We start from the raw sequence: 503,062 nt of genomic DNA, 5'->3' as shown, positions 1-503,062 counted from the left end.
ATAGCTGAAAGAAGTGATCCCTCAAACCCAAACCAGAATTCCCAAATCTAATGGGTTCAAAACAAGCAAACTTCACAATTCGCATTAAAAGAGAAAAAAATCATAACTCAGGAAAGTTTCTTCTTGCACCACCATATTTTCTTTATGCACACAATATTTTAAAAATATCCAATTTGCCATTTCTGTTTTATTAATCATCATCCAACTTTCATAATTGTCCTCTATCCGTGTTCTTATTTGTATTCTATCGCTTTGAATATTGAATATGACAATATATTATTAAACGTTTGGAAGTTTTGTAGACTTAAAGCTAGCTTTCTGGAATACAGAATTTTCATTCTTCTTTAAAGATTTTGAAAATTGAGGTGACATTGATTTTTGAATTATTTTCTTAATTTACAACTGTAATCATAATAGATTGAACTTTGAAGAACTTTTACGAACAACCAAATTTAGTTCATAAGGAGTAAGAATGGCAAATGTCATGAACTCAATATTTAATGAAAAAGGAGTATTTATACTTAAAAGAATATCCTGGGAGACCATGCAGAAAATACATTCACTACTATTAAAAATTAAATAAAAAAGTAAAGATAAAACTGCCCATTCCTTCATTTTCATTTTCACACAATGTTTCTTTTAGTTATGCAACTCCAGAAAGAACAAAATAAAATATGTAGTTACTTATATGGATATCAGAAAAGGATGCTGAGAAAAATGAGTAGTTACTTATTTAGAAAAATTAATGATAAACTAACTGAAAAAGTATGGTGATAGAGCTCAACATTATAGAAAAATCCTACTTTGATTGTTTCCCAAGTCTCATTTAACATTCGCTCAATTTCCAAAGCCAACAAAGAGAGGAAAGTTTACGATTATCCGAGTCAAGTGGAGAAAAAAAGATTCATCACTGTGTTAAACCGTTTAAAAAATTATATATTTATATATGAATAAAATTTGAGCAGCCGAAGACAATATATCCTAGTAAGTTACATGAAGATTGGATGGGATTACAACAGAGAAGTTAGGATAAACCAATCTAAATAAATAACCAGAAAAAGTTTAAACTCGAGAACTTCTGCTCTGCAGCATTAGACTTAAAGAAAATTCACATATTTTGGCAATTACAAGGTTTAGGTTTCGGTTCAGGGTTGGTCCATTGTTCTGGCATGTGTGTTCACAAAGGCCAGACAACACAACGGATAGAGAGAATAGTTGGATCAACTGATTCAGAGTGTCCTGCATTAACATAAGTACATACCTAGTTCTTGAAATGGCCAGCAAGCCAAGTATGTAAAAGAAACTTGTCTTTGGCTGACATGGATCATCTCTGAGCTTCATCCGAAGAAGCTCCAACTGAAGTAGCTGCCATATTGCTCGTTGACCCATTCTCATTGGGTGGAGGCACACCCCATTTGCCTTCAGACTCAAGGGGCTCAAAGACATGAACTCCACCATCTGACAATCCTACAGCAAACTGATTTGGTTCTTGAGGATGTGCAGCAATAACAAGTGGTTGTACATTAGAACTGCAGAGCATATAAACCAACAAGGCCTTAGTATTCAACTAGTACTACAGAAAAGATTGTCAGTTAATATAAAATAGGCAAATTTCAAATTTAGAATAATCTTCATAAAGAATCAATGAATTATATGTAATGTTAATTAGATTAGATTCACTTTAGAGTGACTCCCTTTTCCCATCTTTATAGAGTAAGCAATAAAGTAAAACATACTGGTATTTTCCTTTAAGATAGTTTATAATAAGCATGAAATGATATTTGCATATCGGTAATGTCCCAGTGTATAGTTCAAATTAAAATTCATTTGGTCTGGAAGTTTGAAGAACTTATATTTCCAAAGGATATAGATAGCAAGGAAATGTAAAATGTTCACAACTTGAATGAGGTTTTGACTTTAAAAACAGATTAACTAGATGAAACAATAATAAAAATTGAAGAACTTCTTGGAATTTCCAATTACTTCAAACCCAGTTGCTTTAAAAGAAAATGAAAAATATCCCAAATTCAGTTTCAAAAAAAATTTTACCCCAAAAGTTAATGTTTCGTAAGATGTCAAAAGATAAAACTCAGGAAAATGAAAGCCATTAATAACGTGTGACAAGTATCATATTAAGTGTTATAGACGTCTATCAAACAAAGCATTACCTGACACTGGCCGAAAGATAAGCAGAAGGATTGATTCGACAACGTAATCTAAGGTTTGAAGCACTAAATACACAGACTGTTGCATCTAAAAAGCTGGCATATATGAGCTGGCTATCACATGAGAAAGTTGCATGTGATACTGGGGCCGCTGATTCTCGTGGGAACCACTACAGTTCACGTTTTATACATTAGACTAGAATAAAATTAATTATTTATAGTTAACAGAAAACTGAATTTAATGAACTAACCTGCTTTAAACATTCTAGTTTTGTTGCTTCATAAATGGCAAGCTGAGTTTCATGTACAACCAAGAAGCGGATCTGATCCTGATTAAACTGTACACGGGTATCTGCCTGAGCTGGTGGAGTCCTCCCGGCAGGAAGTTGCAAGAATCTAGATTTCTGTTTTTCCCATCCATCAGTATTCCACACACAAAGCTGCACAATAGACAACAGCATGCTCAAAGGTGGTACATAATTGATGACAAAGTCGTTAAAAGACAATAAACTAAGACTTTTAATTCAATTTAATCATACAAAACATAGAATTCAGAGAAAGATCTACAGGGGACAACTATTACCTGAGCATCTGCCCCAGATGAAACTAGCACATTCAATACATGAGAAAAAGCAAGACCAGTTATTCTTTTAGTGTGACCTTTGAGTTTACTTTTAACCTGCAAAGAAAAAAGAAAACGCATTAACACCTTATTACTCGGTTTAAAAGACTTAGCGGGAAATGTTTATGGGCAGCAAGTACCTCATCCACACGGACATTATATATTTGAATGGAAGAATCATCCATGCCTATAGCAATAATATTATTATCCTGAGGATGGAAAGCAAGAAAAGTTGCTGCAGGTGGTGGAGGCATGAATGTTGTCATCGTCTGTACTCAACCAAGAACATTGAAATTGGTTAGTTGTAAACCAGATACAGTCCTGAAGAATGACTATGGATAAATAATTCACCTTAAAAGTCATCATATTGAACAGAGAAATCTTCCCTCCTGATGCTGACATTACGTAAGAATCATTTTTTGACAGAGCAAAGCAGGGAACGGCATCCTCAGTATTGCTATCAGTAATGTCATTAGTCATCAGGATGCCACTAGAAGGTTGCCACAACTGTGGCTGCACATTGGCAGTGGCCTACAAGAATAAATATTATCAGAATAAAATTCCTATTCCCAATTATATGACTAGAGAAGATTGACGTCTGAAGAGTAATTTGCACATTCCCACACCTTGCCAGTTGAATTACGATCACTTCGCTGCCATTTCCAGAGCAGATGAATGGCATTTGAAGCTAATGCTAGAATAGCATTACCTGAATTAGTATATATCAACCTTGATATCTGTAAGAACAAAGATGAAGATTAAATCAGAACAACGTCAGTTTTAGAGGGGGTATCAGCTTACAAGAAGAAAATTTGAAGGTGGGTTGGAGGTAGTTTTGTTGGAAGTCCCACATCGACTGAAATAAGGTTAATTTAAAATATATAAGTAAGTGTAAACTTTACCTTACAAGTCGGTTTTACGGGATTAAGTTAGGCTTAAAGTCCCCTTATTAACATAATATCTAGAACTTAAAGTTTTCTTTTAAGTCAATATTTGAATTTTGAATTCATTGAGAGAGGATTCTTTGGTTCTTGTCATAGAACCTTGATTCTTATAAAAGATTGAGATTTTTTGTGATGAATCTTCATTGACTCATCAATCTGTTAGATTGTGGCATCTCCCACTCTACCTTATTTCTACGTACTTCTCTGATTTTTTTTGTTTATGCTACGGGAGGAATCAAATTCTAGATCTCATATCATCTAGGCAGCGATCAATTGCGATGAAGTCGCCTCTTTCTCTTTTTTCATGATTTGTGCTTGTTTTGTTGATTGGAGAACCCTGTTTTTGTTTTAGGGCTTTTCTCTGTACATGACTTCTTCTGCTCCTTCGTCTGATAGTGTAGGCCAATTTGCTCTTTTCAATGAATTTCTCCAATTTACTCTAGTTCCACCGCTTCTGTTGCGCGTACATGTATATCTTTTATTGGCCTAATTCAATCTTCTTCTCTTGGACCTTGGGTTCTTAACTTAGGTGCCACAAATCACATTACTTGTAACAAATTTGTTTTCTTCTTTATCCTCTTTGATAATTTACCTACGTTTACAATGCCTAATGGGTCTAGGGTCTTATCTCATGGTGTTAGTATTGTTAATCTTTTTTCATCTTTAACCATTGATAATGTTCTTTATGTTCTTGGGTCTCCCTTTAACTTATTATCCATTAGTCGTCTAACTGGTTCTCTTGATTGTGTTGTATCTTTTACCAAAAATTTTGTTTGTTTACCGTACCAGAGTTCAAGACAGATAATTGGCAGTGGATGTGAGTCTCATGGCCTTTACCATCTCTTCTTCATGCTCAGTTAGGTCATCCCAATCTTGCCAAATTGCAGCAACTTGTTCCTAGTTTGTCCAATTTATCTAATTTGTTGTGTGAATCATGTCAATTAAGGAAACATAGTCGTAGTTCCTTTCCTCATAGTGTCTCACAACATGTTGCATCACCTTTGCATTAGTTTACTCTAACATTTGAGGACCATCGTGTCAAGTGTAATTTAGGTTTTCAATATTTTGTTACTTGTATTGATAATTATTCCATACACACTTGGTTGCTTTTAATGAGAAATCGTTCTTTATTTTCTATATTTCAATCCTTTTATAATGAAATTAAAACCTAGTTTTGGATTTCTATTTGAACTTTGCAAAGCAATAATGGTCGTGAATACCTTTCCCATTCTTTTAAACATTTTACGACTTCTCATGGCATTCTTCATCAAACTTCATGTGCTTATATACCTCAACAAAATGGGGTGGCTGAGCACAAGAATAGACATCTTGTTAAAACAACTCGCACACTTTCAATTCATGGTGTGGTTCGTCAACATTTTTGGAGTGATGTTATTCTTACTTCATGTTATGTTATTAATTGCATGTCATCTTCAATTTTAAATAACAAAATTGCTCATTCTATTTTATTTCCTCGTTATGCACCTTTACATCCACTTACCTATTAAACTTTTTGGGTCTACAAGTTTTGTTCATAATTTTAGTTCCTGGTCTTGATAAGTTATCTCCTTGATCACACAAATGAGAATTTCTAGGATTTACTCAATCGCAAAAAAGATAAGTGTTTCTCTCCTTCTCATATTGCTATTTTATTTCCGCATTTGTCACCTTCAATGAGTCTTCTTTTTATTTTAAGGGTCCTTCTTCTGATGTGTCTTCGTCTACTACAATTAATATTCATGTTGTCTGTGATCCTTCAATTGTGCCTAGTCCACCATCAGATTCTCCTCTTCCAGCTCCATTTTAGGTTTATAGTCGAAGACATCTCTCCCCAAAACCCCCAAGTGACTCACTTCAAGTGTTAACTATTTTGTCTCCTCTGACTCTGACAATTATCTTGTCTAACCTTCTAATTGTTCTTCATAAAGGTATATGTTCTAATCGTAATCCCTCCACACTTTATTGTTTTGAGTTACCATAGACTATCTTCACCTTTTTATACATGTCTTTCGTCTATTTCTTTTCTGTCCATTCCTAAATCTGTCAGGGATGCCTTAGCCCATCCTGGTTGGCGTCAAGCCATGCTAGATGAACTATGTGCTCTTCAGAATAGTAGAACTTGGGAGCTCGTCCCATTACCGTCTGAGAATCTATTGTTGTTGGTTGCAGGTGGATTTTTGCTAAAGTTGGTCTCGATGGTACTATTGTTTGCCTTAAAACTCGACTTGTAGCCAAAGGTTACACACAAATTTTTGGATTGGATTATGGAGATAATTTTTCTCCCGTTGCAAAGATGGCTTCTATTCATTTATTTATGCCCATGATTGCTCTTCAACAATGGCTTCTTTATCAACTCAATCTCAAAAATGTTTTTCTCAATGGAGATTTATAGGAAGAAATTGATATGGAACAACCTCTCAAATTCGTTGCTCAAGGGAAATATTCTGGATTTGTATGTCGTCTTCGCAAATCTTTATATCGTCTAAAATTGTCTCTTAGGGTCTGGTTTGACAAATTTAGCAGTGTGATTCCACAATTTAGTATCAAAGTCTATCTTAACCATATTTGTTGTTTGTTGAACATATTGTTTCACCTGGGGATGGAAAAAATACTCATGCTCGCAATTATCCACATATAAAATCTGCGATAGATAATTGGTACCCGCTCATTTTAACATTCGCTTATAAACGGGCGAGTATTATACTACCTATACCTCTGGTACCCGCTACCTATACACTCGCTACCCGCAAAAAATAAAAGTAAAAATTTAATTTGTATTTTATTAAGTTAATTTAATTAAAATTAAAATTAATTTCTATTTTATCAGGTTAAATTTAATTAAAATTAAATTTTAATTTATATTTAATTTAATTTATATTATACTTTATATATTTATTAGTAGTTTTGTTTAAATTTTATTTTAAAAATTTATAAAATATTTTTTTAAACATTCGCGTGTATCCGTGAGTTTTAAAATACTCACAGATATATTTTAAACAGATATCCGCACAGGTAGTGGGCAAATAACTGGTGGATTTTTTTGTGGGTCAGGTAACAAGTAGACACTATCCGTGCTCGATCCGACCCGTTGTCATCCCTAGTTTCACCCACTATCGGGCCACGATGGGGTGTGTTGAAAGTCTCACTTTACAAGCCGGTTTTGTGGGATAGAGTTAGGCTTAAAGTCCACTTCTTAATAGGTCTAATAGCAAAAGTTTTACTATAGAAAGGACCAGAAGACCAATATAAGGATGTTACTGTGAGGAGAGAATTTAGTAAACGTGGCATAGAACATTTATTGTGAGATGAGGGAGTTAGCCATGTTTTAATTTGGTTTATGTGCTGTAGTGTAAGGAAGTAGAAGTGTCTAGTGCATTGAGTGCTGCCTCTCGATGAGTTTATTTCATAAATAGTGTACTGCTAGAATTCGATAAAATTTCATTATTCAGAGGTGGTGTTCAATAGTCACAATTGCCCAGTTGTTCTCTCATTTTGATTGGGGCCAGCAAGAAAGGGAGGAAAATGCAGGAACCATTAGAATAGAAAGAGACTGCTAGTATGAAGATGAAAGGCAGAGCGATTAGGCAATCACAGGTAGTAAAGGGAGGATTGTGCCACACCGAAGAGAAGGCTACTTAAATACCACACTGCACACATCTACTGCTACTCCTACTACCCACCATAGGTCTCATGCCTGCTTATCCTACTTACACACCACACAGATCACACAGATCAGATATGACTACTTACACAGCTACTGCTATTCCTAACACACAAGCACAACTATTACTCCTGCTACTCCTGCTCCTGCTGCACAAAAACAGATGCTACTACTCCTACACACACCATGTGCTACCTGGCTTTGACATGAATACATTGATCACAAAGTACAGTGCTGATAGAAGAGCTACTAGTCCACAGAAACAAGATGTGAAAGATATATGAAAAAGGAAACACAGATACATAATTCGTATACCCTGCTCCTTTTGTTGTCAAGTTAAAACCATGTTCATTGAAAAAGATAAATTTCAATGTAATTAAAATGCTATGAAAATTGGAAAGGACTCTGGATATGATCAATCATCTGAAGACCTTTTAAGGAAAAATGCAGAAGTAAATACACACCTTGTTCACTCTAACATTCTCGGGTAGCTTCAAGGATCTACATTGAGATGGTTCACTGATTTCAGTGAGCTTCCATATCTTTGATTTATCATTGGATTCTTCACTAATTCTAGGTTTAACATCACCCAAGTTTCGAGCATCCCCATTCTGATAAGTTGAAATTTACAGTGTGTTAATGATAAAAAAAACAATAGTAATGAAAATGAATATACATTATAGAAATTGCAAGAGATCCTTAATCGGCTTTCCCATCAGGATAGGAGTGGGATAAGAAGCAACAGAAACAATTCATAAAAAAACAGTGGCATTTAAGTAAATAAGATCCCACTGATACAAAGACAAGATAACCAGACCATTGCAGTAATAGCTACAACAGATGAGGCCCTCTCTGCAAGTGCAGCACTGGTTGCTGCAGCAGCGGCAGCAGCTGAAATTGGATTTATTGCAGGCTGCCACATATATCATGTCAGACTAGGTTTAACTAACAAGAGAAAAGGAAAGTATAACATCTATATAATTCTACCTTTGTCATGGCTTCTGACGTTCTAGATGTATCGTACAAAGAATTTTCTAATGTACGTAACACACGAATACCATCTGCATTGGCTAAGATTTTGATTCCATTGTCATTTGCAGAAACAGCTAAAAGAGCTCCATCCTTATTAAAACGGATTCGTGGGCTTGCCTAGAATTAATATAACATAATAGTTAGCAACTATTGTCTCTACATAATGACTATCCGAATTGTAATAAAATAATGAACTTACAGGGAGACCCCCATCAGCATCAACAGTTGTCAAAAGCTGGATATTGTCCATGTCCCAGAATTTAATGGAGAAATCATCACCTGCAGCCAAATATCGATTTTTGGTTGTATCAAATTGTACAACACCCAAAGATCGTTTCCGAAATCCTTGATAAGTCCTTTTCACAGCTCCTTCACTTTCATTCCACTCAACAATAGAGGATTCCCCCTCCTTACTCGTCCCACATGAAAAAAGTCTAAAATACATTCAAGCCAACAAAATGTTTCAGCAAAAATAGATCAAAATGGATAGTATAATCCAACAATACAATAAGATTCAGATTTAGAATATAAATAGCCATGGTTAGTATACAAACCTTGTACCATCAGCACTGTAGGCCATGGTTGTACACCAACGACCAGGAGCTTCATAATCAACACGAGATCCCAAATTATCATACAACCATGCTTTTATCTTTCCATCTAATGCCGTGGAAAAGATGAACTATATAGCATATAGAGTTTCAATAAGAAAACAAATCAGTACCCTTGTCAAAGGATTTTCTATGGGACACTCTACCAATACAGCTAAAGGAATCATATATAGCAACAAACTCAACCAGCATTTTCCCATGGGGTATCAAAGTCAGAATGTACCTGAATGTTTTCTTTATAATGTGGACAGACAGAATAAACTGGAGCCTCATGACCTTCAAAGGTATACTGTTTTGCTCCAGAAGCAGCATCCCAAACCTTAAGTTGAATAACTTAGTTAGACACATGTTATCTTCACATCATAAAACTAAGCTCAAAATTTGACAGACCTACCTTAATGGTCTTATCGTCACCACAGGTAATGACACATAACTGCTTATTCGGGTGTGAAAATGCTAAATCATTAACTCCACCGACATGAGCATCAATCTAGTTAAGTTCAAGTAAACAATTACACAAAAGAGTCAATAAAACCTAAATTAAGCAAAAAGAACTCTTCATTGTACAAGTGTTTTCATGTGCATATACCTCCAAATGCTGTCGGACTTCATCCCCGCCGTGGTAAGAGTATATCTGAACAATGTGCCTTGAGTAAGCAACTCCTGCTCAACAGAAAAAATCATAAATGAGAGATTCCTTTAGTTGACTTCTGACAGTATACATTACTCACATCTACACAAAAATCATGAAGAATTAAAAAGCTTTTACCAAATAAAGCCCCATCAGGACTCCAAATCACACGGTTGACAGAAACACCTGGATCTTTGACAAGAGCAGCCTGAATTGATTATCATTAGTTTTGGTTTCAATCATTGCAAACTCAACAATTCTGAGGGTTTGGTAATCAACAAATAAGGTGAGAAAGGACAACCTGAAAGGGCATTGAACAAGCACTAAGATCCCACACTTTAAAGTTCCTCATGAGCAACCGCTCCCTAGAGCCCACTTCCCACAAAGCAATGTCCCCCACATTCGTGCCAACTAGCACATTGCATCAAGAAAACAAAATTCAGCCCATTTCCAGCATGAATAGTGAATACATGTAACTAAGAATCACGCAAATACTAACAAAAGGCCTTAAAAGAGTAGCAGACCAAGGAGCAGTGTCTGTTGAACTGGATGAAAATCCATGCTCATAGGAGACGAGCCTTGGTTCAGAGTTCGCATGACAGTCTTTGGCAAGTCGTCAGGTGCATTAAAAGCCTGACCATGACCATGACCAGGGAATGTAGCTGACAGAACATTGACTGGCAGGTTTACCTGCACAAAATAAACACATTCATAGCAGAAATGTAAAAGTTAATAACTTGCATTGCTGAATTACAAGACTATATAGGATGTTTCAATAAATGAAACCAGATTACCTCATCTGATATTCCCATTGGTCTTGTTCTCTTAGAAACATGATCTGAATCACCAGACGGATAATCAACAGAAGGATTAGTTGGAGGGGTCCTAGGGTGCTTCAAAGCAGCTTAAAAGGCAATAAAACATCAGAGGTCAAAGATTATAAACCAAACAGCATCCTAAGTTCAACTAGTCATTAAGAGTTAGAGAACGAAAGAAAGCAAAAGAATATAATACCCGGGATTGATGGTGCACCAAGACCTATAGCTCCACCGGAGACTGCAGGATGTGCCACAGTTGTTGGATTTGACATCCAACCAGCCAGGGGTGTTGGCACCGGTGCTGGAGTAGGTTGAAAAGGCTGTACATGCGACAGAGTCCAGCACCATAATAAGAACCAAAACATAATAACATATCATACAACTCCTATGAAACCAAATCAGTTCAGTAGCCCACCCCATGTGCACCAAGTGGAGGAAATCCTCCAGCCTTCGGTAATGATCCTAGTAGTGGATTGCTAGCAGGGGATGGAGCCCGTGCACCATTAGGTTGTCCACATGAGTGATCCACGAAAAGTGTTTTTATATCAGGATTTGGCCGGGGGTTCTTACAAAGTTGATGCTGCCAATTCAAGCTGAAATTTAATTTTGAAACAGGAAAATAAAAAGAAAAGGAAAAATCTTAGTTATCCCATCATATAAGATTATCTTGTCAGCTTTAAATAGTATTTACAGTACAAAAGCAAATGCAGTAGCCCATCTACATGCAGAAGCTCCCCTGCATGCAAATTATCTAACAAAAAGAAGCTTTGAAATAGGAACTTAACAGTCAAGTATTACGGATATAACTAAAACATTTTACGAACAAAATTATAATGCTGCCACGTATCCCATCACTGGTGAAAAATGCAAAGGGTTTCAATGGTCAGAATATTGAATAAGCATAGCATGAACATATGTACGCTAAATAAAACAGAAATGTAAATATGGAAAACGGCAGAAGACCTCCTTCAATTGCAACTTTCATGTAGACAATCTCAGGCCTACAGTATATACCAGTAAGTTATTACATGCAGAGCATAAAGTACAGTTGTATGTTTATTGAAATTATTTTAGACCTTCAAATTAATTACCTTTGATTGATGAGAGTCCGTAACCTTGAGTTTTTAAGGTTTGGAAATTGCAATTTATCGCGAAACAAAGGATTAGCCTCAATCAACTTTTTGAGCTCAACCAACATGATTGCCCTTGCAGACTTCGTATCACCATACTTGGACAACTGCTCGTTTTCCCTATAACAACGGAAATCACTTTCTGTCTCTTACAGAAGTTTTAAACCAATCTACGAATTATATCCATACCTAAAATTCTCCAATGTCAAAAGCTGTGTGATTTCCTTAAACAGTTCTTCATTAAATGTGGCAAAGACTTTCAAATCCTTCACTAATATTTCTACAGCCTTGGACCGATCATGCCTACAAAATATAAGTTAGAACAACTGAAGTTCAATACTTATAAAAGAATATTAAGTCTCAACAGAATACATATGTAAACTTGTCGAGAGCTTACTTATCTAATGCCTCCAGGTACTTCTGCTTCCTTATCTCAAAAAATATCTTCATTGAATACCTATTGTCATCTACTTTGGTGAAACCAGAGAGGTACCTCTCAACCTCATCCCAATTACCATTGTGCACTTCATCTTCAAAATATTTCATGTTAAAGAAAAACCCAGACTCCTGCTCCAGTCTAATATTTAAAAATAATAATAATTGGTCAAATAATTAATGTGATAAAAACTAATCAACACATTAGAGATAACCAATAATAATGATAATAATAATAATAATAATAATAATAATAATAATAATAACACCAACAAAAATTTAAATGGAAGAAGCCCCACTTGTGAACAGTTTCTTTGAACTTTTCCTCATCCAGAAACTGAAGGATTAAGAACACCAACTCCCTGCTGAGAGATGACATCGTAACTGCCTCGCCTTCGATTAGACAAGTACCAAAGTGAGCAACTATAAACTAGATCTGCGGATAAAAAAGTCATTTAAAAAAAAGAGCAGTTAGAGAAATTGCACGCCGACCAGTTACGAGAAAACCACACGAAAAATGCAGACAAGAAAATCAAGACCGGGAGTGAATCATTTGACTAGCCCCAAGAAAACATTTAGGAAAGAAGAGCTTCTATGTCCGAAAAATCAACCAAAACAGAGCGGGGAAAGAAGGTTTTAGGGGAAAAACGAAAGGGCAAAAGAAATTGAGTGTATCCCATACGATCAAAGCTAGAGAACGAAAGCGGCTTTAATCCCATAAGGGAATCCAAGATGCAAGAGAAAAAATCATAAAGTGTTTTATAAAAGGAAAGAAAAGAAAGAAAAGTCGAAATTAAAATACACATAAAAGCTACAGACTTTAAAACAGCAGATTCCGAAACTTGGAAGAGAGAGAAAGGGTTTCGAGAAGCTCTCACCTTCAAAGCTCCGAGTCACATGGGAAGCAAGGTCCCCGAATATAGAACGCACCACCACACCACACCAAGAGAGAAACCCAAAAGACCAGACCTTTCTCTCTCTCTCTTCTCTTCTTTTCCACTTTCTCTCTCTTGCAAGAAATGTCTTAATATACTCTCACTCACTCTCTATCTCTAATTACCAATCTCTATATATATATATATAAAGGACACATGAACTTGCTGAAATAGGTTATTTTATATAGGACGCGACAGGGAAGGGAGACGATAAGTCGTTCTGCTTATTATTACAAGTTATCATAATTCTAGATAAGCTATAAGAGAGCGACACTGACTTATATTTCAAGTTCAGTTGGATGTGGGTCCCACTAAGCCGGCTTCCTTTTGTCTAAATAATCGGCTTGGAATCTGGAGCTGACAGCTGTCGTTCGGCTTGTAGTAAAAGTTGGAGATGGGTAATAATTTCCTACATCTACACCTAGAGTTTTATGTCGAATATGAACCGTATATAAGATTTTCACTGGACAGAAAAGGTCATTTGAGAGATCGTAGGGTGAGAGAACATAGCGAAAATGTTTGGGCGAAGGAGCGAATAATTTCCGGAAAGCCAATTTTACTGGGTTCAGATACCCCGAGTAACGACAAAGTTTCTCGGACGAGTCTCGAAAGTGTTTGGACTCAGTTTTTGGGAAATATTACGGTTTCTGCCATGGAGGGATGGCACTTATTGTATCACGTGATACGGCGATATAGTTCATGATTGCGATACGATATTATGAGATGAGATGATACTATACGAGAGTTAATAAAGTAAGTGAAGTGAATTAAATGTGTGGTGAGAGCGTGTGTAGGTTATTGTCCCTGTCAGATGTGTACGTTCACCTCTTTTCCCAAACCAACCATAAAATGCGTTAATTACTCTTCATTTTATAGTTATGTTTCTTTAATAAAAATTTAAAATTTAAAACTAGCTAAAAATAGAAAATATTAAGTAATATTATTCAACTATAAATACAAAATTAAAAAAAAAACACATTTTTAACCAAAATGAGAATCTGTATTAGAAATCTTATCTTAAGGTTATTGATATTTACATTGACATAATATTATTAAAATTAATTATCATATTTAAAACATTAATCATTTTAAGATTTAGAATTGCATTACAATTTTAATTCTAAAAGAAATTTTAAAAATTTTAAAAAATAATATTTAAATCATCTATAATTTTGATGTACAAATAATGTAAAATTATTAGACTTACTAAAAGAAATACTTAACAGTAATAAATACATTTATCTTATAGTTATAATATATTTTAAAAAATTTAAAAAGTACCGAACGCATTTAATATTGAACTGGCAATACAAATTAACTATTTTTCTTAATTATAATACACGAATGGATTCTTTTATGGTTAAATATGTTTTTAATTCTTAAACTATTAAGCGAATTTGTTCTTAGTCTCTCTTTCAAACTAAGGTACACTTTGATCCTTCGGAAACTATAATTTTTCATCCTTAAAAACTAATTTTTCGTCCTCACAACTCACGGCGTTAAAAATCAAGTGAGGTGACTAATGGTGATGTGCCACGTCAATTATTCTTTTCTTCTCCTTAAGAGAAACACCTTCCTCCACACTTTCTTTTCTTCTTCTTTCTTTCCATTGCTCACAGTCAATTCCTCAACCCTAATAATCGTTTTCCTCGCTCTTCTCTCTCCCGATTTCTAACATTCCTCCGCCTTTCGCTCCTTCCGGCCACCGCCATGGCAGTCATTTCGCGAACTACCACCACCTACTCCTACAGGCACTTATCCCGACGACACTTCGATAAGGAAACCAAAGCCTTTGCTGCCAACACTTTCTCACGCTCTGCCTGGGTTTCTGCTAAGAAGCCTTCTCCGACGCAGAGGATTGTCACACGTGGGGGAAGAGTGATTGTTGCTGCTAGCCCTCCCACTAAAGATGTCGTGGTTGTCACGGACCCACTCACCAAGAAGGATATTGTGGATTATCTTGCCTCAGGTTGCAAGCCCAGGGGAAAATGGAGTTGTCCTTTTCTTGTTTTGTCATTCGACCTTTCTTTAACACGTGTTTTGCTACATGATTGTTTTGTTTTGATGTGCTTCTTTCTCTTTTCTTATTTGGTTTAAGAGTATTAATCATGCTCCTTTTTATATCACTTTTTTTTTTACTTTCCACTTGGTCCACGCATTAAAGCTAACAACCAAGAACTAATTTGTGTCTAGCCGCCCCAGCATTATTCTAACATGCAAAAATTCAGCACTTCGGTAATGGATTCTGAGTGTACCAGGTCTACCTTTTGTCCAACTGTTGGTTCAAGAGGCTTTGTTTTTTTTGTCACCTTGAAGCTGTTGTAGTAGAATTAAGATGATTATTAATTAATCTCCTTTATTGACTTGGTTTATGGTTCTAATGTGGTAAGTCTTGTTTTTTTGGTCTTGGTTTTGTTTTCTATTTCCGCAACAATGTGACTATTACTGGTCCCCCGAGTTTTACTGTGGAAAGAATACGGGTAACAAAGTAGAAAATGTAAGTATATCTAACCGTAATTGCAATTGTAACACAGAGGTTTTTGCGGTCATGCCAACGACAATTCTGCGGCGGTTGTGGCTGCAGTTTCGGTGGGGAACAAGGCGGAAGGGAACGATGGTGGGGCAGCGAAGAAGTTGGTGCTTTTCGGGAATGCGGCTATAACGTTCGATTTGGAGGATTTGCTCAGGGCTTCGACAGAGGTTTTGGGGAAAGGGACTTTCGGGACGACGTATAAGGCGGTGCTTGAGGCAAGGCCGGTGGTGGCGGTGAAGAGGTTGAAGGATGCGACGATTTCTGAGAAGGATTTTAAGGAGAAGATTGATGGAGAGTGAGGGAGAAAAACTGGGAAAAATTGATTTGGTGTAAAAAGAAATTACGTGACATACCACCGTTAGCCACCTCAGCTAATTTTTAACATCGTTGATTTTGAAGGACGGAAAATTATAATTTCTTTAAAGAAAATGATCAAAGTGTACCTTAGTCTAAAAGAGAAACTAAAAACAAATTCACTTTATAATTTAGAAACTAAAATCATATTTAACCCATTTTTTTATATTTACATGACTAGTTAACTACTATCTTTGACTCAACAATTAATGTTTGCGATTGTGTTTATGAATAGAAATTAATGCATTGTTTTAGTACACCGGAATTAATGGGAAACAAACAAATGAATCTAGAAACACTGGAATGTGTTTTTAACAGCAAAAAGCATCCCAAAAAGGAATAATGTGTTGTGTTTTTCATATTACTTATTTGTGAACAAAATATTACTATTATATATATTAATTACCAAATCTAAATTACGAGTTTGAAATTCAATGGAAAAATCACATACTTTATCAATTCAGCAATTGCGTGTATATTTAACTTGTGTTTTTAATAGGCCAACTTCCTGGTCAAAGAACAAATCTAGCTGGCATTTTCAACAGATTGGGCTGTTTTTTAATAATAATTATATATCTTCTAACAGTCTTTTTATTTTATGATCATAATATTAAATTATAAAACAAACTCATTTTATGAAAATAAAATTACATTTAGTATTGACCTTTTTTCAACCCCCAACTTTTTAAATATTATATTCATTCAATTTTGAGATTTTATAATAATATCATGAATTAGGAGAATTAATATTACTGATGGAATCTATTGAAGTGGCGAAAACACACAAAAACATACTAGCAAACAAGTGGCGTGCGTTCATATGCTACATGATAATGCAATAAGTTGATCGTAACCAATGATAACATTTTATTCTCATTAGCTGCCACATTCACATATTCCCATGTTCATGAATATGCACGTATGCTTGACACTCAGAAAAAAAATATTGGAACTTCCCTTTTATTGAAAATGTAAGAAAGAGTGACAGAAGATAGGACATGAAAAGTGTTATATATTTTTATCATTACACTTAATAGTTTCGTTTAAAGTTAAGTTCAAATATAATTTAAATATTTTTTTTTCTTTTTGTTATCTTAGATAAGACAAAACTTTTAAATTATAATATTAATAAATAAACATTTGATTTTGAAATCGAGATATAAAAAATTATTTTGTTATTTTCAATGAAAATCTTAAAACATTATTATGTTTGACTTTAATTTAAATTCCAAAACAATAAATAACAATAATTAAATATTTTATAAAATTAAAGATTTATAAACAAATTATTTTAATAAAATTTTGAATCATAAATGATATATGCATTGCATGACCGGACAACCGTATCACTAAAGAGGATGGATGATGGTCACGTATTCTAAATTTGGATAAGATGCATGAAGATCATCTGTTTGTACAAGGTTAGAGGGTAAACAGACAGTTCTAACAACAAAGTACTCCTTAAAAGACAATGCAAATTAGTGTATAATGAGTCGAGACTGGAACGTGATTAGAGTTTCACTAATCTTAGGCTCATCTCAAAAACTATAAATAGAGGTCAAGGTAAGAGGTAGATGATCACATTTATTGTAAAATTAAAACTTTGGTTTTAACCGGACTGGATTAATTACTGACTTAAACATTGAAGTACATTTGACAAATACTCCCGATTGGTTTGAAGCGTTGATGAAGGAGGACTTGGACTAAGGACGAATATAATTACTCGTGCAACCAAAAAGTAAAAGTGTAAATATGTGTTATGAGAAGTTAATCCACCTCACACCCGAAACAATATTAATTTTGATATAAAATGAATTCATATTTTATTAATTTTATATCTCTTAAAAAAAATCTTTTGAAAATACCTACGAAAGAAGTAGTGTTCGAGAAAAATATATGGGATGGTCCCTCTTAAATCGTCGAGAAGAAGAATGGCGAAAATAATTACCACAGAAGCCATGCTACACATTTTGAATTGCCTCCCCCACCTTTCTTTCTTCCTACCAAATAAAGCAACACATAATAAGTGCTTTTATCCGTTCCGTGTATTTATTGTCATCGCAAAACTATTTTCAAATTACATTTATTTAATATTACCTTTTTTATTTTCTTTTTAAAGTATAAAAAATTACTTTTTATGATTATTTTATTTATATATTGTGTGTGTTATTTCACCATTTTTTTTATAAAGAAAAAAACGAAGAACATGATAGAAAAGAAAAAGCAAAGATTCCAAGAGAGATTAGAAGAGAAGAGTGTGGAAGTGAGGTAGAGTCCACAAAGCACTAACTAAGGTCAACATTACTAGCCAGCACACACTATACTTTTCAACCAATATATTTAACTCAAAAAGACACACACCACTTACATTCGTTAAACAATAAATAAAATTAATATTTAACTATACTTACGTTAAAGTTGTTTGTGTTAGGAATTCAATGTGATTGACAAGCTTGGCACTAGATTAAAAATAAATAAAAATACTTATAAACTAATTGTTATAAGATTTTATATTGAAAATGATAATTTAGTATTTTGTATGAATTTGTTTAAAACTCATTGAAAATCTTATAATTAATAGATTTATAAGTAATGTTTGCATAATATTATAATTAAGTTAAACAAGTTCATACAAGATACTAATATTACGCAAACATTACTTATAAATCTATTATAATCTTATGCAAACATTACTTATAAATCTATTTTATAAATTTATGTTTAAAATTCACTCAAAAATATTTTTTATATAGTCTTTTTCAGTGTTTTTGCTTTTCTTTTTTTCAAAAAATCACTACGGTTTTTATATATATATTTGATGACGTGAAAAGCCAATGAATATATTATGAGAAGAGAAAAAAAAGGAGCCGCATTGAGGAATGACACCATGAAGGTACGTACAAATAAAGGGATCGTGCAACATGGCTGAGGTGGGTCCCACACATGCTCTCTCTGTCTCAAGCGCTGAAAGAAGGAAAGAACAACAAGAAAAAACCTTCTTCTCTCTCCTCTTCCGTGCCCTCAATAAATACCGTTTGCGCTGTCAGCGCGTGTTCTCCACTACTTCCTTTTCTCTTGTAATGAAATTGGTGAAACTGAAAACACCCACCAGATAATTTGGTCAGAGAGTGTTGACTTCTCCCGTCATTAAAAAATATAATCAAATAATTAAGCGGTAAACCTTTTTGTAAATTCTGTTCTAATTCTCACCATTGAAATAAATGATAACATAAAACAAGTTGACGAAAAGTGAGAATATAATAATATAAAAATTATTTGTCTGCTTTGTCAAATTTATTGATATCCGTGATAAGCTATCGAATTATCAATTTATCATTATACCATTAATTTAAAATTCACAATGATAATTTATATATATATATATATATGAAACGTTTACTTCATAATAACTCACGCTTATTCGATTAAAATAATCAAAATTTGTAACAGAATTATAAATATAAAGACAAAAATGTTTAAACAATTTGTCTAAATAGTATGAAGATAACGTGAGAAATAAGAGAATATAGAAAATGTCGTATTCCTAAATTTGAAATGTAAATTGAAATTCTATATTTTTCATTAAAAGAATTAATTGAATATTTTGAATTTTATTTTCTTAAAATTTATTATCTAAAGAATAACACATGCTGTGTTTTTCTTTATAACTTTATAATTTTTTTATATTTTTAATACAATCCTGTAATCAATTTGTTCACTTATATATTTATTTATTTATTTTTCACTATGAAACATATCCTTTTAAGCCCTCTGCAGTGTGCACCGACAATTATGAAACAAGTTCGCTTCCTAATGGCCATTTCAAACCAATTCCTATTAATTTTTTTTATAAGATACATACACAAAACCATTAACCTTTAATGGAATTGGAGAGAGTGGTGTTGACCAGTCAACCATATCATACTCCACTCCACCACCATTTTAATTCCACGTGTCCAATTATTGCTTAAACTGAATATAATAGGACAAATTTTATGGGTTAAATATCCCATCTTAAAATTAAAAATTATGGACTAAAATCCAATTTGATGCAAATGTAAAAAATAAAGATAAAATACAATTCAAAATGGATAGTATGATAGTTGAGTTATCAGAAAAATGGGTGGTTTTATGGCATAAAATTTCAAATGAGTTGACTGATAAATTGAACGGTTGAATTAATCAAATATTAATAAATATTTAATGTTAAAGATGATTTCTTTAAAGATAAGCAAGACTACTATTAATTGGACTATAAATAGATTAATGATAATTTAAAACTCATTCTAAAATTTATAAATACTAATTTGAGATAATTTAATAAGTTGATGATATTTATTATTAATAATGTCAAATTCTTACGTATAATAATATATTCTTCTAAGGTACTCTCAATTTAACCGAACTATAATAAGTATGAAGTAAAGAAAAAACTTTAACCTATACTTAAAATTTTGAAGACTGTATCAAGATAAAATCGATCCCATAAAAAATAAATAAAGAAGTTAACTAGAATTTTATAATTAGGATAAAGAACAAAAGTTGTAAATTAGCTATTTTTTAAAAGTATTCAAAATATTGTAATGAGTATTAAGTTTTAAACTTTTATTTCCACCGTGATAAAATGTAAAAAATATAATCGATAAAATATTTATTTTGTTACGATGAAAAGGAATCGTCCATTGATGTTATTGTCAGCATCCTTGAAGTTGAAAAAAATGGTGATTAAAAAGGAGCGGCAGATAGATCTTAATAGATCTTATATCTATCAATCATTTTCCATATACCTATAAAACCCATTGTAGAATGAAGTCACAAATAAATGATTTTGACTAATGAGGAAAATATATAATTTTCTTTTTTTATCACAATCCACGCTACCCCATCCCTTCACTGGGTTTCTCCTTTTCCAAAAGCTTTTTACCCTATCTATAAATCTGGTAATATATTTTACATATTTTGGAGAAAAAAATAATCGAAATTAACTATATTAATTTTTTAAAATTTATCAAACAGTATTTTAAATTGATATTTAAACTAAAATTTGTTAATACGATATGAATAACTATCAAATTATATTAAATTTTGAAATACAATCTTTTAAATTTTGTGTATAAGTTTAACATAATAATAGTAATATTATTATTATAATTTTCTCTTTTTTTCCATGTCAATGACTTTTTTTATAGAACGCGCGAGTATGTGCGTGTTTTTCGCAGTTTTTTTCTTTCTCTATCAGAAATAAGAGACGTAGTTGTCTATTATTTAGTGAGATGAGACATAAATATATGAAAGTAGTATATTTCAGTCACATCTAAGAATGATTTAATTGGACAAAAGAAAATTCTTAAAATTATTTATTAAGATAATTATAAGACTTACATTCGTTTTTCTTATATGTTATATGAAAATAATTTATTTAATAACTAGAACATCATTTATATGGCGAGATCTATAGATTTGAAGAGGATTCAACATGGTTTGTAATGGAATGAATGAGATATTGACTTGAGTGGTCCTTTGAAATGCTTTAATTTGAATATTTGTATTTGCGTGTTGAATATAATACTATGTATTGCCAACATGATGGTCCCTACTAGCTGTTGGAAACTAACTATAATTATTTGTTTATATAATAGAAACAAATAGAAAAGAATATTGGTGAATCTATTTAAAGTTAGGTATAGTACTTATTATTGGTAGAATTAAATTTTTTTTTCTGAACTTTTACATAAAATTATATATATATATATAATTTAATTACGTTAAATGCCAAATTTTTAAATTAATATTAAAACAATAATATATGAACAATGTAAACGAATGTTAGCATGAAAATAGTTTGACATGTTAAAAATTTTTATCGTAATTAGATTAAAAATATATATTAATTATTTGTAAAATTTAAAAATCAAATTTTCATATATGAAGAAATTTATTTGATATCAAAGTTCATAACCTAAAAATATATTAAACTTTTATAGGATATTTGCGTAAGAAAAGGTAAAGTGGATGAAGATGTGGAAGATATTTGGTAACTGGGCATAGCGGAGTGCAACATAACCATAGATTAATAGCAAAACTGAAACTGAAACTCAAAATGATGAGGCTGTGATGGAGGTTTTACATCCTTCACACATGTGGATAAGATGCAATCAACACCACTCCACTCGCACATGCGAAAACAACCCCGTTCACGTCAGCGTTTACAAAAGGAGAAAATTGTTACACGATTCTCACAGGAGCTCCCCAATGTCTGAGTTCTCCACCATATATACTATACACGTGGGAGTTACAATACAAATTTTCAATTTAGCCTAACAAAACAAGTCTCATGTCTTCATCAATTTTACTCCACTACTAAGTAGAAAGGAAGATAGATGAACTAAGAACAAGTGAGTTACCTCACCAGCATCTGGTTCATCTCTGTTGAATACTAGAATATTAGTATTAACAGTTAGAAAAATGTTTTGTAACACCGCTTGCGATAATTGACTTTTAGAAATATTTTAGTCATTAAAAAAATAATTTTTGTATTTATAAAGAAAGAGAAAGTTAAGGTGATTTGGTTAAAAATCAGTCCCAGCAAGTGCTTCTGTAATAACACAATTCTTGGATCTCCCAAAATTCTTAATATACATATACATAACACCATTCTTGGATCACACACATTATTTGGTTACGTTCAGATGTCTTGGTATAGAGATGTTCTCAATTGTTAATTAAAACTTTAGACCTAAACGGAGAAAACAAGGATATAAGTTCCATACTTCCGGGACTGAAACATATCCAGTAAAAACAAAACGCCCTCATCAATGTCCCTTTTCCATCTCTCTCCAGCTACAAGAAAAAACATGCATCCCAAAACGAGCACATCACCAAAACGCAAAAACATAAAACACTACTAATAGTTGGCCCTGTGATTCCCCATAATCAAATTGCTACTACTACATAAAAAATGACACGATCAAGCCTTTAACCCTAAATTATCTGCAGCAAACAAAAAAAGTCCAACCATATCAAGCGATTGAAACCTAATCCTGTGGACAAGGTCAATACTCGAAAGCCATCAATACTAAATACCAAAATCTTGATACATCAACATCTTAATTTGTAAATATGAAAATGACACGATGAAGAGTGTGTACAGGTAATTTGGTGTATTGCTTACGAAACATAGACTCAGCATGCCCACGGTTCAAGTCCTTAACGGACAGGGGCCATCCCACCACAGTTGTTTAACACTTCAATCAGATGACGCTCGCTGCTCTAAAGCTCAAGGATCTACTGTCCCATGTTAGGGGGTGGCGGAGGAAGACGGACACCCTGATTCTGCATTGGTTGGGTAGGAAAACCTTGTGGAGGAGGCATTGATGGAGGTCTAGTACCCATGTTGAAACCCGATGTCCCACTTGCAATAGGGGGTGGGGGTGGGACAGATGGCATTCCACCGGAAGGTGCAGGTCTAGGACCGTTAGCTGCAGCCATAGGAGGGGGAGGTGGCATGGATCCTGGCATTGGAGGTGGAGGAGCTCTAGGAGGATTTGCCATAGGTGCACCAGGAGGTAGCCCTTGTGGGGGAGGAGGAGGTGGGGGTAGTGGAGCTTGAGGTGGTGGGGGCAAAGGCCTTGGTGGAACACCAGATGTCGCTGTGCCATTGGCTGCAGAGGGAGGCTGTGGTTTGTTTGCCTCCGGTGGCTTGGTTTTAAAATACAATTGCAACTACAGACAATTATCAATTGAAGTCATCAGTGGCAGATGTGGGAAATTAAAAATCACTAATGCACACCGCATATATAAAAAACATCAAGAAAAGAAAGCAAAAAAGAAGACAGGAAATTTCCAACCTAGTTCTGCTGCTGCTGAATGCTTGAATAATTAGATTGTATTGATAGTTAAAGGGGCAAACAATTAAAATGACTTGGATTCTCTTGAATCAGCCTTGTGTGTGCATGTCTAGGGGCAAAGTGCAGGTTTACGTAGCTTAATTTAACGTTAGAAACAGGTTTTAATCAAAAGTTTTTAAAAAGAGCCACTGAAAACTACTTTTTTTTTTTTAATTCTTCATAGCAAACATTTGTCAAATAAGCTGCAAGCCAATCCAAATGTAGCACCACACCTTTTTTTTTTTTTTGCATCAAATGTGTGACACCCGGGCACTGACGAGGGCGGGGAGTGACGCCGGTGCGGGGAGCATGGTGCAGGGGGCACAGACAATGAGCGGCTCCTGGCAAGGCTTCCGGTGGAAGGGGTACATGAATGAATCGAACATACACCGGAATGAGAGGGATCTGGAGACTGTATAGGTATGGGACTATACAGTTGAAAGATAGCTTAAAGGAATTGATTTGGCTACTCATATCACCAAAATGCATTTACTTTTCGGTAGCCTGACTCATAAGAACTCCATGGTTAAGCGTGCTTAGCCTGGAGTAATTCTGGGATGGGTGACCTTCTGGGAAGTTTTCCCAGAAAGTGTGCGAGTGAGGACAAAGCACACTGGAAAGCCTGGTGGTGGTTTGTGGGGGCAGTCAACGGTCCCTGTGAGTTGCCGGGACGTTACAGATGGTATCAGAGCCTAGCCTCTCCCAGTACGGTGTGGTTCGAGGACGAACCAAAGCGGAAGTTGGTGGGCATGTGACACCCGGGCACTGACGAGGGCGGGGAGTGACGCCGGTGCGGGGAGCATGGTGCAGGGGGCACAGACAATGAGCGGCTCCTGGCAAGGCTTCCGGTGGAAGGGGTACATGAATGAATCGAACATACACCGGAATGAGAGGGATCTGGAGACTGTATAGGTATGGGACTATACAGTTGAAAGATAGCTGGTGGTGGTTTGTGGGGGCAGTCAACGGTCCCTGTGAGTTGCCGGGACGTTACAAAATGCATGTTCAAATTTTCATGTTCTGGTATCGAAGCACACTGATTCACGGCCTGTACATGTCTACAACTAATCATCTTTCGTAGGGTTTCACTGTCCCTTTCTTGTAAAGTTAAAAGCTACCTTAAGTTAATCCCCAGTTAAACTTTAAAAAAAAAAAAATTCTTTGTTTTTTGCATGGATCACAAAACACAAAGGCACTTGCATAGATCAAGTTTACCATCACAGACAGACAAGAGGAGCACATGAACTAACCGTGAACATCTTTGAGTCCGGATCCCAGTGCGAGAAAAACTTTGGAGTAGACTTATCAATCTCTGTGCTGGGCACCTGAAAATGTAGCTTAATTGAGCATAAAGCAAATTTCTACAACTACAAAAGGAAAAAAACACAGCCAAAATCAAACTATAGAGGAAGACCAAAACAAATACACAAACAAATGTACGAAAATACCTTGAATGCAATTATTTCATACGGTTCAGCGGCAAACAGAAGGTACTGATATCTTTTATCAAAGGGTTGCACCCTCTGTAAGAGAAAAACGGAAATACTAAAACACCAGCATATTTATTGACAACAATCTGAGAGAAAGCATTGAACAAAATCACCAGGATTGACCTGTTCGTAGGAGGACATAAACCGGTGCCTCGGCTTGGCAAGGTCTTCAATCTCGGGATACTCAATCTGCGTCATCACAGAATTAAAAACACGAACAATATAAAGAGTGAATTAAGCATAATATCATCAATTTATCAGACAATGTTAAAAAAAAGAGTGAATTATGCATCGATATAAAAAAAGAACCTGGAACAGTAGAGATCTTTGCTTGGTCTCAGGATCATACTGCTTGGTCACACGGTACCCAGGGCGTCCAATCTTAACTGCGAAAAAGGCACGCGAAATGTTTGTTTAATTTAGCAAACGGTGAAAAGGGGTAAAAGAGGGAAAAATAAACAAGAGGCACCTGTTTTGCGAAGGGTGACTTTGCGCTTGTGGGGTTGGGGCTGGGCAGGGGCGTCCTTGGCCTCGCGAGCAGCACGTTTGGCCAAGTTGGTCTGGTGGCGCTTGCCCTGAGTGTGGGCCAAGTAGTTGCCCTCGTTGTTGTGAAGAGTGAGACAGAGTTTGCACTCGTAGCTCCCAAGGTGGTTCCGCATGAAATACGGGTCCTTCGCTAGGTCTATCGTCTCCAGAGCCAGTCGCCGGAGACGCTCTCGCCGGTCGATGGCTTCGTTCTGCGCCGACGCCGCGCCTCCGCTCCCGGGCTTCGATCCCCATTCTCGATCCATCTCCAACACCACTTCACTTACCAATGATATTGATAATTACCGCCACACATTCTTTTTGAGATCTTGTTATTATGTTCCCTCCCTTTTGGGCTCTTGGGCCATTCTTACACACCTAGCCCATTATTCATTTCAGTTTGGGTGTTTCACCGTACACCTTCGAGTTTCATCCTCCACCTCCAAATTTTTTTATATTATATATTAATAATCAATTTAATGTAACATTTATATATATATATATATATTCAATAAAAAAATGTTTGTATCAAAGAGAAACACAATACATTGAAATCCATTGGTATACAAAAAAAACACAATGCATGTTTGTATCAAAGTCAAATTAAGCAATTAAAGAATGTTGAGTTAGAATAGGTTTTATACATAGACAACAACCATGGTGCCTCTATTAAAGATTAACACAATTTTGAATTTAGCTTTTTTTGGAAGTTATAAATTTTTAATAGAATGTCACAATAGACCCTTATAGAGCTTATATAGTTTTATTTTTTTTTTCAAATCAATTGTGAAATTCATTATTTTTTTTGTCAAAAATCAAATTAGAATTCAGTGGCATTAGTGATTAAGAAGAATACAAATTTTTATATTATTTATTTGCGTATAAAGTAAAAATAATAGTATACGAGAGTTCTTTATTATACCTAGTAATAGAGAATGAAATATATTATCTTTATACAAAAATTAAACATTAAAATTAAGTTTATGATATATTATTTTAGCACTCCAAAAATCATTCGTAAAAGTTTACAGATGGATATAAAAAACTTATTGTAAATAAAATGGTATAACATAATATTTGTAATAATTAATACATAATAAATAAATGGTAGAACACAACACGTAACTTTATGTTGATTTAGAAAATCAAGATATTTGTTGCAGTATAATATACGAGCCTTGTACTTTATATACAAACTTTGGATTTGGGGAAAATTCTGAATTTGTCTATTGGAATTGGTCAAAGTTCTGAATCTGTCAAGTGTTTTGAAATATTCAGGGTTTTTTTATTATAAAATATTAATAAATTATATGAATATTTGAATAAACAGAAAAAATATATATTTAAGTGGATATCAGTTTTCGTTACTCAAAGTATAAACTAAAAAACGTTAGATTATCGATTTAGTTTATTTATTAATATTAAGAATAAAATTATACAAGTATAAAGATTAGTTTAGTGGAGCACATACAGAAAAGAAAAAAAAGCTAGGAGAAAGTGAAGGAATGGTGGCGGAAAGAAAGAGGTTTGTTTGGGAAGCAAAAGAATAGCCGCACCTTCCGTTTTGACACGTTATTCGGTAGAAGGTGGTGACGGAGAATTGGAGGGAATATCCATTGACCCAGAGATCTAGTTTCATTCTTCCTGCACAACCACGACCAAAGATCTGTGAGTTTTTTTGTTTTTGTTTTTCTCTCTGGTCAGATCTGTAGAGTCTTCTTTCTCGACGCCATTATTATTCTTTTTCATCTCCGGAAGGGTGGAATCATGTCTAACAGAAATGAATATTCTTCTTTACCCGTTAGCTCCTATTTAGAATTGCAGCGTCAGAACGAGTCCTCAAAATCTGTTGGCATTCCTTCTTATGACGAATCCGAAGTGTATTTGGGATCCAAAATCGAAGACGAGGATGAAGATTTCGAAACGGACATCGATAATTACCCCCTTGTTATTGTGGGGTCCAATAAAGGCTCTGGGATACCTGGGGCTGTTTTCAATTTAACAACCACGGTTATTGGGGCAGGGATCATGGCTCTCCCTGCCACTATGAAAGTTCTAGGATTGGTTTTGGGGATTATTTTGATAATTCTTATGGGAATTTTGTCTGAAATTAGCGTGGAATTGTTGGTGAGGTTTTCTGTTTTGTGTAAGGCATCCTCCTATGGGGAGGTTGTTCAGCATGCAATGGGAAAGCCTGTGAGGATTTTGTCTGAAATCTGCATTATTTTGAACAATGCCGGTGTTTTGGTGGTTTACTTGATAATCATGGGGGATGTTATGTCTGGTTCCTCTCACCATATGGGGGTTTTTGATCAGTTAATGGGGAATGGGGCGTGGGATCAAAGGAAGATTGTGGTTTTAGTTGTCATGGTGGTTTTCCTTGCTCCCCTTTGTTCACTTGACAAGATCGATTCATTGAGCTTGACCTCGGCTGCCTCCGTGGCTCTTGCTGTTTTGTTCGTCGTTGTTGCTTTTACGGTTGCTTTCATCAAGCTCGTGGAAGGACGGATTGATTCTCCCAGATTAGCTCCTGATCTTAGCTCCAAAACTGCAATTTTGGATTTTCTTGTTGCGATACCCATCATGACCAATGCATATGTTTGCCAGTTTAATGTGCCGCCAATATATAATGAGCTCGAACAACGGTCTCCTCGAAAGATGAACACGGTTGGGAGGTACACCACTGTTTTGTGCATCGTAGTTTATGCTTGCACTTCCATATCGGGTTACCTGCTCTTTGGGAAAGACACAGAGGCTGATGTACTGACTAATTTTGATAAGGATCTTGGAATTCGGTATAGCTCGGTCTTGAACTATATTGTCCGGATTGGCTACATTCTTCATTTGATACTTGTTTTCCCTGTTATTCATTTTTCATTGCGCCAAACAGTGGACGCATTATTGTTTGAGGGATCACCTCCTCTTTCAGAAAGTAAGAAGAGATCTTTGGGGTTGACTGCGGTTCTGTTGGTCCTCATATATATTGGGTCTACTATGATTCCAAACATCTGGACAGCTTTTAAGTTCACTGGGGCAACCACGGCTGTTTCATTGGGTTTTATATTTCCTTCTCTTGTTTCTTTGAGACTAAAACATCTGGGAGATCTAAGCTACGGAGAATGGGTTTTGTCATGGTTGATGTTGGTATTAGCTGTGACTGTTAGCATAGTAGGAGTTGTTAGCAATGTTTATAGCCTTCAGAGTAAGTCTTAGCCACACAATTTGGTTTCTTCGTTGGCTCTGCTGCAATGTGATTCAAACTGCAGAAGATGGGGTGCGCAGGATTGTTTTGTAATATGGGAAAACTATTTTTGCTCCGGGTATGATATATAGGGTATAAGATGCACATAAACCTTCAACACGTCCTCCAATTTTGAAGACTGGTGACCAGTTGGTTCAGGACCAGAGGACTGTGGCTTATCAGTTTGCCGCAGTATGTATACAGTTCTGATCTTTATGGCAGTATTATCTTTTTTCTTCATTGATTTTACACAAGGTTGATGTTGTAACATTTTGTAGCAGGTTCTGCAATTGCTTATCTGGCACATTCCACGTTTTATTTTCGTTTTCTGGTAGACAATTTCTGTTTTAGTTGCTTTCAAAGCATGTGTAGGCTTGTTATAAAATGCTTTTAGGATCAAGTAAGGAATACCTTGCATACACCACACTATAAATGAGACACACGCTGCAACCCCTCATTGCATAACAATCATGCACAACTGGATAACATTATATCTGTATCACATTCAAAGTAGAATGCAGACAACTTGTTAAACATAAGCCTGAATTTGAGAACAAATTATCTCCCAAATGAAATTGCCCTAGTTTTTCTTCGGCATGAAAACAGGTGAGCTACATGCTCCTTTTCTAGTGAATTTTGTATTGCTGCAGCTTTGTTTGTTTTCTTTTCATTTTCCTTCTTCTCCCCATTCTTGTTTAGACTTGGGTAGTAGAGCAGGAATACCAACATTCACTGGTTTGGTTTCTCCCTGGAGTGGTAGACTGAACTATCTATCTCAGCAAACATATTATTTCGTCATAATAATAACACAGATTGATCCTTATGTGATCCATCAAACGTAGCTTCGGCCTCATAAACCGGAAATATCAGTTTCTGATGACTAATAAATTCCATTTCAGTATCTACTTTGTTATAAATATTATATTGTGCTAATTTCATACATAAACACGAGTGATGATTTTATTTTCGGATGAATAAAGTACAGTCTCATGGTAAAAATGATATCACTTTAGTGGCAAAAACAAGATATCAATATTTTAATCGACCGATAGTGTATTTAATAATGTCAGGAAGCTGACTAATTTATTTAAATAATTCATTGATCAATATAAAAAATACTTGATAGATGTTTACTTCACCCATATAAATATATTTGACATGTTTAAAGTAAATTTTCAATTAATGATTGCATAATTTTTCTTATTTGTTAGGGAACTTTTTAATAAAAAAAATCAATGTAAAACGTAACTTAAATTAAGAAATAAAAAAATGGTTAATACTTCTTATACAAATTTTAAAATATAAATAAAAAGTTATAAAAAATTAATTATTTAAAATTATAATTGTTTCGGGTATGGGTCTCGAATCTAATCAAAACACTCCGCTTCACACTTTTCTCCCTGTCTTATCACGTCGCTTTCAAAGTTTCAGTTATAATGTTCTTAAGTTCTCGACACTCCTTCTTCAAGTTGGGAGTGTACCTATAAAAGATATTATGACGCTCAAGTTAGTAATACAAATGTTCGGGTAGCACAGTAAATTCTTAAATTCCCAATAAATACAATTACCTACCTTCTTACCTTACACTTGTATTTATAATTTTCTATATATGCTTATAACTAGTATAGGCTTAACTGTAGCCCAATAATCGAAATATACTTTACCTATAATCTTTTATTGCTAGTGATACTTAGTGCTTAAATGATCATGATCGCCAGATTGTTCTGTTAATCTGGGTTTTACACTTTTATGGATCGCCTGATCAATAGCTGACCAAGCGGTCATACAGTACACATGTCTCCGAGTCCGAGCCAAAGGTATCTAGCACTAGGTTTGATTGATGATGTCTTTGGTGTGGTTTTTCATCTGCATTGGACGTTGGCTTGGCCGATCCGCTCGAGCTATACTAGTCGGGGATTTCAAAAGATGGTTGTGGGAGTGACTGTTGGCGGGGAAAAGTGTGTGTCACTTCATGTTTTGTGCCTAGAAGTGGCAAAGACGCACAATCTAGATCGTTGGATGAAGCTGAATCTAAGGGTGGATGGCTTGTGACAATTGAGGACGATTTGCCTATAAATATGGGTGGTCCTCTCCCGTCATTTTCATCATTTTCTTTAATTCTCTTTGTCTATCGAAAGGTCTTTCTACATTTCAAGTAATAAAAATGTCATTTGTTTCGTTATCTTCGTTTGAGAAGTCATCTAGAACAGGTGCTCGAGAGGTTTGCTGGCAATGACCCACGATTTTCAACAACGAGCTCTGTGTCCTCCTCGATTTTTGAGACAACCGAGCAGGATAATATGGCTTGACAAATGACACAACTAGTGTAGATACTTATAAGGTCGTACATGTGAGTGATGTCGGTTTGTACTACAACGGGCTGAAGATCAATGCCGGGAACGAGGGGGCCGAATGTCAAGGTGCCCTGCCCGTGATCGAGGGTTATGGTTGGGCTTCCCATGAGGTGGGTGAGTATGTCACTTGCTTCCGCATGGGAAGAGACCTGGCGAGCTAGGCCGATCAGGTCTGCCTTGTGCAAAACGTGGAGGAAGCCGCATTGATTAAGGTGATGGTGTGTAAGGGGAACGAGCGAGTTTATCATGGGAAGGAAAACAATATTGAAGACTTTTTCTTCATGTATATTTTCCCTTTCGATCAAATGTTCGTTCGGTTCCCTTCACCAACTTCCAAGCAGACATGTTAAGGGAGTTGAATTTGGCTCCTACACATGGTATTGAATGAGTTTTATACAACCTGGGGTATGGTCATTGTTAAAATTGATAAAAAGGATGGGATAATTATCCTTGTTTAGGCTAAACATTATACATTAGAGAATAAACATTTATGTATACCATGAAAGCACATAGAGGTTGGTCAAGGTTGGTAGGTGAAGTAGGCTGTGACATGGGTAGTCATGGCAATAAGTCTAGGTTAGGAGGATTTAAAGTAACAATGGTAAGAGGGATAATGTAGGGTATGAATATTGAGTCAGTGGGGTTGGGTAATTGTTTTGAATTGAGAGTATTTTTGTCTAGTAGTTTTAAGGGTTTATTAGTAATTTTGTTTGAGTCTTATTTTATTAGATTGAGTCTAATAATATTTATTTTGATTTTGATAGAGATAAAATAGAGGTGAGTAGTTTTGATTTTCCATTTATTTAGGTTTAGTATTATTTTATTTTATTGATATAAGATAGAGATATATTAAGCAATTTTGATTTTCTATTTACACATATTTAAAGGGTGTCAAGGTAGAATAAAAATTACCAAAACCCTATTTACACCTATTTAAAGGGCGTCATAGTGTGTCACTTTATTTTTCTACATAGTAGTATTAGATTTATTGACTTGGAACATCCTAAAATGGAACCTTAAAAAAAAAACACAACAATATAACTTTTTGGCAGGGAGGGACAACACACAACTGTAGGGAGGTACACATATAGAGGTCTCTTACTACTCACAGATTTGATTTTGATACCACTCCAAAATGCTTCTTACTAATGGAAGTATCTTATATTCATATAAACACATATTCATCTCTTATTTTATCCGATGTAGGGCTTAGTTTGTACCCAACATTTTTCTCATCATATAACATCAAATTTTTTTCTCTAAAACCTTCGTAGTAAAGATCTCTGATTTAAATTTTATCTCTACAATTATATAGGTAGTTTCTCTTATCTAAAACATCACACCCTCAAGAACTCCTAACTAAATAAGATGTGTTCAAAAGTGAAACAGAATGAACAAAAATAAAATCTTCCAAATATTATTGTTATACATATAAACAAACGTAAATTGTGTTTGAAAGGTAAACCATTTAAAATTTAATTGATTTTTTCCTTCTGAATTTAGTATAAAATATTATTATATGTTATATTTAATTATCGTATCTAATTAAGCTATGGGTCTCTGAGGTCTACATTCTAATTAAAACAATTAATTAAATCATTAAATCTTAAATAAATTTTGTATAATGCAGTAATTAATTTATCATGTTTTATAAAATATTTTTATATACTATATTAAGTTTGCTATGGTGATTTCATAATATCTTAGAATAAATTATAATCATAATGTTTTCAACTTTTTTACAATCAATTTGATTTCTTTATTTATTTTTTTAAAACAAGCTGATTTCTTTAAGCTTTTAAAATAGTTTAAAATGGTCTTTTGTCGATTGATGATTAACCAAGTTTTTTCCAGAAGTTTTTTCAAACACTTGATCAAATAATTAAAAAAATAAAATGAATAAAATATAAAAGTGATATATATATATATATATATATATATATATATATATATATATATATATATATATATATATATATATATATATATATATATATATATATATATATATATATATATATATGAGGTTTGTTAACACGCGTACGCCTTGTTTTCAGTTGGTACATTTTAGCAATGTGTACCGAAGAGTTTTAGTAGACAAAAATATCCTTCTATATTATGGATTCTAAGTTTTAACGGTAAGGATATTTTAATAATTTTCATTCTCAAAACTACAAAACAAAAGAAAAACCCCAAACCCTTGCTCACCTCCCTCATTCCTCTCAACCCATTCTCTTTCATCTTTTTTACTCTAACATTTTCTCTATTATCCTAAGGTATCACCGAACTGAAAAAAATCAGAAACACTGATTGTTAAACAATCTTACAAAAAATGATTTTATAATGAGTTTTCATTTTATAATTTTTGTCTTATCTAATTTTATCCAATTTTCACAAGAATAAAGGAATTGGTAGTTGACCTGAAAAAAAAAATACTCGTTGTTAAACAATTTCTTACAAAAAATGATTTTATAATGAGTTTTCATTTTATAATTTTTGTCTTATCTAATTTTCACAACATCAAAGGAATTGATAATTGGCCTGGAAAAAATCAGAAACACTCGTTAAACAGTTTCTTACAAAAATTGATTTTATATGAGTTTTCATTTTATAATTTTTGTCTTATATAATTTTATCTAATTTTCACAAGCATAATGACATCCGAAGGAATTGGTAATTGGCCTGGAAGGTTTTTTTTAGAGATGATGATTCAACATGCAGATTAGAGAGGTTACTGAAGATGGTGAAATTGAAGAGATATTTAATGAACCTTTGCCTGAAGATGAATATGTCAATGACTCAACTCTTTAGAAAGGATTTTTTCAATTGGGGCTACAGTACGATGACAGAGAAAAGGTTAAAGTGAGAGATGAAAGAGAAAGGAATGACAGAGGTGAGTAAAGTTTTAGAGTTTTCTTTTTTTTAGTTTTGGGAATAAAAATTATTAAAATATCCTTAATCTTAAAACTTAGAATCCATAATATATAAGGGTATTATTTTCCATTAAAACCCGATATACATTGTTAAAATGTATCACCAACTGAAAAACAAGCGTACGCGCCTTAGCAAACCCATATATATATATATATATATATATATATATATATATATATATATATATATATATATATATATATATATATATATATATATATATATATGAGGAATAAGAAACAATACATCGATATACCTTTATTTCTTCTATTTTCAATCTTAAATATATTTGTTATAATTAACGTCACATATATTTGCACTTTTAAATATTTCCTTGGCAATCTATAAATTTTTTAAATATATTAATGGATTATTATTTTATATATTGTAAAATTTATAAATATTTACTCTTCATAAAGCATATTTTTTTTATAATATTAATGTACATTCTTATATCGTCAAACAATAAAAGATCATAAAAATTGTAACATTTCAATTAATTCATAGTTGATTTAATTAGTGAAATAACAAATTAAGAGTGATGATTCCTTGCAAAAATTTGGTTGTGGACTTGAATAGAAAAAAGAAATCTACCCCATAAATGTAACAATTGTTCATATCATTAATGAATTAATTCGTAATTTTATATAATAGTTGTATCTTTTTAGAAGGAAAATAGGGAGACATTTATACTGAACACATTCTTCAACAAAATTTTAATAGTCTGTTTTTTTTTGCAGAAACATCCTTTTCTCTCCTCTTTATACCCTAAAACTTATTTATTCACGTCAAAGTACAACCTAGTTTCCATAATTATAAAATGATAGGATAATGCATATTTATATTTATTTAACTTACATTAAAAAAATAAAACAATTATAAAAAAAGTAAACTTTTATAAATTTAAAAAATATAAAAAATAAAAATTAATAAAAGATAATATTAAATAAATATAAAAAAATTGTGTGGTAGATAACATATTTTTCGGATCTGTGGAATGCTTTGCTTTCAGAATTGTAAACAGTAGTTTTTGTGACAATGAAGAACATACATGATTTTCTTCCTTTGAAGAACATTCATTTTGTCTCCCTGTTTCATTACTCATATGCGTAATAAAAGTACCAAAACTCAATCCAAGAATTAATTCAAATACTACTTTTGCTCTGTTCCTCGTGGTGGTCACTTCAACGTCTCCTCTCTCTTCTTTCTTCCGATCGATTTAGCATTAAGTATTAACATCATATCATACAGCTATGCATTAGTTTTTAATCTGCATGATATCATACATTTTTGTTATTCAATAGTTTTCGTTGATTTGTATATTAATTTTACATTTGACAATGTGATGAATTTGATTTCTTTTTGTGTTGTTGGAATTCTGATTTATTGTTTAACTAATTTTTTTTCTTGTCTTCATAATGAGCTCCATTGTTTTTTGTTTGTGTTATTAATGATTTCTTATTCATCGAACATCCCAAAAATTGAAAGTAAATCGCGTGTGTGAAATTATTTATTTCCATTTTATTTTATTTTTTCATTTCTTTTTAGTGTTCCAGTATGGTCCATGTGTCCTGTTTCGAGTCAAATTTGTTGGTAAAAGAAGTCAAAGCCAACAGAGAGAAACCTTAGGCGTATATATGATTGTATATTCGTGATATGTTTTCCAGCTTCTCGTTTTCTATGCTCTTTGATGCTTAAGAGTTTTTTAATCAATATGACTCATTACAGTGTGGATGTAGATATGGAAAGCTTAAAAACACCTTTGGAAGGTGTTAAAAAAGACCTTCAAGGAAGAGCGGAGTTCTATAAAGATGATTGGACAAGTGGTCTTTATGCTGGAACTGCGTAAGTTTCTTATATATCATATCTTCATTAAACAGACTTTTGACTTTCAAAGAATAGTACTATTTATTGAACATTCTCTTTTTGTTGACAGAATATTGGCCCCAACTACCTATATTTTCTTTGCTTCTGCTCTTCCAGTCATTGCCTTTGGCGAGCAGCTAAGTAGAGACACAGGTTTTTTTTTTATCTTCTTCTCCTGTCCTGTTTGTCTTAACATGCATGTGTAAACCAACGATGGTAACACACTTCGTTTATAAAAGGATTAATTTGTCAAATACTTTTGTTAGGATTAGTAATCTCCGTCAACTTGCTTTTTAAAAAAAATGTTTTAGTATAAGAAAATCAAAATTGTAATTCTCTAAACGGTTCCTCTAAAGAATGAATATATGTTAATAAATCTCATGATATTATATACAAATGCTCTTGATTTTATTTTGAAGTATTTTAGCAAGGTACATCGTAGTTTATATGAAAGTTAAAATGAAAACTTCTTAAAGTGAGTGTGTTTCATACAATAGCACAAGTTTTTTGAACCCCTCACACATTTTACAAGAGTGAGCATGAGAAGAAATGGTTTTAAGTTAAATGTATGAATGAAAAATGAGAAATTAGTTCTTTTGTCTCACTCAATACTCTCTTTATAAGTGAAAAACTTGATAGAGAAATTAAACAAGTTGTTGTTTGTACATAGATGGAAGCTTGAGCACTGTAGAAACGCTGGCTTCTACAGCTATTTGTGGAATCATACACTCGATTTTGGGTGGCCAGACTCTCTTAATCGTAGGAGTTGCTGAACCCACTATCATTATGTACACCTATTTGTACAACTTCGCCAAAGATAAGGATTCCTTGGGACGAGAGCTCTTTTTAGCTTGGGCAGGATGGTAAGGAAAACATTTTCTATATGATCCAACTTCGTTGTGAAATCAATGTCTAATTGATATAATTAACGTCCCAGGGTCTGTGTATGGACTGCTCTCTTGTTGTTTCTTCTAGCAATATTCAATGCTGGAAATATCATCAATAGATTTACAAGGATCGCGGGTGAGCTTTTTGGCATGTTGATCACAGTCTTGTTCATTCAAGAGGCTATAAAGGTCAGTTTGTGGTATATTAGTCTGTCTAGGTATCGAATATCAAATTAAACATGAATTGGCATAAAACATGGGAAAAGTACTTTGACACAAGCTTTTGCAAGTTCAGGGAATTGTAAGTGAGTTTAATGTTCCTAAAGAGGGAGACCCAACATTGGAAAAGTACCATTTTAATTGGCTGTATGCAAATGGATTGATGGGCATTATATTCACCTTTGGCCTTCTCTATACATCTTTAAAGAGCAGAAGAGCAAGGTCATGGTTATATGGCACAGGTTTGTTAAGTGAATTTCAAGTTATTTGAACTACATTATGGTTGGAGTGGGGAATCTGACATGGTTTGTTTATTGAACAGGATGGTTTAGAAGTTTTGTTGCAGACTATGGGGTACCTTTCATGGTGGTGGTGTGGACAGCACTATCATTCACAGTACCGAGTAAAGTGCCTTCTGGAATTCCCAGAAGGCTCACCTCTCCTCTTGTTTGGGAGTCTACAACGTTATATCATTGGACAGTAATTAAAGTAATTCGTAATGCATATAGTCAAAACAGTTCTTACTTTAGTAGTTTTGGTCATTACTTATATAGCATCTTCTGCAGGATATGGGGAAGGTTTCCCCGTCATATATTTTTGCTGCTTTTATTCCCGCAATAATGATAGCGGGACTTTACTTCTTTGACCATAGTGTTGCTTCCCAGATGGGACAACAAAAGGAATTCAATCTCAAAAAACCTTCTGCATACCACTATGACATATTGTTGCTAGGACTAACGGTATATCTCTATTGTACTTGATTGTTTAATGATCATTTATACTAGTGATCCGACATGATTTTCTTTGGATAAAAATATCTAGACCTTGCTTTGTGGATTGATTGGCTTACCTCCTTCAAATGGAGTTCTTCCTCAATCTCCTATGCACACTAAGAGTCTGGCTGCTCTCAAGAAACAGGTGGATAGGATAAGTGAGTGTTAGTAAATATCATAATTGAAATTGATATTTATATGGTGATTTTTTTTTCAATGGCAGATGATCCAAAAAAAGATGGTTAAAAGTGCCAAGGAAAGCATAGATCTTAAAGCTAGCAATTCTGAAATTTATGGAAAGATGCAAGCAGTATTTATAGAAATGGATAAGTGTTCAGATGTAAACATATAAGTCGTTAATCCTCTTGCCCTTGTCCAATTATGACAATTGATACGTAGCTAAGTTTTCTTTTGATCGTGAATTTGATTGCTTGCAGAAACATTTAGTGGACAAAGAACTAGAGGATTTGAAAGAGGTTGTCTTAAACGGGGAAGATAAAGGACATGACAAAAAGAGTAAGTTTGATCCTGAAAAACACATTGAAGCATATTTGCCCGTAAGAGTAAAGGAGCAGAGAGTGAGCAATCTCTTACAATCAATCTTTGTTGGAGCATCAGTCTTTGGCATGCCTGTCATAAAAAAGATACCAACTTCAGTTCTGTGGGGATATTTTGCGTACATGGCCATTGATAGTCTTCCAGGAAATCAATTTTGGGAAAGGATCTTACTCCTTTTTGTAACACCCAGTAGGTGGCACAAGTAAGTAGAAGTTACTATTGTTTCAACAATTTTACTAAAGCATGAAACTTCCACTGTCAATATATACTATTTCTAACAGCAACCTTTATATAATCTTGGCAGGTTGTTGGAGGGGGATCATGCTTCCTATGTCGAGTCAGTACCTTACAGATACATAGTATTGTTCACAGTCTTCCAATGTGTGTATTTCTTGGTTTGCTTTGGAGTGACATGGATTCCCATAGCTGGAATACTGTTCCCCTTGCCTTTCTTTTTACTGATAACATTGAGGCAGCATATACTCCCCAAGCTGTTCAAGCCTCAACATCTTAGGGAACTGGATGCAGCTGAATACGAAGAAATAATTGCTGCTCCAGGACAAACTTTCAATAGGTCTTTCAGGGTACGATGCCATACTTTATATGTTATCACCATTTCGTCTTAATTCTTCTTTAAATTGCTCTCCGATGTGGGATACGAAGGAGCTTGTTTGCTTTTTTAACAGGAGGTAGAATCACCCAGAGTTGGATCAGTGGAAATAGTTGATGCTGAAATATTAGATGAGTTAACCACAAATAGAGGGGAGTGGAAGATTAGACATGTCAGCTCCATTGAGGAAAGAAATCGCCAGGTGACAGCAATTCCACTGTTACTGATGTTTGTTTAGCATTTTTTGTGCTTTCTCTCACTTGAATGTTTTTGTGTTTTTTATAATGTTGAGGATTTACAGATGTCCCCTGATGAAACCGGATCTCCAGACCCAACTTGTTAGGGACGAAAGGCGATGAATTGAATCCTACATGATAAGTGTGCAATCCCTGCAGAAGGGATCTGACATTTATGCACATCTCCTCTACAAGGAAAACAGACTGTGATACCAATGTATTACCCATGTATTGATTAAAATCAAGTTTTAGAACATAGAAAGTTTTAGAATCTTAAAATTTTCAAACTCATATTAACAATTTTGGGTGTGTATATATATATATATATATATATATATATAAACATTAAATATGTTAAAATTATTATATTTTATTAGTCAATTTTGTAAAGTGATTTAATAATGTAAATATGACTAATAGTACGTGTATTTGATATTTTCTTGTTTTCTTTTCATTTCCATTAAAGGAAAAATTACAGAAATAATCTAAGATGCTATACAGATATAAGATCAAAAACTAATTAAAAGTTATTCATTAATTTTCAATGTCTAATCTTTCGTGCAGGCTTCCTTCTCTTTTGATATGCACTTCAACCAAAAAAACTGCTTAGGATAAAAATATATTTTCATTGAAAGTACTCCGAAATCACCGCAATTGAGACAATATTTGAAAATGACTTATTCCTACAAATCACTACTTTCACTCGCTTTCAAATACATCAAAATAAACAAAAATTTACTTGCGCAACCGTTTGCGACAATTTTCGTAAATAATTATTCACTTGTAAACAAACTCAGTATAAATAAATTTACTCGATCATTTCTACAAAAATTTAATTAAATAAAATTAGTTTAATTACAACCTTTTCAGTTTCAATTTTTTTTTTTTAATATCATACATTCTTGTATCAGTCTTATATTATTTATTAAAATAGTTTAAAGTAAGTTCAAAATTAAGTGAAATAATACATGTATATGAATATGTTATATATTTTTTATATTGTTTTGGACGTGGAGTTGGAAATCACGATTAAAACACTCATTTACATTTTTTCTTCGAACTTCCTTAATGTTTTCTTCAATTTTAATTACACATTTTTTTTAAGTTCTTAATATTTTGTCTTCAAATTGTATCATATGTCAAAAGTATTTTGATGTTTAAATTAATATTATGACCATCAAATTAACATAATAAAATTTTAAATTCACTAAATGTAAGCACTTAACTCCTTGTAATCATATTTATAAGTTTCAGATAAATTTTTAATCATGACCCAGTATATAATAAATATACTTTATCTAAAAACTTGATAATAAGTGAAACTTAATATTTTTAAGTGTTTACTACTATTCGGTCATTTTCCAATGCAAACCTTAATGTACTAGTTTTAGATCACTCGGTCGGATCACAGAACACTTATAAATATTATTCTATGTTAATTTCATACATAAACATGAGTGATGATTTTATTTTCAGATGAATAAAGTACAGTCTTATGATAAAAAGGACATCACTTTAGTGGCAAAAACAAGATATCAATATTTTAGTCGACCAATAGGGTATTTTATAACGTCAGTAAGCTGACTAATTTATTTAAATAATTCATTGATCAATATAAAAAACACTTGATAGATGTTTACTTCACCCATATAAATATATTTGATATGTTTAAAGTAAATGTAATTGTTTTCTAATTAATTATTTTTCTTATTTTTTAGGGAACTTTTTAATAAAAAAATCGATGTAAAACGTAAACTAAATTAAGAAATAAAAAATTAAAATTAAAAAAATGGTTAATACTTCTTACACAAATTTAAAAATATAAATAAAAAGTTATAAAAATTTAATTATTTAAAATTATAATAATTATATATTTAAAAGCCCAAATTTCATCTGTATAATTGTATTTTTTTATATTATTTTACATTTATCAATTAGTCTACAAAAAATATTAATTATTTTAACAAACTTTATAATATTATTATTAAATTTTACTTCAAAATTGATATTTATTACTTTAATTTATTTCTTGAGATCCAAGAAGGAAGTAAGTTATGAGTTCGGACTTGAAGAGTGATGAAAACAAAAAGTGGTAGAATTCACATATTTTTTTAAACCAGTGGTGATGATAAGTTGATATCATTAAAGATGAAATAATATCCATATTATAATCTAAAATAATAATATTTTGATTGTATGTATTTTTTTAAATTCTAATATATAGTAGTGAAAATACGCTATCATACATATGTGTTCATATTTTTTAAATATTATAATATTATATTAACATGTGATCATATATATATATATATATATGTTTCGGTAACATTTCCGAGAACTAGTATATATAAAAAAAAGTAAATGATAGAAAGGTAAAATAATATATTTAAAATAATAAATATATAATTCTTTTTATTTATATATTACTCATTTTATTCATTTCTATTCATGGTAAGATTTCTTGGTCTCAAAAGTTTACAGTTATTTATGTGATTTTTCATTAAATTTATCTTTGCATCTAAAATTAATTAGGTTGATGCCTAAGTCCTTTAGGTAACATTTGTAACATCTCATTCTTAATAGTATAATACTAGTAAAATAAAACGTTACATAGATGATAATAGAACAATTATACAAAACTAAAGCTTCCACAAGGACCATATCTATACCTATAGAACTATCTTACTTCTCATCTGTAACACTTTCACCTGTTGCTGAGGCAACTGAAAAGAACGTCTTGATAAGCTCACACCATTTAGGTGATCATCGCAAAAGAGAAACATACACAGAGACAAACAACACAAAAACAAGGATAAACTAGTGTACAAATAAAGCATCATATACTAATTTGGTTTAACAATTTACAACATTCAAGAATGACCAATTCATACAACCACAAGACCACAAACTCACTTATCCAGATATGATTATGATATAGACTCCTGAAGGCATTGCACTCATGGTAGTATTTATACTCTACAAAGTCATAAACAAGGGTAACTCGACCTACTACCCATGAGGTTAATCTTTCACTCGTAAAACCCAAAGGGTTAGGGTGAAGACCTCCTTCCATTCTCTCAGCCACCCCATTCAACTCTACACGAGTTAATGGTTGGTAGAATATCAGGATTACCCTCTTACTGTAGCTTCTCTATCAAGCATCCGCCACAACTTACTTAAATATAGAATCTCTCCTTGATATTCTTATCATAACACATTTTTCTCGTTCTCATATCACATTTCACATATATACAAAGTACTCATGATCCAACAATAGCAAGAAAGCATGTCATAAACCAATAAACTAAAAGACACTTTAAAATCACAACTTTGGGAGAATTGATGTCAAAGATGCAGAGTTGAAACCAGAGAGTTCCACAACCTAACTTTGAATGTTTCCACAACCTGTGGATTTATCTCAAGAGAAACAAATTGAAAACCAGCAAGTTCAACAATTGAGTTGTGACTTTTTCCACAACTTGTGGATTTATTTTAGGAGTGAAAAATCGAAATCAGAGAAGAGCACAAACAGATTGTGGATTTTTCCATGAGCAGTGGAATTTTTAGAGCAATTACTAACCTCTCATAGATACATTTCAATATAGACTTGGACATTTTCCCCACACATTCTATTGATCCTTAAGATCCCCTATGCACCGAGCAACATTGAAAAACATTCTCCAAACTCATATTTGCTACCTCAATCCAACTTAACTACTTTAAACCCCTCAAACTCAATTTTATACCTTTTAACACCAAATTTTCTGCAACTAACAACTTGAACAAGTCGTAATAGACTTAATAATAGCCCCAAAACCTTACATTATGTCCAGACCTCCTAAATCAAAATACCACTAGTGAAAACCCCTAAAAATGAACTAAAAACCATACAAAAACACACTTAAAAGGCTAACAACCAGTTTTACATCATAAATATGCTAACATATGACTCAAACAAGTCTTAATCAACCCTTAGACCAATCCTAGAACAATGTATTTCCGAGATAACCTTTATCTTAACTTTTCACCTGTCAAAACCCCTTTTTAGCCCAAAAAACTACATATTTCTTCTGCTGAATACAAAACAATGACCTATAAGACAACTCATATTTCATCCAATTTAGTATCTCAAATTCATCACACACAACATTTACATCAGAAATCACATTTCACCTCATCATTCATAAGTTTTCACATCAATACACAACATATACAAACAGCTCAACATACTATATTTCTCAATTCAATGCAATTCCACAATTCAATCAATATTTCACCATACCAAAATTAATTATAACTTGCCTAACAAACAAAATCAAATAAAACGAGCTTCCCTTACCTTTTTAGAAGGCCAAATTGTTCTAGAAGTCCTTATACCACTTTCATAGCTCAAAGAGCTCTATATGCACCTATAAACCACAAAATCATGATCAGGGTACTCTGTTAGAACCAATGATCAACAAAGAACCTAAAAGAAGACTCAAAGCAAAACTCCACATGCATGGGAAAACGTGAAACCAAAGAAAAACAACAGAAAATTGACTTAGTCTATTTGAGAACTGATTAGGTAGACTTGAAGATCTCACTCTGAGGAGCACACAGGCGGTCTCTGATCTTCAAACAGATGAGTAGGGTACAAAAATCCTTAGAGAGAAGATAGAGGACTCTAGAAGGATGGTTTATAAAGAAATTATGTGTTTAAAAATAATAAAACTTATTTATTCATTTTATATTAAAAATCTTTTAATATTAAAATAATAAAGTCTCCTTATTTTTAACTCACTGTCACTTTTAAAATATCATTTTTTAAGTCTTCACAATGTTTTATGCCATGTAATCTTTCATTAATTAATTTTTACCTTTGCCTTTAATTCCGGCACGGTTTTAGCACATGTTTGTATTACCACCTCCAAATTCAACTAATTTTTATATGATAAATAAATACTGTGATTATTTATGTTGCGATTTAACCATATATTACTATAATAAAAAGTTTTTTATTATAATCTAAACATTTTGTAATTTACCCTACAAAATTATATATAACCATTTCTTCTAATTTTATTATTATAACTACACTAAACATTATGTTTACTTCTATTTTTTTTAAAGCAAAATTCCAGTGTGAATACCTATTCTGTTAACAACGTTTCAGTGTATTTAATCATGCAATTTTATGTTTAACAAATGTTTATAAATATAGATATTTATATAAGACTAAGAACTCTAATATGTTCTAATTACAATTCCTAATTTGATTTCTAAAATAATATAACTAATAAATATTTCTTCATACAACATATCTACACAACCACCAAATTTCTCCTACTTAGATTTACATGCCAAAGATGGGAAATAGAAAAGCATTCTCAGTTCAACTAAATACTTCACTTTATTTCTAAAAATCTTATATATATTCACTAATATATATGCCAAATACAAATTCTACCCAGCAACATTTCCCAATTCTAGTATATATCCAATTAACTCATATTTAATGTCAAAAGAATATATAAATCTTGTTTATACTCCATGAATACACCCATTCCACTATTCCCAATTCACATCTCGTGGAAATACTTTCACTCAAAGAGTTCAGTACATCACAATTTTACAACCAAATTATCACCCTAACAGTAAACAGGTCTAATAATATAAAATCATTTCTAATTAAACTTCTAATTATGGTCCGCTAAAATCATTCCAGCAAACACATATTGACAGCCATACACTCGCATCACAGACAAAGCATTTATAATAATGATGTACAATTCTTATGTTGTCAACCAATAAAAATCATAGAAATTGTCACATTTCAATTAATCTCAGCATGCCCACGCTTCAATCAGATGATGCTCGCAGCTCTAAAGCTCAAGGATCTACTGTCCCATGTTAGGGGTGGCGGAGGAAGACGGACACCCTGATTCTGAATTTGTCGTCAGTTAAATATAGATGATTGCATCATATACTATTGAAATTGGTCAAAGTTATGAATCTGTCAAGTGTTTTGAAAAATTCACGGTTTTTTATAAAATGCTTATATGAATATTTGAATAAACGTAAAATACAAAAAAAAAATAATTAAGTGGATATAATTTTTCATTGCTCAGAAAGTATAAACTAAAAACGGTTAGATTATCGATTTCAAATAGTTTAATTAGTAATATTACACGTATAGAAGAATAAAATTATACAAGTATAAAGATTAGTTTAGTGGAGCACATAAAAAAAGAAAAAAAAAGTTAGGAGAAAGTGAAGGAGTGGTGGCGGAAAGAAAAGAGGTTTGTTTGGGAAGCAAAAGAATAGTCGCGCCTTCCGTTTTGACATGTTATTGGTGGTGACGGAGAATTGAAGGGAATATCCATTGACCCAGAGATCTAGTTTCACCCGTTCTTTATGCACAACCACAACCAAAGATTTTTTGGTTTTGTTTTTCTATCTGGTCAGATGTGTAGATTCTTCTTCCTCATCTCCGAAAGTGCGGAATCATGTCTGACAGCAACCAATGTTCTTCTTCATCCATTAGCTCCAGTTTAGAATTGCAGAACAAGTCCTTAAAATCTGTAGACAGTACTTATTTTGACGAATATGATTTTGAACTGGAACCTGAAATCGAAGACGAGGATGAAGATTTCGAAACGAGCATCGATAATTACTCCTTTATTATTGAAGGGACCAACAAAGGCTCTGGGATACCTGGGGCTGTTTTCAATTTAACAACCACGGTTATTGGGGCAGGGATCATGGCCCTCCCTGCCACTATGAAAGTTCTAGGATTGGTTTTGGGGATTATTTTGATAATTCTTATGGGAATTTTGTCTGAAATTAGCGTGGAACTGTTGGTGAGGTTTTCTGTTTTGTGTAAGGCATCGTCCTATGGGGAGGTTGTTCAGCATGCAATGGGAAAGCGTGTGAGGATTTTGTCTGAAATCTGCATTATTTTGAACAATGCCGGTGTTTTGGTGGTTTACTTGATAATCATGGGGGATGTTATGTCTGGTTCCTCTCACCATATGGGGGTTTTTGATCAGTTAATGGGGAATGGGGCGTGGGATCAAAGGAAGATTGTGGTTTTAGTTGTCATGGTGGTTTTCCTTGCTCCCCTTTGTTCACTTGACAAGATCGATTCATTGAGCTTGACCTCGGCTGCCTCCGTGGCTCTTGCTGTTTTGTTCGTCGTTGTTGCTTTTACGGTTGCTTTCATCAAGCTCGTGGAAGGACGGATTGATTCTCCCAGATTGGCTCCTGATCTTAGCTCCAAAACTGCAATTTTGGATTTTCTTGTTGCGATACCCATCATGACCAATGCATATGTTTGCCAGTTTAATGTGCCGCCAATATATAATGAGCTCGAACAACGGTCTCCTCGAAAGATGAACACGGTTGGGAGGTACACCACTGTTTTGTGCATCGTAGTTTATGCTTGCACTTCCATATCGGGTTACCTGCTCTTTGGGAAAGACACAGAGGCTGATGTACTGACTAATTTTGATAAGGATCTTGGAATTCGGTATAGCTCGGTCTTGAACTATATTGTCCGGATTGGCTACATTCTTCATTTGATACTTGTTTTCCCTGTTATTCATTTTTCATTGCGCCAAACAGTGGACGCATTATTGTTTGAGGGATCACCTCCTCTTTCAGAAAGTAAGAAGAGATCTTTGGGGTTGACTGCGGTTCTGTTGGTCCTCATATATATTGGGTCTACTATGATTCCAAACATCTGGACAGCTTTTAAGTTCACTGGGGCAACCACGGCTGTTTCATTGGGTTTTATATTTCCTTCTCTTGTTTCTCTGAGACTAAAACATCTGGGAGATCTAAGCTACGGAGAATGGGTTTTGTCATGGTTGATGTTGGTATTAGCTGTGACTGTTAGCATAGTAGGAGTTGTTAGCAATGTTTATAGCCTTCAGAGTAAGTCTTAGCCACACAACTTGATAATATGGGAAAAGTACTTTTGCCCCCCCTATGATATATAGGGAATGAGATCCACGTCACTTTGTTCACTTCAATAGATTTGGAAAGAGTGACGGAAGAGATTTGAAGGTAAATTATTTTGTTGATTATTTAAGTGGATTTGGAGGTAAGTAAGAGTGCATTTGGAGGTAAATGAAAATGGATTTGGAAGTAAAGTTTGTAATAATTAGTGTAGGATTTTATTGATATGATAGATTAAAAAAATTTACTTCCAAATTTATTTTCACTTGCCTCCAAATCAACTCAAATAAACAACAACAAAAATTTACTTTCAAATCCCTCGATCACTTTCCTCCAAATTCATTCAAGTGAACAAAAACAAGGATAATCTAGAAACATATCACTAAAAAAAATATCTTATCAATGTATTTTATTTGTATATAAATTTATATTTATCTCTTATTTTTATTCTATGATTTTTTGTTTGTATATCTTAACAAAACTAATATTTTAATTAAAAAAAATTTACAATAATGAAATTCGAACTCAATCATGTAATAAATTAATGCTATTATATATTGAAAACCTTAAAATAATAATTAATAAATTTTCATCTTTATAATATTTTATTTTCTTATTTCTATTCTTATAAATCATATTTGGAATTCTAACATCATTATCAATTTTTCACTGTTTAAGAATTAGTTTAATTTGAATTAAAGTTTTTGCAACTGGACAAAAGAAATAAGATGGTGAGAAAAACTTGTGATTACTATTGAATATCGATGACACATCTGATAGAATAAGATATTGAGTAGAAGTTGTGATTGGTTGGTATACGAATTTCGATAGCACATCTAGTCTTCTCTTTTAAGTGCAGTAACATGGTCTGTATCTTTATACCATTAATGTTGTGACAGTGAGCATCACTGGTTAAACATGTTTTCAAAGACCACTTCGTAGTTCTGACACCGCGTAACTCACATGGTCCACATTTTACACTCTTCAATACATCACACGCTAAGGTCATGGTTTTGAGTTTAGTAAATTATGCATAATAGATCAATGATTTCACTATAAATAAATTTATTATTCTTTTTATTCATATATTACTCATTTTATTTATTTTTATTCATTGTGAGATTTCATGGTTTCCAAAGTTCTACTCTCATTTATGTGGTTTTTCATTAAATTTATCTTTGCATCTAAAATTAATTAGGTTGATACGCAGCAGTGTTTTAGATTATGTTTAATCCCTTGTTTAGTGAGATCTAATCCTTCATTAATTAATTTATACCTTTGCATTTAATTCCTGCACCGTTTTCGCTTTTGTTTGTTTCACCACCTCCAAATTCAACCATTTTTTATATGATAATAAATACTGTGATTATTTATGTTGGGATCTAACCATATATTACTATAATAAAATGTTTCCTCACTTTTATAATAACTATTCCAAATATTATGTTTATGATAATTTTGTATTGATGGAGAGTGCAGAGCATAAAATAACTAAATTTTTTAATAAGAAAATCATAAAAATCTAACTAAAAGGAGAAAAATTTATCATATTATTTGGATTTATTTATTTATTTTATTATTATTTATATTATTGTTATTATTTAACACTAATCACATGGGAACAGTGCTGCGATATTTAAATTGTGCTCGTGAACTTGTAATTGCATGGATCCAAAATATAATCGATAGAAGCATGTTCTTTTCGTAAAGGCAAAATAAAGACAACACAACCATTGGATAGTGTCTGAATCATATATATAAAAACAAAACAAAACAATTCCATTAACTTTTAAAATATTATGTAATTGAACAATAGTAAAAGAACCAATAAATATTTTTTCTAAGAAAACTCAACTCGAATTTATCGATAACATCAAATGTTATTTTTTATAAAATAAAACCATTTTAAATTCTGTAACCATTATGATTATTTACAATAAAAAAAATTATATTTTAACACATAATTTGTTATATTTATTTAACATTATTTATTTTAATTTATACTTTTTTTAAAATATAAAAATTTATTTTTTGATAAGGGTTAAATGAATTAAAAATGTGTCCATCATTTTACTCATATATTATAACCATTTTACAATACATATTTTCTGTTCATGGGAGACAGAAAAGAGATGAAAAAAATATATCATTGTAATTATTCTGAGATGGTAAGAAGAAATGAAGCTACATGACAAGTCGCAAAAAAACTGAAGCTACGATCACGCAATATTAATTGTGCAACTTACAAAATACTCATAAATTAGAGGCTATTTTGATTGCCATGCCTGTTAAAATCAAAGTCAATACAACATACAAGTCAATTTCAACGTTGATAATTATTTTCAAAACTCTTTCACTTTTTTTTTATATTTTTAAGTGTTTCAAGAAAAAAAAAACTATTGCCTTTTATTTTAAATATTTACTTTTTTTTAGTAAGAGTATGTCAATTAGTTTAATTTTTTAAAATAATTCAAGCATCTTTAAAGTACAAAAAAACCGGTGGAAAAAGACATCAGTTTTTTTTTTAAAGGATCTTATAAAATAACAAAAATTGGAGTATTAATTTTGGGCGTAGCGCTTGGGACAAGGTTCATATGAAGAAAATCATTACTTTCTTTTTCGTAGTTGAAAAGTCACCTCAGACTTTTGATTAATTTGTATGTTCTTTCTTTTTAAAAATTTAAATAAAAAATGTACTAAAAGACAAAAAAATATAAGATATAAAGTAATAGATAATGTTAGGGGTTGGAAGGTATACCAGAGAAAAAGAAGAAAGTATACAGAAGAAGGACACCGAACGGTGAAAGACGAGAAGAGGTCGAGTCGAACGGTGAAAAACGATAAAGGCGGAAAGAAAAATCGAGCCAAACGGGTGAAGGCGGTGAGGGCTCAAGCCGAACAATGAAAAAAGATGAAAAATTGAAATCGATCGGTTGAAGAATCATAAACGGGAAATAATTATAGTAAATATAATTATATCATAGAAAAATATTTGGTATAAAATAATTATAGTAAATAGAACTATATTCTAGAAAAATATTCAGTATAAGATAAATACATTAAATAGAGATATATTCTAGAAAAATATTTAGTATAAGATAGAGAAATATTTGGTATAAGATAATTATAGTAAATAGAATCATATTCTAAAATAATATTTAATATAAATAGAGATAGATTCTATTGTGAGAGTTATACTTTTGATTATTGAATTTATTGAAAGACGATTACATTCCAGTGAAAGAGGTTATGCTATCTTTATTTACTTTTATTTATTTTTTATTTATATTTATTTTTTTACTTTTATTTATTCAAAGAATTATGTGATCGTTAACAAGAGAAATTCATTTTTTAATTATCTTTTATGGCTAGTGTGATCTGATAGTGGTTAATTAGGTTTCCTCTTATCCTAACAAAAACTCTTCGCCCCTTAAACCCGGTGTTGATTGAGATCAATGTACAATCTTAAATCCACGAGCTTTTGCTGCAAAAGAATAATAATTCAATGTTTTGGTTTCAGTTTAACCGAAGTTCAAATCTACAAAACGCATAGTTTGAAACCTCTTATTCCCAACTCTGCCATGAACAAAGTACATCAAAACGAGCTGTGGGTCGTTAATTGGTCGTCGAAATCGTCGAAGCCATGATTGTCGGCACAAGTTGTCCCCATGAAAACCCTTTGGTCTCACCCTTCAAAGTCTGATGAGTGATGACGCTTTGGCCTTATTCAAGGGGAAACAGTGAACATGGCTTACATGCCCCACATGGCCACATACTATTACTGTCTCAACATTCAACACCAAAGCTTTTATTTTTACAAAAAGCACAGCCATCACCTCCTTCCAAAGTCCAAAGTCACCCCTTAGATTTCTTACCTTCTTTTCCATCTCTACTTTTTTTTTATCTTATTTTTGAAACATTTACTATTATCATATTAAGTATAAACTCCATTAAAGATAAGATTTTTACCTACTTTTTACCATGTAAACTCGGCCCTTTTTTTATTATTATTTCTAGTGAATTATGAAGGATTAATCTCACCAGTAATCTGGTGGGTTTACCATCTTTGGCTTCTACTGTATGTATAAATATGAATGGTGGATGGAAGTGATGCATACTATACAGAATCGTGATCCACGAGTTCTTTTGAACTGAGTAGTGAAGAGAGATGGATTGGTTTTCGTGGCTTTCCAAAACTGGGCTTGAGCCATCTCTGGTGTACGAGTATGGCCTTACTTTTGCTCACAACGAGCTTGAAGAAGATGACATGTTTTACTTCAACCATGAGTTTCTCCAAAGCATGGGCATCTCCATAGCAAAGCACAGACTAGAGATCCTGAAGCACGCTAGAAAAGAGAAGGGAAAGAGCCCACGCGCGGTGGCAAAGCTCGTGGTGGCAATCAAGCGGACAAAGAGGAACTTGGCTAACTATGTGAGGACGCTGATGCACAAAGAAGAATCATCATCGGCACTTGTTGTGGTGCCACCACCAAGGTCTAGTAATGGTTTAGGGACACGGTGGAAGATTGCTACGATGAAAAGGAGAAAAAAGTTGGTGGTGGCCAAGCAAGAGCCACTCTTTCTAACAAATGGAAGTCCCACAGTGGTTCCAGCTCATCCTGTTCTTGATGGTTTTTCCAGTCCTGTGGTGTATCATTTCCAGAAGGATAAGATGGATGGTGATGATGATGGAGATGGGTACTGGTCTGCTGCTGTTGAAGAGATCAAGTGGGATACCATGTTTCAGGATCTAAAGCCTAACTGAAGTTTTCTCTTTTCTTTAGAGAGTTGACTTGAAGGTTCTTTCCCTGAGAGATTTGAGTGTTTTGCTTCTTCCAGATCAGGGTAAGTTTTGCACCCTGTCTGTTCTATAGTGTTCAGCTACTCTCTTTTTCTTGTACTGTTATATATGTTCATGTCCTTTAGATTTGGTAGGGGAAAAGATGCATCCGTTTGAGTCACCTTGAGCAGAGAAATATTGAGGTAGAAATTTAGCTAGGTTGTTATACAGCAAGAAGTATATAACTTGTATTTTGAATCATAAGCAGTTGGGCATTAGTCTGCCTGACTTTACTTTAGGCACTGTATTACTCTAATGATGAAATCAAATTCAGGACTCATATATCTAATTTCTTTAGTAATTTCTTTTTATTATCTTTTTCCAATATCAATCAAGTAAACGGTGGGCTCATAAATTTTTAAGAACAACATATCAAAGTCATAAATATGCTTTGGATAGTTGCTACATATATTACTAGGCAGATCATTTTGTGTCCACCCTCAGTGACCTGAATTCTGAGATAGACGAAATGAACCTCCAGCATACAACATTTTATACACTGGTCGCATTCTAATTGTCAAAATAATACTCAAGATGGTACCAAGTCCACAGACACCAGCCAAAACCAGAAAAGTCAACCTGAAGCAATCTGCACCATAGCAGGTGGAGTTTCCTTGCTTTGCAGCTTCTGTATCGTACACGTTGCCCGCAAGAAAAACAGAGAAAATAAGGGCACCAATTGGATTGCCTAGCATCATGAAGCTACTTATAACACCGAAGTGTTTCAGACCAAAAATCTCTGAGACAGTTGGAGCCATTATAGAACATTGAACCCCGTAGCAGATACCAAGTAGAGCAGTTGCAGCATAAAGAGTGCCGTTCAGAGCAGAAGCATAAAATAAAAATGCTACGATCATGATTATTTGTGCACATGTCATCCAAAATGTTCGAGGTAGTGCTATCAACCTGTCATGATAACAACCTCATGAGTATAAGCTCAAAGCCCGAACCAAGTACAAGAGTCTCAAGTTCACAGCTATCACAACACAATTCAAATTTTGCTATAACATGATAACAAATTCACGATTCAGTTCACAAGGAAGAAAAGATTGAGGGGCAAGTCCTTACACAACTAGAAAACTACTTCGATGGGGACTGTTGGAAATAATCCAAGTATTAATCTGTCTAACGTTGGATAAAAATGACAACATTACACATCATATACAAAAAAAATATCATATGTCTTGGACGTTTTTAAATTAAAAGTGGTGTGAATCCCTTGTATAAGTTGGATTTAGATCATATATATAATCTCTTTCCAAGGAAGGCTCTCAAAAATAGATTGTATGAGAGTCGATCACCAGCTTAGACTACACAAGATCACCATACACTAACAGAAATATACGATATGAAAAGAACTCACTCTAGAGAAAAATTGTTGAGAATAATCCAACTATGAATAAATATAGTACCTGACAAAGTATTCAGAAACAACACCAGCGCCAAGGCGGCCAATAAATATGCAGAAGCTGAAGACTGACAATAATATGGTTGTATCTTCTACACCTAAAGCAACTCCAATTTGAGCCAAATTATTGAGAACCGTTACTCCTGAGCCAGCCCCAAGAAAATAAGCAAACCAGCAAAGCCAAAAGTCTGCTTTGATGAAAGCTTCACGGAACTTGAAATCATCTCCCCTCTTAGGTCTCCTTTTCTGTATCACTGCTCCCTGTCCTTCTGCAATGAGCATCTCAACATCCGAGACATCACCCCTTTCATGAAAACTTTCAAGAATAGCAGCTGATGAAGATGGTGTTAGCAATGGACTTGTCTGCGTTGAAATGTCACTCTCCGATGCCAAATTATCTGAAGAACCAACCAGTGAAACGTTGCACTTGGAATTAGAAGGAAATAGTGTCATTTTTATAGGAATTGCAAGGGGAGCCACCAGAAGTAAAACCATTATGGCAACCAAGAAGTAGGTTAGAGCATCATTTATAGAGACCACGTCACTCACAATTGTGGTGACAACAAGATAGGAAGCAAGTAAAACACTTGCAGCTTGGACAAAAATAAAATGCACATGCACTGAAGAGTCTTCACCAGAAGGAGTGCAAGGCCGAATGAAGAACATCATTAATAAACATACAGCAGGAAGTCCGACAGCAAGGAACAAAAGCAATTTAGAAGCAGACCCTTTCAGCACCAAGCTATATATTAAGGTGTATACTTCAGCACTAATTCCTCCATAACCATTAAGAATGCCAGAGATGGTGCCTCTACTGAGAGGAAAGTTTCTCATGTTGGTGACAAACACAGCTGTTCCAAACCATGCACTGCTGTTAGCGGCAACACATAGGGCAAGGCATATCTGTCAAGTCATCTTATAATCCGGATTTGGACCTAACTCAATCCTAAAAACTCTCACAAAGAGAAAAGTCCCTCACTTATATACACCATTTTGATCATATAATCACTGATCATATAATTAACAGATATTTTGGCTAGTTACATGATCAAAACAATGTCTTTAAGAGAGGGGAAGTTATTAGTGTACGAGTCAAGTCCAAACCCAAATTGTAAGAAGTCATAGAGAAAAAAAAGAGCTCAGAAAGTAATACATTCAACAGAAGGTGAACTGGTAGGAAAGTTAGCAAAAGAAAACACACACATATAAGTGGGTTGTTCACAATATTACTTATCTCATGACCAGTAATATATATTTTATTTGTCCATTTTTTGTATTATCAAGAAAAAATTGACCAACTGTGTGAGAAAACCCATGTATGTGTGTGGAATGGAATGAGGAACTACCAGGATATAAGGGAGTTGGGAAACAGTTTGTGTAACAGCAAGGAAGATAAGGCCATAACCAAAGAAACAAAGGAGAGAACCAAGGAGAAGGAAAGCCCAAGGAGGGAAGTTGTTGGAGGCAATGCCTGGAAGCAGAGCCATGCTCTCCCCAACATCATTGGCCACTCCGAGAATAGTGATCTGTTGCTGGTTGAGAGACAAAACAGATTTGAGGGCAGAAGAATAGAGAGGAAAGTTGAATGGATTTCCAACTGCTATTTGAATCCACACTGCAGATGCAAGACCCACCCATGGAGGTCTGCTCCCAGCTTTCACAACCAACTTCACCATTCTTTTTGAAAATGATTATCACAATACTGAGTGTTGGGTAGGATTATATAAAGTTCCACAGGCAGAAAGGTTCGAACTTGGAAGATGACACTTACAGAATATTATGTTTGGTTCCGACCCACCACCTTGTTTTCTGTGATTCCCATCAATGAAATCATGAAAGGTGAGAATGTAATTACTATCATAAAAAGTTTGTCCCTTTCATCACCTTCTCGTGAATCGACCTTCTTCATCTGTCAGTGAAACCAAACTGTCCAAACCTAATTGTCTCTATGGATTCACTTATGTTGTAACTTTGCTCCTCTGATTAAAACTAATCGCTAATGATTAAAGTTTTTTTCCACTAAAAAATTCAATTTTTATAATTATTTTGGTTATTAGAAAATATATTTTTATAAAATAATAAATGTAAAGAATGTATATCTTTTTATCTATCCTCAGTTATATGACTTTAAAAAAAACACAGCAGCTAAGTAAATATTAGTTCTATAAATATAAGTTTGCAAACTAAAATTTACTCATAACATTTAATGAGAATGATTATAAGTAGGAGTACTGAAAAGCATATAAATATAATAATTGAATTAAACTTTTCTTAATAAGTAGTTTCAATTGAATCAAATAATCTATTTCGTATATAGCTTCATTAAATATGTAAACTTTTTTCACGTGATATTTTTACGACAAAATAATTAATTAAATTTGAATCGTGCATACGATTTTAGTTTTAAAATATTTTAAATACTGATTATTAAAATTAAAACTGTTCATCTTATATATATATATATATATATATATATATATATATATATATATATATATATATATATATATATATATATATACCAAAACCAATTGAAATACATACTTAGAAAGTACTTAATACATATTTAATTCTCGCACATCGTATTTCACAAAGCCTATTATGGAAAATTTGATATCAGAATAAAACTTCTGTCAAAGATTCTTCTATAATTTTAAATTATTATATTGCATATTTCTGAAGAGTTTTCAGTCTTTTGGAGTATATATTAGCCATTTGATCTATGCCATATGGTGGGTTTGAATAAAGGGTTACGCCGTAAAATATATTTAACATACTCAATTAAGCATTAGGTCATGTTTATTTATTTTAAATATTATAATGTCTATACAAGTATACACAAAGATACTATAAGCTTACATTCTCTTCTAAATTTTTATATATTCATATAATTTGTTTAGACCCTTTTTCGTTATTTTATATCACAGTGAGTTGTATTAAGATTTTTCTAATCTCATACTTTTAATATGTAGAAAATATGAGAATTCCTAAAAAAAATTGTAATAATTTAATTTTTATTTATTTATATACATAACTACACAATCTATTTCACATATTACTTTACATCTGAATATAAAAAAATAATAATATTAATTTTCACGTTGTGTATAAATAATTTTTTAATTTACTTCATAAAAAGCCAACACTGTTTTGGATAGCAACATGCAAATTATCTTCACCATTTTAGCAACGTTACTTTTGTTTGTATTCAGATTTTATGATAGAATTTTATTGTACTCTGATTTAGATATTAAAAAAAGATATTTAATATAATATTATTTGACAACAATTAAGATTTTTTTCCGGTACAAAATAATCTAAGATTATTTTTAAGTGATAAACTAATAAGGAGAAATTTTAAGCTAACGTGATTAAATTTAAATATTTATTTATATTTAATGATATTTAATCTTAAATATAACAACATTATAATAATTGTTTAAAATATTAAATTAATAATTTTATTTTATTAAATAAATAATTTATAAATAAATATTTCTTTACCTATTCATATTTCTCTTTAACTTAAACCATCTTACTTCCCAATTTATTTTCTTTTCTTACTCTTCATTTGTTATTTCCCAATTCAAACACAACATTAGGAATAAAATTCATGATTGTGATAGGTTTAAAAAACTATTTTATAATAATTCAATATTAGAATATTAAAATAAATATACAAATAATTATATTATTTATGTAGAAAATAATTAACTCAAAATATTAAAAAATAAATTATTGAATGAAAAAGTGAAATAAAATATATTATTTTATTTATATTAAATAATAAATAGATTACTTAACTGTATTGTGTGACTAAACAATGTAGTTATTTTAATTTTAAATATTTGTTGTATTGATTATATTAATTAAAATTTTCTACTTTTAGATAGAAAATAATAAAAGCATTCTCAACCTTTTATATACACCTAAAAAGAGAGAAAATAAAATTAAAAATAAATTTATGAGATAAATGGTATTATATAAGACGACAAAAATATAATGAAAAAAAAGTTTTAAATCAGTTTATATGAAATGGAGGTGTATATATGTTGTTAATTATAACTAATAACCATAATAACTAAAAACAATAACGGTTACGAATATTAGGGTTTAAAATTAATCCGATATTCTTACAAAAATTAAAATTAGATAAAGACATATTCGTTAAAAGTATATTTAAAACAAAAATAGTTGTTTCTAGCCCTGTTCTTGGGACAGATAGATGACTCCAAACCAATCCATGAAAATGTTCATGCTTGCTAGAATGGGAAACATATATAAAGTACAGTCATACACATGAAGACAAAAATCTTATTTAAAAAACAATCGGTCCTTATTAATTAACTTAACAAAAACAATATAGTGGAATGATATTTGTATAAATGCATATTTATGAAATTGCAGACGCGTTATTATTTATATTTAAATATAAATGTGTATTATAGATATAAATAAATATATGAGATGAGATTAATCATACATTCCTAATCCATTTTCTTTCTTTCTATCTCTCCAATTACGACTCATTAGTTTTTATTTTCATTCCTGTATGTTCCCGAAAAGAAAAAGGAAACTGCAACAGTTATTGCTGTTGAAAGAAAACCTAGAGTATTTACATACAAGTGTATTTTTCCGAAAATGAAAAAAGAGTATTATTGTTTATTATTGAGAATTGATTGGTCTTGGGCTTTGGACATGAGGGAGAGCCGAGTGGGCCTGGGCTGAAATGCTACACGGCGATGCAAGTAGTGTGACGACGGTCTAATCAGAGTCGTCAAGGCTCTCCGAACAATCTCTCCGTCCACTCCTCCAATCCTCCTCACCACCGAATTCTTCATCGCAGATCTCAGAAGGTTCAGTTTTCTACCGCTTAGCGGCATCGTTTGCTGCTGCTGCCGCGGTTGCTGTTGCTGCTGCTGCGGTTGTTCCTGCTGCCGCTGTTGTTGTTGCTGCCGCTGTTGCTGTTGTCGCTGCTCCTGTTGCTGCTGCCTCTCCGCTAATTGTTTGTGGTACGCGCATCGGAACGATCCAGGATGCATGGTTGGAGAACACATGCACTTCCTCTTCTCGCTCTCAGTGTTCGACGACGACGACGAGGACACCGCCTCCTTCTTCGTCTGACTCGTCGTCGCCACCGTCATTGAGCGCCGCACTGGAGACTCCACTCTCTGCTCCACTGCCAAGAATCTCACCGACGACGATGATGAAGATGATGGAAGGTTGCGCTGCACTCTGGCGTTCGCGGAGGAGTATGTTCCAGGAGAGAAGTTCGTCGTCGACGTGGACGCAAACGCTGAGGAGTACGAGCGCGGTGACGTTTGAGTTCTTGAAGAAGGAGAAACCATTGACATTGTTGAAACAGTGTAGAGAGAGAATGCCGAGTGAGAAAGAGAATAAAGTAGTTTTTGTTTAGAAGTTTGTTAGAGACGGTTTGCTAGGGAATTCTTTAGCACTGCGAGTGGTTACGCTAACTGAAACAAGTCCACTGAGGTTTATATAGGGAGATGACAAATGGGTAAAATAGTAATTTCAAAGCCATTTTTCCGTTTTTCTTACCATGTATATTTTTTTATACATAGAATTTTGTATCTTACTTATAAAAACTTCAATCCAATTCCATTTACACCAACATACACTGGTGCCAGTTGCTATTATGTGGTATACAATAATATATTATTATAAATAAAGAAATAATAATTATGATTTATGTTTCAAGGTGGCTAGTGTTAAGCTAAAGCGCTGTTGACATGACTCTAAAATGCAGAATTTAATAAAAAAGAGAAAACCGTTGGAGAATGTTACAATTATATAAAACTGATTTTTTTAAAAAAATTGAAAAAACTGTAGAAATGAGAAAATCAAGAAATAAATGAAGCAGTGATTTGATTTGTGGTCGTGTGGTGTGACAGAGACAGCAAACTAGTATAATTTTTCACAAACATTGGGCGGCCGTTCGTTTTTTTGTTAAGATTTCAGAATGTTGTGGGCTGTAAGAATTAAGAACAAAATAAACAACAGACAATGTAATGAATAGAATAATAGTTAAGAAAATCAATAAAAATTAATATCTTATGATAAATTAATATAAAATTTATATTACACTCATTTAAACCGGTCATCAACATAAGTCTTTAAAAAGTGTATTTAATTTAGGATGATTTGAAAAGAGTGTTTGAGTGAATTAGAGTGAATTTAAGAGTAAATTTTCTATTGTTTATTTGAGTGAATTTGGAGGTGAGTAAAAGTGGATTTGAAAGTAAAATTTGACAAAATTAGTATAGAATTTGATCGATGTGAAAGATAAATAAAATTGTTTATTTGGTAGAAATTGAATATTATCAAAATGTCCTTACTTATAAAAGTAATATAAAATGATAATGGTTAGTATTATATTTAATTGTAAAAATATTTATAAACAGAAAAAAATTAAAAGTAATTATTAAAATATTATAAAAAGAAACCAAATTAAAATTAATTTTGAAAATAAAATAAATTTTTATTTAAGTAAAATAAAATAATAATGTTTAAAATTTTATTTTATTAAACATAGTTCATGGCTAATAAAAAAATATTTTGCTTTAGATACTATTTGAAACATAAAAATATCAAAATATAAAAAATTGAAATGTCAAAATTTGAAATTATTATTTTATTATTTATAGTTAGGCTTAAATGCTTACTTCGTCTTCAAGAGGTGAATTTCTATATAATACCCGGTTTTAAAAATGAAGACATTGGGTCTCTATGTTATGAAAAGTGTATGTATGAATAACTTAGGGACCAATGTCTTCAATTTTAAAACCGAATACTAAACAGAAATTCACCACTTAACATGGAACGAAGTAAGCATTTAAGCTAGTTACTTTCATTTCAATAACAAAACCAAAACTGAATTTGAATACAAACTTATTACAATATTTTATTCATCATATGAAAATTGATATTATTAAAATTATAAAAGGGTAAAAATGATATTTAATTTAAATAAGCTCAAATCGCTTGTTATAATAGATGATTCAAAATTTGCAAATCATTCTAAATCGTCGCCTTCTACTCTTTGCAAATTTCCCGAAACCATTACCATTTAAACTATGAATCCATCCTCGCCAATTCCTTTAAACAGGAAATTCCCTTAAAATTTAAGTATCAATAAAACAAAAGTTCAATTCACATAAAATATTAAAATATTATTTAATTAAAAACTTTAGAAAAATAAATTTATTGTAAGGATGATCAACATAGACATATATAAATCTTTATAATGATAAGATGTTATCCGTTTTAGGTCAAATCTTCGTGAATTTATTTTTGGTATCATTCATATTATTTTTTATTTATTTATGAGTGTTTATCCAATATAGAACTTTTTGTTTGTATCATAATATTTATGAGTGTTATGTTCATATCATCCCAATGTTTAAAAAGAAATATTTTACCGATTATGTTAGTTTATACATGTTCTACAAAATCCACCCACCCCATGCTCTTGGAGAACTTTTTTATGTTCGTAGAATTAGAAGGACCGAGAATATGTAGCCTAGACGCAAAGTTTGAAAACACCAATAAATAATACAGTGGATGCATATCAAAACAACTTTAATATTTTAAGTTATAATAGTTATTTTTCTGTAATTAATCTTTTCTAAACATGCACTAGATTTGACCTTTGAATATTAAAACGAAGGAGAGAGGATCAGTTCATCTTCTTCGATGTGTCAGCGTACATAAGCATTTTCGATAACAATCAATGATTATAATGTGTAATCTCATACTTAAACTCAATTTGGATAGGTTTCTATATATAATTATAAAAAAATTATGAATTAAAATGGATTTGTGTACGTGTTAAATTTAAAAATTCAAATATATATATATTTAGTTTTTCTCTCTTACAAATACTTATTATAGAAGAAAAACTCATCCAAACGAGATCTTAGTGTATGTTTAAAATTGCTTTTAGAGAGAAAATGGTACTTTCTTTCCCAAAGCTTTTAAAAATTTGGATAATTTTTTTTTATTTCTCTGTAATACATTAAAAAAATATATTTCCCCTTTTTTCTAATTACAAAATAAAATTTCGAAGATAACTTCCTTTACTAAATTCTCAAGTATATCGTTATTAAAAAGAAAAAGAAAATGTGTCTTAAAATGCAAAAGTAGTGATAAGTAAGAGCTAAAAAATGCTTTAAAAAGATAAAAGAACCACACAAAAGAATTACAGAAAAAAAAATACAAAGATGTTTTTAATTTGAAATCTAAGCACATTTTACAGATGCTTATAATTGCATTCTAAAACCTTTGTTTCCAGGAATCCCATTCATTTGACTTTACCAAAAGCACTTTTGTCATGTCTCACTTATCAAAAATGCAATTTCAATGTACTAACCAATAACATTTATTCGTGGAACTTGTTAATGTGATGATCGATTATTTCTCCAGAACAACTGAAATCAAGCTTCCCTTTGGTTAGGATCAAGTTTTCCCGACATCAAAGTTTATGTACTTGGATGAGATTTTTCTATGGATTGATCATTGAGTTCTACAAATGAACCAATTAATTGCATGGCATTACAAGAACATTTCGCGAGTCATTTAGTTTTCCAGTACAAAAAGAAAAAAAGAGGAAATTTCTATACCCTTATAAATGAGGATACAATTGTTTAAGATGCAAAAATTTATTTATAAATACACAATGTTAATCCTCTCAATGCACGCCAAACCTTCATTGTGGCCTCCTATATGAGTTTCCCCTTGACAAAGCAACACTACTTTTCTGCAGATAGCGTATATATTTTCTCTTTTATAAGGGTAAATGAATATTAATACATAAAGGGTACTGTACTTTTATAGAGTATCCAAATACTCCGTGAAAATTATCTTGTTTGGATGACAATCAAATCAGACTAGTATCACAAATCATGATGAAAATCACAATGTTCTAATCTAACACAGCAACAATCTTCATGCTGCTTTTGTGCGGAAGAGACAATTCCTTACTGCTGAGATTATAACACAGAAAGAAACTTGAACTTGGCAATTTCAGCAACAGTTGAAACTTCAAATAGGATAGAATTACCTAACTCTGAATCCAGGAGACTAAAATATTGCAAAAAAAAACTGTCAAGGAACGTGAAAAACTGAATCAACCTCGAGCTTTTCAAATTCGCTCCAAAACAGGTAGTGGCTGAAAGGCAACGGCATTACAAGAATCCCAAGAAGAAAAGGGATAAAGGTACTGTGCACTTTTCATTTCCACATGAAATATATTACAAGAATCTTATGAATAGAGTTTACAGTTTTATCTTTCACCAGGACAGGGAAAACTGAAGCAAGATTCAATCAACAGGGACTTCAACATCCATTTTTAGGTCAGATTGACCAAGAACCTGTGACAAATTAAAATTAAAAATTAAATCAAACATAGCAGTCATCCAAAGTATAGAGGAAATGCATAAGAAAATGAACAGACCTTAATGAAGTCATCCAAGGCCAAGTAGGAGTCTTTTGTGTATCCTGCTTCTTTTAGAACTTGACTGAGAGCTTCCTGCAAATCGAACAGAGAACAAAATTAGCCAAACTCCAGTTAAATTAGCCAAGCACAACTGAAAAGGTATATGGAGAAAAAAAATAGCTTTTGTTAAATTGATATGCAATTAACTTGTAGCATATAGGAAATACAAAAGGCAGAAACAAACTGTATCTTTCAAAAACTATAGAAATCTGTTGGTTACCATTTTAGCCATTAGCTTCCCCTTTAGAGAACTTGCAAAAGAGATGTGATCAAGGAATAAAAACTATGTAACTCAACAACCCAAATTATATAGTGACGAACTTCCAGTTGTACCAATAATGAATAACGAATATACTAATCCTATGAAACTGTATGATACTAAACTCAGACTTCAACATATCAAATTTGAAATAGGGATGCCAAACCAGTAACAAATGAAGACATACTTGGTTATTTAGCAACTAGTAGGAAAGCTACTTCATCATTAAACAACACATGGAAGTGAACAGATTGTTGGTGATACCTCTCTCTGGTCATCGGACATGAATGAACCTGACAAATCTTTTAGCACTTCCAATATATCTTTGAAAGACACCTTTCCATTACGATCTGAATCAAAGACTTTGAAAATAACTGCAAAAAGCAAGAAACTATAAGTACAATGAAGGTAGAAAAATATATTTTTGTAATTTATTAAGAAAAAAATTATCAATTCCCCTGCCTACAAAGTATTCCCTCTTCAAATGATGAAAATCATTGAATAATTCAATACGTTGTCGCAGCTATCAGCTCTTACAAATATATTTAACAAAAACTGTGAAGACTATGCATAGGTGTTGAAGTCATCTAAGACAGGGTTGGATCCTACTAAAAAGATACTACTTATATCATAAGTTCTAACTAATATGACTACACGTGAAAAATGGAAAATTTTATACTTTCATTTATAAATGAATTCTTTTGCATGATGATCTCTACTTGTGTTTCATTCTATCTTAAAATCATGTGAAAGATGAAGGAGGGTGAGTCTTGAAGAAAAAAGTGAAGTTGTTGCCCTTGATCTATAGAGGTCGAGTTCCAAATCCAAGAAACAATGTCTATGCTTGTGAGGTGACATCTACCCACCTCAATCCCCACCAAGCAGGAGCATTATACACCGAACCACCCTTTTATTTGTGAGATGCAGAGACATCTAGTTCATTCAAATGCAAAACCCGAATCTCTTGAAGAATAATTCTGAATCAATGGAATGAGAAAAACTTGACAAGTATGATCAACGCATAAAAAACAGAGAAAATTCAGAATTAAGTGTTCATGTTTTTATCCTAATGACCACCCTAACATTCACTTCTCTTCTCTGTAGGATACCTATAGATACTATTTTTAGATTGCCTTAACCAAGCCTCGGGAATCCTAATAAAGATCGGTGTACAACAGTCCCTAATATAGGATTCTTGTGGCAAATTGATTAAAATCAATGACCATAGTTGGTTATGATTGGTCAGCATTAATAACTGCAAGACTGGGAGTTATATTAATATAATAGAACACACTCGGTTGGTTAGTGATACTAATTAATAGGTTGGAGGTTATCCTTAGCTGTTTATCCAAAATGAATTTAACCAACATCGCATTCAATTGGAGTAGATAAAGTTAGATACATCTGCCCAAAATTTGCATAACGCGTATCGCAGCAAGTTTTCCCTCTCAACCATATTCAGGTGCTTATAAGTGAGCAGTCCAAACCTTTTCTAACTGAAATATGAAATTTAGAAACCTGCTACGTGTGGCAGGCAAGAGAGTGTCACATTATTCCGTACACAACTTCGAATGTGTCCATAACTGAGCCGTCTATGGAACTGTGAGTTCCACTCCAAGAATTTAGGAGTGCGCTAAGCAACAGAAAATGACATATTCACTATTGAACATCCCAAAAATTCAATTAGGTCTTCCCTTCAGACCAAGGTTAGAACTTAGGAAACTCCGGTGAACAGCGAGAATGCAAAAACAATCCCTAAATTAATGGACATCTTCTAACTCAAGTTAAACTATAATTCGTAAAAACAACAACATCGGAGAGCATTGAATAACTGATGTACGATGTAATTAAAACGTACGCTCTATTTTTTGTTGTGCATTAGCTTTGGCACTGAATGCAGATAAGAAGGCCACAAAGTCTTTAAAATTCAAACCGTCAACCATCTTGAGCAGCCTCTGCAAACAAGCACAAAGTCCATCAACAATGGGAAAACAGATCACACGCCACACTTTAGCATGTGGTGATGGGAAAAGAAAGTACAAAAACCACGAAACAAATAAGAATAAATGTTTAGGTCGAAATGGCCATAAAGCGAAAAAAGTGAGCACCTGAGAAAGCGGATTCATGGCAAACTCAGGGACGGACAAGAACTCATCCGCCGATATAAATCCCTTGGCATTGCGGTCAAGTTGACAAAATCTTTGATACAACGACACAATTTCCTGCTGGGAAACTGAGTTTGAAACCCAATTTCAGATCTTAATTAATGTAAAAAAAAGGACAGTAATAAAGGGACAACGAGAGAGAGAGAGAGAGAGAGAGAGAGAGAGAGAGAGAGAGAGAGAGAGAGGAACTACATAAATTATTGCAGTGTTCTTGAACTTCCTCGATGTCATACTGAGTTAACATAGATGATGCAGTCCCCATCACTAGTTTTGGGATTCAAACCAAAATCTGCAGAACCATCTATTATTACTCACTTAACCACTGGACTGGACTGGAGAATAGCAAACATCAAATGATATTTTCACTGCATATAGTAGAACAAGAAAATACAAAATTTACAACAAAGGGAGAAGAAAGAAAACCTTAAGGGCAGAGATGAAATGGTTGTTGGGCTGGATTGAACAGACACGTATCTAGCTGGCCCAGGCACGCTTCAGACCACCTGCGAATATATACACGTGTATTGCCTAGTCATCATCGACTATACCGAACGCACCAATGCCCTGTTGCGTTGCGACGCTACCCGCAGACCAGTGACCGTCTACCTTTTCACATCTATCTCTAATTAATTCCTTTCTAACTAAATTTAATAAAAAGACATAAATATTACTAAGACATTAGCTCTAAAATTAATTATATCTTTTGCATAATCAATAATAACATAAATATGTGTAAATATTAATAAAACACATACAATATAATCGAGTACTGTATATATTTTTAGTACAATATAATCGAGTACTGTATATATTTTTAGTACAATATAATCGAGTACTGTATATATTTTTAGTACAATATAATCGAGTACTGTACACAAAATTTAACACAATTTTTTTTTATATATTTTCTAAATTTTTAATTCCTTATTTTTCATACTTCACATATCTCACCTTAAAACAAACAAATCATTAGGAAATTTTCAACTAAAATGTTTTTAACAGAATAAATTTAAATTTCAATTCATAAGGCATCGGTAAAACTTGACAAGATCAGATTTATCCTCTTTCCCAAAATATTCTTCAATGCTCGATCTTTAACTTTCAGCTGTCCACAACACACGATAACAACAACGGAATTGTGTCAGCGTCATCCGAGAAATCCAATAAACCAAATCCATGTACAAGAAGAATGGTGCACGTACAAGAAAGGTTAGCTTGGTGACCCTTCGGACTTCCTCTAATTGACAAAATTTGATATTAATTAAACAATCAAAGTTCATTTTTCAACCTATCCTCCAGGGCATCGGAGTAACCTTCGCATTTGGTCATTATCAAGAAAGTGAATGTTACATTAAACACGATAGTTCTACCCCCACTATTGTTGATAAGCCCATCCCACACACCCACATGGGTAATATGTCCTAACGTGATTCACTTCTTAACATCGGAATCTCAAATTTCATTCATGATGATTAATGTACAGAGTACAGAAAAAGCATAGCATAGATACGCTCGGAAAGTAATAAACAATCAAGAATCTGATGGCGTTTATGACACTTTTTTTAGCGTAAGCCATCCAGGCAGGTTGCTAATACAAAAATTGGTTGAGCATCTAACAATCTGACAATGTTTCATTTAAGGCAAGCTCGAAAACGTGCAAGCCATACATTATTGAAGGCAAAATGTATCACACTTCAGCAGGCATCCAGGTCACGGCAGGGAGGAGGCTTGGGCTCACCTAACAAAGTAGTATTCCCTCCTTCAGGTCCACTCCTAATCCGTAGGGGATTTTGCGTGCCGTGCTGAAGAAAAAGAAACCAGATTCATAATTTAACAAGGTATAAGTTTCTAAAACATGGGCAGTGTTAAAATAGATCTTAGTCAATGGCCTTACCGGTGGCTTCTCACCCTTTCTCAGCTTTTCTACTATCTCAACGACTTTCTCTGGGGTTACATCTTCCTGTAATTGGCATCAATATGACATGTTAAAGAGTGTTTTAGAAGCACATCGTACAATATCACCCCTCCCCTGGAAAAAAAAATATGTAGAAAAAAAAGCGGAAAGACGAACATAGTAATTATATGTGTATCCCTCTGATCCATTTGAATAATCGGCCACTGTAATCATAGGAGCATTCACACAGCATCCCTGCACAACACCAATAAAGTCCGATAGTTCACCATTAGTTGGCCAACAAAATTATCCAAGAACATCAAGTGATCACCACATTAAGTAAATACAGAAGACACCTATGCATCTCTTCCTCATCTTCTTGAATTTTACTTTACTCTAAAACAGCAAAAGATTTATACCACATTCGGTTATTCTCTTTTTCTGCTCTTATGCTAACAACGCAAGGATTTTTTCAGGATAACTTAATATTAATGGAAAAAGGTCAAACACTACTTTATAAATTCATGATGGCTATCATACACTCATTGAAAATTATGACAACACTGTTGGCCAAACGGTCCAGTTTTGTATTTAATGCAATTTCTTCCTCTAAATACAACAAACTTGATAATAATACAACTCTAAAAACAACAAACTTGACAAAATTAAAATAAGACTCACCATGCATTCCATTTCTCCAACAGAAAACAAACCGTCTGGTGTTACTTCTGCAAATCAGAGGTGAAAGGAATCTATTTATCAGAAAATGCATATGGTTCCCATTTGCCATGAATAAGATACAATACAATGACAGCCTACAGATAATGGGAGAAATTAAGACAGGTGAACTAACCATTGCGCTTCACTCCCAAGTGTTTCAATAAGGCTTCTTCAATTCCTCGCGAACCACGTATCATACAAGGTGTCGTTCCACAAACCAACAGATGGTACTTCCCAACCTGCAAGCAAGTTGGTCCAGCTTAGCTTTGGCCTGTATTGATGTGGATTAGGAAAACTAAAAATCATTAAAGCATAATATGATTTCACCTTGGCTCGATTGAACATGGAGTAAAATGTAGCAACCTCATAGACCCGTATAGGAGGAACCTCTATAATATTTGCTACCTAAATAATCCAAAACGCTAACTATTAATAAAGAATAACATAACTTGCTGCATTAGAAAGAAAATTAAACTACAGATTGCCAACATTATGTAAATATGGGACTTCCACTGAATCAACGGTGTCAAGTGACAAGAAGCTACAACTATAACTCAATCAAATAATGATAAGTATTTACATAGAAGAATGATACTTGAGCATAGATTTTAGGCATAGCATGTATGTCAACCACCAGAATGATATTTGAGCAAAAGAATGTACAATACAAAATATATCAAGGCTTCACTCTGACAATTTTAACAATAATTTCAATAGGATTATCATTAATGTAAATTTATTGTGTGCCCTGTTGCAAGAATTTCAACACTTCATGGGAACTATTACGGGTCTTATTCTACTTAACACTTACTAGGCACTATCTACTGAGCACAATAACACCTTTTCCATCCAACAGGGTACAGGACCTTCTTAGAGAGTCAGATATAGTTCTTTGATATGTTTCTACATGTTCTGAGAAGAATACATCAAGCAGGAGACCAACATACCGCATTCATTGCAGAAACAGGGAGCCAGCCGCCATGCTGCTGCTGAGCAAGATCCAAAAGAGGAATCACTGCAGATTGCTTATAGTTGGAAGGATAGTGAGATAAAATCTCCGTAACCTGTAATTAGCACATGCTAAAACCTTTAAATGTTTATATTATTATGGGCCAGGTACCAAAAAGGATCATACATGTAATCTTCATAGTTAACTAAAGATCCACAACTCTTGGAAATATTATGATAACGAACCAACCAATAAGGCATTGAATCATATAACTCTACACTTACTCAGACTCAGAAAATGTAATTCTGCAATAGGGAATTGAATCACATCACTCAACACCAAGGTTGTCGAATTGAGATTTCAATCACGAAGTGCTGAGCCAATTTTTGAATCGTGAATTGTAATTTTGTATAAAATCATAATATTAATGTATAATGAAAAAATTACGTCAAATATATCATAGAAATGGTACATGATGTTCAGTGTAAATCATGTCGGCGATGCGAAAATCATTGAACTGTGTAAATCATGTCGGCGAAGCGAAAATACATAGATTTATTCATGCTTCGTAAGATAATCATTCAAAATTCATCTTGGGATACAATGAAGTAGTTAAAAAAATGTATCGAACTGTAAGATTTGAATCGTGAATAGTAAGATTCTGAGAACCATCGCCTACACTCTTGAAAAAAGTATAAAGCGTCAAATTAATACACAACCAAGAAAGCTTGAAAAGAAAAGACACATATAATCTTCAGCAGTGCCTGTCACTATATTTTCTGTATTCTGATGGCGAACTATATAACAATAAATGATCAAAAACCATAATACGGACATTTAAAGTGCAATGAAACATTACCTTTGCTTTGTTGGGTTCGGTGAATTCCCATGGAAGGTTAGGGTTGTTGTCCGGTGAGTCAAGGTGCTATGTCAATCAAAAGTGGATATAATAAGAATCAAAATTACAAAACGGAAACTGAGAGAATTGAAGCGAAAACGAATAGCACTTACGTAGTTCAGAGCGGTTGAGAAAGCCCTCGAAGGCTGAGAAAGGGGAAACCAAAAAAATAAAATAAAAACAAACACAAAGACGGAAATCGGAAAACAAAGTGAGAAAAATGAAAGAGGAAACCGACGGAAAACCTGACGGAAAATGTGACGGATCTCGTTGAAGCGATTCGCGGCTAAGCGTGCCAGCATGTTGGAGGAGCTGCTTGGAGCAGATCGCAGAGAGAGAGAGAGAGCGCGCGTGCCGGACAGAGAAATTAGAGAGACGGGGCGCGTGCCAGACAGAGAAATTAGAGAATGTTAAGTGAGGGGTGAAGTGTAAGAGAACATGGAAAGGTGGCACCATCCTAGCCGTTGGATTACATCAATAGATAATGTACACGTCAATGGATCGGATTTTGTTTGGGCCTTGTGGATCACTGGAGATAAAAACATCTTAAGTGAAACTGTGTTTCTTCCTGCACCCTCAGATACTTCAGAAAAATTTTGATACGGGAATTAGGATGGGATAAGTGTTTCAGAAAGTAAAATTAGGGTGCAGAAAGAAACATATAAAGTGAAATTGGAATTCCCTCATTTTGATATATCTTTTTATTTTCAAACTCAAATAAATATAATTATTTTAACTTAATGTATTAATTTTTTTTACATATTAAACTATTTCATAAGTTAGTATTTGAGTTTTAACATATCAAATAATCTAAAAATCTTGAATATCATCCTAAAATGCATAAAAAAGATTTAATTCATTTACGTCAAAATAATTATATTTGTTAATTTTCGAAGTTTGAAAATCAAATTATATACAAATTCAGTTTTCTACCAAAGTTTAACGAGTTAAAAACATATTTCTAACAGTAATAATAATATCTAAATAAATATTATTAACTGATTGGGTTATATAATTAATATTGGTGATGAATGTAATCACTGTCTTCTTTGTCGGAAACACTAGTTTTTCTGAAATGATCAATATGGATAAAAATTTTCCGTAAGGTTTCAAAATAGATAATAATTTATAACTGCGAAAAAATATTCTGAACATTTACAGATAATTTCATTAGATAATTTAAGAGATCGAAAGACTTCCAACACAGACCATTGAAGTAATTATCAATCATGTTGTAAATGATTTGACAGTATCCACCGTTTTGTTAGAAATTGTTTTCTTTAAAATGAGTAAGCATATTTTAAAAAATGTGAAAACAAAAGGTTGCAGTGTTACTTACCATGGAAGCACCGTTATCCAAGCGTGTACAAGAAATGGTTCAGAGTGGTGAGAAACCACCTCCACCTTATGTTCGTAGAGATGTTAACTATACACAAATCGTGCCTTCAACGTTATGTTCACCACCCATCATTGATTTTGGGCTCATATCTTCATCAACACCATTAACTAAAGAAAAAGAAGAGCTGCAAAAGCTAAGATCAGCTCTCTCCTCATGGGGATGCTTCCAGGTATGTACTTGACAATTTTATTTCAATTTGTAAATTTGTAGATTTGTAGATACCACTTACACAAGCATACCCTATGAGCTTTTTTGGAAGGCAATAAACCATGGCACATCAAGCACACTTTTGGACAAGGTTCGTGAAGTTGCAAGGGAAGTTTTTAAGCAGCCAATGGAAAAAAAGAAGATAATTTCCAAAGGGGTGAAAGAATTTGAAGGGTATGGTGCGGATCCAGTTCCCGAAGAAGGTCAGTTTTTAGATTGGTCAGATCGTCTGTGCCTTGATGTATACCCTGAAAATAGAAGGAAGTCAAGTCTGTGGCCAGAAAATCCACCATCTTTAAGGTAAACTGAAACTACTACTTAACTGATGAATGAGGACTTCTTAAATCTTAATGCTAATTATACAGACAAATGTTCAAACGGTTGGCAGGTGACATGTTTGTGTTGGTTAAGATTAGTAACACTCTTTTTTGCAGGAAAATTGTGGGAGAATACACAGCAAAGCGTAGAGAGGCAACAAATCTTATTTCTAGAGCTATTGTTAAGTCATTAGATTTAGAAGAAAAATGCTTCTTGAATCAATTTGGTGAACAAGCACTACTGCAAGTAAGGTTCAACTACTATTTCCTGCTGTGCACAACCTGACGTTGTGCTCGGGCTTAAACCCCATGCAGATCGATCAGGGTATACCACTATACTGCAAGATGATGTTGAGGGCCTCCAAATCCACCGTAAGGATAAGTGGTTCACAGTTCCCACAATTTCTCATGCCCTATTTGTACTAATGGGTGATCAAATGGAGGTATGTGTTAGTAACGTTGTTTTGTTGAGAGTTTTAGATAAGATAAATTTAGAATATATAAATATATACAAATCTCACCAATTTTATTATGAAATTGAGTTAACCATTAAGTTCACTTATCATAATCACAAGTTAGAGGCTATTCTATAATAGGTAAAAACCTCACCTGAGTTTCGAACATAACATTTACTAAATTACCTCAAAATCTGTGAACATTCTCATTTTCATCATTCAATTGATGTTACAACTTAACAAAACAACTATGAATCAAGTTATTTTTTTCTTTTTGTATTTCAGATTATGGTGTACCCATCCGATTTAAAAATTCATTTATAAATTTTCATCAGAATCATGTATACATATTTCCAAGTTTCATCATTAAAAAATTTAAAGTAAACATTTATCATCTCTTAATTATTTGTAGAGGTGTGTATAAAGACAATAAAAAGTAGCAAAAGTCTTCTACTAAACAAAGAAAATATAGGTAGTTGAAACCAATATTCTCTCAACAAAAAAAAAAAGTGTTCATTAAAGAGTGCTATTTTTTAAAAATCTGCTGATACATAAGAAACTTATCTGGTTCATGAGTAGAGACTAGTTGTTCAATCATCTTCATAAAACATCACTCTTTCTTGAAAGTCTTTTTTAACACCCTCCAAAAGTGTTTTCAAGCTTTCTATATATATCTGCATCCACAACATTGAAAAATCCTTAAGCATCAAGGACGTAGGAAACCAGAAAGTGGAAAACATAACAAGAATATACAATCATATATACAAGACAAAGGTTTCTCTCCAAGCTTTGGCTTTTTTCACCAACCAAATTGACTCAAAATATGACACATGCACCATTAATGGAACACAAAAATAAATGAAAAAACAGAAAAAGAGGGAAATGAATGATTTCACATACGATGTAAATGTTGTTCCATCTATAAAAAAAATGAAATGAGAAATGGAGCTCGTGATGAAGACAATAAAAAAACATTTGAACAAGAAATCACTTTTGTAAATGCATGCATAATTAATATACAAATAAAACGATTATAACAAAAATGCATAACAGAATAAAAAATATATATACTCTCCTTAGCAGGATGTTTTGGTGGACAGGAGAGAAAAACAAAGCTAATATTTATATGGGTTCTTCGATAATTGTGTTTAGGCAGAATAATGAAAAGAAAAAGGCAAATTCAAAGAAAAATTTTGTTTGTCTGTTCATAAATAGTTTTTCTTAACAAACTTTTATTATTTCAACATTAGTTAAATATACACGTTAGATTTTTTATTTTGATATAAATATTTTTAGATTTATAATAGATTAAAAATGCAATATTTAAAAGTGTAAATATATATAGTTAATTATAACAAAAAAAAAATTTAAGATTGAAAATACGACAAATGGAGTTGTATTGATGTATTGTTTCTTATTCCTCATGTGTGTGTGTATGTATATATATATATATATATATATTACTTTTCATATTTATTCATTTTATTTTTTAATTATTTGATTAAGCTGTGTTTTAAAAAACTTATAGAAAAAAGTTGGTTGATCATCAATTGACAAAAGACTGTTTTAAACCATTTTAAGCTTAAAGAAATAAGCTTATTTTTTTATAAAAATTAGAAAATCAAATTGATAGTAAAAAAGTTGAAAACATTATTATGATTATAATTTATTCTAAACTATTATGAAATCACCATAGGAAACAAAATATAGTATAATTATAAAAATATTTTGTAAAACATGATAAATTGATTACTGCATAATACAAAATGTATTTAAGATTTTATGATTTAATTAATTGTTTTAATTAGAATGTAGATCTTTGAAACCCACACCTTGATTACGATAAGTAAATATATCATATAATATTTTATACTAAATTTAGAAGAAAAAAATCAATTAAATTTTAAACGGTTTTCTTTCAAACACAATTTACACTTGTTTATATTGTATAACAATATTTGGAGGATTTTATTTTTGTTAATTTTTTTTTCACTTTTAAACACGTCTTCTTATTTAGTTAGAGGTTCTCGAGGGTGTTAAATTTTAGATAAGAGAAATTATATAGAGGTAAATTTTAAATTAGAATTCTTTTCTGTGAAGGTTTTAGAGAAGAAATTTGATGTTATATGCTGAGCAAAAAGTTATATCGTTGTGCTTTATGTTTTTTTTAACGTCCTTAGGATGTTCCAAGTCAATAAATTTTTAGTTTTAAGCGAAAATTTTAAAAGAACGTTGATTTAAATTTTAGATTAAGGAAATAAATATTAATTTATTAAATTTCAAATAAAATAACACTTATTACAAACTTGTAACATTTAAAATGGTTAATAGACAATAAAATAGAGTTGCTCCTTCCACCACCTCAACTGCTCCCTACATTACATTTTTTCTTATTCCAAAAATATTTTAGGTTAAAATTAAAATTTGTTAACTTTTATCATTTAACTTTATTTACCTTTTTCAAAATCCTAATTTTACAGTCTCACTCCCTCACTTTTCTCTTTCTCTAATTACATAGAAACCAGAGAGTCCACACCCCCTCACTTTCTCTCTTCCTCTCTTCTTCACACACACAGAGCCCCACCCCCTTCCTCTTTCTCTTCGTCTATTATTCCCTTACACATTTTTGTGATTAAAGCTTTATTCTTTTTGTATATATGCTATGTAAATTGATGTATGTGGTGTGTTGTGTAAGAGGAAGAAGAGAAACGTGAAGGCTTGAACGGATGTGGGAAACTCGTTCAACCTTCAACGGATCTTGAGATCCGTTCATGGATGTTGAGATTCGTTGAAAGCTGAACGGATTTTCCACATCCATTTAAGTCTTTGCGTTTCAACTCTTTTAATTTTTTTTTGTTTTCAGTTTACTATTTTTTTTGTAGATTTTAATTTTTGAACATTGTAAATGTTTATTTGTGTAGATTTTACATAATTTATAATTTTTGTAATATTTTTTATGTATAGAAAAAGTGTTAAAAAATAAAAACAAATCCTTGAAATAGAAAAATAAGGGGGTGGAGGCTACAAAATTGGCGTTTTAAAGAAGTGAGGGGGTGGGAGATGCGTTGTTGAGGTCAACCGTTATGAGAAAAGCTTTTAATTGCATAGCAAAATGGGAATGGGGAGGTGCAGATAGCAACCTGAGGTGGTGGATGAAGTAACCCTCACAATAAAAAGTAGCAAAAGCCTTTTACTAAACGAACGGGCCGGCCCAAAATTTAATGGAAATGCAGGTCCAGACCAGATTCCGCTATTCCAATTCAGTTCAAATGAGATGAACCTTACGCCGTAGTTTTTTCTTGATCTTTCATACGTTATTTTTTTTTGTTGAGTTTTTGTGTGTGCGTGAGTATATATATATTTATTATTTTTCATCCTTTTTGAATTATAAAATTTGAAAGTTTCCTTTTAAAAAAAACTGGTTTACGAACTTGAAAGTCACTGGATTTTACAATTTTAAAAGGGCAAAAATCGGAATTTTCTTTATATGAGATGCAGGAGTAAATATATGGAGGTGTAGGAAGAATCTTCCATCTGAGGTGTCCCAGATAAAGCCCTGCAGCCTAAAACAAAGGCTCGAATTGAAAAGTGGGAGTTTGAGGTGAAGAAAGAGACCGGAAAAGAACGCGGGAAAACGGCATTGTTAGTGAGAGAGAGACACAGAGCAATGCCGGAGCTTCCAGAGGTAGAGGCGGCGAGGAGGGCCGTCGAGGAAAACTGCGTCGGCAAGAAAATAAAGAAATGCATTGTCGCCGATGATTCCAAAGTCATCGACGCCGTTTCTCGCTCGGACTTCGAAGCTTCCGTTCTCGGCAAGCTCATCGTCGCTGCTCACCGGAAGGGAAAGAACATGTGGCTTCAGCTTGATTCCCCTCCTTTTCCTTCATTCCAATTCGGTCCTCTCTCTCTCTCTTAAACCCTAACTTTGTTCTTGTCTCTTTTCGCTTTAACTAAAAAAGTGAACCACGAGAAACTCTACTTTTTTTTTTTACAGTTTTCTTTTCTGCTTAGCTCGCATTACGTCTTGGCGTGGTTCTTGCATTTTTGGTGATGCATGTTAACCATACCTGTGCATGCAGCTAACGGCTTAAGCGTTTACGACAGTCGGTAACAATGTCACAGAAAACACGATAAAAGGTTCTAAAATGAGACGGTTGTAAGACGAAATATAAGAGGAGACACAAGGGATGGCTAGGTCTATTACTAAATTTATAGCTACAACTTGTTGTTACTTATGAGTTTCTGTCTCTATCTCAGGCATGGCTGGTGCTGTGTACATTAAAGGAGTCGCAGTAACAAAGTACAAAAGGTAAGGCCTATGGGGTATGGTTAAGTAATCTTTATTTGGCTATACTGATAAGTTATGCGGAAGTTTTACAAAAGTTTACGTAGAATCTTTTATTTACAAAAGTTTACGTAGAATCTTTTATTCGCTTGCATTTGTTAGTTGGCAATAACGGTTTTTTAGACACCCACACACTAATGCTGTTGATATACCATGACTTTCTTACCACAAATTCCCCCTGCATCCTTCTTTTACTAGTGTTTTAAAATAGGATACTTTTAGGATTCCAAATGTGAGTTTTTGTCTCATATTGGGTAAGAATAACCCATCAGAAACTTTGATAAGATTTTACATTAAAAGATTGTGATTCATACTATTTTTATTTTTTATTTTTTTTGACATTGACCTTATATTCCACACCTCAACAAAATGTGCAAAACTGCTTCGGATTTGTATGTATCGGAAGATGCCAACATGATATGTTATGCAAGAGTATTGAGGAGAGTTCTGTCTTATTGATAAAACCAGACCTTTTTCAGGGTGCTACAAGATCCCAACTGTATGAAAACTACCGGAGAAGTACAATGGGAAAGAAAACAGTTCTAGGCACCTTCCAATTATCACTCCCCACCATATACTGCACATATCTGAATAATCCTTTTGCCAATTTTGCTAACTCAGTAGTTAGTTACATGGAAGATTCCTCATTTTCTAATTTATATTTCCACTCTTTTTCTAAGATATGTCTTACTATTTCGGTGTTTCTATTATTTATTGACTTGTATTGGTGCAATAGTTAGGCACATATTCTGAATATAAACATGCATGTGACATGTAGGTCAGCTGTGAAGGATGAGGATGAGTGGCCCTCAAAATATTCAAAATTCTTCATTGAGGTAGGTGATGTAACCCCGTTGATTAGTGGAATGCTTGAATTGTTTGACCTTTTGGTCTTGTAACCTGTTATGATTCCATCCATTGACTTCGTTTGGTGACAAATTAAAATTCATTTTGTTGTGGATTCATAAGATTTGTGAACCATTAGATTCAAAGAAATTTATCTCTTACAAATATCATTATTAATCGTATTAAATCACATTTATGCAGTTAGATGATGGATTAGAGTTGTCTTTCACTGACAAGAGGCGATTTGCTAAAGTTCGTCTTCTTGAAGATGTATTGTCACTCTACTTGCCAACTATCAACCATTTTTATTTTTCTAGTAAATAAATTTGCTGTTGATTGTATATTTGTTTCCTGTGATGTAGCCAACATCAGTGCCACCCGTATCTGAGCTTGGTCCTGATGCTCTTTTTGAACAAATGACACTTGAGAAGTTTACAGAGTCTTTGCACAAGAGGAAAACTGAAATCAAGGCTTTATTACTTGATCAAGTATTAAATTAGTCCTTTATTACTTCCCATACATTGTATTTCACTCATCTTTTAATTTGTTTATTATTTGAATATATCATTCTTTTGCTTTATGTGTGTGCAGTTTCCTTTTTGTTTAGTTTTTGCATTTTTGTGTGTGGACTTATGTTTTCTGCTTGAGAAGTCAAGATTTGGTGTTCTTTAATCAAGTTCGTTGGGACACCTGAATTTATTGATAACTTGTGCTTGAGCATAAGACAATATTCTATTGATGAGACAAATGGGACAGGTCAAATGATAAGAAAAGATGCAGAGTTCATAAATTAGTTATTTTTACTTTGCATGCATAAAAAAATTATTTAAATGAATTACTCATGCTAATTTGTGTTGTGGTTGAGTATTTTTTAGAGAAAAAAGGTTATGCGTTGGTAATGTGAGATAGTTTTACACAATCATCCAATCATAAACTGTCATGTACAGTGAGTTGTTGACTTTTACAATAATGTTATAAGTCAAACCAACTGTGGTTTGTGATTAAATGGTAGTGTAACATTGTTCTACACATCAGTGCTTGAGAACCAAACTTTCTTTTTCTAATTCCGCCCGTAATATATATATAAAGATAATTTCCTTCTTCTCATGGTTTCAGTGCACAGGAATTTGATATATTTTTTTACATCTGATTGTATCATGACATTAATTATTAAAGATCCGAAATTTCAATCTTTCCAGAGCTATATTTCAGGTATTGGAAATTGGGTGGCTGATGAAGTGCTGTACCAAGTAAGTACAACCTTCATTTTCTAAATGATTTTGAATCTTTGACGTTTCCAATTATATTTAGTGGAAGATACTATATTTTAAATGTTACCAGAGTTTATTTACGGCTTATTAAACTTTAGGTTTAATATTCATCTCAATTTAGTCTTTTTATTAGTAATTCATGGTCCTGTTGTGGATAGGGATAAAGCCTTGATCACTTCAATTTTAAGAAATGATTCTAATGAATGTAAACTTTACTTTTTAAAAGAATAATACCATTTTCCTACTCAACTATTTATACAAGATGATCAATATGCTCTTCATAAAATTCTGACTTGATCTCATGGTTTGTACAGGGTTCTTATTAGTTCCCGTATGTATGCATAAGACTCATGATGTTCTTAAGTGCAGAGGGGAAATAAGGCATAATTTTAGTTTGTACATATATTCTGGAAGGGATGCCTACACAGTTTTTTTTTTTTGTATGAAGTTTTCTTTTTAGCTATATGTGTGTGTATGTGTGTGTATGTATGCATATGTCATGGAGACATTTGTAATGGGAAACCTCCAAATAGTAATAGTTGCCACAGATTTTTCATAAAGAAATTCGATGTAAGCTTGCCAATTTCTTGAGGATGAATGATGTTTTATTAGAATATAAAATGATGTTTTAAACTAATATGCATGGTTATGTAGAATTGAAACTGATCTAGAGGAAATTAAGCTGCTCTCAAGTATTCTTTTGTACTAGATTATTTTCTCTCTTTGCATTGTATATCATGAGCTTCAAAATGATTTTGAACTTGCATTTCATAGGATTTAGTATATGCTCTAACACTGTATTTTAATCAGCAGTTACTATATTAGCTCTGACCTTTGATAGAAATGGAATTATAAAACTTAGTTAAATATTATTTTCCCTTATTTCCAGGCAAGAATTCATCCACGGCAGGCAGCTTCTAGCCTGTCTGATGCAAGCTGCTCAACTTTGTACAAATGCATTAAAGAGGTGGGGATCCTGATTTCTCTTGATATGATTCTAGTTTATAGTACATCTGTACTTAATAAAAAATCATAGAGGATAAAACATGTAGGTTATTCATCTGGCTGTTGAAGTTGATGCTGACTGTAGCCGTTTTCCTCTCGAATGGTTATTTCATTTTCGATGGGGAAAAAAGCCTGGAAAAATAAGTGGTGAGAATACTTCTCTAATATGTATTAGTTGACATATAGTTCCTTTTTACAGGTCATTGAAAAAGCAGTTGAGGTTGGAGCAGATAGTAGTCAGTATCCTAACAGTTGGATATTTCATTCACGGGAAAAGAAGCCTGACAAGGCTTTTGTTGATGGTTTGCTTCCTCACTTTGTTATAAAAATAATCATTTTTTGGGGCTACATGAATAGTAGCCGATCTTTACAAGATTTCTTACTGCATATATGTCTTACTTCCTCACTTTGTTGGTTAGTGTAATTTACTTTTATGGATTGGTACCCGACTCCTAGGCTTGTTTTCCATTTCTGATGAGATTGCCTATAGCTATAAGTTCTTTCATGCATTTTCATATTTGTCAACGGTCATATCCTGTGCATTTTACTATGGAGGGTACTATTAGAATATCGATATTAAGTTATTGATCTCTTCGAAGTTGAAAGCGTCGCCCATGCATCATATAATCCTCTATTTTTAAACTGACTGAGGTATCCTGTTAAGTCAATTATTTTAACTTTATTTTAATTCATATTTTGGGAAATTGGCTATTACTCTTAATTTTTATTCACCAGTTCTTCTGTTCTATCAATGCAAAACATATTTATCTATAATCAGTTTCTTCGATCCTTTTCACTAACTCGGTATATTTTCTTCTGCTTACATATTGGATGAGTGTCTCCTGCTTACTGACCAAGAATAATAATTTAAAACTAGTTTTTTGTCATCTTAACATTTATAATTTTTCATGTGATACAGGGAAAAAAATTGACTTCATCACTGCTGGTGGTAGGGTATGTCGTTCTGAACATTTCCAATTTGTCATTTGTTTTATTTTTATCATTATATTATGTGTATTTCTGATCTAAACACGACGTTTCCTTTAGACAACTGCTTACGTGCCAGAGTTGCAAAAACTTAGTGGATCTGTCGATATAAAAGAAACTGGTAAGACTAAAACGCAAGCTTCAAAGAAAGTAAGTACAGCTGATGACACTGAGACACCAACAGATAGTAAAGAAGGGGATCTCGGAAGTGTCAAATCAAAGAAGGGGGCAAAAGCTGGAGCTAAAGGCAGGAAGCCTGCTAAAAAGAAAAAACCCGAGGAAAGTGATGAAGACAATGACAGTGATTCTGGTACGGATTGTGATACTGATCAAGTTGTAAAGAAGAATCCAGGCATCGTGACTAATAGGAAACAAGTTGGGGAAGAGAAGCTATCAAAGAAAAGAGTTCAAAGCAATCAAACTGGTAGGAGTTCAAAAAGGAAAGCTAAGTAGTAAGTATGGGAGTTAGTGTTGTATTCTGCTGTGTTCACACAACAGAAGGATGGTTTATTATGTGCCTGCAACTTAGGTTTGCTGTTTATACGTTGTGTTTATGATCTGTTGGTCTGTTTCTGCTTCACATATCATGTATGGTAATTTAATATCCCATGTAGACCAATGGAAGGCATTAATAGGATGTCTTCAGTTTTTGTGACTATTGTTAATGCCCACTTATACAAAGCTAGGAGATATTTATGTTTTGATTCATGATGTATTTTCTTGGACGTCCATTGTTATAGTTTGTCAATGAGGTCAAAATGAGTTAGCTTCCTAGGGTTTTGGTCGGATGCCGGGAAGAGAGTCAGGTTTTCGTGACTGCTATATTATTGATAGATTCTGTGTGCGTACCTGGAAGCAATCGAGTTAGTTGAGTTATTGATAGATATTATAACATGGTTAAATATGGCACTTGTAAGTCTTTTTAGACCTTAAGTCTGATTAGTTTTACTTGCACCGGAGACTAGATTCAATCCAGTGTTAGTAGAGAGTAGCATTCTTTTTGTGAATTAATGTATCTCACGAGGAATAATTTTAATTATGTTCGTTCATGCGGTTTTCACTTCTTCAGTTTGTAACATTAGATAATTGTTTTATATTAAATTTCGATTGATTTAATTTAGATCGCAACTTTTAGAACTTTTATTTGAGTTGAAAACGTTCATAAGCATCTTTTCTCACAAACGAGTCTCGAAATAACTTGAAATCTTGATTCTGTTATTAATAATCTGTTCAATTAGTAATAATTAAAATTAATCATCTTAGGAGCGATAAGAACACAGTAATGAAGTAAAAAATCGAGAGACAATGGTGAATTGAATAGGAAAAGGACTTAAAAAATTAAATACATTAAATACATATTAGCATATGTAAACAATTGAGTCTAAGAGAAGACCAAAGAACAGAACATAGGTTGTAAAAATTAACGAATGTGCAAATTCCTATAGAACGATATCAGAATGTTTCTGAAGAAACAAATGCATTAGGAAATGAGGTAAATATCAGAATTGTACCAAAAGTAAATCCTAAACAACGTTGTTATAGGGGTCCAAAAAGTGGGTTTTTGAAGCCTATATCATATTAGTGCTGCCATGGCGCAGAAAAATCTGTTATTGCAGCCACTTTTTCAAAACACTCCACTGTTTGAGTCTTGGTACGTCTTACGGCTGATTTACATCACTATATACACTATATATTTGAATAATTAATGTTAACTCTTCTTGTATCCCGTGTCCTCTTCCAAAAGGCTGTGTAGGAAGAGTAAGCACCAAATTAACATGTCATTTTTTTTTCTATCACATCATATTACATAGTGAAATGATATTTTGACAACAGCATTTGACAACATTTTGACACGGACCACGTGTCAAAATGTGAGTGGTGTACGTGAAAAATAATTTTAAAAGTTGAGAATGACGTGACAATAGAATTGGGACATGGTTTTTTACTTTTGGTTCATTTTCTCTTTTCAGATGCTATGAGATAGAACCGAGAGCGTGAAACCTAGAGAGAGTCTCCTCTTCCCTCCACCCAACCACCCATTGCCAAGTGTTGCCGTAGTGTTGCCGTGTCAAAGGCAAAACCTAGAGAGTCTCCTCTTCCCTCCACCCAGCCACCCACTGTCGTCGGAGTACCGTCGTTCGTAAGCGAAACCTACAGAATCTCCTCTTCCCTCCACCTACTCACTCATTGTCGTCGGAGTGCCGTCGTTCGTACGCGAAACCTAGAGCTTCCTCCCACCCACCCATTGCCGCCAGAGTGTCGTCAGATTGCTGCCGTTCCTAGAGAGAGTGTCGCTTCCTCCCACCCACCCATTTTCGTTGTCCGCCGGAGTGCCGCCTGAGGATTAGGGTGATTGACAATGCAAAGAAAAGAACATTTATTACACAATTAAGTAATCCACTGAATTGGTGGACGACTACCATTAATGGGTTTTAAATTGACCATCATGATGGCAATAAAAATTTAAATTGACCATCCTTTACGTTGGTTATAATTTTCATGGTCCAGTAACAAAACTGGTACTAAAGGCAAAAGGCAAAATAAGTTGGTACATTAGGTGAAGTTTTTGCACAAGAAGGTAAACTATGAACATGAAACTCATTTTGGAGTGCCTAATTTTTTTGTCATCATTTTTTGCACTTGTAACTAATGTGGAACCATTTTTTATATAATTTATAAATAAATTGGTGGCAAAGGAACCATATTAACTAAGTCATGGTGTAAGAATAGAACCGGTACCAAAGGAAAAATAAGTGGGTACTTCAGGTGAAGGTTTTTGCACAACAAGATCAACTATGAACATGAAACTCATTTTGGAGTGCCTAATTTTTTTGTCATCATTTTTTGTACTTGTAACTAATGTGAAACCAATTTTTATACAATTTATGAAGAAATTGGTGGCAAAGGAACCATATTTCCTAAAAGTCATGGTGCAGAAACAGAACTGGTATCAAAGGTAAAATAAGTAGGTATTTCAAGTGAAGTTTTTGCACAACAAGGTCAACTATGAACATGAAACTCATTTTGGAGTACCTAATTTCTTTGTCATTATTTTTTTTAACTTAAAAGTGATGTAAAAATAATTATTATACAATTTATTAAGAAATTGGTGGCAAAGGAACCATATTTACTAAAAGTCATGGTCCAGGAACAGAATTGGTACCAAAGGCAAAATAAGTAGGTACTTTAGATGAAGTTTTTGCACAGCAAGGTCAAGTATGAACATGAAACTCATTTTGGAGTGCCTAATTTTCTTGTCATCATTTTTTGCACTTGTAACTAATGTGGAACCAATTTTTATACAATTTATGAAGAAATTTGTGGCAAAGGAACCATATTTAGTAAAAGTCATGGTGCAAAAACAGAATTGGTACCAAAGATAAAATAAGTGGGTACTTGAGGTGAATTTTTTGCACAACAAGGTCAACTATGAACACGAAACTCATTTTGGAGTGCCTAATTTCTTTGTCATCATTTTTTCAACTTAAAAGTGATGTGGAAACAATTATTTTCATCATAGCCACTTAAGCGAATTTATTTTCATCATTCTTTGTACATACAACCATGTACATACAATATTTCATAAATCTTGACATCCAAATTTAGTGCGGACTGGAGTGCAAACATTTTAAACATTGATCATTGTGATCTTCAAATTTCATTAGCAATAAATGTAACCACTACTTTTCTTTCAACATTTTTAAGAACAAATATGTACAGTTAGCATCAATACATATTGAAAAAGTTCTAAACAAACCATAAATAACATTGGAAAAATCACTATTCCCCAACATTTTGCATAATGCCTAAATGATACCATTCTTTGATTCAAAACAAAACATTCATTATGGCCAACCCAATTTCTAACCATTTCCTTGAATAGAGGAGTGTAGTCAATTGGGTTGTTCATATAAAGACACCACTTGAATGGAGTATCCCCGATACGTGTCTTATCAATTTGTCGTAGCATACCATTAATGTCGACTATCGGTTTTGTGTCGCTCCATGCCTGCAATCACAACTACAATTCATTTTCAAACAAAAAAAACCATCAAAAAACTCTTTTCAAACAAACAAATCAATTTTCAAAACATTAAATCTACTTACATTGTTATAACCTTCTTCTTTTATGCAATCCATCACTGCCAATCCAACCAAATACAAAAACAATGTAAAATTAACCAAACAACAACTCAAAAAACACAAAAATACTCCAAAATGCGATACACTGAAATTATATGTCAAATTATAAAGGTTAAACAAGAAACGGACAAACAAACAGAAAGTATCAGTAATTCTGTCAAACGACCTTCTAAAAAGCCACTGGACTTCTTTCATGTATTAGCCTATCAAATATCTATATTCGAAGTCAAGCAACGATGGGTAATGTAACATTATTTTCGGAGGTCCTGTATTCCTTGAAAGTTGGCACTTGGGAGACAAATTTTGACTATCGTCAAAGCAAGGGTGTTTATGTTCTCATGTCATAGTACCAATCAACGCATATTTTATCTGTTCAATAAATTGTATTAACAAACCAGCAAAGGCATTGGAGATTAAAAAGGTATAATCTGGAAGACCTAACTACAGATTCATAAGCTTCCAGCGCCATCCAACACAATACTTATGAACACTATTGTTCTTATCATATTTATAGTAATAAGGAGCATATCCTACATAATCAACACCATACATCTATTATAGATTAATTTCTCTCAATACAAATAAACCAACCTTTAATGAACACAACACCTCTCAGTGGGTGGCACGGAGCAAGATGTGTGGGTGGGAGGAACACCCACGAAAACACCTCTTTTTCGGTAGCAGTTGCAATCAAAACTTCCAACGATGCCGATCACTGGAACGGACAATACTTCCTTAGGCGGCACTCCGACGGACAACGAAAATGGGTGGGTGGGAGGAAGCGACACTCTCTCTAGGAACAACGACACTCCAACGACACTCCAACGACAATGGGTGGGTAGGAGGAAGCTCTAGGTTTTGCGTACGAACAAGGACACTACGACAACACTCCGATGACAATGGGTGGGTGGATGGAGGGAAGAGGAGACTCTGTAGGTTTTGCCTACAAACGATGACACTCCGACGACAATGGGTGGCTGGGTGGAGGGGAGAGGAGACTCTCTAGGTTTCACCTTTGACACGGCAACATTATGGCGGCAATGGGTGAAGGAAAGAGGAGACTCTCTCTCTAGGTTTCGCACTCTTGGTTCTCTCTCGAAACTTTCTTAGATTCAAAATCTGAAAAGAGAAAATGAATCCAAAAGTAAAAAACTCTACCCCCAATTCCATTACCACATCATTCTCAGCTTTTAAAATTATTTTCCACGTGCACCACTCACATTTTTACACGTGGTCCGTATCAAAATGTTGTCAAATGCTATTGTCAAAATATCATTTCCCATTATAAAATGCCACAACTTTTGAAAAACAATTTTGCCAAGGTACCATGTAGCTTGCTAACATACTCTTTTATCACAAACAAGTGGAGTACACAACAAATTGTAGTGAACGTGTGATAAAAGATGAAGGATGCACGCCAATGGAGGGTCAGCAATGACTTCAACAAAACCTAATAATTTCGATTACCCATATAAAACCATAGGTGAAAACGAACTCTTTCCACCAAATGCCATGCATTTTTTTAACACACATGGAATGGTTACTTGGGACAAGAAGATCCTACGAAGAGAAACAAACAAAGGTAACCATACACAAACCCGTCGAGGACGAAACCAATGGGAGACACCCAAAAACGAATTCAATCACAGTCACGCTAAAGGTAGTGCATTTATCGTCCTGAACAAGAAAAACAACAAAAAGAGGAAAAGGGTTTGTTTTCACCTATGACTTGATCTCAAAATCCCATAAACCGAAACAGATAAAAAAGACATATCGTATATGTAAGAGTTTGTGTTCCTTAGGTTTGTTTGGTCATCTCTCTGTGGGTTTTGTTTGTTTGTTTCACCGCCTCATCACAATTCACAGAAGTTTGTCCTTAATGCGAAGTGCAGTGTTCATTAATTTCACTCACGAATATCTTTTTTGAAAAGCAGGAGCTTGAACAATTTGAAGAAATATTGGAGAAAAAAACAAAACAAAAATGGAAGTAAAAGAGCATTTAAACATGGTTGCAGAACATGAGTTTGAATTTGATAATGTTTGTGTCGATCTTGTTGGTTCTGGGAAGGTGGATTGGGTCCAAGATCTGTGGATTATAAAGACAGCATTGCCCCTCAATTATTGAGAATTGCAGAGTAATTGCCTTTAGTTTAAAATGGGTATCAGATCCTATCTTGGGCAACATATGTGAGTGTAACATTTTAAATTTGAATCTGCCCTTCACCTTTCATACAAATGTTATTTTTTGCTAGTTCTTTCGGTAGATTGAGTATTAAGATGATCATGAGAGTGATCAAGGGACAGGTTCGAGAATAATTGCTTCTGTGTTCAAACGTTAACCAACAATTAATTAGACTTTCGGATTTCGATTTGGACTCGACACTGCAACCACTTCAATAATTAGATACAATAACGGACATAGTAAGATTTTCAATTTACAGAGAAAACAAAACATAATATGCTGTTCCATTTACTTTATGACCAAGATACGACTAGCGAAAATAAGCAAACAATTTTAAGTAATTATTTAGAAGTTGGCCATTACTCTATTTAAATATCCACATATCAATTGTATTGTTTGAATTGAATGTGTTTGTAAAAATAAAAGTTCACAGAATTTTATGTAATTTTAAAATACGTATATTGTTCTACCTAATTTATGTATGTGGATAAAATGTCAATAATGCAAACCAGAAAGTCGACATAACCTAACTTCTTTTATCAGAATATAGTGTTCTAGAGTTCATGCAACATTCAAAGCATTTTATGCAACTGAGAGATGCTAAAGTGGATAATGCTGTCACCTGGCGATTTCTTTCCTCACTGGAGCTGACATTTCTAATCTTCCACTCCCCTCTATTTGTAGTTAACTCATCTAATATTTCAGCATCAACTATTTCCACTGATCCAACTCTGGGTGATTCTACATCCTGTTAAAAAAGCAAACAAGCTCTTTCTTATCCCACATCGGAGAGCAATTTAAAGAAGAATTAAGACGAAATGGTGATAACATATAAAGTATGGCATCGTACCCTGAAAGACCTATTGAAAGTTTGTCCTGGAGCAGCAATTATTTCTTCGTATTCAGCTGCATCCAGTTCCCTAAGATGTTGAGGCTTGAACAGCTTGGGGAGTATATGCTGCCTCAATGTTATCAGTAAAAAGAAAGGCAAGGGGAACAGTATTCCAGCTATGGGAATCCATGTCACTCCAAAGCAAACCAAGAAATACACACATTGGAAGACTGTGAACAATACTATGTATCTGTAAGGTACTGACTCGACATAGGAAGCATGATCCCCCTCCAACAACCTGCCAAGATTATATAAAGGTTGCTGTTAGAAATAGTATATATTGACAGTGGAAGTTTCATGCTTTAGTAAAATTGTTGAAACAATAGTAACTTCTACTTACTTGTGCCACCTACTGGGTGTTACAAAAAGGAGTAAGATCCTTTCCCAAAATTGATTTCCTGGAAGACTATCAATGGCCATGTACGCAAAATATCCCCACAGAACTGAAGTTGGTATCTTTTTTATGACAGGCATGCCAAAGACTGATGCTCCAACAAAGATTGATTGTAAGAGATTGCTCACTCTCTGCTCCTTTACTCTTACGGGCAAATATGCTTCAATGTGTTTTTCAGGATCAAACTTGCTCTTTTTGTCATGTCCTTTATCTTCACCGTTTAAGACAACCTCTTTCAAATCCTCTAGTTCTTTGTCCACTAAATGATTCTGCAAGCAATCAAATCCACGATCAAAAGAAAACTTAGCTATGTATCAATTGTCATAATTGGACAAGGACTAGAGGATTAACGACTTATATATTTACATCTGGACACTTATCCATTTCTATAAATACTGCTTGCATCTTTCCATAAATTTCAGAATTGTTAGCTTTAAGATCTATGCTTTCCTTGGCACTTTTAACCATCTTTTTTCGGATCATCTGCCATTGAAAAAAAAATCACCATATAAATATCAATTTCAATTATGATATTTACTAACACTCACTTATCCTATCCACCTGTTTATTGAGAGCAGCCAGACTCTTGGTGTGCATAGGAGATTGAGGAAGAACTCCGTTTGAAGGAGGTAAGCCAATCAATCCACAAAGCAAAGTCTAGATATTTTTATCCAAAGAAAATCATCAATTCCCGTCGGATCACTACTATAAATGACCATTAAACAATCAAGTACAAGAGAGATATACCGTTAGTCCTAGCAACAATATGTCATAGTGGTATGCAGAAGGTTTCTTGAGATTGAATTCCTTCTGTTGTGCCATCTGGGAAGCAACACTATGGTCAAAGAAGTAAAGTCCCGCTATCATTATTGCGGGAATAAAAGCAGCAAAAATATATGACGGGGAAACCTTCCCCATATCCTGTAGAAGATGCTATATAAGTAATGACCAAAACTACTAAAGTAAGAACTGTTTGACTATATGCATTACGAATTACTTTAATTACTGTCCAATGATATAAAGATGTAGACTCCCAAACAAGAGGAGAGGTGAGCCTTCTAGGAACTCCAGAAGGCACTTTACTTGGTACTGTGAATGATAGTGCTGTCCACACCACCACCATGAAAGGTACCCCATAGTCTGCAACAAAACTTCTAAACCATCCTGTTCAATAAGCAAACTATGTCAGATTCCCCACTCCAACCATAATGTAGTTCAAATCACTTGAAATTCACTTAACAAACCTGTGGCATATAACCATGACCTTGCTCTTCTGCTCTTTAAAGATGTATAGAGAAGGCCAAAGGAGAATATAATGCCCATCAATCCATTTGCATACAGCCAATTAAAATGGTACTTTTCCAATGTTGGGTCTCCCTCTTTAGGAACATTAAACTCACTTACAATTCCCTGAACTTGCAAAAGCTTGTGTCAAAGTACTTTTCCCATGTCTTATGCCAATTCATGTTTAATTTGATATTCGATACCTAGACTAATATACCACAAACTGACCTTTATAGCCTCTTGAATGAACAAGACTGTGATCAACATGCCAAAAAGCTCACCCGCGATCCTTGTAAATCTATTGATGATATTTCCAGCATTGAATATTGCTAGAAGAAACAACAAGAGAGCAGTCCATAGACAAACCCTGGGACGTTAATTATATCAATTAGACATTGATTTCACAACGAAGTTGGATCATATAGAAAATGTTTTCCTTACCATCCTGCCCAAGCTAAAAAGAGTTCTCGTCCCAAGGAAGTCTTATCTTTGGCAAAGTTGTACAAATATGTGTACATAATGATAGTGGGCTCAGCAACTCCTATGATTAAGAGAGGCTGGCCACCCAAAATTGAGTGTATGATTCCACAAATAGCTGTGGAAGCCAGCGTTTCTACAGTGCTCAAGCTTCCATCTGTATACAAACAACAGCTTGTTCAATTTCTCTGTCAAGTTTTTCACTTATAAGGAGAATATCGAGTGAGACAAAAGAACTAATCTCTTATTTTTCATTCATACATTTAACTCAACCATTTCTTCTCATGCTCACTCTTGTAGTAAAATGCGTGAGGGGTTCAAAAATCTTGTGCTATTGTATGAAACACACTCACTTTAAGAAGTTGTCATTTTAACTTTCATATAAACTAAGATGTACCTTGATAAAATACTTCTAAATAAAGTGAAGAGCATTTGTATATAATATCATGAGATTTATTAATGTAGATTCATTCTTTATAGGAACCGTTTTGGAAAATTACAATTTTGATTTTCTTATACTAGAACATTTTTTTTAAAGCAAGTTGGTGGAGATTACAAATACTAAGAGAAGTATTTGACAAGTTAATCCTTCTATAGACGAAGTGTGTTACCATCTTTGGTTTACTCATATATGTTAAGATAAACAGGACAAGAGAAGAAGATAGATAAAAACCTGTGTCTCTACTTAGCTGCTCGCCAAAGGCAATGACTGGAAGAGCAGAAGCAAAGAAAATATAGATAGTTGGAGCCAATATTCTGTCAACAGAAAGAAAGAGTGTTCATTAAATAGTATTATTCTTTAAAAGTATGCATAATGAAGATATGATATATAACAAAATTACCTAGTTCCTGAATAGAGACCGGTTGTCCAATCATCTTTATAGAAGACCGCTCTTCCTTCAAGGTCCCCTTTAACACCCTTAAAAAGTGTTTTTAAGCTTTCCATATCTGCATAAAAAATTCTTAAGCATCAAGGTATAGAAAAGGAGAAAGTGGAAAACATATATACAATCACATATACACGACTAAGGTTTCTTCCCGTTGGCTTTAGCTTTTTTCACCAACCAATTTGACTCAAAACAATTACTGGGAACAGCAAATGGAATTTGAAGAAACTGTCAAGGTTGCCCAAATCAAGTTTACGGCTCTTGGAAACATTATTTCCGGGAGTAACCGAGCCCATATTGTACATTGGAATGCTGTTCAGCATGTTTGCTTGGCATGTGGAAGATCATTATTTGTACAACATTAATTATCATCACTGTGGCGCATCCGAAACATGGTACGGTATTCCAGGTCATGCAGCTTTGGAATTTGAAAGGGTGGTGAGAGAACATGTGTACACTAATGATATTTTGTCAAGTGATGGGGAAGATGGTGCATTTGATGTTCTTCTGGGGAAAAAAACTCTATTTTCACCAAATATTTTGTCAGAGCATGAAGTTCCTGTCTACAAGGCTGTTCAAAAGCCTGGGGAGTTTATAATAACTTTCCCTAGAGCATATCATGCTGGCTTCAGTCATGGTTTCAATTGTGGAGAAGCAGTGAATTTTGCAATTGGTGATTGGTTTCTATTGAGATTGAGCCAAAGCGCCTTAAAGTGGAACACCAAAAAAAAATGAAAAAAACAGACGGAAATGAATGATTCACATACGCAGTTCCTTGAAATGCTATTGCATCTATAAGAAACATAATGAAAAACAGAGCTCGTGATGAAGACAAGAAACAAAGAGTTGAACAAGAAATCACGTTTGCAACTGCATGCAAAATTAATGTACAAACTACAAAAAACGATTATAAGAAAAATGCATACCTCTAAACAGAACAAAGAAGAAAGATATACTCTACTTTGCAGGATATTTGCAGGATGTTGTGGTGGGAGGAAGAGAAGAACATAGCTCATATTTATAGGAGTAAAGGATTCTTCCGTGTGATGCTTTTTGGTTAGGCCTGAAACAGAGAGAGGATGTTGTGGTGGGAGGAAGAGAACATAGCTCATGTTTACAGGGGTAGGGGATTCTTCCTCGTGTGATGCTTTTTTTGGATCCCGTTTTTATTATGCCTGAAACAGAGAACTGCAAGTTCAAAGGAAAAATTCTAGTCTGTTTATAAATAGTTTTAAACTTCTGGAGATGTTTATAAATAGTTTTATAGAAAAGTTTATAAATGAAAAACTTCTGGAAAAAAAGTTGATTGATCATCAATCCACAAAAGACCATTTTAAACTATTTTAAAAGCTTAAAGAAATAAGGTTTTTTTTTAAAAAAAATTAAGAAATCAAATTAATTGTAAAAAAGTTGAAAACATTTTGATTATAATTTATTCTAAACTATTATATTATGATTATAATTTATTCTAAACTATTATGAAATCACCATAGCAAACAAAATATAGTATAATTATAAAAATATTTTATAAAACATGATAAATTGATTACAGCATAATACAAAATTTATTTAAGATTTAATGATTTAATTAATTGTTTTAATTAGAATGTAGTCCTTTGAGATCCCCCACCTTAATTCTGATAATTAAATATATCATACAATGATATTTTATACTAAATTTAGAAGAAAAATCAATTAAATTTTAAACGGTTTTCTTTCAAACACAATTTACATTTGTTTATATCATATAATAACATTTGGAAGATTTTATTTTTGTTCATTTTTTTTTGTCACTTTTAAACACGTCTTCTTATGTAGTTAGGAGTTATTGAGGGTGTGAAATTTTAGATAAGAGAAAGAGTGTTGCACCCTCCACCACCACACCTTTCTTCCTCCACCTCCCCAATTTATTTTAATTTCAATTATATTCTTAGATTAAAATTTTTTACTTTTACTATTTTAATTTATTTTAAATCTAGTTCTCCTATTTTACTCATGCACCCAATCTTTCCATCTCTCATTTTCGTTTAATAATTTGTCTTTCGTTTTACTCTGCAACTCAATCTGTCTTCTCCGTTTCACTTCTCCTCCTCCGTTTCTTTCTTCTTCAATTTCTTTACATTATTAAAATACATTAAAAATATATTCAAAAATAATAAATCAAAACATTTAAATTAAATTATTAAAATATTTTCAAAATAAAGAATAAACTAATAAAAGAAACCCAAAAATAAAAAGCGTAACTTTTAAACGGAGGTGACATCCTTCAACGGATGTCAACATCCGTTTAAGGAAAAATGGATGTTGACATCCGTTGAAGGATTTTGACATCCGTTGAAGGATGTCTTAAAGTTTACGTTTTTTATTTTAGGATTTTATTTGAAGGTTTATTTGAATACGCACCTTGAGGAAGCAATAGACACTGCACCATTCCACACACTACACTACGAGAGCGACACTGCACCACGAGAGGGAGACTGCTTGATAATTCTTTCCACCACCACCAACCTTTGCGTAAAAGAAAGAGAGGAAGAAATATAATGTTAAAATGAAAGAAAATTATTTTACTCATGTACGGGACACTATAATAGGTTATTAGTGGAATAGGTTGTGAATGGGTAAAATTAAAACATAACCCTAAAAATAAAATTTTACTTAGGGGCAAAATGGGCAAAATAATAAATAAGAGGTGGAGGGAGAAAGGTGTGGTGGTGGAGGGAGCAACACCCTAAGAGAAATTATACAGAGGTAAACTTTAAATTAGAGTTCTTTTTGGTGGAGATTATAGAAAATAAATTTGGTGTTATATGCAAAAAGTTATATTATTGTGCTTTATGTTTTTTTAACGTTGTCTAGGATGTTCCGAGTCAATACATTTTTTATTTTAAGCAGAAAACTTAAAAGAACATTGATTATTTAAATAATTTATGAATTTTCTAAAACACAAGAACTAACAAAAAATTAAAAGACATTATAATTTAGCATATTAATACATTAATATTTAATAACTCACTGCTTAGTAGCCAAATATTTCCTCTCATATAGTAATACATTATTCATAGTTAAGAAATTGTTTAAATTTATATACAAATCGATAAGAATTTTCTATCAGACTTATATAACACAACAGTGCTATTTACAGAGATTCATTATACCACTATTCACATGCATTCTATCGTTAACTTCCCAATCAAGAAAAGTATAAAGATAATGTTTAAACGTTGGTGTGATGACAAACTTCTTTCTCCGTGGGGTTCATATTCGAAGGAAAAATAAAAGCAAACACTCTTGGTTTGGTTGAACCTGTAATACAATTTATATCTTGCTTGGCCAAATAATTAGAACAAAGCTAACTCTATATACTATAAACAAGTAACAAAACGGACAACAGATAAGAAAAACTAATTTACCTGAATTACAGTACCAAAAAATTCAATACCTAAATGCTAGTTGAGAATATATCCCTAAACGAGGAAAGCTATACCTAACACTCAACTTTGACAAGTGCATTAGGAACACTGATGGGTAATGATTTATACTGGAACCAATCCTTGGTACAAATAAGGGCCTCAAGAATCAAGGAATCTAATGAACTCCGGTAGTTATCCATTTTTCTAATTTCTGTATCAAAAACAGCATCTGCCGAGAGGGTGGATACTGGCACACACAAAATATCTGATGCTAGTCTAGACAATGTTGGGTACTTCAATCCGTTTATTCTCCACCAGCTCAGAACATCAAATTCTTGTACTCTTGTCTCAAGAGGCTCTTCAAGATACTCATCCAATTCAGACTTATATTGCTGGTTACATGTTAGATCAGATATATAAAATTCGATGTCAGACAGTTCATCATCACCCGTAAAAAGAGATGCATCAAATGCCCCTTCTTCAAATGACTCAGTCTTTATCATAGTGTCATTCCCTTCATTATCATTTGTTGCTGTAAAAGGAAGCACTTGTATGATATTATATTCAAGGAACAGTTCATTAAGACCCTCCTCAACAAATCTTGTCCAGTACTCAGCATTCTCACCAAATATCTTAGCGAAGGTGGACTCCACGAATTTCATTTTATATCTTGGATCCATGGCTACAGCAGCAGCCAGGATGACACAGCTTTCTCTCCAATATTGATCAAAATTCTTTTGCAAAGGCATAATCAAACACCTGCAGAAAGGATCCTGGCTTAAGGCTGCGCAAGTCAACACCACCTGAAGTTTTGACACTTCAAGAAAAAATACATTTGCAGTTGGGTACGGTTGAACAGTTAAAATGTTAGCTGCATCATACAAGTAATTCAAATATCTACATAGAGTTTCCACATGCTTCCAGTCATCCATTGTTAAAGTCATTCTGAAATCAGGATCAAAGGCGTCAAAGCAAACAAAAACTTCCTTTAATTTGCAAGCAGCTACAAGCATATGGTAAATTGTGTCCCATTTATTTTGGTCATCGATAACAAGGTCCATTGTACTAGGGACTTGAAGTTGTTGCCTCAGCTTCAAAAAATTTGCTTCATTTGATTTAGAAGATTTCACATACTTCACACTCTCGCGAACTTTATTGATTGTTTCTCTCGTAGCTGATAACGCGTCTAATGCAAGGCGGCTAAGTACACGAGCATAACAGTTCTGGCTTAAAAACTGACCATTGAGAATCACAGGGTTATTAACAGAGAGGAGACTTCTCAGATTTCCCAGCAAAGTCTCAGTGGAGAAGACTTTATCAAGTGCAAGAGTAAATAGCCGACCCTTTAAATGCCAATTGCTTAGGCATTTCACTATAGCTTGATTTAAGGAACCGTCAGAATCAGGAAATGGTACCGTGAATACATTAAGAATAGGATGATGTAAGTTCCAATCACCATCAATGAAGTGACCTCGAAGAAAAACATAGGCTGATGTTTGGTTTGAAGTCCATAAGTCCAAGGTGAGGTTGACTCGTCCAGGAATCCCATCAATAAGATTCAACAGGTTTTGCTTCTCTCTGAGGTACATAGCAACACAATCCCCTTGAATAGCATTAAGGCTCAGTGGATTGAACTGGGGTTGCAGCGCCCTTACAAAATCAATGAAACCTTGGTGTTCTACAATATGAAGTGGATAGTCATGTAAAATAATCATTTTGGCCATCTTACTGTTGCAACGCTCCTGATCAAATGAGATAGCAGCAATGTAAGGTTTTGCCCTTGCTCGTTTCTTAGGTGGATCTGCATCAGTTTTGGAACATGGAATTTTTTTATTTTTCTGACAGATACCCAGAGCAATGTGTCTCTTGAGATGACTGGTGCCAGATTGTTTTGAATCTTTGAGATAAGCAAATGACTTTTGGCATCTTTTACAGTAAGCCCTGGCACATCCAGGTCCATCAGTTTTCACAGTGAAGTGCTCCCAAACAGTAGATTTCTTTCTCCTCCTACTATTTTGATGTGTTTCTGACTCCATGACAGGACCGCAGGTTGAATCTAAAAAACAAATTAAACGTAAAGCATTACAAGAGAGTAATCAAAATGTGGTAGAATTCCAACCAGCACTACATCACTTTTGTGTTAAGGAAAGCAGACAAGTGTATAATTCTCGTGTAGTAATAGTAATATAAACGTCAAAAGGGGGAAGCACATAGAGGGTAACAAAACAAAAGAAGCCAGTGGTCTTCAGCATAGTTTCTCATTTGAAATTTTGGTTCCTAACAGTTATTGATCAATACCAAACAAGGTTATCAAATTGGATTCAAAGAGGAAATCACCAAGATAATTTTTTAATCCTGAATCATAACTTGTGTTAAAATTATAAGATTCAGAAACAACGAAAAAATAAATTGAAGATATACTGTTGAATGTAATAATTGTATACTAGAAATAGATAAAAACACCTTAACCACAAGTCTAACAAAATTATTAGTTATACATGAGTGAAGCCTCTGTTTGGAAAGAGAATTAAAGCAAAGCAATGAAGCATCCAAATAGATTGCATACCGAGAGAACAAGTGAAAAATAAAGTAGTGAAATAATCAAATACGGAACGATCAGTTGGGCTCCTTCAGTTCCTTTTCATTTAACAATATATGCTTCTATGACTTCTTAATTCTTTTATGAGAGGGAAAGACAAGTAAAAAATAAAAGAACATAATGAATCGTTGAATCATTTGATTTATAACATTGATACAAAATCTTCCTGTTTGATTAATTTATAGTAAAATTCACACTCGTTTTAAATCATGTTATGATATGAATTGATAACTTGCTAATTCGCATAAAATTGTACGATTCTGATGATGATCCCAAACATCTGATCCATAGAGCTCTGGAAGAGCAATAGTGCAAAGGAATGGCACATACTGGGATGACCCCTAGTTTAAATTTAAAAAGCATAATGCAAACTAAATAATTCATACTATGAATATAAATATTAAATAGTTAAAGAAAATCCAAAATTAAATAAATTCATGATTTTTAATAAGTCAATATCCACACACAATTACCATCATCTCAGGAGCGATAAGAACACAGTAATGAAGTAAAAAAACGAGAGACAATGATGAATTGAATAGGAAAAGAAGTTAAAAAATTAAATACATATTAGCATATGTAAACAATTGAGTCTAAGAGAAGACGAAAGAACAGAACATATGTTGTAAAAATTAACGAATATGTAAATTCCTAAAGAACGATATCAGAATGTTTCTGAAGAAACAAATGCATTAGGAAATGAGGTAAATATCAGAATTTTGCCGAAAGTAAATCCTAAACAACGTTCTTATAGGGGTACAAAAACTGGGTTTTTGAAGCCTATATCATATTAGTGCTGCCATGGCGCAGAAAAATCTGTTATTGCAGCCACGTTTTCAAAAACTCCACTGTTTCAGTCTTGGTAACGTCTTACGTCTGATTTACATCACTATATACACTATATATTTGAATAATTAATGTTAACTCTTCTTGTATCCCGTATCCTCTTCCAAAAGGCTGTGTAGGAAGAGTAATGATTGGTAAGCACCAAATTAACATGTCATTTTTTTTCTATCACATCATATTACATATCAGTTACTCTTGTATCTGAAAACTACTGATATACCCCAATTTGTTTCCTAAAATAACTATTATAAAATGCTACAACTTGAAAAACAAATTTGCCAAGGTACCATGTAGCTTGCTAACATACTATTTTATCACAAACAAGTGGAGTACACAACAAATTGTAGTGAACGTGTGATGAAAGATGAAGGATGCACGCCAATGGAGGGTCAGCAATGACTTCAACAAAACCTAATAATTTCGATTACCCATATAAAACCATAGGTGAAAACAACTCTTTCCACCAAATGCCATGCATTTTTTTAACACACATGGAATGGTTACTTGGGACAAGAAGATCCTACGAAGAGAAACAAACAAAGGTAACCATACACAAACCCGTCGAGGACGAAACCAATGGGAGACACCCAAAAACGAATTCAATCACAGTCACGCTAAAGGTAGTGCATTTATCGTCTTGAACAAGAAAAACAACAAAAAGAGGAAAAGGGACACACAAATATATGTGAAAGGCGTAGATATATAGAGAAAGAACCTTTCTTTCTGCGGCTGCGAAGGTAACAGTGAGAGAAGGCTTGAGCGTTGGCAACGAAAGATGGAGTGCAATGCAATGGAATGGAAGCGCCACTTCCCACTGAGTCTCAAGCAATGCCAATAACCCAATTAAGGGTTTCAAATGCATAATATTATACAAGTTTCATTTTATTGACATGTGCTTTTTCTACTTTGTAAATAAAAACAATAAAAGATTTTGTGAGAGATTTCAATATCTTTGCGTGCAAAAAAATCCTAAATCTGAAAACAAACTATATGATTTATTTTATTCATAATTTTTGTGTCTGTTTTAACTGATTTTTTTATTTTTAAAATTACATTTTGATATATTTTTAAAAATAATCGGTAACTAAAAAAATCTAAAATATATTTGCAATTTTAGGTATAATTTAATTTACACTTATAACTATAAATTTTGGTTACATAAAAAATACTTATGTTATATGTTTTACTTTAGAGATACTAATAAATTCTTCAGTAGAAAGGAAGAAATCTTATTTGTATATAAGTATAATATGAAAAACATATTTATACAACTATAAAGTATTTTGAAAAATTTATAAGAATCTAAATGCACGTCTTTCGTTAGATATTTAAAATTTAAAAAGAAAAAATTATAAGTCTGTGAAAAATAGTGACAAAATATAGTTAAATATATATCATTGCAAAGTTTTCCACGGACTTTGTCTCCAAAATATACCAGTTAAATGATTATTTGAATAACATTTTAATTTTGAAAACGTTTAGGGTTAAAAGATTAAAACCAGAACAGTATGTTTTAAAAAATTTCCGGTGGAAATAATGCGGCTAAAAGTGGAAAAAGATAAATGCATTAAACAACTAAATAAATTACTAATTTTAACACGAAAATACTATATTAAAATATTTGATCAAATATAAATAAAAATATTTGATCAAATATAAATAAAAATATTTGATAACCGTTAATAAAACGAGTTGTGGGATAATCATAAAAGAATAATTTATTCTCACTAAAAGTAATTATTAATTATTGTTTTAGTCTTTAGATTATAATACGATTTTAAATTTTATATTAATATGAAATATTTGTCTTTACTAAGTTCTTATAGAGTCCTCGTTTCTCACCTTTGCAATTTTCGTCTTCTTTCCTTGACTCTTATTTTTTATTGTATAGTTTAAATTATTAATAAAAGATTCTTAATTTTTTAGATGTTTTCTTAATTTTCAAAATTATTTACATGTCAACCTTGTTTTACATGACAACGTGACATATGTGAAGTCCACTTACCCCTAAATGTCTTATATTTAACTTAGTTCTAAATTTTAGTTATTTTTATTGAATTTAGTCCTAAATTTAATTAATTTTAATTAATTTAGTTTCAATTTTTAAATTTTTTTTACTGTTTTTATAATTAGATGAAAATTATTTATTATTTTTAAATTAAAAAGAAATTTTTTATTATTTTTAAAATTAGATTCGTTACTTTTAAAATTAGAAGGAAATCTTTTAAAAATTAAAAGAAAATCTCTTCGTTATTTTTTAAATTATAAGAAAAAGTCTTAATTATTTTTAAAATTAGAAGAAAAATTCTATTTTTTTTAAATTACAAGGAAAAATCATTTTTAAAATTCTTCATTATTTTTAAGCTAATCCTAATCCTATTTTTTACATGTAGAAAAAACCAAACATAAATCTAATAATTATACTCCATTAATGTAATTAGAGTTGGTTTAAAAATAATGAAAGAAAATTTAATAAAAATGTAAATTTTAATAAAATTTCAATTTAAAACGTAACAAAATTGAAAATAATTAAACAAAGTTAACAAAATTGAAATTAAATTAAATAAAATTAACAAAAATTAGAATTGAGTTGAATATAAAACATTAACAGGTAAAACTCACTTTGACATTTATACTAATTTGACACGTAACATAATATTGAATTGACATATAAACAATTTTATTTAATTAAAAACAATGAAATTTTAAAAAAACTCATAACTATGCACATTGTTCATCTTCGGTTCACAATTTAGACAATGTCATTAAAAGGAACCAAACTAAAAATAATTTACTAAAATAAAAATCTCATTGAATATGAAAAAAATGAGTCAACGAAAATAAAAATTAAAAGAGCATTTAAACCTAAAAAAACAATACAATTAGATGACAAATACTCTATCCATACATTTTTCAAATATAGACTCAATTAAAACAAAAATTTAGATAAAAAATAAAAGTAAAATTATATTATACTTTAAAGAATAAAAATATAATTAATCATGTATAAAAGTATAAAAAAATACTTTTTTTTCTTTCAACTGATAGAATTGTAGAATTATAGATTACAAAATTACAAAATTGTAAAATATTAAAGTTATAAAGATGTAAAATTATAATATTTTAAAATCATAAAATTATAATTATAAAGTCTAATTTTAATAGTTTAAAACTAATAAAATAAGATATTTTATAATACTATTTAAAAACAGATAATTTAATATATAAAAAGTATATTGATATAGTTATTCACATAAAAAACATATTTATTTTGTGATACATGAAACATACTGTTAGACCATCCAGATGTCAATAAACTTATTTATTTTGTGAAACATGAAAACATATTTATTAAACATTCAATTATACTTAATGTGAGTAGGTTTGGAAGATAATTAAAGTGTTAAATTTGAATTTTAGATCAATAAATATAAATATTTCAATCAATGATAATTATATACTGTAATACATAATGCTCCTAATACAAATGTCAATTTTATAATAATATGAACTTTTATTTACTTAAATAATTTTTTATTTATTTTAATTCTAAATATAGTAGATTGGAGACATCAAAAAATTTATTTTAAATATTTAAATCAAGATACCTAATATTGTTTTATAATAAATGTCTATATTAATATTAAACTTTAAACTTTGTGTATAATAATATCTTTTTTATGTTTATTTTCTATGAACGGGTTGTAATTTGTTTTTAATTTTCCATTAGGATATAAGTATCAGCAACCCCAATATAGAAAAGCATGGTAGGTAGAAAATTACGATACCACCCAAAGGATTATAACTAGCTTTAATTTAAGAATATGTATTAAATAAATTTAGTAGTAAGTTTAATAATCTCTTGAAGAAATTAGGTAATATATATATATATATATATATATATATATATATATATATATATATATTTGTAATAAAACTTTGAAGCTTCCATGGTTCAGTGAAGGAAGGTTGAAAGGATCGAGTTGAAGTTGCAGCAAGAACAAAGCAGAGGATGCATTGGTTGGGTCCGGACGTACCCGTTTTCGACCCAAATTTCAGTTACAATCACAATCCCTACACTTACGACGATGATCTCTTTCGAAACGACGACGCTCAGCGCAGTCTTAACAATGCCGTTGTGGCCCATCACCACGACGGAACCTCCCCGCTCCCCCTGGGTATGGATTGGAGCCCTCCGCCACGCGAATGGGCGGGTCGAAACACTGTTTGGCCACGTCATCCTCCCACCGGTTGGAGTTTCTGCGTCACGCTTCCCTCGTGGGTTACCGTTCCCCAACCGCCACCCTCTGATCCCGTCGTTGTTAGTATATATATTATTCCTATAAGCACTTTCTCTCTAACGTTTATTTTATTTTATTTTATTATTTTTATTAACTTACTTAGGTTTTTTGTATGCAGTTTTTTAGGGTTCAAGTTGGTATACAATCCCCCGAAGCAATCACCACCACTCGATTGATATTACGCAGATTTAGCGACTTCGTCAGTCTTTTTTCCGAAGTATGTGTGTTTTCAAGGGTTCACTCTTTTTTTTTTGCTATTTCTTTCAGTTGAGTAGAAGATTTTCAATATTATTTTTTGGCAGCTGAAAAAAGAATTTGCTATGAAAAGTCTGCCTCCACTTCCACCCAAAAAGATGCTCAGAATTAAAAGCCACGCTCTTTTGGAAGAGGTAGGTATATAGCTTAGTTTAGTATCATTGTAATGCTTGTCTATTTGACAAATGACTTAGTTCTATGTAGTTTTATACTCATAAATTTCCGAATTTCAGCGACGGAGCTCACTAGCAAATTGGATCGAGAAGTTGCTATCCGACATTAATGTATCAAGAAGTGCCTCGGTGGCAATATTCCTTGAGCTAGAAGCTGCTGCTAGATCATGTGTGTATTTTTTTTTTCATAAACCTAAACATAGTAACGTTTTGTCATTTTATGTTCAGATTTGTAGGCATCTTTTCATTTCTTGAAAGATTATAATAAATAAACGGTCCATCATGATGTTCCACAACCATTTCATACCCTTTTGCTGCTGATATATTGCAGCCTTCCATGAAGTCAACGAGCATCTGGATGAAACCTCTGCTAATAGAACTACACCTGCACAAATGTTCCAGGATAACTCTCCTGGTTCTGTAACAGCTCATGGTTCATCTGCTGCATCTGTTTTGGGCAATAATAAACTTTCTGGGCTGGGAGCACCACAGCATGAAAGCGATACGCATTCTGATCAAATCATGGATAATTTAACATCAGAGCATGGGTTAATTAATCAAAGTGAAACAGCTGTTGATCATGCCACATATGGCAAAGACTTTGTTAATAAGGAAAATAGTAGAGACAAAGATGCTATAGCTCTCAACCTGGATGGAACTGTGTTTACACGCAACTTGAATGTTCATATTAAGAACCCCTCATTGGAAAGCATTGGAAATGACTTAAATTCTTTAAAGAATACTGAAACAACTACGACCACTTTGGTTCAGGATGTTGCACAAGACCTCATCGAGAGCCATGATGAAGCGTCCAGAAACTTGGACTTATTGTTGACTTTTCCGTTGGATGAGCGGCACAAATTAAGCAAAATTCTTAATACCCAGAAACAGAGATTAGTGACTGCAAAAGCAGATGTTGAAGATCTTATAGCAAGATTGAATCAAGAAATGGCTGCAAGACAATATCTTGTAACAAAGGTACGCAGCATATGCTTGAGTTTTCTTTTGTTACTGAATTTTGAAATGGAGATTTTTGCTTGTGACATGCTTTTATTATTTCATCGAATGTGTTCAGGACAAATCTTTTTCCATTTGTATGATGTTTTTCTATCGCAGAATAATGTTGTTTCCCTTCTCTTTAATTAAATGCTTGAATCAATGCGATCCATAGATTTATTGATGTGCTTATGGTTCATATTCAGCACATTGCCATTAGAAAGTCAGAATTTCATGACTGTAAAATCTTTGTAGTTTACAGTCTGTCTAACACTCAATACTCCTCTTTGCCAGTACTGTACATCAACTCATCAAACTGCCATTTACCAACCAAATTATCTTCCATGTTGGTCCTTATGGATCAAACCTCTAATATTGTGCAGCAGTAAGCAAACGAATAACATGAATCACTTATGTTGATCTTTTGTTTTATATTTGAAGTCTGAAGAATAAGTTTATTATTTGCATAATTAGATGAGGTTTGGGAAGGCTTTATGTACGAACGAGTACATCAGAGGTAAGTATCGTCCGCAGGATTTTAGGAAGTTCAAAATGTATGTTAGCAGTTTTTCAATCATAGAAGTCCATGATTTCCATTATCTTTGTTTCACTGTCTGTCAAATTTACCTTTCTCTCAAAAAATATAAAGTATCTGTTGAATTTAACAACAAATCAATTAATAATGTTGTCAAGTTTCTTAATAGTTCCCTTTCATTTTTCTCCCTAGATCTAACATTGGATAATGAAATTGGGAATAATGATGGTATTAAAATTAAAGGCATCATATTATATTTTCTCTGCATTGGATAAATGAATTTTTGTAGATCTGAAAATTAAGCATTGGATTTTTTATTTTGAAATAATCTTCTTTTTGCGGGCTAATTGTGTTAAAGGAACGTATTTACATTTAATAAAATTAATTAGGTTATATCTTCCCCCAGCTGAGGAGAGTGTTCTGATAAATTTATGTTTAGTGTATTTTTTTAAATAAATCTGACTGGTAATGAGTAGAGATTGCTAGTTATCTTGGAACAAGTTCGCTCAGTGATGGAAAAATGACAATCATTTCACTTGTAGGTGAAAGATTTGGAAGTTGAACTTGAAACAACTAGACTGAACTGCCAAGAAAACATGCAGCAGGCTGTTTTAGCTGAAAAGGAAAGGTTTACACAAATGCAGTGGGATATAGAGGAACTTCGGAGGAAATGCATGGAGACAGAAATGAAATTGAAGTTAGAAGAGGTATATTGTGATAGTTTACTTTAGTCAGCATCTCTCGTCATTGCATTTTGAAGTGGGCTTTAAGTGGAATGTTTACTGTTTTAGGATGAAAGGCTGCTAGCAGAATCTACAAAAGCTGCTGTCATTCAGGAGAAGCAAATGTTGCAGCAAGAATTAGATGTAGTTAGAGAACAATTTAAGAACTTGCTGAAACATCATGATGATTTTGAGATGAAATCAAAGACAGATATGAAGGTTCTAATCAAGGAGGTAAAATCCCTTCGAAGTGGTGAGTTAGATCTGAAGCAGCAGCTCGGTGAATTGATCAAGGAGAAGTTGGATTTGGAGGTATAGTCTTTTCTGATTTTTTACGTTGCAATTAGTACTGAATGATTTTTTTATTTTTTATTTTAATACATTTAAACTAGGAAACTATCAATTTGACGGGTTCCATGACTAGGAAGGGGGTGAATAGTCGCATTTAATAATCAATTTTGACTAGTTCCTTCCAGATTATTTTCATTTTTTCCACACAAAAAATTGAAATTCTTTATTTCTTATCTTTTTTAATGAAAAAGCGTTTCAAATATGTTGGGATCCAATTGTTTTCATGGTATTTCTTTTACTCTTCTTCAGAGAATTCTCCAGAAGGAAAAGCAAAGAATGGAAAATTCACATAATGCTAATACAAAGTTGCTGCATGAGTGTGCAATCCTTCAGAAGAGGCTTCGCGAGTGCAGTGTAAATTTCCTTGTTGAGGAGGAAGATAAGCTAAATATAGACACTTCGCCATCTGATGCTCTAGATTTATTGGCTACATCAGATAATCGGATCGGTCTCTTGCTTGCAGAGGTATGATAAGCACCTTGGGCGACAATTTTGTCCTTTGATATTTACATTCTGGGGCACTTGGAAAATACAGGGCAGGCTATTTACTCCTGTTCTGGTTTTTATGCTATGCGTTTGTGCATTATGCTTCTGTAAGTGATCGACATTTTAGGTAATTGCGTTTAAAATCTACATATCTGTCACACTCTTGAAAATTATTCTACCTCCCCCTTCTCTAACTTATATGGTAGCAACATCATTCGACATTGCACTCCATTGGCATATGTTTTAATGAGAGTCGTTAGCAATTATCATTAGGTTTATTCTGTGTACTGCATTTTGCCATGCTTATACTCACTTTTTTGTTACATGACGTTTGCAAATATGGGGAACAGGCACAGCTCTTAGCACAAGACGTAGAGGATGCTGTTGTTGCTGTGGAAGAGACCCGTGATACAACTACCGACAGTATCGTGAAAACTTATGATGAATTGAGGAAGATGCTGGCACATATGTTTGTAGACAATGCCAGTTTAAGGAAACAAGTCAATTCGGTTATTCGATGTGCTCTAAATGCAAATGTCAGTTCTGAAGAGGAAGGGGCAGAAATCCATTTACAAAAAACTGTTTTAAGCAAGTTCTTAGAAAAATAGTGTGTCAATCCTACACCGTGTCTATTACTGAGTTAGTTACACATGTTAGTTGTGGCCTATAATTTTTTGCACCTGTATCTTTTCGTCACATTTAGTGAATAAAAAAATAAGTGCTCTGCTTGGTAGCACATCTATCAATCAAACTCTCAATAAAAAGAAAGCAACATAGCTTCTTTTTTTAATGATTGCTCTGTAAACTAAATAAATAATATACACGGGAAAATAATATAATTTTACAAGAAACAGTTGCAAATATGCAGATGAGACATCCAACGCTGATTGAACTGCATAGCGTGATCAACTAAGTCTAGTTGAAAAGAACTAAAATGTCTGACTATGGTAGGCAATGATTGTCAGCTCACAAGGCAATCAACTCAACTAATCACCGCCGCCACCAAACAATCCTCCCATTCCCATCATGTCTTTGGCAGATCCCATCTGCTTCATCAAGTTTTGTAACCCGCCCATGCCACCGATTTGTTTCAGCATCTGCGGAGGGAGGACTTTGCTCATGTGCTGGGCATTCATATTTCGGGATAGGGCACTCATTTCACCTTTCTTCGGTATTTTTAGTCCTTTCATTTTGCTCCATATTTTTGCAAGACGTTTGTACTCTTCCATCATCTCCATCACTTCCCTAATTTGACGACCTGCACCTCGGGCTATCCGCATGATACGTGATTCATTCATGAGCTTTGGGTTTGAACTATCCAACTCTGAAACGAATCGGCAATTAATGGTTAGCACGGAGCGTATGTAATTCCAATGAGAACCTAAATCATGCATGCATAAAGTTGATCACGACAGTAAAAACATAATGCCTGCCTTCGTTTGTCATTGAATCCATCATTGTCATGTAACGCTTGATTTTTGCCTGGCTTTCTTTCTCACGGCCTTTTGGCATTAATTCGGCACTAAATCCGGGAAGCATAGAAAATACCTAAATCAACCGAGAAGTAAATTAAATGAAATAGCAACCATTATTAGTTGATTACACAGGAACGACCAAGCAAACACTCGTTAGTGTATCTTTCATCAAATGTATTAATGAGTAATAACCTGGCTGATAGGACCCATTTTAAGTATGTTCTGAAACTGCTCATACATAATCCTCAAGGTGAAGTTTCCTTCTGATAGCTTTTGAAGTAGTTCGGGTTGTTGATCCATAGGCACAACTTCTTGAATTTTGTCCATGAACCCAGACCAGTCACCCATCCCTATTTCAAAAGCCATTTGACAAGAGTCAAGATTAAATATTTATAGAAACCCACTGCATGTTCTTGATGAATAATAATGCATTTAGATGAGAAGAAAAAGGAAAAAGAAATACACACCTAATAGACGACTGACAAATGGCTTAACATCAAAAACTTCAAATTCATCCATATGTTCTCCAGTTCCAATGAATATGACAGGACTCTTTGTTGCTGCAACACTGCACATATATAAAACCAAACCAACAAGAGTAAGGTATGCAGATCACCAGACAATACATATTCGCACTTTAACTACAAACACAACGATTTATAATATTAATTTTCCAAATCCTTTAGATGATGTATATTTTAATTTCTGTTATGTATATTTTATATCACTAGGGTAGTTGAAATTTGGACTGGAAAATATGCAATGCAATACACTTGCATTGATGAATGCTAGACAAGTGCAAATATTTGTAACGCTTTAACTTAGATAAACTGTTCATAACGCTTAAATTTGTTCATTTATACAGAGAGTCCATTTGCATATAAGATTACTAGCTATTAAATTAACTTGTCCATAATGGCAAAAGTTGCTAGTAAATATTATACAATTATCCTCATAACACTTACGCACTAAGAGCACCACCACCTTTTGCATGGCCATCCATTTTGGTAACTATTACAGCTCCAACTGCAACACTCTGTTTAAACGCCTGGGCTTGATCAAAAGCAGCCTGACCAATACTGCTATCCATAACGAATATAACAAGATCTGGTTTCTGAACAACATAGAAAATATATTAGCATTTAATGGAATTTTGAAATAAATATCAAACACAGAAAAAAGGAAATACCGTTGCTTCTGAAACTTGACGCATTTCTTCAAAAAGAGCAGCTTCTTGCTTGTGCCTCCCACTGGTATCAACGATTATAAGATCACAGTTTTCTTCCTTGAATCTCTCCACACCTTCCACTGCAATTTTTACAGGATCAGATTCCATATAGCTGCAGAGAATGGAGGCACAACATTGAAATAATTATTAACACATTGAAATCAAAAGACAACGGAAATGCAACTAGTATAGAAGGTTCTGTAAACAGATAATATTATGCACAACAAATCCTCGATAACCTTCAATGACTTGAAAAAGACTAAACAGTGAGTGTGAATTCATAAGACAACGCTACAGGAAAGTGTAAACTCATAAGACAACACTACACAAATATACTCTGGAGGATGATAAGTTTACTCTATGGTGGTAAGTTGTAATTACCCATGTATTTTTAAGGGCTCGGCAATTTACTTTGTCCTTATACCTGAGACTCAATTGTTAAAGGTGATTTTGTTCAACAATAATCATTGATCTAACCTTGTCCTCAATTAAAATTTACCAAAAGAACATAAGCAAACACTGACCTTGGGACCCATTATTTAGTATAAAGGAAGATTCTTCCAAACGAACATTCTTCTAGAACTAAGCCTTTAAATTGCATTGCCAGACAGAACCAGTCAGGTCCCTTGGAAGATTATTCCCCGTAGTTTCAGAATTTACACAAAGATTTCAATAAGCACCGACACAGAATTTACACAAAGATTTCAATAAGCTACGACACGGGCCATATACAGATAGAAGTTTAGTTGCACTCATTAACATCTATATAACCATGACTCTTTTTTTCATCAGGGAGAGTGTTGCATAACTAACCACAAAATAGTTAATCTACAATTTATTTTGACTATCCTCTCCATCAAATTCTTCATCAACAAGTAAATAGTATCATATCAGAGCTACATAAATACTAACAAACAACAAGTACCTTCCATAGAAAGGGATCTTAGCTTTGGTTGCATTTTGCTTCAATTGATCAAATGCACCAGCTCTGAACGTATCCGCACACACTAGAGCTGGTTTCCAGCCTTTCTTCTGATGATAATATGCGTATTTTGTACAGGTTGTGGTTTTCCCAGAACCTGAATTGATTTGAAATTATAATGCTCTTATTCTTGTTCCTTTGTTTAGAACAAAACAAGTAATTGAAGCTGAAAAAGCCTGACAGAGTTCAAATTTGGCAACAGACCTTGCAAACCAACAAACATGACAACACTTGTTTTTCCCTTTTTGGGAGTGAAAGAGGGCTTCCCAGGATCCAGTATCTTGCAGAGTTCGTTAAACACAGCCTACCAATAGAAACACAATCCAGCAAGTGTTACTAGCTGAAGCAATAATAAGAAACACATCACCAATTACTTAATCAATTAGTCAACCAGTACGATGAAAGAAAAAGTACTTGTTGAATGATCCTGCGTTTGTTGTGCCCGGCAGCCAGATCGTCGAGGTTGACAATGTTCTTGATGTTAGTCTGCATGTCGCGCACAAGCTTGAATTGCACATCGGATTGGAGAAGAGCGCGAGTGATGTCGTTGAGGCAATCGTTCAGCACCTTCTCGTCGATCACCGTCGCATTGCTCATCTGCTGGAGAGCACGCGAAATGCTCCCCCCTAACTCCGCCAGAACCATCTTGTTCTTCCCTTCAACAGTCCAATTTCCAGATTAGGGATTCAACGCAACAGAACACGAAGCTTACGATTTCAGATTCAGATATTGCTCTGTCTCTCTCACACACTTCCTCTTCCACCGCCGGTAAAACGAGTAGGCCATTATAGGAAGAAACAAACTATAACCACTAATAGGCCTTGGCAGTATTGGGCCTTCATTTTGTAGCCCATATCTTGTTTTGTTTGGGCAATTTCTTTCTACACCTTTATATTTTCTTCCTACACCCCATACTTTTTAAAATTCCAATTATATCTATACAGAATATTAATATTTCCTTCATAGGGCAAATTCACATTTACATTTTACAATTCGTATCATAAATTTATATTTTAGATTATATATTTTATAATTTAATTTTGAAATAAAATATGTAATACAAATTTATATTTTAAATCATAATATAAATTTGGATGCAAACTTTGTAAGAAAGGGTAACTGAGTCATTTCACGTATAATAATGAGTGGGGCAGGAAGAAATCCTCTAAGTTATGTTTTGTTATGGCTGTTTGTGGTGAGGGAAAAGATAGCAGACATGGCAGTTTCAGGGATAGGTTGGAGTTGGAAGCTTTTATGTAACGGCCGCGGAGTTAGCAAGACAAACACGCCCTTGTTCCTCCAAATCCCAACGCAAATTGGCTTCACCAGATTTTCTTCTCGCGTTGTTGCTCGCGCTTCTAACCCCAAAACGGAGGATCAGAGCTCCACCTCTTCTTCTCAAGTAAATTAAAAAAAAAAAAAAAAAACCCCTTTTTTGTGTGATTATCAGAAGTGATTAAATTAACTATCTTTCTTGCTTGATGTGAAATAGGAGGATTTAGTGTACGTGGGAAAACTGGTGGCGGGTTCTTTTGCAGGCGGTGGTGCGATCAAGTATGGGAGCGCTCTTTTTCCTGAGATAACTACTCCCAACCTTGTGCTAGCTCTAATCATCATCTCAACTCCTGTGCTTGTTGCTGTTTTTCTTTTGATCAAGGAAAGTCTTACAGACCAATAGGAACTTTATTTGTTATTTATTCATGAATCATAATCAAATTGGTAGATACTGATATACTATTTGTGTAATGAACATCCCCCAAAATGGGCATGCTGTCAAAGAAATCAAGTTGAGTCAGTATTCCGTTTTCTCAAAGGAACTATACTTTTTCTCTTTAAAAAAGAACATTATTTTTCATCATTGATGATGGTATTGAGACTGGTTCGACCTTCCAGTAGCTCACCATTTTCGTTAGAACAATTTGTGTTTTTGCTGTTGTACTTGTTTTCAAAGAACTAAGCAGGATTGGTAAAACATAATTCGTGAATGCTACGTATTTGTTGACATAACTTGAATACATACAGTTGACATAATTTCTATTTGTAAGTGCATGTGAGTCCACATAATTTCTACGACGGTATAAAATTAAATCTAGTAATATTAATAATAAGGCTCGTTAAAAATCAAACTATCCTATCTGACTTATTAGCGGGTTTGAATCAGTCATTGAAAACACTGTTTTAATATGTAATTTTGTACTTTATTATTATTATTATAAATAAGTCATGTAGAAAAAAATATGTTTAAGTGAATAAATTGAATTTTTTAGATAACTTGTGTGAATTATTTAGAAAATACGGTTGCAAAAAGTTATAAAAGAAATAAATTATTTGTATAACTAATTTTGCATTTAAATAGTCATTTTTTATATTATAAATGATTTCACCGGAATTTAGAGTGTGGACTTGTAAACAGGTTATAAGATCTTAAACGTGGTTTTGAAAGCTTTTTGTTATCTAGCTTAATGTTAAAATGAGATGAGAGACTTATAAAAGAACTTTCCTATCCTCAAAATCAATAAGAAAATTAGGATATTTGTAAAGAATTAGGATTTTTGTAAATATATGTATAATGACAATGTAATAAATAACAACATGTAACAATAAGTAAATAATAACCAATACACTAAATTGTTCATGTTTAATATGTGAATATGATCTTAAAAAAACGTAAGTTTAGACGGTTCATAACGAGGGATTTAAAAGATCTTATTGCACCCCAATTTTTATTATGTCTATTAGACCATATAATAATAAAATTGACAAAAAAAGTAGCTAAAAGTTTTATATTTTTTTACAATGATGTCTAAAATTTCATTTAAAAAAATCATTAAGTAATGTAGAGGAGACAAAAATATTAGATTTAGGTTTTGAATTTTTAACCTGAAATAATAAAGTCAATTAATCTAGACTATAAATTTGACAAATATTATCCACTTAATATTTAAATTTGACGATCATCAGTTTTTTGGGCCCTTAATCTCATTAAATGATGCATTCTAAGAAGCTAACTGACAATTACCCAATTCAGAGTTCAAATTGATGGCTACTTAATAACTGAAATAATTTATTAGTCAATTTCAATAATCAAATATTGTTTTTTCTCATTTTAGAAGTATGAATCTAGAAACTAATTTAATGTCTTAGTTTATTCAATGTGTTAGTAGAAAATATAAAACTATGCGAAGAGTGGAACTAAACACAAGGATTAACTTACTAAAATCTATTTTTTAGGTAATTCACTCGAACAGAGGTTAGACTTCCTTTCAGATGTACACTAGCTTTCTTAGTGCAACCTGCTCATAGAGTACAATTCGACTATCCTTGAACAAGTTATTCTGTATAAATCGTCTTGTTCAAAAATTTACAAGAAAAAAAAACAAATAAAAGAATAAGCATCACTACTTGTTTGATTTTGCCGCGTAGCTAAATTCAGTTAAAGCATTTGAAGAAAATATTGTCTCCATTAGTTCCTTTCCTTCCAGTAACTACTGAAATCATAAGCACTGCAAACCTATCTTGAAGATTCTGCTCCATTCAACAACCCCATGGGACTAGAGATTATCTTTCAGCCACTTGAAAGCTCCATTTGCCACAGATCTGCAGGATTCATTGACGGTAAGTTTCGGACATTGCACTCAACTCACAAACATGTGAATGAAACAATTACCAAATACCAATGACCGAAAAAACTTTCAATCTAACAGTAGGACCAGTACAAACAATTTTTTTTTTCTTCGGAAATTTAGAATCCTATAGAATCACAATAAACGGCACATTTAAAACAATCTATCAATCTGCACCGATAAGCCAGTCCAGTTCAGCATTTCTTTTCTCGTCAAAACATTTGTGAGGACTCAAACAATAGTAAAAAGCATCAACGATCAAACATAGAACCAAAAATCTCCATTCCGATGCATCAACTCAATGAGAAAGACACTCACTCATGTACAGAATCATTTCTTACATGGTCAAATAGCATTGGAGTACGGAAATAAATTGATATAGATTAAAGGGCTCATGAACTTATAAATGACAGAACTACAAGTCCTTTCAAGAGCCCGTGGTATATTAAGGAGATTCTTCAACTACGTCTCATTAAAACTGAAATGCTTTATTTGATTTTTTTAATGAAAAGAGGAATGTTTATCTGCATAATTTAGGTATTACAATCAGAATTCATGTTTTCGACTTGTGAAAATCCAAGGCTCTCCATACACATTTATGGAAAAATTAAAATAAAATATGAGAAAATTATTACCCAGCAAAGTCCTTCAATTTATTCCATACATCGTTTTCGTCTTCTGATTTCTCACTTTTTTCTTCTGATGTTACTGTTGGACTTTCATCCTTTTGAAGTGTAGGAGTTTCCGTAACACCTGATACAGAAGGTAAAAATATGGTTCACGGCTCAAATATAGTGTGTACTCATTGCATTGTAGGATTTCTCTATTGCAACATGAAAACGTGTTGCAAAGACCTGATCGAATGTCAGGTTATATAAAAGATTAAAGCTGTCAAATGACCAAATGCTCCTATAGATTGTAGAATAGGGAGGGTGGAAAACTAACAGATATGTCAATAATAAAAAAAACCACCTACTTGAAGAGTGGGTCTTAGGCCGAGATTTTAAACGTTTGCTTGCGTCACCTAGAGAACCAAGTTCTTCAAGCAACTCACGTTCCTTTGTACTAAAGATGCAGTGCAGAGACAATTGATATCAAACCTCTGATATAGATTCATCAAATGAGTATAAAAGAACAATACATGAAGACTCATTACCTAATACGTTTTGGTATTGTAACCTTAACAGTGAATAAGTGGTCACCACGAATTGATGGTTTATTTAATTTTGGTACACCTTTTCTTGCAAGGACGAGGACATCTCCGGGTTGGGTACCAGCAGGTATTTGTAGTTCCGAAATTCCTTCAACTGTTTTTACCTGTTTAGGTACCAAATTCAATCCATCGAAGGTGAGTGCACAAATTATTAACAGCTGACACCAATGATATACCAAAAGAAAAAAACGCTACGCGAAAAATAACAAAATATCTAGTATATGTTAAACCTTGTAACTTAATATTCAATGATAAAAAGTAATAAATATCATAAAATATAAAAAAAGGGAACACTGTATATTCAGTCAATCATAATCTTATTAGCTGAACATTTTTGCAAAAATATCATTTGGTAACATCAGTTATGAATCTTTATGAGACGCACAAGGCAACAAAATTACTTTCAGGTCATGCTACAGTTTCCACCCAAAGGAAGATATGTGAGTATTATAAGAGCTGATATAGCATTATTATGGGGAAAAAAAAATACTTTAAGGTCAAGGCCTGAACAGAATACCAAAGACTATGCCAGGCGTCAAGTTTTACAAGCGGTAACATGTATAAGAATAACAATGAAAATTACTAGAATAATGATATTTCCACTAAAACTAAGAGGACCAAAAGTGTCCAGCCTATGTGAAATGACCCAAGTCGAACTCAAACCAAGAGTACCAACTAAATTAATTTACCTTCACAACAGCCCCCAGTATTGCATCTAGATAACTGATTGATATTGTTGAGGAGAGATTAATGTCGTCCCTTTGAATTCCAGGTATCTCTTGCACGTCAAGATAGACATAAAGATCTCCAGGAGGTCCCCTGCTATGACAAGATATATAGCAACTTCCAGATCATGTTTTGAACAATAAAATAGTCTAAATTCACATAGAAGTAAACCACCTCCATTTAAAGAAGCATTAGGATAATTTATGACCAATATGTTGCTCTATTTACATACATTTCCCATTAGGTATTTACATATGGAGTAGGTTGTACTGCAACATTCTTCATATCCCACCCTTAAGAGTCATTTATTATAGATATGTGCTCAAGTTTTCGAAGGGGGCATTTGTCCATCCCTGGACAGCTACACTTGTGAGGATGTCTTTCCTTCGCCTATTTATGTTCTTTTAGATTAAGCAGGACATACTAATACTCCTTTTTGAAGATCCATCCTTCCTTCGTCAGAGAGCAAGACAAACTTACTCACTGATGGAATCGTGTATCCATGTCATTTACAATACAAGCAAAACACACAAATTCTCAATATAATTATTATGAAGTAGTTGGTCAAAGACTTTCACAATACAAACGTCAGACATTAATATAAAAACAACATACCCTCTTGGTCCAGCATCACCCTCCCCAGAAACTCTTAAAATACTGCCTGAGCTAACACCAGGAGGAACTTTAACTTTAATATTTTTCTTAATCCGTATTCGTCCTTCACCATTGCATTTACGACAATATTCAGATATGACTTCTCCATCCCCTCCACAGCTTGGACATACTGAAACCTAGAATTGAGAAAGATATTAGGATGGAAAAGTACTCTCAGGCAGACGAAAAGTACAAGGTTTTTACCTTGTGCAAGAAAACTGCACAAAATGAAGATGATCGTATGAAGTAATATAACCAATTGCAAAATAAATCAATAACTCCCACAAGTAAAGCATGAGGATGTCCACAATTCATGAAAAGAAATGGAAAATTACAAAGGGACATGCAGAATGTCTGCCCCCAATAGAGAAACTTATTTGGAAGACACAACAGTACAGTATACAAAATTAAAGGGAAAAATATATATACAGATCCATGAGGAAAGAACAATAATTACCTGTGAGAACATCCCAAAAGGTGTTTGTTCAGTCCTCATCACCTGACCCCTCCCACCACAAGTTGAACATACTCTCATCTTGGAGCCTATTTTTGCTCCGGTACCAGTGCAGACTTCACATGTTTCCAAATGAGAAAGATCGAATTCTTTCTCTGTTCCAAAAATTGCCTCAGAAAACTCCAAGGAAAAATCATACCTGTTGACATTTGAATCACAAATCATTCCAAATCACAGTTCGGAAGATGCAACATTTCCATATGCAGAACTATCAAGTCACATGTTCTTAATGCAGAATTGATGTGATAGGATATGATATAAATATTAAATTATAGAATTTCAAATCACCAAATAACAATTGGAGAAAATAATTGTCTTTTTATTTTTAATTTTCCCTGTATTAATATTATATGTTTTAGGAGTAAGGACAATTAAAAAAACTAGTTAGTTAATTTGGGAATTAGGAAGTTAAATAACAGAATGTGAGCGGAAAGGATTCATTCTATCTTGCGAAGTTGCAGATTGAGATTTTCTCTCTCAAAGGAGAAAATTGGTGTCTATGAACGGAAAATCATTGGAGAGAGATCTCTTATGTTCAATTTCAATATATCAACAAAAATCTTTGTTTTCTTTTCCCCAATTCTGTTCTTGGTTCATGTCATATATAGATGTGTTTTGAGTGTCAACTAATTGTCTCACAAACAATCGCTTCCCCTAATCAATACTCTTACCCCAACCAAAGCATTATACATTTTCCCTCTTTGTGGATTTGTTCCTTTTGTACCTTTAATCCTTAAGGAGGACCATTACAAAGTAAGAAAAGAAAAAGAGAGAATATATTGTATTAGGAATATTGGTATGCCACCTACAGATGAAAAGATGACAAAATCGATTAAGTTGGTTTGGAATCACACAGACACTAATGAGGAAAGAAGGTTGAATTATTTTCGACACTGTGAAATGGGTAGAGTGTAGTGGAGATTAAAACGGAACATGAAGGAAACCTTCGCTATTGTTGTTTTGCCATGTTTTTATTTTCCTTTACCAAGTCTAGACTATCCTAGTGGAATTAACTATATATAATCAAGTAATGTCCATTGAGCTCAACAAAAACTAAATATTCAAAAAATCAATGTAGAATAAGAGCCCAAACTTCTCTTAACAAGTTGAGAAAACTAAGGATAATCTCACCAGGTAGTATTAACTATATATAAATAAAGTTATTAAGGTAATGAAATTTAAACCTAATTCAACCTTACAAAACTAATTTGGTGAAGTGAGGTTTGCATGATAATGGGTGACATGATAGGCCCATATCTCCACTGAGATAGACTTTAAATGACTTTGATACTATATGAAGATAGTTGAATTTAAACTTAAATCAACCTCACAAACCAGTTTGGTAGAGTGAAGTTTGCTCCTACTTATGCAGTACCAATATTTACTTTAACTAGCTAAATATAGTAATCATTCACTAGACTAAAATGGTAAATAAAGAATAACGAACAGCCCACAACTCACCGAATGTCTTCACCCTTAGTAACAGTACTACGACGACGAGTTCCAAATCCAGTCGGATCCATGCCTCCAAAGCCACCCATACTTGGCCCAAAAAATGTCTCAAATAAATCAAAAGGATTTGTCTGCAAGAAATAAATTGCTAAATATAAATCTACCTTAGAGAAGTACCAAAAGTAAGGTGCAACTTTAATTGCCATGCATTTCAGTTTTTTTCCCAAAACATAAGACAACTTATGCGCATTGGAGCTATCAGTATATTAACCACAAATTCTGCTGACCAGCGAATTATTTTATGGTGATTCATCCTTTCATATATGTAGTGCTCCCGAAATTCATATAAAAAAATACCGTGTAGGCACTTGAGCCTCCTCCAACTGCACTCTTAACTCCTGCCTCGCCATATTGATCATATAAAGCCCTCTTTTTATCATCTGATAGCACCTGACAATGTTATGATTCATAATTCAAAAACTGATATCACAAATATAATTCAAAATAACTGTGCACTCAGTGGTATACGGGCATAAGACTGGTTGATGCCATTGTTCCAGAATAATCTACAAGTTTTAAACATTTCCAAGGAATGAGCAACAAGTAAAGACTATCATAAAACTTTTGATATTGAGTCCTTTAAGACACCGCACACAAAAAGGTAAATAAATAAGAGTATGGGCTCGAACTACACAGTATACACCTATTACTTGATGGTAATCACTTTTTTCTTATCTATGCTTTGAAATGTTGTATGTTGTGATTTGATCTGTCATCTTCTAAAAAGCATTCAAATATTTTTAGAATAATAGCCCCTTTCTCATTGAGAAAATGTAGGCGCAATTCTTTATGTACTTTTCACACTGTTTTCCAATTAGAAATGGAAACTTCTTTAATAATTTGTATAATGAATATTTGCATTAAAGGTACGCAAAGGTTACCGAAGTGAAACTCCAAATTCAAATGGAGAATTGCATCTAGGTTTGTCCCTGGCTCAAAGATGCTTTATATTGGCTGTCAATAGATTCGACCAGGCAATGCATGAAAATAGATGAAAATATTTGAAAAGTAAAAATTCATTCCGATATGAAAACCTTAGAATTAAAAGGAAATAAACGTCGGATCTAACCAGAGGCAGCTAATTCCCTACTGATTACATACAAAAAACAAATTATTAAAGTTAAGTATAGACCAAAACAGTTGGGCCTCCAATGTAAAATTTACAGAAAACTAAAAGATAAAAGAAAACAGCACTCGCGTTAGGACCCTAAACAAGACATCCATTCATTTGCTAGAGCAAAATATCAGTGGACTGCTTTCAAAAGTGATACTAAACATGCATAGAGGTCCAGTAAAGAAGAGTAGCATAGCATAACACGATAGTCAGCAGTGTAGTTTCCATGCAAACCTCATACGCAGCACTAATCTCTTTGAACTTTTCAGTCGCACCGGGCTCCTTATTTACATCAGGATGATACTGAAGAGAAAACGATGAACACAAAATCAGGGTAATTACGAATATCTGAATAAACTATCAAGTGCATTGCATAGTTCAAATTCCAACAAGTAGCCACGAAATCGCAACGATTCCCATCGGATAACTGAATAACAACTCGAATTCCTTGCAATTTCTAATTCGCTACCGGAAGCTCATAATCAACTTGGGATTCGAAATGGATTTTGATAGAGAAGTAGAATTGGATACATACCTGACGAGCTAACTTTCGATAAGCAGCTTTGATTTCCTTTCCTGTGGCGGATTTGGAGATTCCGAGAGTGGAATAGTAGTCGGAGGAAGCGGCGAAGACAGTGTGGAAGCGGCGGCGCGTGGGAGCGAGGTTGGGATTGGAAACCGAGGAGAAGGAAGTTGAAAAGGAAGGAGAATGAATGGAAATGAAGCTGTTGTGAGAGCGGAGATGGACGGTGCCGCAGAAGCAGGGACACGTGGAGGGAGGAAGCAGAGAGAGGGTTGCAGCGGCCATTGAAAGAATGCAAAAATGGATGGAATGAATGAGAGAATACTGATAACTAAGAAGATGAGAACGACTGCGGGGAAATTGTGTGTGTGTTTGTGTTTGTGTTCATGATTTTAGTTTACCCTCTCTGCGTCTACGCGCGTGTGTGGGTGGGAAATAGGCTAAGTGTGTCAAGCACAAAGGTCAGCTTGTATGGCGTTGCCATTGCTACGAACCAGCAAAAGGAGGGACCTCGTGGGACCCGCAAGATAAGTTGTGTGGTCTGATAATGTTTTTAACATGGGATCATAAAATAGGAAAGAGTTCTTTTACACTTTTTTTACAAGGTTGTTAAAAAATGTTAAATTTTATATTTGTAAAAAAAAAAGGTAAAGGTAAAGTATGTGTAAAAATTTATTAGTTTTAATAGATATTAAAACAATAATATCTTTATAAAATATATTTTCTTTTTTGTTTTCTAACATTCATGGAGGAGAACAAAGGAGTTCTAATTTTCTATCATTTTATATTTCTATGATTTTATATTTCTATGATTTTATATTTCGGTATATTCACTATTTCTTTATCCAGTGACGGTATATAGTATTATCAAAATAGATTGTAATCCGTGAGTCAATCTGACTCATCACGGATTTAAGCCGATTTGGGTTTGAAAAAAGAGGGTTACTCCCTCCACTACCACACTATTCTTCTACACCACTAAATACTTATCTTTAATTTTATTTTATTCGAAAACTACCTTTGAGTAGAATTATTTTTACTTTTATCCTATTTAATCTAAAAAACCCTAATCTTCTTTCCCTTTCTTTTGCGGCCGCTTACCCCACACATCCACAAAATCTCATTTCTCTTCATTCTTTCTCCTTCCTACTTTCTTCATCTTTTTTTGATTTTTTTTACATATTTTTCCTCCTTTCCTCCATTCGTTTTCCTTTCGTGCTTGCATCGTGTGCTTCCATTAAGCTATGTTTGAGGTTCATGAAGAGGAGTGTGAAGTGGAGTGTGGTTTGTTCTTGGTTTCCTCTCTTCAGATTCAGGTTGGTTTGTTATTTAGGTTTTGTATGTGTTGTGATTTTGTTATGTTGTATGTAGTGTTATTGTATGTTGTCGTCTGATTTGTCCATGAAATCACTGAAACCAGAAGGTCAAAACGGATATGGAAGATCCGTTTGGCCTTTAATGGATGTGTCAACATCCGTTGGCAGATGTTCACATCCGGTGAAGGCAAAACTGATCTTCCATATTTGTTTTGACCTTTTGATTTCAGTGTTTATTATTTTTTTATTTTTAGCTTTATTTATAGAATATATTTATGTATTTAAATTTTTTTACATGATTAAGCCTGAACACGTACTGTAAATGCATTTTGAAAGTGTGAATGAGTGTTTAATTTTTTTTCCTTTATTAGTTTAATCTTTTTAACTTTATTTACATAATATATTTATGTATTTAGCATAATGTACAATAGCATTACATTTTGTATGTCGGGGATGCATTACATTTTATATGTGGGGTGCATTACATTTTATAGTGGGATCGCTTTTAACTGGTGGTTGGACGTTGGTGCAAAGGAAATTTTTTTACCAACTATTTTTAACTCTCTAATAGAAGTAAATGAAGGGTAAATGAGAAATGTGGTGGTGTAGGGAGAAACCCTCTTGAAAAAAATGTAATTTTTTTATGCGGGCTAGTTTTTAACTCGGCTCACTTAGAACCCGACTCACCAAGTTGATCCGTTGTGAGTCGAGTTGGAACCTACCTAATTTAATTTAATTATTTATTATTTTTTGTTTTAATATTATTAGTTAACATTTTTTTATTATATTATAGATGGTTATAAAGAAAATGTTTTGAGAAAAAAAATATATTATAGATTTATCTATTCAAGACTCTAATATTATAAATGGACAAGTGATACAAAAGTTATCAATATTAAAAACTTATTAGTTCACGTACATGTTTTTGGATTATGCTTAGATTGTATAATACTTTTTTTTTTATTTTGAATTTGGAGTTTAACATGTGTGACTTTTATTTAGATTTGAATTTAAAAAATTGTAATTTTTTTATTTTAAAAAAGTTTATAATTAAATGAGTCAGTGAGTCAACCCGTTTAACCCACCAACCCGTGATAGGTCAGGTCGGGTTCGAATTTTTTCAACTCGCTAATAAGTGAGCCGAGATGGATTGACTCACTGAGTGACCAACCCATGATAAGCCGGGCCAAATTAAGTCAGATTATCTGTTTTGACAACTGATGTCTTTGTTTTCACTTATGTATTATATGAAAGGAAGTGAAATAATGAATCTCGAAACCTAGGTTTTGATTGAATTCATTCATTTAAAGAGAAAAAGATACAATCAGAAAGTTAATTGGACTAAGAAGGAGACTTTCATCACTTATAAAAGATTACAAAAAACTATATATAAGTTGATATAAACTATGAACTTGAAGAAAGTCTCCTAAAGAACACATTTATATAGATACTCGATGAAAATAATATTTTTTTATTATAAATGGACTCATATAATTCAATCTCTTCTTAATTAGTCTTGCTTGTTATTATATCTTCCTTGCAAAGGACTAAAAGAAAAAATAATTATAACAAACCTAATAGATGACTAATTTAAAAAACTAAATATGAAATTAACAAAGTTGTTGATGCATAGACTGCGTAAAATATGATGGTTGAAAATTTGTCATGATTTAATATTTTAGTAAGTAAAATCAGATAGCTAAATATGAGAGGGATTTTATGTATGGAAAAATTGTCCATCTCAAAGCCTTTTTCATTATTTATCAAGTTTGGATTACAATTTTATTCAAACCTAGCATATAAGAGTTTGAATCAATTTGTTTCTCAAAATAGTACTTACTACAAAGAGCTCATCGACATATTTTATTCAAAACATTCCTATAGTCAACCCTCTAGATTGGTATTATGACTAATCTTAATTATCAAAGTCAAAAATTTTATTTCAAACATCTCATACAAGATTAACCACAATCAATAGATGACTTGAAAATTATGATTAGATAAAAACAATGTAATATAATGTTACTACATCGTCTTCTCTTTTGTATTTTCTTAATCTGGATCACAGCATTTCTATATGAAAAACAAACTCTAATTACACATCTACAACTAACTTTCCCAGAAAAAAAAAAAATGTACAAAGCACAAACTCAATCATTTAACCCATCAAAACTTGGAACAAGTATATCATCTCTACATGGAAATCAATATTATCTTGTATGGAATAAGGACTGCAATAGTAATAATCGAAAATAGTAAACTCAATTTAAAACATAATTGGCAGTAAACTGTTGTGGTGGTACATCAAGTGATCTTAGCATTCATAGTAATTACAGTACACTCAAATCTCGATGCTAAAGTAGTGATAAATAGTTGAATTAACTGACGAATACTCTCATCTATAGTGTCAAATTCTATCCAAATCACCCCCGAACTGTGGGAATAGTTACCATTCCTTGACCTACAGGAGCAACACAACTGCAACAAATCAGCAACAAGCATTTTTCTCTGGGATAATTAATTAACCAAATGCAGCTATGCCTAAATTAATATTCTACATACAGATCGCTCTAGAAGGCATCAGGAGGGAAACGCCCAGGAAAAGAGTTGTACTGTTGTGCCTGATTCAAATGCATCCGCAAAGCATAGTTATTCACCTGTCAAAAAAACCACAAGACACAGCATTCATCAGCAAGCACAAAAAAGTTTTAACTGAACAAAAATGGGTCATGATTATTAATCTAAGAATTGCATCCACCATTATAACTACCAATCCCTCTGTCTATGGGTTGAAGAAATAGTATCTCCTCATATCTTAACAGTCTGAAACAATGGACAGGTTGAAGCATAGGATAAGACAAAGAAGGAGGAAGTTGGGAGATGAATAAAAGGAAAATTCTGACTTAAAAGATCTGTGGTTGATTGGAGATAGTAGAATTACTACCAAGTCTAAATCCCGCGAGGATATACACAGTAGCATATCCATGATCATCAATCAAGTCATTCCTATTTCTAAAGCAAAATGCTAACAGCATTTTCTCCTTTCCTCTTCAATTTTATAAAGGAAAGGGATTCAAAATTTATGCAGATAATAGTTCAATTTCAAACTTCAAATCCCAATGTACGACTTTGAAATCAACCTGGACAAAACTGTACCTCAAGAGTTCTGATCTGCTCCTGATATTGAGACACCAACTGCTTCAACTGCTGCAACTCTTGGGTTTTACTATCGTAATCCGAAAGGCGTTCAAGCTGGATTCTAAAAGCACTTTTAAAACAATTTTTCTCCTTAGTCAGGGCTTCAATTTGCTCCTTCAGCATCAAATTTTCCTGAAAGTGAAAACCACTCATGAGTGACAACAACCAAAACTATCACATCAGTTATTAATATAACCAAACTGATACTTCAACATGTAGCTATCCGTTGAGAACATTACTTACCTACATGCAAGATGTCAACGCATCATACACACGAAATTTAATGCATACAAGCCTCAAATGCAGGTGCATCAGGCTAACTTGCTAGCATGTACCACAGACTATTATAATCTACAACAACAGCCTTCCAAATTCCCATGACCAAATTCTTAAACAAGTACAGTTAACGGAAGCAATTGAAGCACGAGACATACCCTTTGAAGGGCAGTTGTTGCCCCAGAACTGGCGTGTGCACTAATAGATTTTTCTAAAACCTCTAGCAGTCTAGCAGCTCGAGCTCTGGCATCATCAACGCTGGTAGCACATGTCATCTCTCTGACAAACAAGTCAATCCACTCAGCTCCATCAGCAGGAAAGTTGTCTGCAGCCGGCTGACCCCCAGAAGCAGATGCAGCATCCCCATTCTCTTCCAAAGCTCCTGCAAGTTTTTCAAAATCAAACCAACCAGATCATTTAATTAAGCCATACAATTTTATCAAAGAAATTAAAGCCGATAACGAGACACAACGAATATCCAATTGAAATTCAAAAACCACGGGTACGAATAATAGTAATCCAACTATAAATTAAAGAATAATAGTAATCCAACTATAAATTAAAATCGATAATCTTTAATCTTTTGGTGAGGATTTAAATAACGGTAACCTAATTACACCTGTGTCAGGGTGGGGTTGAGGAGCAGCTTGAGAATTATCATCGGTAGATCCCAGACGGAGGCCGTGGAGGCTCTTGATGGCAGCATCTAGGTCATTACCACATTCTTGGAGGGCTTTCTCGAGGATCTGTGAGAATAACAGAAAACAAAATTAGCGATGAATTTGAATTTAATTACCAAAGAAAGCATCAAAGAAAAAAGAAAACCTGATCATCCATATGAGGGAAGAGAGGGCGAAGGTGATCGACGAGGGAAGGAAGAGAGAGGCGAATTGGGGAAGATGAACAGCGGAGCCTCTTGGATACTGGCGGGGAAGGTGGAAGCTCTTCGAACAAAGATCTCTTGCTTCCGCACACCGCAGCAGACATCGTTCAATTGCAACAATTGTGCCCGCTTTTCTTCTTCTTCTTCTTCTTATTCTATCTTTCTCTTCCCCCAAATAATAATATCAATTCTATTCTATTCAATTCAATTCCACACAAGATAGGGTTCGGTTAGGATTGAACGGGGAAGAAGGGAACAACAATGCAAAAGAACGAAAGAAGAAATGAGGGTTTATATGAATTGGTGTGGTATATGATATTCGTCTCTTGGATAGGTCAAGTTCCCAACAAACAAGTTAAGTTACGGCCTGTTCCGTCCTATTCCAAATCCAAAGTCAGGGTTACCTATCTATGCCAATGCCATCTATCCAAAATTTTCATCTTCCTTCTTTTATCTCCTAATCTCATACTCCTAATTTTTTTATATCTAACTTAATCAAACCTAATCACTCACTAATACCTTTTAAATCCTGCGCTGAAATTATTGAAAAATGAATTACAAGACTTCAAATTAAATTTCTACCCATAAATTATATATTTATTGACTTTTTAAACATGTTTCATTTGACTATTTTTTATTATAATCTGAAATTAAGACTTAGCAAAACCAAATATTTTGTAAGTCGTTTGTTCAATTTATTATTATTATTATTATTATTTTACGTTTTTCTAGCATGAATACAGCCAATGGTAAATCTTATATAATTTAATGCTCCATGTGCGCATATAAATTTATTAATTTGATTGATGAAGTTCTCAAATAATAATGAATAGTTGCTTGAAAATTAAAAAAAAAATATTTTATCGTAATATATAAACATTTAAATAAATTTTTTGAAAAGTGACATAACATATCTAATTTCAGAAGTGTGAGGTTTAAACTATGAAGGTGTTTTTAGTAGAATTATAATATTTGTACTGTATATAAAATTATATACAATTATGCAAGAACATAAATCATAAATCATAAGTATAAACTTAATACAGTGTTGTGTTTAAAAAGTGTTAGGAATACAATAATAATAGAATTATGATTAAAAGCAAAACTCTCTACCATATATTCAAAGTTTTAGGAAGTTGTATATAATTGTATAATATTTTTAAAAATAAATCCAATAAGAAAGGTGACTATCAACCTTACTTTTGTGTATGAATTTTCTTTTTTGAAACGATAGAAATTTTATATGAATGGTGCATTATTCATTAAAAGAAATACACCAGTACTTGAAATGGTAAAGACATAACATATTTGCTGTAAAAAAAGTATTTGAGATTATCTAAATATACAAATTTTAACAACTTTACTGTTCTTCTATTTACGAGATTTAAAGATCGATCATGTCATAAGGGAAAAAAATTATAGATATTATAATTTGATTATTCTTATACTTTGAAATCGTGTTAATATTCTTTATCTTTTATAATCCATATGATATAATATATTACAAGAAAAAATGATTTTATTGGTAACAGGTAATCTCTAATAGTAGTCTCACACACAAAAATATGTCCAAAAGAAAAAGGATATTGATGAGTTTTTTGGGTTTATTTTTCTTTAATACAAATCTAAATTTTTATTTATGATTCAAATATGTTAATTGAGATTTTAACTTATAGTAATTTTGATTATGATCTACACCAAAACTTATAGAAAACACAATTTTTTAGAAGGCATTTAAAAAATAAATAAAGTCGTCTAATAGATGCAGTGTATAGACTAAAATTAATATTGTGTAATAAACTATTATATCTCAAATCATAATTTCTTTAAATAAATATTTTTAAAATAAAATGATTAATTATCACTTATTAATATCAATCAATATATAAGAATACCTCGTTATATTTAGGTTTAATACCTCTTTTGATCCCTCGAAAGGGGGCCAATGTTCAATGTGGTCCCACCTTTTTTTAGAAGTTCAATGTAGTCCCATCTTTTGTAAAAAGTGTACAATCAAGTCCTTTTTGGAAACGGCGTTAAGTTTTTAACGGAGCAGCTGACAGGGTGGACTGAAGTTAGCTACGTGGCTTTGTGTGGGTAATACGTGGCTGTGAGTGGGTGCTACGTGGCTGTGAGAGGGTAAATTTGATAATGTTACTGAGGTTAGGAAATCAGAAGTTAGGGTTTCAGGAGTTTTAGAGAAATTGGTAATTTGGGATTGATCATCGTGGAGGAAGTGTGTTGAAATCTCAAGCGCTATCCTTCCCAGTATCATCATCATCATCTTTCTTAGCCTCAGGCTTGCTATCCTTCCCAGTATCATCATCATCATCTTCAACCTCGCTATCACTGCTAAGAACCTCTTCTTTATCCATCATACTCTCCCCTTGTTCTTTAGCCAGAAAGTCAACCTTTTTATCCCCATCTCCCACCCCATCAAGGTGATCCGTAAAGTCTAGTTTGGTTTGCGGAGGGGAATCATCCCAAACCCTGTTTTTCTTAACCACCTTTTTTGGTTCAACCTTGGCAGCAACAACGGCCTCTTTCTTCTTCCCGTTCCCATTTCCATTGTCCCCTTTTCCTTTAAGCTTTTGCAGCCTATTTACATCAAAAGCCCCTATATTAGCACTCTCATTCTCTTTCCCAATATTCACACTACCATTACCACTACTCTTCAAGTTAGCATTAGAATTATTCTTAGCTACAACAAAACCACCATTCTCAATTCTACGCCCTTTCTTCCCATCACCATCCCCGTCACTCTTTTTTTCTGTCCCAGCGTTTTTCCCTTCCCCCTGCCACGTGTCATTTGGCTGTTTCCTTTGAGGAGCCACCGCGGGGAGGGGATTCGTTTTCTTCAAATTCTCGGCGCGTGCCTCGGCCTCGATCTGCAGCTGGCGGAAGATCTCGTCAAAATCTCGGTATTCGGTTTTTTGGGATTGGTATAGGCCAGAGAATTCGCGTTTGACGGCGGCGAGTAGATCGTCGACGTAAAGGAGGTGGAGGATGCTCCAACATCTTTGATCACTGCAATGCCACAAACAGTCTGAGATAGGTTTTTTCTGATTTGGGAAATTGAAAAAAAAATGGAAAAGATGGGTTAGGTTTGTGGAGGATACGGGAAATGCAGAAGATGATGGAACACGCACTGACACCAACTCACAGCCACGTATTACCCACACAAAGCCACGTAGCTAACTTCAGTCCACTCTGTCAGCTACTCCGTTAAAAACTTAACGCCGTTTCCAAAAAGGACTTGATTGCACATTTTTTACAAAAGATGGGACCACATTGAACTTCTAAAAAAATGTGGGACCACATTGAACATTGACCCCTTTTCGAGGGACCAAAAGAGGTATTAAACCTTATATTTAATATATTTTTAATAATTACTAAGTCCTTTTATCTTTTTATTTAAAATATTTATTTAACGTTCTTTATATATTTATCTAACTATTATGATTTTTCTCTATCTTACATCTAATGAGCGTTACTTAAAATAAGTAGATAACATTTTTGTCTCATAGATAAAAAATAAATAAAACTAAATAAAGCCTACATTAAAAAACCTCTAACTTATTTATATGTTAAGTGATAGTTTTTTTTATATGTTGTGATGAATTAATTGTCTGGTTATAAAATGGCATAATGTGTTTTGTGCAATCAATTAATTTTTCAAACAGTATCTTTAGACATAATCAACTCACTAAAAAACTATGCACAAACTTTTCTACTGTTATCATTTTTAATCAATTCATTTTGTTTAATGTTGAGCAATGTACACAATATTGAGTTTAAACCACTCGAGTTAGTTAATTTAAAACGATATAAACAATAATAATTATTATATATAAATATTCAAAGTGATAATACGAGAATATAATAACCACTCATAATATTAAATTATGATATTATCAGGCTATCATTTTAACTTATGTATTGTTAGGGGTTTAATCATCATGTAAACTGAATTATTTGACATGTCAATTTTTGTTAGTCCATCAACACCTAAAAAAGTATATATATTTTTGTGTGTAAATTAATATTTTATGTCAATATATTTAATTCTTTCATAATATATTTAATTCGTGGTCAACTATATAAAACTAAATCATTGTTTGTATTTTATTCTAAACTCAAATCGCTAACCTAACTTATAAGCCAAATAACTAAAAAAAAATGACATTTTTCATTATCATATTCGTGAAAAACTCTCAAAATTTATAGAAAATATTATTTTTTCCAGGGATTTTATATTCGTGAGGAAAGGAATTGCATTCCAGAACTTTTTTATGCAGTGAGAAACTGTTCATTAATTTATTTAGTGGGAAATTACTCACAGGAAATTTGGTAACATCTCTTGAATATTTCGTAATGCATTTTACTTAATAATTTGCTATAATTGCTTTCAAAAACATTTAAGAAAAACCCAGGAATATTTTTGGACAAGTATTCACAATGAACTTTCATAATAATGTTTTTATTGGATAATTTAAGTCTCACATTGTATATAAATAAAAAAGTAAAACAGTATATAAAGATGAAAGACCATTAACTAATTATTTTAAGGTTTTAGATAAAAAGTAATCATCTCTTATATAATTGACTCAGATGTTATTGGTATTTTTCTAATCACAGAGGTCACTTCCTCTTCAATAAACCCAACGGTTGTCATATCATGTAATTAAATTTTTTCATTTTTAATTGAAATTATAAATTTTAAAATAAATTAAAGATTATGCAATATATAATATTTTTAATCCATTAACAACTTCAATTTTTCAAAGCTATATAAAAAAATAGAATACGTTATAAAGATACTAAAATGAAAGTTGGGGCCATCACAATTGGGCTGAAACACGGAGCCCAAGTAAAGCTAACCCAACCGTGAAGGCGGTATGAGAAAAGAGACGGCACGTGGTAGCGTCGTTACTAATAGCAATTTTCGAACACCCACTGTCGTTCCTTTTCCACCTCTCAGTCACTCAACTCTGTTTGTTTTATCTCTCACTCATAAACCCTAGAACTTACAAATCCTTCTGCAGAGAGCCCTACAAAGCTCTTCGTTTAATCCACGCACGACATGCTCTGAAACTAGTTGCAATCATTTACACTACGCTGCTTCATCCAATTTCCGAAGCTTCAAGCTCCGACAGAGTAATCATTTCAAGATGTGGAACAACGGGCAGATTGTGCCGCCAGGAACTTCCGTTCCCCCTATTCCTCCACCTCCGACCGCGCAACCCTCGTACACGGTGCTTCCACCGCCGCCTCCACCTCCCGCGCCTATGGAGACCGAGGCCGATGCGGAGGCGCGGCTCGAGGAGAAGGCTAGAAAATGGCAACAGCTCAATTCGAAGCGGTACAGTGACAAGAGGAAATTCGGATTTGTCGAGACGCAGAAAGAAGACATGCCTCCTGAACATGTCAGGAAAATCATCAGGCAAGTGTTAATTGTTTTACACGCCTCGCTGCGGATTTCTTTTTCGAAGATTGCTGCTACAAGTGTTCTGTTATTCGTAACATGAGGTTTTGGAGTTGCTCGTTAAGGAAGTGAAATAAAGTTGTCTAATGAAACTACTTATGCAGTCTTAGAATTTATAAATGAGATTGAAGTTGCTTTGTTTTGCTGGGGAGAAAGGATGCCGGGTTATAACTAATGTTAGCGCTAGCTGATAGCTGATTAGAATCCATATTTTTCCGTGTTATGAACTTTGAAATGGATAATTTTCTCTCTGCAACGTGATGCGCTTAATTGATTTTTCCGTTTTGATTCAGAAGAAATGGTGTTAAGTTACTTGGACGTTATTTTTGTGTTTAAGCTTTGTGATGATCAAGGTTAGCTTGAAGATTGATGTAGAAGGATGTTCTGATAAAAAACCATCACTGTTTTATACCAGTTGGTTGATTCCAGAACATATCATTGGATGCTTATATGTTGGCAATAATTGGAATGTGTTTGAGTTTCTGACTTTGTATTGCGTAAATAACCAACTATGTTTCCCTGTGATGTTTTTTCTAATTTAATTATGGTGTTATTACCATAGTTTCCAGTAGTTATTATCTTTTCTGCTCTTTATTTCAGGGATCATGGCGACATGTCCTCAAAGAAATATCGTCATGACAAACGTGTCTATCTTGGAGCTCTTAAATTCATACCCCACGCTGTTTACAAGCTCCTGGAAAATATGCCTATGCCATGGGAGCAGGTTCTGTATATGTTCCAGTTCCTCGCGTTTGATCAATCTGGCTGTCTAGTTTTCCTCCCTTTCATTTGATTCATTGTACATAGTGATAACTTCTATAAATCTACTTTTGATAAATGTAGGTTCGAGATGTGAAGGTCTTGTACCATATTTCTGGGGCTATAACATTTGTTAATGAAATACCATGGGTTGTTGAGCCTATTTATCTTGCTCAGGTTTGTTATTCTAATATCTTTGTGCTGTACACATTATCAGCTTATCATTGATTTTGCAGTAAAAAGTAAAATCAGTTATCTTGTGTATAATCTTGGTATAGTATTTGTTTTATCTCTATAATTATGCACTAAAAAACTGTTGTGCAGTGGGGTACCATGTGGATCATGATGAGAAGAGAGAAAAGGGATCGTCGCCATTTTAAGAGGATGCGGTTTCCCCCATTTGATGATGAGGAGCCTCCTCTAGACTATGCCGATAATCTTTTAGATGTTGATCCTCTAGAGCCTATTCAACTGGAGCTAGATGAAGAGGAAGATTCTGCTGTGTATACTTGGTTTTATGACCATAAGCCCCTTGTGAAAACAAAACTTATAAATGGTCCTAGTTACCGGAAATGGCATCTCTCCCTCCCTATAATGGCAACTCTGCATCGACTAGCTGGCCAACTTCTGTCCGATTTAATTGACCGCAATTATTTCTACTTGTTTGACATGGAGTCATTTTTTACAGCAAAGGCTTTGAACATGTGCATACCTGGTACTTAGATTTCTTTCATGCCTATATTCTTTGCTATTTGTATTGAAAAGTAATTAAACTTGTTATGAACTGGGTCAGATATTGATCGTGATATCCTTCGAACATGATATTACTAAATAAAAGACTAGGTATCAAGGCAGATTATAGTAAGCTGTATAAGAAATATTAATTTATTTTGCAAATAATTTTAAGCATATTAGAATTATGTGGAGAGTAAAAATTGTGGATTGATTATTTTTCTTTTTATGTGTGCCATCCAGGTGGACCTAAATTTGAACCTCTCTACCGTGATATGGAGAAGGGAGATGAGGACTGGAATGAGTTTAATGACATCAATAAGCTCATTATAAGGTCACCTCTTCGGACAGAGTATAGAATTGCTTTTCCTCACCTTTATAACAATAGGCCTCGCAAAGTAAAGCTTTGTATCTACCATACTCCCATGATCATGTACATAAAAGCTGAAGATCCTGATCTACCTGCATTTTACTATGACCCCTTGATACACCCAATAACCAGTGCGAACAAGCGTGAGAAGAGAGTTTATGAAGAGGATGATGATGATGATTGGATATTACCAGATGGTGTGGAGCCTTTGCTTAAAGATACACAACTTTATACAGACACTACAGCTGCTGGAGTCTCCTTGCTGTTTGCTCCTCGTCCTTTTAATATGAGATCTGGTCGGATGAGGCGGTCAGAGGATATTCCTCTCGTGTCAGAGTGGTACAAGGAGCATTGGTAAGTTGTAGCTTTATCTCGTATGCTTTCTTGTGTCTTTCAATTATGCATTTGGCATTTTGACATTACATTTTTTAATAATATTCTGATACAAAAGTGAACTGTTTCGTTTTTATTGTCCAACAGTCCTCCGTCATATCCAGTCAAAGTTCGGGTTAGTTATCAAAAGTTGTTGAAATGTTTTGTGTTGAATGAGCTGCATCATAGACCTCCTAAGGCTCAAAAAAAGAAGCACTTATTCCGTTCCCTCCAAGCAACCAAGTTTTTCCAAACCACAGAACTTGATTGGGTAGAGGCAGGTCTTCAAGTTTGTAGGCAGGGGTATAACATGCTAAATCTGTTAATACACAGGAAAAATTTGAACTACCTTCACCTTGATTATAATTTTAATCTAAAGCCTGTGAAAACCTTGACTACGAAAGAGCGGAAGAAATCACGTTTTGGCAATGCTTTCCATCTATGTCGTGAGATCCTCCGTCTGACTAAACTCGTGGTTGATGCCAATGTTCAGTTCCGATTGGGGAATGTGGATGCTTTCCAGCTGGCAGATGGTCTGCAGTATACTTTTTCGCATGTTGGACAATTGACTGGTATGTATCGGTATAAGTACAGGCTTATGAGGCAAATAAGAATGTGCAAGGATTTGAAGCACTTGATTTACTATCGTTTTAATACGGGGCCTGTTGGAAAGGGACCTGGATGTGGGTTTTGGGCGCCAATGTGGAGGGTTTGGCTATTTTTTCTTCGTGGTATTGTGCCTCTTCTTGAACGATGGCTGGGCAATTTACTTGCACGCCAGTTTGAGGGGCGTCACTCAAAAGGCGTGGCAAAGACTGTCACTAAACAGCGTGTCGAGAGCCACTTTGACTTGGAGCTTCGGGCAGCAGTTATGCATGATGTGCTTGATGCCATGCCAGGTAATAAATTTTTGTTTAACATATATTCTTTTGATTCAGTTTATTTTCGTGTAGTGGTCTTTATTACTTTTTCTATGGATTTACTAAACTTATGGTGTTTTCCTTGTTGATGGTAGAGGGTATAAAGCAAAACAAGGCAAGAACCATCTTGCAGCATTTGAGTGAGGCTTGGCGATGCTGGAAGGCAAATATTCCCTGGAAGGTAAACAATTATTTGATTGTAACTCTTTTTACATGTGGCAATTTTAGCATTAATTTGGATTAGTATTGAACTAGTTTGTTTAAACTCCAAATAAGTATTTCTGAAATAAGGAATTATTTTTAAAATCACTATATTAAGAATTAGATAGAATTTGTTAATAAGAAAAAGCAGAAAACTTCTTATTTTTAAAAGAAGTAGAATAGTCAATCACATAAAAAAGTAGAAATATTTTTGTTTTATTAGAAAAACGCACTCGTTTAAAAATGAGCACAAACCAAACTTGCCCAATATCTTAGAATATAGAAAATTAGTGTTTATTTTTTAAAAATAAATTAATACAATCATTTACTAAATTTTATTAATGGGATTAATCTCTGTGTTGGTGTCGTTGATACTGCTGGTGAAATAGTAAACTTAAAACATCGTTGGATTACTAATGCACTAAATTAGGTTGCTGGTTAATAGCAAAACTCAGTTCGTGTTAGGTTTGAAGAGCACTTGAAAGAAGTCTAAATTGCGTGTCTATAAGCTATTGAAAGTCCTGAGCTTAGTGAGGCACAATAAGCAGCGAAAAACATCATTCTGAAAGTTATCAGGAATATGTTTTCATATATTGTAGCCTAGAGAAGCCATTCCTTCCTTTTGCTCAAATATTTATTTCTCCTCACCCGAATTGGGTTTTCTTCTTTATAGTCTCGCTATTGATATATTTCATAATATGTAGGTTCCTGGTCTGCCTGTTCCAATTGAGAACATGATTCTTCGATATGTGAAATCAAAAGCAGACTGGTGGACAAATGTTGCACATTATAATCGAGAGCGAATAAGAAGAGGTGCAACTGTGGATAAGACTGTCTGTCGAAAGAATCTTGGAAGATTGACACGCCTCTGGCTGAAGGCGGAGCAGGTCTGTTTACTATTCTCTCTGACTGATATGATTTTTTCTGGCTAACTATTTCAAAGAATTGTTGTTTGAATCAGTTCTATACTTTTTTTAATAAATATCTGTGGAGTCACTTCCTTGTCATTGATACTTTATGCAGGAACGTCAGCACAATTATTTGAAAGATGGTCCGTATGTTACTCCTGAAGAAGCAGTTGCAATCTATACAACAACTGTACATTGGCTGGAATCTAGGAAGTTCTCCCCTATTCCATTTCCACCTTTATCATACAAGCATGACACCAAGCTGCTTATCCTTGCACTCGAGAGGTTGAAAGAATCCTATAGTGTTGCAGTGAGGTTAAATCAACTGCAAAGAGAAGAGCTGGGGCTGATTGAACAGGCTTATGACAATCCCCACGAGGCATTATCAAGAATAAAACGGCACCTGCTCACACAGCGTGCCTTCAAAGAAGTATGTGCAAATATAATTAAAATTTGTTAGTTTTAGTATGTGCATTTCTATTACAGGATAGCACTGATATTGTTTTGTTTTGTTTTGGCAGGTTGGGATAGAATTTATGGATTTATATAGCTACTTGATTCCAGTTTATGAGATAGAGCCTCTTGAGAAAATTACAGATGCATATCTCGATCAATACCTGTGGTATGAAGGTGACAAACGTCATCTCTTTCCGAACTGGATCAAGCCAGCAGATTCAGAGCCACCTCCCCTTTTGGTTTACAAATGGTGTCAAGGTATAAACAATTTGCAAGGTATTTGGGACACAAGTGATGGTCAGTGTGTTGTGATGCTGCAAACTAAGTTTGAGAAATTCTTTGAGAAGATTGATTTAACGATGCTGAACAGGTATGTGATTTGTTGATCACTCTGGTTTTACTAGGCTATTTTCACTTCTAATTTTTTTTTATGTTGCAGGCTTTTGCGGCTGGTTTTGGACCATAATATTGCTGATTATGTCACTGCAAAGAACAATGTTGTGTTGTCATACAAGGATATGAGCCATACAAATTCATATGGTCTTATCCGTGGCCTTCAGTTTGCTTCATTTGTAGTTCAGTATTATGGATTGGTATTAGATCTTTTGCTTCTTGGGTTGACTCGAGCCAGCGAGATTGCTGGCCCACCACAGATGCCAAACGAATTCATTACTTACTGGGACACAAAAGTTGAGACTAGGCATCCAATCAGGCTTTATTCTAGGTATATAGATCGGGTTCATATATTATTTCGCTTCACCCATGAGGAGGCTCGAGACCTCATTCAGCGCTATCTGACTGAGCACCCTGATCCTAACAATGAGAACATGGTGGGCTACAATAATAAGAAGTGCTGGCCAAGAGATGCTAGAATGAGGCTCATGAAGCATGATGGTATAGGATTCTCCATTTTTCTTTGTGGTTTTTATTTATGTTTACATTTGATTCTTAATATGTTTGCAATTTGAATTGGTATAATTCAGTCAATCTTGGGAGGAGTGTCTTTTGGGATATGAAGAATCGTCTTCCTAGAAGTATCACAACATTGGAATGGGAGAACAGCTTTGTTTCTGTTTACAGCAAGGATAATCCAAACTTGCTTTTCAGCATGTGAGTGTTGATTTTTTTCAGCGATTCTAAATTTTTTCCTTTTCGTTGTTAAATGGAAATGGTTGCACATGTTAATTACTTTTTGCACTGCATTCAAGCCTTTGAAAATATCTAACTGGCCTAGGATGTCTGATTTATGATGATTGTGATTGAAATTATGATTTTAAATGGTCTAGTTCTTTTAGTTGCTTTAATTATATGTCATTCTACTCCCCATATGTAATTTTTGTATTTCTATTTGTAATTTGCTTGATGCCAATTTGTCATATCTTCATATTTTTTTGGGTTTTTAATTTTTTTTAGCCTATGCTTGTGATGAGTGAATCTATCTTTGCTTACATCTGTCAATCACCTTTAGGTGTGGGTTTGAAGTAAGGATACTTCCTAAAATTAGAATGACTCAAGAAGCATTCAGTAACACAAGAGATGGTGTCTGGAATCTCCAGAATGAACAGACGAAAGAAAGGACAGCTGTTGCTTTCTTACGGGTTGATGATGAACACATGAAAGTATTTGAGAATCGTGTGAGACAGATTCTTATGTCTTCTGGTTCCACTACATTCACAAAAATTGTAAATAAGTGGAATACAGCTTTAATTGGTAAGTGAAGCTGAATTATGGAGACTCTATGAAGAGGTTATCATCATTTTTCTCATAGTATTTGTTTTCAGGACTCATGACCTATTTTCGGGAGGCAACTGTACATACCCAAGAGCTGTTAGATTTGCTAGTTAAATGTGAAAATAAAATTCAGACTCGCATTAAGATTGGGCTGAACTCAAAGATGCCTAGCAGGTTTTTAATCCTTTTTTCTATTGTAGGTATATTAGTTGTTTCTTACTATTGTATTCATAACTATTGGGTTTAAAACTATGCTCTACTGTCATCAGGTTCCCACCTGTCATTTTCTACACTCCTAAAGAAATAGGAGGGCTTGGAATGTTGTCCATGGGTCATATTTTGATTCCACAAAGTGATCTTCGATACAGTCAGCAGACAGATGTGGGAGTAACCCACTTTAGGAGTGGAATGAGTCACGAGGAGGACCAACTGATTCCCAACCTTTATCGTTATATACAGGTGAACCTTAATTTACTTCCTCCTAAATGGATTAATATGTATGCATTTGCCTTGTCATGTGATTTGTGAAGAGTCATATTTAAATGAACTTTATCTTTATGTTCTCTTGGATTATGCAGCCTTGGGAGAGCGAGTTCATTGATTCACAGCGTGTCTGGGCTGAATATGCATTGAAAAGACAGGAAGCACAGGCACAAAACAGACGTTTGACCCTCGAAGATCTGGAAGTGAGTTTCTGATGCCTTTTTATTGATCTCAATATTTGTGTTTTGGTATACTGGTCTTGACTCTGGATAATATAGTGGCAATGTGGATCTGCTTTTCTTTGGAACACATCTACTTATTTACCTAATAAGCTATGTTGATCTGTTTTGCAGGATTCATGGGATAGAGGTATACCACGTATTAACACACTGTTTCAGAAGGATAGACACACTTTGGCTTATGATAAGGGATGGAGGGTGCGCACTGATTTCAAGCAGTACCAAGTTCTGAAACAAAACCCCTTCTGGTGGACACATCAAAGGCATGATGGGAAGTTGTGGAACTTGAACAATTACCGAACTGATGTTATTCAAGCCCTTGGAGGAGTTGAAGGAATTCTTGAACATACTTTATTCAAAGGAACATAGTAAGTCTTATATGCCCCTGAGCTTGTTTTTGCTGTTTGACTCAGTTTTAACTCTTTCTGCCACGTGCCTACTATGGAAAGAGCTGTAATTAATTGATCTACTGTTACTTTTCACTGTCAGTTTTCCAACTTGGGAAGGTCTTTTCTGGGAAAAGGCATCTGGCTTTGAGGAATCTATGAAGTATAAGAAGCTCACAAATGCTCAGAGATCTGGTCTGAACCAAATACCCAACCGAAGATTTACACTATGGTGGTCGCCAACCATTAACCGAGCCAATGTTTATGTGGGTTTCCAAGTGCAGCTAGATCTGACTGGTATTTTCATGCATGGAAAGATACCAACTTTGAAGATTTCCCTTATTCAGATATTCCGAGCTCACTTGTGGCAGAAGATCCATGAGAGTGTTGTTATGGATCTCTGTCAGGTTTTGGATCAAGAGTTGGATGCTTTGGAGATTGAAACTGTTCAGAAGGAAACGATCCATCCAAGGAAAAGTTACAAAATGAACAGTTCTTGTGCTGATATTCTTCTCTTTGCTGCTCATAGATGGCCAATGTCAAAGCCTAGTCTTGTAGCTGAATCTAAGGATGTTTTTGATCAGAAGGCAAGCAATAAGTACTGGATTGATGTTCAATTACGATGGGGTGATTATGACTCTCATGATATTGAACGTTACACTAGGGCTAAGTTCATGGACTATACAACAGATAACATGTCCATATACCCATCACCAACTGGTATATCTCTATCATTTACTATTCTCCATTATATGTATTTTTGTGTGTAGAGCTGACTACATTTTTTCCATTCAGGTGTAATGATTGGCATTGATTTGGCATATAATTTGCATTCTGCATTTGGCAACTGGTTCCCTGGGTCAAAGCCACTACTTCAACAGGCCATGAACAAGATCATGAAGGTAAATAAACCGCCATACATCACATATCTGTTGCAAAATTATAAATTATAAATCACTTACATATATTGACTTCTATATTTTGGGGATAAAAGTTTTGATGACCTGTTTTAATCTATATGGATTCCATCCCACCAAGCTATGGTGTCCATAGTGTTGAACGTAAGTGTATTATGTTATCTAACAGTCGTTAAACTAATAATGTTGTGCATATGCAGTCCAATCCTGCACTGTATGTGTTGAGGGAACGAATAAGGAAAGGTTTGCAATTGTACTCTTCTGAGCCCACAGAACCATATTTATCTTCCCAAAACTATGGAGAGATATTCAGCAACCAAATCATATGGTTTGTTGATGACACAAATGTGTATCGTGTTACTATCCATAAGACTTTTGAAGGAAATCTTACAACCAAGCCCATCAATGGTGCTATTTTTATTTTCAATCCGAGGACTGGACAGTTGTTTCTTAAGGTTTGTTTACATTCTCTAGTCTTTACTGAGGTGTTTCCAACATTTGTTGTCTGGTTATTCATCTTTTATATCCTACCTGGTTTGCAGGTTATTCATACCAGTGTGTGGGCTGGTCAGAAGCGTCTTGGGCAGCTGGCAAAGTGGAAAACAGCAGAGGAAGTTGCTGCTCTAGTAAGATCTTTGCCTGTAGAAGAACAGCCAAAGCAAATCATTGTTACTCGAAAAGGAATGTTGGATCCATTGGAGGTTCATCTGTTGGATTTCCCCAACATTGTTATTAAAGGAAGTGAACTGCAACTTCCTTTCCAAGCATGTTTGAAAATTGAAAAATTTGGGGATTTAATTTTGAAGGCCACAGAACCACAAATGGTGTTGTTCAACATCTATGATGACTGGCTGAAGAGTATATCTTCATACACTGCATTCTCTAGGCTTATTCTGATTCTGCGTGCACTTCATGTGAATAATGAAAAGGCAAAAATGTTACTGAAGCCCGATAAAACCATCATCACCGAACCTCATCACATATGGCCTTCTCTAAGTGATGATCAGTGGATGAAGGTAGTTTTGGATTTTAGGCTATTAGCTGCTAAATAACCTTTTTTATTTTGAATGTTATTTGTGGAAAAGTTGTGTAGTTCCTGATTCTGCAGCTTTATAAGTTCTCTGGGTATTTATTACTTAAAACTTGGTGCATTGACAGGTGGAGGTTGCGTTAAGAGATCTTATACTGTCAGATTATGCCAAGAAAAATAACGTGAATACTTCAGCCTTGACTCAATCTGAAATCCGTGATATTATACTTGGAGCTGAGATTACTCCACCTTCTCAACAGCGGCAACAAATTGCAGAGATTGAGAAACAGGTTATATATTTTGTTTCTTCTTGGTTATAAAATTGAAGACTTTTTTTCACACTTTTTCATTTTTTGCCTTTTGTAAACCTGATTTTCTCCTCATCTGCAACTCGAACCACTTAATCTTAGTTCTGTATTCATTATTTTACAGGCACATGAAGCAAATCAGGTGACAGCTGTAACGACAAAGACTACAAATGTTCACGGTGAAGAACTCATAGTAACTACCACTAGTCCTTATGAGCAAGCTGCTTTTGGTTCTAAGACTGACTGGCGTGTCAGGGCAATATCTGCCACAAATTTATATCTTCGTGTGAACCATATATATGTGAACTCTGAGGATATAAAGGTTTGTGCTAATTTTTCATCTTTTATGTCAATTATTATACAGTTCTTCCCCGAGCTAAATATTAGATTTTGTGTTGCAGGAAACTGGTTACACCTATATTATGCCAAAGAATATTTTGAAAAAGTTTATATGCATAGCAGATCTTCGAACGCAAATTTCTGGTTACATGTATGGCATAAGTCCTCCGGACAACCCTCAGGTTAAAGAAATTCGCTGTATTGTGATGCCACCACAATGGGGGACTCATCAACAAGTTCATTTGCCATCGGCTCTTCCAGAACATGATTTCTTGAATGATTTAGAGCCTTTGGGATGGATGCATACTCAACCAAATGAACTTCCTCAGTTGTCGCCTCAGGTTTTGCTTTTATTCGATTATAAGACTGGTTTTTAGTAATCCTTATGGAATATAGTAACGAGTTTAGAAGGATGATGATATAGTGTTGAAACAGTCGGCTTTTGCTTATCAGGGAACGTTACACGGTTATCTCACTTGAAAATTGATCTTACTGCAGGATCTCACTTCACATGCCAAGATCCTAGAGAACAATAAGCAATGGGATGGGGAGAAATGTATTATCTTGACTTGCAGCTTTACTCCTGGTTCTTGTTCTTTAACTGCATATAAGCTCACTCAATCGGGTTATGAATGGGGGCGTGTTAATAAGGATACGGGAAGCAATCCACATGGTTACCTTCCCACTCATTATGAAAAAGTTCAAATGCTTCTTAGTGATCGTTTCCTTGGTTTCTACATGGTAAACCTTCATACCTGCTCAAAGTTGATTCATTATTTTTTAGAAGTGATTATAATTTTTAATTAAAATTATGAATATTAGTATCATCTTGATTTACTGATCATTACATTTTTGAAAAAAAAAATTGTAGGTTCCTGATAATGGTCCATGGAATTATAACTTCATGGGAGTGAGACACGCGTCCGGGATGAAATACGGAGTGAAGCTTGGGACTCCAAGGGAATATTACCACGAGGACCATAGACCAACTCATTTCTTAGAGTTCAGCAATATGGAGGAAGGGGAGACAATTGCCGAGGGAGATCGAGAGGATACATTCTCTTAAGAGATAAAAAAATATTTTTTGTTAGAGATATATACAGTGAGACACGTCAGAATATGTTGTATTATTATTTGATGTTTGTGCATCCTACTGATTCTAGGGGTTTTGTAATAACGGTATCCATAGCTTTGTAAATAGTTAACAATTTATCTCTGCTTTGGCATTTGTTTGGCGCTTTGTATTCTTCCATGCAAATGATTTAAAACATTCGTGTTTGCTGGGGATGAATATTCCGAGGATGAAAATTCTCTCTAAGTAGTTTATTATCTTAATATTTATTGAGGATCTACTTTTCTAGCATTGTTATGAACCAGTTTTTAGTGTTTAGATGGAACCAATAATTTTAGGACTAAAATCAAAGCATTCGTGCGTTGAGAGATAAATATGAAGGTAGTTCGAGTCGTACAATATTCTGAAGTGACTTTATATAGTCCGATCAGATGAGATGAGTCGTGATAGATCAGTGATTAGTTTCAATGAGAATGAAGTGTAATTCCTCGAAGAAAAATGTATCCTACAGAAAGTGAGAAAACAGTATATGTTAATCGAACTTTATATTTAAATAAAAAGAATAAGCTAACTTAAGTGATTGAAATTTCAGTACCTTAAATATATAGTAACGTGGTCGTACGTTTCCCTTATTTTTGCTTATGGGATGACTTTTATTTTTAAGGATGACTATTACAAACAACTATACACAACGGCTCTATACATTATACCCCCGCGAAAAAAAAAGCGTTTCCAAACAAAAGGTTAAAGTTTTTGAGAACTTCACAATGTGTATTTAACAAATTCCTAGTTTCAGATTTTCAGCAACTCCGCATGATTCATAGCTAGCCACATTCATAGTGTGGAAAGGAGAGACATGCAGCCCCCTCTCTAATAAATAGGCGCCCAGCCCAGTCTTCCCTGCACAATTAATAAAAAAAGTAATACAAAAAAAAACGGCATATTCACGCAGAGATTCACAATCTGTATTTAACACATCAAATTCAAAGTTCTATCTCTTTGAAATAGTTCATGGCCCAGTTTTCTCTTCCAACTCAGGTTTTGACTCTTTCTCTTCTGAAATGAAATCGGAACTTCCTTCAGCTGTAAATGTCTCATCATCAGTATGTCCTACAGCTGGAGGGCTTTTAAAGATTTCATTATTTTCCAGATGAATTAACTTATCTTTGGATTCTCCCTTCAGTAGTTCTACCACCTCTAGTATGGTGGGCCTCTTCTCTGGCTGACTCTGAGCACACAATAGCGCAATTAAAACAACTCTTTTAAGCTCTTCCTCCACATAGTTACCCTCCAGCTTTGGATCTGCTAGTTCACTAAACTTCATTTCACAAGCCAAAGGCAGTGCCCAATCATTTATCGATCTCTTTACTGTAGGACTAAGTTTTTCAAGTGGTTTTTTGCCACTAGCAAGTTCTAGAAGAAGAATTCCAAAACTGTAGACATCACAACTCTCGCTTGCTTTACCTAGCATAGCATATTCAGGTGCAAGGTACCCTAGGGTGCCCTTAACTCTTGTAGTCACATGTGTTGCCCCATCAGGGATCAACTTCGCAAAACCAAAATCAGCAACCCGAGCCTGGAAATCTGAATCCAACAACACATTGCTTGCCTTGATATCTCTGTGGATGATGTGTGGTGTTGACTGGTGGTGAAGATATCTGAAAGGAAATAAAATTACAGTATTAATATAGTGATAGAGGTGGAAGAACGTATGGAAAGCCACAATGGCACTACTTACGCAATTCCCTCGGCAGACCCAATTGCGATGTTCATCCGCCGGCTCCAATCAAGAAGGGATTCTGCTGAATGCTGTCCATGAAGATGAGAGAGCAAGCTCAAATTCGGCATGTAATCATACACAATTAACCGTTCCTGACCTTCAGCACAATAGCCACGTAGACTGAGAAGATTCTTGTGACGGACTCTAGCCAATATCTCAACTTCAACAGCAAATTCCATGTCTGCTTTGTTGCTCCAAACTTTCAATCTTTTCACTGCAATCTGCAAGTGTACGCACATAGACTTATATAGAATTGCAAGCAGCCATCATAAGATTTTGGAAGAAGGAAACAGGTTACCAAGTCAGCCATCAGCAGAATTTACAAAAGGTTTGTTTCCAAGTACCAGTTAAAATCGTTTTAAACAGAGATTTTTGCAGCTTTGAAAGTTGATATTTTGTTACATAAAAGCATTATAGAAGCACATCCATCTAGGAGCAGAAATCACACCAGTTCACTTTTATCAGATTTAGACAATAACCATCCTACAAATTAAGGAGGGGGGATCCCATCGAGAAGGTGGCATAATTGTTTTCCATTCACTTACAAATTATTATAAAAAATCTTCTGTACTTGCATTGAATCGCTGAAACAAATAATATCCAGCATAGATCCCAAATGTAAGTTATTTTTCCAATCTAATCATAATTTGATTGAGAGAAGAAAACTAATTCCTCATAATCTGATCCCTCTCAGTGTTACATGTTAAAACCATCTTAAATAAGTAATCTAAAATTAAAAAAGTCAAAAGAAATTTCTTTGTCAGGTCTTACAATCTGTCAAATCAGATCCCACATGCCACTAACACATCGGAGACACACTATTGAGTTAAAGTAACAACATTAACCATTACAAAGAACACAGCAACAATAATCAAAACTAGAACGATCAAGAATAACAATAAACCGAAGCTGATTTGGAAAGATAAAACAAAACTAAAAAAAAAGTAAACCCATACTTGTGATCCATCCCAAAGCTGGCCCCAGTACACACTGCCAAATCCCCCTTCTCCTAGCTTGTTGTCATAGTTGAAATTATTTGTAGCTGAGTGCAATTCTTTCAAAGAAAACACCCGCCATGGAGGCTGCTTCTTCCCTCTTCCTTTGCTGCATTGAAAGAGACAAATATAACCCATCCAACCAAAAAAGCATAATTCACACAAAAGTTTCAATCTAAAACCGCAAGTAAAATACTCCGCACCTAAATATGCTCATAACAAGGATAGACTTGCATGTTATGTTAACTAAGTGATAAGAACAAACTCAATCTCACAACCTTCCAATCACTATTTTCCCTTGACATTTTACCAATCACACTAACGACTTTTAGTAGTTTTGTTGCTTACAGCAGCTTGACTAATACCTAGAATCTGAGCTAAAGCAGATTCCCTCACTATAAATAATTTCCCCAAAAAAAGTAAAAAAATTGAAAGTGAGGTGAGTGACGCAACTATTTATATCTGATCCAAACAATAATAATGATAAAATCATTACAAACTATAGACCACTGAAACATTGTCTTACCGATCCGAACCATTTCCGCAACAAAAGATTGGGCAAAAAGCCATAACCTTCGCTCAAAGCACTCCCCACTGTCTCTGGAACTGAACCTTCTCAATCGACAAGAGAAAAATCAACAAAATCGAAACTTGAAGTTGACCCACCAAAGCAAATCAAGCGCTCTACTCAGAAAGCCGTTACTTTGTGGTATTGTGCTGCTGGTCACAAACAAGTTGGAGAGAAACCGAAGACAAGCTTTTTTCTGGGATGCTGCAAACTTTAGGTTGTGCGAAACTGAAAATCGAAAAGAAAAGGAAAAGAAAAGGAAAAGCTGAGAGCAATCGGTTATTATTGTTTGGCCGATGAGATGGTGTTGGTGTGTAAGCGAAGTCTTCTTTGTTTTTTTTTCTTCCAGCTGTTTGCACATTTCACATTTCAAAACAGAGAAACACGCACGTGGGGTCCATTTTTCTTTTTCTTGGAACAAAATTCGATGTAAAAATTAATTGAAACTGAAATAACAAGATTTAAAAGTATTTGAATTCATGGATTCATCTGCAGTTAAAATTTATATTTAAATTAATAAATTCATTTAGCATTTTTCCTTTTTATAACATAGTTTTGTCTTTTAGTTTATTACTTATTAATATGATGAGAGGGTGATGCAAATAAACTATTTCACATGGAATTCTATCACTAGTTAATTTTTATAAGATAAATATTAATGTCTGAATAACAGTTGTTTTCTTTAATAAATGTTAATTACAAATTTTATTAATGAAGAGTTAAATCTATAACTTTTTTTTATCTCTTTTTTTCACGTTTTATCATCAAACGTATATTTACAAGAGGAATTTTACGAATAATATTATTATTTAAATTATAAAAAGGAATATACTCATTATAATAAAAATAATTCATAATTATTTTAACTTTTTGAAATAGTAAATATTGTAGTCTAACATTTGCAATTATTTTAACTTTTTGTCTCCATCATTCCTAAATTATGCATTGTATAATTAGTTTAAATCAATGAACATTAACATGATTGCATCATATATGAAAGTAACAGGAAAGAAATATCAAAATTTGCTTTTATACTTATACTACGGAAATAAAAAAATTCCTACAATTTCTCATAAGTTATATATATATATATAATTATTTAAATATTTACATTTCATATATATTATTTTCCTGGTACAATGTACGGCCAATCACACTAGTTTTAATACAGTACTGTATACGAAAATTCCTTAACTTTGACATGGGCAATAAATAAATGGTAAAAGTTCCTTCCGGAGTGTACAAGACAAAAACAATGAATTTTCCGGTATGCTTGGCTTAATTTCTCTTATAATTTTTAATAAGACCATAAAAAGGTAAAAATAACATTAAATTTCAAAAATTAAAATTAACTTATAAAAAAATTAAAAATCTAAATTTAAAGAAGTTATAAAATTTCATTTTATCTTATGATAAAGTTAATTTTAATTATAATTTATCTAATGATAAGCAAGTGAAGTTGACAATACATCTAATTTTAAATTATTCTCAAGATATCAAGTTTATATGTTTTCTTTTTATATATTTTCTTATAAAAAAAAACATCGTCGGTGCTCAAAAATAACATTCTTATACACTAACTTTGAAGACCATGTGCGATATTACGTGAGATTAATTTCTTCCATTAAATCTAATACTTGCTAATTTGTATAAGTTTCTTTTACTTATATATATATATTGTAGGAGATAAAAATAAAATTTAAAAACTAACAAATTATACAAACATCTAATGTTAAAATTCTTGTTATTTATTATGTGGTTAAACTTTCTTATTCATGTCTAACTATCATTAACGTAAGGCTTCTTTAACTTGTATTTGTTTTCCCAAAAGTTGTTTTCGGCTGAGTGTAAATATTTTACAGAAAAAATCAGTGAACAACGAATTATATTGGTTAGCTTGTAAAAGATAAAAGTTTGGTATAATAATTGCATTACATAAGATTGGTATTTAGTGAATATTAAATTGCACTAGTTGGAGAGTTGGAGAGTACTTGTCTTGGTAAAGTGAAGTGACACATAATTGAGTGTGATGAGTAAGCATAAAAGGACCCAATGTTTTGGCAGCTATACTTGTCACACTTTTGCTAGAGAATAAAAACATTAATATATTCTATGGTATTGATCGAGTAGCCTAGATCAACGTATTGGACATCGAATGGTTACAAAAACACATAAAAACTTTATTCATAATTAAGTTTAAGATAAAGTATATTTATCACGTTGGACAATGATTAAAGTTCGTATCGAAACTTATAAATACGAGTATGAGGTATAACACAGATGATTCTTTTTTATTTTGAATTTAAGATTTTAATGTGTTAAATGAATAATTGGATTACTAATTTTAGCATCGAAATATTTGTGTCAGAAACATTCTCGGCTTGAAACTGAAATATAAAATACTTACAAAAGTAATAGCCAAAACTAAAAAAGGACCTAGAAAATTTTTTGTGAAAAATGTTTTAATTGTGATTTCTAACCCAACACCCAAAATAATTATTGTAACAAATATTTTAGCAATACACTCAAAACTTAATTAAACATACGAAAGTATATTTAATTAACTTTACAGATAAAGTATATTTATCATATATTGAACTATGATTATAGTTATGTTAATTAAAAGTTAATATCGAAACCTGCAAATACGAGTATGAGGTAAAAGATAAATGATTTATTTTATTGTGAATTTAAAATTTAACGTGTTAACCAAATAGTTTAACTACTAATTTTAGCGTCGAAATATTTTTGAGAGGTAAAATCTCACACAACTTAAAAGTAGAATATAAAAAGCATGAAAAAATAATAACCAAAAAACTGATTAATTGTGATTTCTAATTGTAAAAAAAATGTTTCAATTGTGATTTCTAACCCACACCTAAAATAATTAACGTAAGAAATATTTGAGCAATACGAAAGTATAAATACAACATAATAAATATGTATATTTCTTTCTATACATATTTGAATACTGTAAGATATACGTATTCCTTGCACTAAAGTTAACTCTCATTAGGTGGGATCCTTTACGTTCATATACTCATACTCACGTGGTTAATGTAATTTCCAAAAAACTGCAATAAAAATATCATAGTATTCAGAAAAAATTGTATATAGTGGCAGGGATTATTAGGTTATGTCTGTATAATATAATATGATTTTGTTAATTAGGTTGGACTATGATGATTCAATGATTGATGTGTGTCAGGGCTGCGACTTGTCCTCCAACACATCCTCAAATGAGTTGTCATATAATTCTTTAAACTAATTAATAATACTTCAAATTATCAACACCAACCATATTTCAAACCAAATTTTTAATCAGGTTATTTTCAGTTATAAGAATAACGAATTGTTTTCTTTTATAATATAACGATATATCTATACTAAAAATTAAAGAAAATATTAATAAAAATGAAAATTTCATAAGACTTATTTATTAAATTGCAGATTGTGAAATCACCTTACAAGTTATTCGATTCAATGAAATCCATAAAAATTAAACTCATTGGTGAAATAGAAATGTTGCCATTGCTGTATTTAAAATTTTACATATTGTGTAGTTTAATATTTTTGGTAAGATTTTATGTTTAAAATGTGTTTGGATGAATTATTTTTTATATAATTAGCAATGTTTAACGGACTTGTAGGAGAAATATATTGCTATAAGAAATTTGAAGTATAGTGCTATAATTAATTTATTTATTTACGTACAAGAAAATGATAATAAATAGAAGAAAAGTGGGTAGTGGGAGTGATGGTGTAGGAGGTTTGATAGCATGTGATGTGAAATGTGATGGTGTTGGTGTTGGGAAAGACATGGAGTTTTGGGTGAGTGATGAAAGATGTTGTTGGTGTGTGGTAACGGAAGCTGGAGCCGTAGATTCTGTGTCACACGAATCAATACCTAAATCAAAGGTGGAGTCCATCGTATCTCCCATACCACTGCGTGCATCGTAACAAAGCCCTGAGTTATTGTTCAGTTTCAGCTTTCTTTTCATCCTCCAAACCATTTCTCTCTCGAATGGCACCGGCCCACTAAGCCCATTATCGTTCAGCCTGAGTTCACTAAGGTTTCTCAAAGCCCCAAAACTCCTCGGAATTGACCCATTCAAGTGGTTCCCATCGAGATGAAGCACGCGAAGGTTTTGCAACTTCCCCAGTGATTCCGGCACCGGCCCATGCAAATTCATGTTCGACAAAATAACAATCATCAGGGCTTTCATACCATCAAACCCATCACTGGGTATCGTAGTCAAGCCCATTGGGTTTCCTTTGAGGATCAAAGCCTGAAGCGAACTTAGGCTTTTGATCGACTCAGGAAATGGGCCTTGCAGACGGTTGTGGCTTAAATCCAAAAGCATAAGGTCTTTCAGGATCATGGGCTTCTCCGGCAACGGGCCCACAAGCCGGTTGCGGCTGCAATCCAATTTGATGAGAGAGTGACAGTCCCATAGAGAAGAAGGAATTGGGCCCATCAGAAGATTCTGGCTGAGGTCCAACACGTTCAAAGAGGGGAATGTGAAACCGGGTATGGAATCGGTTAATTTGTTGGCGCTCAAATCCAAAGATGTTAAACCCGTGATCCGGCCCAATGAGAGGGGAATGGAGCCGTTGAGGTTGTTTTTGTGAAGGTCAAGGACCTTCAAACGTGTAAGATTGCCTAATTCAACGGGAATGGGCCCAATGTGGCCGTTTTCTCTGAGGACCAATGTTTGCAAGGTTGGGCCCAACAGGCCCAAGAAGGATGGGATGGGCTGAGGGTTGTAACTGAAGCAACGGTAAAAGAACAAGGTCTTGAGGTGGGGGAGGCGTGTGATGGAGGGGGAGATAACGGAGCGGGTCGGGTCGCATGTCGGAAAAGCGGTGTCGTCGGAGAGTGCTCCGAACGAAAGGGACACCACGTGGAAAACGTTGGCCTTGTCGGGCATGCACTCGATGCCGTGCCAGCGACCGCGGCACACGTCGGGGATGTCGGTGGCCCAGTCGTTTCCGGTGGCTATCATGATATCGTACACCGCCTCTTGCTCTCGCCTATCCGTTCGGGCCCCGTCTTGGTTCATGGAAAACCCCGTTTGTGGACCATCTACCAGGGTTGACGGGACGCCGGAATCTGACATGATCACCGTGAACGCCGTTACATGAGACGGCAAAAACAACGTGCAACGTAGTACTTGTAGGAACAGAAGAAGACAGAGAGTCATTTTTTATGGTATGTGTGACGATGATACTGAAATTGATGTTTTTGGGTTGGTTTTTTTTATAGACGGTGGATCCATGTTAATGAATGGGGTGAGTGTGAGTAGTTATGTTTTTTACTATTTAAATGCGAAGTTGGTGATTTGCCTGGAGTGGAGTAATGTGTGCTCACGAGAAAGGACGTTAGTGTTATAAATGGTGTAGGGGATGGAGAATTTGAGCATTTATGTCGGTCACGAGATCTACACCCTTGTACTATAGGGATCTCTAATGGCTTTTAACGTTGTCCCATTCTGTTCAAGCTATGTGCTTTCTATTTCACCTTCGCTTCACTTAACAAATATTGGGAATAAAACTCGAGTTCTTTACCACTGTTCTAATTTAAGACTCTGTTTTTTCACACCAACTTTGGTACACAATACTTAAGTTTTGCATGATTCGGTGGAACATATAAAGATAGACCGAATTGGTGGGATGTGTGTTTTTATCTCGTAGTTCATTATCCAAAAGAAAACAAGGAAATGGAAATGATAGGATTGTATAAAAAATAATATATAGATCAAGTTATTGGAAAACTTTGGTATGTTCTGTTCTCTTTTTGCAGAGTTCATGGGATTGTTTTCTCTTGCAACATAAACTGAGTAATAAAGCTGCCATTGCATGATGTAAGAGCACAAAATGTTAATGAAAAACAAAAATTTAAACTTTATGTTATGCCGACTAAAAGGTTGTGCACCGGAAAGCCTATAGTACGTGTTCCGTAAGAACACAAAAAATTCCATACAGGTGTCACCATTCATGGGCATTTGCTGAGTCATCTTGTATCGTATCACAGGTGGCAAGAGCAGACATGCATGCACAATATTGTGAATCTCACAACACCACACGTATAAACGCCATCAAAACAAAAATGAATTTCACCAATTGTTGGAAGTCCCACATCGACTAGAGATAAGGCCAAATTATAATATATAAGTGAGGTGCAAACCTCACCCTACAAGCCGGTTTTGTGGGGTTGAGTTAGGCTTAAAAACCCACTTTCTAATATGGTATCAGAGCCATGGTTAGTGCCTATCCTAGCGAGTTCTAAGTGGACATTCTATTCTTCTATTCCACCCGCTATCGGGCCGTTATCGGACCACCCAATTTCTACTATCACGCACGAGATGTCTATACCTCGACGTGAAGGGGGTGTGTTGGAAGTCCCACATCGACTAGAGATAAGGCCAAATTATAATATATAAGTGAGGTGCAAACCTCACCCTACAAGCCGGTTTTGTGGGGTTGAGTTAGGCTTAAAACCCACTTTCTAATATGGTATCAGAGCCATGGTTAGTGCCTATCCTAGCGAGTTCTAAGTGGACATTCTATTCTTCTATTCCACCCGCTATCGGGCCGTTCATCGACTAGAGATAAGGCCAAATTATAATATATAAGTGAGGTGCAAACCTCACCCTACAAGCCGGTTTTGTGGGGTTGAGTTAGGCTTAAAACCCACTTTCTAATATGGTATCAGAGCCATGGTTAGTGCCTATCCTAGCGAGTTCTAAGTGGACATTCTATTCTTCTATTCCACCCGCTATCGGGCCGTTATCGGACCACCCAATTTCTACTATCACGCACGAGATGTCAAATTAATATATAAGTGAGGTGCAAACCTCACCCTACAAGCCGGTTTTGTGGGGTTGAGTTAGGCTTAAAAACCCACTTTCTAATACCAATAACTTCATATGTATATATATATATATACCTAACCTACTGCTTTTAAAAAAAATCTTAAAAAACAAATCTTTGATGCTTGTTCCATATTTTCCCATTGATACCAATCTGTTGTTTTGTGGCAGAAGGAAAATCGAAGCTATGCAGGAGGTGAAAGAAGCGAAACGCGGTGGTGGAGCCACCATGCAACAAAGTGGAAGTGTGAGACTAAAGGAGAAGACGGTGAAGGACATGATGGTGGACAGGAAGAGGCTGGTGGAGGTGCCGTACACGGCGTCGCTGGCCCAAACAATGAATACTCTGGTCGCGAACAAGATTGTGGCGGTGCCGGTGGCTGCGCCGCCCGGGCAGTGGATCGGAGCCGGAGGGTCTATGATCGTAGAGTCCGATAAGCAAACCGGTGCCGTAAGGAAACATTATATAGGAATGGTGACCATGCTTGATATTGTCGCCCACATAGCTGGTGATGACCACTTGAGTGGTGGTGATAATATTACCCAAGACCTTGATCAAAGGATGTCTGACCCTGTTTCCTCCATCATTGGTCACTCCTTTGAAGGCCTTAGCTTGTGGACTCTCAATCCTAATACCAGGTTAATTAACTTGCTAACCTTTCTTTTATCACCTCTACCAACACAAAACAAAAAACAAAACCTCTGTATATTATGTGTTGTTCTGATTTAATTTTTGGGTTTGATTACTATGAAGAGTTTGATTGTTTAGTTATTCTTGCATGATGTATTAGTATGTTAGACTGTATGGAAGTGTTCAGCAAAGGGGTGCATCGTGCTATGGTACCGGTTGATGGCCAGGAAGAGAACGTGGCATCTGGGGCGGAGCTTGCAGAGTCTGCTTCTAGCTACCAAATACTGACTCAGATGGATATGCTCAAGTTCTTGCATGGTCGTGCTGCTGAACTACACAGCATTTTATCACGTTCTGTTCAGGATTTGGGGGCTGACACTGTACAGATTTATGCCATCACTGATCGCACAAAACTTGGTTATGCCATAAAGTGCTTAAAGGCAGCTATGTTAAACGCTGTTCCTATTGTTAGAGCTAGTGATGTCGGTCAAGATGATCACAAGCAGCTTATAAATGCAAGTTTAATCACTTCTCTCCGTGCCCTTTTCGTATCGTTGATATTGCTGTCTTAGAAATGACAGAAAGGGAGTTGAATGTTATGTTATGCTCATAATTTTTGTGTCATGATTTTTGCAGGGAAGATGCAGGAAGCTTATTGGTACATTTTCTGCAACTGATTTGAGGGGATGCCACATAACCTCGCTGAAATCATGGTTGGGAATAAGTGCATTAGCATTCACTGAAGAAGTTGAATCCAGTCCATTGTACAGTGAGTCAGACATGCAGAATAGAGGGTCCTCCAGAAGGGAGCTTGTGACCTGCTATGCTGAATCACCTTTGTCTGAGGTAATTGAGAAGGCAGTGACTAATCATGTTCATCGAGTTTGGGTGGTTGATCAAGAGGGTTTGCTCGTGGGGGTTGTGTCCCTTACAGATGTAATTAGAGTTATAAGGCATTCTCTGCTATCAGATTCGAATGATCAGTGACTCTGCAACAAAACTGTGTCAAGTTGAAGTATTGCTCAATCAAAAACACTGTCATGAGGATTGAGCAATTTTGTACTAATTAGACTTCTTTAAGTTTTGAAAGGGTGTTTGGTTAGTCTGCATACTAAATTTGAGAGAATTCTGGTGTGAAAGAAGAATATTTCAGGAAATTCATTGAGAAAATATTAGAGTTTGAAGAAGTAAGAATATTTGAAGAAATGAAATAATATTATCAGTAGGCAATTACATATCAACAACAATATCATGATATTCTGAAGAGGATTTGAGTTAATATATTTTAATTAGTCCTAAAATTACATTTGTTTTTCATAAGTAGAATCTATTATATCCCATAAGGAAAATTAGTGACGGATATTTAATTATAAATAAATAAAATTAGTGACTGAAATTTAATAAAAAATAATAATTCAGGAATTCAATAAAAAACAACAACTCTTAATTAAAAGATTAAGTATAACTTGAAAAATATCCGTTTTGTAAACTAGTATATTTATACAATTGTTGGTGTTGTGAAGGATTAGTAGTAAAAGTATTATTCTACTTTGATGTGATCATATTTCCGTTCATCAATTTTCTTTGTAATTTTCAATTTAACCAGGTGATGTAGGATTTGTTTATCAAAATTTTGTTTAGTTTTCTTTATATTTTATTTTTCATATTTTGAATTTTTATCAAGACTTCATTTATTGTAATTTAGAATTAGAAAGTAGAATTCATGTTTTTCACAATTTGTATTCATTGTAGACACATAAAACACCTTTAAAACGTAACTAACCCGTGTGAATATGTGGTATTTAATTCTGACAATCTTTTTGCATTCTTATTGTTATGCAAATAAAGTTTAATAATGTACGATTAACTTTATATTTGAGCAGAAATAAACACATAAAAAGCTTGAGATCTAATATTTAAACATCATAGAATTAAGGAAACATTACGATGAATGAACACGCGCAGGAGGGTCTAAATTAGCAACAGAATAATCTCGGAAGAAGCAAACAGAAAGTGAAAGAAAGGGAGTGGGTATCTATCTGTGTGAAAAAGGTAAACAAGAGAACAGCATGAAGTTAAAAACATTGAAGACAACAACAACCTCGAGCTTTGAAACAACCTTTTTTCATTATCTTTCTTTCCAAAACTTAATCACCATAACCTAATGCTGTGGCATAAATTATTTGAAAATGAACAGAGTGAAAAAATGCAGTATTTTTTAACTCCAGCTCCTAGAGAACAAAGAACTCGTTTGGCATTTCGAAACCAAAAAGGAAATGAAACAAAAATGATAAGAAGAAAGGCAAAAGACAGATATTGGTTGTTGCAATAATGGTCACTGTAAATAAGCACGGGAGAGCAAAAAGTTAACACGATTATGAAGTCTATGAACTGAGGTTAACCATTGTTTATCAATTTAGTTTTCCAACACTAAAAATATATGAATTTAGTTATTTAAACTAAATTTTATTAGTTTTATTTGATGTTTAAAACGTGTTTAATAATAGTATTTTGATTTTTTATATTATTTGATACATTTTTATTTTAATATTAACTGTGAAACGTATTTAAAATATCAAATAAATTTAAAAAAATTCAGTTAAAATAACTAAATTTATGTGTCATTCTAAAAATGAGAAAATAAATGGATAGAAAACATTAATTTTAACTTTTACTAAAAGTGAAAAAATCAAAACATATTTAAACTTTTTAATATTTTCAATATTGATGTGATGGTTTAAAGATATCACTGGACCCATATAGTTTTATAAGAATAAAATGATAATGAAATTCAAATTTAAGAGACAAAATTTTAAACAGTCATTAATTATAACTATATCATTAACTTTTGAAGTTTTAGTTTTAAAAGAGATAATACTTTAAATAATCATTAATCTTAATTATATCACCTGATCAACTTTTGAGATCTCGTTCCAACTAAAAACAGTAATCAATACATGAAGGTATGCTAAATCACATAATATAGAACTCGGATATTTTGGAATATACTCATAGCCATGTGGATATAATGAACCAGTAGTCTTCTAATTATGACTTAATAGAAATTAGTAATAATAATTAAAAAGGTTGCTCTTTCACCATGGTTTTCTTGACCATATAATTATGAAAGTTTGTTTTGATGGGAAAAGAAATTATCAGTAACGATGTATGAGCTAATTAATAATTGGGAAAAGAGTTCAGAAAACCAACAACATAAATTATTTGGTGCATGTTACTATATATAATCTACTGCAAACAACATGAGATAAAGACTTTATTGGGCAATTAAGTAGGAGTTGTTTGCTTACGTCAGTTGATTATGAACAAAGTATGCCTTTCGAGGAATCTATAAATAATAGAAACGAACATGCATGATTCTCAGTATAGCACTATAAAACAAGGTTAAAGTAGGCCTTAACCCATGCCGAAGATTGGTAGTAGTAATTTGTATTCACACTGTACGGTTATTAAAGTGCATGTGTGAGACAAAAAAAATAAAAGTATGCTATGCTCTTCACTCGTGTTTCACCTTTAATAAGCTCAAAATTACTGAAATGCTAGACACAAAGCCATACAAGAACTGCAAATTCTCTAAATAATTTATTAATAGTGATATTTTTTACGATACAAGTATCTTTAGATGAAGATGATTATGTTTAAATTGGATATGTAAACTTAAAGCTGAAAAAATAAATAATGATTAATCTCTAGTTATTGTTGCTGTCACCATAATCCTGTGATTTCATATTTAAACTCTCACTTTCTTAAATTATGTAAAAAAAACATATTTAATTATTTAAAACATATAATACAAGTTGTTTTTGGACGGAGGTTATGTCTTTTTCACAAATTATTTATAAGTTTCAAGTTTAAGTTAAAGTTTAGTCTTCAGTTATTGTACCGTTGCTGAGTCAGATATTCCGTACAAAAAATACTAATGTTAAAGTTAGTATTTGTCTGAATTTTGTGACAATAAATGTATAGTAAAAATAATGGGTTAAATATGTTTTTAGTCCCTAAACTATTGGCCGTTTCTGGTTTTCGTCCATCTTTCAAAGTAAGGTACAATTTGGTCCTCATTCTTTTCGAAACGTTCGTTTTAGTCCTTGAAAACTAAACACTGTTTAAAAATTTGGTCCTTATTTAGCAACAAATGAGGACTAAAACCAAAATTCCGAGGACTAAAATGAACGTTTCGAAAAGAATGAGGACCAAATTGTACCTTAATTTGAAAGAGGGACGAAAACCAGAAACGACTAATAGTTTAGGGACTAAAAACATATTTAACCCTAAAAATAATTAACTATTCAGGATGAACTTCTTATTAATACTAGTTTAATTGCAATCCAAACATTAATGATTTAGTTTAGGGTTAATGTAATTATTTTCATTGTTAATATACGTCGTTCGAACAACCAATCCATCGCTTATTTAGCACGGGATTAAAAGGTTCGTGTGACTAACCGGACGGGGTTATACGGTATATAAATGAAATTTATAGAGTTATATTTATTATAGAGTAATTGTTATAATAAATTGTAAGTAAATTATAATAAAAAAAAAAAGACTTGGTTACTATATTTCTTACTATTGTAAGTAAAAATAATTATTGAATGGAGAAGAGCTAATAATAAGTGTGGTCCTAATAGTGATTGGGTGATAAAATAATAAGAGCAGAACCTATAATCTTGTGCTTGATTCCCAGGCGTGTGAAGTGGGTGTCAGAAGAAGGAGTATAGTTTGGTGTTTAGGCCATGACGAGAGAAAAGTCTATACATTCATTCATGCTGTGTTTGCTATGCACTGCATATACAGTAAGGATTTTTTTAATAATTTTTTTACAATAAATTATATATTATTATTTTATTGGTTAGTATGTAAAACAGACTAATCACAACTTATTATTGTCAAAAAAAATTGTTAAAAGAATATTTTTTTATACAGTAAACCACTTCCTTAAAATGACAAAATTCCCATATTCTCTTATTCAACCGCGTGCCAACCTTAACAAAACTTTCCACTCCAACACCTCACATTAAAATACAATACAACCTTTATGCATATATATTAACACAATTTTTTACTTAAAAGTAATTTGTGAGTATAAATTTACATTAGATAAAAGAAAACCCAATACATCAATATTTTACGTTAAAAATAGTCTCAATTCATCGTATGAGTTTGATTCAAATCACATTTTTATAATTTCTCCTTTTTAAACTATTTAAAAGAAATAACTCATTAATTATAACGGTTTTTTTCATTTTCGATTAAAAGTGACGTGTATAATATTTTTATAATAAAATGACTAATAATATGTTAACACAAATTTTTCAATAATATTTTAATATAATGCATATGTTATTTTCTCATTAAATTTATAGTACATCAACATAATAATAAATAAATAATGAATTGGTAAGAACATGATATATATATATATATATATATTGTAAAAATGTTATTTGTTTCTGCTCATGGGGAAAACTCCTGCGGCCTCCGTTCGGAAATATTTCTCCTCTACCGATTGGTCCTTCGTCCTTCGCCTTTCTTATGCTCGCTCTCCGTATAAGTGGAGTGACCTGCAGGAAACACTCTAACGCTCAAGTCAGAATTGGTCTTTGCAGGTCCAAGTAAAAAACAGAGAGTTTACCTTCTCCTTCGATTGTTATTTATATGCTTTGAGAGAATATTACCCATTAATTTACCTCTTAATGGCTTTCAATGCTAATCTTAAATACTCGACAACGATCGTTATCTCATTAATTACACATTCATGAGCATTCAACCACTGTCTCCAGCAAACAGTTTTAGGGGCCCGCCCGATCGGACATATTAGACTTGAGAAACCCGATCGGACATATTAGACTTGAGAGACCCGATCAGACATATTAGACTTGAGAGACCACACCGGACATATCTGAACACGCCCGGTCGGTTACTCCGCCCTCAGTAGTAACATTATTAAAAAATATGTAAAATATCTTTTTTTTAATAAAATATCCTATAAAAATAAAGGAAAATGTTTTTTTACAACCGCTTGTGTGATAGCTTGTGATTGGTCTGTTTTAGATATACAAACCAATAAAATAGTGACAAAATCTATTGTCAAAAAATTGTTAAGATACCGAAATCAAAACAAAAGTCAATTTCAAACGAAGTAAACTTTTAATAGACACTGCAAAAATAGCCTAATACTAACCTCAATCTTTTGAACTTTGATTAAAAATTCAAGTTAAAAAATGTCACTAACATAAATCAGTATAATTAAAGAAAATTTTCTTTTAACAATTTCTTTATAATAATTTATGTGGTATGTGATTAGTCCTAGGACAAATAAAATATCAATAGTTTACTGTTAAACAATTGTTAAAAAAAAGTTGTTAACTGAATCCACAGTTAAAATAGTGACAGCAACGAAGTTATAGCAGGTGGAGCAGCAGGCAGGTGTGAGGTGAATGGAGCATTTTAGTGGAAAGATGTGAAGTGAGGTGAGAAGGGAACAGAAGGAGAAGAATTGCAGTTTGAAACACTGCCTGGGGCAATGGCCTTGAATTGGTAGGGTAGATACCCCACATTCATCTCGATTACTCCAATTCACCTCCATGCCTTCCTTCCTTTCTATATTTTAATTAACACCCACACCCCAAAACTCACTCTCACTCAACTTAACTCATCAATGCCATCATTAATTACTACTTTCATAGGACTATTAAAACAAGTTTTAAATAATTTCAAAAATGGTTAAAGATATTATTTAAGGAATTAGAAAGCATGTTTTATATTATATGTATTGATTTCTTAACCAATATATTCTAATCATAATATACTAATGAGAAACAACTTTCCACAATACATTTATTTATAATCTCTTAATGATTCACAAGTTCATGAGTTATTACTAATTTTGTGGTAGAAGAACGTTTGCCTTTAAATAGGAGTATTGGCATTCCCGTGACAACAATAGAAGCTGGAGTGTGTGAGTGAGTGAGTATTTGTGTCCCTTGTTCTTCTTGGTCTTGGTGTCAATAAGTTATACTGTTACAGTGCCGCCTGCTGCTTGATCTTCCATTGCATACGGTGGTTTAATCAATTCGCCAAAACGGGTCTCCCTCTGTGGATGCTTGGTTTCGGTGCGGACCTCTTGTGGGCCGACATGAACCGTCTTCTTGCTTTTCTTTTCCACCAGGTATATATCATATATGCTTCCTATACATACAACATTAAAAACATTCTATTATATGTGTTAATTAACAGTCTTATGATAAGATCGATTTACAAATGTTTGGTCTGATTCGATTCCGTGTATGCATGTATACATGCAGGGAGTGTTGGATGAGCAATTTTTGCAGCTTCAACAGCTGCAAGATGAGGCCTCCCCAAACTTCGTCTCTGAGGTTGTCAACATTTATTTTCACGAATCCGAGAAGCTGCTCAACAATCTCAGAGGATTGCTGTATGTAATTAATCTTCTTCTTCTTCTTCTTTGCTCGTTTGGATTAGTTATGTTATGAACTCTCCTTGTTAAATTGATTTCTGCATGTCGCAGAATGGAAAGGGAGTTATCAGATTACAAGAAAATGGGAATCCATTTGAATCAGTTCATGGGAAGCAGCTCAAGCATCGGTGCCAAGAGAGTCACAAACATTTGCGTTGCCTTTCGTGCTGCTACAGACCAGAGCAACCGTGCAGGGTACATACATACACCTAACTCTCCCTCTCGAGATTCGTGTTCTTTTTCTCTACCCGATAAATAATCAAGTCTTGAATAAACGATTGCATTAAATTTAAATAAACTCTGATTGTTGATATATAGTTTATTGAAACTGCCCACGTGCCATATTGCAGATGCTTGCGAGCGTTGGAGATGCTGGAGCATGAATACTGCTATCTCAAGAACAAGTTGCATGAATTGTTCCAAGTAAGTTGCATTGCATTCGAAGGTTTTAATGCTACGACTGAGATTTCATACTAAGTTACACTGTACCCTATATTTCTATGGTTTCATGCAGATAGAGCAGCAACGTGCTTTGGTAGCTGGAGTGAGATACCCTGTGCAGAACCAATAATTCAACTGAATTGGTGGAACAAATATATATATATATATATATATATATATATATATATATATATATATATATATATATATATATATATATATATCTGAATGATTTTGTCTTCCCTTTTGGCCTTTGCTTTGCTTTTTCTTCTCTTTTGTAGCTTTGCAAGGCTAAAGGCACGCCTTTCTAGCTAGTTGTTTTAGAGACAAACCACGAGACAGTTAAATATCTATCTATCTATAAATCTATCTATCTATATATATATATATATATATATATATATATATATATATATATATATAAAACTAGGTTATGTGGGGAATAGGAAGAAACTATAAGGATGATCATGACCTTGGGTATTTGAATTTTCTTGTACGTAAATGGTGGTATCATGCAAGCTCTTGTAGTTTACGTCGTTTAACTTTTGAATGAAAATTCATTAGTGAAATTCGATTAATTTTATGTTAACTTTTTATACATGAATTTGATCTAATTGTATAAAAAGAAAAATTTATTTCGTAATTAAAGTCTTTCATTTTCCCTTGCAATCCCTTCAATTATTTTCTTTTAGTAAAGAATTTTGTAATGTGAGAGAAGCAAAATAGCTTAGGGAATGTACGTCAATTCTCTTAGCTTGGTTCTTGAGAAGAAAATGAACATATATACGTTTTTAAAATCTCTTAAATTTAAAGGAAAAAACATGAGAATTTTTTAAGTCGCGTTTGATTTACTAAATTATTTTTATTTATTTATTTTTTATCTTTTGAAAACGGTTCTATTTGGTTTCATCTATTATTTTTGTTTGAATTACTAGTCTTTCTTTTCACATCGTCCTAAGTTTAGTATGATTTTCAACTGCAAGACCAAAATCATCGTTATGTATTTTGTCAATGTAGAAAAATAACGTGAAATGACATTAACAAGTTTTAAGATTAGAAAATCGATTGATGAGTTTGGAAAAAGTGATAGTTTGGTGGGATCAAACAACGGAAAATAAAGGACTCTAATAGTTGCTTCTTATGAAAACATATAAATAAAATAGAAAATGAAAGTAATTTTGTTTCCAAAATTTGTCTTATTTTTAAATCATTTACATATAAAGTGTTTTTCAATTTTCAACCAAACATTAAAATTAAAAGTGAAAGCATTCATACCATTTTTCAGTTTTTCTATTTTCTCATTTCATATTTAATTTATAACGTCTATATCTGTTTTTCTTTTCTTATTTAAACTAATAAAATTCATACGCTGAAAAAAAAATTAATAAATTAATTATATTTAAACTTGCCATCAAACACAAAAGTTGATGTCTCATGGAGCCCAGCAAGTAGGCCCATCACCAACAACTCCGTGTTTGGATTACACGACACACCACCTTTTTTTGTCCACACCACACTTTCCGTAACCGACCCAATACCAAAGAAAAATCAACTTTTTGACTTAAAGATACCTCAAATAAACAAATATTAATACCTTTAAATGTGGCAAATATTTGTTCACTCATCCATCTCAATATAGTTTCAAAAAAGGAAAATAGTTATTAAACATTTAAATTAAATAATTTGCGTGTTTTACTAAAAATAAACTTACTTTTGGAAAGCTTTACTAATTTACCAGTGGTTTCCAGATACGATTTTGCTTGACTTGAAGAGTATGAATCGAATGAAAATAGTTATATTCGATTATCGTGCCAAATAAATTCGTAAGAATCGTACCACGAATCAATCCTAGAAAGAAAAAGAATGATATACGTTTTTTTTTTAATTTTAATATTATAAGTAAGTCGATTACTAATAAAAATATACGTAAAAGACATCTATCTTCTGTTTATAAAGATAGGAGGAAACTTGGTTAGCCAATTGAAAGCCGCCACGTAAAGATAGGTTAAGTTATGATACTAAAAATATATTAAAATCAATTAACCAATTAGAAGCCAACACGTCAAATGAAGTTAGTAAAAATACAGGTTACTAACTTTTGAAACAGATATTTTTTTTGGTAAGGTACGTGCATGATATTGGACATTTTTGTAGTAATAAAAAAAATTAATTTGTCATCCTATAAATGTGTGGAGGTAGAGAATCATATTCAAATACTCTTTCATATTTTTCTTTGAGATATTTAGTGTTATTTTTGATATTTTTAGTCAAATTCTTTTAGATTTTTAATGTTTATGCTTCAAACTGTGTAGACGAATAATTGTGAAAGACAGTTCGATACTCAAATTAGTTAGTAATTTAGTCGATCAATTATCACACTAAAGTTTTAAATTCATAACAAAAGCAATCAGTTACCTCCTTATTTTATATTTGTATGTATAGATTTTGAAATAAACAATTATCTTTATTAGTGACCGATGGTCTCAATGTTGATTCATACTTTTGTCTTAGTATTGACCGATGCAGATATATGACCGATAAGGATTACTCAGTCTTAATTCATCATTCAAATCTGAAATTATTTTTTGATTACATCAGAAACATTTAAATAATTTAATTTAGTTTTTAAACAAAATATGAAGTAATTTCAAAGGAAGAAAAATCATGAAATATATTTTACTTATAAATGTTTTCAGTATTTTTTTTTCCCTCGTTTGAGTAAATTGCGGCGTGTAGTGGGCGCGTGTGAATGGATAATGTAAGGCTGAAATTCCACTCTCAAGTTTCAAACCAACTTAATTGAGAGTGGGTAAAGTAAAACCATTAATATGAAATAATAATTAAATAAAATTAATATGTAAAATCCATTGAGGGTGACGTTTAGCAAATCGTGAGGGTGAAAACAGCAGAGATTTACAACACCTCCTTATAAATTCTGGCTTTGACTTTGGGAAAAGATAATGTTGGGCGTGGCCTATGTACACATTGTGTGGGATTCAATGATAGACTACTTTCAATGCTTTACATTTGAATTTTCGCTTTGCATTAATGCTACTTGAATCGATTTTAAATAATAATAATAAAAATATTATTCCGCTCCGTTGAATAATTTCATATCATTTAAGATTTAAAGTTAATAACAATCCAAAAATATATATTTTTTTAATAATAAAATGATGATAAAAATTTGAACTAAAAAATAAACAATAATGTTATTTTAATAGACTTTAATACGATAACAAATGAAGATTAAATTAACCTTGACATTGAATTATGGGACTTTGAACTCGTATATAAATAAAAATTGCCTTAAAATTTTAAGTTGAAAATAGTGTTTTGATATTTTACATATATTGCATTCGAATAGCCTTATTTCCTATTCATTAATTATTCTAAACTTAATAAATATGTGTGTGTGTTAGATAACCTCAACATTGGTTGATTTTGGCAGTATACCTTATAGAATGGACTCTTGCACAGAGCCTCTACAACCAGAGAAATGGGGATTAAGTGGTCCCAAAAATTATTTAATCGAGTTAGGTTATTTAATTATATAATTTATTTTATTTTATTTTTCTTAACGTGGATTTTTTTTTTAATTTTTGTATTTTCTTTTTAGTCTTTCAGCTGGTACTTTTACGTTAAAATAATAATATAGTTAGAAATTTTTTATATTTTCATCTGGGTTATCTTTCCTCTCCATACAAGAGATAATGTTATGATGGGACTAGAAAGAACAATAACGATAAGGATTTTAACGATGTTATTAAAATAGTTGAATATTATTTTAATTTTATTTTAACTTTTTAAAGTTAGAGTCTATTTACATAGCTTTTATTGAGTTTATGACACTTTTTAATTATATAAATTTATGAAAAATAGTTAAAAAAAGATAATGTATAAATAAAGAAATAAATAAAATAAACGTGCCCTAAAATTAATAAAATGAAAAGTCCTGTCGCATCATCTTCGTAGATATTTTGTTATCTTTCAACCCACCCATGCATGGTTCCAATTGTATACCCCACACTTTGTGAATTAATAATTATGGTGGAAGATTATTCAATTGGGGGAATATGAATAGTGCTTTTCCTTTGCCCCCATTAAAAATAACGTAATTCTAATACAAATACCAAAGAAACCCACATCACAATTCCACACTACCCTTTGTGTATGGCTTCTCACGCTGCTGCGGAAAACATGAACGAGGTGGGACCTGGATACGTCTTCAAAGAAGAGATCCATCTCACCGTCCTCAAAACCTCTCTCTTCTTCGCCGGCGATGGCTTCACCGTCTACGACTGCAAGGGCCAACTCGTCTTCCGAGTTGACTCTTACGGACCCGACACTCGCGACAGAGACGAACTCGTTCTCATGGATCCTAACGGACGTTGTCTCCTAACTGTTCGTCGAAAGGTACAAATCTACTCTCTCTTATTTCTGCTTATCTAAAATAATTTTACCGATTAAGGATTAATAGGTTAGCTTCTCGTGTGTTTAAAACAACGATGTTGTTTGATTTTTGTTTTTAGATGATTTCGAGTTTGATATGCGCATTATATTGTTTTGTTTTGTTTTGTTTGAAGTTCGTATTTAGAATTGTCATGATTTGGTGATGGTTGGTGATTTTCATTGATTTTGAGTGGACTCAGTGAGTTGTATCATGTTGCAGAGGCCGAGTTTGCATCAACGGTGGGAGGGTTTCAAAGGGGAGAGAATGGACGGTGATAAACCTATTTTCAGCGTGAAGAGAGCGTCGATCATTGGACGGGCGCGCGCGAGTTTGACGGTGGAGATGTACGATAACCCTGGTGAGGAGTACCAGATCGAAGGGTGCTTCTCTCAGCGATGCTGCACGGTATTCAATGTGACGAAGGAATCTGTGGCTGAGATTCGACGTAAGGTGGACCCCACCACCAGTGTTGTGCTTGGGAAGGAAGTGTTCTCTCTGTGTGTTAAGGCTGGGTTTGACGCGGCTTTTGCCATGGGGTTCGTTCTTGTCCTGGATCAGATCAACGGTGAGGACTACGTTGACAGTGGTGCGACCGCGGAGCCTGCGGTGCACCCAGCCACAGAAGATTAAAAGGGAGTAATAGAGTGAACTTCACTTCCAGATTTGATCCCACTGGCATTGCGTAAAAATCTGGCGAGAGAGCCTCGGTGATGGGTGGCGCTTTATTTAATTCAACTCACTAATCTTTGGGGTTTCGATTGTCCTTCTGAAGGGAACCTCTGCCCCTTCTTTTCTGGGTCATGCCCTTGAAAGAATAAATTTTCATGTAAATTTTATATTGTATTATGCATAAAAGTATGAGTTGAGCTTTATCCTATTTTCAACCGATTATCCCTTATTTCTAATTTGTATTTTAATTAGGCTTAATAAGTCTACCAAATACGAGTATATTTTTCTTACATTTGAATTCAATATTTTTTTCCCTTGAAGGTTAGAAAGTGTAGTTTACTTTTATTTTTGTTAATATTTATTTTATTGGATAGTTAAGATCGCACAAAAAAAAAAGTATCAAACTTTAATTTACTTTTGGGAGTAATTAAGTCAAAGTTATGTTCAGTCAACTATCCTCACTGGACTCCTTGTCATCGTCCACCTCAAATTTATCGACAATTAATGCTGAATCTTTGAATTATAAGAAAAATGAAAGTTTTCTCTGTTAACACAAAAATAAAATAAAATTATAGGAAATAAATAGATTATCGTTTTAGATATTGGCCTACACATGAATGAGTTTGAATTTTTCAATTAGAAATTGTTTTCTCTACGGTGAGAATGATTTATTCTTTTGGAACACTTGGATAAACAAAATAATAGTTTGTATCTGATGATTTGAAAATTTAATTTTTTTCAGAATTATTGAAAATTTTGGTAAGCTTAAGGACTTAAAACTTTATAAACGAAAAATATATAATTGAAAATAAAAGATTCGTTGCTAACATTTTTTCAGTTAAAAAACGTGGGTGTTGGTGCCATTATCATTAATGGACGGAATATAATAAATAAACAAGTTAGCAGATGATTATTTATTTGAAAAAAATTGTTAAATAATTAATATTTTGATTATTTAAAAACAATTAATTAATTAATGCTATTGAAAATCGATTTTTTATGCCTTACTCTGGCATGTGTGTACTCACACATTCCATAAAAGTTATTACTTAATATCATTGGTTGTTGAAGAAATAAAAAATAAACGGGGCAGAGATTTTGGCCAGGTATTAACAATTATAGGTAGATGAACCAAATATAAAAAAAATATATTATTCCACCAATAATAGAGAAAGTTTTGAAATGGAAGAATATCTTTTGACTGTATAATCTGAACTGCAAAGGAATCAAATTCCTATTTGCAAATCTTCATATATATATATATATATATATATATATATATATATATAATTAACAATTATAAACATGGAATCCATCTAGAATTATGCTTTATTTTCATATTTTAATTATCACAAGCATTTGTCATTCATGTATAATTATATCCTTTCATAGTTCAACATTCATATTAAATTCTCTCTTTTCTTATACCAGGAATAAAAGATTTTAAAAGCGTATACGCACGAGGGTCAAATCGTATAATTATACACTAAAAATACTTTTTTAATACTAAAACAAAAGACTGATGTACTTCACAATATGTATTATTATGCTGTCTATTATCGGTCACGTTTTCCCCTGATTAATCTAAATCTAACCAACTAAACCAAACACGAGTTTGTTCACTAAATAAAATAATGAAATAATTTAATACGAAAACATGATAATTATTTTAGTTTATTTTATTAAAGACATTAATTAATCAATTAAAGGTTCAAAATATTTACCATGTATTTTTAATATATACATATACATATATATAAAAAATAATTTTTAAATAAAAATATTAATAAATTAAATTTTCAACCGACTTATCCTTTCACTAGATAAATTAAGATTTTTAGTCCGGTTAACCTGTCTCTTTTGACGGGTTATTTTATCACTGTATCCAATGTGTTACAGGAAGAGTATAATAGATAAGAGTTTACAAGTTATTTATTTAAGTTTTATTTGAAATACTTTTATTTAAATTAAAAAATATTATAACAAAAAATGATCTTTTGCTTGAATGGGAGGATGGAAGTGGGAGAATAAAAGAAAAGAAAAAGCAATATGATTGTTTAAGTTTATAGGAAAAGAGAAATTGGTGTATGGTTAGTAAATAACTACGATTAAACTTGAATCCTTCGTAAAATAAATTGTAGTTATTTTTTTAATGCATCAATTAAAATGTTCTTTTTGATATTTTATATTAAATAAAGATTTAATCTTATCATTTTCCTTATTTGAAGAGGAAAAAATTATTTTCCTTCCAAATTTATATATTATGTCTAAGTGAAAGATTATGATTTTTTTTTTCAATTCTATTTCTTATACATTACTTATTTTTATTTCTAACCATCTTTTCTTTCAAGTGGTTCTAATATTATTGTTGAAAATTTTGTTATTGGGCCGTGTGAAGATATCCACGTTTCATAACTTTTGAGACCTCAGTGACTAGATTTTCACTCTTCTTTTCTTTTGTAACTGTCTTTTCTATTCTAAGATATATATATATATATATATATATATATATATATATATATATATATATATATATATATATATATATATATATTTTAAATTTGACAAAAGTTAAATGTGATTTTGACAGTTACCAGCATAATCAGCAATATATTTTATTAATTATATCTAATCGTTACCCGTAATTGTATATATGTACAACATTCAATAAAATAATTAAAGTTTGAACCTTTTCACTTTGCCAAATCCATAATTTGTTGATAGAGGCTTTATATAATAATTAACTAATTTCTCAAAACATTTTTATTGATAGTGATTGCATACATACATATATATACATGTATATATACATATACATATATATATATATATATATACATATATATATATATACATATATATATATATATATTATATTATATTTCTAAAAAGTTTTAAAGTGATCCATAAAATGCTTTGGTGATGACAAATGCAAAGTGTATTTTGGTGTTAACTTTTGAAAAACAATAAGGAAATAATAAATTTTCATTTTTAAATTATAGAAATGTATAATATTTGTATAAAATTATTGAAAGTAATTTAAATATGAAACTATGTAACTTAATGTTTTCTTATATTAGTTTAAAAAGGATTGACTTAAGTTATTATATATATGTGTGTATATGTATGTATAAATAAAATGTATTTTTAATGAACTTTCTCAAAATATATATATTAGATGGTTGGTCTTGATAATCGAATAAAACTTTAAAATTTACATTAAATAAAAATAACAAAATTAAATGTTATAAAATAAAGGATTCTTAAACTTAATATTTCGAAATTTTGATTTAAAAGTGGTCTCAGTGAGTCGTTATATGGATTGACTTAAATCATATTTATAAGATTAAATCCCTAATAAAAGCTTATGGTATTAATAAATAGAAAGTCAATCATCTATATATACAACTTGAAATACAGAAAACTGTTACAGAATCCAAGAATAACCCAATTAGGAGGTAGCTTATAATCTCATAATTAATTACAATGCTATAAAAATAACGGAACCAAACTTGTGAAAGCCAGCACAAACGAGGTTCCAACAACCTGCAAAGCATCATTATTATTAGAAACTAGGAATTTGAAGAACATAAACTATTGCTGTTTCATACATGTTACATTATTGCGTGCAATATATTTGATGTTATGTCATTGAATCATTAATCATCAATAATCAATAGTATTATTAAGATATATGAAATATTCTATTAGTAAATATTAAACGATTAAATATTATATTAACTGTAATTTAAATATTATTATAATTATAAGGTAATATATGCATATTTATATAAATAATGTATTTTTTTAATAGATAAAAAATTATAAAACTTATATATATATATATATATATATATATTATATGATATATTATTTTCAGAAATAATTATCAAAATTATTCTTCAAACATTTTCATAATACCTTGAAGGAAATTAAAGATGAAGTTGCTGAAGATGGTACAAGTCCAGTGAAGCCAATATCGTATGCAATGCTTCCATCAGCCTTAAATAATCCGAAGTTTCTCTCGGATGTTGGACCAGGTTTCGAATTTTCATTAAACAAAGCAAAAATATAAGCCCTGACCACCTTTTTTGGCCTATAAGGGGTTCCTTTCTTCTTCAATAAACGGTTACGCAGATTAAGATTGTAGGTTCTTGCGTTCTTTATCGTTGCTCCGGCTTCGTTATCATCCCCACGAGAAGCCCAACCAGTCTCAGAAACGATCACTTCCATCTTCCCAAAACCAACCTTCTCCAAGGCAGCATAAGCTGCATCAACCTGAGCGTCAAACATGTTAGCATAATGCAGTTTAGTCTTTGCGTCGTAAATCCCAGGACTTTTTTCCATGAGAGCATAGTTAAGCTCAATGTGTTGTGGATCATTCTTATAGGCAAGAAAGGGATATGCATTTATGAAAAAAGGAGTGCCGATCTGTGAGAAGAATTGCAAGAGAGGCTTCATATAAGGAAGAACGTCTTCCTTGAAAGTGCATGAGGATGGAGGAAAAGAGTTAGCAAACACAGCCTCAGAATGTGGACTTGAAACTTGAACGTTTTTTGCTAAACCTAGCTTACTTAGGGCATTGTGAACATTCTTTGCTGCAGGTAGCAGAACTTCCCAGAGTTGTATATCTGTGCCTCCCAGGATTTCATTTCCCACTGCAATTCCACGGATTTTGGTTCCTGGAAGAAATTGCTGAACGTTTTCTTTCACCCAACTCATGGCTCTATCCTCTCCCACACTCATTTCCGTCAGAAATTCATTGCCAAGTCCGACCACAATTTCAATGCCAGACCCTTTGAAGGCACGAAGAACATGATGATCAGCATCGTATATTCTTATGTTCTTAATTTTTGCTGCTTTGAGTAAGGTAACCACACTCTCTGGGGGAGGCAGGTTATCAGCTATCCTACCATAGTTTACCCCATATGTTCCTGTAAATGCTTTATCTCCTAAAACTGCATCACATCAGAACGTGAAACTTTGCTCAGTGAATGAATATGTTATAACTCAAAAAAGTCATTAGGAGTGATTATAATTTTATAATTAACATGAGTTTGTAGTATAAGATGATATTTGTTTAAATAATATATTAAACTTTAAATCTAACTTAATCCTATAAAATTAATTTTAAAACGAGATTTTTATTTTTATACATAGTAAATTACTTTTATCTTTAGTTAATATAGAATTTTCAATACACTCTCTCACATAGTAAGACATATATATCTGGTACATAAGATTAAACATTAATAGATAGCGCGATAGAAACCCAATAACAAATGAAACAATTAATTTAACAAATAACAAATTTTGCTAAAATAAACTCTAATGTTAAGAAGTAAACTTTTAGTTTAACTTAACTTTGCATAATCAATTTGTAAGATATATTAGATTTGCGTTAGTTTATAATGTAAACTACCTTATTTTTAGTTAATATATTATTTTTAACATATATAATAGAAAGTTACAAATGAAAGCATGTAATCAAAATGACTTGAGTTTGATTAAGATATATTTAGAACAATTAGCATATGGAGTAAATGACATATCCAAGTTATTGTTAATGCAAATGGTACTTTTAATGGCATGGGGTGATTTGAATCTAAAACTTTGAATACATAATCAAATATAACGATGAATGAAAAAAATCAATATGCATCAGTTAATAGTATTATAGAAGATAGAATGTGAGATGATTAGACAGAGTAGTACATACCAAGAGAAAATAGTAGAAAGAAGAGCAGAAGGCGATTAAAAAAGGAAGAGAACATGGTGTAGCCTAAGCATGCATTCCAAAAAAATGTGGTAGAGGTGTGTATTATGTATGTAATTCAGTGAGGGTAACTTGATTAGCAAAAAATAATTAGTAATATTCCTGAGGTTGATGCAATACTTTTCCTCCATAAACTATAGATTCTTAGTCTTTAACCCAAGATGGTTGAAAAAGAGATTGTTTTGAAGGGATTAGAATAGATTCTTCCTTTAACTCCTCCTTTAAGTATACCTTTTCCACTTTTCCACTCTAGATTTTCAGGATGTGCCTTTGGGTTGTTTTTTGGTATTCATTTCTTCATAGTTGGATAAATGAATACCATTATCCCCATTTCAATCTAAAAACTGGGTTTGGAAACATTAAATATGTCTTAAAACTGATTTTGAAAACATTAAATATGTAAAAAAATATAAGAAAAAAATAACGATGCAAAAAAAAATTAAAAAATACGGATATTCCTACGTTAATAAAGTGACCTATTTCTTTCAAAATTTATTTAAATTTAAAAATAAGCGTGCAGCAGAGGTTGTGACTGTGAAAGGCACCTGTAACATAAGAAAGCCCAAACGATGGTAACAAACATGGGACAAAAAATATGGTTTTTCTTTTTGTACTCCTACAAATCTTTTCTCGTACCCCCATAGTGTAGAAATTGACCAACTTGTTCAGCTGGCAATATCTCATAATTAATTTGAAACTATATTACGAAATATTTAATTCAGAACTTTATAGATTGAACTATTTAGAATATATTTTAAATCATGTTTTTTAAGATATCATATTATTAAATATAAGTGATTATAAACTTTATATTACGTGGAGTTGAATTATATTTAAAACTTACTTTTTAATATATTAAGTTATCTGAAACATGTTCTGCATAATTTGTTATTTGTTTGACCTATTATATTATATGGTATCACAAGATTTGTTGTTTGTTAAATCTATCGTACTATCCACTTTTAAACTACTTTTCAAATAATTCACTGATATCTAATCTCATGCTCAATACATATATGTTTGGATGTGAGGAGGTGTGTTGGAGATTCTATAAAATTATAGATAAGACGAGCTTACAATATATAGTTAGTTAAAAAATAACCATAATTGATAGATTAAAGGAGTTTAAGTCAGATTGAATGTGAGTTGATTGATAATCCAACAACAACAATTTTTTAGTATTTATTTATAGTAAGATTTTATTATAACTATTTATTATTTCTAGTTATATATGTTAATGATTTGTTTTCTTTTTAAATATTGAAATATTACTCAATAATATTTGAATAATTTAGATTTTTAATTTATCTGTTTATAAAAAATTACGTAGATTGGTATTTAATTTTTAACTATTATCTTTATATGATAAAAATAAATAAATACTTCAATTGTATTATTATAAAAAAATAAATTGAGTTAATGGATTTTAATTATACCACAATAATTATATAAAATATATATTTGAAGAATAAAATGAACCAATAATTCACTTAATTACCAAAACCTGTGATAGTTCAGAATGAATTATAAAATTGTAAATTAAAAAATATGAATTGAAATTCACTTTTAGGGTGGTGAACACTTTTAGTATTTTCTCAAATTGCAAACTTTTGGAAATTTCAATCCCGTTTTGAACACGTATTTCCAAGTTTCTGAAGACGGATAAATCCTTAGGTGAACCACCTTACACCTATACTCCACCACCAACCACCATGTGCCGCCGCCGCCGCCACCAACCACTGACATTAAACCATGTACAAGAGAGTAGCAACATCAGCTTGTACTAAAACACGCAACAATAATATTGTGATTTTAAAAATAAATGGGGTCCAAGTAGAAAATATGGATGCAATGGTTTTTTTTTTTAAATGAGTAATAATAAAAATAATTAATTATAAGATGATATATTTTTATATTCATTTAACACAATAATTATAAAAAAAATGTAAACTTTTATATATTTTTAAAAAATAAGAAAAGATAGTGTTAAATTAACATAAAAATTTTGTGTATGTCAAACTATCATTTTCCTTTGAAAAGATGTTTCATTTAGTAGATTTTGCTCTCTTTCAATTGCTACTTATTTCTTCCAACTTAAAATGTCAATATTGTTGTGAATAATTAAGTGACGTAAAATGGTAAAATCACAGAATGTTAGGCCAATCATTAATTCATCAACTATTAACTTATACAAAAAGATCATAATTCATTAACATCATATATGAATAACATCGTTCTAATTGTAATTAGATAATAATAAATTGAAAGTAAGAATAAACTAAATGACGTGTAAAATGAACACACATAACCGTGAGGTTGGATTTTCTCTTACTTTCCTTTTTTAGTTTTTTATTTATTTATGCTCTCTATATATTATTATATAAAGAGAAATTATTATTTCTGTATCTACATTTTTTTAAATTTTATTCTTTTAAGTGACTGATTATTTAAATCGAACCATTTTTTGTTTAACTTTTTTAAAATTTAAGCATTTTTAAATTAAATAAATACAAATCATTTACAAAATAAAAAAAAAATTATTGTAAAGATTATTTATATTTATTTTTATAATTATAATTTTATTACTTTTTGTTATGATAAAAAAGTAAAAACAAATTCCTATTGTCACTAGTTTTCTCATAAAGAGCTTTTATTATGACTTTTTGGATGAAGATCTTTTTCAAATTCTTCTTATAGTTGATAGATTTTTTTCAAGCCATGTGGAAGACTCTATGACAAATATACTAAGTCCGCCTCCATATTGATTCATTGGAATAGCAAAAATGCAATTTTGTCGCGCATGCTTCAAGAAGTTTATTGTCGAATATTAACGTGATGTACTATGCTAAAAAGAAATTGAATAATTATATATATATATATATATATATATATATATATATATATATATCTTAAGTTTAATTTATTTTTTATAAATTGGTCATGACTTCGTTAAAATAAACAATTTTGATATAATAAATTTTAAATCTAATTTAATCATATAAAATTAATTTATAAAATAAAATTTACTTTATTTTTTTATATTATAGATTAGTTTTACTTTTAGTGAACACTAATTTGTTCACTTGAATGGATTTGAGGAGAGTGATTGAATGAATTTGAGAGGAATTGAAGATAAATTTTTTGTTGTTTATTTGAATGAATTTTAGAGGTAAATGAGAGTGGATTTGGAAATAAAATTTGTGAGAATTAGTGTAGAATTTGATTGATATCACAGATTAAAAAAATTTACTTCCAAATTCACTCTTACTTAGTTCCAAAATCCACTCAAATAAGCAAACAAAAATTTATCCTCAAATCCTCTCAAATTCATTCAATCACTCTCCTCCAAATTCATTTTTTAAATATACAAGGAACTATAATTTAACAATCTTAAACGAACCTCAAATGAGTTTCATAAAAATAATATAACATTTTGGAGTGAATAAGGATAAATATATTAAAAGAGAAATAATATTTTAACAACACATAATTTTTTTATTCATTTAATATATTTTTGTTTTACTTTTTACTCTAATTTTTTTTTAAATTACAAAATTTTATATTTTTATAATCATTTTATCCTTATTTTATATATAAATTAATGTAAAAAATGTGTAATGATAATGAATTTGAATAGTTGAAACAAGTTTATTTATAACACTTTCTAATTGCATAAATCCTAAAATCTACCAAGATGTTTATTCTCTTTAATGCTCTTTATAAAACACAACTTTCTTAATTTTATAATTATTTTTAAATTTGGTAGGGTATATTATTTGATTGCATTGCTGTCTTTTATGCACAACTTTAAAACCCTAAAATGAGATGGCTCATTTAATGCAATGTTTAGGATTAATTAATTTTTTTTTCTTCTTTATGAATGTGCTGCCTGGTATGGGCTGGAACGCGCAACTTTTAAACCTAAAATTGTATAGCTCATTTAATGTCAAGTACTGATTAACATTTTTTTTTCTGAAAAAATATTTGAATAATCTTAAATTTGACTTATTATTTTTTATTGTAAGATTAACGATTTCTTATCTATATTAGGTTTGAGTCACTAATATATCATAATCTCTTTTATTTTAAGTTGAATATTTTTTAACATGATGATAATTAAGTAAACGAATAAGCAATTGGAATTCATTGATCAAGAGGAAAAAAATATATATACTTATTATTGTTTTGATCCAAATGACATTCTTATAATAAATCATCATACATTTAGACATTCTTATATTAAATCATCGTATATTTAGAATATTATTCGTTTTGAAAGGTAAAATTTTATCACGATTTTATTTTTAAAAAAATATCTTAAAAAATGAAAAGAGGAAAAAAGTATATAAATGATTTGAGACCTCAAATTTTAAAGAATATAAAATTATTAAATGTTATACCAACATCTACGAATCATTAGACTGTTATATCAAGTTGCAACTATTGGAAAGATGTCAAAATCACAAATTTAGGTTTAATTGTGATGTAACAATTATTACATACGTTGGGATGGAAAATTTTTCATTTTTCTAAGTAAAATTAAATAGAATTAAATACGATTTTAATATTTAAATTTTAAAATAAATATATTATTGTTTTCTATATTAATAAATATTTTCAATTATATGATTTTAAAAACTTTCCTTATATACACATTGAACACGCTCTAAAAATTTAATATTTGGAATGACGAAATTTGTCACGTTGAGTTAGAGTTTTAAACTTACTAATATGTTTTTGTCCATTTCAACTAATATGTTGTTTTACTTTTTAAATTAAAAATTTAAATAAAATATAGTTAAAAATTATTATTATTTTTATTATGTTACTTTAAAAAGAAAAATATACAATAACATTATAATTTAAATTAATCAACACTTACAAACTAAAATCTAAATATTAATTATAATAAAATAAATTAACATATAAATATATAATTATTATTTAATTAGAGACATTAATTATATTTATATACGATTAAATGTGAGAAAAATATTTACATGGTGAAATATATTTTTAAACAAATTTTGAAAATAAAAAATAAAAAAATTAGCTGCTAGTCCGTTCATTAAAAAAACATCTCAAGAATTCTAACTCATTTTAATACGTGGATTCATCATAATCCATCCCATTTTTAACAAACTAGTGTCAAGTTAAATCATTCCAGAATGAATTGATTATTTTGTTAACTTTATTCAATATTTATATAATTTTTTTCACACAATTTGAGTATCTTTGGATATTGTTTTGTGTTTTTTAGTAATTCACTGTTTTATTTGATAATTATTGTGATTACATTAAAAATTTCATATAAATAAGTAACGAGGTCACTTTAAAATATATAAACGAATAGTTAAAATAAGATTAAATTAGATTTAAAATTCAAATATCTATAATTTAGAGTTTATTTTAATAAAAATTTGTTTTTTATTAAATATATTATCTAATTCTAAACACAAAACGTAAAAGTTAGGTTGAAAATCACACCTCAACTAATATTAAAACCAGTTTAAAATACACAATTGAATACAAATTTATCTTACAGACTAACTTTATAAAATTAAAATAGACTTAAAATTTACTTTATAAACTTACATGTTTGATGATATAAAATGTGAGATTATTAATTGTTCTAAATTTTGGTAAAAAAATCCTATTAAATTATAAACCTTTCTTTTTCTGTTTTTGGTAAGAATTTTTCCCTGTCCACACTAGCAAAAGTAAAAGAACATGGTTTAGAATAGATGGGTTAAAAAGAAGAAAAGAAAAGTGTAGGATTGAATGAATTCACAAGACACACTTTGTGTTCATATAGTTTTAGTAGGTTGTGACTTTTTTTCTTTAATCAATTAACATTGACCCCATTATTTACACGTCAATCCTTTTCTAGACAACTTTAGACTTTTTCAAAATCAGTTTCAGGAAAAGAAAACTTAATTAAGTGTCTCTTTCTTTATTTATATTTGGGTTAAATATGTTTTTAGTCCCTAAATTATTGGTCGTTTCTGGTTTTCGTCACTGTTTCAAAGTAAGGTACAATTTGGTCCTCATTCTTTTCGAAACGTTCGTTTTAGTCCTCGAAAACTAAACACTATTTAAAAATTTGGTCATCATTTAGTAAGAAATGAGGACTAAAACCAAAATTCCGAGGACTAAAACGAAAGTTTCGAAAAGAATGAGGATCAAATTGTACCTTACTTTGAAAGAGGAATGAAAACCAAAAACGATCAATAGTTTAGGGACTAAAAACATATTTAATCCTTTATATTTCTACCAGCTTTATTAAGTTGGAATAATATTATTAAAAACATAGGTAGTCTTCTGTTTGGTTTTATATATAAAAAAAACTATCTCAGCGATATGTTTCCAATTGATATAATTTTTTTTCAAATATTATATATATATATTTCATATTTTTTTCAATATTTGATATTTTGTTAACTTGTCTACGTCTATTTTTCAGTTAATACATTTTAAAATTGTGTTTTAGTAGATAAAAATACCTTAATATATCATGAAATAAAAATACTATATATATATATATATTTTGCAAACAAAAATATTGAAAACGACATGGAAAATTGAAGTTTTTATTGGTTGTGTGTCCAGTAATTGCATTATAATTAGTAAGATGAAATTTTCATTCTGCCTAATTAATCAATTTATTAATGGCAGAGTTATTATAGTATATATAAATATTCGTGAAAGTTATAGTATTTAATAATTCTCCGAATTAATAAATGCGTGTTCTGATGTTGCAGTGTGACAATAAGTAAAAAGAGTACTCTAATAAATAGGGTTGGGTGGAAACTAATGTGGCAGCTGGCTCTGCCAACGCATTTTCAGATGAAGTCAAAGTCCTAAAACATCAATTTCTTTATAATAATATATTTTTCTATTTTTGATTAAATAACTTTTATTTTTTATTTTATGATGATTTTTAATTTTATTCCATTATCTTTAATATTTTAATTTGTTTTTATATTATTTTTAAAAAATATATAATATGTTATGCCAGATCTATGATGACAATGTAATATATTATATTTATCATACATTTGGCTAATAAAACAATTTTAATTAATGACATTTTATTTTATTCACTATTTATGTCACGTGTCATTATTATAATATAACAAATTAAACAATTAAAATAATAAATTAAATTAATTAATTATTTTTCATTTTAACATTTTATATAAATAGTTCATTTTAATATATCATTATTTTTAAATGTATTTTGTTTTGTCAAAATTTTATAGCAATTTTATTATGTTAATTTAAAATTTACTTTAACTCTATTTCATATATTTAAAATTATTTTAAAAATTTATTTAAACTATTTTTAAAATACATTAATATGTAAAAATGCATTATAAATTTGTATTCATTCCTTTTTCTACCCCTTTCTTTTTTAATCCAACCATCTTTATTTTCCAATTGTTTTTCTTTTATTTATTATCTTTTCACTATCTATCCACCAATCTAAAGAAAACATTTGTAGCCTTCTCAATGGACATTTCAAAAGTGGCCCTCGATTGCCAATCGAGAACGGTACCAAATATTGTAGTTTTTATTTTATGAAATTGAACCAGTACTACGAAAAATTGAAGTTCATTAAGTTTGGTGTCAATTTGTAACATATTATTCAAAGAAGGTTGTATTTTTTTGAATAAAAAAACTATTCATCCTTATATATTTAATTATTATAAATTAAATTAAAATAAAATAAAAATAATTAAAATTAAATTTATTTTTGGTTTTCAAATTTCATTCAAAATGATAAATGTTGTCCGACCAAACTCTCACTTCTTTATATTATTTTAAAAAGTCTCTTAACAATAAATATATTCATGTGTTTATAAATTTATATTCATCTATTATTTTATCTAATGTGTAAATTTTTTTTGATCCTAACTATTTATATTATTTAACATATTCTACATTAAATATTTTTAAATATCATTTAGTATTTTAAATATAAGTTTTAAATATGAACAAATTAATTATATAAATGATTCATTGTTAATCTAACTCAGATTATATAAAAAAAATAAAAATCTGAACAAATTAAGAAAAAATGATTCATTTTAAATTTTATTTTATTTTTTTACAAATTCCCTTCATTATCTATATATATAGTCATATACAGAGAGAAGTCAAGATGGTCAATAACCTCAAAAACAGGCAAGTTTAGGAGCATGATGGAACTATGCAACAACATCATCCCTGTCATTTATTATTCTGTAGTGAAAGCTCATAGAATTTCAACCTTATGTAGCCATGGATAAGCTGCACAGAACTCCTTCTGATCTTCCTCTTCTTTCTCCTTCCACATTCTAACATCACCACATACTCAATGCAAAATAAGGTGTGCCATATTCATACCTCTTATACTCTTTCTCTTCATTTCTTTCTGCACTTCCTTCTATCTTTTCTGACATGCTTTCCTGCACTAAAAACCATATCTTTCCATGAAAATCTTCATCTTTTTACAGTAGTTCCACACTCACCTCGTGGTTTGCTTCTGTTTCACTCAAGGAAACAATTTCATACCTTTGTCCAGTAACTCAAGGTGTAGTGTTAGTAACCATATTGTTTATTATCTTCTCAGATCTTACACGATCCTTGTTTGAGTTAATAGTTAATGTTTTGATGCAGTTATAGAATGATGGGTATATTAAGTCGGGGAACATTGTTTTTCTGTGTGTTCCTTTTGTTTAGTACCTGTCTGGCGAAAGATCAACACATTCTTCAGATATATCCTGGCTTCAGTGCATCTCAGCCTGATTGGAGCGACCATAATGGTTTTTTCTTGATATCCAACAGCTCTGCTTTCGGTTTTGGATTCTTCACCACACTCGATGTTTCGTCGTTTGTTTTAGTTGTCTTGCACTTGAGCAGCTACAAAGTGGTTTGGACTGCCAACAGAGGTTTATTGGTTGGGAAATCTGCTAAATTTGAGCTGGAGCGTAGTGGGAATGCATATTTGAAAGGTGATGATGGTGTGGTTTGGGCAACGAATACAACAGGGCATAAAGTGAGAGCCATGGAGTTGCTAGACTCAGGGAATTTGGTGTTGGTTGGGGATAATGGGACAGCCATTTGGCAAAGTTTTAGCCATCCCACTGACACTCTTTTGCCAGGGCAAGAATTTGTGGAGGGAATGACGCTCAAAAGCTTCCACAACAGCTTGAACATGATCTATTATCTTAGTTATATGGCCGGTGATTTGCTTCTCTACGCAGGATTTGAACCTCCACAAGTGTACTGGTCCCTATCAGAAGAGGTTCATACAAGCTCCAAAAATTCCACCACCAAGGTTCACTCAGCTTCTCTGGTGTCCAATTCATGGAGATTTTATGACACAAATCGAGCTTTGCTGTGGAAAGTTAATTTCTCTGAGCACTCAGATCAAAACTCATTGTGGGCTGCTACCTTGGATCCAACCGGTGCTATCACTTTTTATGACCTTAACAAAGGGAAGCCTCCCACCCCTGAGGCATTTAAGGTACCACAAGACCCCTGTGGCACTCCTCAGCCTTGTGATCCTTACTATGTTTGCTTCTTTGAAAACTGGTGCATCTGCCCCAAACTTCTCAGAACTCGTTTTAACTGCAAACCTCCTAACATCTCCACCTGTTCCAGTACTTCAACAGAACTTGTGTCTGTCGGTGAAGATCTTGATTATTTTGCTCTCAAGTACACTGCACCGGTCTCAAAATCAACCCTGAATTCTTGCAAAGAGTCTTGTGTAGGAAACTGCTCTTGCCGTGTGCTTTTCTTTGAAAACAGTACCGGTAGATGCTTTCATTTTGATGAGACAGGGAGTTTCCAACGCAGTAAGTGGGGCACCAGTGGATATGTTTCATTCATGAAGGTCTCCATTGGTAGTGACGATGGACACAGCAACAAAAATGGAAGGAATGACACGGTGCTAGTTGTAATCATAGTTGTTCTCACAGTTCTGGTTATTGTTGGTCTTGTCACAGTATTCTTGTACTACTACAAGAGGAAGAAGAATGTTGCTAGGTATCCTGAAGACACCTTTGAGGAAGACGATGATTTCTTGGACAGTATCTCTGGGATGCCTGCGCGTTTTACTTTTTCTGCTCTTTGTAGAGCAACTAAGGACTTCTCCACAAAAATTGGGGAAGGAGGTTTTGGCTCAGTGTATTTAGGTGAGCTTGAAGATGGCACCCAGTTGGCCGTGAAAAAATTGGAAGGTGTTGGACAAGGTGCCAAAGAGTTCAAAGCAGAAGTGTCCATAATTGGAAGTATTCATCATGTTCATTTGGTGAAGCTCAAAGGGTTCTGTGCTGAGGGTCCTCATCGCCTTCTTGTCTATGAATACATGGCAAGGGGTTCTCTGGACAAATGGATCTTCAAGAACAGTGAGAACAGTTTCTTGCTGAACTGGGAAACAAGGTACAACATTGCAATAGGCACGGCTAAGGGATTGGCCTATCTCCACGAGGAGTGTGAAGTGAGGATCATCCACTGTGACATCAAGCCACAAAATGTTCTTCTTGATGACAATTTCACAGCAAAGGTTTCAGATTTTGGATTGGCCAAGCTAATGAGCCGCGAGCAGAGCCATGTGTTCACAACTCTGAGGGGCACAAGAGGGTATTTAGCACCAGAATGGATTACCAACTACGCAATTTCGGAGAAGAGTGATGTGTTCAGCTATGGCATGCTCTTGCTTGAGATAATCGGAGGGAGGAAGAACTATGATCAATGGGAAGGGGCAGAGAAGGCACATTTTCCTTCTTATGTGTTCAGAATGATGGATGAAGGGAAACTGAAAGAAGTTCTTGATCCAAAGATAGATATTGATGAGAAGGACGAAAGGGTTGAGACTGCTCTAAAAGTTGCTCTTTGGTGCATACAAGATGACGTGAGTTTGAGGCCTTCCATGTCAAAGGTATCTCAGATGCTTGAAGGCTTGTGTGTTGTACCTGATCCCCCTTCATTATCTCAAGCTGGTACTTATTCAGCTTTCATGAAATTGAGTAGCGGAGAAGCTACTTCATCGGGACAGGCCAGTTTTTTCAGTAATGTACCCATGTCATGTGTTCAATTATCAGGACCAAGATGAGATCAAGTGTAAGTAGTTAAATGAGTCATGCATAAGTGATTTTTAATGCTTAGTTTCAATTCTATGAGCATCGATTTTGCTTTTCATTGTGTTTTCATTTAGAAATCCTATCAAATTTTGTACATACGAAGTGCAGAATGGAACTTGTACTTGTCTTTCTTCTGCCTGTGGATGGATGACGATATTCTCGTTATTTAGGTACCTGGTTATTTTACAAAAAACAGTCTCCAAGCAAAATTAAAGGCAAAATGATGCGGATTAATATGATGGTAGCCTTAAAAACTAGAAAAAAAGAAAGAAAAAACAATCTTCATTATCTGCAATGCTTGAAATGCTATTTGTGGTAGAGAATGATACTTTGACATCATTTGACACTGCTCCTCAATATTAAAGTTAAATTTTGTTAAAGATCATTCTAATCCTATGGAGATTCTGAAATAATAGTCAGATGTGAAAGAAACTTTTTCCATTTGGTGTACCTAATCCTGGTGGACTCAGACTCTTAGCTGAATTCTAATTGGACAAGAGAAGATGAGTGGCGGAGAAGGTATTTCTTATCACGTGTGTAGATAGACTTCGGAGCATTTGATCATTCATACAGATAAGAAAGAACATTAAATAGGTAACTCTTATTCATAACTCATATGACCAACATGGATTGTAGGATATTTTGACCTCAGAATTCTACATGGTTTTTTGTAAATACAGATTTGATGATTGACGATGAAATCTAGATATGTATTTCCAAATCGCATTTCCTTTTCTTAGTATTTCAGAATCTCAGTCTAGCCAGAAATAAAAGCTTATGAATATTTATGAAGCCTCAGATAATACATTAATAACTAAGACTAAATTAACGGTGATATCAATTCTCATGGAGTCAGTACAAAATTATGAGAAGAGAGTGTTTAAATGAGACGCATCTCAAACATGGTATCACCTTATCAAGGAGTGTGTGACAGTTTACAAAGAAAGACAATGAAGACAGAGACCCATACCTCCAATACAATTGGCTGTGACGACAAACATGAAGTCGCAAACCAGGTCCCATCTACATTTGGAGCCATTGTTTATGTTATATTGTTATTTAAACCTATCCATGAATATTCTATGTTTTATTTGATGGGGGTATTTTGAGAAAGTTGGATTTATAACATCTCTCCGTTAAATATAAGACTTTTCACATTGACACTTCATGCATAGATTTCAAACCATTGAGTATTAAACTTAAAGTTCCACATGCTATTGGACCAATATCGGATAAACTATTAATGTTTATTACTACGTATGAGATATATATACTTCGATGTAAAAAAAATATGCTAAAAGTCTCATATTAATTAATTAAAGATTAAACCAATTTACAGTATATAACTAATGTAAACTTCGTTTACTTAATTTTTTTTACAAGGAAGTTTTTGTTGTTTTCCTTTCTTGTCATGGAATTGGATCAATTGCTTCGCCCAACATATTTAATCCTTGATCAATAAAGGGAGGACAAGATGTTGAGTTTTATTTTGGAGAAACGTAAGGAAAATATGATACCAAAATAAGTCATGAGGGAGACTAAACATTTCTTTTTGGCCCATTTTTATTCCATGTAAAACTTCAACTCAGTCTTGAATTCAATACGAGGAGAGGCGTGGACGCTGTTACATATGAATCAACAGATATCTCATTTGGTGATCACTGTTTTTAAGAATTATAGTTCTTTATAGGCAATTAAAGAACATGATGAAACCGAAAAAGGGTTATTCTTTTTTCTTTATTTTGAACCAAAATTTCATATTCTCAAGATACAGCAGTGGAAGCCTCCCTAGTATACAACAGAAGACAGATTACAGGTTTGGTTTCTCTTATTTGTAGCATAAGCTATTCACAGCTAGATAGTCAACTCTAGTCTCCTAAACCGATATGTATATATAGTAGTCACTTACAACAGATGAAAAAAAGGGAAGACATTATTGTCTGAGACTATAATAGTTCATTAGTCTTTTAAGAAGTTCATTCAGAGAGGTAGGATTGAAAAGCTTCGGTAACATGAGGGCTGTCTCTAGTTTCTTTAAAGAGATCAAGTGGATATGCATGGCCCAGATCAGTCTTTTGTTGGCACTCTTCGTCTTCTTCAACATCCCAGAGAAATTTTGCATAAGAAGCCAGAACATAGCTGAAGATGGACAATGATTAAGGTGTTCATACATTAGTTTTATCAACAATAATTAAGCCAGAAAATTTGCTAATAACACTTTCTTGATGCAAGGTCATCTAACACTACTACAAAAGAAACAAGTACCATTTTTCTATTAGGAGAATGTATGTAAAGAAGAAAAACCATAATCTGTGTATATTTATCTCACCAATCATCTGGTGAACTTTTAACAGCTTGATCAAAATAGCCCTCAGCTCGATCAGCATTCTTCTCTGTTTGCCATATCAAATCAGCATAGAGGGACAAAACATTAGCATCTCCAGGATTAACCAAAATGGCTCTTTCAAGATACTCCCCTGCTTTAGGATAATCTCCACGAACCTATTTGCAAATTGAATGTCACAAAAACACTAGTTAGTGATAGAAAGAAACAAGACAACGATATAAGTCTTTTTTCTTCTTCTCACTTTTCGGTTGATGAATAACCTTACAGATTAGACTCTTTTTTCTTGTTTTCATTAACAGTATCAGTTCATCATTTTAAGAGAAAGATCACACTATCAAGGTCAAGCTTAAGCAAACTTAATTACCTCCTTCAAAAACTTAGCATAATTTCCAAGCAAAAGAGCATTATTGGGGTTCGCTTCAATCATGTTCTGGTAATAAGCATCCGTCCAATCCCTACCATATGAGCCTCTTCCACTTCCATTAAAACCACCACAGATCCTGCCACCACCACTCCCCATCCCACCACCCATCACCGAAGTCTGCAACCCCAAACCACCCTCTTCATGCCCATCTAAACCAGAACTCGAAAACAGTTCCCGAACTGAAGGTGGTGTTCCTCTCTTCCTGAAAAATTTCTGCTTTGTCTCTTCCACTTCTTCACTTTCCTTCATCTTATTCTTCAGGACTTTACTTCGTGACAAGCAAATTTTCTTCCCAGACATATGTGTCTCAGCCAAGTTCTGTATTGGAGTTGAAACTGCTCTAGGAACCCGAAGAATCGGTTCTGATTCAGATGAAGAGTGCACGGAATGGGAAAACCATGAGGTTGGAGTTGATACGGTGCAACTTCTGAGTAACATGTTTTTGCACTTCAGAGAGAGAAAAACAACGAAAAATGAAAAAGGGTAGAAGTAGAAGGGAATGGCATGGTAAGAAAGAAATGGTAGTAGTAGAAGAAGTCACATTTGGAAGGTGGTAGGGACTGAAAGTGTAATAAAGTGAAGAAAACACCGGAAGGCAGAGATATTTGAGAGTGAGAGAATGAGTATGAGAAAGAGAACCTCATAAATTGAGACAGAACACAAAAACCAAAGAAGGGGTGAGTCATTTTAATACACTATGTGGCATTTCAGCATGTAGCATTTGAGCATTAGAAAAATACAAGTTGGAGATTAGGATCTCTTTGGCGAGGACACGATTGACTGACATGAATCAGTGTGGACCCATTTCTGTGAACCTGAGTTATTGCAAGCTGCAAGATTGAACGGCCATGAATGGCTTTTGTAAGTGACAGAAATGGTGTCACCATCTAGCCACAGTTTTGGCCAGTTGCTTCTGAACATGCGTCAAAACTGTCTTGGGTGACAAACTGTGCCCATGCTCATCATTGAATTAATTAACATAGTATAACACAACTTTCATTATTACATGAGTGAAATGTTGTCACTACAAAACCACGACATGGGATATTTCAAGCTACCATGCTATCTTTTTCTCTTTTTCTCCATCAATCTATGCTTGAAGAATCTTATCTCCATCTTCTCACTCATTACTTCAAACACTCTAATCATATGGATAGCAAACAAATAATGAAGATTTGTTTGTATGTACCTAAAGAAAAAGTAGAAAGTAAAGCAGAAAAGGTAACTTGTAGCTTCTAGAACTAGAGATTTTATTCACTTCAATTTTTTCTTTAATTTAAGAATCGAAAAAAAGGAACAGCTGAAAAGCCTTTGCTCTTTAAAGTACAGTATATGAAAATAAATAGAAAATTTTAATACTTTATTTATTCGTGAGAATATTATATAATTGTTTTAATTTAAAATAAAAAATGATCCCAGATTTGTTTCACTCTATAATGTGAAGGTCGCTTTTGATAAGACTATTGAGGAGAAGCAGAGCAAAGAGGGATTTTGATTTGGTTTATGATAAAGATATCTTTGGAACAGTGTTCGGAGGGTCCGCTGTTGTTGACCCAACCCTTTAGGGCTTTGTGAACTAAGTTCATACAGAAATTTAGAAGTTCAAAGGTCCTATTTTGTAAAAGATTATGTATTTTATGTATACTACATAATCTCTTTTGTTTCAATGAAAATTCATCTTGAAATATATAGCATAATTGTATACACAAGTAATTGTGAATATATGATGGAAGGTTATCTTTTACAAAAATGTGTTTTTTTTTTTTTTAATTTGACTGAAATTAGCAACTGTAACATAAAAAGTTATATATAAATAGTCATTTATGTTAAAATCAATTCTAACTATTAGATTGTATATTAAAACGTTACTCGAATGGGGATGAAAAAAAATGTGAGAGGTGATATATATCTCATTAAAAGTGGGTCATTTTTTTATATTAGAAATTAATCATCCCCAATATGTACCAATATTTACTCCAACAAGAAAAAAAAAATACATTTTTCTGGTTATTGTACTATATTAAAATCGATTTTTCTTTTTACTTTAATTTACGAGAAACAAAATTTTGAAAAGGCACATAATATTAAGTTCCATCGGTAATTAGGGATCGGAATTCCAAATATTTTATTATAAATGAAATGTAAGTTCTATTTCTTAATATATACTCTCTTTTTTAATTTTAAAGTAGATAAATAATAGTGAGAAAAATGAAGCTCGTATACTTTAGAAAATGAGGAGTATTTTTATAGTATGGGTCATATATTTATTAAATACTTTTAATATATTTAAAATAATAATAATTTTTTTGAATAAATTGATACGGCGTGGTTGCAAAATAAACTTTTGCACCTTATTTATCCGAGCTGCAGAATTTATTTGCCTAACAAAACTTAACTCAATGGTTTGAAAAAAAAAAATTAGATTTGCAAATGTCTAAAAACTCCTAGCTCTACATACATGCTAGATTTCCTTCCTAATAATATCATATCCCTATCTTACATGCAAAAACTATTATCATCTGCATAATTGCTGAACTTGTCACCACCATATATCTATAAAGTAATTTTAAGCCATACAAAGTATACCATAAATATTTAAAATATATGAAATTAAGGTACTATATATACATAGATATATATATATATATATATATATATATATATATATATATATATATATATATATATATATATATATATATATATATATATATATAAGTCTTATATTTAAGTTTATTAAATAATTATGTTAGTGATTTGAATTAGAATACTGATATTTCTTGCCTTGCCTGCATGCATATATAGTAATCTTATCTATCTCTATTAGGCATGGAGATGATATTCATGAAAGAAGTAACATTCACAGTCACATAAAACAAGAAAACTATTGCATCAAAGCAAGTTATCTCCTTCATTTAGTTACTTGACCATATATAAGAACATGTATACATCTTAAATCAATGGATAAAGATGAAGACAAGTTGAATAATCCATTCACCAAGTAGGGTCTATAGTAATATTATGGATTGAAAAATAATATACATAGATATAGGGTTAAAGGAAGATGTAGGGTTGATTCTTATGGCTGAAAGAACTTATCTCCACATCTGCATTTCCATGAAAGGAGGTAATAGGTATCATCCTGGCGGTGAGAGGAAGCCATGAAACCTTTGGTCTTGTGATTAGGAATCACCACAGTTGCTGTGCAAGGCCTACAATTCATGCACTTGTTTCCACAAGCTGGAGGTTTTGACCCCATCATCAAACTATTTCTTCTATCAGACATCACAGATCCACCTACCAAGATGATATAAAGCACAAAAGTCTTAGACAAATGGGAAAATGCCAAAAATGCATCAGATGAATTTCTTGCTTAATGTGATAAAAAGTGACAAAAATGAAGAGTTTTGGTTACCTGACTGAGGAAGTAGAACAATGAAGAAAAAGAAGAAAGCCAAAGTGAGTGCAACTTTGGATCCATCTCTGTCTTGTGGTGCCATCAGTGAAGGGTTTGATATGTGAGTGAAGAAATTTGGGTGAAAGAGTGAAAGGTTGTGGCAATTGAAATATGATAGGAAGAAAAACAAGACATTGAATGTGTTTGATAAAGTAGAGAGATGTTTCCTGTTGGAGAGACAATGCACTGGTTGAATGTTTGTTCCCCCAATGAAAATAGTGAAAATAGAGACCACAGAGTGGAGATGTGTAGTTCAGTCCTTTTGGGAAATTGGAGACCTGACTTTGGATTGTTGGTCAATTTTTTATTAAGAAAATAAAAAATGTTTCTTACTTTTTTACTTTTCTTTTTTTTTAAATACAAAAATTTACTTTTATTTTAATCATTTTAATTTTATATTATGTGTTAAAATGAATGTAAAAATGTATTACTCTCCACCATTGTAAGAATGTAAGAAAATTGAAAATAGGGTTAAATATGTTTTTAGTTCCTAAACTATTAGCTGTTTCTGGTTTTCGTCCCTCTTTCAAATACAATTTGGTCCTCATTCTTTTCGAAACGTTCGTTTTAGTCCTCGAAAACTAAACACTGTTTAAAAATTTGGTCCTCATTTAGCAACAAATGAGGACTAAAACCAAAATTCCGAGGACTAAAACGAACTTTTCGAAAAGAATGAGGACCAAATTGTACCTTACTTTGAAAGAGGAACGAAAATCAGAAACGACCAATAGTTTAGGGACTAAAAATATATTTAGAACCTTTAAAATAAATTTAGTTTGAGAGTTCACAGATATCTGAACTATTTGTAAGCATTGATTGACTGAGGGTGAGGGTTAGTAAGTGTGGCATGAGATTCCTTATCTCTATTTCCTAAGAAAAATCACTCTGTCATAGTCAAAATTATTTTTTATTCATTAAGAATGATAAACAAAGATTATAAAAATTGTCTGTGTATATTTTTTAGTCCAGAAATTAATTTTGGTCATAATGTTCTAAATATATAAATTTTCTGCTGAATAGTTTATAGCATTGTAATAATTTTTCTATGTTTTAATAACAATGACCGATAAAGATTGTAATTATTTATAGCAAACCGTTTTTTTAGATGCACTGTTTTGTTATGATTTATTATTGACAAAATTAATAATAAAATTACTGAATGCTTTTGTTGGTTTAAAAAAATAAATATTTAATTTAATTAAAATGAAAAGAAATTAATAAAAACAATAAAATTAAAATTTAATTAAAAAACAATAAAGTTAAAGTTAGAAGCATATGAAATAAAATAATTATACAATTTAAAAGATGTTAAAATCATTTTCGAAAATATGGGCTTACAAAGAAGCCTTATGTATTCAAATAAAGATAGAAAGAAAAAAAAAATAAAAAAATATGATAAATTTAGGTACAATTATATTCTTTTCATGGTGGGAGTGGTGTGGTGTGATGTCGTATAGAACCTTACTTATCAATGTTTACTTGTTTAATTAGACCTGACAAGATGTGATCCTGACACAAGATGTTTTATTGGTACTTCTTTTTCTGAATTTTGATGTACTTATTTCATACTCCTGAAATAATTGTTAAGGTATAAATTTTTTACTTAGATTAAAAAGTTATTAAATAGATAAAATAATATTCTATTTTCAAAATTAATCATAATATAATTAATCAATTAATTAATAATTTCAATTTGGTATTTATTTTTTCTCATAAACATATATTATAACTTATGTATTATAATTAACATAGAATATGGTTAATCAATCCGTTTTCTGTTTTAAGCTTTTTGACATTTTACAAGTTCCTCGAGTATTGAGCTTCTTGTCCATGACTCCAACAACCCGAGGAAAAATCTGCAACTTTTGGAAACAAAACAACGACCTTTTGCCTCGATAAAGAAACTTTTCTATATTTCTTTTTTATTATAAAGAAGACGGAATAAAATTGAAATTGACTTTTATTATTATTTTTTATAGCCGATATTTATTATTCATATGTATAAAATAAAATAAAAATATTTGTTTTTTAATATTTTCTTCACAAATAACAATATCCAAAAATTCAAATTGACCCTTATTATTATTTTATAGCTGATATTTTGGGACCAACTTGTCAATATAGTACAAATTTATCATTTCAAATTCATATCCGACCATTTCATGAATTGGGTTGTCCTGTCTTTCATTTCAGTTTCAGAATTCTCCAATGCAAGTTTCACTATGTCTTTCTTAGCAAATTACTGTTATACTACTTCGGGAATTTTGACCATTTTAAGTTATTTTCTTTTATTACAACTTTTTCAAATTTAGTTTTTTTTTCCTTCTAACTAAATAATTATATAATAGTCCTGCAAATCTAATTCACTTGCCTAACTTCTCTCAACCATAGTTTCATCTGAAGGGAGAAAGTAACTGTTCTGTTTGTTCTCTCAAACAAAGATGCTGAAAGTCTGTGAACAGCAAAAATAGTTGCAGCCAACTTGATAAAATTTTGCAACATCTTAATTGTGTGATTGAATTGGCATTTATGGTAACTAAAAATGTGCAGGCTGTGGAAAAATTATAATAAAATTCTTTGTCATTGTCAACTGAAAGATGATGTTACAACAGATATACAAAGTTACAAACTGCAAGTATGCCCAATTTTCCTCTTCCTTCAGAAGAAAGAACTATAATTATTGTAATGATCAAACCAACTTACACTCCTACAGTCTTGTATAGGTTAGTCATACAGACCATCTTGTTCCCAGATGTCCACAAGAAAATCTACCATTTCCTAACAAAATTTATACAAACAAACAAATCAGATAATTGATCATAATTACTTAAGTTGAGAAGGCTCATACGTAGACCCTGGGGCTTACCGCAAGAGGAATATGCTGAGGGAATGGCTTGTTGCCACCCAATAAACTTTCATATGTTGCATTCCAACTACAACACCATATAGATTTTCATCAGGCCACGGATGGAATTGGTGTTTTCTCCAATTTGTTGTTGAACAAAATTTGCATAAGAACTTATAGATATGAGAGAGATTTCACAAAAGTTAAAGTGCATGTTTTGATTTTAACTTAAGATGAACCCAGTACATTTTACACCAGTCGATAAAACAAGAAAGTAGTACTACAGAAAAATGAGCTTGCATGCTAGCAACAATCCTTACATACTTGCCCCACATTTATCCTCCTAAGAAACATGGATTCTGAAAAAGGTACTAATTAACAAACTTTATGAAAAATACATTACATCATCTGCTTAGACTTGTGGAATCTCAAAATTATAAAGCACAGGGAATTCTGTGAGGAATAAACACAAACAGGTGCTATACATGTATCACCCCTCCCCTCCACCCCAAAAACACCCAATAAATAAAAAGTGATAAAAAACTTATAAATACAAAGTGCTAGTAAAATCAATCAAACAATGCAGTTTACCTCACTTTTGGTTCTCGTGACTGTTCAGTTCTGTTCTCAGACCTTTTATTTCCAATCCAACTTTGCCGGGTCTGATTCCAAAGGATAAGACCTGGCAAAGAAATCCCATAGTCAATATAAAATATAAAGAAAAAAAAAAGAATCTGTAGGGTTGCATGAATAATGTAATGTAATGAAATATAAAGAAAGAAAAAGAAAAATAGTATACCATGATTCACAAATTCAGTAGGGTTGCATGAAGGTCCATGAGAATCTGCAGGTTGATTGGTTATACTGGCTGATGAAATGCTTCCCTGTGAGTGAACAGCACTGTTGTCCATATCATGCGTGCTGGTGATCCAGAAATCCTCTGACGTGCTAGGTTTCTTTGCTGCCTTACCTCGCTTCTTCAATCCTTTTGGCGGAACATCAGCATTAGAAATTAGAGAGGGCTTTTTAAAGGGTCCAAGACAACCACTGTGCTATTGCAATCACATTTAATTCTGTTATGCACGGTAATATAATCATATCAATATAATTTTCTAAATCATCCTCCACAATTTCAAACACTACAATTTTCTAATTTGTTAATGCACAATCATCCTCACAAAGGAGAAAAAAAAAATAGCAAATTACACGTATAACAAACTAGCTAAATGAAAATTATGCAGACATGGAGGTGCTCTTCTTCAAGCTAATATGACCATTAACCTCAGCCTTAGATCATTGGCAACACATCTAAGAATTATTACAAGGATGATTTTTTAACATGTTGAGGAGTTATGAACTTTGACAACTTTCCTAACACATTAATTTTCATGTTTGTAACAAAATACCTTGACCCTCCACTCCTCACAAGATTTCCAACTACTTCAATTCAGAAAATTAAGCCAGGAGCAAAATCTATATAATAAACATATATACAGTTCCCTGAAAGTAACTTCGTTTTTGTTTCACCTATTCACCAGTTATTTGATTAAATATCTAAATAAAAATTAAAAAATTCCCAGATTATATTAACAAGCATACCAGGGCATGATTATTGACTCATACTCAATACAAGCAAAATCATCCATACCCATAAAGGGGAGAAGTAAAATCCGGAAAAATAAATAAAAAAGGAGATAAATTTATTCGGTGGGTTACAGTTGGATAGAGAAAACATACCCCATATGCATGCAATGTCTGAAAACCCCCCCAAAAACCCTAGTCAGATCTGCTGAAATGAGTCTGCGGGTGAATGAAGAAGTCGAAAGATGAAGTCAGGGTGTAATCCAGAAAATTAAAAGAAAAATTATGAAGAAAAGGGCGAATTGGAATTTCTTTCAGTAATTTATTTGAACGTGAAAGAGAAGAAAGAGAAACATAAGGATATAAAAGGGAAAATTAAGGAAGAAAGAGAGCTATGGTGGTTGTCTTGTGTCTTTTACCTTGCTGGCTGCCCTGAAATGGGTAGGCTTCGTTGTGTGAGGGTGTTGTTTTTCGGGTTCTGTTGTCTTTCTTTCTTCTCCTTCTTTTCCAGAAAAACAAGGATTTGTTGTCGATGATGTACAGGTGTTTAGTTACACACAAAACTATATATTATTATGTATAGGTGCTAGACTAAATTAATAATAATATTAATTATAATAATATTAATTATAATAATATAATAATAATGACAAAAAAAAAAGAAATAGACAAAATTTAAATAAAGTAATACAATTTAATTTTGGGGTTAAATATGTTTTTAGTCCCTAAATTGTTTCTGATTTTTGATCCTCTTTCAAAATAAGATACAATTTGATCCTCATTCTTTTCAAAATTTTGGTTTTAGTCATTGAAAACTAACACAGTTAAAAATATGATAGTTTTCAAGGACTAAAACCAAAGTTTCGAGGAGTAAAACTAAAGTTTCGAAAAGAATGAGACCAAATTGTATGTTATTTTGAAAGAGGGACGAAAATCATAAACGACCAATAGTTTAGAGACTAAAAATATATTTAACCCTTAATTTTGTTCAGAACATTTATAAACATGTGTTTTTCATTAAAATTATAACAGAATTTCAAAATGATAAAAGAATATGAAATAAGAGAAATTAGAAAAGAAAAGAGTGTCAGTTCTTGTTATGTATGTATGAATGATCAAATGTACATATTATTATTCAAAATTTTCATAAAATAATAATGAAATAATACCTATGTATTTTTTTTTCTAAAAGTTATTCGAATATTCATAAAATCCTATCTTTAGTGTGTTCATTTATTATCTTTCATGAATAAGATAATCAGATATAATTTTTTTCATGATTTAAAAATATTATAAATAATAATTTTCACTACTTATAATATTATTCTTATTTTTAATTTATTAGTTTATTTTTTATTGTTTATTTCGCTAACCATATAATTACTAAATTAAATAGAATTAAAAATTAATATTTTATCTGATAAAATATTGAAGTACTATAATCATATTTTATCAACTCTTTTCATTTGGTAAAAAAGTTATATTTTATATTTAACAAATATTTTGATGGAAAAAATCACAACAAATAAACAGCTGTTAAAAAAAATTAAAAGGATAATTCTTAAACAGATATTATTCTTAAAATTCCTAAATCAATCGTGTCTTTTGGGTGTGCCCTAAGTACCGAAAAATTCAATAGATTCAGAAACTCCGGCGAAGGGCAGCACGACGCCGTTTAAGAGCTGCGTCTACAACAGTGGCAGGGCGCGTTCAGGTTCCGCACATCACGCCACACCACAAGCAACAACAACACTTCACGCTGTTCTTCAATTTAACACGTATTCTTACTACTACTACTCTCAATCTTCCAAAGTTTCATCTTTTCACATGTAATATCAATTTTTTCTCGGTTGCTTTGAATGTTATTAACAGGGCACCGCAGAAGAAAAAAAAAGCTTATTTTGTTTCACTGCTTGTAGCCTTTGGATATGGTGATGGATTTTGAATCAAATTATGATATTGCCGCCTCTGCTCTATTCATTCATACTCACAACTTCAATAGAGTTGCCTTACAAGTAAGACCATCTATCTCATCAACTCTTCACTTTCACCTTTCCCTCAAACTCATCAATGCCTGGACAAAACACTAGCAATAAAAGTACTAGTCTTTATTAATTCTACCACCAAGCCCAGTATAAATCTTGAATATTTAAGGTTTTCTTGTAGATGGGAGTTATTACTGTACTTTTCTCAATTCAAGGACATTCATGTTTGAATTTCAGTTTCCAGATAATCTTCTAAAAGATTCAACAAGAGTGGTCACTGCTCTGCGCAAGAGACTTCAATCATTGAAAAAAATTGATGTCTCAGAAAGTGGGTACGAGGCAGACGTAGGATTGTTTGTGATGGCAGACACGGCGTATGGCAGCTGCTGTGTTGATGAAGTTGGAGCATCACATATTAATGTTGATTGTGTCATACATTATGGACATACATGTTTTAGTCCGTGAGTTCTTCTAAAACATTTTTTAAATCTTTAATTTGAGCTTATCTTATAAATAGTGTGTCTTTTTTCTCATATCTGATTGTGGAATGTAGAGATGCATTTCAAATAACTATATCCATCTGTGTATGAGTATGATACTGCCCAGTTATTTACGCTGTTAGTTCATAATCTAAGTTTCCTTTAGATTCCGTTCCTTCTTTGAGCACTTCAACTTAAATGTAATTATAGTGTCTGTGGTACCACTGGGTTGCTCAGTTTATTTCTTTACCTTAATTAAGGGTTGAGATTCTAATTCTTACGCTTCCATTGGATCTTCTTTGCGCACTTCAGGACAACAACTCTGCCATCCTTTTTTGTTTTTGGGAAGGCTTCCATTTGCGTAGCTGATTGCGTTGAAAGTATGTCAAAATATGCTCTGACAAACAGTAAGCCTATCATGGTATAACTATTTATTTAATCATTCCTGGATTTATATTTGTATAAATTAACTGAATGTTGTAGTGTATGTGAAATAAGGCAACTGCAATTATCCTCTGGTGATGATTGTTCAGAATATAAACTGGACTTCGCATCTTTATTTAGTCTTTTTGGGATGATTTATATTTCTCTGCATGAATTGCTAATTTTTCCAGCTTCTCGGCCATATATAAGAGAAGATTATGGGTATTTTTCTACCATGTAAGTTTCTGACATTTATTGTTTCATGCACCATCTGCTTCCAGGTCCTTTTTGGGCTGGAATATGCACATTCAATGCAACAAATTAAAGAAGCACTGTTAGAATCATCAATGTCATGCAGAATTGACCCTAAGCCAGAAGTTCACTTTGCTGATGTTCCATCTTCAGTTATGTTTCCATCAAAAGATATTAAAAAGATAAAAGGGCTCCAAGAACTAGCTTGTGGTTGCAATGGAGAAAGTGGCACTACGTATAGCATTGGGGGATTAACTTGGAAATTACCTCAAGGACAAAGCATGGATGACTACTTGCTCTTTTGGATTGGACTTGATGATTCAGCTTTTGCTAATGTTGTGCTCACATTCAATACTTGTGAAATAGGTTGACAGTTTCCCGTCCTTTAAGAAATTTGTCATGTGCATCTGTATTTTTTTTATACACTACAACATCTATATGTTGCATTTTTGCATATAAAAGCTTACCTTTCTCATGAAACCTGTATTGCTTTCCATGAATTGCTTATATCAATTGTTGTTGTTAAGATCCTGATTAAGATCATGAAATTATATGACTCTGCAACTTTTGGAGCCAGATGTGAGTTGGATTGGTGGCAGGATTGTGGTTTCGTGAGATTCACGGTCTTGCCCTTTATATTTCTAATGAAAAAGTTATCTGACCAATTATGAGTGGTATTGGATTTTGAGCTTACAAATTTTGAATTCTAGTTCAATGATGTGATTTCATATATGCTTGTGTTAAGTATAATTTTGAATTTTGAGCTTTTGTTAAGTATAATTTTGTATGGTTCCTACCATCCCCACCTGAACTTAATTAGGATCTCAGTTTTGCCAACATTGATGTCAATTTCTCCATTTAATTTATGTTTTCCTTTACATTGTATTTCTATCATCAAATGACACGAGGAAAGCTGTTAGTAAACATGTGTCATGTGTTGTACGGCATCTCTACCAAAAGGGTATATTTTGGAAAGCTAATATCCCTGAAATTATTACTCTGTTTTAATTTTTCTTTATATCTATATGAAATGAAAAGGCTTCTCAACTTATTTTCTACTTTAGGAGTTTCTGAATCATGATTATAATTATTATGATTTCTGTTGCTTTAGTCAGATATTATGCAAATGAAAATCAAATGGTGACAGACTTGTTTCAACAAAGGAGGATTCTTAAACGTAGGTATGAATCCCAATATAAACGCACTACTCTGTCTTGTGTAAGCCAGCTTATATCTTCAAATTTACTAAGCTAGAGTGATGACTATGCAGATATTACCTTGTGGAGAGAGCTAAGGATGCTAATATTGTTGGGATTTTAGTTGGAACTCTTGGTGTTGGTATGTTGTCTTGTCAAATTTTTATTTGTTTTTTGTGTGTCGATGATAATAACTAAAGTAGCATGTGCATATGCAGAATTATACTGTCACATTCCTTGTGAAGCATTACAGTATTGCAAACATCCAAAAGACAAACATTTTATTTGAATATTGTCGTCTAGTAAGAAAGGATATCAAGAGTGAATCCTTAATGTTACTAACCTTGAATGCGATGAGAAGAATTATGTGAGGCATCATTTGATTATTGTCTATGATTACAGAATGCATATGTAAATGGTTCACAGTCTCAATCATGGTTTAGGTAGCTATAAGAAATGTGGAAACTATCTCGTGTGAGAGTAAATATTTTATATGCTTGCTTTTTTTTTCAATAGAATTGGGATTTAATTTAACATATTGCCTACCGATGCAGCTGGTTATCTTCACATAATCAATCAAATGAAGGAGCTCATAACTGGAGCAGGCAAGAAGGCCTATACTTTGGTTATGGGAAAGCCAAACCCAGCTAAACTTGCTAACTTTCCTGAGGTGAAATTTATTACATCCTTAGTATATATTTCAGTCTGTGTTTTTGTAAAAGCTTTCTAACAGTTTGATTTCATCAGTGTGATGTTTTTATATATGTTTCTTGTGCCCAAACTGCTCTACTGGATAGCAAAGAGTATCTAGCTCCAGTTATTACTCCCTTTGAAGCAATGATAGCTTTCAATAGGTACACTATCGTAGTTAAACCTACTTTTTATTTTTAAAATGTCTCTCTGATAGTGTTTGTATGGATTGCCAATATTTTTGTGTAGCCTCTATGTTTTGTTTATTGTAAATCAACGACTCACCTCATTCCGGATTTGACCATATTATCTGTTTTCAGGGGAAGCCAGTGGACAGGAGCCTATGTAATGGAATTTCGAGATCTAATTAATTTGCCTCAAATGGAAGCTGGAGACCAAGGGGAAGAAGAAGCACGGTTCTCATTCTTGAAGGGTGGATACATTGAAGATTTTGAAAATCAAGGTAGGTTTCATTTCACGCTTCTATGCTTGCAACTGAATGGTTACTTTTATTGATTTTTTTCAAAGGAGCAAAACCGACCTTCATAATTCTGACATAATAGAAAAATTAGTGAAGATGTGTTGTTGTTAATCACATTGTATCATCTGCCTAAAAGAAAAGTTCCCTTGAAGAGATTCAGTTATATCAGTAAACTTAACCAGGCATGAGATTGTTTCTGTTTCATGGAATACAAAATTTTTGGCTGCCATAACCCATAAATTGACAGAGTAACCATTTTACCACCATCCTTGAAACCTAATGCTGATGATGATTCAGTCATTTATTCTGAGTTACCAAATAAGATCATTAGTTTTATTTTCTAATGACATTCTGTATTTTCATCAGAAAATGTTGAGGAAGAAAGAGAAGCCCTTGCTTTGGTAAATGCAACAGAGAAGGCACTGCAGTTGCGGAATAACTCTAATGCTCTAATGAAAGGAAATGCTAAATCAGGAGCAGAGTTTTTAGCTAATCGATCTTATCAGGGGCTGACTATGCCCAGTGAGAACACCTCCCCAGAGCCATACCTCATAGGAAGAAGAGGAAGAGCATCTGGGTACGAGGATGAGAACAACAAACAGACATAAACTGTGATTTTTTTGTTTAGATTAAGGTCAGAGATTGTTGTTCTTTCATATCATTTATCTTTTCATTGATATCTTCAATGAATTTTATTTGAATTCTGTGAGGAGAACTTAAATTATACAAGTTGTTTGACAGAATCAAAGTCTATAAAGTTTAGGGACAACAATTCATTGATAGAAGTCCATAATCAATTTCGTAGCTTAGTTTAATATTAAATGGTGCTGTTATGTGGACTTTTTTTAATATGAAACTCTTGGGTCAAACATGTTGATTTTTCACTGCATAATCTAAAAGTCAGATGTTAAATGTCAACGAAAACTTGTTTCAGTAATAATTTTCAATTGTAGGTCATAAAAGCTGGGCCAAAATATTAATTTGATGAAAAAGGGTGAAGATTATTAATCAGTCAAAGATGGATGATGAACACGATTAACTTTATATAGTCTATTCAATGTGAATTAAGAGGTAAAATAAGTTAAATCAGACTGATTTTATTCTAATTAAGCACAACTTAACTATCAAATATAACGTTTAAGTAAGATTTATGTTAGAAATATATTAAATTTTAAGGATTAACTCCCACGTTTGTTAAAATCTCTTGTATTGGGTTATTTTAAATAAGTTAATCATTATTTCAAAATAAGTCAGTAGACTTAAACTTTTCTTCCGACTACTACATTAATAAAATTTTGAATATTAATATTATAATTGTTTATTTGAGCTTGAATAAAGTAGTTATTCAATCTCTTAAAAACTCTATAAACAGTATAATATGTATTAAACTCTTAATGAATTCTTAGTTTTTTCCACCTCTAGATGTAATATTGAAACTTAAAGCATGATTATCTTTAAATTAGTAGCTTTTTTTACCACTATGATTTTTATACGAAAAATAAAAATAAAAAAATCACTTAAGTCATTATTGTATTTTGATGTTGTTGTAATTGTTTATAGTTTTTCTAGTCATGGAAACTAACTCAGTAATCAATATATCACAGACAAAACTTAGACATGTCCAATACATATGTAAAACAGTGACACCTTCAAAGCAATGAATGAAAAGAATGGTTGAAACGTAATAGAAATTTGATTCATTCAAGTGGATGGAAGTGTATTATTTCGGAAAAGAAAAAACAAAACTTCGCCTAAGAATTCGTACATAACAATGGGACAAACTCCTGTAGGCATCAATTTACAACCACAAGAAAAGAATATCCCAGATTTTATATTCTTTTAATTTCTACATTGAATTAACCCCTCCTCACCACAAAATTATATTTGAAAATTTGAAGTGTGATAGACAGAGACAGAACAGAGGAAGAGAGAGAGACAGACAGAGACACAAAGATAGATTTTGTGCGTTCTTCAAATTCCTTACACAAATGTACAATACAAGTACAGGGTTTGATCGATCTTTGAAGAAAATCATGTGTTAGTATCAATAAGAACACTCCGTTCTGTGCACTCGCTCCCTCAAAATCCCGTTATACAAAGCGATTCTGTTAGCCGGCATTCCGACACAATCTGAGGATTCGTCCCTGCAGTTATTCGATACTCTGTTTTCGTCTTTTCTTTCTCTCCCTTCCTTCTTCACACTATCTGCAAATTTCACTTTCTTCTTCGTCTTCTTTCTCTCCCGTTTCTTTTCCTCTGCAAAGCACACAACACATTCAAAAATCAGCACAACCCAATGAAGAAAAAAGAGATAGAATAACATGAAAGTAAGAAAAGAACATCTTGCAGTGATTATTTTTGAAAAAAAATCAAACTTTACCCGAATACAAGCAAGAACGCAAGGTGGGTTTGTTGGAGTGATGAATCCGAAAAGAAAGGTTGGATTTTTGCCTGGAGAAAGCAACGTAGAGGAGAGTGGTTGAGAGAAGCATGGCAGAGGTGAGAACAAGACCCCGTGAGAGGGAAGCCATGAGAAAGAAAGAGGTGAAAAGAAATGAGAAAAGAGAAAAGAGAAAAGGAGAAGTTGGAATCACGGGTTGAAGAAGAAGAAGAAGAAGAAGAAGAGTATAAAACGAAAGAAAGTGAAAAAGTGATGATATATAGAGAAATAAAAAGAATGGCAGTAGTTAATTGGTGGTTGGTGATGTGATGTTAGTATCTAGATTTCTCTGTGTTGCGTGTTCGGTTTCTTTGGACTTTGCTTTTGTATATCTAATGTTCTGGTTGGAGTCAGAAAGAAATTTGAAGGAACAAGTATGGATATGAATGCGGTTGCGGTTTGTATCGACCTTCAACGTATCTTGTCTTCTCCTGTCAGGTGGGGTCGCATTCAACGACCACCACCTTCAACAACATTACTAGGATTATTATGTCTTATAAAATCTCTCTAAGATTAAATGTCTTTCATTTTTATTAAAAAATTAGTTCATTTTTTTATTTTCATCCAGTTTAGTTTTTCAAATTTAAAAATATGTAAGTTTCAATTTTCTAATCAAATTTTATTAAATTTATTAATTTAATAAAATTTAAGAAATTAAAAAAGTTTAAAATTTTACAAATAATTAATTTTAATTTTTTATTTAAAAATAAGAGATGAAAATATATTTAATCTAATTTTAAATATACTAACATAGGTTTATCAACTAAAACAGTTAGCATATTTTGGGTTTTTAATCTTAATGTTATGTTAAATTTCATCTCAGGTCTTCTGGTGTAAAATGAAAGTTTTGAGTTATTTAGTGTAATTTTTATTTTATAAAGTTAAGTTATTTTTAAAGTTTATTTTTTAAATAACATTATAATCTTTTTAAAAGTTATTTATAAAAAATTGTGTTGAAATTGATGAGATGTGAGAGAAATGAATATTGAGTAGTTATATTGTTAATGTATGTCTTTTTCATTTGATGGTACATCTTTTTCCTTCTGTAATTTTCAGATTTTCATTTCTTTTATTAAATACTTTTTTTTTGTTATAATTTGTAAAGAACTTTAACATAATTATTCACAATAATGTTTAAAGGAAGTTTATAGCCTTCTAAATCCTTCAAATAGACTTTCTTTATGTCACTTGAACCATACAACAATCAATCTTCCATCATTCTCATATTTCTAATTTAAAAAAAAAATGTAAACTTGATTGAAATGTGTAACACCGTAAATATAATTTAAATTCTATAGAAAAACATATGAATTACTTTAATTCAAATTGTATTGTTAAATTAAGAAAAATGAATTACTTTAATAATTTTCGATATTACATCCTTACTCACTTTATTAATGGTCAATTATTACACAGACTAGCAAAACTCGGTTATGCTGAGAGAGTTAAATTCGAAATAATTAGAAACACGTCATTAATCACAATATAATAATAGGCCACAATAATAATAGTACCAATATTTCTTACATTAGTCATATAAAAATGTGCTACAACAAACCAAACGTCTTTTCTTAATAAAAACGAACATAAAATTTGGATGACAATAGCAAAAATCGAGAGAAACAAATTAAAATTTTAAATTAAAACCATAAAATAGATCATCAAGATCATTAAATAAAATTTCAAATTAACTTATTATTCTTTTAAATAAAAAGATATATACATATATATATATATATATATATATACATATATATTGAATTGAAGTTGATTCATTTAACTTATATGTTAAATAGATTCGAATAAGTTGAAATTGGGTAAATTCATAATTTATCTATAATAATTTTTTATTATTTTGACAATCTTGTTATAAGTTTCTTTTTATAATTGTATATATGTTGATACTTTAGTTTTTAAAAACTTAAATATCATTTAATAATATTTAAATAATTTAAATATTCAATTTATTTGTTTGTTAAATTATGTCTGCATTATAATTTTGAATTATTATTTGCATTTAATAAAATAGATGAATATTTTGATTTTATTATTATTAAAAAAATAATTAAATCAATCTATTAAAACAACATATAAAATATAAAAAAAAACATCTTAAATAAATTAACTCATTTAACCTATCAATTCATAATAAATGAAACCAAAGGTGAATAAATCAAACTTCAAACTAACTATTCTTTTACTTAAACATTTGATGAGCAAATCATTATAGAAGTGAAAAGTTTGAAAGCTTCCGATAAGATAAATATCTTTTCTATATTAATAATGAAGATTCTAACCAAACACGGCCTTAATGTTTGATGTAAAAGATGATGTTTTGTAAGTGTGAAATTGAATGGTTCTTACACGTGTGTGGGGTATGTGAGTGAGTAACTGTGTATAATATTATATGACTATGATAGGAACATTGAATGGATTATATGATTTAAGACCTCATTGACACGTGTTGAGCAAGGACAAGACATTATCCACAGCACGCGTGTACGGACCAAGATTCCGAAGACTTTCCAAAACCTTGCACACTCCTCTGCAGTTATATTTCTTACGTTTCTTATTTATATTTTACATTTTAACACAAAATAAAATATATTTTGTGTGGTCATCATTTCATGAATTAATGTTTATATTTAATAATGGTAAATTATATTTTATGTTTTAAATATTTAAACTATTAACATACTAGTAGTCTTTTTTAAATAATTTTTTTATTTAGTTACTTTGTCAGTATATTTCTTCGAGATTTATTAATACTTTTATTTGAATTTTTAATTAAAGTAATTGAAAAATTATTTTTTTAAATTTAAATTAGAAATTAATGAATTCATAATTTTAAATTTCATGTTGCTCATTTCAAGAGACGTGTTATATTCAAATCATCTTTTGCTAAATTAAATTAAATAAAGGACACTCTCCTCTTACAATGTATACTCAAACAGTGTTTTATTCTCGAAAAAGGAAACAATATCTATCTCAAGTTTTTACTTGAACATATTCTTTGTAAAAGCTATTTTTGAAAATGTGATTTTAAATAACATATAATATTTCAAAGTATAGTTTCTAAAATATAGTATTTCTTTGCAGTTTTTGAGTGGATAGCTTTAATTTTGATTATTTCTTGATTAACGTGTTTATTCTTTTCGTTTTATTTATGCTTTCGCCTCATTTACTGTTAAACAGTAAATTTGCAAGTGACACTTGTTAATCATAAGATTGATTTAATGAATTTAAAAAAAACGAAAGAGATTATGAATTAAATTCTGTCACTACAAAAAAATACTAATAATTAATATCTACCCATGAAAAAAATGACTAAAGCTTCTATTTTACATTTTCTTCAAGAAATCGGAAGGCAGCAGTACATATGCTAACCTGAAGCAATCCACGAGACCCAAAACTAGCAGTAAAAAATTACTGAGAATAACTGACGACAGCTCGATGTCGAAAAACGTTGTTCAGAAACCCAGAAAACATGTATTATAATGCACATAAAGTGATACAAGTAAGTAGCATTCTCAGCATCAAATTGGTAAAATCTTGAAGTCAGTCTTGAGAATAAAACCATGATTACATGACCATTACAATAGCTGCTCACTTAACACCATAACACTATATTTTTATTAACAAACATATAGAATGAAACTAAGTAGTAAGAATGGGTGGCAAGTAGTCAACTTTGTCGCCAAGAACACGAGCCTTGGTGTCAGGAAAGAATTCAAATCCTGGAAGCTCAGTGACAGTTCCTTCGCTGGAAACCCCAATAGGGTAGCGGAGTAAGTGGCCAGGAAGATCATGCTCAAGAGACTCACTTGAATACAGATCCCAATACTTGTCAGAAATCTGGTTCACCTTCCTTATACATTCTGTTCTTTCAGGGTAGAGGAAGGACTCGTCAAGCATGCCAAGATGCTCATACCATAATGCCATGCGGAAACCATGAATCTGACCCCTTGCTGGCTCACTTGTAAACAAATGATACGGTTGATAAGCACCCATTGCAATCTCAGAGTCTCTTGCACCATCCATTGATCTCTGGTTTATGTTGGCAGATCCAACAATTATGTATTCATCATCAACTGCAAAAACAAAAAGTTCTATCAGTTTAAGATTACAATGAGTAAGAATGTCTTAAAAAAAAAAAACATGAGTTTAATTTTCTGAATTACCTATCATCATCTTGGCATGAACATATATCATGAAGCGCCGGGCCTCTTGGGCTCGGATGTAATCTGTATCAGGATCTGGTCTTTGTGGAGGCTCGTACTCTCCTTCTTTCTTCACCTCCCGATTACCAAGGCAGAAGAATGTCAGATAGTTCCGAGGATTTTCCTCTATTCCCTTGGCCTGGAGCGCCTGAACGACATCCTTGTACATCATATCCATTGTTCTCCTCTGCCAATCCAATATTGCCTGAACTGATGCACTTTCCGGAACACCCTCTGGCCACATTGGGACAACAACATACACACTGAACCTTTCCCCAGCTTCAATCTTACTCACTATCTTAAGTGAAAGCTCCTTCGGGATAAGATGCAAAGCGCCAATGTCTTCAGGCTTAATGCCATCAGCACTCCAACCGTAACAGCTTCCGAGGAAATACTGATTCTCAATATAGATGAAATTTTTTGCACGTCTAATGGCATTAACATAAGCATCTTGTATACTACGGTCTATTATATTATCCTTCCCACTCACAAGCCCGACTCTTGCAGCTTCTTCGGGAGTCTCCGGGAACCCAAAAGCAGCACCACCATCGATTGATCTAAATATCTGAACGTTCCATGTCTCTCGATCATCGGGGTAAGTTACTGGGGATGGAGGAATAATCACATCTTCAAGGTCTCTCAGTTGAACAAGTAAGTCCTTTCCTCCCTGCTTCCTCCATCTTTGCTCAAAGTTGAACAAAACATCCCAAGCAATAGGCCCTTCGAGTCGAGAATGGATGTCGTGCCATGGTTCTCTCGGACCACCTTTTGTTATTGCTGCACCACCGAAGTTAGGCTGATGAAAATCATCATGATGTGCTGTGTCCAGCGTTCTGAAAAGAGAATGGAACGGAGTGTCATATCTCCCATCACAGAGATCAATTCCCCCCACAAAACTAACAATCCTTCGCTTCTCAGATTCTCCACTCGGCAATTCACTGTCCACGACTACGATTTTCTGGTGATGAGTAAACATGGTAGAAATTTCCAAATCTTGAACAATGCTTCCACCGTCATCGGGATTGCGAGGGCATAAAACACAATGCACTTCAGTGCCCCTGAAAAACTGCTCTGTTTCTTGATCATGAGTGGCCATCAAACCATCTTTTTTTAACAAGGGAACGGAAGTTCTATCATCCCAGACCAGCATCAAAACCCTGACACCTTCACTTGCTTTTTTCTTCAGAAGCTCACCGAGTGTTATGTCTCCTCCAGGCTTTGGCCTCCTTGAATCCCTTACCAACGAAATCTCAGTATATACAGACCAACCTGTAATGTATATCAAGTGTTGCGCTTTGGTGATTGCATCAAAAACATCCTCCCAACATCTATGAGGTTGGTAAGTCTGGCCTCCACTGAGTGGTATTCTAGGGACAAAGTTGTCTGATACATGAGCATCCTGGTACAGAGAAACCTTACATCCTCTTCTTTGCGAAAAGAAAGTATAAGGAACACCAGGAAATTTAGGACTTCTGATGCCAAGAGCCCAGTTGCGGTCTTTCGAAATATCAAAATACTGCAGCTTCACGTGGATCTTGGAATTTCCATGTATTGGATTTCTATCCTCATCCAATATTTCAACCCATCTGTCTATTTCTTCACCATGCAAGATCTCCTCGACAGGAACATATGCTCTTCCGATTAAGGTTGCCCCAATAGGATTATCATCTTTCACTGTGAATATGATGTTTGATGCCATATGGGCACAGTAAATGTGAAAGGACTCGTACCATCTTGGATTCTTGTGCTCCTTTTCTAGAATTCTGGTCCTTCCCACTCGTGCCTTCTCTAGATCAATGGTTGCATATAATTTAGTCACACCTTTTCCAAAACCAACGGTCTCCTCGATGTTATGTACGATCTGAATCAGAAAAATGGAATTAGAAATTCAAGAGTACCAAAAAATAAAATATACATTAAATACTTTAGTTTAAACATGTCTTCAACTTTTACTGTAACACTTTCTTTTAGTTTTAACTTTTATATTTTATAATTGATCTAAATCCTGTTAAAATTATCACGGATCATGATTAACAACTAACCCATAACAATAGAGACGAAATATAAAGATTAAATTCAATAATACTCTAAAGATTAAGATTAAATATTAAAAGACAGATATATTTTACTTAAAAAAAAAAACTGTAAAGTATTAATTGTACCCCTTGTAAGTTTAAATAGGTTATTGTAATACTTGTTCTCATGCTATAATTTAAAAGAGGTATTATATTGCTCCAAATATTCAGATCCATTTTTCCTACAATTCTCATCCCCAGTCTAAAGTGCATTATGTCTTTCCCTCGTTTTTTCTTACAACATCAATTAAGCTCTGGAATATAAACAACGAGTAACTGTTTTTTTTATATTTTTTCATCTAAATATAATCTATCGTGTATTATAAATTACCAATTTTAATAAAAAAAAATTAAAAACTGTATTAATTGCAAATTTTAATTACAACTAACAACATAAAACTTTTTAGATAAACTCGCTTGATATAAGTTTGGACGAATGTTGATAAAATTCTTTTTGAATAAAGTTCGTTTTGAAACAGTGTGATTTATTTTCTACAACAACAACTGAGTGATAAAAAATTTAACAAATATTTTGATCTAATCATAAATCTACTCAAATTACTTCAACCCCTAATCAATGTTAAAGATAAAAGCAAACTTTTCAACACGAAAATCAGTAGTTAAGTATGATTATGAAAACTCCGTTGAAAGCAGAACAAGTTTATATAATGATACACTTTTATATTTATTTAATATATAATGGTAAAATGATTCTAAATAAATAAATTTTTATTTTTTTAAAAGAAAAAATAACATTAAATTAAATAAATATAAAAATTTTATGTGTGTAAAAATATATTTCTCTATCTTAACATTTCAAATACACCTATGTCAAAAAGGTTAACCACCGCCTCTTAATTTTAATTTTTCACAAAAAAGAAGGAAAAGTTAGGTCAATTATCTATCCATCCATGTGATGGATCTAACCCTTATCCTTTCAACCTCTAACCTCTGCCTGTTACTGCCATTCCTTCAATTCGAAAACACTTTGAAAACTGAAAATAAAATTAATAGATTCAAACGAAGTAGATTTTAATTTTAATTTAATTTTATAAATTTAGTTTTCAATGTTTAAATCCAGTTATATTTTATAGATTTGTTTTTTTTTTCTAAGTTTCACGTTATTTAATGTAAACCTCATTTTACACCTAAGTTTTGTAAAATTAAATTAAATTTAAAATCTCAAACATATTTTAAGTGAGAAAATGAAACAGAACAGAGACTCCGCAGAGATCTTCTGGTAAAACCAGAGCAGAGAGATCTTCGGGTAATTTTACTTCTCCACTGATTAATAAAAGGGGTGAGTATAAAGATTAGGTCAGTTTGATGCCACAAAAGCAGTGACAGAGAACCAAAATTCAAGAAACCTACGAAAATGCTGGATTCCAAATTACACAACATCAACTCTAAGCTACTGTACTAACACTACTGCGCAAATTGAAATGCAAGATGAAAAGAACAGAGAAGATTAGGAAATGAAACCTTGGTTAAGAAATTGCCGCCACCAATTTTGAGGTTGTCGACTTCGTAGATTGTCGCATGGAGAGTGCCATGGAGCAGAATTTGCGCCATCACTTAGTACCTGAGAATTCACCCCACAAATTGAAAGTAGAATTAGATGGCAGCAAAAGTTGAATGAAAGCACGTGAAACTCTGACAGATCAAAGTACAGAGTGAAAAATGGGATCTGATCAGAAATTAGAGATGAGGGTGTTTAAGAGGAAGAAGAGAAAAAGAAGAAACAGGTGAACAGGAGTGGACCAAAATCAATGAACATTGATTGATTCAAGAAAGCAATTGCAAACTGATAACTATATAATACAATACAAGTGTATATATTGGTGTTTGACTAGTTGGCTATGATTAGGTTTTTATATGCTAATTGTTAATTACTAATTACTAATTGCTAATTGCTAATTTCCACAGTGTTTATCTTACCTTTCAACAAAGATATGTAAATAATTACTCTCTTATCCTGAATCCTCGATTATATCGTAATTATAATTTTTAATGGCCGATGAAGGAATTCCTTATATTAACAGACAAATATACTAATGGTTTTAATTCTTTTACTTGTTAATCCTCTTAAAATACTGGTTTACCTTGTTTGATATTTAAATAAACGTGAAATATAACAAATAAATAATATTTTAAATTTTATAAATTTATGATTTAATTTTAAATAAATATATTATCTTTTATTAACTGAATTATGTATATAATTAAATTAAGTTACCCTTTACCTGAAACCCTTCAACCTTGATTTTAATTTATTAGATATAAATTATAAATACAAGTTTTATATCATTAGAATTAGTTAATACTCATTTGTATGGATAAGATTGATATAATATATGTTTCTATACTCATTAAATATAAATAATTTTATTATTCTATTATCATTGTCAATTTAGTGTGTAAATTTATTAATAGTAAATTTATTTTCGTCCCGTATCTATTACTCCACAATAAATAATTAATTATGTAATGTAAAAAATTAATACTTCATAAACATATTCCTTTGCTAAAATGTAAACAAAAAAGGAGACAGAGAATAATATGAACAATTTGATTAATCTAAAAATATATTATTTTGAACTCTTGTGTAAAATTACCATTTTATTAGTATAGAATATGTACTAAATTTTGTTAATAATTAATCTTTAAATTTCTCCTTTTTTAATGATTTTTTTTTCTTTGGTTACACCATTTTTGTTTATAATAACTCCATTCAATCCAACGTCAGATTATCTTAAAGTATTTTTGAATCAATCTTAATAACTTTAACATCTAAATAAGGTGAATATATCAATCATCAAAATACTCACATTTTAGCTTTTGTAACAAAAATTTACAATTTTACAAAGTTTTATTAAAATACAACTCTTTTATTGATATAAATAAGCGCACTTTTAAAAGAGTATGAACTGCAGATACATTTTTTTTTCCTATTACAATTTAGTCGTGAATAATTCAAATTCTAAGTTTCCAGAATGTTTCTATATTTGTACAAAATTCAAAGTTTCTAGAAAGTCTGCTGATAAAGAAGTTTAAATATCAATATATTACTATATTTCCTAAAATAGTTAAATATTTAGTAGTATTTTCTTTCTAGTTGATATTATTTTTCGAAACTTTTCTAAGTTTATCGAAACGGAAATGAGAATCTCAAAATTTCCATAAACATACCCAAATTATAACAAAAAGTGAAAAGTATATCAAAGAAAATAATGCTTAATTCATAAGAAATCTCAATTTCATAAGTTACAAATATTTGAAATTTTTGTTGCTAAAACCTCAACCACTAGTCAGTAATTATATTTTTTAAGCACTTTGAATGTTGATTAAATTGCTGGCACGTCTTTTCATATTAGGACAAAATTTTAATAATTATAAAGTTGTTATTGCTAAAGTTGACTAGAATGAGCTTTTTAAGAACTTATAACTACGTTTTTAAAGTGTTCGTAACTATATTTGTAATGTTTTATGGAAAATAGCGTTTGATTTATAAGTTTAATTGATAGATAACATTATGAAACATTGTTTGACTTGTTTTTTAATTACATTATACGTTAAGAATTTGTCAATTGTCAAAGTAATTAAATTTGTAAATTTATTTAACCATCAATAGTTTATTAAACTAAACTAATCGTAACATTTTTTAAAATTAAAGGGAAAATAATTTAAACTAAATTTTATTTGAATTATATTTTAAAAACTTATTTTTGAAAAAGTTATTAAAATATATATATATATATATATATATATATATATATTTAAATACATACATATAAATATGTGTGTGTTGAGAGTAAAAAAAAATTATAGATATTTTTTCTTAAATACTCAATAGATAATGGAACAGTTAAAATAACAGATAATAAAATATATTTTTTAAACGGGATAAATAACGAGCAAATGCTATTTATGTCATCTTTATTTAGAACATTACTTGATTAAAATGGACAAAACTAAGCTTTTATAATTCGAAAAGAAATTTTTTCCAAAGATATAGGTCTATTTTCTCCCTTAAAACATTTTGCTTAAGTTTTGTCTTAAAAATATTTTTATATTGTTGGTTCACTCATTCTAGTATATATATCACATTATTTCAATTATAATTTATATAATATTTTGTTGGTACTGAATTCATCACGTTGAAAATTATTTGGTAGGTACTAAAACATATTATCTACTTATTATTATTTTATTATTTTATTATTATTATTAATAGTTCTAATTAAATCCTTGATGATACAATTAATGGATAAAATGATCTCCTGATATTTTTCATTGAAATTTGACACTACAAAGAACCAATGGAAAGAGTCCAGATAGAAGTGCTACTTTAAATATCAGAAAACACGTTTCCTTTTGTAGATCCCATCATTAAAGAAAAGTTTTTTGCCGGCCCTATATGTCAAACACAATCAATTTCAACCACTCGTCACAAATTTTCTGTCGGTATAACAAAATCATGATAGATATTATATAATTAATTCAAATAACTCTCTTAAGTTTTTTTTTTATATTAATGGATTTAAAAATAAGTGAAATAATATTTTAAATAAATATAAATTTTGTACTTCTAGGGATGTTTGTTTGCTATCTTTTTTACATAGAGTGTGATATGTTAATAATTTTTTCATATCAATTTTTTTGATGTATTTTATTGGTCTATTTTATAAAAAAATACTTAAAACAAATTCATTATAAACCATCGTATTTGTAAAACAGTCGTAAGAAAATATTTTCCTTTCATTTAATATATATATTTGGATAATTTTAAGAATTAATAATTTTGTAAAATTTAATCATTTATCATTATTTTATTGGTTGTTTGAATTTATTTTAAAAAAAATATTTAAAATAAACTAATCACGAACTGCTGTAAAAAAAATTAATAATAGGTATTGTAAAAAGATCGTAAAAGAAATTGTTAAAAAAACATTTTATCATCTCTAACGTTAGTTTATTAATGTATAAAAAGAAAAATATTTTTTTAATAATTTTTTTTATCACAAAAATGTAAAATACATGTAATCTGTTGATTCGTTTTAAATATTTTTAAAAAATATAAATTTAAACTAACTAATTGAATAGCCGTTGTCAAAATTATTATGAAATACTGAAATGTTTCGAAAGGAAAAACATCTTCATTGAACCTTTAAACGGTGACCAACTACAGAACAACGAGATGAAAACTCAAATCCTTTCAGCTGTGTCACCCTTCCTTCGCCGGAAACTGCAACAGGGTACCGAAGAAGATGACCAGGAAGGTCTCGTTCAAGTGGCTCAGTAGTATACAGATCCCAATACTTCTCACCCATCTCGTTTACCTTCTTTATACATTCTTCACTTTCAGGGTGGACGAAGCACTCATGAAGCATGCCAAGATGTTCATACCACAATGACATACGAAAACCATGAATCTCACCCCTTGCAAGCACCCTCCTACCCAGACGATAGGGTTGATATGCACCCATAGCAATCTCAGAATCTCTAGCACCATCCATTGATCTCTGGTTTATGTTGGCAGATCCAATGATTATGTATTCGTCATCAACTGTACAAAAGACAATGTTTAATATTATCTATAGATTCCCTTGTTCAAGAAAGTAAAAACATATTATTCCCTTACCTATCATCATCTTGGCATGAACATAAATCATGAAGCGTCGAGACTCTTGAGCTCTCATATAATCTGTATCAGGATCTGGTCTTTGCGCAGGCTCATACTCTCCATCTTTCTTCACTTCTCTATTACCAAGGCAGAAGAATGTCAAATAGTTCCGAGGATCTCCTTCAATTCCCTTGCCCTTTAGTGCTCCGACAACATCATTGTACATCATGTCCATTGTTCTCCGCTGCCAGTCCAATATTGCCTGAACTGTTCCTTTCTCCGGGTAACCCTAAACACTGAACCTTTCCCCAGCTTCAATCTTACTAACAATCTTAAGAGAAAGCTCCCTCGGTATCAGGTGCAATGCACCAATGTCTTCGGGCTTAATGCCATCAGCACTCCAAGCATAACAGCTTCCGAGGAAGTACTGATTCTCAATGTAGATGAAGTTCTTCCCACGTCGAATGGCGTTGATGTAAGCATCTTGAATGCCTCTGTCAATTATATTATCCTTCCCACTGATGAATCCTGATCTAGCAGCTTCTTCAGGAGTCTCAGGGAACCCAGAAGCTGCTCCACCATCGATGGATCTAAATAACTGCACGTTCCATGTCTCATGATCACCAGGGTAAGTTACTGGGGATGGAGGAATAATCACATCTTCAAGGTCTCTCAGAGGAACTAGCAGGTCTTTTCCACCTTGCTTCCTCCATCTTTGCTCAAAGTTGAACAAAACATCCCATGCAATTTGGCCTTCAAGCCGAGAGTGAATGTCATGCCAGGGTTCCCTTGGACCACCTTTCTTTATCGTAGTGTGTGGAAAATTCGGTTGATGGAAATCATCATGATGTGCTGTGCCCAAGGTTCTGAAAAGTGAGTGAAATTGTGTGTCGTATCTTCCATCACAGAGATCAATACCCCCCCACAAAACTCACAATTCTTCGTTTATCTGCTCTTCCACTGGGTAAAGCACTGTCCACAACCACAATTTTCTGATGATGCGTAAACATGGAGAAAATTTCTATGTCCTGAACAACGCTTCCACCATCATCAGGGTTGCGAGGGCATAGAACACAGTGCACATCGCTGTCGTAGAAGTAGTTACCGGTATCTTCATCGTGAGTAGCCATCAACCCATCTTCTTTCAACAAAGGAACAGAAGTTCTATCATCCCAAACAAGCATCAAAACCCTGACACCATCACGTGCTTTTTTCTTTAGAAGCTCACCGAGTGTTGCATCTCCTCCAGGTTTTGGTCTCCCAGAATCTCTTACCAACGTTATCTCAGTGTAAACAGACCATCCTGTAATGTATATCAAGTGCTGTGAGTTTTTTATTGCATCAAAAACATCTTCCCAACATCTATGACGTTTGTAAGTCCGACCTCCAGCAAGTGGTATTCTGGGAACAAAATTGTCTGGAACATGAGCATCTTGATACAAGGAAACCCGACATCCTTGTCTTTGTGGGAAGTAAGTGTAAGGAACTCCAGGGAATTTAGGACTTCTGATACCTTGGCCCCAGTTGAGGTCTTTTGAAACATCGAAGTACTGCAGCTTCACATGGATCTTGGAATGTGAATGTATTGGTTTTTTGTGTTCATCCAATATTTCAACCCATCTATCTATTTCTTTCCTATCCAAAATCCCCTCAACGGGCACATATGCTCTTCCGATTAAGGTAGCACCAATTGGGTTGTCATCTTTCACTGTGAATATGATATTTGATGCCATATGAGCACAGTAAATGTGAAAAGACTCGCACCATTTAGGATTTTTGTGTTCTTTTTCTATAATTCTAGTTCTTCCCACGCGTGCTTTTTCCAGATCAATGGTTGCATATAGTTTAGTAATTCTCTTCCCAATCTTAATGGTCTCCTCGATGTTATGTAGCAGCTATATATCATAACAGTGCATGCGGAATTAGCAGGACAAAAGCAAAATCAATTTTTTGTGACATGAGAAAGATCCATTAAGGATTGGAAAATGTTGTTTTAACAATTTAACTCTTTTATAACCGGCTTACGTGAAGTTGGTAATGGTATTTAAGAATTAAGAATGTATTTGAAACATAAAAGAGTCAAAGAAAAATATTCTAGTTTTGAATTATAATTTTGAAGTAATGTTTTAATAATATATTATAAATATAATTAGTTATAATATGAGAAATGATACCATGACACACTTTCATATTCATTTGACACATGATATAAGGTAAAATGCTCTAAAAAGTATAAAGTTTTGTAATTTTTCAAGAAAAAAGAGAGTAAAAAACAAATAAGAATAGTATCAAATGAATGTAAAATATTTAGATGTGTCAAAGAATTATTTTCCTAATAATATATTGCAACAAATAAATTTAGTGTTTTGTATCTTAACCAAAATTAATTTTAAAATAAAGATTTAAGTATATCTTTGGTTAATTATTTTAAAATTTTAAATTAATCTTTTTAATTAATTTCCACATGCACATAATGCTTTTAATAAAAAAGAATAATAAATTTTTACACTACAAAACTATTTAATTTTAGGAGAGGTTATTTTATGGAGGTTTTAAAAACCCCGAATATTTCTGGCGGTTATTTAGTGAAACCGCCGGTAATCCCTAAATATTAGCCCTTCCATACTTTATTTCTTTCTAATTCCCTAAATGTGCCCTAATTCTCTCCCTCCCTCCCCGCTGCCTTCATTAAAATTTTCCCCGCACCACAATCTTCCCTGCTTTGTGTTCGTGGAGCATCTCTTCCCACTACATTCATCAAATTTTCCCCCAAACCCTTTCCCCACACCACAATCTTCCCCTGCTTCGTGTTCGTGGAGTGTCTTCCCCTGCTTGGGCTAAGCGTCGAGGTCGAGGCGGCGAGGTCGAGACGACAAGGTCGAGACGGCAAGGTTGAGGCGACGAGGCGTCGAGGACTCTGCTGAAGGCGATTTTTATCACTTCCGTCTCCAACCTCTCAAATTCAAATACTCCCTGGTATGTTCATGTTATCTCTTCAATATGTTCTTTTGGTATGCAGTATAAGGTTTGAACCTGTAAGTTTGTGTAAAATACTTCAATTCAACCACTAGGTCAAACTAGTGGGCCTCACACTTCACAATCTAAAGGAACAGGAGGAGTACGAAGTGTGGAAGATGGCGGATTGTTTCGTCGTGGCTAAGGAGAAATGTGTTGGCTTCTCCAGGGAGAATTGGTTCCCTTTAGGGATGCGAGGATTAAGGTTGCGAAAGGGGTTTTGAGTTCCAAGGGTGTTGGGAAGCTGATTGGTTGGGGATCGGTGCCTGTGAGTGGGAGGAACATGTGGTTGATGAATCAAATGGGTCTGATTGGTGGTGATTTCGGAAAAAAATGTTTCTATCAGAGCATTCTAGCAAGGTTCATCAACAGATACCAATATACGATGAAGTGGAAACGATATATTCATGATCCACTACTTTCTCAGGTAAACAATTGGTTTTAGGTGAAGCTAGCTAAGATTTCCATGATATAGATTACTGCAAGAAAATATTTGGTATGGGAAATGTATTTAACCCTGAAATTTGGCAGCTACTTCGTTCAGCAGGTCATACGTGCAATGCAGACATTGTTCCTTCCCTTCCCTTTTCATGTAATTTCACATATTAGGATTTATTAAAATGAATGAGTGTTGTTGTGGCTATTCTAATTGAATAGAAGTAACCAAAGATCTGAGTGGTTATCTGTGATTTTTATAGGAAAATAAAGACCACAAGGAACAACAGTGACATAGCAGGAAGTGGTAAGTCAAAACTGTTATTATCAATTGCTAATTATGTTCAATGTAGGTGATTTTTTACACATAATCTTTAATTGTAGAAATCTTCGTTCATTAATAGATCGAGAGAGGAATAATATTGGAAAATCATTTCAGAATCTGTCTTGGTTTTTTGGTACACTTTTGCCCCTGGAATGTTACAGAAGAAGGTGCATAATGTGTACATTTTTTTCTATGATAAGTGTTTTAATATTTCTCTCTTGTTGGCTATCGTCACTCAATACTCACAACTCATTATTCTTTGATGTGTAAATTATTACCATAGTAAAGGTGTTTATCATAGAGATTTAAAGGTTTGTGTTGAATGAGTTCTAGAATTCTGTCTTCATATTTATCATGATTTATGCTAATTAGTATTGTTTTTTGGCTGCAGCCTGAAAATCTTTTACTTGATTCACAAGGAAATATTAAAATTTCAGATTTTGGTTTGAGTGCATTTCCAGAACAGGTGAGTGATTTCTAACAAATAATTCTTTAAATTTATTTTAATTCATGTGTCTGATATGAAATAGCTTTAAGAGTGCAGAATGTTATTCCTTCTTGGACCTTGTTTACTTTTGTATGTTGCCATACTTTAGGCATTCTTTTGTTCATTTATTTTAATCCAATTAAAGTTATTGATTTTAATTGGTCTAGCATGTTTTTCACCTAAGTCGTGCACCTGTGTCAATTGGCCACACCTTCCATGCTTTTAATTGGTCTGGCATGTTTCATATCTTATGGCATATAAGATTCCTATCCCTCTAAATTTTAGATGAGCACGTGAAGAACCAAACCATGTATGTATATATATATTTAGTGCAGGATTTGGGTTATATCAATTGCTATTTTTTAAAATATATTTACTTTAATATCTAGTTATTGAGTAGTGATATATTTTCTTGATTGCTTCAAAGGGAATCTCAACCTCTGATTTTAGATGTTCGCATATTTCATTAAGGAAAATTGTACAATGTAGGTTAACAATTTAGATCAATAATTTCATTAAGGCATTCTTTAAGGCTTCCAATTCATTAAGGCATTCTTTTGCATATTTCATTAAGGCATTCTTTTGCATATTTTTTATCAATAGTTTTCTTATTGGTCATCTGGTTTCTTATTTAGTTAATGACTTTATATCAACTTATCTTTTTTAAGTTTTAATAGAGATTATTGGGAATGTTGTCTTATACATGGTTTATGGTTGCTTGAGAAGGAACTGTTTGGCTTGAGAATGCATCAAATTCGTCATCTCTCGAGTGTTTTAATGGTGATTCTGAGTCCAATGAAGAAGGTCAGTCTTTGTCCAATAGCAGGATGAATGAGGAAGATGATGATGCCACTAAAGAATTGCAGCCTGCTGATCCCAACGAACCAGGTGTTTAGAGTACCATTTAACCATTTAAAGACACATGATGGAAATGAAATTAGGGAACTTAGGTGAGAAAAAAGTAGAAATTACTGTTGAAAAAAGAGAGAATTCATCTCAAAGTTGCTTACTTGGCTGGTTGATTTTGATGCTTAGCTTGGTCAATCAGTTCTAGTGTTATGAGTTGATTTTTATTTATTAGAATTTTAGTTATCTTTATTCTTGGTGATTGTTTTATAGGTTGGTTTGTCCCTAATAGAAAAATGGTTCTGGGTCTTCATTTTTTTGATTTTATTATTGATATTCATGGGTTCATTTTTTTTTTCATGACAACTAAAGTGGTTTATTATTTTTTTCATATATTAGTAATTTTGAAAAGTCAGCTAATTCTTTTTATTTCATATATTTTTTTATCAACTAAACAAAAGTGGTTTATTACATTTGCCTCTGATTATCATGCATTAATGAATGAATTAAAAATGAGTAAGTGTTATTGTTTGATAAGGACAAATGTAGACAAATCTAATCCAATTTAATGGTAATTGATATCAAAGATTCGATTTGGGTCAGTTGCACCAATCCTGACACTATTGTTTCATTCTTACGACACCTAATCCCAATAAAAGTATCATAGAAGATCAGGCTCCAAGAAGATTTTATCAAAATACTAAAAGAAATTAATATATATACATTTCCGGCGGTTTTGGAACCCCGGTTAGTATCAGAGGTTTATAAACTCAGTTTTGCAAAACCCCTGTCATTCCCGGCGGTTTTGAAAGAACCCCTACCTTTCCCGGCGGTTTTCGCAAAACCCCCGCAAATTCCGACGGTTTTGAAAAAACCGCCGGTAATTCTTTACCGACGCAGCTTTTCCCGGGAGTTTCTACAACCGCGGGAATTACATTTTCCGGGGGTTAAAACCCCCGGTAACACTAAAATTAACCCCTATTAAAATTGTAAATTTTTGTAGTGTTAACTTTTCTCCAGCAAGTAGTTAATTCTTGACATTCAGATTTGAAAAGCAGAGAAGACAATAGCAGAGACATAAGAAACATGAGAATCTAGAAGAAAGAAGGAATTTTAAAATTCATTTTAATTTCGAACTTTAACATATTTTGATATTAATATATCAAACAAAAATAAATTTTAATAATCAAAAATTTAAAGACTAAAAATATATTTAATTTTATAATTAATCTATCTCATCATGGTATGAACAATTTCTTGTGTCTTCAACAAAAACTTATGGTAGAGACCAGAGAAACTGTTCTTTTATCAAAGCTCACTGTGCTCTTCACTGAGAGAGAAGAAAGCATGAGAGCGACAATGGCGAATGTGGAAAGTACACAGGCTGAATCAATTATCTCTTAGCAACTTTCAAAATACTTATTATATTGGTGAAAGTGGTAGGGCCATGTAGCAACCATTTTCTTTAAGCTTTTCGTACATTAGCGTCTTTTTTCTATTGAATTGAACTGGTTTATGACTTTTTAATATGACTTATTTTTCTGTTATTTGTGAAAAGTATATTAACAATAATGTAAAAATGAAAATATTTATTAGAGAAAACATCTTAGTATATAATAGGACAAGGTGGAAACTGTACCAGATAATTTAGAGAAAACATAACATACTTTTTATTTGACATAAAATATAAAGATAAAATAATTATAAAAATATAAAATTTTGTATTTTTTTTTTAAAAAATAAATAATAATAATGTTAAATAAATGTAAAAAATTCAAATATTTCATAAAATCATTTTTTTGATAATTTATGGATGGAAGCAACAGGTGTCTTTGGCCAGGAACAAACAAAGTAATGATTACATTGGAGGTGGTGGATGTGAAAAAAAAATGTTGGTGGTTGTGGTTGTGCAGTTCATGCTATTGTCCAGATTGTTCATCATTATTCATTCCTTAATTAACAAATTATTTTTCCTAAACGACTAAAACGTATTAATTTTTTTTTAACTTTGTATTAGAACGTTAGGTATAAATTCTCAATAAATAAGATAAATAAATTATTGTAAGGTTTTCTATTAGATTGAATTAACATTTTTTTGAAAATTTTCATATAAAGTTTTTAAAATATAGACAAAAGCTAAATAGAGGTTAGTAGTATATCATTATTAACAAGAATCTAGTGCCATATACAAGAAATTAGATAAAATTTGACAACAAAATATATAAAAGTATTATATTATATTTTATATATATTGAAAAGACGATTTAAGAATATAAAATTGAAAATTTGTGCAGAAAAGAAATACTTAAAATTAAATTTTGAAGAAAAATTATATGTTAATAAAAGAATTGAGAATAAATAAAAAATTTGAAATTTTAAAATAAAATAATTAATAAATAGTGATAAAGTCGTAAAGGAAAGAGACAATAATAGCAAATATCCCACGTGTCTTATCATCTGTACAAAATTAAATGATTGTGTTTAATATAAAGGAGCGTGTGTGCATAACGTGGAATAATAAAGATAAGAATATTTATCTTAAATATATTTATAATTATTAAAATAATTTAATAAAACTTTAATAATTCATTAAATTCATTTAATTATGAGTAATTCCTTCAAATAAAAAATTATGTATAGCACGCTAATTAAAAAAAAAGGAGAAAAATTGAAGATATGGATCCCACATTTTTTTCCTTTTATTCAGAATTACATGTGAGAAGATTCTACCTATTAATTTTTAAGTCTTTAAACTATCCGTAAAATCAATTTTTTTTATGTTCTAAATTTTCATATAATTTAGCTCTTAAATTTTAAAAAATAATAAATAATAGATATAGTTTTTTAATTCAATTATAACTATTCAAGATAAGATTTTATCTGTTTACACAAGTTAATATGTTCTAACTTGAATGTTAGTTTCTACTTAGTACATAAAAAAGTTGATACAAACTATATATAATATTTGTGAAGTTTGAGATCAAAATATGTAAAAATTTGGAACAAATCATATTTAAATTTCGCATATAAGTTTATGACTAAAATATATATTTAATCCTAAAAATTTAGACAAGACAAAATATTTGATCAAGATGTTTCAAGTATATATTAAAATATATGAATTATATAATGAAATGAACCTAATTATGAAATATGGTTAAATAAATTTTAAAAAAAAGTTTTATATTTGTGATAGAGGATTATCTCCTAAAGTTTAAGTGTAACAAATTTGAGGATAAATTCTCTTCAAGAACAAAGTACGATGAAGGATTATCTCATAATCCAATACACTCTATGAAGCTTAGAATTCAAAGGATACGAAAATCATAAGTAATTTTAACATTTTGCAACTTTGGACGAGTGAATTCGATAAATGATGAGTCTGCTTTTGAACTTTAAGTTATTTTTGGGTTTGATGTTTTGAGCTTTTATTTAGCGTTTCTTATTTTAAACATTTGTGTCTATATATATGGACACCAAATACATCTGTGGACATATTGGATGATCATTATATGAAAATTAGTTTTTCATTGAGATGAAATTATCTTGGTTTTTGGATTATAACTTTGACTTTTATCAAAGATAGATTTCTTTGTTGTGAATCTTTTTTGACTTATCAATGTTAGATTGTGACGTCTCTAACTCTAATTCTTATCAAATATGACAAACTTTGTAGTTAATCTTCATTGACTTGTTAACATGTTAGATTCTAACATATTTGTCTTATTTTGCATTTTTCTCTTATTTATTTTTATTATGTCTCTTGAGAATTTAAATACAAAATTATCATACTCTTTTCCTATATAGGATCCTATCATTTAGCACCATAGTGTATCATTTGATATTTAGATTGTATCATCTGGTATCTAAAGCAAGATTTTGGTTTGAATATCCTTTCTTTTTTTTTGTCGTATTAAAAAAACCTAATTTTTTTTTAATATTGGTGTTATGTTTTTGTTTTGAAATTTTGTTTGACTCTTATTAAGGTTTCATCTAATTTCATTAAGTTTTTAATTTCTTCGTGTTCTTCGTTTAAATTATACATTTCTATAGAAAATAATATAATTTTGTGTTTTTTGTTAATTGTAATCTTAATTAATTGTGTACTTTGATTTTGCATGAGTTTTGGTGTTTGCAAGACAATTTGTTTAGTTTTTTTTTTGTTTTGAATTATAAAATTGAAAAGGAAAGAAAGAATAATGGATCCAAGTTAAAAGGAAACAAATATACATTGAAAGAAAAGAAAAAATAAAAATTCAAGAGAAAAAATAAATAAATAAAATTAAAGAGTTCAACACAATTTTTTTAATATTTTTGGTAGTCTTATTATTTTCTAATTTTATTGTTATGTGTCTTTCAAAATTATTTGAAGTTTTGTCTATAATTTTGTATTTTCTTTGATATCTTGAGTCAAGATTTAAATCTCGCAACATTTTTCACATTATTTGTTTACTCTTTATTTAAGTTACTGGAATTATTTGTCAAGTGATAAAGGAAATTTGAATGATAAAAAACAAGATAGTATATTTGAGAAAAAATCTATAAGTGTTTATACGAGTGAAATTTGAGTTAAATATTTAAAAACATGTTCATGATAAAAGATAGAAAGACATGCTCTTTGACAAATTGGTCTTGTCGAGCTTTGAATAATTTACTTTTTTGCATTTTTTTTAGTAACATGAGAAGGAATTGAATAAGATTAGTTGGTACAGTATGTTGGCCGATAGTCTCTTCATTAATGAAAAATATCTATCTATTTTTCTTTTGGAAAAATTCCGTAATGAATCTCATTCTTCTATATTTTTTCATTCATTGTAACTTAAATTTAACACATTTTACCTAAAATAATAAATATATGGTATATTTTAATTAAATAAAAAGTTTAAACCTTTTATCTGATATTTATTATATTCATTATAAAAATAAATTCTGACATGTGAACAAATGTTACATGACATCACTATCATAAGATCATATTCTTATGTCTAAGAACAATAATTAAGGTAACAAATAAACATTTTGATTATGATAACTATCATAAGTTTGAGCTGGATTAGGTAAATAAATTAAAAATTTTCCTACTAACTTAAAAACCGAACCTCGATAGTGAAAATAAATCTAGAAAAGATCAGCGTTCTTAATGATAATGCAGCTTATATACTAACTTGGCACCGGAGGGCCTAAGTCCGAACTTTTTCTTTTAAGATTCCATTTTGAGAAAGATAAAAGTCAAGCAAAGGTGAAGAAATGGTTAATTATAGTTTACTTTTTATGGCTTATGAGATTCACTTCAAAGTTTCTATACAATTCGCCTTTAACAGTAAGATACATAATTAGTTAAGGTTCAGATAAACATAGGAAAACCTTTGGTTCGAACCGTGAGGCTGACAGAGAGCTCTTACATTTCCACGAATTTTCCTTCTATTTTTATTGTTCTCTATTTTCTATTCTTTTGTGTTTCTATAGATACGTTGGTTTGTATAGGTATGCATGTATGACCTACAATAGACGACAATGACAACGAAAGTGGCGAATTGTTTTGGTGGTTATGTTCTTCTAACTGTCCTCACTCTGTCGGTGGTAGCAGCAACAGATCCTGCACTGCACGACACTTTCTTCGAATGCCTTAAACAGAACACAAAAACAGCTTCAGAGGAACTATCCAAGATAATCTTCACCAAAAACAACCCCTCCTTCACCACCGTCATCCAAAACTTCGCTCGAAACAAGCGTTTCAAGACGCCCATGACGCCAAAGCCGTTACTCATCGTCACTCCCCTCGAAGAATCGCACGTGCAGGGCGCCGTAATCTGTGCCAAAACCGCAAAACTTGAAATGAGAATCCGAAGCGGTGGCCATGATTACGAGGGTATCTCCTACGTCTCCAAGGAACCCTTTATGATCCTCGACATGTCCAAGCTTAATGCGATCACGATCGACGTAAAAAAGGAGGTTGCAGTGGTCCAAGCTGGAGCCACCACGGGAGAACTTTATTATAGGATATGGGAGAAGAGTAAAGTTCATGGATTCTCCGCAGCGGTGTGTCCCACTGTTGGCCTCGGTGGGCATATCAGCGGAGGAGGGTACGGTAACATGTTGAGAAGTTTCGGTTTAACCGTGGACAATGTGATCGACGCGAAAATTGTTGATGTGAAAGGAAATCTTTTCGATAAAAAAGGCATGGGAGAAGATCTGTTCTGGGCTATCAGAGGAGGTGGAGGAGCGAGTTTTGGAGTGGTAGTGTCATTTACCATTAACCTTCTTCGTGTGCCTGAAAAGGTTACAATTTTTCGCACTGAGAAGACTTGGGATAATAAGACCGCTGACTTTGTGTTGGGGTGGCAGAAAATTGCATCAGTGACTGACAAGAGACTTTTCATGAGGTTACTGTTGCAGCCAGAAGAGAAAACCTTAAAAGCGACGATTGTGGCTTTGTTTCTAGGAGGGGCCGATGAGGTTGTGTCGCTTATGGGGAAGGAGTTTCCCCTTATGGGGTTGAAGAAGGAGAATTGCAGTGAGGTGAGTTGGATAGAATCTGTTCTTTGGTGGAACGATCCCAAGAGTTTAGAAAATGGTGACAAACCTGAGATCCTATTGGATCGGAAACCGAACAACGGCATTTTCTTGAAAAGAAAATCTGATTTTATTGAGAAGGGTATTTCAAAAGACGGGTGGGAAACGATATTCAAGAGAATAGTTGAGTTGGGGAAGACGGGGATTGCTTTCAACCCTTACGGAGGGAAAATGGATGAGATTGCTCCTGACGCGACGCCGTTTCCTCACCGTAAAGGGAACATGTTCAAGCTTCAGTACTCTGTGAACTGGGTTGATCCGTCGGTTGAGGCGGATAGGAATTACACGAAACAGGCTAAGAAGTTGTTCAATGTGATGACACCCTATGTTTCAAAGAATCCCAGAGGCGCCTTCTTCTGCTACAGGGACATTGATACAGGATTGAACACCTTTGGTAAAAATAGTTACAAGGAAGGACAGATTTATGGGACTAAGTACTTCAAATCTAATTTTGAGAGGCTCGTTAAGATTAAGACTGCAGTTGATCCTCAAAACTTCTTCAGGAATGAACAGAGCATCCCTGTTCTTAATGCCACCAATGCATCCATGCACTCCTTCTATGTATCTTTTCGAGGATAAATTCTAATTATTTTTCATTTTTTAATCCCTAACATCCCACTTTCTTTTTTTTATTCACCTTCAGATTTTATTAAATCTTAATATAGACTGTGAAACTTCATTTTCGTTTTCACATATATTAATTGTACATAATTGTAATTAATTATACCTAATTCTACCAATTATTTCACTACATATCATGTTTTACTTATCTTTACCGGCTGAGTTTATACTGTATACACGTTATGATGCTGTGGAGCTTCAAAACATGCTTTAGAATTAAAAAATGTCTTTTTAACCATTTTTTTTTTTACAATAACCTATTTAAATATAGTATGTGAAAAATAACCTATTTAAATAATATGTGATTGATCCGTTTAAAATATACAAATCAATAAAATAATGACTATGAACATCTTTTATTATTAAAAAGTTGTTAAAAGACATGTTAAAATATCATGATCTAATAAAGTTGTTATTTTCTTTAAAGTTTAAATTTTCTTTCTGACTCCGACACGTGCCATACCAGGAGTTCTTCACTTCTAAATATATACTATTTTTAATCCACGGGTTCGGCGAGGCCCAAATTAAATACTGCACTTTAGTAAAAAATCAAACAATTTTTTTTTCATATCACTAATTTTCTTAGTCAATTGTACATTAATTTCATTTACAATATTATATAATATTATACTCGATGGACATTTGTATTTAACAAAAATAAAAATAACTTTTTCGATTATTTCCAATATTGGTAAATATAAAATATTTAATCGCTAAGCAAATCTTACTTTTAAATAATTAAATTGCCTAATATACAAACACATTATTGAAATTCTAAAACAACACATAAAATATTTTTCTTAAAAGAAATAAATAGAAATGGAGAGAGTATTTCACTCACACAAAAAGAAAAAAAATATAAGCTCTTGTTCAGTTAAATGAATTTCGGAAAGAGTGATCGAGAAAGTAAAATTTTTTTGTTGTTTATTTGAATAGATTTGGAAGTAAGTGAAAGTGGATTTGAAAGTAAAGTTTTAAAAAATTAGTATAAGATTTGATTAACATGACAGATTAAAAAATTTACTTTCAATTACCTTGAAATTCCTTCGATCACTCTTTTCCAAATCCATTCAAATAAACAAAATCTAAATTATTAGAATAATAACTCACGTAGGCCTGATAATTAATCTTCATTCCATGTGGATTAAAAAGAATGGTCTCTCGCCAATTGATTAAATATATTTTAGTTTGTATAAAATTAACAAAATATTGTTTTCTTAAAAAAAAACCCTCAAAATTTTAAACTTTTTAGTCCTTATTATTATATCATATTCAATAATTGCTTACGTGTCCAGAAAAAAATATGGGGTAGTATTTGTCGCACAATGACAATAGTATATGTTAAATCTGAAATGCAAATTAAGCTATAGAAGATGTGAACGTGTAAGAGCGTTTAAATTAATTTATAATTACTTTATCTTTTACTGTTATATTCGCGTATAGTTAATTATTAAAATTTTAAAACCCTAAATGCAAAAAGATGGTTATAAATTTTAGTAATCCATATTTATTTCTCTTTAACCAGATATCAAATTTAAATTTTGTATTAAAAAGAAGGAGAAAGAACCAATTTCATTTTTTTACTGATATAAATTATTTTTGAATTTTATTGGCATGAGTAGATTATGAGTATTTTTTTTAACTATACGTTTTTACAGATTAAGTACAATTTTTTTTATGAAAGATTAAATTCGAATCATATTTTTTCTATTGTTAATTGAAATTTTGTTTCTTTGAGAAACGAATTTATAGCAATTTTTTTCTAGTTTGATTTATATATTTATTTATAATAAATTATTTTATTAAAAATTTATAATCATTTATAAACTCACGCTCATAAATTTTAAAAATATATTTAATTTATTATTTATAAATTAATTGAGAATAAAAAATTTGAACAACAATTATAATAAATATGATAATTTAAATATATTGAAATTAAGATAGTAGAAAAATTATCATAGTAAAATATTATAATTATGGTTTTTTTAAAATTAATTTTAATAAATCTTTAAAAAATACTCCACTAAATAAAAACATAAAGACCAAAATAAATAAATTAAATATAAAAATTAAATTATTAATTAAACTAAAAGATAAATAGTTGAGAAATCCAATTAAATCACAGCTAAGAAAAGCATGAATAATTGTTGAGACCTACCCGTTGTCTTAATGTTCCTGTCCCGCGATAATAAAAGAAAAGCTGTCCGAGGCCAAGCGTGTTCCTCGTTCTCTCCCTCGAGCATAACAACGTTGCAACTCACACACACTGTACCATGAAATCTCTCATTTTCATCATCACACTATGCATCATCGCTGTTTTCTCACAAGCAGCAACTCCATTAATCACTCTATCTCAATCTCAGTCTCACCCCGAAGCCAATGAATCTTTCAAGGTCAACCAAGCCAAGTCGCAGGTAACAAAGTTTCTTTACTGTTACAAATGTCGCAGAAAGTAAAATAGAACATCCTTTACACTAAATCTTCAAAGTCATCTGCTTTTACATGTAAAATTTCGTTCGAACAATGTTTGACCGACTGTGCTAACTGAAGGAACATAGAAAGAACAGAGAATATGAAAGGGAAGTTAGATTTGGATTGTGAACTGAAGCATTTTTGAGATCTTCTCACTGCGTGTGAAACTAAAGGTAGATGTGTATGCGTTTTACAGAACACGGCTAGTTCCTGCACTTACACGGTGACCATCAAAACAAGCTGCAATTCTCCCTCTTACACCAGAGATCAGATTAGTCTTGCATTTGGTGATGCTTATGGCTATCAGGTTCCTTCTCTATTACGAATGTCATTCATTCATCTGTTTCTGAATTTCTCTTGAACTTTCTATGCATATTACATGAAATGAAAATTGAGAATATAAATTGGGGGTGTGGTGGTTAATTTGGTGCTGATCAGTGATTTTGTTGGATAATCAATCAATCGATCAATCAATGAATCAGGTTTATGTCCCAAGATTAGATGATCCTCGTTCGGGGACATTCGAGCGGTGCTCTACGGATACATTTCAGATACACGGCCCGTGTACGTATCAAACATGCTATCTGTATCTATACAGGAGTGGATACGATGGTTGGATTCCAGAGCAAGTGACCGTGTACAGCTATGGCTACAACCCTGTTACGTTTTACTACAATACTTACATACCTAATGGTATTTGGTATGGCTTTGACTACTGTCGTGGTTATTTGCCTTCTACTGCAGCAGAAAAGTGAAGTGTAGTGTTAATAGTCCTGAACCCTCTGGGATTTTTTCACTTTCTCTTCACTATGAAATAATTAGAGGTCCAAACATGAACCCTGGTGTTCTTCTGGGCTCAGTATAATGGACTTTCTATTCACCCTTTTGGAGTGTGTTTAATGTATGAACTTGCACTTTAATGGTTATTACCATCTGGTATTTAAATTCCATAGACTTTTTAGTTTTTGCATGGATCGATTGCTTGTTCTTTTAGTAGATATTTGATTGGCAACTGTCCACTACATGTTTGACATAGTGCCTCAATAAGCAAAATACTGTGGAATTGTTAACTGCATATGATCCTGCTGAAACAAGGTCGTGACAGCTTCCATCTGTGTCTACCATGCAGCCTTCAACTGACACGTTGTTTCAGCTATGTATTCTCTTATAACGATCTACCGTCTTATAGATAAATATAGATACTTTTAATCTAATCAACACTCGAGAATATGAAAAAGGATGTTTATAGAAGAACTGATTTATCCAAAGAAGAAAATACATGAAACTTTAATGTTTTGTTCTTCTTATGTAGATTTGATTCCCTTGCTTAGAATTTTGAAAGGAAACATTGTTTCACTTCCTCTTCAACTTCTTTAAAGAGCGAGTGATTTTAAAAATTAGTCATACCTCAATTTGTTAGATTTTTTTTTTCTACAATTGTCTTCTTTTTAGAGTCATAGTTTGATGAAGCATGTCATTAAATGTCATTCTTCTTTTGGGCTTTTGATGAAGCATGTTACGTGTGTTAAGGAATTTTGATCATTGTGTCAATTAAAAACTTAATTATATAATTCAACATATACGCAAAAATTATCTTTATAGAGAATATGTGCTAAATTTGATTATCATATATAGTGTATTTTAGTTCTTGTTTGCAGAATTTTTTATAAAAAAATAATGATGTTGTATTTCGATTTATAAAAAAAAATTTGTTGATTTTATTATATTTTATTTTAAGAATTTAATTGATTTGCTTATATGTGTGATATTATTATATTTTTCTAGAAAATAAAATTGTGTTGTAATAGTTTTTTTTTGTTAAAATTGAGGAGAAGAGATAGAAGGAAAATAATTTGGGTGTTGCTCCCTCCACCATCACACCTTTCTCCCTCCATCATCCCTTTACTATTTTGTCCTTTAATAAAATTTTATTTTTAGGGTTATTATTTTTTAATTTTACCCATTCAGAACCTATTTCACTAATAACCTATTCTAGTCTTGTACATGAGTAAAATATTTTTCTTTCATTTTAACATTATATTTATTTCTCTCTTTCTTTCGTCGTTGTGAGATACTACAAATTGCAAAGGTTGGTGGTGGTGGAAACAATTATCAAGCAGTCTCCCTCTCGTGGTGCAGTGTCGCTCTCGTGGTGCAGTGCGTGAAGTGCTTCCTCGTATTCGAATAAACCTTGAAATAAAACCCTAAAATAAAAAACGTAAACGGAGGTGACATCCTTCAACGGATGTCAACATCCTTCAACGGATGTCAACATCCTTCAACGGATGTCAACATCCGTTTAAGGAAAAACCTTCAACGGATGTCAACATCCGTTTAAGGAAAAACGGATGTCAACATCCGTTTAAGGAAAAACGGATGTCGACATCCGTTTTACCTTAAACGGATGTTGACATCTGTTGAAGATGTCACATCCGTTTAAATGTTACGTTTTTTATTTTAGAGTTTGTTTTATTAGGGGACATCCGTTGAAGGATGTCACCTCCGTTGATGTATACTTCCTCACGCTGGTTGATGCTCTAGACGCTCCTCGATGTTTCTCCACACCACGGTGGTGACGCTCCTTCACACCACAGCGGCAATGGAAGCTTTCAAACAAAAAAAACTGAGAAGAAAAAGGAATGGAAGTGGGGGAGGTGGGGAGGTGAAACGAAAATGGGGAAATGGAAAGAGAGTTCCGTGGGTGGGTGCTGGGAAAGTAAAATTAGGGTTTTAAATTATTTAAAATAGGGTAAAAGTAAAAATCTTTTTAACTTAAGGATATAATTGTATTTAAAATAATATGGAGAGGTAGAGGAAGTATAGAGTGGTGGTGGAGGGAGCAACACCCAAATAATTTATTGAATAATTAGTTATCAATCTTCAGACACAGCCAGACTTTACTATTCTTACTACTGCTTGATCCAATTACTATACGTTGGCAAAACTTTGTTACATATTGATTTTTACTATTCATTTAATTTTTCTAGATATTATTTCCATTTTATCTATTTTTATTATAAAACCAGTAGTGTTAACAAACTATATAATAAAATTATATGTATAAATTATGTTTCAATAACAATTTTTCACTGAAATTACATATATTTTTATTTTTTACAAACTATGGAAGTTATAAAAAAAAATAGTTTAACTAACTTATACAAAACCATATTTTATTTATGTAGACTTCTATATTATAACAAAATTAGATTAATTATTTTCAGAAATTATTGTTTTAACTTAAAAATATTGAAGATTGAGACTAAAGATAAGATTAATACCGAATTTGTAAGAATAAGATATGTTTAAATTCATTTTTTAATATGCTAAGTATAATGAAAAATGTTAAAATCTATTGTATTACTTTTGTTAAATCACGCATGAATATATCTTGACTTTAAACTTAAATCTTCTTTTTACTTCTTACTAAGAAATAATTAAATCAAAAGGGTAGGGTTATGTTATTTTTAAGAAAGCACATATAACAATTTTTTAGTATGAATTTTCTTATCTTATAAAAATAAAAGGATTTTGAATAGAAAAGTAATTAATATATAATATTCATCGTGACCCATGTGCAAATTAAATAATTGGATTGAAGTCAAATCACAAATTGTTCCACCCAAAGCTAAAATGAGCGTGGATTTGGGCATCTTCAACATTAGGAAAATTCTTTTTCACGTTATATCTTTCATATTATTTTATAAATAATGAAAAAAAAAATCATCTTTCATTTATTAGTCTTGTTTTAGAAGAAACCAAGGAGAGCATCACTACTCACAAATATTAAATATCTTTTAGGTTTTCTTCACTTGAATGGATTTCAGGGAGAGTGATTGAGAGAATTTGAGAAAATTTGAAGGTAAATTTTTTTATAGTTTATTTGAGTAGATTTGGAGATAAGTAAGAGTGAATTTGGAAGAGTAAAATTTGTAAAAATTAGTGTAAGATTTGATTGATGTGACAGATTAAAAAAATTTATTTCAAAATCCACTCAAATAAACAACAAAAAAATTTATCTTCAAATCCTCTCAATCACTCCCTCCTAAATCCATTCAAGTGAACAAAACCTTACAGAAAAATGCATTTCCTTCAACTGTTTAATATGTTTAATCATTATTTAGAGTGATTTAGTTTTTCGTCTTTGGTCCAAAAGTCCATCTAGAATGTATATATAAGTTAATTTATATAATAAGTATACCATATTACACTTTAGACAACGCTTACACAGTTAATCGAACGGTTAACGTTCCTAATAGATTTTCCTAAAAGAATGTTGTCATGATCACTCAACATTTCCATAATTGATTGATGGGTAAATACATATTAAAATTATTATTTCAAATCCAATATATTAATAAGTAAAAACAGATAAATCACATTTAGAAACTTTTGACTATAATGGATCAATTTTAATTAAAAACTTATTTTCAAACTTATAAATATATAGTTAAAGTAAAAAAATAAGTAATTATATTTATCATCCTTACATCCGAAACAGTAAATAAAAATGTTTAATATTATTTATAGTATTTTATGTTAGGTCAGCATATTTTACCTACAGTCTTGAATTATATTTCAATATTGTAAAATAAATTGTTCGTGATTATATTTCATTTAAATAAATATTTAGAAGAGTATTTCCATATATTATCAAGAACAACGTGGTTTGAAATCAAAGTAGAAGGTACTTTTCAACCAAAAGTTAGCAATTCTTTTGACGTGTTTACCATAGTTTACTATTGAGTATTGAGTGTAAATGAAGGAGCATAACGTTCGTTCAGAAGAAAGCGTAGAAAGGTGCATCTGCTTCATGTGCTTACAGTGAAAACAATGTCTTAGTCTTCACAAGCCATGTGTTTTCCAATTAGATTGTGTGCAGTTCAATTAATGCACTGAACCAATATCAGTAAAACCAAACATAACTTTATCACTAAAATTAAGCCAATTTAACTTCTAAAATCTGCTTTCAAAATACACACATTCTACATTCTACAGTCTATATATAGCAGAAGAAATTGGGTACGTACATGGCATATATCAGTCTGTGAATCTTCAAGAGCACTGAAGATTTGAACATAACATGGTCAGAATCTGACATAATGTCACATTGTAGTTAACTTTGTATATGTTGTAGTGACTTCGCTGATGATGTTTGATTTGTATATATAAAGTTCTTACAGTTTTTTCACCATTAACAAAGTCTTGTATGTCATGGAAAATGATAATTTCATGCAGGAGTTTTTGTTCAGAGTGTTGATCATTCTGAGTGTTCTTGCACCTGGATTGAGCAGCACAACAACTACTTTCAATGTTTTGAAATATGGAGCAGTCGGAGATGGACAAACCAACGATTCTCCAGTAAATCATAATCATGAACTCTCATAATTTTAGTTTTCACAGATTATTAATTTCTTCCATTCTAAAACAATTCCAAATCATGTTCTTGAACAGGCCTTTCTGAAGGCATGGAAAGACGTTTGTCAGAGCAAGTCACACATATCTCAGCTCATCATACCAGCAAAACGAACATTCATGCTGAAGCCTACTACATTCAGTGGTCCATGCAAATCCAATTACACCTACATTCAGGTACTTATTCTTATTAATCCATAATACTCATTCTCCATCTACTATCCATCATCAACCTTTACAAATGGTTAAAAAACATTAACTTTTATGTTTCAATTTTCATGTAAACTATATTAAGAGATGGACTTTAAGTCTAATTCAATTTTATAAAATCAACTTGTAAAACGAGTTTTATATCTACTTATATGTTAGAGGTGGACTTTAAGCCTAATTCAATCACACAAAACCGACTTTTAGAGTGAGGTTTGCACCCACTTATAAAGTATGAATTGACCTTATCTCTAGTTCTCTAGTTCTCTAGTTGACGTGGGACTTCCAACATTATATATTATAAATTAGTTTTATCTTACTAACTCTTAACACACTTCTCTCTCGTATCGATGTGTATGCATTTCGAGTGTGTTTTAGCTTTAACATCTATGAATGATCAACTATGTGGTAGAGAATACATAGATTATTGTATAGACAGTATAAGAGCAGATCCTAAACTGAGTCATATTTCTTGGTAAAAATTTAAGATTTTGTGGGACCTCAGCTTTCAGGGAACATTGTTGCACCAAAAACAAAACCGGAATATTCTGGATTCCACACGAATACATGGCTTGGCTTCTCATTCATCGATGGTTTAATTATAAGTGGGAAAGGGTCCATTGATGGTCGAGGCTCTATCTGGTGGCAACAACCTTGCTTAGGAAATTCACAACCTGTAAGTAAATATTTAGTAGTGTTCTTTCTCTTTTGTTCTTGCTTTCTCTATTGTTTTGACTTGTTAATTCCTCATTCTATTATTTAACAATATAGGCCAATTTTTCATGATTTATTTTCTGTTTCAGGGGACAACCTGCCGTCCACCAACAGTGAGTAAAAGCTCTTCATACTTTCTTTATTGCTACTCATTATCTAAATAATGATCCAAGCATTTACTGATTACACAATCAAAGATATAATTTGTCTGTTTTATTCTTGGAAAAACAAATTAATATAATTAAGGAGATAAAGTATTTCTTGATTCACTATATTATATAGCAAACCCATATTGATGGCTTTTCATTAAAAATTAAGGCAAGGATGACATTCATGAACAAATTAAAATTCATAAGTCTGATGTGCTTCAATTTGTCAGACAGAATTGATAATCATTGCTGATGCTTATACAAAATTTAAGTTTTGGACGTTTTGTTGTTTTCAGCTTTAAAGTTTACCTCATTATTAGCATAAAAAAGTGTGACAACTTTCATTTCCTTCAAGTTAGGATCACTTTATTTATACTTGAAAAAGGTGTTAGGAATTCATGGTAAGTTGAAATCTCATATTAGTTAAAAATGAGTGAGATTACTAATAAACATGGAAAGCTCGGCCAACAATATATTCAATTCGACAGACAGTAAGAAAGCTCGACAGACAACATGAAGCTCGATTGGTAATATAACCAGTTAGCATGAGAGCTCGGCTGGTAGTATAACCAGTCCGATTATATGGTCTGTTTCGGTTTGTGGAATTAGGGTTAAATCTTCTTGCACAAATTGTCTTCAATCTTCATACTTGAATAATTTGGCAATAAGTGTGTATTAAAAGTAATCAACCATTTAAATATCAAACCTGTATTTATAGACTTTTGTGATGAGTTTCTGATTAGAGCTAGTCCAATTAGGGTCTATATACTAATAACTTAACTTGAGGCTAACCTAATAATTCTTGATGACTAACTTTCTCTACAGCTTATTGGTATCTAATCTCCTCATGTGTCCCCTCCTAAAAACCTCACAAAAGGCACATTAGAGAGATCTAAAATCTAAATCTAACCTTGTACATATTCCTTGTTACACCTAATAAATTTAGCCCAAACATGCAAAATCAACTCTGCTTTCTCAAATATTTTCATTATAAGCATAAGCACAGCTTTGTGGATGCATAGGCAGTAACATTCAATAGATGCAATCGCCTTCAACTGAAAGGGTATACAAGTATTAATCCTGCAAGAAGTCACATGACTCTAACAAGCTGCCAGAAAGGCACCCTCTCTTTCCTGCGTCTAGTTGCTCCTGGAAATAGCCCTAATACCGATGGCATTGATATTTCTGGCTCTAAAGACATTAAAGTACTTAATTCTTTTATCGCAACAGGTAATTAACTTTACATCTGCATGAAACGTAGCACCAAATAGTTTTGGTAAAACCTTTGAACTTCTCATAATGACATAATTTAACTACAGGTGATGATTGCATTGCTATTAGTGCTGGATCCTCTAAGATCAGAATAACTGGTATAACATGTGGTCCAGGCCATGGTATCAGGTTAGTTGGTATTTCTTTATACAAATATATTACTATGTCAATTATCTTATATATCATCTCTTAATGAAAGATGTTGGTATTTCTTTGTGAGATTGATTTATACTTAAAAGGAAATCACATTTTTGTAGCATTGGATCATTGGGAGCACGTGGAGAGACCGACATTGTCGAGGACGTGCATGTGGAGAATTGTACTTTGACTGAAACATTAACTGGAGTAAGAATCAAGACATGGCAGGTAATTGGCGAACAAAAACAATGTAATTAATGAGAGATCTTTTCGTTCTGAGCTCAGATTCTCTACCCAGAAAACCCAGAAGAGAATTTAAATTGGTTTGGTTCCATGCAGAGTTCTGCAACTTGTCATCATGTTGAATAATAGGACTTGTATTATTCTATTTTGCATTAGGGTGGTGCTGGATTTGCCAGGAGGATCTCGTTTGAAAAGATTAAGTTTGTTCGAGCCAATAACCCCATTATCATTGACCAGTTTTATTGCCCTCATAGATCGGACTGCCAAAACAAGGTACCACAAGAAGATAACCTACCAATTTCACTGTTTATCATAACTAAAATTTTACTCCATGATTGACCAACACCATTTTGTTTTTTCTCTTATTTCTCTTCAAAGACTGAATCAATCAAGGTAAGTGATATAACTTACAAAGGGATTGTTGGAACATCATTGACGGACAAAGCAATCAACTTGAGCTGTGATGAAAACGTGGGATGCTCCAACATTGTGCTTGATCATGTTTACATAACATCTGCAGTTCCAGGGCAGAAAGTTTTCTCCTTTTGCCATAATGCACATGGAACAGCCACCCACACCAAACCATCCGTGAAGTGTTTGCTGAAGTAGCCTTCCACAATGATTTATCTCTTGTTTTCAGAATTGGCATATATATATATATGCTTGTTGGATTTTCTTTTTCTTTTGATCATGGAGGCCATGTAAAAGATCTGTGTTTTGAGTATTGTTATCAGAAGAAATAGAATTATATATACTTGACTGTATTATATATCCTAAATAATATTGTGACAAATGTTTGTTGACAAACCACATTTTTCTCAAACATAAATAAGATGTTAAAACAAAACAATAATATATGTAGCTGTAGGGTAGACATACGAAATGATATATAAGGGTGTGAAAATATTATGCCTGAATACATATACGTGTCAACTGATACGTATGATTAGACATTACGCCAATCAAATGTTGTCCTACTTTCGAGTTGTGTTTATTTTGCAACCACGAAATAGATATTGAGATGCAAATGAGAATAAAAGAAAAAGAAGAAAGTTGAAGGTATATATATATAATATAATGTAATGGATGGTATAATATAATGTAAGGAATTCTATAAGAAGGAAACATATTACCTGATTTAACTACTAGGCAAAAGGAGGGTAGATTGGTTGTTACATTGCAATTGCATGCTAAGACAACAACATATTTCATTGTTTGTTTTGGTGTCTGTGTTGCAACCTGCAATCGCAACCGCATGGGGAAGAAGCCGCCGCACCAGTCCGACATAGAGGCGGCGCGATATCCCCCACCTCCACCGCCTAATTTCTACATTCCACAGCCTCGTCTGTGGTTCTCATGGTTGGTGCCACTCATTTTCTTGGCCAACATTGCCTGCTTCGTCTATACCATGTATGAAAATGATTGCCCTGCCTACTTGAACGACGAGTCTTGTCTTTTCTCTGAATATCTCGGCAGGTTCTCCTTCCAACCCTTCCGGGAAAACCCTCTCCTTGGCCCTGCCATCCGCACGTGAGAAATTTTCTCTTTTCTCTTTTCTCTCCCTCTCGCTCTCTCTCTCCAAAAGCTTTATTGCATTCATCATTATCACCATGGATGAACATTGAACAATCTGCATGAAACAATGATTTTCTCTTTGACATTGTAATTGATTATTGTTTTTCCTCTCTCCGTTGTTTGTTGAAAGTTTTAGAGATAAGGTCAATTTGAAACAGAAATGCCAGCCATGCATGCATGCACGGAGAAGAAATAGAAACAAAACAATGTTTGATTTTTCATTCATTTTTGGGGCTGTTGCATTAACTTTCTGCAGGTTGCGGCTGTTAGGAGCCCTTGAAGAGGACCTAGTGGTGGAGCGACAAGAAGTATGGCGCTTCTTTTCCTGCATGTTTCTTCACGCTGGAGTCGTGCATTTGCTAGCCAATATGTTCAGCCTTCTCTTTATAGGGATTAGGCTTGAGAAGGAATTCGGATTTTGTAAGGCATACTACTGAATTTTTGCATATTGAATTGAACCTCAACGTGATTTTCTTCAGTTAAATTCTAATCTCTTGGATTTGGCAGTTAGAATCGGACTCTTATATGTGCTTTCTAGCTTTGGCGGAAGTTTGCTGTCCATTTTGCATTTGAAACAGAATAGGTCAAGTACCGTATCAGTTGGTGCATCTGGTGCACTTTTTGGTCTTCTGGGTGCCATGCTTTCCGAGCTTCTAACGAACTGGAGTATCTATGCCAATAAGGTACTTTACATAATCTATCACCATTGGAAGACCAATTTGGATTCTTTAGTTTTAATCCATGGTGGCTTCAGTGTGCAGCTCTTGCAAGCCTACTGATCATTGTTGGCCTAAACTTGGCTGTTGGATTTCTACCTCATGTGGACAATTCAGCTCATGTCGGAGGTTTCTTGACAGGATATTTCCTCGGTTTTGTTCTTTTAATGCGCCCTCAATATGGATACGTAAATCGCAAATATATACCTCCTGGATATGATGTGAAACGTAAATCAAAGTACAAATGGTATCAATATTTCTACCTGATCGTGTCACTCGTCATTTTGATTCTCGGGTAAATGGTTAAATTTTCCTTGCTTTTCAACTTTCACAATGCATATTGTCATAATCGACTCAATGTGCACACAAGAAAAATCTTTGCTTTAGGTCTTCAAGAAAAAAAAAAAGCTTCAATTTTTAGTACTAACTGTTTTAGGTTTTTAAAAATAAATCTCAAAAAGTTTGAAAATTAAATTTTAAATAAAATTATAATAAAAAAATCTCATTTTTAAGGTTGTTTGTTGGCTTTCATGTCTGGCCTAACATCTCTAAGCCTAATAGAATGACTGTTATTTGACAGATTTGCATACTGCCTGGCTAACCTGTACGTAGAAAATGCAGCCGACAAATTTCCCTTTATACAGAGTTATCCAAGATGAAGGGTTCTAACTGCGCACTCAGTTCTTCAGTTTGCATTACAAACTGAAAATCTTCCCTTTCAGGAGCGTTTGAGACAGAAACAGATAATGAAAGCTTCGCATCACTTTCTTTTGCCTTTGACATCTGCATGATTTGCAATTGCTTCTGAGAATTTTGGTTTGAAATTCTTTCTTATTTTGAGGTACATGATTGTTTATGCTAGATCCAGAAGAAAAGTCTAAAATCCAGTGCTTCAGATCATATATGACACTCTATACATGCATTTATCTACTTAGCTTCTTGTATGGATAGAAGAAATTCTTTGAATACTGACCATGTGCTGAATAGTGCTCAAGTGTATTACCATCACTTATTCAAAACTGTTCTGTCTTTTACTTCCAGAATCAGCTGTACTTAGATCTTATTACAACTGAATCCAAAAACAATGAATATAGTTCTTGATTTTATTTTATTTTTTTGCGGTGGAACTAATAGCTCATCCAATAGAAAGAAAGAAAACTTTGACCTAATATTTTTCTTTATTAAAGCAGAAATGCAGAAACTTACAGGCACACTATTCTGGTAGTTACATAACTAGCAAACTTACTGCACCATTTTTACACTTCAGTCACTTACTAGTTAAAGATTTATTTATAAGTAAAGTTCATATACAAGTAATACACGGAAGCTTCAAAAGATTTGAAGACAACATGATCTGACTACAACTATAAAGAACCACACTTTTTGAACTTAGCACGCTGCTATTATCCCCTGCACTCATAACAGGATGATGCTATATTTCACATGATTCAGAACGACCAAAAATCGTGTAACGGTTATTTGCAACATTGTCATAAACAAAATCTCTGATAAACCTGCAGTCATGTATTACATATATCGTCAAGCTTGTTGCCCTTAAGCAATTAAAGAACACCATAAAACCCACAAAACAAGAGGGGAAAAAAAATACTACTTACAGAGGAACAAATTGAAGAACAATTGCTATTTGCGGAAATGGCAAGTCTATGTATTCCATTATCTTCAGTACTGCTTCAGACTTTATATAGGATCTAGAATCAACCAGAAAGTCATTTGTTTCACCGTGAATTCTTCTTTCTTTGAATTTACAATCATGAATTTCTTTTTCCCCAGAACTACATTAATTCAGTTGAGAAAATAATGGAAAATTTAACAGAAATGGTGATCATATTTGGATGAAAATCGTTGAGGCAAAAAGAAAAACCTTTATTTATCACCAGCTCTTTACAACCGAATGGATTATGGAACATTATAGATAGATGCTAAAGCTACTAATGTTGAAATTTTAACAAATGTTTTTGAACCTTCAATAAGCGTACCTGTCCTTCTCAACCAGTACAACACTTGAGATGTCATCAGGAGCTCTTCCTGATCTCCTAAGCAGCATTTTACCTGCTTCACTCTGAAGAGCTTCATACCTAATTGTCCTAACAATCATAAAAAAACCGTAAACAAACGAAATTACTGATCAACTTCTTTTTCCCTCTGAATTCTTAACCAGGGTAAGAAACAACTTCACTATACATATATGGAAGATAAAATTTTAATGTGAGAGTAATCAAAGGAAGAAAAAGGAGACAATAGATCATATACTTATTTCGATCGTTATCACGAACGAACTTCACACCCCCGTTGCACAAGTTGCACACTCCTGTGTAAAAAGAAAGAACTTTCACCCAACATTAGCATTGAAGAAAACAATCACTTGTTAGTCAAAGGTAGCACGAAGAAAAAGATGCGAGAGGGTTAATTACCATCAAACAACATGATGGGTCGTTTGTCTTGGTCGAAGAAACTGGAAGTTGCTTCAGCCCAGTTGGTTGTGTCGCTACGCCGTCGTGACAGAGTGGCAAAGGTGCTAAATTTCCGACCAGGGATCGAGCACGCGCTTGAGTTGAAGCGCATGACACAACCAGAAAGTGTTGGAAGTTGAAGAGCCATTGAACTCGGAGACACACCAAGCCCTGCAAATAGAAAAACGAGATAAACTCAACAAAACCATATTCTTGCCATTTTAACTGAGTTTTAAGAAAGGGCTCATTTTAAGGATGTTATTATAAAATAGATTAATTGCTATATTACAAGTGAATATGTGATATTTAAAATATTAATGCAACGTGGGTAAGAAGAAGTGTTTCAGAGTTCATGAAAAAAAGAAGTAATGTTCTTTTCTTAAAAATATCGAGAAATGTCAAACTTTATAAAGGTAATCTCTCATGTAAAAAATTATATTATGTCAAATCTTTTGTAATATGAAACTTGTATTTTCATAATATTTATTCAAATTTAATTTTTTTTTCTAATGAGACACGAGACTTTGGTTTAAAGAAATTTGATTATATTACTCTGTTTTGTATGGCAAATCTTTGATTATAGAAGGTGACACGACAGTGTAAATTTGATTGTACGTGAGTGCCACCTCCTATGCATCATGACAGCCACATATTATAATGGCACTAATTATATTGGATTTTATAGGAATATAAATGGTTTTAGTTATTTCTTAAAACTATTTGGGTTCGATTTATTAAATGTTTAATTATACTTATCTGTTTAATTAAACAAATAAATTTAAATTTTTTCAGACCAAAATTATGTAATCCCTTAGAATTTTACTTCAAATGTTCTTTTGCAAGGTTTCAACTTTAGGATTTTTATCTCTTACACGAAATCAAAGTTAATGCAATCGTATTAGGAATAATCCAGTTGGAGTTTTTGACCAAATCCTTATTTTTGGACCATATCAGACCAATGATATAATCAAACTCTCACGTGTAAAAAAAGATAAAAAAAATATAGAGGGTTTATAGTGTTTTTTTTTATATTTTTTTAACTTACTATCTATTTTAATTTATTATTATTTTATTATGTTAATTTCAACATTTTTTAAATGTAATTAGAATAATACTATATCAATTATTTATTATAAATTTGAAATACAATATATATTTAAAGTATTTATTTATTATAATTTTAATGTATAAATAAATATTTAAAAATATTATTAAAAATTATAAAAAAGTGAATAATTATATATAAAAATAAATATATTTTTAGTCTCAAAAATTTAAAAACAAAAATTATTTCAAGTTATAACATTCCAAACTTTAAAATTAAATAAATGTAATTTTTTTAACTTTCGTCAATTTCTTTTTACCTGTTTAATTATATTTATTTTTAAAATTGGATAAATTGTATCAAAATTTAGAATAAATAGAAAAAAAAACATATTTAGAATAAAATATGACTCATAATTAAAATTAAATCTGTAATAAAAATATCTTTTGGAGTGTTAACGCTTTCGGGGGCGAGAAAACAAAAGGAAGAGTTACGCCTTGATGTTATAGTGAAGTTGGGACTTGGGAGCAGCCACCATAGACTTGTGCATTCTGCATTGAAGCGTAGAGAAGAAGAGAAGAAGCAACAGCAATGGGTTGGATCGGAGAGACTATGGATTCCATCAAATCTCTTCAGATCCGGCAGGTTCTCACTCAGGCTGTTAGCCTCGGTTCGTTCTTCTTCTCCTCTCTCTTTTTCCGTTTCAATTTTTCATTCATTTTACTCTTATCTTATTTGCCTACACTCCCAAACTATTCCAATTTCAATTTCTCCGATCAAATTCTTCACTCCCCACTTTTTTTTAGGGTTTTGATCATCAACTCCGGTTGCCAATTTTTTCACTGTTAGCGTTTGCAAAGCATTACGCTAGCATGGATATCATCGCTTTTCGCTTGAGAGGTTTATCTTTAGCGGCTCTCACTCTCACTGTCACACTCTTTATAGACGAGGATCAATATGATTTATGGTAATCCGATTATGCAAACAACATAGGGTTATTGTGTCCACACCTTAAAACCATTGTGTTTGTCTTCCGTACTTCTTTTCATTCCTCTATCCTACTCAAGTGTTTCTATATGCCTGTGCTGCTGACAGTAATTCAACATTTGGTTGATAACTCTGTATAGGCTATGCTGTTTTATCATAAGTACTGTCGACGGTATGGTTTTCTTGGTCTATCCGTAGGATTTTTTATTTATTTATTTATTTACCAAAGTATTTTATGTTTTGACTCAGGCATGATTGTTACGTCTGCGTTGATAATATGGAAGGCATTGATGTGCATTACTGGCAGTGAATCTCCTGTTGTCGTTGTTCTTTCTGGAAGCATGGAACCAGGATTCAAGCGGGTGAGTCAGTCTTGTGCATGAATGCTTAACTGTTTCTGTTGTTGTTTTTGTTCTTTTTCAGTAAATAGTATTTTTGTGTTTCTTGTACACATAATTCGGGATATATTTCAGTGAGAGCGGAGTTGTGTATATATGCAAACTATTCTTGTCAACATAATTTTTCTGCTACTTTGTGGTTTTAACAAATGCGGCTAATGTGCAGGGAGACATCTTATTCCTGCACATGAGTAAAGATCCAATTCGGGCGGGGGAGATTGTTGTGTTTAATGTGGATGTAAGCTTTCTCTTCGGTTGTTTCTTTATATTTTGCTTTAGCTTATTTGTATTTATCAGAATCAATCTATAAAAAAATTATATCTGAACCATTTGTATGACTTTACTCAGAATAATAGTTTGTTTATTCTTGTTAATTATATTCATTTTTTGATTCTCTGTTTTCTGCTTACTACTTTCCTATCATTATTGACGTAAATTATATTATTTATTGACACGTATTTTTTGTATTTAGGGACGTGAGATTCCAATTGTTCATCGTGTAATTAAGGTAAGCACCTCTGGTACACCTAAATTGTCTTTTAGATGGAAAGTTAGGGAAAATCGGTTCACAGCATTGTATGGGGGATCCACTTCATAAGTGTGTTGCTGAAGTGGTGCCTATTCAAACTGAAACTACATAAAGTACATAAACTGTTCTTATTTAGTTTAATGTCAATGCAAACCAAATCCTAACCTGGGTTTTATCAAAATATGTGCCATCGGTTTTTGGTTCCTAATTTATCTTTATCTTAATCTTGAAGGACAAGGAACATCAATCTAGGGTGCCATTAGAATTTTCCTCCTTCACTCTCTGCTTCTCCTTTGTTGGTTGAACTACTTAGTTATTTTCGTTGACAACATTGTGAAAACTGGAAAGGTTCCTGAATCTCAGGGTAATGGATATGAATATGATAGATTACTTATCGTTCCTTGCAAAAGGAAACATCCTTGCTTAAAGTATGTTTATCAATTTATATTCACTGACAACACTAAAAATGGAGAGCATCAAGAATATCTGGATAATTCATAAGATTGATTAGTTGGATTTATCCTTCTTTCCAGCAATAAACTTGAATCCCTCAAGTGCACATACATGCATACATGCACGAACACTTAAACATTCACTTGTGTAAATTCTATATGTTTTCTACATTACACATTCTCTGGTTTATAATTCTCTATGCATTCTGAAATATTGTGATGATTATGGTTGCCATATTTTAGAGTCTCAATACTTCATCATTCTGTAGGTACACGAAAGGGAGGATACTGGGGAGGTTGATGTTCTCACAAAAGGTAATGCCTAGTTCATGACTTGATAACTTCATGGAAATGTTGGCTATATTTGATTTTTTGGTCCTCCATTTTAGAGAAATACTAGTGATGCCTGCAACACAAATTTTCTAACATATTATTATTGAACGCATTTACCAATAAAAGAAATGGACCCATTCTCTATTTAGTTAGAAATGCATGAAGTGTTTTAGTTCAGTGTATTGTTAGCATCTCTCTTGTACGACACGTTTTAGTTATCCATTTTAGTTAGTGGCTATGTTAATGTAGTGCTTCCTTTGATTTGTTTTGCTGTCTTTGGCAGGAGACAACAATTATGGGGATGACAGGCTATTGTATGCTCATGGTCAGCTTTGGCTGCAAAGGCACCACATAATGGGTAGAGCTGTCGGGTATGGCATTTTTTTAGTTACACTTGCTCCACTTATTGTAGAACTGTTTTCTAAACCTGTTTTGTTACACCCAGTACTACCTGTTCTGGCAAGCACACAGTTATTTACAATATTGAGGTTATATGCTTTAAGTCTTCAACTGTAATAAGAGAGAGATGTTTGACATTAAAGTAGTAGGCATTTTTTGGCAACATGCTAAATGCCACTACTAGAGCATAGTATCTGACAATGTGCGCAATTTCTAACACCCAATGGGCTCTTGAATATGAGCATCATGCCAAATGTTAATCCTACTTTATCCCAAAATGATACCAACAGTTTGACATTTAATAGTATGAAGCATTTCATTGGTAAGTAGTTTTCCGGTACTAAAAAAATTGCTTGTATTGTCAATGGCAGGTTCTTACCTTACGTGGGCTGGGTGACCATTATTATGACTGAAAAGCCTATTATCAAGGTTTGTTTGCTGTGCCAATCTATTGTGTTCATGTAGCTCGTGTAGGTTGTTGACGGTTCGAAACTTAATAGTTTTCTTGTGATGCTGATTTATTGCAAAGCAACGGATGATATTTTACTCTGCAATGCGATAAAATGACCATTTTCGAGATGCATGACATATATTTTAAGTTGCATCAAGTATGAAGTATTCTAAAGCTGTCTCATCTTTGCAGTATATTCTCATTGGTGCTTTGGGGTTGCTCGTGATAACTTCAAAAGATTAAATGAATATTCCAAAATCAAACTGCGGCCTAAACTCCGATGGTAGTATGAGCAGATGTCATGCTTTTCTTGAAGGTGTCATTTTGTACCATTCATAGTATGGGGACTATATAATGTTAAGAATTAATGAAAAATAGTTGAATTTTGATATTTACCTTGATGAGTTGGCATCTGATTGAACATCATCGCCTCCTTTATATTCTATTTTAGTGCAGTTTAAGATTAAGCCTATAAATATGCTGTTTCTTATCCTCAATGCCACCTGCGGTCTTTGTCCATTAAAAACTTGCTTAGTTCTTTGTGAAAAACTTTAGCTTGCCCATGCTTTACTAATCTAATATATAGTTTTATTCAAATTTTACCTAGATCGATCCTGAAGGAAAGCTAATATAATATTTCTTGGGGGGATTAAATATTTTTTGTTGGTTATTTGTAGCTTTCACCCCCCTTTTGAGTTTGATCACGGATTTCATTTTTTGGGTACTTCACTGTTGACATTTTCGAACTCGACATCATTTTTTAAGATATAGCTGTGTCAATCGAAAACGTCGATGGGGGTCGTAGTAACGCCAGTAAGACCAAAATGGCACACAATGAAGTTTATGTTTTTCATAGTTCCACCAATTCAACCTACCAAATATTTATGTTACATTCATGCCAGACTTGCATGGTTGATTACCTTAACCACAGCATTAATTGACATTTTTAATCAGATAATGATACTATGACACGTAATTTTTTTTTACATCCATTTCATACTACCTTTTACTATTTTCTACTTATTTTTTTCTTTTGAAATGCAAAAGTTTATTTTTATTAGGATCATTTTACTCTTTAAAAAATTGTCAAATAATATTTATAATTATTGATGTCAAATAACTTTTTTTTTATCTCGACATTTTCTAGCTAATTTCCATTTTCATACTTTATTCTTTATTTTATTTTAATGCTATAGATGAGCCAATCAACAAGATAACAAAAATAAAAAATAAAGGTCTATGAATGAGAATAATTCACCCATAATGATTACAGAAACATTTTATTCCTTCTATAAAGTCAATGTAAAAACCGCATTTCATTTCATGAAATTTTAAACACACCATACACCATTGAATTATTATTGAGATTGATTTCTTTTATTATGCCGGCTAATATCTTCACAAATTTTATTTATTATATTTTTTTTATAAAACAAATTTCCAAGTTAGGACTAAAATTTTAAAAAAAAATCAAGTTATACAATATTTATTACATGTATTAAAACTAATGATATAATTAGTCTAATATTTTCATCTTCATATTATTCTCTAACAAAATATATATATATATATATATATAGTCTGTTTTAGATAAAAATATTCTTAGAATTCATGATTTATAACAGTATTTTTGTTTACAGACGTTAACAAACTATATATATATATATATATATATATATATATATATACACAGAGCTTACGTGATAAATCTTAAAAACTTTTAAACAGAAACGAAACTTGATTTTTAAGAAAAGATAATCTTTTGAAAAATGTTACACTTATATAGTTTCTTTGGCAACAGGAATGTAACTGAGAAATCATTGAAACCTGAACATCACCACTATTCCATGAAACCCTTTCTTCCTGCTTTCTTTCAAACTCAACAATGTCCAAAGCCATTCTTTCTCGAATCAAACCTCGTCACCGCCTCAAAATTTCCTCCTCTTTGCCTCCCCACATCAACAACCTCGTCTCTGACGTCATCCGAATCCTTAAATCCCATCAATCGCAGGAATCCCTCCAATCTCGCTTTGCTCAATCCAATGTTATTGTTTCCGACATTGCCCATTTCGTCATTGATCGTGTCCACGACCCGGAACTCGCTCTGAAGTTCTTCGATTGGGCTTCCACCCGACCCTTCTCTTGTTCTCTCGATGGGGTTGCCCATTCCTCTCTTCTGAAGCTCTTGGCCAGGTTCAGAGTGTTCTCGGAGATCGAGTCGGTGTTGGAGAGCATGAAAGCTCAAAACTTGGTCCCTACCCGTGGAGCATTCAGTGCTTTGATTGTTACATATGGAGAATTTGGGTCGGTTGATAGGGCTCTCCAGTTATTCCATGCAGTGCGTGAAATGCATAATTGTTTTCCCAGTGTTGCCGCAAGCAATTCGTTGCTGAATGGCTTGGTCAAGAGCGGGAAAGTCGATGTTGCGCTTCAGCTGTATGATAAAATGCTTCAAACAGATGATGGAACTGGTGCTGCTGTGGATAACTATAGCACCTCGATAGTGGTGAAGGGCCTGTGCAACTCGGGGAAAATTGAGGACGGTTGGAGGTTGATTAAGGATAGATGGGGAAAAAGTTGTGTGCCACATGTTGTGTTTTATAATATGATTATTAATGGGTATTGCAAGAAGGGTGATCTCCAAAGTGCAACTAGAGCTCTCAAGGACTTGAAAATGAAGGGGGTTTTGCCAACTGTAGAAACTTACGGAGCTTTAATTAATGGATTTTGCAAGGCAGGGGAGTTTGAAGCAGTTGATCAATTTCTGACAGAAATGGCTGCAAGGGGATTGAATACGAATGTCAAAGTGTTTAATAGTATTATTGATGCAGAATATAAGCATGGTTTGGTAGCCAAAGCAGCTGATACAATGAGAAGGATGGCTGAGATGAGTTGTGAACCAGATATTACAACTTACAATGTTATGATTAACTTTTCGTGTAGGGGTGGAAGGACTAAAGAAGCTGATAAACTGATAGAAAAGGCGAAAGAAAGGGGATTGCTTCCTAATAAATTTAGCTATACACCCCTCATGCATGCTTATTGCAAGCAAGGGGATTATATTAAGGCATCAAGTATGCTTTTTAGGGTTGCTGAACTGGGAGAAAAGCCAGACTTGGTTTCTTATGGAGCTTTTATACATGGAGTAGTCGTTGCTGGGGAAATTGATGTTGCATTGATGGTCAAAGAGAAAATGACGGAGAAGGGTGTACTTCCTGATGCTCAAATTTACAATGTTTTGATGAGCGGTCTCTGCAAAAATGGAAGGTTTTCTGCCATGACATTACTACTTTCAGAAATGCTTGATCAAAATGTTCAACCTGATGCATATGTCTATGCCACCCTGATAGACGGGTTTATTAGAAGTGGTGAGCTTGATGAGGCAATTAAGCTTTTTGAAGTCATAATTAGAAAGGGTATAGACCCTGGTGTTGTGGGGTATAATGCCATGATCAAAGGCTTCTGTAAATTCGGAAAGATGACAGATGCTCTGTCATGCTTAAATAAGATGAAAAATGTGCATCATGCTCCAGATGAATATACGTATTCCACAGTTATAGATGGATATGTAAAACAGCATGACATGAGTAGTGCCCTCAAGATGTTTGGACAAATGATGAAATATAAATTCATGCCAAATGTGATCACCTACACCTCTTTAATCAATGGGTTCTGTAAGAAAGCAGATATTATCAGAGCTGAAAAAGTTTTCGGAGGAATGAAAACTTTCAATTTGGAGCCTAATGTTGTCACCTACACCACACTAGTTGGGGGTTTCTTTAAGGCTGGTAGACCTGAGAAAGCAACATCCATTTTTGAGTTAATGATGATGAATGGTTGCCTTCCAAATGATGCTACATTCCATTACATGGTAAATGGTTTAACAAATACTGCACCTACTCCGGTTCTTGTTGAGAAAAGCGATTCCAAGGAAAATGAGAGGTCACTGATTTTGGATTTCTTCACAATGATGATTTTGGATGGATGGGGGCCGGTGATTGCAGCTTATAATTCTATTATTGTTTGTCTTTGTAAACACGGAATGGTTGACACTGCCCAATTATTGCAAACTAAGATGCTGAATAAGGGATTTCTTATAGACTCTGTATGTTTCACTGCTCTGCTACATGGTTTATGCCAAAAAGGCAAGTCAAAAGAATGGAGAAATATTGTATCCTGTGATCTAAGTAAGACTGAACTTCAAACTGCTGTTAAATATTCCCTGACATTAGACAAATACCTATATCAGGGAAGGCTCTCAGAGGCTTCAGTTATTTTACAGACCTTGATTGAAGACTCCAAGTTTTCTGAACAGCCTGATAAAAATCTAAAGGTTATAGCAAGATAGAGACTGAGGAAATTCCATTGCATGAGGAAATTTTACAGATTAAAGAAGTCGAGCAATATTTCAGTCATGTATGAATGTGTATATAATGTGATCTACATAGAATTTAAAGAAGACATTTATATTGTCTTTTCTGAATTCTATTAACCTTCTTGATGTCAGCAAACAGCAAATAGACAACACAAATTATCTTCAGACAGTCATTTTATGAAGAGTATATAAGTGAATCATTATCATCCCCAACCTTTTTCACTATTACTAGCATCAGTTAAAGATGTTGAATCTCAATGCTTTGAAGCTGGCATGCATAAAGATGTTGAATATCAATGCTTTGAAGCCTGAGACAGCTGCCTGTAACAATAAAGAGGTTCTGAATTGATATAAATCTTACAGTTGCGCGGTGTGCATATAGGTTTACTTTTCTCCCATGGGAAGCAGCGGGAGCATGTGTATTGTATATAATTTTTTGACAAATAACATCAAATGTGTATTAAATCTCTATTTCATTAGTCTGTTGCAGCCATTAGCTATGAAAGTGGTCCAAGACCTTCCCAATCCCCACAAACATAGGAGGAAACTTTGCCTGACACGAATACACGATCCCAAGGTTGTTTGTTTCTTTGGTTTTTGACAGTTCCAAAGTTATTTCTTCAGTTTCTGGCAGTTCACTTACCATATTGGGAAAAGTTCTCCTACATAATAATTTGCCCCCACTGATATATTTTCGCCTACTTTAATGACTTTATTGCCCCTTTCTGACTATCCCATGGGATGGGAGAGGGGCAAAATTGCAGCGAGCCTACAACACTAACCAATTTCAAAGTCAAGGCATTGGGATATATATTTTGCAGACTAGTCTAAATGGAGTTGGATTCTTCTTCACCATATCAGACAGTTGGGTTATGCATGCATTCTGATTCAGATGTGAGAAAGCTGAAAAGTGTCTTATGGAAGTAGTTGAAATCTACAATAGAGCTGAAGAACAGAGAAGAATAATTGGTTCTTCGTCATCCCAGGTGTGATCTTTGGTTGGTTTTCATAAATCAAGTACATTCAGTAAAAGGTCTCCTTGATTTATCATTACCATATTTTCTAAAGCTAAATTGTGTTGTGCGAGTCTACTCAGATGATTACATGGACAATTGATAAATACAACAATGCTGCAGATGTTCAACCCCATCCATGGAGTGCAAGCTCACTTATCTTGAACTTTCAAGTGCTGCATTGAGGGTGCTATCAGTGTTTGCTGGAACGGAAACAACTTTAGATCTATTGTCTGAGTTCTCTTTGGATAGAGAAATGCATGAAACAATGTGAAAAGTACAAGATATGGATGAAACTAGTATTTACTTTATAATTACATATTTTTTTATGTTATTTCGATTCTTAATATTCATTAGTAGACACGTATTTGCATATTCGAGGACCAAAATAAAAGAAATTTAAATTTGGGAGATCAAAGTTTGAATCACACCCCCAAATTTCGATAAATAAATACATAATTAAACGTTTTCTAAAATCCCTATGAATAGGTAGCTTAACAAACAATATTTTAAATCACTTTCACTGCAATAGACCATAAATTATACAGTTTTTTTTGGTGTTAAATTAATTTGCATAGGTTTATGAAAAATATAATCAACAAATACCATGGTACTTAAACTTGAGAGTATTAAAGGTGTGGACATATTAAAAAGTTCTGGACCGGAACTCTAATTAAGTATTTATAATAATTAAATTATATTACATTCATTAAAATTGCGATAGTATTAGGTTTAGATATTCAAAGTTCCTTTAATTTTTTTTTCTCATAGTGTCAGAGTATTAATTCAAGTCAAGAAGAGTGTGAATGTCGTACTTAAAAGTTGAGATGATGGTTAAACGATATATTGTATCACTTAAATCATAGTTTTATCATTCAATTTATATATGATATGTTCCTCAAGCACATATTCATGACAAGTTGTTAATGTTTTTATTAACATTCATTGTTTTAAATTCATTTATTCATGGTTGGTGATTTGAGTATATTTATTTATTCTATGGTGTGAGTTGGTGTAAAAAATGTTGGTATCAAATCACAAAGATGAATGATGAATAACATAGGAAATTAAATTAGATATGTATTAAAAGAAGAACAATAAATGATGACATTTAAGTAATAATTAGAGTATTGCTGAATAAATATGATATATTATGTAGATAGTGAAGTAGAGAAATATTATTTCTTTAATAATGCATAGTGCAAATATTACGTTAGAGAATTTTATATATTTAAGTTTTATTACATATTGAGTCACAAACAATTATCATATGACAATTATCATATGACAGAAGTCGATTAAAATTTATATAATTAAATTAAGAACGAAGACTTATCAATAATTATTAATATATATATATATATATATATATATATATATATATATATATATATATATAAATATAATTTTAGATTAATAAGATATTATTATTGGTGTTAATATATGATCTCCTCACATTCTTTTTTTTTTGAGTTTGTGAGAAAAACAAAATATAACTCCATAAAAGATGAAAAAAATAGTATTGCAACTAAATATAGTTTATATATATATATCAACATAAAAAATATTTTTAAATAATTATCGTCCTAATTGAACTATCTAAATTACAATGGTAACATTGACAAATAAACAATTTCACTTTTTTTAATGAATTAAAACTTCGTGTATATGAAGTATTTTCAAATAAAAAATTAATGGCTCTTAACTTTAATGAATCATCGATCTCTTTGTTAAGCCGAATTTTTCCAAAATGTTACTTGATGGAAGTTTTAGTTCATTTCAATACACGAATAATGTAAAATATAGTTAATTATATACTAATTAATCTTATCACAATGGCTTGACAATTTATTTAATATAATTAAAAATGATAATTGCGTAGACAACTTTTCCCTTACTGTTATTTTTTTTAAAGAAATAATTGCATCAAATGTGCCTCTTCACGATAAATAAATAGCTACAACTAATTAAAATATTACGGTTGAAGCTTTCACAAATTTATATTTTATCATAAATACAATTAAACATATCTTCAAATTATATATATGAATACATTTTTTTAATACATTTTTTTTAAATATGACGTTGATTAAAAAAACTAATTTAAAATATAGACTTAATTACTATTTTAGACTTTATTTTCGGCTATTTTATTTAATGTGATTCTCATTTTTTTCACACATTTAATTTGGTCTTATTTTTGTAATTTTTGTAAATTTTGTTTAATTTTTTTTTATGTTGTCTAAACTGTTATACGGGAGCAGATGAAGGAATATCGTTCGATTTAGTGCCAACGAAGGAAGAGATGGAATAATAAATTAGAAGAGTTCGAGTTGTATTTATGAGTTTTTAATTACACACACATATATATATATATATATATATATATATATATATATATATATATATATATATATATATATATATATATATATATATATATATACACACACACATATAGGTATCTTGTATGAATTATCAAGTGTGAAGCATATATATTACCGTGTGACCGAACGTAGAAATATTACAATATTTATAAAATCTATTAAATGTCGAGTGTGTGAGATTATGGGATGTTACAAACAAAAACTACATAACTCATTCAAAAAGTGTCATCACTTTTCCGTCAACTATTTAGATAACATTTTAAACAAAATTTATCAAAATAAAAATCAAATTGAACTCTTAAAAAAATGTAGAACACATTCAACAAAACAGAGATTAAGTCTAAAATATATAAATAAAAACAAATCTCATCTTAAAAAATGTAATATTGAATTAGATTTAAAATTTAATGTGTTAACCTATTACGTTTTCTTTTATGTAAATATATTTCATTTTAATATTAGAAAGACAGGTATATTTACTTTGAAAAGTCGAAGAATAATAAAAAACAAAGATGAAAGATTTGTTAGAATCTCCTTATTATAAATAAACATTTATATACAGTATATTCTTGTATTTTAATATTGTAAAATTATATAAAAAGTGATCAACCAAAGTGTTAAGGTGTGAACCACAGTAAAATTTAGGTCTTGGTGGAAAAAATGAGAGTGATAATTATTACTCTATTTCTGTTCATAGTTAGGGTAGTTGCAGAAGATGCTGATACTCATACAGTGAATTACACAGAGGCATACGAGTCTTCTGCATTCAAAAAGTTTGTGACACATTGCAGTTCGCATGTTGCAGAGACATGCAGTGAAAGTGAAGCAGTGCAAAAGGAAGATGGTGAAAAAACCGGAGCACATGGGTTAGGGCTTTGTCTTTTGGATTCTATGAAGAGTTGTTTGGTGGAGCATGGAGCCTCTCTTGAGGAAACAACTCCTACAAACCAAAAAGATTCGTCGGAAGATACCCGACTATTCAAGCCACCACCCATAAATGGCTTTCCGGTGCCGTTACCACCACCCATAAAATTCACAACTGATACTGTGAAAGTCATAGCGAAACCTCCTAGTCTTGCTCTAATCCAACCTCATCCACTCTCCATTGAAACTCTCAAATTCCAAGCTGTCTTGAGAACCTGCAGCCATGTCAGTTCACGCACGTGTTTCACTCATCCTGATGTTGTTACATTATCACCTTGTCTCGTTACATCTCTCAATCAATGTGTATATCCGGATGATACCTGGTATGTTGTCTGGTTTTTTTCCTTTTTTTTTAAGAAATATTAAAAAATAAATTTAAAACGTAAATATTTTTTTTATATTTCCACTTATATATTTTAAACCTATAGATACACGTCTATATATATATTTTAAAACTCTATTATCTTTTCTATCGTTGTTAAGATAGTAGATAAATCTAATATAGACTTTGATAACTTTAATATTATCTTAACTTAAAATAAGTTTTGATGATCATGATACAATTTTGAAAAAAAAAATTATTTAATTAATTTTATAAAACTGATTTACAAAATCTGCATCAATTTATTTATTACAAATTATTTTGTTTCTAGTTTATATAAAATCTCTAATAACTTACCTCTCAATTTTTGGACAAGCAGCTTTCACTCATTATTTTTCCAATTATAATATGCAAGAAAAATGTACAACAACCTAGAAAAACATGATCTCACTAAAAGAATTTTTTTAAATAGTATTCAATTTTAAAGATAAAAATTAATTAATTATTATAGTAACTAATTTAAATATTAAAGTAAAAATTAAAAAAAAATTATTTGTAAAATAGTTATTATAAATAAAAAATTATAATTAATTAGATTATGACTATAAAAAACTAATATCTAAATTAATTACTATTTATAATAGCGAGTAAATTTTAATTTATAAAATAATATCTAAATTAATCACTGTATTAATCAATTAATTTTTTTATCTTGATTACTATTTAAAAATTTACTTGTAAAACAAACCTTTTCTATCCTTACAAGTGATTTCCAAGAAAAATAAGCATGGAATCAGAAAGAGACCAAGATTCGTATCTGTTTCTTTCTGGCATCTCTTGCTCATATTTCAAGACAGATTGTTATTGTTGTTGCTATCATCAACAAACAGAATTGTTTCGTGTGTAATAATAGACAAGATTGTCTATACTAATTGATTCATTTTTGCTCAGTAACTTTTATTTGGTCTCTAATAATTTCAGATATTTTGTACCTTAAAATCATACTGATGTTTCATTTTCCTTTTCTTAAAAACTGAACCTTGTTTCATTTGCTTGTGATTGGTGCAGGTGAGGCAGGTTTTCGCCATAAATAATTCTGGGAAGAACTTGCGTTGTCATGTTATACTAATAAACCAACAATTACAAGCATTCTCCATCATATATATATATATATATATATATATATATATATATATATATATATATATATATATATATATATATATATATATATATATATATATATATATATATATATATATATATATATATATATATATAATAGTCACTTTTCCTTAACTCAACTTTTAATCTCTCTTCAAACGTTGTTTATTTTATGTACCCTTAATATTCCAAAATTAGCTATATGAATAAAAAAAATTATCCAACAATGTTATGATGCATGATAACGGTGTTACTAATATAAATACATATTTTTATTTTACTAAAGCAACGCCGATGAGGAATATGTCAGGTTAACCAAATGGTTTTCGAAGGGTAGTAAAATCGTGTTAACCGAACTGCTGTGTGTGTTCTAAATACGTTGAGTAGATAAAATTACTATAAAAATATTTAATTTTTTCAAAAGTTATTTTTAGCGTTACCAATAGTTTTAATCTCTGAAAAATGTGTCACCTGCGATTGCAAAACCCGTTAGAAAAAGCAACATCGATAAGTATTACCGCGGTTTTTGATTAAAACTGCTGCAATTTCTTGGGGTTTCGAGCAACCGCTAATATTTGTACTGATTTTGTTAAAACTGTCGAATTTAATCAAGGTTTTATAAAATTGCTAAAAATGACTGGGGTTTGATAGAAATTGCCGAAAATGATCAAGATTTGATAAAAATCGTAAAAATATCAGGGTTTGGTAAAAACTGTCAAAATTGAATGGGATTTTGTAGAAACCGTCGAAAATAACTAGGGTTCGCTAAAAATGACTGTATTGAGCATCACCAGGTTCCCAATCTCCATATATGTGCTAGCTTTGATATTACTGTTAGATAATTTTAAAAAAAATATTATTACTTATGATTCTTAACGATATTATGTTGTGTAACTAATTAATTGTATATTTTTTTGTTAAAACTATTGAAATTTCAAGTTATTACTTAATATTATATTATCTGTAGTTATATAAATTTTAAGAGGATATATAAACTCTCTCTGCTTTCCAACCTTACAATACAATCTCTCTCTGCCTCTTGTACGTACCCTGACATATCATTTGAGTTTCATGTCAGAGCAACAAAATCTTGAACGAAGATGAAAAATTTGACTTATTTGTTGCTTTAGACATCTAGAAAAGTTTAATGGAAAGAGAATTAACACTTCTTAAGTATTTAACTTTGTCAATGCACTCTAAAATTATAGAATTTTCATTTCAAACATCACTTATCTAAAAAGAAGATAATTGAGTTACAACTTGAGTTACTCTACTATACATGGTGTGAGATAATACTTTACCTTTCTTTTACATTTTGCTTTTTATATTTATCTGCATCCAATCTAAATTTACCAAATATATATGGAAATTAAAACACGTATGTTTATATAAGAATGAAAGACCGAAGCAGGTGAATGAAGAAAAACATGTTATTATTTTCTTCCTAAAATGAAGAAACAAAACAAAAAGAATAAAAAAACTATCGAAAAAGAGATTGAAAATCTTCAAACAAATTAAAAGTTTCAAATAAAAATTTGGGAGTTTTCGAATTCACCTTGTAACACAATTCACTGAACTACCCACCAATCTAAACAAGGCGTCAAACCCTAAATCAAAAATTCAACTAACAACCACGATATTGTCAAACTCTTAAACCAATCATCCAGACAGAAAATGTTCACCACCACAAGGACACAAAATCTTCACAACCATCAATAGAGAAAACGTTTTCAAATTGTTCAATCGAACAAATTTCAAACCAATTATCATTTTCTATTTTGCTCTTACATCGTTGTAAAAAAATTAACATGGCACGTGTCGGTGCTCTTTTCTTCCTAAAATGAAAGAACAAAACAAGAAAGAATGAAAGTTTCTTTCTAAAATGAAAGAATAGGGATGATGATATAATAATGGAGGATTTGATCACCAGGTTAATGTGGTGTTCTTGTGCTTATAGTGTGGGGGCACGCCATGGAAGCAAGGAACCCCAGTAGCCCGAACCCAATCAAGTCCATGAAAGAACTTGGAAGGTGAGAACAAACGTGCAGCTTTCGAATTGAGGTTCAAAATCCCATTCCAATTCACACGTTTGGATTTGTCTGAACCAGGGCCAGTGTTGTGATACTCCGCATAAAAGCAAGTATCCATACCAGTAGGTCCATCTAATGCTTCCCATGCCAAATATCCTTCACCTTGAATCAAGTCATCGATGTACGTATCCATGAAAATGGTCCTGGAGTATGTCTTCCATGGACGAGCTAGGTAAGCTTTGTTAACAAATCTTACTGGGTAAAAATCAGGGTCAGCCACAATGTAACCTCCTTGGATCACTATTGCAGACGGTTGTTCTTTCTCTTTTCTACCTTGTGCAGTCACAATGCATTGTTGATTTTCCATTGGCTTTCGGATCACGAAAGTGCAATTCTGGAAAACAGCAAGTGCATTTCCGAACACAAAGTCGATGGTACCAGAAATGGTGCAATCCCTGTAATACTGACGCAGGGCGTGTACGTAAAGTGTGTCTTGATACCCATCCATTGAACAATTGTAGAACACAGACTTGTCTGCTTGAACTCTCAATGCCACTGCCTGATGCTTCTCGGCTCCAGCAGAGTTCTCAAATCCCATGTTCATGCCCACAAAGTTATCTCCTTGAATAGCTGCACGAATATCGGTTATATTTTTATGATTTTACTCTTAAAAAACATTTTTCAATTGGATTGGGTTTATAATTTTTATGATTTTATCCTTAAAAAACATGAAAGAAGACATACCGACTGTGGCAGTTTTATAGGTGGTGACTCCATCTATGTAGTTTTTGTTGCCTGTTATTCTTGTCTTTTTGCCACCGTCACCAATGAAAACCACATGAGTCATATTCTTTTTAACTTCGACATACTCTTGGTAGATGCCCTCCTTGATGTAGATCACAAATGGCGTTTTATTTTTCTTGGGTACTTTGTTCAGTGCTTCGTTGATGGTTTTGAAATCTCCACTGCCATCTTTGGCTACCGTCACATTAGGCTTGCGATTTAATATCAGAGTTTCATTTAGTCCTCCATTATTAACCGATGAGGGTGAATCAGAATCTTGAAAGAGGCGACGTCCCAATAATTTTGTGGCATTCAAATTTGTGAAAGTATCAGACAATGCTGATATGATGGCAAGACCATTGCTAGTCATATGCATGCCTGTCGTTAATAAATCCTGCATCTTTTTACCAGCATCGCTGGTGGTGTTCTCAAACTCATCCAAGCAAGTGTCTTGGTATGTAAGTGCACCACTCAGCCAAACTTTTAAGTTCATGAGGATTTTATCAACACTCATCAGGTTAAACTCGCTCATTCCAATAAATGACCTTTCTAACTCCGAAACCGAAAGATCCATGAGTTGTCTGCATGTTTCGAGTGCCATCTTGGCTCTGGGCTCCTTCTCAATGTCATGCAAGATATTCATTTCTTCGAATTTATCAGTAATTTTTTCAATGGTGATATTGAAAGCAAGTTTGATAAGTTCGTATGGATTTGTTGTTGTGCTGTCTCCGACACCTGCCATGAGATTTTCCTCACATTCTTCCTTGTAATTCGTGGGATTACAAAGGGTTTGGACGGCTTTTACAGAGGCAGTAACATGTTCCTTTTTGTTATTAACATTATCACCATTTCCATTTGAACCACTCTCATTGAGGCTGATACCAAACACGATAGCCCCAACTACAGCCACCAAGAACAAGGTTGAAACACCAATGATGATCCTCTTTCCCTTATCAGCATTTCTCTCCGACATTTCAAGTATGTAAAGCTCCTGTATCATACATGGATTTAGTGTAAAGTTAGTGAATGTGACAAAATTAATAAAAATAAACATGACATTTCATAAACATGTTTTTTGAATTCTAAACATGATCTTGTTTTATTTTGACCCTCGTCTTTTATCGCTAGCGCACGACATGCATGCAACTAGTGTTAGCAATTAACAACAATGTTTTTCTTTTCTTTTTAATTTTATTAGCACAATTCACAACAATGTGTTATCTGTTTGCATATATATTGTCATCATCATCAATAAGGACAATTTCAGAAATTCTAAAGATTCAAACAAATAAACAAATTTTTCTTCAGAAAGATTCAAAATCAAATAAAGTCATGTAGGCATATAATATTTCATAGAATGAATAATAAATAATGTGTATGTTTATTTACGTACTCTGTGAAACAAGAACCTTACTGATGAAAAGTGGAGAGAAATGAGATCCCTATTCTCTATCTAGAACATGTTTTCTTTCATATGTTGAGATGGTGGAGAATTATTATATACCCAAAAAATGGTACTTAACTCCTAATTAAGGTGAATCATTCTAATGTCATTCGTGTTTAGTCAAAATATTAAATAATTGTCTTTTCTAAAATACGAGAAACGGATAAAAGCCACATATATACTTGTCTTTCCTAAAATAAGAGAGGATAGAAAAACACATACTAAATTTGGTATATATAATTAGTATTAGTGCAATTAGTGTTTAGTTTAAAGGACAAATAATTGTCTTTTATAAAATAAGAGGAACACACATAAAAATAAAACACATGTACTAAGTTATATATATATATATATATTTTATAAACACTAATCTTTTTATCTAACGAAATGTACTGTATTACTATCATTTTACATTTTTACAATTAGGCTACTTTTAAACATTAAGGGAAAATGGAAAAAGTAAACCTCACATGAAAATTTTCATAAATGGAGTAAATGTGTAGGATTAGGGTTTTTCTTTTTCAAAAGCAAACCTAAAATGAACATCTAATTCACATTATGCATGTGTTTTAACCAGTAATGTAATGTACTTTTTCAACTAGAGTCGACCGACCCAATTGCTATTAGATTTTACCCGTAATTTTGTAATATTATTTTATTTTAAAAAGTATTACCGTGGGTTTAAACTCCGTTTAGTCCACTCTAATATTTTTAATTATGATAAAATCGTTCATTGAGTCTAATAACGTCTTTCTTTTAGTTGAAGTTAATTTTTGATAGTTAATTCACTACATTCTTAGTGCATGATGTAAGACCCATGAAAAATATTTATCTTAATAGTAACACTTTTATTATTAGTAGTAATAAATTTCTTTTTGTGAATGAAAAATATAATAAGTTTATGTAAAAATAAAATGTGGAAAGCTAAATAAGAAATTTTGATAGCTTAAATGGTAGAAAATTGTGGTGATTAAAATATTAATATAATAAAATAATATTAAAATAATAAATAATATTAAAAAATTGTTGAATAGTAAAATTTTTGAACTATAAATATAGAAGAGCTAACCTTTCTAAGCTTTTATATTATGATTTAGTATTGTTTTTATTACTAATCATGTCTTGAAATTATGTGTGAATATTGTTAATGAAAAACATATCTGCTTAGCGTATATCTATCTATATTGAATTTCTATGTTAATATTATATGTTGTTTTGAATCTCTAAATAAGAAATTTGTTAAAACTAGTTGAGGAACACTTTGGCCAAGGAAAGACTTGGTACTTAAGTTGTTCATTGTGACACACCTCTCTTTCCTGGAAGTCTACTCGACAAGTTTTTAACTTAAATCTTGTTGAACAGATTATGTACTGTTAAATTATTGTGCAATATATCTTGTTGGAATGAAAATTTTTTATGAATTCATGTTATTGTGGTAGATATGAAATTATGAATTATAATTGTGATGGTAGGATAGAAGAATCTTAAAAACCGGAGTTGGTACATCCCTGATCATAGAGCAGCCCTAGTCAAATCCAGAAAGTTGTGACTAGTCATATGTACTGGCGTTTATGGTGAGTTTGATTCGTCAAACATTTGATTCTTCTCCGGTGACCATTTATGGTGATATTTTAGTATTGTTAATTTATTTTATGATATATTCATTTTGTATATGATTTCTATGATGATTGTAATTTATTATATTGGATTTGAATTTATGCATCTGAACATGATATGAGTATTATGGAGAGATTTCGTAATGGTATAATATGAGTTGAGGAATATGAGCATGGTATGAGTCTCGTGGAGAGATTCTGTAATGATATGGTATCTGTGTATATGTTGATGTTGAGGGTGGAGGCTATCCTGATATTCTTCAATAATTAATTAACCATAGATCAAATTACAAGTGATCATTTTTCCTAAAAATGAAGTAAATATATATCAAATACTAATATTTCTTAATAAGAAAGATATTATCAAAATGTATAAAAGAGTTTAGTTACCTATTAGTTCCATTTTAAAAATTAAAATAAAAAATAGAATATAGTAATCGTTTTTTTGTTTAAAAAAAAATTGAAGAATCTAAATTAAAAGAATGTTATGGAAATATAAGTAAATCTTTTGGGTTGTAAATCTTTTGAGTTATTTCATTTTAATTTAGAGTTTTTGCGTCAATTTTCATTATTTTAAATCCAAATATAAGAATATTATATATATAATATGTAATATATGCACAAAATAACATATTATATCATAAACACAGCATACATTTATATATTACATTTAATAAATAGTGTAAATATCAACACACGTCACAACAAATTACAACTATTACGAAATATTTAATGATTTGCGTCATTGGATTTTTATATAATTTTAATGATTTAGACTATTAATAATATATTAAGTTCATTAAGGAATTCTAAAGATATTTTTATATAAATTTGTATTTTGAAACATAATATTTAAAAGTTAAACATATGAAAATCTAATTTAATATAAATCACGATAATTCTCTCTCCCTACACACGTTACAAAATATATATCATTCCTAACATTGTTTCATCCACCAATCTTATCCGCAACAAAATCATAAAAATAACATGTTTACTGTAGAAATTATTTATTGCAATTAAAAGATTTTATAGAATACAATCATTTAATTTATTTGAGGGAAAAAGAACACCATGAAGAATTTATGAATTAGTATTTAAATTGTTCTTTGATATTAATTATCAATTTTTTTATTACTAAATAAATTAGTGTCTAAATTAGTATCTAATTAATTAAAGATCAATTTTAAACTTTTCAATAAATTTATATTTTAAAAAGAGTCTTGAAAAATATAATTATACAATGTGCCATTTAATATCAATTTATTCTTCAACTGTAACAAAATTTTACCCAACTAAAATCGAGTTCCGTTTTAAATATAAATAGCCAAAGCTCTAGAGATATTGTCTATTAATTATATTTATTAAAAACATAGTCTTATAATATATTAATTAATATAATTATATATTTTCAAAATATATATTTGTGTGTTATGTTTTTTTTATGTAATTTACCATAAAAAATAAATATATTTTTATATAATTGTCTTTCCAAAAAACAATTTTAGTTACAATGGTGACGTCAATAATATGAATTGACTCTTAATTTAAAAGTTTAATCATTTCGAATGTTTTTATTTATATAAAGAAGTCTCAAATAGGTTCTCGTATTTTTTGTATCTCAATTAAGTTCATGTTGCTCTAAAATTGAGTCAATTGTAACCTTGCTCTTAATTGGATTGGACGGGTTAAAAATTTTAGGTCGTGGCATGGTGACTGCGCAATTGTTAAGCACCTGGCACACATTACGTGGAGTTTATTTATTTTAACATTTAAATAAGTTAAATTTATTTCCTAGAGATGACGCCATTCTTGCACTCCCCGACATACTCATTTCCGTTGTGCCACGTGTACCTTCCCTCCCCTCTGCAAGTTGCACCGCCACCAACCCTCGTACACGTCGTCGTTCGCATACCGCTTCTCCTCGAACCCGTGCTTCCTATTCGTGATACATATCCCGTCGACATCGACGAAGGTTTCGAAGTTGTGCATCCTCCCGGCAGCAAACACTACCGCCCAATATAAACCAAACTTCTGTCAATCCAAACCAAGCCCACAAGGACTCCATCAAGGTCAGAATGGAGCAACTCCGCTGCCAACCACCACGCGAAATAGGTTGTTGCTGCCATCGCAACCACTGTGATACCGTTCGCATCCCAACTTTGCCAGAACTAAAAATTGGAAATCCTTTCTCCCACGGTCACACCCAACATCATGAGACAAGAACCAACCCTAATCGCTAAGCCGCAAATTGCACCATGAGAAACAAGAACCAACCTTAATCGCAAAAAAACTCAAAAAATCCAAAATTGCATGAACATATTCTAAAACCCCCAAAATTCTCAAAAAAAACCCTAGTTCCCAAAGCTGCGACACGGTCCGATGTTTTGTTCCTTTTCCTTAATCGCATTGCGAACCTACTCGTACATTACAAATGCTCTCTTTTAATTCCGGGCCAGTTGAACTTTGTTCGCTTAGTGAGAATTAGCTTCAGGGTTCCTTGTTTTCTCTGGTTTTGAATTTTGGGTGTGATTGTCTCTCCCATTATTGGTTAATTGTACTGTGCAATTGGAATTAGCTAGGATAGGTATGGCTGTAATTTTTGGGTGTTTGTGTCGTCTAGTTCCAGTGGTTAGAAGCAGAGCCGCAAGGCTAACGGAGATGCCATTGTGGATGCCATGCTGGAGATTGTTGTTGCTTCAAAGATGAAGGCCAATGCAATTCTGAAGAAGGAGGACAGGTTCTCCATAAGCAAGTGCATTAAGGTGTTGGATGAGTTGTAAGGTGTTGATGAACAATTCTACTTTCTTGCCTTGGATTTATTTGAGAACAACTCCAATGCCCGTGAGTTTTTCATCTCTCAAGGGTGACAAGAGGTTGATATGCTTTCATCTTTGAATTTAGGGATTTAATAAAATCCCAATTTTTTTTAGTTTTAAATTACACATAATGCGAGCTTTTTCTGTCACGTGCTTAACAATTGCGCAGTCACCATGCCACAACCCAAAAAATTTAACCTCGTCCAGTTCAATTAACGGCAAAGTTACAATTGACTCAATTTTACAAGAACAGGACCTAATTGAGATAAAAAAAATACAAAGACCTATTTGAGACTTCTCTGCATAAATAAAGACATTCGAAATGATTAAACCTAATTTTAGTGAAGGATCGACCTGTTTGTGAAACCCAAATTTTAGTTTTTGTTATATCCAATACATGAAAGCGTGGCAAAATATTTTTATCTAAATATTACTCTTTTATCACAAATGCTTGATAATTTATTCAATACAATGAAAAATAATAACCACTTAACTATTTTTCTTCTTATCATGCATCAGAGGTAAGATATGCCTCTTTAAAATTAATATATGTTGCAGCTCAATTTTCAGTATATATGTAGAAGTACACATACATATAAGGAAATTCTTTAAAAAAAAATAGAAGAAATAAATACGAACATTGCAATATCAGTTAGTCCAATGATTAAATACATTCTGTTATTTTATGTAATTAAATTCTATTTTGTGTTTGGAGATAGCTATATATTTTTAACTCTTGTGAAGCAAATGAGTCAGGTTGTTTAATAAAGATGAAAGGTCATTATAATTTTTATAATAAACACATCAATATGGTTTCGACACACACACACACACTATATATATATATATATATATATATATATATATATATATATATATATATATATATATATATATATATATATATATATATATATATATATATATATATATAATATATAATTATATTAATTAATGTATTATAAGACTATATTTTTAATAAATATAAGCAACAGAATATCTCTAGAGAATTGGTTATTTATATTTAAAACGGAACTCATATAATTCATGTAAATTAATTTTAGTATGGTAACATTTTGTTACAGTTGAAGAAAAAATTGATATTAAATGGCACATTGTATATTATATTTTTCAAGACTCTTTTTAAAATATAAATTTATTGAAAAGTTTAAATTCGTCTTTAATTAATTACGTATTAATTTAGATATTAATGTATTTGATAATAAAAATATTGATAATTAATATTAAAGACCAATTTAAATACTAATTTTTAAATTAATTATTATTTATTATTTGAAATTATTTTAAATACTAATAATTTTTAGTTTATAGATTTATACTTATATTATTTATTTTTGAGTTCTAAAATTGTTTCTTATGTAAGGATTTCTTCTAATATTTCATACATGTGATAAATGTAAAAAGAACGGTGGTTCAAAATAATTTGGTATTGTTACTACTATTTTTTCTCCCTACACACATTACAAAATATATATCGTTCCTAACATTCTCTCATCCACTAATCTTATCCGCAACAAAAACATAAAAATAAATGTTTACTGTCTAAGAAATTATTTATTATAATTAAAAGATTTTATAGAATACAATCAATTCATTTATTTTAGTGAAAGAAACTCCAACATCTTAAATCATTTATGAAATATTAGAAGAAATCCTTACATAAATATTAATTATCAATATTTTTATTATCAAATACATTAATATCTAAATTAATACGTAATTAATTAAAGACGAATTTAAACTTTTCCATAAATTTATATTTTAAAAAGAGTCTTGACAAATATAATATACAATGTGCCATTTAATATCAATTTTTTCTTCAACTGTAACAAAATGTTACCCAACTAAAATTAATTTACATGAATTATATGAGTTCCGTTTTAAATATAAATAACCAATTCTCTAGAGATATATATTATCTGTTGCTTATATTTATTAAAAATATAGTCTTATAATACATTAATTAATATAATTATATATTTTCAATATATATATATATATATATCCTTTTTCTTATATAACTGTCGTTCTAAAAACAATTTTACTTATAACTGTGACGTCACATAATAATGACTCTTAATTTCAATGAAGGATCGACCTCTTTGTGAAACCCAAATTTTCAAAATTCAACATTAATTATTTGATGCAAGTTTTTGCGATATCCAATACACGAAAGGGTGGCAAAATATTATTATCTAAATATTACTCTTTTATCACAAATGCTTTATAATTTATTCAATACAATGAAAAATAATAATCACTTAACTATTTTTCTTCTTATCATGTATATCAATAACTCATCAAAGGTAAGTTATATCTCTCTTTAAAATTAATAGACGTATTAACTTAGAACATTGCTGCTCAATTTTTAGTATATATGTAGAAATACACATACATATAAGGAAATTCTTAAAAAAATAATAGAAATAAATACGAATATTGCAATATCAGTTAGTGCATGGCTTAAATACATTATGTTATGTAATTAAATTCTATTTTTAACTCTTGTGAAGCAAATGAGTCAGGTTGTGTAATAATGATGAAAGGTCGTTATAATTTTTTTATAATAAACATGAATATAGTTTCTATATTCTTCTACGTATATATATTGTAAACTTCATGCACCTAAGCACCAACCAAATGTAAATTGGTTTATCATAAGGAAAACCTAATCATGGAGAGAATGAGAGTAATAGTAATCACTGTATTACTGTTCATAAGTGTTGTGGTTGCAGAAGATGCTGGCGCTGGTGAAGCCATTAAACCTACAGAAGTTGCTGCAACAAGTGATGCTGCAGAAGATGCTGGAACTGATGAAACCAGTAATCTTGCTAAACACGATGGTATGAGCTTGGCAATTAATCAAATACTTAATGGACAAACTCAAGCGTACGAGTCTCCGAGGTTCATGAGGTTTGTGACACATTGCAGCTCACATGTTACAGAAACATGCAGTGGAAATGATCCAATGAAGAAAGGAGGTGGAATCAATGGCCAATTAGGGTTGTTTCAATGCCTTTTTGATTCCATGGAAGCATGCTTGGTAGACCACAAGGCCTCACTTTATCAAACAACTTCTTCCGATAACCCTAAACAGTCAATTCAATATTTGCCAGTGCTCATTCAGACTGTAAAGTTTCAAACCGTCTTGAGAACCTGCTCTCATTTCACTGCACAAACCTGTTTGACTGGTTCTAATGTTGATTCATCAGCTTTATCAGCTTGTCTTCTACCATATTTGAATTGGTGTGTGTATCCTACTCAAATGCCACCACCACCGCCACCTCCACCACCACCACCGATATGTATCGCTTCTTTTTTCACTTCTTTATTCTCTTAAAGTCTATTTTTTAAGAAAATTACATATCACTTAAGGAATATAATTAATATTTGTGCATTCTAATAAACTCATTATGTTAGAAGTTTAATTAATATGTTGTTGGTGTAGATAATGCTCAAATTACACCTGATCAAGTTGAGTCTGATCAAACTACGCCGGATCAAGTTGAGCCTGATGAAGTTTAGCCTGGTGCAGATGAGCCACGTCTTCGGAAATAAATATATGATACAGTGGAAGTACTTGCGTTGCATATTATAATATAAGAGAACAATAATTGCAATGTGTTATAGATTATCCTATATATGTAATGAATAATCTCTTCATCTCTCTTTAAACATCATTCAAGAATGCTATAATGACGTTCCTACTACTTGGTATCATGTGTTGAATAAATTTGTATCTGGATGTTACTAAAAAGTTTAACTGTTTTCTTTCTCTCTAATTATTCAAAATGTGTTATAAAAAAGTGTATTTATTAGAATATTTACTTCAAATATATATATATATATATATATATATATATATATATATATATATATATATATAAATAGAAGCGTGGAGTCAACTTATAAGACCAATTTAGAATATATCTAATCAGACGGAAACGTTATCTTACAAGTCGGTTTTATAAAATTGAGTTAGGCTTAAAGTTTAATTTTTAACATGTTATCAAAGTCATTGTTAAAGTTTATTTTAGCAATATTTTTTGTTTGTTGAACATATTATTCCACACGCTATCATATCATTCATTAATGTATAGTCTAACGTACGAAATGTTTGTATCTCAACATGAAGAAGTGTGTTTCAAATTCTAGATCAATTAAAAATAAGACCAATTTAAAATATAGAAATAAATATAATTTTTTGTAAGGTTGAATTAGACTTAAAGTATACGAATAATTACTTATTTTCATTTTTAAAAACTCACAAATAGTTCTAACAACTTCAATGAATTTTTTGAATAATCAATGTGAAACTAATATGATAAAAGAAACTCATTTAAATTTTTTTATAAACTATAAAATACAAGAAAATCAAGGTTTTTCACAAACAATATGGAACTCAAGATTAAATTTTGTTAGGATCACTCGCGCTTGTAAAAGTATTTTTCAATTTAAGTTTAAACATGGTTTTTCTTAATTTTTAAAATTAACTTTTTTTTGTGAATAGAAAAAAGAAAACTTAACCTACGTTAAAGTAAAAAGAACGGTGTTTCAAAATGATTTGGTATTTGTTACTACTATTCTCTCTCCCTACACACGTTACAAAATAGGTTTAAAGCCTTGGATAGTCCTCGTATTTATATGAGAATCTCAAGTGGGTCTTCATATTTTCAACTGTCTCACTTGGATTCATATATTTGCAAAATGTCTCAATTTGGTTCAAATATTTGAAAAATTAAGCCAATTAAATCTTGTTCGTTAAGTTTTCACAGACGGCGTTAAATGTGTTGAGGTGGATATACTGAAGTGGATATTTTACTAAAAAAATATGTTGCAGTGATGACATGAAATTTAATAAAAAAATAGAATTATGATGCTCTCTAAATTTCCTTTTAATAAATAATATTTTTTTATTCAAAATCCTAATTGGATACATTAGGATGAAAACCCTTGATCAAGCCCAACATTTTAATATCTTATGCAAAAATTTTCTCCCGGCCTTGGGTTTCCTTTCTCGCGAGCCTTAGTATCCTCCATTTTTTTTTCCTCTTCATCTTGCGAAATCCAGAAGCTTGAAGCTTCTGCTCTTTTTCTTCACTGCGGCAGACTCAACGTTGGCGGCGAGGCACGACGAGGTCGCGGCGAGGGCGTCAAGTAGTTTTAAACAAAAAAAAAAAGAATCAGACTTAAACACCCTTTATGCATACTCTATTAAACAAAGGATCTTGTAAATGCATATTTGAATGGAAAGAAGATAACTAGTGAAGGCAATAACATATCTTCAGTAAATCAGATTGATTATAATCAACATTCAATCAGGCACTTGGCGCACACATTCAATTCTACAGTTCTCAGTATACACACAATCTGGAAATTAAAACAGAACATGGCAATGAACTAGTACCAAGTATGATTGACTCAAGATTAGGCACCGCAAAGCTAAACCAATTCGTTGCAAAATGACAATTCAAAATAGTGCAAATTCAGTTTCCAGCAAGCTCACTCATAAGAGTTTCATCGCTCAACTAGTGTGTACACTTTGCACAAGAAGAATCGTGATTTTAAACAAAATTAATTGATGAAAACTGAGATTAAATGACAAATGAAACAAACAACATGATTGAGACATGACAGAATATGATTTCCAATATTAAAAGACTCAATCAGAGGATTGCACCGAATAAAATGAAAATTACAATGACTCAAGCAACAGAACAAGCAAAACTTGGAGACCTAACACAGAAATGAAGATTCAAGAACAAACAAACATATTGAATCTCATTCAGACCTTTAATCAAACAGTTCATGAGCAACATTAACCATAACACTCAAGACAATGCACAAAATAGAGGATTAAACCATAAGACAGTACAAACGAATAAAGAACAACGCGGAAGCTAAACAAAAATAAACGCATAAAATCAAAACAAGACAAAAACAAAGCAAATAAAGACAAAACGAAATGAAGATGACATAAACAGAAATACAAAACCAAAAACAAAGACTCGAAAGACTTAGCTCCTGAAGATGCGCCTTAATCTAGGCTCTGAAATAGCATGGCGCTCCGAGGAGAAGATGGAACTTGTGCGATTTGCACTCCTCGAGGCATCCTTAAGGTTGATTCGAAGTGGAAAGAAGTAGAGAAATAGAAAACCCAAGGCGCCAAGGGAAAAACCCTAATTGGTGGAGGAAACCTTAAATGTACCGATTAATCAGTGAGAAATTGTTTAATCGGTGGGAAGTGAAGATTAAACGGTGAGAGGAGGTTTAATCAGTCAAAAATGGCGGAAAAGGTGTAAGGAGGCAGAAACCCTAACTAAAGGCATGGCATTCGCGCGACACAATGCTCTCGAGGGATGCAAACAATTTCTTTTTTTAGCTTCAATCACTTAGTTTAATGGGTCGAGCCTCTTACTTAAGGTCACACACCCCTCGCTAAACTTTTCTTTGCTGTCTGTAATGCTATTTCACCATGGCCTTCGATAATCATCTATCTGACCGTCGGTAACTCACTTTTACCGAAGGCCGAGCGGCCGTCTGTAAAAACCCTTCTGTTACCAATAAGGAGTATTGGTAAATCTTAAAGAAATTTGTTTTGATGATGCTACAAGAAGTTTTAGTTGAAGAAGATATTAGAATTAGTTAAAAGCAATTTGTAGAAATTAAATGTAGTAGGAAATTCTTGTAAACCTTGAAAACTTGCATTTTTAACTGCAATAATCGATTATGGAATGGCAATAATCGATTATCACAGAGTCATACAGGAATAATCGATTATCACTTCCTATAATCGATTATCACATTCTTGAAAACCTGTAACGGACTTGAATAATCGATTATCACTTACAATAATCGATTATTCGTGGCAGTTGAGACTTAACCTTAGATATTCAGAACAACTAGCTATATATTGGGTTTCTGTGAAGATCAATTGTAACGTTGTTGAACAGAAGCTCTTGCAGAATACTGTTTGTCAGAGGAAGTTCTCAGAAGCTATAGTTCAAGTTCCCTTGCTTGGTCTCGTGAACAGGAGAGGCTCGCGTGTCGTGTGTCGATAGTCGGAGCAAGCTCTTTTCGAGTTAGCAAGGTGCTCTGCCTGGTCTCGTGAATAGGAGAAGCTCGTGTTTCGTTTGTCGATAGTCGGAGCGGTTCTCTTCGAGTTGGCAGAGTGTTCTTCTTCCGGTTCGTTCGTCGAAGGAAGGTTTATTTATCTGCTTTATTCACTATTTTTTGTAATCTGTTAAATAACTTTTTAGTGAAAAAGGTTAATCACTATTTATAGTGATTAACGACTGGACGTAGATTCTTTTGAATCGAACCAAGATAAAAATTGCTTGTGTGATTTTCTATTCCCTACACTCTTTATCTTTTACGCATATCAACTGTTTGATAAATTTTCTCTAAGAAAATTGTTTTTCTAAAACGGACCATTAAACTTGATTTGTGACCGTAACACGCTTTCCGAATATTTTATTCCGCTGCGCGACTCTATAACGGTACCGATTGTTCCAACAATTGGTATCAGAGCTTGCTTTGATAGTTTTTCAAAATTTGTGAAAATGGCTGGTCACAATCAAAACCATGTATATGCTGAGGGTGCTTCCATTAACAGACCTCCATTGTTTACTGGTGATAACTATGCTTTTTGGAAAGTCAGAATGGAAATTTTTATGGGGTCTGTTGACAGAGGCATCTGGGAAGCTGTACTAAATGGTCCCTATATTCCAAAAAGAACTATTGATGGTGTAGAAGTAGAAAAACCATACTTTAACTGGACTGTTGAGGAAAATAGAAGAGCCCAATTTGATATTAAGGCTCGGAATATAATTTTTTCTGCACTAACCATTGATGATTTTTTCAAAGTTTCTGTTTATGAAAGTGCTCAGGAAATGTGGGAATTTTTAAAAGTCACTCATGATGAAGTATCGAATGTGGCTAAGTTGACTTGTTCGAATTCATGCTCTACATCAAACTCCTCAAGCTCAAGCGATTCTAATGAGCAAGAAAATCTATGCTTGATGGCCAATGATAAATTATCTGAAAGCAAAATCTTGAAGGAAAAGAAGGACTATCAAGGTTCCTCTTCAAGTTTCAAATGTTATGGATGTGGTGAAAGAGGCCATGTGAAAGCTTATTGTTCAAGCAACAAAAGAAGTAAAGAAAGAAAAGAAAAGAAAATTCACAAGAAGAAAAAGGTTCACATTGCGTCGGAGGATAATGCATCAACCACCTCTAGTTCAAGTGATTCAGTTGAAGAAGTAAACTTATGTTTGACAGCTAATGTTGATGACACTGCAAGCCAAGTAAGTTGTTCTAATTCTGAATCTAGTGAATTTGATTTGCAAAAAGCTTTTCTTGAATTGCTTGATGAATCTGAAAAATTGAATGTTGCTCATAAAAATTTGAAAAAGGAATTTAAAGAATTGCGAATTAAATATGAGAAGGCATTAGATGAGGAAGTAAGTTTGAGAAATAAAATTTGCAACTTGGAAATGAAAGAGTCTTCAAATGTTGAACATCCTGTTGAATGTCTTTCATGTAAGAATCATATGCTTGATATTGATATTCTTGAAAATCTTCTTGAAGTTGCAACTGGAAATAATAATGTTGAAATGCCTATAACTGTTAGAAAGGTTTATAAAAACAAAAGTGTTTTTAAAAGTAAGAACCAAATTAAAAGAATCCATAGGGTATGGGTTGAAAAAGGAACTGTGTCTTATAGAAATCCAAATGTTGTCACATGCTTTTATTGTATGAAAAAGGGACACACTTCTAACAAATGTAGAATTAAACATTTTGATGTTCCAAATGGAAAATATGCTTGGATTCCTGTTATAAAGTAAATTGTCTCTAACCTCAAAGGACCCAAATGAGATTATGGGGACCAAAACTCTATTGTTTTGCTTTGCAGGTTAATTTTTCAAAACGAAAAGAAGACTCTATGGTATCCTGGTATTTTTTAAGAGCTTTGAAATAATTTGTGAATGTTAGATGTGTCTTAAGTTGAAAATTTGGCCCAAATTTGTGTTTTTCAGAAATTAACGTAAATAATCGATTATCAAGGGTAATAATCGATTATCTCGTCCTCAAAAATTTGGATTTTGACAATTTGGCTCGCACATAATCGATTATTTAAAGTAATAATCGATTATCTTAAGTCACAGCGTAAAAAAAAAAAAAAAAAAAAAAAAAAAAAAAAAAAAAAATTTTTTTATATTTTTTTTATTTTTTTTGGAGTCTGTTTCTAAAAGGGGATTATTACATTCAGGGGAAGATATATGAGGTATTATGCTCTTTCATGTTATAAAATTTCAATTTTATTTATGTTTTGAAATGCATCTTTTGATTAATTGAGGGGGAGATCATATTTAGGGGGAGCCTTTAACATCCGATCTTTTTGCTTCTGATCAAAAAGGGGGAGAAGAATAATACAAGGGGAGAAGTATAAATTATTAGAGGTATTGCTAACCTTATTGTTGTTTGTTAGCTTGTATGCTTCGCAGGTAAGCCAAACTTGCTTTTAAAATTTGAATTTTTGATCATCATCAAAAAGGGGGAGATTGTTACCAATAAGGAGTATTGGTAAATCTTAAAGAAATTTGTTTTGATGATGCTACAAGAAGTTTTAGTTGAAGAAGATATTAGAATTAGTTAAAAGCAATTTGTAGAAATTAAATGTAGTAGGAAATTCTTGTAAACCTTGAAAACTTGCATTTTTAACTGCAATAATCGATTATGGAATGGCAATAATCGATTATCACAGAGTCATACAGGAATAATCGATTATCACTTCCTATAATCGATTATCACATTCTTGAAAACCTGTAACGGACTTGAATAATCGATTATCACTTACAATAATCGATTATTCGTGGCAGTTGAGACTTAACCTTAGATATTCAGAACAACTAGCTATATATTGGGTTTCTGTGAAGATCAATTGTAACGTTGTTGAACAGAAGCTCTTGCAGAATACTGTTTGTCAGAGGAAGTTCTCAGAAGCTATAGTTCAAGTTCCCTTGCTTGGTCTCGTGAACAGGAGAGGCTCGCGTGTCGTGTGTCGATAGTCGGAGCAAGCTCTCTTCGAGTTAGCAAGGTGCTCTGCCTGGTCTCGTGAATAGGAGAAGCTCGTGTTTCGTTTGTCGATAGTCGGAGCGGTTCTCTTCGAGTTGGCAGAGTGTTCTTCTTCCGGTTCGTTCGTCGAAGGAAGGTTTATTTATCTGCTTTATTCACTATTTCTTGTAATCTGTTAAATAACTTTTTAGTGAAAAAGGTTAATCACTATTTATAGTGATTAACGACTGGACGTAGATTCTTTTGAATCGAACCAGGATAAAAATTGCTTGTGTGATTTTCTATTCCCTACACTCTTTATCTTTTACGCATATCAACTGTTTGATAAATTTTCTCTAAGAAAATTGTTTTTCTAAAACGGACCATTAAACTTGATTTGTGACCGTAACACGCTTTCCGAATATTTTATTCCGCTGCGCGACTCTATAACGGTACCGATTGTTCCAACACCTTCGGTAATACGCTAATTTCTTGTAGTGTAACTATCAAGTTTTTTACTACAAAATAAATCAATATCTAAATTAGTACGTAATTAATTAAAGAAGAATTTAAACTTTTAAATAAATTTATATTTTAAAAAGAGTCCTGAAAAATATAATATACAATTTGCCATTTAATAACAATTTATTCTTCACTGTAACAAAATTTTACCCAACTAAATAAATTTAACTAGATGAATTATATGAGTTCCGTTTTAAATATAAATAACCAATGCTCTAGAGATATTATCTATTGGTTATATTTATTAGGCTTAATACCTCTTTTTGTCCCTCTTTATAAGAGAAATGTTCAAATTCGTCCTACCTTTTTTAAAAAGTTCAATGTGGTCCCAAGTTGTGAAAAAAATGTCCAATTAAATCCTTTTTGGTCACGCGTTAAATATTTAACGATCTAGCTGACACCATGGACTGATCTGTACAACGTGGCTGTTTACCTTCATAACGTGGCAGTGACAGTGTTTTTCATTAAATTTCACGTGGCAGTGGCAGTGATTAAAAAATTCTGAGTTAGGGTTTTTGGTATTCGAAATCACGATTTGGGGATAAGCATCTTGGACGAATGGAATCCAAAGAATATCATACATCACAGTAAACAAAGGCTTACCATGGTTGGTTGAAGAAATCTGATCGACGCTCTGCATTGCGACTAGGTTCTCCGGAAATAAGTTTCAGATCCCTGTTTTGCGATTCAATCAATGCATTAATAAATTCTACTGGCAATTGACTGAAACCAAGAAAGAATGATCGTCTCCTTTTGTGCTCATGAATTTTTGTAATGATTCCACATATTGGTTCATCACATGTCTCAATCTCTTTGTTCTTTTCCACATTAGCCATTAAAGCAGACAACTCCCTCTGAATTGGGAAAGGAACATCAATCATCACATCATAACAAGCAGTCCCAACTGGACTGTTTCCCGATAGCTTGATCTTGTGTTCCAAAAGTATAGGCTGTGGACGGAATAAATGTGAAGATATTTTCTGCGAAACCATTGTAAACTTCATCTTTTCTTCTCCAAATACTTCTTTTCTTCTCCAAATACTTTCTGAAGAGGCTGATCACAGTGAAAGAAAGAAGGGTCATTAGGGTTTTGCAACTTCCTGGCCTTTACATAGTGCCAGATCGCAGCAACAATCCTTGGGCGGGTATCAACCTCAATACCAAGAACCTCTGTCAAAGCTGGTGAAAGCTTAAACTTCTCAGGCACATAATGCATTTCCAGACGTATATTCACGTTAAACTCTTTATCCCCTTTCCTCTTTACTTCAAAACCTTCATGTGCAGCAGGTGAAATTTATCCCCAAATCGCGATTTCGAATATCCAAACCCTAACTCAGAAATTTTTAATCACTGCCACTGCCACGTGAAATTTAATGAAAAACACTGTCACTGCCACGTTATGAAGGTAAACAGCCACGTTGCACAGATCAGTCCACGCTGTCAGCTGGATCGTTAAATATTTAACGTCGTGACCGAAAAGGATTTAATTGGACATTTTTTTCACAACTTGGGACCACATTGAACTTTTTAAAAAAGGTAGGACGAATTTGAACATTTCTCTTATAAAGAGGGACAAAAAGAGGTATTAAGCCTATTTATTAAAAATACAGTCTTATAATAATACATTAATTAATATAATTATATATTTTCAATATATATATATATATATATATATAATATATATATATATATATAAAATTGTCGTTCTAAAAAATCAATTTTAGTTATAACGGTGACGTCATATAATAGTTAATGAACTGACTCTAATTTTAATGAAGGATCAACCTTTTTGTGAAACCCAATTTTTCCAAATACAACATTAATTATTTGATGCAAGTTTTTGTTATATCCAATACACGAAAGGGTGGCAAAATATTATTATCTAAATATTACTCTTTTATCACAAATTCTTGATAATTTATTCAATACAATGAAAAATAACAATCACTTAACTATTTTTCTTCTTATCACGTATCAATAACTCAACCCCCATATGTACGCATCAAAGTATATGCCTCTTTAAAATTAGAATATTGCAGAAATTTTTAGTATATATGTAGAAGTATACACATACATATATAAGGAAATTCTTAAAAAAAAATAATAGAAATAAATACGAATATTGCAATATCAGTTAGTGCATGGATTAAATACATAATTATGTTAAGTTATGTAATTAAATTCTATTTTATTGCTGGAGATAGATAGATATATATATTGTTAACTCTTGTGAAGCAAATGAGTCAGGTTGTGTAATAAAGATGAAAGGTAATTATAATTTTTTATAATAAACAAGAATATAGTTTCTATATTCTTCTACGTATATATATTGTAAACTTCATGCACCTAAGTCCCAACCAAACGTAAATCGGTTTATGATAACGAAAACCTAATCATGGAGAGAATGAGAGTCATACTAATCACTGCATTATTGTTCATAAGCGTGGTGGTTGCAGAAGATGCTTCAATCGATGAAAGCACTGATCTTGCTAAAGACGTTGGTATGAGCTTGGCCATTGATCAAATACTTAATGGACAAACTCAAGCGTACGAGTTTCCGAGGTTCATGAGGCTTGTGACACATTGCGGCTCACATGTTGCTGAAACATGCAGTGGAAATAGTCCAATGCATCATGGCGGTGGTGGAATCGGTGGCCAATTTGGGTTGTCTCAATGTCTTTTTGATTCCATGGAAGCATGCTTGGTAGACCACAAGGCCTCACTTTATCAAACAACTTCTTCCGATAACCCTAAACAGTCAATTCAATATTTGCCAGTGCTCATTGAAACTGTAAAGTTTCAAACCGTCTTGAGAACCTGCTCCCGTGTCACTGCACAAAGTTGTTTCACTGGTTCTAACGTTGATGCATCCGCTTTATCAGCTTGTCTTCTACCATCTTTGAATCGCTGTGTGTATCCTATGCAACCACCACCACCGTCACCGTCACCCAGGATTTGTATATCACTTCTTTGTTCTCTTAAAGTCTATTTTTTAAGAAAATTATATATCATTTAAGGAATATCATTAATATTTGTGCATTCTAATAAACTCATTTTATGTTACAAGTTTAATTAATTAACATGTGGTTGGTGCAGATTCTGCTCAAATTACGCCTGATCAAGAGCCACCACTGACCCCCACGACTTGTATATCACTTCTTTATTCTCTTAAAAGTCTATTTTTTAAGAAAATTATATATCATTTAAGGAATATCATTAATATTTGTGCATTCTTATAAACTCATTTTATGTTACAAGTTTAATTAATTAACAACATGTGATTGATGCAGATGGGCCACCTCTTGGGCCACCTCTTGGGCCACCTCTTGGGCCACCTCTTGGGCCACCTCTTGGGCCATCTCTTGGGCCACCTCTTGGGCCACCTCTTGGGCCATCTCTTGGGCCACCTCTTGGGCCACCTCTTGGGCCACCTCTTGGGCCACCTCTTGGGCCACCTCTTGGGCCACCTCTTCGGAGATAAATATATGATACAGGGGAAGTACTTGCGTTGCATATTACAATATAACAGAATAATAATTACAATGCATTATGGATTATCCTATGTAATGAATAATCTCTTATCTCTGCAAACATTGTTCCTACCATATGGTGTAGGATCTTATCTACTTTCAGTGTTCTAATTAGCTGTATCATTGTATGTCATGTATAAGAACATCATTCAAGAATGTTATGATACATGGTAACGACGTTTCTACTATTTTGTATCTTGTGTTGAATAAACTATTGTACGTGGATGTTACTAAAAAAATTAACTCTATTCTTTCTGTCTAATCATTCAAAATGTGTTATTAAAAAAAGTTATTAATTACGAAGAATCCGAAGTTCATGAGGCTTATCACATGTGGTTGGTGCAGACACTACTCAAATTACGTCTGATCAAGAGTCACCGCCGCCGACGATATGTATCTCACTTCTTTATTCTTTTAAAGTCTATTTTTTAAGAAAATTATATATAATTTAAGGAATATAATTAATATTTTTACATTCTGTTAACAAATTATTTTTATATTAGAAGTTTAATTAATTAACAACATGTGGTTGGTGCAGATGAGCTACGTCTTCGGAGATAAATATATGATACAGGGGAAGTACTGCGTTGCATATTATAATATAACAGAACAATAATTGCAATGTGTTATAAATTATCCTATATATGTAATGAATAATCTCTTGTCTATGCAAACATTGAATAAACTATTGTATGTGGATGTTACTAAAAAATTTAACTCTATTTTTTCTCTCTAATCATTCAAAATGTGTTATAAAAAAAAGTTATTAATTACTATCATTTTTCAGTTTTAAAAACTCACAACTTAACGAGGATGGTTGTAACACAAGTTGAATGATTTTTTTAATAGCCATTGTAGAACTATAATGTCGTAAAAACAAGTAAAGAAACTCATTTAAATTTTTCTATAAACTATAAATACAAGAAAATTAAGGTTTTTCACAAACATTATGGAACTCAGATTAAATTTGGCCGGACATCACTCGTGCGTGTAAAGTTATTTTCCAATTTAAGTTTAAAATTAATTTTTATCTTACTAATTAAACTTACAAATCTTACAAAAATGTGGATTTTAAACCTAATGCAATCACACAAAACTAGTTTATCAGGTAAGGTTTGCAATTATATACTTTAGATTAACTTCCTTTCTATTTGATGTGTGATTTTTAACAAAATTAAAATTTTTATAAATAGAAAAAAGAAAAATTAACCTACCGTAATGTAAAAACAATTATAGATCATAACATTTAATACTGTTTTTAACATATTCAATTGTAAGACCCATGAAAAATATTTATAATAGTAAATTTTAGTATTTTATTAATAATAATAATTTTAATGGATAGAAAAATGTAAATTTTGGATATAAAATTATAGTAATTTTAGAAGGAGAGGTTCAAATTTTTGGTAACTTATTTAGTAAATTTTTTTTTAAATTGAATAGTAAAAAGTAAATAGTAAATAGTAAAAAGTAAATAGTAAATAGTAAAAAGTGAATAGTAAAAATAAATTTTCAGCATTTGGATTCCTTAGCATGGAAGAAAGTAGTAGATAGAAATTAGGATCAGATTTGGTGAGAAAATGATTGAAATATTATTTTTAAATAATATTAAAATAATAAATAATATTAAAATATTAATGAATAGTAAATTTTTTTTTTACTATAAATAGCCATGGGAGGGAAGGTTATTCTGCACCAAGAGAAGAGAAATCAAGTGAGAGCTTGAGAAATAGAGAAGAAAGAGTTAGGGAGAAATTTTTAGTTGTAAGAAGAGTAGAGGTTCTGAAGGGTTTCGGAGAAATAAATTCAGAGCGAGAGAAGTCTGGAATAGAGGTAGGGGAGCTAACCTTTCTATGCTTTTATATTATGATTTAGTATTTCTATGCTTTTATATTATGATTTAGTATTGTTTTATTACTATTCATATCTTGAAATTCTGTGTGAATAGTGTTAATGCTTACTGTATATCTATCTATGTTGAAATTCGGTGTAAATATTATATGCTATTGTTTTAAATCTGTAAATAAGAAATTTGTTAAAAACTAGTTGAGGAACACTTTGGCTAAGGAAAGACTTGGTACTTAAGTTGTCCATTGTGACGCACCTCTCTTTCCTGGAAGTCTACTCGACAAGTTTTTAACTTAAATCCTATTGAACAGATTGAGTACTGTTAAATTATTATGCAATATATTGAGTTTGTGTGATTTATGCGATGATTGTATTTTATTATATTGCATTTGAATTTATGCATCTGAACATGTTATGAGTATTATGGGGAGATTTTGTAGGGGTATAATGTGAGTTGAGGAATATGAGTATGGCATGAGTCTCGTGGAGAGATTCAGTAATATTATGGTATTTGTGTATATGTTGATGTTGAGGGTCCCGTAGTTGGAGGTTATCCTGATACTCTAATAATCATCTAGTCTCAAGTAGAGAGGGATGAATTATGTGGTGAGAGGAGCAGGAGGTCCTGGTCTATGTGCCGGTTTTGGACATAGTGAGGGGATTAACCTTGTGAATGGTATGAAGTATTTTGAAAGTGTATTTGTAAAAAGAAGTAGAAGTCATTACAAGTGCATAACCTCCCGTGACCGCTCATCAACGTATCATCCGGATGAGTGTTTATTGGGTATTGTGGTGTCTATTGGGTATTGTGAGACGAGTGTCTAATAGGAATTGTGGTATGAGGGTGTCGAACATAATTATTATATGATGTTTATATCAAGGTAATTATACATGTTTTATAAATGATTTGTTGCATGTTAGCTCACCCTACTTGTTTGTGTTTGTTTTGTTTGGGTATGTGCGATGATCGTATAATTCGTTATACGGGAGCAGATGAAGGAATGTCATCTGATCCAGTGCCAATGAAGAGAGAGACAGAAGAATAAGTTAGAAGAATTCGAATTATATTTATGAGTTTATAGTTGAAATTTGAGTTTAAAACATGTGTAGACATATATTAACTATGAATTTATATGTGTGAGATTACGGGATATTACCGTAAATGTAATGTTACAATATATAAATTATGAATTATCCAGTGTGAGATATTGGGATGTTACATTAATGGTATCAGAGCAGTTCGTCCTTAGGATGACCTCTGTGTTGTGGGTCTTTCGTGTCTTCTCTGTGAAGAATTGAGTCTAAATGGTATAATTTACCATTTCCTCCAAATCTAGATAGTAAAGTATTGTGTCTAACTACCATGACTTTTACCATAGATGATTTTTCTTTCTTAATTCTGAGGGTTTGAAGAAAGATATTACAATTAGTTAAAGCCTTCGAAAATAGGGAGATATAATACCAGAGTTTAGGTTTCAAAGGATGAGTGAAGATGTTAGTGTTTAGAAGCAATGTTTTAGGAAGTTTTCGAGAACAAAATGAAGAGGTGAGATATCTTACGTTACACAAGAAGAGTTGAGTTCAAAGGCTAGAATAAAGAGAGCTTTGGGAAAGCATTAGTGTAACAAGGTTAAAGGAATCAATCATGTTCTATATATCAGTGGTGTGAGGAGTGAAATTATCCTACGAACTCATTATAAAACGTAATAACAATAATTCTCTGTGTGAACAGAGAAATAACCCGCACCCAACCCAACCGTGAAACATGTAATATACTTAGCTTGGCAAGGGTTTGGGGAGTGAACTCATCTAGTTTTTAGTATGTGTACCGAATGAGAAAATTGAAATTAATTACTAGGGAATTACGATGCGTATATGTTTAACTATTTATGAATTATAAATTAATTAAGTAAATGAAGTCAATCTTTTGCTACTGGTTTTCACATGATATTATCTTTTATTATTAGTTTATGTGAAATTTACATATATTATGTCTAGTATACGACTGCTCATGATTTCATAATTCATATGATGAACATATACTGCTTGTTATTATTTTATGGTATAGCGATTCGTGGTTGTTTTGAGTGAACTTCAAATTTATAAACATGTTTGATGCATTCTCAACTATTATTTACTTGTGTAATTTATAATTTTAGGGTATAGGATTACGAGTTATAAGGCTAAAGTAATTCTGGATAGTGTACTAAATTATATTAGAATAGGTCTTAAAATTTTAAGTGTAGATACCAGTTAAGTAAATTAAGTAATAACGACCATTGCAAATTAAATCGGTTAAGACACATATAAAGATAATAAGAAGATGAAATGAATCAAGGAAGAACATAAGATAATATTAATTTCATTATGAAAAAAAAAATATCAATAAATAAAATAAAATTACAATAATAGATTTTTCTCCTAAGCCTCTGAGAATTTCACTTCTGTCTTAAGTCTTGTAAATACCCAAAATTAATACAACTCTTCCAGTGTCCAAATTTACCTTAGTATAGACCGAGGGAGGAAGATTGAACATATAGAGAATTATTGCTGAAGAAACACCAATATGAGCAGAGTAAAAAAAAAAAAAAAAAATCATTAACTAGAATATAAAACAAAGCAGATAAAGATTACAGTACATAAATAAAAATAAAATGTTCACGAGTTGGCCACAAGTGACCATTAAGAGTACAGTCCATAAAATACAGTAAATAAAAATAGTCCCCCTAAGGAGACTACTGATCGGCGAACGACAACCTCAAAGAAAGCTCTGTGGAAGGAGCTTGGGTACGAAACAACATAGGTGGAGTAACTTTCCCTTCCTCTTTACGTATAGCGGGAATGGGAAAGAGATCTAAGAGCTTCGGAGTCCGTGGAAGTACCCATGAAGGATCTACGGTATTGCAAAAATAATTGTAGTTAGAGATAAATAAAATCAATAACAAATTAAACATATAAAATAAATAAAGGGAAAGAAGAGGAAAGGAAAGAAGATTTACCATACATATACGAAGGGATAAGGGAAAATGAAGGTCCCGATGTACTAGGGACGTCTTGTTGCCAGCCTCGATTCTTCACCCGATTTCCATGGTTTTGAAACCAACAATAGACGCTGTATTCTCCGACTTCCCCGTACTCCTGGAGTCGTCCTGTAATCTCGCGAACTTGATCTCGACTAGGATTAATGATCCCATGGTTGTAGATGTTCAGCAAGATTCCAACTTGTTCCGGGGTAGATCGCCATCGTTTATAAACTGTCTTGGCTTCCATATCCATTTTCTAAGTTTTTGTGCATAAAGTAAAGTAAAAGTAAAAAGATTTATTACAGTGAAGTCAGGTTCCAATTTAAGTTAAGTTTTTTATTTTGCTTCTTCTTGTTAGTTCAATTTTCATTGTCCAATTTTTGAAGTCTCAATGTCCAAAAATAGATCTGTTTCACGGTCCTCGCAAATGTTCCTAAACGGATCTACGTTCGTGTCCATTTTGTGCATACATATAAAGTTTTCTTTTTCTAAAGTTTCATTTTTATGGGGTACGTGGCGTTGTTCTACCCGATTGTCTCTGCCATACCTTCAAACGAAGGGAGATTAACGTCTGGTTTCCAGCCGATATACCCTTATCTTTGTTAAGACAGTGTATTCTTAGTTTTAGTTAATAAAAAAATGAAAAATAGTAGAAGAAGAAAGGAAAGAAAAGAAGCAAGAAGTAAAGAAGAAGGAGAAGCTGGGTAAAGGAAAGGAAAAGATAAGAGAAAAGAAGTACTTACTCGAGGCGGAGCAAAGCCCTGGAACATAAAGATTGAAGCTTGCCGAAAGGCTCTCCGATCTATCACACTCAGTCGTTCTAATCCCACAAGCTCTCACACTCAGAACTCTCAGCGCTCAGATCTCACTCACACCCAGAGGATCGCTCGAAAGCTCTCTCACTTAGAAGATCTCACACTCTCTCACACACTCAAAAATCGCAACGCCTCAAAGTGTCGCTCAACGCGGTTCGCTCCTCCTTATATAGCCAAAATCTCACTGTGCCCACAGTTCCGGTCATGCATACCGGAGGCTTCAATAGTATCGGTAAAAAAAAAAAAAAAAAAAAAAAAAAAAAAAAAATTTAACCATTCGGTATAGAAGGTCATATGATAAAATGGTTTGGAGAAATGTCAACTTAGTCAGAGTGGTTTGGAATAGGAAAACAGGTGACTATACATGGGAATTAGAAGATGATGTAAAACATTCTTATCCCAATTTATTTTTGAAGTGTCGAATTTTCGAGGACGAAAATTTTTGTTGTTGGGGAGAATGTAAGACCCATGAAAAATATTTATAATAGTAAATTTTAGTATTTTATTAATAATAATAATTTTAATGGATAGAAAAATGTAAATTTTGGATATAAAATTATAGTAATTTTAGAAGGAGAGGTTCAAATTTTTGGTAACTTATTTAGTAAATTTTTTTTTAAATTGAATAGTAAAAAGTAAATAGTAAATAGTAAAAAGTAAATAGTAAATAGTAAAAAGTGAATAGTAAAAATAAATTTTCAGCATTTGGATTCCTTAGCATGGAAGAAAGTAGTAGATAGAAATTAGGATCAGATTTGGTGAGAAAATGATTGAAATATTATTTTTAAATAATATTAAAATAATAAATAATATTAAAATATTAATGAATAGTAAATTTTTTTTTACTATAAATAGCCATGGGAGGGAAGGTTATTCTGCACCAAGAGAAGAGAAATCAAGTGAGAGCTTGAGAAATAGAGAAGAAAGAGTTAGGGAGAAATTTTTAGTTGTAAGAAGAGTAGAGGTTCTGAAGGGTTTCGGAGAAATAAATTCAGAGCGAGAGAAGTCTGGAATAGAGGTAGGGGAGCTAACCTTTCTATGCTTTTATATTATGATTTAGTATTTCTATGCTTTTATATTATGATTTAGTATTGTTTTATTACTATTCATATCTTGAAATTCTGTGTGAATAGTGTTAATGCTTACTGTATATCTATCTATGTTGAAATTCGGTGTAAATATTATATGCTATTGTTTTAAATCTGTAAATAAGAAATTTGTTAAAAACTAGTTGAGGAACACTTTGGCTAAGGAAAGACTTGGTACTTAAGTTGTCCATTGTGACGCACCTCTCTTTCCTGGAAGTCTACTCGACAAGTTTTTAACTTAAATCCTATTGAACAGATTGAGTACTGTTAAATTATTATGCAATATATTGAGTTTGTGTGATTTATGCGATGATTGTATTTTATTATATTGCATTTGAATTTATGCATCTGAACATGTTATGAGTATTATGGGGAGATTTTGTAGGGGTATAATGTGAGTTGAGGAATATGAGTATGGCATGAGTCTCGTGGAGAGATTCAGTAATATTATGGTATTTGTGTATATGTTGATGTTGAGGGTCCCGTAGTTGGAGGTTATCCTGATACTCTAATAATCATCTAGTCTCAAGTAGAGAGGGATGAATTATGTGGTGAGAGGAGCAGGAGGTCCTGGTCTATGTGCCGGTTTTGGACATAGTGAGGGGATTAACCTTGTGAATGGTATGAAGTATTTTGAAAGTGTATTTGTAAAAAGAAGTAGAAGTCATTACAAGTGCATAACCTCCCGTGACCGCTCATCAACGTATCATCCGGATGAGTGTTTATTGGGTATTGTGGTGTCTATTGGGTATTGTGAGACGAGTGTCTAATAGGAATTGTGGTATGAGGGTGTCGAACATAATTATTATATGATGTTTATATCAAGGTAATTATACATGTTTTATAAATGATTTGTTGCATGTTAGCTCACCCTACTTGTTTGTGTTTGTTTTGTTTGGGTATGTGCGATGATCGTATAATTCGTTATACGGGAGCAGATGAAGGAATGTCATCTGATCCAGTGCCAATGAAGAGAGAGACAGAAGAATAAGTTAGAAGAATTCGAATTATATTTATGAGTTTATAGTTGAAATTTGAGTTTAAAACATGTGTAGACATATATTAACTATGAATTTATATGTGTGAGATTACGGGATATTACCGTAAATGTAATGTTACAATATATAAATTATGAATTATCCAGTGTGAGATATTGGGATGTTACATCAATAGTCTTCTGAGTCAAAGTTTAGAATGCCTTAAGTGTAGAAATTAAGGTATAAAATAATTTAAATATTTTCTTTTCTTCTTTATTAAGATATTTTTTAAAGAAATATTATGACAAAATATTCCAAAACAGAAAATATCTTAGATATATAATGAAAAACAATAAAGATATTACTCAGCAAACTTGAAATCAATTTTACTCTATTAATAAATAGACTATTATTGAAAGAAAATTGTTTAAATCTGTAATTTAAAAAAAGAAGAGAAACGAGAGCTTCTCCCTCAAAACCTGCCACCCCAACTTTTATTTTCAACTAACGGGAGTGATTTTATTCAAATTAATTAATTAATTAAGTTTTTTTCAAGAAAAATAATAAACGACTATCGACCAATATGCTTTTGTAAAACATACTTTATTTCTACAATTATGAATGCATTTAATAGAATAATAAAAAATTAAAAAATATATAACAACGACAGTTTTTAATTACGTTTCACAAAACTATTTTCGCTTGACTCTTACGTATAAATATCATATTTTTTTAATTAAACAATTTCATATTTTATATTATATTAAATCATTAAATTATTCAATGCGGTAAGTAAATAAAACTTTTAAGTTATTACTTTAACCGATGAAACAATCTCCGTACAAAATAAAACTCGTAAAAATTGTTATATAAAATGTGCACGAGTATATTCATACATTATAACTACATTTCTAAAAATAAATAAAAAATGTATTTTGTCATTTTCTTCTCTAACCTTTATAACATTATTATTTACACAGACCCTTTTCATAATTCTTTTTCATTTTCCACGGAAATATATTAGAAGCATATTTTATCAATTTAATACAGTATCTTTTTAAATCACAATAAAATTTTATAAAATTATAGACAAAAATAAATATATCCTTAAATTTGAATTATTGATGAATTTTATAGATATTTAAAATTTTAAAATTAAAGAATTTAATTAACGAAATTTATTATGGATGAATTTTTTTTTTGTCAATAACACATTTAATTTACTAGAAAGCAGAAGAAAAATAAATGTGTCACTGTTGAAAGTTCCACATCCAATATATATATATATATATAGGGGTTTGCTAACGCGCGTACGCCTGTTTTTCAGTTGGTACATTTTAGCAATGTGTACCGGATTTTAGTAGACAAAAATATCCTTATATATCATGGATTCTAAGTTTTAAGGTTAAGGGTATTTTAATAATTTTCATTCTCAAAACTTAAAAAAAAAAAAAGAAACCCCCAAACCCTTACTCAGCTCTCTCATTCCTCTCAATCCTTTCTCTTTCATCTCTCTCATTCCAACCTTTTCTCTGTCATCCCTACTGTAGCTCCAATTGAAAAAAAATCAGAAACACTTGTTTTTAAACAATTTGCCTTTGTAAAGAGTTGAGTCATTGACATATTCACCTTGAGGCAAAGGTTCATTCAAGATCTCTTCAATTTCACCATCTTCATTAACCTCTCTAATTTCATCATCTGCATATGTTCAATCAACATCTCTAAAAAAATCCTCCAGGCCAATTACCAATTCTTTTGGATGTCATTATCCTTGTAAAAAATAGATAAAATTATATACGACAAAAATTATAAAATGAAAACTCATTATAAAGTCATTTTTTTTGTAAGAAATTGTTTAACAATGAGTGTTTCTGATTTTTTCCAGGCCAATTACCAATTCCTTTGATGTCATTATGCTTGTGAAAATTAGATAAAATTAGATAAAGACAAAAATTATAAAATAAAAACTGATTATAAAATTATTTTTTGTAAGAAATTGTTTAACCGCGAGTATTTCTGATTTTTTTCAAGGTCAATTACCAATTCCTTTATGCTTGTGAAAATTGGATAAAATTAGATAAGACAAAAATTATAAGATGAAAACTCATTATAAAATCATTTTTTTTGTAAGATTGTTTAACGAGAAGTGTTTTTTATTTTTTCAATTGGGGCTACAGTAGGGATGACAGATAAAAGATTGGAGTGAGAAAGATGAAAGAGAAAGGGTTGAGAGGAATGAGAGAGGTGAGTAAGGGTTTGGGGGTTTCTTTATATAAGGATATTTTTGTCTACTAAAACTCGGTACACATTGCTAAAATGTACCAACTGAAAAACAGGCGTACGCACGTTAGCAAACCCATATATATATATATAAAATAGTGGGATACAAATCTCATTTACAAGTCAGTTATGAGGTTGAATTATACTTAAAAGTCAAACGTTATATTTAACAACGTTATAATAATAACACCTATAGCAACTTTAATAGAACACGTGAAAATAAACGAGAGGTATCCATCTAGAATTGATAAGTAACTAATAGAACAATATTAGCAAAATTCAAAAATAGGAAATAAAAAGAGAGGCTTTTATACCCATTCCTAGGGCTCAAAGTTCAACCTCACTAATATTTTCAACAAGCCAACTTCAAAACATGCATCAATTTTTGTTACAAAAGATTATAATCCAAATCTCATATCATACTAAAATATATACTTTAAATTTAACTTAATTTAACAAAATCAATTTATAAAATAAAATTTACACTCGTATATAATCAATAACACATGTATTAATTATTTTACTCAACAACTCATCAAAGTTAAAAATTGCCACTTTAAAAAAAGACAAAATAACTTATGCAGCTCAATATATATATATATATATATATAATGAATTTTCATGAAAAATATAGAAGAAATAAACATGAATATTGCAATATGAGCCAATTCAATGATAGAATACAATCTATTATTTTATATGATTAAGTTTTATTATATACTTTCAACCCTTCTAAAGCAAATGTGTCAGGCTGTGCAATAAAGATGAAAGGTCATTATAATTTTTTTATGATAAACCTGAATATATATTGTAAAATTAATTCATGTACCTACCACCAACCAAATGTAAATTGGTTTATCATAACGAAAACCTAACCATGGAGAAAATGAGAGTCATACCAATCACTGTAATCTTGTTCGTAAGTGTAGTGTGGTTGGAGAAGATGCTGGTGCTGCTAAAGCCATTAATCCTACAGAAGATGCTGCAGCAGATAAATTGAGTTACGTTATCTAATTAAAATTATTTTTCTAAAATCAATTTAGTAAAGATGGTAACGTGATTTATGTAAATTAAATAGAATGAAATCAAATAAAATATTAACATTTACTATTGAAAGTTTTAAAGCAACGTTGAAATTGAGTTCATAACTAATATTATAGTAACTTTTTGAACAATATATTATGCATTCAAACATTAACATCATTGTATCTTGGTTTAATTTCTTAAAACAAATTCTAAAGATATATGTTAAATTATAAATTCCTTAAATAATCCAACATATCCTTTGCATTAAAATCTGATGTTTATAAATGATCAGAAGAATTGAAACTATTCCTAGCATCATTCCTTTTGGTTACTTTTTTTACATTTATATTCAAAGTTACTTCTAAGTACTCATGAATATATAAATTACATCATACTTTCGTATAATGACAAGTAAATCAAGAAAAACATATGAACACAAAAATATATTGAACAGGAAGATTACATCAATAGGAAGTCATTACATTCAATTCCAATGAAAAAAAAATTTAGCTACTCTCTTGAATATATAAATTACATCATACTTCTGTATCATAACAAGTAAATCAAGAAAATATATGAACACAAAAATATATTGAACAAGAAGATTACATCAATGAGAAGTCATTACATTCAATTCCAATGAAAGAAAAGTTTAGTTATTCCTAATCATATTGAACGTACACATTTTAGTAAGTATCTTGATGTCTTGAAGTAGTCTCTTGAAATCCTGCAATGTTTTTTGTTTCTTTACTCTGTCAGAAGTTCCTTTCTTTTTTGTCTTCTCGAACTTAAAAGCCAATATATATTTAATTAATTCGCTCAGTGCACAGCTATGCGTACGCTGAGCAAATAATCTCCCTTGTAACTAAGCGCATTATTGATTAGCTTAGCGAGAAACCGATGACAATACTCTAAATGACGTATAAGTTATTGAAAATTGACTATACAACTTTTCTACTCACTAAATACAATGGATAAAACATATTATTTCATGAATAATTACAACTTTAAGCTAGTTATTAAGTGTGAAAACAAGTATTTTTCACAATTATCAATGGACAGAAAATAAATACCTAAAAAGAAAAAGAAAAAAATTTAATCAAATCAAAATATTTACTAACGAAATTTTTATTGTAATTACTAACAAATTTTTCTTGTAATTATTAAAGAATTTTTTTCTATAATTACTTACAAATTTTTCTGTTATTAATTACATATAAATATAAAATTCCATCGACAAATATTACGTACTACGATGAATTTTAGTTTATAAAAAATTCATTGATAAAAAATCATAACAGAACTATATTTAACAACGTTATAATAAAAACACCTATATAGCAAAGTTATAATAGTAACACGTGAAAAGAACAAAGAGTATCGATTTGGAATAGATAAATAACCAATAGAACCAACATTAGTAAAATTAAAAAATAGAAAAAAGGAGAGAGCTTTTCATACGTTCCTAGGGTTGAAAGTTCGACCTCAGTAATTATTTTTCTTCTTATCATGTTGTCAACAAGTAAACTTTAAAACAAGCAACAATTTTTATTTTTGTTAGAAAAAATTATAATTCGACTTTCATATAAAGTTTGCATCCACGGGACTTCCAAACTGTAGAAATTAATCTGAATTTTATAACTGTGTCTTTGACAATTAGTTTTATTTATCGTTTTCAATTTATATACACTGATTGTATTCATTCATCTTTAATGAAAAAAATACCTCAGTTTCTCAATCCTCTGCTTCTCTGCATAATAACATAACACCAACACATTTATTAATTATTTCACTCAACCCATCAAAGGTAAGAATTGCCTTTTTTAAAAAGACTAAATAATAACTTATATATATGAAATTCCATATAAAAATAGAAGAAATAAATATGAATATTGCGGTATGAGCCAATTCATTGATGGAATACAATCTATTATTTTATGTGATTAAGTTTTATTTTATATACTTCCAACTCTTGTAAAGCAAATGGGTCAGGTTGTGTAATAAAGATGAAAGGTCATTATAATTTTTTTATAATAAACATGAATATAGTTTCTATATTCTTCTATGTATATATATTGTAATATTCATACCCTTAAACACCAATCAAATGTAAATTGGTTTATCATAACGAAAACCAAATAATGGAGAGAATGAGAACCATACTAATCACTGCAATATTGTTCATGAGTGTAGTGGTTGCAGAAGATGCTGGTGCTGGTAAAGCCATCAATCCTATAGCAGATGCTGCAACCGATGAAAGCACTAATGTAGCTAAATACGTTGGTATCAGCTTGGCCAATGATCAAATACTTAGTGGACAAGCTCAAGCATACGAGTCTCCGAGGTTCAAGAGGTTTGTGACACATTGCAGCTCACGTGTTGCTGAAACATGCAGTGGAAATGATCCAATGCAAAAAGGAGGTGGAATCAATGGCCAATTAGGGTTGTCTCAATGCCTTTTTGATTCCATGGAAGCATGCTTGGTAGATCACAAGGCCTCACTTTATCAAACAACTTCTTCCTATAAACCTAAACAGTCAATTCAATATTTGACAGAGCTCATTCAGACTGTAAAATTTCAAACCGTCTTGAGAACATGCTCTCAATCCACTGCACAAAGTTGTTTGACTGGTTATAATGTTGATGCATCAGCTTTATCAGCTTGTCTTGTACCATCTTTGAATCAGTGTGTGTATCCTACTCTATGGTGGCCATTTCCACCAGCACCGCCACCACCACCACCACCACCACCAAAACCACTACCACCACCTTGTATGACTTCTTCTGTAACTTATATCTTTATTCTCTTAAACTCTATTTTTCAAGAAAATCATATAGGATTTGAGGAATAGAATTAATATTTGTGCATTCTAATAAACTCATTTTATATTACAAGTTTAATTAATTATCAACATGTGGTTGCAGCAGTTCCTACTCAAGTTGATCAAGTTGATCAAGTTGAGCCTCCTGGTATGACTTCTTCTTTCACCTTCTGTACTATCGTATACTCTATTTTTCAAGAAAATCTAACGAATATAATTAATATTTGTGCATTCTGTTAACAGACTTATTTTTATATTAGAAGCTTGATTAATTAACATCATGTGGTTGGTGCAGATGACGGGAGATAAATGTACTTGCGTTGCATTTTATACTAATACAGCAATAATTGCAATGCATTATAGATTATCCTATATATGTAAGGAATAATCTCTTCATCTCTTTGCAAACATTGTTTCTACTCGTTGCTTTGTGGGGAAGGATCTGTTGTACCTTCAGTGTTAGTGTTCTAATTAGCTATATCACTGCAGTCCATCTGTAATAAAATCATTGAAGAATGCTATGATATATCATAATGACGTTCCTACTATTTTGTATCAAGTGTTGAATAAACTTGTATGTGGATGTTACTAAAAAACGTAACTCTATTCTTTCTATCCAATGATTCAAAATGTATTATAAAATAGGTATTACTTTCATTTTTAAAAATCACAACTTAACGAGCGAGGGTTGTAACACAAGTTCAATGAATTTTTAAGTGTGGTTCAATTTCTAGTGTAAGAAAAATACCCTGCCTAATGTCCAATTTTTAAGTGTGGTTCAATTTCCACTTTTAGTTAATTTTGTGTTATTTTGAAAATTGTGTTTGGTTGATCCTTTATATTTTGTTTTTTATAGTGATGGTTCAAAGTGTATATTTTAGATAACGTCTTCTTTATTGGGAGTAATTTATCGAAATTAATTAATTATTTTTTTTTTGTTGGTCAAGAAAATGAATAAACGGCCTAATAGGAAGTACCCTTTGCAAAACATATTTTATTTGGACAAATTGAGCAAACAAAATTAAATAATTTTTGTGGGTTTAAAATTATGAATGCATTTAATAGAATAATATAAAATTAAGAAACAAATAAAATAATGATATTTTTTTATTTACGTTTTACAAAAGTTATTTTCGCTTTATGTCAAATATTTTACCGATAAATATCATATTTCTTTTATTAAACAATTTAATGATCATTAAATTATTTAATGTAGTAAGTAACCAAGTATTTTATTTGATAACATTTATCTCGACCAATCAAACAATCTTCAAACAAAAAACCCCTCACAATAAACAACCGTGACGAACAAATGTTAAAATATAACTTAAAATTATATAAAATGTCCATGAATATATTCATACATTAACTATTACTCCAGAAAAAAAAACGATTTCCTTGTCATTTACTTAGAACATTATCATTTACACAGACCCTTTTCATAATATATTTTTTTAGTTTCCACGGAAATATATTTTAGAAACATTTTATCAATTTTAACACAAATTACCCATTTAATTACAATAATACTCTAAGTTTTAAAAATATCATTAAGAGGAGTACACATACGGTTGAAATACAAGCGATTCTCACACCATGAAAAGGGTCATTGTCCAACTGTCTCGCTAAAAATCCATCTAAACACACCCTAAGGCAATTGACACAGATTGATAAATTCATAGAAATTAGATCACTAGATGAACCCCTTCATCTCAACAAAGAATTGATACATAAAACCCACCAAAAATGAAATTAAGAAATGCCTATTTATAGAGAAAAGAAACAAGGAACTTTGTTCAATATTGCAGGTCAGTCTAAAAGGACGTGTCCTCTACCTCGCGACAATAAAATTGCAAATTCCTAAGCAGTACATTTCTTCAACAGATTCAAGCGTAATTTTTAGGGAATTTATGCGTTTTGCTCTTCAGCATCGCCATTTTCACCGTCTTCAGCAGCAGCAGCAGCAGCCGCCGCCATCAATTCATCGAAGTTTGCTGTTTTCCCAAGTACTATTTCAATCTAAAACACGAGTCATCAAATGCAAAAACTTAGGCTAGTTGTAAAGCAGATTCCAAAGCTATGGGTAGCAAGTAAACTGTTAGACGATGATATGAAATCACACGCACATGATCATACACATCAACATAAAATTCTAGAGTAAACATGTGTTTACAGACTTACCTTGGCCTTTTGAACAGGTCTACCTCTGGAATCGTCCTTTATGTCAACAGTTGATGTCGTGATTTCTGCATGAAGATTGCGTCATTAACAAATTAGATTACATTATTTATCCACTGAAGAATAGGATAGATGTACGAGAGGGGAAAGGGATTTCACAGAAAATAAATGGGAAAAAATTGAATCTCACTCTTCTCCACAGCAAGTCCGTTGTTTTTCAAAATTTCAGCAACAGTTACCACTGTGGCAATAGCTGCAATAACCAAAAAAGGGGTTGAAAATTCGGAAATCATATTAAGATTGGAATCAAGGAAAGAGAATAGGAAAAAGAGAGGTACAAAAGTCGCGTAAAAAATCAGTGCACTGTAATAAAGTTCTACAAAATAAGGAAACAACATGACAGCCACTTAAAAATACTGCTGTCTCAATTATAAAATTTTAGAAGTTATTGCAAATATACTTATCAGACTGTTGCAACAGTTTTCTCCCAGTATTTATATCTTCTACACAAATGAAATAACAGATGATGAAAGACAATGGCACATTATAGGAGAGCATAGCAGCTATTTGTGTGATATATCAATGTTACTAAGATATATGCTTCAAAAACCAAGTTGATCGTTTAGGTATATTCTTTGGGTAAATTTGTGATTTCTCTCTAATTTTCTATGAATTTTTTGCTACGAGAATATACTAGCTTTCGAAAACCTTCTGCCTTGAACATTACACGTTACAAGACTACATTTTTTTCTGTTCCTTCACACTTTAGCAGTCTATTGTTTTATATAATTCGCTAAACTTTTTCCTGTTAATTTTATCACCAACTTTCATTTTTCGACTTCATTACTCCACTCTTATTCCTCCTAGATTGACATTGATTGCATGTGTAAACTCTAAATTATTATATATCATTAACTTCTGAGTTTTTAGTACTTATATTTCTAATATTAATAGGTTTGATTTATAATGGTAATAGTATCTTCATAGAATTTTCAACTTACAATTTACCCGTACACGCCATTTCTCATATATATGTAATGGATTACACTTCAAACCCACACTAGAAGAAATGCCCGTGTGCAGATCTTCACAAAGAGTCAAGGAGAAAACTCTAATTACAGGACCTCACAAATACATCTACATCAAAATTTAGTTTATCTGATTTGACAGAGTCACATTATACACGCTTCAGTTCTTACTCCTAGAACAGCTCAAGGATACAATGGGATCAGCAAAGCAAAAATATGGGCTACCAACCTCCGACTGATTATGTGGAATTTCATGAGGAATCAGAGCATAGGAGGCCAGTGATGTGATGCTTTAAACTGAGCATAAGTGCATATATAGAAGGTTTAACACCAGAATCACAGTAGAGAAAGTTTAATTCAGAGGAAAATATGAAAGGGCTTCAATCAAAGTCCAAGACTGAAGGCGTTCAAAAGTTCAGGGCATGCAGGGGTAACCAATGAAACCTAAACAAATTATATATATGTTCACAAGAGTAATTTTCTGTTCAACAAAATTTGAAATGCAATCATTCTTAAGTTTATTAAAATTCCCAATAGAACAGAGCTATATTTAGCAAAGTTTTAATAATAACACCTGAGTGAACACAGATCATTGATTCCACATTGATAATCGACAAGTAACCAATAGAACCAACACCAGCAAAATTCAAGTAATAAAACTCAAAAACAGAGACAAGGAGAGGGGTTTCAATACCCATTCCTAGAGCTGAAAGTTCGACCTCGTTATGCTGTTGCATGTATCTCTGCAGATTCACAAAAATCCAAATGAGGAGATAAATAAAAAATAAAACACTGAGAAGCTTCAAAATCGAAAATACAGAGACATGTCGTGATACTACCTTGGCGAGATTAACATAGAAGAATAGGGGTTTCTTGGTGTTAGAGACCTGAATACGATTCTTCTTGTAGGAATCGGTAATGTTGATGTTGTTCACTCCCTCTGTTATGCTTTCCATTGCTCTCTTTCTCACTCACACTCTCCCACGAAGATGCTAACAACCAAAAACCCTAAGGATTTGTTTATGAAATGTGATTGAGAAATGCAGAATCCGAACCCCTAGCACAGGATGTACTCCTTTCTTACTTCCAAGGGCCTGGGCCTGGGCCCAACATTATATTCACACTGCACAGTTCCAACTAAATCACACTCAGCCAAGCCCATGAGTATGAATGCAACAGTAATAGTAATAATGAACATTGACATTTTCAATGAACGATTATTTTATATATATTGATGGGAAGACTTTCATTTTTGTGCAGATCATTAGTAGGGATGAAACCAGTGTAAGAGAATTATATTCTTTTTTCTATATTTTGACTTAATTAATTAATCTAGTTCAATTTAATATGTTAGGTTGAGTTAGATTAAATTTAACATAAAATATGCATAAATTCAACCCGATCCTATATTTTTTAATGGGTTGAATAATTAATTTATCCAAATCTTATATAACTTAATCCGGAAACATTTCTACTTTAAATTTATTTATATAAATTAAAATTGAATGATAAAATCATTCATTATAATTATTATTACTTATTTAAAATTAAAAAATATAATTAAATAAAACAATAGATATGAGTATTATTTTAACAAAAGCAAATAAGATTTTTGTTTCTCATCCAAGGGACAATTTCTTGCCCAAACAAGATGCATCTTTTGTATAAGTGATACAATCTCACTCAAGCGAGAAAAATTTCATCGAAGCAAAAAACCCTCACCCGAGTGTCTTATATTTCTATACTTTTTTTCATTTTTAATTTTATCCTTTTATTATTTCCTCTTAAATTTAGTTTGTTTTTATTTATTATAATAAAATTATTTAACCAATAATATATATTTATTAATAATACAAATTCTTTACATTGTCATGTAAAAAATTGTTTCTCTAACTAATTATTTCACTATTTTATCCATTTGATTTCTTATTAAATTGATTTAATGTAAAAATATAAATATAATCTAACTCTATCATTTAATATCTAATAAAGTATTATTTTAATTCATAAATAACACTGTTACTTTTTCACAATTAAAATTTTCTGCCAATTTCTAAAACCTGAATTATGTCTGAAGTTCAAATTATATTGTTAATCAATTTAGTTCATTATTTATATCTTTAAAATTTATTTTAAAAATTAGTTGATTTTTAAAATAAATAAATAAATACTTATTTTACTCTGTGTCATTATATACATTTTAATCATTTTTTAATATATTTATTATTAAAAAAGTATTTTATATTTAAAGTATTAATTTCTTTATACTATTTGTTTTCATTTTTAATTTCATTCTTTTACAAATTCTAATTATTTTATTATTTAATAAATTATTAAATAATAACTTATATTTAAAGTATTATTGTTTTTATACTATCTTCTTATTTTTAATTTTATTACTTTATACTAATTATCTTAAAATATACTAATGATGCATTTATGTTGTCATTAAATAAATTTATAAATATATATTATATAAGTATATTATTTAGATGAATCTAACTACATCCATTTAGATTATAGTATAACAAAACTATTAAATTAAAAAAATTATATTTATAGTATTAATTTTTTTCTATACTATTTTTTTTATTTTTTATTTTTTATTTTTTATTTTATCTTTTTATGATTTCTATATCATTTAGTAAAATAAAATTTAGAAAAATATTTTTTTTAAATAATATTATTTAAAAATAATATATATTTATTGATAATATAAATTATTTATGTCTCGTATAAAAAATTGTCATATAATAATTTTTGTTTTACAAAAATTCTCAAATAAAATTACATTTATTTTTTTATATTAAACTATAAATTGAATATAACTTTTAAACAGGAGAAACACTTCGAGATCATGTGTACTCATTATTCAACTTTCATTAAAAAATGAAAAAGTCACTGTAATTGAGTTCTTGCTTAATCCATATAAGAAGTATTAGAGATAATAAAGTATACCACAAACGAAACATATTGTATTAGTAATGTTGACCAAGTACTAATTTATTATTATCGCCCACAGAATACACTGGTTTCGTTATATAATATATATATATATATATATATATATATATATATATATATATATATATATATATATAACTCAGTTTTATAAAAATCAAAATAATTTAAGTTGTTTTAAACATAATATTTTTTCTTTAATAAAATACATCTTGTATTATCTATTATTTATTATCTTTTTTTTTTCTGTTGTGAATACTGTTTACTGTTATTATAATACCCAACAAGGAACATCTACTTGTATGAAATTGAAAATCACAAGCAACATATAGAAAATGGGATGATTGCGTGAATGAACAACAAAATTAAAATTAAAAAATGAAAAATCACGATTTTATTAAGTAATTAAAGCGATTATGTTATTTGTTTAAAAATAATTTAACATGTTTTTTTTAATACGAGAGAAAATGTTTTTTTTTTCATAAAATGAGGAAAATCTGCAAGAAATAATGGAGACATATGATAATTCAGACACAATGCATGGATGCTAACTAATGAAAGCAATAGCTACCTAGTGTTATTAGAAAAATCTTGAAGGAGCTATTTAAAACAAGAAAAATGACGTGGAGGAAATAGAAAGTTTTTTTTTTCTTTCTCTAGAACAATATTTTTTACTGTAATACATACATGGAAATAGAAAAGATGAGAAATAAATAGAAAATATGATAAAAACTAACTAATTGACCACGTGTATTTTCTAAGAAAACAAAATTATTATTTTGAATCCTATCTAAAAATAGATCAATATTATTTAGAAATTATTAAAAAAAATCGATAAAAAAAATTGGGTTAAAATAACATTTTTAACTTAGAAATTTGAATTAATCTGATTTTCTCAGGTCAATCTAATTTGATCCGTTTTTATACACAAATGTTAAAGCTAAATTTAAACAGATCGAATTGACACGATTTATCACTCTTTCATATTGTTAATCAAGAAGTTAAGTTCATATTATTTTAAAAATTTAATAGTAGAAGTTAATTTTAATAATGAAATATTGAAGAAATGTGTTGTTACAAATACATCCTTTTTTCACTAAAGTACTCATTCCGACTTTTTTTCCGTTTTTATCTGTGAAACTATATTATCGTCACTCTACATCAAAAGTAAAAAAATTGAAGATATTTCATCCACCTCACATGCTTCCATCAATATTTTGGTAAGAACATTAGGTTTGATGAAAAACATTGTATGTGACCAAATGTGAAAAATGTCATTCATTAATCTTTTTATATTGTGACATGGTTTTGTTCTTTTGAGTGGATTTGAGAGAGTAAATTTAAAGGGATTTGAAGGTAATTTTTTTTGTCGTTTATTTGAGTGAATTTGGAGATAAATGAGAGTGAATTTGAAAATAAAATTTGTGAGAATTAGTATAGAATTGTATTGACGTGACAAATTAAAAAAATTTATTTCCAAATTCACTCTCACTTACCTCCAAATTTACTCAAATAAACGACAAAAAAATTTATCTTCAAATCTTCTCAAATCTCCTCAAATTCACTCCCTCAAATCCATTCAAAAGATGATCTTCTTCCAAAATATTAGGTTGGAGCTTAGAATATGTATCATAAAAGAAGAGTAGCAGAAAGAATATCAAAAGATATCAAACTTATGGAGGCCCTCTGGTTTAATTAATGCAGTACAAGTTGGTGACATTGTACAGTGCACATAATACGAAATCATGAATACTCAATCACTCAAAAATCAATCACATCTGATGATTCAATTCACAATGGATACTTTTGAAAGGTATTTGTGATCCTCAATTATACAACAATAAGTTATATTCCAAAATGGGAAATTTTGAAGTGTAAAGGATTTGGATAAGGGTCACTTAACAGGGAAACATACAATAAAAATCCATACAACTTTCAAGAAAATAAAAGTCTTTAATTTATTTATTTTTTCTTTTTAATTTCCTTAAAGGAGAAATTTTCTGTTTAAATTTATAATTTTAGTGTTTTAAAACTTTTAATTTCTTAATTTTGATACCATTATAAAATTATCAATAGATCACAAAATTTTATGTTTAAATTTATAAATTCAGTGTTTGAAAAAGTTTTGTTAATAAACAGTGTCTTTTCAGACAAATATTAGTCTATTAGTGTCCAAATAAACAATAATTTTTTAGAAATACTGTCTATTAATAGACAATAGACAATATTCTAATAAACCGTGTCTAAAAAGTATTTTTTATTAAAAAAATATTATCTATTCACAATTTTGTAATAATATAACTTCTAATAACAAACAAATTACATGAGTAATACTACTACGGATATCATAAAATCGAAATAATAACATGTATTACATAGAAATTAAATAAATTATCACGTAATTATAAATGCCAAAAAAAAAATCATATTCAGTCGACAAATAATTGTAGCTTGTGATAAGATACTTCTACATTATAATGGTGCAATTATATTCACTTTTATTTTCAGCATCATTGTTCTCATTTAGTTTCTCCCAATATTGGAATAAAGCTAATAAAATATATAAGTGACCTCCAAGATATAGCAGAAAAAATACATTAAAAGTTATTATTTTTTTATTATAGTATATTTATATGCATAACCAAGACAGTAGTAAATACTTTTCAAGTATGTTTCTTACTTCGTTATAAGATGTTTCATAAGTTTATGATAGCTAACAACTGAAATAAATTTTAGAATCTATAAATAATAAAAAAATTATAAATAAGTTATAAATGTTCATTTTTCTTTTATTAAAAAAATAAATTTCAAACTTTTGAAAAATTCAAGTGTTGCATATTGAAGTATTTGAAAATATACAAAAGTAGTGTTTTTAGGTAGACATTCTAACATTAAATCACGATTGATGGTGAAGTTATTTTTGTAGTTATTTCTATAAGGTGCTTGATTTTTTTTAAGGAGACATGAATATAAATATCACATACTGTATAGGTTCTTTGCAGATGAAATAGATAGAATGTAATTAAAAACTTGTATATGAAGAAATTGGTGAATAAGAATATTATTATTGTTTTTCTCTTTGTCATTTTCATGTTCGACTTTACATAATTTTGTTGCATAGTAATTTTCACATCTTAAAATTATATTTAAATACTATATATATATATATATATATGTATATATATATATATATATATATATATATATATTTGTTATTTGACTGTTATTTTTATTTTAAGAGAGTCTTGTAAAGTAATCTCACATAGTTCATTTCCAAATCTTAGAATACGACTCATATCTCATCGATATACTCATAAGACAATTAAATTTCAATTTTATATACTTTATATCTATTTTCTAATATATTTTACTTCCCCCGTCTTGTTTATCTCTCAATATCATAAATAATTCTTTTTAAGTTTAAAAACATTTCATTTACACATTTTTACAAATTAAATATAGTTTAAAAAAATTTAAAAATGGTATCCTAATCTATTCTAATTACAATTATTATTAAAAATTAGATTGGTAGATAATGATTAAAACCATTGAGTAAGATGTATAAAATTTATAAGCGGAAATAATTCTTCAAAGCTTAAAAAAATATGCAAGAAATAACATTAGAAAATCATAATAATACTTACAAAATAAAACATCAATATTTTTAATATATAAAAACTCTTTAACATGATAAGTAAAAATTCTCAAGCAAGTCAATAGAGCTTCATTTATGGATAAAAAAAATCAAATAAAAAATTGTGTACAACAAGTCAAAAATTTGTTTTACGTCTTCTTTTTTTCTTTCAAGATGGTAAAAAAGAACTCTTTTAATTTAGAAGAATTATTTCTCCATTTAAATTAAGTGAAACAAATGGAATTAACTAATTTAGAATTTTTACACACTCAACCTGACAAATTTGATATAATTTTTTATTTAACTAAACATTTTAAATAATGCAAGGATATTTGAAAAGAAGTTAATGAACTAAGGCTATGGAACAACTTGTAATAAAAATTATTACACTGCTTTTATTGAATATAATATAATTGCTTATAAAGGTAAATAAAAAATAGAATTGGTTTTAATATTTGTGTAGTTGGATTTGAGCGGTGATTGGATAACGTGGAAACGATGTGTCAGAAAAAAAATCCCTCCGATGTGGCACTGATGTGGCTTGTCTTCTATATATAGCGGCCACCCATTTCGCCTCGGTAGGTGCACTTCCTCTCTTTTCTCTTCTGCCCCTTCATTTTCTCTCTTCTTTTCTCTATCTGGATTTGCATTTTCATCTCTTTCATTCGATGCTTCACGAAATGAAAGAAAGCGTGGAAAACCCTCTGCACCTAAAATCTGTCAACCATATCTCTCTCATCTGCACCTCCGTCGTAAAATCCATCAACTTCTATCAGAACATTCTCGGCTTCTTCCCCATCAGGAGGCCAGGATCATTGGATTTTGACGGAGCATGGTAATTCAATTCACTAAAATTTTCAAACTCTGATACCCCACCAAACAAATTTTCTCAGTTGAACAAAAATGTCAAAAAAACGAATCAAACTTTTTTATGTTATTTTCTTCTGGGATAAATATTCTCCTCACTCTGTTCCTTCTTGGTCATCGTTGTTCAGGCTATTCGGATATGGAATTGGAATTCACTTGCTTCAAGTAGAGGACCCCAGCAACATTCCAAGAAAGAAAGAAATTAATCCGAAAGATAATCACATATCATTCCAGGCAAGGTTTCGGTGTGAAATGAAATTTGTTTGATACAATAACTTGAAATTAATTGCAGTGTGTTTGACAAAATGACTGAACGAAAGGAAACTGACATGGTTTGTTTGGTTTTTGTGATGAATGAAAACAGTGTGAAAGCATGGGAGCAGTGGAGAAGAAGCTTGAGGAAATGGAGATAGAATACGCGCGTGCAACGGTGGAAGAAGGCGGGATCAAAGTGGATCAGTTGTTTTTTCATGACCCAGATGGATTCATGATTGAGATATGCAACTGTGATATCCTTCCCGTGATTCCCTTAGCAAGTGACATGGTTAGGTCATGCTCTCGAATGAACCTTCAGATGCTTCAACAGAGACAGATACACCAAATTGGGAAACAGGACTCAGCTTTTCCTTCCGGCCACACCAAAATTCAAAATGCTTTTGTTTAGGTCACACATACATGTATAATTATGAACTCCTCCTTCTTCTTCTTCCTCATGTTATTATACTTTTTTTCTTGTTCTGTCAATTTTGTTTTCTCTGTAATATTGCTTAGTTTGAAGTGTAAACTGCTCCCTACACAACTTTTTTACTAGGTACTTTTTGTATCATTGGTTTTCTTAATGTGAAAAATGCTTTGTTTTCCATAAGCATTCTGTTATTGGATGTATCTCTTTGTTAATGTGAGTGAAAATAAAATTTAAATTTCTATACTCATATTACTTTATTTTTGTTTTAATTAATATTTTAATTTTCAAACTCCAAAACTAATTTGAAATAATATTGTTAATACGATATCTTAAACTATTTTGACGTATTTCATATTAATATTTAATTTGTTTATTCAGTTTAATATATTTTCACTTCAATATTAATTAAAAAATATATTTAACATATAACTAAATTAAAAGAATTATATTTATTTATTTTTAAATTTTACTAATCAAATTATATAAAGTTTCATACATAAATAAATTTTAATTTTACATTAAAGTTCACCAACTAAAACCATATTTAATTCATTTAAAATTAATATTTTAATTCAAAACTTATAAATATGGCAGCAAACTAGGAAACCATATGGTTAACCAATTAAGCACGTAAAGAAACCAGGTCGTACAAATTTTCAGAAGTTTTTTAGGTTTGACCCATTTCATTTTATTAAGAAGTATTCCTGATGAAGTCATGAAGCATGCATGTTGTATATATTACTTTCTTTACACTAGTTTATTACCTTTATCAATCAATTGAATGCTAAATTTAATAAATTTTATAATAGTCATTTTTAAAGTTATATTAAAAATATGTTAAATTTTTTATATTAAATTAACTATTTTAATTCCATAAATACCATAATCATAACTTGATACGGAAAACTAGAGTTTTTCTTGATCTTTATATGTTTAATTAAGTTTTACATTCGTAATAAATTTAAATATTTTTAATTAATTTTTTACTTTTAATTTATCCATATTTTTATATTTTTTTAATTGAATTTTTCATTGGATAATATAACAATTATTTTATCTCCTCATATTTGTCTTCCTATATTGAAAATGTGGGATTAGATATGGTTCACAAATTATTTTATATTAATCCAAAATATTTATGTTTTAAAAAAATACAAAAAAATTGAAACATATGAATTTTTAAAAAACTTAATATATTGAAAAAAACAAAAAAAAAACTAAGAATATCAAAATTTATGAGATTTGAAACTTAATTAACCTTTTTTACATATGAAAAGTGAAATATTTTTAATATTTAATTACAAGTTACCCTGATAGTTAATTTCAAATTATCTTTATATATACATATTTGATTTTTTTTCTAATTCTACATTTCCCTCGTTGTATTATATTTTTTGCAGTAAAAAGTCCATTCTCTTGTGTATCTACATCAAATAAATTATTCAATAATTTAATAAAAAAATATTATCAATTAAAAAATTATATATGACAAACTAATTATTTATTACAAATCTTATTTATATAAAAAAATTCATTTACATTGCACACACTTTTCTATATATATATATATATATATATATATATATATATATATATATATATATATATATATATATATATATATATTCAGATTAGAGTTGATAGAAAAAAAATATTTAAGAGATAGAAATACAGTATTAATACCTTTTCATATAGATATTCATGTACTTTTATTTTAATTATTTTTATTTCCTTTCACCTAATTTATATTATATTATACCTTGTCCACAAAATTATGTCTCAACATGTACTCTTACTTAAACAAACGTTATCATTGTGCCATAAATGTCAATTCATTTCATTTATTTTTATTTATTTTTATGAAGATAAGTCTAATATGTGTTTTGGTGTTGTGAGTGAACAAATAAATAATATTTTCTAACACTCTCTTGTTATTTGTTTCATTTAAAAAAAAAATACTTTTTTAATTATGTTGAAGTGAAAAAATAAATTATAAATTTTGATTAAACAATCCAAATATTATTAATAAGTTTGGGGAGAAAACAATAATAAAGAAACATAAAAAAAATAATATAGAAAATAGGGATTGATTGAGAAACTAAAATGAGAGAGATAAGAAATAGAAATAGAAATTGAGATGCAATAAGCATGAGAGTTACTGATTGAAGACATGGTGACTCAGCGCCAGCAATCAAACACAAAAGCTGAATTTGATGTCAATTCTGTTTCGTCACCATTTTTTATGTAAAAAATTATAAAATGATTCAATTATTTATTCATTCCTGCTTAATTTATTGCTGTCAGCCTCGTCAAACTTTAATATAAATTAGAACTTTAATTCATATTATTTGCATTATATATATATATATATATATATATATATATATATATATATTTAATGTTTTGGCTTTTATACTTCTTGTTTTGGTACGTAGGGACTGAGTTGTCCAATGCCTCCAAGTGCGTCTCTTTTTGTCTCTCGAACGTCCGGTTCTCGCTCTACTCCTTGATTTCTTCCTTCCTCTGTGCGCGGGTGGGAGACCTGCGAAAGATTCTCCGATACCAAAGTCAGTCTGAGAACAATGGCGTATTTTGCTATGAGTTTGGGATCAGTGAAAAGTTAATCACCGCCCAAATTCAACCCAATAGCTTTTAATCACAACTTACCTTAAACCTGGTTAATTAGCGGCATGACCGACCGATCTCCCAAAGTTTGGCCTTTCGACCGGCGGATCCCTCTAGGTGGCATGATTAGCTGACAGTTTATCCCAGCCGCCCTCATAGTTACTATTTATCCCGATGACAAGCGAAAAGTAACGCAATTAGACCGTTATGGTATTACGGACGTCCGGTCTAATTTTTAGTATACTTATCATAAACTAAACAATAGAATAAAAATCGAATATACATCTAAACAAATTTGTTGTTGTATAGGCGATACAATGAATTTTGATGCACTGCAAGATATATATGTAATTTCAAAAAGGTTGCTAAATAAAACAAAAGTTCCATGTGTTGGTTTCCAAAGTTAGGTTAGAAAATAGAAATGGTTACTGGCTTCTAATAATATGGCAATAATTAAAAAAACTGTCATACATTTCAATAAATAAAATAGAAAAATTCAAAAATTCAAAAAAGTTGCCACATGTTATTCAAAAGTTGCTTTGGAGTCAAATATTTGCTTTGGAAATTCACCAATATGTATAAGTACAATAGTTTTGCATTTTTCTTTTCTTGGTATGTGTTTTATTGTTACAAAAAACAACAACAATAATTTATGGTTTGGTTAATAATTATTAGTAAGACATTCAAATAAATCAAGTTATATAGTTTGACGATCAACAAATTATTATAATAATTAATTTTAATACTAAATAATGATTATCAACAGTTTAATCATATTAAGTAATTCAAATTTCAAGTAAAGAGAGAGGTTATTTGTATTTTTTGTGTCATTTATGATATGTCAAACGTTAAACAAATTATTCTTTAAACAATTTAAATTAACAATTACAAAAAAACTTAAAGCAGAAGCATCTAAACATTAAACATTAACTTTAATTTTACACTCAGAAATAATTTATAATTTTTTTTATGGATAATGATACTTTGATAACATTTTTTTTACAATATTTTAACATTATTTACGTGTCATTTTGTGATTGATTCAAAATTACTCCATAATCAATAATAATAATTATAAATACCAACATAGACCAATCACATAATCACATCTAAATAGTATAAAAATATTATAAAAAAAATATTATCTCAATAATTTTGGTCACTTTTGTAGATCTGTACTTATGCTTTAATGGTATAAGTTTGCTGATAGCTGGAACTAGGACTCTGGAAAGAACATAAACTATGTTAATCAATGACTCTTGTCAATCACGTTCACAACACTGCTTCTTTTACTTTTCTTCGATCATGACACCAAACTCCTTTTAAACATTATGTAATTTAAATTAATTCAGACAAATTTATTATATTACTTTAACTTTTGAATTATTTTTTATAAAGATTAAGTTTTTGTTTTTTAATTGTGTTGATACTTAAAAATTATATTTTTAATTTTTTTAATCCAATTGATTCAATCCAATCTTACGCTCACTCGACGGTAGATTGAATTGAATTAAGTTTAATATAAGAAAAAAAAAATTAAAAACACAGCTCAATCCAACTCTGTTCAAATCTGACTACACACTCTTAACAAAAATAAAAGTAACAAGTGATAACGATTTATGTTTTTTTTTATTTTTTGTTTTCTTTTTGTTTAGAGAGATACACTTATTATTTTTTTTTGTCATATATTGTAATTTTTAATTAAATAATAATACACAATATCTTAATTAAATTGTTTTTTAGTTATTTTTTAAAAAAATTTTGAAAATCCAGAATTAGTTTTGGGTCAGGTTATGTTTCTTCTTGGGCCTGTATGAAAGGGAGAATGAAACAACAAATGAATAAATTAAAATAAATTTCTTTATTAATCTGCTAAACCATGCATGGTTCTCCAATGAAGAAACAAAAAATGAAGAGAGAGAGAGAGAGAGAGAGAGAATGATAGGTATTTATATTAAAAGGAAATTAATTAAGGATGTGATTAGATTAGAGACCCCTCTTAAGCATTTGCTCGTAATTCTCGATGGATTGGAGCCTCTGGATGAGGAGTTGCTTTCTGAAGTTCTTGATGAAGGCATCAGCACTGACATTAATGTCTTCAACGCCTTTCTTCGTCTTCTCACTCGCCTCTGTCACCTTTTCTGATCTCCTCTTGCTGCTCTCTCCCTCTTCTGATGAACCCTGCAACTCGCTCTTTCTAATTCTTCCTTCCATCTCCAACTTCAGATCTCTCAATTGAAACAGACTTCGTGATGCTGTTCTTGTTCTGCAATGAAATGGTGCTTCAGGAGCAGCATGGTATTTATAGATAAACCATTGGTTTTACCTTGAAACCAAATTTAATAGAGTGTGGGAAGCAAAAAAGGTGCGTGAAAGGAGAATATCTAGCTGGTTCTATATGCTAAGCGTAGTAAGAGCACGTGACGTCAACCCCAAGAATAATTCTTTTTATGTTATTTGTAACGGAAGATTTGATTGTTTGGATGAAGAGTTGACCGAAGATTAGTTAGGAATCCAGATACGAGTTCAAATTTTATATTGGATAGAAATGAAAAAATAGAGTATAGTAATTGGATAGAAATGAAGAAATAGAGTATAGTATAAAAATGAAAGCCCGTTAACTTCTTGTTTTAAGGTTTTAGGAAAAGAGTGATCTTGATCGTTGGCTCAGATATTATTAGTGTCATTGTAAAATACAGATAATCTCTTTCTCGATAGATCCAATAGTGTTACCAGAGCCGAGGATGGTAAAGAGTGGTATTGTAATAGATTAATTATATTATACATTTATGGTTAATATTATCATATTCTTACTTACTTTGATATTAAGGTGTTTTTTTTTTGCAAATAATTCTTCCATTTAACTAAACTATTGTAAAAAAAAGAATATTAACATGTGCTTATAATTAAAAGAATGGAAAAAGAAAAGTTGAACTCAATTCCGTCAACCGAAACATTATTCAAATTAATTTCTTAAATAATTGGAAAATGTTTATTTTTTCATTCCATAAATTTCACTGTTTGACCTTTACATACATTAATAAAATGTTGAAATTTTAATAGAAAAATGAATAATTGTCCATGCCACACGGACGTGGCATGTGCAACGCAGCGTTGAACTTGCGGCTAAAGACATGGTAGTATGTTCCATTTGTGCCTGCCAGATCTGGTTTCAAGAAGCCGTGTTTGACCAAATTCATTAATAATTATTAAATAATAACATGTATTTGTAAGTCAGAGAGATAATTAAATACTCAGTATTTATTATTTATGTATTGTAACAGATGAGCTGAACGATAATAGAATTACCGTATGATTATTTAGCCGGACAGTCATAGAACTGTGGCATGACTAATCTGATCAGATTGTTAAGGACGAATGGTCTAGAGATTCTGTAGTTATTTATGTAAAGATTGTAGTAAATAGAGATTAAAGTTATTAGGTTGAAATTAAATTGTGATTAAGATTTTATTAATCTTAAGTTCATGACGAAAATTATTAAATCAAAAATAAGAAGTAGGAGATCACATTTATTGTGCATTTATTATTGTTACATTGAACTACCAAAGTGTTAACTTTGACATTGAAACACCTTTGATAGATACACCTCCAAATGGAAGAGCGAAACATAAAACTAAAAAACAAAACTAAGCTATAACAGAAAAAGTGTTTAAAGTCACTCGATCTCAGAACCGAAATATTATATTTACTAAATATATTTAGGTTTAATCCTATACTACATCCCTATTTATGTACGAATGTCTCAATTGGGTCCTCGTTTTTTCAAGTGTATCAAAATGGTCTTTAATTTTGAAAATTGATATCAATTGAGTCCTTTCCGTTAAGTTGGCTGGACGGCGTTAAAAAAATTGATGAGTGGATGCTGAGATGACGAACGAACGCTCGTCCACCAGCGAACGAACGCTCGTCCATCACCGAACGAACGCTCGTCCATCACCGAACGAACGCTCGTCGACCACCGAACGAACGGTATTCCAGTGTGGAACGAACGGTCGTCCAGCAGTAAGAGGTCGACGAGCGTTCGTTCTCTGGTGGACGAGCGTTCGTTCGCTGGTGGACGAGCTTTCGTTCGTCATCTCAGCATCCACTCATCAATTTTTTTAACGCCGTCCAGCCAACTTAACGGAAATGACTCAATTGATATCAATTTTCAAAATTAAGGACCATTTTGATACACTTTAAAAAACAAGGACCCAATTGAGACATTCGTACATAAATAGGGATGTAGTATAGGATTAAACCATATATTTATTCAGTTGAAATTGTTCAAAGAGATAAAGATCGGTGAGCATTGCCGACATTTGTAAAGCATGAATATTAATAGATTAGATGGGTGCATTGTATGGACATGAAACACGAAGGTAGGCATGTGATTCCCATTCGTGGCATTCATTTAAGAGGTATGGCGAATTCATATTAATATTTTTAATTTCCACGTCTCGTTATTTCTTCTGCACGTGCTTCTATACAAAAAACATCTTTACGAAAACCCTAACTTCATTGTTACCATTAATTTCCACATTTTATATTATTAGGTTATAGTAGATATTCCGAGGACACACAAAGCAAAAATTAATTATATAGATATCCAAGAATGAGACGAATGTGATGCACAACAAAAAATGCTAAAGTATATACATTCATTATCTTTTATTTTATAAATTTTAAATCTAATTTATCATTATCTTTTGTACGGATATTAATTAACAGCTTAATTTAAAGTGATTTAAATTTGATAATGTATCTATATGGTATCATACCTATGCTAAAGAGCACAATAAGATTTTTTAAGTTTTTTTTTCATCATGAAACAATCTCATTTATGTTTATTTGAGTTGTATTTATCTAACTAAATCTCGTTAATTTAATTAATTTATGTTTATTTGAGTTGTATTTATTTATATGACTAAATCAAGTTAGTTATTATTTATTATTATTATTTCTTATATAATAAAACTATAAACTTATGACTTATATTGATAATATAAATACAATTAATATTATATAATATTTATTATCGCTTATAGACTTTAACTTTTTTATTGACTTAAACGTTTGAAAAAAATTTCGTAAGCCAGTCTTCTTTTAACAAAAATATTTTTTTTTCAAACTAAAAAACAATTAAATTCTTATCTATCTATAAATTCACATTTAAAATCTGATCAAGAACATATATAAATACAAAGAGTAAAACTGATAATCTCGTACCCAAACCAAAAATTAAATTGTCTTGCTAAAATTCATGTATATTTCTTTTCATTGGTATAAATAAATTCATGTCTATTTCTTTTCATTGGTGTAATGAAAAAAATGTTTTTTTCCAAGTTAAATAATAAATTAAAGATTTTGTAGAATTCATAATTCAAGAGCTATACTTTAGGAACTTTTGGCAAAAGAAGATGCTGAGATGACACAGCACAAAACATTATTTAAAGTGCTCATAAACACATTATAGATATGTATACATGAGGTAAAGGTGATCCATAGTGAAAGTGCTAAGGTGCTCATATAAAAAAAAATAAAGTGCAAAATTTAATTTTTGGTATCTTTTAACATGTATCATCATGCATGCGAAGGTATAGTGAAATAACATATTTTTTAAATATGGATTTTAAAATAATTATTAATAAAACTAATAATTTTAATGGACATACCAACTTGTAATTAATTGGGTTTTTACTTCCTCTAAAGATAGTAATAAACCTTTTGAATTCATATTTTCTTTCATAGTAAAAGGAAATGACAGAAGAAAAGACCAAAGAAAGCATTGGAAATAAAACATGTAAATTCTGAATAGATAAAAATAATAAAGAGAAAATAATTTATCACGGATTAATTATATAATTTTTTATACTATTATCTAACTATAAGAATATATCTAGGACGACTTAGAATCTTTTATAATCTTTATCTTAAAAATTAGGCTTATAATAGATTATATTATGAAAAAAATTATTGTACTGAAATTATAAAGAAATGAAACTCGAATAAAGAAACGAAGCTTATTGCAAGTCCTCTTTTTTCCATCATGGTATTTTTATTACTGTAAATATCGAAGTTTTTTTCTCTCTCTCTCTATATACGCTTTTTTTTAATAAAAATTATTCAAATAAACCCTTTGCTATTTTACTTGCCTCAATGAACCTCTTTATATAATAAATAAATAATTTCAAATTATATAAACTTAAAAGTAAAGATTTAAAATATTAAAATTTAACTTTTTAATACAAGTTTTAAAAAAATTATTTGAATAATTATATAGTCAATTATAAGGTAAAACATGATTGTTAACTTCAATTATACTTACTAATATATTTTAGCATGCAATTTAAAATATTTTTTAAAATTATTATATAGTGAATTATAAAGTTGAAATAAAAAAAGGAGAATTGAAATGCTATTTGAATATTAGCAATTTAAATATATGTTAATAAATATTATTTAAATAATCTGTGTATTTGGACACAATATTAATCCGTATAATGACTAATAGTTTTCAAGCTTTAATTATCCAAATAATTTATTTTTGGATGAGATTGAAATACATATTCCACCTTCTTTATAATTCTATATATGTAATAATTTATTTTTTATTTTTACTTTATCCAAATTTTAAAACAACTATTAAGAACTAACAATTATTATTTTATTTTATAATTTTTTAATAATACTCAAAATTCAAGTTAATCATTAATGACTATTAACCATAAACACTTAATTCTTATTAAAAATATATTTTAATATTAACTAATTACTTTATAAGCCATTTTTAAAATTATATTAAATATATTGATTATTAAACAAATTTATGTAATTCTTTTTCTTAAACTAAAATTAGTAACATATATGATTTAAATAAAAAAAAAAGAAAATAGTAAATCTCAGCTTCCAAACCATGTTTTCTGAAAGAATAAAGACAACATAACATATTGACATTTATTTAACTTATCTAATAAGAATAAAATAGTCTTATAAAAATGAATTTTTGTAATTAAAAAGAAAAAGTAAAAAGTAAAAAATATAGTGTCAAATCAACATAAAAAAACTATACGTTTAAAAGTATCCTTTTTCTTTTCGAAAAAGAAAATAGAATAAAATGAAATTAATTTTACTGTGGGAGTGAAAGAAGAAAGCATGGAAGCCGTGCAGCTGGTGGCATTGCGGCTGCGCGCGGTTCCGGTGGCGGCATACCTCTTTCGAAACGCCGTCGTAATGGGCGGCGTCTTCCGCAGCAGCAACAGCACCACCAGCACGAGCATGAGCGGAATGGCAGGGAAGAGGATGAGCTCTGGTTCGGGATGGTTGATGGGCGGAGCATTGAAGTTACCGAAAATTGTGAAAGCCGGAGAGCCGGTTCTGCACGAGCGAGCCAAAGAAGTTGATCCGTCGGAGATGAAATCGGAGAGAGTGCAGAAGATCATCGGCGACATGATCCGCGTCATGCGAAAGGCACCTGGAGTTGGCCTCGCCGCTCCACAGATTGGAATTCCCCTAAGGGTTTCTATCTTATCTGATGTGCATTATCATATTCTGGATTAATAGTACTTACCTACGCAATCGTATAAAAATATATGATTTCTATTATGCGTTTGTGTGTAGATAATTGTTTTGGAAGATAAAGAAGAGTATATGGGTTATGACGACGAGGAATCCCTCAAAGAACAAGATAGAAGACCTTTTCATCTTTTGGTATGTCTATGTATGTCTCCATTGCCAATGTTATTCAATGCAAACAGGAGAGAACTATTCGATTCGATTTCACACTTTTTCCCTTCTCGTCGTAATAGCCATATTCATTCTGCTGTCTTGATTTGAGGTAGGTGATATTGAATCCTAAGCTCAAGAAGAAGACCAACAGGACTGCACTCTTTTTTGAAGGATGTTTGAGGTGTCGTTAACAACTCTTTCACCTTTTATTTTCCTCTCATCATACCTTACTTGCTTTTCTAGAAGTTTCAATCATTCAGTGGCATATGCGTTTGTGTTTCTACTTTTAGGAATTCTGCATTGAGAAATGCTGGTTACATACTTTGTTATACTCCTGTTTGAATTCACTCTTTGTTATTGATTGAAAATTTATTTCCAATTACTAAATTTTTGAAATTCTTACTTCATATGTAAATGAGTGTCAATCATGATTTTATATTTTCTCAACAAACTTTAATCAATGACAGAGAGCCTGCTGCATATCTTAACTGAATATTTAAGTTGTCTGTCTAGACTCTTGACGCAGTCGGCCATTTCTTGAGTTATGGCTTGAAATTTCACGAGACCAGCATCCTGCCTTTAATTTTCTCAATTACTTTAGCATGACAGAGAAGACATTTTGGAACAATTAAAAAGATGCACTTGTTAAAGCGACTACTAGTATGATATCATATTATCTGAACTTTTTCTACACATATATCATATGTATATATTTTAAAAATGGTTCAGAGCTAATGTGATTGGAGTTTTTATTCCAGCTAAGGGTTAAAATATAGCAAATTTCTTATTTGCTTTCGTAACGATGAGTCTTCAGTTGGCATGTTACCAATTCATAAAAGCTTTGCTATGTTTATAAATTAGCTATACGATGGTTGCTGAGATGAATTCTAAATATTGAGATCACGAGAAGCTGTGATCCCCATATTCTGATGTAGCTTGAGCTTAAGTTTCCACCTTATATGTCTTAATTTTAACATCTGGTGTGAACAGTATCTGTATCCGTATGTTCTTTTCCTTTTTTTTTTGAATGTGACTTCCTATGTTCAATACAATTTGTGGATGTCTAAAGGCGGTTCCACAAGGCCATGTGCAACAGAACAGTGGGGTCTCTTAACATTATCCCGCTCTCTTGTAAATATGCCACGTTTTCAGTGAGATTGTCCTCCAATCTGATTGGATCCAACTGAATTTGTTGATAAATTATTGTTGAGGTAACAGCTAGTCAATGTTGTTGCCATAATTCAAAATATAATAATTCTGGATCGCTTTATATTTGTGTTTTATGTGATAACTAGTCAAGCACGTATGTCAGCGGGTACCTTTGACATCTTCATCTGTAACGACATTTTGCAGTGTTGCTGGGTACGCTGTGGTAGAGCGATACCTTGATGTTGAGGTTGAAGGTTTTGATCGTTACGGGGAACCCGTAAAAATAAATGCTACTGGTTGGCAGGCTCGGATTTTACAGCATGAGTGTGATCACTTGGATGGAACACTGTATGTTGATAAGATGGTACCTAGAACATTCAGAGCTCCAGAAAACAGTTCTAAGCCTCTTGCCCGTGGGTGCCCAAAACTTGGTCCTCGCTGACCCAGTTGCGTGTTAGAGCTTGAAGTTGAATCATCAACACATCAGTGAAAAAAAGTTGTCACTTATAGATCTTAGCATGTAGTCCAGATGCGCACTAAGTTAGAAATATTTAGAGTTTGGGAGTAACTAAGTTTCACTCACTTTTCAGTGTTATCATGTTGCAATAATTATAATTGAATTCTGCCTTTCTGTTTGATCAGTTCACTTCATACAAGTTTCAATACTCTTGATATTGATCATGCATAGCTTTTTTTACACTGTATACAACGGATCTTCTGGGTATGTACCATAAACACGCTAGGAGTTTTTGTCTTTTTTTTTTTCTTTTGAGATATAGAGTGTGTTTATTAATAGGCTATTCTAGTGGTCTCCCTTTACCATTTATGTGCTGCTGAAGAAGTCATCTTCTGCCGTATGAAAATGGTAAAAAAGTTAATGTCAATTAACAAGCGAATGGAGTTTAACATTTTTCTTTTTATGTGTTTGCTTTTGCCTTATCAGTGAGCATAATTTTGATGCTCAGAGATTACACGAAACTTTTAAAACGTTTGATTGGAATTTGACAAAAAAGACCAGAGAATCATGATTTGGATATGTCTTCCCCCTATAGAAAATGGTTTCAAAATAGTTAAACTAAATCATTTTGTTCAATAATATAATATTTTTGGCTATGCTTATTCTATTATTTTAAAATTATGAACCAGTTTTAAAATGTGATTGAGTTGGAAATATGTAAAGTGGCATGTGATATGCTTGCTACTAATGATAATTCACTGATTTTATGATGTCTTTCAAAAATCTGAACATATCTACCTTCGTCTGAACATAAATCTGGACTTCAAAACCTTCAAAATGGATCACAAGTATCTACCTTCCCCTTAAACAATAGAGTACAAAATAATTGCCGAGGAACTCGCGTACTCATTTTATTGTACAAAGAAATACCTTTAATCTATATACTTTCAATTCAAACGGAATGAATAGTATGGTTTGACTCTACGAAGATATTTTGTCTAATGAAATCATCACTGAATGAGAAACAAGTAGGAGGATACAAGAAACCCCGAGCAGAACCGTGAGCTTGCCAGCAGAAAGAGTTAGTATTTCCTCCGAAGCATGATACAAGAAAAATATTTTCAAGATATAGATCTTCACATGGAGAAATGTCACTGCAAGCAAATTTAATTGCTTCATCAGAGGCTGAAGTTCCTTGAACATCAATGAAGGATATATTCTCCACTCTGACAGCCGAAGTCTGTAATTTGATACATGAAATTACATTCTTGCAGCATATTTGAGCTTCAGTATAAGTTACTACAAATTTGAACTTTTCTATCAATTCTAGAAGCTAAGTCCCTCGGTTGTTTGGAATAAATTTTGAAAGAAAAATCAAGGGTTACTGCAAAGTATATTCTCCAAATAATAATTTTTCTTTATGAAGACTGTTTCTCAAAAATTTGCCCCATACAACTATAATGCATATTTCCACATAAAGGCAAGTTTATAGAATGTGCTTGCAAAAACATCAAAAAATTCCATACCTGGTTTTCACATGGATGTTGCGAATCACAGTAGTATTGATCTATTATTATTGGATTAGACACATTTTCCATCAATATATTCTGGAAGGTGATCTTGGAGGCCAGACCACTACCACCCTGACGAAAATTTGACAGAAGACAAGTTTTGACGAAAATGTGTACATTGCAGGGTGGCTATAAAAAGAAAGTGCTACAGTTGTCAAGAAACTCACCTGCCATGTTTTGATCCTCAACCCATTATCTGTGTTGTAAAGGTAAGCTCCCTCCACAATTACATTTTGCACACTCTCCCATGTCTTTAATTTTCCCAAGCTACCGATGCTGAAAAAATAGGCTCCAGGATCAGTTAAATCAATTATACCACTTAATGTTTTGAGAATTGAAAAATGAAAGTTGCTTTCACCTTATCCCATGGCCAGGACCACAATAGATGTTTCTGATCCAGACCCGAGAAGAATTTCTAACTATTGAAATGCAATCATCACCTGAAATTGAAAATAATGAACATAATTATTTTGCTTTTGGTATATCGTTTGACCACCAAAGTTTATTCTGGAACATAATGTAAGTGATGAAAGTAATCATTGCACTTAGACTTAGCTTTCGTCCAAATTCTGCAACATGCATAGTTTTTCACAATTACATTTTGCCTGTTATTTTTCATGTTTTGCATATTTTTTTCTTCTGGTTTTTCTTGTCTCTTAACGACAAATCAAACTTGGTACGATGTTAATGAAAGGCTATACATCCTGAAAGTAACAAGTAAGAATTGACATGCAAACCATTAACTTCAGAAAGCTTTTAGCACCAACGAAGAAAAAAAATCCAGACACCTTCACAATCCATGACAACAAAAAGCTAATCAGATATTTACTTTATTCTTTCATTTCTTTGTTACCATACGGTTTCAAAACCATTTAAACTGGTGTCATTCTGCTTAACTTGATTTTTATTAACATGAGATATATATGTGTGTTCTGTAATATGGCTAATTATTTAATAATTATATGACAATCGCTATTTGAAGGTAAATAACATATATAAATTACCGTTTAAACCATAATATCATTCAAGCCTAAAATGACAGTTTGTAGAAAATAACTTTACAGCAGTACCTGTTCTAATTACACTATCCCTGACCTGAACTCCCTTTGATGCACTAATATGGATTCCATCAGTATTAGGGCTGAAAGCAGGTGCTAATACTTTGAGATGGGATGCAACAACCCGCATACAGTTAGTGAATGACAAGTGCATTCGTTGGCTATTTATCAGCATGAGATTTCTAACTTTTAGATCCTTGCATCTATGAAAAGTCAGAGCCTGCAGTGTCAATGTTGTTTCATATTCAGCTAATAAGACACATCGGAAATATCAGATGAGGGAAAACGATCTGGTTTGCTCCATATATTTGAAGCGGCACTAACCGTTGGAGCAGGATGACATGGCTGCGAAAGGACATTTTGAAGCCACTTTAGTAACACAGTTGATTAAACTTGAAGAAAATATTAATTTAAGCTTTCCAGGAAGCAATACATTTGTGGAGTTGATCTTGCAAGATCTGGCCCACCATTCCTCTCCCATTCCATTGACACTCCCTCCACCATCAACAGTGAGGTGATTCACCCCATGGAAGTAAAGCCATTTGCGCTGATTTAAACCAAGCCACACAGCAGGATCTTGGGGTGCAACTATAGTACCTGATATCTATAACAAATTTGAAAATCAATTGAGTGCATATTTTCTGTAAAGAACCTCATGACAAGAATTTTCTTCAACATGTGAGAGATTTGACTCTGTGAGCTTACCGTCAAAATAATCTTAGATCGACAAGGTCCACCAATGTCCACTGGATAGATAAGAAAAGTTTCCCCAGATGGAAAAACAAGATTTATAAATCCAGCGAGAGAACAAGCGATTCCCCAAGCTTCCAGGAAGGCCTAAAAAGATAAATAAATAGACAAAGTCATGGGGACATTCCTAATCCTACCCAGTCCTTTCAGACAAATTATCATACATTTCATGGGCTGTTATGAAATCTACGATAAACAATAAACAGTTTCAAGCAAAAGAATCATCTAAATAAACATTATTAAGCAAATCGGTCATTGTGAAGTTACACAAATAGAAGGAAGCAATTACCTCAGTGTCATTGTGAAGACCATCCCCTTTTGCACCATAATCACCGACATAAAGAACCCATTTCGATCTAGTTCGTGTTCTTCTCCACCTGGAACGTGGGTGCTGGATCACAGAATCAAACCCTTCTGCACGAGTGAGATATGGAGTGACAAGTACATTTACATGAATGAAGATAATCACAAATGCCCAACTGAAACAATATCTGAGGTTCTTCATTTTCTTTCAGATTCCGACCATCCACAGGTTTCGTGACAGAATCTTAGGTTGCTGGTTCAGCAGGAACAACTACTAAAAGAGTATCACGTGACAGAAACACCATTTGAAGACACTGCACACCACTACTACAACGTCAGTGGCGATGTTTCTATTCTATTCATCAAACCATAACCGAACCTAATTGCTCTTTACATCTGCATGCAATTCAATTTTTCTCAATAAATGTCACATTCATGGCGCAAAATTAAACTATTTTAGCATAGAATTTATCTCTTGTTAATCTAATACTTGCAAGACCCGAAATTTCCTTTTCTCGTACCCTTCTTTCCTTACTACAAGAACTGCATCCGAATGATAAAGAATTTCGTGCTATGTCGTTTTTTTCACTCTTTCTCTTGTTTTTTCTTGCTCTGCCCAGGTTGCTAAATTAGTAAATTTTTTTAATCAAATCTTTTTCATGGCCATTATTATTACAAAAAAAATGGTAGAAATTTGAAAGGTTTTTTTTTTACTGAAAGAGATCTCGAACAAACAGTCATAAATACAAATTAAAAAATAAAAAACAAACCTTTTGAAATATGAAGAACACTCAGAAAGTCTGGATGAAATAGAAATTCCAATCCAATTTCCATTCTTCATCAGCTTCTCATTTTACTTTCCTCACAATTTTAGAATTTTGCAAAGCGATGATTCCACTAAATCCCAAACATGTCGGTGTTTTCCTTTTTACTCTTGTTGGATTTGTCTTTGTCATCTGATATATACCAGACTTAAGAACAGACTGTGGTTTGGACTTTTTCGTGAAAATATCATATCTGAGAAATTATATAAGTTTCTAAGATGCATGTAATTTTTTCTTTATGTTGAAATAATAATGCCAAGGGTTAATTTTTCCCATGGTTCCTTATTGTTAGTGATTGAGGTTTGTTGGTTTGTAGAGGCCTTCCCCCAATATAAGTTTTTTTTCTTTAAAAAAATAGTTTTCTGAGAGATAAAATTAAAATAATTATTGAATTTGTAAATATGAAAAAAAATGATAATTTATCATGATTTTTTTACTTGTTCACTTTAGTTTCAAATTCAACTTCACCATTTTATTGTATATTTTCTTAACTATTCAGATTTGAAAATTTTATCACTTATATTTCAATTATATCAATTTCTTTTGTTAAAAATAGAAAATACAATTTACTTTATTAGATTTTTTTTAATGATTTGTCAAAAAGATTGAACAATAAAATGAAAAATAAATTTCTTGCACACAATATAATTATTTATATTAAAAAAGAAATTTTATATTTGATTTAATTATTGACTAACTCAATAATTTGAAAATTTAGTATGTGATTTCTTTTATACCAATAATTATACTAAATTACATATTATTATTTTTATATTAGTGATCATAATAGGATATATAAATTTTGAGTATATTATTTTGATTCTTTTAAAATTAATGGTCAAAATTTTGTATTTTGTTTAGCTCAGTATACATTCATCTTTCAACTTTTTGAGACGTATGTTGAAAAGTGTAACTTTATGTTATGTCAAATAAACTTTGAATTAAATCATATTTAGTTACTCTCTTTTGTAGCCATTAATAATTATTAAGTTTTTTTTAGACTTAATTAGTAATTTTGTTTATAGGCATACATTGTTATTATGTTTGGGCTGATCCGTCAAATAAAATGGACCACTAGCAGTAGGCTATCCCATAAAGGACAGACTAACGGGTCGGGCCAAGTTAGCCTGTCATTTTTTTTTAATTTATTTTCAATTTTTTAAATTTTTTATTTTTAAAATTTGTTTATATATTCATATAAATGAATATTAAAATTATATTTAATCATAAAAAATATTTTCTAAATTTCAATTGATTAGTTATTGTTTTTAATTAGGCAAATATAAATAATTATTACATGTATAATTTAAATTATTTTATCATAACTAATAATTAGACTTTAATTTGTAAACGTGATTTAAATTATAATAGTATTATATATTTACATATTTAAAATATATAATATAGAAAAGTTAATTTTTTAAATTATTTTTTATTTGAGCTTTTAATTTAAAAAAAATAATTCAAAACGTAGTAAAATTTCAACCCACATATCTCATTTTGGACAGGCTAACGGGCCAATTTCTTATGACCAACCCGTTTTGTCAACACCTTCCATAGATGTAGAAGCTTGAGTGTTGTTTGGAATGTGTCCCAATAGATACCAAAATCTAATGCATAGATAATAAATGAGTGTCTAGCTCATACTTTCGGCCTTCTTCACTTAAGTGGATTTGAGAGAGAGTAATGGAGGGGATTTGAAAATAAATATTTTTGTTGATTATTTGAATGAATTTGAAGGTAAGTGAGAATGAATTTGAAAGTAAAGTTTCTGAAAATTAATGTAGGATTTGATTTTAGTGGACAGCTCTTCACGCATAATACGCCAAAAAAAGGATACAATAAAATAAACTTACATTTTTATGTTATTAAATGAGATTTAATTAAATAAAATTTAAAAATTAAAATTAAAACTCTCTAAAAATAATCAGAACACGCAATTATTTAACTCAAATAAGTCAAACCAAACCCACGCATTATTTTAACCTCATTCTAAATGACACCCCATTTCATAAATTGCAGAAAGATTATGCTATTAAAAAATCAATTATTGTATTTATAAGGATAGGTAGAATTAATTTAAAGGAAAAATGAGTAACACAGAATTCAATTCCCTCCATTAAAATTCTTACCAAACTTTATATAACTATTTCTGAAGTTATTTAGTATATAAAACAACATTTTAGATTAAAATAAAAACAAAAATTCCTCGTACGATTTCTCAATCAGATATCATTACTTCACTGGGAAAAAAAACAGAGCAGACAACAACCGCTTAAAAGTTAAAATACTTTAATGAATTGTCAATCTATGATTAACATTAGTTTTGTTTCAAAATATTTAGTAGTTTTATGTTATTTTTGAGATGACGAAAATTCGAATATATAATATTTTTTTCTAATTCTCTGAAAGATAATTGAAGAACAAAATTGTAACATGAGCAGATTTTGAAACTGATAATATTTCATATATTTCTGTGAAAACAAAAAAGAATGCATTAAACCCATATTAAATTCATATATTTATCGTATTCATTTCTTCATTTTCTCATAACATTATCCGCGGAAGACAATTTCAATGGTAAAAAAACAAAACAATAATAAATTTGAAGAAAATTATAGATTGAAATTCAGAGAGGAGAAGTAACAGAAAAGTGATGAGTCGTGATTATGTTCTTAATTTAAGATCAATTCAACTCAACCGGCCCTACCCTACAAACCTAAAAGTAAAAACATTACATCACATAAGAAACCTGGCCGGAATATTCTCTCTGTCGCCTGAAACCACCGTCGTCTACCTCGGCCGATGCTTGGCGGGTTTAGTCCGCGGTGGCTTGTTGTGGTCCCGTGGTGGTGCTTTTCCGAACGCCGCGCAGAAGCCGCATGCAGAGAGTCTGGGAGACGGGGGTTCGATCGCCGGCGAGACTTTTCCGGTGCGGTAGGCGCGAGTTCCGCCGTTGGAGCGGGTTCTCTGGAGGGGCGGCGGCGGTTGAAGTTGAAGGTCTTTAATCTGATCGGCGTCGATGTTGTTGGTTTGGTTTTGGTTGTTGAGTTTGTTGAATTCCTCTGATAAGAATCTATCGTCCCAAACAAAGCCAGAAGAACCCTGCCTTCTGAAGGAGACTGCAGATCTTTGAAGACCAGCCATGGCAGTGAGGTAAGCAATTCTGGTCTACTTCAGAGCAATACTCACATCAATTTCTCTTTAACTGTTGTTCTGTTTTTCTCTTGTTGTGTTCACTGTGTATCACTTTTTCTTCTCTATAAGCATAATAAATAAATGAGAGAGAGAAGGCAGTTGGTGAAGGTGAAGAAAATGGTTAAAAGTGGTTACAGGAGTGTCCTATTAAGCCATATCCAACACAATGTCTTCTCTCCTCCCATTTTTTATTATTTCTTTATTATATTATTAAATGGATAACGATATTTTTACAATATTTTAATATCATTTACGTGTATTATTATATGATTGATCCATGTTGGTGTTTATAATTATTATTATTATTATACAATAATTTTAGACCAATCACGTGATGATACGTAGATAATGTTAAAATGTTATGAAAGTATCGTTATACTTATTTATTTAATATAGAGAGTATAGGTAGGTGAATTGGGTTTTTAATGAATTTTTGGTGTTGTTTTCTTCTTGTGTTTTTTTAAAATACAGAAAATGTAGAGATAACATAATAAGATTAATTATGGTATATGAAATATTATTTTCTATAATATTTCACTACATTATAAATGATAAATAATGGACGAGAATAATATATGAAGATTTTAAAGATCGTGCAAGTAAAGACCCTTAAAAAGCCGTAGAAACTAATTAATACAGGAAGTTGAATAATAAATGGTGGAGGCGAAAGCTTGAATGTATATTTGGATAAATTAATTAAAGAATTTTTAATTAATGGATATTTTTGGGTGGTGGTTGTGTAAATTAGAAATATAAAAAGAATAAAAATGATGGGCATTGTGACTTTGTGCGCAACTTGGCATGACACACGGGTTGTTAGGTCCAGCAAGTGAGTGAGTGTGTGTACACTAACTCCACCGGCCTGTCATTTCATAATCACTCAATAAATCAAACAAAAAAACGCAATTCGCACGTCCTTGTCTCTTAAAAAACATTTTAATGATGTTCGAAATTTAAACGGGAGTCTAAATTCTGTCTTGGATAAAAATAAAAAAGTAAAATAATATATAAAGTTGAAAGATCCATTAATCTATTGTTTTAAGGTTTTGGATAGAGAATAATGTCAATCTTTTATATGATTGAGTTCTAATGTCATTGGTATTTGTGTCTCTCCAGAAAAAATATTAACTTAAAAAAATTTGGAATTTATAGATAAAATAGAGAAAAAAAAAATATAATGCATCTTAAAATATTTATTAGATGTTATTACATTCATGGATAAAATAGAATAAATTATAAATATTTTGACATTATTTATATGAATTTTACAAAAAGAATAGAAATAACCACGATGAAAAATGGATAATAACGTAAAATGACCAATATATAACCCAAGAAACTGAGTTCGATAGAGATAGGTATTACATGACAATACAACATACATGCAAATACATTTAACATATTATCTTTATAACATCATTTATACTTTGACAACATTTTTTTGACATCATTTTAACATCATCTACGTGTCATTCTGTGACTGGTCCAAAATTACTCCACAATCAATAATAATAATCATAAACACCAACATGGACCAATCACAGAATGATACGTAGATGATGTTAAAATATTGTCAAAAAAATGTTTTCAAAATATCATTATCCTATCTTTACAAACAACAATGACAATGTAAGTTTGTTCTAGATATCGTTTAATATTGTACTTTTATTCACCCTAAATTAATAGTTACATTTCCAACAACATATCACAAGAGACTGAACAACCTCATTCACAACCCTTTCATCCTCATGTTGAGCTTTCTTCAAATGTTTAACAATTTCAACAATAATCTTTTGGTCTATCTACTATTATTCAATCAGCTAAAATGTTTGAATTCATGAACAATCATCACGTGTCTTCACAATATCCATACCAACAAGTTTTGTACACTTACACAAATTTTCCATTTCAGCCCAAACATACTAAAAAGAAGTTATCTCACAAAGTTTTTTTAAGAATTTGTAGAAGTTTTTTTTAAAATTAATTTGCAGAAATTCACAAATTTGTAAAAACTTTTAACGTTTTCATTAGATTTATATTGCAGAAGTTTTATGTGGAATTTTAACTTTTTTTTATTGATAACTATTATTTTATGAAAGTTTTTATTTTTAATTATTTTATTACAAAGATTACTTCTATTTTCCCATATTTATTTTAGTTCATATTCTATTCAATTTATCAATTCTACTATAAAGATTTTAATCTCTTTTATTTGTATTATTTAATTTGTTAATTTATCATGTTATTTTGCTTGTGTTATTTCTATATATAACAATATATGTCACGATTTGAATTATTTATATTTTTGTCTTAGCAATATTTATTTATAACAAAATTTAAATACTTTAATAAAGATAAAATTGTAACAAAATTTAAATGTTTAATAGATACATGAGACATTACAAACTTCTTTTACAAAACTGTTTAAATATTCATGACTCATTACAAGTTTCTAAGGTATAATTGCTATATGCTACCATACACATCAAAATGACCCGACCTAACCCGACTAGATCCAACCTAAACCGAACTAAATCGAACCAAACTTGACATAACCCAACCCTAGCCAAGTCGAACCGAACAAAACCGAGTCGAGTTGAGCGAAACTAAACCAAACCAAACCAAATCGAACAGAACCGAATCGAGCCAAACCAAACCAAACTAAGGCAAACCGAGCTAAGATGAACGGAGCCAAATCGAACCAATCCAAACTGAGTCAAACCAAACTAAATCGAATCGAACCGAGCTAAATTAAGTCGAACCAAATCTAACCAAATGAATCGAGCTAAATCGAACTAATCCATGCTAAGCTTAACCGAGTCAAACCAAACTGAATCGAATGAGCCGAGACATGTTGAGTCAAATCGAATCATACCGAACCAAACAAACTGAGACGAAATTGAAATAAAACAAAAATACAAAAATTAAATTGAGACTAATGCAATAACACTTGACCCTATGAGTATCACACCACACTATCATTTTCACGTTACCAAATATCAATTTAAGACGTGGCAATTTTTTTTAATTTAAAAAAATTCAATTGAGATTAAAAAAAGTAAAAAATCTATTTAAAAAAAGTCAAAAAATAATATGATTCATTTTGTAAATGCCCACCACCTCTACTCAAAGGATAAAAGAAATTAAGTTTCCATAGAAAACAAAGTTTTTATATATCAATTTATTAATGACTCAAAAAAACATAATTGAATTTACTAAATTAACATTCTCTATTAGAATAGAATTTGATCAGTATTTTAAAATTCATTATGAAGTCAATATAATACAAAATTAATGACTCAATAAATGACCAATAAGAATAGGTCTTAGACTAAATCTAAAACTATATTCAATGGTTTGTGTAACCATTTAATTATTAGGTTACAAATATCTCTATATCCCCACCCTAATCCACCTGTAATGTGTTTCTAAAAAATCATTTATTGAGTGCGCAATTTCAAGTTGCATTGATCTAGTAGGCAAAACTTGTGCGGCGTTAGCTGACAACATAGAAGAAAGTTTGGATTTAGTATTTTAAAGCAGGCAGATCATCACAGAACGGATCGGAAACGCTTAATAACACTCTTACTGTAGAGAATCATCTGCGCTGCGGGTAGTCTGCTGATGTGTCATGTTAAAAGATGGCCTTCCAATATTACACATTGCTACATTGCTGAAGCTCTAACAAAACTAGAAAATATCGAGGTGTCATCTTTCAGAAGAACCTGTGGGTTACCCTGTTCAGCCTGCGCGAACGAAAGGAAAGCTGAAGAAAATAAACATCTGACAAGTGAAAAGTTACAGAAAATAAAGAATACCAGTTTCCCATGGTCAAGAATCAGAATGTTGTCCATATTTAAAACAGTTGAAATCCGGTGAGCAATTGTGAGAACTGTCATTCCTTTGCATTCACCGGATATGGTAGTTTGCAGCAGTGAAGCAGTTTGAATGTCTACATTGGCTGTGCATTCATCCAAACAGAGAACCTAAAAGGGTAAAAGGAACCTCTCAATTACCTAATGATCACATTTGGAAGTGGTGTGTGATATTTTGTTGACATACCAATATCTAGAAGCTTTTGTTCTGTGTAATATCTATTGAATATTCCACATTGGTTACATTTATGTATAAATTGCAATATGTAAGTGGACCGACGACTTCTGCTTTACTTACCCGGAGTGAATCATGTAGTTGATTCTTACAACTAGCAAAACTTAATACGACAGACATAATACCATATTAAAAAATAAATTTTAAGTCTAATTCAATTTAAACCAGATTTTAAGATAAAATTTACATTCACTTATTTTTTATAATTTAGTTGTATTTTAGTCTATGCAAGATATCCAACAATATACAACAGACTATAATAAAGTTGTCTCTTAAGAAGATACTATCATCAATAAAAAAGACAAATTAAGACAAAAAAATCCTTAAATCATCATTCTTACCTTGGAAGATTTCAAAAGTGCACGGGCGAGGCAAAGAAGTTGCCGCTGGCCAACTGAAAATGACATGCCTCCTTCCTTTACAAGAAGGTCCAACCCTCCAGCTGCCTCTACTTCCTCTTTCACATGGCACTTTTCCAATGTATTCCAAATTTTTAAGTCATCATTCATTTTGAAAGGATCTAGGTTATCCCTACAATATTGAGAATACAGAGCATAAGTAGAGATGAAATGTAGGTGCAGTCAGAACAAATGCTAATGCAGTTTATTCTTAAAAAGAATGCAAGAACATTATCATTGAGAAGGAGCTAAATCGGAGTTTGCGTCAGAAGTATTAAGTAAAAAAAATCCAAATAAAGTACCTTAATGATCCTTCGAACAAAAATGGACTCTGAGGAACAATGGCCAAATGTGTACGTAGTTCTCTGACAGAAATATTTTTAATATCCACGCCATCAATTGAGATAGAGCCTGTACATATTGGAGTAAGACGGAAAAGAGCATTTAACACACTGGACTTTCCAGCGCCTGTTCTTCCAATTATTCCAACCTGAATACACGTCGTCTAATTAGTATTAAACATAATGGGTGTTAAACCTAAGAAAACTTCAGTACAAATTCAAAAGTAGTTTACTGACTTGTGTGCCTCCAGCAATTCTAAAACTAAGATTGCAGAGTGCAGCTGGCAAAGATGGTAAATATTTCAAAGTAACACACTGGAATTCGATAAATCCTTGATTTGGCCAATCTTGATTCAAGTATAGGCCTCCAGTTTGTTCTTCTTGAGGAATGTCCATGTACTAGTAAACATTAAACGGATATTAGGCGTCAGCGTATATATTTATAAACATGTTTCAATTAAGGGAAATAAGTCTTATTCATACTTGAAGAGTTCTTTCAATTGAAACCATTTCCTTTTCTGTTTCAGTGAAGCTTGACAAAAAACTCCCCAATAAGGACACAATTGGAGCGGCATATGAGAGGGCCAATCCTACCTGTGAAAGAAAAGTTACATGTTCAATTTTGATATAAATTTGTTGATCAAATCAAAGATTTAATTAAAGGATAGTAAACAAACCAATCCTGGGGTACCAAAGTTGATGGGCAGACTGCCACGAGATCCAACAACAGCCATCACAGCTATGAAAGAGATGATAAATGCACCTAATTGCTGGAAGAAAGTAATTATTAGCAACAACCAATACTCCAGATTTAATACAAATTCAAATTTAAGCTTTGGATGTACTGTATTGTTGCACGTGTAAATCTTATATTGCTGCATTTTCTCATTTTGAAATGTTAATAAATATATTCGACTCAAAAGATATACCTGAAGACGCAAGGAAAGCCACAAACTTGCCACTATCTCTGTGTAGGAAGTCTTCTGATACAAGGTTATATGTTCAGTGAATTTGGTAAAGAAAAAGTCCTGGTAAAAATGATCATTGTATTATAGTTAATTAGTTGCACCATTTCACATTGCTAGTATAAATTTTCCCAGTACATATGACAAGCAACTAATGCATGCAGAAGACCAAAGAAAAATGTATTTAGGTTTAATTCAACCAGCTTACATCGTGGAGTTTACACCACTTATATATTACAATGTAGTCATATCTCTATTCATTATAAAATTTCCAAATGTAAAGGTATCGGTAAAGGCACCATAACCAGTTAAACAAACCAAACAAATAGCAAGCACTTAAGGAAGTTCAGTTGACAGTGCTGGCTATTTCCAAGTAACCTTGAAAATAAATTTGCTTTAAAGAGGTTGTTTAAAAACACTAGTCGATGTCTAGCAATCTTTTCCTCTGACAGTGACAGATCTTGATAGGCGGATAAGTGTGCTGCTTGTTCATCTTTACAATAATATAAAGGTCAAACAATTAGTTTCCAGCCACATCTAAATCTTTACTTAACAGCATACATATTTTTTGGCAAGAAATTTCACATGGTAAACGTGGTTTTTTGGAAACACTGAAAACTACAATAGTCTGCAGCAGTAGGGTCACTCCATAAACAAAAATTTCATATCATCATGAATGGACGTGACAAAAAGTAAAAGGTTTTAAACAAATAGCTATTTTCTCGTCCTCAGATCTTATTGATGTGCATGTTATATCTTAAGTACCCTTGTTCAGTAAAGTTCTTCAACATGATACAATGTTCTATTTATGATCATTACTTTAAAATGACTTATATTTACCTCAGATTTAAACGCTCTAATAGTTGATGATCCATCAAGTGTTTCAGTGAATGATGAGTATATTGGAGAGCGGGAAACACTGTCCAGCCGTCGTAATTCTCTTGATGTTGACCTGTAGAAGAACTGAAGCCACTGCATAGATCAGTTGATTGTTGTCTATTATACCAAGTCAAAGAAGTGATTATGGTTTTAAACGTTTGAAACTCAAGAAATACTGAAATAATTTATTTGTAGTTTTATAAAAGCCTTACTTTGTACTCCATAATTATGAGGGTTTCCAAATTCGTACAGTTTAATAACAAATAATCCTAATAGTTGTAGGAACTTACAGTCTAAAACAAGGAGTGTGGTTAAATATGAAAGTGTCAATAAGAAAAAATAATACCTGAAGTCTGCTGTAGATATACCAAAATGGTAATAGCAAGAGTAAGAAGAAGACCTACAGAAAATCGAAAGATAAAAATAGATCATGGGGAATATTAAGACAAATTTTGGTAGTTCCATAATACATATATGACAATAAGAAAACCATTGTACCTGTACATAACACAAAATTATTGTAATACCCAACAAGCCTACGAAATTCGCTAGGAGAATGTTCAGAATGAATGGAAGGGAATCATCAATGGTATAAAGATCTGAAGATAACCTGCACAAAACATAAGAAATCGTGAAACACAAAATTCATAGTATCACTATCTGCTATTCCCTGAACATCTTATTCTAACCTGTTCAGTATTCTCCCACCAGGGGTCTGATCAAAGAATTGGATAGGTGCATTCATAAGCTTGTTGAGCAATTTATTGTGTACCTTAGTTGCAGCTTGTAATCCCCCAAACGCAAAAGAGAATGCCCTCACCAATGTGAAAAAGGAATTAATAATACAAAAGAGACACAGTATAGCCTGCACCATTAATTATTGTCTCAAACAAATTAGAAAATTACATTCAGTAGTAGCTTACAGTGTAGTAGGTAATCAGGTAATTTTTAACGTACTCCAAATGGTTTTAAAATAGTGAACCAAGAAATTCAAATAATGTTTAACACTGAAATTATCTGAATTACTACAAGCTTCATTTAACCACTACATTCTCCATGAGGTTTATAGGGCGAAAGTGGTAAATTCAATTTCTTTCTTTCTTTTCAATAGATTCAAACTTTATTAACTGAAGTTTCTAATAAAAAATTCCTTTGGATTGCTTTGAACTGTTATAATAAAAAAAAATAATTGAAGTATAAGTATTTTGCTGTGCTTCTTGCACTAGGCATATTTAAATGTCCATGAATGTTTCCTGTGACAAAGTATTTAATTTTCCATGAGTCATGTCCAGAAAGAAAAATGTACTATGGAAACTAGCACTGCTGCTCATCCCCTTACCAGATAGAAAGACACAGAATATCTTGTCTGACTGCTTTCTGTTGTTGTATCAACCCAATATGACAGCCATAAATCATTTCCATTACGAGAAGCTTGCATCAGAATAGCTGATAGGCATATAATGACTGTCATGAACCAGCCAATGAAGATAGCATAATTCCTTCAAAAGGCACTAAATTGTTAATCAAATATTGAAGACCACAAAGTCCTATATACAAAACTGACAATCTCCATACATGTCCGATAACAGAGAAGTATATGTTTGTACTTACTTATACACTCCAATTTCAACTTTTCCCTCTTTCCTCAACTCAACTTCAACTATCTCCTCTGCTCCCTCCAGAGCAGGCACAATACTTGTACCAAGAAGAGACTGCTCCTCGGATTTGGAATAAAGATTTGGGCTGCAAGATTGTCCATGATTCTGTAAAGCTGAATCAATTTCATTCAGCGGAGAGAATTGTGTACATGAATTAATTGGAAAGTCATCTGAATTTCCTATCCACTTTATGTGTCCCTTGTCCATTACAACAATCTTGTCAGCAAAAGATATTGCCTTCACATAAATTTAGATGGATCAATAAGTTAATCCTTATAAGTACACCTTTTTATAGAAATACAAAATATCACTGAAAATATCATGTTCTTCTGAACTTAATCAGAATGCTTGACAAAAAACAATGTAGTTATGACAATAAATGGTAGTTTTGAAGAGAGTAATTAACATAGTAAATAATAGTTTTGAAGAGAGTACACAATAACCTGAATATTATGGGTACAGAGCAATCGGGTTTTTCTCTGCATAAGGGGGCCTAGAATGGCATTGTATAAGATACATTGAGCAACTTGTACATCTACTGCACTCAGGACATCATCAAGCATAACAACAGCTGAGTCATGATACAATGCCCTGTTAATTGAGCAGTATTAGAACAGTTTTTTTATAAAATTAATCAGGGCAAAAATCCCTCAAAATATACTAATAGAATAAAAAGAGAATAGGAAGATAGCACCTTGCCAAAGCAAGACGAGCTCTCTGTCCACCCGATAAGTTAACTCCTTTCTCACCAATATAAGCCATGTCACCTCCAATCATCAATGAGACATCAACATCTAATGCACATGCCTTCAGTGTATCAGTATACCTGTTAAGAGCGTTATTTTGGTTCAAAACATATTTGTAAAGCTCAAGGTCATGTTAAGCAGAAGAAAAAGGTCTAGGTTTCAATAAGATTAAAATTATGGGGTATAAAAAGCTCCTAAAGTTGAAGGCATTATACCTTTCAGGATCATAGCTTTTCCCAAATAATATGTTGTCGCGCACCGTTCCAGATAAAATCCAAGGGACCTGCTGTGTGAAACTTTGAGGAAACAAAGACACAAGACATTTCTCTCAAGGCTAAGCATATCAATTATGATATACAAACCTGTGGTACATAAGCTATGGATTCATTGGAATAAATAGAGCCATGAACAAGCTGCATTTCTCCAAGGATTGAATATAACAGGGATGATTTACCTGAACCAACCTGAATACACACAATTGGCGAAGTAATTATAGATATAACTAAGTCGTTCTTCAGATATTAGAGGTTCATTTATCAATTTCATTTGTAAATATCAAAACGCTGGTGATGTCAACAAATATAGAGGACTGAGTGAATGAAGTCATGACATACAATATATATTTTGAACTAATGATTTCAAGTATCCATTTTTCATAAGTTGTCATGCCAAAATTTGATGGGTGAGCATATGCAACAAAATTATTTTACTTTATTTGCTAAAGACATCTTGATTAAATTCAAACAAGGATCTGACCTCTCCAATAACTGCAACAAAGGAACCCTGGGCCACACTTAGAGTCACACGATTCAACACCATATTTAATGCTTGTTCCTCACTACTTGACCAAGTACAACATGCATCTTGGATAAATACACCCAAACCTTGTACAGAATTAGGCTGTTCACTTAGGAATGATGGTGGACAGGAACTTTTGTTTCCCACTTTAAATTTATCTTCAGGACAAGCGAGAAACCTACTCAACCGTCTGGAAGATATGATGGCCTGCAGTGACATTAATAGAAACTATTCATCCCAATGCATGTACAAATCAAATCTGTTCATAAAAACTATGGAATATGGGAGACTCACATCAATCAATCCATTTATTACCCAAGGGAATGAATTTAGTGGTGAAATAAGGGTGTTGAACAATGCAAGACACGTGAAAACCTACAATAAAGGTTTTTTACTGCATTAGATTTCTTAACATTGACAGGAAATAATTAAGTGCAAAATAAAGAAGAAAAACTAGTCAGTAAGATTAGGTGAAATAAATTTGAGAATACCATTGCAGCATCAAGTTGATGTCCCATCAGTGCATAGAGTCCAAAAGTGAAAAGAGAGAAGAGAGTCGGTGTTGTAGCCCAAAAGAAAACACACCACGCATCCAAGTACTTTCGTGTCTATAAAAGTGGATGAAACATGATGATAAACATTAGAAAAGAAAGAAAGCAGACAATTTTCTTTTGCCATTCTTTAATACTACTTGAGTGGATTTCTGGAAAAAATTTACAGTTTTATCCGGAAATAAATAAAATCAGAACATAAATTCTTACAGCTAAGTGTTTGACTTCCAAAGATCTTGTATCCATCAACCAACTAGAAAAAAGAAGTTCCCATCCGTACATCTTCAAAGTGCGAATATAAGTCAAAAGTTCTCCTGTCTTACGAATCCTGTAAGAAAACCATAAATTTTAATATTGCAAATATGCACCAATAGATTTGAATCATATCAATCCACCATTGCCCCAAAGAAAAAAGTAAAATGAGAAACTTAGGCAAAGAATAATAAGCTGTTAATCTTAAGTGGCAAAAGATGAGAACGGGGAATTCTCAAGATAACCAATAGCTAGAGAAAATGCATCATAATCTTAAGAGTAAAAGTTGCTTCCCAGCCAAGCAACAGTTTACTCTCTAGAAACTCCAATCACTCACTAATAACTAAAAAACTTATACAAACTCCAAAGCAAATGAAATGAATGCACAAATGTTAATATTTATCATAGCAGCTTATGTGCTTCAAATTATATCATTACATGTCCATGAGAGACATGTCACTGTAACTTAAATTGCTTTTTTAACATTGTGTCACAACTTCAAGAGTTAAACAATTTTTAAGCAACATGCAATGCGCTGTGTGTGCCCTCTGTAAACTTTGATGGAAAAATTATATTGACACATGTAATACAATTGGAAAAGCAACACAAATTGTAATAACACAACTTGCAATATTTGAGGAGGGAACTGACCAAATGAATTAAATGAAATATGAAAGTCAACGTTAATCAATTTACTTCTGGTTACCTTTCATCTTTCTCCTTCATCATCTGCTCAGTAGCACTTGCAATCAATTGTGCTATCCATTTATTCACTGAAGAATAAAATTGAGTAATAAACCAAAACATTAATTTTTGAAATAGATTAATGAACTTTAAGGTCAAGTGAACTTTTCTTAAAAATTGTCCAAAATAAAAAGCATTTGACTTCTAGCGTCCCCAGCAGGCTTTTGTTTTGAATTCTTAGGATGAGAAAACTATTTCTTAAAGAAATCCCCAATTGGAGATGATCTACGTAGCATAACCAATTCCTTCACCATAAAATTTGTTTCTTATAAAAGAAACGGTTTATTTAAATTAAAAAACAACATTTTTATACTTTAAGAAACTCGTATTAGAGATGCCCTAACATACATGTTAAATCAAAACAGATAGCATACAAACATCCCTGAAAGTACAACTTAAATTAAATGTTAATGATACAGTATAAAATAAAAACTTCTCTCTAAATTAAGTTATTGATAATATTTAAGAAAAAATTACTGTTTGGATTTAAGAAACAATTTTATTTATAGATACAGTTTTAACTTCTATGCAAATTCATTCCAACTGATATTTGCCTTGATGAACTCAAGCAGGTGAAAAAGGATCAAACGCAGGTTGTAAGATAACAAGTGCGGCTTATTGTCACCAGAAAAAAATTAAGTGATATTTCTACCTGGTATCAATAAAATGGTTATTGCTAATCCAGATACAAATGCAAATTTGACTTGAGTATACAAAAGATAGAGAGCCACTCCAATTTGTAGAGGCAGGCTGAAACAAAAAAAAAAACAAAAACTTAGTCTTTAAGATCTATACAATCTACATAGTTAATAACGGTAATGACTTTAAATCAAATGTAAGCTACAGAAGATGTTTTCCAGTTAGCATAAAATCTATTAAATCTATCTGATGTAAAACCCAATATTATCAGATACAGCTAAACCTCAGCAGGTTCAATGAAACAAAAAAGTAGCTTATACACATATCATATCTTTAACCACTAGAACAAATCATTCAAGGCAACTTTATTGCCTTTATTGAATACCTGTGAATTTCAGTCCTAGTAAGACAAATTAAGGATCTTTTACAATTGATAAGCATGTTGTTGTACAGATATTTAAGGGAAAAGGAAAAAAAAAATTGGTAAAACCTATTGGCATTAAGAAGTTCAAATTAAAAAGGGAATACCTCCACATATCATGGAAACTATTACATAAGTTGACAGTTCGGTCAGCATCCACTGACATAAATGTCTGAATTTCTCCATTTGTAAATTTTGAACGCTCTGCTAAGTTCACTCGAAGACACTTCAAACACATAAAACAATGTCTATATTTTAGTACCAAAGCATAATCATGAGTCGCTGTCAAAAGCCATGCATGCATCAGCAACAACAGTAGGGGAGTATATAAAAAGAGCATGTGCATTTTATTATTACAGAAATCTATAATTTCAGCATTCACAGACAGTTCGGTCAGCAACCACTGACAAAAATATCTGAATCTCTCCATTTCTAAATTTTAAACAGCTATGTTCACACATAGGTACTTCAAACACATGAAACAATGTATGTTTTAGTACCAAAGCATAATCATGAGTCACTATCAAAAGCCATGCATGTATCAGTAACAACAACAGGGGAGTATATAAATAGAGTATGAGCAATTTATTATTATGAAAAAAACTATAACTTCAGCATTCAAAAACAAATAAAATAAAAGAACTGCGTACCTTCTCATAGATTAGAGTCATGATACTAGATCGCAGCTTCAGCTTCAGTTTGGAAAGATGAAAACTATATTGTGTATCTAAAAAGGATCTAGACCAGAAGGACACTTCTTACTAATTGTTACTGGTAAATAAAACCAAAAAACATCAAAGTTATGTTAACCCATACAACAAAATATACGTTGCCCAGAGTCTAAAGGAACGTAAAAATATTGCCTGATACAAATAAAATGAAATAACGACATGTTTAAAGGTTCACTAAGAGAAACCGTTCTCTTTGCCGTTCTGCACATAGATGCTTTAAGGGGGTTAAAATTTCTGATTTTCAAAGGGATGGGATATTGTTTCAATTTTAGAAACATTAACTTATTGTTTCTTTTTTTATGTTTGAAGGTTAACTTTTCCCCTCACAAGTTGCATCTTGCCTACAGTACCCTAGAAACCTTAAGTTGTTTATCTTGAACACATTGATACAATGCCGTTTTCTGTTGAAAAAGAAGATAATGATTTTCTTATTGGGTTCTCAATTCTCAATTTGTGAATTTAATGCTATTTACACAATTGAATAGTCATTTTATCTAATAAAGAATGACTGAATAATGGTGAGGAGTTATTCTATACAGTTTCTTTTCATGCATTTATTTATTTCGGGATTTGAGTTTAAGACTCTCAACCCCACAAAATCATTGTGTAAGGTGAGGATTGCCCAAGCTTTGTACGTTATATTTAAGTCATAACTTTAGTCAGTATGGACTAAACACCACGTTGAGGCTACAAATAAGAAAACATCCAAAGGGACAGACCAAAAGTCTAATGCAGGTTAGGGATGACTTTCTAACAATAACGCACAAGAGAAGAAAAATGGCTCAAATAGAGCGTATACAGTTTGGACAATCATCACCTGAACCTTAAACTTATTATGCAGGTAAAACATATAAGTGAAATATAATATAATGAACTATATAACAAGAGCTAAACTTACTTAATTATAGAGGTGAGCCCCAAGGATAATGCAAGTAAATACCCATCCCAATTCACTGAACCTGGACGAAATAACAAAAATGGAACCAAATTTTTCTTAAGTTTTCTTGTTCCAATTGTTTGATATGCAAATAGAAGGAAATTATTTAAGAAAAAAATTAGGAATGGCATTACCATCACCATAACCATGTTCATGTTAATATATTTGACAGGCAGATTTTTGCAATGTATCAAGGAATGCAAAATAAAAGTATCGTGTCTAAAGGGAATAAAGTAACGAAGAAGTTCGTCAAATAAGAGAATAAATAAAACATTCAGTACAAGTCAAAACTTTAATGATCACAGTGGAGAAACTTAAACTATAACTGGTTGTAACACCTTGTTGAAGAAACTGGATCAGCTTATTGAGAAGCAATGGCCCCACAAAACCAATACAATCATTAATCACCTGGAAGAATTTCATACACTTAGTAGATGCGTAAATAAATTGAGACAAGATAAAATAAAGTAAAATCAGATTAAATTTTGGTTTATTTATGGCCAAAAGAATTGATATTTTAATATTGACATGGATATACTTCATAAAAGACATCCAAATACAAAAACAAGGACATGATAAGGACTCATTATCATATGGAAACATCTTGTGTTCCTTGTAACTAATAAGTATATGTGTCAATTGTCATGGTGTTGATATCACTAAAATTATGTTTAAAACATGTCAAGGTATCAATACCTTGGGCCATGGGATGCTATATACATCAAAAATTCTCTACTTACTTAGAAATTGAAAAGGATCATATTGTTCTAATAAAGATGTCAAGGTACAAGTAAAACATGTTATGTCATGCAAGATATCATACTATCAATATATTTTCTAGTGGCACAACCGAAATTTCTAGGTACATAAACAATCAGTTATCTATCACATTAGTTGGGAAACTACCACTATTTGATTGATAGCCCTTGAACCATTGTTTGTTACAGAAAACAATGCATAGTTCAAAACAAAAAGCATCTTCTGTACACATAAACTTACTGAGTTACTGGACAGGCATTAAATTTCCTTTCATTTCAAGATAAAAAGGCTAGAACTTGCATCTCCACAGAAAAAGTTAGAATCCCATGTTGGAATTGAAAATTTGAAAGTGTTGAAGAAGGTATTACTTGGACGAATTATATTCCAGCAGTCCATCACAGTCATATGGTATAAATATTGCGTATAAAGACTAAAGTGTGACGCACAAGCTTTTGTTTACATCAACTTAGATTTATCCAGTGTGTGGGAGGAAAACACGATTTCATATTGAAAAATACCTTCAATAAACCCAGGCGGAGGTATGGCCATCCATATGCACTACAGAGTGCTCTAAACAAAGATGGAGTAGAGCCATTGTTACTCAGTTGAGCTTGCCAGCAGGACAAAATCACATCATGACAAGAAGAAGGACTCATATCAGTCGGTAGTGGCAATAGGTCATCGGAGTCTAATTGTTTTACCACACCATGATTCATTACTGGAGTTATGAAGTTGAAAGTCATCAAATCCCAAAAGTTTCCATCATTTTCCTGCATAGGAAGAATATTAAAAAAAAAAGTAAAAGTAAAATCATATCAGTCCTGCAAATTGGAAATAAAAATAACTGAATAAAACATGAAAAGAGTATATTTTCTTTAAAAAATAAACCAAACATATAATTATCTCCAAAAGAATAATGAAATTTTCATAATTATCAAAAGCCCCATACTAATAAAAAAAATTGTACATTTCCCCTTTAACTTTTCCACCAACCAACTATTTAAAAAGCACACAAGAACTAAATTGTATTTAAGTTCAAGTTATACTCTACACTTCATCCCATACAAAATGGAGACTAATTATTTTGAGAGTAAGCAAATGAGTCTATGAAGAGAATTATGTTTGATGACTAATCAGACTTACAAGGTCTTGATAACCACCTTCCTCAAGGTCCACACCATTCGAAAGAAGTGGATCCTCCAAAAAACTAAAATTGTGACAGCAAATTCATTCAGAATTAAAATGTGCTCTAGAAACAAAAATGTAATTTTCATATATATATATATATATATACGAAATCACATATACTATAAAATGAATACACTATGCTTGCTACTACAATCAAAATAACTCATTTTAAATTGCATTAAATGCTTCCTATACAGCATATAACCAAGGCTATTTACGAATCTAGCAAGGCAAACAGTTTAAAGGTCAAGTAAATGGTTTAAACTAATGTGTTCAAAAGAGAGAAAGATTATCAATTTTAATAGCTTCTTTTAAAATTTAATCTAATGCTTATCACTAATTTTATCGATAAAAGAAAGTGACCGTGTAAGAAACACATGCCAGTATATACCTGTTTTTGTAAGATGGTCTCTTTATCCTTATCACATTGATGGCTATGCCAAATGAGATATTCATGAGAACAACTAAGCTTTCCGTGATGCAAATTGAAACCTACTATTAAAAGTGCGTCAATCTTTCACATGTAACTTACTGATTCACAACTTATTTGAAAACAAATAAAATTATTAGTAATGAAGGTAAACTTGTCATGCCCAATTAAGAAAAATCTAAGCCAGGATATAATAGCACCTTAAATGATGAAATATTTGTCATCAAATACAAAACTGCCAATATTGCTTTAGGAATCCACCAGAAACATAACACACGATTGAAGACAATGTGGTGACTGCCGCCACGCTTTGTGAAGAAAATAATGTTTATCTGCATATAAATACAAGTGAATAATTACATTACAAACAATCAAATGCCATAAACCCTACATAAAACTGTAGCTGAGATCTAAAAATCAGGAAGCTTACCCAAACCATCAATTCAGAACAGCTATAGAACCATTTATGATATCCAACAATGTGACTACTATGCTCTTTCTTCCACAGAAAAAATATGTCTACAATTGAAAGACATGCTCCAACAGCTGGTATAAAATCCAGGACTATTTTTTCTGGAAAGGTCATCTGTTTATTCAATGTAAACCATCAAATATGAATATCATTTATCTCAGGTACATACTACTGTAGATTACCGAAACTATATGTGGAGATAATGATAGCTTTTCTAGGTGAACCAGAAGATTTTAATTCCACAAAGTTTGACAATATTGGACAATCACTTGCTGTAGAGAACACCTTACAGAGAAACACTACAAGATAAGAAGGTTCGCAAGTAAGTGTTGTGCAAACAGAATACAGATACTAGTTTATAGATTTTTTACATCATACCAGAATTTCCTTCAGGATGAAGATAATAGGGTCTATTGGGGTTTTGTGTCACGTCCACGCTACTGTTGGTAGCAGTGGCCATATTTATATGCAAGAAAGAATAAGGTCAAGAACAAACAAGAAAAAGACGGAAGAAGATCAAGAACAAACAAGAAGACGGAGGGTAAAATCAGTGGCAGCAGAGTGTGAATTAACTCCGGATCTGATACCGTAATGGAAATCTTGATTCAAATAAAAAGAGGATAAAACTTGTATTCAGAATGTGTAAGCATGAGATGAAAACACCTCAAAAGGAACCGCATGTATATCAACACATGTCCATAAAAGCCAAGAGGAGTTTAGGATTAAGAAACTGTTTTCTTATTTTTCTCTTGATGTGAATGAAGATGAGCCTATATATAGGCTTTTACAGAATAAACGAAAAATAACAGAAAGGAAAACGGAAAATGGGTTTCTTAACATCCCTTAACAAAAACTTCTAAGATCAGTGAGTACCTGGCCATCTGACCTTCGATCAATCTTCTGACTAAATCCAAGCACAACGACCATAACAACAGTCACTATGTTAACTCCAAAACCTAAAACAGTACGAAATATTAAGGAAAATCAATTCATATGTATTTGTGTGTATAGTGAGTGAGCTGAAACTAAAATCTGAAAAAGAATGAGGATATATGTCTTCAAAGCATTCAGAGAACCTCTCTCCATCCCAAATCTGTAAACCAGGAAAAAAGGTACAAGTCAGGATGAGATTCCAATGAATTTTCATGATCTTTAATGTACAGACATTAAGGCACACTATGATATTCCTTTAATTTTTAGTCATTTCTCAATATCTCAGAAAGAATGTTAATCACTAAGATGCAGTATCACAGTGTAGTTAATTTTGAAGTCAAAAGATATCAAAAAAGAACTGAAGAAAGCTGAAGCAAAAAGAAACTGATATTATTACTTCTGTTTTCAAAAGAAAGAAAAACCAAGAAACTATACTGCTAACTGTCAAAACAGAGAAATAAACGCCCCTAAGCTGATAAAAGAAGAAATATTCATATGATTGTAATCTCAAAACTCCAAAAATGTTTCATACCCATCAAGCAAGCCCCATAGCAAGAATTTAGTAGCAAACAAGATAAATGGCGACTAAGATCTTCATGCAATAAAGAATTACAGTTTCTTTGGACGGAGTCGAAAATGAACACAGGTAGAAAAATACAATAGTAAAACGATAGAATTTAAAGAAAAAATGTCAAGAAAAATGGTGGTAGATAAAAACACAAAAATGTATGACAGCGGGTGACAAATGTTGGTTGCTTGTAGAAAATAAAGAAAAGAACATTGGAAAGAGGAAGAGATGCTTACAAATGGAGAATTAGGGCAAATTAGATGCAGGAAATCGTCCATGGAATAGACGAAGAGGAGAGACAGAAGGACTGAGTGACGCATATGGCGGTCTATGTCGTGGTTGCTTTATATTGTGTTCATGCATAAAAAAAGGCGCGGCTGGTTCGAGGATTTTTTTTTTTCGTGGGCAAATTTGTCTTTTCACTGATAAATGTAAAAGATATTACAAATTTATTTATCTATGTAAACTTTAATTTTAATATTAACTTAGGGGGTTTTCACTGTGCACTTATACACCATGTAAAAATAGTAGTATTTAAAAAAATATATATTTATTATATCATAAAAATACAAGATTATTTTTTACTCAACTTTTAATTAATATTTTACCTTAATGTATGATAAATAATATTTATAAAAAACATTTCCAATTTTTCTAACGAAGTTTTCTACGGTTGTATATAATAATTTCATTGCTAAAATATCCAAACGTCTTCTGTAATCAAAATTATATAGACGTCATTCTAACTATTAATTAACTTGTAATTACTTACTTTTTATTGAATTTTGAATTTAAACTTAGCTTAATTATAATAAGATTTTATTTGGATTATTATTCATAAATGCATGATGAAGTAGTTATTAGGAAGTGAGTTTAAAATCAGATTGATTGAAAGAAAAGATTTACATCTTATTTTGTATATTATAAATTGATTTTATCTTTAGTTATCGTGGAATTATTAACCATAATAAAAATCTTATAAAATAAAATAAAAGAAAATTCAGAAAATCAAAAATTAACTCTCATGCATGTCACAAAACACTAAATAGCACGTTGGGGACTACGAAAAAGAAAAATGCAGAAAATTATTTAATCAAACTAAAAGTTCTATAATCTGTTTATAAATATAATTTACAATAACAATATATTGGTGTAAACCAAAATTTAATATATATTATTTATTTAATTTTAATATATTTTGTCTCTTTAAAAATTTTATAGATTTATTTTGACACTTCTAAATTTTGTTAAGTCTTGCCACTTATGAAATCCATTTATTGGGTTAGATAATTTACATGACTGATAACTTTACTTATATTTTTAATATTCAAAAATATATATTTTTATCAATCCTAAACTTTCACAAATATGTTTAAGACACTCAAAAAATGTAGGTATTTTCGAAGTATATTTGTTCGTTGATTTTATTTTTATTTTCTCCGTTAATACTCATTTCTATCCATTTCTACATTAAACTGATTTCATTATTTTATATTATTTCAGACTGCTTATAGATTAAACCAAACAAAGTACACTCTTTTCTTTTTTTTCAATATCTTTTAAATTTGGGTTAAATATGTTTTTAGTCCCTAAACTATTGATCGTTTCTGGTTTTCGTCTCTCTTTCAAAATAAAGTACAATTTGGTCCTCATTCTTTTCACAATTTTGGTTTTAGTTCTCGAAAATTAACACTGTTAAAAATGTGGTAGTTTTCGAGATTAATTTTCGAGAACTAAAACTAAAATTTTGAAAAGAATGAGAATCAAATTGTACCTTATTTTAAGAGAGGGACGAAAATCAGAAACGACCAATAGTTTAAGGACTAAAAACATGTTTAACCCTATGGGAGAAAAAGTAATAAAGTTTTGTAAGTTAATGGGAGAGGACCATTTAATAAAAAAAGCAGTGTTTCACACATTGGAACTTTGTGCACAAATGATAAAGATGGTCACCAAGATCCAATGTGGAGGACACAAAGGAAAAGGTACATTAGAAAATGGGATAAAAAGACCGATTAAAGTTTCAGGAATCTCTGCACTATTAAAATATGAGCTTAATCATGTGCTATACATGTCACACTTCCACTGCACTTAGTAAATATGAAATATTTATTTGTATTATATACTATAATATTATACTTCTATAAGAACTCCAGAGTCTTATATTTTCAGAAATTCACTTATATATTATTGTTATTAATTTTAAGTGAAAATTAAAATTAGTTTTGATAGATGACAATATTTTGAAGAATATGTTGATTTCACACTAATTTAAAGTTATTTAAACAAAAATAAGTTATTTTCATAAAAGATTTAAAAATTTTGAAAATGTATAATAAAAAATTTATTACAAATTATAATTTTTTATAATTTATATATTTTTATTTCAGTTTTAGGTTGTTTATTTTTATTTTTTCTCTTAAGTTTAATTTTAATTAGGATATTACTGTTTTTAATTTTAATTGAGATATTGTTGATTTACTTTAAATTAAAGTGTTGTTAATTCGACATCTTCTGTTATTAACGCTGGAGAAAAATTATTTTCATCAAGTTTTTTTTATATTGGTCAATGTTGTTTCTCAAAAAACTTTATTTAAAATATAATTTAAATGATATTTTTTTTTTTAAATTTCAAGTAAGATCTCCTTATCAATGTCAACTTGAATTATTTTAAATTAAAGTTATTTTCCACTCACATCACTGAGATTATGAATTGAGCTGTTTTTTAACTAGTATCAATAAGAATTTTCTCTACCAAACATTTGTGTCAATACTTTATATATGTCATGTTTATTATTTCTTACTACTTCTTAAATAGTGTGGTAACATATATTTAATTGTTTCCTTATGAAATGATAGATAAAATTCCTTAAAATGTGTAAGATAATTTATCTCTCACAAATACATAATGGTAAATTGTTCTTTGTATTTGATTTTCTATATTAACCTTTAAATTCTCTCTGTCTTGTTTGTGTGGCTTATATTTAATGATAACAGAAAAAATGAAATAAAATTGTGCTTAGTAAAATGATAAAATCACATCATCAACTTGTAGGACAAAGATACATTAACACAAATTTTTTTATAACATTTTGACATAGTATACGTATTTTTTTTAGAATTAAATATGTTTTTAGTTTATAAATTATTGTATAAAATTGAATTTCATTTTTATCATAAAATTTGATAGTGTGATCTCCAAGTTTTAAACATAAATAAATATAGTTTTATTAATTCAACAATGTTAATTTTTTTTAGTGATTAAATAACGTTTTATATTGATATGTAAACTATTTACATAGACATATTTAAATTTAATTGCAAACCTAAAATATTATTTTTTAACTAATATATAATGATGTTGGATTGAGAGGTCAAATTATTTTTAAAACTTGGACACTAAAATATATAAAAATTAAAAATATAGATGAATTATAATTTTGCATATAAATTTATAAATTATAAATATATTTGTATTTACATAAAGATTATAGTGAAGTTGTAACATCCCAGATTATATAGAAGCATATAACATATAGTAAGTTCACATTTAAATAAAAGAGAACAGTTAAAGTAAACTATAAATAAAGTTTGTTAAGCGTATCATCCGATAAGGAGTCAGAATTTAAACATACTAGAGTATTTCAAAAGATAAGGAATGACTGATAGAATCCTAAGAGACTAAGCAACAGTATCATCTTCCTCCAAAGCCTGCTCCAGAGGCACCTCATTCATCTCTGCTCACATCCAAGTGGATGATTATTGCAAAAGAAAGCGTACCCAAACAAACCCAAACACACAAGCAAGGGTGAGTTAGATATAAAAATCATGTTATAACAATCATAGGCAACATGCAAGTAAAGACGAATATACTATACTACACAAACATGACTTGTTGCACTTAAACTTGACTCGTCCGAACTTAGAATGATTGTCGAGCTATGGACGGTTATGCACTCGTGGTGGCTTCTACTGCTTTGCAAAGTCATTGCCAATGGGTTTCACCCTACCACACTCACGAGGTTAGTCCGTTATCACTCACTTGGGCCATACTGGAAGCACCCAAGACTAGGACTTCCTGTTACTCCTCACCACATGGATCAGTCCTCTCTACTTGAGAATGAAAGGCCATTGGAGCGTCAGGAAAACCCCCAAGATTGAGCTACCATGCAAATCATTCTAAACACACTGAAAGGGCATCACCATGTATCCCCCTTAAGGATCATGGAATTACGTCCAATACTAATACTTTCCACTTTAACACCAACATGTTAAATAGCATACTGGAATAAATAGGAATATAGGTCGAACAGAAAACATCAACACATAATGTGCAAGATCGAACACCCTGTGAATGGTGGAGACCGAACGGTATCTCACTTCCCAAATGACAGGACCGAACGGTCCATAAATGGTAAGACTGAAGAAGTGACCGAACATTATTCAAGACCGCTCACTAAGAAAGACCGAACACTACTTAAGAGACCGAACTCTCCTTAAGAGACTGAACGCTACCTGAGAGACCATCCACTAAGACCGAACGCTACCAAGACCACCCACTAAGATCGTACGCTACTTAAGAGACCGAACTTTCTTTAAGAGATTGAATGCTACCTGAGAGACCATCCACTAAGACCGAACGCTACCAAGATCACCCACTAAGACCGTACGCTACTTAAGAAACCATCCACTAAGACCGAACGCTAACAAGACCGAGCACTAAGGCCAAACTCTGCTTAAGACCGAGCACTAAGACCGAACGCTATTATGACCGAACGCTCAATAACGCATGGCCGAACGGTTATCAGTTGCGAAACTGCATAATTCTGCAAAATTACGAACAACACCTAACATAATCATTCCTAACCATTTTTACTAACTTCTAACACCCTTAATTTTTGCTTTATACTTAATTAAACTCATCTAAATGATTATGAACATTCCTACTACCATTTTAAAGTGATTAAGACTCAATTTCAACTCTAAAACACCAATTTTCCCAACTTAGGGATTCAAAACCCAGTCCTACTGCTTTGCACCTATTTTGATCAATTTAGTGACTCAAACAAGTCACAACCCACTTGCTAAGACTGCCCCCAACAACCCAGTTGCGCTTTAGACCTCAAATGCCCAAAATCACTACCTCACTTCCTCTCAGAGTGACCTAAAACACCATAATTTTACTCACTTTAGAGCTTAAACAAGCAAATCAAACAGCACACCCATTAAGGAATTTAACATACTTATAAATACTGCAAGCAAATTGAAAACAATATCTAACTCCCCTTACCTTGAAACTTCTTTGCTCAGCTCAAAGACCCGCAACTCCAGTATCCCACACGCGAATAATCTAGACAACACCCTACAATCCGCAATGCGGTGATCAAGAACAACTCTTAGAGCTAGAATGAACGGAGGAAAACGTAAAGGAGGGTACACTAGGCACATGCAACTTGCCCTAGGTCCCAAACAGCGGAGAACAGTGAATAGCTACTTACCCGCTGAAGAATGATAATCTATTCGAATGGTTGCGAAGGTCTTTACGTCGCGGTCACTTGAGCACCACCTAATCCAACATGCAACCACTAAATGTAAAAGAATGTCAGAGAGAAGGCAGAGAGAAATGGAGGAACAAGCTTTTTAGAGAGATAATGGGAAGCTGAGATAATGAACTCAGATTTGAAAAGTCCTTCCTAAGGTCATAGTGCCCTTAGTGTTATGGGCCTGACTGCTTCAACATAAGGCCCAACTGCCATATATTTTCAGACCCTTACAGAAGTAAATATATAAATAAATAAAATTAAAATTAAGAAAGACAAATTGTCAACTAGTAAACACTTTTTAATAATCATTCTGGTCAAGTTACTGTGGTAAGAGATGAGGCATGCTAAAATTAAGCCGAATGTAATCCAATTATAAGGAAAATATAATTTTATTCTATTTTTTTTTTCAGCATCTAATTTTTTTTGTTTCTATTATATTAAATTCTGAATTTCTTCTACCAAAGGTCACAACAATGCCAATTAATGAAGTGACGAACTACGAATTGTTTAAGCGCGATTAAAAACGTGAAGAACTACCGAAAAAAAGGCATTGCGGTTATGACTCATTTAATTCAGATTACAAATAATCTTAACAAACTGAAAAACACATTATGATCCTGATTCATTTAATTTACATTACGACTAATCTAAACAAGAAATAATAAACATAATTACAATGTCAACGCTGTAATAACTTTTTCCCCAAAGATACATAAAATATAATTTGTATATTATAAAAGGTTGTTTGGATTGAAAATATGAATTTAAATCTTACGTTAAACAGAAATAAAAAAATAAAGTATTATATAAAAATAAAAATTTATCTATAATCTTAAAATTTTTGAGTTAAAAATGATATTAATTTTTTATATATTTATATTATGGTGGTATTGTTGTTGTGTCATTCGTCTATAAAACTAACCAGACTTATATTTTATTTTGTTTATTTTTCTTTTAAATTTAAAAGTTTTGATCGACTTACACATAAGTCATTCTTATTCACACTCATATTATATTAATTTTAGAATCTTTGATATATTTTCTTCATTAAATAAATCCATATTTAGTTTACACATATAAAACATTATGGAGTTATTTCACAGCATTCATATTAACATAAAGAAATAATACATTATTTGTAGAAATTAAAATATTATAATTTTTATACAAAAATTACATGTTCGAATATCCTATCCAACAATTATTTTAATTTTATATTTATTTTATATAAATATTTATAAAGAAAATTTAAAATAAAATTTTATTTTTTTGGACATAAATATTTTTCATAGTAAATTAAATGTGGAGTTTTCCATTTGAAACCAGCTTTATTTTTATCACTTATGTATTTTTAATATAATGAGATATCTTACTAATGTAATTATTTCTTACACAATTATTTTCATATTCTTTATGCAATAAAATTATTAATTTTGAAATAATTATTTAAAAATTATATTTATAACAATTTATAACGGAATAATAGTGTGTAACTTTTTTATGGAATATTTATAATAAATATAAACTAGTATGTTTGGTAATTTGAATCCGGTCCGAGAAACCCGTCGGTCTGGGTGCGTCCTTTCTTGGTGCAGAACCGAACCTTACTTTTCAAATTTTAGGGCTTAAGAGCGTTTTCCTGCAAAACTCTTATTCCTCTCCTTGCGCGAAGCTTCAGCGAGAGAGCCATGGCGAACGAAGACTTGAGTAGTTGGACTGATCTTCTACATTCTTCAACGAAGCTTCTAGAACAAGCTGCTCCTTCTGCTCAGTTCCCTCCACTTCAGGTTTCTCTCCAAACTAACGCACTTCACCATTTCATTTTCATCGCTTATTTGTGAATTTCATTGCAATGCCGCCGAATCAATTTGGAGGCCGAGTGTGTATTTCGACTGTGAACCAAGAATAGCTTCAATTTGTTCAAGATAATGGATACGCATGGCTTGCTGTCAGTTAGATTTGTCACAAGTTACTACTTAATAACTGATGATTGAATGTAGATTTTTTTTATATCTCTGTTTCTGAATTCACTTTCTTTTGTTGTTCAGAGGAACTTAGATCAACTGGAATCCTTATCCAAGAAGATTAAATCCAAAACCGTAAGGACTGAGGCACCCTCTCAATCTATTGCTGCAACAAGGTACCTTTGGCTATAAAAAATCTTGGATTATGTTATGGCTAGTTGTAGTGCTTTGAGTTGTTAGAAAGATTTTTACTTCTTCGCCAAGCCTTTTTGCCTCCAAATGGTGTTGGCTACTTGGATTCCAGATTTTCATTTTGTCAAAACTATTGGATGAAAAAGAATTCTGATACAGTGAGTGCTGTTACATAGATGACAACGGAAGAAGTTTTTTCTGTTACAATGTACCAACTGATTAACTACTATCCAAGGCAGTTTCAACTACTAACCAAAGACTAACTACCTAGGAAATGTTGCTGTTAACGCATTTCATTTAAACTCAATCATGTATCATTCTGGAAGCCAATGGTTAACTAAAATACTCCTTAACGGTATACCATTTTCAAGTTTCCACTTGATTTCTTTTAGTCTTCCTCTATCCCTTTTTAAAGGGCCATGCGTTTAACACAATATTTTTCTTCATAGGACATGTGTAGATTGTCTTCTTACATCCATATAAGATGCGTTTCCATCTTTTCTTAAAGCAGAGTATGTGTGGTAAAAGGATAACACATAGTCAATTATTATTACCACTTTCTTATTTCTTTTGCATGAACAGGCTCCTTGCTCGTGAGGGGATAAATGCAGAGCAACTTGCAAGGGATCTGAAGTCATTTGAACTGAAGGTACTACTTAACCAACCTTGTAATATTTTATACACTGACCATTTTCTCTTTGCTTGACTTATTGAGTATTCTATTTTTTGCCTGTTAGGTAGATAATTTATGCATTCCATTATAGGTTTCATACATTTTGTGAGCCATAGTTTTATTCACACACTTGTTTTCCACTTTTCATGATGTAACTTGTTAGTTAGCAAAATTAATTTCCCTTGAAGGTTCATTTCAAGTTGTTTTGAAGTGGTTTTCTCTTATACTTAAGTTACATGGCTACTATCTTGCTGATGCCGTACCTTTTTTCTTTTCCCCTCTATAGACAACTTTTGAGGATGTTTTTCCTGTCGAGGCAACAAGTGTTGAAGAGTATCTGCAGCAGGTAATTTACACTTTCAGATTGGCTGCTAGTAATTTTAGATGTATAGAGATTAGAATGATTCTATTTGGATGGATCAATTTTATCAGTGCAGATGCCATGTACTCCAAAATTTTGCACCAAAAAATATTTATTTCTATTTATTCAAATATAGTGTTAGAACTATGTTTTTTTGAATTCCTTCATTATTTTTAGAAAATGAATTTTAAGCCTAATTCAGTTTCACAAAACCGACTTTAATTTGAAATTTATATCCACTTATATACTATAATTTAACAATATCTTTAGTTGATGTTAGATCTCCAAGATACCACCCCTTCATGCTGAGGACTGGACATATTGAACATGAGACTACATTCGAGTGTGGTCTAGTAGTAGGTGATACGATGAGCCCAACAAATCTTGCCATGATAGGTTTTGGAATTATCTTAGAAAATAAACTTTAAAGCTTAACTTAACTTCACAAAACTAGTTTGAAAGTTAAGATTTGCAACAACATATATACTATAATTTGATTATATCTCTACTTGATATGGGATCTCCAACAATTACATTACATCCTACTAGAGCTAAAGAGTGATCTGTTATTGATGGAAATTATTATTTGTAGTTTTTCGTTTTGCACATGAGCCATATTATGCCATCATTGTTTTATTATATCTACATGCTGTTTATGTCCACTGCCATATTTGTTCTATAAGCAATAGTATTCAGTATATATGTGGTGTTCTGCTGCTTGTTATGTAAAACCAATAAAATCTTACTTTGTTGTCTGAACATCTACTCCTTTTTCATGGAATTGAGACAATAAGTGTACTATATTTTTCTCTTAGGTTCATGAAATGGCAATGGTCTCTGCCGTACAGGAAGCCCAAAAGGATAATCTCAGGAGTTTCAATGATTACATGATGAAAGTTTTAGAGGTTAGTGTAATAATGTCTTTTCTGATATAATACTTCATTAAGTTCTCAATTATCTTCCTCTAATTTGGGATTTGGTTTCTCTCTATATTTTACTGCTGATATCTTTGGTATTGTCTAAGTTATATTCATAAAGCTATCAAAATATGAATCTTTGGCATAATGTTGGTAAACCATTTTTTTTTTGTGCACTTGGTGTGTTCTTATATAATTGTTACACTGCTGAAAACATTAAATCTGTCCTATATTGTTATATCTGCCTTTTCTTTTATTTGTTAAGTTGTCGCAAGATGTCTTTAGATTTTGTATGACCTTTTAGTACTTGACTGTAAACTTTCTTATAAAGTAGACTTCATAAGAAATTTGCAAAACTAGCTTAAAAAAGTGAGATTTGCCCTCTCTTATATATAATAATTTGACTATATTTCTAATTGATGTGAAATCTCCAATACATCTCCCTTTATACTACAAATTGAATCTCAAATGTGAGATTAGATATTTGTGGATGACATGGTATGGTATGCCCAAGAGACCTTGTTAAAATAGATTCTAATACCATCTTAAAAAGTAGACTTTAAGCTTAATTAAACTTCATAAAACCTAATTTCAATATAAGATTTGTATTTACTTATATAGTATACTTTGATTATATTTGTAGTTGATGTGAGATTTTAATCAAATTTATCACAAAGAGACTGAATATATTTATTGTATTAACAGTATTGTTTATTTTCCCATGTTTTATTTTGGTGTCTTTGTTAGTGAGAACATCTCCCTTTTGGGTGGAATTAACTTTCTTATTAGTCCATATTTACGCTGAAATTTCTTCATTTTTTCTGAAAAAATAAATATGAAGAGAAAACAAAAGGACAAGAAAAAAAAATATTTCTGCCCAAGTCATGCAACTTAATAGCTTTTAGCAGTCCTAAGAAAGACAATTAGGTCTCCTGATGTGCTTAACTTTCACAAAAGCATTCCTTTTAGATGATTGTTTTTCTAATTGAACATGCTTAGGTTAATCCATGGAACTTCACATATGAAATGAGGTAGCATAGTGAAGCGAATAAATAATTTTATCTCACATTTGCTTGCAATTATTAAATTGGGTCGAGTGAATTTTGGCTCAGCTTCCTTATTGTGCAGTAGAATTTACTTTATGACAGGAGGATTGGCAAAAAGAAAAGCGTGATTTCCTTCAGAGTTTAAGTCGAATTTCAACATTACCTAGGACAAACATTGCTGCTAACAGCACTCTGGGTACCCTCCCAGGTCAAATTGCATCTGTGTCTTCTACTCCACAAGTTTCATCTGGTAGTTCTAGTATGGAGATTGTTCCTCTGACTGGCAGACCTATTGTGGAGAAAAAGGCATCTGTGTATGCGGAGGTAGTGAAGAATCTGAATAAAGCAAGGAAGTCTGGGTTACCATTTAAAGTATGTCCCCAACTTTCTCCATCTCATAAATTTATGACATTTCTGTATTAGATTAAACTGCATTATATTGCCTGTTCAAAACTCATGCTTTGGTGATCAAAATTTTTATTTCCATCAAAATAGTGTTTTGTAATTTTCATCCAATATCATGCCCATTCTTCATTTTGAATATACAATAGCGCATTATATGTTTTTGACATGTTTTCTATACTATCTTCCCAAAAGATCTTGGCTATATACACCTTTTTGTGTTTACATGCCTGTAACTTTGTATGCTAACTTTTGTTAATTTTTATGGTTCTTAGCCTGCAGCAGCTTTCAAGGGTGCATATGAAAATTTGGGCATTGATGCTAGTAGTGGAAAATCAGTAACCATGCGAAAGATATGGCACCTTGTTCAGGTTGTTCTTGTAGTTGAAAACTGTTATAATATTAATAGACAAATCAGAAATAATGTGTGTGCATGCAACTTTATTGCTTCTACCTGTCACAAAGTAAACATTTTATTTATCCTCTATAACTTAATTCATTGAAACAGATGCTGATGGATGAGGACTCAGCCCCACGTGTTTCAAAACGGATGTCATTGATTATTGGTGCAAGACGCCACCTTGAATGGGGACATGAAAAATACATAATGGACACCATACAAAGCCATCCTGCACAAGTAATTTGTTATCAGGATTTCCATACTAGTACTACTAGCGGCTGCTGATAATTTTTCCCGTACTTATTGTTTTTGTTGACCGTTAATTCTGCTTTTCTTTACTGCCTACTGCTTGCCCTCACAGGCTATGCTTTTGAGGGAGATTTTCTTTTTGTTAAGCTTTCAGAATTCCGTTGCTTCCCATTAGTTATTTATTAATATAAATAAAGCCTATGCATTGTTTGTGCCAATGTTTATCTTACAAAAATTGTTTACACTTGTTTATTTATTACTGTTGATAATCTACATTTAGATATGCTTCTAGAAACTGTGAAGTATTTTTCAAGCATCTGTCAATGTGTTTTTTTTAATCTCTGGTATTCTTTATCATATAAGATAAAGAGTATGCATTAATTTGTATTTGTTATCAGAACTAAATTTATGTTGGCTTTTTTATCTAATGGTAGGCTGCTCTTGGTGGCGGTGTTGGGAATTTGCAAAGAATTCGTGCCTTTCTTCGGGTTTGTCTCAATTTGAATAGTGACATATAAATAATTTCATGCATTGAGTTTTCAATTGGTTGCTTATTTTTGTTATTTATATGTAGATTCGGTTGAGGGATTATGGAGTACTGGATTTTGATGCCAGTGATGCTCGGAGGCAGCCTCCTATTGATACCACATGGCAGCAGGTCTCAGTCTCAGATACTTACTATTAAATTGGCTATACTAAATTGATTTTTTTTTCTTGAATATATTTTTCCCTGATTTGAGTCAGTTCGTTGATATTTCCTTTTTATTTCTTAAAATTAATACATTGGTGAGCTAAGCTTGTACTATTTCATTTATTTATTTGGTGACAGATATATTTTTGCCTGAGGTCTGGTTATTACGATGAAGCAAGAAATATTGCCCTGTCTTCACGTGCTTCACATCAATTTGTTCCTTTGGTACATACTATGGTCACCACTTCTTACTGATTGTGGCTATAATATATCTTAACAATTTCCTTGTTTTTGACAGCTCACAGAGTGGATTAATACTGGAGGGATGGTCCCAAAAGAGACCGCAAGTACTGCATCAGAGGAATGTGAAAAAATGTTGAGAACTGGTGACCGGGTTGGTCGAACTGCATATGACAAGAAAAAGTTACTTTTGTATGCCATCATATCAGGCTCCCGAAGACATATTGATCGCCTGCTTAGAGATCAGCCAACTCTCTTTAGTACAATAGAAGATTTCTTGTGGTTCAAATTGTCAGCAGTGCGGGATTGTCCTAGTGGACCTTCATCCATTGTTCTAAGCGATGGTCTGATTCCGTACAGCCTGGATGATTTGCAAAGTTACCTGAATAAATTTGAGCCCTCATACTATACAAAAAATGGAAAAGACCCTCTGGTATATCCCTATATCTTGCTTTTAAGCATTCAGTTGCTTCCAGCTGTATTATACTTGTCTAAGGAAGCAGGAGATGAAGGATATAACATTGATGCTGTACACCTATCAATTGTGCTAGCTGATCATGGGGTCCTTTCTGAAGGTGCTGGTTCTGGGCAAAAGTTTGGAATGATGGATGCTTATGCAGAAGTATCCACCATTATCAGGCAATATGGATCTATGTATTTGCGTCTTGGTGATCTCCAAATGGCCCTAGAATTTTATGCACAAGCTGCTGCAGCAGTTGGTGGGGGCCAGTTGTCATGGACTGGTAGAGGTAATGTTGATCAGCAGAGGCAGAGAAATCTGATGCTGAAGCAGCTTCTCACTGAACTATTATTAAGGGATGGAGGCATATATCTTTTACTTGGTGCAAGAGGTTCAGGAGAAGAAGGTGAATTGGGACGTTTTGTGACCGATCCAAAAGCCAGGGAACAATTTTTAATTGAAGCTGCATGCCAGTGTCAGGAGGCTGGGATGTATGACAAAGTAATTTCTTTCTTTCTTATGTTACTGTTTTCGTTTATTAGAGGGAAAATAGGAAAAGGATTGTCTTTGTTCGCCATCACCTTAATGTCTGCCTGCCAATGCCAAATTATAACACACTACCTTTCTGATAAAAATTATCTCACACATCATAATCAGATTCTAGAGGTAGCTGGAATAGAAAAGCATTTCATTATAGATTTAGAGCTCATTTTTATTTGTTTTCTCTTAGACTTCCTTTTTCTGGTGTGGAGCTAAATCATTATTTTAGTGCAGGGATATTGTTCATGAATTCATTTTCAAAGTTTAATAAATGTGATTTCATATAAATTTTAATTAATTTCACATTTTACTTTGTTGTTTTGTATCTTTACTCCCAGATTTATATTACCAATAATGTTAGCCATACTTCGTTTCCATCATCCATTTATTCATTACCCCTCTCTGTTTTGCTTGTGGAATACTGAGTTTTCATCTAACCTTAATATTGCTTTTGGTTTAGTCTATAGAAATTCAGAAGAGAGTTGGTTCCTTCTCCATGGCTCTAGATACCATCAACAAATGCCTTTCTGAAGCTATTAGTTCCCTTTTCCGTGGAAGATTAGATGGTGAAAGCCGGACTGCTGGCCTCATTCATTCTGGCAATGAGATTTTGGAGACATATACTTATTATCCGGATGTCAGGTCATATTTAATCTTGTATATTTAATCCAGACCTTAGTACCTCATTTCATAGCACTCTGCTCTGGGATATTGACATTGTTACATCTCTGCTAATTCTTTGAAATATATGAACCCTAGAGGCACGTGTAGAACTTATTCTGTGATGATTTCACCCTAATTATGTTATGCTCTTTAAACACGTCTATTCTCATGGGGAAAGCAGGCCTAATGTCTAGTTTTTGCATAATTGGAGTGAATTCAGGTTTAATACCATCGGGATTGGTCATCTCTTTACTGGTTCCATGGGTGTTATTTCGGTTAGGTGTTTGCTATTCCTAAAGTAGGACTTGGAAATTCCAAGAGGCCTGACTATTTCTTGAGTTGCCGCAACTCAGAAGGATTTTGGAAGTTGAAGATGCACATTTTAATGAATTGGTGATCCTAATAGTTTGCATGTTGGCTCTTCAATCAGAATTATTTAATGAATGCTTTTAACCATACAAAATTATTGTTATTATTTATATGTAACGTGACAGCATTCCATCTTTCAGTAAAATGATTGATTGAATTCTTTTTGCAGTCTTCAAGAGAGAGAACACGTTTTTGAGCAGCAAACTGTGTTACGACAACTTGAGTCAATATTGTCAATTCACAAATTAGCAAGACTGGGGCATTATATCGATGCATTAAGGGAGGTTGCTAAACTTCCATTTCTTCCTCTAGATCCTCGAAGCCCTGATAGTGCTGTTGAAGCGTTTGAAAATTTATCTTCACATGTCCAAGCTTGTATTCCAGATCTTTTGAAAGTTGCCCTCACATGTCTGGACAATGTGACAGACTCTGATGGATCGCTTCGTGCCTTAAGGGCTAAGGTATTATCTTGTGGATACCAATGGTTGGTTGGGCTATTTTCATGCTTTTTTCACTTTTTTTTTTGAAATACCATAATTCGGATTAATGTTTTTATTAAGTAATGTGTTGGTAGCAGTCACAGATCTAAAAAATTCCTTCCGTATTGTATGGTCAAATCTACGAACCCATATCTTGAAACTTTCCTAAGAATCAGTATTCATATGTTAATATGAATCTATGTTTGATAATAATTTCCACTCTTCTCTTAATCACTTTTGTTGTAGTTAATATTCATTTGTTCTGTTTTCTGTTTGTGTATAAAAATAACGAAAGAAGACGAAGGAAACATTGGGTTGATTTTTTATAAAATCTGTTGTCAATGCTAGAAGGAAAGGAAATACTGACGTGGGAATAAAACTAAAGCATTCCAATTGTTGGTAGATTTTAATTTACATTGTTACGAAGATATTCGCTTACCCTCTGTTTGACGGAGGAGGGTAAATAATGGCTTGGGCATTTGTAGGTTGTAGTAGTATCCAGTTACATTTGTTGTCTGACGATTGCAGTGCTATTTGATATTTACTTAACAAATATGTGCTCTTGTTTCGTGATGGCTAAATCTTTTTTATTTTTTGCAGATTGCGACTTTTATTGCAAATAATTTAAAGAGGAATTGGCCTCGTGATTTGTATGAGAGAGTTGCCCAGAGGTTGTGAAAGTAGCTTATGCGATGGTAATTGTAGTTACCTTTGAGTTCTTGAAAGGCAACAGAATATGTTTGTTTAAAGGTGTTCAGTAGTACAACACATGTAAAATAGTCTTTAATGACCTGCCTACTGGTCCTCCTGGGGATGCAGTCGGAGGAACTAGAAAAGGAAACACACTCTTTATGAATGTTCACACACCCTTTACTTTTTGGTTTTAGCTAATGGTAATATTATACTGTTGGATTAGTATTAACAAGGACATCAATATCAAATATCATGCTGTTCTTGTTTGCGTCTTTTTCTTTATTTTGGTGGGAGTAACTTGAAAGAAATTACAGTCAAAGTCTTATCGAGTAGAGTTGTTGGAGAAATAGTTCAACAGGTGCTTTTGGTTGCAGATCACTTGTACGAATTGAAATTTCGATATCAATTGATGAACTATGAACAGATTCTTTTGCGATAATTATCTACTGGGACTAGCCTGTTTACATGTAGTGACCCCAAAAAGGATGTTTCTCCTTTAATCTCCACCTATTTCTTCCTTCACTTCTCTTTACAGATTTTAAAATTTATTAATATTTTTAACAAATTTTAAAATCTATCGTCAGTTTTAACGGATTTCAAAATCATTTAACTAATGTAATAAATTTCTACAATTTAAAATATATTTTCTATTCTGAAATGTGTAATTCAAAATGAAATATAATTTGTATTTCAGAATACACAATTTGAAATAAAAGAAATTACGTTCTAAATTATATAATTTAAAATATGAATACATTTTATATTATTGTTTTTTTATTTTATACTTTAGGTTATATGATTTATTATAATTTTTTTTTTATTTCAAATCATACATTCCAAATATAAAAAATTATGAAAGTGCATATTGAAACTATGAAGATGTAAGAAGAAGCTGTCCTATGGGTTTTATAAGAGAGGAAAACTTTTGCTCAAACAGTCAAACTGGGCCACAATGTTGGACATTTGATGGGCCTGCGCCCAAGACATGACAATCGTGGTGTAGTGAGTCCTTTCCCAAAAAAAAAAGTGAAAATCCCACACAGAAGTATTATTTGGATGAAGAAACTTTGTGATTTTGAATAGTTTCATTATTATTTACTAATAAAAATATGTGTATTCACATAACAAAAAAGAATGAAATTATAGTTGTAAAAATAAATATAAATAATATTTATCATTTAATTATAAATAGATTTATTTATTTTGTAAATGATATTTTTATTTATTTAGTAAATAATTTTTACTGATTTAACATATGATTTTTATCTATTTAATTTAAAAAATAGTTAAATTTAAATAAAATAATAATTTAAAGAATAAAAGTAAAAAAAAGAAAATCTGGGCCCAGAAGAGAATGATAGAAGCAATGCGAAACGTGACAGTAATACTGCACATGGCGAGAACATCCTTCGATGCTTCCCATTCCCATTCCTTGTCTCTTCTCCTTCCTTTCTCAACCATTCTTATCGCTTTCTCATCAAATCGCACAACATGGTAAAATTTTCTTCTTCTTCTATTTCTATTTTTTTCATTAATACTACAAACAGTGAATGATTGATTTATATAGTAACTATTTTAAAATTCTATATGAAATTTACTTAATTTGGGAGCTTCCCTGAAAAAATTTAACAAAGAAAACCTACTGGAATTTTGTATACATCAACCAGATAGTATATTAAGCGCTTTCACATGACTCTTGAAAACTAAATAAATTTCTGACATTTTTAATCCCTAAGCTTAATCTCTTCTTCTTCTTATTTTTAAATGTATGTTAATATTGTCTATTAAGTCACGTGTATAAAATTTTAAATTAATATATTGACTTGCATTTTCAAGTTTTTTTGAAATTAATTTTAAGAACTAATGTTTCCCATACCAAAATGGTCTTGTGCACAATATTTTCTTGGTTGAATTCATTTACATGATATTTTAGTTATTTTCAACAAATGTATAGATGTTAGTGATGGATAACACATCAGTCTCTCTGTTTTTTTTTCTGAATAAAAAAGAGTAAACGGAAAGAGTCAGTGAAGAATTGTGGTTGGGTGATGTGTAACAGTGCAAGGGTGGAGAAAGAGAAGCATGGTGTGGTGGGTTTTACTGTGAGGTGAGAATTGAGAAAGGTTGGTGTCAAATTGTGAAGCCACATGTCTGCACAAGGGCTTTTCTACAACATGCTTCTTCTTCATCGAGGTTCTTACTCTGCAACTCAAATGGGGTTGTAGATTTCACACACAACGCAACAGAATAACAAACACAAGGCTAGAGTGAACTCCAGCTCTCAAATTTCGTGGACATTGGAGATGTTGGACGTGATGTCTTTCAGTTATCCGTTCCAAACATTATTACTAGGTTGTGTAGCTGCTCCTACTCGCAGATACTTTTGCAGGACAAGGTGGTGCCATGTTCAAGCCACACCCCCATCTTCAGTTATTTTGAATGCAGATGAAAGTGGGAAGTTTTCTGAGAAGATTCATGCCACAAACCTTGCTTCAGGAAAGGGTGCTCCTTTCGCCACTCAGGGAAGTACTGTGGGTATAATTGGAGGGGTGTCTGTGGATGCCACTCTCAAATTTTTGAGAAAACTTGTGGAGTTGAGTTCAGAAGATGGAGGAAATTCTATTCCTTTTGTACTGTGTTCTGATCCTCTCTTTAGTAAGGAGCTTCTGTCCTTTGAAAGGAGTTATTTTGTTTCTAGCACAAGTAGAGCGGAAAATTTGAAGCTGGATTCTTCTCCGATTGTGGAGAGTCTCAGAAACAAGAGGGTTTTTCTTGAGAATTCTGGGGCCAGTTGCATAGTCATGCCTTGTAATGTGTCACATTCTTGGTATGAACAAGTGTGCGAGGGATGTTCTGTTCCTGTTCTTCACATGGCCGAGTGTGTTGCCAAGGAGCTCAAGGAAGCTAAGCTAAAGCCTCTTGAAGCCGGTAGTCCTTTGCGGATTGGAGTGCTAGCAACAAATGCAACTCTGGCAGCTGGTTTTTATAAAGAGAAGCTTCAAAATGAAGTAATTTCCCTATGCTGTTTTCAATAACCTGATATCTTAATATCAAGCAAATTTTATTACTGCACACTAGGCTTAGAGGAATTAATAACTCAGGTCAATGTTGTTACTCTGAGGAATGTCCATTAAAGTGTTGCTTTTCATAGTAGAACTTTCAAAACACACTATATGATCCAGACCTGGAACAAATTCCTTTGAAATTTGTTGTTTTCTTCCTGTGACTTTACGACCATTGAATAACTGCAGCATTTTTTATGGAGTTAATACAGATTTGAGCATATAAAATTTCCTAACCATAATGTAACAGGTGAAGGCCAAAGACATTCATTTTTAGTTGACACAGATTATAGGAACCTGCCAGTTACCATTTATAATGGGAAATGCGACAGATTATAGGTCTTTTGGAATTGGGAGTTAGGAGCTTTCTTTCAATAGTCTGAGCCAGTTTCTATTAGGGGTATTTCATACTTTGTGAAATTTGAGATGCCTAATTTAATGTATTAGCACTTCCTGACCTCTCAATTTCATATCCATGTCCTTTTCTTTTTCTTGGGCAAGCCATATATCTATGTATGTACATTGCTTACAGCTTTGTTTCTGTTCAATAGGATGCAATGGGTAGATAATTTGTTTTGTATTTGTTTACTTGCTTCTTAATTTCATTCAACTAGTGCCGACTACATTGTTGTATGCTAAACCAAAAGCACCGTGACAGTGTTTCTTCTCGATCATTAAATTTCTACATCTTTTAGACCCAGTGTTCTTAGTGAACCCATTATCTGTTTTCTGTGTCAAAACCTACATCTAGATCATTAAAAATGAATCAGTAGTTTAGTATTGGATTGATATTATGGCAGTTGGAAGACAAAAACCTAAGAAGGGGGGACTTTTTATCCCATATTTCCTTTGTAATAGAGTATAAGATCTTAATGTTTTCTTTGTAATGCAGAGCATGCGCTGTCAGAAGCTTTTGCTTTATTACACAATACAACAGACACTTCATACATGTATATATGTACACTTTCATATATTTGTAGCTTCTCTTCTGGTTTAGGTTCATTAGGACATTTTCATATATAAAGAATAATCTCTGTGCGTGCGTGCATGCAAAGTATAATTAGATCTCATGATTGATATTATGAACAATGAAAGAATTCTACCTGGCTACGACTGCAGCTCTATTAGACTATTATGTCTGTGCACTGCAGAGTTACCAATTACCACTGCTGCTAAAAACCTGAATGGTATCTGCAATATGTTCATAATGAATTTTGTATTTCTGCGCCTGAACATGCAACTTTTTGTTGGTTTTTGCAATTCTTTTCATTTTCTTATTTATGAACAAGGAGTCGTGCGAAGTATGCACTTGCATATAATGCACTACTAGTTGTTTTTCACTTTTTCTGCAATGATTAAAAGACAATGTTGAATTGGGATGACACTTGAGAAGCCATAGAGATTTGGATATTTGTTAATTTCATTTACTTATATTCAGGGGTTTGAGGTTGTACTGCCTGATAGAGCAACAATGGAGCATACAGTGATACCTGCAATTGAAGCTTTGAACAGAAAGGACATGGAAGGAGCATGCAATCTATTGAGAATTGCACTTCAAGTTCTTTTGGTGAGAGCAGCAAATTCTGTTATTCTTGCTTCTGATGATATGCGGGACCTCTTGCCCCCAGATGATCCTCTTCTCAAAAAATGTGTTGACCCAATGGACGCATTAGCCAGGTCAACTGTAAAATGGGTAAAATCCTCTGGGCACATAATACATGAATAACAAAGGAAAGCTACTACTGTATTTCACTGTGTATCAATATTCTTCTGATTTCATTCACATCGTTCATTTCATTAATGCAAACTCTTGTATTCACCATGCTGAAGATGTATGTCGGTTTTCAGAGCATGTATTGCTTTATATCGATGCGCAAATCACTGTTATTTGAGCTTCGAAAGATTTTTTTTTTCTTATTAATTTTGTTCGAAAGGAGGAGTCGAACTTTAATACTGTGGGGTTTACAACAACTCAGGTATATTATTCAGTCAACAGTGTTAAACTACGTTGTATGTTTTTTTTGTTTGGTTTTTTATCTTATCTATAATTTGGTGTTGGAACATGTGGAAAAAATAGAGCCAGAAAGTAAAACACACGCAACAACATAAACCCAGTAATACAAGTTATTAATTAAGCCCAGTAATATAAACCTATAAAAGCCCTTTTTTTAGTTGTCATTTTAATTTAGCTTTATGAATGAATAGAAAAGTTTTGTTTAGTCTCAAATAGAGATAATTCTTAATATTACTTGGAAGATATCACCTTGTACGCTATGTTTTGTTTCTCATATTCACCATTTCTCAATAGGGAAATTTTAATAATTAAAGGTTAGAGGAGTACGCAAATGCTTTGTGCTTTACTTTGTGTTGGATAGGAACTTCAAGCGTGCATGTATTTTATATCACTCCATGTCCCTTTTGCTTTGGTGTACGAACCTTTGGTCTTATACAAGGAGATAGAAGAAGAGCAGAGAAAGTGTGATAAAAAATGGTAATGCGATGGAATGAAATACAAGAAAATAGTAAATGTGTAGACATTTTTAAATTACGGTATTCATATTTCTATTTTATGAAAACTAAAATTGTCGAAATTGTTTATTACTAGTTGAATATCGTGACAAACTAAAATACACTGGAATGACAAATAACTATAAAGTTTTATTTTACTATTTTTACTTTATAATAAATGAGTGAAAATTAACTATAGATTATATGGAAATGAAGAGAAATAAAGTAATGTTCTTGTGAAATTTTAAAAAAAGAAAAAATTAAAAATAAAAATATTTTAAAAACTCCAACTATTAAAAAGGGAGTTATTAAAAAAAGTCTTTGCTAAATTACTACTAAATTACTAGTAGTAATTTAGCAATATACTGTATTAACGTCTTATGAATACTAAACTGGGCAATAGTGAATATGCACTGCATACAATTCTTTGAAATCTTCTCGTATTTTTGACATAAATGTACTAACCCATAATAGTATCATAAATTTGGCAGGTTCAAAAGTTCTATCTATTGTAATACCTGATGCAATACTTATGCATATTCCTCAAAATCAAACTCGATGGGACTGATTCCTTAGTTTTTACCCATTAATAAAAATTGCTTAGTTTTTAATATAGTTATCCACTTGTCCAGCCACTTTCTCAGCGAGGTAAATCTGAAATCCAATCAGCATAAATGCGATCGATCTTTTTTAGTTCGTTTTTCTTGAATACGAACTTCACAGCATATGGTTCATTCTTAGGGGAAGGGCTACCTGCTGCCAGAGTGCTAGTTGAGGCATTTGCAGTAGCAGCAGCAGTATCAGTTTGCATTGTCCAACTTTCTGCACAAGTTCTCATTCTCTTGTATTCCGCAGAAGAGGAGCGATCAAGTTGCCCTATTTCTGCTTCACAAAAACAGGGGTCAGAATTTATTAACATGGACATAAATCCATGTTCTATTGAATCACAAAATGCCATGCAAATATTTTATAATATAGCGTCAAATCAAAACCCATCAGTTTTGTTCATCAAAATGACAAAAGAGATGTATCTGTCTCAATTCTTTCTAAAAGGAAAACAGAATTTGTTTTTCGTTCGACCAAATTATTCTTTTTCCCACAGATCCATCTATACCAGAGCAAGCATGCTGGCTTGGCTAGCAAAGACTTATTGAATGGATTGACTAATGACTAGCGGTGTTCAAAATTAAATCAAACCGATTATCATCAAATTGATTCAAATATACTTATATTAATATGTAACAATAAGTACTAATATTTTAAAGCTTCAATAATGACAGTTTGGGATTTCATGTATGATGAACATATTGGTTACATTGAACAATGAATTTATGGTGTTCATAGAATATGATTTCTTTTTTCATGTGTCCTCCCGTGGGAGGTAATCCTATTCAAGATAACAACAGCGAATATAAATACTCTATACTGCATTTTTTTCATAAAAGATTATTGCAATTATTATCACATTTAAATGAGGAGTTTCACTTTTACTATTTGGGATTATGTAAATGTCATTTTCGAAAGTTCTAATGTTAACATGATAAAACATTTTTTTAATGCTAACTCAAGTTGAATTTATGTTTGATATAACATCAAAACCTGATCAAACTAAATTGTGTATGTTATTATATTGACCTTAAAGAACATTTTGTCACGAATTGAACCAATCTGATACTCAGCACCTTTCAATAAAAAAAAATACTACATAATTGGACACTATCACGTCTCGTAGTGTCAACACATTTTCAAACGATAGAGATTTTTATTTCAAAGTAAAAGATTAATAAAATAAAATTCAATTACGCGTGTATCATGACGAGAGAAGATGTATCGGTATCATAATTACATTATTCAATCAAATAATAAATTAACTACTTTCACAAAAAAAAAAAAATACTACCAGTAGAGAGGTAGAGTACTAGAAATACGATTTTGAGGATGGTAAGAAGAAGATCTAGTACATATGACACCTGCATTATTTAATCATGGAATCGTAAGCATCGCCATGGAATCGCAACGCGTAATTGAACAATTAATAGATCTATTTACGTTAGTGCTGTGATGATAGAATTGAGAGAAGAAAACCTGGTTGAGATGATAGATTTGGAATTTGAAAAGTTGATGGTTGTGGTGGTGGCGGTGGCGGCGTTGGTGTGGCTGAATGCAGGTAGCGACAAGTGCGTCCGTAGGGGCAGTGTTTGTTTTGAAGGAACAATCTGCATAGTTTGGGTTGGCGTCGGAGCTCTGCAACGCTGTGCGCGTAATCGCATTTGGTTCCATGAACGCAGACGCCTCTCCTGAATCTCCTACACAACTCAGTCTTCACCATCAAGTTACGATTATGGTTAACATTGTTGTGATGATTATTATTACTGTAATTGTTTTCTGATTCTGTTGAGTTTCTGAGCTGTGTCTGTGCTCGTTGTGTCTCCATCTTCACTTCGCTTCACGCCAAATGCACCGCTCTTCATCCAAAACGGTCAAACGCTCACTGTAACGAATGAAACGAAAGAGTGAATACCAAGAGTTGATTTTGGTTTGTACTATATATATATATATATATATATATATATATATATATATATATATATATATATATATATATATATATATATATAATATAAATATATGCATGTATTGTATTTATATTATTTATATTGACCTGACACAAAAATCCCGACACGGAATTCGAGCCCAAATGAAACAAGAAAAGTACCAAAATAGCCTCACCACCCATATGTTATGGGCTTTGGGCTTCATTATTAGTTTTGTATCTGAAATAAAAATAAGGATTTTGTGATTTACACCCCCTCAATTGATATCGACATTTCCCTTTTATAAATTTACTTAATTAACCTTTTTTTTTTCATTTCAAAATCCTGTGAATCCTAGCCTAATTGAAAAAAAGAAAAATACTTGTTTGAAAGCTTAAGTTACATATAAATGAATTAGTGAGCCTAATTTTATATGTAAGTCAATTCTTTTAACTTTTAGATACAAAAATATAATTTCAATTGATTAAATTTAAAAAAAAATTAATTTAACTTTATTAATTAAATAACTTCTTTAAAAAATTGGAACTTGCTATTTAATAAATGAATATGACACGGGTTAAGTCAGGCTCTAGGTATGTTATCTTTCTGATGGGTGTGTATTGAATTATACTTTTGAAGAATGAAAAAGTTATTTATTCAATTAATTCAAATGATATAAATAAGTCATGTAGTATATGATTAAGACATGAATACATTAATTATTAAAGAAAACAAGAAAAACGCCAGTGTTCAAATAAATATTTTATAGCTTACAAATATTAAAAAATATTATATACATTTAGATGAGTTAATTTTAAGATGAATTGCGAAATATGTTAGCTTTTAGTAAAGTGTATAAATATGTATCCATCAAATAATCTCACCAAACCTTTATTACTTACCTAATATCTCTTTTGACGCTTCATATGCAATACTTGATAATTCTTTTTATAAAAAAAATTATTGGATTTTTGCATTGAATTAATAAAAATTGTTCATAATAAATCTATCAACAGAAACAGGAAAGTATGAGAAGTTTGGTTATTAAAACTAAATCCAAATGCCAATAGCGTGAGCGAGAAGATGAGAAATCCACTAACAGAAACAGAAAAGTATGAGAAAACAAGGTTGTTTTAGTTTACCTTTGTCTCTGCTATGGAAAACTAACAGTAAAAATAAACAAGCTATGGACCACAGGAAGTAAAACAGTAATGAAGCATTCGCATTGGTAAATTACAGCATCGTTTGCAAGAATGTCTTTTTTCAAAATTTCAACCTATTGAAGCTTCTTTATTCCTGGAAATGATGGCAATATTGCAACAAGAGCGTCACCATATCCAACAGGATCTGTGAAAGACCAAAAATAAGAGTCACACACAACACAATACCAGTCTGGTCTTTAGAAAAATTAAATTAAATTGATCGGAGAAACTAACCTCCATCCTTTCGCAGTATCTTGATAACCTCTCCTGACACATCAGACTGCAAACATTGAAAGTCATAGCAATGATTAGCACTCATCATATTACAGTCATTTGCCCCTTATCAACATCAAATCATAAACATGAGAAGTCACAGAATGACTTGGAAGAGAGTCACGACACAAACCTCAATTGGCACCTGACCACCCAGTTGTTCAATGTAACAAATCACTTGCCCTTCCTCAACCCTTTGTTTCTGTTAATTGGCACAGTACTTCATGAGAACACCACGCCAAAAAAAAAAAACAGTTTTTCTGATGTTGCCCTACTAGGAAACTGCTAGCCATGTTTTCAAAATATTGCAATTGTGTTGTGATCATAAATTTTACAAGTTGTATGTTTCTGGGTAGTCTCACATGGTGTATAACGAGATTTCCCGAATAAAAGGAAAAGAGAAAAGATGCCAAAAACTGTACCTCTTTACATGATGGTGGAGCACGCTTCCCCTTTATTGTTCGTGATCTCCTAAAGAAACCCACCTGCTTACGGTTTTAGAGAACATTATGTAAGGTTTGTAAAATATGAAGTACGAGTTTCAGATTCTTACCTTTGGGGACTGAATTATTACCAAGCCTTCATCAGCAGCTCTTTCAAGGAATTTCTGGATAGATCCTGGAGAGGATATCGGTTCTACCGGGCTTATAGGCTTTGAGATGGCCAGTGAAGTTGTAGAAACTGATCCGTTTGTTTTAGGCGCTTCTATGGCATTATTTACACTTACAGAAGCAGGAATAGGAGGAGGTAGAGCTTTACTTTTTTTAGTCAAATCCCTCACAACATGCAGGTGAAACCCAGCAAGCTGATACCATTTGGAATTTGGGCAGATGACAACGAAGAGAAGAAACAACAATAAGAAGCAAGTCTATATCAAATGCAATTATGAGAGAGAATTGGAGTAATATTGTGCTAATGAAGACATATAAATTCAACTTCATTGTACTTACTTTTAATTCTAACTCCCCAATTGAACTTGTGTCACATAATTTTGTGACTAGGAATTCCACCTGCAAAGAATGTCCATACATATACACGACTTCAAATTTTTCATTCATGAAGAATAAACGTAGAAAATAGACTAGTGCATTACGATGTGACAAAATCTCTTTTCAAGTGTCATAAAAGACAAGTTTTTCTAACTGGGAAAACTTCAGAACTTAAAGATTAAAATGATTATTTAACACTTCCAAGTAAAGAAAATCATAGAAGTATCCACACAAATTTCTGTAATAAATGAAAGCTGGGATGTAGGTCAAGCCTCGGGAGCTAGGATGCTAAACATTTGATAGGTTCATAAGCTTGGACACAAACTGTACTTTTATTTTGACCTGTGCTTTGTCAGTTTAATCAGAAAGAGCTTAAGGTCCAGAACCTAATGTAGAGCCACATTTCAAGCTAAGCAATGGCCAATTTTAGACTAAAATATACTGGCCAATTTTACACAACATACCAGAGCACATAAAGGTTTAGATACATAAAATGGTTTTATAAATATGGAACAGCTTACTCAAATATTGACTAACAAACAAATAAGGTAATAGATGAAAGCAGCACAATAGAATCATCACAAATTTGGATCTGTTTTATAGATTCTTCTCCCTGCAAAAATGAAAAAACAAATAGATGAATAAACAATGGGATTTTCCAAGTACTAACCTCGTTAAAATTGGGAATAAGCTGACTTGTCAAATCTGAAGATTTAATCTCTTCAGAACCTTCTTCCGACCTTTTAATAGCTGTGATGTAATCATTTAAAGTATGTCATAGAAGCCAGACAATGGTACAAATATCAAGTTAATAGTGTTTGCCACTGTGAGAAACTTCAAATCAATAGTTTTATAGCTTTTACACAATAAGTAAAGTCAGAAAAGTGAATCAGATTACAAAATGTACAATCGTATGTTTAAAAAAATCCTATAAAAGATACATTTATGAAAATTTTACAACAAAGAACAGTACAAGTTCCTCCATAGTGTCCATATTCCTTGTATTCATATGATATGTAAGTACCCAAGCAGTTGGGGAACTCACCCAAAACCTAACTATTTAAGAGGGGGAGAACCAAATACTTAAATACTCCACCGAGTATTTTAAACTACTCCTGTGGAACTTCGACACCCCATAATACCTAAGTTCCTATCAAAGTTGATGCTAATATAGTCTATACGCTGCGAAAAGTGACATCAAAGTTGCCTTCTGTTTGTGCATCACAAAAGTGAAAGACTTTATCAACACTAATTTCTATGATGGAGGGACTAAATTGATATAAACTCTTATGGAAGGTCAATTTGCTTTCACTTTGATCAAGAAAATAAAATGATATCAGGTTTATTTGAAGGATAAATGGATGTCACATGCATCTTTGAGGACTAAAATAGAGTTAACCCTATTCTATATTACAAGCACATTAATATTTTCGGTTGAAAGCAATAATAAATAAAGGAAACTCAACTTCAAGGTTTGTTTGTAATTGTAAAACTGATGTATTTTCATAAAATAAATGTATATGGGAGTAAATTACAATAGAATTTCAAGTATGAACTAAACTCTTGAACATGCATCTTTGAGGACTAAAATAGAGTTAACTCTATTCTATATTACAAGCACATTAATATTTTCGGTTGAAAGCAATAATAAATAAAGGAAACTCAACTTCAAGGTTTGTTTGTAATTGTAAAACTGATGTATTTTCATAAAATAAATGTATATGGGAGTAAATTACCATAGAATTTCAAGTATGAACTAAGCTCTTGAACAGTCACCTATATGATATGAACGTAGTCTACTCATTCTTTAACTACTAAAAAAAATTAAATACTAAACCTAAATTAAATATTTTCCATGCAAAATATTTTAAATTGTCAAGTATATAAATAATTAAGTATGATCTATAGTATCAATTCCAATAATATAACTTTTGAATTTATACAAACATATCCAATATGGTTTAATTACTTCTTTCCTCAAATAAAAAATAAATTAATAAAACACTTATTTGTTATGCAATCTATTTAAATATAAGGTTTTTTCATATAATGAAGTTGTCATCAACCAATTATTCCAAAAGCTTAAGCTTTAGATTGAAGCACAAGAATGGCTTTATATCCATCACATCCTCCCACCCAAGAGTCCTGTGCCCTTTGAACACTGGTCAATGCAAAGACTCATAGTGTGTTAAAATTAAAATTTTTTTAGAAGAACTGGAGTAGCAGCTAATATTGAACTCTAAACCACTTGCAACATAGGCTTTAATACCATGTCTTGAAACGACTACCCTAAAAGCTTAAGCATCTGGGTTAAAACACATGAATGATTCTTTCTCAAAACAGAAATAACAAGATCTGAATGTGTGTGCTATATCATGCACACATAGTATGACATCAATATGCAAGCCAAAACTCACTAGATTACTAACAGAATCCTAAATTGGACAGAGATAATGCATTGGATCCACTAGAAATCATTGATGGTAAGAAATTTAATAGGCTTAGAAATTGAGAAATAAAGTAATGACCGCTTTTGTATAGCCTATATGACAAAAAGTACGTACAAAATCGAAAAATAGAAGAACTTACTCTGGATCTCTGACGATGGATCATTGGATGATGCTAAAAGCCTATCTGTCTGTCGTGACATAACCAAACCAGTGTACTGCAATGACTGCCTTCTCCAGCTTCTTGTACCAACTTGTTTTGAAAGGCCAACATTTTTTCCACTAAAGTACAAGTTCAATACTTTAATATTTGGGCTACCTAAGCTACCTGTGATAGAACTTATGACATGATAACCACTTTCTGAGGGGGTACATAACCATTTAGTAGTCTTGAAAGAAACACCAAACTCTTTCATAATTTGCATACTAAGTATCCAATATGTCAAGACAACAGAAAATGATTGAAGAATAATGGAAAAGTTTCTTTGAAATGTTAAAAAGTTTGTCAAATGCACATGTAAATGATGCTCCGATTAGTAGGAAAAAAAATCACAATAAAAAATACATTGATGAAATCAAAGAGAAAAATAATAAAGAAGAAACAAAATAATAGAAATTTCAAATAGATTCCTACACTATATAATGGAACTTCGGCAAAGATTACAAAGAACAGAGCACAATAGACATGATCTTGGGCTGAAAAAGTACCATTTTCAACACTCAATCGTGATTATATTTTACACATAAAACTGCTAGAGGGGGAGACATGTATTCTTTTCATTCACACTCGTTGTGACCTATGTTTGTTTCTCAGAAATCATTCATATTTGTGTCAATTTATTCCACTAGTAGTCCATCTTTGAGGCTTAGAACAGCAAGCCCATACATAATCCTCACTTGAAGGAACAACAGTTAACCAGTAGGCTCACAAATTAAAGGAAAAGATGAGACTATTTCTAAGATGCCTTCATTTAATTGAGAATAATAACTCTTCTATTCTTGATATCAAATTTTACAAAGTTTAGATTACGAAAAAAATCACTTTCGTAAATGAAACTATATCAATTAAATACTACTAACACCATTTCTTAATTGATGTGAATTACTTTTTCTTGGCTTATATATTGAAACAGGAGGTAATATATCTTACAATGGACATGAACAAAACAAACTCAAAAGGCAAGAACCCATAAACAGAGTTTCAAAGACAAGTACAATATTTGGTTCAAAAAATCATTACAAAATTACATTGTACAAAATAATTGAAACGACGTCATAGTGAAGACTGCAGCAATTACGAATTTATAAACAATCCGATACCCACAGCATTGAAAAGTCGGTGGGATGAGTAAAGTAGATTACCATACGATTGACCCATCAGATTAAAAATACAGCAGATTCTCAGTACTCAGTACAAAGCAAATATAACATCACTAAACGAGCATCTACCATGTTACCGAAAACTTCGTCTCAAATATAAAATCACATTCCACTTTCGTTTCAACCCCACTAACGATATTGCAAAACAAATCACAAGAAAAACATAAAATCATGGAAAAGGCTCCTCTTTGAAGCAGCAATTGTAATCTGTAATGGAATGGATAGAAAATAAAGAGAAGGAAAACTCACATGAAGCCATTGGAAGCGTGGAGCGGAAAGTGTCTGGAAAAAGGGTAAAAGGGTTGGGAAGTAAAGAAGGTGAAAAAGAGAAGAGAAAATTGTTGTGTCACTTGAGAGTTGAGAGAGTGAAAGCATATAAGACTACAAAAGAATGAGAAGAGAAGAGAGACACCAACATGAACAACAACACCAATACCAACATGGAATGAATGAGGATTGACGGTTACAGCTGGATTTTTTAAGGATGCTATTTCTATTTCCGTTTCTATTAAACTTAGATTTTCTCCTAAAATATAAAACTATTTATATATTTTTTTTACTCAAAAAAACCTATTTATTTATCAAGCTAGATCAATTTATTATTTAAGTTGAGAATTATTAATTTATTGTTTGGCTGGCCTGGAGTGAATTTCTGGCCTGATTTTACTGAGTTTAAGTCTGATTTTTTCAATGTTTTTGAAAATTAGAAAAAAAAAAGGAAGAAAAGAAATTCGAATGATAGTGTTTAACACGTGAGTAATAAATAGGTTTAATTTAAAAATTTAAATTAAAACGAGTTTATTTGGGTATTTTTTTTTTAGTGAATATACATTTTAAGAAAAAAATTCAAAACTTCGATCCGTTATTAACTAACGTATCTCCACTTTTAATGTGATATTGATTCATTTATTATTTATTAATTGATTATGAGTTTTAATTTAACCTTTCTTTGTCCACATTAATTCTGGAGAGTTCAGTTTTATGAGACCGACCTCACTTTGGTGGTATTTTTCTTTAATTTGTATGTAAAATTATTTTAAAAAAAACTTTTTTATTCAGCACATTTAATATCTTATTACACTTCAGTTTTAGATTTATAACTTTAGTCATGATATTATAATGAAATAATTTTGAATTAAAAATAAAATGATAATTTTAATTACTTAGTCAAATAATTAATTGTTGGGATGTTTTACCGTTTATGTTGTAAATATAAAAAAAATAATTATTTGAGTAGAGTAGAAGTAATATGCACTGTAAAATTAGTATAAGAAAATGAAATTCGCTAAAATTTGAAATTTAAATTTTCATAACTGAAATAAACATTAAATATTAAAACATATGTTACTATATTATAATTTTCAATACCCGTTTAGGCCATCAGAATTATTTCTCCTCTCTCCCATTTAAATATTTTGCTTAATGGTAATTTCTGTCCATATTTTATATATTTTTTAATTTAATTTCCTTAGTTTTAATCATCCATAATTTTAATTTTTGAATTTCTTTTACACAACTTTTACTGCAAAAAAATTATGAATGATTAAAATTTATCAATATTTATAAAAAATTATTGGTAAATAAAATTAATAACGATTTATTGATAATTAAAAATTTATTAGTAGAATATTTATCAGTAAATTTTATCAACAGAAAAATATATATTAATTATCATCAAAATCTATTTATAATTAATAATTAAAATTTATTGAAATATATTTATTAGTAATTATTATCAACAAAATCTATTTACAATTAATTCCAACTTTTAGTAAAAATTTATTGATAAATATCATAATTTAATTTCTTTTTTTTCTTTTTTTTCTTCCTTAGTCGTTATCATTGTCTTGTCTATATATCTTTGTTTAATTTGTTTCCACCACCTCCGGCTCCTCTTTCTCTCATTCTTCTTCTTTCATCATTCTCCTATTATTTGTTTCATCATTTGTATCTAATTAATTTATAATAAAATTTTTGTTAGATTTAGTAAAAAAAAAAAAAAAACAACATCCATTCCACTAACAAGGCAAAATTATTGAAGAATTTTAAGAAAATACATTTACCTACAAATTTACATATGAACTTTGAAAATATTAAATTCTCGATAATTTTTTTAAAAAGTTCAATTATTAAAAATATGACTTGTTTAAATTTTCATTATTAAAATAACTTTATGTATCAATTATTTAAATATTACATAATATGATAAAAATATTGAGAACATTATATGTGCGCCCCGCAATGATATTATAATAACAACAAATTAAAATAAATTATGATAATAACTTACACTATTTTTTTCTTTATTTTGACCATCAATCGGAGCATATGTTTGCTTGATTGTAATAAGAAAGTGATCATAAATTCTCTTAGTATTAAGAAAATTTAGATTAGGGAATAATTAATAGAGTTATCTTTGAATAGATACTTGAAAACTTTATGAGTGTGTCTTCCATGAAAGAATTTTCCATCATTTGAAGAAGAACAAGTGGCTGATATAGAAACTTGGATTAATAACCTTGACTATGATGTTTTAAAATATCTAAAACTTAATTAAATAATTAATTACGCCAAAATTTCGGTAAAGAATTTGTACTCTTTATATAGTTATAAAATAAAAGTCATCAGCACCATACAAGTAATTGTTAGCTTTTTCAATAATTTAAAGAACATATGTATCAATTAATTACAAATTTAATATCATCAAGTAAATTAATTATTAAATTCTTAAATCCTTGTAAGCAGAAAGTGTATTGATAATATAAATGGTGAATAAACCCCAAAAGGATCGTACTGCCTTGTAGTTAAAGCATAATATTTTATACTTCAAGATCATAAATACAATATTATTATAGACTCTAAATATAAGTCTAAATTTTATATTGATTAAAAAGATTATAAAAAGTTGAACATAATGTAAAGAATAAAACTAATAAATTTATTCTTTTACAGTTTTAAATTAGAGATAATATTATTCTATCATATTATTTCATACATTTTATTTCAGATTACCAGAACATTTCGAGAATCTTCCCTACGTACGTATAGCAAAGTTTATGTAGAAATAAAGCACGAGATTATAAACACCTACCTTTGGCAACAAATATTTTGAATCAAGAATTCAACAATAAATAAGTCTAATGCAATAAATATATGGCCACTTTAATTTTACATGTATCCTTAATAAATATTGATTTTAATGTAGAACTTTCTTGCACTTATATCACCATAATTTAGATCATTCGGAGCTTTTGTATGTTCTTCCGAGATGGTATGGTTATTGTCAGATTTGAACTCTTTTTTTTTTCAAAAACAAAATCTAAATTTTATTTTTCTTATGGCATTGGATTATTTAATTTGCCCTTTTCCTTATTAACTTCGAAAACTTCTTCATTAAAAAGGTAAGAAAATTATATTTTTACTGTTTTTTCAAGGAACAACTCAACTTATTTAGGTAGAGTTATGGTCTATTTTTAAATTGTTTAATTTAAATACAATTTTTGAACATGAGCATTACTCAATGTAATGTTTTATCATATACTAATGAAATTGGCTCATCTGTTACCAAATTAAGAACTATGTTGACAAGTGTTGCAAATCACTAAAACAAACACTATAAAGGACTATTCAAACTGCTTTTAATCCAACCGTGAACGCCATTTGATAATTTCAATGTGTTATCCAAAATGAAAGAAATCACCAAACCGCCATTTTTACTCTATTACTAGCAGAATACATCATCTAGCATCATTTCAACTGAGGCAATACCATTTCCATGTACATTCTACCTATTAAACATCCCATTTTAGGAAAACCATCGTAAATCATCACCGATTATATTGGTTGAAGCATGACTTCAAAATAGAGTTTTCACTTCAATATCCTTTTCTGCTCCGGCTACCAGGACTTGCTACCTTCCTAGAACCGGATGGTTCAGGTGAACCGTGCAAGTTTCTCAGACCAGGAGAGGAACCTCCTCGGTGTGTAGGAGATGCAACTTGACGAGGAGATCCAGTACCTGCTTCGCTCCCTCTATATGACTCAGCCTCCAGACTTTTGGCTTCTTCACTCAGAACTGATAGCTGTCATCATATACAACACATATGTGTAAGAAATTATTAGAATGATTAGAGACATGTTGGAATGGTCCTGGTGGACAAACAAGGGCAAGTTAGTTGTCAATCCAAATTAGGGCATTCCGTTAATAAGTTTAAAAAAAGGTTGAATTTCACAGAAAATCGGGCAAAAAGGATTTCAAAAATGTAACTTTTGCAAGATAGTAATACGGTCAGTGAAAAACTATCATGATGCAACTTTAATTTCGATAAATACCCGAATTTGATTATCTCGCAGTCGATCTTGAAGCGTACTTATAGCAGGACTTAAACTGTAAAGTTAGAAAGTAGTAAATTGTTATTGGAGAAGTAGAAGAAAATAAGGAGGAACTAGAAAATGGACATTTTGCTCTTACCAGTATTCAATAAACTTGCACAAGGAAGCCTGATAAGTAGAAGTGTGGTGTATAAAAGTCAGAGGATGAATTTTCCCATCCCTGCAGAGTACAAACAAAGGGTGTATCGGAAATTAAAGACAGTACAAAAAGGATGACATAATTAAAGCAAATAAACAAGAAAATTAAAGACAGTTCGTTGAAGTATCAAGAATGATAATATATTTTATCAAATTATCACCTCGTATTTTGTGAGATGGCTTGAGTATATGCACTTCGCTCCTCTTCAAATAGTACATGTTGCAGATCTGCGTATGATGATAATGGCGACTCAAGGTTGATAATAGACAAGGCTGGCACAACATGAAGGGGAACTTCTTTTCTTGCGTTCTGTGCACCTCTGAAACCAATAAAAGCCATTTTAAAACCCAAGACTGGGAAACTATCTTGTCAACCTCAAATGATTAAGCATGGCTGACCTGACCAATAATAATACAAAGAATGCAGAAAACGGTGCTACTGTTTTATGGTAAAGAGTTGCTCTGCAGTTATTTTATACCTTCCGTTTATCACTCAACCAACCACCAAGATTGAGAATCATCCACATAATGGATGCCTATCTCTGCCTCCGGTGTGATTATATTTATTGATAGAAAATTCATGGTGTAACAAGTTATTGAGGCCAATCATACACACTTGGAATAAAGTGTCAAGGAAAGCTTAGATAACCAAATGGGAATTAGCCCTGAGAAGAATTAGAGGAAATTTTTTTATTACAGACTATGATTTATGTGCCCAAGCAAACGAACTATTGTTCATGAAATCAATGGATACTGGGGTCTCCCCTTTTACTTTCTGTTTTTCTTTATTGGCAAATACCTAGCACATATCTTTGATCTTATCAAATCACCTAAGGTTTGATACTTTAGATACACCATGTTCCCTTATGGATCAACAGGACACACAGAATCCAAATACCAAAAGTAGGCCTAAACTGTACGTTGATAAATAATAAAGATATTAGTGGTGCATTACGCACTTATCAATATTATATACCTCGTGTCCAAATTCGAACGATGCATGGCCTCTTGCATACTATCTGACATGTCCATGGGATCAACATCAACTATGTTAGTGTCTGAATTGTTGGGATGGTAGTTGGCATCAGCATTAGCAAAGAAATTCCCCAAGTCTGATCTCCCACCGTCCTAGCAAATATATATGATTATATAAGTCTAAGAAAGGAACACAATGCAGTATTTTAATCCAGTATAGAAGAAAAACTAGTTTTATCAGTAGAACCGCAAGGGACTGAATTCATTTCCCATAATGTGAACATGGAGAGTTTATGTTTTATCTTATACCCTCATCTTGCCATATCAACAAATGGTATACACAAAAATCCAGAGTTGTAATAGGAAACTTCAAGTAAAACCAGTTTCAGAAAAGAAATGCAGATTGGATACAAGCCAAGGGTGGTGCTATGATAAAATACAATATTGAGTGCTTAATCATGCACAAAACAACAGTATTCTTGTAGTCCCAGAGACAAAAGCCTCCAACAGAGAGTGCTCTCTTCTCGCAAGCTGCAAATGATAATACACTTCCTTAATAACACACCCCACTATTACTAGCTATAATCCAAAAACGTAACTGAAAAATGTTAATTTCTATGAATACCAATCACTCTGCAGTTTCCCATACAGAACTAATGCAGAATAACTAATACAAGATGTTATTTTATATCCCATGCATACATACTCCGAATACCATCTGCGTCCAACCCTTTCATTCACTCTAAGATATTCTATGAATAACTGCAATCATGTAATTTCTAATACAGAACCAATGCAGAATTACTGCTACGTATATTCATAAAAATAACTGACTCCAATCCATCAATGGATCCTACTACCCATTTGGTCCCGGTTCCAAACACTGAATCCAATAGCTTCATTTCATATTCGGAAAAGAAGACGGGATTCTAAAGCTCGTTGGTTCAAGTATCTTGCATTTAAAACTTTGTCATGATATGAATACACCCTAAAAACACTACTGGAGGTGGACACTAGAAAACAATCTATCATGATGGTATTTTAACATTAAAAAAAAGAAGTATCCAAATCATCTAGCGACTTGTTTGAAATTGGGACTGGAAAGCAGAAAACAAACAGAACTATATTTTAATAAAGAAACACCCCTCTAACAATTTCAGTAAGTTGCATCATGTTTCATTAATTTTACATTCAAGCAAAATAAGCATTCTAAATACCATTGTGTATTCTACGGCCAAACAACAGCACACATACCAAACTTTAAATCACCTAGAGATATAAAAAATTATACCTTACTAGGACCACTATTTGTCGAATCACCAGTGTCCTGCAAAGACCTCTCTGCCTTGAAGTAACCAGGTATTATTGATAAATTCTCTGAAGAACTTGGCGATGAATCGATATCGATAATAGGGCTTCTATTTACAAGAGACAAAGGTATGGGTCCTGATAACTGATTCTGCCTCCCATCATATGACTGGAAAGCAATTACTTGAATTCTTCCAACCTGAACACAACCCAGAGGTATTTGACGATAAACTTAAAGAAAATTTACAATTGAAGAATCTTTTGGCCATGCATTGAAGACAGACCTTGTTTACATCTTCACTGAAACAGGAAAAAATCAAGCCAATAAATCCAGAGTCAAGAAGCTGGTACGTTGCCTGGGTTTTTACATCAACATGGGAAGGGAGAACTGTAATGTGCGGGTGTGAATGGTACCAACCAATTACCCTTGTCGTAGTTCCAGTGGCTGTGGTCATTCGCTCAGCGAGGGCAGTTGCAGCGGCCAAGAGCTCAGGGTCGGTTTCCACTCGATCCTTTCGCCGATCAGACCTCTTCTGAGGAGACGCCCCCCAGATCAATGCAGTCACGTTCCCGTTTTTCGAATGCTGAATCAACCCAACCCATAACAATCATTAATCGACCCTGGTACTGTGTCTATGCGTTTCTTCAATTGACTCGATAACATAGAAAGAAATGTTAGGTCAGATTACCTGAATGTCCCCAAAAAGAAGACCCATAATCTCTTCGGTTTCAGTGGACAATGCATGAGTGAGGCAACTTAACCACACTTCTTCCGACATTTTCACGCTCGTTAGCGACATTTTTCGATTCAATCGATTGTTTCTTCTTCTCTTCGATACTCGTAGACCCACCGATTCCAAATTCCTCTCTCTTCTTTCTTTATCTTTCTTCTCCGCCCAACAAAATCTCACCAACCACTCCAAAAACTCGAACTTCAGCTTCTCTTCCTCTTCCTCTTCCTCTTCTTATTCTTTCTTCTTCTTTCTTGATTATTAAACAGAAGCTCTTCTCTTTTATTACGCTGCATACCCTAATATCACTCTCATTCACCAAATGCAAATTTAGTTTCATTTAGGAAAATAAATTATCACGGGAAAACAATTTTTCACACTGATCAATTAAAAATCATAAAATTTAGTTATGTAATTATCTAATACAGATTTAGTCATGTAAAAATATTTCAAATTGACTGTTTTTCTTTTTCTTTCTAATTTTTCTTAAATTATTTACCTTTCAACTTCACCAGAACAAATATTTATTGAAAGAGTAACTCGTTTCATTAAAATAAAGGAATACACGAATAGTTTGTTACTTTTTCGTTTTTAATATAATAAAAACATAATTATATAAATATTTTAGTTTTAATAATTTTATTTAAATTTATTACGATTATTATATACCGTCTTTAATAATTATCACATATATTTATAAAAAAAAAGTAGTATTAATATAGTTAATTTAAAAAAGAAAACAAAAATCGTCATGCAATCACTAAATACTCTAAATCATTAACAAGATTTAAATAAAATTAATAAGACCATAATTGTTTTTATTTTTCAAAAACAACAATTATTGTATTTCAAATAATTTTTTTTTCTGCGGACATGTTTAAAAAGAGAAAATAACAAATGCTATAAATTAATAAATAAAGTTTTGGTTGCACCACTAGATTTTGTTTGTTTACTTGAAATGTGTGCAATATTTATTTTTTTTTAAATTAAATATTTGTCTCCGAAATCAACACAATAAAATTATTGATTTTTTTAAATGGGAAATACCAAATAGCATATTATCTATTTACTTCTGAAATTAACTTTTATGTTTGTTTACAAATTATACATAAACTTACATATTTTATATTATAGTCATTAAATTTTATACTTTTATGAAAAAATAAATATTTGTCTATTATATACATATAGAGAACTATTTTTTGAAGCCGTAACTACTTGCAATTTTACTCATCTATTTCGACTTTTTAGAACAATAACATAAATCATTTACAAATATGATAACCTAAAAAATAAGTTAAGAATAGTGGTGGTTTTTATAAAAATATAACATAATAATATCTTAATAATAAAATGTTTAAATTATAGGTATTTCTCTCTAAAAAGAATTTTTATAAATTTTATCTTCTTTCTAAATATAATAAGTAAATTACAATTATAATTTACATAAACTTATTATTTTATATTATTCATGATTTTAATTGGACATGTGACAATGGATTGAATTGATTGATTGGCGTGTGATGTGAAAAAATTATATTATAGGTTAAGTTTGATAATTGAGTTGTGAAGTTGAAAAATACATAAGTGGAATAGTATTTTAGCTTTTAATTAAAGTGTGTTTATAAATGACTCTGCACACTCTGTAATATGTTTAGTATGGTAGGATTTCATTAAAGTTAGACTAGTTTGATTCAATTGGTATTTTAGGGTGTTTTGATATTGTGAGTATGAATTTTGATGTTTGTTAATATAAGTTTTTCTATGATATTTTTATGGATTAAATTGGTAATTCTTATGCTAAAACATAATGATACTACGATTTTGTAAAGTTTTTTAAGTGGGTAATACCTTAAAAAAGTTAATTTGCTCAGTTAAAGCTCAATCCTAATATAATCGCAATATCACCGAGTGTCATCCAGTTTTCAGCCTTTAGCAGTTTTGGAAAAATTTGGGTTACTACTTTGTTAAAACTGGATTAAGCTGAAAATTTGATAACTTGTCCTAGATATATGAATCTTTATTGAGATTATCGGATATTTGATTAGATGTATATGATTAGAGAGATATCTTTTCTCCTTTTATTTAATTACTGGAAATATAGTATTTCAATGTTATAGTAATATAAAATATAAATGATGAATTATTAATTTGTAATTTGAAATAAACAATGGGTGATTGATATTATGAGTTGAGTTTGGATTGAATTAAATTACATATGTATGACATGGTGTAATGATTTAAGATTTTACGAGAATGTAATGAATAAGCTAAGTGTGATATATTATGTTTGTTAGTTTTTTGTGATTGTGCTTACTATATTGATAATGTTTACTATTAATTAAGATGTGTATGAATGAAATGACAATGTAGTTATTCTTAAGGTGAAAATGCTACAATGAGTTGTTTTAATGTGAGATGTATTCACGACAAATACTGGATTGAGATCGTCCTAAGAACTAATTATGCGAATCGAAAAAGATTATTGTCTAAAGTATCGATAATAGACAAACTCATTAGGTATAAAATTTACTTTGTCTAAGATAAACTCAAACATGTTATAATTATAACTCTAAATTGAAAAATGAAATATACTTAGTCAAAACACCAATCTTTCAAAAATTATATTTGTGGTTATTAGTATAGGTTTTATACTATACGAGTCTTGATATTTGATGATGATTATATGACTTAGAAGGCATATAATTACTTCTAAATTGATAGTATATTCTTTTATTCTATTTAAAACTTGTGAATTTAAAATTATATCTAACTTATTTTTTTGGTGTTATTTATATGTGACGACGGTGAATTTCATGATAATAAAATATAACATATGATATGACAAAGACAAACATTAAATCGTCAAGGGATGTTGAATACTAAGAACAAATTTAGAGTTTCGTAGCTATAATTTAAGATATTATGTATATGTCACACAAAGTAGTTTTCTTTTGAATATTTTTTAAATGTTTAAATTTTAGTTATTAAACGAGAATTGTGTTTAATATTATGAACTATATCTTCTAAATTTTATTTTGATATAATCACGTACATTCATCTATGATATTTTTGTTAGGATGATATTTTTGAGGTGTTGCATATAAAACAGAATATTTTAGTAAAAAAATGATTGAAAATATAAATTTAAAACTTAACTGTTAGATGGAATTTTAAGATTTAAATTTTTCTACAATTGCACAATTAGAGAGAAGTAGGAACTTTATTCATATAATACTGACACTCCGTGTGAATAATTTTGTGTCAAATTTTTCTCCGACCGAATGATAAATATTTATATTTTTACACGTTAATTATTGTTAATAAATAAATAGAAAGTTTCTTTTATATTAATTTTTTGTTTTAAACAGATTTCCAAATATTATCAGTAAAATATAATATAGTTGTTATTACATTTTAACACCAACATTCATACAGGAATTATTTAAAATAAAACATTTTTCTCTTTTTATGTTCATCATCTTTCTGCCTTGAGATTATTCGACACGAAAAAGAAGAAAAATGATGAAAAGTAGATAACGTGGCAGAAATCCACCGGCTCACGGAAAGCTTGTAATAGCAGTCGATTTTAAGAGCGGCACGTGCCTTACACGTGTCATGAAGCAGCACACGTGGCTATACTACAAAACGCATGAAACGCTATAAATAGAAAGAAAGCAATTCAAACACAGTCACGAGTTGAAAAAGAGAAAGTTTGAGATTTGAGTTTTTGAATTTTGAGATTTGAAGAGAATATGGCATCCCAAAACCAAAGCTACGAAGCTGGTGAAACCAAGGGCCGAACTGAGGTAAAAAAAAATTATCAATATTTAATCTTGTGTTTAGGAATTTTTAATTTATAATTAATATTTTAAACTGGGTCTGCATCTTTTTTATGTAATCTGTTATAGGAAAAGACAAAGCAGACTGTGGGCAATATCGGGGATAAGGCCCAAGCTGCAAAGGACAAGGCCCATGATATGGCCCAATCTGCGAAGGACAAGACCCAACAAACAGCCCAAGCTGCGAAGGACAAGACCCAACAAACAGCCCAAGCGGCGAAGGACAAGACTAGCGATACTTCCCAAGCGGCAAAGGAGAAGGCCCAACAGAACAAAGATACTGTTCAAGGTAAGGCCTCAGAGATGGGCCAGTCAACGAAGGAATCGGCCCAATCGGGTAAGGACAACACCCAAGGGTTCCTGCAGCAGACAGGGGAAATGGTGAAGGGTGCGGCCCAAGGTGCTACAGAGGCCGTGAAGAAAACTCTTGGGCTGGACCATAACGATGATTACAATCGCAGAAATTAGTTACTATGTTGTCGTGGTTTTACGCAGCATCACGTTTTAAATAAGCTGCTATTCCCACGTGCCACACTCTTGTTTCATCCATGTTCACTTCAATGCTATATATATATATAGCCTTGAATTTATAATATCATCTTATATGAAAAAAAAAAGTTAAAAACAGAACATGTTATTATCTCAAAATCTCTTAAATAGAATAATTACGAGGATCCTTCAAGCCCCAACTTTGAACTAAGCCAAGTGCAAACTTCATCCATCTCTCTAGGAATTGTGTAATGACCAAGCCTGCACACATCACAAACCAAAAGTTCAAAACCTGATTTAACCAATTCATCACCAATTACAAGGATGATTTCATCTATAAAAATTGCTTACCCATCATAGGATTTGAATGCAACATATCGAAACCCTGCTGAGCATAATGATTGAGCTGATTTTTCACCATATTTGTAAAGGATCACATCATCACCTACAAACAGTACAAAACACATTAGAATCTTAAGCAATGACATTAACTTTCAGTTTTATAGATACATACTGATTCCATGGCACAACAAAATGGGCAATGAAGTTGCTCGTCTTCTTGCTTCATGTGATACTTCTATCTTGTTCCTTAAGCTCCTACAAGTACCAGGTTTCAACCACAGTGTCTGTCATGTGAATTTAGTACGTGGACTATTGCAGATTTGTTAACAAAATCTCTAATGATTGTTGGGAATCTAATGAGAAAACAAAGTCTCATGTTTCGGTTAAATGACCAATGTCATCCTTAACATGACTGTAATGATTCCAACAAATAGTTTTACAACATATACCTTGATCCTGGAAGCCAACCACTTAGTCCAACCACTGTTCTTAGATTGACAGGGTAGGGAATGCCATTTCCATACCTTCCTATGGCAAAACAAGTTGCAGAGTATAGGGCTATTGCTGCACCCATGCTGAAGCCTCCAATAGCAACTTTCACTATCACATAATTGATTGTCAAACAAAGTAAATCTTCAAGATATATATATCAATTTCATCTATGCAAAAACTGGACATGTATAAAGAAGAAAACGCCTAGTCCAAAGTTACACATGAATGCAAGTACTAATAGAATAGTGATTATTCAATTTCCTTAACTAATAACAATACTGAAATGTATTTGTGGGACATTGTAAATTTGCAAAAATTGATGTCTGATTAATTTATATACCATCAGCTGGCTCTGTTGACAACAAGTTAGCAATGTGTATTGCTGAGGCATCCAAACCCTCCCAATCATCTGGGCCATCTTCTGAAAGTTCTCCCACATCAAACCCTGATTAAGAAGCCACTGAGCAAGTTAGATTTCCCTTTTATGACTAGAAAAAACTTAGATTACATAGTGCTGGTTTGATTCAGAAGTTGTAGTGACAGAGAAGTTTAAGTATCTCATACATGCTGTGCAGGGAAAACCACCAAGTATTGCCACAGGACGGGTGGGGGCAGTTGGACAAATCCATTTTATCTGCATAATGTCATATAATATTGTGAGAATACAACACAAAAACAGATTAATTGAAGTTAATCTCAGACTGATTCAATGTATAAGATTCTTACATTTGGAAGTGGAAGGGATTCCAAAAGCTGAGATGAGCTACAAGAAACAAAGCTTAAAATTAGATAAGTGTGTCACTGATAAGTAAATATGACACCTTACTCAGGAACCAATGGTTTGCTTGATGAAATTGTCTAGAATAAAGCACTCAACCATGCATGGAAAAGGAATGTCTAGCGCAGGAAGTTTAAAAATTAAAACTTCACCACCGTAAAATGACACTGTTTTGAAATGTTCAAACTCATTAGCATTTTCAGTGGCCATAGAACATTACTAGAATGTACCAATCTTTATTCATGAAATATATGATATATGACAGGAAATAGGAGGTGTTGAAATGTGTGAAAATTCAACATGAAATAATTCATTCCCATGTGCCACAAATACCTTAGCTGTGAAAAGGAAAAGAAAAAGGAGAGGTTGGAGGAAGAAAAAGGTGCAATATTAGAAAGCATTAACGATCATGAAAGGTAAAAAGGAAAAGAGAAGTGAATATAGGACAACTGGTATGAAAGAATGAACAGCTAATAGTTGTGACAATGTCAGAAAGAAAGAGAGATGACATTCATACCTCAAACCATTGTCACCAAGACCATGCAACCAAATTATAGTGGCTTGGTGTTTTCCTTTGGGTCTCACAACATATGTCTTTCCAAACTCAGGAGTGATTCTGCTGCCTGCAATTGTAAGCGAGAAAACATACCAGTTACTAACAGATTTCAATGTTAAGTTTGAAGATAGTTACTACCAGATTTCAAAACAATAGTACAAAGTCATAGAATCCTTTAAGTAATGCAGGTTTACTCAACAAATGAATAGAACGAAAAAGGTCCTATAATTCAGTGATATATAGCAGTCAAAGACTAAAATTCATCAAGGTGCAAAGAAGGACAAGAGGAGCAGAAGAACAAACCAGAGCCTGTATGAGAATGTGCATGACTCATTTTATTGTTTACAGAAATTGATGAAGCACAAGCAACTACAATGAAGAAAATGTAGGATGGTGATGCCCCTTTACACCCAAAAGGGTATGGTAGAGTTGGAATAAAACGAGTGAATATGCATTGCAATGTGTGTGTGTGTGTGTCTATATATATATATATATATATATAGATATAGATATAGTGACCAGTGGGTGCACCAACTATAGAGTGATGCTGCAACAGTGTAGAAGGGTATCCATGAAAAGATGAGGTAAAGACAAAGAAAAAATAAGGAAACCTTTATGAGCACAGAGAATCAAAGCATAGAATAACACAATCAATCATCTATTATGTTTGTGACAAATGGCCAAAATATTAAGATAACTGCAACCACAAAAAAATATTACTGAAAACAAGAAAGAATAACCTTAGTTTGTAAAAAAAATCTTTTCACACTTATTTGTTTATGATTTTGTGCATGATTGATGATGGAAAACCATTAACCTCAAATTAAAAGTTCTTTGAATTTTCACCCACTCGAAGGAACTCAAGCAAAGAATAGGGAAATCAACAAGAACAGCACTTGTAAAAGGAACTGAAGTTTCTTGGTATTTTCCTCTTCTTTCAAGTACCCGACATATGATAATTAAGCTATGTAACTTAACTGGTGTTTCAAATTAGAATTGACAAGAAAAAGTAAGTAAGCTTTTCGTTCTTTCCTTTTTCTTTCTTTTTTTTTTTTTTGTTTTCTTGCTTGCCACTAAACATAGTTGCTAACCCCACCTAAAGAAAAGTTTTATTTATCTATACTCATGAAAACAAGTCTAAAGATTATAAACCTTGACTTAAGCATATATAATGATAAACAATAATGGTAATGAAGCTTCTCTTTTACACATCTAGGTGAAAAAATAACCTCCTGACACTTCATTTGTTTAGCAGAAAGATAAATTCTTGAGAAGGAAAAAAACAAAGAAGTTTAACTCATGATCTTCGGCAAAAGGAATCTTAAGAAACATATCAGATCTAAGCACACTCTTTATCAAGTTTCAATGTGATGAATTTTGAATTTTACATATACTTTCTTTTTTCAGCTTAATTCAACCCAACAAAATCGACGATTTTATAAAATTGACTACTTGTAAAACGATGTTTGCATTCATTAATATACTATAAATATGTCTTTTTCCTAATCGATGTGATCTCCAACACACTTCTCACACCGAGACATATACGTCTAGAACGTGTGACTCATTTAATAAGAGTATGTAACAAGAGATGGTGCGATAAGTCCAATAAACACTAAATCTTTTAGAATAAATTTTGGATGACTCTGATAAATCTAACTCAATTTTACAACTGTCTTATGAAATAGAGGTTTACATTCATTTGTCTTATCTTTGAAATATATCTCCCTCGTCAACTTATTTTATTGGTATATGATATGACTTTCTCGTTTCTCTATCTCTTTAAGTTGTGCAAATATTTGCAGTTTTGATTCTCAAAACAATATAGTGATGCATAATGAATTGCAAAGTGAAAGGTGGAGCTAACATGCATCACAGGCTAAAGAAGATAAAGTTGAGGTTTACTGAGGTAGATGACCATGCATAGGTTAATGAGTACATTCATTGTGCACCACTATGTGTGTCACCCTATAAAATCCAACTTTCATGCAAGCTTACCTGGAAATCTTAAAATGCTACTTGTCCTTCCTTCTGTCCACTATCTACTTTCGCCATTCATTGCTTTCATTGATGAAGACTTTGAACTGAGATGAAAAATTCAAGTTGGGATGTCATCAAGCTCTAGAAGAACTCGTGAATAATAGACTGAATTCTTTTACCTAATGTCAAACTTTCATGATATGAGATATTCCTTCTTCATACTGTCACTGTAAAAGACCTTCCAAACACTGCTTAACTCAAGTTAGAACTAGTATAGGTGAGTTATCCTTTCTAACATAGGCAAGTTTCGACTTGAAAAAGGTGAATGAATATATATATTCATTCATGCACTGTTTAAGTAAAATTATTGTTTTGACACACCTAAATATTTTACATTCATTTGATCATATCATTATTTACTTTTTACTCTTTTTTTTTTGAAAAAATACACAACTTTACACCTTTATGACCATTTTATCGTTATACTCCATGTCAAATGAATGTAAAAGTGTGTCATGGTATCATTTTTTCTATTTAGGTTTAAACATAAATAACATATAAATTTAAATAAGTTGTAAGGTGGTAAATGCTAATTAGTTGACCCTTAATGATTGAGCATCTAATATTCCTCCAAGGTAAAAAAAAATGGTGAATTTTTCCTCATCTGATCACTTTCCATTTCGTCAACTCTTTACAAGCTGCACAATCAAATACAGAAAGAGAAATAGTTCAAAATTTCATTGAAAATAATAATAATAATAATAATAATAATACTAAGAGGAGCGTTTGTGTTATGAGGAGACAATATATGGTGTTGGCACTACCTTCTTATTGGAGATTAAAGTACTGTGTGGTGTGTGTGATCTTTAAGATTGGGAGGCTCAAAATAAGCAAAGCTTTTCAGTAAAGGGAACATAATTGAGTACCCAATTGAAAAACTCTGTAAACTTCAAAATCATAAATCTTATAGTGCAACTCGTGTATGACCATTTTCAAATATTTTGGAGATCCCATTTGCTACATAAAAGCTGGCATGCACATACACAAACAAAAATTCTTTCCTTCTTCAAGAAAAAACATTTTTCTTTCAAATTCAATCCAAACCACTAAATCATTATGAAAAATTGAACTGTAAAGAGATTCAATCTACACAGTGGTAAGAGATTGTCTGTTTTTAGCTAAGTCCTTACGGATTTACTTTTAGTACCACTTCAGAAAACCTCTTACCAATAAAGATATCTTATGTCTATATAAATTCATGTTCGTCTCTTATTTTATCTGATGTGAGACTTTATTTATACCCAACATAAACAAAAAAAAATTTAACAGAAGTTTTCTCTGGAATCCAAATGTTAATCTTACACCTCCAAAATACCATAAATAACTTTACTGGCGTTCAAAAACCGATTAAAAAATTTACTTAACCGGGTTTGAATAAGCTAATACCTCAAATTGAAAACTTTCATCTGCCTATTAAATTTTAGGGTTTTAACTTAAACATCACGTTTGTGTTACTAATTAGCTTTACCATCATCATCTAGGCTAAGATTCTAGCACTTATATCTATTGCCTATTGACTAGCCTCTGTGAACCATGGCATGCTTGTTTCTAGCTTCACTTTTTGTCATTCAAAAGTTTGGATGAGGATGAACTAAACAATTTCATGTATCAGAACAATCAATGATCTTATTTTATGAATTGAAACCATACTTAGTTTGGTGGGAAAAAGCTGCTAATTTTTCCTAGGTTGATTTTAAAACGGAAAATCCATTTATTTATTTAACTTTACTGTAAGATATATACAATCATATGTGAAAAAGAACTTAGCTTTATATATGATTGACTTAATGACTTCAACGTCCTAAAGGATTATAAAATATTTATGGAAAAGCACAACCTGCAGCACGCCTTGCAGCCTTTACTATTGAGATTACTTTGGCATATCTTGGTGAGAAATCTCAAACATGTGCCAAAAGATTGTTTATAAATGCAGAAAGCACAGGCTGCACAACACCTTTAATTTTCTGCCTTTAAAATTGATATTAATTAGTTTAATATAATGATACATATTATGATATAATTGTTGGTGACACATTCTCCTTAAACTCATTTTAAAAAGATTTTTAATACAAAAAAATCTTTATATCTAAATTTTTTCACTTGTATTATACATGATTAAATCGATCATTAACATAAACTATTAATTCATATACAATTGATTAGTCTTTTGAGAGTGTATAAAAGACACGACAACAATAAGATTATAATCAAAATTACATAGATGACAACACGTTTAATTTAAAACATTAAAATAATAAATCTACTTAATTCTTTTTTTTTATCTCAATTAAATACGAACTTACGCTCATATTTAAATTCCCATAATTTTTTTCTCATTTTACTGAATCTAAAATTCTAAATAATATACTGATTATAAAAAGGAAAGAGATGGATATTTTGATAATTAGGATCTGAGAAAAACTTTTGCATTACTTTTATATTGAATTTAAAATAAAAAGGAGTAAGACAAATGGGTGGGAATGAAATCCTTTTAAAAAAAAGTGTAATTGTGTCATTATTACTTTGGCTACAAAAGTAGATTTTGATTGCTATGGAGATTTCAATATATGGTTTGATGTTAGGGTGGACCAATGTAATTAAAAGACAAAACTTGTTTAAAAGGTTAAAAAGAAGTTTGAGCTCATCATTAAAAGTCAAATATAAATGATAAGCCATTTTGATATATTTGCACTTCATGTTTTGTCTTCGGGTAATCATAAATGCCATGCTTTTGGATTATCTTACGACAATAATTTCTAATTTAATTACATTTATCAACTATTTAGTTAGTTTATAGTTTATTTGTACTAATTTGACTAGAGTAGAGAAATATATACTGTATTAACATGATGATGTTTGAAGTAAAGTTTTAACTTAATTATAACTTGGATCCAATACTTTTTGAACCAGAATAATTGTCATTGGCCACCCACCACAGCCTCTGGGACTATTAAAGAGGATCTAGCATATTGTCATCGGTTTAATGCTAACTTCATAGAATTATTACTTTTATAGTTATGTTATTCTTTCCGATATTTATTGTATTGTATGATCATGCGGTAAATAGTTAATTTTCAAAAATTAGGTGATTGTTATTGGAGAAACATTAACTTAATGACATGTCAACCAATAAGTAATTAAAATTGTAAATTAAACACATTTATAGGTAAAGTATGATTATCTATTATTGAATCATAATTAGACCAATCTTAATTGCAAGTCCATTCCAAAACTTATAATTATGAGTATAATTTAAAGTAGGGTGTTACTCCCTTCACCACCCCAAGTGCTTCAGCACCTCTCCACTATTTTCTTTTATTCCAAAAATACTTTACTTCTTTCCACTATTTTCTTTTATTCCAAAAATACCCTACACCTCCCCACTATCCTCAACAATCTTTCTCTTTCTCTCTCTGTATTAATGGAGCATTCATATGACTTAGATTTAAACTTGTGATATATTGCAAAATATAAAATTTAAAAATATTAGTGCTTCTACCACTTCCATTTTATAAACTTAAAAGTTAGATGAAAATACAAAATAATAAACATAATAATATTAATAGTAAATAATATATTATTATTATTATTATTATATACTAACTTTATAATGACGAAAGAACTAAATAAATTCCAAATCTTTAACAAATAATTTTTTTTATATTTTAAGTATTTAATAATATTTTTATATTATTTATCTAATAAATTAAATACTTTATTCAAGTTATTTGAGTCAAACATGTCGTAAGTTAAAACATAATATAATGTTAAAAATTATAGATACTAATTGTAAAAAAAAACACATATATATAAACATTTTTCTAGAAATTTAGAACAAAATTTTACCATTTATTAAGTAATTTGAAAAAAAAAATATATTGAACGGTGAAAATAAGATTGAATCAAACTTATTTAAGAGAAAGTGTAAATAAAATTTTGCAATGCTCCATTAATGTGGAAAGAGAAAGATGGTTAAATATAGTGGGAAGGTGTAGGGTATTTTTGAAATAAAAGAAAATAGCGGGAAAATGTAGAGTATTTTTGGAATAAAAAAAAATAGTGATATCTATTATTGGATCATAATTAGACGCATGTTAATTGCAAGTCCATTCCAAAACTTATAATTATGAGTTTAAAGTAAAGTGGTATGTAATTACATTTATTGCATTCTTAAATATTGACTCTGAATATCAAAAGGTCATCTACTGACCTAAGGAGTACCTTTTGCAGGTAACCCGGATATATAAAGAGTATTAAAAAAGAAATTTTGATTATTAGAATAGTTGAAAGGTTGTCTAGAATTTAATATTAAAGATAATTGAACTCAACTTCACTGCCTATCTAACATTTATTAATTTTATGAATGATTAGTTTTATATTATTAAATATTTTATGTATACATGTAAGATTAAATTATAACATATTTTATTAAATTTATTTTTATGTGATTGAATTAAACTTAAATTTTATCTTTTTTTAAATGATACTAGAGTTATTAAAAATTATTTTTAATAAGATTAATTGAATTTATTAAATCACTTATCAAGCTTTCTCTTTATTCTTATACTAAATATTATTGATACGAAGAATATGTTAAAAACTGGATATCTACTAAAAAAAAAATTGTAATATACAAGCATATGCAAAACTTATTTTATTAAGTTTATTTCTTAAAGTTGAATTAGAGTTAAAAAGTGAAAAGTAAAATGTAATTTTTAATAGGATTCCATATTTTCTATTTACCAAATTCAAACTGAAAATCATATTTAAGGAGAACGGATACTGCGAATTTCAAAAAGGTTTTAGGTCTTCATTTGAAGAAACAAGTCCCGAAAGGGACACTCTTGAAGATGAAGGTCTCGTAATGCAAATTATCTAAACCAAGAAGATATCATCTTTGGGAGAACTTTTTTGTAAATTTTGGACCCATGAACTAGGTTCACTATCTATGTCCAAGGCCTCAAAAGTGAATTTCAGTAAATCTTTATACTGTTTTGTTACAAAAATATTCAGAGCATCTGTAAATTTTTCACTTTTTATCTATACACTCCGGACTAATAACTTGCTGGATCCTTTAAGCTTACTTCACCAAATAATTATAATTCAAAACCATTTAATTAAAACACTTTCTCATAAAATTAATTATTTTAATCAGAAATAATTAAATTTTCTAATCATACTTATATGGATTAACTTTTCTTTCGAACCTCTGAAAAATAACCATTAAATTACTCCATACCCAAATTTCTTATTTAAAAACTGACCCATGACCAGATTCGCTATTTACTCGCACATATTTAGTAAAAGAAAACGATACATTCTGCAAATGTGATTTTCCTGACTAAAAACCAACAATGAATATACTTTTGTACATACAGACCTAAAATCGAAATCTTAACCCTTCGATTAAGAAACAAAATCACCATTTATAATACTCCATGTATTTTTATTCAGAAGGGATCTTGGTGATTAAAAAAAATAGTCGACATTTAAGAAATCTTATGGAAACTTAAGTTAAAATGTTAACTACAACACGCCAGCATAAAGGGTTATATGCATAATTTAACAAAAAGGAAAATACTTGAGTTGTCTCCATCTGCATTGCTAGTAATTATTCAATTCGATCACATTTGTAGTCCCTTACGCCCTTTCGTGGTTTAGGGGTGCTAAAAATAGTTGAAGGCTCTATATTCAAGAATCGACAAAGAATCAGTGTTGCTATCAATTATTTGGCAGAGCCAAAAAAGACATCCTTGCGGGATTTGATAGCTCAATCGAATGACCAGCTTGTGTCTAATAAATACTGAAAAATTTTCTATTCTAAACTCGCAAAACTGCAAGGTATATAGACCAATCAAAACGAGGCCTCGTAATTTTGAGAGGTGAAATTGTCTCTCTTCTCTTTGCAAATTTTATTTCTGAAAGAAAATTGCGGGATGAAATCAATGATGATCGCCGTGTCCATAAGGATCACCACCAGGTCCGACCACTTTGAGCTGTAAAGAAAAAGAAAATAATTAGTTTTAATGGGCAGTAATGCACCCATCAAAGTAGCAACACATTCTAATCCAACTAGAATTTTAAGTGTGTCGAGAGTGCAATTTAAGATTATTCAGTGTCCACTTTATTGGAATTCTCAAGCTGTAGTTCATAAACAAAAAAGCTCTAAGCATGATGGTTTGCACCAACTTCGTAACCATATCCAGAAGGAGTGGCGATATATTCAACCAGAAGAGGAATTATAGTTGGTGGAGCATCTTTTATGCATGTGTTTATGATGTAGGCAAACACCATACGGTTTCTCCAAATCAAACATGATACCAGCTGAGATATTAAATGAAGCGTTGGTGAGTGGTGACACTAACAGAATACAACAAATCAGTTCCTGTAAAATTCCCTATCCAACATGAATAAAATTTTAATTTTAACCCAAATTAAGTCCACGAAACTTCATTGCTTCTGGGGTAAAAAGGCTCCTTCTGACTTGTCACTTTTTTTGAGGTTAAAACCGGATCGACAATCAAATGTTAATACAAGTAAAATAAATTATGAAATTTTAACGTGTTAGACATCAATTTAGAATGTCGTTTTTTTCTAAAGCAGGAATCACACATACACACAAGACAGTAACATGCTATAACTGCAAAAACCAATTGTCAGATAATCTTACTTCAATATGTCATGGAAATTCATAATATTGGGTAACAATGAAAAGGGGCCCAAGGCTTGTCACGACACACAGATCTAATAGGATCATCTAAACAATTCGAAAATTTTCAATCTACATAATCACGTATCTTGACATCTAAAGACCAAATATATCATGGTAGGTCACAATAATATCAACAGATTCTAAATGTGATTTCCAACTTACCTCAAAGTACTGTGAGCACACAGGACATTCATGAGGCTTGCCATTCTCCAGCCAAAACCATACAACATCATGCTCATCTTCTGCAGAAAAAGGGGGATTTCACCTCACAATGATACCAAGATCTAGTATTTTTTTCATCAGAATATGACAAGTCTCACACACAGATTCATGGAGAAAGACAACGAACACTTACCACCTTCACCTCCTGGGCATCCAACTATCCTTCTGTCAAAGTAAGATTTAACAATAGCAGGGGCTTCCTATCGACCAAAACAAACAACAAAGTAGACATATATCAGACATACTTCAAAACAGTTATGTATCGGGAAACATGAATGAAAAGAACTTATTAAAAAAACAATATTTCCACTTACGAAAGGGAAGAAGGAAGAAGAGAAGAAAAAAAGAAATGCCTAGGACATCAGATCCCTTTATACGAGATAAGGAAGAGGATTTCTTCTGTTCGTATTCAAGTTGCATAGCGACAACTCTAACTGTAGTTTAAGTCTGTGTTTTGTTTAATGTCAGTAAACCCTCAAATTGTGGCTGGGTAAAAGCTCAAAAAGCTATAGATCCCCTCCATTTTCTAGCCTCATGCTTATTCTTTAATCTTTATCTTACAACCAACTACAGATGATTGATTCAACACTAAACTCAGTACGTGTGTATGCATATGTCGCACTTCACAAATCCTGTCAGAGTAATAGCTCCAGCGAATTTCTTACACATTAAATTCAGTGGGCATTATCGTAATTAGAAATGGTCCCAACATTTTTATCACTTGAGCGTTCTACATATTTTTAGAGTTTTATTATTTAATCTAACACTGTTAATGACTTCTTATGTACAGATTATGCCAATCAAAATATTTTATTTTAAACAATAATGGTATGGTGAAAATATAATTGTGGTATAAAACAACTAATTGAAACAAGAGAACAGTAAGACAGTAACAGGGTACTCATCATACGCTCTTAAGTAATTAGACTGCACAGCACAACATTGGATAGTAATTTTAACAACTCGATGCGAAACATTAAACGCACACATTTAGAAAGGTAATAACACTAACCTTTGTGCCGAAAGGACCTTCAGGATGGTTGATTTCAAGAATATCCCTTCCCTGAACAAAAAAGAAACAGAATAAAAAAAAAAATTATTTGCCTCTGAAGTGTTAAAAAAGCAGCTGAAAAAATTAAGAGCAGACTACAATTGAAAAAAAGAAATCAGGATATTCAACAAAGAAATCTCTTCAAATACGCACAATCAGTCCACCTCCTTTTTTCAGACACGTTATATAAATGGATTTGATTGATATGTTGATTGCAAGGGAAGAGTCTAAGATACCTCGAGACTGGCCTGAATCTCCTCACGCTCGTGGCCGGTAGCAATTGGCACGACATCTTCGACCCTCTTTCTAACGGAAGAAGCGCCTGATTGGAATAAGAACAACTAAAATCAAATTGAATTGAACTAAAATAGAAGCGTGCAATGCAATCGGGGAATCAACGGAGAGAACGAATACCTGATTGAGCAGTGACGTGGCGGGTGAGGAGAGGAGCGGCGAATCGGGGACGAGAAGGTGAGAGCGCCGTGTGTAGAGATTTGAGATTGGAATGAGAGAGGAATCTCCGCAACATGATTAGGGTTATCGATCTGAGGAAATGGCGTTCTTCTCGTTTTCTTCTGTCTCCTTCCAAACACCAACTGCACAAATACTCGCTCACACTATCAATATGAATCGCAACCATGCTCAAGAACAGGCCAACCTTGCCACGTGAGCCACCCCCGTCGCACGTGCCAGTCAAACAAATCACTAATCAAACCTTCTTAATTTTGGCAGGCTCTCACCGACCATTTTTACCAAATTTATTAATAAACCATTTAAAATTAAGGTAATACACTTTTTTGCAAAATATTAAAGAGTATTTACATTAAAAACATTATTTCATACACTTAAATTTTTTTACGCTTCACACTATTTTTCTTTATTTTTTTCTTCTTTAAAAAAATACAAAAATTTATATTTTTATGACTTTTTTATTCTTGTATTTTATATTACTTTATATAAAATGAATATATCCTAGTATCATTTTTCATATTACATGTAAGAATTTACCTAAACAGATAATAATCGAATTAGAATAGTTTTTATTTAGTTGATCTACAAATTTGATAATTAATTAAATAAATTCAAGTTTAAAATAATAAAAAAATAACTGGCATGTTGGTCGACTACCTTGATTTCTTTTATACCAATAGCAAGTTCAAAAAAATAAGATGTTATTTCATCTTGCCACCCCTGTCTTAAAGTCTTAAAGTTTTGAAATTCAATAACCTTTTTAATGTTCTGTAATAGTTTTTTGTGCTTCTTTTAATAAGCGAATTAGATTGTGACCTAATAATATATATGATGACGATGGATTTGGGAAATAGAAAAATAAATTGTATAAATGTGTTACTTAAAAATTAAGTATACGATTTTCAGCAAATTTTATATGTAGAGATATTGATATCTGTAATTTGGTTGCCATAAATTGAATAAAACATATATGAATAAGTTAAGCATTAAACACACGTCATATTTAGTATGTGTTACTTTAATACAATAAAATCACATTACAAACACCTTATTTATTGTTAGATACACGTTATATAAGTCCAACGAATTTAAATACACCTTATTTATAATTATATTTCATCAATTTGAAGGAGTAAAAAATCATACATAAATATGAAACTCACATGTTATGACCTTCTTGTAATTGTCGTTTTTTTTATAGTGCAATTATTAAAATTTGTTTTTTCTTAATATTTTTTTTGTAATTAATATTTTAAAAATATTAATATTAGTTTTTATACTTTAAGCCGTGTTAACTCTCTCGTAAAAAATGTAAAATAATGGAAGAAATTAATATTTTTTTTATAAAATATGCAAAGAGATATTGCAATATTGTAAAAAAGAAATATTCCTTTAAACTAGTATGGTACACTGACGTTGAATTTGAGTTCCATTAATGGAAAGAACTCTCTGTCATCAGTGCATATGATTTTGAGGGAAAAATAGATACATGAATATAGGAGACTTGGTAAACTCACACACCCATCAATGCTCACCCTACCATTATTACGAGAATCCTGTAGTATACAAAGCTCAACTACAAGAATCAAGCACATGTGTTTTGATCGTATTAGGTGTAGAAATTTGATGATCAAGCATGTGTGGGATAACGAACACTAAGCAACTTTACATCGTCTATGACGGGTCCACAGAGCGAGCCAGAGTTATCACTCTTCATGGTGTAAAAGGTGCTTAGGAACCTAAGACGTGTACGAGTTGACACAGCCTTGAACCGAAGTTTTCCTCTCACAGAACCTCCTTTACCCTTGGACTGATATGGAACTTGGACAGTGTCTGTGCCAGCAAATGCTTCTACCATCATGGAACCTTCACATGCATTGTTGGCATCGCCCACAGCGAAAGTAAGGTCATAGACCTTTCCGACTGTAGTGATCACAACCTGTGCAAGGGCACTCTCTTTCCCTGCAACAAGTTCAATGGCTCTTTTTCCCTCGGGCACAGCAAAGTGATCTGAATCAATGTACTTCACAGCCTTAAGAGACTCCACTATCCATCCTGGCAAAGGACTGTGAGCATCCTCAACATGGGGTGGGATCAATGCCCCCCAAGACGAGTTAGGAAACAGATATGGCCCTTCTTCAAAGTTTCCATTTTTCAGCAAATTAGCTGCACCAAATTGAAAAACATACCAGTTTTTACAGCTTGTTGTATAGTACAGATGCATAGTGAAAGAAACTATGTAAAATGCATATTTTCTGACACTGTCAAACCAGTTTGATTTCTGATACTGTCATATAAAGTTTGGGAGTATTGATATTTACCTCTGGTTCTTTTGGGTGGGTACAAAACCTTGAGGGCAACGGAATCGATGAGTGGACCACAAGCAGGGTCCTCTTCTTTGCCAGGGTTATGGATGACGATTTCACCTTCTGGGAAATCTGCTCTGAACCCACAAGTGAAAGACTCCCAACCATTGCTACCATACATAGTCTGAATGGGAATGATTCCCCAGTCTCTCTTCTCAGTGGTTGGTACCACAGACACGTTGAGTTTCTCCTCTTGTGCACAGGTTCTAGCAGCACCGAACGTGATGGAGTAGAACAACCCCTTGATCAGTTTCACCTTCTGCTTGATGGAAGCTTCATTGCCGAGTCTAACTGCATAGTCACCCTCAGGCACAACCAGCAACATGTCACCCTGTTTCTGTCCTGATTTTATGTACTCAACCATCCCCGATATGGTCCAGTTCGGAATCGCATCGTGGCTAGTCACTACGGATCCCTTCAGTTCTGATGCCTTTGGGCCCTGCTCGAAGTTCCCATTTGGCAACAACCCTGAAATTCAACAAACACTTGGTGGGTCACTGTAAAAACCAATGAAACAATTCTTTCTTTTTCAGACCAACTTTTGGTCGTGTTCCATGTGACAACAAACAGTGCAGGCCGTCAGCACGTGGAAACATGAGTAAGCCATGTGAAAAGATTTCCAGGTCTTTCTTAGATCCTTACCATTTGTCGGTATATTTTTCTAATGGATCTTTATCGCCACATCAATCATATATATTTTAATTATCTTACTCAGATTATGTAACTTAAAGATGCATAAAATTGTAAAAAAAAAATTATATTTAAACGACTGCATTAAAATCTGAGAATTCATCTGGCAGATGAGTCCTGTAGTTGATTGATTCGTTGGTGCGAATGTGAAGTTACTTAAACAAAAAGTAACAAATTATGACTGTGCCCTGCCAAATTAGATCTACTGTAAGGGATTGTAAAAGGAAAAATGTGTCTACAATATTGAAAACTGTGATAGAATTAATACTTTTTTAATACTATAATAACAGAAAATTGAAGAACGACCAAAAGGTTCCTTAGTAGAACGAAAATTTGAAGGCTAATTCTGCATGTTAATAATATAATAACAGAAGGCCGTAAGATCTGACAAAAAGGGCTGCTGCGGATTAATTCAGACTGAGCTATAAGCAAAAACTTGAAGCATTTCAAACTATTTCAAAATCCTAAGTAATATATTACTGCAAAACTATTTAAGGTTTCTCTCGAAAAACATCTGCAGTATGCGAGGAAAACGATGAAATAACACAACGTACAAATTATGCATGCATAGTCTCAGTGAAGAAAGTAGTGTAATTAAGTTCATAACTCTTGCTTACTTTTCTGTGACTTCAAATCTGAAGGACACGATTCATGAAGTAAAAGAAATGAAAGTAAATTCTAAAGCTTTCTGGCAGTGACCATTGGAGAAAATGACTATACAACTTGGAACTTTTCACACTAAGTTATAAACGTAAGAATGGACAAAGAAATTGAAGTGATATTCAAAGAGAGATATGATTGAAGATAGTTAGAACTAACCATCTGTGAAAGAGAAAACAACGTGACAAGATGAAATTGAGAGGAATAAGAGTAGTTGCAGTTTGAGGTTCTGCATTTTCATGAATTATCAGAAAAGAGAGAGAAAGAAAGAGAGAAATTGGATTGGTGTTGAGATCCCAGAAGGAGCACTCGGTTTTATTCAAACCATTACATGAAAAAACCACTGATTTGACATGGAACTACGTTAATGCCACTGGAACTATCCTTTTGCTGAACCAAACCTTTTAAGATTTCATTTTTCCGAGAACAGGTAGCTTTGTCTGGAAGAAGACATGCATGCCAATATTGCCAAACAAATCTCACACGTGTCAAGAGTTAAAAAGGCTGCTCATTGGTATTTTTTATATATCAAAGCTCATTTAATGCAATCGTTCACCTCAAACCAGATTGATTATTCACACCAGACATCACTTTTCTATTATACACATCATGATGAAGAAAAAATGAACATTTACATACTATTCAGTAACATTGTGAGTGAGTTTTACTTCTGTTACGTAATTCAGATTCAGCGTATGATTTAGTTTCAAGAAACAACAATTAACAGAGAGACAGCTTTCCACATTCTAAAGAAAGGAATATTATGGAAGCAAGTGTAATTATATGAACACGTGTCATTTAGACAAACATGGTTTTACACTTGCAAGGAATTGTTATAGAGAATTAGAATATTTATTCATGCTGTTCTTGGCAGAAGGTGAGACAAAGCAATTAAAAACCACATGCTCTTTCAATCCAGAACACACACTGTCGGTGACTATGAATGATTAGCTGTTTTAAAAATATTATACTGATATTGTTTTAATACTTTTTCTATGAGTGAATAAAAATAGTACTGTTATAACTTTGATAAAGTAGAAGGACTCATCTGTAAATTCATTTTTATGCAGAAATTGGAAGAACTTTATATAAGCAATGTAGATAATTTTATGTCACTTAATCAGAGATGTCAATCTCAATTAGTTGAAGAATAAATTGTTGTACTTTCTTTTTTTAACGGTATAAATAAAAAACTTGATAATGTATAATATTATCGTCCAATCAGTCTAACAATCGGACGGATAACTAGATTATAAGCTTGTAGGTAAGATGTTTTAAACGGTGAGATTAAACTGGATTTAATATTAAAAATAATTATGTTAAATATAAAGATTATTATCAATTAGATAATTAAATTAGAAATTTATCTCAAAATTCATAAATATAAATTTGTAACATTGTGATAAGTTAGTTGGTTACATATATTATATATTTATTGATAATATTATTAGACAATTTTAACATTGAATATCTTATACATATATATTCAATCAAACTCTAACAAGTATAAAACTGTGACAAATGTGAAATGAAGGAACAACTTTAATCTGTATTTAAAATTTGAAAACTCGTAAACCGAAACCGATAAAAAAGACATATCGTATATGTAAGAGTTTGTGTTCCTTAAGTTTGTTTGGTCATCTCTCTGTGGATTTTGTTTGTTTGTTTCACCGCCTCATCACAATTCACAGAAGTTTGTCCTTAATGCGAAGTGCAGTGTTCATTAATTTCATTCACGAATATCTTTTTCGAAAAGCAGGAGCTTGAACAATTTGAAGAAATATAGGAGAAAAAAACAAAACAAAAATGGAAGTAAAAGAGCATATAAACATGGTTGCAGCACATGGGTTTGAATTTGATAATGTTTGTGTCGATCTTGTTGGTTCTGGGAAGGTGGATTGGGTCCAAGATCTGTGGATTATAAAGACAGCATTGCCCCTCAATTATTGAGAATTGCAGAGTAATTGCAGTTAGTTTAAAATGGGTATCAGATCCTATCTTGGGCAACCCATGTGAGTGTAACATTTTAAATTTGAATCTGCCCTTCACCTTCCATACAAATGTTATTTTTTGTTTGTTCTTTCAGTAGATTGAGTATTAAGAAGATCATGAGAGTGATTAAGGGACAGGTTCGAGAATAATTGCTTCTGTGTTCAAACGTTAACCAACAATTAACATGGTCGCATGTGTTTTAATTTATGATTGCACTTTCGGATTTCGATTTGGACTCAACACTGCAACTTAGTTACACTTTCAAAGGGTTTGAAGGAGGTCTGTAATCAAATATTAATTTTCTTTTCTGTCTTCTCTCTAGCTATTATGCCTAAGTGCTAATCTTGTTCATGGTTATATAATGGTGGCAAATAACATAATTTTGTTTCGAGTAATTTATTCATTATGCTTAGTCTCTCTCTCATTTTATAAGTAGATCGATTGAAGAAATAGGAGACTTGGTTGGATTAAGATAGTATTTGTGTACAGATTCTAGATTTTTACATTATCTTGATTAAATATATAACTATGATATATAAGTCTACTATAATTGCTGCCTAATAAAATTCAGATATAAACTTCATTTTACAAAACTAGTTTTAAGTTTATATTTAAAAGTCCGCTTTATACTATCACAGCAAGCACACAGAGAGAGAGGATATAAGCAACTAGAGGAAAAAGACTAAAAATTAAGTGCTAAAATAGAGAGTTATTGGACTATGAATGCTTAGCCTCCTACTAGAGGCAGCTTCAAAATTTCTAGATTCTAAAACTTCATCTTAATCAATACATTGGTATCACAGTCTGTTTTTCTTGTAGAGTAGACGTGCATGAATGTCAGATACACTTATCATGTAGGATTCAATTCATCACCTTTCGTCCCTAACAAGTTGGGTCTGGAGATCCTGTTTCATCAGGGTGCACCTGTAAATCCTCATCATTTAAACAAACACAAAAACATTCAAGTGAGAGAAAGAACAAAAAATGCTAAACAAACATCAGTAACAGTGGAGTTGCTGTCACCTGGCGATTTCTTTCCTCACTAAAGCTGACATTTCTAACCTTCAACTCCCCTCTATTTGTAGTTAACTCATCTAATATTTCAGCATTAACTATTTCCACTGATCCAACTCTGGGTGATTCTACCTCCTGTTAAAAGTAAACAAGCTCTTTCGTATCCCACATTGGAGTGCAATTTAAAGAAAAGATGAAATGGTGATAACATATAAAGTATGGCATCGTACCCTGGAAGACCTATTGAAAGTTAGTCCTGGAGCAGCAACTATTTCTTCGTATTCAGCTGCATCCAGTTCCCTAAGATGGTGAGGCTTGAACAGCTTGGGGAGTATATGCTGCCTCAATGTGATCAGTAAAAAGAAAGGCAAAGGGAACAGTATTCCAGCTATGGGAATCCATGTCACTCCAAAACAAACCAAGAAATACACACATTGGAAGAGTGTGAACAATACTATGTATCTGTAAGGTACTGTCTCGACATAGGAAGCATGATCCCCCTTCAACAACCTGCGAAGATTATATAAAGGTTGGTGTTAGAAATAGTAAATATTGACAGTGGAAGTTTCATGCTTTAGTAAAATTGTTGAAAGAATAGTAACTTCTACTTACTTGTGCCACCTACTAGGTGTTACAAAAAGGAGTAAGATCCTTTCCCAAAATTGATTTCCTGGAAGACTATCAATGGCCATGTACGCAAAATATCCCCACAGAACTGAAGTTGGTATCTTTTTTATGACAGGCATGCCAAAGACTGATGCTCCAACAAAGATTGATTGTAAGAGATTGCTCACTCTCTGCTCCTTTACTCTGACAGGCAAATATGCATCAATGTGTTTTTCAGGATCAAAGTTACTCTTGTTGTCATGTCCTTTGTCTTCACCGTTTAAGACAACCTCTTTCAAATCCTCTAATTCTTTGACCACTAAATGATTCTGCAAGCAACCAAATTCATGACCAAAAGAAAACTTAGTTGTGTATCAATTGTCATAATTGGACAGGGGTAAGAGGATTAAGGACTTATATACTTACATCTGGACAGTTATCCATTTCTATAAACACTGCTTGCATCTTTCCATAAATTTCAGAATTGCTAGCTTTAAGATTTATGCTTTCCTTGGCACTTTTAACCATCTTTCTTCGTATCATCTGGCATTGAAAAAGAAAATCACCATATCAAATATCCAATTCAATTATGATAGTTACTGAAACTAAATTATCCTATCCACCTGTTTCTTGAGAACAGCCAGGCTCTTGGTGTGCATTGGAGATTGAGGAAGAACTCCATTTGAAGGAGGTAAGCCAATTAATCCACAAAGCAAAGTCTGAATTTTTTATTCAAAGAAAATCATCAATTCCCCTCGAATCACTACTATAAATGACCATCAAACAATCAAGTAGAAGAGAGAGATATACCGTTAGTCCTAGCAACAATATGTCATAGTGGTATGCAGAAGGTTTCTTGAGATTGAATTCCTTCTGTTGTGCCATTTGGGAAGCAACACTATGGTCAAAGAAGTAAAGCCCTGCTATCATTATAGCGGGAATAAAAGCAGCAAAAATATATGACGGAGAAACCTTCCCCATATCCTGCAGAAGATGTTGTATAAGTAATGACCAAAACTACTAAAGACAGAACTGGTTTGACTATATGCATTACGGTTTACTTTGATTACTGTCCAATGATGTAAAGATGTAGACTCCCAAACAAGAGGAGAGGTGAGCCTTCTGGGAACTCCAGAAGGCACTTTACTTGGTACTATGAATGATAGTGCTGTCCACACCACCACCATGAAAGGTACTCCATAGTCTGCAACAAAACTTCTAAACCACCCTGTTCAATAAACAAACTATGTCAGATTCCCGCTCCAACCAATCTATGGTTTAAATCACTTGAAATTCATTTAACAAACCTGTGCCATATAACCATGACCTTGCTCTTCTACTCTTTAAAGACGTATAGAGAAGGCCAAAGGAGAATATAATTCCCATCAACCCATTTGCATACAGCCAATCAAAATGGTACTTTTTCGATGTTGGGTCTCCCTCTTTAGGAACATTAAACTCACTTACAATTCCCTGAATTTGCAAAAGCTTGTGTCAAAGTACTTTTCCCATGTCTTATGCCAAATCATGTTTAATTTGATATTTGATACCTAGACTGATATACACAAACTGACCTTTATAGCCTCTTGAATGAACAAGACTGTGATCAACATGCCAAAAAGCTCACCCGCGATCCTTGTAAATCTGTTGATGATATTTCCAGCATTGAATATTGCTAGAAGAAACAACAAGAGAGCAGTCCATACACAAACCCTGGGACGTTAATTATATCAATTAGACATTGATTTCACAACGAAGTTGGATCATATAGAAAATGTTTTCCTTACCATCCTGCCCAAGCTAAAAAGAGTTCTCGTCCCAAGGAATCCTTATCTTTGGCGAAGTTGTACAAATAGGTGTACATAATGATAGTGGGCTCAGCAACTCCTACAATTAAGAGAGGTTGGCCACCCAAAATTGAGTGTATGATTCCACAAATAGCTGTAGAAGCCAGCGTTTCTACAGTGCTCAAGCTTCCATCTGTATATAAACAACATCTTGTTCAATCTCTTTGTCAAGTTTTTCACTTATAAAGAGAGTATCTAGTGAGACAGAAAAACTAATCTCTAATTTTTCATTCATCCATTTAACTTAAAACCATTTTTTCTCATGCTCATTCTTGTAGTAAAATGCGTGAGGGGTTCAAAAAGCTTGTAGTAATGTATGAAACACTTGTTATTTTAACTTTCACATAAACTAAGATGTACCTTGCTAAAATACTTCTAAATAAAATCAAGAGCATCGGTATATAATATCATGAGATTTATTAATGTAGATTCATTGTTTATAGGAACCGTTTAGAAAATTGCAATTTTGATTTTCTTATACTAAAACATTTTTTCTTTAAAAGCAAGTTGATGAAGATTACAAATCCTAAGAGAAGTACTTGACAAGTTAATCCTTCTATAAACTAAGTCTAAGTGTGTTATGTTGGCAAACATCTTTGGTTTACACATATATGCTAAGACAAACAAACAAAAAGAAGATAAAAAAAAAAAACCTGTATCTCTACTTAGCTGCTCCCCAAAAGCAATAACCGGAAGAGCAGAAGCAAAGAAAATATAGGTAGTTGGGGCCAATATTCTGTCAACGAAAAAGAGTGTTCATTATTATTCTTTAAAAGTCTGCTTAATGAAGATCGGATACATAAGAAACTTACCTAGTTCCTGAGTAGAGACCAGTTGTCCAATCATCTTTATAAAACAAAGCTCTTCCTTGAAGATCCTTTATAACACCCTTAAAAGGTGTTTTTAAGCTTTCCATGTCTGCAACCACCACTGTGATGAGTCATATCCATTAAAAAATTCTTAAGAACCCAAGTGCATAGAAAATGAGAAAGTGGAAAACATAACACGTCTATGGTTTCTCTGCATTAGCTTTGGCTTTTTTTTCACCAACCAATTTGACTAGAAACAGAGCACATGGACCATTATTTGAACACTCAAAAAAATGAAAAACAGATAAAGACGGGAAAGAATAACTTCACGCACGCCGTTTACTTTCAGTTTCTGGAAGTGCTGTTCGATCAACAAGAAACCATAACGAAAGAGATATTAATAACACAAACACGAAAACATCAGAGCTCGCGACGAAGACAAGAAAAAAAAAACTGTTAAACAAGAACAACAAACAAAAAAACCAAATTCTTCACATTTGTAGGTCCATGCAGAATTAATATACAAAGGAACCAAAACGATTGAATAACAAAATGATGCAGATTAAAAACTAATGTATAAATGTATGATATATGGTTAATAATGAACGCAGATTCAATCAGAAGGAAGAAGAAGAAAAGAGACTATACTCTGTGTAAAGAAGATGTTGAGGTGGCCAAGAGGAGAAGAGCAATACTATTTGAATTGGTTCTTCTGTTGAGTTTTGATGTTTTTATCACGCAGCAGAGGAGTAATGAAATACTGAGAGAAAAATAACACGTTGTTCAAAGCGAGAAAATCATACCTGGTCCCACTGTCACAAAAATAGTGTTTACAGTTCTGAAAGGATTTTGGAAGAAGAATGAGTTATTTTGATAGGGAAAAATTTATATTTATTTGATATTAATTTTATTTTATAAATTGTAAAACTTTACTTTTTTTTGTAATTATTTTATTTTTTAATATAAGTTAAATAAATGTTAACGTATATTATTCTCCTATTTTATAATTACGTAAGAATAGGATCACATACATTTATATTTATTTAATATATATTATAAAAATAAAATAGTTATAAAAAATGAATTTTTATATTTTAAAAAAATTAAAAAATATATTAAACAAATGTAAAAAAATTTATATGTATTCAAAACATTATCATTGTTTACCATTTTGACATTAATGAAGAAGTTTTAAGTTGAAGAAGAGAGAAGAAACTGAAGAAACTATGAACACATTATTAAAATTTTGTTGGAGGATGTGTTCAATATAAATGTCTTCCTGTTTTTCCTCTGAAAAAGATAGGACTATTACATAAAATTACAAACTAAATCATTAATGTTTTGAATAATAATATTGTTACATTTATGTGGGGATAGATTTCTTTTTCTATTCAAGCCCATAACCAAATTTTGGAAAGAATCATCCCTCTTAATTTGTTATTTCATTAATTAAATCAACTATGAAAATTTTATTAACTTTTTAATAATTAATTGAAATGGTAAAATTTTTATGATCTTTTATTGGTTGACAATATAAGAATTGTAATTTATAGATTATTAAAGAAATATTTAAAAGTGCAAATATATGTTCAGTTAATTATAACAAATAAATTTTAGATTGAAAATAGGAAAAATGAAGGTGTATAGATTACTTTTCCTTCTGGAAAAAAAGTTCGTTAATAATGGACAAAAGACCATTTTAAACTATTTTAAAAGCTTAAAGAAATGAGCTTATTTTGAAAAAAAAATAAGAAATCAAATTGGTCATAAAAAGGTTGAAAACACTACGATTATAATTTATTGTAAGCTATTATGAAATCAGCGTAGCAAACAGAATATATATATATATATATATATATATATATATATATATATATATATATATAATATAATTATAAAAATATTTTATAAAAAATAATAATTTGACTACTGCATTATACAAAATTTATTTAAGATTTAATGATTTAATTAATTTTTAATTAGAATGCTGACTTTTGAGACCCACACCTTAATTACGATAATTAAATATAACATATAATAATATTTTATACTAAATTCAGAAGGAAAAAATCAATTAAATTTAAAACGGTTTTCCTTCCATACAAAATTTACATTTCTTTATATGTATAACAATATTTGGAAGATTTTATTTTAGTTCATTTTTAAAAAAATATATATTTTTTAACATATATACATTTTTTAAATTTATTTAATACTATTTTTTATTTGATTTTTTTTATTAATTAACATATATATATACTGTGTTAAGCTTTACCAATCTCACTTTCTGGAAAAACTCTTCTTTAAATCATAGGAATCTTCTTTGTTTTGTAGTCTTTTAGGATAATTTTTTCATTGGTAGAAATTTTTATCTAATATTTGTATATGTTCTTTTTGGTAAGGGTAGATTATAAAGTTTTGTGTATTATTTCAAGCTTATTGAAAAGAAGAATTGTTAGTGCTATTTGATGCAGCATGTTGGCTCAACAAGAATTGAAGAATCAGAATCACTGTCACCTTTCCAACTTTTTCTTACTGTTATGGAAGAAAATAATTATAAATGGTTGCACTCTGTATTTCCATTATCAGTTTTGAAGAAAAGAAATTGATTTTGTATTATATATTGCACAATGATTATTGTGTTCACCTTTCATTATTGTATTATGCTAAGCAACCCTGTTGTCTTTTTTTTTTTATTAATTATATGTTTTATTAGCATTAATAGAAATGAAGAAATTAACAGAAAAAATAAGAAATTTTAATGTTAAACCTATAAAATAATTTAAGAATGATAATGGTTTTAAAGAGGACATTAAATCATTTTGATCATAAAAAAATTATTTATAAAAAGATAAAAAGATAAGTTAAATTATTTTATTTATAAAAAGTTTAATTATTAAAAAGAATTTATTTAAATCAAGTTTCATTTTATAATTTTTTTTTAATTCTAATGTTTTGAGTTCGTTCCATCTATTTAACAACTAGAGACCACTAATGAATTCAAGAATGAGAGATCAATAAATTTATTTTTTTATTTTAGTTTTTAATTAATTTAACATTTTGAGACACAGGTGGATCTAGATTCATGCATGTGTTTCAAAATAGTTCAGAGTGAATATATGTTTAGTTGTGATAATTATGATATGTTTAGATATATGTATTACGCAAAAAATTTATTTACTCATGCAACATGTATCCATGTACAAATTAGTTACAACAATTTATTAGTTTTTTTTTTGTTTTTCACTTCTTTTCACAGTAAGAATGAGTTTTATGAAAACAAAGAACATCAATAATATATTTCGTCAAGCGGATGATGTAGTTGTTAGACGAGTCTCATTCCAGTAGAGATTCCATAAGCGTCGTTGAGTAAGACATACATTTACTGAGCGATAATATATCATCATGAACTTGTAAATTTAATTTTTAATTTATGTTTTGAGTGGTGTGATTTTGGTAGGAATTGTGTGAAATGACAATATAGTGATTTCTAGGTGATAATACTACTATTGTGATGCGATAAATGTATTGACGTCATATTATGTAATGAGATTATATTGAATCTACTAGTATCGAACTAATATTAAAAATAATTACTTAGTTGCAAGTCGAATGAGGTTTCTATATTAGGAGTATGGTGTGAAACAAAACCACAAGCTGAATATATAGAGATTTACTTTGTCATATATTTGTCAAGGTGTTGGTTGACTTGGATATATAGTTATAGTTCCTGAAAGACATGAGTACAGGAATGACGACATGTGTCTGGTCTCAAAATTCTACCCAATGCACTGGTCCTCCAAAGAAAATCAAATGCTTAATTATATGATGATGAGCCTTGAGAGTTATGTGTGGTATGATTTAAACATTCGATTATTATGAATGTGAAGTTTGACTTATAAATAATAGGATTTAAATTTAATATAGCTTACTTTGTTGTGGTTTGTTCATTTATTATGATCATATATTATACATGTGTTGTTTAAATATATAAATTTTTGTATTATGTAGATTTCTTAGCTGAAAAAGTTTTAAATATATATTTGAAATTTAACTATGATTTTCTTACGAGGAATGTATATATATCTACTTATATATTTGTTTATGTTTATTATCGATTATATAAGATTAAAATTAGTAGAACAATTCTTCTAATTTGAAATGTTATACATGAATATCAACTAGACAAAAAAACAAATCAAATTAAGAGAAAAATGTGAGTTGTATATATAATTAATATTTGACATTATATGTTTGTGAAATTTTTTCTGAACGTGTCATTTAACTTTTTCTTTATATTTCATTTAACTTAAAATTTTCAATTCATATTTAAATGTCATTTTCTCTCGATGATGTCTAAAGTACATAGTGATTCTTTGACCATTTGAGAGTACTAAAATTCTATGTGGGTTAGCAATGAATCACAAAAGTCCAATCGAATAGAGTTTTTCAGTTCTGCCACGTCTTGCACAGAAAAAGTGCAGCTATAATCCACAAAATTTGGACATTACGTATATAGGCTATAAATGCCTAAAAAATAAATGTACAAAATGTAAACAACCCCACACTATCATTTAAATCTATGAATATAATTATATATAGTAGAGATCAAATTAATTAAGTTAATTAGTATCCTAGTATATACGTTTTTTTAAAATAAATGGTACAATTCAAAGTTATCAAATGAAGTTACGTTTCCTTTAATAAAATACATTTTATATTATTAAAGGAATATTATTCTTGTTCTTTCGAGTAATTAGAGATTACAAAAATGTTTATATCTTCTTCTCTGTTTAAAACTTTAAAATAATGAATTTTCACAATTCTTTATCAAAAATTTTAAAATAATGGATTAATAGATTTTTATTTTTATATAGTTTTTTCGTTTTTCATTTATGTCTAACATGAGACTTAGATTCACACATAAAATTCTAACAATATTTATTGGTATTTGTGGAAAAAATTAACTAGTGTCCACGTATGTCCGTAAGTAACAAGTAATATGTATTTTAATATTCATTTATAAACAGATCGAGTGTGTGTCATACTATTCATATCTACATTTATTCATTACTAGTAAATTATTAAAATTAAATTTATACTTTATTAAGTTAAATTTAATTAAAATTAAAATTAATTTATATTTTATTAGATTAAATTTAATTAAAAATAATTTTTAATTTATATTGAATTTAATTTTTATTATATTTTACATTTTTTATAACTTTATTTAAATTTTATTTTAAAAATTTATAAAATATCTTTAATATCTAATTATATTGTGAATTGTAAGAGTTATCAAGAGTGTTGTACAAATCTCTTTAGAAAAATATGATCTTGACTTTTCTCCCATCATATCTGTATTTATAATAAATCAATGTTATTGATTAAGATTCACTAAAGTTTGTTGAGTTTATAAAATATACTTATACTGATTTTGATGTTTTATCAAAACTGTTGAATTTTTAAAATAAGATTTTGATGTTTACCGAAAGTCCAACAAAAATTTTAATTGTTTGCTTAATTTATTTAATTAATTATTTGATATGATGAATACATATGTTTATTATCATTTCAGATTTTCAAGATGTGTTCGGATGTGTTTCTTAAACTTTTTCGATTGAAGTCATTCAGCCTTATAACACAAATATAACAATATATTATTGTTTGATGTGGATTGGATTAAACAACATTATAATTTTATAGTATAGATGTATATGATTATCTAAGTATAGTTGATGGATTACTATTATGATATATATTTGAGAAATTGTGAGTTATAAATGTTAATGTTTTAACGAGTCATTATTGAATTTGATTAATTACTAAATAAATAAATTGATCAATATGAATTAAAAAAACACATTAATTTTAATTTTAATGTTGATAGATAAAATATGATTATTCGTAATTAAACCGTGATTACATTAGTGTTATGATAGAAGAATTTATAAGACAATTGGGAATTATAATTTTTTTCTCGATTTACAAGCAATTTACTTTCTTTTATTAAAAAAGAAAAAAAATGGATTAGTTTGTATTTTATAGCACAGTTTAGGAATGTCTTCCTCATATCTTTTGTTATTACCGCGGGCGGAGTAACCGACTGAGAGTGTGCAGACGTGTCTGATCGGTTCTCTCAAGTATAATATGTCCGATCGGGTTTCTTAAGTCTAATATGTCCGATCGGGCGGGCCTCTAAAACTGTTGGCAGACAGTGGTTGAATGCTCATGAATGTGTAATTAATGAGGTAACGGTCGTGGTCGAGTATTTAAGATTAGCATTGAAAGCCATTGAGAGGTAAATTAATGGGTAATATTCTCTGAAATCATATAAATAACAATCGAAGGAGAAGGTAAACTCTCTGTTTTTTACATATAGATAGACTTGCAAAGACCAATTCTGACTTGAGCGTCGGAGTGTTTTCTTGCAGATCACCCCATTTACACTGATACCGAGCACACAGGAGACTAGAGATGACGAACCGACCGGCGAAGGAGGAGTGTTTCCGGACGGAGATAACAGGAGTTTTCCCCGGTCCCATTCAGCAGAAACATATTTAAATTTATTTTATCTAAGCTCGTTTACATTTTGAAACTAACATTTTACTCTTTACGTTTCAATTCTCTTTGGTGATTTTTCGTTGTTTTAATTCACAAATTATTTAGAATATTTACCATTGTATTAAAAAATTACATAAGTTAGTTTGGATATTTATATTGCTTTTCAAATTGATGTAAGCTTTATATATAACAATGTAACACATGGGTTTAGATGTTGATTACTTCTTATTATTGAAGTTGTTATGTTTTGTTTAAGGTTTCCTTTTGTAAATAATATTTATTGTTTTTAATACTTTTCCACGTCCAGGAACCAAGACAAGAGCATTGTAGAATTTCAAATTATATTATTGAGCATATTAATGCACACTAATCACGTATTACTTGTTCAATTAGATATTTAGTATATGTGTATTATTATACATAACTTAAATGCAAACTATTAAGAAAAAAATCTAGACATGAAAAAGGTAAAAAGGTTTATATGTTTCATAAAAAAAAATTTAAAATACAATTAAACTTAAATTACTCAATAAATCTATAAATTTACATAGTGTTTCATCAAATAATACACACTCATTTATACTCGTTATCTTTTAGTCAAAAAATATTCAAACACTCTTACCGATTTGAAAGCTGAAAAGTTTTTTACAGGTGAATTTTCTTTCTAAGTTTCTGTCTTTAGAAATATACATCAAAATTCTTTAATTTATTTAAATTTTTTTCACTTATTTGAATATTCACATCAAAATTTCGATAAAAACAACAATTATAAAATATTTAATGAGAAGAAATGGATAATTAATTGCTATTATTATATATTAGAGCTACGTTATAAACAAGATAAAGAAAAGGTAATCCGAAGATATTTTTTTTAGATACCTTACGCAAATAAATTACTATTTAATAACTTACCAGCACATAACAAAATTTACTCAGGACCATCTTATACTTAGAAAATTAAGTATCATTTAAACCTATTACACGGCTTCTTAATATTAGGAATATACATGGAAAAAAATCTCTTCACGGATAAAATATATCATGATACTAAATTATATTTTTAATGGATACTTACAAATAATAAATACATGTATTTAATTATTCGTTTCCTAATGAGACGGGTTACGTATAATGTATATGATTCATGGATCACTGTTATCTAAGTATTGGTATTTTTTCTTGATTTTTTTTTTTAAATTTAAGTAACTAAAATTAAAATATTAGTGAAAGAAATACTAATCATAAAAAGGGTTTAAATTTTAACTTCATATATTTTTATTTAGACTTATGAAATTGAATTGAATTTTGTAAAAAGATTAATTTTTTTAGAATTTCTATTTTTGCACAACTCAATATTAAATTCGCTTTTTATAATATCAAATTTATTTGTATTAATATTTTATTGAGTAATTTAAGTTTAATTGTATTTAAAAAATTAATTTTTTTATCTAAGTTTATATTTAAAAAAATTATTTTTATATAATTTAATTCAAAATTTTAAATTTATTTTTGGATAGAGACATCCTAACCTTGTCCCAACCCACTTTATGTCGAGCACTGGAGTATGGAGATTTTGGAAAAACTCCTATTATGTGGGTTAAAGAAATAGGACTTAATTTTAGAGGGAGTCCGGATAATCTATGGGTTAGAAACTTAAATAATAGTTCTACTTTGTTATTATCGTATCCTGTATGAGAAGATATATTCAAGAGACCATCTGTCTAAAAAGACTTTCAGTGAGAATTGTTTTAATAGTTTGACTTTGTGTTTAAGTCATTGTGATATTTGATAGATTATTTTTTTTTAGAGATTAAGGTATAAAAATAATATTAATAAGACATGTATTAAGTCTAATGTCACTTCTAATTTAAAACATTAAATATTTTTAAATTTATAGATTTTTTTTCTTATATACTACTCAACTTTCTTATTTATATGTGAGACTTTTATACAGAGATGACAATAAAACGAATCACATAGGATAGTGTCAACCCACTATCTCTCTTATCTAAAAATCATACTCTGTTATTCGTTCCATTACCCATAAGATATTTGTGAAAAATAATTGCAATTTTTTTTTCATACTTGTAAGTACCATGATATATATGGAAATGACATTTTTAATAGAATAATGATACTTTGATAATATTTTAATATTATTTATGTGTTATTTTGTGATTGGTCCATATTAATGTTTATGATTATTATTATTGATTGTTGAGTAATTTTGAACCAATCACAGAATGATACAACGTTACAATGTTGTAAAAAGATGTTTTCAAAGTATTTTTTAACAAGACAAACATTATTGGCAAAGAAAGAAAGTTTGAAACTGTGAGAAGACAAGTTAAAGAAAATTTTGCAAAAAGTGAAAAAAGAAAGAAAAGAAAAGTTGTTTTGAATTGGTATGAACCTAACATTACGCTGGTGTGACCCACTTTATGGCATTATACCGTCGTTTGGTAAATAACGTATCATCCTTTAATTGGTATAAGTTAGCGTAAGACAAAGTGGTGTGTCTTCACTTTATTACATCACCAATTTAAGCGTATGAAAGTCTCACATTCCATAAAAATAAATAACATAAATAATAATCATAATAATAGTTATATTTTTAAGGATTTTGATTGATGGTTATGTTTTTAAGGATTTTGATTGAAGAGATTGAGGAAACCATAGAACAGTTTTCATTGACTGAGACGTCTGCATGTATCAAAATCAAACTTAAGGTTTTGATTTCTCCAAAAGGGTTCAATTTTGTAAACTAATTTGGAAATATGAAGAAACATAATATATATATATATATATATATATATATATATATATATATATATATATATATATATATATATAATATTATAAATGACTTCAATAACACATTCCTCTGAAACTGGAAATGACATTTTTAACAACACGAACATTATTGGCAAAAAAAGAAAGTTTAAAAATGTGAGAAATCAAGTTAAATACAATTTTGTAAAAAAGTGAAAAAAGAAAGAAAAGAAAAAGTTGTTTTGAATGCATATAAGGAACTAGGAATGAACCTAACATTAGGCCGCTGTGATCAACTTTATGGCATCATACTGTCGTTTGGTAAATAACGTATCATCCCTTAATTGGTATAAGCTAGCGTAAGACAAAGTGGTGTGTCTTCACTTTATTATATCACCAATTTAAGCATATGATACAATTTATATCACGGAAATTTTCTGACTTTGACACCACTTATTGAATTTATCGAGAAAAAATTTACTAGAAAAATACATGTTGTGTCTATTAAGTACCATTTGAAGATATTTGGTACAGGAATCACTATACTTGTCTGAGCCAGTCACCAAGACTAACTATCGACTCTGAGGTTCACCAGGGTGTTACAAACATCAATAACATCTGAGCCCAACTATATAAGGAATTAACATCCCTCTCTACCCAAAACCTTAAGGTAATGGATTAATGAGTCTTTCACCTTTATATACTGTTCTACTTTCTCATTTATATGCAATGTGAGACTTACACTCACTTGAATGCCCAATGATACAGTACTAATAAAATCTGAGTCCAATCCTATAAAAGACTGAAAATACTTTTTATTTAAAACCTTAAAAAAAAAATATGTGTTCACTTTTATATGTTGTTCTATTTTCTACTTGTTTAAATCTAAATTCATACTCGAAATTCAAACAAATAATAATTATATTTTTAAAGATTTTGATTGAAGAGATTAAGGAAACCATAGACGAGTTTTCATTGGCTGAGACGTGAACATGTATCAAAATCAAACTTACAAGGTTTTGATTTCTCCGAAAGGGTTGAATTTTGTACACTTGGAAATATGAACAAACAGAAAATGGTTGTAGTCAGAGGTTTACTACCACTCGCCAACTTTTGTCACTTTCCGACAGTCCAAATTAACAAAAAACGAGGTTGACTAAGAATATTCCGAAAGTTCAGATTTCTTTTGTTGAACATGAAAAGTGAATTAAAACCTTGGAATTAAATTAGAGAATGCATTGGACCTCTTGATTGTGTGATGAAGATGGTTGTGAGAATGTGTGATGTGGAGGAACCAACGTGGCATGATAAAACCTGAAATTGATGAAAGGGTCTTATTGACTGTGTCATGCAAGTTGGTGGCAAGAAATAGTGACAGAAGATGCTACTGCATCTGTGTAATAATCACCTCTAATGGATGATCGAGAAACACTGGTTGGGATAAAAAAAACAATCTGCGATTCTTTCGAAAACTTTAGGACCATAATAATAATAATAATAATAATAATAATAGGACAGTGACCTTAAATATTTAATGGTTAATGGTTATGTGTGTTTTCTTAAAGAAGACAAATTAAAATTATTTTTTCCTAAAAATGATTATTTAATACGTTCTATTGTATTTTTTAATCTTACAATATGGTTTTCATGAAAAGAGATGATTAATAATTTTTAACAAGCTTCTGAAAATTCATAACAAAAACAGAGTTGGGGAACTGAATGAATAGACTTATTTGCCCTTGTCGAAAAGGCTGAAACCTTTTCAATCGGGTATTATTGTTTGCAACTCATTTTAGTTTTTTCTTCCACAAAATATATATTTTTTATGAAGTAAATATCTTTTTAATTCCTTAATTTTTAGTAAAAATTAAAATTAGTTTTTTTAAAAAAAATTTGAACTAATTTAGGCCTTGAATTTTAAAAACGTGTAGATTTAATTTTTTTAATCAAATTTTATTAAATTTATTTAATGTTTAAAATATATTTCAAAACATATTTTTTCTATACGTTTTAAACTTCATAAAATTTATTAAAAAGATTTGATTAAAAGAATTAAATTCACATGTTTCTAAAATTGAGAGACTAATCTAGATTAAAGTTTTAAAGAATAACTAATTTTAATTTTCATTAAATTAAGGGATAATTTTTTTTATCAGTTTAGGAAAATTAATTTCCATTACGTATCAAATAATGAAAACCAGTTTGTGTCGTGTATCATTGCATCATTTATAACGTGAAAACCAGCTTGCAAGGCTATTTCTTTTTGAAACTCAACAATCTCAGTTTACACTTGTTTTAAATTCTAAACCTAATCATTTATAATATGTAACCCTTTTCTGGAAATGAAAGGAAATAAAATTCTAAGTTGGGTAATCCAAGATGAAGATTTGATATTTTGGATTAGCTTTTCCAAACAGGTAGAGTGATATTAGGATAGAGTGCCCATTTTGTCAAAGTTTATAAACTTTCAGGCTCTGCACTCCATCAATTGGTGTAGTATGTTCCCGAAAACAAAATCTAGAAATTCACATATTTAATGGGGTGCGAGAAGAAATTTATGGAGTGTAGAAAGAAACAGCCCAACGTGTAACTAAGCTTATATCGAGGGCCCAAATAAATTCGAATGTGAAAGGGTTGAATGTACCTTGCATTTTAGGAAGGAAAGTGGTACGAGTGGAAGGCGAGGACGGCGTCTGCATCAATATTCAGTATTTAGCTGTTCAAAAGATGAGATTGAAGAGGTTAAAGTAACTACAAACAAGGTAAAAACCTCACACTCAATATCCTCTTATGTACACTGATTTCCGTGTGTTATTAATAATATATACTCAGTAATTTGTACAGATAATCATGTTTCTAACAGTATCTGCATTCCCTCCTGATCCGAAATGTGAAGAAAATAAACCATGATTTAACTAATTCGATTGCATGAAAAAGATTGAATTGTAAATCTTTTGGTAAAAAGAAATTGGGTTAGATAACAGGGAATATATTTGAGCAGAAATAGGAAATGTAAAATACTGTATTGAAGGCGAAAATTTCAATATTGAAATAGTTGCCAATTTACATCCCTTCCATTCTCTTTCCCAGACAAGAACAAGAAAGCCTTGATTGAAAGGATAATTTCTACTACTGTATTAAGAAAGTTCTGCATGTATTCACACAAAGTTGTTCAAAATACAATGTATACAGTAAGCACAAAACTTGACACCAGTTGAGACATTGGAGTGGAAGCCACAAAGGTTGGTCCCTGGTGCGAACAAAACAGGTGGAGAAGTCGAGAAGATGCATCCATCCTAACTACAATTCTCCTTCTATATGAGGAAACAGAACCTAAACAGGCCCCTCAAAATTGGGTTAGATTGCTATTGATTAACAAAAAAGTTGGAAAGCAAAATTCTTTCGGAGTACCATTTGAGAATGACTAGTCAGAAAAATTCCTGTCCATTTTAAGCTTGCTCTTCACTTCTTGTATCTCCTTCATTTGTCGCTGCAAGGCAAAGAAAATATGTGAAACCAGCCACAGGAATAGGCGTATAAGATAGTATGCGATGCATTGGCGATACGCAGGAAATAATTCTTCACAATGCTCCACCTGATATAGTGCATTCCAGCATGCATTAAACTTAGCATAATGCAGAAACCATTCAATAGACATCGGGTACTCTATTGTATTGGGCTGAGAGCAATGAGATGTTGATACTGCATTTCTCTGTAAAGGCAGGAAACACGCAATTTAAAACTTCTTTTCTTGTATAGGTAAATGAATGAATTAGGTGAGTAAGGTTACCATCTCCTGGTTTTGCCTTTGAAGAGCAGGTCTGTCAATGACCAAATGGCCAGGGAATTTTTTCTTCTTGTCAGGCTCACGGAGAATTCCCTTCATGGCACCGACAATCCTGTAGAAAATCTATGAACAGTACATACTATGCAGTATAAAATGACTTGGAAGATCGACTTTGAGGAAACAAGGGGGGTTTTGCTTAAGAGCAAGACGATAAATGCATTATTGCAATTTTAGCAAGAAATGGGTGATATGAACATAAGTAAAATTGGTCAAAGATGGAGTTTAAATATCTGGAATCAATTACACAAAAATGATACAGAAATTAAAGAAGATAGTTAGTATGGAGAGAGGCATGAAGAGTTATTTGAAGTTCCAAAGTAACAGACTCTAATGCAATTTTTATCATCCAACTATTCTATAAGGTAGTAAATGTTGGACTTGTTAACATGGGAGAAATTTGAGAGGAGTACTTATGAAAGTGCCAAGAGAAATGTGTGGTCACACAAGACTTTGATCTCATGGTAAATAATATTCTTGAAACTCTGATTTTTAAAGCAAACCAAATGGCATTTTGTGATTCATAAAGTTGTCCTCACGTAGTAGTGAGATAAGGGCTTTGTTGTTATTATTGTGTGTCTGTATATGTTTGTGTGTAGATAGATAGATATAGATAAATAATGGAAAGTTTAAAAAGTTATAAAAAATCAAAGCCATCCAGTAACATATGGTACACGTATGGTTTTCCATAATTTAATACTTACCCCAAGATCAATTATAAAATGTTGTAAGGTAAACCTTTGGTTCAAAATCCCTGCTTTTGTTTTTTATTTCTTTGTGAAGAAATATAAACTTAGCTGCTATTCTGTGGAGATTTACCATTAGGATATCAACGAAGTAGAACCTATTACGTGGTGTACAACTATCAACATAACTGCCCGTGACCTGGAAATAATGATTATTGCATAAATTGGATATTAAATCCATTCAGCTGCAAGCTTAAGGATCTAGCATGACATATCAATATCGATTTGTGTAGCTTTATCATGAATAATTTGAATACACATTCAAGTACATCAGGAAGCATATGCACCACCTTCCGGGATTGCTCAACAATAATGCAGCTAGTGGGCAGAGTTTCCTATTTGCTAAATATTCAACCTCATAATATAATTTTTCATGAGGTTGAAGGTGTTAGCTTACCTAGATGAAAGTTCTTAAACAGGCAAAATTATCACTGAAAGGATACATGAAACTTAGGAGAGTAATTCAGCATCAAAAATAAAAATAAGAGATGCAATACCTCCCTTCTCCAAGACTAAGGAATCTTCTGTTTAACTCGGATATTGCAGATTCAGCTTCACCTTTTGTTTTAAAAATAACAAATGCTCTACCTGTCAGTAGATGAGAGAACACAATAAATGGAGGATCTAAAAAGTCACAACATTCACTATGCCCCACTGAATTTATAGGTTTCATCATACGAATAAAAGAGCCACAAAAAAATTAAAACGGGACTATTTGGCGATTTTAAAGGTATATTTGTAAATACCATAGTATGTACTGGAACTCGGGATCCATTCTATCATCCTTGCCTGAACCTTTGCTTTGAGAGCACACCAAACAAGATCCTGAACAAGAGTTGACGAAAAAGAAATTAAAAAACTAGACCACTAGGCACAGGCCAGATTAATTTATAATCTAAACCTAAAGTTCCTCTTACGAAGAAAAATAGTTCATCTGACAACCGATTGTCCCAACACGTCAATTTAACTTTCAATTTCTTGATAATTGTCTAGTCATGCATAGCACATCCACACACAACATATAGGTCATTTTAAATAGGACAATAATCAAAGAACCTGATGGCAAAGGTGTAAGGAAATTGATCTAAGTTTTGTCATTTAAATTTTTATATCAGCACATACATTATTTCAGTTTCAACTAATAGAAGAATTTCCCTCTTCATTTGCCACATTGCATACAAAACCACAACTGTTCCTGTGTCTACTGATGTTGAAATTTCCATACAGCTGGATCACAATCTTATAGGCTTGTAATCTTTAAAAGTTCAATGCACAAATAAAGTAGGCAAGTAAAAATATAAAAAAGCTCTCTTCAGTCGAAATTAAAAAACAACTAAAGAATTTGAAAAGTTGGATCCTGTATACCTCTACTTCATATGATGTGTAGGATGGATCCAGATTATTCAGTAAAACCAAGGTATCCAATTCTTGAGCTCTCCGCAGTCTTTCATCCCAAGGCTACAAATGCAATTAACAACAAGTCAAGCATACCTATAGTATATCTGTACTATATATATGGTTCGACACAGATAAGAACAGGAATCTTTACAATGATTAATAAGCAGGAACTTCACTTCATTCATTTTGTTCCATTATAAAATAAACTTCTTTTGTAACAGTTCAAAAATAGAATTGTTTGATTTGATTAATAGACTTATCTAACAATTGCTTAATTTCAGAAACTAAAGCGACAGCACCTACCACGTTTAGGGGGCCGCAGTGGCTGTTACTCCCAAGAAAAGCAACATTTATAACTTATTAACTCTAAGTAGGATTAGCATTGCTTATTTCAAACCAACCTAGGCAACTGTCAGTGTACTAAACGAGCAAAAACTCATTTAAAAGTGGCCACATGCAATTGTTATAGAGTGACTAACAAATGCTTTATCCAGTTAAGTGAATGCTATGGCACACAAATAGTTTGGTAAGTTTTCAACCAACATCGCTTGTAGACTAACCACTCAAAGTTGAAAGGATCTCATTGAGATTGTATTGAAAAAATTAATGACTTAATAGGAAAATAACCTAAATGTAGCGAATCAAGAAAAACTATTTATGGAAGGGGCGACCACAATAACTTTAGTATCATTTCACGTTACAAACAAATTTCTCTAAGCTAATATAGCTGGAATTGTTAATCATCAAACTGCCTTATTATTTCAAGTGAAAAAAAAATGATTCTTTAGCACAGAGCAAATGTTCAGAAACTAATTAGAATTTGGCAAATAATTTAAGTCATAGGCATATCTTAAGATCATTGATGTTATGTCAAAGCGTATAGAAAGTCATTCTGTAAATATACTTGCCAATGGAAAATGAGCTGTTTTCACATCAGAATAGTAGAGATAAATGTAAGTAAAGACAAGAATATTCCGGCCACTATAACTTCAGTACTTCAATAAACAAAGCAAACCAGTTAGATCCCAGAGTATAAGACGTAGAAGTTGTGAAAAAGGTAAATATGCTCTTTTACACTATTTCCCTATTATCTAAATCTATGAAACACCAATTCCTCTTCTGTTTGAAGTGTTGCAGTCTCCAAAAACTTGTCTCACACGTGTCAATACATTTCTCATTAAGTGTCCAATTAAAAAAAAAATGATCTGGTTTCAATACTTGAGATAAAAATTCATTAACACTTCAGTCGACCTTTTTTGATAAAAAAAAAAGAAAAGAAAAAAACTTCGGTCAACACTTCCAAATGCACTTTTGAAAAGTAAGCTTAAAATACAACACTATTAAAAATTAATCTCTTTCGCATCTTTTTGTGTGGCTCATTAGCATATGTAATGCCTCTTAATATTCCTTTGTCAGAGTTATAATCCTAAAAAAGGTGAATTTTCATAGGGAGAATAATTAGTCAAAGTGCTTTCTTTTATGTGAGAGTGAAAGGAATACATATTAATCACCATAATGATCAAGATTAAAACAACTAATTCATGTGAGTTTTATAAAATTACACTTAAATCTTGACCATTCATGTAATTTTGTATCGTCTAGATTTACTTTTTTTACTCTTATAAAAATGTCCCACTCACTATATATGTTGCATTGTCTCATTGTCCTATATTTCATACATTAGCAATGTTAAAGGGTTCATTACATGATAAAAACTTAAACCACATTTTGTACATTAACCCAAAGCTTGAAAATGATAAAAACTTAAACCACAAGCTTACAATCAATATCAAGAAATAAGAACTCACCATTTTCTTAAACCACTTTCTTTTGTCCTGCAACAATGAAATCAAGGGTTCACAGAGGATTAGAATTATGACTAGAATCATATTTGAAGCCACAGTAAAGATTACATATATGAATACGTGCTCCCAAGGTTCTCAATCTCTTTAATTTGCTGATCTCAAGTTAAATAATTTATAGCAATATTGTACATATTAAGGACTCTTATCATTGTAGTCAATGAATAGAACGAAAAAAAGCTTCACATCATAAATATATCATTGCATGAACCTTTCATATATCTGAAATATTTGTAAAGTTAATTTTCACGAGACACCAATAAATTGTAACTGACTGATTCTTTCACTTCATCTAGATCACTTGTCGATCTTAAAATAAGTAACACCTGACATGAAATTTTATGAACTTACTGCATCTGGCCTTTCAATTACATCAATAACCCTTTTGTCTGCGTTGAGTTTTTCGTCCTGTTTGATTTCTACCTTCTTCTCATCAATTTTTTCTTCCTTAGAGATTTTGCTACTTTGACCAATGTTTGGTTTCTCTCCTGTAATCTTCCTCTTTTTATATGGATAGGAATCTGATAATTGCTTTAGAGAATTATTCTCAGAAGTTCTCCTTTCAGCTTTATCGTTAACTTGACAATGTGAGATAGGACAAGCCTTAGTCACAATTTTGGGTCTAATATCTGTCCCAAAATGTAGATGGTTACTGGTTTGATCAATCCTTCTCTTGTTAAAGAACTGCTCCACTGCAGAACAGTAATACAGCGGGCTAAGGTGAGTGCTAAAGCTAGTTTAAGTTGCCTACAGGTTGCTGTATTATAAAAGATCAGTAATTGTTCCAGATCAATAGGCCAAATAGTTCAGTATGTGACGTGAACAGTTTAGTTTTAACTAAGACAAAGGATAATGACCTTTAACACCATCAATCTCATTAGTAAATTTATCAATGATTACACGTCTTCCAACATCAAACGTGCAACTGAAAAAGTAGTCTGCCTTGTTTAACTCCGTTTCTGATGGCTTGGGATTTCTCTTGTCCTTTGAAGTGCAAACAACATTGCATTTTCCAATAATTGATTCCTGAAAAACAAAATTTTAAATGAAGGAAAATGAATCAACAAACTTCTTTAAAATGACAAAAACTCAATTTCAACTATATCAAACGTTATCTACTGCCAAAGTACCGCATAAAAGAAAAAGATATATTACCTCTTCCTAAAATTATATAACAGTGCGATAAAGCAAACCAAACTAATAACCATTTCAAAACTTCAAACGGGAGTTTAGCCTTAGCATGGCTGTGACCAATGCACATGCTTTCAATCTTTTTCGACCCCTTTCCAGTTCCTTTTAAAACTAGCATTATTTTTATCGATACTTGATACATTCTTTGTGAGCATATAGTCATGTCTCTTGAAAGAATTGATGTCCAGTACTCCATTTCCCCACATCATAAACAAACTTTTACTTTATAAGCCTCTGTATAAATTATAACCAACCAAATCATGGTACAGAATGCCGACAAAAGATTGGTTAAGAACCATTTTCAACCAACCAAAATAAACTAATACATATTAACTTCAAACAAATAAGTCCCTGATTATCACCTTAAACGGCAAATTTAACTAAAATAACTTCCCAGAATAAACATTCACGCCAACTCAATCTTAAACCATAACCAACTAAGCAATGAACACGATCAATATGCGGCAGATAGAATCAGGAGTTCAAGCAACTAATTAATTAAATTACCAGGTAGTTGACATTGGAAAGACCTTTATCCTCTCCCGATGCCAAAAACAACTCATTCCAACAGGGCTGATAATTTCCCAGAAAGTTACGAATTTCCATGGGCCGGAAAAACCAAACAACTTTGATCATCTTTTCACGAGTAGGTCTCTCGTATATCTTGATAAGCTTGCCAATGCTAGTTTCAACATGGTCTGTAGAGAACAAGTAGACACAATCATATAGAAAATACTCGACACCCTCGTAAACGAAGGACTCGTAGTAATGAGTGTCCTTGTTCTTCACACCAACACCCCTCTTCTTGCCCCACTTAAAATCTATCACTTCTCCAACATTTGCCGATGATGATAATGGGCGGGACATCTTCTACTCACAAATGCAACCTGAGACATAATAAATAAATCACACACTGTTTAAAGCAATAAATCATAAGAAAAACAGCGTAGGGTGAAGATGAAAGATGAACAGTTAACTAAAGGGTAAGCGACAACATGGTGAAAAGAGACACTAAAGAAAGCGAGAGTGTTTTCGTTGGTTCACTGACTCACTCACCAAAGGAGTGGTGAAGTTTTTCTATAATAGAAAGAAAGCTTGAGTGTGTCACCTTTGATTGGCGCTAAGTGCTTCTTCCATTTGAAGCAAACATGCACAACACAGTAAGCGTTTGATTGTTGAGAGTTTGTTAGAAGCAGAAAATGGAAATGGGGTTGGCATGTTTGGTTGATGAGTGAGAGTGGAGGAAGGAGGGAACGAAAAATCAAAACGACGTCGCTTCTCATTGTCCGTACAGGTAAAAGTACAGGGCTTGCTTGAGTTGACTAGTCGTGTAGGCATGGAGGTCGTGAGGTGTGGACAATAACTGCATTTCGAATCTCCTTTGCAAGATTTTCTCGTTTCAACCCCACTCTGCAATTTTTTCTCTTACCATGAAAAAATACAAATATATATTGGATAAGAGTATGGTTTTATTTTACATAGATGGTAATCAAGCTTTTGAAATTTTTTTAAAAATTATTTAAACTGATTAAATTCCTAATTTAAATCGAAGCTACTTTATAGCCGAATATCTAATTTTTCATTCTGTATTGCATTGTAATTAAAGTTTGCATTCTTAATGACAATATATTATTATTTCTTTAACAGTTTTTCTTTGAATTAAGTTTCTCTTCTATTACAAAATGTTCATTTTTTTATCATTCAAAATTTATCTTTCTACCATCTTTACCTCTTTAAACTTTAATATAAATAAAAATAATATCTGGTTGAGAAACTTGTATTAAAAGCTAAATTACCAATGACTTAAAATATGAGCATAGGGTATTTTCAACTTTTATATAAAACTGTTTTTGTACAGGATATGTGTGATTATGTATTACGAGCTAACGGTATAGAATATTTAAGAATGTATATGAAAGATGTAGTCTACAAACAATTGCATTTTTTTATACCTTCGTATCCTAGTAAAATAATTTGTTAAGGACAGAATTTTCAAATTTTATGATGTCTAAAAATGTATTATGCCTATTAGTTTACAAGATATAATATTTTGTTATGGTATTATGACAAAAAAAACTTTTTTTTAATAAGACAGTTTAAAATATTTTTTTTAACTGCAGTGTAATCAAAACTAGATAGAATAATTTTCAACAGCATTTTAAAAAATCTTGAAAATTTAATACCATTATTATCTGAAATTACTTTAATAACTTACTTTAACAACGAGTTTTAAATAATTTTCAACTATTAAAACTAGTATATGTGTCGTTCATATTTTTGTAAGCAGTAATTTGAAAATTAATTAATTTATATACCTTTTTATCAAGTCATTAACTTATGGAAGCAGTTTATACACCACTAATCCGCCGTATACCTGAACAAACAAACTACGTCAAATATACGAAGTCTACTCCAGTATACAAACAAAATATATAAATGTCTCTAATAAATTCATATAACTTAATTTAAAGTAATGGTTCAATTCGCGGTCCTAAACACCAAAAATAAAAATGAAAAACACAAACATAAAATAATTTTGTTCCAGACTCAAGGGGCGTATTTAGACGGTGGCAATTATAAATCGAGGGTGTTCAGCAGCTAGAAACAATCAAACAACATTATAAATTAAATTTACAAATGGATATCTACTACTCATATCCCCGCTTTCTTTAAGGGGAAATGACAAGCAACTCAAATGAGTATAAATATCGACAACTAAAACACCTAAAGCGGACACATCAAAAACACCCAAGAGAAAAGATGATGTCTTTGATCTCTTTCTCTTGGAAGTACTATTTGCCTAGAAGAAAGAAATGAAAGAGGATGCCAGGAAAATGATAGGACAAGACAGAGAAGAACAAAACGCCCTACAATAATAGACTGAACCTATAAATGAAAAACCTGAAAATGAGATGGACAACCTATTGCCTTTCAGAGTTATATACATTGAAAAGTTTATTAATAAAGGGTGATATAGCCGCAAGCAACGCCATTGGACACTCCTCGTGGGGTAGATGACCACATCCGGATATTGCAACCAGTCTCTGCACGCGGAATGGAAAATAGAAATATTAGCCAACTTTAAAAAGAAACTAATAATGTGTCATGATAAATGCTACGGAAGATATGACGGTAAAAAAGGGAAATGAGAAAAGTATATTTCTCCCACTTCCATTTCCACTCCATTCTTCCTACCCTTGCACATCCTACTTCTCGTTCCCAAATTGTGGAGCATTAATAAATACACAGAAACTAGAATACTTACAGAATTTAAAAATTTGGAGGCCATTGCTTGACAATATTTCATTGAGACAAGTGAATCTTCCGCACCGGCTATGACCAACACTGGAATGTCTTCTACAGCCTGTAGCAATAAGTCTGCATTTTTTGCAGAGACGATGGTTTCCGATGACAATTTACAAATCTCGTGAAGCGCTTCATCCCATCCTTCTGCATATAGCGGAGCCTAAAAGTATTTAAGAACAGTCACAAATAACACAAGTCAATAAAATATTTCACCAGAATTGATAACAAAAGCACAAGGAACAACCCAGCGGATATGTAAGCCAAAGATCACATAAAAAGGCTTGTAAGCTAGAATTATAGTCAAAATGAACAAACACGTAAAAAGAAGAAAGTGTAACAACGTATGTAAAAGTAATAATATAATAAAAAAATATGTAAACAAATATATGTGTATTCAATATCCCAAAGGATGTAAACAAAGCATGGACTATAAGCTCCCTTCGGAAAGTGAAGTTCGTGAGTTCAATGATAAATATACGCCATTTATCTCTACATGAGTAATAATTTTACATTCTACACAATTATTTCTGCAGTTTGAAACTTACAAAAGGTAAGAAGAGCTATACATGTAGTTTAAGGTACAGACGCACCTTATATAGAGTCAAAACTTCTGTTGTCAGTTTGGTAGCATCATACCATGACCGCCGATTCACCACATGGGTGATTTCTGTTCTTAGTAAGGGACGGACCAAATGTTTCTTTCCAAGAGATGTATGCAGAAGGATTTTAGCAAAGGAAGGAACAACTTCCCTTGATAAGTTAACATTTAACAATACAACCCCTTTCACTGTAACCTGAATGACAAAAACAAGCCTATCAACTTAATCAAATGCAAAATGCACATTAATTACAAAAAATATAGCCTTAAACAGCGTGGATATTAGCTTGATCAGAAAACTTCATGGAATGTAACAATCAAATAAAAGTCAAACCTTCACATACATAAACCTATATACCATGGAATCCAGTTTTTTTTATCTCTTGATCGTTCTGTTGCATAATTACAACATTGGACACAACAGACGTAGATATATGAATATGTATGCAAACTATGATGGTATATTGTGACCAGACACATCATGTCGAAAATATATTATTTAAAGACTACAAAAAAAAAAATCACATTGCTTAATTTTTTTAAAGCCTCATTTGTTAGGCTGGAAATTTTAAAGGGGTTTTTTATTAAGATACTAACTAACACAGCTAATTGCATTGATTAAGATACAAACTAACGTAGGAAAGCAGGAAAAAATACTCACGTTGAAAGAATTCATTGATGATTGAACTCTCTGTGCAGCCATCAGAGCAAGCAACCCTCCATCATCATGACCAATTAGAACAACTGAAGAAAATCCAATCTCGGAACAGAAAGACAAAAGGAGAACAACCTGGAAACACACAAATTAGTCAGATTTGTAATAAGATGAACCCAGATTACAAACTAAATCAGTCTTTAGAACAACTGAAGAAAATAAAATCTGCCTCCTAACGAATTAATCTTTCGGGTTGAGCTCTCATGTATTTAGGTAATAACAATTCTTGTTTCTTTTAAAAGTTGAGCATGGTACAAAACTAAAGTGGTGACTACTTTCTTAGGATGAGGCTCTACTTGAGCGCTTAAATCGCAACATGTATGAGCTGAAAGCTCCAGTACCTACTCCAAAAGGAACCGGTACATAAAACTAGAGAACATAAAGTAACTGCTCTAACAACTCATGTTAAGGATTCATAGTACTCACCTGACTTTCAAGTTTGTAAGGATTAGGCAATTCCTTTTTCTCCCAGTCCTCCCGGCTCAGTCTTGAAGTCAATCCCCAACCAGGCCTATCAAATGCCGCAACTGTACAATTACTCTGCCGGGCTAGAGGTCCCATTACATGTCGCCAAGAGAAGACGCCTCCACCAAACCCATGTATCAAAATAATACCTACTTGACCGATGTCCTCTACATGCTGCTCCGAAGACAAAGACTCTAATTTAATTGTGTCCTCATCTTCACGAATTTCATCTAGATGCAAAACAGGGATTTCTTCATTAAGATGTGGAGAGGTTACTGGAATATCTAAAAGAGGAGCATGTAGAGATGATCCATAGAATTGATTGCTATAGCTCCGGTAGAGTTGCCGATGGGATTTTGGAGATATGCAAGTCAAATGTCTATTCAACTTTGACAAGCCCCCAGCCACTGATGAAGTGGAGCAAAATGTTGAGGACATGTTAAGTGGCGGTGAACCAGGCATGCTGAGCTTGTAATGGAGAGTAAGACCTTGGCAGGGGATGAATAAGCTCTCTGAATCTGCAAGTAATCTAAGTGGCAGTTCTTCATCACGAGCTGTTCCAAAAGGCTTCCTTTTCATTTCACCGTCGCTTTTTGGGGTTCTGCCCTCGGAGGGAACAGGAGACCGAGGGACCTTCTGATAACCAGAGAAAACATTCTTGCACGAAAGCACCTGCTTAATTAAACAGAAATAAGTAAAAAAAAATTACCATATGTATCATCAAAGTAACCAATTTAAGCTTATAAGTTCAAAAATCTTCTTTGGAGCTGAAGGAAGAATATGTTGCCACCACCTAATTCCAAAGGGTTAAACGAAAGAAACAACACTATTATGTTATTCCAATGGCTGGAAAACCGTTGCAAACTTACCGCTTCGGGGTCAACTCTATGAAACATGAGCTTCCTCCTTGCTCTGCAGCTGGTTCTGTAAGCAACCACAGTGTGACCAAGAGCAAACACAACTGACGAGAGAAACAAGACAGGCATTCCCCATGACTTCTTTAAATGGAGTCTCTGTCTTGTGGGGGAAATAGTAGCTTCTGCTTCAATCTGAGAATTTACTGAGAAAACACAAGCTTTGACTGATAGGAGGACAATTGAGATAAAGGAAGACAGTGTCACAGTTCCAAGATAAGGACCATGCGAAAGAGCCGGGCCATCACAAATAGAATAAACACCTGCATTCATTTAAACAAACAGAAAAAAAGGCACAATATGAGAACTAATCCTTTGTATATATAAAGCCACACTAATTAAAACGCAGAAAGAGACGCTACAACTAGCACTTCCTCATACACATTCCATAGACAGAATAAATATTGAGAAAAATATAATTAATCATTCGGTGATAAATTCTAACCAAACGGTTTAAGAAAGGAGATAGTTCTGCCTCCTAATTTAAGTCAAAAAACATATTTCTCATCAACGCGCTCATCTCTCTTGAAACATAATCTGATATCTGTTTCATCGAGTACGAGAAATGATTTCCAACAAAAACTAACGAACAGAAATATGAAGGTAAAATAAAGCAAAGTAAAGAACACATGGTTCGGTAGACAAATTAAGCAACGTATCCTCCTCTTTCAACACCCTTAACTTCAAGAATAAAACGAGAAAATGAAAAGTTACTATAATGTAACATCAGAAGCACAACGAGTGATCCTTTGAAAAGGATCATCATCATCTTTGTTTCACGTGATACAGGATGCAGGTAAAAAAGGAGAGGAATAGCGAATCATACAGATAATGATGAAGGATCGTACGACCGAAACGAGAGGAATATCCATCAAGGAGCTCTTGAAAGAGTAACGACGCAAATGCTCCTTGAAGCCGTAGCACTTGACACAGGTGAAGCTGGAAATGAGAACGCAAGGGACCAGCACGTCAACAACCGCGACGAGCACAGGCAGCGACGTCACGAGCAGCGACGCCACCAATGCCGCCACGAAGAAAACCGTCCGAGCAAACCGCCGAAGTTTCTCGAAGCACTGTCCTCCCCTCACCATCATGGCAGTTCCAACAACAATTGGAGATCCGCCAGCCGAAAACGGTGACGTGGTTTCAAGAAAAAAGAATAATCGGTTAATTAATTAGTTGAGTGTTGAGAAGAACAGAGATCTCCGAATCCGATATCCAACTGAAACCCTAACTTAGCTAAATTCAGTACAATGTTATCCGGCGGTGACTCAGCGGCCATTCTCGGCGGTGGAAGTTCAGTTTCGCCGGAATGATTGCGTGTTAGAGAGGAAGAAATACATGAAATAAGCGACACTAGGGTTCGAGTGGAAACGAACGAACACAGAGAAAGAGAGAGAGGGGAGAAAAGTTTGAACGCTGAAAATCCCTCTCTCAGATTTTTCACGAGTTTTGAAAATCCCCTTTGCCTTTCGCCTTCTCCAATCTCTGTCTTCTTTCTTCTTTCTTTCTCTTTATGTTTTCCTCCTCCTTCTCGTTTATTTATTTACTGATTAATTTAATTTAATTTTATTGATCTCGCTATTAAATCTTTCTTAAATACTTAATAAACCACTGATTATCACTTGCTCTGTTGGCAGACAGAAAATCATCATTGGTTAATTACAATGATATATTATTTAAAATTTTTCACTATTCAATTCAAGCACAGGCTGGCCCTTTTTTTTTCTAATGTATGATTTCCAGTTCATTTATCCTCACACCAAATTTCACTCTATTAATGCAACTCTTTATTTTTAAATAATACAAGTTTAAATATTATATTCTGTAACGCTCGCTAAATTTTAAAACCTTTATGTTAAATTAAAATAATATTAAAACATAAAACAATTGCTTAATTAATTTATGTTTGAGATAAAATAAAAGCATTGCTCCTTCGAAATCCTATAAGCTTTGACCCAAATTGATAATTTAACATAAAGTAACATCACGAAGATCATTGCATAGTTGCGTGCAGCAAAATGAAATAAATAAAGGGAAAAATTGAAGTTAGTGAAAAGTGTGAGAAGAATTTTTGAATAATGCAAAAGTACAAACGGCACGATGTTCTTGAGCCATGAAACGGTCTCAGTTGAATTTTTTAATTTGAATGTAACAGGAAGCAGGCCACGCGTGCATGTTAACAGAACTTTACAAATTTAAAAATCAGTCCCTGTAAAGGACGCTGTAATAATTTAACTTTGCGAGGTCAGAATTGTGAATATGAATATTTATTCATGAATGAAGATTAGTTTAGGAGGGTAGCAAAAGCTGTGTTTTCATCTTTATTTAAACCTAATTTGTGATTGGTAGGTACGTGAGGTATGTTTGTTGAAGGTATTCTAAAAAAAAATAATCTAAAAAAAAAATGGTAGATAGGTTTGATTCGAAAAAAGAGGGAGGAGTGAGTAACCGTTATAGGAAGAATGCGAAGTGGGCCCCACAAAGCATGAGTCACCGTCACCACCACTCAGTCACAGCCTGTTCTGTTGGGTTGCTTGGTGGTTGCCACGTGGGCTGAGTGAGAATCATTTTATGTTTCATATACTCTCTTTCTTCTGTTCTGTATGTATTAAAATAATAATAATAATAAAATGAATAAATAAAAAAATAATTTAATTATTTCTGAACGGTTAGTCCATGCTTTCAGTTTGAGCTTCATGTATCAAGGTATCCGTTGTGCTTCCTACTTCAACGGCCTTCTTGCACCCATATTCAAATTATTCCTCCGTAAAAAATTAATAACTATGATTTAAAAACTATATATATATATATATATATATATATATATATATATATATATATATAAATTATGACTTATAAGTAATGAAATGTTGCTATTATTAAGTTTACGGTGTGAATTTTGATATATACTTTTCGTTCGAGTATCTCAATAGCTTGAATTAAAACTATATAATTATGTTATGACTTTAAATATTCGTGAAATTCATATTGTTCATAGTTGCCCTAATTACGACATTATTGTTTTAATGAATTAAAAATAGGAAGAAAAGAACACATATTTTTCAGGACGATAATAGACTAGAGATTGGCAAAGCCATCACTGGTTTTAATATTGTTCAGGAATGAGAAATGTTAGTATTATTATTATTATTTTGAATATGCAATGAATTGATGTATTTTTCTTTGGGCAATGGATATTTTTGGTGCAATAAAATCATTGTATTTAATATCATTAAAAATGTTATTTACACCTTACTTTTTTTTTTTGTTAGTTTCAATACTTAGAGTCACGATAATCAAGTAAAAAATCTTCTTTTCTCCAGTCAAAGCAATCAACACTGAATAAATAAATATCTACCTATCTATCTATACATCTATATATTAAATACGACTTACATTAATGAAGAATATAATTTATTAATTTTGAACTACTATCTTAGTTTTTAAAATGTAAAATTTAATTTTGATAAATGCAAATGCATGTTACAAAATTTTAAAGAAAAATAAAAAAAAATGGTAAGAAACTAAAAATTTAAGATAATATACTTTTTCCTAATCCTTTCCCGTAGCTATAATGATTTTGTTTCTTTCTTCAAATTCTTTTTAATGTATGAGAAAAAAAAGGAAAAAGTTAAAGAAAAAGAAAAAATCATAGCAACTTTTCATAGATGTGTATAAAATTTGCATGTAAAATTTGCAGGATTGCATTCAAGAAAATATGACCACAAAAGCCTTTCATCGGATTTGAACCCTCCATTATACATTCTTAGATTTAAAATAAGTAAACCGTTTTTTTTATAAAGTTAGGAAAATGTCTTTAATATAACTACGACGTCTTTTAACTTCTACATGAAGAAATCAACATAAAAAATATTATTTTTCCAATAAGTCTGAATATAAATTACATAGTTAGAAATTTAATAAGATTTAAAGTAAATATTTAACATACGTAACTCTGTGATAAAAACTACTAAGTCATTGTATATCATGCTAATATCACCGTGTGATCTAAAAAGTAGTTTAAGAATAATAATGATTTTATAAATGACATTTGTCTAATTTATGATTTACTATTAAAGATTAAATTATAAATGCAATTTTATATTAGTCGAATTTCATTATCTAATAATCATTATATTATTAAAATGTTTTTTTAATATTTTGATGTTATTTTGTTAAGATTCAGACTTCAATTTTTTTTCTTTGAATATTTGAGTCTATGTTAATATATAGGGTAAAGAACAACTTAACTAATCGATCAAAAGTATGAATAGAATGATTTTTTTTTTAATTTAGTCATTTTTTTCTTGATTATATGTAACTTTTGTGGAGTTTTTTATGTAATTCTAAGTAGTTCAGAGTAAATATCTACTATTTTGTAGTAATGAGATACTTCGTATATTATAATTTTATTAATTTACCATGTTAGTGGTTATTATGCTATCATTTATTCATCTACTATTGTCATATGGTATAAATAAAGAGAAAATAGCAATAATAGATGACTGTTGAGATTGTTTATGGGATTGATGGAAAGTGAAAGTTACAAATGAATATATAATTCTTTTGTATTTGATACATTTTATCCTCCTTGAATCAAATTTTATATAAATCTTTATGGAGGATTGTAACACATAACATATGTTTATATTGTTGTTTAGTGTTAATGTTAATTATGTAATATTTTAATGCGTGTTGTAATTCTATTAATATTAATATAAGATGTTATTGTGATTAATTAATTTAAATGAGTATTTAATTATATAATAATAATTTTACACACTTGCATGTTATTTATTAAAATATTTTTTTTATCAAATTTATTTTATCAAGTCACAAACTCATGAGAATGAAAACATGAACTATAATGATATTTTGATAACATTTTAATATCATTTACGTGGGTGATTGATGATATATATTGATGTTTATGATTATTATTATTGATTGTAAAAATTTTTTAAATCAATTACATAATCACACATAAATAATATTAAAATATTATAAAAAATTATTGTTAAAGGATCCTTGTCCATGAAAATGGAAGAAAAAACGAGAATAAATTTGCAGTAGGGCCTAATGGCACGGCTGAGGTCATCAAAAAGATTTTGGATATTTTTTCACATCATACCATAAGACAAAAGGGTGCCTCAATCTACTTTTATAATGGGAATCGACAACAGGGCACTTCAAAAAATTTCTATGATTTCAGATGTTCATTATTCCAATCACTTTTTAATCAGTCACTTTTCTTTGGGTAGAATAAAATTATCCCTAAAAGTTATAATTATTAATTTTTAATAAAGTACGAGTAAATTTTAATTTATTTATAATTAAAATTAAAAAATAAGACATTATATAAGGAATATTTCTTAATTATATTCATCAATTAAAATGTTTCTTAATTTTATTTGAAAATTGATTTTCATTTTGAAAGAGTGCAAAGAAATTGTTGTGCGGTGCGGTGCGGCCCCACCGTGTTATCAAAACAAGGTAATCACATTCACAACAACACGACACAAATGTTTATGTCACTTTATTTTCATACATATTGGAGAATGAATGGAATACCACAAGTGTTACCTTTTACTTTCTTCATAGGCTATGACAGCACTGTACTCATAGGTTTTGTAAGCTCAGTGTTCATTTCTTAACTGCCTATTTTTTTTATTTAGAACATTTTTAATATAATTTTTAACTTTGCAAATAGGTAAAGAATGATTATTTAAAATTTCTTACTTTTTACTCTCAAAATTGTTTTTAAAGATATTATTTATTTTTACTTTTTCTCAGTACTTTTAGTTACTGTTGGTAAGTATTAACATAAAATTATAACTTAAGGTCAGACAACACCAACAACTAGTTTCTTGCACAGTTATGCTTAACGCTTTGTTCTTTTGTAAGGATTTGAAGGAGATGATTTGAGGGAGATGATTTGAATGAATTTGAATGGATTTGAGGGTAATTTTGTTATTGTTTTTTTGAGTGGATTTGTGAGTAATTGAGAGTGAATTTGAAAGTAAAATTTGTGAGAATTAATGTAGGATTTGATTGATGTGACAGATTTACAAAATTAGTTTAATTGGTAAAAATTGAAGATTACCAAAATGCCTCTAGTTATTAAAATAATATAAAATGTTATTTATTAATGTTATATTTAATTATAAAAATGTTTATAAGAGAAAAATAAAAATTAATTTTTAAAATGTAAAAAAAATGATAATTTAGTAAATTGAAATAATAATAATAATAATAATAATAACTATTATTATTAATAACATTATTATTTTTATTATAAAGAGAGAGAGAAAATCATTATTATGAATATTATTATTAATATTATTAATTATTATCATTATTATTAATTATTATCATTACTATTATTAATTATTATTATTATTATTAGTTATTATTTTTGTTTCTTGGTTGAAGATGTAATACATTCACACAGTGGTAATAAAATACATTCACATAATGGTAAGTGCAAGGGACTAAAAAAACATTTGATTATAAATTATCTTAAATCTTCGCATAACACCGATGATTGGAAAAATAACTGATCCGCAAATCCTTTCTTTCAATCGCTTGTAATTCTTTTAAAGCGAACATGAAAATTTTCTAAATCCGCACTTTCCTTTACTCGTAAACAGTGAATTCATCTCAAGCGAACAGAACATTAAAAGATCTAATTGGGTAGGAATAAGTCTTGCTCCTATATTTTAGATTCTTAATATATAATCATTTTAACATCTAATGGAGTTTTCTTTCAAAAATAAATACCTAACCAATTAATACTCTGTCTAAGTTTCTAAATATTTCTTTTGGTTTTAAGTTTTTCAAACATTTATAATATATTGTCTTTTTATTTTTCTAATGACTAGTATACTTTATATCTAACAGATAACTTAACAAACATGTTAAGAATAAAACTGACTTAATAAATTATATATATATATATATATATATATATATATATATATATATATATATATATATATATATATATATTAAAATTTAGTTAACTTTTGTATCATATTTTTTTTTTATTATTAAATTTAAAAAAACCACATGATACATATAAGTCTTAGCCTATTGTATCGAATATGAAATGATCTCACATTAATCAATAGATTCCCTCCTCTCCTCGTGTAAGTTTAACAATTTTACAGGACAATATTTTAAACAAGAGTGACTAAGCAAGAAGAATAATCAAGTTTTTAATTGTGTGATTGATAAAATAGGAATAGTGTGGAAATCGTTTTATGTCCATAAAATATTTTTAAATGAAAACATGATATTAAAAGTACTTGTTTTAGTGAGTATATAAGCAAGTATGTCTTAAGAATTTTTATAATTTCTTTATATATATATATATATATATATATATATATAAAATTAAGTCTGGTACTAAATGAAGTGTGATGAATTTGATAAATTAAAAATTGAACATATTTGAAATAGTTATATTTTTTTAATTTAACAAATAGTATTATATACAGTGTTAACCTTATATTAAGATTATTTATTTTCAAATATACGATGAAATGAATATTAGTTTTGCATTTTTTTAAAATTTACAATATAGTCCTATATATATATTTTTAATTAATATAAATTGGTGTCGAATTTCTCACTCTCTCAATTATTAAAGTAAATCTAAGTACTTTAGACAGCATGAGTTGATTTTGTTGATTACATGGGGTCATTTCATACTTTCTTTGTCTATGTTAAAACTATATATATAAACGTTATTGATTGGTATAACTATAAGCAAATAAAAATTAAGCTCAGATTAATTTCTACATTACAATGTTAGATTATTCTAAATCTCCTGAAATCACGCAAATTTGACAGAACTACAAATTAAATTGTTTCAAAAGACAGAGAATAAAAGTCAACAAAGTACTATACACAAATTTAAGCTAGTGTCAGAAAGTTTGTTTTTCAACTCCCAATGCTCAAACTTTCAAACTGAAAAAAATAATTTAACATGTAATTAAAGAAACATACAAACAACACTGAGTTGTTCTTCCACCACAGTTGCTATAATCTAATTATCAATATAAATATATACCAAGACAGATAGATAAAGTGTGGAACAATCCCTGTCTCAAGCAACAAATTGTGCAAACAACATAGAAGGATCTCTGTCCATTACATTATTGTATGCAAACAATGAAACAATGATGCAAACCTTAAAACATTTTCCAACTGTTGCTAATCTTTGTTCTCTTTTTCCCTTATGAAGGTAAGCATAAGAAAATTAGAACATTTGTGTTGGCATGCATAACATATACATATGTGGTCCCTTATTGTCATAGGCTTTAAATCTGCCTACTCCAACCTCTTTGGATTGTTGTGTTTCGAACCCGTTATATTATTGAGATATTCTTCATAATAATGTTCTTACTAAAGACACAAACAATTAAACAATTCCAACACTGAGTCCAGACCAACTTTATCTTGTTCAGAAAATAATGATGTGCCTCATTTTGTTCAATTTTTTAGTTTTATTTTTAAATTATTATAAGACCTTCAAAATATTCACCTTGTCCTTGTAAATTTTTTATAGGGTTTTGTCACCATAGAAAAGTCAAATTTGTTCTTGTATTTAGTGACGACGATGTTGAAAAACAGGAGTTTTTATAGAAGATGACAAAGATTATACATCTCAACATTGCCCATTTGATGATAAATTATGTGTATGAAGACACTGTAAGTTAGAAAAAACTGTAGTTTATTTGTTTTTCAAACTTTAATTTAATTTCACGAGTCATAATCTCTTTTCCGGCTAAAATTAAGCCTATTTTAATAACTGAATTAGATTTAACCCATCATATAGGGTTTGACATTTGGAACATTTTACTTATATATATTTTAAATTTTTTTTATTTTGTTGGTGTTAGTTCCTGTGGAATTATTTAGTTGTGAAAATGAAAAAGTATACAATGTCTTATTATTTTCCTGATTGAGAATCCAATGTACGAATTTGTTATACAGAGGGAATAATTTTTTATCAGTCAATTTTTACTTATAGAATAATAGTATTTTAACACTCAAAATTTGTTCTAAAATTACAATATTTTGATCCAATAACAATCTTATGTTATATATCTCACTTTCCAATTTATACACCACAAAGAAAATAAAAAAAAACAAATACATAGAATACATAAAAGAAAAAACAAATGTTTCTACTGAACTAACTTAATATATAGTCTCACAAACACATAGTTAATGTACCCAATGTATAAAAATTGATAAATAAAAACATATTATTACTATTTATAAAGAATAATGAACAAATTTATTTAACAATAATGCACAAATTTTTTAGAGTATAATTTTCTTTTATTTCACTAAAACAATATATATATATATATATATATATATTTTTTTTTTTTTAATTCTCCCAAATAAGCCGGTGTAAGGAACAAAAGCTCATGTGGTTGGGTGAATAATTAAACTAAGCATTAATGTTTTTCGGGTTTGGGTATAAGTCTATTGAAGTGTGTTAAACTGTGGTCACAATTGAAAATAATTATTTATTAAAAGTTTGGTTCAGAAGTATTTTAATATTATTATAAGGCGTGTTTAATTCCCTTAAATGACGTGAAATTTTCGTTCATAAATAATCTACAACCATTCTTAAATATATAAAACTTTTAAGTAAGTGAGTTCATAAGATATAATTTATTTACACTTCTTTAAATAATAGAATAGATTTTCTCCTCAACATACTTCAAGATATATGAAACTGTTGTGTTACATTTAATATATCATAATTCCTAAATTTCCAAAAAGTGTCACAAAAACTTGAAGTTAAACTTCTCATGGGGCTTTATTTCTGTCATAGTTTCAAATTATTTACCAAACTTTATATTCTATAAACGGTGCAATCAATATATCTATATCCATTGCTTATAGATTTCTCATGAAGATACTAAGGGTGAAGCTTCATGTTATTGGAACTTCTATGCAAAGAATCTTTCAACTTCCTCTTCCACCAAGGTTGGATCTTTCACCTAAGTTTGGTCCACCCATAATTATTTGTTTGTCTACCCCAATTAGACATGGAGTTCAATCTCCATCTCTAAGCCAATTGAATATAGCTTTTTTAAGCCAACAAAATGGCTCATGTCTTTGTCTCAATGTCTATATTTTCTCCCTTTTCTCTTAGCTTTTCTTGCATGCTATTTCATTGAAAATCAGCAATCATAACCCTACACATCTTCGTCACACCAACATTTTTATTTTCTCAAAGTCTATATCTTGCTTTGTCAATCCATCATAAGAAACAATGACATATTTTATTTTTAGTGTAATAAAGTATAAAAAAATAAATTTGAGATGTAGGAATAAATTTTATCTTTTTATTATTATTTTAATGAAGAATAATTTGAGCTTTATGAGTTTTTTGGAATGTGGAAAGGAAAAAGCGAGGTACATAAAGAAACCTTACTATATATGTCATGTTAAGATCTAACTTACAGCGGCCCAAATTCTACAGAGTAAGGCCAAGGCCCAACTAATAATGACCCAATCTACAAGGAAAGTATCAGACATCATATAGGCTTTTGAAAGAATCACATTTTTCTTTTAATTGCATTACCTTTCATGTCCAGCATTAAAAAGTGTTAATTGGTAAACTTAATTTAGCACACACTTTAAAAGTAAAATAACACTTTTTAAATTTAAGTTAGAGTTTAAAGTTAAGAGAAAATGAAAACAATGAGAAAGGAAATGAGCATTCTATTTTAATGTAGACATCAAGTATTTTTTTACATGAGTTATTAAGTCAAGTTACATAATAAATATATATAATAAATATATATAGTATGATTGTTTGGTTAGTCAAAGAATCAAAGAGTTTACCCGTTTATAATTTCATATCAATAAAAAATAAATTGATTGATAAGATTTAAAACTGAATTAATATTAAGAATAATTACATTAATTTTAAGCTAAATTATTACTGTTTGAATCTTTAAGATTAACACTAATTAAAAACATATTTCAAAACTTATAAATATAAATTTGTGGTATTAAGATGATTAATTACACATTTGTAAAAGAAAAAAAATTCAAGACTTGAATTTAGAATTCCGAGATCATAAAAAATAAACTTAACCTCGACTTCAAAACAAAATGTATATATTATTTAGTATAAATATTTTAAAAAAGGTGAGATACATATAAAGTAAAATGGTATGAAGCTCAACTCTTTTTTTATAGTTATTCGATTTAATATCTTATTTTAAGAACAGTCTTGTTCTTTACTATATGATTATTAAATATGGTGATATCTTCGTGATAACTGGAAGCTTCCATGCCTATGTTTTCTTAAAATATAGTAATGTGCTTTGAACGGTTTCTTTTCCCATACAAAGGTACCTTTATAAACAGAATATAATAATAAGGCTGTGACTCAATTCCACGTTTACTTCCAATCAACAATTATCCATCACTCTCAAAGTTGTATCAATACCTTATAAACTATTTTAATTATCCTAAATATATGTTCTCATGGCAAATATATTTTTGCTCAAATTTTATTTCATGAAACATGAAGCTGAAACAGTATCATATATATATATATATATATATATATATATATATATATATATATATATATATATATATATATAAATGATACATTTAAATAATTGCAAATAATGTTTTTTTATCTCTGTAAATAGAACTATACTGTGATTTTTGAATGTGAAAAATAAAGAAAAGAAAAGAAATTAGGCTGAGTTTTGATAAACTCGGTAACATTTCCACAGGAAGATCCTATGAATGCTCCTTTTTGTTCCATTCTCTGACCTTTTCCCATGCAATTTTCATTCAACACTCGTTACAGTTTGTTACCACACATACTCAATTTAACCAATCCATTGTTATTTTCCATTTGCACACAAAAATCTAACGTTGTATTTTACTTTTGTTGTCTTCATCAGACAATCGAGAAAAGATATTTTATTAGTATCTGCGGCCCTTTCGTTCCTCCAAGGATATATATATAAACTTGTTATTCTCTACTCTCCACTGCAGCCACCTTATCTCTGTTTATCCCTCTCTCTGGTTCTTTCTTCAACTCACCAAGGGAACTGAGTGAGTGAGAGAGAGAGAGAGAGAGTCATGGACGTTGTTCTTCAAACCAGAGGCCTTCTCTCTCTCCCCACAAACCCCATTAACAAGGTTTCACTTTTACACCCCTCCCAAGGTTTAAGGCTCAGGCTTTTCCCACCCAAGCCAAAAATCCTTGCTGCATCTTCTCCTTCCTTCAATGGGTTCCAAAAACTCTCACCAAAACCCAATGTCTTTGCCCATAGGGACAAAAATCAAAATTTATTCTTGTGCAGGGCTGAGGCTTCCGCAGCTGCAGCCTCCTTTGGGGAGTCAGAAACTGAGAAACCCAAGATTTTTGGTGTTGAAGTTGCCACCTTGAAGAAGATTGTGCCTCTGGGGATGATGTTCTTCTGTATCCTCTTCAACTACACCATCTTGAGAGACACAAAGGATGTGTTGGTTGTGACGGCCAAAGGAAGCAGTGCTGAGATTATACCGTTTCTCAAAACTTGGGTCAACCTTCCCATGGCTATTGGCTTCATGTTGTTGTACACTAAGTTGGCTAATGTGTTGTCCAAACAAGCTCTGTTTTACTCCATAATCCTTCCCTTCATTGCCTTCTTTGGGGCATTTGGTTTTGTTCTGTACCCTCTCAGCAATCATATCCACCCGGAGGCGTTTGCGGATAAGCTTCTTAATATCCTTGGTCCTCGGTTTCTTGGTCCTCTTGCAATTATGAGGATATGGAGCTTTTGTTTGTTCTATGTCATGGCTGAATTGTGGGGGAGTGTAGTCATTTCGGTGCTGTTTTGGGGATTTGCCAATCAGGTTGTTTCATTGTTTGAACTTTGAGCCTGCTTTATTAAATGATTTTTGTTTTGTGGCTTGATTTTTGTTATAGCATGTGTTGTTGTCATTGTCATCTTATCATTTTTAATTATGGTGTCCTTAGCATGCTTCTTGATATCATCATCATCATCATGATTGCTTATTGTTAGATTTTCTTTTTTGACTTTTCATCTATTGGTTTTGGTCATATTCATTTGTATTCTGCCTCTTTCTCTATAGCTTAGCCGCTCTGCTTTTGATGAGTCACATGCATGTTGCTATCAATTTTTGCTTGTTGAATTCATTATTGTTAAGTTTTGTTTCGTTTGTGATAATATGCATATAAATCTTATCTTATCAGGATAAGATGCTAATCATGTGATGACAGGAGAAGGTGTCGAATCCTCTAATGTTATGTCTGAAACATGTTTTCCATTTTGAATCACTTCATGCAAATTAGTATAAACTGAATACAAGGTATAAAGATGAATATGATGCTTTGTGAAGTATAATACTAATGTTGATTTTAAACTTCTTTTTCTTTTGTGCAGATAACAACTGTTGAGGAAGCAAAACGGTTCTATCCTTTATTTGGACTTGGCGCCAATGTAGCCCTTGTGTTCTCTGGTAGAACAGTGAAATACTTTTCTAATCTTAGGAAGAATTTAGGTCCTGGAGTTGATGGTTGGGCCATCTCTCTAAAAGGAATGATGAGCATAGTTGTGGGCATGGGACTCGCAATCTGTTTAATATATTGGTGGGTGAATAACTATGTTCCACTTCCTACACGTAGCAAGAAGAAGAAGGTAGTTTTTTTCAAGACAGATATACTGTTATGCATATATTTTTTCTACCTTAGAGGCAGGTTGAAGCATGTCCACTCTACTGTTTCAAATGATTCCATTTTTTGTTTATTCTTTAGCCTACTATATAGTTGACGAGACAACTGAAAGCAAATTAAATAAGTAATATATCATTCCTCAACATGATATTAAGATGATTGTAGTATGATTGATTCATTTCTATGACTGTGAAATTATCCAAGTTATTTGGTGCTGTCCCCATTATTTTAAATGTGTTGGAAAATATGAATCCTGTTCCATTTCTTTACTAATAATTGGAATAATAACTAACAGTTTACCTTGTTATTGATTTTTCTTCCAGGAGAAGCCCAAAATGGGAACAATGGAGAGCATAAAATTTTTGGTGTCTTCAAAATACATAAGGGATCTTGCCACTTTAGTGGTTGCATATGGAATTAGCATTAATCTTGTTGAAGTTACGTGGAAATCAAAGCTCAAAGCTCAGGTAATGTAAACCTTTGTTGCCTTTGGTTTTACTACTGGACATTGCACTCTGCTCTTTCTCAAACTCTGCAATTTGTGCAGTTTCCTAGCCCCAATGAGTACTCATCTTTCATGGGAGACTTTTCAACTGCAACTGGAATTGCTACATTCACAATGATGCTTTTAAGCCAATTTATCTTTGACAAATATGGATGGGGAGTTGCTGCCAAGATCACCCCCACTGTTCTGCTTTTAACAGGAGTTGGTTTCTTCTCTCTCATATTATTTGGCGGCCCAATTGCTCCTGTTATTGCAAATTTGGGAATGACTCCACTGCTAGCTGCTGTATACGTGGGTGCATTGCAGAACATATTCAGCAAGAGTGCTAAGTACAGTTTATTCGATCCCTGCAAAGAAATGGCCTACATACCCTTGGATGAGGATACCAAGGTTTAGATTTTTATCCTTAACAATCATATTTTTGCAAAATCATCATGCAACTTCCACACATACACACACTTTTTAGAGTTAAATCAGGATTTGTTTAAGTTAATGGTCTTTACTCCTTAGTTGAATATATCCTTATCTGCTGTAATCATATTTGTGCAAACTTGACCATTCAATCATATATACATACGGTGAAGTTTGTTCAAGTCAAATTTGATCATGATAATCTATTTATGGTTTTTATGATCAGAGATGAACTTTTCTCATGGGAATGTTGCAGCTGCATCTACTTGTAATTTGACTTGTACTGAATTCCTTTGGTTGTAGGTGAAGGGGAAGGCAGCCATTGATGTAGTGTGCAACCCATTGGGGAAATCTGGTGGAGCTCTAATTCAGCAGTTCATGATCTTAAGTTTTGGTTCACTTGCTAATTCAACTCCATATCTGGGAGGGGTGCTTCTGGTGATTGTTCTTGCCTGGTTATCAGCAGCCAAGTCTCTTGATTCCCAGTTTTCAGCTTTGCGTAGAGAAGAAGAGCTTGAGAAAGAGATGGAAAGAGCAGCTGCTGTCAAGATACCAGTGGTGGCTAAGGATGAAGATGGAAACGGTTCTCTTGCAGGTGTTCCACTGTTGAATCCAACAGCTGGTGGTGACTCCTCAAGTACATTGAATTGAATCAACTCCTCGCAATGTTTAAAGCTTAAACTTCATTGAATGGCAAAGAAGCAGGAGGAGTCAGCTCAAACTATTAGTTGTAGGTCATTTTCTAATGAGTTTGATTCTCACTTTCTTTTTTCTAGTCTCCTTATTGTTACTTTTGTCCCATAGATAAATGATTTTCTTCCTTCAATATGAAGCTTTCCTATTTGGTAGTACATTAAAAAAAATAAAAAGAAATGAAAGAATGAACACATTTGTAAACTTTGATTCGAATATATGAGTTCATGGTTTGGGAATGGAAGCATCGTATTGTATTATCTTTAGATTTTGGCTAATCCTAACAACAAATTCTCTACCACCCATGATTGCTAATTGCACCTCATACTGATAGCAAAAGGATTAAAATGCCATCTTTACTGCACTATGCCACTTCTATGGCTGCTGTCATTTCCGCCTCTGCTTTCAACACACTTTTACCCTCATCATTACTAAAGCATGTTCTGGAAATCCTGTTTCAGAGATTTTATTCCAAACATTTTGTTTTGAAAATTTTAGAAAACTTATTCCAGAAAATTTTCAAAACAAATAATCTGAAAATCACCTTTACAAAAAAGTAAAATGGTAATTTTAATAATATGAGAGTGATGCCGGAAATTACAATGGGGCATGAAGAGAAAGCCGAAAAAAGTACATTTGGAACCCAATTCAAATAACATCTGTGGAACCCTGTTAGAATTTAAGTGTGAGTTTAAGTTTACATTGAATAAAAATAAAGAAGTAGAGTACAATGAAGGCGCATTAATTCATTGTCTTAAGATTTTAGATAAAGAGTGATGTCAATCTCTTATGTGGTTAAATTCAAATTTTACATAGAAATGAAAAATTAGAATACTATATAGAAGGGAAGAGATTTCATTAGTGTTATATCTCTCGAGTAAACCTCCTAATCTCTTATGTGATTGAATTCAAATTTAACGTAAAAATGAAAAATTAGAATACTATATAGAAGGGAAGAGATTTCATTTGTGTTATATCTCTCTAGTAAACCTCTTCCTGCGTAGAAGTTGCAACACAACTACATGCAACAGTGGAGTTTTGTCATGGAAAAGTGACACATGTCCAAACAAATAATTTTGGGTAAATAAAATGATTATATTTTGTTATTGTGAATTATTCTTAAATAGTACAGTAAAATCGAAAATGGTCCACGACAATCAGAGGTACACTTGTCTGGTGCGAAAACAACAAATAGCTAGGGGGTTCACGAGCATGGGATGCAAAAACAAAGTTTGGCATTTACATAGGCTCTTCTCAGGCTTCCCTTTCCTTCACTTTCCATCACTCTCTGCCAATTGCCAACTGCAATGCACAATACCAACGCACGCTTTCTTACATACATACTCTGATGTAAATGTGGCCTTATAAAGTAACCAAGTATGCTCCAAATTTTGTTTTTTATGTCCTTCCTTTGCCCATGTAAATGGAACAAGTCCAGATCCTACACGCAATACACAGGATACACACAAAACAAACCAGTCCTTTTCGAGTTTGATGCCGTGTTGTAATTACTTTTGTTGTGTATTATAAGGAAGACACTGTGTGGCATAGAATGGCAAAGCTGCAGTGTTGTGTGAGCAGTGCAAATGAAGAAGCAGTGTTGTGAAGAATCAGAGGCAACTGTTGGATCCTGGGAATGTTGGTTCGATGATGCATGCATCGTTGACATGGATTACTTTGTGAAGACCCTTTCAAGCATCAAACAGAAGGGTATTCGTGCAGACTTGATTGGTTCCATCATCACTCATTATGCTTCCATTTGGCTCCCTGATCTCTCTGCCTCTTCTGAGAATGGTGTCACCACTCAATTCCAATCCCCCGAAAGCGTCACGAGTTCATGGATGAAGAAGAGATTCTTTGTGGAGACCTTGGTGAATGTTCTGCCTCCTGAGAAGGATTCTGTCCCATGCAACTTCCTCCTTCGCCTTCTCAGAACCGCCAACATGGTTCGGGTTGATGCCGCTTACAGAGCTGAGATTGAGGACCGCATTTCCTCGCAGCTAGATCAAGCTTCTCTCAAAGAGCTCATGATACCCTCCTTCAGCCACACGTGTGGAACTCTCTTAGATGTTGAGCTTGTCCTGAGGTTGGTTAAGAGGTTTATGAGTATGGACCGTGACGGTGCTGCTTTGGTTAAGGTTGCCAAGCTGGTTGATTGCTACCTCGCTGAGGCTGCTGTGGACGCCAATCTGTCCTTGTCTGAGTTCCATGCACTTGCCGGAGTTCTTCCCAACCACGCAAGAGCCACGGATGATGGGTTGTACCGAGCCATTGACACTTACCTTAAAGTATGTCTTCTCATTTTAGTTTCAAATTATTTGATGGACAAAACACAGTTCTATGTGCTTCTGGCAATGTTCCCTTGTTAGAATTGGAGTTTCACCTCAGTCAGACTTCAATATGAAATGACAAGGTGAAACTCCAATTTGAATTGGAAAACAACAGAAAAACACATGGAATATAGTCTATTAAGTTTTGTTGCTTCTTTCATTCATTAGAGGTGATTCTTTTTTGTTATTCGTGTCTCTTAATTTACACAATGATGACAAGGAGGAAGGAGGAAAATGATTCTTCTGTTGTCACTGGCATGAGATTATCTTTCGAGTGGGAATAGGTGAAGTGAAACTGAAATAACATAAATGTCTGTCTTGTGGGGCCACTAGATCATAACTGATAATTTTTTTTGAACATTTGGCTTTTCTCTTGTGCCACACACTGATACATATAAATGCTTTACTGAAATGGAACGTGACTAATGCTCTCTTGAGAACATGAAACTTTATCTAGTTTAGATGTTAAAAGCTTGGCATTTCCTTCTGGTTGTTCTGTGTATGTATTACTTGCCATAAGGTGCACCAGTCTCTTAGATTTAGGTAACATGTCACGTACAAGTAGGACAATGTACTTGCCATAAGGTGCACTAGTCTTCCCACATGTTATTTGAATAATACAAACTTGTCCTATTTGTGCTTTGAACTTCCTTTTACCATTAAAAAAAATGCAGATACCCTTTTCGCCACTTTAGACAGTACTGGATTGGGACATGCATGTTACTAGTTATTGTTTCTTGTACTATTTGTGGTGAGAGTGTGATTTTGAAACTCTGAACTCTGGTTATGTGTGGTAGGCACATCCAGGTGCGTCAAAGCAAGAAAGGAAGGGTCTGTGCAGACTGCTTGATAGCCGGAAACTGACACCAGAGGCCTCACTTCATGCAGCTCAAAATGAAAGGTTGCCTGTGAGAGCTGTGATTCAGGTGCTGTTCTCTGAACAAGCCAAACTCAACCGGCAAGTAGATTGGAGTGGTTCCTTCAGCTTGAGGAGCCCAAATGACCCACCTGGAAGGTGCCTTTCAAAGCGAGAAATGAATGCTCAGCAACTGGAGATAACGAAGCTGAAGGAAGATGTTTACAGGCTGCAAAACCAGCTGAATGCCTTGAAAGTGCAGATGGAGAGGTTGGCTGTGAAGAAGAAGGGCTTATTCAAATGGAAGAGGCTTGGAATGCCTACATTTGGTAGAAACGTGGGAGGGGTGGAGAGAATTGAAGAAGAGGAGGAGGAAGCTGAAAGAGAAAGTAGGTTTGGAAGGCAAACGCCAATGGACATGAAAACCAGTTTGGTGAAAAGTAGGACTCCCCACAAGTGGAGGAAATCTATGTCCTGAGACATTGGCTTTGAACAAAAATATATGATTCATGTAGTCTCTGTTAATTTGTTATAGTATACAAGTTCCTTTTTTTGTGTTGGACCTGAGAAATAATGTGAGATATAACTCTGGTATTTGGAATAAAATTCAATCAGATGGTATATAGCAAAGTTCTTTATGTAGTAATGACTGTGACTGCATAAATAAAAGATAATAACGCAAGACCAATATCAGAAATGTTCTGAATGTTTCCTAAATTTTGACATATACTGTTAATCTTATTTGACAGCTAAAATTAATGCAGTACACTTGGTATGATAACCAATGACTTGAGAATCCAAGTATGAGTCCAAGTCCCATATTGGAAAGAAATGAAAAATAGAGTAGTATATAGAAATGAAACACCCATTAACTTATTGTCTTAAGGTTTTCGATAAAGAATGATGTCAATCCCTTATATAGTTGGTTCAGATGTTATTAGTATTTGTGTAACCATAGAAAACCTCCTCCGATTAACCTAACCGTGGTACGAGATATCTAACTATGATGGATAAGTTGTTTTAATTCCTTTCTTATGTAATAGTATATATAATTAATTTATAGTTTAACAAACTCAGAATTTTGAATATAAAAAATAAACTAAATTTTGAAAGATTAATGTGTAAATAATTGTAAAATGTTTATTATGAGTTACAAAGAAAAAATTGGAAGTTTAAATTAATATTTTTCTTTATCTGTAACTGAAATTAGTAATATAATTAGTTTTTGTTAAAAGATAAATATTGACCATATTATTAATATTTAAATGCAAACACACACACATTATTCATTATTAGTACTTTTTTCAATTTATTGCAACTTTATATAAATTATAATTTGATTTTACATTAATATAATGTTCACTTGTCTTAGTAGTTAAATATAATATTTTAGTATATAATATTGCATAATTATTTTTGATGAATAAAATCTCTACAATTAATATTTTGTGTCTAATTTACGAATTACTTTATAGATTTTTAATGACTATAATATTATTTTTATTATTATTAAAACTTATATAATATAATTAATTTTTTTTAAATAAAATATTAGTATTTGTTTGAGATTCTTGAGTATTAATATTTTTGAATACTAACCTTAATCTTAGCCCTACAATCTCCCATTAAATGTATGAATCCCTTTATTTATTAATATTTTTGAATACCAGCCTTAATCCTAAGTCTCCAATCCTAACCCTACAATCTCCCATTAAGTATAATATAATTAAGAAAAGTTTACATAAAATATTAGTATTTGTTTGAGATTCTTGAGTATTAATATTTATTATTAGTAACTTTTTCAATTTATTGCAACTTTGTATGAATTACAACTTGATTTTGCATTAATATAATGTTCACCTGTCTTAGTATTTAAATATAATATTTTAGTATATAATATTGCATAATTATTTTTGTTGAATAAAATCTCTACAATTAATATTTTGTGTCTAATTTATGAGTTACTTTATAAATTTTTAATGATTATAATATCATTCTCTTATTATTAAAACTTATATAATATAATTAAGAAAATCTTAAATAAAATATTAGTATTTGTTTAAGATTATTGAGTATTAATATTTTTGAATACCAACATTAATATATTAATTAACTTAATCATTTTTATCTTTCTACTAAACCCTAATCCTAATTCTAATCCTAAAACTAACCATATCCCTAACCAATTAGTCATGTTGTTTCGTACTACCATTAAATCTCTACAATCCTCTCATGAAGTTTATGAGTCCCTTTATTTATATACTAGTTAATTTAAAGATTTTATAAATAAAATGTTAATTATATTTTAAAAATTAAACATACTAAAAAAAACTACGCAGACATGTGAATGACATAAAATTTTCCTTCTCTGTTTGATGCTTTTGAACTTGTGAAAGTTTGTTTGTGGCATTTCAATCGGATTCCCAGACAAAACACCAAGATAATTTCTATAAATAAAGTAAATGTCGCATTCAAAATTCAGTTTTTGCAAAGCAGAAAAAGTGAAAGAAATAGAAACCTAAATTGCTATCAGCAAAAACAAGCTGTTATCACTTATCAAATATCTGACAAACTTAAAAATCTTGTACACAAATCAAACAATGGCTACATTTCACACACCAATTTTCTCTCTTTTATTCAGCTACAAACAACTCAAATTGTAAAATCGTGAAGAAACAGAAGGTACAAATGCATTATGCATAGCCTGAATCAAATGTATCTCTATTTATAAATTCACAGCTTTCTTGATTGTCTTGATGGATGACCTCAAGAAACTGTTTGATGCTGCCAAATCATCACTTGCTGTTGGCTTCTTCCGAATGTAGTCCACACCTTTTCTGATACCACCAAAGAGCAAAGATGGAGATGATGGAATTCGCCTCAAGGTCCTGGCACTCTCTGATCTAGGAAGTCTTTTTTCCTTTTTATGTTGTTCCTTTTTTTCCATCCCTTCAACATTAGGACTGCAACTTCCTTCACCTATGCAAGCTTCTTCAGAGTAATTTTTCTGTCCTGTCGGCATAACACTTCTAGATTCATTTTCCATTCTATCTTCTTCATCTGCTAATCCATTCTTGTCTTCCAGAAGCTGTAGCTGAGAATCTGAAACTTTTGAGATCCTCAACTCCTTTTGTGGGAACTTCTCATTCAGTTGTTGGATTATTTTATCTTCAGTTCTACCATTTTCATTTCTTTCTTCTGCATCAGTTCCTGGTTGTTGACTATTTTCTAAAAGCATTTGAAGCCACTTGTCCACATTTCCTTTTCCACGCTGCTTTCTGGTTTCTTCATCTTCCTCGATTTCTGTCTCATGAATACCTGTGAATGAAATGCTACAACTCCTCTTTCCTTCGCTGATTTTAAGCTTTTCAAGTCTTTGCTCAATTGAGTTTTCTTCATCCAATGCAACACTTGATGTAGTATGCTCCTCTAGCTTCTCTTCTGTGTCATTTTTAGCAGGCATTTTCATCTTCTCTTCTTTATCTTCCTGCTTTTGCTCCTCGGTTGCAGGGAAGCCAACTTCAGATGCCCTTTGTTCCTCCTCTAGAAGCACTCTGAGCTCCTTATGCGAAGGTGTTCTTGGTCTGGGCCCAGGCAAGTAAAGAGCAGGTTTAATGTCTCTCTCTTCTAAAGTGGCATAATCATCTATTCTTGATCTTTTCCTTCCATGCTCCCATTCAGGTCTAATCTGCTTCTCTATGTCATCTCTTTGCTTGTATTTCTTGTGAAGATCTTTCTCTGCAGCATCACAAATTGCCCTCTGTGCTTCAAGTCTAGCCATCAGTGCATTAGTTGCAGCCAGGTTCAATCTTACCTGTTCCTTATAGATAACACTCCTGCAATAAAACCAATCATCAAAACCCAGTAGTTGAAGTCCAGAGAAAAACACTTATTATATGTAGAATACAAGAAAAATACACTCTATAACACCATTTCAATCCCCGGGTATTGGGACTTACTGGTGCATGGTTTCCCTAATCATCTTCTCTAGCATGATCCTGTAAGACGATTGAGCCTCAGCTAACCGTCTGCACTTTTCTGCCTTCCTCCTACGTTTTATGAGCGCCAATTCCAGGTCTTGGATAGTGAGCTTTTCTTCCTCATTTTTGAGCTTCATTTCATTCACTTCATCATCTAGCTTCTGTATTTCTGCCTGCATTTTTGTAGTTTCCTCTCTTTGCTTCAGGGAATCTCTAGCCATGACAATTGCTTGGTAGGGGTTTTTCACAAAATCTGGATCTTCATTTTCTTTCAGAAGATTGCCATTTCTTTTCCTTGCAGCTACTGAAAAGAGTTTCAATCAGAGGATGGTCAGACATAAAACAAGTCCATATCTTCAAATCTTAAACTATAATCATCAACTGCCACTAACCTATTGCAGGAGACATTGGCCTTGACTTCCTATTGTAATCGAGTTGTCTCAAAGCTAATGCATCACAAGGTTCCCTTCGAGATTCTACGATTGCAGCTGGAGCCAGGCCCATCTCATCTTTTAACCCAAAAAAGTGGTGTGGGAAAGAATGAGAATCCACTATTTGTGAAGCATTCAATTCTTGATTTTCTCCTTCATCGTACAAAAACGAGAAGGCTCTGTGCCTGTCATTTGCAAATACAAATACCATCACCCTTCCACTAGACGTCCAAGAAAAATTGAGAAACAACAAAAATAAAGATTAAAAAAACCCTGCCTGAAATCTGAGTTTGACGATGCAAAAACAGACAGGAACTGGTTCACAGAGATCCCCAATTGGAAATCCCACCATGGCACCAAGAATTCCAGCTTGTTTTTCTTCCTCTTACAGACTTGCCGCTGTAATATCCTTATATTGCTAAGAACAGTCAAACCTCCCCCTGCATTCCCACACCAAAGGAGAAAAATCACACAATATGACACACACAACGTAATTGAATTCTACTTCTACACATTCTCAAAAATATAAAAAGAAATGAAAATTACTTGAACAAGGAAACCAGTGATCAACATCCCAAGCCAGAGGAGAGGCCGAATCTGCGTGATAATAGATCACATTGCCATAACCATCCACTCGAATTACAGCGGGGTCAAAGCCAGCATTCCTGAGATTATCGAAATTGTCAATAACACAACACAAACAATGCATCAGAAATCAAAATTGAAACTTTCAAACTGAAACCTACCCAAGATGGCGGAGCTGCTTCCACAGGACACTGACAAAGATCTTAGGCTTGCTGGTAGCCTTAGCTTTGGGATCAATAATAGGAAACATCTCATCCAAATCCCTAGCTCTCTCGGCCTAAAACAACAACCAACAACACAAAATTCTTGAATTCAAACTCACAACTCGCTTTAAATGTGTTCTTTACCACTTAATCTAAGATATACATAATGGAGAGAGAAAGATCGTTTTTTTTTTTGCTTACCTCATGTTCTTGCAAAGCATAAGGGATGAAGGTAAAGGGAGGGCCAAGGCTGTAGGCACCGAAACCCCGGTCACGGCAGAGTTTTGCGAAGGCTTTAGGGTAGCCAAGGTTCTCATTCACTACCATCTCATCTGGGGCGAACCCATAATCCTCAGCTTCCGCCATTACCGTTGGGTCGAGGTTTGAAGTTCTTGTTTGCTGTTACAGTTTTTGTGGAGAGTGGAGGAGCGTGGTCTGTTTTGTTTCTTGTTTGGTTTCGTTAGAATGATGTACCTAAGACTAAGAAAGCCAACGGTCGAATCGATTTTAACTTTCAAAGGTTTGAAACCCAACTAATCAATTTAAAGATTCTGGTCACTTTTCATTACATGTAATAAATTTGGTGTAAAGGGTTCCCTCTCTATGATACTAACATAACGGTTACAAAGAACGAGGATATGTCATACTCACTCTATCTAGTATTTGTTAGGACTAAAGTGCCCCTGAGATTGTTTTGTTGTCAAATGCTCATAGGATTCAAGAGATTTTCTTTTCACCCACATAGTCCACTTAATTTAAAATTTACATAAATAACATATTTTGTTAAATATTTATACAAATAATATTTTTTTTTGCATTTTTCTAAAATATCTTTGTTAAATAAAAAAGAAAAAAATAAATAAAAATTCAGTTTTATGACAATGGAAATCATGTTTTGTTTTTCAACAAATTTCCTCTAAATCATTGACCTGAAAAAAAAAATATTATATGTATAAATATGTTATCCGAGTAATTTATTACTCTATATTTGGGTAAAAATGTCTATTAAGATGAAAAAAAAGAATAAAGTGGGTGAAGGGTAGTTCTTGTTGCTATGGATTAATTAAAGTAATGGAAAAAAAATTGAAATGAGAAAGTAGGAAATGATTTTGTAAGAAATTAATTTGGTTTGAGGAAATTGAGGGCACTGTGTAGAAAAAAGCTAGCAAAAAGTATCTTTCATTTCAAACAAAGTACAGTCCAAAAAAGAAACAAGATTGTAATGTTTTATTATGGAAAGTATAGTTAACGTAGAAATATGGGTATTCACTGTATCCTGTGTTGATGATTAGTGGGGTTCCCATGTCAGTTTTTTGGTTTGTGGTTTGAATTAAGAACTTGTTGTTGTGTCAAATTCTGAGTTGCAGAAGCATGCTCTTAGTGGCTTAACGGTACTTAGGTGGAAAACTTGACCACTGTGTTGTGTGGTTTTTCTTTCATAGCCTTAGTGGGTTAAGCGTACTTCAATTTTCGATCGTGCCATTGGATTTGGTGCCCGGAAATGTTGCACTCAATTGCTCCATTTTTTGTGCTGTGTTGACCCTACCATTCAATTCGTATCGACAATGAAAATTCAGGTATAAGTATAAATTTTATTTTAAATAAAAATGTGATCAAAGTTCCGATTCGAGATAAGACCAAATTATAATATATAAACAATGTGTAAATTTTATGAGACTAAATTAGACTTAAAATTTACTTTCAAAAATGTTATCAAATACGCTTAAAACTCACTTTATAATAAAATGACAAAAAAAAAAGTATATAAAAATGAATAAAGTTAATCCTTTAGGTAATTACGTTTAGATTTTGAACATTAAATAGATAATAGCTCTCAGTATATTCTCTCTTTCTTATCTTTCCTTTTAGAAAATCCGTGTATTTGTACATTATTTTCTATCTCGCCAATTTAATTTTTATAAACCAAATGTCGAAATAAGAACTGAGAAAGTAAATAAAATATTGGTATGTATGTTTAGTAATCGAATATACTTAAAATAAAATGTTTCAAAAAAAGATCCACATAGGAACAAAAACAATCTAAACATTTATTATAAATTTAATCTAAACAATCTTATTTTCACCTCTGTTTCCTTCAAATTTACTTATCAGTCGAAAATATTTTAGATTGTATTATCTAAAAATCTGTTGAATCAAAGATTTAAAAAATATATTTTGGACATATAGTTTTTAATTTAAAATACATTTCCAAATTCAAAAATATATTTTGAATTATATAATCTGAAAATCTATAGTTACAATCGTAATGCATTTTCAGATTTCCAAATTCGAAAATGTATTTTAAATTATGAAATTTAGAACATATTTATGAGTTTCACAGTCCAAAAATTTAAAACAGGAATATTCTGGACTTCTTGAACGTTCCATGGAAGTGCATGAAGAAATTTCATGGAGGTGGAGGAAGTAATAGCCCACATTAAACATTTACTTTGTTTGGGCTTAGACCGTTAAAAAATTAGCCCAATTCGCATGGCTTGTGGTGAAGCACATTATATTGATAGCATATGTTGCATTGCAATATGTCGTATTAAACATTTTGCTTCAGTTGATGCAAGCTTCGTGAATCCTTTGAACATGGTTAACATTGCATATGATGCAGTCATGATAATATCAAACATTTCTTGTTAACGTAGACTAACATATTTTCAAATATACCAACTTTTGGTTTTATGGTAGCCAAATAAACATCTGACACAATGCAGTGTTTGCATTTCATCAATTTCTAACTGCCAAACGCAATATCCAAAACCTGATTTCTTAAGGTTTTAGCTTGTCCACGTTCCCTATTTTTAACCAACCCTTTCTTTTTGCTTTACCAACCTCCTTCATTATGGTAAAGTGTAATAGTAGCACTACTAGAAAGACGTTCTCCTTCCATAATTTATTATTATGTTGATAATCAATGATTTAAATGTTTTTTCCTCGTGGTCATGAATTTTAAGTATTACTCAACTTCATAAAGTCGGAATATCTTCTTATATATTATAAATTGTTTTGTCTCTTCGATGTAAAACTTTTCGTTATTGGACGAAATATTTGTTGGGTACAAAGTCCCACATAGAATAAAATAAGAGATGAATATGAGTTTATATACACATAACATATCTCCATTCTTAAGAGGCTTTTTGGAGTGATATCAAAAGCAAATCCTTGAGGGCTTGACCTAAAACGAACAATATCTTATCACTGTGGTATTTGTTTTATGTATTACACGTAACTATAAGTTACTCTATTTCTATTTTTGTTTGCTAAATAAATTCGTAGTCTGTATCTCCTTCTTTTCTATCTTACTTTGATCTTTTTGTAATTCCAATATATACACCTACCCAGATGATGTTGAGAGTTCTATTCACCTAAGTTTTTCATTTGATAACAAGTGTGCCACCTAACCCATTGCACGGATAATATGGTCACAAAGTCTACGATTATTTCGTAATCCTTGCATGGCTCTACTTTCATTTTATGCTGCAAAAGTCACCCTCTGCTACCCTCAAAACTTCAGCGTGGAGTCCTTATAATTTACTAGGAGCACTTTCATTTATATATATTCATGCATGTCACTCTTTTCTTTCACATATTAGGACTAAAAGGACTGAACTGCACAAGCAAAGATATTTTGTTTCAATATGTTTTAGCAACTGAGTTCAATCCATTTAGTCCACCCTTTCTTGCGATATTCTTGTGTTTAAATTAGAGGGTGCAACACTACCAATTCTTGGATATTACAATGATGTTTGGAATAACAGTCGTTTGGCTAAAATAGAATATCTTATAAAAACACTGATTTACTGAGTTTGAGAAGTTATTGCAGCTCCATTTTATATTTTTTTTTCACCTTTTTTGGTTGACAATGGCCAATGGTAGCCTGACTAAAGCTACTAGCAGCTTTCAAGTAAGCCGTTCTTCAATTTGGAGAGATGGAAGTGGAGTTTTTTCTAGGAATTCATTTGAAGAAGATGATGAAGAAGCTCTGAAGTGGGCTGCACTTGAAAAGCTTCCTACTTACAATCGTTTAAAGAAAGGCTTGTTAATCACATCCAATGGTGAGGTGAAGGAAATTGATGTCACTGATATTGGAACACAGGAAAGGAAGCATGTGTTGGAGAGGTTGGTAAGAGATGCTGAAGAGGACAATGAAAAGTTTCTGTTGAAGCTGAGGGAAAGAATTGATAGGTAATAAATTCATTTCTAGTATTTCCTTCGTCTTGTCTTGGTTCATATGATCTATGTATAATATATACATTCTATTTCAACATTACAAATCAAATATTGTTTTGTTTTCTTGCCTTTCCTTGACATTGCATCTATGAGTTTTCTACCCTTCAACGTTTCTAGAGTTGGGATTAGTTTTCCAACAATTGAAGCTAGATTTGAGCATCTGAATGTTGAGGCAGAAGCTTATGTTGGTAGCAGAGCCTTACCGACATTCTTGAACTCCATTGTTAATACAGTAGAGGTAAACCATATACCACTTTAATCCTTTTTTACCGATCAAAATCATTGTTGCATTTTGTATACATTTGATCTACTGCTAATTCTGAAAAATTTGATTTTTCAGAGTTACTTGAACCATATGCATATTCTTTCTAGCAAAAAGAAGCACGTGACCATCCTTAAAGATGTTAGTGGAATTGTAAAACCTTGCAGGTGAGAGAGTAGAATTGAAAGGATTCAAAAAGCTCAAACCTCATTCATTTTCCAATATCTTAGTCTCATACTCATACATCACCGTTGCATGTATCAGGATGACATTGCTTTTAGGTCCTCCAAGTTCTGGAAAAACCACACTCCTTTTGGCTCTGGCAGGAAAGCTTGATCCAGATCTTAAGGTGAAAAGAATTCCACTTGTCATTGGCTTTCTATTTCAATCGGCCATGTCCAACTCAAGTGCTGATGTATTCTGTAGGTTTCTGGGAGAGTGACTTATAATGGGCATGAAATGAATGAATTTATACCCCAGAGAACTTCTGCCTATATTAGTCAGCATGATGTTCATATTGGAGAAATGACTGTTAGGGAAACCTTGGCTTTCTCTGCAAGGTGCCAAGGAGTTGGATCACGTTATGGTTGGAAAATTTTTCGCTTCATGTTATTGAAAGTGATAACTTCCACTTTGTAATCCAATCATGACTTTGTATTGTTTTGACCATGTACAGACTTGCTATCTGAACTGTCAAGAAGAGAGATAGCAGCGAATATTAAGCCTGACCCTATTATTGATATATACATGAAGGTAAACACGGAGCTTTGAAATGTGTTTTTGTGTCCAAAACTTCCATTAACAAATTTGCTTAGGGAAGATTATTAGTGTTTACTTTGAAAGTAAAAACTGCTTAAGGGAAAATAATTTCAGTCATTGACTTCTGGTGATACCAGGCAACAGCATCTAAAAGCCTGGAAGCAAATAAAATGATGACAGAATATATACTTAAGGTGATATGATAACTCCAGTATCTGTTCTGACACTCCTACTTCAAAAATACAGTCTTAATAGCTTCCAAGAATTTGTTTATTTGTTATTTACAGATCTTGGGGCTGGAAATGTGTGCTGATATTGTGGTGGGGGATGAAACGTTGCGTGGTGTATCTGGTGGACAAAGGAAGCGTGTTACTACAGGTGGTGATCCGAATTCTCCCTGTAAGTTATTCCAATTCAGTTTCTACATTCTATATTCATATTTTACATGCATTATTTACAGGGGAGATGTTGGTTGGTCCAACAAATGCCCTGTTCATGGATGAAATATCTTCTGGCTTGGACAGCTCCACAACTGTTCAAATTATCAAGTGTCTTAGACAAATTGTTCACATTCTAGATGGAACAGCAGTTATCTCACTATTGCAACCAGAACCAGAGACATACGAACTTTTTGATGACATAATCCTCCTCTCCAACGGCCAAATAGTATATCAAGGACCTCGGGAATTCGTCCTTGAATTTTTTGAATCTATGGGTTTCAGATGTCCTGAGAGGAAAGCTGTTGCTGACTTCCTCCAAGAAGTGAATCGATCTTTACCTTTTCTTATCTCATACACGTTATGAAATTGGAAGAAAAAATATGCATGTGTATGATCAGAATATCAAATGATTAATTTTCATTGCCAGGTGACTTCAAGGAAGGATCAACAACAGTACTGGATCCACGAAGATGAGCCATACAGTTTTGTTACAGTTAACGAATTTGCCAAGGCATTTCAATGCTTCCATGTTGGTATAGAGCTTAGAGAAGAGCTAGCCATTCAATTTGATAAGACAAAGAACCACCCAGCTGCATTAACGACTAAGAAGTACGGGGTAGACATGAAGGAGCTTCTGAAAGCTAACTTCTCAAGGGAATATTTGCTTATGAAGAGGAATGCATTTGTTCACATCTTCAAGCTATCTCAAGTTAGTTTTATCCAGTGTTTTATATGTTTGATTGTAACGTATCTTATTTTTGTTTTGCATGCATGATTTTCATGTGTGATTCTTCCCCTTTTTCCATCAGCTTGCAGTGATGGCAGTGATAACAATGACAGTATTCCTGCGTACCGAGATGCATAAGGGTTCTGTGGATAACGGGGGAGTTTACACTGGTGCACTTTTTTTCTCTATAGTAATGGTGTTGTTTAATGGGATGGCTGATATTTCAATGAATGTAGCAAAGCTTCCTATATTTTACAAGCAAAGAGACCTCCTATTTTACCCTGCATGGGCATATGCTATTCCGAACTGGATCCTCAAAATCCCTATTACATTGGCTGAAGTAGTTGTCTGGGTATCTATCACCTACTATGTAATTGGATTTGATCCAAGTGTTGGAAGGTAAGCAATCTATCCTCATCTACTTTGGACTTAAGAAGATTCTCTGTGAGTGTGTGGCATTAGATCTAAGATGTGCTAATGATGTAGGTTTCTCAAACAATATCTTCTGTTACTACTACTTGGCCAGATGGCTTCTGCATTGTTTCGTACAATTGCAGCAACTGGTAGGAATATGATTATAGCTAACACATTTGGATCATTTGCAATAGTCACACTTCTGACTTTGGGCGGTTTTATATTGTCAAGAGGTACAAGTATTCAAAAGATGCAACAAACGTTTGTAGTTTTCAAATTTTTGAACCTTACATGTTTGCTTTGCCTTTTGATTTTCTCTTGAAATAGAGGATGTTAAGAAATGGTGGACATGGGGTTACTGGATTTCACCAATAATGTATGAGCAGAATGCTATGATGGTCAATGAGTTCCTCGGCCAGAGTTGGAGCCACGTAATTTCTTGAATCATCATCAAACTTGCAATATTTTCCAATTTGAAATGAGTTGTTAGAAAATAAATTTTCAACTACAGGTTCTTCCTAATTCCACCGAGTCACTGGGAGTTGAGGTTCTGAAGTCTCGAGGATTCTTCACTCATGCATCCTGGTATTGGATAGGGGTAGGGGCATTGCTCGGATTTGTTTCTCTATTGAACATCACATTCACTCTAGCTCTCACTTTTCTCAACCGTGAGTATTTCCTCCATACGGTTTTTATATTCATGCAGAAATGTTGCTATGACTCACTTATGCTATGGTAATGATTGAGCAGCACTTGAGAAACCACAGGCTATCATCTTGAAAGAATCTCATGGAAATAAGCATAAAGACAAAACTCTACAAGATATTGGATTACCACTTAAACTCCCAGGAAATGGTCCAAATAGAAACACAGAGACAGGTGATTTATTTTGTGTATGACCTGCATGCACACAAGCATACTTATGCTTCCCCTTTATAATTCACATCAATTCTTTCAGATTTTGAAAAGCTTTTCAATTTTTGTGCATCAGTGAGGCCAAAGGAAGTTGTTGATTCCAGCCACAGGAGGAAAAGAGGAATGATTCTTCCATTTGAGCCACATTCTCTTACCTTTGACGGAATCACTTACTCAGTAGACATGCCACAGGTTGATTTCCACGAAAACTCCTTACATAAGCACATTATCCTATCATAAGCCTGCTTCTTCCAGTAAAATAGAACCCGTTTTGATTTCAACTTGCAGGAAATGAAGAATCGTGGAGTAATTGAGGACAGATTAGTCCTTCTGAAGGGTGTTAGTGGTGCATTTAGGCCAGGCGTCCTCACAGCTCTGATGGGGGTTAGTGGAGCGGGTAAAACAACTTTGTTGGATGTGTTGGCAGGAAGGAAAACTGGAGGGTATATTGAAGGCAGAATCAGAGTTTCAGGGTATCCTAAAAGGCAAGAAACATATGCTAGAATCTCTGGCTACTGTGAGCAGAACGATATCCACTCTCCTCATGTTACAGTCTATGAATCCTTGCTCTACTCAGCGTGGCTTCGTTTATCTCCTGAAGTCAATTCTGAAACCAGAAAGGTAGCATATACTAACTGAACTGATCATAAATTTAGAGTTAGTTATCTTTACTGCTGAATCTTATGAATGATTACAGATGTTCATTGAGGAAGTCATGGAACTGGTAGAGTTGAACTTACTGAGGGAAGCTTTGGTTGGTTTGCCTGGTGTGAGTGGTCTCTCCACTGAACAGCGCAAGAGACTAACTATAGCAGTTGAGCTAGTGGCTAATCCCTCCATAATATTCATGGATGAACCAACGTCAGGTTTAGATGCCAGAGCAGCTGCCATTGTTATGAGAACAGTTAGAAACATAGTGGACACAGGAAGAACAATTGTTTGTACCATTCATCAACCAAGCATAGACATATTTGAAGCATTTGATGAGGTGAGTGCTGCTCTTGATCAAATGATGCTCTGTTTTCTCATTTCTCTTATTTGACTTGCCATACTAATGAACATAATAAAAAATTTGGTTTCAGCTTTTCCTGCTAAAGCGAGGAGGACAAGAAATATATGTTGGACCGTTGGGTCGTCATTCTAATGAACTCATTGAGTATTTTGAGGTAAGGCGTGTCTGAAAAAAACAATGACATTTATAGTTCATGATGTTTGTTACGATATTACAGTACTATTTCTATTCTTGTTTTCAAGCAGAGGATTGAAGGGGTTGGTAAAATCAAAGATGGACACAACCCAGCGGCTTGGATGTTGGAAATTACAACTCCGGCACGAGAAATGGATTTGAATGTTGACTTTGCTGACATATACAAAAATTCAGAACTATATAGGTAAGTTGGTATGTTCTGTAGTGTACTAGTGTTGCTCAACATTCTACTTTAGTAAAAAAGGAGTATGTTTTAAAAAAATGTATTCCATGTATTAGGAGGAACAAAGAACATGTAGAAGAATTGAGCAAGCCTGCTTCAGGTTCCAAAGAACTTCATTTTCCTTCTCAATATGCACAACCATTTTTCATTCAATGCAAGGCCTGCCTATGGAAACAGCATTGGTCCTACTGGCGCAACCCTCCATATACTGCAGTGAGATTTTTGTTCACTGCATTTGTAGCTTTGATGTTTGGGACAATGTTCTGGGACCTAGGATCCAAAACGTGAGTTACTATTGGTTAATGTATGGTTTAAAAAGAGTAATATATCATTCTTCAAATCTTCCTATACTTTATGCTACTAGTATTAAATACATTCCATGCACACCATACAAAGTAAGTTGGGTGAGAGAATTTTTAAGGAGGATTAGAACTATTCTATTAAAAAAGATGCACAAGTTTTGTTAAATCCATATCTGCTGGTAAATTCATCCCCTTTTGAACAACATGCAGAAGAAGGAAACAAGATCTGTTCAATGCTATTGGTTCCATGTACAACGCCATTCTCTTCCTTGGGATTCAGAATGCGTTTTCTGTGCAACCAGTTGTGGCCATTGAACGAACAGTCTTTTATAGAGAAAGAGCAGCTGGAATGTATTCAGCCATCCCCTATGCTCTTGCACAGGTAGCTCATCTGACTTCTAGAAGCAATATTTAGTATTTTATGTCGGTTTTACATCTCCATCCAATTAATGTAAATTAATACACTTTTTATTTCTTAGGTTGTAATAGAGATACCATATACTTTTGTCCAAGCTGTAACATATGGCATCATAGTTTATGCAATGATCGGATTCGAATGGACTGCATCCAAATTCTTTTGGTATCTGTTCTTCATGTACTTCACATTTTTGTACTTCACCTTTTATGGCATGATGACTGTGGCTGTAACACCGAACCAACACATTGCTTCAATTGTGGCCACTTCATTTTATGGACTTTGGAATCTGTTTTCTGGATTTGTTGTCCCACAACCTGTAAGTAGTGTAAAATGCAATGACAAATGCATCTGAGGAAATTAAGTGGATGCACATATATGCTGACGTTTAGTTTTATTTTCTATATGGCTGCAGAACATTCCAGTGTGGTGGAGATGGTACTATTGGGCATGTCCTGTGGCTTGGACCTTATATGGATTGGCAGCATCACAGTTTGGGGATGTAATAACTACAGTTGAGGTAAACGAGACAGTGAAAGAGTTTCTGAGAAGATACTTTGGCTATAGAGATGATTTTGTTGGAGTTGCTGCAGGTGTAGTTGTTGGGTTTGCAGTGCTATTTGCTACTATCTTTGCTCTTTCTGTAAAGGTTTTTAACTTTGAAAGGCGATAGAATAGAATATATGCCTTGAAGTGAATGCCACTAGTGTAAAATATATAAAAGAAAGAGAAAAAAGATATGATGTTAATGGTAGTTTTGAATTAGGTGATGACCCCTTTGAAAGCATTGAATTAAAGGTGGCTTATCACGCTTCTCAGTTTGGACTTTGGAGCTACCGTAAGTTGGCATTTAATCAACTGTTTGTCCAACCAGGTTCAATGTCCCTGATTCATCTACAGAGAACATTGACCCATGTTGTTCTTATCTATGTAGTAAACACACTTATCAACATTGTTGTCTCATGCAGTATACAATAATGAAGTTTCTATTTTTGTGTGGTTGGGTTTGTTGATACTCATGAGGTAAAGAATAAGTTATACAAATATTCTGAACAACAGAACAAAATCACATATTGCAAGTTGCAACAAGCAAAACACATGGCAAATTGTTAAGAATAAAAGTACGAATGTATGTACCATTAAACACCTTATAAAGAGAAAGACATGTAAATTCATTGTCTTAATATTGAGTTTAAAGTGATATCAGTTCGTTAAGTAGTTGAACTCAAATATCATTGATCTTTGTCTCCCATGAATCTCCCCCCTCAAAAAGATCCATCACAAATTACATGTGACCCTTGCACCATTAGTCTTAAGAATATAAGGATGAATATATGTTTTGCTAGATGAGAAAATTAAACACCTTATAAAAAGAAAAACCTATTAATTTATTATCTTAAGGTTTTGAATTGAAAGTAATATTTGTTAAGATACAAACAAAGTCCCACATAAAATAAAAATAAGAAATGAATATAAATTTATATACAAATAAAACTGGGGAGACACAACTATGTAAAGGATTAACACCACTCTACTCAAAACCTTAAAACAATAAATTAATGGGTTTTTCATCTTTATATAGTATTCTACTTTCTCATTTTTATTCAATGTGGGACTTAAATTCATACTTGGATTCCCAACAAATAAGACGGTGAACTCTTTTCTTATATGATTAAACTCAAATATTATTGATATTTGTCTCGCATGAATCTTTCACAAATTACATGCCACCTTGCATCACTAGTCTTAGAAAAAGGTTCAAAAGAGGTGGCAAAGACAATGGACAATATTTTAGTATCAATTTCCCCGTCCCACCTCAGTTGTTCATAATGTCTTCTTCCAATGTAGTTTAGTCTCCTTTGGGGTGTACTAAAAAAATAAAATAAATCACTAAGCATACCCTACGAGTCAGGTCAAAAACAGAAACACGATTGTATTCATTGTGTGTAGAATTATAGAATGGTTGCATGTTATTTTAAAACTTTTTGGCTAAGAACCAAATCAATGAATATTTTTTTCAGAAATAAATAAACATCTAGAAGAAAGAGCAATTTAAAATAGGAACATAGTCATTGGTCAAGCCACCGAATCCGATCCGATTAATAAATTGAGATAGGATAGATACAAGAGAGAACGAGTCCAAGATCATTTTATCGATTGATTTTGCGAGTGGCATCTAAATGGTAACTTGAGGTTTCCTCTTTCGTACCTTTTTCCTAAACAAACAAACTTGTTGGCTGCTTTTCTGTATACATTATAGCTACTTTATTCCATCTAGAAGCCTTACTATTTAAGCTTTTTCTGGATAAACAATTTCAAAAACACACATACACACTGCTGCATTGATGCTATGCTGTGATCACAAGATTCATCAACACCAATCAATTCTAGATGGCCCCATAAGAAAGAAAAGTTTAATAATTATATATTTTTCTGATAATTCTTCTTTACTTTTATAAAAAAGTGAAATTTGTCTTAGTTATAATTAGGAGCATTAAAATTCAAAGGACTAAAGTTTTTTTTTTTTTTCAACAAACGAAGAACCGATCAATTTCAGTGACTGGTTTCATTAAAATTTTTATCCATCCTGAGAGTCAAGTCAAGGATTTGATCGTTTCTAGTTGCCAATGTTTCGGAAATAAAGACTCAAAAGCAATGCTATTGAGATTCAAACTTTCAGGCATTTATTTTCTTTAAATTAATATTAAAAAATGGAAATTTCCACTGAAGTTTTTGATGATGTAATTTGTTAGGTAATTTTACTGTTGTTTTGTTTTTTAATAAAAACGATTTTCTTTCTGTCTTGATTTTAATATGGTGTCATGTCTTGTATCGAATCTTTCAATTTACAGCCCGAAAGTGGAGGCTCCAAAGTCTTCAGTGGATATCTTTTTTTGGATAATCCTAATCTTCTGAATGACATTATTTTGTTTTTACTTTTGATTTTTTATTATCCTTTCTCAATTATTGTTTGCTTAATTATTATTAACATGTCAACTAGGGTTAGGATAATTAATCATTACCCCAACGTGAATTAGTGCGCTTAGCCGCCTTATTTTAATCCAATAATTAAGAGTAATACTTGTATTAATATATATATATATATATATATATATATATATATATATATATATATATATATATATATATTTTTTTTTTTTTTTAAATTTTTGGTTAGCTGTTAGATTGATTTTTTTTAATAAAGGCATCTTAGTACAAAAGATAACTAGACTATGATCTATATATGTATTTATCAATAACATAATTAGCAAAATTTTATTCTTTTTTTATATTTTCCACACAGTCGTGGGTTTTACGATTCCGTACCAACAGATAATTAAATACATAACGTGAAAGTTACAATTATTTAGCAAAAATAATTCACATAAACAATAAAACATTTAATAAATTATGAAAATCATAATCATTAGTCTATATTAAAATAGCAGCACTTTTAATATGCATTTAATAACAGGGAACATAATTTGGTTCTTTTTATATATTTACAGCTGGCTACTAATTAATAACAGTTGAATAGTGTTTAGAGCAGTAATTTTTTTGGGTGACAGTTTAGCAGTTATTTAAGATATTGTAAAAATGACAGTTATTAACGTAACAGAAGATTTGGTGTTTGGCATTTTTTTCTGTTAATAAAGAAAAGAAAAGAGAAGGAAAATGGTGGTGTGAATGACTCGCCGTATTTAATATTTGATTTCAAGGTTTGACTCTTGAATATCAATGGCCGCCTAGTTTTGACGTCAAAAGTATAAATAGAGAGACATGGTTTTCCCATTCCCTACTACTTATTTCAGAAAAGAAACTGAATTTCCCTCTCATTTTTGTTGCATATTCTTTCATTCTTTTACCTTCACCACAAAGCAAACCAGACAGTGGTGTATGGTTCCGTAACCTGCTCGAACGAAAAGAAGAAGACGAAAAACAGGGTGGTGCGGTGTGGCGGGTAACCGCGAGAATCTGAGAGGATGGACAACAGCGATATATACAGAGCAAGTAACAGTATGCGATCGAGAAGTTCAACGGTTTGGAGGAACAACAGTGTGGAGGTATTCTCAAGGTCTACACGTGAAGAAGATGACGAAGAAGCTCTCAAATGGGCTGCTCTCGAGAAGCTCCCCACTTACAACCGTCTCAGGAAAGGTCTGCTGACAGCATCTCATGGAGCTGCCAACGAAATCGACGTGGCCGATATTGGCTTCCAAGATAGACAGAAGCTTCTCGAGAGGTTGGTCAAAGTGGCTGAAGAGGACAACGAGAGATTCTTGCTGAAGCTCAGGGAGCGTATTGACAGGTGAATTACCTCTTTCTAACAGTTCTATATCAACTTGATATGTATTTTTTTCCTGTTTTCACTTGCTGCTGTTTACAGAGTTGGACTCGATATTCCCACTATTGAAGTTCGATACGAGCACCTGAAGATTGAGGCAGAGGCTTTTGTGGGAGGTAGAGCTTTGCCCTCTTTCATCAACTCTGCTACTAATGTCCTAGAGGTACTGATTGGCTCCTTCCACTTCCTGTAATTTTGAGTTTCTTTGTTCTGTTTTCTTTTGCAATTAGTCTGTCAACACGGTTTTTCTCTATTTGATCTTGCAGGGATTTCTTAACGCGCTCCATATCATCCCCAGCAGAAAGAAACACGTCACTATTCTGAAAGATGTCAGCGGGATTATTAAACCTCGCAGGATGACACTGCTTTTGGGTCCTCCCAGTTCAGGAAAGACCACACTCCTCTTGGCCTTGTCAGGAAAACTTGATAAAAGTCTTCAGGTTAATCACATTTCTTTAATACATATATAGACCCAGAAAGAAAGAAAGAAAAGAAAACTAATATGGATACCAATGCGTTGTTTAGGTATCTGGAAAAGTGACTTACAATGGGCACGAACTGAACGAGTTTGTACCCCAGAGAACCGCTGCTTACATCAGCCAGCACGATGTTCACATTGGAGAAATGACTGTGAGGGAAACCTTGGCTTTCTCAGCAAGGTGCCAAGGTGTTGGATCACGTTATGGTTAGTTTCCCATCACCACCTCTCTCTAACCTTTTCAAAATCTAATTTAACATGTATGCAGCCTAACTAAGAATGACCGATCATCATTTAATTCTTTGAATCTGCAGACATGCTATCTGAGTTGTCTAGAAGAGAGAAAGCAGCAAATATCAAGCCTGACCCAGATCTTGATGTCTACATGAAGGTCACCAAAATAAGCTCTTATTAATCTTTTTTTTTTCAGTAAAATAGAAAAACCAAAACAAAATATATATATTCCATCTTTGGATTGTATCTGATTATCTTTTGATATATCAGGCAACTGCAACTGCAGGCCAGGAGTCAAGCATAGTGACAGATTACACAATGAAGGTAATGCTTAAACATGGTTCAATTCTATTATGTGAGGACATGTGCTAGAGCTTGCTACGAAAGGCGAGGATACTGAACTCGTTAACTGTTTATCTTTTTAGATTCTGGGGTTAGATATATGTGCTGATACCATGGTGGGGGATGAGATGTTGCGTGGGATCTCTGGAGGACAAAGGAAGCGTGTCACTACAGGAGAGATGTTGGTTGGACCCGCAAATGCTTTATTCATGGATGAAATCTCCACAGGGTTGGACAGCTCCACCACATTTCAGATTGTGAGCTCTCTCAGGCAATATGTCCACATTCTAAATGGAACTGCTGTCATATCTTTGCTCCAGCCAGCACCCGAGACTTATGACCTTTTCGACGACATTATCTTAATCTCCGACGGCCAAGTTGTTTACCATGGCCCTCGTGAATATGTTCTCGACTTCTTTGAATCCATGGGTTTCAGATGTCCCGAGAGGAAAGGTGCTGCTGACTTTCTTCAAGAAGTGACTTCCAAGAAAGATCAAGCACAGTACTGGGTGCGCAGAGATCAACCATACAGATTTGTGACGGTTACTCAGTTTGCTGAGGCATTTCAATCATTCCATATTGGTAGGAAACTTGGACAGGAGCTTGCAGTTCCATTTGACAAGACTAAGAGCCACCCGGCTGCATTGACCACTAAGCAGTTTGGTATCAACAAGAAGGAGCTGTTAAAGGCTAACTTCTCAAGGGAGTATTTGCTGATGAAAAGAAATTCATTTGTTTACATCTTCAAGCTATGTCAGGTTGGTGCTTGAATTCTACCTTGTTTCTACCTTGACTGGACACCGTATTCATTTGATGATCACTTTTAATTACCGTTTTGCTCTTGATGCTTTTCAGCTTTTCATCATGGCGTTGATTGCATTGACGCTTTTTTTCCGAACGGAGATGCACCATGATGATCTTGATGATGCGGGTGTTTATGCTGGTGCTATCTTTTTTACAATAATGACGATTATGTTTAATGGAATGGCTGAGATTTCGATGACCATTGCTAAGCTTCCTGTTTTCTACAAGCAACGAGATCTTCTATTTTTCCCCTCTTGGGCATATGCTATTCCTTCGTGGATTCTCAAGATTCCCGTTACTATAGCAGAAGTTGCTCTTTGGGTATTCCTGACCTACTATGTGATTGGATTTGATCCAAATGTCGGGAGGTAAAGAAACTGGTTTGACTTGTTTTCAGCTTGTGAATGTTGCCGCTTCTACTAATTTGCATCGTACTTATGATCTGAGTTTTGAATTTGTTGCAGGCTCTTTAAGCAGTACCTCATCCTGTTATTTATCAGTCAGATGGCTTCTGCATTATTCAGAGCCATTGCAGCACTGGGTAGAAACATGATTGTCGCCAATACCTTTGGATCCTTTGCAGTTCTCACGCTTCTTACATTGGGTGGTTTCATTCTGTCAAAGAGTAAGTTCAATTCACGCAAGCATGCGATTAAAATTGTTGCTTTCTAATAATGAGAAAACATAAGCTAACCTTCTTCATTCCATTTCCAATGAAACAGGGGATATTAAAAAATGGTGGATATGGGGTTTCTGGATTTCACCGTTGATGTATGGGCAGAATGCTCTTATGACCAACGAATTTCTCGGAAACAGTTGGCACAATGTAATTTCTTGACCTCAACCTAAGAATTTCTATGCTTCTTTGGTTAAGAAAAGTGTGATTCTAATTTCATTGCTACTAATTACAGGCTACACACAATTTAGGACTTGAGTATCTGGACTCTCGCGCGTTCTTCCAAGATTCATATTGGTTTTGGCTAGGTTTTGGGGCACTTGTTGGGTTTGTGCTCCTTTTCAACGTGTTGTTTGGTTTAGCTCTCCAATACCTTGACCGTGAGTACTTTTCATGTAATCTGTACTTTAAAATTCTCTCATAAATCAATTCGAGGTCTTACTAATATGTATGCCGCTGAATGTCAATGCAGCATTTGATAAGCCACAGGCATCTATAGCTGAAGACCCAGATACTGAAGCAAGCGCCACAGAAGTTGAATTACCACGCCTAGGTGAGTAATGCTGCTTATATATCACTCGTCTTGAAAGTGAAACGACAAGCATACTCCTTTATCACCAGCAATTCGTATTATATTCCAAGACATTGAACATATTTTTCAAATGTCCTGCAGAAAGTTCAGGAAGAGATGGTTCTGTTGTGGAGTCCAGCCATGGAAAGAAAAAGGGAATGGTTCTTCCTTTTGAACCACATTCTATCACCTTTGATGAAATCGTCTACTCTGTTGACATGCCACAGGTAAATCACATTCCGTGTTATAAATTTAACCTCTGAGTGTAACAGTGTCTCTATTTTAACACTTCTTTAGCCAGAAACAACTAGATTTCTAACTACCTTGATTTCGAGTTGCAGGAAATGAAGGATCAAGGTGTACAAGAGGACAGACTGGTGCTTCTGAAGGGTGTTAGTGGTGCATTCAGGCCTGGTGTTCTCACAGCTTTGATGGGTGTAAGTGGTGCTGGTAAGACTACGTTGATGGATGTTCTGGCTGGTAGGAAAACCGGCGGATATATTGATGGAAGCATAAAAATTTCTGGGTACCCTAAGAAGCAAGAAACATTTGCGCGTATCTCTGGATACTGTGAGCAAAATGATATCCATTCACCTCATGTTACTGTTTACGAATCCTTGGTCTACTCAGCATGGCTACGTTTACCTTCAAGTGTTGATTCCAAAACCAGAAAGGTTAGTTAGTAAGGACTTGTGAAAAATGTTAAAGCGTTTTAAGCTTAAGTAAGTCATTGAGATAGCTGGCTTTATCTTCATAGAAACTGATTGTTCGAAATTTTTGGATTTGACAAATGATTGCAGATGTTCATTGAGGAAGTCATGGAATTGGTGGAGCTGAACCCATTAAGGAACTCGCTGGTTGGTCTGCCAGGTGTGAGTGGCCTCTCTACTGAACAAAGGAAGAGGCTGACTATTGCAGTTGAATTGGTGGCTAACCCGTCCATAATTTTCATGGATGAGCCTACTTCTGGGCTAGATGCAAGAGCTGCTGCTATTGTCATGAGAACAGTCAGAAACACTGTGGACACTGGAAGAACTGTTGTGTGCACCATCCATCAGCCCAGCATTGACATATTTGAAGCATTTGATGAGGTGAGTGACCACAATGACAAATGAAGACGTGTCTTATTTGGTTTCTCTCCCCTCGTAGGCTTGAATCTAACATGATGTCTTTTTGTGTGATTCCAGCTGTTCCTAATGAAGCGTGGAGGTCAGGAAATATATGTCGGTCCACTGGGTCGTCATTCTAGTCATCTGATCAAGTATTTTGAGGTAAGATCATACTCTAATAATCAAATGAGAACGACCATCATTCTTCACAGTAAATACTAAATTTTCCTAATAATTTCAACTGTGCAGAGCATTGATGGAGTGAGCAAAATCAAAGATGGATATAACCCTGCTACTTGGATGTTGGAAGTTACAACCACAGCTCAAGAGCTTAGTTTGGGTGTTGATTTCACTGACCTGTACAAGAACTCTGATCTATATAGGTAGGGAAACGCAAGTGGATAAGAATTTACTAACTCTAGTTTGTTTTCTTTATTTTCATAATGCTTAAGTGAGTTTTTCATGGCTTTTCAGGAGAAACAAGCAGCTTATACAAGAATTGGGACAGCCTGCTCCCGGTTCAAAGGATCTTTATTTCCCTACTCAATACTCTCAGTCCTTCTTGGTTCAATGCCAAGCTTGCTTATGGAAACAACGTTGGTCATATTGGCGTAATCCACCATACACTTCTGTGAGGTTTTTCTTCACAACTTTCATAGCCATAATGTTTGGAACTATGTTCTGGGACCTCGGAGGAAAACGGTAAGTCAAATAAAATCTTATTATTTCTCTCCAAAAGTAAAGCGCATGATATACATATATGCTTTGACAACTTCCAAATTCCACTAGAGTTCTGATTCCTGTTGTGCTTTCACAGCTCAACAAGAGGAGATCTGATGAATGCTCTGGGTTCAATGTATACTGCCGTTCTTTTCCTTGGAGTACAAAATTCTTCCTCCGTACAGCCAGTTGTGGCAGTTGAAAGGACCGTCTTCTACAGAGAAAAAGCTGCCGGAATGTATTCTGCCTTACCCTATGCATTTTCACAGGTATCATAACACAACATCAGCATCATTTATTCATTCATTTATTTTACAGACACATGTTACTAGTACTTTTGTTTGAATCACATTGATTATGTCAAGTGAAGTAACCAGCCAACAAACAAACTGGGTGCTTTTTGTCACAGATTCTGGTGGAGCTACCCTATATCTTTTTTCAAGCGGTGACATACGGTGTAATAGTTTATGCCATGATCGGATTTGATTGGACTGCAGAAAAATTCTTTTGGTATCTATTTTTCATGTACTTCACGCTCTTGTACTTCACCTTCTACGGCATGATGGCTGTGGCAGTGACACCAAATCACCATGTCGCTTCCATCGTGGCTGCTGCATTTTATGCAATTTGGAATCTCTTCTCAGGATTTGTTGTTTCAAGACCTGTAAGTTGTTTGTTGCCACCCTGCCTTTGAATAAATCAAATACGTTGAGAAATGCATGCATATAGAGCCATACACAAGTGGTATGGTTTCAAGACATGTACATGCATGATAATGATAATGATAATATTAATATTAATATTGTTGTTTTCTATTTTGAACAGAGCATCCCAATTTGGTGGAGATGGTACTATTGGGCATGCCCAGTGGCTTGGACTTTGTATGGATTGGTTGGATCTCAGTTTGGAGATATATTGGAAAATATGCCGCTTGAAAACAAGACTGTGAAAGCTTTCGTAGAAGACAGTTATGGTATCAAACATGACTTCATTGGTGTTGCTGCTGTTGTGGTTGCTGGCATTGCAGTTCTCTTTGCATTCACTTTTGCTGTTGCAATCAAGACCTTTAACTTCCAAAAGAGATAGAGAAATAGAGAGATAGATTTTTCCAACCTCAAATATTCTTTGTATTTTCCCACTTTTTTTTCCCCTTGTTTTTAATTTCTCTCTAAACTCGTAACGTTTGTTTATATCTATAGTTTGTGTGGAACACCAGCCAATTTGAAGGCTGTACTAAGAAAATGTATGTATGATGAGTTTTTATACATGCTTACAGCATAATATTAAGTCCAATTCTGTGCATCACACAATTTTATTTATTTATTTGTTTATTTTATAATCTATCACCGGATATCTCTCCCACTTTTTTTAGATTTCTGTCTCGATCTTGTATCTTAAATGTAGTCTTATTCATAAACTGCATCATAAATCATCTCCATCGTACCAACAAGTTGGTAGTTCAAATGGTGTTAAACTTTGTATACTTAAACAAGACTTTTGGTTGAAGTCTTAAAGAAAAAACATCTTCTACTGATAATATAGCCAATACGATATTCTTGATCAAGATTAGTCTGAACAAAATCAATAACACGGTAAAAGAACAGGAAATTTTTCAGTCAAAAGAAACATAAAGTAAAAAAGAATAGGAAAAGATACTGATTATAAATTTAATGCATTTCCTCACAAACACTGGACACCAATGATGCTCATTGTGACCATGTCAACACTGGAATACCCCATCCGTGCTGCGACACCCACCACCAAACCGAGAGCACCCAAACCCTGTTGCCACTCTCACTACCACGATAAGGTTTTTGCCTTTATTTGAATTTTTGTTTGGACTTTTCAACTTTGGTTTGGTTTGGATCTAAATCTGTGGTTCAAATTAATCTCATCACGATACCCGTTTACTTCATTTGAATTAGATCTAATTTGAATTAAAAAAAAAAACTTATAAAATCAGAGAGCAATCAGAGGTACACAGCAGAAGGAAGTTGGGTGCCGCTGGGCGAGCAAGCTGTCTCGGTGGGCGAGATACACGGGAGCAAGGAGCGTCTGGCGGTAGCTCACCGGAGTCAGACGGCGCTGGGCCGTGGCTTGACAAAGAGATCTCCTTTCGCGTTTTAATTGATTGAAGCCAACTTTACTGAGATGGCGCTTGGCAATAGTTGTAAGGATACGCGAAAATAGAGTATTTAATCATATTTTCCGCTAGGTTTTGCGTAAGAAAAAAAAAACTTTTAACAATTTGTTATTATAAGTTTTTCTGGACGTCCTTTCAAATTTCGACGTCACAGTCGTCAAAATAATATACGTCAATTTGTAAATTTGTTTTTTCTTTAATTTTTTTGCCAATATCTTTTTATTGAAATTACAAAAAAATCAATATATAATACAAGAAAACACAATAAAAATATCTAGATTTTAAATGTAGTATTTGTATTTTGCTTATAACAGACAACGGCTAGAACAAGAAAGAATGACGCTCGGTAAGGACTGTCAGTCTGCGACAAATAAATAAATTAATTTCATGAAGATTAAGGTAAATCATGATTAAGAGTAATAGACTGGGATTTGGCCAATACTAAGACATCATTAATCTCGGGCTCACGTCAAAAACTATAAATATAGATCAAAGGGGAGGGGTAAGTGGTTGTATTTACTGTATATTTATTACTGTTACATTTAATTACCCAATAGTTCACCTAGGAGACTTTGGTATCAGAGCATCTTTAACAAGTACACATCCATAAGAGAAAACGAGATAGGAGACCAGTGAGCGAGACCGAGCAATGGAAGCGAACAAATTGTAAAAGTGTTTAGTGACTCGACCTCGCAACCGAAACACTTCTAAAAACAGGTCCAAATGATTATAGGAATTAGCAAGATATTCTCTTGTTTCTATTTTTTCTTATTTTGTATTTTTTTTTCTTTTCTTATTTTTTTTTATATTTTTGTTTTTATTTTTAAAATTTTATTTAGCTAGATGAAATTAAGTGTTGACAATTGTCCAATATAATGAAAATTTAACATTTTCATTTTATGATGATAAAAAATAAGTAAAATAGAAACATTAATTTCTTTTAATCTCTCGAGAAGAAATAGACAAAGAAGAAAGATGAGGAAATAAAATTTTATTAAACCAAAATGTAATTACCAATTTCACATAGGGTCAGAGTGCAAAAATGAAGAAGGAAGTGACCATTCCTACATAAAGAGTCCTTATGTAAGGTAAATTTTGCATTATTGGTTAGTCTTTGCATATATTTTTTATGTTCATTAAATTTAGGGTTAAATATATTTTAGTCTTTAAACTTGAATGCAAAACTGAAATTATTTATTGTATATATTTTGGTCCATAAATTTTAAAAAATAAATGGATATAGCCTTTTTAACTCAATCACATTATTTTTTTTTTGTGTTAAGTAGTGTTTCATGTTGTAATTTGAGAAGAAATAAAAAAAGTTAACATCATTGGATTAAAATGATTGTATTCATAGTTAAAGTTGTTGGGTGTATCGAGAGAGAGGTTCATGTGGGTTACACAAACATCAATAACATCTAAGCCAACTATATAAGGAATTGACGCCACTCTTTATCCAAAACCTTAAAACAATGGATTAATAGGTCTTTCAGCTTTATATACTGTTCTACTTTCTCATTTCTATCCAATGTGAAACTTGAACTCACACTTGTATTCCCAACAAAAGTTTGACAACCAAAATATATTCTAAGTCTAGTACAGAGACAAATTCAAATTTTATGTCTAGGTTGATGGGCTAGAAACATATTCTCCTTTTTTTTTATGTTCTGTTTCTTTTAACTGAAAATTTCTTATTTTTTAACCGTGTTATTAATTTTGTTACACATTAACCTTGCTCTAGAAAATCTAAGTGACTATTACAAATCTTGAACCAAAAGTATTGTTTAATGTTCATCAAATTAGGTCGAGCAGTCTTAGAAAAGGCTGACCAAATTGCTGATGTGTGACCAATTTCGAATTATCATGTGGGAAAAGTTTATTTGCAAGGAAAATAATCAATTTTGTTGTGACGACTATTTTCTTATATTTAAAATAAATTTTTTTTAAAAGAAAAATATGTGAATTGATCCTCATCCACGTAACTTTTGTAGATATTTTGATTCTGTGAACCATAAGAGGAGTCAAATGGACGAGTCTATGAATAATATATTAATAGATGGTGTTATTATCAAAGGATTATGTTTATGCCATAAATAATATCATATAACTCATAAATATTATTTTTTTCTTATTTAAAGACAGTTAATATATCATATGATGTCACACTTAAATCCTTTAGACTCTTTTAGGTCTTCCAAATAATAATAATTTTGTAAATTTAAGCAGGTAGGTACATTTAATTATACAAAGTACAACACCATTTGGACTACCAACTTGTTGGTATGATGGTTGATGATTTATGACGCAGTTTATGAATCAAACTAAATTTAAGATAGAAGAACGAGACAGAAATCTGAAAAAAGTAGGAGAGATATCCGTTGATCAATTGTAAAATAAACAAATAAATAAATAAAATTGTGTGATGAAGAGAATTTGGCTTAATATTATGCTGTAAGCATGTGTCAAAACTCATACATACATTTTTTTAGTACAGCCTTCAAATGGGCTGGTGTTCCACACAAACTATAGATACAAACAAACATGACAAGTTTAGAGAGAAATTAAAAAGAAGGGGAAAAAAATTGGGAAAATTCAAAGAATATTTGAGGTTGGAAAAATCTATCTCTCTATTCTCTATCTCTTTTGGAAGTTAAAGGTCTTGATTGCAACAGCAAAAGTGAATGCAAAGAGAACTGCAATGCCAGCAACCACAACAGCAGCAACACCAATGAAGTCATGTTTGATACCATAACTGTCTTCTATGAAAGCTTTCACAGTCTTGTTTTCAGACGGCATAACTTCCAATATATCTCCAAACTGAGATCCAACCAATCCATATAAGGTCCAAGCCACTGGGCATGCCCAATAGTACCATCTCCACCAAATTGGGATGCTCTGTTCAAAATAGAAAACAACATTATTATTATTAATATTAATATTATCATTATCATGCATGTACATGTCTTGAAACCATACCACTTGTGTATGGCTCTATATGCATGCATTTCTCAACGTATTTGATTTATTCAAAAGCAGGGTGGCAAGAAACAACTTACAGGTCTTGAAACAACAAATCCTGAGAAGAGATTCCAAATTGCATAAAATGCAGCAGCCACAATGGAAGCAACATGGTGGTTTGGTGTCACTGCAACACCCATCATGCCGTAGAAGGTGAAGTACAAGAGCGTGAAGTACATGAAAAATAGATACCAAAAGAATTTCTCTGCAGTCCAATCAAATCCGATCATGGCATAAACTATTACACCGTATGTCACCGCTTGAAAAAAGATATAGGGTAGCTCCACCAGAATCTGTGACAAAAAGCACCCAGTTTGTTTGTTGGTTGGTTACTTCACTTGACATAATCAATGAGGTTCAAACAAAAGTACTAGTAACATGTGTCTGTAAAATAAATGAATGAATAAATGATGCTGATGTTGTGTTATGATACCTGTGAAAATGCATAGGGTAAGGCAGAATACATTCCGGCAGCTTTTTCTCTGTAGAAGACAGTCCTTTCAACTGCCACCACTGGCTGTACGGAAGAAGAATTTTGTACTCCAAGGAAAAGAACGGCAGTATACATTGAACCCAGAGCATTCATCAGATCTCCTCTTGTTGAGCTGTGAAAGCACAACAGGAATCAGAACTCTAGTGGAATTCGGAAGTTGTCAAAGCATATATGTATATCATGCGCTTTACTTTTGGAGAGTAATAATAAGATTTTATTTGACTTACTGTTTTCCTCCGAGGTCCCAGAACATAGTTCCAAACATTATGGCTATGAAAGTTGTGAAGAAAAACCTCACAGAAGTGTATGGTGGATTACGCCAATATGACCAACGTTGTTTCCATAAGCAAGCTTGGCATTGAACCAAGAAGGACTGAGAGTATTGAGTAGGGAAATAAAGATCCTTTGAACCGGGAGCAGGCTGTCCCAATTCTTGTATAAGCTGCTTGTTTCTCCTGAAAAGCCATGAAAAACACACTTAAGCATTATGAAAATCAAGAAAACAAACTAGAGTTATTAAATTCTTATCCACTTGCGTTTCCCTACCTATATAGATCAGAGTTCTTGTACAGGTCAGTGAAATCAACACCCAAACTAAGCTCTTGAGCTGTGGTTGTAACTTCCAACATCCAAGTAGCAGGGTTATATCCATCTTTGATTTTGCTCACTCCATCAATGCTCTGGACAGTGGAAATTATTAGGAAAATTTAGTATTTACTGTGAAGAATGATGGTCGTTCTCACTTGATTATTAGAGTATGATCTTACCTCAAAATACTTGATCAGATGACTAGAATGACGTCCCAGTGGCCCGACATATATTTCCTGACCTCCACGCTTCATTAGGAACAGCTGGAATCACACAAAAAGACATCATGTTAGATTCAAGCCTACGTGGGGAGAGAAACCAAGTAAGACACGTCTTCGTTTGTCATTGTTGTCACTGACCTCATCAAATGCTTCAAATATGTCAATGCTGGGCTGATGGATGGTGCACACAACAGTTCTTCCAGTGTCCACAGTGTTTCTGACTGTTCTCATGACAATAGCAGCGGCTCTTGCATCTAGCCCAGAAGTAGGCTCATCCATGAAAATTATGGACGGGTTAGCCACCAATTCAACCGCAATAGTCAGCCTCTTCCGCTGTTCAGTAGAGAGGCCACTCACACCTGGCAATCCAACCAGCGAGTTCCTTAATGGGTTCAGCTCCACCAATTCCATGACTTCCTCAATGAACATCTGCAACCATTTGTCAAATCCAAAAAGTTCCAACAATCAGCCTCTAAGAAGATAAAGCCAGCTATCTTAATGACAAACTTAAGCTTAAAACGCTTTAAAAATTTTCACAAGTCCTTACTAACTAACCTTTCTGGTTTTGGAATCAACACTTGAAGGTAAACGTAGCCATGCTGAGTAGACCAAGGATTCGTAAACAGTAACATGAGGTGAATGAATATCATTTTGCTCACAGTATCCAGAGATACGCGCAAATGTTTCTTGCTTCTTTGGGTACCCAGAAATTTTGATGCTTCCATCAATATATCCACCGGTTTTCCTACCAGCCAGAACATCCATCAACGTAGTCTTACCAGCACCACTTACACCCATTAAAGCTGTGAGAACACCAGGCCTGAATGCACCACTAACACCCTTTAGAAGCACCAGTCTGTCCTCTTGTACCCCTTGCTCCTTCATTTCCTGCAAGTCGAAATCAAGGGAATCAGAAAACAATTCTTTTTTTACTGGCTGAAGAAGTGTTAAAATGGGGACACTGTTAGAAACCCGAATGCTAAATTTATGACACGGAATGTGATTTACCTGTGGCATGTCAACAGAGTAGACGATTTCATCAAAGGTGATAGAATGTGGTTCAAAAGGAAGAACCATTCCCTTTTTCTTTCCATGGCTGGACTCCACAACAGAACCATCTCTTCCTGAACTTTCTGCAAGACATTTGTAAAAAATGTTCAGTGTCTTCGAATATAATACGAATTGATGGTGATAAAGGAGTATGGTTGTCGTTTGTTATTCAATACGAGTGATACATAAGCAGCATTACTCACCTATGCGTGGTAATTCAACTTCTGTGGCACTTGCTTCAGTACTTGGGTCTTCAGCTATAACTGCCTGTGGCTTATCAAATGCTGCATTGACATTCAGAAGCATACATATTAGCAAAACCTTGAATTGAATTTATGAGAGAATTTTAAAGTACAGATAACATGAAAAGTACTCACGGTCAAGGTATTCGAGAGCCAAACCAAACAACACGTTGAAAAGAAGCACGAACCCAACCAGTGCCCCAAAACCTAGCCAATACCAATATGAATCTTTGAAGAACGCGCGAGAGTCCAGATATTCAAGTCCTAAATTGTGGGTAGCCTGTAATTAGATAGGATAAGAAATTAGAATCACACTTTTCTTAACCAAAGAAGCACACAAATTATTAGGTTGTGAGGTCAAGAAATTACGTTGTGCCAGCTGTTTCCAAGAAATTCATTGCCCATCAGAGCGTTCTGCCCATACATTAACGGTGAAATCCAGAAACCCCAAATCCACCATTTTTTAATATCCCCTGTTTCATTGAAAATGGAACGAAGAAGCGTTAGCTTATGTTTTCTCATTATTAGAAATGCAATCACATTTTAATAGCATGCTTGCGTGAATTGAACTTACTCTTTGACAGAATGAAACCGCCCAATGTAAGAAGCGTGAGAACTGCAAAGGATCCAAAGGTATTGGCGACAATCATGTTTCTACCCAGTGCTGCAATGGCTCGGAATAGTGAAGAAGCCATCTGACTGATAAATAATAGGATGAGGTACTGTTTGAAGAGCCTCCCGACATTTGGATCAAATCCAATCACATAGTAGGTCAGGAATACCCAAAGGGCAACCTCCACTATCGTAACGGGAATCTTGAGAATCCACGAAGGAATAGCATATGCCCAAGAGGGAAAAAATAGAAGATCTCGTTGCTTGTAGAAAACTGGAAGCTTAGCAATGGTCATGGAAATCTCAGCCATTCCATTAAACATAACCGTTACTATTGTAAAAAAGATAGCACCAGCATAAACGCCCGCATCATCAAGATTATCATGGTGCATCTCCGTTCGGAAGAACAGTGTCAACGCAATCAACGCCATGATGAAAAGCTGAAAAGCATCAAGAGAAAAACGGTAATTAAAAATGATCATGAACAAGTGTGCAGTTTTTCTTGATATGAAACAAGGTAGAATTCAAGCACCAACCTGACATAGCTTGAAGATGTAAACAAATGAATTCCTTTTCATAAGCAAATACTCTCTTGAGAAGTTAGCCTTTAACAGCTCCTTCTTATTGATACCATACTGCTTAGTGGTTAATGCAGCCGGGTGGCTCTTAGTCTTGTCAAATGCAACTGCTAGCTCCTGTCCAAGTTTCCTACCAATATGGAATGATTGAAATGCCTCAGCAAATTGAGTAACGGTCACAAATCTGTATGGTTGATCTCTGCGCACCCAGTACTGTGCTTGATCTTTCTTGGAAGTCACTTCTTGGAGGAAGTCAGCAGCACCTTTCCTCTCGGGACATCTGAAACCCATGGATTCAAAGAAGTCCAGAATATATTCACGAGGGCCATGGTAGACAACTTGGCCGTCGGAGATTAAGATAATGTCATCGAAAAGGTCATAAGTCTCGGGTGCTGGCTGGAGCAAAGATATGACAGCAGTTCCATTTAGAATGTGAACATATTGTCTGAGAGAGCTCACAATCTGAAATGTGGTGGAACTGTCCAACCCTGTGGAGATTTCATCCATGAATAAAGCATTTGCGGGTCCAACCAACATCTCTCCTGTAGTAACACGCTTCCTTTGTCCTCCAGAGATCCCACGCAACATCTCATCCCCCACCATGGTATCAGCACATATATCTAACCCCAGAATCTGAAAAGATAAACAGTGAACGAGTTCAGTATCCTGGCCTTCCTAGCAAGCTCTAGCACATGTCATCACATAATTGAATTGAATCATGTTTGTTTAAGCATTACCTTCATTGTATAATCTGTCACTATGCTTGACTCCTGGCCTGCAGTTGCAGTTGCCTGTTATATCCAAAGATTATAATCAGATACAATCCAAAGATGAAATATATATATTTTGTTTTGGTTTTTCTATTTTACTGAAAAAAGATTAACAAGAGCTTCTTTTGGTGACCTTCATGTAGACATCAAGATCTGGGTCAGGCTTGATATTTGCTGCTTTCTCCCTTCTAGACAGCTCAGATAGCATGTCTGCGTATTCAAAAAAAGTAATGATGATCAGTCATTCTCAGTTAAATTAGATTTTGAAAAGGTTAGTTAGACAGGGGTGGTAAGGAGAAACTAACCATAACGTGATCCAACACCTTGGCACCTTGCTGAGAAAGCCAAGGTTTCCCTCACAGTCATTTCTCCAATGTGAACATCGTGCTGGCTGATGTAAGCAGCGGTTCTCTGGGGTACAAACTCGTTCATTTCGTGCCCATTGTAAGTCACTTTTCCAGATACCTGAACAACACATTGGTATCCATGTTAGTTTTCCTTTCTTTCTTTCTTTCTCTGCCTATATATACAGTAAAGAAATGTGATTAACCTGAAGACTTTTATCAAGTTTTCCTGACAAGGCCAAGAGGAGTGTGGTCTTTCCTGAACTGGGAGGACCCAAAAGCAGTGTCATCCTGCGAGGTTTAATAATCCCGCTGACATCTTTCAGAATAGTGACGTGTTTCTTTCTGCTGGGGATGATATGGAGCGCGTTAAGAAATCCCTGCAAGATCAAATAGAGAAAAACCGTGTTGACAGACTAATTGCAGAAGAAAACAGAACAAAGAAACTCAAAATTACAGGAAGTGGAAGGAGCCATTCAGTACCTCTATGACATTAGTAGCAGAGTTGATAAAAGAGGGTAAAGCTCTACCACCCACAAAAGCCTCTGCCTCGATCTTCAGGTGCTCGTATCGAACTTCAATGGTGGGAATATCGAGTCCAACTCTGTAGAAAGCAGACGTGAAAACAGGAAAAAAATATATATCAAGTTGATACAGAAATATTAGGAAGAGGTAATTCACCTGTCAATACGCTCCCTGAGCTTCAGCAAGAACCTCTCGTTGTCCTCTTCAGCCACTTTGACCAACCTCTCAAGAAGCTTCTGTCTATCTTGGTAGCCAAGATCAGCCACGTCGATTTCGTTGGCAGCTCCATGGGATGCTGTCAGCAGACCTTTCCTGAGACGGTTGTAGGTGGGGAGCTTCTCGAGAGCAGCCCATTTGAGAGCTTCTTCGTCATCTTCTTCCCGTGTAGACCTTGAGAATACCTCCACACTGTTGTTCCTCCAAACCGTTGAACTTCTCGCTCGCATACTGTTACTTGCTCTGTATATATCGCTGCCCTCCATTCTCTCAGATTCTCGCGGTTACCCGCCACACCGCACCACCCTGTTTCTCGTCTTCTTCTTCTTGTTCGAGCTGGTGACGGTACCAGACACCACTGTCTGCGTTGCTTTGTGGTGAAGGTAAAAGAATGAAAGAATATGCAACAAAAAGGAAAGGGAATGCGATTCTTTATCTGAAATGAGTAGTAAGGGAATGGGAAAACCATGTCTCTCTATTTATACTTTTTGACGTCAAAATCAGGCGGCCATCGATGTTCAAAGAGTCAAACCTTGGAATTAAATATTAAATACTGCTAATCATTCACACCAACTTTTTCTTTCTTTCTTCTTTTCTTTTCTTTAATAACAGAGAAAAACATGCCAAACAGTAAATTTTCTGTGACTTTAATAACTGTCACTTTTACAATATCTTAAACAACTGCTAAATGCTCTGAATGTACCACTGTCATCAAAAAACATTACTGCACTAAACACTATTCAACCGTTAATCGCAGGATTAATTAGTATCCAGCTGTAAATATATAAAAAGAAACAGATTTTGTTTATCATGTAAATATATAAATACATGGGATCGTCATTTATTGTTTTAATACAACTAATAAATGCCTGTTCTATTGTTTAAAACGCCCTGTTATTAAATACATATTAAATGTCCTGCTATTTTAATATAGACTAATGACTATAATTTTCATAATTTATTAAATGTTCTATTGTTTATGTCTATTACTTTTGCTGAATAATAAATATTGTTAGTTATTATGATCTTCATCTCTCATTTAAATTCTCTCTGATATATAATACGGCTGCTAATTAGAACATTTTCAGCGCGAGAATAATTGTTTGTAATAATAGCGGCAGCTAAGAATATTAATCACAATTCAGCAAAATAATTGCTAAAAAGAATATAAAGAACAATTCAGCAAAATAATTGCTAAAAAGAATATAAAGAAATGGACATTAAATGAGTTTGGATATGTTTAAAAAAAGTGTAGTCAAAGGTTTGGAGCTTGACCGCTAGCCAGCTTGGGCTGTAAAATATGTATCCAACACAAAAACATTTTATAATTTTTATATTAAATATGATATTTGATAATACTTTTCTTACTATATACTTTTATTTTTCAAAAAAACTATAAAAATTCACTTTTTTTTATGACTATTTTATTATTGTTAGATATATTAAATAAATATAATTGTGTATTCAATCAAACAGTGTATGTTAGAAAAGAAGTCGCAAAAAGAATCTTTTGAGATCTTTTGATAAAAATAGAAAACAATAGTAACAGAATTTCCACTTTTAATTTTAATTTGGTGAAAATAAATGTCTGAAAGAATGGATTTCACGTTTATTGCTTCTGAACCTTCTCCGAAACATTGGCAACTAAAACAATCAAAGCCTTCACACTTGAATTCTAGATTGATAATATATATATACATTGGCCAGCAAAATTGATCAGCTCTTGTGGGCGTGGAAAGGAGGTTTGGACCAATAATTGAACTTCTAGATAGATAGCAGTCGGTTACAGACAGACATGTTACATGAACAGATCTAAGTAAATCATTTTTCTCACGTAATCTAACATGAAGTGAAAAATATACTATATAAAGGCGAGACATAAAATTTATTGCTGGATATGTTTGTTACAGTTTATGTTATGTTCAATTAAACCGTGTTTGGTGAACAGAAATGAGAATGCAGCTGCATTGCTTGTATCATTGTCAACTATTCCTATTAAGAGTGAAACTGGAAACTATCCTTCTTACTCCAAAGCAATGTCAATAGCTTTCATATTAAGAGTGATTATGGATTGAATTTTTTTAAATTAATACAATTTAAATTCAATAAAATATATTGAATTTATAATCTTGTAGAACAAAAAAAGAAAAATAGAAAAATAAAAAATAACTAAGTCAATTACAAATACGTAACTATTACAATCAAACTCAATATACAAGGAAAAACTAATATGCTAATAATAAGATGAATTAAATTTAAAAAATTTCAATTCAATTTAAATTAGATTAAATCTACTTTATCAATTATATTAGATATGGTGAAATTAACCTAATAAATAAAAAAATTAGGTTTATTAAACATAAATTGAATCGACTTGTTAGATATGAGTCCAATTCAACTTGGTTTACTCTAATTTCATATTAATTCAGATTATTCTTTGACTTAAATTGACTCAACTCGAACTTCAATTCGGTTTAATTAGACTTTCTCATTAGTTTAGCTTACTCAACTTGATAGTCAAGCCAAGTTGATTTGCTTCAATCTTTAATTTAAGCCGACTCATCTTGATTCTTCATTCCAGATTGACTTCCTTCAACTTAAGACAACTTCGTTCGATATTTAGTTTGAATTAATTAACTCAACATTCGATCATACTCACTCCACCCAACCTTAAGATTAGACAAACACAATTTAATCCAAAGTGATTCAACTTAATCTTTAATTCGTGCAAACTCAATCTTTTTTACACAACTTTACTTTTGTGTTGAATTAACTTGATCTAGTCCTCAACTAAATGACTCAATTTATATGATCTTAATTTTGGATTTTGAAAATCAACTAAATGGATTGAATTTAAAATTCCAAAAATGTAAATTTAAATTTAAGATAAGTTCATTTAAATGAATTTAAAATATATAAATTTAGATTATTATAGATTATGCAACTTGAATTACTCACCCTTATTTGAGATCAAAGAACTGAATGCAGTTTCTTGATGGGAGTATTCAAAAGCCAAAATTAGTTCCTTTCGTAACATAGTTGGTCACACAATTGACAGTTATTACTACATGCTTTTACAACAAAACTATAGTTTCTTGATTAAGAGAAGACCAATGTCAATTGTGCAGTAGATTAGGAAGAAATTGATTATGGTCAAAGTTTAGCATCACAAGGAAGGAGATGATGATCAAAACCAAGACCATGTAACACATCTGGGTTTAGACTTGAGCTGCACACACTGACTCTTCCCTTGCTAAAAAGTATGCAAAGGTCATAAGCTGTCAATCAGCTAACACCCAGCTCCTCTTGTCGACAGAAAAATGATGCATCAAGTTGTGCTATTTCCAATTGCTCTAGAAATAAAACTGGAATTCCGGATTCAGATGCAACAAATTGTTTCTGCTATACTCAGTTTCAGCTTCCATGAAATCAAACCAATTATTTGACCTTGTCCGCATGGATGCCCTTCTATTTTTGACTTCAGATATTTTCTTACAGTTCTAGATGTCGGTTTTCATCAACAACAAAAAAGCTTGTAAACGTCAGATAAAAGCATATGTGGACTCTTTGCATGAAACACAAATCAGAAGTTGCTAACTTGATAGAGTCTTTCTGCTGATTAGTAGAGATTCAGTTCAATGCTAAGATCAAGTGCATTAAATCAGACAATGACTCCGAATTCGAGATGAAAGATTTTCTTATTTGCTTCAAAGGCAATCTGCACCAACTAACATACTTAGAAACATCCCCAGAAAATTCTTAAGTAGGGTGTCCAAAATGAACTGCCGGATCAGAAACTGGATTCTCACCTCAATGCCACCAGGAAAAAGCCCCATAAGCTGTAAGAAGCATAAAACATAAGCCGAAATTGAAATATGCAAAGCAGATGTAATAAGGATTACAGATTACAGAATATAATCTGTAATCTGCAAAATTGTCTTTATACAGCTCAATTTCATCCTACTGCAGAATTAGCCAACAATTACAGAATATAAATTCTGTTTACAAACTATTTATCACAGACTTACTTTAAGAGCAGGACTATTAACAACCAAACCATGTAATACTCCCATGGACAATTTCTTTAGACTTCAAAACCCCCATCGACAGTTTTACGCATTGCTGCAAATCTTGCATTTACGAATGGACGAAATTACCTGATTGGAGTGCTACACTACGACAGAAAAGGCTCAAAATGGAACCTTTCGTTTGCTGCCAACCTAATCACAACATCAATTGAGCCTCTTGCCGTAGGACCATTCACGGGACTTCAGGGACACACCATTTAAGAGGCGTGTCGAAGCTTCAAAGCATACCATTCTCTGAGAATTTTGACATGTTATGAAATACGTTTTCTAGAATGAACTTTACAAATGAACTTTACAAAATACGTAAAATGTATTATAAAATAAGATTTCTAGAAGGAACTTCCCTTTTTTTATTTTCTCCTCTCAAAACGATAAAAAAAAAAAATAAATAAAGATGTAGTTGCAGACTCGCGCAATGGCGGCGGAGGTGACAGAGGTGACGTGGAGCAACAAAGAGATGTACTTTAGTCTTTTTAGATTTTTATGGAGTGTAAATAATAATCATGAGGCTGCAAGTAGAAAAGGCCTACGATTAATTGTATACAACTAGTTATTGTACCTCGGCCACTACTCTCCCACCCTCACTTTTTGCTTATTTCACCTCCATAGTATTTTTTTTCTCAATATTTTTTAAATACAACCATTTTAATAAGTAATTTATACTATTATGTTTTCACTCCTATTATTTACTCATTTTATTCAATTTGGTCTTTTAATAGAATATTTAATTAAATCTTATAATTTTCAAAAATGAAACAATGTGATAAACTATCTAATTTGTGGTAAAATATTTAACAAAAAAATATTGATAATTTCAATACGAGAATAAAGTAATTTATAATCAACATATTTATAAAATTAATATTTTTAAAATTACTTTTAGAGTATCTTGATAACTCCCCTTTTACATAGAACACTGAGTATAATATGTAATTGTCTGTAAAAACTTGTTTGGAAAATCAGTGCCTTTGTGTGTATTATCCATTATTTTGTGATCAGAATTGGCGTAGGTTTTAGATATTTTTTAGACTACGACAAGAATGATTAATCTGTTCAGCTAAATCTTATCTATGTCTATTTTTTATTTTATTTTTTATCAACCAAGATATTTCTAATCAATAATTAAAGATTAATAATGTTTCAAAACACTCATAATAGTAATATTTGTTGTATAAGTTTATTTCTACACTGAAAATATTGTCCACTTTAGATTAAGTTCTCACGGATTTGTTTTTGATATCAATTTAAAATATTTCTTATCAATAGAAGTATCTTATGTATATATAAACTCATGTTTATTTTTTATTTAAACGTTATGATTTGTCTGTGGATGGTTGTAAAGGGCTTTCACTGTGATGGAGATATGATATGATTGTTGAATAAAATATTTTTAAGGTCAAACCATGTGATCTGAATTTATTAAAGATGTTAGAAGTTGTAACAGTTAAATTTCAATTCTTACGTAATATGTTGACACTTTTCGTAATCAGCGTGAGTTTGATTCCTTTGCCGATGGTTTTTTCTCTTAAGAAAATTTGAGATTGATCTCGTTCATATCAAAGGATGAATCAAGTTTCAAATCCAAAAAACCCAAATAACATTTTGTGCAATTTTTAAATTTTACAACACAATTAAAAAATAATAGGATGTGTTTTATATTAGACTATTAAAATCGATTAAACTAATTTTAAGTTTATTTTTAATCTTTTTTATATTGATGAAGTCTATTCTTATAAAAATATAATCAATTTAAAATATTTAAGTGGGATTAATCTTATTTTATTAATTGATTTTCTAGAATTGAGTTAAGTTCAATTTCTTTCTTTAACATTAATATTAACCCTTTTTTTCTTTTATAATTTCTTTTATATGTGAAACAAGTAAACGTTGAATTAATAGATATTATGTTTTTAAATTCTTTTCATAAATATAAAACTGTTGATGTTAACCTTTTGAAAAGAAAAATTAGTTAAAAAATATTATGTTTAGGTTAAGTATATATTACTTAGGTTTAAAGATATTAAAATAATTCTAACGTTTGTTTCATCTTTTATACCCGTATAATTATCTCTTTGCATTTAATACATTTTTTTCAACTATTATTTATATTAATTCATCGATGTATTAAAGAGAAAGTCAAGTCAATAAAGTTTGCTACAGAGAAGGAAAGCTTACTCCCACTCTTCGTGTGGAACTTTTTTTTCATCTGTTTATTTATTTATATGTTTTTTTAATGATATTAAAAATGTATGAAAGGGTTTATTTAATGTAAATTAAGTAAATGTTAATTTAAATCAATTTTAAAATAAAAATACATACGAAATTAAATCATTTTAATTGAAAAATAAATCTAAAATCAGTGATATATAGATTAGTAGTCATGATTAAAGAATCACAAATTTAACTTAGTTATACTTCACTTCGAATTTATACTATCTCCAACTTAATTTCACAATTTTAATTTAGTTTTATTAAGCATATTTATCCCACACTTTTATTTAAAAAAATGTCATCATACATTTTTAATGTATAACCTTCTATATTTAGACGTAAAATACTTGATAAAATAAGTTCTTTTTACTAGTATATACACTTTATTAAAGACAAATTCTAATAATAATGATTCTCCAAACTTCAAAAAAAATAACTTAGTAGTATATGAAGTCACTTTCAATTAAAAAACTTTCACTAAAGTACACTTAATTAATATACTTTCCTTACATAAGAGTTAATGGCCTCCCAAGCCAAAAATATATCCAAAGATAGGAAATTATCTTAAACCAATCCTTAAAAAAAAGTAATAACTCATAAAACATCCATACTATAAAATTTGATCTTGATGAAAGATTATTTTCAACTCAATTCGTTGAAAAACCAAAGCATATACAAGAACCTAGAAAATATTAGATATAAAATTTATAAAACATAGAAAAAACATATTCTAAAACAATTATAAGTTAAAATTATGATCAATATGAGCACTGTTTTGTCACTATGCACTATTTCACTAATGAAAATGAAAACGATGGAAATTAGTTTCAAAAAGTCGTAAAAAAAATACATTTAGAAACAAATAATTTTGTAAAATGAATAACAACGTCAGAAGTGGATTTTAAACCTAATTTAACTCCACAAAAATGGCTTGTAGTGTGAGGTTTGCATCCACTTATAAACTATGAATCAGTCTTATCTCTAGTCGATAAGGGACGTCCAACACCTCCTCGCCGAGGTATATATCTCAAGCGTGGGATTATACATTTTTAATGGGTGATCCGATAGCGGGTGAAACAATATGTCCAGCAAACAACAAATATAGCTAGGATATACTCGAATCATGACTCTAATACCATGTTAGAAGTGGATTTTAAGTCTAACTTAACTCCACAAAATCGGCTTGTAGGGTGAGGTTTGCACCCATTTATAAACTATGAATTGACCTTATCTCTAGTAGACGAAGGACGTCCAACAAACTAAACAGTTAAAATTTTATTTTATAGTTGGAACTTAAAATTTTTACATTTATTCTTTTTAAAATTGTCACTAGCAGACAGGAAAAATTAATTGATGTATCTTATTAAAGACAAGATTTGTAGGGCCAAACGTAAGAAAATATAAGACAAGGATGGAAATGATAGAAATAATTGTGATAGAAGATTCAATTATGGAATGCTGGTCCTTTTAGTATGCTTCACTAAACTTCAGATAAAACAACTATTTTACCTAATCCTTGTTGGTAAATATTAATAAAGAAAAATGATTTTACTTTTCTTTTACATAACTCTACCTATATTTTCATAGTTCTAAATTAGATTATCTTATTCTGTTTTTATCCCTATTTTGGCAACAATTATCAAGCGAGACCTCATACTATTAAATTATAACGTTTCTTTAAAATTTTAAATTTAAATTTGCTAATTTTAAAAATAAATAAAAAGTATCATTTTTATTACCTGAATATTACGTTGCGTAATTATGGTCTCACTACATGTTAGATTTAGCCATATGTTATGTTAATATCTTAATATTAAGTTTTAAAAATTAAATATGTAAAAAGAACTAAAATTATATATCATATTTAAAATTTAAATGTAACTTAGTTTTATAAGATGGTTTATGAGATGAAATTTACATTTATTTATATATTTAAATTAGTTTTATCACTTGAACAATATATTTCTTTTACATCAATTGTTTAATGCTTCCATAATAAATGAAATAATATACTTAAAAAAGATAAATTCTAAACCATATTTTTATAATAAATTAAGAAATAAACTCTAAATTTAACTCAACTTTATAAAAAAAAATTTAAAAGTAAAATTTACATTGATTCATATATTCTAAATTATATTACTAAGATTTTCAATATTATAAAAATTTAAAAGTAAATAGAAGTGAATATTTTAATATTTATAAGACAATGGAGAAAGTATTGGACGGTAAATACACGAGTCACTTAATTCTAGATTCCGTGTCAAAAACGAAGAGGAGAAATAATCAATGACTCTGTTTTAATGTATCTAGAAGTTGAATGATCCAATCTTTCTACACAAACACTTAATTTTTCAGACCGATGTCATGTTTTTTCAATTCACAAGTCAAAGGTCAAGGGTTTGATTATTCGCTAGTTGCCAATGTTCCGGAAACGAAGAATTACAATAATGCACGTGAAATTTCAACCTTATTTCTACCATTTATTTTCTATAATTTCCTATCTTAGGATATTTTTTGTTGCTGTGTCAATTGTAAGATAAATAACACGATCAATAATTGGAATATTTATTATTCGTTAATTCTTGATTGTGTTAGTTATCAAGTTATAATTTAATTTTTACATGACCATTTAATATCAAATAGGTCATAAAAATATATTTTAATATTAAATCACTTCTTAAATTTTTTATTTAATCATAATAATAATATAGTCCGATAATTGCACGTGTTACATGTTTGAGAGCATAAATATTTTTTTTTAGTTTTTCTGAAACTAAATATCTACCCTCCAACCATAGTCTGATATCTAAAATAAATTTATGACTATCATAAATCTACAGTATTATTTTATTGGTTGACCATGAACTTCTTTTAGTCTTTAGAAAACTCTACTTTTTAATGAATGAATATGCGTATAAATGAAATGTGGTGCGTGACATGAAAAAATATAAATAAATTCAAATGGGATAAAGATTTTTTTTTACCAAGGATATAAATATTATATAAATGCGATTTTTAGAAATTGATATTTAAACAATGTAAGCCTTAGCAGTATACATATTTATGAATAACATAAAGATTACATGGTATAATTTTTGTCTCCTATTTTTACTTTTTTTTTCACATTTTAAATATAAATAATTTGCTCTTAATCTTTTAACATTAGTGATTTTAGCCCAATAGATTAAATTAATACATTAAGAGTTACATGAATGTTGGCTTTTATCACACATCTTAGTATTGTACTAGGATTATTTATTCATTTTAAATTTCTTACAGTTATTCTAATATTGACTTTTGAACTGCTACACGTCATCTTTATTAGGTGTATGAACAAATGAAACGTATGAAATGTCCTCCTCTTTAGGGCAGAGAGATTGGAACTTTCCTTTCAGACTTAGAAATTTTCCTGCTCGTCGTGTCTGTCAGCTAACAACTTTTTATTATCATTATTATTATTTAAAAAGAATATTATAATTTTTATTTGAAGAATATATATACTTTAATTGTATATTATAATTTTTGTTTTTCTGCAGCTATAATTGTATATTGTTAAAATTTATTTTTTATAAGTTGGAAAAACTAGGGAATTGCATTAATTTATTTTTACAAACTCAAGACAATGATTTCTTTCTGGTTTTCCTTACAGTAAACAAAAACAAAAGCAAAAACCGAAGCCTATGATTCTATATTTACGTTTGACTCTTCAAGCGCCGCCTGCTTTTTTCTCATGCATATATAAATAGAGACATGTTTGTGAGGAAGAGAAACCCAAATACTCCTTCATTTTTGATACAAGCTCTTCCATTCTTTTAGCATATAGTTGCAGACGGAAAGAGTAGTGCTTTGATTGGTTTAGCTATATTAGCTTTTTCTACCTTCAAGTAGGAGAAGAAGAAGGGAAAACATGGAGGGAGATATTTACAGAGCAAGTAACAGTTTACGTGCCAGAAGTTCAACAGTTTGGAGGAACAGTGGCGTGGAGGCATTTTCAAGGTCTTCACGTGAAGAGGATGACGAAGAAGCTCTCAAATGGGCTGCTCTCGAGAAGCTCCCCACCTACAACCGTCTCAGGAAAGGGTTGTTGACAGCATCTCATGGAGCTGCAAACGAAATCGATGTTACTGATCTTGGTTTCCAACAGAAACAAAAGCTTCTTGAGAGGTTGGTCAAAGTGGCCGAAGAGGACAACGAGAGGTTCTTGTTGAAGCTCAGGGAGCGTATTGACAGGTATATGATATCACCTCTTCTTCATTATAGTAGTAGGATTTTTGTTGAGTCTCATGTTTTTCACCTTTCGCTTGGTTTGTTATTGTTATAGAGTTGGGCTTGATCTTCCAACCATTGAAGTTCGATACGAGCACTTGAATATTGACGCAGAGGCTTTTGCGGGAAGTAGAGCCCTGCCTTCTTTCATCAACTCTGTTACCAATGTCATAGAGGTAGGGAAGGGCTGAATCTACTGTATATGAGCTTGGTTTCTTTGTTTTCTTTTGTTTTTTCAATTAGTCTCATCATGGTATTTGGTCTTGCAGGGATTTCTTAACTTGCTACATATCGTCCCAAGCAAAAAGAAACACGTTACCATTCTTAAAGATGTCAACGGGATTATTAAACCTCGCAGGATGACACTGCTTTTGGGTCCTCCCAGTTCAGGAAAGACCACACTCCTCTTGGCCTTGTCTGGAAAGCTTGATGAAAGTCTCAAGGTTAAACCACTTCTTTTTAATATATGTATAGGGTAACATTTTTTCTTTAAAAATAAAAGTAGAAAACTAACTGATATCGATACCGATGTGTTGTTGTTCAGGTATCAGGAAAAGTGACTTACAATGGGCATGAACTGAACGAGTTTGTACCCCAGAGAACCGCTGCTTACATCAGCCAGCATGATGTTCACATTGGAGAAATGACTGTGAGGGAAACCTTGGCTTTCTCAGCAAGGTGCCAAGGTGTTGGATCACGTTATGGTTAGTTTCCCTTTACCCTTTACCACCCCTCTCTAACTAACATTTTCAATATCTAATTTAATATATATGCAGCTCAACTGAGAATGACTGATCATCATTACTTTTTTTGAATACGCAGACATGCTATCTGAGTTGTCTAGAAGAGAGAAAGCAGCAAATATCAAGCCTGACCCAGATCTTGATGTCTACATGAAGGTCACCAAAAGAAGCTCTTGTTAATCTTTTTTTCAGTAAAATAGAAAACCGAAAACAAAATATATATATATATATATATATTCAATCTTTGGATTGCATCTGATTATAATCTTTTGATATAACAGGCAACTGCAACTGCAGGCCAGGAGTCTAGCATAGTGACAGATTACACAATGAAGGTAATGCTTAAACAAACATGGTTCAATTTTATTATGTGATGACATGTGCTAGAGCTTGCTAGGAAGGCCAGGATACTGAACTCGTTAACTGTTTATCTTTTTAGATTCTGGGGTTAGATATATGTGCTGATACCATGGTGGGGGATGAGATGTTGCGTGGGATCTCTGGAGGACAAAGGAAGCGTGTTACTACAGGAGAGATGTTGGTTGGACCTGCAAATGCTTTATTCATGGATGAAATCTCCACAGGGTTGGACAGCTCCACCACATTTCAGATTGTGAGCTCTCTCAGACAATATGTTCACATTCTAAATGGAACTGCTGTCATATCTTTGCTCCAGCCAGCACCCGAGACTTATGACCTTTTCGATGACATTATCTTAATCTCCGACGGCCAAGTTGTGTACCATGGCCCTCGTGAATATATTCTGGACTTCTTTGAATCCATGGGTTTCAGATGTCCCGAGAGGAAAGGTGCTGCTGACTTCCTCCAAGAAGTGACTTCCAAGAAAGATCAAGCACAGTACTGGGTGCGCAGAGATCAACCATACAGATTTGTGACCGTTACTCAATTTGCTGAGGCATTTCAATCATTCCATATTGGTAGGAAAATTGGACAGGAGCTTGCAGTTCCATTTGACAAGACTAAGAGCCACCCGGCTTCATTGACCACTAAGCGGTTTGGTATCAACAAGACGGAGCTGTTAAAGGCTAACTTCTCAAGGGAGTATTTGCTTATGAAAAGGAATTCATTTGTTTACATCTTCAAGCTATGTCAGGTTGGTGCTTGAATTCTACCTTTTCTCATATCAAGAAAAACTGCACACTGTGGTTCATGATCATTTTTAATTACCGTTTTGCTCCTGATGCTTTTCAGCTTTTCGTCATGGCGTTGATTGCATTGACGCTGTTCTTCCGAACGGAGATGCACCATGATGATCTTGATGATGCGGGTGTTTATGCTGGTGCTATCTTTTTTACAATAATGACGGTTATGTTTAATGGAATGGCTGATATTTCGATGACCATTGCTAAGCTTCCTGTTTTCTACAAGCAACGGAATCTTCTATTTTATCCCTCTTGGGCATATGCCATTCCTTCGTGGATTCTCAAGATTCCCGTTACATTAGCGGAGGTTTCTGTTTGGGTATTCCTGACCTACTACGTTATTGGATTTGATCCAAATGTTGGGAGGTACAGAAACTTCTTTCATCAGTTTGGAGCACGTGAATATTGCAGGTTTTAGTTGGTTGCATGTTGCTTATAATGTGTGTTATTGGATTTTATGCAGGTTCTTCAAGCAGTTCCTCATTCTATTTTTTATCAGTCAGATGGCTTCTGGATTATTCAGAGCTATTGCAGCACTTGGTAGGAACATGATTGTTGCCAACACATTTGGATCCTTTGCAGTTCTCACGCTTCTGGCATTGGGTGGTTTCATTCTGTCAAAAAGTAAGTTAATCACACAAACACTCGAGTGAAAAATCGAAGCATTTCTATCATAATATGAAAATCTAAGCAATTGCTTCTGTATTTCATTGCCAATGAAACAGGGGATATCAAAAACTGGTGGATTTGGGGTTTCTGGATTTCACCTTTAATGTATGGGCAGAATGCTTTGATGATCAATGAATTTCTCGGAAGCAATTGGCACAACGTAATTTCTTGAACTAACAACTTTACAATGTGTATACTTTTGTTAAGAAAGGCGCGATTCTAAGTTCTTTTCTCTCTGATTACAGGCTACCTACGATTTAGGAGTTGCATATTTGGACTCTCGTGCATTCTTCACAGAATCGTATTGGTATTGGATAGGCTTCGGGGGATTGGTTGGATTTGTGCTCGTTTTGAACGGGTTGTTTGCTTTTGCTCTCGAATTCCTTGGCCGTGAGTACTTTTCACATCATTTGTACTTTAAAACTCTTTTGTAAGTGAAAGGTTTTACTAAAAAGAATGCACATGAATTTACAGCATTTGATAAGCCACAAGCATCAATAACTGAAGAAGAACCAGAAGCAAATAATGGAGGAACCGTAGCAGAAGTTGAATTACCACGAAGAGGTGAGCTATGTTTCTTATTGTCACTCATGAATACTCGTTGGTAATCACACTTGATGATTAACATGAATTCGAATTATACCTCAAGTCACTGAACAATTATATTTCAAATGTCCTGCAGAAAGTTCAGGAAGAGATGGTTCTATTGTGGAGTCCAGCCATGGAAAGAAAAAAGGAATGGTTCTTCCTTTTGAACCACATTCTATCACCTTTGATGAAATAGTATACTCTGTTGACATGCCACAGGTACATCACATTCCGTGTTATAGATTTAACCTCTGGGTTTCTATCAGTGTCTCTGTTTTAACACTTCTTTAGCCAGAAAAAACTAGATTTCTAACTTCCTTGATTTCGACTTGCAGGAAATGAAGGATCAAGGTGTACAAGAGGACAGACTGGTGCTTCTGAAGGGTGTTAGTGGTGCATTCAGGCCTGGTGTTCTCACAGCTTTGATGGGTGTAAGTGGTGCTGGTAAGACTACGTTGATGGATGTCCTGGCTGGTAGGAAAACCGGCGGATATATTGATGGAAGCATCAAAATTTCTGGGTACCCTAAGAAGCAAGAAACATTTGCTCGTATCTCTGGATACTGTGAGCAAAATGATATCCATTCACCTCATGTTACTGTTTACGAATCCTTGGTCTACTCGGCCTGGCTACGTTTACCTTCAAGTGTTGATTCCAAAACCAGAAAGGTTAGTTAGTAAGGACTTGTGAAAAATGTTAAAGCGTTTTAAGCTTAAGGTTGTCATTGAGATAGCTGGCTTTATCTTCATAGAAGCTGATTGTTCGAACTTTTTGGATTTGACAAATGGTTGCAGATGTTCATAGACGAAGTCATGGAATTGGTGGAGCTGAACCCCTTAAGGAACTCGCTGGTTGGGTTGCCAGGTGTGAGTGGCCTCTCTACTGAACAGCGGAAGAGGCTGACTATTGCGGTTGAATTGGTGGCTAACCCGTCCATAATTTTCATGGATGAGCCTACCTCTGGGCTAGATGCAAGAGCTGCTGCTATTGTCATGAGAACAGTCAGAAACACTGTGGACACTGGAAGAACTGTTGTGTGCACCATCCATCAGCCCAGCATTGACATATTTGAAGCATTTGATGAGGTGAGTGACGATAATGACAAATGAAGACGTGTCTTACTTGGTATCTCTCCCCCCGTAGGCTTGAATCTAACATGATGTTTTTCTGTGTGATTCCAGCTGTTCCTAATGAAGCGTGGAGGACAGGAAATATATGTCGGGCCACTGGGTCGTCATTCTAGTCATCTGATCAAGTATTTTGAGGTAAGATCATACTCTAATAATCAAATGAGAACGACCATCATTCTTCACAGTAAATACTAAATTTTGCCAATAATTTCCACTGTCCAGAGCATTGATGGAGTGAGCAAAATAAAAGATGGATACAACCCTGCTACTTGGATGTTGGAAGTTACAACCACAGCTCAAGAGCTTAGTTTGGGTGTTGATTTCACTGATCTGTACAAGAACTCTGATCTATATAGGTAAGGAAACGCAAGTGGATAGGAATTTACTAACTCTAGTTTGTTTTCTTGATTTTCATAATGCTTAAGTGTGTTTTTCATGGCTTTTCAGGAGAAACAAGCAGCTTATACAAGAATTGGGTCAGCCTGCTCCCGGTTCAAAGGATCTTCATTTCCCTACTCAATACTCTCAGTCCTTCTTGGTTCAATGCCAAGCTTGCTTATGGAAACAACGTTGGTCATATTGGCGTAATCCACCGTACACTTCTGTGAGGTTTTTCTTCACCACTTTCATAGCCCTGATGTTTGGAACGATGTTTTGGGACCTCGGAGGAAAACAGTAAGTCAAATATTATTGAAATTGAAAGTAATTTATCGTTACTCTTCGAAATTCCACAAAAGTTCTGATTCTTGGGGTGATTTTACAGTTCGACCAGAGGAGACCTGATGAATGCTATAGGTTCAATGTACACTGCTGTTCTCTTCCTTGGAGTACAAAACTCTTCCTCAGTACAGCCTGTGGTTGCAGTTGAAAGGAGTGTCTTTTACAGAGAAAAAGCTGCCGGAATGTATTCTGCCTTACCCTATGCATTTTCACAGGTAACTAACATCATTATTTATTTTACAAACATGAAAAGAAAAGTACTTTAGTTTGCATACATTGATTATGTTAACAAACAAACTGGGTATTTATTGTGACAGATTCTGGTGGAGCTACCCTATATCTTTGCTCAAGCAGTGACATACGGTCTAATAGTTTACGCCATGATCGGATTTGAGTGGACTGCAGAAAAATTCTTCTGGTACCTGTTTTTCATGTACTTCACACTGTTGTACTTCACCTTCTATGGCATGATGGCTGTGGGAGTGACACCGAACCACCACGTTGCTTCCATCGTGGCTGCTGCATTTTATGCAGTTTGGAATCTCTTCTCAGGATTTGTTGTTGCAAGACCTGTAAGTTTTTTGTTGCCACCCAGCTTTTGAATTAATAAAATACTTTGAGAAATGCATGAATATAGACTCAACTATAATGTTTTCTATTTTGAACAGAGCATCCCAATTTGGTGGAGATGGTACTATTGGGCATGCCCAGTGGCTTGGACCTTATATGGATTGATTGGATCTCAGTTTGGAGATTTAACGGAATTCATGTCTGAAGAAGGCATGACTGTCAAAGATTTCATAGAACACAGTTATGGTATCGAACATGACTTCATTGGAGTTGCTGCTGTTGTGGTTGCTGGCATTGCTGTTCTCTTTGCATTTATTTTTGCTGTTGCAATCAAGACCTTTAACTTCCAAAAGAGATAGATTGGAGTCTTCCCGCAACCTGAACGATTCTTTATATTTTCATCTTACCTCTATACTTTATTATACTTGTATTGTATCCATCATATATGCACAATTTTTCAACTTTTAAGGCTTTTCTATGTAAGCAAAAAAGTAAGATAGTACTTGTTTTATCCCATCAATATTATGTACTTTTTGACGCCAAGCTGTAATAATAACTTGTAAGTTCTGAATTTCTATTTCAGTTCTTAAAAGTTGATATTCTTTTAGTTAATACTATCTGCACTTAGATCAGCAATTTAGTATATCAGATATAGAAAATGACAGTTTTTATTACCCTTTTGGATGATTAGTTCACTTCTAAATGAAAAATAATGAAATGATAAAAGAAGATTGACCAATTTTCGTGTACTGTATGAATCTTAAGCAAAAAAACATATGACATGCATCGCTAATCAATCAGAAACCCTTCTACTTCCATAATTAATCAGATATATATTTGAGGATAAGATGGAAAAGAAAAACGAGTTAAGAAAAGTTGTGTAATGTCTTCTAAAAGCAATGTAACTGAATTCTCTTTATGAATTTGCTGTTACACTTCAATTTTAAAGCAATACATGTAATGTAGCATCGTAATCTAAATAACTTCATCAGATGGTGCATGATCCGTGGAATTTTCCTGAATATAGGAGGGATTACAGCAGAGAAGCACAACATAGCTGACAAGAAGATCATTTGAGACACATGCATAAAAGAGTACTGATTTGAAAGCAGTCTTACACTGAGAATATATGTTGAGACACCAACATCTGCTACATTAATATAACTGAAGTTTATTTATCAGGCAAATATTTTCTCTTAGATGTTAACAATTATCAAAATACCAAATTGAGCAGCCAACACCATAGCAGAAGCACCACAAGTTGTCATATCAATTTTGCCAATTCTGGATATTTCTGGAACTAGAACTATGCAGTTATGTTTTTGCTATGCTTCATGAGAAATGTTACTTTAAAACATAAATTTTTACATTCAGATACTATCTTTTCTTACTCTTTATTCTTTTTTTTTTAAATTATAAAAATTCACTCTTTTATAACCATTTTACTGTTATTATGTGTTCAAATATTCTTATTTTTTACTCTGTTTTTCTAGTTTATAAAAATTCAATCTTTTATAAACATTTTACTCTTATTATATGAGTCAAATAAATATAAATGTGTGTTATTTTAACATTACTCATTCGTTATATCTGTTGTTTTATTTTTCTTCCATGTAAATACTTTCTGTTTTACCATTTTATCCTACATAACTAGATTCGGAAAAGTTGTTTTATTTATTCTAAAAAGCCTATTTGAAAAGGTATATATTGTTCTGAAAATAATTATAAATAATTATCCAGAACAAATAATCCAAAAATCAGGTAAACTACTAATTTTTAAAATTAAGGGGTGTAAGAAAAAAAGGTCTCATTATTCAGTGGTGGACTCGTCTTTGGCCCAATAAAAAAATACCCAGCAAATTATAACACGAGTTTAGACTCCGAAACCTTAAAAAGTAAAACCGCCGTTGCCGGGGATCGAACCCGGGTCATCCGCGTGACAGGCGGATATACTCACCACTATACTACAACGACTTGGTATTGGTATTATAGAAAAGAAATTATATTTATAGGTAAATCATTGGTTAACTGATGTATTTGGCTACTGAAATGAATGAATAAAGTGGGTTGGACAATCGGCAAAATTTAAGCACTCTGTCTACCATTTTGCCATGTTTGGCGAAAGGAATAGTAAAGCACGTTGAGTTGTTTTTTGGTCTCTAATCTCTTTTTAGGTTTTAGGTTTTTTTTTCCTCTGGTCTGCTCTGTAATCATCTTCAATTACTAAACCATTTACGTTTGCTTTT

General features: G+C 32.0%; 67 protein-coding genes, 1 long non-coding RNA gene, 1 other non-coding gene and 9 pseudogenes across 114 annotated transcripts; 34 read left to right on the top strand and 44 right to left on the bottom strand.

Moving 5' to 3' along the window:
• Positions 1–911: 911 nt before the first annotated feature.
• LOC124839958 (topless-related protein 1) lies at positions 912–13,102 on the bottom strand. Of its 3 annotated transcripts, none has more exons than XM_047315906.2 (26): positions 12,928–13,102; positions 12,349–12,485; positions 12,012–12,191; positions 11,804–11,917; positions 11,576–11,734; positions 10,900–11,077; positions 10,681–10,804; positions 10,461–10,570; positions 10,191–10,356; positions 9,968–10,077; positions 9,805–9,874; positions 9,625–9,698; positions 9,430–9,525; positions 9,259–9,354; positions 8,979–9,106; positions 8,624–8,858; positions 8,380–8,541; positions 8,210–8,305; positions 7,857–8,003; positions 3,414–3,524; positions 3,139–3,318; positions 2,928–3,056; positions 2,749–2,844; positions 2,417–2,605; positions 2,169–2,335; positions 912–1,529 (listed from the first exon to the last, which is right to left on the bottom strand). In XM_047315906.2, the coding sequence occupies exons 2-26, from the start codon at positions 12,426–12,428 to the stop codon at positions 1,325–1,327; spliced, it is 3,402 nt and encodes a 1,133-aa protein (XP_047171862.1). In that variant the 5' UTR covers positions 12,429–12,485; positions 12,928–13,102; the 3' UTR covers positions 912–1,324. The 3 variants fall into 3 exon arrangements, with proteins under 3 accessions (XP_047171862.1, XP_047171865.1, XP_047171863.1); XM_047315909.2 differs by having other exon boundaries at positions 10,461–10,504; XM_047315907.2 differs by lacking the exon at positions 12,928–13,102 and adding an exon at positions 12,589–12,748.
• A 9,825-nt stretch (positions 13,103–22,927) lies between these two features.
• LOC124839952 (hydroxyproline-rich glycoprotein family protein) lies at positions 22,928–26,097 on the bottom strand. Its single transcript, XM_047315897.2, has 6 exons — positions 25,717–26,097; positions 25,557–25,633; positions 25,371–25,436; positions 25,206–25,280; positions 25,008–25,082; positions 22,928–23,593 (listed from the first exon to the last, which is right to left on the bottom strand). Exons 1-6 carry the CDS (start codon positions 26,036–26,038, stop codon positions 23,156–23,158), a joined length of 1,053 nt encoding a protein of 350 aa, XP_047171853.1. The 5' UTR covers positions 26,039–26,097; the 3' UTR covers positions 22,928–23,155.
• A 1,134-nt stretch (positions 26,098–27,231) lies between these two features.
• On the top strand, positions 27,232–29,413 carry LOC124839967 (amino acid transporter AVT6E-like). Of its 2 annotated transcripts, XM_088092293.1 has the most exons (2): positions 27,233–27,440; positions 27,578–29,413. In XM_088092293.1, exon 2 carries the CDS (start codon positions 27,801–27,803, stop codon positions 28,983–28,985), a length of 1,185 nt encoding a protein of 394 aa, XP_087948419.1. In that variant the 5' UTR covers positions 27,233–27,440; positions 27,578–27,800; the 3' UTR covers positions 28,986–29,413. The 2 variants fall into 2 exon arrangements, with proteins under 2 accessions (XP_087948418.1, XP_087948419.1); XM_088092292.1 differs by having other exon boundaries at positions 27,232–29,413.
• Positions 29,414–35,701: 6,288 nt separating this feature from the next.
• LOC124839963 (boron transporter 4-like) lies at positions 35,702–39,835 on the top strand (annotated as a pseudogene). The gene is made up of 13 exons (XR_015780258.1): positions 35,702–36,146; positions 36,238–36,320; positions 36,838–37,030; positions 37,105–37,243; positions 37,350–37,515; positions 37,596–37,762; positions 37,840–38,013; positions 38,096–38,191; positions 38,270–38,386; positions 38,484–38,806; positions 38,909–39,188; positions 39,291–39,416; positions 39,516–39,835. The product of XR_015780258.1 is annotated as a boron transporter 4-like (transcript).
• Positions 39,836–45,607: 5,772 nt separating this feature from the next.
• LOC124839960 (amino acid transporter AVT6E pseudogene) lies at positions 45,608–47,740 on the top strand (annotated as a pseudogene).
• Positions 47,741–51,209: 3,469 nt separating this feature from the next.
• LOC124839954 (uncharacterized) lies at positions 51,210–52,532 on the top strand. Its single transcript, XM_047315900.2, has one exon. It carries the CDS (start codon positions 51,560–51,562, stop codon positions 52,154–52,156), a length of 597 nt encoding a protein of 198 aa, XP_047171856.1. The 5' UTR covers positions 51,210–51,559; the 3' UTR covers positions 52,157–52,532.
• On the bottom strand, positions 52,491–55,570 carry LOC124839953 (Major facilitator superfamily protein). Its single transcript, XM_047315898.2, has 3 exons — positions 54,986–55,570; positions 53,644–54,542; positions 52,491–53,137 (listed from the first exon to the last, which is right to left on the bottom strand). The coding sequence occupies exons 1-3, from the start codon at positions 55,313–55,315 to the stop codon at positions 52,672–52,674; spliced, it is 1,695 nt and encodes a 564-aa protein (XP_047171854.2). The 5' UTR covers positions 55,316–55,570; the 3' UTR covers positions 52,491–52,671.
• Positions 55,571–58,203: 2,633 nt separating this feature from the next.
• LOC124839957 (uncharacterized) lies at positions 58,204–59,081 on the bottom strand. Its single transcript, XM_047315905.2, has one exon. It carries the CDS (start codon positions 58,991–58,993, stop codon positions 58,295–58,297), a length of 699 nt encoding a protein of 232 aa, XP_047171861.1. The 5' UTR covers positions 58,994–59,081; the 3' UTR covers positions 58,204–58,294.
• A 3,341-nt stretch (positions 59,082–62,422) lies between these two features.
• Positions 62,423–66,165, bottom strand: LOC124839956 (uncharacterized). Of its 3 annotated transcripts, none has more exons than XM_047315904.2 (7): positions 66,001–66,165; positions 65,770–65,866; positions 65,521–65,645; positions 65,271–65,367; positions 63,677–63,786; positions 63,112–63,186; positions 62,423–63,028 (listed from the first exon to the last, which is right to left on the bottom strand). In XM_047315904.2, exons 2-7 carry the CDS (start codon positions 65,837–65,839, stop codon positions 62,978–62,980), a joined length of 528 nt encoding a protein of 175 aa, XP_047171860.2. In that variant the 5' UTR covers positions 65,840–65,866; positions 66,001–66,165; the 3' UTR covers positions 62,423–62,977. The 3 variants fall into 3 exon arrangements, with proteins under 3 accessions (XP_047171860.2, XP_047171859.2, XP_047171858.2); XM_047315903.2 differs by having other exon boundaries at positions 65,770–65,909; positions 66,001–66,164; XM_047315902.2 differs by lacking the exon at positions 66,001–66,165 and having other exon boundaries at positions 65,770–65,984.
• Positions 66,166–67,062: 897 nt separating this feature from the next.
• Positions 67,063–70,449, bottom strand: LOC124839955 (NADH-ubiquinone oxidoreductase 24 kDa subunit). Its single transcript, XM_047315901.2, has 10 exons — positions 70,284–70,449; positions 70,152–70,184; positions 70,000–70,065; positions 69,139–69,255; positions 68,519–68,596; positions 68,325–68,430; positions 68,153–68,199; positions 67,649–67,726; positions 67,472–67,537; positions 67,063–67,379 (listed from the first exon to the last, which is right to left on the bottom strand). Exons 1-10 carry the CDS (start codon positions 70,338–70,340, stop codon positions 67,272–67,274), a joined length of 756 nt encoding a protein of 251 aa, XP_047171857.1. The 5' UTR covers positions 70,341–70,449; the 3' UTR covers positions 67,063–67,271.
• An 888-nt stretch (positions 70,450–71,337) lies between these two features.
• LOC124839964 (protein SRG1-like) lies at positions 71,338–76,052 on the top strand (annotated as a pseudogene). The gene is made up of 4 exons (XR_015780075.1): positions 71,338–71,606; positions 71,697–71,944; positions 72,079–72,404; positions 75,915–76,052. The product of XR_015780075.1 is annotated as a protein SRG1-like (transcript).
• Positions 76,053–76,082: 30 nt separating this feature from the next.
• MMH-1 (MUTM homolog-1) lies at positions 76,083–81,578 on the top strand. Of its 6 annotated transcripts, none has more exons than XM_088092353.1 (11): positions 76,083–76,312; positions 76,674–76,725; positions 77,540–77,597; positions 77,809–77,877; positions 77,970–78,095; positions 78,807–78,857; positions 79,768–79,845; positions 80,083–80,185; positions 80,803–80,837; positions 80,931–80,991; positions 81,055–81,578. In XM_088092353.1, the coding sequence occupies exons 1-11, from the start codon at positions 76,084–76,086 to the stop codon at positions 81,321–81,323; spliced, it is 1,131 nt and encodes a 376-aa protein (XP_087948479.1). In that variant the 5' UTR covers position 76,083; the 3' UTR covers positions 81,324–81,578. The 6 variants fall into 6 exon arrangements, with proteins under 6 accessions (XP_087948479.1, XP_087948480.1, XP_047171875.1 ...); XM_088092354.1 differs by lacking the exon at positions 80,083–80,185 and adding an exon at positions 79,931–80,030; XM_047315919.2 differs by adding an exon at positions 79,931–80,030 and having other exon boundaries at positions 80,099–80,185; positions 80,931–81,578.
• A 3,441-nt stretch (positions 81,579–85,019) lies between these two features.
• Positions 85,020–91,197, bottom strand: LOC124832184 (boron transporter 4-like). The gene is made up of 12 exons (XM_047306322.2): positions 91,085–91,197; positions 90,916–90,998; positions 90,207–90,399; positions 89,994–90,132; positions 89,726–89,891; positions 89,479–89,645; positions 89,229–89,402; positions 89,043–89,138; positions 88,848–88,964; positions 88,428–88,750; positions 88,046–88,325; positions 85,020–87,943 (listed from the first exon to the last, which is right to left on the bottom strand). Exons 1-12 carry the CDS (start codon positions 91,186–91,188, stop codon positions 87,722–87,724), a joined length of 2,064 nt encoding a protein of 687 aa, XP_047162278.1. The 5' UTR covers positions 91,189–91,197; the 3' UTR covers positions 85,020–87,721.
• A 3,324-nt stretch (positions 91,198–94,521) lies between these two features.
• LOC124832209 (zinc finger BED domain-containing protein DAYSLEEPER pseudogene) lies at positions 94,522–98,838 on the bottom strand (annotated as a pseudogene). Its single transcript, XR_015780141.1, has 2 exons — positions 98,700–98,838; positions 94,522–96,595 (listed from the first exon to the last, which is right to left on the bottom strand). The product of XR_015780141.1 is annotated as a zinc finger BED domain-containing protein DAYSLEEPER pseudogene (transcript).
• Positions 98,839–101,923: 3,085 nt separating this feature from the next.
• LOC124832192 (Phox (PX) domain-containing protein) lies at positions 101,924–106,554 on the top strand. The gene is made up of 9 exons (XM_047306328.2): positions 101,924–102,305; positions 102,404–102,502; positions 102,588–102,674; positions 102,774–102,882; positions 103,045–103,691; positions 104,787–104,951; positions 105,036–105,278; positions 105,567–105,782; positions 106,154–106,554. The coding sequence occupies exons 1-9, from the start codon at positions 101,997–101,999 to the stop codon at positions 106,409–106,411; spliced, it is 2,133 nt and encodes a 710-aa protein (XP_047162284.1). The 5' UTR covers positions 101,924–101,996; the 3' UTR covers positions 106,412–106,554.
• A 7-nt stretch (positions 106,555–106,561) lies between these two features.
• LOC124832193 (signal recognition particle subunit SRP54 2-like) lies at positions 106,562–110,267 on the bottom strand. Its single transcript, XM_047306330.2, has 9 exons — positions 109,903–110,267; positions 109,693–109,792; positions 109,432–109,585; positions 108,468–108,618; positions 108,244–108,392; positions 107,746–107,846; positions 107,471–107,628; positions 107,237–107,351; positions 106,562–107,127 (listed from the first exon to the last, which is right to left on the bottom strand). The coding sequence occupies exons 1-9, from the start codon at positions 110,131–110,133 to the stop codon at positions 106,790–106,792; spliced, it is 1,497 nt and encodes a 498-aa protein (XP_047162286.1). The 5' UTR covers positions 110,134–110,267; the 3' UTR covers positions 106,562–106,789.
• Positions 110,268–110,659: 392 nt separating this feature from the next.
• LOC124832194 (homoserine O-acetyltransferase) lies at positions 110,660–111,301 on the top strand. The gene is made up of 2 exons (XM_047306331.2): positions 110,660–110,890; positions 110,981–111,301. Exons 1-2 carry the CDS (start codon positions 110,705–110,707, stop codon positions 111,164–111,166), a joined length of 372 nt encoding a protein of 123 aa, XP_047162287.1. The 5' UTR covers positions 110,660–110,704; the 3' UTR covers positions 111,167–111,301.
• Positions 111,302–112,693: 1,392 nt separating this feature from the next.
• LOC124832195 (Molecular chaperone Hsp40/DnaJ family protein) lies at positions 112,694–119,834 on the bottom strand. The gene is made up of 11 exons (XM_047306333.2): positions 119,380–119,834; positions 119,079–119,147; positions 118,028–118,120; positions 117,680–117,801; positions 116,162–116,357; positions 115,666–115,841; positions 115,014–115,143; positions 114,268–114,428; positions 114,088–114,176; positions 113,747–113,864; positions 112,694–113,085 (listed from the first exon to the last, which is right to left on the bottom strand). Exons 1-11 carry the CDS (start codon positions 119,650–119,652, stop codon positions 113,040–113,042), a joined length of 1,473 nt encoding a protein of 490 aa, XP_047162289.1. The 5' UTR covers positions 119,653–119,834; the 3' UTR covers positions 112,694–113,039.
• Positions 119,835–122,926: 3,092 nt separating this feature from the next.
• LOC124832196 (uncharacterized) lies at positions 122,927–125,439 on the bottom strand. The gene is made up of 6 exons (XM_047306334.2): positions 124,983–125,439; positions 124,777–124,903; positions 124,316–124,539; positions 123,840–124,013; positions 123,246–123,340; positions 122,927–123,144 (listed from the first exon to the last, which is right to left on the bottom strand). The coding sequence occupies exons 1-5, from the start codon at positions 125,142–125,144 to the stop codon at positions 123,254–123,256; spliced, it is 774 nt and encodes a 257-aa protein (XP_047162290.2). The 5' UTR covers positions 125,145–125,439; the 3' UTR covers positions 122,927–123,144; positions 123,246–123,253.
• Positions 125,440–127,289: 1,850 nt separating this feature from the next.
• On the bottom strand, positions 127,290–129,397 carry LOC124832186 (uncharacterized). Its single transcript, XM_047306324.2, has 2 exons — positions 129,381–129,397; positions 127,290–128,067 (listed from the first exon to the last, which is right to left on the bottom strand). The coding sequence occupies exons 1-2, from the start codon at positions 129,395–129,397 to the stop codon at positions 127,290–127,292; spliced, it is 795 nt and encodes a 264-aa protein (XP_047162280.2).
• Positions 129,398–129,997: 600 nt separating this feature from the next.
• Positions 129,998–142,028, top strand: SUS2 (Pre-mRNA-processing-splicing factor). Its single transcript, XM_047306335.2, has 26 exons — positions 129,998–130,483; positions 131,126–131,249; positions 131,369–131,461; positions 131,609–131,999; positions 132,260–132,740; positions 132,867–133,657; positions 133,774–133,859; positions 134,584–134,766; positions 134,903–135,217; positions 135,309–135,613; positions 135,683–136,137; positions 136,227–136,353; positions 136,712–136,953; positions 137,025–137,148; positions 137,244–137,433; positions 137,553–137,660; positions 137,811–138,064; positions 138,186–138,802; positions 138,878–138,984; positions 139,200–139,454; positions 139,542–140,015; positions 140,158–140,319; positions 140,462–140,659; positions 140,739–141,017; positions 141,175–141,417; positions 141,548–142,028. The coding sequence occupies exons 1-26, from the start codon at positions 130,212–130,214 to the stop codon at positions 141,740–141,742; spliced, it is 7,071 nt and encodes a 2,356-aa protein (XP_047162291.1). The 5' UTR covers positions 129,998–130,211; the 3' UTR covers positions 141,743–142,028.
• Positions 142,029–142,477: 449 nt separating this feature from the next.
• Positions 142,478–145,438, bottom strand: LOC124832198 (PTI1-like tyrosine-protein kinase At3g15890). The gene is made up of 4 exons (XM_047306336.2): positions 145,050–145,438; positions 144,485–144,632; positions 143,487–143,749; positions 142,478–143,406 (listed from the first exon to the last, which is right to left on the bottom strand). The coding sequence occupies exons 1-4, from the start codon at positions 145,091–145,093 to the stop codon at positions 142,758–142,760; spliced, it is 1,104 nt and encodes a 367-aa protein (XP_047162292.2). The 5' UTR covers positions 145,094–145,438; the 3' UTR covers positions 142,478–142,757.
• A 3,313-nt stretch (positions 145,439–148,751) lies between these two features.
• TMM (Leucine-rich repeat (LRR) family protein) lies at positions 148,752–150,650 on the bottom strand. The gene has a single exon (XM_047306337.2). The coding sequence runs from the start codon at positions 150,293–150,295 to the stop codon at positions 148,790–148,792; it is 1,506 nt and encodes a 501-aa protein (XP_047162293.1). The 5' UTR covers positions 150,296–150,650; the 3' UTR covers positions 148,752–148,789.
• A 1,403-nt stretch (positions 150,651–152,053) lies between these two features.
• Positions 152,054–153,895, top strand: LOC124832201 (SNF1-related protein kinase regulatory subunit gamma-like PV42a). Its single transcript, XM_047306338.2, has 3 exons — positions 152,054–152,602; positions 152,755–153,109; positions 153,231–153,895. The coding sequence occupies exons 1-3, from the start codon at positions 152,085–152,087 to the stop codon at positions 153,579–153,581; spliced, it is 1,224 nt and encodes a 407-aa protein (XP_047162294.1). The 5' UTR covers positions 152,054–152,084; the 3' UTR covers positions 153,582–153,895.
• Positions 153,896–159,583: 5,688 nt separating this feature from the next.
• Positions 159,584–160,679, top strand: LOC124832187 (pseudo histidine-containing phosphotransfer protein 6-like). Its single transcript, XM_088093425.1, has 5 exons — positions 159,584–159,783; positions 159,920–160,050; positions 160,144–160,287; positions 160,443–160,515; positions 160,607–160,679. Exons 1-5 carry the CDS (start codon positions 159,715–159,717, stop codon positions 160,661–160,663), a joined length of 474 nt encoding a protein of 157 aa, XP_087949551.1. The 5' UTR covers positions 159,584–159,714; the 3' UTR covers positions 160,664–160,679.
• Positions 160,680–164,641: 3,962 nt separating this feature from the next.
• On the top strand, positions 164,642–165,945 carry LOC124832208 (LURP-one-like protein (DUF567)). The gene is made up of 2 exons (XM_047306357.2): positions 164,642–164,949; positions 165,206–165,945. Exons 1-2 carry the CDS (start codon positions 164,707–164,709, stop codon positions 165,614–165,616), a joined length of 654 nt encoding a protein of 217 aa, XP_047162313.1. The 5' UTR covers positions 164,642–164,706; the 3' UTR covers positions 165,617–165,945.
• A 3,065-nt stretch (positions 165,946–169,010) lies between these two features.
• Positions 169,011–171,464, bottom strand: LOC124832191 (glucan endo-1,3-beta-glucosidase 14-like). The gene is made up of 3 exons (XM_047306327.2): positions 171,375–171,464; positions 169,577–170,613; positions 169,011–169,201 (listed from the first exon to the last, which is right to left on the bottom strand). Exons 1-3 carry the CDS (start codon positions 171,427–171,429, stop codon positions 169,145–169,147), a joined length of 1,149 nt encoding a protein of 382 aa, XP_047162283.1. The 5' UTR covers positions 171,430–171,464; the 3' UTR covers positions 169,011–169,144.
• An 8,140-nt stretch (positions 171,465–179,604) lies between these two features.
• Positions 179,605–182,699, top strand: LOC124832202 (G-type lectin S-receptor-like serine/threonine-protein kinase SD2-5 pseudogene; annotated as a pseudogene). Of its 3 annotated transcripts, XR_015780448.1 has the most exons (3): positions 179,605–179,802; positions 179,930–180,006; positions 180,093–182,699. The product of XR_015780448.1 is annotated as a G-type lectin S-receptor-like serine/threonine-protein kinase SD2-5 pseudogene, transcript variant X1 (transcript). The 3 variants fall into 3 exon arrangements; XR_015780450.1 differs by lacking the exon at positions 179,930–180,006; XR_015780449.1 differs by having other exon boundaries at positions 179,930–182,699.
• Positions 182,700–184,269: 1,570 nt separating this feature from the next.
• LOC124832203 (Tetratricopeptide repeat (TPR)-like superfamily protein) lies at positions 184,270–185,999 on the bottom strand. Its single transcript, XM_047306342.2, has 3 exons — positions 185,272–185,999; positions 184,890–185,062; positions 184,270–184,699 (listed from the first exon to the last, which is right to left on the bottom strand). The coding sequence occupies exons 1-3, from the start codon at positions 185,767–185,769 to the stop codon at positions 184,537–184,539; spliced, it is 834 nt and encodes a 277-aa protein (XP_047162298.2). The 5' UTR covers positions 185,770–185,999; the 3' UTR covers positions 184,270–184,536.
• Positions 186,000–188,270: 2,271 nt separating this feature from the next.
• LOC124832183 (EPIDERMAL PATTERNING FACTOR-like protein) lies at positions 188,271–188,831 on the bottom strand. The gene is made up of 2 exons (XM_047306321.2): positions 188,747–188,831; positions 188,271–188,628 (listed from the first exon to the last, which is right to left on the bottom strand). The coding sequence occupies exons 1-2, from the start codon at positions 188,829–188,831 to the stop codon at positions 188,411–188,413; spliced, it is 303 nt and encodes a 100-aa protein (XP_047162277.1). The 3' UTR covers positions 188,271–188,410.
• A 2,519-nt stretch (positions 188,832–191,350) lies between these two features.
• Positions 191,351–193,766, bottom strand: LOC124832206 (uncharacterized). Of its 6 annotated transcripts, none has more exons than XM_047306350.2 (6): positions 193,634–193,766; positions 193,371–193,433; positions 192,433–192,706; positions 192,225–192,315; positions 191,655–191,721; positions 191,351–191,566 (listed from the first exon to the last, which is right to left on the bottom strand). In XM_047306350.2, the coding sequence occupies exons 3-6, from the start codon at positions 192,542–192,544 to the stop codon at positions 191,513–191,515; spliced, it is 324 nt and encodes a 107-aa protein (XP_047162306.1). In that variant the 5' UTR covers positions 192,545–192,706; positions 193,371–193,433; positions 193,634–193,766; the 3' UTR covers positions 191,351–191,512. The 6 variants fall into 6 exon arrangements, with proteins under 6 accessions (XP_047162306.1, XP_047162308.1, XP_047162307.1 ...); XM_047306352.2 differs by having other exon boundaries at positions 192,433–192,685; XM_047306351.2 differs by having other exon boundaries at positions 192,433–192,618.
• Positions 193,767–194,803: 1,037 nt separating this feature from the next.
• Positions 194,804–199,505, top strand: LOC124832204 (diphthamide synthesis DPH2 family protein). 2 transcript variants are annotated; one of them, XM_047306345.2, is made up of 11 exons: positions 194,804–194,992; positions 195,134–195,229; positions 195,437–195,660; positions 195,991–196,099; positions 196,383–196,719; positions 197,465–197,534; positions 197,624–197,691; positions 198,104–198,219; positions 198,297–198,403; positions 198,560–198,702; positions 199,087–199,505. In XM_047306345.2, the coding sequence occupies exons 2-11, from the start codon at positions 195,143–195,145 to the stop codon at positions 199,326–199,328; spliced, it is 1,503 nt and encodes a 500-aa protein (XP_047162301.1). In that variant the 5' UTR covers positions 194,804–194,992; positions 195,134–195,142; the 3' UTR covers positions 199,329–199,505. The 2 variants fall into 2 exon arrangements, with proteins under 2 accessions (XP_047162301.1, XP_047162302.1); XM_047306346.2 differs by having other exon boundaries at positions 195,087–195,229.
• An 889-nt stretch (positions 199,506–200,394) lies between these two features.
• Positions 200,395–201,424, bottom strand: LOC124832185 (cytochrome P450 family protein). Its single transcript, XM_047306323.2, has 2 exons — positions 201,101–201,424; positions 200,395–200,976 (listed from the first exon to the last, which is right to left on the bottom strand). Exons 1-2 carry the CDS (start codon positions 201,249–201,251, stop codon positions 200,765–200,767), a joined length of 363 nt encoding a protein of 120 aa, XP_047162279.1. The 5' UTR covers positions 201,252–201,424; the 3' UTR covers positions 200,395–200,764.
• A 3,192-nt stretch (positions 201,425–204,616) lies between these two features.
• LOC124832205 (phospholipase D alpha 1) lies at positions 204,617–209,267 on the bottom strand. The gene is made up of 3 exons (XM_047306348.2): positions 208,938–209,267; positions 205,342–207,241; positions 204,617–205,251 (listed from the first exon to the last, which is right to left on the bottom strand). Exons 1-3 carry the CDS (start codon positions 209,025–209,027, stop codon positions 204,818–204,820), a joined length of 2,424 nt encoding a protein of 807 aa, XP_047162304.1. The 5' UTR covers positions 209,028–209,267; the 3' UTR covers positions 204,617–204,817.
• A 3,344-nt stretch (positions 209,268–212,611) lies between these two features.
• LOC124832190 (phospholipase D alpha 1-like) lies at positions 212,612–215,050 on the bottom strand (annotated as a pseudogene).
• An 8,507-nt stretch (positions 215,051–223,557) lies between these two features.
• On the top strand, positions 223,558–225,380 carry LOC124837199 (berberine bridge enzyme-like 21 pseudogene; annotated as a pseudogene).
• A 2,165-nt stretch (positions 225,381–227,545) lies between these two features.
• On the top strand, positions 227,546–228,825 carry LOC124837189 (embryo-specific protein ATS3B-like). Its single transcript, XM_047312487.2, has 3 exons — positions 227,546–227,797; positions 228,052–228,162; positions 228,338–228,825. Exons 1-3 carry the CDS (start codon positions 227,657–227,659, stop codon positions 228,608–228,610), a joined length of 525 nt encoding a protein of 174 aa, XP_047168443.1. The 5' UTR covers positions 227,546–227,656; the 3' UTR covers positions 228,611–228,825.
• Positions 228,826–232,847: 4,022 nt separating this feature from the next.
• LOC124837158 (putative polygalacturonase At3g15720) lies at positions 232,848–236,792 on the top strand. The gene is made up of 10 exons (XM_088093209.1): positions 232,848–232,941; positions 233,094–233,216; positions 233,310–233,447; positions 233,983–234,153; positions 234,281–234,304; positions 235,363–235,570; positions 235,660–235,741; positions 235,870–235,978; positions 236,150–236,266; positions 236,372–236,792. The coding sequence occupies exons 1-10, from the start codon at positions 232,939–232,941 to the stop codon at positions 236,600–236,602; spliced, it is 1,206 nt and encodes a 401-aa protein (XP_087949335.1). The 5' UTR covers positions 232,848–232,938; the 3' UTR covers positions 236,603–236,792.
• A 384-nt stretch (positions 236,793–237,176) lies between these two features.
• On the top strand, positions 237,177–239,098 carry RBL5 (RHOMBOID-like protein 5). The gene is made up of 5 exons (XM_047312464.2): positions 237,177–237,523; positions 237,825–237,988; positions 238,076–238,251; positions 238,323–238,579; positions 238,865–239,098. The coding sequence occupies exons 1-5, from the start codon at positions 237,249–237,251 to the stop codon at positions 238,941–238,943; spliced, it is 951 nt and encodes a 316-aa protein (XP_047168420.1). The 5' UTR covers positions 237,177–237,248; the 3' UTR covers positions 238,944–239,098.
• A 345-nt stretch (positions 239,099–239,443) lies between these two features.
• Positions 239,444–240,993, bottom strand: LOC124837149 (Putative thiol-disulfide oxidoreductase DCC). Of its 2 annotated transcripts, none has more exons than XM_088093189.1 (5): positions 240,717–240,993; positions 240,556–240,613; positions 240,282–240,389; positions 239,901–240,077; positions 239,444–239,798 (listed from the first exon to the last, which is right to left on the bottom strand). In XM_088093189.1, the coding sequence occupies exons 1-5, from the start codon at positions 240,901–240,903 to the stop codon at positions 239,717–239,719; spliced, it is 612 nt and encodes a 203-aa protein (XP_087949315.1). In that variant the 5' UTR covers positions 240,904–240,993; the 3' UTR covers positions 239,444–239,716. The 2 variants fall into 2 exon arrangements, with proteins under 2 accessions (XP_087949315.1, XP_047168404.2); XM_047312448.2 differs by having other exon boundaries at positions 239,901–239,993; positions 240,717–240,989.
• Positions 240,994–242,262: 1,269 nt separating this feature from the next.
• LOC124837140 (Peptidase S24/S26A/S26B/S26C family protein) lies at positions 242,263–245,770 on the top strand. Its single transcript, XM_047312435.2, has 8 exons — positions 242,263–242,470; positions 243,037–243,149; positions 243,352–243,423; positions 243,658–243,693; positions 244,436–244,481; positions 244,783–244,870; positions 245,270–245,327; positions 245,542–245,770. Exons 1-8 carry the CDS (start codon positions 242,392–242,394, stop codon positions 245,590–245,592), a joined length of 543 nt encoding a protein of 180 aa, XP_047168391.1. The 5' UTR covers positions 242,263–242,391; the 3' UTR covers positions 245,593–245,770.
• A 1,316-nt stretch (positions 245,771–247,086) lies between these two features.
• On the top strand, positions 247,087–251,071 carry LOC124837130 (Pentatricopeptide repeat (PPR) superfamily protein). Of its 2 annotated transcripts, none has more exons than XM_088092383.1 (2): positions 247,087–250,710; positions 250,861–251,071. In XM_088092383.1, exon 1 carries the CDS (start codon positions 247,235–247,237, stop codon positions 249,695–249,697), a length of 2,463 nt encoding a protein of 820 aa, XP_087948509.1. In that variant the 5' UTR covers positions 247,087–247,234; the 3' UTR covers positions 249,698–250,710; positions 250,861–251,071. The 2 variants fall into 2 exon arrangements, with proteins under 2 accessions (XP_087948509.1, XP_087948508.1); XM_088092382.1 differs by having other exon boundaries at positions 250,821–251,071.
• A 2,710-nt stretch (positions 251,072–253,781) lies between these two features.
• LOC148196845 (nodulin-20-like) lies at positions 253,782–255,442 on the top strand. Its single transcript, XM_088093521.1, has 2 exons — positions 253,782–254,371; positions 255,439–255,442. The coding sequence occupies exons 1-2, from the start codon at positions 253,785–253,787 to the stop codon at positions 255,440–255,442; spliced, it is 591 nt and encodes a 196-aa protein (XP_087949647.1). The 5' UTR covers positions 253,782–253,784.
• A 1,876-nt stretch (positions 255,443–257,318) lies between these two features.
• Positions 257,319–259,795, bottom strand: LOC124820529 (pectinesterase-like). The gene is made up of 3 exons (XM_047292245.2): positions 259,741–259,795; positions 258,309–259,338; positions 257,319–258,194 (listed from the first exon to the last, which is right to left on the bottom strand). Exons 2-3 carry the CDS (start codon positions 259,318–259,320, stop codon positions 257,458–257,460), a joined length of 1,749 nt encoding a protein of 582 aa, XP_047148201.2. The 5' UTR covers positions 259,321–259,338; positions 259,741–259,795; the 3' UTR covers positions 257,319–257,457.
• Positions 259,796–266,921: 7,126 nt separating this feature from the next.
• On the top strand, positions 266,922–267,772 carry LOC124844538 (nodulin-20 pseudogene; annotated as a pseudogene).
• A 7,652-nt stretch (positions 267,773–275,424) lies between these two features.
• On the bottom strand, positions 275,425–276,116 carry LOC148196844 (SWI/SNF complex component SNF12 homolog pseudogene; annotated as a pseudogene).
• A 1,104-nt stretch (positions 276,117–277,220) lies between these two features.
• On the top strand, positions 277,221–278,306 carry LOC124834611 (nodulin-20-like). The gene is made up of 3 exons (XM_047309331.2): positions 277,221–277,782; positions 277,922–277,972; positions 278,116–278,306. The coding sequence occupies exons 1-3, from the start codon at positions 277,221–277,223 to the stop codon at positions 278,304–278,306; spliced, it is 804 nt and encodes a 267-aa protein (XP_047165287.2).
• Positions 278,307–282,938: 4,632 nt separating this feature from the next.
• Positions 282,939–283,996, bottom strand: LOC148196843 (WUSCHEL-related homeobox 8-like). Its single transcript, XM_088092547.1, has 3 exons — positions 283,970–283,996; positions 283,203–283,482; positions 282,939–283,096 (listed from the first exon to the last, which is right to left on the bottom strand). Exons 1-3 carry the CDS (start codon positions 283,994–283,996, stop codon positions 282,939–282,941), a joined length of 465 nt encoding a protein of 154 aa, XP_087948673.1.
• Positions 283,997–291,553: 7,557 nt separating this feature from the next.
• On the top strand, positions 291,554–292,264 carry LOC124834610 (nodulin-30-like). Its single transcript, XM_047309330.2, has one exon. The coding sequence runs from the start codon at positions 291,554–291,556 to the stop codon at positions 292,262–292,264; it is 711 nt and encodes a 236-aa protein (XP_047165286.2).
• Positions 292,265–293,981: 1,717 nt separating this feature from the next.
• On the bottom strand, positions 293,982–296,489 carry LOC124834617 (uncharacterized protein At2g34160-like). Its single transcript, XM_047309337.2, has 5 exons — positions 296,280–296,489; positions 296,135–296,183; positions 294,603–294,665; positions 294,416–294,480; positions 293,982–294,253 (listed from the first exon to the last, which is right to left on the bottom strand). The coding sequence occupies exons 1-5, from the start codon at positions 296,394–296,396 to the stop codon at positions 294,143–294,145; spliced, it is 405 nt and encodes a 134-aa protein (XP_047165293.1). The 5' UTR covers positions 296,397–296,489; the 3' UTR covers positions 293,982–294,142.
• A 6,139-nt stretch (positions 296,490–302,628) lies between these two features.
• LOC124834615 (glyoxylase I 4-like) lies at positions 302,629–303,832 on the top strand. Its single transcript, XM_047309335.2, has 3 exons — positions 302,629–302,870; positions 303,031–303,136; positions 303,267–303,832. The coding sequence occupies exons 1-3, from the start codon at positions 302,704–302,706 to the stop codon at positions 303,564–303,566; spliced, it is 573 nt and encodes a 190-aa protein (XP_047165291.2). The 5' UTR covers positions 302,629–302,703; the 3' UTR covers positions 303,567–303,832.
• Positions 303,833–313,322: 9,490 nt separating this feature from the next.
• Positions 313,323–315,735, top strand: LOC124834621 (peptide deformylase 1A, chloroplastic/mitochondrial-like). The gene is made up of 4 exons (XM_088092998.1): positions 313,323–313,730; positions 313,833–313,922; positions 314,054–314,121; positions 315,294–315,735. The coding sequence occupies exons 1-4, from the start codon at positions 313,368–313,370 to the stop codon at positions 315,529–315,531; spliced, it is 759 nt and encodes a 252-aa protein (XP_087949124.1). The 5' UTR covers positions 313,323–313,367; the 3' UTR covers positions 315,532–315,735.
• A 529-nt stretch (positions 315,736–316,264) lies between these two features.
• On the bottom strand, positions 316,265–320,191 carry LOC124834624 (Pectin lyase-like superfamily protein). Of its 3 annotated transcripts, none has more exons than XM_088092997.1 (10): positions 319,999–320,191; positions 319,215–319,339; positions 318,881–319,012; positions 318,609–318,779; positions 318,500–318,520; positions 318,188–318,395; positions 317,476–317,557; positions 317,285–317,393; positions 317,073–317,189; positions 316,265–316,786 (listed from the first exon to the last, which is right to left on the bottom strand). In XM_088092997.1, the coding sequence occupies exons 1-10, from the start codon at positions 320,060–320,062 to the stop codon at positions 316,499–316,501; spliced, it is 1,317 nt and encodes a 438-aa protein (XP_087949123.1). In that variant the 5' UTR covers positions 320,063–320,191; the 3' UTR covers positions 316,265–316,498. The 3 variants fall into 3 exon arrangements, with proteins under 3 accessions (XP_087949123.1, XP_047165310.2, XP_087949122.1); XM_047309354.2 differs by having other exon boundaries at positions 319,215–319,542; positions 319,999–320,156; XM_088092996.1 differs by having other exon boundaries at positions 319,215–319,624; positions 319,999–320,153.
• A 2,461-nt stretch (positions 320,192–322,652) lies between these two features.
• LOC124834612 (uncharacterized protein At1g15400-like) lies at positions 322,653–323,437 on the bottom strand. Its single transcript, XM_047309332.2, has one exon. The coding sequence runs from the start codon at positions 323,197–323,199 to the stop codon at positions 322,846–322,848; it is 354 nt and encodes a 117-aa protein (XP_047165288.2). The 5' UTR covers positions 323,200–323,437; the 3' UTR covers positions 322,653–322,845.
• Positions 323,438–326,531: 3,094 nt separating this feature from the next.
• On the bottom strand, positions 326,532–342,105 carry ABCC13 (multidrug resistance-associated protein 11). 8 transcript variants are annotated; one of them, XM_088092756.1, is made up of 37 exons: positions 342,007–342,105; positions 341,322–341,362; positions 341,143–341,233; positions 340,228–340,383; positions 339,998–340,129; positions 339,759–339,859; positions 339,323–339,386; positions 338,698–338,949; positions 337,759–337,828; positions 337,382–337,442; positions 336,403–336,490; positions 335,860–335,978; positions 335,345–335,442; positions 334,655–334,721; positions 333,907–334,024; positions 333,637–333,753; positions 333,440–333,520; positions 333,104–333,352; positions 332,710–332,811; positions 332,563–332,630; positions 332,296–332,427; positions 332,045–332,192; positions 331,555–331,838; positions 331,283–331,442; positions 330,633–330,808; positions 330,442–330,553; positions 330,290–330,343; positions 329,905–330,027; positions 329,029–329,127; positions 328,777–328,869; positions 328,583–328,693; positions 328,337–328,498; positions 328,061–328,248; positions 327,702–327,891; positions 327,069–327,236; positions 326,840–326,996; positions 326,532–326,750 (listed from the first exon to the last, which is right to left on the bottom strand). In XM_088092756.1, exons 1-36 carry the CDS (start codon positions 342,088–342,090, stop codon positions 326,916–326,918), a joined length of 4,440 nt encoding a protein of 1,479 aa, XP_087948882.1. In that variant the 5' UTR covers positions 342,091–342,105; the 3' UTR covers positions 326,532–326,750; positions 326,840–326,915. The 8 variants fall into 8 exon arrangements, with proteins under 8 accessions (XP_087948882.1, XP_087948884.1, XP_087948886.1 ...); XM_088092758.1 differs by having other exon boundaries at positions 326,840–327,016; positions 342,007–342,090; XM_088092760.1 differs by having other exon boundaries at positions 329,029–329,082; positions 342,007–342,090.
• A 6,769-nt stretch (positions 342,106–348,874) lies between these two features.
• Positions 348,875–357,934, top strand: LOC124834603 (nuclear pore complex protein NUP93A-like). The gene is made up of 15 exons (XM_047309319.2): positions 348,875–349,100; positions 349,362–349,453; positions 350,052–350,118; positions 350,429–350,488; positions 351,319–351,408; positions 352,569–352,838; positions 353,144–353,239; positions 353,377–353,505; positions 353,952–354,005; positions 354,092–354,175; positions 354,347–354,433; positions 354,507–355,409; positions 355,909–356,090; positions 356,650–356,941; positions 357,560–357,934. Exons 1-15 carry the CDS (start codon positions 349,002–349,004, stop codon positions 357,635–357,637), a joined length of 2,583 nt encoding a protein of 860 aa, XP_047165275.1. The 5' UTR covers positions 348,875–349,001; the 3' UTR covers positions 357,638–357,934.
• Positions 357,935–358,995: 1,061 nt separating this feature from the next.
• On the top strand, positions 358,996–362,720 carry LOC124834626 (aspartate-glutamate racemase family). Of its 3 annotated transcripts, none has more exons than XM_047309356.2 (3): positions 358,996–359,146; positions 359,662–360,660; positions 362,153–362,720. In XM_047309356.2, exons 2-3 carry the CDS (start codon positions 359,956–359,958, stop codon positions 362,438–362,440), a joined length of 993 nt encoding a protein of 330 aa, XP_047165312.1. In that variant the 5' UTR covers positions 358,996–359,146; positions 359,662–359,955; the 3' UTR covers positions 362,441–362,720. The 3 variants fall into 3 exon arrangements, with proteins under 3 accessions (XP_047165312.1, XP_087948594.1, XP_047165313.1); XM_088092468.1 differs by having other exon boundaries at positions 359,020–359,146; positions 359,712–360,660; XM_047309357.2 differs by lacking the exon at positions 358,996–359,146 and having other exon boundaries at positions 359,197–360,660.
• Positions 362,721–363,607: 887 nt separating this feature from the next.
• On the bottom strand, positions 363,608–365,734 carry LOC124834620 (uncharacterized). 2 transcript variants are annotated; one of them, XM_088093420.1, is made up of 3 exons: positions 365,308–365,625; positions 365,123–365,192; positions 363,608–364,104 (listed from the first exon to the last, which is right to left on the bottom strand). In XM_088093420.1, exons 1-3 carry the CDS (start codon positions 365,500–365,502, stop codon positions 363,863–363,865), a joined length of 507 nt encoding a protein of 168 aa, XP_087949546.1. In that variant the 5' UTR covers positions 365,503–365,625; the 3' UTR covers positions 363,608–363,862. The 2 variants fall into 2 exon arrangements, with proteins under 2 accessions (XP_087949546.1, XP_047165297.1); XM_047309341.2 differs by lacking the exon at positions 365,123–365,192 and having other exon boundaries at positions 365,308–365,734.
• Positions 365,735–366,828: 1,094 nt separating this feature from the next.
• On the bottom strand, positions 366,829–372,502 carry LOC124834618 (Single hybrid motif superfamily protein). The gene is made up of 9 exons (XM_047309338.2): positions 372,297–372,502; positions 370,810–370,995; positions 368,891–368,970; positions 368,182–368,241; positions 367,785–368,036; positions 367,654–367,716; positions 367,365–367,433; positions 367,193–367,238; positions 366,829–367,103 (listed from the first exon to the last, which is right to left on the bottom strand). Exons 1-9 carry the CDS (start codon positions 372,304–372,306, stop codon positions 367,033–367,035), a joined length of 837 nt encoding a protein of 278 aa, XP_047165294.2. The 5' UTR covers positions 372,307–372,502; the 3' UTR covers positions 366,829–367,032.
• A 3,083-nt stretch (positions 372,503–375,585) lies between these two features.
• On the bottom strand, positions 375,586–379,906 carry LOC124834614 (uncharacterized). The gene is made up of 8 exons (XM_047309334.2): positions 379,550–379,906; positions 379,145–379,444; positions 378,844–379,059; positions 377,554–377,705; positions 376,739–376,897; positions 376,519–376,599; positions 376,380–376,434; positions 375,586–376,129 (listed from the first exon to the last, which is right to left on the bottom strand). The coding sequence occupies exons 1-8, from the start codon at positions 379,658–379,660 to the stop codon at positions 375,923–375,925; spliced, it is 1,281 nt and encodes a 426-aa protein (XP_047165290.1). The 5' UTR covers positions 379,661–379,906; the 3' UTR covers positions 375,586–375,922.
• A 3,053-nt stretch (positions 379,907–382,959) lies between these two features.
• LOC124834604 (uncharacterized) lies at positions 382,960–386,557 on the bottom strand. Of its 2 annotated transcripts, XM_088093240.1 has the most exons (10): positions 386,394–386,557; positions 386,052–386,157; positions 385,483–385,519; positions 385,321–385,390; positions 385,097–385,201; positions 384,714–384,864; positions 384,437–384,519; positions 384,274–384,367; positions 384,103–384,183; positions 382,960–383,232 (listed from the first exon to the last, which is right to left on the bottom strand). In XM_088093240.1, the coding sequence occupies exons 1-10, from the start codon at positions 386,422–386,424 to the stop codon at positions 383,208–383,210; spliced, it is 783 nt and encodes a 260-aa protein (XP_087949366.1). In that variant the 5' UTR covers positions 386,425–386,557; the 3' UTR covers positions 382,960–383,207. The 2 variants fall into 2 exon arrangements, with proteins under 2 accessions (XP_087949366.1, XP_047165276.1); XM_047309320.2 differs by lacking the exon at positions 382,960–383,232 and having other exon boundaries at positions 384,052–384,183.
• LOC124834605 (uncharacterized) lies at positions 383,263–384,063 on the top strand. The gene is made up of 2 exons (XM_047309322.2): positions 383,263–383,400; positions 383,503–384,063. The coding sequence occupies exons 1-2, from the start codon at positions 383,347–383,349 to the stop codon at positions 383,899–383,901; spliced, it is 453 nt and encodes a 150-aa protein (XP_047165278.2). The 5' UTR covers positions 383,263–383,346; the 3' UTR covers positions 383,902–384,063.
• Positions 386,558–393,691: 7,134 nt separating the features above from the next.
• On the bottom strand, positions 393,692–396,770 carry LOC124834616 (cytochrome c oxidase subunit 5b-2, mitochondrial-like). The gene is made up of 6 exons (XM_047309336.1): positions 396,530–396,770; positions 396,352–396,437; positions 396,077–396,127; positions 395,198–395,264; positions 395,005–395,084; positions 393,692–394,126 (listed from the first exon to the last, which is right to left on the bottom strand). The coding sequence occupies exons 1-6, from the start codon at positions 396,753–396,755 to the stop codon at positions 394,073–394,075; spliced, it is 564 nt and encodes a 187-aa protein (XP_047165292.1). The 5' UTR covers positions 396,756–396,770; the 3' UTR covers positions 393,692–394,072.
• A 1,187-nt stretch (positions 396,771–397,957) lies between these two features.
• On the bottom strand, positions 397,958–400,620 carry LOC124834607 (BIIDXI-like protein At5g11420). The gene is made up of 3 exons (XM_047309328.2): positions 400,462–400,620; positions 398,908–399,420; positions 397,958–398,752 (listed from the first exon to the last, which is right to left on the bottom strand). Exons 1-3 carry the CDS (start codon positions 400,541–400,543, stop codon positions 398,217–398,219), a joined length of 1,131 nt encoding a protein of 376 aa, XP_047165284.1. The 5' UTR covers positions 400,544–400,620; the 3' UTR covers positions 397,958–398,216.
• A 2,335-nt stretch (positions 400,621–402,955) lies between these two features.
• LOC124834599 (boron transporter 4-like) lies at positions 402,956–407,369 on the bottom strand. The gene is given in 15 exon segments (XM_047309316.2): positions 402,956–403,193; positions 403,195–403,218; positions 403,318–403,443; positions 403,539–403,818; positions 403,921–404,243; positions 404,341–404,457; positions 404,538–404,633; positions 404,725–404,898; positions 404,976–405,142; positions 405,222–405,387; positions 405,489–405,627; positions 405,702–405,894; positions 406,415–406,497; positions 406,574–406,691; positions 407,219–407,369. Coding segments are annotated over 15 exon segments (2,037 nt in total). The 5' UTR covers positions 407,220–407,369; the 3' UTR covers positions 402,956–403,163.
• An 11,733-nt stretch (positions 407,370–419,102) lies between these two features.
• Positions 419,103–420,285, bottom strand: LOC148196842 (protein ANTI-SILENCING 1-like). 2 transcript variants are annotated; one of them, XM_088092693.1, is made up of 4 exons: positions 419,697–420,263; positions 419,502–419,618; positions 419,318–419,396; positions 419,103–419,239 (listed from the first exon to the last, which is right to left on the bottom strand). In XM_088092693.1, exons 1-3 carry the CDS (start codon positions 419,790–419,792, stop codon positions 419,331–419,333), a joined length of 279 nt encoding a protein of 92 aa, XP_087948819.1. In that variant the 5' UTR covers positions 419,793–420,263; the 3' UTR covers positions 419,103–419,239; positions 419,318–419,330. The 2 variants fall into 2 exon arrangements, with proteins under 2 accessions (XP_087948819.1, XP_087948818.1); XM_088092692.1 differs by having other exon boundaries at positions 419,318–419,618; positions 419,697–420,285.
• A 196-nt stretch (positions 420,286–420,481) lies between these two features.
• LOC124834602 (protein ANTI-SILENCING 1-like) lies at positions 420,482–424,092 on the bottom strand. The gene is made up of 4 exons (XM_088092694.1): positions 423,703–424,092; positions 421,862–421,954; positions 421,243–421,321; positions 420,482–421,084 (listed from the first exon to the last, which is right to left on the bottom strand). The coding sequence occupies exons 1-4, from the start codon at positions 423,781–423,783 to the stop codon at positions 420,966–420,968; spliced, it is 372 nt and encodes a 123-aa protein (XP_087948820.1). The 5' UTR covers positions 423,784–424,092; the 3' UTR covers positions 420,482–420,965.
• Positions 424,093–424,345: 253 nt separating this feature from the next.
• On the bottom strand, positions 424,346–426,408 carry LOC148196841 (protein ANTI-SILENCING 1-like). Its single transcript, XM_088092691.1, has 2 exons — positions 425,455–426,408; positions 424,346–424,782 (listed from the first exon to the last, which is right to left on the bottom strand). Exons 1-2 carry the CDS (start codon positions 425,812–425,814, stop codon positions 424,594–424,596), a joined length of 549 nt encoding a protein of 182 aa, XP_087948817.1. The 5' UTR covers positions 425,815–426,408; the 3' UTR covers positions 424,346–424,593.
• A 1,138-nt stretch (positions 426,409–427,546) lies between these two features.
• Positions 427,547–432,467, bottom strand: LOC124834613 (uncharacterized). The gene is made up of 7 exons (XM_088092690.1): positions 431,772–432,467; positions 430,901–431,208; positions 429,993–430,703; positions 429,513–429,641; positions 428,844–429,047; positions 428,213–428,413; positions 427,547–427,991 (listed from the first exon to the last, which is right to left on the bottom strand). The coding sequence occupies exons 1-7, from the start codon at positions 432,037–432,039 to the stop codon at positions 427,869–427,871; spliced, it is 1,944 nt and encodes a 647-aa protein (XP_087948816.1). The 5' UTR covers positions 432,040–432,467; the 3' UTR covers positions 427,547–427,868.
• Positions 432,468–442,990: 10,523 nt separating this feature from the next.
• LOC124834608 (ADP,ATP carrier protein 1, chloroplastic-like) lies at positions 442,991–446,564 on the top strand. The gene is given in 6 exon segments (XM_047309329.2): positions 442,991–443,848; positions 444,400–444,654; positions 445,013–445,156; positions 445,237–445,584; positions 445,909–446,252; positions 446,254–446,564. Coding segments are annotated over 6 exon segments (1,875 nt in total). The 5' UTR covers positions 442,991–443,089; the 3' UTR covers positions 446,279–446,564.
• A 1,120-nt stretch (positions 446,565–447,684) lies between these two features.
• LOC124834600 (coleoptile phototropism protein 1-like) lies at positions 447,685–450,107 on the top strand. The gene is made up of 2 exons (XM_047309318.2): positions 447,685–448,586; positions 449,426–450,107. Exons 1-2 carry the CDS (start codon positions 447,885–447,887, stop codon positions 449,960–449,962), a joined length of 1,239 nt encoding a protein of 412 aa, XP_047165274.2. The 5' UTR covers positions 447,685–447,884; the 3' UTR covers positions 449,963–450,107.
• Positions 450,108–451,986: 1,879 nt separating this feature from the next.
• On the bottom strand, positions 451,987–455,235 carry LOC124834627 (trichohyalin). The gene is made up of 7 exons (XM_047309358.2): positions 454,885–455,235; positions 454,642–454,757; positions 454,442–454,560; positions 454,173–454,335; positions 453,857–454,080; positions 453,444–453,768; positions 451,987–453,320 (listed from the first exon to the last, which is right to left on the bottom strand). Exons 1-7 carry the CDS (start codon positions 455,047–455,049, stop codon positions 452,210–452,212), a joined length of 2,223 nt encoding a protein of 740 aa, XP_047165314.1. The 5' UTR covers positions 455,050–455,235; the 3' UTR covers positions 451,987–452,209.
• A 3,301-nt stretch (positions 455,236–458,536) lies between these two features.
• LOC124834606 (pleiotropic drug resistance protein 1-like) lies at positions 458,537–465,522 on the top strand. Of its 8 annotated transcripts, XM_047309326.2 has the most exons (25): positions 458,537–458,877; positions 459,040–459,160; positions 459,263–459,351; positions 459,449–459,533; positions 459,611–459,770; positions 459,861–459,937; positions 460,081–460,137; positions 460,231–460,321; positions 460,404–460,705; positions 460,811–461,092; positions 461,193–461,509; positions 461,597–461,757; positions 461,852–461,955; positions 462,036–462,192; positions 462,275–462,323; positions 462,390–462,417; positions 462,494–462,631; positions 462,728–463,060; positions 463,137–463,427; positions 463,522–463,605; positions 463,697–463,830; positions 463,926–464,153; positions 464,382–464,553; positions 464,651–464,905; positions 465,002–465,522. In XM_047309326.2, the coding sequence occupies exons 1-25, from the start codon at positions 458,555–458,557 to the stop codon at positions 465,257–465,259; spliced, it is 4,296 nt and encodes a 1,431-aa protein (XP_047165282.2). In that variant the 5' UTR covers positions 458,537–458,554; the 3' UTR covers positions 465,260–465,522. The 8 variants fall into 8 exon arrangements, with proteins under 8 accessions (XP_047165282.2, XP_047165281.2, XP_047165280.2 ...); XM_047309325.2 differs by lacking the exon at positions 462,390–462,417 and having other exon boundaries at positions 462,275–462,311; positions 462,463–462,631; XM_047309324.2 differs by lacking the exon at positions 462,390–462,417 and having other exon boundaries at positions 462,275–462,326; positions 462,469–462,631.
• Positions 465,523–468,341: 2,819 nt separating this feature from the next.
• LOC148196840 (pleiotropic drug resistance protein 1-like) lies at positions 468,342–475,167 on the top strand. The gene is made up of 21 exons (XM_088092719.1): positions 468,342–468,895; positions 468,974–469,094; positions 469,198–469,371; positions 469,457–469,616; positions 469,724–469,800; positions 469,914–469,967; positions 470,069–470,743; positions 470,841–471,157; positions 471,254–471,414; positions 471,512–471,615; positions 471,701–471,845; positions 471,938–472,018; positions 472,139–472,263; positions 472,378–472,710; positions 472,837–473,127; positions 473,224–473,307; positions 473,395–473,528; positions 473,620–473,847; positions 473,963–474,134; positions 474,275–474,529; positions 474,691–475,167. Exons 1-21 carry the CDS (start codon positions 468,570–468,572, stop codon positions 474,949–474,951), a joined length of 4,278 nt encoding a protein of 1,425 aa, XP_087948845.1. The 5' UTR covers positions 468,342–468,569; the 3' UTR covers positions 474,952–475,167.
• A 3,219-nt stretch (positions 475,168–478,386) lies between these two features.
• On the bottom strand, positions 478,387–485,123 carry LOC148196839 (pleiotropic drug resistance protein 1-like). The gene is made up of 20 exons (XM_088093043.1): positions 484,606–485,123; positions 484,408–484,528; positions 484,131–484,304; positions 483,886–484,045; positions 483,714–483,790; positions 483,548–483,601; positions 482,769–483,443; positions 482,195–482,672; positions 481,990–482,093; positions 481,756–481,900; positions 481,582–481,662; positions 481,337–481,461; positions 480,884–481,216; positions 480,467–480,757; positions 480,287–480,370; positions 480,066–480,199; positions 479,747–479,974; positions 479,460–479,631; positions 479,065–479,319; positions 478,387–478,903 (listed from the first exon to the last, which is right to left on the bottom strand). Exons 1-20 carry the CDS (start codon positions 484,929–484,931, stop codon positions 478,643–478,645), a joined length of 4,278 nt encoding a protein of 1,425 aa, XP_087949169.1. The 5' UTR covers positions 484,932–485,123; the 3' UTR covers positions 478,387–478,642.
• A 2,544-nt stretch (positions 485,124–487,667) lies between these two features.
• On the bottom strand, positions 487,668–489,181 carry LOC148196838 (uncharacterized). The gene is made up of 2 exons (XR_015780215.1): positions 488,475–489,181; positions 487,668–488,383 (listed from the first exon to the last, which is right to left on the bottom strand). It is a non-coding gene; the product is annotated as an uncharacterized LOC148196838 (long non-coding RNA).
• A 5,557-nt stretch (positions 489,182–494,738) lies between these two features.
• LOC124834619 (pleiotropic drug resistance protein 1-like) lies at positions 494,739–501,393 on the top strand. The gene is made up of 21 exons (XM_047309339.2): positions 494,739–495,197; positions 495,289–495,409; positions 495,503–495,676; positions 495,778–495,937; positions 496,056–496,132; positions 496,258–496,311; positions 496,416–497,090; positions 497,189–497,505; positions 497,603–497,763; positions 497,865–497,968; positions 498,054–498,198; positions 498,283–498,372; positions 498,491–498,615; positions 498,732–499,064; positions 499,191–499,481; positions 499,578–499,661; positions 499,749–499,882; positions 499,974–500,201; positions 500,290–500,461; positions 500,564–500,818; positions 500,915–501,393. The coding sequence occupies exons 1-21, from the start codon at positions 494,875–494,877 to the stop codon at positions 501,173–501,175; spliced, it is 4,284 nt and encodes a 1,427-aa protein (XP_047165295.2). The 5' UTR covers positions 494,739–494,874; the 3' UTR covers positions 501,176–501,393.
• A 1,325-nt stretch (positions 501,394–502,718) lies between these two features.
• On the bottom strand, positions 502,719–502,790 carry TRNAD-GUC (transfer RNA aspartic acid (anticodon GUC)). The gene has a single exon. It is a non-coding gene; the product is annotated as a tRNA-Asp (tRNA).
• Positions 502,791–503,062: the final 272 nt, after the last annotated feature.

This window comes from Vigna umbellata, chromosome 6, assembly GCF_029865625.1.
Source record: "Vigna umbellata cultivar VRB3 chromosome 6, Vumbellata_1.0, whole genome shotgun sequence".
Lineage (NCBI taxonomy): Eukaryota > Viridiplantae > Streptophyta > Magnoliopsida > Fabales > Fabaceae > Vigna > Vigna umbellata.
The sequence above is the reverse complement of the archived record's forward strand: the minus strand, read 5'-3'. Positions and strand labels throughout refer to the sequence as shown.

Coding starts and splice junctions, on each gene's coding strand:
- LOC124839953 (XM_047315898.2), bottom strand. CDS start 55,315: ATGGTGAAGTTGGTTGTGAAAGCTGGGAGCAGACCTCCATGGGTGGGT. Junction 54,543..54,985: donor CCCAACTCCCTTATATCCTG/GTAGTTCCTCAT, acceptor ATGACTTGACAG/ATATGCCTTGCCCTATGTGT. Junction 53,138..53,643: donor GTTTCTGAATACTTTGTCAG/GTACTATATTTA, acceptor TTATCATGACAG/GTTGATAGCACTACCTCGAA.
- LOC124834624 (XM_047309354.2), bottom strand. CDS start 319,430: ATGAAGAACCTCAGATATTGTTTCAGTTGGGCATTTGTGATTATCTTC. Junction 318,780..318,880: donor GATCTAAGATTATTTTGACG/GTAAGCTCACAG, acceptor AATTTGTTATAG/ATATCAGGTACTATAGTTGC. Junction 317,558..318,187: donor GGATAGTGTAATTAGAACAG/GTACTGCTGTAA, acceptor TTTCAATTTCAG/GTGATGATTGCATTTCAATA.
- LOC124837189 (XM_047312487.2), top strand. CDS start 227,657: ATGAAATCTCTCATTTTCATCATCACACTATGCATCATCGCTGTTTTC. Junction 227,798..228,051: donor TCAACCAAGCCAAGTCGCAG/GTAACAAAGTTT, acceptor TGCGTTTTACAG/AACACGGCTAGTTCCTGCAC. Junction 228,163..228,337: donor GTGATGCTTATGGCTATCAG/GTTCCTTCTCTA, acceptor TCAATGAATCAG/GTTTATGTCCCAAGATTAGA.
- LOC124837140 (XM_047312435.2), top strand. CDS start 242,392: ATGGGTTGGATCGGAGAGACTATGGATTCCATCAAATCTCTTCAGATC. Junction 243,424..243,657: donor TTGTTGTGTTTAATGTGGAT/GTAAGCTTTCTC, acceptor TTTTGTATTTAG/GGACGTGAGATTCCAATTGT. Junction 244,482..244,782: donor GGTTGATGTTCTCACAAAAG/GTAATGCCTAGT, acceptor TGTCTTTGGCAG/GAGACAACAATTATGGGGAT.
- LOC124832198 (XM_047306336.2), bottom strand. CDS start 145,093: ATGGCTTTTTGCCCAATCTTTTGTTGCGGAAATGGTTCGGATCG. Junction 144,633..145,049: donor TGCGGAAATGGTTCGGATCG/GTAAGACAATGT, acceptor CTTTCAATGCAG/CAAAGGAAGAGGGAAGAAGC. Junction 143,750..144,484: donor AGCTTTGGGATGGATCACAA/GTATGGGTTTAC, acceptor GTACACTTGCAG/ATTGCAGTGAAAAGATTGAA.
- LOC148196843 (XM_088092547.1), bottom strand. CDS start 283,996: ATGTTCCAGGGCTTTGCTCCGCCTCGA. Junction 283,483..283,969: donor AGGGCTTTGCTCCGCCTCGA/GTAAGTACTTCT, acceptor ACAAAAACTTAG/AAAATGGATATGGAAGCCAA. Junction 283,097..283,202: donor TATCCCTTCGTATATGTATG/GTAAATCTTCTT, acceptor GCAATACCGTAG/ATCCTTCATGGGTACTTCCA.
- LOC124832185 (XM_047306323.2), bottom strand. CDS start 201,251: ATGGCTTCCCTCTCACGGGGTCTTGTTCTCACCTCTGCCATGCTTCTC. Junction 200,977..201,100: donor GCGTTCTTGCTTGTATTCGG/GTAAAGTTTGAT, acceptor TGTGCTTTGCAG/AGGAAAAGAAACGGGAGAGA.
- LOC124832187 (XM_088093425.1), top strand. CDS start 159,715: ATGCTTGGTTTCGGTGCGGACCTCTTGTGGGCCGACATGAACCGTCTT. Junction 160,051..160,143: donor AACAATCTCAGAGGATTGCT/GTATGTAATTAA, acceptor TGCATGTCGCAG/AATGGAAAGGGAGTTATCAG. Junction 160,288..160,442: donor GACCAGAGCAACCGTGCAGG/GTACATACATAC, acceptor GCCATATTGCAG/ATGCTTGCGAGCGTTGGAGA.
- LOC124834612 (XM_047309332.2), bottom strand. CDS start 323,199: ATGGCTGGTCTTCAAAGATCTGCAGTCTCCTTCAGAAGGCAGGGTTCT.
- LOC148196845 (XM_088093521.1), top strand. CDS start 253,785: ATGAGAGTGATAATTATTACTCTATTTCTGTTCATAGTTAGGGTAGTT.
- SUS2 (XM_047306335.2), top strand. CDS start 130,212: ATGTGGAACAACGGGCAGATTGTGCCGCCAGGAACTTCCGTTCCCCCT. Junction 131,250..131,368: donor TGCCTATGCCATGGGAGCAG/GTTCTGTATATG, acceptor TGATAAATGTAG/GTTCGAGATGTGAAGGTCTT. Junction 140,016..140,157: donor GTGATGATCAGTGGATGAAG/GTAGTTTTGGAT, acceptor GTGCATTGACAG/GTGGAGGTTGCGTTAAGAGA.
- LOC124837149 (XM_088093189.1), bottom strand. CDS start 240,903: ATGGCTCTTCAACTTCCAACACTTTCTGGTTGTGTCATGCGCTTCAAC. Junction 240,390..240,555: donor CGTGATAACGATCGAAATAA/GTATATGATCTA, acceptor TATGATTGTTAG/GACAATTAGGTATGAAGCTC. Junction 239,799..239,900: donor GTTCTTCAATTTGTTCCTCT/GTAAGTAGTATT, acceptor ACATGACTGCAG/GTTTATCAGAGATTTTGTTT.
- LOC124832203 (XM_047306342.2), bottom strand. CDS start 185,769: ATGTTACTCAGAAGTTGCACCGTATCAACTCCAACCTCATGGTTTTCC. Junction 185,063..185,271: donor ATGCTAAGTTTTTGAAGGAG/GTAATTAAGTTT, acceptor ATTTGCAAATAG/GTTCGTGGAGATTATCCTAA. Junction 184,700..184,889: donor AAAAGTTCACCAGATGATTG/GTGAGATAAATA, acceptor GTCCATCTTCAG/CTATGTTCTGGCTTCTTATG.
- LOC124839958 (XM_047315906.2), bottom strand. CDS start 12,428: ATGTCATCTCTCAGCAGGGAGTTGGTGTTCTTAATCCTTCAGTTTCTG. Junction 11,078..11,575: donor CGGACTCTCATCAATCAAAG/GTAATTAATTTG, acceptor ATTAAATTTCAG/CTTGAATTGGCAGCATCAAC. Junction 2,336..2,416: donor AACTAGAATGTTTAAAGCAG/GTTAGTTCATTA, acceptor CGTGAACTGTAG/TGGTTCCCACGAGAATCAGC.
- LOC124834605 (XM_047309322.2), top strand. CDS start 383,347: ATGGCATCCCAAAACCAAAGCTACGAAGCTGGTGAAACCAAGGGCCGA. Junction 383,401..383,502: donor AAACCAAGGGCCGAACTGAG/GTAAAAAAAAAT, acceptor AATCTGTTATAG/GAAAAGACAAAGCAGACTGT.
- LOC124834626 (XM_047309356.2), top strand. CDS start 359,956: ATGTTGGACGTGATGTCTTTCAGTTATCCGTTCCAAACATTATTACTA. Junction 360,661..362,152: donor AAGAGAAGCTTCAAAATGAA/GTAATTTCCCTA, acceptor ACTTATATTCAG/GGGTTTGAGGTTGTACTGCC.
- LOC124839952 (XM_047315897.2), bottom strand. CDS start 26,038: ATGGATCGAGAATGGGGATCGAAGCCCGGGAGCGGAGGCGCGGCGTCG. Junction 25,437..25,556: donor AAAGATCTCTACTGTTCCAG/GTTCTTTTTTTA, acceptor GTGATGACGCAG/ATTGAGTATCCCGAGATTGA. Junction 25,281..25,370: donor TTATGTCCTCCTACGAACAG/GTCAATCCTGGT, acceptor TTTCTCTTACAG/AGGGTGCAACCCTTTGATAA.
- LOC124832206 (XM_047306349.2), bottom strand. Junction 192,316..192,432: donor TACTGAATTTGTGAATCATG/GTATACTATTTT, acceptor TTTCTTTGCCAG/GTCTTATCCTTTGGAATCAG. Junction 191,567..191,654: donor CTCAGCATATTCCTCTTGCG/GTAAGCCCCAGG, acceptor AAATTTTGTTAG/GAAATGGTAGATTTTCTTGT.
- LOC124834621 (XM_088092998.1), top strand. CDS start 313,368: ATGGAAGCCGTGCAGCTGGTGGCATTGCGGCTGCGCGCGGTTCCGGTG. Junction 313,923..314,053: donor GAAGACCTTTTCATCTTTTG/GTATGTCTATGT, acceptor GATTTGAGGTAG/GTGATATTGAATCCTAAGCT. Junction 314,122..315,293: donor TTTTTTGAAGGATGTTTGAG/GTGTCGTTAACA, acceptor GACATTTTGCAG/TGTTGCTGGGTACGCTGTGG.
- LOC148196840 (XM_088092719.1), top strand. CDS start 468,570: ATGGACAACAGCGATATATACAGAGCAAGTAACAGTATGCGATCGAGA. Junction 469,095..469,197: donor CTGCTACTAATGTCCTAGAG/GTACTGATTGGC, acceptor TTGATCTTGCAG/GGATTTCTTAACGCGCTCCA. Junction 473,848..473,962: donor TGGGACCTCGGAGGAAAACG/GTAAGTCAAATA, acceptor GTGCTTTCACAG/CTCAACAAGAGGAGATCTGA.
- LOC124837130 (XM_088092383.1), top strand. CDS start 247,235: ATGTCCAAAGCCATTCTTTCTCGAATCAAACCTCGTCACCGCCTCAAA.
- RBL5 (XM_047312464.2), top strand. CDS start 237,249: ATGGGGAAGAAGCCGCCGCACCAGTCCGACATAGAGGCGGCGCGATAT. Junction 237,524..237,824: donor CTTGGCCCTGCCATCCGCAC/GTGAGAAATTTT, acceptor AACTTTCTGCAG/GTTGCGGCTGTTAGGAGCCC. Junction 238,580..238,864: donor CTCGTCATTTTGATTCTCGG/GTAAATGGTTAA, acceptor GTTATTTGACAG/ATTTGCATACTGCCTGGCTA.
- LOC124834617 (XM_047309337.2), bottom strand. CDS start 296,396: ATGGAAAGCATAACAGAGGGAGTGAACAACATCAACATTACCGATTCC. Junction 296,184..296,279: donor TCTATGTTAATCTCGCCAAG/GTAGTATCACGA, acceptor GTGAATCTGCAG/AGATACATGCAACAGCATAA. Junction 294,481..294,602: donor CGGACTTGCTGTGGAGAAGA/GTGAGATTCAAT, acceptor ATCTTCATGCAG/AAATCACGACATCAACTGTT.
- LOC124834611 (XM_047309331.2), top strand. CDS start 277,221: ATGGAGAGAATGAGAGTCATACTAATCACTGCATTATTGTTCATAAGC. Junction 277,783..277,921: donor GTCACCGTCACCCAGGATTT/GTATATCACTTC, acceptor TGGTTGGTGCAG/ATTCTGCTCAAATTACGCCT. Junction 277,973..278,115: donor ACCACTGACCCCCACGACTT/GTATATCACTTC, acceptor TGATTGATGCAG/ATGGGCCACCTCTTGGGCCA.
- LOC124839955 (XM_047315901.2), bottom strand. CDS start 70,340: ATGCTGGCACGCTTAGCCGCGAATCGCTTCAACGAGATCCGTCACATT. Junction 69,256..69,999: donor CCGAACCCAACAAAGCAAAG/GTAATGTTTCAT, acceptor TGCTAATTACAG/GTTACGGAGATTTTATCTCA. Junction 67,380..67,471: donor GAAAGGGTGAGAAGCCACCG/GTAAGGCCATTG, acceptor CTTTTTCTTCAG/CACGGCACGCAAAATCCCCT.
- LOC124834614 (XM_047309334.2), bottom strand. CDS start 379,660: ATGTCGCTAACGAGCGTGAAAATGTCGGAAGAAGTGTGGTTAAGTTGC. Junction 376,600..376,738: donor GCCATCTCACAAAATACGAG/GTGATAATTTGA, acceptor TGTACTCTGCAG/GGATGGGAAAATTCATCCTC. Junction 376,130..376,379: donor TGCGAGATAATCAAATTCGG/GTATTTATCGAA, acceptor ATATGATGACAG/CTATCAGTTCTGAGTGAAGA.
- LOC124832184 (XM_047306322.2), bottom strand. CDS start 91,188: ATGGAAAGCTTAAAAACACTTTTTAAGGGTGTTAAAGGGGACCTTGAA. Junction 89,646..89,725: donor GTCATGGTTATATGCCACAG/GTTTGTTAAGTG, acceptor CTTATTGAACAG/GATGGTTTAGAAGTTTTGTT. Junction 88,965..89,042: donor TGGCTGCTCTCAATAAACAG/GTGGATAGGATA, acceptor TTTCAATGGCAG/ATGATCCGAAAAAAGATGGT.
- LOC124834600 (XM_047309318.2), top strand. CDS start 447,885: ATGAAGAAGCAGTGTTGTGAAGAATCAGAGGCAACTGTTGGATCCTGG. Junction 448,587..449,425: donor CCATTGACACTTACCTTAAA/GTATGTCTTCTC, acceptor TATGTGTGGTAG/GCACATCCAGGTGCGTCAAA.
- LOC124834604 (XM_088093240.1), bottom strand. CDS start 386,424: ATGAGTCATGCACATTCTCATACAGGCTCTG. Junction 386,158..386,393: donor ACATTCTCATACAGGCTCTG/GTTTGTTCTTCT, acceptor TTACAATTGCAG/GCAGCAGAATCACTCCTGAG. Junction 384,865..385,096: donor GTCAACAGAGCCAGCTGATG/GTATATAAATTA, acceptor ATTATGTGATAG/TGAAAGTTGCTATTGGAGGC.
- LOC124834607 (XM_047309328.2), bottom strand. CDS start 400,543: ATGAAAATGCAGAACCTCAAACTGCAACTACTCTTATTCCTCTCAATT. Junction 399,421..400,461: donor TGTTTTCTCTTTCACAGATG/GTTAGTTCTAAC, acceptor GTTGAATTTCAG/GGTTGTTGCCAAATGGGAAC. Junction 398,753..398,907: donor CCCACCCAAAAGAACCAGAG/GTAAATATCAAT, acceptor AATTTGGTGCAG/CTAATTTGCTGAAAAATGGA.
- LOC124834627 (XM_047309358.2), bottom strand. CDS start 455,049: ATGGCGGAAGCTGAGGATTATGGGTTCGCCCCAGATGAGATGGTAGTG. Junction 454,758..454,884: donor ATGCTTTGCAAGAACATGAG/GTAAGCAAAAAA, acceptor TTGTTGTTTTAG/GCCGAGAGAGCTAGGGATTT. Junction 453,769..453,856: donor GCCAATGTCTCCTGCAATAG/GTTAGTGGCAGT, acceptor AACTCTTTTCAG/TAGCTGCAAGGAAAAGAAAT.
- LOC124839956 (XM_047315904.2), bottom strand. CDS start 65,839: ATGGGGACTGCATCATCTATGTTAACTCAGTATGACATCGAGGAAGTT. Junction 65,368..65,520: donor CCATGAATCCGCTTTCTCAG/GTGCTCACTTTT, acceptor GCTTGTTTGCAG/AGGCTGCTCAAGATGGTTGA. Junction 63,787..65,270: donor TGCACAACAAAAAATAGAGC/GTACGTTTTAAT, acceptor TGCTTTTTGCAG/TTATTTTCAAAGTCTTTGAT.
- LOC148196842 (XM_088092692.1), bottom strand. CDS start 419,792: ATGAAGGGAATTCTCCGTGAGCCTGACAAGAAGAAAAAATTCCCTGGC. Junction 419,619..419,696: donor AAAGGCAAAACCAGGAGATG/GTAACCTTACTC, acceptor CTGCCTTTACAG/AGAAATGCAGTATCAACATC.
- ABCC13 (XM_047309344.2), bottom strand. CDS start 342,090: ATGCGTCACTCAGTCCTTCTGTCTCTCCTCTTCGTCTATTCCATGGAC. Junction 340,384..341,142: donor ATCGAAGGTCAGATGGCCAG/GTACTCACTGAT, acceptor TTGAATAAACAG/ATGACCTTTCCAGAAAAAAT. Junction 326,997..327,068: donor TTCTTGACCATGGGAAACTG/GTATTCTTTATT, acceptor TCGTTCGCGCAG/GCTGAACAGGGTAACCCACA.
- LOC124834620 (XM_047309341.2), bottom strand. CDS start 365,656: ATGGAGACACAACGAGCACAGACACAGCTCAGAAACTCAACAGAATCA. Junction 364,105..365,307: donor AAATCTATCATCTCAACCAG/GTTTTCTTCTCT, acceptor TTTGTGAAGCAG/AAATAGGGCAACTTGATCGC.
- LOC124839954 (XM_047315900.2), top strand. CDS start 51,560: ATGGATTGGTTTTCGTGGCTTTCCAAAACTGGGCTTGAGCCATCTCTG.
- LOC124832192 (XM_047306328.2), top strand. CDS start 101,997: ATGCATTGGTTGGGTCCGGACGTACCCGTTTTCGACCCAAATTTCAGT. Junction 102,306..102,403: donor CACCCTCTGATCCCGTCGTT/GTTAGTATATAT, acceptor TTTTGTATGCAG/TTTTTTAGGGTTCAAGTTGG. Junction 102,883..103,044: donor AGAAGCTGCTGCTAGATCAT/GTGTGTATTTTT, acceptor GATATATTGCAG/CCTTCCATGAAGTCAACGAG.
- LOC148196841 (XM_088092691.1), bottom strand. CDS start 425,814: ATGTCCCGCCCATTATCATCATCGGCAAATGTTGGAGAAGTGATAGAT. Junction 424,783..425,454: donor TTTCCAATGTCAACTACCTG/GTAATTTAATTA, acceptor TTTGTTTTTCAG/GAATCAATTATTGGAAAATG.
- LOC124839957 (XM_047315905.2), bottom strand. CDS start 58,993: ATGTCAATGGTTTCTCCTTCTTCAAGAACTCAAACGTCACCGCGCTCG.
- LOC124837158 (XM_088093209.1), top strand. Junction 233,448..233,982: donor CCAATTACACCTACATTCAG/GTACTTATTCTT, acceptor GTGGGACCTCAG/CTTTCAGGGAACATTGTTGC. Junction 236,267..236,371: donor GATCGGACTGCCAAAACAAG/GTACCACAAGAA, acceptor TTCTCTTCAAAG/ACTGAATCAATCAAGGTAAG.
- LOC148196839 (XM_088093043.1), bottom strand. CDS start 484,931: ATGGAGGGCAGCGATATATACAGAGCAAGTAACAGTATGCGAGCGAGA. Junction 482,094..482,194: donor CGGTTTCATTCTGTCAAAGA/GTAAGTTCAATT, acceptor TCAATGAAACAG/GGGATATTAAAAAATGGTGG. Junction 479,632..479,746: donor TGGGACCTCGGAGGAAAACA/GTAAGTCAAATA, acceptor GTGCTTTCACAG/CTCAACAAGAGGAGATCTGA.
- LOC124834615 (XM_047309335.2), top strand. CDS start 302,704: ATGCTTCACGAAATGAAAGAAAGCGTGGAAAACCCTCTGCACCTAAAA. Junction 302,871..303,030: donor TTGGATTTTGACGGAGCATG/GTAATTCAATTC, acceptor ATCGTTGTTCAG/GCTATTCGGATATGGAATTG. Junction 303,137..303,266: donor ATAATCACATATCATTCCAG/GCAAGGTTTCGG, acceptor GAATGAAAACAG/TGTGAAAGCATGGGAGCAGT.
- LOC124834618 (XM_047309338.2), bottom strand. Junction 367,239..367,364: donor GTGGTCAGGTGCCAATTGAG/GTTTGTGTCGTG, acceptor CAATGTTTGCAG/TCTGATGTGTCAGGAGAGGT. Junction 367,104..367,192: donor GATACTGCGAAAGGATGGAG/GTTAGTTTCTCC, acceptor GGTCTTTCACAG/ATCCTGTTGGATATGGTGAC.
- LOC124834610 (XM_047309330.2), top strand. CDS start 291,554: ATGGAGAGAATGAGAACCATACTAATCACTGCAATATTGTTCATGAGT.
- LOC124832204 (XM_047306345.2), top strand. CDS start 195,143: ATGGTGATGGATTTTGAATCAAATTATGATATTGCCGCCTCTGCTCTA. Junction 196,100..196,382: donor CAAACAGTAAGCCTATCATG/GTATAACTATTT, acceptor ATCTGCTTCCAG/GTCCTTTTTGGGCTGGAATA. Junction 197,535..197,623: donor AGGAGGATTCTTAAACGTAG/GTATGAATCCCA, acceptor ATGACTATGCAG/ATATTACCTTGTGGAGAGAG.
- LOC124832205 (XM_047306348.2), bottom strand. CDS start 209,027: ATGGCGCAAATTCTGCTCCATGGCACTCTCCATGCGACAATCTACGAA. Junction 207,242..208,937: donor GCGGCAATTTCTTAACCAAG/GTTTCATTTCCT, acceptor TTTCTGATTCAG/ATCGTACATAACATCGAGGA. Junction 205,252..205,341: donor TCATGCCAAGATGATGATAG/GTAATTCAGAAA, acceptor TTGTTTTTGCAG/TTGATGATGAATACATAATT.
- LOC124834602 (XM_088092694.1), bottom strand. CDS start 423,783: ATGATTCTAGTCATAATTCTAATCCTCTGTGAACCCTTGATTTCATTG. Junction 421,955..423,702: donor GAAAGTGGTTTAAGAAAATG/GTGAGTTCTTAT, acceptor TTGCATTTGTAG/CCTTGGGATGAAAGACTGCG. Junction 421,322..421,861: donor ACACATCATATGAAGTAGAG/GTATACAGGATC, acceptor ACTCTTGTTCAG/GATCTTGTTTGGTGTGCTCT.
- LOC124834606 (XM_088092777.1), top strand. CDS start 458,555: ATGGCCAATGGTAGCCTGACTAAAGCTACTAGCAGCTTTCAAGTAAGC. Junction 459,938..460,080: donor TTATTGATATATACATGAAG/GTAAACACGGAG, acceptor TGGTGATACCAG/GCAACAGCATCTAAAAGCCT. Junction 461,093..461,192: donor ACATCTTCAAGCTATCTCAA/GTTAGTTTTATC, acceptor TTTTTCCATCAG/CTTGCAGTGATGGCAGTGAT.
- LOC124834603 (XM_047309319.2), top strand. CDS start 349,002: ATGGCGAACGAAGACTTGAGTAGTTGGACTGATCTTCTACATTCTTCA. Junction 350,489..351,318: donor TTGAAGAGTATCTGCAGCAG/GTAATTTACACT, acceptor TTTTTCTCTTAG/GTTCATGAAATGGCAATGGT. Junction 354,434..354,506: donor CACATCAATTTGTTCCTTTG/GTACATACTATG, acceptor TGTTTTTGACAG/CTCACAGAGTGGATTAATAC.
- LOC124832193 (XM_047306330.2), bottom strand. CDS start 110,133: ATGGTTCTGGCGGAGTTAGGGGGGAGCATTTCGCGTGCTCTCCAGCAG. Junction 107,629..107,745: donor ATTTGTCAGTCGTCTATTAG/GTGTGTATTTCT, acceptor CTTTTGAAATAG/GGATGGGTGACTGGTCTGGG. Junction 107,352..107,470: donor AAATGGGTCCTATCAGCCAG/GTTATTACTCAT, acceptor CGGTTGATTTAG/GTATTTTCTATGCTTCCCGG.
- LOC124832183 (XM_047306321.2), bottom strand. CDS start 188,831: ATGGCACCACAAGACAGAGATGGATCCAAAGTTGCACTCACTTTGGCT. Junction 188,629..188,746: donor TGTTCTACTTCCTCAGTCAG/GTAACCAAAACT, acceptor TCATCTTGGTAG/GTGGATCTGTGATGTCTGAT.
- LOC124834613 (XM_088092690.1), bottom strand. CDS start 432,039: ATGATGGTGAGGGGAGGACAGTGCTTCGAGAAACTTCGGCGGTTTGCT. Junction 428,414..428,843: donor AAGTTTTGACTCTATATAAG/GTGCGTCTGTAC, acceptor AAATACTTTTAG/GCTCCGCTATATGCAGAAGG. Junction 427,992..428,212: donor CCTCCAAATTTTTAAATTCT/GTAAGTATTCTA, acceptor TTCCGCGTGCAG/AGACTGGTTGCAATATCCGG.
- TMM (XM_047306337.2), bottom strand. CDS start 150,295: ATGACTCTCTGTCTTCTTCTGTTCCTACAAGTACTACGTTGCACGTTG.
- LOC124832195 (XM_047306333.2), bottom strand. CDS start 119,652: ATGGCCGCTGCAACCCTCTCTCTGCTTCCTCCCTCCACGTGTCCCTGC. Junction 117,802..118,027: donor GAGGCTCAAGTGCCTACACG/GTATTTTTTTAT, acceptor TATTTCTTGCAG/ACAAATCCTTTTGATTTATT. Junction 113,086..113,746: donor AAATTGAAGGACTTTGCTGG/GTAATAATTTTC, acceptor TGAATCCTGCAG/ATCTGTGGCAAATGGAGCTT.
- LOC124820529 (XM_047292245.2), bottom strand. CDS start 259,320: ATGTCGGAGAGAAATGCTGATAAGGGAAAGAGGATCATCATTGGTGTT. Junction 258,195..258,308: donor CTATAAAACTGCCACAGTCG/GTATGTCTTCTT, acceptor ATATTCGTGCAG/CTATTCAAGGAGATAACTTT.
- LOC124834619 (XM_047309339.2), top strand. CDS start 494,875: ATGGAGGGAGATATTTACAGAGCAAGTAACAGTTTACGTGCCAGAAGT. Junction 498,199..498,282: donor TGCTCTCGAATTCCTTGGCC/GTGAGTACTTTT, acceptor ATGAATTTACAG/CATTTGATAAGCCACAAGCA. Junction 499,883..499,973: donor AAGAACTCTGATCTATATAG/GTAAGGAAACGC, acceptor ATGGCTTTTCAG/GAGAAACAAGCAGCTTATAC.
- LOC124832194 (XM_047306331.2), top strand. CDS start 110,705: ATGGCAGTTTCAGGGATAGGTTGGAGTTGGAAGCTTTTATGTAACGGC. Junction 110,891..110,980: donor GCTCCACCTCTTCTTCTCAA/GTAAATTAAAAA, acceptor GATGTGAAATAG/GAGGATTTAGTGTACGTGGG.
- LOC124832196 (XM_047306334.2), bottom strand. CDS start 125,144: ATGTCTGCTGCGGTGTGCGGAAGCAAGAGATCTTTGTTCGAAGAGCTT. Junction 124,904..124,982: donor TCCCTCATATGGATGATCAG/GTTTTCTTTTTT, acceptor TTATTCTCACAG/ATCCTCGAGAAAGCCCTCCA. Junction 124,014..124,315: donor CAACAACTGCCCTTCAAAGG/GTATGTCTCGTG, acceptor TTTCACTTTCAG/GAAAATTTGATGCTGAAGGA.
- LOC124832208 (XM_047306357.2), top strand. CDS start 164,707: ATGGCTTCTCACGCTGCTGCGGAAAACATGAACGAGGTGGGACCTGGA. Junction 164,950..165,205: donor TCCTAACTGTTCGTCGAAAG/GTACAAATCTAC, acceptor ATCATGTTGCAG/AGGCCGAGTTTGCATCAACG.
- LOC124832191 (XM_047306327.2), bottom strand. CDS start 171,429: ATGTTCTCTTCCTTTTTTAATCGCCTTCTGCTCTTCTTTCTACTATTT. Junction 170,614..171,374: donor CTTTCTACTATTTTCTCTTG/GTATGTACTACT, acceptor GATGTGATGCAG/TTTTAGGAGATAAAGCATTT. Junction 169,202..169,576: donor CATCTTTAATTTCCTTCAAG/GTATTATGAAAA, acceptor GATGCTTTGCAG/GTTGTTGGAACCTCGTTTGT.
- LOC124832201 (XM_047306338.2), top strand. CDS start 152,085: ATGCTTGTTCCATATTTTCCCATTGATACCAATCTGTTGTTTTGTGGC. Junction 152,603..152,754: donor ACTCTCAATCCTAATACCAG/GTTAATTAACTT, acceptor ATGATGTATTAG/TATGTTAGACTGTATGGAAG. Junction 153,110..153,230: donor ATCACAAGCAGCTTATAAAT/GCAAGTTTAATC, acceptor TGATTTTTGCAG/GGAAGATGCAGGAAGCTTAT.
- LOC124839967 (XM_088092292.1), top strand. CDS start 27,540: ATGTCTAACAGAAATGAATATTCTTCTTTACCCGTTAGCTCCTATTTA.
- MMH-1 (XM_047315919.2), top strand. CDS start 76,084: ATGCCGGAGCTTCCAGAGGTAGAGGCGGCGAGGAGGGCCGTCGAGGAA. Junction 76,313..76,673: donor TTTTCCTTCATTCCAATTCG/GTCCTCTCTCTC, acceptor TCTCTATCTCAG/GCATGGCTGGTGCTGTGTAC. Junction 80,838..80,930: donor TCATCACTGCTGGTGGTAGG/GTATGTCGTTCT, acceptor CGTTTCCTTTAG/ACAACTGCTTACGTGCCAGA.
- LOC124834616 (XM_047309336.1), bottom strand. CDS start 396,755: ATGGTTGCGATTCATATTGATAGTGTGAGCGAGTATTTGTGCAGTTGG. Junction 396,438..396,529: donor CCACGTCACTGCTCAATCAG/GTATTCGTTCTC, acceptor TATTCCAATCAG/GCGCTTCTTCCGTTAGAAAG. Junction 396,128..396,351: donor AGATTCAGGCCAGTCTCGAG/GTATCTTAGACT, acceptor TTTTTTGTTCAG/GGAAGGGATATTCTTGAAAT.